Raw genomic sequence first — 467,490 nt, 5'->3', positions numbered from 1 at the left:
GGAACTACAAGGGGGTATGACTGTCCCCTTTTTCAGTGGGTCCTAAGTTCTTAACCCCATACCTGGTAAGACCCTTAACTTTTGAAAGCAGGGGCATCTCTAGGGCAACTGAGGGCTGCAAACACTGTCCAAGTATTACATCAGGGTAGGTTCTCAGGTTTTATTTATTTTTTAAAGTAATCTTTACACCCGGCCTGGGGCTCGAACTCATGACCCCAAGATGAAGCGTCACATGCTCTACTGACCGAGCCAGCCAGTTACCCCAGTTCTCAGATTTTAATAAGACTTTCTGGCAACCCAAGTTCATTCAAGGCCCTTCTTATCTCCCTAGTTTTGTGTCTTTCCACTCTCTTCTCTCCACTCTACGCACTTGGTTGCCCACTGGTCCCTGACCTCACCTCCGTGTTTTCAGAATGTACTGGCCCCAATTCCTGGAATGTTTTTTTTTTACTTCCTCTTCCACTTACTGATCTAGACATCCATCAAGGCCTGGTTTAAATGGCCCTTGCTAAGAAACTTCTAACTCCTGGGGAAGAGTCAGCAAAGACCTCTTCCATGCTCCCGCGGTAGCGTCTAGAGCCTCTCCTGTTTGCGCTCGTATTCACAGTCATTCAGCAAATATTTCCTTGGCACTTTCTGTGTGTCCGAAATTGTTTTGGACGTAAAAACAGCTGAAAATTAGCCAGATGAGATTGTGTTATCGTGGAGCTTATATTGGGTTGGGGGAAAGGGGAGAGGGTGGATGGGAATGAGAGAGAGAGAGAGAGAGACAGTAGCAGAAATCCCCTATCACTCTTAGAATTTTCTGGATTTGGCTGTCTTCCTTACAGATGGTCCTCCTCCAGTTCAGAGTCCTCTCTGCACCTCCAGAGCCCAGCACAGGGCCTGGGACCAAGAGGATACGAGTGACTGATGAAGAGTGAATGAACATAAACCCTTCCCTGAAAACAGGGCCTCCACACCCGCGCTCATTCCCACCTCCGCTCGTCTCTTGCTATTGCTTTTCCCTTGTTAACAATTTTTGTTTGTTTTATTGAGCTCTGATAATGTGCGAGGCAGGGATAGTAGACAGAGATTATTCTTTAGAGAAATTTCTGTGTAGGAAAATATATTTAAGCTTGAGGCCTAATAGATGATCTCATTTCATCTTTACATCCTCATAAGGTAGGTATTCTCGTTTTATAAGTGAGAAGTGGGGGTTCAAAGAGGTTGAGAAATTACCTGAGGTCACCAGCTGGCCGAGTGGAGCCAGATGCTTCAAGAAGCCTCCTGTCCCAGCCGGGCTCAGCCCCATTGGTCTCCTCCCCTCTGTTCAGGATTCTTCTCTGCTAGAGAATGAGAGCTCCTGCACTCCCCTCCCCTGGTAGGGACCTAGCTTTTGTCCCACGACTCCAGCATCTGTAGGCCTCTGTAAGGGGGCATCTGACCTCCCAGGAGGAGAGGACCCTAGAGGGGAGGTCAAGTGCCTGGTCACAGAAGCAACTTGGATGTGGCCTCCCCAAGCTCCCTGAGCTGGGCCGGTGGTGTTACTCCCTAGCTTGGGTTTGGAAGAGGGGATGGGAGAAGCAGCAAGGCTGGTGCCCCAGAGGGGAGAACATAAGATGGGTCCCAGTTGAGAACAGGGTGGGCTGGGTTCCTCTGGCTGGTGCTGAGGAACAGTCCAAAGTAGCCAGCCCCCCCTCGGCAGCCTGGAGCCCCCTCACCTCCCCAGCTCCCAAACTCTCCCCCAAGCCCCTGTGCCTCTCTCTTTCAAGTGAAATTCTGAGACAGAAGCTTTCTAAGATCTCGCATGTGTCAAATGTCTTTATTTTGCCCTTTGTTTGGCGACGGATGGCATTCTAACTTCACAATTATTTGCGCTCAGCACTCTGAAGATACTATTCCATTGTCTTTTGGCATCTGTTGTTGCTGATGAGACGCTTACTGTCAGTTCAATTATTGGACCTTCGTAGATAAGCTATCTTTTCTCTCTGGTGGCTTTTAGAATTTCCTTTTTATTCTTGATATTCTACACTTTAGCTAAAAGGTGTCTAGATGTAGTTTTGTTTTTAAAGATATCTTACTAGGCAGTCTGAGTCTTTTCGATCTAGAAATTTATGTCTTATTTCTGGAAAGATCTTAGTCACTCTTTCCAGTATCTTTTTCTGGAGATAAAACATGCTGGGATTTCTTATTCAATCTTCAATGCCTCTTTCATGTTTTTAATCTCCTTATCGTACTGTGCTTTGTTCTGGAGGATTTCCTTGGTTCTGGTTTCTAATTCACTAATTCTCTCTTCAGCTGCATTTACTCTACTAACCCACGTATTGATTTTTTTTTTAATGTCAGTGACTTTAGTTTCCATTTCTAAAATTTCTAGATAGTTCTGTTCACATCTGCTACCTGGTTTGACATCGTTCTGTTCTTGTTTTATAGATGCTATTCCTTCTTTTATCTTCTTGAGGATTTTAACTATATTACACTTCCTTTCAGATTGCTCCATTATCTCTAGATCTCTCAGTATGAAGTCTCCCATGAGAGAGATGTCTCTCGAGATATTGTACTTTTTCTTACATGTTGTGAAGTTTATCCTTGAGATAGTTCTTTTCAGCACATTTTCCTGACCATACCTGGAGATATAGAAGCCACCCAAAGAGCTGATTTCTCAGCTGTATTTGCCCAAACCATGTGGATGTGCACAGCCCCAAACTAGTTCTTATATTAGTGTCTTGGCTTGGGACTTTTCTGCCCAGAGCCAAGACCAGGAGGCTAGCAGGCAGAGATCTATTAGTCCTGTTTATGGCAGGCAGCACTTGCCCAGACCCAGCATTAGGCAGGGAGCCTACGGCAGCCCCTGCCACTTGTGGGGTTTGCAACTATACCTTCTGTCCTGCTGAATGCCTCCTCAGAGGTATGGCCTCTACTATTCACCAGAATGCCCTCTCACTTCTGGCCCTTAGAGACTTCTCATTCTTGCTTTTGAGTTTGGATATATTTTTGTAAGTCGTCCAGAATTTATCTTGTATATATCTTTTAAGGAAGAGGGACTTTAATACATGTTCAAGCAAGTTCGACCTGGAAGTCCCACTCTCTGGGCCTCGACCCCTGTCATTGAGCCCCCAGCCTCCCTTCTGAGCCCCCATTATCCTCCTTGGACCCCTATCTCCCTCACCAAGTCTTATCCCTTTTCTGGACCCGCTTCTCTGCTACTCAGTCTGCAGTCCCTTCTGCTAACCTCATCTCCTTCCCTGAGCCTGCATCGAAGCTTCTCCCACCAGGAGAGCAGGGAAGCTTTCTTCCAATGCACCCTCAGCAAGTCAGAAACGTCCTTCCTCTTCGTTTTGCAACCGAGTCCACAAGTCCCAGCGGATCTCACTGAGAACACGGAGCCTACCAGCACACCTGCAGCCGTAGTGGAGCCTTCTGCATGGTCTTCCAGGAGTTGGGGGTCAAGGAGGAAGAATCTCGAAGCCAGAGGAGGAGCCACAAAAGAAGGGATGGTTTTGACTTTCAACTCCACACCCCCTCTCCTTCAGTGTCTCCTCTTTGTGGGCCCCCCTCCAGCCCTGAGGATCAATGGGGGTTCACTTTCGCTGAGCTCAGCAACACCGTTCCCTCCCTACTTCCTGTGTCTCTGAACTGACTGGCCCTGAAGGCCTGCGTGGGCTGGGCTGGGGAAAGCTCAGGGGCACACGGAGATCTGGGGGGATAGAAACTCCTCTGTTCCCTTCGGTACCTCCCACCTGCCAAGGGGCCTAAGTCTCTTGTTCTCTCTGGCCTCACTGCGAAACAGAAGCAGGCCTGATCTTTATACTTCTTCCTCCTGCTCACAGTGGAGTGGAGCCCTGGGAGTGAATGATGCAAGTGATGTCACTACCCCGTGTGCACCCCACCCTGCACACCAAGCCCCTGCTCCTAGGAAGCCTTCCCAGATTGAGAAGAGCTGCTAAGACTAGGAGTTTCTCACAGCATGTCCCCTCTCCCATGCATTCAGTCTTCCTGATAGCTGGGCAAGGTGGGGTAGAGGTGGAGTGGCTTGCCCAAGGTTACCAGCTAATCCAGAGGTAGAGGCAGGAAGCCCAGCCATGACCTGTAGTTCAGTGCTCTTTCTGCCCCTGGCACTGCCGGCCTCCTTGGGTGCCGATCCCTCCAACTCCACCCCTCCTGAGCCCTCTCCTATGGAGCCCCACCTCTGCAGCATGGCCAGGCTAAGGCTGTGGCCAGACTCTTTCCTATCAGGCCAAACTGGACCCTCCAGCTTAGCATTCAAGGCCCCTGGTGTCCCCCTTGCCAAGCTTGCCCTTCCTCCCCTCTGCTCTATAACTTCTCCATCCCTACCCCCCACCTACACATACACACACACCCTACAACACAGGGGTAGAGAGCAAGATTAGATGAGTCTCTTCACTGACCCTCAGTCTTCTTGTCTGTAAAATGGGGGTGTAAGCAGCATTGCATCACAGGGTTTTGGGTTGGGGTGCCGAAATAAGACAATGCAGGCGGAGCATCCTGGATAAGGCCTAGCATTTAGCCCGGACCTCATTAACGGGGTCCGCAGGCATCATTGGCTGCACTTCTTCGCACCTCTCCGAGTCCCCCATGCCCCTGTCCCCTTGTGGAGACATTGCCAGTGGAGACTTTTCCCTTGTCTGACCTCTAGCAGCCCTAAGAGCTGTAAGAAAACCCAGGGGGAGAGGGAAGAGGAGGAAGTCGGGTGGGTGGAACCTCGACCCCCCCTCACCCCAACCCAAGCAGAACACCTGTGCTTGAATACTTCTTACATGTTGGGGTGCTACTTTACGATTCTGTCTATAAGGAGGATTCCACTGTTAGTAAAATCTGAAAACCACAGACTTAAAACCCCGCTTCCCACTCCAAGAAAAGAATCTGCACCTTTGGTTGACCTGAGATCACACCGGTGGGCTGTTATAGTCAATGACAGGCTTGAGCCTGGCCCTGGGACAGAGGTCCCAGACACTTTTAGACCCAAACCCTCACAGACCCGGGAGCCTCCACCCCTGGCAGGGGTGAGCCACGAAGAACAAGGATCAGGCCATCTACAGTTCCCCTCAGCCTACAGCACTGGTCCCAGGATCCCAGTGCACAGTAGGCAGGTGCCAGCCAGCAGGGAGGACAGGTCACAGTTCTGGGGTCACCCACGGGCTGTGTATCCTTCAGTGCGTTCCTGTATCTCTCTGAGCCTCGGCTTCCACACATGCAAATGGCTGCTCTCTGTCTCAGATGGGGCAGGACCTGGCACACAGCTGGTGCCCTGCAAATGGGAGCTCTCCCTCCCCACCCTTCCTCTCAATCAATACTTGCTCCATTGATGGATGATGGTGACAGTGATGAACTACAGGAGATCCTGGAGTCCTGCCCCCTTCTTCTGGTACAGATGGAAAAACTGAGGCCCATAGTGGGGAAGGGACCCGCCCAGGTGGGTCTGGGCAGAGTGGAGACATTCTGGTAGTGTTAGGCAGTGTTACCAGGGAGAGGTGCAGGGGCTGGGGGGTGGGAAAGAAGCTGCTGAGGGTGGGGTGCAGGGAACAGGTGGGAGAGAGGAAGAGAAGGAGGAGGGTGGGAAGCCACAGCGCCCCCCCCACCCCCACCCCTGCAGCAGGGAGGCGGACTGAGAGAGCTTGAGACAGCTGTTTGCTCAGAAAAGTGTCTTAGTCACTAAAGGCTGTAGTGAGGAAAGTCCATCCTCCCAGTCATGTCCTGGGAATCCGGATGGGGGCAGGAAGGCCACCGGGTGACCCTCACAGTGGCCACCTGTCCTCTCGGAACCGGACTTTCTCCTCTGGCTCTTCCAGTCCTTATGCGCACGCGCGCGTGCACACACACACACACACACACACACACACACACACACCAAATAAACCGCTTATGGCCTCCTAGGACCATCTTCTCCATTCCCCTCACCCCTTAAGAAGAGTCCACATCTTTCCACTTTAAAAAGGAGTGGGCCTGTCCCTCCGTTCGTTACACACACCCCTGCAGGAGAAACAGGCAAAGTCTGTGTCCTATGAAAGTCCTTCCTGAGATCTAACTTCCATCCCTCCAGCAGCCATGGTCTCTTTCCTTTTCCTGCTGCCAGTGAGGAGGTTGTCTGGAGCTGGAGTTGGCAAAGGTGATGAGGGGCCCTCTCCTGGCAGTGAGGGCTCCTCACAAAGAGAGGCAGCAACTTGTTCAGCATCTCAGATGGGAAGAGAACCGTGGGGTCCAGAGGTGACGCTAAGCTTAAAGATCAGATTTCCAAGAACAGGCCCAGGGTCAGATATTCTGGGTATTGGTAAGGGCAACCTGGGTTCAAGTGGCGTTTCTGCCACAGAACGGCCTCAAAAAGATCTCCCGAACAACCCAGATCCTTTAACAACTGCTTTTCTTTCCACCTACCATTCAAGTCCTCAGATCTTCTTAGTCCTACCCTACAGGACCCCTCCCCGATTGTGGAAGCCCAGACAGTCCCATAGAGTACAAGAGAGCGGTGCCACATCTCTAGGGGGTGCTAGCTTCATCCCACAGGGAGACAGGAAGGATGCGGCGCATCTGTAGCTGGGCCCTGGGGTCCAGAAACCTTCACCAGCTACCAGCGAGGTCGGGGCATAACCTGCCCAGAGGCACCAGGCTCTGGCCCTGGGCACACCTGCAGCTTCAAGGAGCAGCAGGAAAGATTCAGGTCAGACCCCAGAAGGCATCCCGTGTTATGCAGAGGGAAAAGGGTCACTAGCCGGGCACGGGTGTGGGCCAGCTGCCAAGCTGGGCTCGGGGACCCCCCAGGTCCCGGCAGCCCCCTCCCCGCCGCCTGCGGATCTGCCTCTCTCCCTCCCCCACAGGCGCTCAGCAGATCAATGCTGCCTTTGCTGACAGCTGAGAATCGAGCTCGCCTTCCCGCCCCCTGCCCCGCCCCTCCCGCTCCGCTGGGTCCCCCGAGACCCTCCCGGAGGAACGAGAAGAGTTTGCTGCGGAAGCCTTCACCCTGGGGCAGGGCCGGAGGAGGGAGCGGCTGGTGGGGCCCAGGCTTCCGTCAGGGGAAGAGGGAAGGAGGATCGGGAAACCCAAATTACCACTCCGCGCAGGGCCCAGAGGGCTAAAGGGAACGAAAGGGCTGCCCCCTACTGCTAGAGGAGGTCAGGCACCAAGAACTTTCCAGCTGGAGAGGGAGTTCGTGGGAAAAGAGTCTCCCGTTTGAGGGTGGGATTCTGTGGGCCTCTGGGGAGAAAGTTGTCCGGCCCGCAGCGCTAGTTCAGAGCTCACCTCCCATCACCCACGTGCCTTGACCTGGGAGGGAGGCCAGGTAGCGGTTCAGGCTGGGTTGGCTGGGAGCAGGCCCCTCCATCAGAGGAGACTCTTCGCAGGGCAGGGTGGCCAGCCAGGAGGCTCTTTCCCCAACACGAAGAAGGGAAGCTCAGACGTGGGGGTGGGGCTGGGGGTGGGAGGAAGAACGGACACACCCGGGATCCACTGTGCAACACACTGTGACCCAGCTCGGCAGCGCTGGGACAGCAGGCCTTTCAGGTAGGAGCTGCTCGCCGAGCCACACGCGGCACCGGCACATTCTACACACGCCGCCCAGCGGACTAAGGGCACGACCCGACGGGGCACACCTCATCGCTTCCACCGCCACCACCCAGCGGGGCCTGGACCGTGCACACTCCTCTTCACACCCCTCCCCATCGTGCCCACGCCCCACACCTGCACGCACTCCATCCCATCACCGCGCGCACCCGCAGCCGCCCGCTCTGCACACACGGAGCACGCACTTCTGCATCCACTCGCACCCGAACTCCACGGGACGCCGAGCCCCGTCCACGGCCGCGGCCGCAACTCCACACTCCACGCCCCACTTTCCGCAGCCACACACCGGGCGTCCCACTCCAGCCCGGCCTTCGGGGCCCGGCAGCCCCCTCGCGGCGGTGCACGCCACTTGCACGCGGCCACAGCCCCCCGGGGGCCGCCGCCACGCGGTCGGGTCCCGGCACCGACTCGGCGGCCCGCGCGGCCGGCGCGCCCGGCCCCGCCGCTCGCTCCGCGCGCCCCCCTCCGCCTCGCCGCGCCCGCCCGCTCGCTCCCTCCCGATTTGGGAAGGCGGCCGCGGGGCGGGCGGGGGTGGCGGGGGAGGGGCGGGGCGGGGGAGGATGACATGTGAGCGGCGCGCCTGAGGCAGGTGGAAAGGCGAGCGGCATGGAGCGCGTAATAAGAGAGTTGGAGTCGGAAAGAGCCGCCCCAGTCGCCGGGGAAGCGGGCGGTCAGTGCGGGCTCCGGCGGCCCCCAGGCTCCGCGCGCCCGCCCCCGGCCCCCGCGCCTCCCCGGCCCGGCCCCTAGCCCCCGCCGCCCCGCGCCGGCCCCGGGCTGCCCCGCCGGGCCCGGGTCCGAGCCATGCGCCGCTGAGCGCCCCGCGCGCGCCCGCCCCGGACCTTAGCCGGGCCCCGGCCCCCCCTCTGCCCGGCGCCGCCCATGGCCGAGGCCCCCCCGCGCCGCCTCGGCCTGGCCCCCCCACCCGGGGACGCCCCCCGAGCCGAGCTGGTGGCGCTCACCGCGGTGCAGAGCGAGCGGGGCGAGGCAGGCGGGGGCGGCTCCCCGCGCCGCCTCGGCCTTCTGGGCAGCCCCCTGCCGCCGGGCGCGCCCCTCCCTGGGCCGGGCTCGGGCTCGGGCTCCGCCTGCGGCCAGCGCTCCTCGGCCGCGCACAAGCGCTACCGCCGCCTGCAGAACTGGGTCTACAACGTGCTGGAGCGACCCCGCGGCTGGGCCTTCGTCTACCACGTCTTCATGTGAGTTTGCGACCCTGCGCCCCTTGCCGCGCCCCCGTGTGTCGACACCCGCGCGGCCCCTGCCCAAGCCCGGGGCTCCCCAGGGATGGTCGGCAGCCATGACTCCGCCCCCCGCACCCCCCCCCCCCCAACACCAAGTTCCCGCGACCGACCCTCCTCTCTACCCCCAAGCCTGAGCCCGATTTCTGATCCCCCGGTCTGACCTTAACCCTGATCCCCAGGTCCTGATCCCCGCTTGACCTCGCTTCTGACCTCCCCACCGCAACTCTTTATTTTCATCCTGATCTCCAACCCCTGCTCCTCTGTCCCAGGTACTCCCCACATCCAGCTTCTGGTCCCCCATCCTCTCTGCATTCCGGAGCCACTACAGCGGGGTCCCGTTTCCTCTTCCCTGCCTGTCTCCTTGTGCCCCAGACACAAAAGGAACCATTGGCCCCCACACACTTTCTGTCACCATCTCCCCAACTTTGTTGGCAGAGTGGGCTTCCCCCCGGGCTCCCCTTGGAGATGACCCTGTCCAGGAATGGCCTCCACCCCATTCTGGGGCTGGCGCCCTATTGTAGGTGTTTGGGGGTCCCCGTGAACCACCTGAGCCCTGACACTCGTGTGTGCTGTATGTCTGTCTTCACCCAGCCTCCCCTCCACCGTCAACTCCCCAGTGGCAGCAGCGGGCGGCCCTGCTAGCTTGCCCAGCTCGCTGGCTGCTGCACCAGGCCTGGCGCTGGGCACCCTGGGGAAAAAGAAAGAGGAGAGGGGTAGGTTTGGAAACACTGACGCTGCGGGCCCCCTCCTCCCCCTTGCCGGGCTCCTACAACTTTCAAAAACACTGACCCCTCTTGGATGTAAAGAGTGAATTTTGGCAGCTTAGAGCTCAGTCTTGGGGGACGGCCTGGCCCAGCCGGGAACATGAGAGGCCCCGCGGATATCAGTTGAAGGGCCGGGCCTGGCGCTGGGACGCCCGGAGGTGCCCGAGAAAGACCTCCGGTCCCTGGAAAATGTACCGATATTAATTCCTTATTGCTGCTCTCAGAGAGGGCTCTCTGGTCTTGGGGTCTCCTGGGTGGTCCCCTTGCCTACCCACCTGACCGTCAGACGGTCTTTCTGCCTTGTCTGGCTGGCCCTGTGCCGGAATTTCCACCTGTGTGTGGTTGGCCCGTCTATTCATCTCTCCCCCTAACTGTCCAGCCGTCCCTCTGCTTGTCTGTTTCCGTCCCTCTGTGTGCCTGCCTGTCCATCTGTCCATCTGCCTGTCCACCTGCCTCACTCTTCTACTTGTCTTTTTCTTCCTGTCTTTTGGTCCGTCTTCCTGCCTGCCTCTGCCCCATCCTAACTGGGCCCACAGAATTTCAGAGGTGCAGGGGAGGAAAATGCTAGCAAAAGAGCCCCCCCACCCCCACCCCGGCCACAGGGAAGGTGGAGGAAAAGAACTCTCTCAGCCAGTATGCTTGGGGGCAGGGGTGGGGATGGGGGTGGAGGTGTAGCCTTGACTTTGTGCAGAGACCCCCGCTGGGCTAGGCCCAGGGGCAGAGTGGAGTTTGTCAGGACATGAGGTCAGGTTTAGGGTCATGGTCAGCTGTTAGGAGTAGTTCAACGCCCCCCCCCCGCCCCCCCCCGCCCCCCCCCCGTGCCCATTGGGAGGGTCCAAGCTGAATATTTTTCGAGGCAGAGAGGACTGCTGGAGTGATGACAGTACAAGGGACAGTGGAGTCAGGTGAGAGGAGCAGGGGGACTGCTAATTAAGGGTGGTTGTACTGCTTGCATTGCAGCCTGGGGTGCCCAAGGAGGCTGAGACACAGAGAGTGCTGTGCCTTCCATGGGCTCCTCTCGGGAGATGACTTGTCCAAGGCACGGCTGGGCCTGGGGAAGCCAGTTGACCTCTGGGCTGGGGGTCTTTAGTCCCGAGGCCTGGCCTCTCAGTCTCCACGGGGGTCACTGGAGGTGAAGGACCAGCCTCATGTCACCTGGCTAGTCACTGTCTTTGCCTCCTCTGGAAGGGCCTCTCCTTCCTCTCCAGGAGCTAAATCCGCTGGCACCTTTGCCCCACATCCTGCCCTTTCCGGATGCCAGGAATGCCCTGGCCAGGGGCACGCTTGTTCTGACCACTTGTGCCCGGGAGCCCAGGGATGAGGCATCTCAGGAGCTCTGAGGAAGGAAATGCAGTGTGAAAACATCCAGACGTTTAGGAGTTCTCAGAGAACTGGTCATCTGACTTAGAGATCAAAGGAAGTGAGGGGTTGGGAGCCCCACCTCTTGTGTGCTGTGTGATCTTGGGTTGATGGCTGGGCCTCTCTGAGCTTTTAGATGTCTTGGCCATCAAAGTGGTTAGAAACCCCAACCTTGTGGACCTCCCTCTTGGATAAGGTAATAGGTGGGAAAGAGCTTGGTGAGCTGGAAGGGCCTGAGTGTAAAAGATGGATGTTATTATTGGGGCTGGTGGAGGGGGCCCACACAGGAAGCCTCTCCCATTCTCGAGGCGCTCCAGGTGTGGGGTTTCTTTCTCAGTCACTCACTGTAGGGTCTCGGCTGTTCTTGCCAGGAAGCGCTTCCTGCTGTTGGACTTCTAGCTCTCCCGCTGCGCTGTTGGTCAAATCCTTTCCCCACTCCACAATGGCGCTCAGAGGCAGCTCAAGCGTAGGGGTTCCAATGTGCACAGTTAGCAAGCACCCCCTTCCCAGAGGCTCAGGCCCAAGTAGGAGGGCCCTGGCAGAAAAGCCTGGAAGAGGAGGGCTCAGAAGGAGGGAATTGGGGTGAGCTGGGTCTGTTCACCCCAGGCGACACCGCCCTCACACCTGCCAGCGAGGTCCTCCTGGGCCCCGCACCTTTTCTGGCACCGAGGCGTGGGAGATTACCCAGAAGACAAGCCCCGATTTTTCCTCTCCTGCCAGTGCAGCTGTGGCCTCTGGGAAGTGGGAACCGCTAACTCCGGTCTTCTCCTTACTGAGGTCCAGCATGAGGGATTGTGGGCCCATCTCTGAGCTCTCTCACCTCTCTTTAGGCTCCCAGTCCTCTCAGCCAGTCCCTCCTCTGCATCCCCAGCCTTTGACTTAAGCCCTCAACCCTTTATAGACCCTGCTCTCTGAATTTTGAGAAATACCACATCACTGCCCATCCTGCTTCTTGAGCCTTCGGGAAGGATGCTCACCTCCTTGCTGCATTCTCTCAAAGGCCACCCCAGCCTCCCTTTTGAAGCCAGAGCGCTGGAAGGGGCTGATACAGGGCAAGGCCCCATCACTTCCCATCTTCCCCGCGCCACTGTGAGACTGGCTGCTTCCAGCCCCCAGCTGCCCAGCACTTTCTCTATGTGAAGGTTTACACTCTGTAAACATCCTCCTCAGCCTTGTCCCTGGGGTCAGAAGCTGTGGGAATGGGGAGGGGAGGAGGTGGCCACCGCTCCTGGGGCCCTAGACTCCTAATCGGGGAGTCCTCCAAGCTCCCACCCTGACCATCTGAGAAAGATCACTGCCTGGGTTGGAAATAAGTCCAGCAGAGGGGGCCCAGAGCCCTCAGGCATCCCCACTAGGTGGGTCCTCACATTTTGACAGCCCATTTTGCTTATGAGAAAACTAAGGCTCCCGAGTCAAACAGTGAATGAGAAGCAAATACAGAACCAGACGCAAAGACTCCTGACTTCCTGTCCAGGACCGCCCCCTGCTCCCTGCAGCCGCCTGGGTTGGCCCTTGGAATTTGAACTGAAGTTTCTCATCACGCATGGAGCATCGGTTATGTGGCCAGGCACCGTGCTAAGTTCTCTCCGTAGACCACGTCCTTGAGGAGGGTACTGTTCTCCTCCTCCTTTGACAGATGGGGAGACTGAGGCTCAAGAGAGGTCACTGAGGAGCCTGCTCAGAGCTAGGTCGGACTCAGAGCTGTCTTTCTCCTGCGACTCGGCTTCGGCAAGCAGCCCAGCCCCAGGCCCAGCCCCAGGCGCGGTAGTCCTGTGTCAGTGGTTTCTCTGGCCCCAGCACCCAGCACACAGGCAGCAGGGGGTGGGCAGTGACAAGGGTTTGTGGGATTGGGTGGAAACTGCCCAGCCTCACCCAAGGCAGTCATACTTCTGCTGTTCACGGCTTTGCACACATGTCCCCGCGGCACGCTCAGCGGCCTGCCTCATGCACACGCTCACTACAACTTGGACACCCACGGCCGTGGATGTCACACACACACCTACAGCAGGCATCCAGTGAAAGGAAACCTAATGCACAGCTGTGTCCACTCTGCACTCGCTTCGCAGACACACACCTGGGCCTGCAGCCCCAGCCCAGACCCGTAGGACAGAGCAGAGTTGACCCCACTCCCGAGTTTTCTGCCCCCCGCCTGTCCATACCTGCGGGGCTGCCCTTACAGGTCTGTGTGTATTTGTGCGTTTGTCTGGGAGGGCGGCCTCAGGCCCACGTGGGAGCAGCGTGGGTGGCCTCCTAGAATTTTGCTGGCCTTTGCCTCCCCCGAAGGGCCCTCTGAGTCCCTTCTGCCCAGGCCTGCAGTGTGCTGCTGGGTACACCAAGGCACGGAAAGGGGCAGATCCGTGGTATGACTGTGCCAGGAGCCCAGGCCTTCTGCCTCCCAGGTCAGGACTTGAGATGACAGTGTTCCTCACCCCACCCCCCGGGCTGATGCTCCAAGAACTTGGCCTGATGCTGGGGACAGCCTTGGAGCGTGACCCCAATTTTTTTGTGCCGCTGTTTTTAAGTTCTTAATTCTTTTGTCTGGTCTTTGTGAGGAGGGGGCGAACGGAGAGACCATCCTGCCAGCTTTCTATCCCTTCTATTCCCCACCCTCCCCCTTAGGTCCCTTTGCACCTTCCTGCCCGAACTCTCTTTTGGGGGTCACCGGAGCAGGTTAGATTCCTCACTGCTACCCCACCCCAACCCCGTAGTACATTCGTTCCTGCCGTTGAGGAAGCCGTGCTGAATGACTAACTGCAGTCCGTATTGCCGTAGAAGCCTAGATTCTTGAATGTTGGAGCCAGGAGTGTTTCAAGAGGTGATTATTCTTGGGCTGATGGCAGCACTTTGAGTGGGTGATTAATTGAAGTTTCTCTGAGCCAGTCAAGGGAGCTCGACCCGCCTGGGGAGCAGGAGAGAGGAAAGCTCTGCAGAGTCTGTGGCCAAGGCCTTGCCCCTGCTCCAAAGGAGGCCACGCAGGGAGCTTCCCCGACTCGGAGCGGCTCATCACCCTTCCTCCCCGCACCACACGCACGGGGGCCGTTGCGCAGGACTGACCCTCCTATGGGCCAAGGGGCCCAGCGGGGAACTCTGGGGCAGCCCCTCTCTAACACCCCCAGTGTGGGAGTCGTGGGGCTGGGGTGGAGAAGGGGGCGACGTGTCCTGTCTCCAGTGGCTGCCCCACCGAGGGTTAAGAGCATGGGATCTGAGCCGGACACATTTGGGTGCACTTCTGGTTCTACCCTTAGCGGTTATGTGCCCTTGGGCAAGTTACTTCACCTCTCTGAGCTTCAATTTTTATCATCTGAAAGCTGGGAACGACCATACCAGCCTCTGGGATAGTCAAGGCCAAGTGGGTTAAAGCACCTGCTCTGTGCCCTGCATGGGCCGCAGCCACGGGCATGGGCACCGGCTTATTGTGTTGTTGTCATTTTCACTGTTCTTCCTGGGGAGGGTCCGACCGGGTGCTGGCCCAGTAGGGGGCAGAGTGTGAGCTCTCCGCGGGGGTCCTGAGGGCCCCAGCCTGAGCCCCTTCCTGTGGTCCCTCATGTAACCGCGTTCACCTCTGAGCAAAGTGAGGCCGGTGAGAGGGTGCCACCCACCTATATGCTACCTTGTACCAGGTCACGTAACTAGTGAAGGGTGGTGCCAGGACTCCAACTTGGATCCTTAGGACGCTCTCCACCAGGCCTGGGTGGCGGGGGGGGGCGGGGCACAGGGAGACAGACCTAGGACTGGCACCCAGGGAGAAGGCTGCTCAGACTGTCTGGCCACTGGCCTTTCCTGCTTCCTCTCCCAGGGACTGGCGGAGAGGTCTGGGGGGTAAGTGTGAGCATGTCTGTGTGGTGCGGGGGGAGGAGCGTGTATGCGACAGGGTCACCGTCTGGCCAGGCAGGCTGAGGTGTGGGCCTCGTTAGCAAACCCTGCAGCGAGCCTGGCCCCAGGGAGATGGAAGAACAGCCATGGTGCTCAGGGGGACAGTGGGGGGGCTGCTGGGAGAGGAGGGCGATACCCCACTCTCTCCTGAGTGTATCATCCTGGGGAATGGGGACAGGGAATCCCAAAGGTGATTCAGAGATCTCAACACCTGCTGGGAAGGTACCCACCCCCACGCCACCCCAATCCCCAAGCCTCACTCTCCTCCCCTGTAAAATGGGGCTGAACTGGAAAGTGGACCATTCAGGGCTATCAGGCGCAGAGTGATTCTGGAGGGCCGGAAGAGCCACCGTATAGACTCTGAGTGTTGCCAGGCGAGGACCTGGGCAGTCTCCAGCACCTTCTCCCTGGGCCCCTCAGAGGACTGGGAGCACCAAGAAGGGCACCCAGGAGGCTGGAGCACCCAGCTGGGGCTCTAAGGGGGTGGGGAGAGGGTGCTGGTCAGACCTCTGGGGCCCCCATGAAGTGCCCCTAGGACTCCAGGCTTTCTGGGCAACTCTCTCCCTAGGGCAGGATCTTCGTGCCCTGGGGGTTGGCACCTGGTGGGGGGTGAGGAGGGAATGGGAGGGGCAGCCCCAGGCAGCAGACTAATTGGGCTGGGAATCCGTGGGCAGCGCCTGAGGGAGGGAGGCAAAGAGAGCTGGAGCTCAGCAGTTCCTTCCCTCTTTCTTACTTCTTGGAGATTTGGGGAAGAGTGGGTGGAGTGGGGCCTCTGGCCTAGGGGCCCTCCCCAGTCCCTGCAGGGAAATCTGGGGGGTACTTTCTCCTGACTCCTCAGACATCTAGGCCAGGCAGGTGGGAGAGGGAGGAAAGCTTGCTGGAGATCAGTGGAGCAGGGTTCCCACTGAAGCATAAGGGATGCAGGTCAGACAGCAGGAAGGACTGCCCAACAACCAGGAGGCAGAGCGAATTCCCTCGGGTGCTCTTTCTAAAGCTTGGGGACCCATGTCTAGCGTGGCTGGACAAGATCTACTCTGCTAATTATCCTCGGCAAGCAAGCGGTACCCCTCCCTAACAGTGTGAGAATGGAAAACAGAGACTGCTCCCTGGAGCCCAGCTCTGGGGGCTGGGGGGAGAGGGGTCCAATCCGGTATCTTTTGGCTTTGGTGGGAGGGGGAGGTGGTCACAAGCTACCTCTCTGCCACCCTTCCTTCCCTGCCACTCCTCCCTGGGAGCCTCAGGCCCGTCCAGGTCACCGTCTTTGGGTTTATTTTTTGCTGGGCTAGGCTGTCCCCTGGGAGGGGAGGGGGCAGGGAGCAAAGGAGGGGAGAAGGAACAGCTTTGTCAGCACAATCCCGGGCGCCTCTGCTCCTGCCCTCCTTGGCCTGGCTGCCACCCTCTTCCGGAGAGATCGGTCCCTGGGCCCAATGGGGACCTAGACCCCTGCGGGATGTCCTTCCCTGGGGCACAAATAGGCCTTTCTCCCCTCACCGCTTCTCGTTTTGTCCTGCGGCTAGCTTCTTTTCACACATGGGGAAACTGAGGCCAGGAGGAGAGACCCGATTGCCCGAGGCCTCCTCAGTGGATGGGTGTTGTACTGTAATCTTCCAGGACCGAGGAATGCCTCCCTCTGCATTCCACCCCTGATTTCACTCACTCGTCTAATTTCCCGACTTCTGGGGATCGCTGGAACTCTGGCGGGAGAGACAGAGGAGGGACGGAAGTGTGACCCGGGCTGGGCCGGCAGAGGGAGGGAGGTACAGCCTGGGGATGCAGTGAAGGCCGCCCAAGCTTGTCGGCCCTCTCCCCTCTGCCCTTCATTCCTCTTTCTGTAAAAAATAAATTAGCCCTATTTTACAGACGGGGGAATGAAGGCCTAAAGGCAACATAGCTGCTAAGTAGTGGAGGGAGGATTCACACCCACAACCTGGTTCCCTGGGACGCTGCCACGTCGCCCCTGAGGGTCGAAGCCTGTTGGGCCTTCCCTTGCGGAGGCCGCCCTTCCCTTGACTCTCGGGCTCTTCTCCTTCTGCCTGTAGAATGTTGGGGTTCCTCGGGGCTCTGCCCTGTGTCCTCCTCCCTGTACAGAGTTTTTGGGGGGAGGGGGCGGGCTCATGCCCTCCTGTGTCACTGGGAGTCATCTCTGTGATGACAGCCTGCCCCTCCGCAGTTCCAGCCCTGAGCTTCCTGTGGACGCCTTGCCTTCTCTTCTGGTGGGCACCTCAAACTCAGCCTCTCCCTCCAGCCTACCCTTCCCCAGTCTCCCCTGACGGTGACGCTCGTACCCTCACTGCCCAAGGCAGGAACCCCTTCCTCAAGCATCCTTAGTGACCCACGTAAGAAGCAACTTGTGTCTCCAGCACGTGCTGTTTAATGCTCTCTCTGCTTTCCCCTTGCCCTGAAACTCCCTCCCCTCGCCCATCCGTCATCTCAAGAACTCCTGTTCGCCTCTCAGCTTGAGGACCACCTCTTCTTGGAGTCACTCCCCGCACACCCCCACCCCAGGCTCAACAGGGGGCCCTTCCCCAGAGCTCCGCTGGCTTCGCTCAACCAGCCCTGTGTGTTCTTCTGGACGCTTCTGCACCAGGATTGTGAGGTCTGGCCGGTGGGGGTTGAGCACGGGCCTCGGCGTGTGGTTGGTAATTTGTAAATGTTTGCTGAGCCAAGGGAATAAAGGTGGCATTGAGGCGGTTGTAAGGATGAGGACGGTTTTGCCAACTAGAGAGAGGTTGGAATAAGGACCCCAGGTCCTCTGTGCGCAGGCACTGAACTGGAAGCTTTAGCGATTTTTATCCTGAGTGCATTCCACGTGGAGGCAACAGCGAGAGCAAAGGCTCTGGGGTGGAATGCTCTTCCTCTACCCTTTCTGCCCCAGGATCTGCAGAGTCTGTTGTTGTGTCCGCGGCCCTGAGGGTGGAGCCTGGATCATCAGGCTATGGAGGTAGACTTTGCCCTGTGGGCAGTGGGGGACAGCCATAGGCAGTGGCAGGACAGGGAGGTGCCACTGGCTGGAAGCCTGATTTCTTCCCAGGAGGTAGTGCTTTGCAAACACTATTGTTCCCATTTTGCAGATAGGAAACTAAGGCTCAGAGAGGAGAAATAACTTGCCCCAGATCACACAGCTTGTCCACGGGGGAGCCAGGATTCGAACCCACGTCTGTGTGGCCCCCCGGCCCAAGCTCCGGATGTCGCTCAGATACGTCAGCAGACCCATGCGGTTCTCAGTGGCCTAAGGCAAAATTGAAGGAAATAAGGACAATGTGATGACTTTTTCATAAAGCTAAATTTATTCCACTTAAAGGAGTTTTAGTCTGAGATTATGTCCTTTCTTTTATGAAATGATGGGGCTGGGAATTTTTTTCAAATGTCCTTACTTGGCAAAATAAAAAGTTGACAACCAGTCCCCAAGTGGTTTTGGGAAATTTTACCCGTGCGTGAAATCCTTGAGTCTGGGCGACACCCAGCCTCCTCCCTCCTGAGCTCGAAGGCCGGAAGAGTCTGGGTGGGATGGAGGGATTAGGGGGATGGTCAGTCTCCACTACCCATTCCTTCTGGGCCTGTGCACCCAGAGTGCAGTGAGGACCAGCTCGGGCTCTAGCCAAGATTGGGCTGGGGGTGGGTGGGGACAGGGTCAACCACAGTCAGGGTTCACCTGTCAGTTAAGGGAGCACTGGGGAGGGGCGCCTGAGTGGCTCAGTCGGTTAAGCTTCCGACTCTTGATTTCAGCTCAGGTCGTGATCTCACAGTTGTGAGATCGAGCCGCGACTCAGACTCTGAGCTGACAGCACAGAGCCTGCTTGGAATTCTCTCTCTCCCCCTCTCTCTGCCTCTCCCCCTGCTCGTGCTCACTCTCTCTCTCAAAATAAATAAATAAGGGGCGCCTGGGTGGCTCAGTCGGTTGAGCTTCCGACTTTGGCTCAGGTCACGATCTCGCGGTCCGTGAGTTCGAGCCCCGCGTCAGCCTCGGTGCTGATAGTGTGGAGCCTGCTTGGGATTCTGTCTCTCTCTCTCTCTGCCCCTCCCCTGCTAGCTCGGGCGCAAGTGTTCTCTCTCTCTCTCTCTCTCTCTCACTTGATCTTAGCCAAAAGGCTGAGAAGCGATGTCCGTCTCTCTCAAAATAAATACAAACAAACTTTAAAAAAGAAAAGAAAGAAAAAAAAAGATATCTCAGGTATTGTGCCAAATGTTTTCCAAATATCACTTCATTTAATCCTTCCAAGAGCCCTGGGGGTAGGTACTATCATTACCCCACTACACAGAAGAGGACACTGAAGCGTAAAGGTTAAGCATGTGCCTTTGTCACACAGCCAGTAAATGCTGCACACCCGGGAGGGCGGGAGTTTAAGCCTGAGCGTGCAAGGACTCTGGGGTGAGCAGGTCTTCAGGGCCGCAGTCAGTGTGTGTGAGGGGGTGGGGTGGGGGGGGGGGGACGCGGTGGCGCTCACAGTGTACATGGGGATGTGGGTTGGGATGGGAAGGCCACCTTCTTGCTGGGTGGCCTCCAGCGGTCACCTTCCTCTCTGAGCCTCAACCTCCCTCTCCTACTATGTCTGTCAATAATAAAAGAGATAATAATAGCAAAGGCTATTATTCACAGAGTAGTGAATCAGACCCTCCCTTGGTCCCCGGGGAGATGTGCCAGAAGCTGATGGTTGTCCGGGGAGTGCAGAGTCCTGTAGGAGCCCAGCACAAAGGGGCCAAACCCAGCCCTAAATTGGGCATGGTTAGGAAGGCCTCCCGGAGGAAGAGGTTTAAGTCGAGCCCTACAACATGAGTAGGAGTAGTAGTTAACCAAGCCAAAAGGAGCATGGAACAGCATTCTGGGCAGAGGGACTAGCATGGGCAAAGCCCAGAGGTGAGGCTGACCATGGCATTTGCAAAGACCTCCAAGAGGTCAGGAGAGTGGGAGCCTGGAGGGAGCAGGAGGTATGCAGAGAAGAGGCTGGGACATGAGCTGAGGGTGTCAGGCTGAGGAGCAGTGACTTCCTGGAGGAGAAGGAAGGAAGTGAAGACAGGAGTACCCTGGGCAGATTGGTATTTTAGGAACACCTTTGTGGATCTCCAAGGAGGATGGTAAGGGGGGAAATTCTGGCAGGGAGCCATGGGGATGCCATCCACTTGGCCTCTTTTTCCCTCTGCCCTCCCCTCCCCTTGGCCCAGCCCCCTGAGTGGCTCCTCTGGAGCTGCCCACGAACTTTGCCGAGGCCTGACCAGACCTGGCCTGAAGCCCTAGGACTTTGCCTGTAGGGAAAGTTCAGCTGCTTATGCAAAGCCTGGCCTGGGGGAAGGTGTGTGTGGCTGAGCTCAGGGAGCCTTTGGAAGCAGAGGGGATGGGTGCAGGCCCGGAGGCTGTCTGCAAGGATGTCTGGGGATAGGGCTTAGGATCTATGCGGGTCCCTAGAACAGTGGCCTTAGAACAGGATCGCGAGAACACCCAGGGGTTTGGCCCAGCTAGTGGTGCGGTGTCCTGGAGGACAGAGCTCGGGTGGCCCAGCCTGCCCCACCTCTTTGTCCCCTCCCTTTCTTGCAGCTCAATAGAGTGTGGAAATCACCGGTCTCACCCCATCCCCTCATTCTACTGATGGGGAAACTGAGGCCCAGAACAGGGCATGGGCAGAACTTAGGTCAGTGGCAGAGCTCAGATTGCAGCCCAGCCTAGCTCAAAAGTCTCAGTTGTCCCCAACACCTATAAATAACAGTGAAAAACTTTCTGCAGTGAAAACTTTTCTGCAGAGCTGACCGGGGACCCGGTGCCTTCTGGGTGGTCTTTGGCAGGCCTCTTCACATCCCTGAGCCTCGGCCTCTGGGTCCAAAATGCTACCTTGGGGCGCCTGGGCGGCTCAGTCAGTTAAGCATCTGACTCTTGGTGTCAGCTCAGGTCATGATCTCACGGTTTGTGGGATCGAGCCCCAAGTTGGGTTCCACACTGTCAGCGAGGAGCCTGCTTGGGATTCTCTCTCTCCTTCTCTCTCTGCCATTTCCCTGCTCATGCACGCTGTCTTTCTCTCTCAAAATAAATAAATGAACTTTAAAACAAAACAAAAACAAAAATGCTACAAAAACAAAAAGGCTACACCCCCTCTCCACTGGATGGTCCACAAAGCACTTAAAGCCATGCCTGGCCCATTGTGGGGCTTCATTAATGTTTGCTCAGTGGAATCCCACTGAGTTCTCCCAACAACCCTGGAGGAGATATTGTTACACTATTTTACACTGAGGCTCAGAAAGGAGAAGTGACTTGCCCAAGGTTATTCAGCTGGAAGTAGCTGATATGGGGCTGGAGCCCAGGTGTCCAGGCACCTAAGACCCCTGATGGACACGGCCCCAGTTTGGAGCCTCTGCTCTCAGTGCTTTTCAGTTTAGTGTCCCAAGCAAGACCCAACAGTCAGTTGGGCAGAGTGTGTGTATGTGTGTGTGTGTGTGTGTATGGTAAGCTGGACTGGCCTGAAGGCTGGAACTCAGCTCACATCAACCCCTGGGCCTCCATGCTTGGGCAGACTGCAGCTGCTGTCCCATGGGGAAGGGGACCCACTTGCCCTTCTGCACTGAGGGTTTTTTCTCTTGGCTGGTTAGGGAGAGGAGCTGGCTGTGGCGTGACCAACAGGGCGCCTGCCCGCCCCTCTCACACTGGGGTCTGGCCATCTAATGCTCTGCACATGACAGGCATGGGATGGGCACTGGGCTGGGGAGAGGGATTTGCACTCTCCTAATCCGGGGGCTGCAGCCCTCCTCTGTCTTGGCCAGGGCCGTGGGAGAGGTTTGTCTCTGCCCCCCTGCCCAGTGGCCCCAGCTCAGATCCCTGGCACATACCCAGCTCCTCTGCTTGGGGCCTTCCTTTGCCGTACTCATGCTCTTCACCCTCCCACGATTTGAGCAGAGTTGAGACTTCTGGGGGCAAATGCTGGGGGCATTTGGGGCTCACGGAGATGCCGTGTTGTGTAGCACTTGGGGCTGAACAGTGGGGCGATATTGAGGGGGTTAGGGCTCACATTGGGCAGAGTTACGGGCAGGACCTGATGGGGTGCAGAGCTGGAGTGTTTGGGGCTAATCCTGGGCCACCCCTTCCTGGAGAAATTTGGCTATAAGTCAGGGAGGCAAATGTATGGGCTATGCACACCACCACCCCCCCCCCCACCCCCGGGCAGTAAACATAGCCGTAGCCCAGGAGACTGGCCCAAACATCCCGGCCCCCCCTACGGTTATTTATACCAGGACTCCCTCTCCTTCTCAGGCCTGGTCCGGCCTCTCAATCTACTCCTGAGCTAAGCAACATGAGTTGAGGAGCCAGACCCCTACCAAGGCAGGAGGCTACAGCTGCAGGCTGCTTGAACCCCACCAGGGGCTGGGCACTCATCACCTCCCAACAGCTTGTATTGAAGGCACTGGGTCTTACAGATCATAAATGTGCTCAAGGAAGTCAAGGTCTGGGCAGGAGGCAGGAACCCTGGATTTACTCTAAAGTGCTGTATGAGTATGGTCACTGACACCCCATAGCCTCAGCATCTATGCTCAGTAAGAGGGAAGGGGCTAGATTAGTGCTTTGCAGACTGTTTTAAGCAGATCTGGTTCCTTAGATGAAATGTGACACAGGAGGGCAATAGATAAAACATATCAAAGTGGGCACCTGGGTGGCTCAGTGGTTAAGGGTCTGACTTTGGCTCAGGTCATGATCTCCCAGTTCATGAGTTCAAGCCCTGCATCGGGCTCTGTGCTGACAGCTCAGAGCCTGGAGCCTGCTTCGAATTCTGCATCTCCCTCTCTGCCCTTCCCTTGCTCATGCTCTCTCTCTCCTTCAAAAATAAGAAAAAAACATTAAAAGAAAAAAAAAAAAACATATCAAAGCATTGCCACCCTGGGTGGATTCAAAGGTAGGGGCTCAGAATCCTACCCACTCAGCCTGTCTGGCTCTGCATACCAGCAACCCAGTGCCTATACACAGCCATGCTTATTCTAGAACACATTCCAGGTAACCCTGAAGTCCCCCGACCCCTAAATCCCTGTGTCTGTGCCAGGGCATGTACAGGCCTCTTTCCTGGTTCATCATCCCAAGGGCCGGAGTGGTGTGAGCTCTCCTAGGACCAACAGCAGCTGTTTGCAGCCAGTGTAGATGGAGCCTGGAAGAGTGGGCTGGGGCGCCCGCAGGAGTGGACCCCAGGCCCCCCTGTTGAGGGATGAGCCCAGTGTGGGAAGAGAAGAGGGCACACTATGGGGTAGCAGCCCCTCCCTGCCAGATTCCAGCATGGAACTATAAAGAGTCCAAGATTTTAAATTCAAACCTGGCCTTCCAGATCGTTATGAAGGTATATGCGTCAGGAAGGGTAAAACATAGTTTATCTAACAGCTGGCTAGCTTGATTTAAACTTTTAAATATTTAGACTAATAGTCTGTGTGTCCCATTTGTACTTCTTCTCCAACCCTGCCAGTGTTCAGGATGGGCTTGTATTTGCCCTCACTCCACCCACCCACATCTGCAGCCATCCCCAAATGCCTGTACCCAGAGTTCTCAGGCTTCCCAGGACAGTGGAAAGCCCTGACTCACTGATGTTCAAGGTCCTGGTGACCTGGTGGTCTTCCTGATTCCTGCCAGATACTGTCTGAGCATCTACTCAGCCAGCAAGGGCCTTGCCCTTGGTGGCTGGATTCTAATCAGGCGGTGGTTGGGGAGGTGGGGGCTGGACAGAGGCAAGAACAGCCTCAGCAGGAGGGAATCCTAGGGTACCTAGAGAGGGCCAGGAATCCAAAGGGGCTGGGGGAAGCACTTCTCCCTGAAGCAGATCAGGGATTCTTGGGGAGGAAGGGGGAACATCCCCAGGAGAGGAGAGAACGCAAAAGTCACCAAGGCAGAAATGTACAGGGGTGGAGTGTGTCTGACACTTGTGTGTTTCCAGCCTCAAGCTCTGGGCTGAGGAGCTTGGATTTTAGGTGGTAAATAGTAAGGAGCCATTGTAGGATTGTAAATGGGGGAGGAGCACTCAGACTGACAGAGGTAATGGACTAGTGGGGGTGGGGATGAATCATGGTAGTCAGTGAAGAGGTGGCTGGAGGGAGGAGGAATGGGGCTCATCCCTCCATGGACAGGAGTAGGAAGCGGGAGGCTGTGCAGAAAGAGTTGACCTCCATTCTGCCTTCTGGAATCTCTTCTTCTGTCCCCTCTTCCTTCTGTCTCCTTCTCTCCCGTTCTATGGCCCTGTGTCTCCACGCTGGGGAGAGAGGCACCTAACCCCAGACCCACCTCCCTAAGGAAGACCAGTTCACACCAGTGGTGAGTGGGAGGCCACAGCTGTATAAGAAGGCACCTGCTCATCATTCCTTCGCTTATTCACTCAACAGATATTTATTGATGACCCACAATGCACCAGACCCTGTGCTAGGTGTGGGAGAGATAGTAGTGAACAGGATAAAGTCGCTGTGTTCACGGAGCTTACATTATGGGGGACTTGGGGGCCAGAAACTGTAGCTTTCCTGGGTGTCCACCCTCTGGCTCGCTTGGTCCATGCCCCTGCATGCCTGGGAGAGGGGACTGTCTCCGTTACCCCCTCATTTGTTCCAGCTGCCCTTAGATCAGCATCCGTGTCTCAGGACACTGGCGAGGGAGGTCTAATGCCCAGGGCCCTGGCCACAGGGACTGTTCATCTCCATAAGATGAGTCCAGGCCTGGAGGTCAGGTTCTGGGCTCAGGCCCTAGTTCTTTTCACTCACAAATGACTTGGAGCCCCTTACAAGGACCTTCCTGGCCTCAGTTTCTTTATCTGTTAAGTGTGGCTTTGGGGAAGCCCCGAGGAAATGAGGGGAGGAAAAGACCAGTCAATTCCAGTATTCCCCACTGGTGGACAGCAGAGGTGAAAGGATGCCAAGGACTCAATATCATTATCATTATCAACACACAAGATAATAATGGCTGCCCTCTGTTGTTTTCACTGTGGACCAGCCTCAGGCATCTTCTCATTTCACTTGTTCTTCACCACCAGCTCTGAATCTTCCCTCCCCATTTTTCAGATGAGGAAACTGAGTCTCAGCAAGGTGAAATGACTTGCTTGAGGTCACATGCAAACCTAGCTGACTCCTGGAGCCCTTAAGGACGGTGCTGTGAGGGTGCTGCCTGGCACCTGCCCTCCTGGGCACTCAGCCTTGAAAGTAGTAACCCAGCCCTAGTGCCTCCCCCCCACCTCCGCCAGCGCCCTCGAAGGCTGGCACCACCCGGAGCCTGGGCGCTGGGTCCCGCGACGCTAGGCCAGGACAGTACGAGGGACTGGATCAGGCCAGGACCCGACTTAGGGGCCTTGGCACCTCTGTGCCCTGGGGCGCTCAGTGCCCTCACCCGGTACTAGGTGGGCAAGCCCCGGGCAGTAAGGGTGTCGCGCCCCCCTCTCCGCCCCTGTCCTCGGGACGCGGCGGCACCTTCACACTTTCCGCTTGGCCCGCTGCTCGCCTTTCAGGCCGCCGCGTTTTCAATTGTTAATTTGGAAACGGAAAAAGAAGCCGGCGGGGCGGGGGAGGCCGCAGGGAGGTAACTGGAGCCGCAGCGCCGCCCCCGCCCCCGCCCCCGCCCCCGCCCCTCCTGCGCGTGGTGCCGGGTGTCGGCGAAGCTCCGCCCCTCCCGGGGACGACTCGGAGCCCCGCCCACCAGTGTCCCGCCCCCACCTTTTGCCCCTCCCCTTGTAATAAGCCCTCCCCGTGCCGAAGAGGCGGGGCGGGCTCTGCGGACCCCGGAGCACGGAACTGCTGCGCGTCGGCAGCAGAGGAAGGGGCCCCCGCAGCGGAAGGGGGTAGAGCACCGTCGTGGGGGAGGAGTCCCCCAGGAGCTCTCCTCCCAGGAGCCCCACCCTCTCCCGAGGAGTCCCGCCCGGAGTCAGCCACTTCTGTGTCCCTAAGTGAACCCAAGCCTTTCCGCAACCCCTCAGCGCTGGTTCCATCCCCCGACTCCAGACTCAGATCGGGCGTCCCTGGCCCCATTCGATAGACGAAGAAACTGAGTCCCAGAGAGGGACGGCTCACTTGCTCAAGGTCACACACACAAGGCTGAATTCTTGAGCCTGGCAGAGGTCAGGATCTGAGCGGAATTCAGGCCCTGTTCCTCTGGCTCTGATGCTTGTAGGGTTCTGTCTTCCTCCGCTAGAAGAGGGTGAATCAGGACCAGAGATGCAATAAGTCCCTTCCCTGACCTCCAACACCCTTTCTGTGGTTAATGAGCCATTGAAAGTTTTGCTTTGGTCTACCCTGACTCCTCCTTGCTATTATTATTCAATTATAGGGGGAGTTTTGGAGGTAGCCTTTCTATGCAAATGAGCACCATGCAAATGAAATGTAAAAGATCCTCTCCTCAGACTCCAGAAGTTGCTCAGGACAGGCAGCTTCTTTCTGGAGCTGCTAGGGCCTCACTTCCCAACTGAGAAGCTGAAATCACCAGTCCCAGATGGATCAGCGAAAAATAGGGCTCTCAGAGACCCTTCCTCAGGAGTAAAGCCAGACTCAGAGACAGCTTCCCCAACTCCTTAGCTAAGTGGTGGCAGAATCAGGATAGAGAGCACACTGACCCAGGTTCCTAGCTCTGTCCATGCCCTTGTGCCTTCCTTTCTGCAGCCCCAACCCTGACAAATAGCTCAGAGCCATCAAGCAGGCTCCTGCCTTTTAGAGGACTCTGAATCAGCCGGAACTAGCGGCTGGGCAGCCTTTCCTGTTAAAAGCAGAGGAAACTGAAAGGACGTCTGCAGATGTGCTTCTGGTTTCCAGCCTAAGACCCTCCTGAACCATCCTTCCACCTTGGCTGCGGAACAGGCCCAGAGAAGTTGTGCTCCTGGCCCAAGGTCATACAGGAAGCCTTTCCCAGCTGTCAGGGCCCACTGGAGTCAGTCTTGCTGGATTCAGTCCAGCTGGGCCTGGATTTGGGGTTCCTATGGGGAGCAAGGCTTTCAGGGCAGCTGTAACCAACTGCCCCAGGTGTGGCCCATGAGTTTGCATACTGCTTTGCTTGCTGATAGCAAAGGCATTGAAACACCCCTCCCCATCACGCCCCCTAAACCTCCCACTGGGTGGGATGCTCACTGGCTTGGGCCTATAGCACTCCCAGGCTGGGCTCAGCCTTGGGGCCTGTACTCCCCAGGGGGCCCGGCCCTCCCTGAATCTCCTGTTCCACGCTGTCAGCTCTTGGTGCCCTCTCTTCTCCAGGAGTGCTGACAACCAAGTGTTGGGGACTAAGCTCTTTCCCCTGGTTTGGATTCTTCTCTTCCTCTCTCCTCCCCCCTTTGCGAAAGTTCTGCTGATTCAGAGGACAGAAGGCTTCTTAGAGGTGACCCTTACCCCTACTGGGCTCAAGTAGCTGGAGGCCAGGGCAATCCTTGAACCCAGTGCCACCCTGTCACATACAGCAGGAAGGGCAGGGGCAAGGCCTGAGCCTGATGCCTGGATGAGGGAATTTTTGAGATGGGGGTGGGGGAGGGGCAGGTGCCTGGGTCCTGCTACAGGAAGAGGAGAACTCAGAAGGACATTACCTTAGGAATCGAGAAATCTGGGTGCCAGACCCAGCCATGCCGCCGATCTACTGTATGATCCCAGGTAGATCAGGCCCCTCTCTGGGACTCAGTTTCCCCTGTTTAAATGAGAGGATTGATTCACTCTAGGGGATCTTTCAGCGCTAAAAGAGTCAGCATCTGCTCACCTCCTGCCACCTCCATTCCCCTAGCACAAGTCACCGTCATCTTTTGCTTGAATCACACAACCGTCCCCCACCCCATCCCCTCTCTGCACCAATGTCTGTTCTCTACTCAACAGCCTGTGCTGTTGCAAACGCCAGCCAGTCGGATCGTGTTACTCCCTGCTCAGAACTCCCCATCCCACTTGGAGTAAAAGCCAAAATCCTCACAGGAGCCGGTAGATGATCTGCATCCCACCTCCTCTGCCCACCACTCTCCCCCTTCCTCACTCCGCTCTGGGGGCACTCCTTTCGTGATGTTCTGGAATATACCAGGCAACCTCTGGCTTTGCCCAGATACCTGCGTGGCTCCCTCCCTCATTTCCTTGAGCTCTCTGCTGAAAAGTCACCTTCTCAATGCTATTTCCCCAACCAGCCTCTATAAAACAGTCCCCAACTCCCATACCCTTGCTCCTTCTCCCCTTTCCCCACCTGATTTCTCTCCATCATCATCTCACATTTTCAACCTTTACTTGCTTATTATCCGTCTCCCCCAGGAGACTGCACGCCCCATGAAGGCAGGGACGGTGCCTGTCTTTGTCGTCCGGCTCATGGGGAGCCCTCAGTAAATACCAAATCAGCAGCGAATCAGGCAGTGAGTGAGTGTTCCGGGGCCCTGGCCTGCGTGCCCAGGGCCACTCACCCCACCTGCTGCAGGAAGGGTCAAGATGTGCAGCCAGGAGTGGCCAGCAGGGTGGCGCGGGCACCCTGGAGGGTGGGTGGTGCCTGGGGTCCAGCGCCTAGGTTGTGCTCTCTCTCAGGGAGCCCCGTTCTGAGTTGGGCCTGGGGCATTCAAAGGGAAAAGGACAAGACCTCAACTAGCTCCCGGTCTGTGAGAGGAGGCAGTGCCTCAAACAGCCTTTCTCGAGTCGAAGTCATTGCCACGACCGAGATGGGCATAGAGATGGGGGTGGGGGATTAAGGGAGTCTGAGGTGGGCTCCCACCGGACCCAGCCGGGCTGGAGGAGGGGCAGACGTGAGGGAAGGAAGATCGGGAGGGGAAAAGTTGCTTGCTTTTGCAGGGTAGAGCTCTGACAATGGAGCGTCAAGTGCCAGCTTGGGCTCTGCGTGGTGGAGAGTGGGGGGGGCGGTGGGGGGTGGTGAGGGCCTTCCTTGCTTAGGAGCTTGGGCCTGAGCCTGTAAGTTGGTGGATTTCACACTTTTTAAAAAAGCAGCAAAGCTCTTCGTTCAAGTGGAATCTTATGCCAAGCCCAGAATGTAAAACTGAGTCACCCGAATCCACATGGAGCTTTCTCAGGTGGAACTGGGGAAGCCTTCCATTGGCTATCTTGTTTAAGTGTTCAGAATCCAGGCTGCCTGTGCTCCACCCCTTACTTCGCTTTCGTTTTTTTTTTTTTTTTTGCTGGCCTCCTGCCGGGGAGCCCACGCTCCCTGTTTATTTGAGGAGTCCATGCTGCCTGGCCAGCCCTAAACAGATGGATGGCCCCTGCTCCCTCCTTGTTCCCACCCTTGACACGTTGCTCAGCCTACTTACCTGGTGCACCAGGTTGTCTGGCTGGCATGGGCAGAGGGAAGCAGCCAGAGCGAGTGGGAGGGTTTGGAGCCAGACCAGGTAGGAGAGGACGAGGCTATGACTCATGAAACACCTTGTCCAGAAGACACCGCCTTCCACATCCTACTGGGACTGAGACCATTCACACTAGCTCAGGAAAACCTGGCATGTGAAGGCGGAGGACACTCCTGCCAGGCTCGGGAAGAATTTCGTGGCATCACGGAGGGAGGCGCACTCCTGGGCTTCACCAAATAGAGAAGGGGAGATGAGGTTCGGGAACAGCGGCCTCACGTCCATTTCTTTCTCTGCATCCCTGCCAACTTTGCTCTGTGGTTCTTAGTTCCATTCCCGAGAAAGATAACCTGACTGGCTGGGCCCCGCCTACAGGGGGACCTTTCTTGGGTCCGTCTCCAGCTCTAGACGAATCCGTGGTGGCGAGGAGAGCGGCACGGAGCCATGTGGCCCCTCCAGGCCTGTGGTGGCTGTCAGAGCCGCCCCTGGGGCTGCCCATGTCCTTGTACATCCTGTGCATTGCCAAGGGGCCTGGCCGAGAAGACATCAGTGGCACTGAAGTCCAGGCTCTGCTTAGGGCTGGGTCAGCCCGAAGCAGGGGATGCCTGTTTCTGGTGGGTCCATCCGGAGGGGTCAACTTTTTACAATTTTTCAGGCTAAAGGGGAACGCCTTTTTCTAATTGCTTCTCCAAGAGGGGCATTTTTTTCATATTTTGTACTATGTGCTGGCGGCCGCCGTCCCTCCAGGGACACCCTCAAAGAATCTGGAACTGAGCTGAGGGCTCAGCCCTCTCCCCTCCACCCCACTCTGGAAAATGCTAAGGCTGGAGGGGGCGGCCCCCTTCGCTGAGTGTCCCCCAACTTCATGTTATGGACAGGGAAACTGAGGCTCCACTGAGACCTCATCCCTAAGCCTGAGCCCCCAGCATAGGCCTCCGGCCCAGAGAAGCAGCAGCCGCAGCCGCAGCCCTGGTGTGGGGCCCTGGGTCACGTGCTTTTGCTCCCTTTGCCATATTTAGAATCGCTGGATCAGGGGAAACTTCTCGTCCCAGCCCCTGAGGATTCTTGGAAAGAGCCTCGCTCTGAGGCCTGGCTGACTGCCCCTCCCCTCTATCCCCCTGCAAGAGAGAGTAAGAGCCTGCTCTCCCCAGAGGAGCCCAGGGCCCTCCAGACCACACTGCACCCCCGTGTCAGGGGGAGCCTGTCAGGTCGGGCTGAGGTCCCTCCTTCACTATCAACTCGGGTTTGGGGTTTAAGAAGCCCTTTCCGGCTGGAAGGTGGTGGGGTTATGGCCTCTGTCCTCCAGGAACCTTGGCTGAATGGGGACAGACTGGCCCTAGCTGTCCCCAGGGGGAAGACAGAAGCTCGCCTTTGGGGTCCTGGTCTGGGAGGTGAGGAAGGGGTCACATACTCCCAAGGCCAGATGTAGAAATGAGGGAGCCAGCTGGTGGCCAAGCAGGCAACAGACCCTGGTAGAGGTGTCTGGGAGGAGGGACACTGGAGAGAAGGAAGGAGGCCCAGGAGGAAGGAAGGGACACGGCCTGGTTCTGCATTTACTGTAGCCTGATTGGAGGCTGGGGCATCCCCTCATCCCACTTGGCTGCTTCCTCCCTCAGGAGCACCAAGCCTTGAAAACAAAACCAGAGGGGGCACCTGGCAGGCTCAACCGTTGGGCATGTGACTTGTGATCTTGGGGACACGAGTTTGAGTCCCTCATTGGGCACAGAGATTACTTCAAGGGGTAAAAATTCAACAACAACAACAACAACAACAACAACAACAAAAACTCCCCAAACAAACCAAACCCAAAATGCACGTGTGGAGCACCTGTGATGTTCTGGCTTTTTTCTCCCATGCTGACAGCAGGGAATAATGGTCCTATGTTCCCACGGGGACCCCTCTCCGGGGCCTGGTCAGTTCCCTCCACACCAGCTGTTCAAATGCTCCCCACCTCCCCTAGGAAGGAGGCCTGACTCCTCTGTCACAGAGGAAGTGAAGTCAAAGCCCCCAGGGAGCTCTCCGGCTTCCTTGGCCCCCCAACCTCAGGTTCCACCTAGCCCCTCCTCCTTGCCGCCTGTCCCAGGCTGGCTGGGGGCGGGGCCGGGGGGTGGGAGGGTCCCTTCTGCGCAGCACCAGCCCTGCCTGGCCTGGATCCGGGCCTCCCCGCTGTCCTGGGGACTTCATTCCATCGATCACTCCCTCTCTCTCCCCCATCTTCATCTTCTCCCTCTCTCTTGGCTCCTTCCACTCTGGCTCTTGAATCTTAAAATAAAAAACAAAGCCCAGTCCCAGTGCTCTGCGTCCTTCTCCGGCTCCTGTCTGCCTCTACTCTGTGCCGTCAGGCTTCTTTAGCCATCCGTACGCCCTCTGTTGCCTCTTTATCGCAGCCCCTCTCCCTTTCTCATCCCACCTGGGCCTGTGCCAGGCCTCCCCTTGGTCTCCGCTGCCCTTGCCAAGGTGCCCAGGGACCGGCTTGTCACCAAATCCAGTGGACGTTTTTTCAGGCCTTATCTTGCCTGACCTCTTGACAGCATTTGACGCTGGCTTTCGCTCCCTCCTTGAAACCCTCTTGCTCGGCATCCTTGCTGCTTCTTCTGGTTTCCCTCCCATCTCGCCGCCCGGCAGCTCCTTCTGAGTCTGGGTGGAGTGTGTCACCTCCCTCTGCGCCTCTGGGGTCCCATTGGGTCGTTCTCCAAATGTGCCGCGTGCTCTCCGAACTCTCTCGGCCACTCCCGTGGCCTCTCCCCCGATGTGCCCCGCGTCGGCACTTCCGGCTTCGGTCTCTCTTCATGCCCGTGACCGTTTGCCCGGTGCGCCGCAGCCCTGTCAGTCTCCACGTGTCCCAAATGGAGCTCATCGCCCCCAGCTGCCCCTCCAGCGGGGTCTCTCGTGTCTGCTCACTCACGGCACCTTCACCCACCAGGTGCCCGCACCAGAAGTATGAGAGTCATTCTCCCTCCTTTGTCCCCATTTCCAAATAATCACCAAATCCTCCTCCCTGAAACCTCCATCCATCCCCTTCTCTTTGGTGCTGTCCCCTTCATCTCTCATCTGAATTATTGTGGAACTTTCTACCTGCTTTTCCCCATCGGTCTCCCTGCCTCCGGTCCATGCTCCACACTACCCCTGAGTGGTAGTCCTGGAGCACATAGCATACCACGTCATTCCTCCCTCGAAACTCTCCAATGGCTCCCCCTTGCCTTGAGGATAACATTCGTAATGCCTTAGGGTGCCCCTCGCGGCACCCACTGGATCTGGCCCTCTGGTTTCTCCACTGCCCCTTCACTTCAGCCCCGAGTCATCCAGAACTGCTGACCACCGGGGGCTGTCTGTAGGCCCCCACGTCTCGGGTGCCTGCACATATCCTGCTTGCCCTGCTGGAGGCACTGGCCATCACCCTCTCCGTGTCTTCACTGATCCCTCCACATTGGCTCTATGGAAGCTGTCTTAGGGCTCCCCCCCCCCAACCCCCTTGGCAAACTGTTATCCCCTTGTCCATCCTATCACTGCTTTGTGATAGTTGTTAATTTCTTGGAGCGGGGGGAGGTCTGGGTTATTCATTTCTGGCTTTGCAATCAACCTGGCTGAGTATGGATGGCAAAGAACATTTCTTAAGTGAACGCGGCTCAGAGGTTAGGAGATAACCCCTTCTCTGTGGGTTAGAAACCAAACCCCCAACTCCTATCCCCACCTCTTCAGCCTCCAAGCATCTGTCTCTCCGGGGACATCTCCAGAGAATCTGGAACGGAGCTCATGGCTGACCCTCTCCCTTCTACCCCTCTGCTGGAGAGTCTTAAGGCTGACACCCCCCACTTCATGTTACAGATGGGGAAACTGAGGCCCAGAGAGGTAGTATGGCTTGTGGGTCCAGGTGGACTTGGGTTTAGGTCCTGGCCTTATGACTTTTGGACAATCTAGTATGCCTTTCTTTTTCTCCTTTTAAATAACTGCTTTATTGAGCTATAATTCACATACCATAAAATCCCCCCTTATAATTCGGTGTTTTTTAGTATACTCAGAGTTGGGCAGCCATCATAGAGTATCCTTCCGAGCCTATGCTTTCTCACCGATAAGCCTTGGGTAACTTTGACGTTGCTCTCACAGGGTTGTTGTGAGAAGTAATTAAAAATAAGCACGGAGGGGGCTTGGCCCAGTGTTTGGGGGTCACACGGTGAATTGGGGGCGAAGCTGATGTTGGCATGAGACCCACCTCCCCAGTAGGGCTTTCCTTGCTACCTCTGCCCCGTGGCTGTTTCTGGGCAGTGATTTCAAGAAGGTGGGGGGGGGGGGAGAGTGAGGCAGGGAAGGCAATAATGGCAGTTGTTTAAAAAGCCGTGAGTTGGCTAATAATTGAATCAGCCACAGGCAGGCCTATCAGCTGAGCCAGTGATTCTCAAAGTATGGTTCCCGGAGGAACGGCATTAGCATCCCCAGGGAACTTTGTAGACTCGCAAATTCTCCGGTCCCGCCTCATACTTACCTTCTAGGAGTGAAGCCCAGAAGTTAGTACCTTAACAAGTCCTCTGGGTGATTCTGACACCAGCTGTAGTTCGAGAACCACAGATCTAAGCAAACCAGCTACCTATTCAGTCCCTAATCTCCTCACTGCCTTCCTGAATGAGCGGGATAGTCACAGCATGGGGGTGGAGGTGTGGAAGGGTTGTGATGAGTCTCAGGATAAGCCCAGCCAGGGAGAATCAGCCAGGCAGCACCCACCTGTCCCAGCACTGCCTCCTGGGCCGGGCAAGGGAGGACACGGGCCCCAAACTGCAGCCAGACATGATGGGCAAAAATGTTCCAGAAAGCGGCAGTCTGACCTCTCTGTTGGGGCAATTGTAGATGGCCCAAGCCAGCCAGCTCCTGCATACTACCTATAATTCTAGAGAGAGAGAAATTGGAGCCCCACAGGGGGCCAGAGGCAATCCTTAGTCCTTATTTGTTGCATGAATGAAGCCACATGGTGGTTCTGGCATTCACAACCAGACCCTGGCTTACAGCTCCTTCTCTCTGTCTCCTCTCTGCCTAAGCTCCAGACACTGATCTCCCTTCTGCTGTCCCAAGAGTGGGTGTCTGTGTGAGGACCCCTCAGGAGGGCCAAGGTAGCCTGAGGGATCACACTGATTCACTGATTTGGAACAAGTCTATCCCTCCTTCCTGAGCCCCATTTCTTCATCTGGAAGATGGGGATAATTATTCAGGTGCCTGGGACACAAGATGTTCTTTATCAGATTTAATGTATCTGTTCCACTGTATTGAGCATCTGGGGTGGAGAAACTCTCAACCAGTGTATGAAGGCAGGGGAAGTGAAGTTCAGGGGCTTTTTAAACAGTTTACCACATGGAGCTGGTCAAGGTCAGAGACCTGCCTTCTCTTCCCTTCTCAGGAAGGGCGCTGGGGGAGTCCAACAGGTCAGGGATGGATGTGCTTAGAGCTCTGGGAGCCTTCTCAGTGGGTACAAATTGGGGGCTTTGGTGACATGGTGCTCTAATGTTTGTTTCATGTGAATTTCTGCTATTCATTTACTCAGTCTATGAAAAATAAATAAAGCAGAGCAAGGAGAGAGAGAGTGGGGATGGGGCTATTATTCTGGAGAGGGGGCGGTTAGGGAAGGCCTCTCGGAGGAAGTGATGTTTGAACGGAGACCTGGATGAGTAAAGGAGCAATAAATAGGCAGAGGAAGCAACAAAGGAAGTGCAAAGCCTGGAGGTGGCAATGGGTTTGGTGTTCCAGGAATGGCATGGAGGTCGGGGTCATGGGAGCAAAGTGATGGAGGCGGGGGAGGGGAGGAGATGAAGTCTGAGAGGTGGGGTGGGGGCCAGAGCTCACGGGGCCTTGCTGCACATGCTGAGGAGTTTAACGTTCGCTCTCAAATGTGGTGGGAATTTGGAAGTCAGGGGAGAGTTGGAGGAGAGTGATGGCGTCCAACTTTGCATTGTAGGAAGATCACGCCAGCTTTTTTGGAGAGAGTGGGTCACAGCTGGGCCAGAGTGGAGGCAGGGAGGCCAATCAGAGACGAGGTGGTGGCGGCTTGGTCAGGATGGTGAGCTGTGGACTGTGCAGGGATTTATTCTGAAGGTGGAGCCAATAGAAATTGCTGAAGGGCAGGATGTGGAGGGTGAGGGAAAGGGAAAATCAAAGGCAACTCTTAGATACTTGGCCCGAGCCCCTGGGCGGCAGGTGGTGCCATTTACTGGGATGGGGAAACAAGATTTGAGGGCAAATGGAGTTTGGTTTTGAACATGTTTGGTTTGAGAGGCCACCAGACATCTGAGAAGAGATGCTGAGTAGACAGCTGGACATGTGAGCTGGACTCCTGGGGAGAGGCTGCCACGCCCTGTCACCTGCCAAACGGCAGAAGCGATTATGGTAAAGAGGTGGGGGCAGGATTGAAGGTGGCTCTTTCTCTGTACTTTTAAGGAAATGCATTTTAAAATTCCCATTAGTTTGTTATCACCCCTGTTTATTCTAACAAAATATGAGGAAATGCAGAGGAGCAAAAATGTAAAACAAAAGCCAAATCGCTCTTAATCTTGCCATCCAGAGATAAGCCCTTCTGACTCTTGGTATGAATATTAAAAATATCTATATTTTTTTAATGTTTATGTATTTATTTTGAGAGAGAAAGAGTGCGTGTGCATGGGGGAGGGGCAGAAAGAGAGAACCCAAGCAGGGATTCCCCCCCCCCGATTTAAAAACTATATTTTTAATGTTTATTATTTATTTTTGAGAGAGAGAGAGAGACAGAGACAGAGACAGAGACAGAGTGTGAGCAGGGGAGGGGCAGAGAGAGAGGGAGACAAAGAATCCGAAACAGCTCCAGGCTCCGAACTGTCAGCACAGAGCCAGACGCAGGGCTCGAACCCACAAACTGCAGCGTGAGATGATGGCCTGAGCTGAAGTCGGAAGCTTAAACGACTGAGCCACCCAGGCGCCACCCTCTTTAAAAAATTTTTTTTACCCTCCCCCCCCATTTTCAAAATATAGGTATTTGGGGGGCACCTGGGTGGCTCTGTCAGTTGGACGTCTGACTCTTGATTTTGGCTCAGGTCATGATCTCACAGTTCATGAGCTCAAGCCCTGCATCCAGCTCTGTGCTGACAGCATGGAGCCTGCTTGGGATTCTCTCTTCTTCTCTCTCTGCCCCTTCCCTGCTCACACTCTCTCTCTCAACATAAATAAATAAACATTAAAAAAAAGTAAAAATTGGGATCAGGTTTTATGATCTGCTTCTTTCATTTAGCTTATTGTGATGTGTCCATTTTATAGACATAGAAAGAACAGTGTTGGGAAAAATACATTCCTGAAAGCCTCAGCAGGAAGCCCCTAGCACGGTCCACTCACCCGTGGATCTGACATCAACTGAGCACAGGGACGGAAGGATTTCTGTCCAGGGCTGGGGTGAAGGCCCATCAAGATTTGGCTGCAGCCCTTCCCAGGGGAGGGGGTTGAATGAGATGACCTCAGCAGGGCGTTGCGGGGGCAGGCCCTCTGCCCCCGAGCCCTGGGTCAGCGGCCTTCCCCCCTCCCTGGGGAATGTGGTTTTCTGTGGTTAATTATTGAACATGAGGAGTGGGTGCTCTCCCCGCTCCTCTCCCTGTGCCTTCTGTCTTCGCTGACTCAGCTCTCGCCTGGAACTGGCCAAGGAAGCCTCCTTCTCATTCATTCATTCAAAACCCTTTGCTGACATCTGCCACCTGCCTCCTCTACCCAAGGGCATGTGCTGGGATGCAGCCCTAAGCCTGCCCTCCAAGCAGCCTGGGAACCCCTGTCCAGGGAGGTAGAGCCATGCCCTTCACGGGTCTATCTCCCCATCAGCTTCCACCGTACAGATGTGGAGACTGGCTCAGGGAAGGTAGGGGACTGTATAAGCCGGATCAGGATTTGAACCCAGGTCTCTCTGACCCTGAGCCCATGCCCCTGGCACCGTGAAACACAAATGAAGCCATATGGAAAGTGACGTGGGCCACATACACGCGGGCAAGCACGGGGAAGGGGCGATCTGAAGAGGGAACAGTGAGGCGGAGGGCATCCCCGAGGCTTCCCAGAGCCGAGGGTGAGCAGAGACTCAGCAGGCTCTGAATCTGGGGTGTTTCAGGCAGGATGCCCTGCCAGCCGTCCCAGGCGGGGAGACGCTGGGAACATTTGGGGAACGCTGTGGGTCAGTTCATAAGGGATGTGTTTCCAGAGAAGCCCGTTCCCCCGGAGTCTCTTCCAGGGCACATGTGTGTCCGGCACATCCCCCTCCCAAAGAGCAGCGCTTCTGGGAGTCCAGATTCCTTGTGCTGCCTCTGCACGTATTCATGTACTGTCTGAGGCCTCCAGCCTCCCTCCTCATGCCCTTTTCCCCTCTTCCCGTCCACTGGGAAGTGGGGGACCCTGGCTCTAATCTCAGCTCTGTCCTGGACATAGTGAGTGACCTTGGGTGAATCCCTTTCCCTGTCTGGGCCTCAGTTTCCTCATGTGTGTGGTTGGGGTTGTGGCAAGTGTTGGCTGAGCTGGCATATAAAGTTCTTCCCTTTTCTAAATGTCTCTCTCTGGGCTTCCCACAGCCCTCAGGGGAGTTCCAGGCCTCCATGGCATGGCTCCATGAGGCCTGATTCCCCTCCCTACCCCACTCTGAATCCTTCCCTCCTTCCCTGTCCTCCCTAGTCCCCTTTCCTTTCATAGTTGTCTCATTATTATTAATTCCCTAAGAGCCCACGAAGGCAGAGGCAATTGTCCCCATTCTGCAAATGGAGCGATGCTCCTGCCAACCTTGGAGTTCAGAGGGAGCAGAGACCCCTCCCTCAGCCGCCGACCATGCCTGGCCCCCCAGCTGACCTCTGAGATACTTCTCTTAAGACAGTCTTAAAACCGAGGGCACCACTTGCGAATGGCTGAGCCTGGAGGCGCTTCCTGACTGTGGGAGCTTGAGCTGGTGTGTTTCCACCACCAGCCCAGACAGACCTGCCGCCCCCCAGAGGAATGACCACCTCCCCAGGCTGCAGCCCCCGCATTGAAGGGAACTGAGAGGCCTGTAAGGTGTCTGTGAGCTCAGTAGCCCAGACCTTGGGGCTTCTCCCTTTGGTGTCCAGCACAGAACCACAACTCCAGGGAACCCTCATTCTGATTCTGCCTTCCAGATAATTCTTCCCCAATCCTCCTGCGACCCCGCAGCCCCCTGCCAGAGGCTCCTCGGCTGTCCTGTCTGTGCAGCATTCTAACCCTCTCCATGCTGCTATTGCAGATTTTTGCTGGTCTTCAGCTGCCTGGTGCTGTCCGTGCTGTCCACAATTCAGGAGCACCAGGAACTTGCCAACGAATGTCTCCTCATCTTGGTGAGTGCCAGAGTCCGGGTCCGAGCGAGGCTGTGTAAGGTAGCACCGTGGGGTTCAGGGTAGAGGGACAGAGAGGCTTCTCCTACTGTGGCTCAGAGAGTGGCTTGCTATGCTGTGTTCCCTGAGTTGATGGCTGCCCCTCTCTGGACTTCATCTTCTGCTTTAGAGCAAGTGTTGAGGGACCTCCTGCCGCTAAGCCAGGGCTGATGTTGGGCTCAGAGAAGAGGTTGAAAAAGCCCTACTCCTTCTCAGGACCCAAACTGCTAACTCAACCCCTGGTGTGATTTTTTTTTTTTTCTCTCTCTCTCTCTCTCTCTAAACAGAAGCACCTTGGAAGTGGACAGCTGACAGATAGCCACCCCTTAGGTCACCCAGTCAGGGTTACTGAGTCTGGGATAGCTGGGAGGGGGAGGGCAGAGTGAAGCTCAGAAAAAGCCAGACAGCTGGTGGACAGGAAATGGAAGACAGACTGGGGCTTTCAGTCTGTGGAAGGCGCCACGTGCCTTCTGGAATTCTCCTCGGGTCCAGCCAGGTGTAAGAACGTCCAGGAGAGGTGGTCTGAGGAAATCCTGGTACCCCTAACCCGAGGACTCCGGGCTGGGCCGGTGCTGTGTGACCTGGGCCCTCGCTCCTGGAGGGTGGAGAGGAGAACTCAGGCCCCTGGTCCCGCAGGAATTCGTGATGATCGTGGTGTTTGGCCTGGAGTACATCATCCGCGTGTGGTCCGCGGGATGCTGCTGCCGCTACCGAGGATGGCAGGGCCGCTTCCGCTTTGCCAGAAAACCCTTCTGTGTCATCGGTAACAAGGCCTGCCCTGCCCGCGCCTGACCCCTGACCCCAAGCCTCAGGGTTGACGCCCTGATGCCACCCCTGACCCAGACCCTCGCTGCTGACAGAGATTCCACGACCCTCCCGACCCTTCCCTCCACGCCTCCCACCACGGTCCTTCCCCCTCCCTCCCCCCCCCCACAGCCCCAGGATCGCCCCCCCCCCCCGCCCTCCCCTCCCCCGCTCTCCCCCGCAGACAGCCCCAGGATCCCCACCGCGGGTCCTGATGCACGGTGGCTTGGTGAGCTCGCCTGTCCCGCCCCTGCAGACTTCATCGTGTTCGTGGCCTCGGTGGCCGTCATCGCCGCGGGCACGCAGGGCAACATCTTCGCCACGTCTGCGCTGCGCAGCATGCGCTTCCTGCAGATCCTCCGCATGGTGCGCATGGACCGCCGCGGTGGCACCTGGAAGCTGCTGGGCTCCGTGGTCTACGCGCACAGCAAGGTGCGCCGGCGGGACGTCTCCCGGGGCCCGAGGTGGGGGGTGGGGCAGGACCCGAGTCCAGCCCCAGGGTTGGGGAGACTGTGGGCCCGGCGGGGGCCAGGCCACAGGGGCCCATCTCTGAGGCCGGGCTAGGGCCAGTCTGCAGGGGGAGGGCAGGTGCAGGCCTGGAGGAGGGGCTTGAGGGGTAAGGGGTTGAGGGGCTCAGTCGGAAGCTTCTGGGTTAGGTGAGTCTGTGTGCACAGCGAAGTGGGGAGCTGGGGCGGGTGGGGGGGGGACTGGATGTTGGGGTGTGTGGGGCGTTGAGGGACGGTGGGCCTGGGGACTGAAGTCGGAACCTGGAACCTGGGGGGGGGAGGGTCAAGGGCGGGGCCGGGGGCGTACCCTGAGGTCGGGAAGGCGGGGCAGGGTCTCCCCGGAAGGAGGAGCTGGGAAAGAAAGATGGGCAGCCGCCCCCAGGCAACTCGAAGCGGTGGGGCGCCTTTATCCCCCCTCCAGAACGCCTCTCGGGGTCATTCTGGGAACCTCCCACCTGCCCCCCTCTCCCAGGTACGCACAGTATTAGGCGCTTCCTTATACCCCTCTGGCTCGGCCCTCCTGACGTTTTCATCTTTGCTGTCACCGCAGGAGCTGATCACCGCCTGGTACATCGGATTCCTGGTGCTCATCTTTGCCTCCTTCCTGGTCTATCTGGCCGAGAAGGACGCCAACTCTGACTTCTCCTCCTACGCCGACTCGCTCTGGTGGGGGACGGTGCGTGAGGGTCTGTGCAGGGCTGCCCTTCTCCCTGGGACCCTCCCCTGCGTGACCATTGTGACCCTGACTCAAGGTTGAGCGGGCCTGTCTCTGTCCTCTCTGCTAAGGCTGGGACTCCCTGTGACCAGCCCCTGTGTTAGCCCCCATCCTGCCCCAGTAAATCTGCTTGTGCTCCATGTAGTTCCCCACACCAAGCCCTTGTGACCTTACCCCTGACCAGCATGGTGGAGTGATGGGGAGGGATCCATCTATGCCCCTAACCAGCCCCTGTGAGTGACCACAGGGCACCGCCCTCATGATCAGGCTCCCACCTGCCTGTGTCCCAACAAGCTCTTGTGGGTGGCTCCCGAGACCAGCCCTGAGGGTAAACTGTTTGTGTCCCCAGATCACACTGACAACCATTGGCTATGGTGACAAGACACCGCACACGTGGCTGGGCAGGGTCCTGGCTGCCGGCTTCGCCTTACTAGGCATCTCCTTCTTTGCCTTGCCTGCCGTGAGTCGCCATCCATTTAGGATCTCCCATCCCGGGGGAGAGAGGTCCTGGGGGCAGAGCCTGCCAAGCCCCTAGCCCGCATTCGCATGGATGGGAAAGGGACATCTCAGATGGGCAGTGATGGAGACCTTCTCTGCCTTTTGCTGCCCCCCCCACATCCCCCCCCAACCACGCCTATTCCCCTAGGGCATCCTTGGCTCTGGCTTTGCCCTGAAGGTGCAGGAGCAGCACCGGCAGAAGCACTTCGAGAAGAGGAGGATGCCTGCAGCTAACCTCATCCAGGTACAAGACGCCAAGGAAGCATGAAATGAACTGGTGTATCAACTCTGTGTGTTGACCCACGCGTCCCAGTTTCGCAATTGTGGCTCCACGTTGAGGCTCAGAGAGCAGATGTGACTCTTCTGGGGTCACGTGCCAAGTCAGAGGCAGAGCTGGGATGCTAACTGGGACTGCTAGAAACTTCTCTTGCTCCCTGGGCTCAGTTCAGGACTCACCAGAGCTGCCTCACTGTCCAGCTCCAGCCCCAACTCTACATGGCCTGCATTGGAATGGGGCCTAGAGCCTCTTGTCCTGCCACCCAAAGGTGCAGTCATCAGTAAGCTCATTCCACAAGCACTCACACAAATGAATGTTGTAGCTATAAACTGAGATTCAACACTTTGAAAGAAAGAAATTGTTCTCTGAAGAGTGTTTAACAGGGTCCTGGCCTGATCTGACCTTGAAGGGGAACTCAGGGATGATGACCCTGGGAAATTGACACTCGAGTTGAGAGATGGAGGACCGATAGGAGTCAACTAGGTGTAGAGGTAAAGGGGGGAGCATTCAGGGTAAGGGAACAGCATGTGCAAAGGCCCTGTGGTGGAGGGGAACATGGTGTGTTTGGTGAGCTGGAAGGAAGCTAGGGAGGCTGGAACAGAAAGCTCAAGGAGGAAGGGTTTAGGGAAGTGGGTGAGGGCCAGACCCGAAGGCCACGGGGAGGAGTTTCCCATTTTCCCATTTTCTTAAGAGCAGGGAGGAACCACTGACAGGTATAAAGCAGGAGTGGGTGACATGATCAGATTTGTGTTTTGAAAATAGGTGAATGGATTGGAGGGTGACCCAGGTGTGTGTGTGAGATGATAAGAGGCTCTGGCCACAGTGTGGGCAAGGCAGGGTGCCAGGTGACCTGATTGGCATAGCAACAGACGAGATGGGGAGAAGCGGGCCGATTCTGCATAGTTCGGAGGTGAAATTAGCGGCATCGGGAGTGAGGAAGAGAGTGAGGGACATGTGTGGGGGGTGACTTCCAGGTTTTTGGCTTGCCCAACTGGATGATCGATCGCCTTCCTCCCTCGAGGGGGGACCAGATCTGAGACACGAGGAATGTGAGCTTGGCTGGAGCACGTGGAGTCTGGGGGGCCTCAGCCCCTGAGCAGTGATGTTGACGAGGCAGCTGCATATGCGGGTCTGCGGCTGAGAGGAGAGGGGTGTGCTGGGCAGAGAAGGCTTGGAGCCGTTGCACCTGGATAGTAATGAAGCCCGGGGCACGGATGAGTTCACCCCGCAGGGAGAGGAAAGACGGAGGAGACAAGATGGTCCAGAATACTTAGGAACCCCAGCAGTTAGTGACAGGGCCCGCAGAGTTGAGCCAGTCAAGGAGACAGAGGAGGAACAGCCAGAGGGGTGGGAAGAAAACCAAGGAGCGTGTGGTCTCAGTTTCCCCCACTGTGCTGAGGCATTCTGATAGGGCATGGGCTGAGGCAAGGGCTCCAATTTTATTTATTTATTTATTTTATTTATTTTTAAAAAAAAAAATTTTTTTTTTCAACGTTTTTTTTTTATTTACTTTTGGGACAGAGAGAGACAGAGCATGAACGGGGGAGGGGCAGAGAGAGAGGGAGGCACAGAAGCGGAAACAGGCTCCAGGCTCTGAGCCATCAGCCCAGAGCCTGACGCGGGGCTCGAACTCACGGACCGCGAGATCGTGACCTGGCTGAAGTCGGACGCTTAACCGACTGCGCCACCCAGGCGCCCCAAGGGCTCCAATTTTATATGAGTCTGTGACTCAGCCCTGGCTTCTCTCGAGTCAGGGTGTGTGCAAGAGAAGCCCCTGCGGGAAGTAGTTCAGGGAATACTGGCACATCCCAGCTTGGCCTGCTCCCAGCATGCCACCCTCGCACTCCCTAATCCAAGTCTGACTCACCCCCACTTATCTCTCCTCCCCAGGGTGGGAGCCCCTCCCCATCCCTGCTATCTCCAGCCACCAGCCCAGCCTTTCCTTCTCGGCATCCCTTGGGGGCATAATGGCCGTTGTCCCCCAGGAGCTGGCCTTCCAAGGGGCATTGTAGGGGCAGGCGGCTGGCACTGTCCAGGCCAAGAGACAGCTGGTATTGTGGTGCCCATAATTAATGAGACAGCTCTGGCAGCTGCTCCCCAGCTCAAGCCAGGGGCCTAGGCAAGCAGGAAGTAAAAATATTCTTGTCCTAGGAGGGTGCCTGGCCAGTGAGGTCAGCAGTGGGCAGTCCCTTAAGGACAAGAGGCACCCGAAGTGGTGGTGAGGGGGGGGCATCCAGGGCTCAGTTGTGCTCTGTCCATGCCTCCCTGCCCTCCCTAATCACCCCACTCACAGTCTCTCCTTGGCTCTTCTCGTTACCTGGAGGGAGAGGGACAGTCCTTCCTCTTGTCCAGCCCTCATCCCTCCCGCTGCAGAGGAAATCCTGCAAATCTGTGGATGCTGAGGGGTTGGTAGGTGATGCTCTGATGCTCTTTCCTTCCCTCCTCAACCCCATGGGCAGGGACAGGCAGCTGCAAAAGATGGGGTGGACTTATTAGTAGTAATTATAATTCACGCGGTCAGTATTTATTCCCCTAACGTTTGCAGAGCACCTACTATGTGCTAAAGGATACAGCAGTGATCAAGACATGGCTTAGGGTCTAGGGGGAGAGGAAGACATTAATCAAATACACAATGAATGGAGATTTACTAGCTGTGGTGGGGGGAGGTACCAGGAGCGTTCAACAGGGGAACCCTGTGTTAAGTGTCTTCCATGTGCCAGGCACTGCACTTGGCATTTAATACACATTTGCCCTTTTAATCCTCATGATACCCTGTTAGGTAGGTAGTATTACATCCGGCTTACAGATGAGGAGACAGGGGCTCTGCAGCTTCCCTTTATTTGTCCAGGCTAGTAAGGGGCGAAGCGGGGACTGGAAACCCATGTCTGCCTTACAAAACTCCAGCTCTTCCCTTAGACCCCTGGCTCTGATGCCCACCTGCTCCCTACCTTGCGGAAGTCTGTCTGGTCCTGCTGATGGCTATGGAATTGAAGCTGGCCTCTGGCTCTGAGTGCCCTTCAGCCGACCCAAGGACTGGGTTCCTTCTGAGGGGCTCAGAGGCTTACCTGATGCTTTGTCCCCCTCCCCCTCCCCCTCCCCCTTCCTCTCCCTCATACGACCAGGCTGCTTGGCGCCTGTACTCCACCGACACGAGCCGGGCCTACCTGACGGCCACCTGGTACTACTATGACAGTATCCTCCCATCCTTCAGGTAGGCCCTGCCTTCCGGGGGGTGGGGGGGGCGGGCGGAATGGGCGGGCGTGGGCTGGTGGTAACACCCCTTGGGGACAAGTGGCTGGGACTCAGCCCTGGAGGGTGGGGAAGGGGTGATGGCTCTGCAAATCCTATGTAATGCAGAGCCCGGAGTGTCCTCTCTCCCGCCCTGTTCTGCCCCAGGAAGGCGGTGGGCACTGGGCATGGGGTGGAGCCCTGCCCCATGGGGCTGCACCCCGGTTTCTGGAGAGCTGGCCATCCGTAGGCTGACCCACAGGGCTGCCGTTCAGGGCGGTGGGCAGCCAGCTCATCTCCCCTCCGAGCTGAGAGTAGGGTTATTCCTTACCAGCCTGGCATACTGCAGCCGGGTAGAGCAAGTGTGGGAGGGGCAAGAACGCGTGTGCCAGAGTTGGGTTCACGGACACACCCCAGCACCCTTGTGTGTGAACGTGACCCTATTTTTACTGGCCCTAGCACCCGGAAGTGGGTTCGTCCCACTGGCCCAGGCCAGGGTAGGACTGCCCCCGGGGGTGGCTCCACTAAGAGGATTATTAATAGCCATCTCCGAGGTTTGTGTGGCCAGGTGCCTGGCCAGGCTGGAGACCACAGAGTGTGGCTCAGTCCCGCGGGCAAGCGGGCATCTAGCACGAGGCTGGGCTAGGCTACGGTGCTCAGCGCTTCTGCGCACAGGTCTTTTTCCTGATCAGTTCTCCAAGAGCAGCTCTTGCATGATTCCACTCACCCCTACACCTGGCTTCCCCTCCCTGCTCCCCCCTGCCTCCAGGGGCTTCCTAGGGGAGGAACAGGAGACAAGGGGCTGGGAAGGGGGGCTCCACTTGACAGACTCAAGCTCCTACCTCAGAGACAGGGGTCGTAGAAGGAGCCTCCCTTTCCAGGGGTAGACTTGGGGAGTGGGGCAGGGGCTGGTTTGTTAGAAGTATGATGTATGTGAGGCGGAGGGAAGATTTGGGGATAGTGTTGGGCCCTCCAGTAGGAGGAACAGAGCTTGGTATGGAGATTCTAGGTCCAGGGGCCTGCTGCTCCTTGGAGCTCAGTTTCCCCATCCATACAATGGGAAGGCAGAGGGGAGATATCCTCCTTGGGTTATGGAACCAGGAAATGGCCTGGAGGCTTAGGAAGAAGCTGAGCCCCAGTCTGGTCTCCAAGAACCCAGTGGCAGGAGTGGATGCTGCAGGAGTGGGAAGCCGGGCCAGCTACCCAATCAAGTCTCTCTCCTGCGCCTCAGTTTCCCCCCTAAGATCCCGTCGGATCTGGAGGGTGAGGATTTCAGGGCTGCCGCTGGCCTCCAGGGAGGCACAGTTTCACGTCTGGGCACTCTGCTTGATGAGCAGAGAGGAGGCTGGATTTGAGCTCTCACTTGCCACCTTCTGAGGGTGCCCTCAAGTTGTGCCCCGCCTGCAAAACCGTACCCAGCAGCCCTGAGGATTTCCCAAGAACTGTGTGCAGAAAAGGAGGGAGGAAGGCTCGTCTCTCCCACCTGCGACCCTGCCTGTTCTGGCTTGGGGTGTTTGGTGAGCACCTCTAGAGGCAGAGCCTGGCAGGATCTGAGCTCTGGAGCTCGGTGCCCACCAGGTGAGCGGGTGGTGCCAAGGCCCTGCCTGCCGCTGATGGCGCCCTCTCCTGCAGAGAGCTGGCCCTCTTGTTTGAGCACGTGCAACGGGCCCGCAACGGGGGCCTACGGCCCCTGGAGGTGCGGCGGGCGCCGGTACCCGATGGAGCACCCTCCCGTTACCCGCCCGTTGCCACCTGCCACCGGCCAGGCAGCGCCTCCTTCTGCCCTGGGGAAAGGTAGGGGCCCCCCGGGGCCGCCACCTCCTCTTGCTTCTCCTCCTCCTCTTCCATTCGTTGTCTCATCCTCTCTCAGACCTGCCTGCAGCCACCACGTGGGTGTCTGGGCCTGTTCTGGGGACTCCCCGGCTTTGTCATGAGGCCTGGGCAGTTGTCGTCGGATGGCCTGACAGGTACAGACGGAAAGCCTCCCTGCAGAGGCCAGGCTGGACTCACCTGTTTGTCACTTGGGGCTCTAAGGGTCTGAGTGGGGGAGCTATCCGCACTGTCCTTTCCCAGCACCTCCTCCATTCATTCCATTGTCCTCTTTCTTTCTCTGTTTCCGCGTCCCCCTCACTCTTCCATCCCTGCACCCCCATCCCTCCTGGGCAGCTGGAGAGAGGAGGAGGCCGCTGGCCACAGGTGCTTACGGCTCAGGTAATCGTGGGCACCATTCTGGGGCATGAGGGCAGGGAACCCCCTCCCCCAGCATGTTCCTCTAGAAGGGGCTTGCCCCTGAACTTGCCTCTCGGGAGTGAGGAGCCAGCTGGAGAGAGAGCTCTGTGCCTAAGAACCGCTCTAGGACCTACGTAAACTCAACCAATGACTAATGCTCTTGTCTTGTGCAACCCTTGTCCGCAGCTTGGCTAATCCCAGAGGGTCCTCTTGGGATGCTCCCATAATGCCTTTCTTCCTTACTGAGGGACATTTTGCTGCTCGTAACCGTCTCTTTCCCCTTAACCTGTCTCTCCTGGAGCTTTTGCATCCTGAAAGAAGAACAAAGAAAGAACGATGCTTACCCCCATATAAATGTTCAAAAGAGTGGAGTTTCAGGCATTTTTGGATAAGGGAAGCTCACTAACTCACAGTATGGGAAAGTGGCCGCTCCCATAGAAGTGTAGCTTTGAGGTCAAGGATTCAATCCCCCCTCATTCCTCCCCTGACCCCTCCCCATCTCTTTCTTTTGTTTCATCTTCACACATCATCCCTGATCAGCCAGGTAGACATCTGGGCGTTGAGACTCAGTTGTGATTCTGAGGCCAGGACCCAGAACAAGGGAGGGGAGAAGAGACCAGCCATTCAGTGATCAGAAGGTGGTGTGGTGAAAGTTTGTCTCTGCCGCCTGATGCTGTGTGTCCTTGAGACAGTCACTGAGGGACTCTGGGCCTCTGGGTCCTAGGCAGAACATCAGCAATGTTTAGGATGATCAGGGGCTCTGGGTTCTCTGGGTTTCTGGGCTTAAAAGGCCTGGGGAATAGGGAGGAGGGAGTGTTGGTGCAAAGGATGCTGGGAATGACATTGCTTCCCTCTTCTCTGTGAGGGCATTTCTGGCCAGGGGCCGAACAGGAAGCAGGGAGAATGAGGGTCCCTCCAGGTCAGGGGGTAGAAGGAGGGGCAGCATGACTGGGCAGACCAGGCTGGGAGCTCCCTGGAAGAGAGTCCCTGGTGCGGTCCTAGCCGGATTCTCTTGTCCCTGCTTGAAGGCCCTTCACTGTCCTCCCCAACCTCACCCAACCACAGCTTATAGGTAAGACTCAAGAGTTTTGGTATTTGAGCAGCCCTGCCCAGGGCCTGAACCAGTGCTCTCTGGAGTGTCCGGTTTGCTCTGGTCTCACCTTGCCTGGATAGAAAGGTACTGAAAATTGAGACTAACCTGGAGCGGAACACCCCTCCCTCCCACCGCTGCTCCAGGACTCTGGGTCCCCCAAAGCCTAGGACCAGATGACTGCTAGGGGCTTGGTCATCACTAACTCCCAGCCTTGTGTCTGTCTGCCCTGGAGTGTCTGTGTGGCTGGGGCTCATGGTGATGGTGGTGGAGTGTCCCTTCTTCCCAGAGATCCCAGGGGTTTGAGCTGTGACTTCTAGGACATCAGTCATCAGGCTCAGGCCAAGTGGGCATATCCTCACTCTTGGCTTTCTGGACCTATGGGGTGGGTACTCCAGACAGGACCCCCCACCACACACACACACACACACACCCACACACACTTATATAGTCCTCCTCATTGGTCATCCCCTTAGTGCTACTTGTGGATGGACCCAGGCTGAGCACGTTCCAAGACTACAAGGAACAGAACTTCCTGGGGGATGGTATTGCCAGGGTCAGCACCCCCTCTCTTTGAGGTTTCTCGATGAGGCGCTAAGTTGGTATTTCTCAAGGCATGGTCCACTGACTTCCTGAATCAGCACCTGTGGGGTGTTTGTTCAAAATGCAGATGCCCGGATGTCTCCCCAAGCCCACAGAAGGAGAATCTCTGGAGAAGAGGCACAGAATTCTGCCTATTTAACATGCTCCCCAGGAGATCCGTGTGCAGATCCTGAGAATCTCTGCATCCTGGGGATGCGGGCTGGAGGATGATTTGGGTGGGGGTTCTTCTCTCCCACCAGCCACAGGAAGCCAGCCCCATCCTGGCAGCCCCCCATGCTCTGCCCACCTGCCCCCTCCCCACTAACCTGTTGTGTCTTGTTCTCAACTTCCAGCCAGATGTTTAGTAATAAACGGAGTTTCTTTCGGATCCACGCCAGCTGGAGACCGAGGTACCCCCTCGCCTGCTCCTCCTGTCCCCACTCCTCCTCGCCCCAGCCAGTTCGGGGGCTGGAGAGGGGGACAGGATAGGCCAAGGACAAGGTGCATGTGCCTGCCGCCTGCCGTCTGCCTTGGGTCCCTGATGAGCCTCTTACCTTCCTGGGGATGCCTCTGCCAGGTCTGGGGGGCAGACTCTGGAGGGACTCTGCCAGGAGGGACATCTGTAGGAGCCTTGGGATGAGTTCTGGCTCTGCCGCTGACCCCCGTGTGATCTTGGTCAAATTGCTTCCCTTCTCTGGACCTCAGTTTCCCATCTGTGGAATGGGCAGATTGAACTAGAGGCTCTCTGAGGGTCCTTCCCACTCTGACTTTTGCCCGGCTTTGGGTTTAGCTTCCTGGCTTCCCACTGCCCACCTAGGGACCTAGAAGATGCCTGAAGGAGCTGGGATTGGCACCTCTTCTGCTAACTCTAGAGCCCAACTCTTAAAGCTGCATCACCACTACCTTCCTTGGTACCTGCCCTGTGCTAGGCCCTGCACTAGGGACACAGTGATGAATAAAATGGTGCCTGGAGCGTTGCAAAGAGCAATTGCTATTCAGTGTGATGAATGCAACAAAAGGAGGAAACAGAGGGGCTACGGAGCCAAGGTCAGGCACTTCACCTCCCAGAGGAGGCCCCAAAAGGAGTGGACGTGAGGGAGGGCATCCCAGGCCAAGGAAGCAGCGTGCACCAAAGCAAGGAGGTGAGAGAGCACAGCCGTGGGAAGGGAGCAGGCAGCCCAGTGTGGCCAGATTTGAGAGTGGTGGTGGTGGGGGGGGGGGGGCGGTCAGGAGTGAGGCTGGGGGCAGAGCCGGATCCTGAAGAACCCCAGAGCCCTGCATGAGCATCATCCTGTAGGCCCTGCCTGGCAGCCTGGGCTCACTGAGTCTCGGGTTTCCCCAAAGTGCCTCTGGAGCTTTGTGGGGTTGAGGGGCCCAGGAGTAGATGGGTGACAGAGCTCCTGGCTGCTCATCCAAGACGCAGTGCTTCTTAGGAATAGGGCTCTGGATCTGAACCCGGCCACCACTCACTAGCTAGGGGACCGTGACCATAAGCCCTGGGGGCCTCAATTTCTTCCGAAGTAAAACACGGATGGTAATAGCATCTGCTTCCACTCGAACTGGGCCTGGCTCATAGGAAGTGCTGTATGAATGGTTGGCCTTGTTCAATGTGGTATGTTGAGCAGTTAAGATCTTATTAAAAAAAAAAAAAAAAAAAAAAAAAAAAAGCTTGGAAACCATAGCTGAAGGAAATGGGAATACCCCTGAAGGGTTAAGCCAAGATGTCGCTGGGTTAGATCTGCCCCTTTGCAAGGTGACTTCAGCTATGTGGGCATGATGGCCAGGAAAGGCAGGGCCGGAGCAGAGGGGCCAACATTGAGGCTGCCTCTATAGTCCTGAGAAGAGTGGCTTTATGCAGCACCAGAGGGGTAGGCTGCCTCTTCCCCGCGTAAGCTTGGCCTTCGGTATCAGAATCCTTAGAGTCATTCCATGTGGAAGTGAGCATAGGGGTGGGTCCAGCAAGGCAGTCAAGGGCAGCTTGTGCCCATAGCTTGCCCCCACCTCCCACCCAGGATAGCCTCAGTCAAGCCTACCCCATCTGGGGGGGGGGGGGGGTTGTCACGTGCATTATGTAGCATGGTTTAGCAGCCTCCCCGGCCTCAACCTGCTAGATGCTGGGAGCAGCCTCCAGTGGACCAACCAAAAATGTCTCCAGATAGTACCAAACGTCCCCTAGGGAGTGAAGGTGCTCTCAGAGAACCACTGCCCTAGACACTCTCCTAATTGCTAGTCCCAGAAAAAGAACACAGTCTCTCAAGTCAGGAAAAACTGGGTCCTGGTCCTTGCTGCATCCACAAGGGCTCTGTGACTTTGAGCAGGCGGTTTTACCTCCTTTTCAGTCTGTAAACTCCAGTCTGTAAACGTGGAGCCCAGCACACAAAGTGGCCAAGAGAGATGGGAGGGCCAAGGCATTCCGACAGGACCTTGAGTGTTCTGAGGAGTTTGGGAAGGGAAGGAGCACTTCTGATGTCCACCGTGTGCCAGGTTTCTTTCCATTTTGTTTGAGCATTTAGGCTCCAGAGAGGCTGACGTGAGCCATTTCCTGGGCCCTGCCCAAGGAGCTGGAATCTAGGGCCACCCCTGGGAAAACAGTGCCTCCTTCTGTTGCGGAGGGGCCCAGGGCCTCTGGCTGGAAAGTTACAGAACCCCACAAACCAGGCTGGAAGCTCCTTCAACCATCACAGCATCAGAGCTGGAAAGGGACCTTTCAAGGCCTCTAGTGCAAGCCTCCAGACCCATTCCTCCCTAAGTCCCGCTGAGAGCAAGCTCAGTCTTGCTTGCACACTTCTCGTGACAGGGAGGTCACCCCCTTCTCCCAGAACGTCATTGGAGTGATGTGCCGGGCGCAGAGATCCGGGGTTCCAGGCCCTTGGCTAAGTGGCAGGGCCTTCTCCACCCCCCTCTTGCTCTCCCCCTTGGAGGAGTGGGGGACAAAGGAAGGGGTTGCACGGGCCGGGTGGGTGGGGGGTGCTTGCCAGCATGAGGAGAGCCCCAAGGAATGGCTCTGCAGAGGAAAGTTTGGGAGAGCCAACCTCAAACTTTGGTTGGAACCTTTGGGATGCATTGAGGGGATCCTGGGCCAGCAAACAGCATGCTGGATTGTGGGGCTGCCTCGTCCTTCCCTTCTGATATCCTCAGGGCCCCAATCCATGACCTATGTAACCTCTCCCTTCTGGGCAGAGGCCCCTACTCCTAAGGATGGCCCTACATCCCGGCTGCCTTCCCGAAGGTGCCCCTGGTTTCGACGTCTTCCTCACCGCAGCACCTTGGCTCTGTACCCTGGACCCCATGCCCCAGGCATGGGGGACCCTAGCTCCCACCCAGCCCTGAAACCAGAATCCGTCCTCTGCTTAACTCTTGACCCGAAAGCCCCTGACAGTAGGCGACACAGTTTCCTCCCCCAACCCTTGCCCCACCTTAGGCCTCCTCCAAGACTGGCTGGTGCTCTCCTGAGCCAGGGCCCCAGACGTTTGGGGTGGAAGGGCCCCCAACCTGGGAAGGTCCCCACAGCAGGGAGGCAGTGGTGACACCCCAGGGCATGGGATGGGGGATGTTTGCCTAGGTCCTATTCAGACAGTGATAACATAGTCCTTGAAACTCTTGGACACAGAGTTTCTGTACCAGGTACTGGCTAACCTGGGCATGTCCTGGACAACCTGAGGCCTCCCCGCATCTGTCTTCCTCCAAGATCTGGGGGGATGTGGTGGGGAGCTGGGGTGTGGGAAGGGAAGTCTGAGCACACACACAGACATGCACAGGTGTGTTCCCGTGCACACAGACACGTGTGGGTGTTGTTCAAATGGGGGTTCATTAGGCAGTGGGGGGTGTGGGTCTGGGAGGGAGGACATCAGTCCAGGCGGGCAGAGCTCAGGCAGTGGAGACCACAGAACCAGGTTACAGGCCTTCACCGGGAGGCTGGGCACCAGGCACGTCTGGGGCAGATATGAGGGCCCAGTAGCTGGACCCTCTGTAGCTGGCACACCGCGCCCTGTAATAGGGGCACTATTTACGCCGAAATCTGCGTGGTGCGGACCTTTGCACCGCCTGCAAAGCTGCACTAGGTCCTAAAGCCCTGACCTGACTGGTGTGGGATCAGAGAGCTCCGGCAGGAAAGGAAGAAAATGTGGACACGTGTCCACACCCTGGTACCTGGGTACCCACACCGTCACATGTGCACACACGCACGCACACAGACACGCACACGTGCACAAACACACACCCTCGACTCCATGCGGCCTGCCTCTGTGTACAGTGAGGACCCAGAGGCCTTTCTCAGTGTGCATGGCCAGGTGAGCCTCTCCACCCCTCAGCAGCCTGTCTGTGCCCAAAGGGTGGCCATCTCTACTTCCACCCACCCACCTGAGCCAGACCCAGCTCTCCCATCCTCCTGTCTGTCTCTGACTCCCTTCTTGGGTCTCTCACTCCTTCCGTCCTGACATCTGTCTCCTGTGCACCCCTTATCTGTCCGCGCAATAAGGGGTGGGAGATGGGGGTAGGGAGGGGATCGGCTCAGACTGACCCTGCAGCAGCTTCTTGTAGGAGTCAGGGTCCCCCTCACCACACCCTTGTTCCATCCCCAGAGTCTCCACTTGGTGGAGAATCAAAAGCCAGTAGCCATGCCCAAGTCCTAAGTCAGTGGTGTCCCCACGCACACCCGCCCCCAGCTCCAGCTAACTTGGCTCTCTCCCCCACCCGACCTGCCCTGCCAGCAGCCGGATGGCCATCAAGGACCGCATCCGCATGGGCAGCTCCCAGCGACGGACGGGCCCCTCCAAGCAGCACCTGGCACCTCCACCGATGCCCACCTCCCCGAGCAGCGAGCAGGTGGGTGAGGCCACCAGCCCCACCAAGGTACAGAAGAGCTGGAGCTTCAATGACCGCACCCGCTTCCGGGCCTCCCTGAGACTCAAACCCCGCACCTCTGCTGAGGGTGAGCCCCTGGGGGTCTGGGACCCAGGACCTAACTGCATGGGGGGCAGGGTGGGGACACAGTCCGGGCTGGGGGCAGAAAGACGGTTCTAGTCCCAGCTCTATAGCTGATGGACCATCTTTGGGCTCTGGTCTTCTGGTCTGTGAAATGGGTGTTGTGACACCTGCTTTGCTGGCCTCTGGAATCAGATGAGAATTCAGAGGGTGGCACTTGGTAGTGGTTAAGAGTACAGGCTTTGGAGCCCGGCTACCTGGGTTTGAATCCTGGCCTTTGCCACTTATTGGAAAGTTACAGAATCCCACAAACCAGTCTTTGGGGGGGGGGTGCTGACCTATGGGAGTCTGGGCATGGCTAGTGCCCAGGGCCTCTTCTTCCCTGCCCAAGAAGCTGCCTGGCCTTCCCCCACTCCTCCCCCTCCCCCCCCCCCAAATGGAACAAGGATAGTATCCCCTCTCCATGCAGCGTACTGGCCTGGGAAGAAGCATTTCTCTTCCCCGGGGAGAGAATGACTTGCTTTCCAGGGCCTTTCCCCCTTGTCTCTGGGGCTAACTGTCCTGGTGGGACCGTAGGCCTTCCTCCAGGGCTGTGTGTAATTTGCCTCAGGCCAAACCAGATGTGCCCTAAAGCAGCTTCCGCTCACCTGGCCACTGGGCAGATTCTTACTCTGGTCGTAGGGCAGATGGGCACGCAGTAAACCAGGGTTTTCCACCCTGGGTAAGGCAGCTATGGAGGCAGGAGCCTGGTCTGCCTCGTGCCCCCAGGAAGGTTCTGCACCCTTACTGAGCCTCTCTTTATCGGTATCTCTAAGGGTGGCTCGGCAAGTGGTGGTCGGGGTTGGGAGTGGCCCCCTTCTGCTGCCACCACTCGGGCCCCCTGACTTTGCAGAGGGCCCCTCGGAGGAAGTGGCAGAGGAGAAGAGCTACCAGTGTGAGCTCACAGTGGACGATGTCATGCCTGCCGTGAAGACGGTCATCCGCTCTGTCAGGTGAGACTGAGGCCTGAGGTGCCCCCCCCCGCCGGCCCCCCAATCCGTCTGCCACCCATTGCTGCTCCCCGTCTGGGGCCTGCCCTCATGGCCAGGCCTGGCCTAGCTCCCGGGCACACCAGCTGCTGCCCGCCTGGCACCCTTGGCGGTGCTGGCTGGCGGGGGGCCCTGGAGTGTGGGTGGGGTGGGAGGGGTATATGGCTCCCAGCAGGGTTTGCTCATCCCCTTCACGTCTGGACGGCCGGCTGGGTAGGGCAGTAGGCTCGGCTGCCCACCACGGTCCCTCTCCTACCCCCGCGGTGTCCTCTCTGTGTCTCTCTCCTCTCCTCACCCCTTTCTCTCCCCCTAGCTGTGTACCAGCTACCTACTCTCCCTGCGTCTGTCCTGTGTGCTCTTTCCCTCCATCTCTGTGTCTCACTCCATCTTCCTTTTGCTTCTGTGTCTCAAAGTTCCTCTCTCTCTCCTTGGGTGTTTTGACCTCAGCTTGTCGGTCTCCCCCAGGGCTTGCTCTAGAGCAGTGCTTTTTCAAACCACAGGTCCCAACAGTTTGAAATCAACTTAGTGAAATCAACTTAGTGGGTCACGGTCAGCATTTAAAGAAAAAAAGAATAGAAAATAGCAGAGTGCATCCCCTGTAGGAAGGATAAATAATGTTTATGAAACCTACATTGAAGTTGTGTGTGTGTGTGTGTGTGTGTGTGTGTGTGTGTGTGTGTATCCTGGTTTCTGATGTAAAATGTATTTCTTATGGTGGGTCTTGGTTAAACGAGTTTGAATATCCCTGCCCTGCTGACTCTACCGGCTGTCTCCCTGCCTTGACAAGAGTGGGCCAGAGTCCCCCTGAGCCCTTTAGCCATGGCTCAGCCATCATCTAGCCCCCAAGCTTCTTGGCGTGGAGTCCTGGCCTAGACTCTGTCTCTGGCCTGCAGCTCTAGCTCCAGAGACCTCCTTCACCCCCAGGCCTTCCAGACTCACCTCCTCTCTTCTCTGGCTGATGCATCCACCCACAGGCTCTTTCTTTTGTGTTCTTTGTAAAATCAGAGTCAGCTGGGTCCCCCTCTACTCCCCAGAGAGTCTGAGGCCTCTCCCCACCCCCTTTTCATACATGCTATCTCTCCCCCTCCAAGTGAGGCTTCTGGAACACATCGCCTGAGCTGCCACATAGCCTGGGTCAGCTCTCCTTGGCCACCCCACAGAGCAACTCACACCCAGCATACCCCAAACCTGATCCTCCTCCCGTGTCCCCATTTCAGGCAGGGGCACCACCATCCATCCTGTTGCCTAAGCCATGGGCATCATTCTGCACTCAGACTCAGAAGCCTTGATGTCCCTTTTTGTCCTGAATTGCTCTAAAGCTGCCAGCTCCTGGCTCAAGCCCAGCCCCTAGGTCTAGTCTTCCTGCCCAAGACTCTGCCCCCCCAGGGCATTCTCCGCACAGGCTGGCAGAACCATCATGCTAACATAGAGGAAACCACAGGGCCCCTTCCTCAGCACCCCAATTGCTCATTGCCTGATCTCTGCCAGGGATTCAGGGCTCTTCGGAGTACCTCTTCCTCCTACCCACCAGCCTCCTTTGCAAGGCCAATCTCTTTCTCTGTCTTCTGTGCCACCCTACCTCCCTAGGGGGTGGAGGGGGGGGGGAACTGACCCCTTATCTTCACATTCTGTTCCAGCTACTTTGAATGGAATCTCACTCATATGCCTCCATGTCTGTCTGTGTCCAGAAAGCCTCCCTTCATCCTCCTCTTGCCTTGGGGATGGAAAGTATCACTCTCAAGACTTGTCCTCTGACCTCCCCAGCTGAGGTCCCCCTTCTCCTGGTCCCAGACTATGAGAGGTCTCTCCATTCCTTGACACAGCCCTGTCTCCCCATAATTGTGTGTCCTGTCTCCCACCCCAGAGCAGGGCTCCTGAGACCTGAGGTTGGATCTGATGCCCCTTGGGTACCCAGGGTCCAGCACAGTGGCACTAACAAGCATGTGTGGGTGAAAGCAAAAATGTCTTCCCCTAAGTGGTCTTGATCATCAGTGTTCACAGATGCCTGCCCTGTGTCCAGGGCAGTCCCTGGACTGCCCAGGCAGAAACCAGGCCCAGTCCCTGAACTCCCAGGCAGATACAGGCACATTAAAAACCAACCAACCAACCAACCAACCAACCAACCAACCAACCAACCTATGAGGGCTGAGGGTGGAACGTGGTGGGTAGGGAAGGAGGCTGGGAGTCTGACCCAGCAGAAGCTGTTTGCGGTGACCCAAGCAGAAGATCCCCTCATGGTAGGCAAATGGTTAGCAAAGGGATGGAAAGGGGGCTGGGAAGGAATCCCCTCCCGCTGAGACGCCCCTCTCCCGACAGGATCCTGAAATTCCTGGTGGCCAAAAGGAAATTCAAGGAGACGCTGCGACCCTATGACGTGAAGGACGTCATTGAGCAGTACTCGGCCGGGCACCTGGACATGCTGGGCCGGATCAAGAGCCTGCAGGCTCGGTGGGTGCTCCGGCAGTGAGGCCGTGGCCCCAGCCCCCACCCAAGGACTGCTCGTGGGAGCCCCTCCGCTCGCGCCCAAACAGAGCCCCGAGCGCCCCCTAGGGACCGCGGAGGGAGCTGGAGTTTTGGGCCTGGGCAAGGCCTCTGGCTTGCAGCTCGCCACTGAGGCTCCACCCTGCACCTGTTCCAAGCCTGAAGAAGGACCCAGGTGCAGGTCCTCTGTGCGAACCCTACTGACCTGCACTCCTCGGGGGGCGTCTTTAGATGACTGTTTCCTGGTCCTAAAAGAATAGGATGAAAATAATCAGTGATCTCCCATCTCCCAAGGGGATAGGCAGATTGTCCTCAGTGGGACCCACCTCTGGCCTCTGGGACCCTCTGGCACCTCTTCTCTCCACCTAGCATATAGGAAGAATTCTTGCACCAGGACCCTAATCACCTACACCTTTCCCTTCTCCTCTTGTGGCCTGAATTATCACTGCCCATTCATTCACTTGTTTCCTTAAATAATCGTTGGGCTTTTGTTACTTGCCAGATAGTGAGGCTCTGGTGGAAAGCAAAATTCCCAGCCCCCGTGGAGCTCTGATTCTAGTGGAAGGAGAACAGATGATAAATAAGTGAAACTAGACAATGTCAGATGATGGTAAAGGCTCAGGAGAAAACTAAGGTTTAGGGTGTTGGGGATTGTGATTTTAAATAGGTAAGAAGCTGACATTTGAAAAAAAAAAAAAACTGGAGGTGGGACAACCAGCCCTGTGGCTGTTTAAATAAAGAGTTTTCAGAGGTAATAGCAAGAGCAAAGACTTGGGCAGGTGTCTGGGGTATTGTTTCAGGAACAGGAAGGAGCCCAGTGTGTCTGTTCTCTAGCCCGAGAGGAGTAGGCAAGATTAGAAGGCGAATGGCATTTGGACTGTTTAAAGCCCTGTAGGCCACTGCAAACACGTTGGCATTCATCCACGGGGAGATGTAAGCCTTGGAGAGCTCTGAGCAAAGGACTGACAAGATCTGAGTTACATTTTAAAAGGAGCACCCTAAGTGCTGTGCTGAGAATGACCTACAAGGGAGCTAGGGTAGAAGCAGGGCAATCAGTAAGGAGGCTACTTCAGATGTCCAGATGTCCAGAGATGATGGGGACTTGGACCAGGGTGGCAGCAGTGGAGGTGGGGAGAAATATGCCGACTCCAGATATATTTTGAAGGTAGAGCTGACAGGGTTTTCTGATGGGGTATAGGAGAAAAAAAGAGTCAAGGCCTGAAGCCAAGGGTTTTGGCTTGAGCAACGGGAAAAAGTTGCTGTTTGTCGACATGGAGAAGGCAATGACTGCGGCGCGTCTCGCTCGGGAGAGTTGGGGAGTGTTGGGCTATGATGCCCATCGGACATCTAAGTGGAGTATTGCTCTGGCAGCCAGACAGAGGAGTGTGGACTTCCAGGGAGAGGTGTGGGCTGGAGATACAGCTTTGGTACCAACAACGTACAGAGGAATTGCAAATCTGGAACTGAAGACGTCGCTTCGAGTGAATAGAGCAAAGAGGTCCCAGGAGTGAGCCTTGGGGCCTACAATGTTTTGTGGCAGGAAAGGAGGAGGAACCAGCAAAGAAAAGTGAGAAGGAGAAGTCGGTGAGGAAGGAGAACTGGGAGAAGGTGGTGGTTTCGGCCCCAAATGAAGTGGAGGAGGAAGGGTGATCAGATGTGTCCGGATGCTGCTAAAAGGTCAAGTTTAATGAGGCCTCAGAACTGATCATGGAATTTAGCAACATGGAGGTCATTTGGATTTTGACAACAGCAGTTTTGGTGAGATAGTGGGAATGAAAGTGTGACCGGAGTAGGTATAAGAGAGAAAGGGAGGAGAGCAGTTGGAGAAGCGGACAGAGATAACATTTTCAAGAGTCATGCTTGTAAAGGAGAGCAGAAAAATCAGGTGGGACCTGCTCCAGGCTTGTCCACCTTATAACCCACATCCCCGGTTGTGTCTCTCCCTCTTTTACCTGTCCTCCCACCAGGCAGTGGATTTACTTGTCATGTTCGTGTGTGGTGCCTTTGCTCGGCTAGTCTGAAAACACTCAAAGCAGGGGCCCAGGGCCCTCCATCCAGCTGTCTCCATTTGTCAGGGGCAAAATGGTCCCTTCTCCCCATTGCGGGCTGTGTCTCCCCGTTCAGCAGGCAATCTAGAGTTCTCGAGTGAGGGACGGGGCGGGGGAGGGGGGGGCGTGTGACTGGGTGCTTCGACGCCCAGAAGGTTACCTTCTTCCACAGGGTGGACCAGATTGTGGGCCGGGGGCCGGGGGACCGGAAGGCCCGAGAGAAGGGAGACAAGGGGCCCTGTGACACGGAGGCAGTGGATGAGATCAGTATGATGGGACGCGTGGTCAAGGTGGAGAAGCAGGTGAGTATGGGATGGAGTTTCGCTCGTATGGCGGAGCTGGTCGTTGACCAAGAAGCTCCGGAAGGCCGCGAGGTCCAGCACAAGGGGAGGGTGCACTTCTCAGCCGCAATCCAGAGCACCCTCCGGGGAGGCCCCAAGCAGGGCAGACGCGTCCCGGGCCCCACGATCCCCGCCCCACAGAGAAGCCGCGCCTCCTAGGAAGTCCGCCCACTCCTACCTGACGACCCCGATAAACCCACCCTTTCCTGCCAAGCCGCGCTTTCAAGTCGCTAACGTCTCAGATAAACCCGTCTAAATTTCACCTGTTTCCATGTAACCCCGCCTCAGTTGTCTGTCTCTAGCTCCCGGACTATTCCAACCAATCACAACTAAGTTTCCCTCCGGGAATACCGCCCCCCCCCCCCCCCCCCCCGCCTCGCTTCCCTTCTTCGTCCCGCCCGCCGGCCAAGCTCCGCCTTTCCTGTCTCACCTCCCGCGGGAGGAGCCGCGTCTCCCAGAAGCGCCCCTCCCCGGCCAAGCCCCGCGTCCTGGCCCCGCGCTCCGCCCCAAACCCCGCCCCCGCACCCAAGCCCCGCCTCCAACCGCGCCCCGCCCCCAGGTGCAGTCCATCGAGCACAAGCTGGACCTGCTGTTGGGCTTCTACTCGCGCTGCCTGCGCTCTGGCACCTCGGCCAGCCTGGGCACCGTGCAAGTGCCGCTCTTCGACCCCGACATCACCTCCGACTACCATAGCCCTGTGGACCACGAGGACATCTCCGTCTCCGCACAGACGCTCAGCATCTCCCGCTCGGTCAGCACCAACATGGACTGAGGGGCTTCTCAGGGGCGGGGCAGCACACGGCCAGCCCCTGGGCCTGGCGCTCGGACCCGCCCTCTGAGGCCTCCGGACTCCTCTCTTACTTGAACTTGCTCCCTTGTGGGGAGAGAGGCCACACGCAGTATTGAGCTGCCTGAGTGGGCGAGATACCCGCCGTGGGGGTGCCAGCGACCCACCCCACCTCAGGAGCGTGAGATGCCAGGCCGCACCGAGGGCAGCCGCCGCAGCTGCCCCGCGGCCTCCTCCGCACCCCCCCCCCCCCCCCAGTGCCCTGCCCGTTCCATCAAGGCCCGACACAGCCCGCCTGGCAGGGGCACTGTCCCGGGAGTGAGAGTGGGGCGCTGGGGTCCTGGGCCCTGACCCAGCTTCCAGCTATGCAAGGTGAGGTCTCTGGCCCGCCCTTCGGACAGAGCAGGGAAACCCTCCCGCCAAGTCCCCGCCCCACTTGGGGGTGGGCCCAAGGTGCCCATAGGTACCGACTAGCAAAGGACCCTGCCACGAGGCAGTTGGGCACCATATATGCAAACTATGTTAAATATGCAACTTTGGGGACCCCCATGGGGTCCCTCTGCCCCTCCCTCCTTGGGAGATGGGCCTCCAGCAGTAGCTGGTCTCAGGCTGCTTGGCCATGACCCTCATCCCTGTTCTTTGGCTTATCACCCCCTCCTCACCCCGCATGGGGCCTGTTTGTTTCTCCCTTTCCTCCCCAAGGGCAGTGCTTGGGCCTTTCTTCCATTTTGCAGGGACCCTCTCCCAGAGGCTCCTTCTTCCTGCTGGATGTCCACTTCCCTCCTTGGCCCTCCAGACACCTTTGACAGCACAAGTTTCTGTATTTGCCCCCACATCTCTCATGGACAGTGGCCCCATGGTCACACACAGTTTCCCCAGACATGCAGAGAGTCTCTCACACTCACAGTGATGCACACAACCACACACGCTTGGAGACACAAGCACACCGCCCCTCAGCCTCTCTTGGGCCTCTGCCGCTGATGCCAGTGGGCGGGCCTTGCAGGGTGATGTCCACCAAGAGGGAGCCTGCCACTCCATCTGGGTAGGGGAGGGAGCTCTGAAGTGGCCCCAGGCCTCTCCAGGCCTCACCCCAGAGTTTTACCAGCTCCCCTTTCTCAAGATCTACTTCTCACCGGTCCAGGAGCCCTATCTGCTGCTTCTGCTGCTCCCAAGGGCCCTCCTTGGTGTCCGTACAGCACAACTCAGGCCTCGACCTCGGGGGCCTGGACAGCACTAGAAAGACCCCAGGCCCTTCCCCAGCGTGGGTACCAGGCCTGTTTCCACCTAGGCTTGTCCCCTTCCTAGTCTCTCTCGCTCTCTGGGACAATAATGATGCATTTAGCAAGTATTTGTCGGGCACCAGCTGCGTACCTGGCACTCACACGCACTGTTTCCCCTCGTTCCACACCCCGCTCTTCACTTCAGTTGGCAGCCCCCCCATACTGGCATAAGTACCCCCCCCCATCCACTCCAGGCCCCCAGCACCTCTTTGGTACTCCTTATCCTCCTGTCCCTCTTTTGTGAAGCCAATGCAGGTAGCAGGAGGGTGATGGGTAGTGGACCAATGGTGACCCTCTGTGGGGTGCCAGGGAACAGGGGCTCAGCCCAGCTGCCTGCATCTCATGACTGGGGACCTGCATGCACCAGCGCCAGGGCTGGGGCTGGGTCTTCTCAGCCCCATGGTGCCCAGCCTCTGCCCCAACATACCCTCTGCATGTGACCATCATGTCCTGGATGGAGCCTGTCCTGGCTCACCTCACCTGCACTGTCCCCAGACAGCTACCCTCCATCCCCTCAGAGACAGAGCTGTGGAGAGGGGCAGGAGAACGGGATTACCCTCTGACCAAAGGAGACTTGGGATGAAGCCTTCTCTCCTTCCACGATCAAGGTTCCCCCACCAACCCAGTTCTCGGATATGCAAGTACCTCACTTTGTTAACTTATTAACTTATTGGTTTCATTAAAATTTTCAGTAGGAGGTGGTTGCTTTTGGCTGTTCAGTGGCTGTGGGGTGGGGCACCTCGTCTGGGGGTGGGGATGAAGAAATTTGAATTAGTCAGCACCCTTTTGCTTGTAAACAAAAATCTAACCCGTTATAGCTTAAGAAAAAAAAAAAAAGAAAGAAAATGAAACTTATTGGCCCAGATAACTAAACTGTCCAAAGGATAGAATTGTTGTAGGCACAGCTAGATCTAGGTGCTTTAACATGTCAGGGATCTGTCTTCTGTCTCAGCCTCCCTCCCAGGCAGGCTGACCTCTCATGATGACCCCTGGCACTTACAAATTTACTTTCTCTTGGCTTAGGGCCCCAGTGAAAAGTGAGTACCAGCTTCCTAATCGTTTGTGTCAGTCAGGGTCCAATTAGGAAAACAGAAACTACAATTTTTTTTTAAATGTTTGTTTATTTTGAGAGAGACAGAGCCAGATCACAAGCAGGGGGAGGGACAGAGAGAGAGAGCTGTCAGCACAGAGCCCGATGTGAGGCTCAAACTCACAAACCGCTAGATCGTGACCGGAGCCAAAGTTGGATGCTCATCCGACTGAGCCGCCCAGGCGCCCCTACGCTAGGTTTTAACAAAGAGAATTTTCAATAGGGAACAGATTACATAGATATAGGTGGGCTTGAAAGAACAGAAAGAATACTAAGGTAACTGAGAGGAAATTCCTGCAGGAAGCAGCTACCTCTCCTAAGGCTGCAGGAATGGAGGGGAGAGGTTGGGGTTCGCAGAACCTACAGACTTGACTGGGGAGTCCTATCTTGCTCGGGCTCAGAAATCTGAAGGGAGGGTGTTGTCTGGCTAGTTCCAGCACCTTTTAGGGGATACAGTGAAGCTTCCCTGGGAGTGCAGAAAAACAGCTAAGGGCTGGCACCAACTGTTAGGCTATCGCTGTTAAGGTTATTAAGCAAAGGAAGAAAGAAGTCTCCACTCCTCCTGCCTTCCAATCTTTCCCTAATGCCTCTTATTGTCAAGGCCAGCTCACAAAGGTACCGTGGTTTGCAGAGTCCCAGCCCCAGGATCACAGAGCTGAGTGTAGAAGGCTGTGTTTGGAACTCTAAGACAATAGCTTCATAACTGGCACAATCCACCCTTTTGGGCACTTGGCCCCCATACACATCAATCCACATGTACTTGAACATCCATATAACAACAGTAGCTTCCACCTAATAAGATGAAACTACCTTGCAAATGAGGATAATAACCCTCTTCCCCCAAATAGGAAAAGCACAGAGTCTCACCATCCGATAGATGTCTCCATCTCCAGGAGTTAGTCATTGAATCCATACTTGGATGATGTTAATTACTCCTCTAATTAAGTCACAAGCCCACCTACAACTAAACAGTGAACTGTAAAGTTAGCAACCACTTACAGTCTTTATATAAAATAATAGGGGAGAAGAAGGAGAGAGGAAAAAATTAAGTACTTAATATACAATGCACACACCAGACACAGAAGAAGATATGCATGCCTGTGAGGGACCTCCTTTGGGTAACTGGTCACAGTGCCATAGTTGATAGATATTTATTTGTTAATTGGGTAAATGTGTATATATATATATATATATATATATAGTTAATTGAGTAAATGTATATATATATACATTTACTCAATTAACAAATAAATTCTGTTTTATATATATATACATATATAATATACATATATACATATGTACATATATATATATATATATATATATATATATATATGGCTAATTGGGTAAATATGTGTGTGGGTGTGTATATATTTGCCATTCTCTTATATGTAATTGCCCTTAGCCAGGACATCAGCTAGTTGGGGTTCTTTGTGTGGTGGAGTGACCCAAAAAATCATTCCCGAATGGTCTGGATCTTCCATGGGCCTGCGCAGTTTGGGGTGCCAAAGCTCTTTGCTAACTTTTACTATTGTCCGTGGAAGTACCAAGAGGGCCCCTGAAGGATCCCTGGGTTCTAGACGTAGTTCTCATTCTTAGTGGATAGCAATATCCCAATTTCCCTTTGGTGACGAGGACCAGTTAGGCAGGCAGCACAGTAACTCTTTCTTTGCCTGCTGGTTTAGTGGCATGAGAAATCCAAAATGACCAGTTAGAAGTTTCCAATTCCAATGCAATGAAGACGGTTTCTTCCCTTCCTTTGAGAACTAAGACCTCCAGGCTGGTGGAGCCCAACACTGCAGGGACAAGAAGCAAAAATTTTGTGAGTGGGTGCAGTAGGCTGGATAATTGCCACCCAAAGATAACAGATCCTAATCTCTGGAATCTGTAAATGTTACCTTGTAAGGAAAAGGGATCTTTGCAGATGTGATGAAGTTAATGATCTTGCCTCGGGGGAGATAATCCTGGATTATCCGGTGGGCCCTGAATCCAATTGTAAATGTCCTTTTAAGAGAGAAAGGCAGAGGGAAATCTTACACACACAGGAAAGGAGGAGGCAATTAGAGACAGAAGCAGAGACTGGAGTAGTGTGGCCAGAGCAAAGGTATGCCTACAGCGGCCAGAAGTGGGAAAAGTCCAGGAACGATTCTCTCCTAGAGTTCTAGAGGGAGGACAGCTCTCCTTGACACTTTGGTTTCGGCCCTGTGAGGCTGATGGTGAATTTTTGGCCTCCAGAACTGTGAGAGAATAAATTCTGTTGTTTCAAGTCGCCCAATTTGTAGTGACTTGTTACGGCAACTACAAGAAAAAATACTGTAAGTTATTTGGTGTCATAGTGGGAGAAGCTATTCTCACTACCGCCCATTGATGCCTGGAACTGTATATTTGAGCTGCGTTAATGAGGCTAAGTCACTGTCCTCTCCATGATGGGAGGGGCCCAGGGAATCAGCCTGGCACCAGGTGGTTAGATGAACCCCTGCAGAATTGTGGCATGTTGGGTATTCAACATCTGTCTCTCCTGATGGTAGATTGGACAGACAGTAGTGGCATTAAGCAGGTGAGCTTTGGGAGGGGGGGGGTGTGAGTCCATATCGTTGAACCTGTAAATAGTCTCCCTTCTTGCCACCATGACCATGTGGTGCGAGAGCATGTTGAACAAGCCCTGGAGGAGTTGCAGAAAGAGGCCAACTGGTGTCCATGGGATGTGCCATTTTAGCCATCTGATTATCAAGAGCCTTGTCTGTCGTGGATGCTCTTCGGTGAGATTTCACTTGGGATAGAAATATCTTTACACTCTGTGCCCATTGCTGAAAGTCCATCTAAATACCTCATCCCAAGTCCTCCTTGTCACCAATCCTCCAATTCTGTGCTTTCTAAGTCCCTGACCGTGCAGCCAAACCATTAGCCATCACCCCAAACCGGTGTTGACGCAGTACGGAATAGACTGAAGGATGAGTAGGATTTAGCCAGTTTTAGGAACGGGGTGGTGGCGAATGTTCCGGCTAGAGTGTCTAGCATGTAGAAAGGCCCAGAGGCACCAGAGAGCATATGGCACAAAGGAATAGAAAGAAATCCCTGTGGCTGGGCCCAGGGAGCAAAGGAGAGAGTGGTACAAGATGGGGCTTAGGAATTAGAGATCAAGGTCTTCAGGATTCCATAAGTCATTCATTCCAAAGAGATGGGACTTAACCGTGAGGGGATTTGGGAACCAACTAAAGATGTTGACCAGGGATGAAAGCAGGCTAGATTTCCATTTTACAAAGTTTTCTTCCTAGGTTGGAAGAGGGATTTGAGGGAGCAAGTCTGGCTGTTCCCAGTTCGGAGACTGCTGCAGTAATCCGAGCAGGAGATGTTGTTAACCTAGACAAGTCCCATGGCATTTCACTAATTGAGTAAATGTCTATGGAGCACCTGCTGTATGTCAGGTCCTGGCTCAGCACAATACACAAGATGAACCGCTGCGGGAGACCCAGGTCTGGCCCTGAGGTCATCCAGCCCCTGGGGGAAACAGATGCACAGTTGCCCAGTGCACACGCCGCTCTTTATCTTCCGAGTTTGTCTGGCTCAGCAAGGAGTGTTTGCAGGTGGCTATGGGAGTCCCCAAACAGTCATCAAATATGGCCTCGAGAGCAGATACGATTTTAGCTTGGTGTGTCTTTATCTATTGCTATGTAACAACTCACCTTATACCTTAATAGCTTAAAACAACAACCATTTTACCTACTCTTGATTCTGTGGGTCAGCAATTTGAGGGGGGGCGCTCAGCTGAGCAGCTCTGCTGGTCTCACCTGGGATCACTAATGTGGTTGCCATCACCTGGCTTCTTGACGGGGGCGGGATGGTCTAAGATGACCTCACCGACCGGCTGTCAGCACCGTGGTTGGTCCGACAGGATGGATGGCTTGTCTTTGCTCCATGTGGCTTATCATCCTCCGGTAGATTCGACTGGGCTTCATTACATGACCAGAGGGCAAACGTGGAAGCTCGGGCCTCTTTAAAGGCTGTGGCTCAGAAGCCTTACCTAGCGGCTTGGGACTGCCGTGCCGCAGGGGCTCAGCTCATATGGGGTGCTCTGACGCTTGCAATTTTTACACTCTTGCAGATCAAAAAACCCCATGCTACATATTTCCCACTTCAGAGAGCTTATGCGATGTACTTTGAACAGTTCCAGTCGCCGAAACAACTTCTTTGTTTTCCCTCTGAGAAGTTGACGGACACATTTTCCCCTTCCACACCCACCTCTTGCGTGCAACAAGATTGTGAAAGCTGCTATACTGGTGTCTTAGTTTGCTGCCATAACAAATGCTACAGACTGAGTGCCTTTTTTTTTTTTTTAAGCCCCAGAATCTTTTTTTTTTTTTTAGCTCCAGAACATTTGCTACAGCATAGCCTATTTGGAACCCCAGTATAAAAGATAAAATCAATGCATACACACTGAGCGTGTGCCCAGCATTTTGTTGCAACAAAATAAATCGGATCTGTCTTCAGGAGGCTTTCTTTAACAGTTGTAGTAGACAGTATTATTCGTCTGAAAAGTCTTTCGCCTTTCCTTGTTGCCATGGCTACCTTTGGGTGGAGTAAACGTCCCCACCTGTCTTACAATGGCTTTCCTTCAGATTCTGAGACGGAGTGGTGGGCAGAGGTTCACTGGGGAGTGCTCTCAGCAGATTCTTCTGTGGGGATGTCAGGACTGGGCAGAGGGAGAATTTGGTCTGCAAATGCAATTTCAACTGAGGCATCTGCTGACCTTCAGGAGCTCTGGAAACCAGGCAGCCCTTCAGGGTTTTGCCAAATTGAGGAAAGGAGGCAGGTCTTTGTTTCCCTGCTTCAGTCAATCACCTGCCGTGAGCTGCCCCTGGGGGAGGGCATGACTTTGGGTAAGGCAGTTTCCTATGGCCAGGGGCAATTCCCAGTGAGTGATGGTTGTGGGCCAGCAGCTGGAGAATGGGTGCACAGGCCCTAAAGGTACCTGAGCACCTCAGCGTCCACTCCACCACTCCAATGACTTTGGGCTTGGCCATGGGATTTACTTTGGCCATTGGAATGTCAGTGGTGGTGGTGGGGGTGGTGTGGGGAAGGACAGCATGCTTATTCTAAGGTAAGGCCATAAGAGGCAGAATGAATTCTGTCAAACCTCTTGGTGCATCCTTCCTCCACCACGAGAGACTATTGTTCCTTCCTCCTGGGTCCAGAATGAGCGTGAGCAGACCTGAACCAGATTCAAAGTCAGGAGTCCAGCTTGATCCAGCCAATATCAGCTGAATACCATGCAGTTGACATACAGACTCAGGAGTATGGAATCATACTTGATTTTCTAGGCCACTGAGATTTTGGATTTGTTTATTTCACAACATTATCACAGTAAGACCTGACTAATACAGCTAGTAAGGTGGATTTTACAGGAAGCAGTGAGATCAAAGGTTTACCAATGCACGTCACGAAGCAGAACATTCCTTGAAATCTTGCCATTTGCAACTACGTGGATGGAACTAGAGGGTATTATGCTAAGCAAAATTAGAGAAAGACAAATATCATATGACTTCGCTCATATGAGGAATTTAAGATACAAAACAGATGAACATAAGAGAAGGGACACAAAAATAAGATAAAACAAGGAGGGGGACAAAACATAAGAGAGTCTTAAATACAGAGAACAAACAGGTTTGCCGGAGGGGCTGTGGGTAGGGGGATGGGCTAAATGGGGAAGGGGCATTAAGGAAGACACTTGTGTGGGTGAACACTGGGTGTTATACACAGGGGATGAATCACTGGAATCCACTCCTAAAATCATTATTTCACTATATGCTAACCAACTTGGATGTAAATTTAAAAATAAATATGTATATTTTTTAAGAAGCAGAACATTCTTTGTGTGTGTGCAAAAAAGGTGATTTTATTAGAGCATGGGGCCAGGACCCTTGGGCAGAAAGAGCTGCCCAAAACAGAACATTCTTTAAACTCTCTTTACACACCTTTATTTTTGTACCATTTACTTCTGTGGGCATCAAACACTTCCTCCTCTCCTCCCTTCCCCCCTTTCTCCTCCTCCCCCTCCTCCTCCTCCTTCTTCTTCTTCTTCTTCTTCTTCTTCTTCTTCTTCTTCTTCTTCTTCTTCTTCTTCTTCTTCTTCCCCTTCTTCTTCTCCTTCTCCTCCTTCTCCTTCTCTTTCTCCTCCTCCTCCTCCTCCTCCTTTTTCTTCTTCTTCTTCTCCTTCTCCTCCTCCTTCTCCTCCTTCTTCTTCTTCTTCCCCTTCTTCTTCTCCTTCTCCTTCTTCTCCTCCTCCTTCTCCTCCTCCTTCTTCTCCTTCGTCTCCTCCTCCTCCTCCTCCTCCTCCTCCTCCTCCTTCTTCTTCTTCCCCTTCTTCTTCTCCTTCTCCTCCTCCTCCTTCTCTTTCTTCTCCTCCTCCTCCTTCTCCTCCTCCTCCTCCTCCTCCTTTTTCTTCTCCTTCTTCTTCTTCCCCTTCTTCTTCTTCTCCTCCTCCTCCTCCTCCTTCTTCTTCTTCTCCTCCTCCTCCTCCTCCTCCTTCTTCTTCTTCTCCTCCTCCTCCTCCTCCTTCTCCTCCTCCTCCTTCTCCTCTTTCTTCTTCTTCTTCTCCTCCTCCTCCTCCTCCTCCTTCTCCTTCTTCTTCGCTTTCTCTTCTAATTTCCCACATAGACTCTAAAGTGGGTGGGAGACAAGGAGGACTTCTTGGAAGAAAGGGGGAAGATTGCTGGAAAACAGATACCCTGGGAGGAGAATCCTGAGGCCCAAGACCCAGGCTACCCTGCCTGCTCATTTGGGTGGGTTCTGCCCTTACCTCTTGCCTTCCCTCTCACTAGACTCTCCCCTGGCTCCTCTCCTGGACCTAATGACCCATACCCTTCTGCTCTTTCCCCAGGTGTCACTTCAGTTCCTGGGAGGCAAGAAGCACATCTGCTTCTGATATGTAGTCATAACTATCCCTCACATCAGCCAGGGAACACAGGTGATGGATAAATGCTGGTTTGCAGGGGGGGAAGCAGGGCCACCTGGGATTGACCGTCCCCTACCTGGGAAGACTCCCAGTCCCTGTTATATGTCTCCATAGCCACAAGGCGTCAGTAAAGACCTTGACTTGGTGTTGTAGCTCCAGCCTGGAGCCAAGAAGGAGCCTGGACTTTGGGGGCAGGATGCCCTACCATGAAGGCCCATTAGTTAGGACCAACATGTCTGAAGAGAGAGAGGTGTGGCAGAGCTGAGCACATCACCTGTTGAGAAATGGGGACTCTAGGACTTGCCTCAGAGAGTAAGGGGCTCTGCTCTCTGCCCTTCATTCATTTGTTTCACAACTGTTTGTTCATCTCAACCATGTGCCAAACACTCTTTAAGGTGCCAAGGTCATAGCGGCTCTCCCAAGCTCACAAAGTCCCTGATCACATGGAGCAGACAGCAGATTACTGTCTCGACAGAAAATAAGCTAGACAGGGCACCTGGCTGGCTCAGTCGGTATGGCATGTGGCACTTGATCTCAGGGTTGCAAGTTCAAGCCCCACATTTGGCATGGAGCCTACTTTAAAAAAGAAAAGAAAGAAATTAAACAACAAAAGCTGAACAAGATAATTTCAGAGAGTGTTAAGCACTATGAAGACAAGAAACTGGAAATAGGAAAGTGACAGCATTGAGGAGAGGCAATTTTAGGAAGGGTATCAGGGAAGCTCAAGGTGAAACAAGAGCCTTCAGGAAAAGGGCTTCCAAGGCTCCCAGGGCTGGCTGGTCCAACTGCCATATTTTGCAGATGGGGAAACTGAGGCCCAGTAATCCAGGGAGGAGCCTAGAGAGCTGAGCCCAAGTTTCTTGACCCCCAGTTTTTCCCTTGGGTGGTCTTCCTCCTGTCACATCCTTGACCTGGGGAAAGAGTAGATGTAGGGGCTCTCTCAGAATGTTTTGGTTAAACAGGGACCAGAGGAGAGGCACGCCTTCCAAAGCCCTAAGTGTAGAAAACGTGAAACCACACCACAGTGGCAAAGAAATTCCACAGAGTTTTGATTTTCCCATGATACAATTTCAATGCTTTAAAAACTATTTTAAAAATAAAATTCTTTTTCAAATATTGGTATTGATGCCTTTGCCTGTGTGAGGGGCATGGACCTGGAAAAGTCATTTTCCCACTCTGTGAGCCTCAGTTCCCTCCTCTGCAAAATCTGAGCCCAGCTTTCCTGACTCCCAAACCACTGCTCCATCCAGTCCTTGTATGACCTCAGGCATCCCCCTGGCCACGTCTGGCCGGGGCCCCCTCCCTCTGCTTCTGAGCCTGTGCCCACTGTCCATCCCTGCCCTGAATCTGTCTATAAGACCATCTGACATAACCACACTCATTTAAGATTCCCAATGATCCCTAATACAAGTTTGGGCAAGTTATCATCCCCAGTTTGTCAACTAGGAAGCAGGACTTACTCAAGGTCACACAGCCAGTAAATGACAGGGTTTGACCCAAAGTTCCGTTAAGTTTTCTTTGCTCAAGGCTCTCATCCAAGATGGCAAAACCCCCCAAAGTTTTGCTGTTCTGGGAAATAAGCTTCATTTCCCTGAAAATACATTCATGCATGTGGCGATCCTGGCTGTGTCACTTGGTGTGGTGCTGCCACCTCTTGAGCAAAATGGGGTATTGCATTCCATCTCCAGTCCGCACTATCTGGGTCAAACCCTGGGAAAAACCCAACCAAGAAGCCCCAGGCATGGGTCACTTGACCCATAAACACGCTGAGGTCCCAAACATGACCTGACCAAGCCACCTACCTTTGCTGATCCTTTACCCTTCCTCTTTCTTACCTTCTGGTGACCCGCTGACTAATGCCCCGCTATTCCCCTGAAACTGCTTTGGTAAAGTTGGTTTTCTCTTCCTGGTTGCCAAACTCAACAGCCTGTTTTCAGCCCTCATTTGTCTGATATTTCAACAGCATTAGACGCTGCTGACCACATCTCCTTCGGTGGCTTTCATGACATCTCTGGTTCTTCTCCGACCTCCCTGGCTGCTTCTCAGTCTGTTGCTCCCTTCTCTCTCTCTTTTCTTAATGTTTATTTATTTTTGAGAGAGAGAGAGTAGAGGAGGGTCAGAGAGAGAGAGAGAGAGAGACGCACAGAATCCAAAGCAGTCTCCAGGCTCTGAGCTGTCAGCACAGAGCCTGACCCAGGGCTTGAACTCACGAACTGTGGGCGAGGCAATGACCTGAGCCGAAGTCGGACGTTCAACTGACTGAGCCACCCGGGCGCCCCACGTCCCTTCCTTCTCTTTAATGTCTGCGTTCCCCAAGGTTATGTCCTTGGCCACTTTCTTTTATTACTCGGCATGACCATTCCTATGGCGATCGCTGATAAGCTAATAACTCCAAAACATGCTTATTCTCAGCCCAGAGCTCACTACTGAGCACTTGGCCCATGTATCCAGACTTCCTCCAGTTGTCCATGACCCCTGGATGTCCCGATGGGTCCCTTCTGGTCTTATCCTACTCTCTGCTATCCAACCTGCTCTTCCGGCTCCCACCTCGGGCAAGAGCCCATCTCATCCTCTAAGCCACACTCCTGGGAATTGTTTTGGCTCCTCTCTTTCCTATAGCCTCCACTTTAGTAGCCCATTACTAAGACTGCGGTCACCCCCAATATTCATTCCCACTTCCTCTGTAGTAGTAGAACCGCCCCCCCCCTGCAATTCTAGCCACCAAGAATAAAGGCAACATTTCTGACTCTTTTTTGTGGTTCCATGCGGGCAACTTCCAGAAAGTGCCCTTCTCCTTCTCTTTCCTCCTTTTTTCTGGATGGAATGTTGATAGAGCCGCCCGAGCAGCCTTTTGGGACCACGAGGTCTAACCCATGAGTGACGAAGTAATAAGGTGGAGAAGCCTAGATCCTGTGATGCTGTGATAACCACGCCAGTCCTGGACCACTTCCCTGATTTCTTCTGTTCAAGCTGCCGTTATTCTGGCGCTTAAAGCCACGCACCTAATCCTAAATAATCCTAAATCTACAGTTCATTCAGCAAGAGGGTCCATCTACTCCAGACGTCGTGTGCCAGGCTTTTTCAGAGCAAATCTCTCTTAAATCTCATTCCTTCTGTGTTTACGGTCTCTGCCATGTAACCCACCTTGCCACCACGTGTCCCGGGGTGCTCGTCTGTACCTGGATCAGCGTCTCCGGTGCTCCACTGGGCCCCTCTTGAATTTGTGCTACTCAGAGCAGTCAGAGTGATCCTTGCAAAACACAAACCTAGCTCTTTTTCCATCCTGCACAAAGACTGCATGCCCCTACCCCCATTGCTTACAGGATCAAGTTCAAGCTCCCCAGCCTGCCACTCAAGGGCCATCCCTTCTCCGACCCTTGATCTACTCGAGTAGATCACTCGCTCCTCTGGCCGCCGCCCTACACGCTGACACACTGGCATGTTGTCCTTCCCAGTCAAGCCTTATTCATTCATGCCACTTGGTCAGAGGACACACTGTTACCTCCCCTGGCATTTTCTTCTTTCATGTGCTCATGTCCCATTCTACTCGATCCATCCCACCATGTGAGCACCTAGCATGTGTTATAAACTTTGGCAAGTACCATTATTATCCCTAGTTTACACGTAGGAAAACCAGAACTCGGAGAAAGGAAGTGAATTACCCAGGGTGCACATTCACAGTGCAGACATCAACTCTTCCCAGTTCCAGCAATCTCTGTTCATTTATTTCGGGGGGGAGAGAGAGAGAGAGAGAGAAGAGAAAGTGTGAGTGGTGGAGGGGCAGAGAGAGAGAGAGAGGGAGAGAGAGTATCCCAGGTAGGCTCAACGTAGGGCTCGATCCCACGAACCATGAGATCATGACCTGAGTGGAGATAAAGAGCAGGACGCTTAACTGACTGAGCCACCCAGGCGCCCCAACCAGCCATTCTCTGTATATATAGACACCTCTGACACCTTCCCCGCCCCCACCAAATATTCTGGGGCACGGGAGACTTGAGTTCTAATCTCCATTGAGCCACTTATCACTACCACCTGCTGTGGTAGAGACAGCTGGTTGTCCACCCAAATCCACCCCTCCCATTTTCTGTACTGACTGAAAGCACATTCTCTAGTCTTTTTTGCAGCTAAATGGGGTCATGTGAACAAATTCTTGTCAAGAGAATCTGGGCGGAAGTAATGTATGTATCTGGGCCTTAAAACATTGCTTGTACTTTACCTCTTTACTGTCCTCTTCCTGAGAGCTGACCCAGCTTCCACTCCACAAAGACAAACAAAACAAAACAAAAACCAAATCCCAGTAGCCCCTGGGTGGCTCAGTCGGTTAAGCACCGTCTGCCTTCGGCTCAGATCACGATCTCACAGGTCATGAGTTCGAGCCCCGTGTCGGGCTCTGTGCTGACAGCTCAGAGCCTGGAGCCTGCTTCCGATTCTGTGTCTCCCTCTCTCTCTGCCCCTCCCCCTCTTGGTCTCTGTCTCTTTCTCTCTCTCTCAAAAATAAATAAAACATTAAAAAAAAAAAACCCAACCCCTCAAAACAAAAAAGCCAAAGTGGATTTCGAGCAGCCTACCTGGCTCATGAGGTTGGGGTCATCAATAGCAGGGCAAGAAGGAAGCAATCTGGGTCGGAGTGACTGAGTAAAACTAGACAGAAATATTTTCTACTCTTGAAGCCACTTGAAACCTTTTCTGGTTCCCTTTGTACAGCAGCTGGGTTGACACTTAAATATCTCTCAGTATATGTACTAGGCTAAGTACATTAAATTCAATAAGTTACTAGCTGTGTGGTAGTAGGCATATCACTTCCCTTCCATGTGCCTCAGTTTCCCTGCCTCTATGTATCTTGGAATAATAATGTGTGAGCAGACAGCTCACGTGTTTAGGGCACCAGCTGGAAACTTGAAAGGGTTTGATGTGAAGAAGAAGGGGAGGAGAAGGAGGAAGAAGAGGAAGAGAAAAACATTGCGATTTGAGGGCACCTAGGTGGCTCAGTCAGTTAAGCGTCCAACTCTTGATTTCTACTCCGGTCACCATCTCGCGGTTCCCGGGTTCGAGCCCCATGTCAGGCTCTGCGCTGACAGTGTGGAGCCTGCTTGGGATTCCGTCTCCCTCTCTCTCTGCCCCTCCCCCACCCACGATCTCTCCCTCTCCCTCTCTCTCTCTCTCTCTCCCTCTCGAACATAAATAAATAAACATTAAAAAAAACGTTGCTATTTAGACTAGTTATGGAAAACTGAAGAACTTTTTGGGATTTCTATACCCGTTTTGCAGTTTAGTATTATCTTATTTTGAATCACCTAGAGAGGAACAGGCAAACTTATCCAAACTACATGAAGGAGAGGTGATTGCCCAAACAGAATTTGAGGAAAACTTTTTTTTTTTTTTTGGGGGGGGGAGGATGACTGGATTCTAGAAGGCATCAACGACAAATGTCTCCTTCTGCCTCTGGGTCTCCCTCTGCAGGCTGAAGAGGCCCATCCTTCCACCGTTTACGTGGGACATTGTTTGAAGTCACCATCCCCACTCTGGCCTCCTGTCTGGACACTGTTAACCAGTTGCTGCTTCTTACTCAGCACCTACTGTACTAATGTTAGAAACACCATCACTTATTGGGGACTTACCGTGGGCCAGGCACTGTGCTGGTCACACACACACACACACACACGTCAGCCTTGCTCATTTGATCTGACCAGTTGGGTGTGTGTGTATTGATACATATTTTAGACTGGAAAGAAAAACAAAACCAGAGGCTCAGAGTGGTAAGGTGGCTTTGCCCGATGTCGTATATGTAGCTGGAGGCCAGAATTTTAATCCGGGTCCGTATGACACCAAGACCCGGGCTTGTTTCTCAGCCCCTGTGGCCAGACTGTTGACCTTGCTCTCCGCATACAGAACTCGGGGCAGAAGCACAACGGGGCCGGTGTCTCCTGTTGTCTCTGAGGAGGGCCAGAGCATTCCTGTCCTGAATTTAAACCCAGAAGCTATTGGGGGGGGGGGGGGAGGGAGGGGGAATGGAGAGATTTTTTTTTTGACACGAATGACACGAACGTTAAATGCCCCGAAAGGCAAAAGATACCATAAACAAAGTCAGACGACCAGCCACAGATGGGGGAGAGAATATTTGCAACATTTACCAGAGACAAAGGTTTACTATTTGTAATATATAATGAACTCTTATACCGCAATGACAAAAGGACAAACGGCCCGGTAGGAACACGGGCAAGACTATGCACAAGAAATTCTTAGGACAAGAAAAACAAATAAACAACATCTTTCTTGATAATCAAAGAAACAGAAATTAAACAACCTTTTTTAAAAAAGAAATTTAGGGGGCGCCTGGGTGGCTCGGTCGGTTAAGCATCCGACTTCGGCTCAGGTCATGATCTCACGGTCCATGGGTTCGAGCCCCGCGTCGGGCTCTGTGCTGACAGCTCAGAGCCTGGAGCCTGTTTCAGATTCTGTGTCTCCCTCTCTCTGTGACCCTCCCCCGTTCATGCTCTGTCTCTCTCTGTCTCAAAAATAAATAAACGTTAAAAAAAAATTTAAAAAAAAAAAGAAATTTAGGGAGGTAACAATTAAAGACATTGCTAACATCCAGTGTGGTCCAGGGTCTGAGCCAGCGGGCGCTCTGACACAGCGCTGGCAGGAAGGTGAATGGGAACAGCTAGTTCGAGAACCATTTGGCAGTGACTCTCACGGTTTTATTTGCTCATATCTTCTGACCCAGTAAGTCCCCTTCTAGGAGTGCATTATACAGAGATGTTTCCACGAGGGTGCAAAGGTAAATACACAAGGATGCTCCTTGTAGCATTGTTTAGTAACAGCGAAATTCAGGAAGCAAGTTCAGTTTCCATCGACAAGAGACCGGTTTAAGCAGATTATGCACGATGCCGTCATTAAAAAGAGTGAGGGAGAGCCGTGTTTACTGACAAGGGGAGATTCCCAGACTACATTAAGTGAAAGAAAGAAATCCGATCATATACAACCGTATAATCCTAGGCATGTAAAAAAGAGATGCGTATTGTGTACGTGTGTATAACACAGGTAACATAATGTACACATCGCATGTGCGCGTGTGGAAAAACCCGGAGGGTCTTGGAATTTTCACTTTATAACTTCGAAATTGTTTGAAATGATTTTGCCTCAAGCGTATATTACTTTTGACTAAACACAGTGTGTTTGTTTTAAGAGCAAATAATACTTGACTCATGTTCTCTGCCAGACCACAGCAGGGGCTGGGTAACGGGGGGGGGGGGGGGGGGGGGGGCTTGCTGCCAGGATGTGCCAATTGACCGGAAGTGCCGACTTTATGGCACCGCCCACCGCAGGAACTTTTCACGAGGAAGCGGCAAAGGTGCAAGTCCTCCTGGAGCGCACCCCCTGATGAGCTGTACGCGACTCTCTGTCCCGTCCCTGCCGCACCCCTGCTCCCTGGGGGAGATCCGGACTTGATGCTGATTGATGTTCAACAGCCCTCATCCTGCTGATGAGAACAGCCTCTTCCCTAGAGTCCTGTGTATTGTTGAGTAGGTTGCTTGACCTCTCTGAGCCTCAGCTGCCTGGAAGGAGGCCAATAGGCTGGGATGAGGCCCGTAAAGACAACCGCCTCTGGGAGCTGTTGTGGGAGGGGGGGACATGCACATCAAGCCTGCGGCAACCACGTGCAGGGGAAGCATTGCATTTCCCGCCTCCCTCAGTCTAGCCTCCCTGCCTTCTAGCACCTGTGAGGCAGGAGGGGTGGGGAATGTGGAATGTGGTCCTCCAGGTACTGAGTTTAGAGCACTCACTTCTTTTTTAAGTCTGTTTATTTTTTGAGAGAGGGAGGGTGGGGGTGGGGGGGGGGAGAGAATCTCAAACAGGATCCACACCGTCAGCACAGAGCCCTATGCCAGGTCTGAACTCACGAACTCACGCGAGATCATGACCTAAGCCAAAATCAAGAGTTGGACACTTAACCGACTGAGCCACCTGGGTGCCTTGAGTTTAGAGCACTCAAATAATGCGCCTCATTTCAGGCCAAGGAAACAGCACAGGCGAGGTGTAGAGGCATCAGGAGCCCGAGGAGACTACAGTGGAGGGTGGAGGGGGCCTGGAAGCTGGTTGGGAGGGTGGAGGGGGCCTGGAAGCTCCCCGTCCCTGTGGAGACGCTCCCTGACATCCGAGCAGCTCACAAGGGCAGGGACTTGACATCACCTTCGTTCATCCTCACAAGAACCCTGTGGGATCTCCATCTGGCCCATGAGAAACACTGAATTCAGAGTAGCTTCATTTCCTCTGTCTGCCCTGGCACACGTTGGACCTTGGGCTTTTTACCTGGGTGTCCTCCCCGGGTTGACCCACCCCTACCCGTTTATCACCATCAGCTCCCAGGACTTCCCAGACCCTGCGCTGCTTGGCAAAACCTGCCTGGAACCCTCCCGCATGTGACTCTATCTTGCGCGCTCCGGGCTGGCCTGCATCTCAAGTGCCAGGGTGCACGGATCCCTCTCCAGATCAGCCGCCTGGGGTCGAATGCGTGGCTGTTCACCCCCAACTCACCCCAACCAAGCAGCGCTGCACCATTTGCAATGTGCTCACAGAAACCTAGTCTCAACTGAATCCCTGCATGCACACCAAAGGGACTATGCTCCCCACTGTACAGAAACTGGGGCCCAAAGAGCCTCAGTGACTCCTGTACCCCACGGCCACAAAGTGGCAGAACCAGGTCTGGGACGCTGCTCTTGTTCCGCTGAGTCTCAGGTCCTTGGCCAGCCCCAGCCTGGGGGAGGGGGAGGGCCCTGGAGTACCAAAGTGGGCATGCCCACGCCAGCACTTAGCGGGATGTGACCTGGAAGAACAATCCTGAACTCATTCTGAGCAATTCTGGGATCACTCTGAGCCCCAATCCCCTGACTTCTGAAATGGGGGTAAAGGTACCTAGCAGTGTTATTCGCAGGGTTGAGTGGAGGTTAAAGGAGAGGCTGGAAAAGAGAGAGCACCTACTGGGTGCCGTTAGGTCCATCATGCCTGCACACAGGAGGCAGTCAACAAATTGGGACTCAGTGATCCTGACCCAGCACGGCCAGCAGCGGGGTGGCGTAAGAGTGAGGCAAGGATGGATTAGGAATTCAAGAGGATTACTTTGCAATCAGCTGAACCGAACGGCCTAAGCTGCCTGGGAAACACTGGGATCAGACTGTTCATTTAATTTATTCATCAATGACTGTCGAACACTTAGCTGAGCTGGCACAGTGATGATGAGGATGGGGACAGCGGCTCTCAATTATTTCTGCCATGTCCCAGGTACTTCATGCGGTCTCATCACATCAACCCTGTAAGGTTGCTATTCTGTGCAAAGATTTTTTTTTTTTTTTGCCTCTCACAGGGCAGGTACTAATCAGGCCTGGGATGAAGGAGAGGCAAATGAGACACCCAGAGCACAAATTTAAGGAGGCTCTTGCTGTCATAGCTCTTACGACATTGGCCTCACCGTGTCCCCACCTGCGCTTGTGGTGGACTCTGTGACGTGCTGCCCAGACCCCCTTCCATGAATTGTCCTGGCTACTGGGGCCGCCGGCCCTGCAGACAGCCGTCCCCTGCCAGCTCCCAGAGGCACTGCTCAGCAGCAAAGAGCTGCCTTGCCCAAGGTCAGCTGCCACCGGAGCTCCCCATGGGGCTGGCCAAGGCTCTGATTGGGTCTGCTCTGTAGCTTTCTCTGCTCACATCTGCTCCGGCCCTTCCCTTCCACAGCTGCTGACCTTTAGGGCTCTCCCTAATAAGCTCCTTGCAAGCTAAACTGCATCAGACTCTGCTTCCTGGGGGCCCCAACCTGCAACAGTGGTCCTGCTGGAGTAACCCCTCACTAGCTGGTTAAAACACAGCCTTTCGAAAGACTAGTATAAGGGTACCCCCGAAAGCCCAGGCTCGGGGATGCTAAGCTACACACTACACAGTTCTAAACACCTTATGTGAATTGATTTAATTCATTTCCACTGCAGTCCTGCGAGGAGGAACTATTAGCGTTTCCATTTTATAGATGGGTCCAAGAGAAGTCCTGAAAAAAAAAAAAAAAAACTACTTTGTGATGAAATCCAATCATCGTTGAAAAGATGAGTCACAATAATGGACTTCGGCCCCAGGGAGACTTTTCATCTGAAAAGAAAGGAAAAAAAAAAAAAAAAAAAGATGGGAACCTGTCTCATCTGGGCCACAACTCAGTTCCCAACCTTGAGGGAGCCTGACTCCCAACCCCAAAGACCCAGGCCGGGTATGAGAGTAAAATCCACAAGCCCAAGGGCAACAGGTCAGTCACTTTAGGAAGTAACCCCAGAGAAGAGGTGAAAGATATACACTGGATCCACAGGAAGGTGGTGATCACCACCAAAGACTCAGAAGGCAAGGTGACTTATTGAGGTTAGGCAGCTAGTAAGAGTCGCTTCTGGAACTGGATCCCGAGGCCGTCAGAATACCAGCCTCTATGTGCTGGCAAGGACACTCCATCCTCCAAAGAATCCTCCAAAGGGTATCAGGGATTTGGAGATCCAGGTGATGGACTGCCCCAGACTTACCTTCTATTCTGTCCACCTGTTTGTTGTCCAATTTGTCAGCAGCCCTGCTGGGAAGGATGGGGGCTGGAAACAGCTGAGCAGCTAGACTCCTTCTACACCTCCCTCCACCCTGCCTTACCTCTACAAAGAGGCAGGTGTTGGGTTTTCATTGTAATCCCTTCCATATGGAGAGCACTTTGGTGTTTTACCAGCTGCTTGTTAACCCATCCCTGAATTTGCTCATTTCTTGTGAGGCTTATTGCCTTATGAAATAGCAGGGCCAGTATATTAGCCCCATTTTACTAGTGGGAAAACTGAGGCTCATAGAGAAGGGAATCATGATAGTGTCCAGGAGAGTGCCAGACCCTCCCATCCCAATCCAGCCTCCTGATTTTGTTTTTGTTTTAAGAGAGGGAGAGCGCACAAGTGAACGAGGGGCAGAGAGAGAGAGAGTGCGTGCGTGCCAAAGAGAGAGAAACGGGGCTCACCCAAAGAGGGGCTCACGTTTACCCGAAGTGGGGCTCGAACTCACCTGATGTGGAACTTGAACTCAAGAATGGTGAGATCAAGACCTGGGCCAAAGTCAGATGCTTAACAATTGAGCCACCCAGGTGCCCCCAGCCTCCTGTTTGTTTTTGTTTTTGTTTTTATCTCTAGGTCTTGGGCAGAGCTGGGGCAAACACAGGCCATTCTGAGCCCAGAGCTCAGGGCAGTCCCTTTCCAGAAGCCTATCTGTCCTTCCCATCCTGTCCCAGAAAGCCCCATTATCTTAGGGGAGACCTTTATTCACTTGCCTAAGACTTCCTGTCATCCACTCCATGCCTTCTGGTGGCTCCAGAGCCCATGGTGACACGGTATACCCTGAGTGAACTCACAGCTGGAGAGAAGAGTCATGTTAACAAACAAGTTCCTCATTAGAGCAAAGCCCTACCAGTGTTCCTCTCCAAAGTCTCTGGAATTCATTCTCTCTTCTCCAGCCCCACTGCCCTGTCCTAGCTGGTCCTCGGCATCTCTGACCTCCTCCCTGCCTTCAGAGCTTCTGTCCTGGCCTTTCACCCACCCCCACGAAACACCTAGGGATCTTTCCAGAGAGCCAATAGCAGAGGGTGGCCAGGAGCTCACAATGGTGATCAGGACTGAGGAACAACCCTGCCGGGCCTGGGAAAGCTCTCACATCTCTCCTCTGTAGAGTGGGGACTGTGCCTACTTCACAAAGTGGCTGGAAAGACCTTTGTTGTCCCTTCTAGAGACCCCATGCCCTAGTGCGTGCCCTGTACTTGTATGCTTCCTGCCTTTGAACAGGCTTTTCACTTACACGCCACCTTCTCCAGCTCCTAAAGATCATCCTTCAAGCCTCTGTTTACATCAAATGTTGCTGCCTCCCTGAAGCCTGAACTGACACACCTCCAAGCAGCTGAAACCACTCCTTCCTCTTGAATGGATGGTGTCTTGGCCAAGGAAGAGAGCCAGGATTCAAAGCGAGAACTGTCTGAATTGTCAGGTCCCACCCAGCTTCCCTCTGGCCTCTGTGCAGCCTGAGCAAACAGGTGAGGGCAGCACCACCAAGCCCTCCCACCCCTTCTCTGGGCTGAGAAGTCCAACCTAGGTGCCTGTGGGTTACTCCACCGCCAGGCAGCCTCTGCCTTCCAGATTATGATGTAACAGTTGCACAACTCACAGATATTTTTGAAAGAAACTGTCAATTTCCTCTCCTGGGCACTGCCAGGGGCTGTGGCCTCCATCCCACCCAGAGTCCCCAACAGCCTCAGGACTCTAGAACCCAAATATAGTGCAGGGTTGTTGAAGTGATAAAGAAACGAAAACGCAAGACTGTAAAGTGACCCAGTTTTATTTTGGTTTTGGAGGCCAGGGGGGGCACTGCCCCACTGTGCAGGGATCAGGGCTGTACAATCTTCTCCTCCCCAAGGCGGGGGCCCAGGCAGCAGGGTGGAGGCCCTGTGGATTGGCGGCTCCAGGGACCCAGTGACCGCAGTAGGTTGCACAAGGAGAGAAGGGGTATCAGGCAAGCAGCCTGGAATGGCTCAGATTGGGGGGGTGGGGTAGAGGAGAATCCGAGAGGGCAGAGAATCCAAGAACCGGGAGTCCGAAAGGGGGTCCGGTCCCCTTCACTTTACCGCCGAGGCTCCGGGACAGAGAGGGGGGAGCTCAACTGTCATCCTGCAGGAGGCAGGGCCTGGAGTGAGGCCAGGCGTCCCAGCCCGGCGTCAGGCTCTGTGCACTAACCCGCTGCCTCCACCCTCACGGAGGGTGCGTGCGGGGCCCAGGCGCAGGGTGCGGACTCCGGCGGGCCGTCAGATCCCCTTCTCCTCTCGGGCGCGCCAGGCAGGCGCCCGACCGCATTCAGCAGCTCACCGAGCCGGCGGGTGGCGCCGACCCCAAGTCCGAGAAGCAGTCGAACTCGCTCTGGCCCAGGAAGAGCTCGGGCAGCTCGCGCACGCGGTGCAGCCCGAGCTCCAGCTCCAGCGACGTCAGCGCTTCCTCGTCGATGAGTTCGGCGTCCATGCAGCCCAGGGCGTGCGCGGGCGGCGGTGGGGCCGGGGCGCCGGGCGCCGGCTGCAGGCACTGGGGCCCTCCCGGGACGCCGGGGGGCGCGGTCGCGCGGCCCGGGTACAGCGTCGCCACCGGCTGCAAGTGCGCGCTGCCGGCGGCCGGCGGTGGCACGGCCGGAAAGGGCTGGAAGGCAGGCGGCGGCCCGAAGGGCCCGTACGCCAGGGCCCCGGGTGGGGGCGGCGGCGGCGGGCCCAGCGGAGTCCCCCGCGGCCGCAAGCCGCTGTCCAGGCCCGGGCCCGCGTACGGCTGCAGCGTCCGGAGCGCGTGGGGGCCGTGGGAGGGCGCGCCGGGCGGCGGCCTCTGCACCAGGCGGTAGCCCTCGGCGAGCATCAGGTGGTCGGCCATGACGGCGGGCCGGATGCCTGCAGGGGCGGGGGGCGGATGGTCAGCGCGGGCGTCCCTCGGTCCCGGCCAGCTCTTCCTCCGCGGCGAGGGATCCGCGTCCCGTGCCCTCACCGCAGCCCAGCCAGGCCAAGGAAAACGGCACTCGACCCGTGCTACTGCCCAGCCCAGGGCGCACCGAACTCAGAGGTCCCGCGCGCCCCGTGGTCTCAGTTCTCGGCAGCTAGAACACCGCACACCCACGGGTTCGGGCTCTGAGACCTCCGCGCCGCGCCCCCAGAGTCAGTATCATCTTATACCAGAGGCGGAGCTTCCCCGCCCCCAGGCGCTCATTGGCTGAATGGGACGCTCTGGGCCGGCCTGCCCCCTCCTCCAGGTTTCAGCCCCGCCTCTCCCGGAGCTCCGCCCTTTGGGCCAGAGGCTGTGCCTTCAGGCTTAGAGAGCTGTCTTGGGGAGGGGTGTTTTGCACTTTTCAAGGGGTTTGGGCTGACTGTCTCCTGCTCAGCCTGGCACTGGCTGGGGCCAAGCTCGAATTGACCGGAAGGTGGATTGAGAAGGGCCAAAGGTTTGGGTCCCCAGAGCTGTCGGATCACAAGCTCAACTTCTTAATTTTCCAGATGGAAACCGAAGCTCAGCGGTGGAAAGGATTTCCTGGGAATACACACCAAAATCTTAACAGAATCGAGACATGGCTTTGTGATTGCCATCTCTACACAGGACACATGCACTTTAGCGGTGCAGGGTCCCCCAGAAAGTTAACTGCTTGTCCCCATGACCCCAGGGGAGCCAGAGGCTCCCTCACAGGCTCCCACTTACTTGTCGGTGGAAGCATGTACTGGGTTGTTATTAAAGTAATTTATAGGCACGTCTCCTGAGGGACTTGTATCCTCAGCATTTGGCCCAGAGCCTGGCTCAGAACAGGCTTTTAGTAAAGGTTGGGTGAAAGAACAAATGATCAAATGAATTGAAACTCATTCACCTGAGCTTCAGTTTCTTCATCTGCAAAATGGGAGCAATGGCAGCACTGACCCTACTGAGTTGTCGTGAGGGTTAAATAAAGTAGGGCATGTATAGTGCCTGGCACATAGTAGTTGCTCAAAAATGTACCTCAAATGAATGAAAGGCTGGATTTAGTTCTGTCCCTAGAGATCTTCAGAGTCGGGGATCTTGCACCTTCCCCTGATAGACTGGTAACAACTGGGATGTTTAGAGTGCTTTACATTCTACAAGCATCTTTTTTTTTTTTTTTAATTTATTTTGAGAGAGAGAGAGAGGAAGCAGGAGGGGCAGAGAGACAGGAGAGTGAGAATCTCAAGCAGACTCCACACTGTGAGTGCAGAGCCCAACGCAGGGCTTGATCATGACAGTTTGTGAGATCACGACTGAGCTGATATCAAGAGTTGGACGCTTTACTGACTGAGCCACCCAGGCGCCCCCCGACAATCATCTTAATGGGGGCAGGGCATGGATTAGCAGCCCCATTTTGCAGATAAGGAGACTGAGGCACACAGAGAAGTGGGCATCCTGGGGTCCTGCACAACCAGAGCTAGCATGTGAATGCCTGTGTCCTTAAAGCAGCTGGAGTCTCTCCAGGTGGCCAGGAGAGAGCCACCTGAACCTTGCCCTTCACTTCTTTGCCAGTCTGCCCCTCCCTTCTTTGGCTCTTCTTCCCTGGTAGTGTCCTTGGGACTTCCTGGAACTTGGGTTTATCCAGCTGATGCAGAGGGGAGAACCTCAGAAGCCCAAGTTTTAGTCATATCCCCACCACTGGCAAGCAGTGTGACAGCTGGGTGTTATGAGGGGGTTGTCCCTTGAGTCCCAGGGCCTCGGTTTTCTGCTCAGTGAAAGGGAGATTCTAATCCCTGCCTGGTCACCCTGAGAGCTTGTGGCAAGGTCACTAGTGACGACGGGTGTGATCACGTTTTATGCCAAGTATAAAAGTGGCACAGTGGAGTTGATTCTCCTGAAACTCTCCAATTAATGCTTCACATAGAAATTCCTAAGGCTGGCTGCACCTGGGACTCACCTGGACGTGTGTATCAAGTGGGGGAAGGTGGGAGGGCTTTTGAAAAATACTAAACCTCTGCCCCCACCTAAACCTCCCGACTCAGACTCTGTGAGGGTATTTTTGAGTCACAAGAATTTGTGTTTTCAAAGAGCAATCCTGTCATTCTGGCATAGTTGATCCAAGGAGGCTAACATTTGGGAGCCATTGTGCCACTAAACAGTTTTCTCAAACAAACAAATAAATAACATGTGTGTGTGTGAATAATGTTAAAAAGCCCTTTAATGTAGTCAACAAATATTTATTGGGCACCCACTCTGTGCCAGACATTGATCGCCTATTGGTATTGAAGCTTTGGGGATCAAGTAATTCTTTTTATTTTTTTATTTTCTGGATTTATTTTTGAGAGAGAGACAGCGTGAGCAGGACAGGGGTAGAGAGAGAGGGAGACACAGAATCCGAAGCAGGCTCCAGGCTGTGAGCTGTCAGCACAGAGCCCGACGCGGGGCTCGAACTCACGGACCGCGAGATCATGACCTGAGCCTACGTCGGATGCTTAACAGACTGAGCCACCTGGTGCCCCTCAAGTAATTCTTTGAGCATCTAACGAAAGCTACAGACATCATGGCCACAAATTGATGTGTATGAATGTGCAGGCTAGCAGATCTCTGAGGGCATCCATGAGGTCATCGGGGGTTCGTGGAGTTTGGTTACTTGGGGACATGTAGGAAAGTGTAAATAAGGAAAATAATCATCCAGATGTTAGAAAGTGGGGGAAAAATGGGAAAAAGAAAGAAAAATAGAGCTGAGAAGAGACTGGGGTACAGGGGCAGCTTGTAGTATTGAACAGGACAGTGATGGTAGGTCTCACTGTGACATTTGGGCAAAGACCTGTGGGATCTGGGACAAGAGCCATACCAACAGAGGGGACAAATGCAATGTGCCAGGGACAGAGGCATTACTGCCACCCAGGACCTGTCCCAGACCAGAATCAGTTTCTGAATCAGAAACTGGGCTGGGGCTCAGACAGCGGCATTTTCATAAGCCCTGTGGGTGGTTCTGAGCCCCTATGTTAGGGTAAAGCCTCATGGTAGGAGTGAGTGACAGTCAGGAGGGCGTGTGGCTGCAGCAGAGGGAGCTTGGGGTTGGAGGAGGTCAGAGGGAGGAGGGAGGAAGATGACATGGGGCTTGTAAGGGCTTTGTTAGGTCTCATAAGGACTTTGCAGATGAGTAACATGATCTAACTTGGCCTGAGAAGCACTGCTCTCGGTGGATCTCATTTGTTCCCGGCATTTCCGTGAACTGCTTCCTCGCTCTGCCTCGGACTGCCCAGGCACCTTCATTTCTCGGGGCTCCTGCTAATCCTGCTGCCTGGAATTCTCTTCCCCGAGACACCCACATGAGTCACTCCTTTGCTGTTTTTGGATCTCCATCTAAGAGTCAGCCCCTCATGTGCCTGGGTGGCTCACTCGGTCTGTTAAGTGACCGACTCTTGATTTCGGCTAAGGTCATGATCTCGTGGTTCGTGAGATGGAGCCCCACGTCAGCACGAAGCCTGCTTGGGATCCTCTCTCTCCCTGTCTCTGCCCCTCTGCCCTCAAAATAAACATTTTTAAAGATTTTAAAATAAAAATAAAGATCGGCCCCTCATAGAGACCTTCCCAGGTCACCCTCCGTCCCTCTCTATCCCCTCACCCTGTTCTGCTTTGCTGCTCAGTGCCTCCTACCACTTGGCTTTATGCCAAAGAATGCCTCCCCGCAAGCAGGTCAGCTCCCCGAGAGCCCTTGATTCGCTTGTTCTGCACAGTACTTCTGAGGCCCCAGAGCAGTACTTAGAAAAGACTTAAATATTTGTTGAGTGATGAGGCAGAGCGGACGTTATTGTCCTTCTTGACAAAGAAGGAAACTGAGGCCCAGAAAACCACTCAGGAGGTTGGCTGAGGTCACAAGGGGTGTGTGTGTGTGGGGGGGGGGGCGGGGAGCTGGCGTTGGAAGCAAGAAACCTGGTTAATTGTGGTGGTTCCCCCAGATGTCCAGAATTTTTTGGTACACCTCCTTAAATTTCCCTCTCCTTGAATGTGGGCTGGACGCAGTGACTCACTTCTAACAAAAAGAGTATAGCAGAATTGATGGTGTCGTTTCCAAGATTAGATCATGAAAGATAGTGTGGGTTTCTCCTTGCTCTCTTGAATCACTTGCTCTGGGGACATTAGCTGACACGTCATGGGAACGTTAGCTGACATCCAGCAGCCCTATGGAGAGGCCCACCTGGCAGGGAACAGAGAGGCTTTCTGTCAACGGCCCCTGAGGAACCAAGGCCTTTGGCCAACAGCCGTGTGTGTGGACTCTCTCAGAAGCGGACCCCCAGTGCAAGTCAAGCTTTTAGATGTCCACAGCTCCACCTGACATCTTAGTTTGCGAGATGAGAGACCTTGAGAGACCTTGAGCCGGAATGAGCTAGCCAAGCCATTCTTGGATTCCTGAACCACAGGAACTGAGATAATAAATGTCTGTTTTATTTTTTAAAAAAAGTTTTTAAACATCTATTTATTATTAAGAGACAGAGAGAGACAGAGCATGAGCATGGGAGGGGCAGAAAGAGAAGGACACACAGAATCCGAAGCAGGTTCCAGGCGCTGAGCTGTCAGCACAGATCCTGATGCGAGGCTCGAGCTCACAAACCGGGAGGTCATGACCTGAGCCGAAGTCGGACGCTTAACCCACTGAGCCACCCAGGCGCCCCAATGTTTGTTGTCTTAAACTACCCAATTTGGGGGGTAATTTTGTGCCACAGCAATAGATAATTAATACATGAATATATCAACCATCCCTGGTCCATCCCCCACATGGGCCTTACTTTGCTCTACTTTTTTTTTCCCCTAAGCATTTATCATGTTTTAACACATTAAATAATTCACGTATTTATCATGTTTAATTGTTTATCTCCCTACCACCAGAATGTCAGCTCTGCACGGCAGGGAACATTGTCTGTTTCATTTATTGATTTATCTCTGGTATACCTAGAACAGCACCTGGCACATACTATATATTTATTTTTCATTAAAAATGAGATATTATCAATACAAGACAATTCTTATTTTGGAAAAAAATAGAATGGAAAAAGAATTCATGGATGTGAGAATTAGTAAAATAGGGATGTAGGTGCTCAATAAGTATCAGAATGTTGAATGACAGAACGGCTGACTTTGTGCGAGGGCGGCAATATGCCCCGCCCCATTCAGACACATTCCTGGCCAATGAGATGTGAGCAGAAGAGGTTGGGCGGGGCTTCCTGGAAAACTCTTTCAAACCCATGAATTATGCAGAAGAGGTGAATCCACAGAGACAGGATGAGGATTGGGGGTTACCAGGAGCTGGAAGGAAGGGAGAATGGGAACAACTGCTTAATGAGTCCTTTTGGGGCTGGTGGCTCAGTCAGTTAAGCGTCCAACTTGGGCTCAGGTCATGATCTCACGGTTGGTGTGTTTGAGCCCTCCCATGCCCCCAGCCTGCTTCCGATTCTGTGTTTTCCTCTCTCTCAGCCCCTCCCTCACTCATGCTCTGTCTCTCACAAATAAAAAACAAAAACCAAAAAGTTAAGGATTCCTTTTGGGGTGATAAAAATATTTCGGAATTATATAGTTGGTGATTACACAACATGGCGACTCCATTAAATGCCACTGATTTGTTCACTTTAAAATGGTTTGTTTTATGTGATATGAATTTCATCTCAAAAAAAAAAAAAAACAAAAAACACCACAGGTGGATTCAGCCATCACTCACTTTATGGGCTTTGCCTTTCCTCCCTTCCTTCCAGGGATGAGGATGTGAGGCCTAGAGGGGCAGCAGCCATCTTTTCAGCATGAGGGCAGAGGAAGAAGAGGAGGAAGAAGAGAAGAGCTAACACTTATAGAGTGCTTAATGTGTGCCAGATACTGTTCCAAGCTCTTTACATATATTAATTCACTTAATAATTACAACAATCCTATAAGGAAGGCACTATTCCCATTTTATAGATGAAAAAACTGGTACAAAGAAGAAAAATGATGCTAAAGATAGCAGAGAGGAATCTAGGAGAGGCCTGAGACCCCCCCGTGCCATGGAGCCTCTGTAGCCAGCCCTGGAAGACCTACTTTGGCCTTCTTACTATTTGAAGAAAAAAAGAAATTAGTCACGTCATTGTAGTTACGTTTCTGTCCATGCATCCTGAGGTTCAAAGCCAGGTGTGTCTGACTTTAGTGTGTAAGTGCACCTCACCACTGTGCTCCCCTCATCTGCAAATCAGTTATCAAGTGCTTTTTGGTACCTGAGATCCCACAGGATGGTGGTCCTCTTGTGGGTAGAGATGGGGTCTCTCTCCTCTCAGGAGCCCCATTGCCTGACACAGGGCCTGGTCTGTACCGGAGTGTGGTGTGAGGTTGGGATTAGCTGCCTGGATCCAGGAAAGGAGGGTGGAGTGCAGGAGGGAGACATTCCCCAGCATAACACAGACGTCAAAGATGCAGTGAGCCCTGGGGATGTGGGGGTGAAGGGTGGGTGGGGGAGACGTCATGGAGGAGGGAGTCTTCCGGGATAGGCAGGATCTGGACAAATGAAGATGGCAGGGAAATGAGCCTTCTCAAGAAAAGCATAGCTTTTGAATGAAAGCAGCAAGGCATGAATGTACAGGATGAAGTTCAGGAAGTATCAGGTAGCTGGGTGGGGCCAGAATAATGGTCATTTGTGTCTGGGAAGGAGATCAGGCTTGGACGGTGAAGGCCCTTGAAAGTCAGTGCTCCTAACACTGAAAATCATTGTGAAGAGTTTTCTTCATCTTCTCTCAACACCTCAAGAAGGAGAAAGGGCAGGCGGTATTTCACCCATTTTACAGAAAGGAATTAAGAAAGAGAGAGGTGAATCCATTTGGGTGATGTTGGATTGCTAGCAAGTGCAAGGGCAGGACTTGAACCTGGGTCTTCTAATTTCACATCCTACACTGGCCTGCTCAAGCAAGCGATGGTCAGTGACTCCTTGGGTAGGAAAGAGCCATGGAAGGCTTCTGAGCAGGAGAATGCTGATCCTCTTACTGGAACTTTCTCTCCTGCCAATGGGAAGGACAGGATGAATTTGAGGCAAACTGTTGGGGCATAGCAACAGACTCGTTCATTTGTTCATTCATTCATGCGTTCATGCATGCATTCAACAAATACTTTTTGAGCCTCTATTGTGTGCCAGGCACTTCCTGACATCGTGGAGCTTATAATTGAGTGACAAGAGACATGAGAACCAAGTGAAAAAAACCAAACAATTACAAACTGCCAAGCGCTAAGAAGGAAACAAGCAGGCAGGGTGATTTGAACTCATTTCAGAAAGAGAGATCAGGGCTGCTGGCCTCTTGGACAGGTGACATTAAATTGAAATTGATAGAGAGGAGGAGCCAACCCTGCCAAGGACAGAGGAAAGAAGTTCTGGGCAAAGGAGCACCACATGCAAAGGCTCAGGTGGAAAAAAGCTGGTGGGTTTGAGGAACTGAATGAAGGCGCTTAGGCTGGAGGGTGGTGAGCCAAGGGTCGGTGGTCAGACAAGCAGGCAAGGGTCAGGTCGTGCGGACACTGTGGAGCTGAGGCAAGGGGTTACATGTGTTTCAAGTGGGATAGGAAGCCACTGGAGCCAGGAGGCTCCCCTTGGTGCCCCCATCAGGACCAAACCCTGTGAGCCCGAGGAAGAGGGAGATTAGGGAGGGATGGGGGGAGGTGCTCAACCACGTATAGTGGAGTCATATTTAATAAGGGTGGGGAGTTGGGGCCCCTGAGTGTCTCAGTTGGTTAAGCATCCAACTTCAGCTCAGGTCATGATCTCACGGTTCGTGGGTTCGAGCCCCGCATTGGGTTCTGTGCTGACGGCTTGGAGCCTGGAGCCTGCTTTGGACTCTGTGTCTCCCTCTCTCTCTGCCCCTCCCCTGATCACACTCTGTCTCTGTCTCTCAAAAATGAATAAGCGTTAAAAATAAATAAATTAAATTTAAAAAAATAAGGGTGGGGCGTTAACTTTTTAAAATCAGCATGTAAGGCAAAAGTCACATGTGGTCCTTAAAAATCCCCCATGGAATTTATTACATTTAAATTTTTGCATGTTCAATCTGTATAGCCATACGTATGTTTGTAGTGCTACAGTAATGTATAGTATATGAAAAATCATATGCTATATAAAAAGCTCAAAATAAAGATATTATTTAATATTACTCTTGGGGCGCCTGGGTGGCTCAGTTGGTTGAGCGTCCGACTTCGGCTCAGGTCATGATCTCCCGGTTTGTGAGTTCGAGCCCTGCATCGGGCTCTGTGCTGACAGCTCAGAGCCTGGAGCCTGCTTTGGATTCCGTGTCTCCCTCTCTCTCTGCCCCTCCCCCAATCATGCGCACACCCTCTCTCAAAAATAAATAAATGTGTAAAAAAATTTTTTTAAATACTACTCTTCAACACATAAAAGAGAGAGATAAAGGCAGGAGTCAGCTAGTGCCCATGTATGTTTACATAAGGCTCCCCATAACGGATGCTGTTGGTGCCCCCCCAATCCCCTTTCCCATCTGTCTCACCGCCTCCCAGCTGCCCTGATGTCTGCCATCATAGCTGCCTCCTTCTCTTGCAAATTGCCCTCAGCCAAATGGAAGCCTCCTCTTCCCCCACCCCAGCCCCTGCCTGTCCTGGGGACAGACTGGTGAGGGGCACAAAAGACTAGTCCCCTCGCCTCAATGTGAGATTGACCTGTGGGGCTCCAGAGCTTGCTATGGCCCAGGCTGGGCCTGTATCTTTCTATCCCTTCCCCTCTTTCTCTTCCTCGCTCCTCTCTCCCCAGAGCTGTGCTTCTAGGGAATTCGACCTAAGACTTTCTCATCTATTAGGTGTTAAAGGTTGACGTTCATTCGTTGTCTTATGTACTCCTCACAATAACTCAGGGGGATCTGCCTAGCTCATGGCGACACTCCTGTGAGAAGTATCCTCTCCTCACTTACCCATGGGAATCCCCAGTAATGCTCTGTGATGCCACATTTCCCGGACGTTTCTCCCTGTGCCAGAGACCACAGTGGTGGACCTTAGCCCGAGCGGGGCTGGATTCTTTCTCCCAGGAGTCTGGAATTGGGCCTGAAAGACAGAAGCCAGACGGAGTGACTCTAGGACGATCACACACAAACCTATGTGTAAACTGTGGGGACAGCCAGCTTTTGCCACAGGTAGCAGGTGAGTGGAGAAAGCCCATCTGCAGAGGGAGAAAGACAAAGCCAGCATGGAGGGAAAAGAGACAAGAGGGGAGATGGAGAGGGAGTCCTGTCTGAATTCCTGATGGCTTTGCAGGCATCGTGCCAGGCTCACGTGGCCCTCGGCTCTGGAGTTCCAGGAGCGCCCTGGTCTCCTCCTGACACAGACCTGAAGTTGCTTAAGCTAGTTAAAAAAACAGTGTTGACCAAGATGAGGAGTTTTATCCCCAGTTTACAGGTGTTGAGAAAGGTGTCAGGAAGGGCACATCACCAGCTGATGGGAACAGAGCCAGAAACTGATGCAGCTAAGATTCACAGCAGGGTCTGGCTCGGTCCAAGGTCAGGCTCATCCCACTGCTGGCCCTGCCTCCCCAGTGTTCACGCCTGCCCATGGGGGACAGGGCTCTGGGCCCGTGAATGCAGCATCTCTGAACACCCCAACTCTGGACCGGCGGAAATTGCGTCCTTGGACTCAGGAACTCCTGAGCTGACCCAGAACATGAGAAAGGAAAGTCTGTGTAACTGGGACCCCCAAGACCCCACACATCTGGGGGAAGGGGGGGTTGGCCTGAACTGCATTTCTTCACCAGCATTGCCCATCCCTTTAAAAATCAGGCTGATAAATGAGTTAACGCTGAGCCCAAACCAGGCATGATTAGTCATTTCCTTCTCCACGCTTCTGCTACTGCATCCTGTGTGAGTCATTTCCATATCCCTATACCTCACATAGTGCCTACCACAAAATAGGCATAGAGGCACCTTTGCTGAACGAATGGCATTTTCTCTTGCACTGTTGGATGTTGTGTCCACTCAGTCCCCTTGGCGATACTTAAGGAGGCCTGAGGGTAGGGCCACATTTTATTCTTTGGTGTGGGAAGGGCCAGGTTAGTGCAGGGCAAAAATATGGGCTCTGCAGACACTCAGGAGTCCATGACTTGAATTCTGCTTGGCTCTGCTTCTCTGGGTCTTCAAATCTTGTACAAGTTATTCCATCTCTCGGAACCTCAGTTTCCCCATCTGTAAAATGAGAGTGATAAGAATAACTATCTGATCGTGTCATCAGGAGGGTTAAATGAGATAATATACCTAACATTTATGTCACTGGCCTGACACAAAGTAGGAGCTCGGTAGTATTAATTTTCTCCACTCTGGTATTTCCCACGGTGCCTGGCATACGGCAGACATTCAGTAGGGCTAGGTCACCTTTAGGCCATCCAGGACCTTCCAGCCCTGGTCAAACTGCCAGCATACTGCAAGTGCATGAATGGGCCTGAGAGATACCATTAGCAGAAGAAGAGTATCAGCTGAGCCCAGCCAAGTGTAGCAAAAGAGAACCAGGAGCTGATAAATGGTTGCTGTTTTAAGCCCTGTGTTTTGAGGTAGTTGTTACACAGCAAAAGCTGACTGAGACAAACAGTGAAGTTATAGGAAGGGCTGGGATGGAGCAGGTCTTTGGGACCAAATGGAACCAGAACTTCCTCTCTGTGTCTCTTGTCTTTGATTTTTTTCTGAACATCATCTTTTTTTCTCTTTCACAGCACACTGGTTTTCTTCATGGTGTAGAAAACATGGCTGAGTTTTATACCTTGCACTTTTAGCTACTGGAGAAAAGACTGAATCCCTTCTGGCAAAAGACTCCTTGGATCAGTTTGTGTCAAGCACCCTCTGGGACCATCACCTGGTGATGGGGGGGGGGCGGAGAATAGGATCACAAAACACACCCTTGGTGATGCATGCTGAGCACAAGACGTGCCAAGCCCTGTTCTGAGATTAACGTGTGTTTACTGACTTTATCCTCATAACACAACAATCCTATTGGAACTGTGACATCAATCTCTGCTTTGAAGTGAGGAAACTGAGGCACAGAGAGCTGAAGTAACTTGTCCAAGATCATACAGCCAGAAAGAGGTGGAGCCAGGAATCACAGCAAGACTGTCTTGACTCCAGAGCAACCAACTGCACTACTCTGCCTCTCCTATTGAGCTCCTGGGGGATCCCATGTATAGCAGGGTAGGCAGGGTGGAGACCCTCCTAGGAAGCAAGTGGAGTACTTAGCTCAGAGAAGAGAAGCATCTAGGGTTCCTTAATCACATGCTTTCACATCACTAAATGGCTGTCAAGAGATAGGGAGAGTGGAAGGTTCTGAAAACGAGCCTAGGACCAGTGAGTAGACATCACCAGGGAGTAGGTTTCAGTTCAATTGAAGGAGCTTCTTCAGAGTCATGGTGTCTGAGGATGGGAGGGTAGCCCCTAGAAACATGAGAGCCTTGTTGCCAGAGGTTGGAGGAGCCTCTTGCCAGGGTTGTGAGAATTCCTGCAGCCCATCTCCAAAGGTACAGTTCATGCAGATGAGTGGAAGATCCTCAGTGGGTAGGTGACTGGAGTCGATCAGTGGGTCCCAGGTCTTTGGATCAGTAAACCATCCCCTTCCAAATTTTAGGAACTGATGTAAGGGGACTTTTTTTTTCCCCCACCAAGCTAAGACATATAAAATAGCCTAACGAGTTGGCCCAACAAACCAAAAGCAACTACCAGCCGTTTCTCTACTGCGCGAGAGGAAGGCCATTTTAACACCGAAATATCCGAATGGCAATAATCTCAGAATAAGCCATTTGCTTTCTCTTAAGGAAGAGCACTTGATAAAGGTACATGAACATAAAAAAAAAAAAAGGATATATTAAAAACCAGTTGAAGGTAGAAAAATTAGGGCACAACCCTTTGTCCTACATGCGGATATGAGTATGATACGAGCTCGTCCATTCGGGGATCTGGAATTTCTGGGACTTGAAAAAGTGCCACTTACTGTTAAGAATCCCGTTTTAAGGAAATGGAAGCCATACTCTTCCAGCTGTTTTATTTATTTTACAGACTGTGGGGAGTTAAGAAAAAAAAAAAACACCAAAAAACAGCTTCTGGGTTCTCCAGCCACATTTTCTTGAACATTATGCCACCCTTCTGGACCTGCTGTCTGGTGTGTGGGGGGAGGGGAGCCCAAGAAGGGGCTGCCCGAGGAGAGGGTCCTCCTTGCCCCCCCTCCCCACCCCCGGGGCCTCCCACCCTGCCGCCTTCCCCACCCATCTATGCTGTTCAAGCACCTGACCAGCCAACCCTCACCAGAGGGGGCCAGTTCCAACTGCCACAGAGACGTGTGGCTGGTCTTTATGAACCACTAGACCAGACATCCTGCAAAACCCCTTTCCAGTCTAATTACATTCCAATGACTAGTTCTCAGAGTCTCAGAGAACCCCCCTGTGACAGCCTTGGCTAGGCTGATTTTCGTCACAAAAAGAAGCATGTGAATGAAGACGGATTGTTATTATTAATAACAGTAACAGTAGCTGACATTTGGTGAGCCTTTCCTCTGGCGGGCGGTGGGCGGTGTTCGTGCATCACCTCGCTGAATTCTTACAATAACCCTGCAGAGAAGGAGACAGAGGTTAATGCTCGAGGTCACCCGGCAAGCAGCTGGCCAAACTAGCGTCTGAAGGTGTGCTAGGGTTTCGCTATTGACGACTGTGCCCTGTTCTTTATTTCCTTCTAAAACGCGGAGAGAGAGGGGGGTAGGTTGGGGCATGGAGAAACCGGGCCCATAGCTTCCCATATCTCCTTTAAGATCTGCTGTTTCCCAGCAGATGGGGACTGCTGTGTGATCATCTCCAGTTACTGTGGGTGTGACCTGCCTTCTAGACTCTGATGCATACATTCCCCAGGGGTGGAGGAGTCCTGTGCTCCTTCGATGCCCAGCCTGGTGCTGTCCTGGCTGGGGACTATGGGATGGGGGTGCCCCTGGGGGCCTGGCTCAGACTTAGGGGGCAGGATCGGGTCAGCCACAAAGGAGTAGTGCGGGGTTTCCTCTAGGTGGGCCGGCTGGCTCTTGCTGGGCTGGAAGCCAGCCTGAAAAGGAATTTCCCAGGCGTGTCTTAATTCTGTCTTTATGGGAGAGGGAGCAGAGCATTGGAGGACGGGCTCTGCTCTTCAGTTGCTCAGAAACCAGATGCTCAAGGGGGAAAGCGGGGATTTGGGACGCCTTCCTTCCCTGGGGAGGAAGCAACACTTTCTCATAAAGTATCAGGGTCTGGTTTTTCCCTCCTGGGAAGAGACCCCACCCCACCCCCAGAGCTGATCGGTACCCAGAGGAGAGTCTCGGCTTAGCCGGGTGACCACCAGCTCTTTAACCAGTGCTGTGTAATAGAACGTGAGTCACACATGAAATTGTACATGTTCTAGTAGTCGCTTAAAAAAAAAAAAATGAAACCAGTGAAATGAATTTTAATAGCATATTTTATTTAACCCGGTATATCCAATATTATATCACTGCATCATATAATCAATATAAAGATTAATGAGCTATTTCCCCTTTTCATATTAAATCTTTGAAATCTGGCATGTATTTTACATTTACAGCATAATTTGGAGTAGCCACATATCCAGTGCTCAGTAGCCACAGGTGGCGAGCAGCTACCATATCGGACAGAGCGGCTTTACCCCGCGGGTTCTGGAAGCTTTACACCACGGATTCTAGGAAGACCAGAAAGGCCGCAGAATTTCTGCCTCGTAAGATTGTCTTTGGAAGGACTTCAAGGTCGTCTGGTCTGGTCCATCACACGCAGGGAAAAAACTTTCCTTATGGAGACCCACTGCCCCCCTGCTGTCAGTGAAGCTGATGCTGTGTCTGTGCCGAAGTCTCAGATAACTGCTCTATCCCAGCAACCCCCTGCCGGTGGAGATGGGCTGCTGATGCCACCATTAAGGTGTAACACAGGACGGACAGGTGAGGCAGGAAGACACTGGAAGGAGAAAGGATGTGCCCTCCCCCAGTAGACCTCCTCTTCTCTGCCACCTTCTCCCTTTCTGGAAGGAACATCACCGTCTGGGCACAGAGTGGGCAGGAGTTCCTTTGATGAATCCCTAAACCTGACTCAGGCCCAACCCCCTCCCTTCTGATCCTCCTCCCTTCTCTTTATTGCTGTCTACAATGAGCTAGATCCTGTGCTTGGTTGCGGATAAAAGACTGGCCAGAATTCCTGGGGGAAGGGAGCAATTAACTCTGCCTGGGGCAACCGGGGCAGGCTTCCTTGCTGGACTGAGAGGAGCAGGGGAACTGTGGGTGTTGGGGGTGGAGGAGGGAGGGTAGGGGGCAGGAAATGAAGGGAGAGGGCATCCAAGCAGAAGGTGACAGAGAGAAAGAGAGAGGGGAAATGTGAAGGAGTAGGACTCCTAATTTCCCAGAGCTGAAGGTTTTCTCCTCCTCCAACTCTGGGGTCTCAGTAGCCACCATGGCTTCCCGTGAAAGAAGGAAGATTCCATTTTTTTTTTTATATGTCTGCCCTACCTGAGGTCCTAAGAAGACCAACACCTGATGGGTACTCAGTGAACAGAGGGGAAAGAGGCAAGCAGACAAAGAGGACATCAGGGTGAGGTCAAGCCAGCTGGGCAAGGGGGACACGGGGACCGGGAGAGGGGCAGGAAGGTGAGCGTGCAACTTGTCCGCTCATCTTCAGAATCTCAGTCGCTACCCCAGTAGTTGGAGGTGGTATTGCCCCCATTCGACAGGTAAGGAAAACGAGGCTCAGAGAAGTCCCATAAGGGGTTAAGGCTGACTTCAAAGGCCAATCTTTCTAGGTTCTTCCTGGCATGTCCTCACCTGGCTACTGCCAAGAACCCAGCAGTGACCAAGTTCTTGGCAGGCACCCCTGCCTTTGGAGAGGACTGCTTCACTGGGAGTTCCTGATCAAATGGAGGGTTCCTGGAAAGGCCTCCTGTAACAGGCACTCGCTACCCTACTGGACTTGGGGATCACCCAGGCAGCCCCCCTCCACCGCCCCCAGGTAAGGATGGGAGCTAAGGTGGCTGGCTCAGGGTCATACAGTGAGGGGGTAGGAGAGGTGGGATTGACCACTCCTGCCCCTGGGCACTGACTCATGGCAGCCGGTGTGGGAAAGCCACTGCCAGTCTTACAGCCTTGGGTTTCCCAGTCAGGCAATGGGTAGGATGGTCTGGCATATCTGCCTGGGCCTAGAGCCAGGGGACTGGGAAAAAGCTGAGCACAGCACATCACCAACGTGCCTCGCCCTGTTCCAGTGCCAACAGTTCACATGGGGCATCCCTGCCCGTGGGCAGGAGCCTCTCCGGTTCTCAGAGGGACCAGGCCAGGCTCTGACGTGGCTCAAATCCCCAGCACCCAGCACAGGCAGGGCGACCATCTGCCCGATTTGGCCAAGACTACCTCCATCTTAGAAGTCCTGCATCCTGGGAACCCCTTGGTCCCGGCCAAACTGGGACAGTTGGTCACCCCAGCCCTGGCACCAAATGCAAGTTCACAGCACTCAAAAATGTTCTGCGTGAATACAATCAATGAACAAATGAGCAACAGTGCTGGGAAGGAGGCTGAATGGTGACTGCTGTCCCCATTTTACAGATGAGGAACTGAGGCCCAGAGAGTTTCAACTTTCAGGTGGCTCATCTCTATCTCATGCCTTTTCACCTGCACCAAATGTCCTTCAAACTGTCCCCTGAGTATTTTCAGTTGGTCACTGGGGTGGGAGGCAGCTGGGGCAAAGAAAAGGCATTTGGTAAATTATGCCCTCCTAAGCTTGAGGCTGGAAAAAACGCTGAGAAGAGGGGAGGGGGAGGAGGGGGAGGCTACCAATTGAACTGCACAACCTTCCAGGGCCTCAATGCCCATGCTGGGCTCGGCCGCCTCAAACCTCCTTCCAGCCACCTCAGCTCTGTGGCCTTGAGCGACTGACCGGCCTATTCCCTCAGCTTCAGTTTCCTCATCTGTAAAGTGGGAATAAAATACAGACCCTCGGCTCCTGAGGTTTTCGTTGCAAGGATTAAATGAGATACTACACAGAAAGCACTCAGCACAGGGCCCGGCATAGATACGGTAAGCGCTCAGGAAATGTCAGCTGTTACTATGTTTCTTATTCGGTGTTGCAGGCACAAACGGCGTGTTCCCTGTGTGGTGGCGCCGCGGGAGCGGCTCTGGAGGACCGAAGTCTGTCTGACACTCTTGTGCCTGCGTGTGTGACCCCCGCAAATCCCATCGCCTCTCTGTGCCTCAGTCACCACGTCCGTGAAATGGGGGTTCACCCGCCTTCAGGGTTGCCGCGGGCACTACGTGAGCGCGTGTGTATTTGGGATGGGTCCAGCACAGAGCGGGGACTTGGCGATGAGCCATGCCTTTCTTCCCCCCCCCCCCCCCCCCCACACCCCCCGACCTTAACCCTGCGAACGATCCTGTGGAGCTCATATTGTTATTATTGTCATTTTTGTTTAGGGAACAAACGAACGGAGGAGTGGAGGGAGAGGGCGCGCGGATGAATGAATGAATGAATGAATGGTTGGCGCGTGGGCACCTCCCCGCGCGCTCGGCCCCCTCGGCTTCCTGCAGGGAAGGGGGCTGCGGGCCCCGCGCTCTCGCCGCCGGCGGCGGGGGGCGGGGGTGGTTAATGGGCGCGGGGCGCTGGCAGGTGGCAGATGAAAGGGGCCGCGAGCGCCGCCCAGAAATTAGCCTCGGGGCGAGCGGCGGGGCGGGCTTATCGGCCGCCGCGGCCTCCCGGGCGGGCTGGCTCGCGACGCCGCCGTCCCGCCCCCGCCCCGGGCGGAGGGCCGGGCTGTTCCCACGCTCGGCCGGGGCCGGGGGCGTTCTCGGGCCGGCTTGGCCGCGCGGGCCTCGGCCGCGGAGGCCGGGCTGTAATTAGGGTAATTGCGCGGCTCCCCGCGGGCGGCAGCTCCGGACCCCGCTGTGCCGCGCTGGCCGGAGGTGGGGCGGGGGGAGGGCAGGGGCCGGGGGCGCCCCCACCCGCGGCGGGGCCCGGTCCTGCCGCCGTGAGTCAGCGCACCTGCTCTCCCAGCCGAGGAGGAAGGGGCTCCTGCCGGGGCTCTGCGGGAGGAGAGAGCTAGCCTTGAGGGATGGTTGGCCAGGCCTTTCGTTCCTGCTCAACGAGCGGGTGGTGTCCCGAGCGGATGAGAACTTCTGGGGCCGGCCCCGAGAAGGTGCTTAAAGCTTCACACGGTATCGTGATCCGCCCGTCAGTTTCACAGGTGGGCGCTCGGAGGCCCCGAGGGCTAAGCGACTGTGCCCGAGCTTCCACAGCCAGGACATCCGTGCTTCAGAGTGGAGGAAAGTGAAAACCCCCCCGCGCAGCAAATGTTGGTTTGGTGTTACTCCAACCCTAAAGCCCATCCTGATCCTTTGATCTTTGGCCACCCTACTCATAACCCCGGATTCTTACCACTGATACAAGCCACGTGGAATCCTTCTGGAAAAGGCACGTTAAAAAGAAATAATCCAATTTCAAGCTCTACTCTGTAATCCTAAACCCAGCCCAAACCTTAACCCTGCCCCACACGTAACTCCCAAATTAATCTTGACCTTGGCCCCCTCCCCTGCCACTGTTCCCACCCTCCCACCTCCAGGTACCCTCCTTCTTGAAGGTCTGCTTAAGGTCTCCTAAGGCTTGTTTCAAAGCCTCTGGACCTTTGTACATGCTGTGACCTCTGGCTGGGACATCCTTTATTCGGGGCCACTTGGTTTCACCTTTTAAAATTAATGGTAAACCCTTTGAGTTCCACTCTCCACCTGTGCCACCTTGTTCCCTGGCCAGGCACTCCATAGACTCTGAGCTCTTAGAGGATAGGGTTCAAGTCTGCTGGAAGTAATTGGGAGTAGAAACAATTAATTGTGAATGAGTGAGTGAATGAATGAGAGAATGAATGAATGGATAAGCAAATGAAGAGCTATTCTGAACCTAAATCCTTAACTCTCTCCCTAGCCCTGGATCCCTTCCCGAGTAGGGAACAATTGAAAGATCAAGGGAATGTCCCTCACTCTCCAAATGCCTTGAGATGATTAATTCTGTGTGTGTGTGTGCACATGTGTGCTTATGCATTTGAGCCCAAGACTTTGAATCAGACAAGCCTGGGGTCTACTCCAGCCATAGTGGTGTTTCCCAGCTGAGTGACCTGGGCAAGCGACTTCATGTCTCTGGGTCTCCATTTGCTGATCTAAAATATAGAAACCATAATAAAACCTATCGTGGAGAATTGTCCCTGCCCCCCACCCCCTAGCCCTTTGCCAGCGGCAGGGTCAGTGTTTGGTGCGACAGGAACCCAGTCTTTCTTGAGGCCAAGGAACACTAAGGAGGGTAGAAGGCAGGGCCACAAGGAAGGGAGACAGCCCCCTTGGGTGGGGAGGGAGGCTTCACAGAGGATGTGAGAATCAGTCAGTTTGCTGCTGGGCAAGTCCTGGCAGAGGCAGCTGCATGTTCAAAGACACCAAGCTGGGAACAAAGGTTGCTCTATTATTGCTGGAGGACAAAGTGGGAGGTGGGGGGTGGTGGCAGAAATTGGGGCTGGTGAGGGTGGTAGTGTCTGGATCAGGAAAAGCTTTGAGGGGCCTTTGGCTGTTGAACTATATCTCAGAGGCAATAGGGAGCCATTGCAGATGTGAGCAGGGAGGGATGTCAGATCTGGGCTTTAGAAAGATCACACTGATCAGTAGTGTGGACAGCATGGAGGTGGTCATGGCAGGAAGCAGGGAGGCACTGAGTGCCTACTGTGTGCTGGGCGATATTCTAAATGCTTATTGGTTTTAACTCACTTAATTCCCCCAACACCCATACACAGAAGGTGCCTCGGAATCTTCTAGAAATGCCATCTGGACACTAAAGTCTCCCATGTTTCCATCTTTAGCCTGCACCTCCCCTCTGTTGGACCTATATGCCTAACAGCACACAGGCTTCTCTGCTGCACCTCTAACTGGAATCCTCGCCATCAGGTGTCTGAAAACCGTCTTCCCAAACCTGCTCCTCTCAGCCTTCCCCATCTTGGTAAAATGACAATTTCATCCTTGAAGTTGCTCAGGCTAAATAAAAACTTAGGAGTCTTCCTTGCCTACCCTCTCCCCACCTTTTCCCTCAGTCCTTATATCCAATCCATCTGGGGATCTGGTTGGTTCTGACTTCAGCCCACGTCCTCAGTCTGATTACTTCCCTGCTGCAGCCAGTTGGGCTGAGCCCCGATTCTTAACCTGGATTACCGCAGTGGCCCCATTTCTGACTGGCCTCCCTGCCTCCGCCCCTTGCCCTGGCCTCTCCAGTCAATTCTTCACACAGCAGCCAGTGTGACCTTAAAATACAAAGTCAGATCGGATTCCTTCTCTGCTCGGATCTGACCCCATCTCCCTAACATCAAAGTCAAGGTCGATGCAACAGCATCTAGATCCCTCCATAATCTAGCCCCTCTTTCCCCAGCTTCTTATCAGACTTCTGTACTAGACCACTGTTAATCTACTCTAGCCACACTGACTTCTTTGCCATCCTCCAACACTCCACGTGCCCATCAGCCTCAGAATTCCTACCCTTGCTTGCTCCTTCAAGTTTCTGCTCAAATGTGACCTTCTTAGTGGGACCTATTGTGGGACATTAGCCACCATATATTTTTTTTAAGTCTATTTATCTTGAGAGAGAAAGAGAGCACAAGTGGTGGAGGGAAAGAGAGAGAGGGAGAGAGAGAAAATCCCAAGCAGGTTCCATGCTGTCAGTGCAGAGCCCAATGCAGGGCTCAAACTCATAAACTGTGAGATAGATCATGACCTGAGCTGAGTATTTCCTTCCTTTTTTTTTTTTTTTTAATGTTTATTTATTTTTGAGAGAGAGAGAGTGCACTCAGGGAAAGGGCAGAGAGAGAGAGAGGGAGACACAATCTGAAGCAGGCTCCAGGGTCCGAGCCCGACGCGGGGCTTGAACTCACAAACTGTGAGATCATGACCTGAGCCAAAGCCAGACACTTAACCGACTGAGCCACCCAGGCGCCCCTAGCCACCCTATTTAAAGTAACAACGCTTTTTCTCTCCCTACCCAGGGGCTCTCTATCCCCTTCCCTATGTGTTTATAGCACATATCACCATCTGAAACATTTTATATTCTATTTTTTTGGTTACTGTCTTTCTCTCCCTCTGCCCCCCACCACACTAGAAGTCTCACGAGGACAGGGATTTTTGTTTATTTGCTTCATTGCCACATTCCCAGTGCCTAGAATATTATAGGTGCCCAAATAAATTGTATTTGTTTAAACTTTATTTATTTTTTGAGAGAGAGAGACAGAGAGACAGAGAGACAGAGAGAGATCATGAGCAGGGGAGGGGCAGAGAGAGAGGACCCCAAAGCAAGCTCCGAACTGTCAGCACGGAGGCCGATGTGGGCTTCAAACTCACAAACCGTGAGATCATGACCTCAGCTGGATGCTTAACCAACTAGCCACCCAGGTGCCCCAAATTGTTTTGAACCTCCAATATGGAATCTTCACTTTACAGATGAGGAAACTGAGGCACAAAGAGGTTAAGTACTTTGCCCAAGATCACATACTAGTAAGTGGCCGGGCTGGGATGATGGGACCAGAATATGGGCAGTGACCGCAGTGAGCGGGGGAGGGGAGGGCTGGGTGAAAACAAGGGCTCTCCGGACGGCTCAGGTGACTGGGTCCAGAGTCCACGAACTGACTGCTGCCCCAGCAGGGAAACCTGATATTGTAGGACCTCTCAGGGTTGACATGAAGGTTAAATTAGTCTGGAATTGAAAACACATTGTATATGTAACGAAAAAGGATTTTTGCAAAGCTATCCCATGAATTTTTAATTCCCGGCAATTTTCCTGTCCTTCGTCACCCTTGACACTGAGGCGTCTACTGCTTCTAGGGGAGGCAGATTTGGCAGCCGACAAGGAGCTAATCCTTGGCCTTGACTTTCTAAGTGGACATTTTGAACGAGTAGAACAGACAGACCGTTTCGGAATCCAGAATTTCAGATTTAAAGACCTGTGCACTTGGGAGGGATAGAGAGTTTTTCTGAACGCACCCTCCCACCCCCAACCTCCAACTTCCTTCTACATGTCAGGACCTGGAGTCTGGCCAAATGGACCATGGACTTTTCACTCTGAGCCCTGGAAGGAGGGAAGGTATGAGGTATGGCAGTGATTCTCAAATTTGAGTGCACAACCAAGTCACCTAATGGGCTTATTCCAACACGGCTGGCTGGCTGGTCCCAACCCCAGAGTTTCTGATTCAGTAACTCCCATATTGGGTAAGGCCTGAGAATTTGCATTTCTAACAAGTTCCCAGGTGATGTTGACCACGCTTTGAATAGCCCTGATGTCGGGGATGTTCTTAGCCACACACCCTTGTGGAGCCCACCCCTTCCAGGATGGAGGCATGGAGGGGGAAAGGCAACGTAGGTTTCCGGGATCCCAGGAAATAGGGATGTAGAAATGCTCAGGAGGACTGTGGGCCAGAGAGAGCTGGGGTCAGAGGAGAGGGTGTGGCAGCTGTGGCCAGGAGCAGTCACAGGCGGTGGATGCCTGGGGACCTGCCTGGAGGACAGGTGAGATGCATACATCAGCGCACCCAAGGGAAGAGACGAGGCTGGAGGCAACCCCGGGACCACAGACCCCCCCCTTCCCACCCTGAGTTACCCAGGCCCTCGCCTCCACCTCCCCTCTCCGATGTTACCCAAGAGAAGGAAAAGAGCGGGTGAAAAATCCTGAAAGAGTGAGCATTTTACCCTCAAGAACTCAAGTGGACCCGGAGGAGCGCACTTGAGAATTTCTTGCCAAAACTCTATTGATTAATCCTTCTGCTCCTGTGAGAGCACGTGGCCCCACAGCTGCATCACAGTGGTTAAGAACCCAGGCTGTGGAGTCATTTAGCGGTGACACAACCCTGAGCGGGAGACCCTCTCCAAGTGCAAGCTGAAGACGAAAATCTCCCCCACTTCACGGGACCGCGCAGTAGGAGAACATGCAGGACCACTGCTCGGCACGGAGCTAACATGCAGTAAATAGTATTTATCGTTATTCTGGGTTTAAAAAATTCTTTCCCTCTAATTGTTCCTTCTCTCTTCCTCCTTCCTCAAACACTTGCAGGCAACTACTAGGCTCTGGGCTAGATTTTGCCCTACAGGGAGGAATCAGACAGGTCAGGGGCTTACCGACCATGGGCTGTTACTGTGATGGGGTACGCCCAGGAGACTGGGGGAATCAGAGAAGGCTTCCTGGAAGATGGGATGGATTGCTTACATAGCTGGCTTTGTAGAAGCTGGTAACAAGTCAAAAGAAGATTTTTTTTTTTTTTTAAAAGATACTTGGGAAGGGAGAGTAAAAATGGTAAAATTTCTCCCTTAGTCAGGGTTCAGAAATATAATTCTCATGTACAACAGTTTATAATGGGGGGCAGGAGAGGATGGTCATCTTTGGAATCAGGTAGAAATGACCTAGAATCCAGATTCTGAGGTATAACAAAATGTGTGACCTTGGGCTAGTTACTTAACCTCTCTGAGCCTCAGTTTTCCTTATCTGTAAGAAGAGACTAAAGATACCTGCTTGATACCTGGATCTGCCGTATGAATGAAAGGAGGCTGACTCTGCAAAGCACCTGGCGTGTATTTGTTTACTCATTAACTCCAAGTTCAGGGCAGGAAGGTGGATCAGGGCTGTTTTCTCTCCACTTTCCACCCAAAGCCAGCCTGTCGCTTGGCATTCTGGATCTCAGTGAGCTGATGATCATCTGTGTTCCCCACCAGCCTGGGTGCTGCATGGGGGCAGGGTCTGATTCAAGCTGTTTAGCGAATCCACTTTGGAAAACATTTGGCATCATCAGTAAGGCTGAAGACCACCTGCCTTATAACACAGGTATTCCCCTCCTTGATACTTAGAGAAACCCTGACATTGGGAGGCATGTACATAAACGTTCACAGCAGCATGTCTGTAACAGCGAAAAGCCAGAACACCCCAAATATCCATCAGCAGCAGAATGTATAAATGATCGTGGTCCATTCTACAGTGGGATGGTACACAGCAATGGAAACATGACAGCTCATGACATCCAGGAACCTCAGGACGATCGTGTCGAACAAATAAAGCAAGTCACAGCAGAATCCATTCACTGTGATTCCTATGTATAGTTCACAAATATGCAAAACTAAGTGGTATTTTTTTTTTTTAGTGATATGAACACATTTGGGAAAATAAATTTTATTATTATTTAAATGTTTATTTATTTTTGAGAGACAGAGCGTGAGCAGGGGAGGGGCAGAGAGAGGGAGACACAGAACTGGAAGTGGGGTCCAGGCTCCATGCTGTCAGCACAGAGTCTGACGCGGGGCTCAAACCCATGAAGTGTGAGATCATGACCTGAGCCAAGGTGGGAGGCTTAACTGACTGAGCTACCCAGGTGCCCCATATTTTTTTAATGTTTATTTTATTTTTGAGAGAGAGAGAGCAAGCAAGCAGAGCAGTGGCAGAGAATCTGAAGCGGGCTCCACGCTGACAGCAAAGTGCCCGAGGCAGGGCTCGAACTCACGAACCATGATATCACGGCTTGAGCCATAGTCAGATGATTGCCACCCAGGCACCCTGGAAAATACATTTTAAAGTGAGGGAATGATAGACACACAGTTCAGAAGGGTGGTTTCCTCTGTCCTGAAGGAGGGAAGGAGCCAGGGCGTGAAGGAGGGAAGGACCCAGGGCAGGAAGGACACAGGAGGGGCACAAAGGTGGCTCCGGGGAGGGGAGGGATGCAGGAGTCACCTCAGTTCTCTCACCTTTAGAACATACATGTATATTATAAAAAATTTTTCTGTGCTTGCCCAATATTTAATATACCAGGGCCAAATCTCGACTGAGAAGCTTTGGGGGAAGAGGCCCGTGGGGGCAGGGAGGATACAAGTAGCTCAGAAAAGGAGTCCCCAGGGGCTGCAAGGCTGTGGGTCTATAGGACCTGCCTCATGAGAAAGAGTGGGGCATATCTCCTTCATGATGACCTCTCCCATCGCTGTGATTCCATGATCCACTATCATCACAGACTCTCAGATTTCCTTTCCCAAGTCCCTCGATCCCAGAAAAAAAAAAGGCTCCAGGTTAGGGAAAGTGGCTTCTGAGTTTTACGTCCGGGTCCTGTGGATTTTATTGCTTTCTGGGCATTACAGGACCATTGGGAAGAGGTCAAGAGATGGGGCCTGGAGAACCCCAAACGGAGCTCTGGCACACAGTGAGCACCCAATAAATTTCAGTTCAGAAAAAGGAAATGTGTCTTAGGGTGATTCCTGGCTTCCAGCTGCAAGACCTCAGAGGCCGGGTCCAAAGCAGCCTTGTGGCTTCTGCCTTGATCTCTTGGAACGCTGGCTCCTCTGGATGTGTAACCCAAGTTCAAGTCACCCGGTTTTATTTACAAAGCTTTTGCGCGAGAGCTCAGGACCTTAGCAAATCTAAGATGGGGAAATTCCTCCGTGGTTGGGGAACTTCTCTGGTAGAAGGTTTCCAATGGCACCCGGCCTTGGCATTCTGGTGACAGCTCACCTCTGGGAACTGCAAGCCTTTCTGAAGCCAGGATCCCAGTTCCGGATTCCAGAGGGTGTGTAGTGGGAGGGTGGAACCCGAGAACGCAGCTGGAGGCGCTCGGGGCTTTAACAGGAAACCCCCGCTCTCCCCAGCCCTGGGACCCACACAGGTCTCCTTCCTTCCGTGAGCCTCAGATTCCTCAATGGTAAAATGGGAGAGCAATCCCTGCTCCTCACAGGGCAGCTGTGAGGGATGAGAACATCCACAAAGTGCTGAGGACAGTGGCTCCCAAGCCCTGGGCTGGAGGGGATAGAATCTAGAGTTTTCTTTCTTTTTTTTTTTTTTTTAATTTTTTTTACGTTTATTTATTTTTTGAGACAGAGAGAGAGACAGAGCATGAACGGGGGAGGGGCAGAGAGAGAGGGAGACACAGAATCGGAAGCAGGCTCCAGGCTCCGAGCCATCAGCCCAGAGCCCGACGCGGGGCTCGAACTCACGGACCGCGAGATCGTGACCTGAGCTGAAGTCGGACGCTCAACCGACTGAGCCACCCAGGCGCCCCTAGAGTTTTCTTGATCAGAGCCAATGAGGAGGCTCAAAGACTGGCCCCTGGACCTCCCTCTCTCCTCCTCCCCCATTATCTGTCCTCTTCTCCCACCCCAGCCCTCAGCTTCTGTCTCTCCTTCCCTCATTCTACTACTACCTATCTCTCCTCACCCTCCATTTTCTCCAGTTGGGTGGCCTTCAGGGACATACCTTTGTCCTCCTGGGGGCCCCACCCTGCCAACAGGAGGTTTAGGGACTGAGTGTTTCCAGGGCTGGGTGCAAGTGAGATGAGCTTCTCTACCACTGGCCTGATGCCCACGCCCTGCCCATGCCACTCCTGGTCAAGGTTACCCTCCCTCCACCTAACAGTGGCCTGGCAAAGGCCTGAACCTGGGCTGACTCTGAAGCAGGACAATGATTTGTCCCGTGGGCACAGCCAGTTCTCCGCTGCTATTTGCTTCTGCTGCAGTCTATTCCATGCCTCTCTGTTCCAGTCCATTCCCTTCCCTCGTCCGTAGGAAAACATCAGGATTCTAAGCACACCTGCATAGAGGTACGTGAGGCCCAAATGAACCAATGCATGTGAAGGGCTTAGAACACAGCAGGTGTCATGTAGGTGAGGGCTGTTAAGCAGATTCTGGAGTATTCTGTTTGTTAAGCTGTATGTAATTCTGAGCCACCTTGATAAGAACCAGAGCTCCTCGCTCGATTTTTTGAATTAAATCAATCACAGATGGAGAGTTCCTTGAATTCAAGGGAGGCCAGGTGCCCCTGAGATTGGACCCTGCAATAACATCAACAAACACCTATTATATTTCTCCCCAGCCCCTCCGCTGCCCCCAAAGAAACTGTGACAATTTACCAGGGTGAGTGTACCTGGGGGAGAGGAAAAAAATCCAAACCTTTGGGGTATCTTCACCCTGGGTTTAAATATAGTCCCTGGAGACACAGTGCCCCAAGTCAGTGTGAGGGACTGTCCCCTGGCCTTGTCCCCACCACCACCACCAGGTGGGTCCATCTCCTTGATGACATTGTGCGGATGAGACCTGGTGGGCGGGAAGTAGCAGAAACTCGAAGTCCCCTGGTAAGATATATGCGTGCCTTGGTAGGAGGTCCAGACCACAAAAATTCAGACTGGTACCTCGTGATGTTCCTGGAGGTCTAGAGGTCTGGGCATGTCATGTTTGCTCCCCGCGAAGTGGGACCACCTCACCTCCCAAAAGAACATTGTTTTTGGTGGGCCTGTGGAATGTGGAGGCCTGGCGCTCCATATTGGGGTAATTTATCCCAACCCGTTGACCAAGTGATCCACAAGGCTTCCCCTTGGAGTAAGGCCCAGAGGAAGAGAAGTTTCCAGGTGGTGCTGGCTGCAGAGCAGGCCATGAGGCAGTTGGATCTTTTGACTCTGCACTCACGACGGTGCTCAAAGAGATGCATGTATCAGGACGTTGTACGGATCCCGTGGCAAAGCCCTGGGTAGAAGAATCACAGGGAAGGCCCTTGGTTGTTGTGTTGTGTTGTTGTTTTGTTTTTTATTTTTAAAAAAATGTTTATTTTTTGAGGGGGGTGGGGGGAGAGACAGAGGATCCGAAGCAGGCTCCACAGTGTCAATGCGGGGCTCAAACTCACGAACTGTGAGATCATGACCTGAGCTGAAGTCGGATGCTTAACCAACTGAGCCACCCAGCTGCCCCTGTGTTGCTGTTTCTTCTTTTTTTAAAAAAATTTTTTTAACGTTTATTCATTTTTGAGAGACAGAGAGAACAGAGCGTGAGCCGGGGAGGGGCAGAGAGAGAGGGAGACAGAATCTAAAGCAGGCTCTGGGCTCTGAGCTGTCAGCACAGAGCCCAATGCGGGGCTCGAACTCACTGAGCATGAGATCGTGACCTGAGCCGATGTCGGACACACAACCGACTGAGCCACCCAGGCGCCCCCCTGTGTTGTTGTTTCAAACAGCTTTATCGAGGTATTATATCCACACTGAATAAAATGCATGTATTCAAAGTATGGAATTTGGTAAGTTTTGATATATGTACATACTCTGACACCATCATCATCATCATCAAGGTAATGACCATTACCCCCAAAAGATTCCTCATGCCCTTCTGTAATCCCTCCCTGCGGCCTTTTCCCCTGTATCCGGGCAACCATCTATCCATTTTCCAACTTTGAGACTTTTGTATAAATGGGATCACAGAGTAAGTACTCTTTATGTCTGGCTTCTTTCACTCGGTGTAATTATATGTAGATTTCCCCATGTTGTTCCATCTATCACTAGTTGGTTCTTTTTTTTTATTGCTGAATAGTATCTTTTGTGTGGATATACCACAGTTTGTTTATCCACTCATCTGTTGATGGACAGTTGGGTTTCCAGCTTTTGGCTATTATAAATAAAGCTGTTGAGAACATTCATGTATAAGTCATGGTATGGACATGGTCCCTAGAACTGGAATGACCAGGTCATGTATATATATATTTAAGTTTGTTTATTTATTTAGAGACAGAGACAGAGAGAGAGAGAGGGAGGGACGGAGGGAGGGGCAGAGAAAGAGGGAGAGTGAGAATCCCAAGCAGGCTCTGGGCTGCACAGAGCCTGACACGGGACTCAAACTCACAAACCATGAGACCATGACCTGAGCCAAAATCAAGAGTTGGATGCTTAACCAACTGAGCTACCCAGGCGCCCCCTTTATGGTGGGTACATATTTACATTTTTAAGAAACTGCTAAACTTTTCCAAAGTGGTTGTACCATTTTATATCCCCTCCAGCGGTATAGGAGAGTTCTAGTCCCTCCTCACTTTGCCAATACTTGCTATGGGTCAGTCTTTTTAGCTTTAACCACTGTGATTGACATGTCCTGGCATCTCACTGTGGCTTTAATTTGAATTTCCCTAATGACTAATAATGTTGGGTATCCATATACCTTATTTGGTGAAGTGTCTGCTCAAATAGCTTGCCCATTTTTAAATTATGTGCTTTCTAATTATTGAGTTTTGAATTCTTTATATATTTTGAATACAAGTACTTTATTGACTGTATCATTTGCAAATATTTTTCTCCCAGGCTGTAGACTTTCTTTTTCATTCTCTTAGTAGTGTCTTTCAAAGGGCAGACATCTTTATGGTTTATGAAGTCCAATTCATTGATTTTTTTCTTTTATGGAGTATACTTTTGGTGTTGTAGCTATGAAATCTTTGCTTAAACCAGGACCACAAACATTTTCTCCTGTGTGGTGTCTTTTATATGTTTTATATACATTTATATACTTACATACATTTATGTACGTTTAGGTGTATGAATCCACTCTGAGTTACTTTTTACATATGATGAAAATATTAGATTGGGGTGTGTGTGTGTGAGTGTGTGTGTGTGTGTGTGTGTGTGTGTGTTTTAACGGATGGGTGAGCACTTGTTCTTGTACCATTTGTAGAAAAGACTATCTTTTCTCCATGAATATACTTGTGTATCTTTCTCAAAAATCAGTTGTACTTATGTGTATTTCTGGACTCTAAGTTCTGCTCTATTAATGTATTTGTCTGGATTTACACCACACTATCTTGATTACTGTAGCTTACTCCAAAACAAAGACATAACTGATAAGGGGGAAAAAAGGGGAAATCTGTGTGTGTGTGTGTGTGTGTGTGTGTGTGTGTGTGTATGCGTGTGTGTATTTTTTCAAATAGACACACTTGCCAAGAAAGAACTTTTATTTTCCTTGGAAAGTGAGAGCTTACACAACACTTTCCCAAGCCCCACCCCCTTCCCATCTCTAGGTGCTGTCTGATCAGGGCTGAGGGAGACAGAACTAACACCTCCCATCTTCTAGAGACAATATTTTTTTAGTATGACTCAAGATCACATTTAGCTTGGTGGTGATTACTGTTGATTCACTTAAAGCTTGCTATCAGTTAAGACTTCTTTTTCTGTTAAAAGTGATCCTACTAATCCAAGTCAAGTCAAACCCTCTGCACTGAGCAATGTGTATTTTATACTACATGATTTTTGATTAATAATTATGTGTCCAGCCTCATGCTATAATTTATTATTATAATAAGTTATTATGATGGCTACCATATACTGAACACTTTTACTATGTGCCAGATATTATGCCAAACATTTGTTTTTAATGCTGTGGGAATTTATTGGCTAATGTTACTCAAATGTCTAGGGATTGTGAGGCTTCAGGCACAGTTTGATCAGGCTTCACACACTAGACATTTGCATACTTCATTCAAGCCTTACAACAATTACTTTATTAGCCCCACTTTATTGTTGAAGACACTGAGGCTTTCAGAAGTGACATCACTTTCCCAAGGTCATCATCAGCCAGGAGGCGGCAGAGTCCGGAGGAGGTAACTCCAGGGTCTACACTCTTCTGCTTTCCAGTTTGTAGAAATGAGGAAGTGAGGCTAAGAGAAGTTCAATAGGTCATATAGGTTAAGTGGACAGAGGATTGGGACCCCCGGGTCTGCCTGGCTCCGTATTTCCCACTGTGCTCTTGGGAGAGAAGTTTTTTGCATGAGTAGTCTGGGGCCAGTCCTCCCAGACTAGAAGTGGTGACCCCTAAGCTAGGGACTTTTAAAGTTATAACACACCAATCAAATGTAAGGGTGGGGGTCATTACTATCATGACTGTTAGTGCCTGGCTTGCCAAGTCTAAATTGGGAGGCTGAAAGACTGGTTTCACTGTATCCGTGATTGATTTGGTTACATGAAACAGGAGCCCACTCCAGCTAGTTTAAGCACGAAGTGTAATTCAATATGAGGAGTCAGGGCTATCTCACAGATCTCAAGGGCAGGCAAGTCACACAAGGACCTCGCTCCTGGGACTGGCAAGCCATCGGGACGGAAGGCTCTCTGAGTGCCCAGCAACCCCTCCCCACTCCTCTGCCCCCCATGCTTCTTTCAGAACACTGGTTTCTGGCCTCTGTCTCAAATGAGCGTTCTGAGCAAGTCTCCTCCGTGAGTATATGTTACCTTACCTGACCTGTACCTGTACCTAACTGTCTGGGCTCTCCTCATCCTAATTCTAAAATCTGGGAATCTGATTGACCCAGCCTGGCCTCTGGAGTGGTTCTCTCTGAGGCAGGTGCCTACCTCTGGCCAATCAGCTAGACAAGGAGGGGCTGGCTGCATAGAACAAAGATGGGCCTCATTCTCCTTCCCTGTCCACCTTGGGGTCAAATAGACACAGGCAGAGCAGATACTCAAAAGGGAACCTACTTCCCTTTGGCCTGTCCTGGGGACTAGGAGGAAGGAGGCCAGCTGGGTCATTTTTCTGCCTAGTCATTCCTCAGTGCCAAGCACCTTCAACGGTCCATTTTCTCTATCAGGAATCCCTGCACCTCTGGAAACTACAGAAGATTCTGGGAGAGTCTAGTGAAGTGTGTGTAGTTTGTGCTTTTGGGGCTGTTTAAAGCTCCTGGGACTTGCCTACTTGTTTTTCTTCGTTTCTGAAGGGTGGTTTACAGACCGATCCTAAGGGATTTCCTGTGTTGTCTCCTGAGTCATGGCTCAGAAACAGGACAGATAAACCTGTTGCCTTTGACCGCTTACTTCTCCCACTGATTCCATCTAGTCTCTGTGTTTTCCTTTGCTGGGTGTGACTCTTTTGCATTCAAATGCCATCCACCTCTCAAGTGGGGAAACTGAGACAGAGAGGAGAGATGAATGAATGCAAAGATACCCAAGGGTGATATGGGAAGCGATTTCAGATAGTATGTGGACAGACATGATGTTGGTCTCACAGTCGTCGTTTGTTTGTTTAAGTTTATTTATTTATTTTGAGAGAGAGAGAGAGAGAGAGAGAGTGCACATGTGCGCCCACGAGAGCACAGGGGGAGGGGCGGAGAGAGAGGGAGAGAGGAATCTCAAGCAAGCTCTGAACTGTCATCATAGAGCCCTACGTGACACAAACCGTGTCCCATAAACCGTGAGATCATGACGTGAGCTGAAATCAAGAGTTGGACGCTCAACTGACTGAGCCACCCAGGCGCCCCTCCCAGTTGCATTTAAATAAACTATACTATTGCCTAAGCTGTGGCTAAATTCACTTAAGTAAAATAATCAAATAAAGAAAAACATGAAGTAAATAAGCTTATAACATATTGGATAAGGCAAAGTGATGAAAGTTATATGGTATGAGTGGAGTTTAGGAAACACTACATTGATGAATAAGTGAAAGAATGAGCAGATGAATGAATGAATGAATGAATGAATGAATAGATAATGGGCAACAGTGGAATCTTTGGGCTTTATTTCCTTATAGACTCAGAATTACTTCCCAGTTCTTGGTTTTCAAGTCAGATTCATCAGGGTCCACAAGACACAAAGCTAGCCTCACTTACCATATGGAACAAAATCTGTTTAATATGCTGTTTTCATTGTTCAGGTCAGCAAATTCTGGCTTCAATGGTGACTGAGTCTACCTTTTAAGGTGAGTGTCTTAAGGTCTGGTTGCCCAGCTGCCTTTGGGGACTTATCCCTAATCTTACAGAAGGGAGGGTCTTGAGGAAACAGATGGGGTCTTTGGCTTCCCCTGGGGATCCCTAAATGCCATCTCTCTTTCTTGGCAAAACCCTGGGCCTGAGCCAGGACTGAGTAATAGAGGGGAAACCACCCTGGATGGAATGGGACAGGCCCAAGTGACCTTGGGCAAGTCCCTGCCCTCCTGCACTGGTCTCAGATGCTTCCTCTGATAAACAGAGAGTTTAACTCCACCTCATTTTTCTGTTCACCCAATAAACGTCTACTGAACTCCTACTACATTCCTGGCATTTGCTTGGCATGTGGGCAGATAGAGGAATTAGACTCAGTGCCTGGAAGAACCCATAGTCAGGTGGGGTGGGAGAGAAGGCACATATAACATATAATTACAGATACTCTTGGTCGGTGCTAGGTGATGTGGACAGTCCCCGCCAGATCTGGGATCCCCAGAGTGTTTCAGTCCAGGGACAGAAATACGTGATTGACTTGGCAAGATTACAGGGCTGCACCCAGAGAGGTGTTGGCCCTTGAAGGTCAGGAAAGCCCTGGCCCAGCTTCGGAGAGCAAAGCTGGTGAACGGGGGCTTTGGAATCTGGCAGATCCAGGTTTCACTCCAGAGCAGACACCGACCAGAACCAGCAGTTTAGTTCTCTAGGTCTCAAATTGTTCCTGTTATCAAAGGAGGATGCCCCCAAGCTCCCTGGGACTTTGGACGTTCCATAAGGTGACAGAAGTGTGGCACAGAGGCTGGCGCGTAGTGTGTGTTTCCACCGTCTGGGCACGAGGGGGCGGAGCTGCATGCCCCCCCTCCCCCCCATTCTGGGACACACCCGCACTTTGCCTCCCTGGCTGGCCTCCCCAGGGCAGACTTTCTTGCTAACGGCCTCTGGCCCCAAGAGGACTTGGCCTAGCTCTTTCTTTAAAAAAAAAAATTTTTTTTTAAAATGTTTATTTATTATTGAGAGACGGAGTGTGGGAGGGGAAGAGACACAGAATCCACAGCAGGCTCCAGGCTCTGAGCTGTCAGCACAGCCCGATTTGGGGCTTGAACCCATGAACCGTGAGATCATGACCTGAGCCGAAGTCGGACACTTAACCGACTGAGCCACCCAGGCGTCCTTGCCTGGCCCTTTCTTGATCCCATAAATGCTACAGTGGGCTTTCCTCCTTCCAGGCTAGAGTCCTTTCCACCATGCCCCTCTGCCTTCCTGATCTGACTGTGAACTTGGTATGTGCTGAAGCCATGGGTGGGACTCCTCTGGGGAAAGCCGGGGCAGGCTGCGGATTCCTTCCTCTCTCCCCAGCAGCGGGGCACTGCTGGAGCTCCCTCCTCCTGCCGAACAACTTGCTGAGGACAAGGTGACATCCTTCCTCCCTTCTCAGAGGCAGGACTGATTGGCTTCCTAGAAGAAGGCTTCAGGACAGGCCCAGCGTCAGACGCACCCAAGGGAGGCAGGAGGAAGCTGCTGGCAGGGGGAGGGTGGGAGCGTGGGGCAGCAGTGGAAGGACAGGTTCACCCGCATTCTTGGCAGGTCCCAGGATTGCAAAGCACTTTCTGTTTTTGTCACCGACTGCCAGTCGCTTACTCTGCCAAGGCCACAGCGCACCAAGCTTTTCAGAGCACGGAGCCCTTCTGTTTGTAATTCCCGCTCTCCACAACATGAGAGATGGGTCCCACTGGCTCTGTTTTACAGATGAGGAAATTGAGGCCTCGAGAGGAAGAGTCACATGTCCAAACTCAGATGGGCTGATGGGAAGGAATCAACATTTCATCGAGAACATGCCACAAACCAGGCCCGTTCCATACGCGAGAACTGTGCCTCCTTCCAACAGCCCAGCAAGACGCCTTGTTCAGGTTTTCCCCACTCTGCAGATGAGCTGCCCCAAACCCAACTTGGTGAACACACTTGCCCGGGGTCCCAGAACTAGGAAGCCCAGAGCCAAGATGTGAGTGGAGATCCACCGGGCTCCTGGTCCTGCTGTGCTCATTTCCCTCTCCACGGCAAAGGCTAGGAGGAAGCAGAGACTCAGAAAGGTTCAAGCTGGGCCAGGGTCACACCAGCCGCTAGCAAGTGGCAAACGTCGTTTTCCACCCAGGTCTAACTCCAGAACTTCTGCATTTCCCGCAAAGCTGCGTGGTCTCAATAACTTCTTTTGTGGAGCAACTGACTGATACCAAATCACCACAAATGACTCAGAGACAGAAAGACCGAAAGGGCCATGAACCTTATTACTGTTGTCGTTAACACTGTTCTTCATCGCAAACCGAGCAGGGTCAGCATTTACACCATATGGCTCAGACGGGCAGAAATAAGACTTGTTTTCTTTTGCAACTGAGCCTGACTTGATCACAGCTTCCCTCTCCCCCAGTTTTATTTCTGAGTGAAAGTTTATTCTCTGCACGGCAACTGAATAAAATGCATGATCCTGCGTTTTCTTTTGTTATAAAGGACATTTGAGGACAACCAGTAAAATCTGAAGTCTGTAGCTTAGATAAGGGTGCTGTATAGTGGTGACTCGTGAGTATATAGGAGGATGTCCTTTTTTTTTAAAATGTTTATTTATTATATTGAATGAGAGAGAGAGAGCGCACGTATGAGCAGGGGAGGGGCTGAGAGAGATGGAGAGAGAGAGAATCCCAAGAAGTTCAGTGCTATCAGCACAGAGCCCGCCTCAGGGTTTGAACTCACAAACTGTGAGATCATGACCTGAGCCCACATCAAGAGTCGGATGCTTAACTGACTGAGCCACCCAGGTGCCCCGAGGATGTCCTTGTTTTTAAGAAATACATGTTGAAGGAGGCACCAGGGTGGCTCATCCAGTTGAGCATCCGACTTTGGCTCAGGTCATGATCTCCAGGTTCATGAGTTCGAGCCCCACATCAGGCTCGCTGCTGTCAGCCTGTCAGCTCAGAGCCTGCTTCAGATCCTGTGTCCCCCTCTCTCTGCCCCTCCTCTGCTTGTGCTCTCCCCCAGAACAAATATTTTTTAAAAATACGTGCTGAAGTACTTAGGGGTAAAGAGGTAGTGTCTGTAGCTTTTAAATATTTCAGAAAAACAGGATACATGCACTGCAGAAAAACACACAGAAGGGGAAAGCAAATGCGGTAAAATGTTAACATCTGGGGAGTTGGGGTGAAGGGTATGTTGGAAGTCTTTGCACTATTCTTGTGACTTTTCTGTAAATCTGAAACGATGTCAAAAGCAAAAGATTTGAATTCAAAAGTGTATTCTTGTTTGGGCAAAAAGTCACATCAGGATCCAAAATCTGATGGTGTCCAACCGCCTCCCCTCAGGATGACATCTGGGGCCTTGGGCCTGGGCTCCTGGGCGGGCTGGCCCTGCTGGTGTCAGCTTCACTCCCCATCATTTCTCCTGGCATGACTGGTCCAGCCTGGTGCTGGGCCCGAGCCTGTGTCCCTCTAGAGTGCGCTCCAGTCATGGCCTCCGGTGTCAGTGCTGTGCCCTGGGAGCCCTTCTCATCCTGACCCCAAGTCTCTCACAATCAGTGTCTTACCAGTGCTTGGATACACCCCACTGGAAACTTCTGACGCTTACCATGACCCACAAAGGCCTTGGGGGAGTCACGCTCTCATATGAGTCAGTCTCATCAGGAAAACGGAAGTCACACTGGCTGTTTTAAGAGAGAAATCTTAATGTAAGGAATTGGCTCAACAGTGTTGGACAAGTGGAAAAGCAAACAGTGAGATATCAGAGGTATGACTGCAGGAAACAGATACCATCCCTCGGGATGGGGGGACAGAGGGAGAAGCTGAGATTATTAGAATCTAGAAACTGGAACCCCGACCCTTGACGAGGGCATGCCTGTGGCTGGTGTGGATACATCCACAGGGAGGCCGGTTCTGGGAATGTGAGAAACAGTTGGAAACTGGAACCAGTTGCCACTGCCGGGGTGAAGAGCTATTGTGAGGTGACGTTGCCACAAAGGAAGGGCCCGCAGGAAGCCTGGAGTCCTTTTCCGGTGGCCATCTTGTGCTCTCTAGCGCCCCCTATGGACAGAGCCTGCCATGGAAACAGCTGAAGAAACAAGTGTCACAAGACAGAACAGAGAGGTGGGTTTGGGGTTAAGAGCCAACAGCTTAATAACTGGCACTGGGAGAGGGGTGGGAAGTGGGGTGGACTTGGGCAGAGTGAATGTGAGGTTCTTTTCCTAAATAAGCCTTACGGCCATTGCACCAGTATGGCTTCCACGTGGGCCCCCGGCCCTCTGTGAGGTGATGTCCTCTCCAGCACTAGCGAGGCACAAGCGTCTTTGCTCCGGGGTCTTCTATCCACATCCACTGGCTGTTCACCCTCCCTGGGCAGAAGATTCCAGAGGCAGGCTCCAGACTCGAATCCCTTCTCAGCCCAGACAGGAAGAGCTCCTCGTCCCACACGAGGAACTTGCCTGCTCTCTCACTTCAGTAAACCTTTTATTCTCCGTCGTCCGAGTTTCATTTAAAGTGTCATATGAACGTTTAGTGAAAGACAAGATTTTACAATTCTGGAAAAAATTTTTTTCTCCCCTGTATAGGTCGATTCTTGCAAGTGAATGCCCGGCTCTTCAAAGCAATTTGGCTTCGGATCCTTTTAAGCGTCCAATCTGACATTCAGGGGGGAACAATGACTTCTTTCTCCAAGGCTGTTCTCCACCGCCCCCTCAGACAATGAGTGGAGGGCCATTAAACAGCCAGAAACATTTGGGTGAAATAAAAAAAACCCTCCATGTAAAAATTCCCAATATTATCCTGCTCCAATAACATGAACTGAGTACACACTGTGTACCTTCATCCCATTTTGTCTTTTTAACAACCCTGCGAGGAAAGTACAAATGTTTCCATGACTTTAGAGCCTCAGCTTTTCCCCACTGCCCTGCACCACCCTTCTGGGGCCACTTCTGTCCTTTCACCTTTCGGAAAACTGAGGCCTGGTGGCGGTTACGCAAACCAGCAATGAGTACGAGTTCCAGAGCAGTCTAGCACTGGGCAAGTAACTGAACCTCCCCTCCTGTAAAGTGGGGATGTTGTAAGGGTTGAAGGTAATGCATGGGAAGTTTGGGGCACAGTGCTTGCAAAACAACAGGTATTTGATAAATGGTAATATTATTACTGTAGCTCCTAATAAAAACAATAATAAACAATGTTTACGGACGGGCTTTTATGTCGGGCACAGGGCTGAGAACTTTGTGTGTGTTAACTGTGTGAAAGCCCGCAATCTCCCTCCATTTCATGCTGGGATACTCACCCCGCCCCACTGGGAAACCTCACTGGTCTCGTTCATGCTGCGCCCCACCCTGAGGTCACAGCTCTGAGCGTGAATAACGCCAGCCACAAGAGGACATCCATTGCTCCGGGCTGTGCATCCATCGGGAGGGCTGGAAACATCTACACAGCCCATCGCATTTCGTTAGTGGCGTGGTTTTCTTTCATTCCGCGGAGGGTTGTGCGAACTGCAGCTCCCAATCTTGGTGAGAGCGAACGCTTTTGTTGTGCAATTGAGGAACGTGAAGGCTTTGTGATGTTGTTATTCTCTTTGTTATTTTTTATATTATTATGTCAGATTTACCCAAGAGTTACGAGAATGGTAGGGGAATTCACCAGCTTCCCGTAACGTGACATGATGTTTCATACCCATGGCACGTTCTTCGAAACTAAGAAACTGACGTTGGACAACACTATTAACTACCAATTGTATTTGGATTTCACCCGTTTTCCCACTAATGTCCCCTCTCTGTTCCAGGATCCCATCTAGGGTCCCACGTTGCATTTGGTCATAATGTGTCCTTAGGCTCCTTCAATCTGTGACAGTTTCTCAGTCTTCCCTTGTTGTTGGTTTTTGTTGTTGTTGTTGTTGTTGTTGTTGTTTTTATGACATTGGCTTTTGAAGAGCATTGGTCAGGTATGCCGACCTGAGGCTTTGTTCGATGTTTCTCACGATTAGACTGGGGTTGGGGATTAGGTGGCGGGGGGGTGGGGGGGGGGTGGGGGGGGGGGTGGGGGGGGGTGGGGGTGGGGAGAATGTCCCAGAAGTGAGGTGGCCTTCTCCTTGCGTGCTACCTGGGGATATATAATAGCATCGTGTCTTGTTACTGGTGATGTTGACCTTAATCATTTGGGTAGTGTCATGTCTGCTAGGTTTCTCCGCGGTAAAATTGATGTGTTTTTTTTTTTTTCTTTTCCGTACTTTAGAAGTGAGTCACTAAGTCCAGTCCTGGAGGAAGAAAATTAAGCTCCACTTCCCGGAGGGAGAAGTATCAGAGAATCCGTGGACATCTGTTCAAACCACTATGGTAATTAATATTCTGAAGAAGACACTTTGAGGCGAGGCAGATATTTTATTTCTCCTTCAAATTTCCCCCACTCTTTTCACATTCACCAGTGACTTTGCCTGCAGCAGTTAGTGACGTGCTAGAGAAGAATACTTTTTTTTTAAGAAATTTTTTTTTAAATTTCTTAACATTTATTTATTTTTGAGACAGAGAGAGACAGAGCATGAATGGGGGAGGGTCAGAGAGAGAGAGGGAGACACAGAATCTGAAACAGGCTCCAGGCTCTGAGCTGTCAGCGCAGAGCCCGACGTGGGGCTTAAACCCACGGACTGCGAGATCATGACCTGAGCCGAAGTCGGACGCTCAACCGACTGAGCCACCCAGGCGCCCCAAGAGAAGAATACTTTTAACAACAACAAAAATACCGTGGTATCCATTGTTTGTGAAAATTCGTAATATCAATAAGCCCTCGTGAAATCCGTTTTTATACTGTATAAACCACATTAGAATCGACACGGTCTAGCTGGATTTAACACACGTTGTATTCAGGGCTGACTCAGTGCTGGGACCCACCGCTGAGGCCACATTGGCTTGGGATTATTGAAATACTTCTGCCCTCCTTGGTAAATAGTGACTGCCTACACCCCGCGCTGAGTCGTCCCACCCTCCTCAAGTCTTGGGAAGTTTCTCCTCATGTCTCCACAAATTAAAAAAAAAAAAAAAAAAAAAAAAAAAGCCACACTCTCTAGACATTTCACTTGTGAGTACAGACCGAAGTTTGTGATCACCTCGCTGCAAGGGAAGAAGTATCCAGCAGGGTAATTCAAAGGTTCACCCCCGGGGAGGGACGTTTTATGGGAAAAGAGAATGCCTGGAGTAGTTTTTGCTGGATTCGCTAGAAAAAGAGACCACGGCCTGATTGTGGGGAAGGTGGGAGCATGGGCTCTGGAAGTGGATCTGGGGACAATTTTGCGGATTTGACACTGTCCGGCAACGAAAGCCTTCATCTCTGGCACAGGACCGGAAGCCCTCTTTATCCTTCATCCCCAGCTCAGGCTAGGCTACTCCCATTCTGCTAATCAGCCCTGTGCTGGGCTGGCGGTGAAATACTTTGAAGAGTACGCAACTGTTAACCTGTGCACACAAGACGTGTTAATCATCAGTCTGCGGTTTGGTTCAGGTGCAGAACTCCGAGGAAGCAGGCTTTCGAGCCAAATGGAGCCGGTTTTGAAAACCAGCATAAGATACAAGTTCTGGGGCAGTCTGGCGTCGGGCAAGTTGTCGAACCTCACTTTTTGTAAATCAGGGGTGTTTTGCGGATTTGAGACCACGGAGGGGAAGTGTTCAGCCCAGTGCCTGGAAAAGAATTTGATAAACAGTGATGCTATTAATAATAACGAAAAACATTCATTGACCAGTTGCTATGTCAGGCGCGCAGCTCAACCCTTTACATGCGTTAGTTACTTTAATCCTCGTAATAACTGAGTTAGGGGCTTTTAGCATCACCCCTACTTCGCAGAAGATGGGAATCCAGACTCTGAGAATTCAAGTGACACATCTTATTTAAAAAAATTTTTTTAATGTTTATTTATTTTTGAGACAGAGAGAGAGACAGAGCATGAACGGAGGAGGGGCAGAGAGAGAGGGAGACACAGAATCGGAAGCAGGCTCCAGGCTCTGAGCCGTCAGCCCAGAGCCTGACGCGGGGCTCGAACTCACGGACCTCGAGATCGTGACCTGAGCTGAAGTCGGACGCTTAACTGGCTGAGCCACCCAGGCGCCCCTCAAGTAACACATCTTAAGTTCACACAGAACGCTGGTGGAACTGATTCAAACCCAGGCAGCCTGGCGTCGATGCCTCTGTGATGTGGACACGCATGGGTGTCCATTAATCCCTGGCAATAACTCAGAAGCCTTCCAGAATTACATAGCCCTCGGGTTGGGAGCTCCTGCTATATACACTGCACAGAGACCTTTGGCTTCTTACGAAATATTTCTGACATCCGCGGGCTTTGGTACTTATTTTTATAACTTTACAGCAAGAGGAAGACAGATAAAAAGGAACGGAGATTCACGCAGTTGCCCAGAAACAAACAGAATATCCTGAGATACCTGGCGGGCAGAGTGCAACTTTCCAGAAACAGTCATTGGACAGCACTCCCCACCAAAGCCCTGTCTCAGGATGCCTATTAGAGAACGACTGTCCAGTCATCCATTTTCTTAGATCTCACAAAACTTCCTAAAAATCTGAAGGCAACTAACCATGTGCAAAAACAAAAACAAAAACAAAAAACCTACCAAACAACAAAACAGGGCTTCTCTTTAATGGAAATAGAAGTGGGGGTGATCTGCTGAAAACTTGTTTTCTGTTGTAGCATAAAAGATGCCCAAAACTCCCTCTTGTCTTTCCTGCAAAGAAAGGGGTGGAAGGATGGAAGGCCTTTCGTTCAGGACTCACCCCCAGCCCGCCCCCACTAGGTGAAGTGTTTTGAGTTTCCAAGTTCTGGCCCTGCTTAGGGTCAATTCAGAATCTCTGAATGAATGAATGAATGGATAAATAAATAAATAAATAAATAAATTTGTTTACTTTTGAGAGAGAGAGAGGGGGAGGGAGAGAATGAGCAGGGGAGGGACAGAGAGAGAAGGAGAGAGAGAATCCCAAGCAGGCTCTGTGCCACCAGCACAGAGCCCAACACGGGGCTCGGACTCATGAACCGCGAGGTCAGGACCTGAAGCAGAAACCAGGAGTTGGATGCTTGACTGGCTGAGCCACCCAGGTGCCTCTGGAATCTCCTTTACAAGGAATTACCTGAATATTTGGGGCCTGGGACTGAGATCAGAAGTGCTGGCCCTGACAGCGGATGACCCGGGACACTAACAGGCAAGCCCAGGAGGTGACCAGGCCCTGCCTAGTGCAGGGACGGCGGTGCCCACGGACTCTCACTGTTTGGAGCAAGGACAGGAGAGCCACCACAGCGAGAGTGCCACACCAGGGCAACAGTGACAGTGGCATCACACGACTGCCTCTGGACTTTGAGACTCTTGTCCCCATCTTGGGAGTGAGAGTCAAGCATGTTCACTTCTCTTGGATTTTAGAAGCCCTGGCTATTAGAAGCCCTGGCTATTCTCGAATGACCCAAAGTGGTCAGAGTAGCAGGGGAGAGGGAAGGCACTGCCCACAAAAGGTGATCCTGGGCTTTCTGCTGATCCGGCCAGCAGATGCTCAAGACAGTTTAAATTCAATTCGGATAAACAATTTTAACACCCTGCGAGGGTTTCCCCCAGTTACAGAAGTATAACCATGGCCTTCTGCCACATCCCCCCTCCAGGGGACGATGTCTGCTGGAATGAGGAATTGGCAAGACTCAGCGCTCCTGGTCACCAAGTTTTTCTTGTCCCCAGCACGCATCCGTGCTTGATTCGCGGGCGTCCACAAAACCCCTTTGTGTGTGGCCAGCAGGAGCCCGGGCAGTCGGAAGGGCCGGGGCTGGCACTGTCCTTGGAGTTTGCAGAGAGAGGTACCTCTAGCGATGAGGCTCAAGCCAGGAAAAACAGGTCCAGGAGGAAAAATAACCTGCCACCAAAAAGCCAGTCTTATGGAAGAGGAGTATCACATTGGACGATCACTCATGCGACACAACAGGACTTTTCATTATTCATTGTGTTTCGAGACAAAAGATCTTTCTGTTCGGCTTTGTACTGAATCATTTTTCAACTACCTGGAGATGGAAACCATTTTTGAGAGCCCTATAGGAGCAGCCTCTGTCGGCAACTTGCAGCCACCCTTAAGGAGGGCCTAGCTCTTTGGCCAAGACCCCCAAGGCCAATCCAGGTACCCCATAAAGGCAGAGCCAGTGTTACTGAAGATTTGGAACACGGGCTGACATTGTGCATCCCGGAACACAACTCACACAAATGCTGATCAGACTCTTCCTTCCTACCCCAGTATTTCCTTCTTGGCTGCTGGTTCCCCATCTCCTATTGCCCCCTCACCCTTGCCTGCACCCAACTCCCTGGTCCATGTCTCCCCATCACCCCTCCTGCCCGACAGAAGCCCCTCTAGGAGCCTCAGCGTTTACTCTCCTTGGTTTGGGTTGTGGGGGATGTAAAGAAATACTTTTCCTCTCTCCTGGAGGTTTTTTTCTATTCCCTTTGACATTAGTCAACACAAATGCCATTTTTCCCTCCCCCAGATCAGCAAGCACGAACTCAGTCTCTAGCATTTGAAGACAGAAGACAATGGTGATAGAGGCAAGGCTGGAGAAGGAAGTGATAATCTGCTTCCGTGGGGCAGGCTCCCGGCTCTGGTCCGGTGGCCTGGCTTCAGCCTCGGGCTGGGCCTCGTTCCGCTGTGTCCCAGGACTGGCACCTGATCGGGTGTCAACAAATGTTCGCTGGACGAATGCTCTTGGGCACGCCACCTCATTTTCCAGCCTCGGTTTCCTCATTTGGAAAAGGAGGACAATAGTCTCTTTCCCTGTCTACTTCTCAAGGTTGGGGTGAAAAGCAGACGTGAGTTAAAGGGAGGCGTGTCGGCGTGGCTGAATCTAGCCTCGCGTCCTGCGGTCTCCGTGTTGGTTTCCTCAGAAGGGCCCCATCCTCTGGCAAAGGCAGAAGCGGAAGCCACTTGGGCAGGTGCATCTGTAGCAAGTAGAGGTCACCTTGGCCACCTTCAGCTCACCCTCCCAGCGCCTTCCGTGGACCCTGCTGGCCTGTGCCACAGACCTTCCCCCTCTTCCTGTCGCCTCATCCATCCGGTGTCACACCCCGAGTCTGAGACAAGGCTGCTCTCTAGGGGTGGATTTTGGTGCCCCGACAGTGAAACAGGCTGCCTCCGGGAGGTGGCCTGCCCCTCTCCTTGGAGGTGGCAGCTGGGAGGGGGGAAGGGGGAAAATTTTGGACTGGGGAGGAGCTGCCTTCGTTGACCTTGGAGTCCGAAGGTGTGTGTTTCGCACCCTCTCTGCCGCGTCCTCCACTGACAACCCTCCTTCCAGCATCCTAACCGGTGCAGACACTATGCAGTTTTCAAAGCACTTTGCACACACGATCTCTTTGGATCCACCCAGTAATTCCTACCTGCGATGAGGGTGTTATTAGTCCCATCTTTCAGATAAGGAAACTGAGGCTGGGAGAGATCACAGAGCTGGGACTTAGGCTCCTGTCTTCTGCTTCATGAAGCCAAGTTGCTGCTGCTCTGGATAATCGAGGCCCTCGGGCAAATTCGCCCCATGACCGTGGGAGAGTCCAAGGGCACCCCCTGCAGGGGAAGATGGGCCCGGATGTCCTCTGGAAGCACCCACCCCACCCCCCTCAACACGCCCGGGGTTTGTTTTTGTTTTTGTTTTTGTTTTGAAGCTTCTGGAAGACTTGGGTGTGGCTGCTGTGGGGCCAGAATAAGGCCCCCGGGGCGGGTGCAGCTCAGTGCTCCGGCTCCCACCCTGCTGTCCAGGTCCCCTCGCCAGCACGCCTGGCTACTCCCCAGACAGCAGGACGAACAAGCCTCCATTGATTCTGCATCATGGCTAGAAGAATGCCCCTTTGTTGAGCACTTCCCCCTCCTCCTGTGTGTCTTTGCCCACAGGAGAGGCATTCAGGTAGGAAGCAGCTTCGCCACGGTTCCTCCTGCAGGGACCCCAGAGGGAAGCAAAGGACAGAATACCATCCCAGGTCCCAGAGGAGGCCTGCCTGTCCTGCCTTCTCTTCTCTCGAATCCTCTCCGTCATTTCCCGAGCTCTCTCCACCCTTTCCTGTCACCCTGGCATCACTTGGTGGTGGGGGGTGGAGAGTGGGGGGGGGGGTTGAGGGGGCGGGGTCCAGTCCCAGATCTCTCAATGTTCAAATCTTCCCCACCTTTCAAGGTCCTGCTCGCACGCCTGCTGCTCCATGAATCCCCACCAGAACGGGAAGCTTGTCAAGAGGAGGAAGCATGGGCTGTTCCTCTCTGTACCCCTGTGCCCAACCCGGAGCTTGGTCTTGAAGCGACACTTCAGAGTCTCAAGGAGCAAATGAACTGACTTCTGTCGGTGGCTCTACCACCTCCCAATCACCCAGGCCTGAAACCTGACCAGCCCAATGCCTGGCTGGTCACAAGCTCTGCTGATTCTCCCTGAAAAGCCACCCCGACTTCTCAGTCTGGGCTTCACAGCCCTCCCCAGGCTGGCACCAACCTAGCCAACTGCGTCCCGGGGGTCCCCTCCTTCTGCCGGCCTGGACTCTCCACTGCTCACTCATCCACCCACCTCCACGCTATTTACTGAGCCCATACTGAGCCCTGCCATTGCTCCAGGGGCTGGGGATGCAGGGGACAGGCAGACTGAGTCCTCTCCCTCAAGGCTCTCACAGTCTCTTGGGGGTAGACGGACAATAAATCGGTGTGCAAATGACAGAATAACACAGCACCGAACAGTGGGATAAGTGCTCTGGGGAAAAGCACGCGGGGTAAGGGGATGGGGAGTGACGACAGGGTGTGTGTAGCCAGGAGGCAGCGACTGAGGCTGGGCAGGGGCGGCGTCGGAAGTTGTGTGGGTGGGGGTCACCGAGGAATGACCAGCCGCAGGGAAGAGTTTGAATCTTCCTTGGGGCGCCATGGGAAGCTGCTGTTCTGCCAGTGCGTCGTGTGCGTTCCTAAGTCCGGGCTTCGTCCCACTGTAATGCCCTCACCAAGCCTCTCCAGCTGCCACTGTCGCGCTAGGATTCCGGGATGCAATGCTGGTCTCGCCAGCATTCCGAAGCCTCGCCTTTTTCCGCCGGAGTGCGGTCATCTCTCCTGCCAGATTCCCAGGATGCCCCTCTGGTCTTGGGGCTTAAGTGCCTCGACGTATCCAGTTCAGGTTCTCAAACATTTACTCGGCACCCGCTATGGGGCAGGTGGCTCACCCAATCCCTGTCACCTCCCCTTCCCTATGAGGTTCCTATCATGCCCAATCTTTTTTTTTTTCCAACGTTTTTTTTTTTTTTTTTATTAATTTTTGGGACAGAGAGAGACAGAGCATGAACAGGGGAGGGGCAGAGAGAGAGGGAGACACAGAATCGGAAACAGGCTCCAGGCTCCGAGCCATCAGCCCAGAGCCTGATGCGGGGCTCGAACTCACAGACCACGAGATCGTGACCTGGCTGAAGTCGGACGCTTAACCGACTGCGCCACCCAGGCACCCCTATCATGCCCAATCTTTACAGACAGGTAAGAGGAGGCTCAGAGAGGTTCAGCAACTGATCTGTGACTTCATATTTAAGGAGTGGGGGAGGCAGGACTTGAAGGGACAGTATCTGACCCCACAAGTCCAACTCTTTTCTCACTGGCCCCAAGCTGCTCCTCCCCTTAGGCAACTTGGTAATGGTATTCAGGGCCCTCCAGGCCTGCCCTTGATCTCCTTCCCCACCTTCTCTTCCACAGGGACTCTCTGCTCCCAGGGACCACCGGAACAGACACCCTGCCCTTCTGTGCATTTCTAGCCTGTGTGATATGCCACTCGCGGCATAATGAGCACACCCACAGGTGACCACCTGGGACAGGGGCATCCAAGGATGGGCCCCGCCACCACTTCTCTCTCCCCCAAGTCAGGGAAAGGCCTCGCTCTAACCAACACCCTCACCCCAGGGCCACTCAGTCATCCGGAGAACCAGGGCCCATGACTTTGGAAAAGTTGCCATATGTTAGGGTTGTGTTATCGTAAATGCAACTATTTCTCCCAGGCCTGATGATGTGGGGAAAATCATAAAGTCCTTTGCTATATACTCTTTACTGGCACTGACCAGTCTTAAATTTTTCCTTTTTTTTTTTTTTTTTTTGGTTAAATTCAAGATGCCAGGGCGTCTGGGTGGCTCAGTCGGTTGAGCATCAGACTCTTGTTTTCGGCTCAGGTGGTGATCTTGAGGTTTGTGGGATCGAGCTGCCAGCGCAGAGCCTGCTTGGGCTTCTCTCTCTTCCTCTCCCTCTCTTTCTCTCTCTCAAAACAAATAAATAAACTTAAAAAAGACAGATGTCGGTGATAATAGTAAATAATAACAATAGCTACTTTGTCAAGGTTGTGCAAGACGCGAGGAGCCTGCTGGCCACCTTACATACACTACCTCATTCAACCCTCCTAACAACCCCAGCACGCGGGTGTGATTATTATTCTCGTCTTACAGATACAGGAACTGAATCCCAGAGAGGGAAAGCAGCTTGCCTGAGGTCACAGAGTTGATAAATGCCGAAGTTCAAACCGTAGCTCCAACCCTGGTCTGGTGGACCTCGAGGTCTTTGACCTCAAGCTCTTGCAGCCCATCCTGCCACTGGTGTTTGGGAGACCCATCACAGGCGGGGGTCGGGGGCGGTGGAGGGGGGCAGGTGTAGTTACTGGGGCTCCTGAGAGAGGAGACGGCGACCGGGCTGCTCAGGACCCCGTGAAAACACAGGTCTTGGTGCCAGGCACATCCTGGCTCTGCGTCCTGCCCGCTGTGTGTCCTTGTTCATGCTGTTACCTTCTCTGTGCATTCATTTCCTCCCCTGTGAAATGGGATGATAGTAAGCCCTCCCTTTCCATCTGCAGTGGGAAGGAAGCACGATGATGTTCGTGATCGTGTTTTGAGGCCACGAAGCTCAGTGTCTTACTACCCACTCCCCACACTTCCAGGATGAGTGAACAGAGGGGAGAGGCTGGAGCAGCACTGGGGGAAGGGGGAGAGGAAAGTGCTGGACTGAGCCTTTTCTGTGTAGACGGAGGCAGGTGAATGCCTTGCTCAGCCAACCTCACATGACGAGAGGAACCAACTAACTAGGTCACCTTGCAGGAGGAAAGAGCTATTCCGGGAGCTGCCTGCCGCCTCCCGGAGCAGAAGCTGCAGAACTGGGCTATTTCAGGGGCGGCACAGAGAACTCATCAGACAACACTAACTTGGATCCGGCCCCTGCCTTTGTGCCTCGGGCCATGAGAGGCCAGGTGGGCCTTGGGGGGGGGGGGGCGCGCACTGTGCTGGTGCCCTCTGTGTGGCGTCGGCAGTGGCAACCTGCGACCATCACCCCACGACCTTCCCCGTCCCCTGGAAACCGCCATCCCAGGCGAGGATGGCGAGTGAGGACAGCAAGACGCCAGGCTTGCATTCCCCTGCCTGGCTGCAACTCTCAGCTCTTCCGTGCGGTAGTCCTATGACACGGGGCCATTTGCTTTACCAGTCTGGGCTTGGGTCTCCCCACCTGTAAAGTGTGGTGTTCCCAGTAATCCCATAACTCAATCCCGGCACTTCTGTGACTGTCTCACTCACTTCTTGGCCTGCATTAAGGGGTAACGGTGCTTATGCCCTAGGACCGTTTTGAGGATTAAAGGAGATAATGACGTAAAGCACCAAGCACAAGGTCTGGCCAGAGGAAGTGCTGGATAAATGGTTATAGTTCCTAACTGGGCTTCTGGGGTATTCCATGCCGTAGTGGTAGCCGTGGTTAGGACAGTGGATTGTTCTGCAGGTTTGAAAAGAAGGCTGCGCGTTGCTGGATGGGGTGGGGGACAGGTGGAGGGAGAGATTGTGCTGCAGAAGCTGGGCTTTGGGGGCACAGGCTCTGGCTCTGTAAATGCCATAAAGAGAAGGATCCTTTTGGAAGGAACTTGGGGCTTTGACGCCAAGGACCGCCCTGTGCGAGAAGCACTCAGCTCCGTGCCGCATGTCTGTGCTCTGAGCTTCAGGTGCCTCGTCTGCAAAATTGGGGCGGAGGCATTTATCCCCGATGCTGTGGCAAGGAACAAACGAGGTCATTACCGCAAAGCCTTTGGCACAGCACTTGGCACCTAGTAGGCGCTTGAGAAACACCAGCTGTAATTTGTTCTCTCCCTTGGTGCCCACGGCGACCCCATGCAGAGAATGTTACCATCTCCACTTTGTAGATGAGGAAATAGAGGCACAGAGAGGTTAGGTAGGGTCCCCGAGGTCTCACAGGAGATTTGAATCCAGTCTAACTCTGGGACTTGTGCTTTTTGCCACTTTGCCTGGGATGTGGCAAGTACAAGATGAAGTATATATAGACATGCAGTTACAGACGTGGGACCGGTGCCCAGCATGACGCAGTTATGTAATCAGTGGGCAGCAATGCACCTGTTGCTCTTATAATTATTCATCTCATCGTGACCATCATTCCGAAGTGAACTGGAAATTATAAAGCTTGAGGGTGGCTGGTGAAGGTCGAGGGTACTCTAAGATACTAGAAAAGACAGTAAGATCTCTGTCAAAAATAAGGGGCAAAAAAACTAGAGTCATCAGTAGCTTCCTTGCAACGTTATCAGTTAATTGCAAAAAAAAAAATAGAAAAAAAATGTACGTATCAAACAATGAGGGAGTGATTTGGTAAATCATGGTTGATCTCTTTGTTGGAAAATTACGCACCCATTTAAAACTATGATAATCTGACTTAACATGGAAAATGTTTACTTGCAATTACTGTTAAAGGGAAAAGGCTGGTATAAAATTATATTTCTGCTCTAATTATACCTCTATTATAACTATCACCTGCATGTGGAGAAGAGTTGAAAGGGAACATGCAAACAGGTGATGTGTTAAATGCTGGAATCGGGGATTTCTTATTTTTTGCAACTGATTTCATAATTCAACCGTAATTTACTGAGTATTTACTAAGTGTCAGTCACCATGTGAAGCATGGTTATTAATGTGGGTTATATTAGGATTATACTAGCAGGAAGACTTAAAGAGAAAACAGGTTTTGCTGTCTTTTAGGATATTCTCGGGGGAGGGGGGGAGGGAATTGAAAGAGGATGTGACGGCTTCAGGGTGTCAGGGGCCCCGATCTCTCTGTCTGGTGACTCTGCCATCCCTAAGGAGTTGTTCTTTTCCACGTGGTCCGATAGGACCCGTTCACCTTCCAGCCTGCAGGAGGAGGATGAGAACAAGAGGGCATGCCCCATCCCAGGAAACATATGACTGGCAGTGGCTCATAACCATCCCCATTCTTTTTTTCTTCTTCTCCTAATTAAAGTTTATTGATTTATTTTGAGAGAGACAGAAACAGTGTGAGTGGGGGAAGGGCAGAAAGAGAGAGAGAGAGAGTGAGAGAGAGAGAACCCCAAGCAGGCTCCTATGTGGGGCTGTCAGCACAAAGCCCTATGTGGGGCTCGAACCCACAAACCGTGAGATTGTGACCAAGATCATGGTCCAAGAGTTCATGAAACCAGGAGTTGGATGCTTAGCCAACTGAGCCACTCAGGCGCCCCTCATACTATCCTCGTTCTTATGCATTAGTCAGAACTTTGTCACTTGGTCACCCCAAGCTGCAAAGTAAATTGGGACATGTCGTTACTTCGGGAGGCCATGAGCCTAGCTAAAAATCCAAGCTAATGTAGAAGAAGAGAGGACGGCACCTGGGGGACCTCTTTTGCAGCATGCCAAGCTAAGTGAGTTGAGGCCACGTCCCTGAAGAACCCACTGCCCAGTGAAAGGGAAATGCATGTCAAGAAATGATTACAAGACATTCAGAGAAGTGCTGGGATTGAGTTAAGGGATTACTGGGGACAGATGGCCAACACTGTCCGGTGGGGTGTTAGCAGCTCCAACCCCTGTGAAGATTTTGCCTTCACGGGCAGCCACCCAGTTGGTACCGTGTGGCACTGAGCTCCCTCCCCAAGATCTGACAGTCCTGAGCAGGGGTGAGTGCACTCTAGACCCAAGCTGGGACCATCCAGTGTCTTCGAGGATGGTGAATGCGGTAGAGAGACACAGGATCTGGTCACAGTAGCCCTGTCCCCAGAAGGACCCTGGACCTGTCCTTCACACTGATTGTTTATTCAACTCCCCAGCCTTCGATCTGTGATGTGCCTCCATAGCCTCCCAAGAAATCCATCAATTTCCCCTCCCTCCACTTTTTGTTTTTGTTTTTGTTTTTGACTTAGAGTAGCCACCTGAGACCAAAATAAGCTGAAGTAATTCAGGGGTCGGGATAAGTTAACAAGCAGTTTTGCTAAGATTCAATTCCAAGCGGGTATTTTCCCCCAGGTGCATTGAGAAGCCAGGAGGGTTTTAAGGAGGGCAGAGGGGAAGGTTTTCCAGTCAGGGACTCAGCAGTATATAAATCTGGAAGCCTTTTACTTCTGTTAGTGGTTTATTGATTATGTAACAAAACGACCACCGGAGAAGAGAAGATACGTAACAAAGACACTGAGGGATCGGGGGCTGGCAGCCAATGGCAGAGTTCTGGATGAGGAGGCTGGAGTTCTGCCATCCAAGGGAGACCTGGTTTCTGGGTGATCCTAAGCACACAAGGAGATGTTTTGGGATCTGTTTCTTCAATTCGAGGAGGAAAATCCTTTTTACTTAAGTAAATAAAAAAAGTCACAGCAATATCTATGAAAACTTTATGCCATTGCTCTCTTTTGGACCTGTTTAACCCTGTGGTGTAACCGTTAGCTTTTTCCTCCCCGACCACCCTCTGCAGCCAGTCTCCCTGCAGATCCGAGAGCCCAGGACAGGTGTCCGAGGCCATCCACTTCTCCCCCACCAACCTGGCCACCCGCTTGTCTGAGCCCCAGACAACTGCTTCGCCTTCTGACTGGCCTGCCTGCTGTCATATTGTCCCCTTTCAATCTATTCTCTACAAACCAGCCAACGTGATCTTTTAAAAAGTCAGATCAAGTGAAAGAAGCCAGTCTGAAAAGGCTACATAGTGTATGATTCTAACTACATGACATTCTAGAAAAGACAGAACTATGGAGACAGTAAAAAGATCAGTGGTTTCCAGGGTTTTCATAGGGAGGGAAGGATGAACAGGTGGAGCACAGGTGAGTTTTTTGGGCGGTGAAATTATTCTATATGATATTGTAATGGTGGAAAGATGTCATTCATTACCCCATTTGTAGAGCACAGAGTAAACCTTAATGTAAACTGTGGACTTTAATTAATAATAATGGATTAATACTGGCTCATTAGTTGTATCAAATGTATCACACTAATGCATGGTGTTAATAAGAGGGGAAATTGTGTATGTGTGTGTATGTGTGTGTGTGTTGGGGGTACAAGGGTATATGGGAATTCTCTGTACTTTCCCCTTAAGTTTTTAAGTACCTGGGTGGTGCAGTCAGTTACGTGTCCAACTCTTGACCTCTGCTCAGGTCATGATCTCATGGTTCGTGGGCTCTGCTCTGAGAGTATGGAGCCTACTTGGAATTCTGTCTCTCCTTCTTTCTCTGTCCCTCCCCCGCTCGTGTGTGTGTGTGTGTGTGTGTGTGTGCACGTGCACATGCTCTCTCTCCCTCAAAAATAATGTTTAAAAAAAAAAAAAAACTACTCTAAACCTAGAACCTAGAACCACCTTAAAAAATAAAGCCTAAGGGCACCTGGCTGGCTCAGTCGGTTGTGTCTGACTCTTGGTTTCAGCTCAGATCATGATCTCACAGTTCGCGGGTTCGAGCCCTGCATCGGGCCCTGCAGCTGGCAGCATGGAGCCTGCTTGGGATTCTCTCTCTCTCTGTTTCCCACCTCCCACCCCCCTGCTTGTGCTGTCTCTGTCTCTCTCAAAATAAATAAACGTAAAAAAAAAATAATAAAGCCTATTAACTTTAAAAAGTCAGATCATGCCATTTCCCTGTTTAGAACTCTCCAGCCACTTCTATCATATTTTGAAACAAATAATAAATTATAAAAAATAATAAAACTCTATGGAGGACAAACTGAGGGTGACTGGAGGGGTGGTGGGAGGGGGGATGGGCTAATTGGGGAAGGGGCACTAAGGAATCTACTCCTGAAATCATTGTTGCCCTAGATGCTAACTCATTTGGATGTTCATTTAAAAAAAAACAAAAAATAAAACAAGTGAAAAAAAATAAAAGAAGATAATTTTAGCACCAAACCAGGCCTTTGGGATTTAGCTTATTTCAGTTCATTCAATAAACATTCATTGTGTACCTATTTTATAAAAATATTGTGTTGGCTACTTAAATCAGGGGGATTTACAAAGGGGAAAGTACAAAGGGGAAAGTACAAAGATAAATAAAAAATGTATCTTAAATTAAAAATAATAATAATAAAACTCTTCCTCTGGCTGATGAAGCTTCCAAGATGTGGTCCCTTCCTCACTGTCTCCCTTCACTAACTGATACTCCAGCTGCACTGGGTTTCCCTCTGTGGGGAATATGCTCAGTTGATTCCCCTGTGAGGGTCTTTGCATTTGCTGTTTCTTTTGTCTAGATGCTCTACCCCTGATGTTCAGATGGCTGGTTTCCTCTTATCATTCAGGACTCGGTTAATATGTCAACTCCTTAGAAGGCTGTTAACAACCAGTCAACTGCTTGCCATAGAACGCTCTTTTAGTTCTTTGCATGAATTACTGGCTGATATTTTTCTTGCATGTGCATTTTTGTCTTTGTTTAGTGTCTGGATCCCCACTAGAATGTAGTTGCCCTGGGAACAGGGGTCTTTTCTCCCTTTTCCATTGCTTTATCCCCAGCTCCTAGAACAGGGCCTGGCATATCAAAGGTGCTCAATAGATACTTGTTGAATGAGTGAATGAATGAATGAGCGAACGAACGGATGAATTTGTTGAAACCCACATAAGGTTAGGCCTGAGCTGGCTCCTGGTTCCTGCGGAAGCCATGGCTCATGACCCCTGGCATCTCACAGTTTAATATACGAAGATTTATACTGAACGTCCAGAACAAAATATGGAGTGGTTAGCATGGCCATGGAGTCAGTTAGTCTGGGTTCAAGTCCTGGCTCTGGTCCATAATAGCTGTGGTCTATAAACCACTCAGAAATGTTCCTAGAGCATATTACATACTTAACAAATGCTAGTCATCGCCTCTCTGAGCCTCAGTTTCCTCAATTTTCAAGCAGGGAAAACAGCACACAGCTTTGTAGAGTTAGAAAGAAGACCAAATACATGTGTATGTGTAAAGCACGAACACAGTGGCCAGATGTGTAAGTGGACAATAAATGTTAGTTTCTCTCTTTCCTCATATCCGTTACCCATGTGAGCCGCAGAGATGGCCTCCTACCCCCCAGCCGTGGTCAGGGCCCCTCCCTGCTAAACAGTCCTTTACTCTTCCAACGGCCTCTAGCATGAGGTCGAAATTTGGGACACCCCAGGATATTTTAAATTATATTTTTAAGTGTTTCTTTATTTTTGAGAGAGAGAGAAAAAGAGAGAGAGGGAGAGAATGAGTGGGGGAGGGGCAGAGAGAGAGAAAGGGAATCACAGAATCCAAAGTAGGTGCCAGGTTCTGAGCTGTCAGCACAGAGCCCAACATGGGGCTCGAACTCACGAGCTGTGACATCATGACCTGAGCTGATGAAGTCAGACACTTAACCGACTGGAGCCACCCATGTGCCCCCACCCCAGGCTATTTTACCCGCCCCTTTTTCTGCCATCTCTCTAAGGTTTTTTTTTTTTTTTTTTTTTTTTGAGACAGAAAGATATGGAGAGATAGAGTACGAACAGGGGAGGGGCAGAGAGAGAGGGGGAGAGAGAAAGAATCCCAAGCAGGCTCTGCATCGTCAGAACGCAGCCCCACATGGGGCTCAAACCCACAAATCGTGAGATCATGACCTGAGCATCCGGAAGTCGGATGCTCAACTGACTGAACCATCCAAGCGTCCCTCTTTGTAACTAATGTGTTGTCAGGTTAATAATAAACGAGTCTACAGCCATTTTTGGAGATGGTATCCCTGTTTTGTAGACGCAATGCACTTTCGTATACTAAGGGTTCTGAGAAAGCCTTCAGGAAAGAAATCTGTTTATCCTTGTTTAATCCAGAATTTTCCAAATGAGTTTGACTGTGAAGCCCTATTAATATCCCACGGAACATGCTTGTGTTTCCGGAACACCCTTTGCAGTTTCCTGCCTGCACACTCTGCATAGGTTGGTCGCGCTTTCCCACAAAGGCTTCCTCCCCAGCAAAATGGACTAATCCCTGGAGGCCCGCATTGGAGCCCTCTCCTCCGTCTTGTAGGGTGAGGCCCTCCTCTGGGCGCCCTCAGCTCGGTGTGCGTGCCCCTGCTCTAGCCCTCTCACCCCAGCATGCGGGCGCCCCTCCCAGGCTGCTGGCTCCGACCCCCAACACCCCAGTGTCTGCCTCCCTGCTCCCCTTTCCTCTGCCCTCCAGCCCATTTCCGTCCTCTGATCTGTCCTCTGTTCTTGGAGAAACATCAAAAACACCTCCTCTGAGAACCTCTTTTGTATGTTCCCGTCAAGAAAAATTTCTCTTTTCCTCATGCTCTTAGAGTTAAAGCTCCGGGAGGGTAGGACCCATATTTTTAATTTCTCTCTCTGGGTTTCAGTTTCCTCACTCTTCAAACAGGAAAGATACAGATCTATCTCAAGGGGTTACTGTGACGATGGAAGTGCTTAGAATATTACCCAGCACATAGTAAGGCCTGTAGGCACGTTGGCTATTATTGTAATACGTGTTTTGTGTTTTTTTTTTTTTTTTGCCTCGCAGAGATTGCTGTCTTCGGGGAAGACAGACACTGAAAAACTAGTTATACAAATAATTACCTGTTTCTGAAATGTATCAGGAAGGAAAAGGAAAGTGCACAATGGGGGTATGAAACAGATGGCCCGGACTCGCCCGGAGGGTCAAGGGTAGGTCACATCTCACGGGATACGACATCTAAAGCCAAGACCGAGGAAGCGCAGGAGACGCCAGGCCAAGCGGGCATTGAAGGGTGTTGCACGCAGAGGGAAGAGCATGTGCAAAGCCGCAGGAGGGAGCTCGGCATTTTGGAGGGACTCAGAGGAGGGCAGAGCGATGGAAGCGCAGAGAACAGGGGGGCAGAGGTAGAGGTGAGTGTGCAGGGTGGGGCGGGTCACGTGGGCCTTGCGGCTTCATCCGCGGAGGTTGGGAAGCCTTTGGGGGTTTTGATTAGGGCAGCGATGATCGTAACAAACCGTTCCAGAGACTGGTGGAGAACCCCAGTGGGAGACTAGTCCCTGGCGCTTATGTTGGGGTGTAGGCTGTGGGGAAAGCGATGCACGTGTCAGTGAGCGGTTCGGGGATCAGAGAGCGGTCAAGAAGGCGCGCCCCATCAGACTGGGAGCAGGGGCAGAGAGACGCGGCGCCGATGCGTGTAAGATTCTCCATCCGAGCACCTGGAGAAGGGAAACTGGTCCCGCTCACACGCGGAGGGACGTGATGACCCCAGTCTGAGCTGGAGGGCGCAATGGGGCTAATAGTTTAAGGGGAGTAAAAAGAATACGTCAAGCCAAATCGTGGCGTATGAACGATATAAAGGTAGGGGAAGTAATCGTAGGTTGAGCAGAGACTTGGGGTTGGGGAGTCTGTTCCTTTGTTTCATGGAAAATAAGGCTGCAGATGGAGGTTGTTTGAGTAGAGAGATGTGCCTGGGGAGCTTGGCTGGGGTTTAGGTCCACAGCAGCTCCCAGTAGACTGGGGCTCTTACCAGCCCTGGAACTGGGTGGAGAATCTGGACAGGAACCACAGTGCAGACATGCTCTGGCGTCACTTACGTGATTTCACTCGCTCACTCACTCATTCACTCCACAAACATTTGTTGTGTATTTTTCTATCAACGTTCTAGGGCTGAGACATTTAAAGGATCCAAAACTCCCTTAGCTTCTGCCAGAGGAGACACCTGATAAACACATCAGCGTATAACGAATCTCAGGTCAACTGCTACAAAGGAAAAGAAAGGAGGGTCCCAGACTGGAAAGTGACAAGAAAGGCTCTCTGAGTCCAGGGGAGAGGCGTTTGAGTCTGTCTGAAGGAGAGGCATCTGAGTTTCAATAAAACCACTGAGAAATCACAGATTGCTGATTTGGAAGTCTATGTAAGGGTACCTTCTTGTTTTTTGTCATCTTTAAATATATATTATTAGATAACTGGCAAGCATATTAAATAACGGACATAAATATTAAATATTAAATAACTGATGCAAATATGAAAAGTTAGTAGAATATGAAGTAAAAGCCTTAAAAATGAACAATGAAATCAATGAAGAAAATTGTAACCAAAAAATTTCAGATCATTCCCAAAGCAGTACCCATCCCTAAGAGGGATGGGTCAGTGTGAAAAGCAGGTGTGCAGAGGCTCCCGGAATCTTTCATGATCCACTTAACATGAAGGAGTGGATCACATGGACACGATATGAGAAAAAAATATTTCGATTGTTTTGTAAGCTTGATGCAAATTACTGAACTGACTGGGAGAACCTAAAAGGTGTTGGGGCACCTGGGTGGCTCAGTCGGTTAAGCATCCGACTTCGGCTCAGGTCATGGTCTCACAGTTCGTGGGTTCGAGCCCCGACTCAGGCTCTGTGCTGACAACTCGGAGCCTGGAGCCTGCCTCAGATTCTGTGTCTCCCTCTCTCTCTCTGCCCCTCCCCCGCTCGCACTCTCTCTTTCAAAAATAAAGAAACATTGGGGCGCCTGGGTGGCTCAGTCGGTTAAGCGGCCGACTTCGGCTCAGGTCATGATCTCGCGGTCCATGAGTTCGAGCCCTGCTTCGGGCTCTGTGCTGACAGCTCAGAGCCTGGAGCCTGTTTCAGATTCTGTGTCTCCCTCTCTCTCTGACCCTCCCCCGCTTGCACTGTCTCTCTTTCAAAAATAAAGAAACCTTTAAAAAATTTTAAAAAAATAAATAAAAGGTGTGTTGTGCCCCTATGAAAGGACATGGATGGCAAACAGTAATGAGTGTCATCAATGAACAGAGGACTTAGGATTAGACGCTTGCACAAGAAGCCTTCAGGTGTCCTGAAAGAAACTTGACAGAAGTTTTCCTGAGTTTGAGAACAATCCTGAAAATTTACACAACGTGGCTATTTGTGAAACGGGAAGAAACTTTCCTGAATTATCAACACCATTTTTCGTCCATGCTGGAGAATACACCGTGCTGGAGGGAGAAAGCTGAATCGCCTCTTTCTTCTTGGTATGGAAACACAGACATACAAAATCGCTGTCGTGAGTGTGAAGGGGCAACCAAAGAAAATGCAGCCCCAAATGTAGGAAATAGTAAAGGAATGTCAGATGGGCAATTTAAAATAATATTATGTACTTTTCTGGATTCTGCGACTTTTGAGCTATCGGTCAGCTGTTAAAATTTGATAATCTGTTGTGATTTATTCTCTCATTATGAATACATCTTCTTACACTTAAATTCATTAGCTATTGCTGTCATCCTGCCATAATGCCCCCAAACTCAGTGGCTTGCAACTATAATTATGTATTTACGTAGGTCTGCAGATCTGCTGGGGCCCTTCAGCTCTAGGCTACAGCAGCTGTGGTCAGATGATCTGCGACAGGCTTAGGGGGACGGCTCAGCTCCAAGGGTCTCAGCTTCCACCTGGGACCAGTGTGCTAACCAAGAAATGTCCTTCTTGTGATGATGGCAAGCAAAGCGGCCTTAGAAATGGCATGCTGTCAGGGGCGCCTGGGTGGCTCAGTCGGTTAAGCGTCCGACTTCGGCTCAGGTCATGATCTCACGGTCCGTGAGTTCGAGCCCCGCGTCGGGCTCTGTGCTGACAGCTCAGAGCCTGGAGCCTGTTTCAGATTCTGTGTCTCCCTCTCTCTGACCCTCCCCCGTTCATGCTCTGTCTCTCTCTGTCTCAAAAATAAATAAACGTTAAAAAAAATTAAAAAAAAAAAAAGAAAGAAAGAAATGGCATGCTGTCACTTCCACCCCACTCCATTGGTCAAAGCAAGTCATGTGGCCAAGTCCAGTGTCAAAAACCATGGAAATATATTCTGCCCCTTTAGTGTCCAGACCTGCAAAGTCACAAGGCAGAAATGTATACACAGGAAAGGTGAAGAATTGGGCCCAATAATGCAATCTCCTATTCAGACTCATTTTACACTTGTCGTTTCATAATCTTTATCTGAAAGAGCTCCTCTCCCCAAAATGTGCAGACCTCAGGCTTCCAAAAAACTTGGACCTCTCCCTGGTGGCTGTGTTCTTTTGATGGTGCCCAGAGTAGCTGCAGGGTGACCGCTGTAACAATGCAAGTAACATTCAAACATTCTGCAAGTAAGGGCTTCATTAGTCCTTTAAAATCCTCAATACCACAGAGTCCTATTGAATTCAAAGTCCATTTACATCATTTTAATCCATTTCATTCATCAATGACAGAAAAGGAAGGGCTGTTAGATTCTTTAAATAAAATTTCAATTGTCATAAGTCCTTAAATGCTGGCAAAAAAAGTGGTGACAGTAACTTGTAGAGGTAACTATATTTAAATTTTTCGATGGGGTCGCTCATGGGTGGCTCAGTCAGTTAAAGCATCCGACTTTGGCTCAGGTCATGATCTCACGGTTTGTGAGGTCAAGGCCCACGTCGGGCTCTGTGCTGACAGCTGGGAGCCTGGAGCCTACTTTAGGTTCTGTGTGTGTGTGTGTCTCTCTCTCTGTCCCTCCCTTACCCTCTCTCTCTCTCTCTCTCTCTCAAAAATAAATAAACATTAAAGATATTTTTTAAGGTTTCAATTGGGAATTTTGTGTAGCTGTTGCAAATACAAAATCAGATCTAAAAATTTATGTTCACAGAAGCAAGCTCAAATCTCTGAGTAAAAATCTTGAAAAATTTTTATTTGAAAGGTGTTTACAAATCCAACATTTAGTGTCTTTGCTAACTGTTTTTCAAGGGGATCCTAGGTGACAGAAATAAATGATCCTAACCCTTGGCTTGTGATACACCGTTAATGTTTGTCCATGTATATTATGCTTGGTTATTTGTAGTAACATATAACATGTTACCCAAAACCAAAGCCAGAATTTTGGCTATACTCTACGAGTAGCATAAATTCCCTCATCCCATCCTCTGTCTGACCCAGTACCCCGTTTTGACTTTCATGGATCCGGGTGCTTCTGCCTTTGTGGGCCTCTTCCTACACACACACACACACACACACACACACACGTTTATTATATAACTGCATTGATATAAAGAATATATTTATATTATACATTATACTTTGACCTTTGCTTCTGATTTAAAGGAAATTTAAACATTTCAACGGGTGCTACAAATATTATGGACTTAAGGCACTGAGTCCACTCTGCGCAATGGATAACCTGGCCCTACTCCCCCTAGCGAGGTACCAATCGCTCTGGATCTTGTGCTCGTCATTCCTTGTTTTCCTTTTTCGTATCATAATTTATTGCAACTATATATGTTCCTTTAAAAAATCATTAAACATTTTTTTAACGTTTATTCATTTTTGAGAACAGAGTGTGAGCAGGGGAGGGGCAGAGAGAGAGGGAGACCCAGAGTCTGAAGCAGACTCCAGGCTCTGATCTGTCAGCACAGAGCCTGACAGGGGGCTCGAACTCACTGACTGCGAGATCACAACCTAAGCCGGAGGCGGACACTCAACCGACTGAGCCACACAGGCACCCCTAATGAATCATTTTTTAATACTTATTCATTTATTTTGAGAGAGAGAGAGCAGGGGAGGGGTAGATAGAGAGGGAGCAGTGCCCAACATGGAGCTTGATCTCACGAACTGTGGGACCATGACCTGACCATGACTCCAAAACCAGGAGTCAGATGCTTAACCAACTGAGCCACCCAGGCACCCCTAGAATCCTTTTCATATTAGTCGTTTTTAACTTTATGAAAGGCTATTATATTGCATATAATCCTTTGAGATTTACTTTTCTTGCTTAGTGCCAAATTGATAAGATTAACTTATATTTAAGAATGTCCCTAGAGCTCATTTATTTTGACTGCTGTCTCTTGTATATCGTGTGTGAGCATTTCACAGTTTATTCACCACTCTTCCATTGATGGGCATTTGAAATGGACATTTCCCAGTGTTTCCCACAGGAACAAAAAACTGGAATATTTCAATGGCTCATAGCACCAAGAAGTTCTCATTCTGGGAGGTTGAAGTTCGGCTGTAGCTCTACTGGGAAAGAATCTTTGCCAACAGGGAGACCTGGCAAGGGTGAAGAAGGGATGAACAATTATGAATAAGTAATGCCATTGATCCCAGATGGTTTCCAGGCTTTACTACGTAGATATACGGGTAAAGTTGCTGGGTCGTAAGCTCTGTAAATGCTCAGCTTCAGAAGATGATGCCAGACTTTTCCACAGTGGTTTCACCGGTTTACATGCCTGCCAACAATGTGCAGAAGGTCCTAGGGATCCACACCACTTCCCACACCCGGGATTATCAGACTTTTAACGACTACAAATTGAAGGGATGTAAAATGGTGTTTTGCTGAGGCTTTGATTTGCATTTTCCTGATCCCTAACAATGTTTGGCATCTCTTCGCACTGGCTGTGTTTCTTCCTCTCTGAAACATCTTGCTTATAGTCTTTGTCCTCTTTTCTTGGTTGTTGTTATTGTGTTGTTTTTCTTATTGATTTGTAGTTCTTTTTTTTTTTTTCTAATTTTTAAAATTTATTTTGAAAGAGTGAGAGCGAGTAGGGAGGGGCAGAGAGAGAGGGAGAGAGAGAGAGAATCCCAAGCGGGTTCTACACTGTCAGCGTGGAGCCCTATGCAAGGCTGGACCCCACAAACCACAAGATCACGATCTAAGCCGAAAGCACAAGTTGATCACTTAACCACCTGAGGTACCCGGGTGCTCTTGATTTGTAGTTCTTTATGTATTCTTCATATTATTCCCTTGTGGCTTAGGTTGTTTTGTCCTATCTCATAACTTGCTTTTCACTTCCCTTAAGATGGCTCTCCTTTCTAAGTTCTTAACTTTTTTTAAAAATTTATTTGTTTTATTAGTTTTCTTTATTGTTGAGGCAGAGAGAGACAGAGCACGAGTGAGGGAGGGGCAGAGAGAGAGGGAGACAGAATCCGAAGCAGGCTCCAGCCTCTGAGCTGTCAGCACAGAGCCCTACGCAGGGCCCAAACTTACGAACCATGAGATCATGACCTGAGCCGAAGTCACACGCTCAACCGCCTGAGCCACCCAGGCGCCCCTAAGCTCTTAACTTTAAGACAGTCAAGTTTTCCAATCTTCTATTTTTTGGTAAATGTTTCTGGGCCCTTATTTCAGAAATCTTTCTCTACCCCAAACTCTAAAAGATATTTGCCTCTATTTCTACTGAGAGTTTTAAAGTCTTCTTTTTGAAGTGTAGGCCCTTAATCCACATAAAGCTATCTCTTTATAGGCTGTGAAGTAATTTTTTCCCGGCTCCATTTATTGTACCCTCTTTCTTTATTCACCATGATGTGCCATGTCTGCTTTATCCCGAAGTCCCATATATGTGTGCGTGTGGCTCTGGGTCTCTCTATTCCTTCTTACAGGCCCGTCTGTCCCCATGCAGAACCATACAGCCTTCATAGTATATAGCTTCAGAGGAAGGCCTGATTTCTGATGGGGCAAGTCCTTCTTCCCGGCTCTTCTTGGAAATGTCCAGTAGCACAGCAGGGCACCTGACCTGGGGTGGGAGGGGGGTTGGATAGTCTCCTAAACGGTGAGGGATTCAGAATCCAATCCCCATTGCATCCTAACTCTGCTCCTTCTGGGTGACTGGCTGCAGGCATGTCAATTTCCTTTTTGAGGCTTGGCTTTCTGTGTATAAACTGAGTGTAACGATGCTACCCAACAAAGATGTTCGGAGGGTTGGATAAAACCACAGGAACCTGGCACCTGTTCATTGGCCCCGAGTGTCTGTGAGATGGAGCCCAGAGATGCTAACTGACACGTTCAAGGTCACACGACTAGATTGACCGCGTGCTGCCTTCTCCACCACCAGAATTCAAAGATAGGTGATTTCTAACTAAGTCAGTCTTCTCAGTTTCTTTCTTCTGTTCCCCTACCCCCCCCCCCCCACAAGAAAATCCATTTCCAAAAGCTCATGGCACACCATAGTTCCCAATGACCCCATCTGCTTTGGCTCTTTCTTATCTGATGGGAACAGAGTGAACTGGATAAGGGTCTCTCTAACAATGTTGGAGAGGAAGCCAGGTTTATTTAAAATCCAACTTTTTATGGCCCTGTTACCATTGGCTGAGCCATGGCTCAGTGCATCCAAAAGCAACCAGGTCTGGGCGTGGCTTCCAGGAGGATCCCTGGGCTGGCAGCAAAGCGCCCCTGGAATTCGGGAATCAGGAATCATGGAAATTACAATGGCCTTGAGGGTTAATCACTAAAATCAGTCCTTGAGACAAGGCCCTTGTCTGTGTTCTCCCTCTGTCTCTCTTGATCCCGCCACAGCCCCACTCTGCTTCATGGCCTATGCTCATGAATGAATGAACATAAAGAAATGCAGAACCACCTGGAAGAGACAGTTTGACCTCATTCCAAAGACACTAACACAGCCAGAGAAAAGGTGTGCAGCTCACCAGCCGATTTGGTGAAGTCTTACAAAGAGAAAGCGTTCAGAAGAGAGTATGAGCGTATTAAAAGTTGCAAGAATTAAAGTGTGTAACTGACTCAGAAACTGATGGAGAGATAATGGAAGGGAATAGAATCCACAGACAGACCTAGACATATAGGAAATTTGGTACACGATAAAGGTGGCATTTCACATATGTGACAGGATATTATACATTTAAGGGCAAATGATGGGCCATCTGGGAAAAAAAAATCCAGCTGTGCCCCTAACTCATAGCATAGACTAAAATAAATTCCAGGTGCATCCAAAATGTGTAAATGAAAACCAAAACAGTAATAGAAGAAACTATCAGAGAATACTTGTTTTTGGAATCACAGAGCAGAGAAATTCTTTCTACGACGTGACACAAATCCCAGAAGTTATCAAGAAGAAGATGGACAGATCTGACCGCATAAATATTTTTTAACTTCTATAGGGGGAAGAAGCATACACAAAGCAAATGACACACTAAACTGAAGAAAATAATTGATTTCCTTTCCATATGACTGATAAGGACTAAGAAGGTGATACTCAAAGAACTCTTATAAACCAAAATTTTTTAAAAGTACAAAGGATGGGGCACCTGGGTGGCTCAGTTGGCTAGGCATCAGACTTCGGCTTAGGTCATGATCTCACAGCTCGTGGGTTCAAGCCCCACGTCGGGCTCTGTGCTGACAGCTCAGAGCCTGGAGCCTGCTTGGGATTCTGTGTTTCCCTCTCTCTGCTCCTGTCCTGCTCACGCTCTGTCTCTCTCAAAAATAAAATAGACATTAAAAAAATTTTTTTAAGTACAAAGGAAGAAAAGTGAGAAAGAAAAAGATGAGTAAGAAAAATAGGCACATAACACGAGAAAATACATTTTACAGAAAATGACATTCAAGTGGCCAAAAAAACCCCACGCGAAGTGATGCTTGAATCCACACACACAAAAAACTGATCCAAATGAAAACAATGTGATGATATTTTTCATGTATCAGATTGGCAAAAATGAAAGGGTACCCAGTGTTGAAGCACAGTGTCTATAGGTCCTCTCCTAAAATACAAACGGACCTATTATTTTGGAGAGAAATTTATCAATTTCTTTTTTTTTTTTTTAAGTTCTTGTTTATTTACTTATTCTGAGAGACAGAAAGGCAGGGCAGGGGCAGAAAGAGGGAGAGAGAGAATCCCGCAGCCTCCGCACTTTCAGCCCAGAGTCCGATGCGGGGCTTGACCTCACGAACTGTGAGATCATGGCCTGAGCAGAAATCAAGAGTTGCATGCTTAACCGACTGAGCCACCCAGGTGCCCCAGAAATTCATCAATTTCTATCAAGACTTTATATTTATATTATGACTTTGATCTAGTTAACTCTGTGCAAATTTCAAGAATTTCTTTTAAACACTGGCAAGAGGGAGAAAAGAACAGGATGCTCTTTGCAGCATTGTTTGTAATAACCAAAGACTGGAAATGCATATGTATCAGCAGAGGATTGAGGAATTTATGGTATGTCCATATTGTATAGCTGATAAAGAATGAGAGAGACCTATCTACTTGTGCCAATGTGGAAAGAGGTCCACAACCTAGTTTTCTGTTTAAAAAAAATTTTTTTTAAGAGGTTAGAGTGGGAGAGAGCCAAAGCATAAGAGACTGTTAAAAACTGAGAACAAACTGAGGGTTGATGGGGGGTGGGAGGGAGGGCAGGGTGGGTGATGGGTATTGAGGAGGGCACCTTTTGGGATGAGCACTGGGTGTTGTATGGAAACCAATTTGACAGTAAATTTCATATATTAAAAAATAAAAAAAAAAAGAAAAAAAGAAAAAAAAAGAAAAGAAAAAAGTAAAAAAAAAAAAATTTTTTTTTACATTTTTTATTTTTGAGAGACAGAGCGAGACAGAGCACAAGTGGGGGAGGGGCAGAGAGAGAGGGAGACACAGAATCTGAAACAGGCTCCAGGCTCTGAGCTGTCAGCACAGAGCCCAAAGCAGGGCTCAAACTCACAAACCGTGAGATCATGACTGAGCCACCCAGGCGCCCCTTAGTTTTCTATTTTGGAAAAAAAAAAAAACAAGCTGAGGGGCTCCTGGCTGGCTCAGTTGGTGGAGTGTGTGCCTGCTGACCTCAGGGTTGTGGGTTCGAGCCCCACGTTGAGCATAGAGATTACTTACAAATAAAATCTTGAGGTTCCTGGGTAGCTCAGTCAGGTGGCTCAGCGTGCACTCTTTCTTTCTCTCTCTCTCTCAAAATAAATAACATTTATTTATTTTTTTTTTTAATTTTTTTTTCAACATTTTTTATTTATTTTTGGGACAGAGAGAGACAGAGCATGAACGGGGGAGGGGCAGAGAGAGAGGAAGACACAGAATCGGAAACAGGCTCCAGGCTCCGAGCCATCAGCCCAGAGCCTGACGCGGGGCTCGAACTCACGGACCGCGAGATCGTGACCTGGCTGAAGTCGGACGCTTAACCGACTGCGCCACCCAGGCGCCCCAAAATAAATAACATTTAAAAAATAAAATCTTTAAAAAAATCTCAAGTTGAATAGCATATTATTACCTATATGTGTAATATTATCATACAGATAATATATTATAACATATATGTATTTAAATGCTGTAACTTTTTAAATTTACATTTTTATTTTTTATTACAAAACTTCTTAATGTTTATTTATTTTTGAGAGAGCACAAGTGGGGGAGCAGAGAGAGGGTGACAGAGGATCTAAAGCGGGCCCTGAGCTGACAGGCTGACAGCAGCGAGCCTGATGGGGGACTCGAACTCATGAACCGCAAGATCATGACCTGAGCCAAAGTTGGACGCTGAAACAACTGAGCTGCCCAGGTGCCCCTTAATTTATGTTTTTAAAATGATCTCTCACTCTCTCCATACATATTTGTATAAAACAGACACACATATGTATGTATATAATTATACATAATTATATGTGATTGCATAGATCTGAAAATATACACACCAAAATGTTAATGATTTAGACAACAAAAGTTGAAATGCACATTTTCTATGTCACTTAAAGTTTTTTCAGTGAGCACACAATACTTTTACAGCAATGTTAAAAAACAATCTTATTAAAAATAGTTAAACTGACATTTTGGCCTAATGTATCATTGTTTGTGAGTTGGTTACTAAACATCTGCCTCTGAGGACACACTCCCAATCTGCTAACAAGTAGGGCTTTCTGCTGGGTCCTGTTTCCTTCTCCTGGCTTTAGAGACTTCCCACCAAGAACCCTGGCTTCCTTCTGGAGCTAGAATTTGCAAGGACTGCCCTTTATCCTGAGAGAGCCAGAGAAGCCACTTGTGTTCGCCCAGGACTCGCTGGGGCACAGTAAATGCAGCCCAAGTACACATCCTTAGCATTAAGGCAAAAGAACCCTTAGCAATTCAGTTCCTTTGTTGGGTCAGCCTTCCCCAGAGCTGGTAATAGCAGCAGTTTCCCCTTCCCACCCAGGCCTGGGAGCTGCCCCAGGGCAGATACTAGTCCCACTGTTGTCTGTATTCCTAGGAGCCAGCACAGAAAAGGTAACTTGACCTAATGTATCAACACATACATTAGGGAGGACTTGCCCACCAGGCAGGTGGTGATGCCTGGCTATCAATGGGCCTATGCAAGTAAGAAAAGATGTTAGCAGAGTGCGTCCACCTCCCTTTCTGCCTCTGCTGCCTCCAAGGCACCCGTGAAAAAGCTTGTGGCGCAGAGGGCAAAGAAAAGAAACAAAGTTTACCCTGGACTGCACCCACCCTGGAGAAGACGGAATCGTGGATGCGGCCAATTTTAAGGAGTTTCTTCAAGAGAGAATCAAAGCGAACGGCGAAGCTGGGAATCTTAGTGGAGGGGTTGTCACCACTGAAAGGAGCAGGAGCAAGATTACTGTCACTTCTGATTTGACCTTGAGCAGGTGGTTAAAGGGTGTGGAGAGGTGCACACTTCAGTTAGTCACTATTTTACTTCAAAAAGTGTGACCGTTTTTTACCTGGTGCTTTTCTCAGAGATTCAGGTATAGAAATGTTGGGACTTCTACTCCCCTGGGAGCAAAACCGGTGACTTCTTTGAGGTTCTCTTCTTGTAGGAACACGGCAGCGTCGATAAAAATGCAGGGTTCTGGGGCATTTGCTTCACCTTTTGATTACAAAGTACTTGATGCACTTCGTAATTTGCATACCATGCAATTACTGTGTATGGTAATCCTTTTTTCTTCCTGTAGAAACAAAATGTCCTTTTCTGCCGCTGCGGATTCTCTTCCGGAAAGAATTTGGAGAGCGCTTATGGAAGTCCCAGGTTTTAAAAGTAAAAGTACACAAAAATGAATTTGTAAATAAAAACTGTTTCCGCAACAACAACAAAAAGAAAAAGGAAAGATGTTAACAGCCAGCCATCAATGGCAGGAAGGCAGGAGGGACAGAGGGCAGATACAGCAGGTCAGATTACCAAAGGGAGAAAGGGAGGAGGCAGCCAGCGCCCCCTAAACATCTCGGGCAGTGCTAGTGGGGCATGGTGCTTGCCCATGGTAGGAGCAGAGGGCAGAGTGGCAGGTGGGGGTGGAGTGGGAAGTGGGATAGACTATACTGTATTCTGTCCAGAAAGCCAGCGGACGAGGAGATAGCTCACGACAACTGCCCCAAACCCCTCTTTGTGATGAAGACGGCTTAGGAAAAGCACGTGCCATAGCCCACGCGCGGTTGAGAGGCAGGTACGAAGTACCTGTTTGCGTTGGCATCCCCCGTGCCTCGGGCCTGGCACAGAGCAGGGACTAAGAGGCTGCTGGAGGAGGAAGGAAGCTAGGGAGGGCGGCAGAGATGGGGGCCGAGATAGGCAGCGGAGACGGAGACGAGGGGCCAGGACAATGGCCCAGGAGCCAGCGAGCTCTTCTCTAGTTTTGTGCTCTCAGCCAATGCTTTGAGGGGGTCCTGGAAGGCTGCCTCCACTCCGCTGCCCCTCCTTGGGCTTCCGTATTCTTACCTATACAGGGGGTGTTGGGAGGGAGCAGGAATGTTGGACTAGCTCAGTGATTCTGGCCTGGAGTCCCAGAACCCTAGGGAACTCTCAGGATGGAAATGGGGACCATGAACTAGTAGCAGGAATTGTGCATTTGCTCAGGAAAGGCTGTATGTGCTGACGGGCCAGGGGTCTTTCTTTGGGCCTGGAACTCCATTCCTCCCAAGGAACAGGAAAGCATTTGGATCCAGCCCGCCCTACAGGAGGACTGACCCGGGTTAGATCATCTCTCGTTGGGCCTTTGGCCAAGTCAGCCTCTTCTGAGCATTAGTTTCCTCTTCGGTGAAACGGGGGTGATAACAGGACCCCACTCAGAGGCTTATGGTGGCCATGGGGTGAGTTAGCACAGGTAAGGCACTTGGCACTGAGCCTGGCCCAGAGTGAGCCCTCGGCAAATGGTAGTTACTATCATTATTAATTCAGGGTAGGAAGTCTGGACATCTCATGCTAATCAGAAACTCGGATAGGAGCTATATATATTGATTAATAAATAGTAGGAAATGAGTGAATTATTAATTACTTAGAGCAGCTTTTTGGAAGAGAGCATCTTTCAAAACATGAGACCCCCTGGAGAGAAATCAGGAACGTACATGGGGGGACAAAGATTGAGCCTCTTTGTGTAAGTCCCCTTCCTGCTGGAGTTGAATAAGAGGCTCAGCCTTCCGTCTTATGAGCCTTGGTACAATTACCTGCTCTCTCTGCTTGGAATCCCTTTCTCTCCCTCACTCTGCCTGGCTGACTCCGTCTATGACTCCCTATGACACCTCCTCCAGGAAGCCTCTCTTGGCCTTTCCTTCCTGAGTTGGGGTCCTTCCGCAGCACACTGGCCTCACTCCTTTGAGGTCACCCATTACAGTGTGCAGTGCTTTCTTAGACCGGTGATTCTCAACCTTGACCATGTACCAGAATCATATTAAGGGCTTCTTAAACCAGATCGTGGGGCCCCCACCCCAAATGTCTGGTTGTGTGGGTCCGGAGTGGGCCCCAAGAAGCTGCATTTGTCACACGTTCGCAGTAGTTGCTGATGCTGCTGGTCCCAGGGATCAGGCGTTGGGAACCTCTGGTTTAGATCAAGCGCTCTAAGATACCAAGGATCTTACCAGTTTATTCCACAGCACCTCCAGTCCAAGCAGCACCTCGGTGTCGGTTATTGCATAGAGGAGAAAGCCAAACAACAAGGTGATATACAGAAGATTTCCCAAGGTTTTGTGTGCTGACAGCCATACAGCAGCGGTGACCCGGCTGGAAGCTGTCACCAGCCTGAGGGCTGCAGGTGAGGTGCCCACCAACGGGGCAGCAAAGGAAGAAGGCCGGTGTCCTGGGTCATGGCGCCCTCTGGTGCCCACAGCTCAGCTCTGCGCCTGGAGCCGGGAGTGGTCAGGTGACAGAAGGGACGGGTTTTCCCCTCTCGACCTTGTTCATGCCACCACCAGAGGTAACCTGCTGACACCCAGCTCTGACCTACTCTCTTTTGTCTTCCTCCGAGTTAAACCCTCCTACCCACATCTATGCATAGTTTTCTGGATGAAGCTAAACTTTCAAGGTCCTCTGCTGCCTGGTCCCCCTTCTCCTGCCTCTTGTTCCTCAGTACCCTATTGCTTTCCTCAGGAACCCTCTGTTTTATCCACATAGACAGGCCAAGGACTTTCTGCCTCTCCAAATGCTAGTCCTCCTAATGGGAGCGCAACCTACTTTCTCCTCCTGAGAAACTTACTCTTTCTTTAATGTCAAATGTGGCCTCTTCCATGAAGCCCTCCTGGACTCTCCCAGACAGAGGTGATTGTATAGCCCTGCGCATAGGCCACTGTAGAGACCCCCATAGTGCACCTAAGTGCCTGTGTTGGGTCTGGCTTCTCCTTAAGACCGTGAGCTTCTTCGGGTCCTGACTTAGCTTTGGTGTCTCAATAAATCCTTATGGAATCTAAAAGGTTCTTTTCCTCTCTCTCTCTCTCTCTCTCTCTCTCTCTCTCTCTCACACACACACACACACAGCTCCAATGCTCTCGCAAACCTCCCCTTTCAAAGCTGAAAATCACTTTCTAATTCCTAAGGCTGCATAGATCCTTAGATATAATTCGTTCATTAATGCAATCAGCAAATATATTTGAAGCCTTCCTTCCTTCAGGCATTAATCCTATGGCAGGGGATATAGAGGGAAATAAAGACAAAGTTCCTAGCCTCAGAGCTTACATTTTAGTGGAGGAGAAAGACAAGAAACAAGATATATACTGTTTGTTAGAGATAAGTGTTACAAAGAAAAGTAGGGTAAGAGACAGAAACTGATGGAGGGGGTCTATTTTAGGCAGTGAGGTTAAGGAAAGTCTCACTGATGAGAGGGTATTTGAGCAAAGACCTGAACAAAGTGAATCTCTGAACTTGCACACGTCTGGGAGAAGGCATTCCTGATGGCGTGCAAAGGTCGTGTGGGAGGAGCAGCGACTCCAGTCAGGAAATCCAGAAACAGACTTGAGATGCAGATTCATGTGACTTATTAAGTGCTCCCTTAGCAGTGGGCGGCAAGGGCATGGGGGAGGCAAGGTAGGGAAGAGGAGTCCAAGCAAAGATGTGACTTCAGGCAGAGTGCGGCTGAGGAGGGGCTCAGCCTGATGCCATAGGGAGCTCTGGTGCATGAGTTATGCCTTAGAGTTTGTTCCAACCTCAGGCCAGGTTGCTGAGACTTTCATACCCTTGGTTTGGGGTCACCTCAGGGAGCTGTGAACGCTCAGACACTTCATGTGGGCAAAGTGGACTCCAGGAGCCTCCAGGCAGCCCTGCCCTGCGAAAGAGCCATGGAAACTGGGTGTTGAAAACAAAAGCATACACAAAGCTGGAGAACACACACAATGCAGGAAAAGGGGGTATCTGAAGCAATCTAACATTATCCAGCACTGACATTATCTGTTATAATCAATGAGGCTGAAGTCAAGGGGAGGAGTCAAGGGGAAGAATTGTGAAATGAGATCCAGGAGTTGGCTAAGGCCAGATGAGGTAAACCAACATCTGATTTTGCTTCAAAGAGGCAAAGTGCCAAGCTGAAAATTCTACATTTCCCCGCCTTCCTTGCATGTAAGGGTAGCCAATTCTGGACCCTGAGATCTAAGTAGAAGTCAGCTGGAGGCTTCTGAGAATGCACTGATTTCCTGATGGAGGCACCACCTCTTCCACCTGGCTGCTCCCTTCTTCTTACCTGGGATGGAAACCTGATAGTGGAGGTAAAGCAGCCATCTTGTAACCATGAGGTCACAATGAGGCAAATGTGATAGTAAAACCTTCACGCTAAGGATGGTGGAACAGAAAGGCAGAAGGGGCCTGTAGTGTGATGTTTCAGCACAGCTGCACAGCCTGAAATGCCCATCTCCAAACTTTTTGGGGGGTGAGGATAATAAATCCCTATTGGATGAAGTCATTGGCTTTCTATTACATGCAGCTAAGCATCATCCCTAAGCGATAATGCCTCCAAACCGTCTACGGGTCTACGTACTACCAAAGCCATTCTCAGACTTAATGCAATCCCTTACAAAATACCAATAGCAGTTTTCACAGAACTAGAACCCATAATCTTCAGATTTGTATGGAACCACAAGACACCCCGAGTAGCCAAAGCAATCTTGAAAAAGAAGAACAAAACTGGAGGTATCACAGCCTCCTACCTTCTGTGAGAGCACCTGTTCCCACCCAAGCGTGGCGGATGTCGTAAAGCTTTCTCAGGCTTGCTGATCTTCTGTGGGACTAATTCTACTATGTTGTATTGTGCATTTATTTAGTGATGAGTGGGGCTGAGTGTTTTTACACGTCTCGTGGATATTTGTGTTTACGTGAACTGCATGTTTCTGTGCTTTGCCTGTTTTCATTTGGGGACCCAAAAGAATTCACCGTGGGCAGTGGCATTTGAAAGGTTCTGAGAATTCCCATAGTATTAAAGCAGCAGCTTAACTTCAGCACCGCATCCTCCAAAACTATTTGACCACAGAACAGGTTTAGCCTTGGGCTCCCTTCTGCTATTAGGACAGAGCTTTGTAACTGGTGTGCTATGAAGGAGCATGGGCATGCTGATCTGTTCAGCCACTCAGAAAGTTACTGCAGCTGAAAATATATCCGAGCACTATCAGATAGCTACCTCTGTAATTGGTAATAATTATTTTTGTGGCCGAGATTTTATGCCAAGTACCTGCCGCCAGGAAGTTTCTGTCGGGGCCATGCTGTGCCACACCCCCGGAGGTACACAGCATCTCATCTCAGCTCGGCTGATTATCATCATCGTCCCGGTTTGCTTAGCACCTGTAATTTTCTTTATTTTGCGAGCACCTATACAATAGTGACATTTCTTTAATTTTCTTATTTTTCACATTTTGCTAATGTAGAAGTGTGGATATCATTATTCGTCAATTCTTTAAAACAACAATTTTTTTAATATTTATTCGTTTTGGAGAGAGAAACAGAGCATGAGCGGGGAGAGGGGCAGAGAGCGAGACAGACACAGAATCCGAAGCAGGCTCCAGGCTCTGAGCTGTCAGCACAGACCCCGACGCGGGACTCGAACCCACAGACTGTGAGATCATGACCTGAGCTGACGTCAGACGCTTAACCAACTGAGCCACCCAGGTGCCCGGATATTATTATTATTTAATTGTGTGTCCATATCAAAATATCATGTATCATGTTAATTTTCTCACTGGTCCTTTCTTGGCTGAGTGACTGACTATTGATTTTTAACGCTCATGTTTAACACGGTTTGATTCTTGATGGCATTTCAGAATGAATTGTTAGCTTTTAAAATTGAGAAAATGCTTCTGCGGGGCGCCTGAGTGGCTCAGTCGGTTAAACATCTGACTCTTGATTTCTGCTCAGCTCATGATCTCATGGTTTGTGGAATCGAGCCCCGAGTTGGGCTCCATGGTGACAGGGTGGAGCCTCCTTAGGAGCCTCCTTAAGATTCTCTCTCTCTCTCACTCTCTCTCTCTCCCCCTCAAAATAAATAAACGTTTAAAGCTATCTTCTAAAAAAATAAAATAAAAATAAGAAAATGCTTCTAAAGTTAAACATACCTGATCGGACCCTGTGCTTCTAGCCCTCGATATTGAGTTACCCACTGGCAGGGAGAACATGTGTCCACAAAAAGACGCACACAAGTATGTTTGGAGAGCAGCTCTTTTCATGAGAGCCACAAACTGGAAACAACCCAAATGTTCATCAGCAGACGAATGGATAAATTCTGATATATCCATACAGCAAGGATGAATTTCTCAAATGCGATGCCAAGTGAAAAAGCCAGATAAAAGCACCCACTCTATGCTTCCATTTATATAAAGTCCTCAGATGGGCACATGCAATCTATGCTGATAGAAATCAGATGAGTGGCTACCGGGGAAGGGATGAGGCTACTTTCTGGGAGGATGGAAATTGTCTCTCTCTGGGTCTGGCACACAGAAACGGAAAAACACACCTGCGGCCGCTGCAGGACTGTATACTTCACATACCTCGCTCTATGTATTTTAGCTCAACAAAAATAATGTAAAATAAACGACAAAAATTTTATGTCTAGAAATGAAAGTAATTGAAAAAAACCCATGAGTTAAGAGACTAAGACTTGATGGCGCCAGAAAATTGATTTTCAAAATATTTTCATCATACCTGGCTCTGAGTAATATCTGGATGTTGTGAATTTTCAGAATTTGAATTACCAAGTTAAGTGAAAAGCAGCATTTTAGTGCCTCCTATTTTGCTTACTGAATTCTTTTTTTAAAAAAATATAGTGCAGTAAGAGACTCTTAAAAACTGAGAACAAACTGAGGGTTGATGGGAGGTGGGAGGGAGGGGAGGGTGGGTGATGGGCATTGAGGAGGGCACCTGTTGGGATAAGCACAGGGTGTTGTATGGAAGCCAATTTGACAATAAATTTCATATTAAAAAAATGTAATGCGGGGCGCCTGGGTGGCTCAGTCGGTTAAGCGGCCGACTTCGGCTCAGGTCATGATCTCGCGGTCCATGAGTTCGAGCCCCGCGTCGGGCTCTGTGCGGACAGCTCAGAGCCTGGAGCCTGTTTCAGATTCTGTGTCTCCCTCTCTCTGACCCTCCCTCGTTCATGCTCTGTCTGTCTCAAAAATAAATAAACGTTAAAAAAAAATTAAAAAAGAAATGTAATGCAATGTGTCTAAAACATTCTTAGAGATGCAGAAGACATAGGCATAAAGGCCTAGAGTAACCTTAACCACCTTTGATTTAAATAGATGTAAATAGGTGTCATTTTTATGTCCGCCATAATGGACAAGTTTTTAATTAAAACTGGGATGCCATCAGAAACACTAAACACAGTATGTTTGTCATTCAACAGTCAATAAATATACCAAGATAGTCTCCCCTTTGAACTGTCAGCGTAGAGCCTGATGCGGGGCTCAAACTCACGAGCTGTGAGATCATGACCTGAACTGAAACCAAGCGTCACTTGGTCCGAGAGTCACAAGAGTCACACTTAACCGACTAAGCCACCCAGGCACCCCCGGGGCCTTCCAGTTTTATCCCTTGGCCCAGAAGTCTTATGTCCTGGAAAAGCCATCATGTGATGCAAGGCGGCCAGGTCATTTCTACATATACCTAACGGCAAACCGTTCAACTATTGCAGGAAAATAAGTGATTTTAGCAAATGTCTGTCATTCCAAAGCAAGAAACAAAGTCCTCTTGTAAGGACCGTGACAACACTTTCAGGAAGAGCTCAAGAAACCAGTTGCGAGGTCCTGCACTTAATAGCCAAAGTCAACACAGCTCGCCCATGTGCAGAATCACTCATTTCACCTGTCCACGTGAAAGTTATCAATACTGAGTTTGCAGCTGAAGAAGCAAATAGAGGTTTGGGTTCCATCGGTGAAGTCCCTGGCTTTTGGGGAGGAGCCAACGCTCACCGAGGATACCATAGGAAACATTGTTTATATCACCAACGGCTTTGACAGGAATGATGTATTTGAGAAACACGCATTGACTCAGATATGACCAGGCAGCTTTAAGGAAATAAGGTTGACTTTATGGAGCCAAGGAAGGCCCCTGGAAATGTTGGCCTGATACCTGTTTGTAGAGTTCCCAACAGCCTTATCAGACCCCACTAACAAACTCACTAGCTATGTCTGCAAAAGCTTGGACTCGATGTCAACTAATATGGTCCCAGCCTGTGAACAAACAAGGCCCTGCATTTCTTACCTGAGACAAGCCTAAGACCCCATCGAGTTATACCAGCTCTTAGAGCTTGCCCGTAGGCCCTTCTCCTTGTCCAAAGATAACCTCCTGACATCGGGGACTACATTTTGCCTCATTCTGATGTTAGGTCTTTACCCCAAAGTAAATATGGAAATTAGATGTTACACACGTGTTTGCTCAGTGTGCATGCCACATCTTTCCTCATGAATTATCATACATTTCCCTGCCCTTTTATCAAGATGTATGTAGAGGATTATTTGGATTTTCTTCCCTTGTCAATTGAAGGCTATTCCAGTGTTACACTGGTTCCTTCAAATTGTACTTATTAACATGCAAAAAACAAAAAACAAAAAACAAAAACTTTTTTACTGTCCAAAAAACCAAAAACGGAAAAAGAAAAAAAAAGAAGCCAATAGAAAAGTTGCCTCTTCCAGACAATCTTGCGAACACACTGAAAACATCTCAGGAGATGGAGAACCAGAGCTAATCCAGAAGCTCAAGATACCTTGCATAGCAGAGTTGCCGAACCCTCGGTCATCAGTAACAGTGGTCAGCTAGACGCAGCAGCAAGAATTCTAGAACCCAGGGAGGAGGAAGGAGTCAGAGGAAAGTAAGCACCTTGGATGGTGGTCTCCTGGAGTGACTCAGTAACAAGATGCAGAAGCTGACTTCCCAAGTTCATCCCCCAAATCCTGAGACTTGAGAAGCACATTCCTTCATTCACAGAAAGCTCTCATCTGTAAAGATCTGAACTGCACAAGAAACGATGTGATCAAAAGGATAAATTAAAACCCACGCCGGTCAGCCCTGTGCGTTTTCAGCCTCATGTGAGGAAATAGCACAATAAAACGACTCTGCTATTTTATATAGAAATGCGGTGGCTCCCCAAAGAAGAGTTCTGTGCAGTGTTTGTGCACTTACAAAAAACAATAATAATAAGATGTAAAACTTGTGAACCAGTCTCACTTTGCAATTTTTTTTTTGAAGGATTGTAATTGCCTTCAAAATCTGACTTACTGAATTTGTATTTTGAGCCTCCGAATGAACTTGATCAAAAATCGTGAGAACTGGGGCATCTGGGTGACTCGGTTAAGCATCCGATTCTTGATTTCAGCTCAGGTCACGATCTCATGGTTCGTGACATTGACCCCATGTTGGGCTCTGTGCTGACAGCATGGAGCCCGCTTGGGATTCTCTCTCTCCCTCTCTTTCTCTGTCCCTCCCCTGCTCACAGGCATGCTCTCTTTCTCTCAATAAACAAACAAACAAACAAGCAAGGCAAACAAACTATTAAAAAGTTGTGAGAATTATGTGAAAGTCTATTTATGCAGTAATGGGTTAACTCAGCAGGCCTAGGTTGCCCAAACTCTGGACATTTCAAAGATATTCAGGACTAGGCCTTGACTGGCTTCTGGAAGATGACCTCTGAGCCCTTGGGTCATGGACTATGCTGTGTCAGTTTAATGTTAGGGGACCTGGAGATGGAGTGACTAAGGCCAGTCATGTGGGTGCTGCGTCTCTAAGTGATTTAACCTGAATTAAAAACCCTGGACACCAAGGCGAGCTGGGCTTCCCTGTGTTCACATATCGCTGCTGGGAGAATTAGGGCCTCTCTGGGTGACTCCATCATAGGAGGACAACTAGAAGCTTGTGCCTTGTTTCTTCTGGACTTCTTCACCCAAGCGCCTTTTCCTCTCACTGATTACAGATTAAAATCTGTAGCCTTTCCCTGTAATACCATGAATATACCAGCTTTTCGGAGTTCTACGATTCTCCTAGCAAATCAGAGCCTAGGGCAAGTCTTGGGATCCTCCCCCTACCCCCCCCCCCCCCCCCCCAGTAATAATACATGTTAACAACACTTATGGATTCAGAGAAAAAAATTTACTTGTGGAGAAGTGAAATTATCAGTGAACTAAGTCGGAATTATGATTTAAATCCTAAAGGGGCGCCTGGGTGGCTCAGTCGGTTGAGCGGCCGACTTCGGCTCAGGTCATGATCTCACGGTCTGTGAGTTCGAGCCCCGCGTCGGGCTCTGTGCTGACCGCTCAGAGCCTGGAGCCTGTTTCCGATTCTGTGTCTCCCTCTCTCTCTGCCCCTCCCCCGTTCATGCTCTGTCTCTCTCTGTCTCAAAAAGAAATAAACGTTAAAAAAAAAATTTTAAATCCTAAAGAGAAATTATGAAGACTGATAGAGCAATGTCTGTGTATGTTGGAAGAAAATTTCATCATAATTTAAAAGTACTTGACTTGGGAAAAGTACTATTGTATTCTAAAGCCCTTTATATTATTACAGGAAATTTCAGCATTACATTTTGTCAATGAAAGAAAAAGCAGAACTGTTAGCGTTTGAGAACAATTGCCTCGTTAAAGTAAAATTCAAAGGATCCTAATTCTATTAAGAACAAGAAAGGAGTTTCTGACAATTGGAAGGAAAAACGTGATAGATATTGCTGTCATTTACAGTATCTACTCATGAAATGTTTCTTGTCAATGGTGATGACCATGAATTTGAAGGGAGCATAATTGGAAAAACATAATCAGGAATTTTGTGGCCATTTCAAATAGAGAATCTGGTATAAAATGTTCATGAGACCAAGCTGATTTCCTATCAGAAATTTGTAAAGATGTTATTTGGAAGCTTTATTCTAATTCAATATTTACTATTTTCTTAAATACTTTGTATTTTCTTTTCTTTGATAATTATGTGCTATAAATAAAATGTAATTAGTATTTTCACCAAATTCTATATAGACAGCCCCAAATCTTGAGTATACTTAATATGCCATATAAATACTGTCATTTCTTACATGTCCCACAACGTGGAAAACGTTTGGGAAGCACTGAGTAAGAGAGTTTGATTATCGTGAAAAGATTCAAATTATGGAGGCTTAAAATTACAGAATTGTATTGCCCTGTCAGGTAACTGTCCAAACACAAGCAGCCGGCGATGATATGTGCTCTCCTTGGGTCATCACTTGATGACCATCATGCCAGCCATCATTGTTGCATTCGGGGGGGGGGGGGGGGCTGTTAGTGATCTCCTTACCTGTCCCATACCTCTACTGACCACAGGCTTTCAGGGCAGGGAGCATCTCTCATTAGATGAAGCATCTTGGAACCAGACAGACATGGGTTCTCCATGTCTGCTGATTTCAAGCTGGGGACTCGGGCAGGGACTTATCTTTCGAAGCCTCAGTTGTCTCATCTGTAAAATGGAAAGAAGAGAACAAATGTCAAAGGGCTGCGGGGAGAATTAAATGAGGAGGGCAGGTAAAGCCCTCGGTATTGCATCTGGCAGAGAGGATGTGCTGAGGGGTGAGGATTTGTCTGTACTCCTGGTACTTAGCACGGAGCCTCAAGCAGGCGGGCCTCCTTCAGCGTTGGCTGAGACGGACAGGACTGGAATGGGCTGTGGCCAGCACATCCAGTCTGTCCTCCATGCACAGAGGCTCTGGCCGCCACAGAAAGCCCTAGGTGAAGATTTTCAGGAATGGACGATACAGTCAGAAGTCAGGGTAACGTTGGGGCTCAGCACATGGACAGGGTGATGACAACATGTGCATTTGCCTTTTTTACATTAAAAAAAATTTTTTTAATGTTTATTTACTTTTTGGACAGAGAGAGAGACAGAGTGTGAACATGGGCGGGGCAGAGAGAGAATGAGACACGGGATCCGAAGCGGGCTCCAGGCTCTGAGCTGTCAGCATGGAGCCCGACGCGGGGCTCAACCTCACAGACCGGGAGATCATGACCTGAGCTGAAGTCGGATGCTCAACCAACTGAACCACCCAAGCGCCCCGAGAGAGAGAAAGAGACAATCTTAAGCAGGTTCTGCATTGTCAGCACTGAGCTCAACGCAGGGCTTGAACTCACAAAGCGTGAGATCACGACCTGAGTCGAAGTTGGACGCCTAACCAACTGAGCCACCCAGGCACCCCATCCTTTGTTACATTTTAGAGAAAAATCCCTGGGTGGACCCTAGATTTGGCCTGGGATGCGGATGAGATGTTACCAGAAGTGGGCAGTGGCAAAGAGAAGGCCGTGATCATCCTCTAGGGCTTTGGTGGTAGCCAGGCTGTGCTGAACGTCTGGTTATCCCCCAGATCTATTCTCTGCTTCTTCCTTAGTCGTTAGAGCCGGGGTCACCCTGCTAGAGACTACATTTCCCAGCCAACACGTGGCCCTCCGGAGTGGTTCCGACCAGTAGAATGTGGCAGAAAGGGTGTGTGCCACGTCCACATTATTGCCTAAGAGAAAATTGTGTTCCTTCACTTCCTTTCTTTCCCCACTCCTGTGACCCTGTGAATATAGACACGGCAGGCACCCAGCCTTGACCAGGAAGATGAGGACAACAGTCTGTGGGAAGGCAGAGCAACAAGACAGAAGGAACCTGGGTCGGGGATGGCTGGCCTGTCAGCCAGGAGCACTCACCCTAAGGCTGTTACACAATGAGAGATAAATAATTGATCACATTTTGGGGTCTCTGCCGGGAGGATTAGCTTGCTGTGGGCCCTGGGGCAAGGGAGTCTGTGATTAAGGCAGGAGAGCCCACGCTGGGCCCAGAGGAGTGGGTTGAACGTTTGACACCATTCTCACAACTGGCCAGCTGGCTGTGAAGGTGAGTGAGTGAGCTCTGCAGAGGCTGTAGGGCAAAGCAAAGACTGAGACCAGATGTGGGAGGGGGGCAGGAAAGGCAGGCCAGGCCTCCAACAGTGGGGGCAGCTCCTCCTCAGCCTGGAGGAAAGGCTAGGGAGGTTGACAGTGAGCAGCGACAAGGCTTAGCTCTGCACCAGGAGTGGCTGCGGGTGTGGAGGCCGCCAACCAGAACCCGAAGTCCAGGGTCTGGCAGGGCATGAGGGGCAGGTATTAGCCGATCTGCAACTTGGAAGGAGGGGACATTTGACGAGAAAATTACGAGCGGAAAAGTAGAGGGTGTCTTCTCTGGGACATACATTCAGCTGAAGGGACAGAGACCCAGAGCTGAGCAAGGCAGGATTTCCTTCTCTCGCTCAGTTGTGCAGGCCTGAGCAGTCTGGGCCTGGAACCGAGCTCCCTGGCGTCAGAGTCTGGCCTTTCTCTGACGAGTCGCTCCCCTGCGCTCGGTAGTTCCAAGTTTTACTTTCAAGTCGGTTGAACTGAAGCTGCATTTCCCGGCATCTCTTTCCCTGTAGAGAGAGGCCGACAGAGAGGAGCTGCTTTGAAGACCGGGAGCTGTTAAGTGAAGCAACGGCCTGCCGCCATTCTTTAAAGGGGATTCTGGTGACAGACGGTCGCGGAAGTGCTGGGGTGGGTTCCAGCTCGTCCTCTGCTCCACATCCAGCTCCTCTGCTCCAGGGCTGGCCCTGCTGACCACGGTGGCTCTGGGCGGACCACCACAGGCCTGGGCCCCTGAGGTGGGTGCCACCCACGCCTCCCTGGGAGGACCTCCGCCTGAGCTCCCCTTCCAGTGGCTGGGCAAGCCTGGCTTTTTCATGTGCCAGCCACTCCCTGGTGTCCACCTCGACCGTTTCCCACAGGAGTTTGTTAATGACCCTCCCCTGATCCCCCATTCCTCTGCCCCTCAGGCCTTCACTTCCTCCGCTCCTCCTACAGTTGTGCACAGTCCAGTTCCCATAATAAATCCCTCGTGCCCCACAAATCAAGTTGGCTTTCAGCTTGGCTGGCTTGGCTTGACTCTGTTCTTTAAGTCTGCTCCGTTTTCGCTCAATCATCCTATGTCTTGCCACCAAAATTTTTACTCCTGTCATCTGACCTGTTCGCCCACCTTTATATGGATTAAAATGGTTTTTTTTTTAAATTTGTTTATTGTGGTTTTTTTATTGACGTGGCCGTGGGGAGGGAAAGTTTGGTGTGTTTGCTCCATCTAGTGTTGTAACCCAGGAGCCTTCTCGCCGGTGAGGTCTTGGCACAGAGCCCACTTCCCACCCAGTCCTGTGACTCCACACAGGAGACCCTCCTCCCCCCTCTCCTGCCAGCCTGCTCATCCTTAGAGACACTGCTCTGGGAAGCTTTCTTTGGCCATCGGGCTGGGTTAGGTGCCCCTCCTGGGGCTTCCGAGGTGCCCCACCGCTTTCCCCCAATAGTATACTGACCTCAGTGTCGTAATTGTCTTTGTGACCCTGGCACCTGGGACAGTGCCTGGCGGGGGGTGGGGGGGGTGGGGGGGGTGCTCACAAATGTTTCATGATGAATGAATGAAAAAGGTACCCGTTTTGCTGACCCTTTTGCTTTGTTTGCATTTAAAAAAACAAAAGAAAACAGGAAGATGACTTGGGTCGGGCATGGAAGGAGGGAGAGAGGAGACAGCTACAATTTAAAGGAGCCAAATAAAATGTTGTGAACCTTAGGATTCTCGGACAAAACAAGAGCTTTAATAGATGGCCATGTTATTCCCAGGTTAGCTTTCAAAAGAGCCCTGAGAGGGGCGCCTGGGTGGTTCAGTCAGTTAAGCGTCCAACCCTTGATTTCTGATCAGGTCAGGATCTCATGGTTTGTGAGTTTGAGCCCCACGTTGGGCTCTGCACTGACAGCACAGAGCCTGCTTGGGATTCTCTCTCCCCCCGTCTCTCTCTGCCCTCCCCCCCCCCCCTCAAAAATAAGTAAATAAGCATTAAAATAAATAAATAAACAAAAAAGAGCCCTGAGCAATCTAATCTACTATGTCAAAAGTCAGGGTAATGGTTATGCACAGAGGAGCATAAGTGGTAACTAGAGGGGAATAAGGGGGCGTTTTGGGGTGCTGCTAATGTTCTGTTTCTGAGTCTGGATGCTAGTTTCATGGGTGTGATCAATATGTAAAAATTCATCAAGTTGTACACTTATGATTTAAAAAAACTTTTTTTACACTTATTTATTTTGAGAGAGAGGAAGAGAGCGTGCACAAGGAAGGAGCAGAGAGAGAGAGAGGGTCAGAGAGAGAATCTCAAGCAGGCTCTGCACTGTCAGTGTGGAGCCTGACATAGGGTTAGATCTCACAAACTGTGAGATCATGACCTGAGCAGAAATCAAGAGGCGGATGCTCAACGGACTGAGCCACGCAGGTGCCCCTACACTTAGGATTTTTATGCTTTTTGGTAAGTATGTGATACTTCCAAAAATGTTTACAAAATGTAAATTTTTACAGACTTTTCTAAAGTTTTTATTTATTTATTTAAGTAATCTCTACACCCAATGTGGGGCTCGAACTCACGATCCCGAGATCAAGAGTCGTGTGCTCTTCTGACTGAGACGGCCAGGTGCCCCAAAATATAATTTTTTTAAAACAAGCAAAAATCCAGCCCTAAACTTCCTCCTCCAGAAGAATATCACCACTACCACATCGCCCTCGTCCATCTTTCCATTTACATGAACCCACAACCAGATGGGTGTTTTCTTCATACCTCCTTGAATCAGATTAGTTAAATATGTGTTGAATGCAGGTATTTTAAAAGGTTGAATCATTTTTAAAACTCCCATGATGTGAACAGGAATCGAAGTGCTAATTATGCAAACGTGGGAGTTGTTGGAGCTCCTATATGAGTTGTCCCTATTTTCCCCCAGGTCTGAAAGGCGCCTTTCAGGTGATCGTGACACTAATGGCAAGAGTCTGAGTTGTTCTTGGAGACTGAAATAGATCTGTTAGGGAGATCTGAAATACAGATGTCTGGAGCCTGGCCCAAGAATTTGAAATTATAACTATGGGGTTTTATACACAGCTCCACTGAGTACCTCCTAGATGCAAATCTTCCTAAATCTCTCAATCTCTGACTGTCCATCTTCTTTGTGCCAATCAGTTAGGTCACTCAACTCAATGGCAGCCGGGAGAAGGCTAGATGCCTAGCCTATTGACGTTCTGACCCCTTAGCGATCCTCAGTCCACAATTCACCCCGAGGAAACATTGCCTGGAAACATGTGAGTGCCTTGGATTACCAAGCTGGGCTGAAGTAAGGATTGCTTTCATGGGAATTGGTGTCTTCCCACCAACTGAAATATAATCGGTTTTCCTGCAAGAACATTCGTTTGTCTTGGACAAAGAGGTGAAAAAAGCCACACCATGAGAAAGGTGAACGTCGCAAGGTTAATTTCATAGCCTTAATTCGGTTCATCAATTACCTACAGAGGGCTTGCTATGTGCCAAGCACTGTTCCAGGCACTGCGGACAGAATGTTCTGCCTCTGGAGTTTTCATACTGGAAGAATGTAGGGGCCACAATTTGGTTGAAAGCTTTGTTGGCACAATGAACACAGAGTCTTAAGGTAGATTAGATGTTTGAGGTGGTTTTGGGGGCTTATGAAGTGTGAGGGCGGCTTTGCCTTTCCTTCTTGTGGCTATTGGAGCTGAAAGAAGGCAGTTCTTTCAGTCTGGAGACAAGCAAATCCAGATAATCGCCATATAATGCAGTAAATGCTGGAACAGATGAGTAAGAGAGAGCTCCGTAGATCAGAGGGGTAGTACTCAACTAGCACGGGAAGCTGGGAGAGGTCTTACAGGTGAGGAGACTAGAAACGAGTCCTGTGTGCCATGTTCTCTGAACCCCAAAGTCAAAGTATATGATTTCAAAAGTATTCATTTTCTCATCTGCCCGTTCATTTGCATTAAAGTCTTAGACGGGTATAGTAACAAAATGGCATTTAGTTATACATGTGATACATTATTTTATTAAAAAGAATAAGATTCCAAGAAGTCAGAACTGCCCCCCAAATCTGGGATAGGTGGTGATGTTAGCTGTGGTGTATTTGTCAACTGAGAATTCGCTAGTATGCTTGGATAATAACATGTTTTCATAAAGCGTTTGTTTTCTTTCTGTTTTGTCTTTTACTACCTCTTTTCCCTAAATGTGTTATTGGGGTAGTAGAGTATCATTACACCATACAATTATATATAATACTAATACATATTATTATATGCCCAGCATGAGACAGATGTCTCTGTCAGATTATTCTGACATCCCGTCATGTTCCTGTGAAGGACATTAATTAATTCTGAGATACATATGAATTGTACCCCAAGCTCAAATAATTGTTGAAAGCCTTTGAATGTAACTTGAATAGCTTCATCCCACGTCTCTCTCAGGTGTATATTTAATCCACTCTCCTCACAATCTACCCGGCACTCGGGTTAGAGAACTTTCTTTACAGAGTAGCGCCAGAAGATGTTTTATAATTTACTTCTGAATAAGCCGGGTCTTCCGAGGGCTTCTCCCCCACACGGCAAACTCTTGGCATCCTGTTGGCTCTTAGCAGAATCGCTGTCCCTGAATTGCGCTTTGGGGCACTCCCATGAGCCTTTATTGAGAATCATTCTAAGGAAAGCCCTGTGACCCTTGTCTCCTGTAGGTCTGTTGTCTGGGTATCACTGAGACCATTCATCCATGCATTACATATCCTGCATCCCCTCCACGAAGACTTGCAGAAGAAATTGATTTCTGATCTCAGTTATAGGAAGAAAGTTCCCTTTAATTCATTCAGTAAACATTTACTGAGTACCTGCTACTCGCAGGCAATGTGAGAGGTGCTGGGATACACTCCTAAGTGAAATGCAGTCTGGTAGAGAACACACACATCAAATAAATAATTACTCCATCGATTGTTGTAATTTCGACAAATGCTACCAAAGAAAAATAGTGTGCGTGTGGGGAGGGATTTAGGGGTGCCGATAAGGGGCCCTAGGGGCTCAGTGAAGGGCTGTTTGAGGAAGTGATATTTCTCCTTAACACTTGTATGGTTTTCTATGAATCATATTGATCCTTCTCACGTTGGCTCTTGGGAAGTTAAAAGTCAAATTTGTGACTCACTTCTAAAAAACGCATAGGATTTGGGATCTAATTTAATTTCTGGATTCATTTATTTGTAGGAAAAAATATTTCCCAATTGTGCACTATGAGCATTGGGCATACAATAGTAAATCAGATAAGCAGGTCCCACACCTCACAGAGCTTCTAGATGAGGGGGAGATCTAGACAAGGGAATGTACCATCAAACTACAGCTTGTAAGTGCTGTGCTTAGGGAAGTCCGGGCAGCAGTAGAAGAGTGGAGAGTTAGTATGATCCCCAAAAATATGTCCAGGAAATCTACTTTGGGAAAGCGAAGGCCAAGCTGAAACGTGACATTAGAAAGACAAAGGGAAGGGGGTTTTCCAACAGAGGTCTATGCACAGATCCCGACGTGGGAAAGAGAAAGAATGGTGTGTTTAGGGGACTGAAAGAGTCCAGTGTGGCTAGAGCACGGGATGGGTCATAAGGCTACAGGAGGAGTAAACTGAGGCCAGATTGTGCATAGACTCATAAATCAAAGTGTGGTTTTGGCTTTATCCTGAAGGCAATGGAGTGTCATTGAGGAGAAAAAGTTCCTACCCTAATTTTCCCTTTGCCTCATTTTTCTCTCATATTTTACACACACAGGTACACACATACACCCCTTTATTTATTTATTAAAATTAAAAAAATTTTTTTTAACATTTATTTATTTTTAAGACAGAGAGAGACAGAGCATGAACGGGGGAGGGACAGAGAGAGAGGGAGACACAGAATCGGAAGCAGGCTCCAGGCTCTGAGCCATCAGCCCAGAGCCTGACGCGGGGCTCGAACTCACGGACTGCGAGATCATGACCTGAGCCGAAGTCGGACGCTCAACCGACTGAGCCACCCAGGCGCCCCTATTTATTAAAATTTTTAATGTTTATTATTTTTGAGAGGGAGACAGAGAGAGTGCAGGGGAGGGGCAGAGAGAGAGAGAGAGAGAGAGAATCCAAAGCAGCCTCCAGGCTCTGAGCTGACAGCATAGAGACTGACGCGGGGCTCAAACTCACAAACCGTGAGATTGTGGCCTGAGCCAAAGTTGGACGCTTAACTGACTGAGCCACCCAGGCACCCCTACACATACCCCTTTAAATCTTTTCATGTCCAAGTGACTGTATAACCAGTGAATTCACTAAATAACGTCATTAAAGAAAGCTGGCTCAAGTAAGGAAAATCCAATAGAACACACTAAAATATCATACAGCCAATAAGAGAGGACATAGACTGTTCACAGAGTATCTCTTGAAAGATAAGCAAGAAACCTAATACTGGTTTTCTCTGGGAGGAAAACTAGGTGGCCGGGGGATATGTGAGGGAAGCCTTTGCTGTGTATTCCTTTGTGCCTTTTGAATTTCATACCATTTACATATCTCTTAAAAACTAAAAAGAATTTTAGTTTTTTTAAGTAGCCTCCATCCGGGCAAAACTTACACATGTAAGTCAATGGTTGTGGGCTCCTTGCTGCCATAACTTGCCCACATAATCTGTTAGAACACCCAGCCAGGGTGACAGCGTCTTGATGTGAATGAGAAGAATGTCACTCGAAGGAGCCTCGGTGAGGAAACAGTTGGCAGGATCCGGTGATGGGCGGAAAGAGGGGGGTGCAAAACAGAAAGGATTCGAAGTGAACCTTTATACGTGCTCTCAGTAGGGCATTTACACTTTTCACTCCCGGCTTCAACATATGGAATATAGTAGAGTCAGGATGGCATTTACCTTCCAGGGTAGTAGAGGGAATTAAACTTAGGTGAACAAGACTGTACCTGATAAGGGGAACTGAGACACAGAAACGTGAAGTCATCGCAATGAGATTAATTACAATCGGGTGGGGAGGAGACGCCCAGGTAGACAGGCAATTTCAGCACCCTGTGATAAATGTCTTAGGGAAAGTATTGAGCGCACCCTGGGAGGGACGTGTAGGAGGGGCACTGTCTTAGGTCGCATTCCCTAGGAACAAAGACCGAGAGGGGGTTCTTGTGTAAGTGAATAATTGAGCAATGCTCCCAAGTGAAACCTGTAAGGGAATGGGGGGAGCAGCACAGGGCAGGGAAGGTGCTAGAAAAGACGACAGGTGTGTTTAGCTCAGGGGCTGGCAAACTTTGGCCTTGCCATCAAACCTGCATTTCTATTTCCGTGACGCTTATTTTGTTCAGGCACTACACTTTCTGTGCTACAAAGACAGAATTGAGTTGTGACCGGGACCATATGGCCCAAAAGCCCAATATACTTACTCTCAGGCCCTTTTCAGAAAGTGTGCGGCCCCTGGTTGAGGCTGCAGCCTGATCCCAGGGGGAGCTCTGGAACACGAAGAGCAGTGCACAGCAATCCCACCTGAAGACAAGGTGCCTGTTTGTTTGTGCCAAGACCTTCACGCTTAGAAGGGCCCTAAATCTGGAGTTCAGGAGACAGGTCCAGGTTGGAAATGTCAATTTGGGAGTCGTCAGAATATAGATGGTACTTAAAGTCAGGATGAGATCATGTAAAGAGTGATTATAGATGGAGAAGGGATCTTATGAGCCCTGGGGCATACCAGTGTTTACAGGTCAGGAACAGGAAAGCTTCTAGGAAAGGGCACCCAGAAGGAGCGGGCTGTGAAATAGGAGAAAAACAGAGAAAATGGTTTTCTAGAAGCCAGGTAAAGAACATGTTTTAAGGAGGGACTGATCAGCTCTGACAAGTGCTGTTAGGAATCATCTGGTCTAGGAGCAGGATCTGGGGGCAGTATGGCTGCACTCACAAGCCCACAGGGAGTCTGTGAGCTCACGGCTGGGGAGAGGAACAGCCTGAACGTGCAAACACACACACACACACACACACACACACACACACACACACACACACACCATGCACGTACAGCCACACTGGCATCTCTATCTAGGACTTGGGAGTCTAGGCTGGGATTCAGAGGTTTGGGAGCACAGAGGTTCATTTTTGACAAGCACAGTTTCAGTGTGAATTATGTGAGCAATTACCTGATCAGAGTGAGTTCAAGAGAGAGGGAAGAAATTGCAGACAAGTGCAAACAGCACTTTCTAGGAGCTGTGCTGAAAAGGGACACGGAGGAATGAGGGGTAGCCAGAGAATCACATACAGTGAAGACAGAGGTTTTGAAATGGCAGACACTGCATCCTGTTGGGGGAAATGACATGATAGAGGGGAAAACCGCTGATGCACGACGGGAGAATTAACAGAGTGACGTTCTTGACTTGACAAGAAGATATGGCGCCTGAAACGATGAGGGTAGTGTGTCCACAGCACAGGGGAGAAGGCAGAGCCTGTGCGCAGAGATAGTACTAGGTTGATGGATATGGCGCTGGGAGCTCAAGAAGGTCCGATGGCTTCTATTTTCTCAGTGAAATAGGAAGCAAGACCACTGCTGAGAAAGAGTATGGGGGAGGAGAAGGCAGAGGTTCAAAGGAGGAGGAGACAGGGGACAGTGATCACCCAGAACACCCGCCGAGGGAATGGCTCATTCTTGTGTCTCCTACAGCATCTCCATTACTTCAGCAAGTATGTTCTCAGTGTCTATCGTGTCCCAGCGCTAAGATAAACACCAAATGCTTCTTGAAAGAATGTGTGGACATAGCACATCTTCAAACACATCCCGAGCATGTTTTAGATTTGGAGCTGAGTGCAGCTTGGGTGGCTTGGCAGGGTAGAAGCAGTGGGGTTCCAGATTTGGAAGAAGCCAGAAGCTCTCTTTGGGCCACTACGGAAGCCTCCCAACCGGTTCCTTGGAAACCATTTGTTTGAGTCGTTTTCCTAAATGATTACAAGAGCTTGTGACAAATTGCTTCTAGGGAAGAAAACAGGAACATGGGGGTACAGAGGTGAGAAGTTTTTCAAGTACCCTTGTGTAGTGTTCATAGTAAAAAAAATTAACCATGTGCATGTATCCGCTATTCAAAAGAAAAACAAAATCCCCTCCTCAAAAAATTTTCTATGGTTTTTCTACTGCCTGTAGGAGAAACAAAATCCTTAACTTACTCTATAATGCTCTGCATGGTATGGCCATGCCCACCTCTCCAGCCTGATCTCTTATTCTCTCTTCCTTTGGCTCTCTCCAATGCAGCTACACTGGCCTGATGATTCAGCTGTTCTAAATTCTTCTGGGCCTCAGGGCCTTCACACAAGCTTTTCTTTCTGCCTCACTCATTCTTACTCCCCACCTCGCCCTTCCCATTCTTTGCCAGTAAATTTCAGTTCTCAGCTTTAAACTGCTTTTTCGGAGAAGACTTCTTGACTGCATCCCCAATGCCCACCAGACTTGGTCAGTCCCCACACCGGGCACTCCAGCAGCAAAAAATTATGAAAGTCACGATGAAGTGTAATTGGCTGATCAATTTGCCCCACTACGTCGTTATACCCAGGACAGGGTCCTTTGGAGCCCAGCCCAGCGTGTGGCACACAGTGGGTGCTCAATGACTATTAGCCGGAGGAAACTATGTCTTTTCTGGACCCTTCTCCATCTAAAGCAGCTGCGCTCAGGGCAGATGCGGGGTAAGGAAGCCAGATGAGGACGGAGCGGGAGCTGAGGCGCCCTTCTAGGCTTTCTCATTTAGAGGCCAGCAGGGGGTGACACTGCCGCTGTCCCTCGGTCCAGAGGGCGTGGCGGGAGAGATGGGCTGGGGTCGCACCACCAGCTGGCGTGAACGTGGTGCTCACGGCGCCAGAAGGTTCGGAGACACGGCGTGATGGATTTGGCCTCCTCTCGAAGGCTGCTGGGGCCAGAGGACGGATTTGCCAGGTTTGAGTCCAAACACGGCCTCCTCCGCAAGAGAGGAAGCCTGGATCACCGACTGCGAACAAAAGACGCAAGGCAGAAAAGCCACAACCTGCCGGGTCTCCAACGCCTGCGTCTTCCGGGCGTCAGCAGCCCGGGTACAAGCCCGCAGACCAGCCCCAGCCGAGGAGAAAGCGCGTCTCCCCCGCGCCTGCGCACTCGGGGCTCTGCGCCCCGCTCACCCAGACCCCGCCCCTGGGAGGGCCCTCGCGCCCGCCCCGCCCCCCGCCTCTGCGTGCGCACCGCCTGGAGCCCGCCTCCGTGAAAGACTGCCGGGCGCATGCGGCCGGGCTGGTTCACTGGCGGCCCGGGGCCCAGCGCGCGCGTCGCACACCTAGATCCTTAGCCGACGGCAGGCCTGGAAGCCGGCCTCAGGTAGGCTGACTCCAGGGATCCTGGGGGAACTGTTCTGCCTTGCAGGAATCGGCGGCGCTAGCTGAACCCGGCGCGGGACAGCCACACCGCCGGCTGATAGACACCGCTCCCACCAATCAAGGGTGAGGTGGCTCACCGGCCTGACCAATGGGCTGCGTGCCTAACGGGAGTGGGGCGGGCGGGCGGCCAGGCCGGCTAGGAGCCGGCTCCCGCGCGCGGGGCCGCGTGGCCGGGCGCCGCTGGGAAGCCGGGCCGCAAGGGGCGTGGGGCGGCGGGAAAGGCCGCGGGGCCGGGGTCGCGGGGGCCGGCAGTACGCGCTGCAGCGCGACCTGGCTCGGCTGAGCAGGGGGCCGGGGATGACGCGTGGGACCGGGAGGGCCGTAGAGGCGCCGGAGCCCCTCTGCTCAGCCCTCCGGGAGAAGCTCCGGCGGCCGCCCCTCCTTGGGGACTGCCCGGGCCCTGGCCCCTCCGACCCTGGGGCACGGCCGCAGCCTGGCTGGGAGGCGGTTCAAGGTCCGAGACGCGCTGCCGCGTGGGGGATGGGTTCGGCGGCCTGGCCGCGGCCCCTCCGGCGCGCCCCGGCTCCAGTGGGCGGAAGGGGCCTTGCAGCTCGTCGGGGCTCGGGGTGCGGCCCCTTCGGCCCCACAGCCGGCGCGCTCTGCTCCTGGCCGCTCGTAGTGAGCATGCCGCGTTTTAAAGAAGTTCACTACGTTTGCGTGGCACACGTATGTCCACACTCATAATTTCCATTCCGCATCAATCCTGGTGACAGGCGATGCGGGGATCACCCATTTTTCCGATTTAAGGACCCGGGCTTCGGACACCTTGAGTGACTTGACAGGTCTCAGTACACAAGTGGGAGGGCTGGAGGTGGATCTCAAAACATTTTTGTCGACAAAAAAGCTTCTCCCCCCCTTGCCATTTTTATTGAATTCCTCTGATGCAATTTTTTTTAAAGATTATTTTTAGGTAATCTCTACACCCATCGTGGGGCTCGAACTCCCACCCCCGAGATCAAGAGTTGCATGCTCTACCGGCTGAACCAGCCAGGCACCCCTGATACCTCTTAATATATGTTACTTCTGTGCTTGAAAACTTTCCCATGTGTCCATCCTCTTCAGAATAAAGTGCAGATTGGACATTAAGGTTTCCACATGATTTGGACCCTTGCCTACATTTCCAGCTTATTTCCCACTGTCTTCCCACAGGCACCCTCCACCCCCCACCCCCCCTTCTTGGCCCTGCATCTGTTTTCTGTAGATGGCCTTCACCTTCCTGTTCACTCTGTTGCCTTCTCCATGCTTTATTTCTTGCTGTCAGTCCTTGAAGACCTGTTGCAGGTCTCAGGTCTACTAAGCAGGAGCAACTTGGATCCTCTCCCCGCCTTAATTTCTCTCACGTTCCTCTGCTAGGACATGATCTATACCTTGGTCTTGCCACTGAAAGCTTTCTGCTTTCTGTTCTCCATGTGTGCCTTTCGTATGTTGTCCCTGTTTCCCACCATCAGTGGATTACTCATTTCTTTGTAAATGTTTTGTCTCTAACCGGACTGCCAGCAACTTGTGATATGAGCCCAGATCTGGTGAAGTTTTCTGGTCCCCGCTCTTCCCATAAGCAGCCTGAGGTGGTCTCTGAAAATGGTTTGCTATTCACTTGACCCAGAAGACCCTACGAAATCATGCAAGTCAAGAGATTTCAAATATTTGTGTTCACTTTAAGAACACACGTGAAACTTCCCAGGCCATCAAGGGTATGCATATCCAAAAAGCCACCAAGTATCTGAAAGATGTCACTTTGTAGACACAGTGTGTGCCATTCCGTGTCACTGGAGTGGTGGAGTTGGTAGGTGTGGGTGTGCCCAGGCCAAACCGTGGGGCTGGACACGGGGTTGGTGGCCCAAAAAGAGTGCTGAATTTTTACTGCACATGCTTAAACATGCAGAGAAGAATGCTGAACTTAAGGGTTTAGATGTAGATTCTCTGGTTATTGGGCACATCCAGGTGAACAAAAGCCCCCAAGCTGCGGCGCAGAACTTACAGGGCCTGTGGTCGGTTCAACCCACACGTGAGCTCTCCTGCCACGCGGAGATGGTCCTTACTGGGAAAGAGCAGCTAGTTCCTAAACCGGGAGAGGAGGTTGCAGAAGAAAAAGAGATCCCAGAAGAAACTGGAGAAACAAAAACCTATGGCCTGGGAGTAAATTCTGCATAAAATAAATGCAAATGGAAGTAAAAAAAAAAAACAAAACCAAAACTTTTGTGGTCCCCAAAGTGTCCAGCATGGTAGCACCTACATAGGGGGTCGCTCATCAGTGTGAGTGAGTGGGTCCTGTCAGCCTCTCCTACCTGGTCTGGGAGCCCATTGGGGTCTTTATTGCCAGGCACTGTGGGAGGCCGCAAGAATCTTCCCTCAAGAGAGGTGTTACCCTCTTCAGGTAAAATTGGGGCAAGTCGAATACAAACGGATGAAGAAGGAGTCTTCTGTAAAAGTAACCTGCTCCATAACCCACTCTGAGAAATTTCTAGGAACATCTAAAATTTAGTCTGAGAATTTAGTTCTATAGTGTCAGGGATATCCCTGGATAGAACACATCTAAAATGTAGCCAAGTCTGATAATTCGTGTGTCAGTAAGGATCTGTTTCACTGTGAGGTGACAGAGTAGTGCCCCCCCCCCTAAATATTAGGGACTTGGGGTCAAACAAGTTTTGGGGAAACTACAGTGTATGCCCATTTGGGGAGATCACAGAGCATATTAACTTATTAAAGGCTACTGGAGATCTGGCATTAAACCAATTGACTGTTTAACAACATTTCTGATTTTTATGTCCATAAAATGCTTTATGGGAACCCCACATACATTTTGCATAAACCAAGGAGCATGCTTTTGGAAATGGTATAACAATGGAAAGAGCAAGTCACGGTCTGGTTGTCTTCCTTGCTATCCAAGGGGGGAGTCATTCTGAACATTCTTACTTTGCCAAGTGTGTTCATTTCTGCCTTGGTGAGTGGGGCGGGGGAATGCTTCAGGCAGAACTCCCCAGTTTCCTTGTTCCTTTCTTAGCTTATTTTTATTATAAACTGGCTTCACGTGAAGTGTTCCCAGAGGAGGAAAATGTCCTGACCATGCCAAAGCAAGCATTCTCTTCTACTTGGTGATTTGTGTTTTGATCACATTTGGGTTTACTGACTAAATGATGTTTCTGAGCCTCTGAAGCTAGGGCCAGTGATGAATTCTCCCTGGCCAGCCTGTTGCTGTCACCTCGCCTCTTGCCTCTGCTGTTTCTTCCATCCACCCACCCTTTTTATCTGTCACCACATCTGCTGCTTCCATTCCCGGCCACAGCTGTACAGCTTTTTGGATTTAATGGGATCTGTCCTCTCTTTGAGTCCTCTGCCCATTATGTGTTTCAGGCTGGTTTGTTATCTGATGTTCCTTTCCTCCAGTATACATGGTTTCTCTTCATTTTATAGCTCGGAGAGAGTTTTGAGTTAAACAGCCATACAACTGGGAAGGAGTAAGTTATTAATAAACTACAGGAGCAAACTACCTTTAACTAAAGGATTTTTAGGCTTAATTGCAACTCCTTTTAAATGTTGAAGTTCTTTTATTCTGTCTTCCGTAACCTAGCGAAGCTCTGTTTTCTTGGGGATACATTGTAGGTTAGTCAAAGACATTCTCTTTTGTGGGGCAATCAGGCAATCCAGGGCTCATCCAAGATTGAGACGTTGTTTCTCCCATGCAGGGAAAATAATGAGGCACCTGCTTTTGTACCCCGGGGTCTGCTGGCTATGTCAGCCAATGTTTGGGGCATAGCGTTCTGTCAGATTATTAAATTTATTTTTTTATTAGGTCGTCTCTCAAGGTTGTTGGTTGTCAGAGCTTTAAACAAAAGCTACATTATGTGACTAGTCATTGTTTTTCAACTCCTGTTTGACTAAAGCCATTCAGTGATCCTAAGGAATGTTTGTTAGGAGCTCACATCACATAACAACCTTCTAAAGTCGTGCGACGGAGAGGGAAACTGAGGCTCCCCAGGGGGGGTTCATAGCTGGGAAGCGGTACAGCTAGCCTTTGAACCCAGATACGTTTGCTTTGTGGAAATATATTTTATCTGTAATTTTTCCTTCTTCCATTCCCAGGTCAAAAAGTAAAATGAAGTACATTCTAGTTACTGGTGGTGTTATATCAGGAATTGGAAAAGGAATCATCGCCAGCAGCGTAGGCACGATACTGAAATCATGCGGTTTACATGTAACTTCAATTAAAATTGACCCATACATTAACATTGATGCGGGAACATTCTCTCCTTATGAGCATGGTAAGCACGATGCATTTCTTTCTTTTGTTAAAATAATAATTATGGAGTATGTGGAAGAATGTACATCAGCCCTTGGAAATTGTGTGTATTTTGTATTACGTGACTTGCATTTCCTGCCTTCCAAAAAGGTCCTTAGCGTTAGCAGAATCTGTTTTTCTCACCTAGACAGAGAGGAAGCAGAAATCTAAATACGCAACATAGTGATTAGAGTCTAGAGATTTCTATAATAGAAAGCCCTCTCTGAGGGGGAAAAAATAAGACATTTTTCCCTTTCCAGTTTTTATGCTGGTCTCCTATTGTGATGGTAGGAATGAACCATTCTGGGAAAGACTTCTAGAATGACGTCTCAAGGAATGAATGTCAAACAAAGGAATGGGAGAAACTTGGAGTTTCACAACTTTGTTTGGGACTAAAGTGTAGCCCAGAAGCTGGTTTTTGTAATCAGCAGGACCTTAGTATCCAGTGTGAGCTTTGAAGGAAATCATGCTTTTATCACGTTTGAAACCTTTTGCTGCACAAGTAGGCATTGTTGAAAGTTCTTTCTCTTTAGGCAGCAGATACCACACTCCTGTAAAGTTCCCTGTCTCCACGGCCCTTGAGGCTATGATTTCCTTCCGTTCAATGCTATTTTATAACTTCCTGATTCAGACCGAGCTTGTTGATAGGCTGGAAGTAAGCTATTGCCTTCTGGAGAATGGTTGGTGATATTTTTCTTTCTTTTGTGTCATATTTAGTTTTCTAGAAATAAATTTCTCTGCTTCATGTCCAGGTAATGCAGACTTTGTTCTATTTGAGTGTTTATATTTTGAGCCTCACATTTGCCATGACACGGGTGTTTCTCACTTACCCTGACCGTTTTCACTATTCACCGCAGGCGAGGTTTTTGTGCTGGATGATGGTGGTGAAGTAGACCTTGATCTAGGGAACTATGAGCGGTTCCTAGACATCCGCCTCACCAAGGACAATAATCTGACCACTGGAAAGATCTACCAGTACGTCATTAACAAGGAACGCAAAGGAGATTACTTGGGGAAAACCGTCCAAGGTAAAACTGGATTTGCCCTCAAGGTGTGAAAACCTTAAGCAGTTTGCTTTTCTTTCGTGAACAAAAATTTACTTTTCATGCAATTTCAGCCTGAAAGCATCCAGGTATTGTTACTGAACCATGCCTTCCGTTGAAAATTTAGAGTTGTGTGGCTGTTTACCCAAAAAGTAATTTGAAGGAGCCCCTGCTGCTGTATGAATGCCACTGAAGCTATCAGTCCGGCATGATTTGAGCCCAGAGAGCTGTTGTTTTTACAACAGTGATGGGTGTGAAGTGACGAAGGCAGCTAGATCAGGGCAGTCAGCCAGGCCGTGTATATATGTTGTGCATGTGGGACCCACTTGTAAACAGTGGTAGGACAAGAACGTGCGTTGTGTACGTTGGTCTGCAGGCTGGTCATCGGTGCGTGTGGGCCTGTGGGAGTCTGAGAAGCGGCTCTCTGGGTCTCCTGCCCTTTTACCAGCCAGCCTCACTTATGTTCGCCTGCTGCCCTGGGGTTTTGCACAGCGTTCATTTGAGAAAATTGCCACTCTTAAAAGGTGGGGTTGGAAAACCACTGGTATAGTGTGATGGCTTAAGTCCAAATTTGGGGGGGTGGGAGAGGTTTGCAGAAAAGTGGCTTTTCTCTGAGTTATGAGAGTGAATCTGCCCTTGGCTTTAGACTTTGCTAAATTGAAAGCCACTTAGCCCCGGCTTAGCCCATGTTTAGATCTTAGCCCTGCCACTTACCAGCTTTGTGAACACAGGCAGATTACTTAACCTCTTTGAGATCTGGCTCTCTTTTCTGCCAAATGGAGTTACTAACTACCTGGCTCTGCTGATTGCGTGGAGGGCGAAAAGAGCTCCGTGACACCGTTTCTCTGAGTTCCTGACACGTAGAAGGGGATCAGTTAGGAATTAAGATGATCTCGATCATACAGTTTGTTGTTCTAGGCCTCCAGCGAATTCATTCTTGTGTGCATTCATTCGTCACATGTTTCTTGAATGCTCACTGCGGACATACCCTCTCTGGCGCTGGGGCTGTGGATGAAGGAGACCAGCGAGGCTACCGCCCCCGTGGGGGCTTCCGCGTGGGAGACACAAAAACAAACAGATGAAACAAGATGTCTGATAAGAGCTGTGAAGGAAATAGGAGAGAGAATGCGTGGGGACGGCCAGTTTGGACAGGTGGTTAGAGAGACTCCACGAGGGGGCATTCTGGAGGAGAGAGGCCAGCCAGGGGACAAGAGGAGGAGGGGCCTGAGGCCTGAGGCTACAGTCAGGCCAGGGGACCAGGGGGATGGGTGTGGGGAGTGGGGGCGGTGAGGTGGGCTGCAGCCAGGTTATGTAGGGCCTTTTGGGCCTTGGCCTGGAGTTTGGATTTTACTCAGAGCGGTGGGAAGCCATTGAAGACTTTAAAACATGGGATGGGGGGAAACTGCATATTTAAAAGATCCCTTTGGCTGCTGTGTGTGCAGTAGATAATGAATATCCTTGTGCCTGAGGCACTGCTGCTTAAATACAGAGCAAGTTAAACAGTAATCCCTGCCCCTTAGGAATCTGCCTTCTGGCCCGACAGCTAGGGTTTTAAAAAGCGTTCAGCGCTGGCTGACTTTGCTGAGCACTGGCATGCTAGGCGCTCTGCTTAGCATTTTACCAGTGGTGGCTCATGAAATTTGCACAACTTTATGAGGTGGAAGCTGTTATCTCCACTTAGTGGATAGGGAAATCGAGCTTAAGAATAGTTAAGTGGTGTCCCAAGGATCCATACCTAATGAGAGGTGGAACTGAGGTTCGAATCTGACATTCTAGCCCCAGATGCTGTGCTCCTGACCACCCCGCCGTCCTGTACTCTGTCTTATCTGTGGATTGTGTATCCTCTGATAAACTGGAACATAATGGAACAGGGGCCTGGAAGGCACCCAGGTGTGAAGTGCCAGCTTTCAGCAGTAGTGGTGCGGCGGCCACAGGGTCTGTTGAATGGTGGTGCAGCCCCGGTGCCCTCTGCAGAGGGGCCAGGGCTCTGATGCGGGTTCAGGATATACTCTTGGCCTTACCCTCTTGTGCTGCTAGCCACGACTTGGAAACCTGGAAAGGAGGCCACAGACCGTGGGAGCTCAAAGATTTCTTTAATTTTTTTTTTTAATGTTTATTTATTTCTGAGACAGAGAGAGACAGAGCATGAATGGGGGAGGGGCAGAGAGAGAGGTAGACACAGAATCGGAAGCAGGCTCCAGGCTCTGAGCTGTCAGCACAGAGTCCGACGCGGGGCTCGAACTCACAAACCGCGAGATCATGACCTGAGCTGAAGTCGGATGCCCAACCGACTGAGCCACCCAGGCGCCCCGGAGCTCAAAGATTTCTTAACGCCATGTAAGAGTGGTCTCAAAAATATGTTTATGACCCCTTCACCGCTCCAGGCAAAGATTGCGGCAGTTTGTTGTCATAGTAAGTGTATCTCCCTCCACCAGTGTTGATAGGAAAGTGTATGTTACGTGCCTCTTTCCTCTTTTCCAGTTGTCCCTCACATCACAGATGCAATCCAGGAGTGGGTCATGAGACAGGCATTAATACCCGTGGATGAAGACGGCCTAGAGCCTCAAGTGTGTGTTATTGAGGTTTGTAGGAGTCTTTTCTAACCAAGTGTACGCACACATTCACCTCCTTAGTCAGCCATCAGCACCTGGTAAGACAGTGCTCTGTGAGGCCCTTGACCCTAACCACAGTGGGACAGGTAAGGGCACAGTGACATTCCTGGGATGGGGCCAGGCCGTTGAAAGGGAGTAGGTGCAAGCGATCAGAGGTTCAGAGTGAGCCTCTTCATTCACTTATCATGACTGTACCAGTAAGAGCCGCAGGACACATTTTCCTCTCTCTCTTGAGAAAGTCAGCTGACCTTTATCTCTCCTCTAGTGGGAATCCTCTCATCTCTGAATGAGCCCCATTGCTTTCAGTTTCTTTACTCCTGCTCTGCTGGTCCTAGCCTTTGGATGTAAAATAGAGGACTCAGAAATTCCATCAGCCTATTACTGATACTTTGTCACACAACAGTTATTTATGGCTAAGTAGATAAGATTTAGGTTTCTTGTCTTCGTGACTGGTATGAATAAAGTTTCTAGTATATCTTTCACCTGGCCTTTTTCTTGGCCAGATCTGCCAGATCCATAACTTTGGGGAATGGAGAGCCTGTCCAGAAAAGTAACTGTTCAGGGTAAAGAAATGTCAGTTACTGCTAAGTGACATGAACTGCGCTCAGAGAGTCCACATTATGCTGTTACTGATCGCTGAGCTGAGATAATGGGGCGCAGTTGTCCGAAAACTGACCCATGAAAGGAAGGGTTAGTGCTTGATCTCTAACAGAACTTTGTTCTTGTAGCTCGGTGGAACGGTGGGAGATATAGAAAGCATGCCCTTTATTGAGGCCTTCCGTCAGTTCCAGTTCAAGGTCAAAAGAGAGAACTTTTGTAATATTCACGTCAGTCTAGTCCCTCAGGTAAGGCATTCGAATTTTATTTTGTGGAGGTGGGAAGGAGAGAGAAGAGGGTGCTTTTCCTTCCTTGTCTATTTTAGGTGCGTGAGATGCAGGGAAGAAAGACCGTCTTTGTGAATTTAAAATTACTGTAATCAGACTTTTGGAAAAGCTCAGATGGAAAACATTTGGAAAATTAGCCGGGGAAGTTGTGGTTGAAGGTGGTGGATTGAAAATGTCCCATTTGGGGGCCCTGGGGGGCTCAGTCAGTTATACGCATCCGACTTCTGCTCAGGTCATGAGCTTGTGGTTTGTGGATTCGAGCCCCGTGTCAGGCTTTGCGCTGACAGTGCAGAGCCTGCTTGGGATTCTCTCTGCCCCTCCCCCACTCACACTTACTCTCAAACTAAATAAACTTAAAAAAAAAAAAGTCCCACTCGTCTCTACTATACGGTGAAACCCCACTACAGCTAGAGCAAAGGGAATTTTTTTTTTTTAATGTTTGTATATTTTGAGAGAGAGAGTGCGTACATGCGTGCACTTGAGCAGGGGAGAAGCAGAGAGAGGGAGAGAGAAAATTCCAAGCAGGCTCCACGCTGCCAGGGCAGAGCCCAGTGTGGGGCTCAATCTCACGCACCGAGAGATCATGACCTGAGCTGAAATCAAGAGTCAGATGCTTAACTGACTGAGCCACCCAGGCACTCCCAAGTGGGCAGTATTTACTCAAACACATGTTAACACTGGAGAGGTATCATGAGATGGGCTGCAGGCACGGGACAGGTGCGTGTGTAATAGAAGGAGAGGGTTCCTCCTCTAACAGGGAAATCAATAGAAAATGCCTCAAATTACGTGTCTGGACGTAGCAGGAAACATACCAGAAGGATCATTTAAGAGTGGAAGATTGGCTGCCCCTGGGGTTCGAGGAAGGGGAGGGGTTCACTGTCCTGTTCAGAACAGACCTTGTAGAACCATTTGACTCTAAAATCTATGCACGAGTACCTTTGACAAAAATAAAAACTAAATTAGATAAATGATCAATAAAGGAAGTTCAGAGAAAAGTCATACTTAAACAAATTTTTTATCATAGAGAAATTAACTTTTTTTTTTTCCCTTTTGTAAAATAGCCAAGTTCAACAGGAGAGCAGAAAACTAAACCCACCCAGAATAGTGTTCGGGAACTTAGAGGGCTCGGGCTTTCTCCAGATCTGGTAAGATTTTATGATTCCCTGGTTTCAAGCTTGATCTTGTATGCTTAATTAAAATCTCTCTCTCATGGGAAAAAGAAGATAAAAACTGAGAGGGAGGCAGACCATGAGAGACTCTTGAATCCAGAGAACAAACTGAGGGCTGCTGGAGGGGAGGTGGGTGCGGGAGGGCCTAAATGGGTGATAGGCATTAAGGAGGGCCCTTGTTGGGCAAACCACAGGGTGTTACAAGTAAGTGATGAATCACTGGGCTCTTCTCTCTCCTGAAACCAGTATGACACTATGTGTTAACTAATTTGGATTTAAGTAAATTAAAAAAAAAAATTTGTAAATGCAAAAAAAAAATCTTCCATGTACCGTATGACTTCACTTATATGGAATTAAAAAACAAAACAAACAAAAAGAGACCCGTACATCTAGAGAACAAACTGGTGGTTGCCAGAGGGAGGGGCGGTGGGGGGATGGGCAGGATGGGAGACACAGGCTGCCAGTTATGGAATGAATAAGTCAAGGGGATGAAAGGCACAGCGGAGGGAATATGGTCAGTGGTGGTGTAATGGCGTCCTGTGGTGGTGACACAGGTAGCTGTACTTGTGAGCAGAGCGAAGGGTATAGAGTTGAATCATTAGGTTGTTTTTCTGGAGCCACTGCAACATTGTGTATCAACTATACTTCAGTTTAAAAAAAAAAAAAAACAGAAAATTTCTGCTTCACAGCAGGTAAGACCTCTGTTTTCTTGGCATGCTTTTCGTTGGTGGTGGAGAAACAGGGTTAGTGCTTTGAAGTGGGGTTGCCTTTTACAAAGATTTCCTCACGGGCATGCATGAGGTCATGCTTTGTGTCTCCTCTCTGTCTGTCATTTGTTGTCCCTTCCTCCCCCTGCCCAAGACATTAACTGAGGAAAACCCCAGTTGGTTCCTGTAGTTCATTATCTGTGTGTTCATCTGTACCGTTCCCCACCCCCCCGCCTAATGTTTCTCCGGAGCGGGATTTAGGCATTTCAGCTTTGAAAACAGGTCATATTTTCATAGTTGGTGTGCATTGTGCCGGAGTTAACATTTTCATCCAGCTTAAGAAGCGGGTGTCTGTTTTAATTTCAGTCAGGAGAAAAACCCAACTTTGTGATCCCTTCCTTCTGTCCAAACGGCTTACTTTCTTTCCTGCTAGGTTGTGTGCAGGTGCTCAAATCCCCTGGACACATCGGTGAAGGAGAAAATATCCATGTTCTGCCACGTCGAACCTGAACAAGTAAGTAGGAATTTCATATTCATGTAAATCGTGTTGGATTTCTAGTTACCCGGAAGTCTCTTCACCGCTTTCCTGAGGCTTGTTGTCCTTTTCCAATTTGAGACATTGGACTGTTCTCTGGAACTGATTCCTGTTGGCTCTGTGATTCTCCAGTACCTTACCTCTTTGGCTTTCTGAACATCCTTGCCCCCTCCTGCCACTTCTCCCCAACTCCTTGTACTCTGCTCCAGCCATGCTGAATGGGTCGCCCTCCCCGTCGGCCTGGCTTTGTCCTATTCATTTTCATCCCTTGGGGCCCAGCCAGGACACAGTATTGTCTGACAGCCTTTACCTGTCAAACCACGTCACCTCCAAACCTCATGGTTGGTCTTTCTTGGGTGACCTGTGTGTATTATTACAGGTGCTGGTTGTGAACCTGTCCTACTGCCCCTCTGTGAGTGTGTGTGTGTGTGTGTGTGTGTCCACGTGTCCATCTGTGTTTGCCTCCACTCATAGACTTTGAGTTTCTTGAAGGCAAGGACCACCTCATTCAACTTTATACTCCTAGTGCCTGGTGTCTGAGGTGGTAAAGGCTCCAAACCTATTTTATTTTATCTTATTTTATTTTTTTAAGTTTGTTTGTTTGTTTGTTTATTTTGAGAGACACAGACAGTGTGAGTAGGGGAGGGGCAGAGAGAGAGAGGGAAAATCCCAAGCAGGCTCTGCACCATCAGCGTAGAGCCCGTTGCGGGGCTCGAGCTCATGAAACTGAGATCACGACCTGAGCCAAAACCAAGAGTCAGACACTTAACCAACTGAGCCACCCAGGTGCCCCTAAACCTATTTTAGACTTTTTTCATGACCTGTGCTAATGGAGGGTGCCCACTGAACAGGAAATTCACATTTGGGGTATGGTGGGGATGTCCTGGTGGTGGTAAGTTGAGACTGTGGCTCTGGTCAGGTTTGGCTGAAGGAGGGGAGAAGGGACGTTGAGGTCGAGGAATCTGTGACTAGATTGTGGGTGGTTTGCTTTGCTGGTGGGTTACTGGGGATCAGGAGGTTTGGCTGAAAGAGGGGAGCCTGGCTGGCCTGGAGAGGAGAGAATCAGCGGCAGAGTTGTATTTCATCCATCCATTTACAGGACAGCGAGAAGTATGGAAGTGAGGGTAAGAAAGCCTGGCCTGGCATTGAAGTGAGCAGAGCAGAACAGCCTCTGACCTCCCCATCTCGGGGGGCGCTCAGGCGTCAGGGTGTGAGCACGGCCTGGGGCCTGAGATCAGTGTTCCTAGTGTGCTTCCTGATCTGGGAGCTCTGTCTCACGGATTCGGCTTCATGCTAAAGACCACATCTTCCTCGACTTAACAAAGAGCTAAATCCTGGTAAACCTGTTGTAAGTTGAAAACATCCTAAGTCGAAAATGCAATTAGTACACCTAACCTACCTTAAGTGTGCTCAGAAAACTTACATTAGCCTGTGGGTGGGCAGAATCCTCTCACACAAAGACGATTTTACAATAAAGTGTTGAATGTCTTGTGTAGTTTACTGAACACTGTACTGAGAGTAGAAAACAGAGTGGTTGTATGGGCACAGGATGGCTGTAAGCATATCAGTTTTTCACACTGGTGATCGTGGGGCTGACTGGGGACTGTGGCTCACTGCCACTGCTGGGCACCACGAGAGCGGGGGGTACCATGAGAGAGGATACGGCCTGTTGCTAGCCTGGGAAAAGATCAAAATGCAGAGTACCCTTTCTGCCAGCTGTGTGTTTTTTTCACACCATCCCAAAGCAAAATACAGTAAGTTGAACCATCGTAAATTGGGGACTATATGTGGCGCACCAGAATAATTTCATTGTTACGAGCAACCTTTTTATCACGCACTTCAATTATTTGAGATATTTCTATCCTAGCAAGTGAGGGTAATTCAATTCCGTGGTAGACTAGGTTATTAAAATTATTCACTGTTAAAAATGTGACAGGTGTTTCTAGATTTAAATTTGAATTTCAAACCTTTTGCCTGTTTTTTAATTGAGTTGCTTATCTTCTAGGAGTTCTCTGCATATTCTGAATAAAAGTCTTTTATTAGATACATGGTTTGCACATTTTCCTCCAAGGCTCTTATTTTTTTAATGGTGTCTTTTGGAACACAAAAGCTTTTACATGATGATGAACTCCAGTTTATCCATTTTTTTTCTTTATAGATTGTGCTTTTGGTATCCTATCCAAGAGCTCCATTTAACAAATGCCACAAAGATTTCCTTCTGTTTCATTCCAAAACTTTTATAATTTTAGGTCTTTTGTTTAGGCCTAGGATCCACTGTGAGTTAACTTTTATGTATAGCAACTTTCCAGTAAAAGTTGAAATTCATCTTTTTGCCTGTGGATAGTCAGTTCTAGGTCCATTTGTTGGAAGGACTGTCCTTCAATAATCTATAATTTCTTCATAAAGGTGCTTTTTAAAGATTCAACTATCTTTGTGAAGTTTTTTTCTAGATTTAATTATAGGTGTTCATAATTTTTGTAACTACATGAATGGCATGTTTTTAAACTTAAATTTCCTGATTAGATATGACCCATGTATAGCAATCTTGCAGACTTCTGTCCATGGATCTTAAGCCTAGCAGCCTTACTGAAATTCTGTTAGTTTTGATTGTTTACCAGTAAATGGTCATGGTTTTTATGGATAAGTAGTAATAGTGTATGAAATTCTTGGCACTTTCTTATTTTCCAGCACATATATATTTTTTTTTTCTTAAAAAATTTTTTTTAAATGTTTGTTTATTTTTGGGAGAGAGAGAGATAAGAGTGTGAGTGGGGGAGGGGCAGAGAGAGAAGACATAGAATTTGAAGCAAGCTCCAGGCTCTGAGCTGTCAGCACAGAGCCTGCCGCGGGGCTCGAACTCATGGACCATGAGATCATGACCTGACCGAAGTTGAATGCTTAACCTACTGAGCCACCCAGGCGCCCCTTTAAAATTGTTTTGTTTTTTTTTTTTTAATGTTTATTTATTTTTGAGAGAGAGACGGAGTGGGAGCGGGAGCGGGAGAGGAACAGAGAGAGAGGGAGACACAGAATTCAAAGCAGGCTCCAGGCTCTGAGCTGTCAACACAGAGCCCAACATGGGGCCTGAAGTCATGAACCATGAGATCATGACCTGAGCCCGAGTCGGATACTTAGCCGATGGAGCCACCCAGGTGCCACTGCTTTTTTTCTTACTTAATTGTAATGGCTAATATTTTTAGTACATTATTGAATAGAAGTAGTCATAGTGACCACTTTTGCCTTCTTTCAGACTTTAAATATTAAGCGTTAATATTAAATATTGAACAAAATGATGTTTGCTGTGGTTTTTTTTAAACATTTTTCACATTTTCCCTTTTACTTATACACCAAGAATTTTAATCATGGATTGATTTTGAGTTTTTATTAGCTCTGCATCAACTAAGGCAAATTTTGTTTTCCTTCTTTAATCTGTTCATGTAGTAAATCCCACTGTTAAATATCCTAATGCAGCTGTTCTCATACTCAGCCCGGAAAAGTGCTATGCCTGCTTCCCAGCCCCAGAGATTCTAGTTTAAGCGATGTGTGGTGCAGTATGGGCTTGTGGATTTTTTTTTTTTTAATTTTTTTTTTTTAACGTTTACTTATTTTTGAGACAGAGAGAGACAGAGCATGAACGGGGGAGGGGCAGAGAGAGAGGGAGACACAGAATCGGAAGCAGGCTCCAGGCTCTGAGCCATCGGCCCAGAGCCCGATGCAGGGCTCGAACTCACGGACTGTGAGATCGTGACCTGAGCTGAAGTCAGATGCTTAACCGACTGAGCCACCCAGGCGCCCCTGGGCTTGTGGATTTTTAAAAGGTCTCCCAAGTGATTTCAGTGTACCGCCAAGTTTGACAGCCATTGTTCTTGGGACAAATCCTACTTCAACATGAGTGTTTTTAAAACTACATTTATGTTTGGTTTGTGATTTTTTTTAAAAAAAATTTTAATGTTTATTTATCATTGAAAGAGAGACAGAGCATGAGCGGGGGAAGAACAGAGAGAGAGGGAGACACAATTTGAAGCAGGCTCCAGGCTCTGAGCTGTTAACACAGAGCCTGACGTGGGGCTCGAATTCACAAACCACGAGATCGTGACCTGAGCCGAAGTCAGACGCTTAACCAGCTGAGCCACCCAGGTGCCCTGTGATTTTTTTTTTTTTTTTAAAGGGTTTTTGCGTCCATGTTCTTAAGAGATTAGCCGCTAATTTTTTATTCTGTTCTTGAGTTGGTTTGGGTAATTTCTACTTTTCCTAGAAAATTGCCCTTTTTGCCATTTTCAGATTTGGAAGTTATTTTCTGATGGTGACATAGCCAGTAGGAGGGTGCCAGTCCAGTTAGCTTTTGTTTGTTTTTATTAATAACCTTTGCTCCTTTCTCCGCAGGTGATCTGTGTCCACGATGTCTCATCCATCTACCGAGTCCCCTTGTTATTAGAGGAGCAGGGGGTCGTAGATTATTTTCTCCGGAGACTTGATCTTCCGATCGAGAGGCAGCCACGAAAAATGCTGATGAAGTGGAAAGAGATGGCGGACAGGTTTGCGTCGTGATAAGGAGCTGGGAGTTGGAGCTTTTGTTCTCCTTTTCGTGAGGTCTCAGGGAATTCGCTTGTGCTGTCAGCTCGTACTAGAGAAGGTCTTTGTGGTGAGAGGTGTTGAGACAGGTTCAGGGATGAGGAGGTCCTGGTAGAGCTGAGTTCAGGTCACACACCTATCGCCTTAGGTCCCCTTGACTAGAGAATCAGCGCCAACTGATTACACCTGGGTGAGCTGTCACGCCTGAGGCCCACACGGATGGCGGACCAAGCCCGCAGCACTCCTGGGGCGCCTCCCGGCACCTGAGCTGCATGTGGGACTGTGCTGCTCACCGCGCACCAGGAAAGGAGGAGCAGGGGTGCCTAGCCTGGTGTGTGGCTACTGCTGCCAGAGAGTGTCGCTCTGACACTGTCCCTGTTCCTTTTTTTTTTTTTTTTTTTTTTTTTTTAACGTTTATTTCTTATTTTTGAGACAGAGCGAGACAGAACATGAACGGGGGAGGGGCAGAGAGAGAGGGAGGCACGGAATCAGAAGCAGGCTCCAGGCTCTGAGCCGTCAGCCCAGAGCCTGACGCGGGGCTCGAACTCACGGACCGCGAGATCGTGACCTGAGCTGAAGTCGGACGCTTCACCGACTGAGCCACCCAGGCGCCCCAGTCCCTGTTCCTTTTTAAGCCCGGCAATGCTTTCACGCCACATCAGAGGTCTTCACGTGGCGCCTCAGAGCCCCGGGTGTGTGCCCTGTCGCAGCTGCCGAATCAGCCCGACGGTGTTAATAAGCGCTCGTCACATTGCTCTGTGATGCTTACTTTCCTTTTGACACTTTCCCTTTCAGCCTTCGTCCGTCTACACGTGTATCCGTATGTCGCTACAAAGATGGCGCACAGTTCTCTGATATTTTTTCGTACAGTATTCCAACTCGTTAAAAAAACTGTTCTTTTGAGAGAGAGGGAGAGAGGGAATCCCAGGCAGTCTCCGTGCTGAGCACAGAGCCTGGCATGCGGCTTGATCCCACGAACCAGGAGATCATGACCTGCACTGAAAGCAAGAGTCAAACACTTAACCATCTGAGCCACCCAGGCACCCCATAAACTTTTTTGATCTGTTACTAATTACTTTATGATGAAAAAAATTCTTTTAAATGTTTATTTATTTTTGAGACAGAGAGAGAACAGAGCGTGAGCGGAGGAGGGGTACAGAGAAGCGGGGGGGGGGGGGGAGACACAGAATCTGGAGCAGGCTCCAGGCTCTGAGCTGTCAGCACAGAGCCCGACGCGGGGCTCGAACTCACGGACCGCGAGATCATGACCTAAGCCAAAGTCGGACGCTCAACCGACTGAGCCACCCTGGCGCCCCATGATGAAAATTTTTAATGAGTATAGACTGCTGTGTGAATATTTTTGACTCTTTCCTTCATCACATTAACTCTTATGAATTGTCTGTTCATGTCTGTTAGTTTTTCTTGCTCCTTGGGGTTTTAATGTTTCCTGGTTTTGTTTTTTAAGTGTCTATCCTTTCTTTCTTTCTTTTGCTCGCTCTTCCTTCCTTCCTTCCTTCCTTCCTTCCTTCCTTCCTTCCTTCCTACCTACCTACCTACCTACCTAATCTATCTACGTATCTATAGAGAGAATCCCAAGCAGACTCCTCATTGTCAGCACGGAGCTCAGTGCGGGGCTCAATCTCACAAACCACAGGATCATGACCTGGGCTGAAACCAAGAGTTGGACACTTAACTATCTGAGCCACCTAAGTGCCCCTAAAATCCTACTTTCTTTACAAAGCCTGCCACATGGATTTGAAAGTAGCTCCCTCTCTACTGTCCTGGGAATGAAACTCAGATAATACCTGCTCTCATTATATTCTTCCCAGAGATGTTTTTCTCCTTTTTAGAAAGCAGTTTTGATCTCATGATGGCATATACATTCTAAATAACTTGGTGTTTCTTGGCCTTTCATAGATACGATCGCTTGCTGGAGACCTGCTCTATTGCCCTCGTGGGCAAATACACCAAGTTCTCAGACTCGTATGCCTCTGTCATTAAAGCTCTGGAGCATTCTGCCCTGGCCATCAACCACAAGTTGGAAATCAAGGTAAGGATGGGTGGCGCATATTCGGCTGAGGCATGAACGGGGAGGCCTTCTGCGTTCTCATAGGTGCTGCATGATATCTACTTTATATTTTTGGAACTCAGAATTTCTTTTTAGGAAGAGAAAGGATTCATGGTTGGCTGCTGGCTTGGAGAGAACAGTACAACATTTTCAGGAGACGTTGAAGGGGAGAGATGGTCAGAGTAGTAGTTGAGAAAGTGAGTAGTTGAGTTTGAATTATCAGGTGACCAAGTAAAATTGACCCATGGGCATGGGGGAGCCCCAGTGAGCCAGAGGCACCCTGCATAATTGCTCTTCACTTACCTTTGCAGTGGAAATGCTAACACCCACCTGCTGGAGCTGGGAGGTTTCTCTGAAATGTATGTCCAGTTGCCTGGTCAGTGCCTGGAATGTGGGCAGCCTCCAGGGAATAGCATGTCTTGTGTTTTGCCCTATGACTTGATGGGCGGGAGCTGAGCCAATGGGGCACGGCCCCTGCTCATCTTCTTGGGGCAATAGAGTATTAAGGTTCGGGACTCCAGTTCCGGCTGTCCTCCCCACTGGCACTGGGGTTGGCCTTCTACTTCACCAGGTGTTTCTCAGCATCATAATTTAGTTTGCTTTGTGCTTGCGAACAGGTTGCTGTGGAATGTCTTACTGTATAGGTTTTAAGAATTATGGAATCTTATTCCACTTCCCTGACTTCCTCTTGCTGCTGCTTTGGCTCATTCATCTGCTGTATCCACTCGGACGTAGTCTGTGCCTGTCGTTAGATGCGGGGCTGAGAGGTGAATGAGTCAGTGAGGTCTCTGAGATGTGACACACAAGAAGGGGTGAATCTGTCTGGGTAGACGTGTGAGGAGGGCAGACTTCCTCAAGGAGGGCCTCTGGGAGACTTTGGGAAGATGGGTAAGGCAGAAGGGAAGGGCGTCTGGACAGAAGGTAGAGAATACCCAAGGGCTTGGAGATGGGGAATAGTTGGGAAGTCCGTGGATGGACAAGTGTGACTCAGAAGATATCTGGAGACAGGCCTGTGAGGTCATGAATCCCGCCAACTGGGCCACAGCTGGGTCTTACCCTGAGGTTTAGGGAAGTCACTGCAGGGTATTAGGCAGGGAAAAAGGTGAATGACATAATAAGTGGGCAAAAGATTTGAATGGACACGCCCACAAGAGATGCACCTGATGCATGTGAAGAGACGGTCAAGGTCAACACCTTCAGTGCAGATGCAAATAAATGCCAATGAAATTTCTGCGAGATACTAACACACACCCGCCAGAGGGGCTACGGGTGTTGGTGAGGATGTGGAACTCTCATGCCTTGCTGGTAGGAATGTGAAATGTCACAACTGCTTTAGAACAGTCTGGTAGTTTCATATAAAGGTAGACGTACACTTTATGACCCTGCAGTTCTACTCCCAGATATTTACTCAAGAGAAGTGAAAACAAAAGTACACACCCACACACAATTTTATACAAAAGGACTATTATTTTAATAGCCTAAGTCTGGAAGCAACCCTAACTATCCAGAGTGAGGCAATATACACACTGAGGTATATTTCCACAGTGGGAAACTGCCCAGGGATGAATCTCAAAAACATACTGAGCCAAAAAAGCCAGACGCGGGAGGCTGTATGTTGTATGTTTTCATTTCTGTGAGGTTCTAGAAGAGGCATCTGTGGTGACAGAAAGCAGAGCCAGGGGCCTCTGGGGCAGGAAGTGGAGAGGAGACTGCTTGCAGGGGAGCAGAGGGAACTTCCGGGGATGGCACTAGTCTTCTTCGCCATTGATTGTGGCGGTGGTCACGCCTTCGTGTGTGTGTTTGACAAAACTCATCAGAGTGTGCACCTTAAAATGCCTGGATCTTACTGTGTGTCAGTTATACTTCAGTAAAGGTGAACAAAATGAAAAGCAGCCTGGGGGCGCCTGGGTGGCTCAGTCAGTTGAGCATCTGACTTCGGGTCAGGTCATGATCTCACAGTTCATAAGTTTGAGCCCCGTGTCGGGCTCTGTGCTGACCGCTTGGAACCTGGAGCCTGCTTCGGATTCTGTGTCTCCCTCTCTCTGCTCCTCCCCCGCTCACTCTCTCTCTCTCTCTCTCTCTCTCTCTCAAAAATAAATACATTAAAAAAAAAAACAAAAAAAAACCCAGCCTGGGTTGAAGGTGGGCTTGGGGAGATGTATCCGGATGGAGAGAACACGGCAGAAGCCGCTCCAGTGTGCTGAGCATAGGGCCTTGGGGAGGCAAATGAGTTTTGAAGGAAACGTTTGTGTTTTACAATATAAGAAAGATTTTCAAGTCTGTTTGGAGATTATCACCGAGTTTAAATATATGAAGGTTCTAGGGGCGCCTGGGTGGCACAGTCGGTTGGGCGTCCGACTTCAGCCAGGTCACGATCTCGCGGTCCGTGAGTTCGAGCCCCGCGTCGGGCTCTGGGCTGACGGCTCGGAGCCTGGAGCCTGTTTCCGATTCTGTGTCTCCCTCTCTCTCTGCCCCTCCCCTGTTCATGCTCTGTCTCTCTCTGTCCCAAAAATAAATAAAAAACGTTGAAAAAAAAAAAATTAAAAAAAATATGAAGGTTCTCATTTTAAAACCCGATTTTTAAGGGAGATAGGACACTGATAATATAATTTGGGAATGGGGGGAAGAAAGCAGCTCTGGAGTCATGGCCTACTTCTTGTCTCTGTCCGCATAACCCCCCAGTACATAGATTCCACGGACTTGGAGCCCAGCACCCTGCAGGAGGAGCCCGTACGCTACCACGAAGCCTGGCAGAAGCTCTGTAGCGCCCAGTGAGTAGTGCCCTCTGCCTGGCTTCCGGGGGCTCGGGGGTGGGCTCAGGGAGCAGAGTGCCGGGCTCTTGTGCACCACTAGTAGGTAATCTACTTTTTGAATGGCTTTTGATTACCGAAAGGGCCGCAGTCTGGATGATTTAAGCCTTACAGAAATACAGCTTATCAGCACAGTTGAATATGAAGAAAACATGACATTTGTCGTATGCATCTACTCATGAGGCTTAAAGATTTTCACCAGGGCGGGGAGGGGAGCGCCTGGGTGGCTCAGTCGGTTGAGCGTCCGACTTCAGCTTGGGTCATGATCTGGTGGTTCGTGAGTTTGAGCCCCGCGTCGGGCTCTGTGCTGACGGCTCGGAGCCTGGAGCCTGCTTCGGATTCTGGGTCTCCCTCTCTCTGCCCCTTCCCTGCTCACGCGCGCTCTCGCTCTCGCTCTCTCTCTCTCTCTCTCTCTCTCTCTTGAAAATAAATAAAGATTAAAAAAAAATTTTTAAAGATTTTCATCTGGAACATTTGATGAGGACCCTTCCGTGGAGTCTCATAGTTTGTTTTTGGCAGCCATTACTTATAATGCTAGAAAATCACAAAACTCTAGATCACTGGAACAATTGGATGTTATGGGCCCCTATAGCTATGAACGAGACCCCAAGCTCAACAGGCCATCTGAGAGGACAAGGAAGGCTCCTTTTCCGTTCAGGGGAGCACTTTAAGCCAAGAAGTAAAAAGTTGCATTTATAGCAATATAACCTATACTAAATATTAGGAAAGAATCCGTGTGTGCCACCTCTTACCTGTAAGCGTTTTGTAACAATTCTCAAAACCATTTCGTGTGCATCTTTTTTTTTTTTTAATGTTTATTTGCTTTTTTTTTTTTTCAACGTTTTTTATTTATTTTTGGGACAGAGAGAGACAGAGCATGAACGGGGGAGGGGCAGAGAGAGAGGGAGACACAGAATCGGAAACAGGCTCCAGGCTCCGAGCCGTCAGCCCAGAGCCCGACGCGGGGCTCGAACTCATGGACCGTGAGATCGTGACCTGGCTGAAGTCGGACGCTTAACCGACGGCGCCACCCAGGCGCCCCTATGTTTATTTGCTTTTGAGAGAGAGAGAGTGCACGTCGGGGAGGGACAGAGAGAGAGGGAGACACAGAGTCCAAAATGGGCTCCAGGCTCTGAGCTGTCAGCACAGACCCCGACGCAGGGCTTGAACTCATGAACCGTGAGATCATGACCTGAGCCCAAGTGGGACGCTTAACTGACTGAGCCACCCGGGCGCCCCTTCATGTGCATCTTCTAAGTTCATAGTATTTGGTGTTTATATACAGCTCACTGGCAGTCTTGCAATCACGATATAGTCCCAGTGGCAAAACACGTGGAGTGACTTCGTGGCATCCGTGTCTTGGGAATGGCTCCTGGGTGCTTACTGCGAGTTGGGCTGGTGGGCAGGGTCCATTGCCTTGTGGTGTGCTCTCTTGTACAGTGGAGTGCTGGTTCCAGGGGGATTTGGTGTTCGGGGGACGGAAGGAAAGATCCAAGCCATCGCCTGGGCTCGGAAACAGAAGAAGCCTTTTTTGGGTAAGGAGTAGGAGAGGTCAGGAGAAGGTGCCACATGGGAGCCTGTAAATAAAACAGGGAGGTCACTGGAAGCAAGCTTAGGCGCCCTCATTCTAGATGTCAGCTCAAGTAGAAGCCAGTTTGGTTCTGTTTGGGAGAAATTCAGACTCCCTTAAGCGTGAAAAGTTTTAAGAGCTCGTACGTTCGTCCACATGTCTGTGTCGTGGAATTTGGAGAGAATTAAATGGCAATCAGGAAATTTTGGCTGTTCGCTGAGCCCGGCTGTTGGGCAGGACATGTGAAGCTACGTTTTATATCCTCACTTGGAATTTGGGCCAAGTGGTTTTGGATGCTTCCTGGTGCTGCAAATTGTAGTAATTTTCAACTTGATCCGTTGTAAGTGGGAACCTAATGAGAGGATAAGAAAACTTGAAGTTTTAAATATGAGTAGAGTGTTGCTTATTTCTAGAACCAAATAGCTTCTAAAACTTGGCATCTTCATATGCACTTATATCCAGCGTTCGAAAGCTGATACAGATGACACGGCAGGGGGTGCATGTTTACAGCAGGAAAACATGAGAGTTTGGGATTGTCCTTTTGCGAGCAGACAGGACACAAAGTCCAGGACAGGCTGATGGGAAACGTAGGAGCTGCCTTTTTAATGGAGCTTCATTTGTTTTTCCCCTCCACCTGCAAGGTGTGTGCCTAGGAATGCAGCTGGCAGTGGTTGAATTTTCCAGAAATGTGCTGGGATGGCAAGGTGAGTGTTAAACTTGTTACATTCTTGCCAAAGTGTTTTCCTGAAGACTGTGAAGCCTGCTCCCTCCTGCGAAGCCTGCTCCCTCCTGCGTGATGGTAGAGGAGGGCAGGCCTGGTCTCTCCGTACCTGGCGGGGAACAGCAAAGGGGAACCCTGTGTGCACTGAGGGCGCGCGTGGCTCTGCCAGCCCGACCACAGGAAGGAGGGGTCACAGCTGAGCAAGCAGCCTGGGCTCTCTGCCCCTGCATTTCCTGCTCTGCAGATTCCCGCATGCCCACCCCCGTGGCCACCATCCCTGGGCTTCTGCCGAGCAAGAAGCCGACAGCTCTGGCCTGTGTGAGGCTGTGCGGTTATCGTGAACTTGGGCCCTGGAGCTGGTCAGACCTGAGCTCAAATTCTGAGTCACTTACTGTGGGTGATTTTAGATAAATTACTTAGCCCTTTTGGCTTCTGTTCCTTCTATAAAATAGGGTGATAATGGTACCTATTTCTCATGGTTGTAAGAATTAAATGGAATAGTGCATGTAAATAGTCCCAGCATAGTGTCTGGCAAATAGGAAATACTCCGTAATATTGGCCCTGTGCCTGGCTAACTGTCCAGGCCACCCGAAAACTCCGTGGCTTCCAACGTTTTATCGTGTCTCCGTATGCTGTGGGTTGAGTGGACTCGGCTGGCTGGTTTTCTGCGCCCTGTATCTGAGATCCTGCCCCCCATCCAGCTCTGCCCAGCAGGGATATCCAATTGGTTCTCTCCACGTGGCAAGGCTCCTCATTTACAGCCTGGCGACCTACCAGCTTCCAAAATGACCGGCCCAGTGTGTAGGCACTCAACTAGCTTGCTAATGTCCCAAGGCCAAGAGCAGTCGGTGGGGGACGGAACCACACAGCCCGAGGACTGGGGCAATGGAAGAGGCTAGTCTCTGTAGCCCAGCTGACAGACATGAGGTTTTCAGAAAGACCTTACAAGTTGTAAGAAAAACAAAGCAAGCGTCCTGAGGCGTGTAAAAGCGGCCTGGCTCCACAAAGGATGAGCGGCTCTCCTGTGGCCAGCTGACTGTTAGGACTGGGTTCATTGCACATGTTTTCTGAGAGTCACCCTGAGGGCGTGGTGGCTGTTTTATAGGCAGCATGCCCTGTAGTTCTGACTCCTGAGCCTCTGGCAGGCACTGTCTTAGCACCCACCACCCTAGAGCTGGCCCTCTGGGCACCCTGGACCCTTGCCCAGTTACAGTCTGTCGCCCACTCAGGTCCCCAGGTGGGTGAGTGACTTGGTGACAGGCTTAGCTTTGCTTGGGACCTGGCCGTGGTTGGGAACAGTACCTAGCCTGTCACACAAAAGGAGCCGTGCCGTACCAGGAACTTGATTCTTCTAGTCTTTGTGGTTTTGCTTATGGTTAGACAATAAATTCAGTAAAGGAGAGGAAGGCTTATTTGGGTGTTGAAATCAGTTCTGATGTAGCTGCTGAGGGAGGCAATGGGGCAGTGCCATGTAGGATGCAGAGGAGGACAGGAATGTATTCCAGCCCAGAGAGATGCAGCCTGAGAGGAAAAAATGGACAGAACAGTGTAAGAACTGTCATAAGGATGTGTTATCTAAATAAAGGTTATGAGGTTGTGCCATTGGTTTTCATTTCCCCATATTGTACAGCTTGACTTCCCAGAGAGTTAATAGGTGTGATGGAAAAACTCACCTGTGTTTGTGCATTGAGTCCTTCACGTCTTAACGTTATCCTTAGTTTTGTTCTAATCACCGAAGGATCGCTTTACATCGAGGAGGGAAATTGTGAGTTAAGGCTTAGGAATGACACTTTTCAATAATCAGGTTTGTTTGTAACTCTTTTCGTAACATAAGTGTTTTGATTTTTCAGATGCCAATTCTACAGAGTTTGACCCTAAGACCAATCATCCTGTGGTGAGTCCAGGGTTTGAACGTTACCAGGGCTTAGAAGGGTGTGGAGGGGGCGGACACCGGAAAGAGACCCGTGGATCCACCCAGAGAACCTTCAGACCGGATAGAAAGAACTTTTTTATTTTTCATTGTGCAGTTTCTCACTTCTCTTCCCAGTTCGCAACAGAAAGTTTTTAAGATGGGTATCACCCCAGCCAACCAGGGTGGTTCCTGATTAAAATCACTCTTCATCCCCACTCCCCTTAGCCCCTAACTCCCCTTAGCACCCTAACGATCGTTTTGTACTGACATGAAACACCCACATGGGCACTTACTATGCGCCAGGCACTGTTCTCACCACTTAACGTGTATTCATTCATTCCATTCCCGACAACCCTGGGAGACGGGCACGTTATTCAGGAACCATGGAATATGGTTCTGATGTGTTTAACGGTAACCAAAGCTTTTGGAGGCCCCCGTACCTTGTGTGATGTCTCCTGTCAGAGGCATATGGCTCCTGGGGAGGAATAGCGCCTTTACCCATCTTTGAATCTCCTATCCCGGGGGTGACAGGCGGGCTCTTGGTACCAGAGACACTGTGATAAAGTGGACCAAGCTCTTGATCTCAGGGCATTTAAACAGCATCGGGATATGCTTGTTGACCTGCAGTTGAACTTTGCTAATACTAAGAGCTCAGGAGGAGAAGAATGAAGGGTTTGAAGTGTGCAGCCTCGGGGTGGTGGGAAAGCAGGGCCCAGATAGGGGCCTGGAGACCTTAGAAAGTGCTCAGAGGAGCCCGGGACCGAGCGGTGGGCTGGGCTCCCGTGGCAGGGGGGCCTCGGCCTCTCCGCCCCACGCACGTCCGCCAGGCTCCCGCCTAGACCTGGCAAACCCTGGAGAAGCATCCCTGTCCTCTGAGTGGCTCATGAGTCTGGTGGAGGGGACACGTGCTGTGACATCAACATATCCTGTCTTGCATCCGTGCCGCTACGTTAGTCTCCAGAGCGTGTTGTGGCCCAGCAGCCCTCATGGTCCGAAGTGCTGGGGGCAGGAAGGGCCACGGGCAGGAGCAGCTGTGTTCGGTCCTATAGCTCAGGAGGACAGGCTAAAGGATGAAGTCGCTACCCAACACAGGTTCACAGAACGATTATGGGGAGGCATTTCCCCAGTGACACACATCTCTTGTAAGGAAGGGCTGGGGAATCAGAGCCTCCTGCCAGGCTCTTGTCACTCAGTGTAGGCAGTCTGCTAACGGAGGCAGAGTTTGGTAGCGTGTGTTTGTTTTTTGAACACCTCCAGGTCATAGACATGCCAGAACACAATCCTGGGCAGATGGGCGGAACCATGAGGCTGGGCAAGAGGAGAACCCTGTTCCAGACCAAGAACTCGGTCATGAGTAAGAGCGGCCTCTCACCGGCCCCGCCTTCAGCTCTGCGTGCCCAGGACGCACGTCTTGGGCTGCTGCTGGGGCTCCGAAGAGCCAGGCTGACTTTTGGGTTTTGTTCTTGCTTTTGAGGTCTTTTTTCCCCCCTTCCTAGTCACATTCTTCTAGGATGTGCTGTAATAACCAGAGAAGCAGTGTGGCTCTTAGAAAGCTTGCAGGCAGTGCGGTCAGGGCCCTGGGGGCCTTGGGTGTGGGCGGCTGACCAGAAGGAGGCAGGTGAAATCTCCCCACACAGTCTGTCCTGTACCTCGTCTGTTCGGTTGAACCGAATTAAACTGCCAATGTTGGCGATTTCTGTCCCCCAGAAAGGCAGTTTCGTATGGTCCAACGTAACAAGGTTTTAGTCGAAAAGTACTAATACGCGCTAAAGATTTAGAGAAAATTGGGGCGGGGGGGGAACATGTAGGAGAATTACTCCATTCAATCTCGTTTTCTTGCCCACTGGGAAAATTCTGTCTTTACTAGCCGGGGCCCCATGTGTCTGTCAGTTTGAGTCACTTGAGTAGGTGGCCTTGGGGTCCTTCCAGCTCTGTGTTCTGTGGACTTGGGGGCCTCACCCCGCAGCCCTGGTGCCAAGGCTCTTTGCGCCTGTGACTTAACCGCATGGCGCTGCCCCGAGGACCATCCCTGTAGCTCTGGAAGTGTCTTTCTAGGCTTCCACTGTTTGATATGTCCTGGTGTGTTTTCCAAGGCAGTTTCCAGCAGGAAAGTGCTCTTGTGCCTCAGTAATCGAGGTTGGAGGGTGGTGATGGAAACCGCTGTTCTGGTTTTTCTTGGTGTGGTCAAAACAGTCCAAGCCCAAGAATTCATGCAAATGGTGCTGTTATAGGCAGGAGGCTGTGGTTGCCTGGAGAATCCTAGAAATGACCTTCAAAAGGCCTGGCTGTGTAGGCGATTCAAAAGTAAACTGGGAAGCAAGAGGCGGTAGTGAATAGATTGTTCTGGGAAATCAGGACTCTTTACGGGAGCATGCTTGCTTTTGCCAGGGAAACTCTACGGAGACCCGGATTACTTGGAAGAGAGGCACCGCCACAGATTTGAGGTAAGGGGTGGAGCTTCGTGGCTTTTAAAGAGGTAAGGGGTGGAGCTTTGTGGCCTTTAAACCTTCCTCCTTCCGGTTACTCTAGAGAAGTAGGTCAGTCAGCTTACTCTTCATGTTTCCATAGGTGAATCCAGTCCTGAAAAAGTGTTTGGAGGAGCAGGGCTTGAAGTTTGTTGGCCAGGATGTTGGGGGAGAGCGGATGGAGATCGTGGAGCTGGAGGGTGAGCGCGGGGTGGCTGTGCGCGGGCGGGGGGTGGGGTGGGGGGTGAGCACTGGCCTGACGGTGGTAGGGAGGGCCCCGGCCCTGGTGGGGTGCTCTTGGAGAACGAGGCACCCGGAGCCCTGGGGAGCCTGTCCTTCCTCAGCCAGCACTGCGCTCCTGGCCTCGGTCCTCATTCTCCAGAATGAGAGCTTGGACTTGGCCCTTGAGCCCCACTTCCGATCTTGACGACTTGCGGACTCGGTCCCACGGAAGCCAGGGAGCAGGGGGAGCTGGGGCGGGAACCCCCGAGGGGAGGCAGCGAGCAGGGCGACAGCATCCGTTCTCCCCGTTCTCTGGCTGCCTTTCTCTAGGTTCTGATTCAGATGCTGGTTTTCGATCATTTTAAGGGTCCGTGGAAAGGTGAAACATTTGACAAGGTTTGCTCATCCGTTGTGTTCTATGTACATGACGAAAGCGCTGCTTCTGCGTGTCTGTTTCAGAGCATCCCTTTTTCGTTGGAGTCCAGTACCACCCTGAGTTCCTGTCCAGGCCCATCAAGCCTTCGCCTCCGTACTTTGGCCTTCTGCTGGCCTCCGTGGGGAGGCTCCCGCATTACCTCCAGAAAGGCTGCAGGCTCTCGCCCAGGTGCGGTCACTCCTCTGTAGTCCCATCAGGGTGTCCCCTGCCCGTTACTGTGGTCTCCCTGGTGTTCCCGGCTGCTTCTGTGCTGCCTGGACCCCCCCCCCCCCCCCCTGTGGTGGCCGGGGCCCCTCACCGTAGCACCTGGCCTCCGGGATCCCATGTAGCAGTAGGACCCTGGGTCCGTGGGGAACTGGCTTTCACGGGCTGGCGGCCACAGCCCTGGTGGATTTCCTGCCCCGCTGCGACTCTATCCTCACCCCGAGCTGGTGGGTAGAGTATCAGGACCACAGTGTAAATTGAACGTATATCTTTTGTAACTAGAAGAAGAAAATCCCTCTACAGCTCCATGCGAAATACTTAAGGCAGGAAAGCGTCTGATTCCTGCTGTGTGTAGGCAGGTGTCCCTGTGGTGATGGTGGCTAGAAAAACAGAGAAGGAAAGCGTGTGTTTGGTGGGAGACGATGAATAAAACCATCTGAATTCCACAGGGACACCTACAGCGACAGGAGTGGAAGCAGCTCCCCGGACTCTGAAATCACCGAGTTGAAGTTTCCGTCGATAAATCATGACTGATGATGACGTAAGTGGTGTTTTTAAGCTGTAGTATTTTTGTTTGTTTTAATGGCAATAATACTAGAATTGCAAGGATATCGCGAAGGTTCAGTGTGGAGAACTTTATCTGCCCAGAATGCGGGTGGTAGGGTGTGGGCATCAGCCAGGTGAGAGGCCCGTCTGAGTTACAGCGCCCCCGTCCCCCTGCCTCGGGGACCCCAGTGCAGGGTGGAGGGGACACGAGTCATTGGGCAGCCGTCTTGTTACCGACTGCTTCATTCAGGTGCCAGTCTGACCAAATCTGGGGGAACTGGGTTCTCAGACCCTGTTATTTCATGTAGCTGTAAACTTAGAGATCGTGAAGGAGGTGACGGGTATGACAAAGCGGTGTTGGTCACTTTTGCAGAAACTCAGGCTTTCGTCAGGAAGTGCTTTTTTTTTTTTTTTTTTTTTTTTTTTTTAAATTTTTTTTTCAACGCTTTTTATTTATTTTTGGGACAGAGAGAGACAGAGCATGAATGGGGGAGGGGCAGAGAGAGAGGGAGACACAGAATCGGAAACAGGCTCCAGGCTCCGAGCCATCAGCCCAGGGCCTGACGCGGGGCTCGAACTCACGGGCTGTGAGATCGTGACCTGGCTGAAGTCGGACGCCCAACCGACTGCGCCACCCAGGCGCCCCAGGAAGTGCTTTAAGATTGATACCTACAACGCTTTTATGTTGACTGCTGCTTATTCTCGAACTCCCTCAGAATCTGAACAGTTACCGGGCCAGCTTTGAACGTTAGTCTTTATGGTGACAGGGTTTGTACGTCTATAAAGTCCGGTAGCCTTGGGCACTGCCGTGAATTATATAAAATATCGTGATAACTGAGTGAACCGTGTCGGCAAAAATCCACATTTTGGTGGTGGGGGTGTCGGAAGGGGGTTGGGGTGGCAGGAACCCGTGGGGTCTGAAGGAACCAGGGCTGTCTCGCGGTCCCATGTTTGGGGGCCCCACCGCAGGCGGGCGGCCTCCTGAAGCCTGCGCCCCTCACGTTCACACGCACGGCTGTGCCCCTCCCGCCCTGGACGCTGAGCCACTGGCCCGTGAGAGCGTGAGAGGGCGCTGGTTCCCATTAGCGCACATGCACGCGTGCATCGCTCTGCCGGGGGTGGGGCTGGGGGGGGGTGGTGTCTGCTGGTCTGAGAAACTGCGCTATAGACAGCAAGCATTCACGGTCAGGGGCTGGGTGGCGGGTCAAGTCTGTGGAGACGCTCCCTGCTGCGTCGAGTGGAGGCTCCCCCGCCAGCGGCCTGTGAGGACACCGGGCGCACCGACCGGAGCCCCGGTGTCGGGGTGGAGGAAGAGGCCCCTGAGGTCTGGAAAATGTGTGAGGGTGCGGGAATCACCGATGCAGCTTCCGACTCCTCGCGTTAGGTTCCTGCCGCTGGTCCTCACTGAGCCCCTGGCATAGTTTGCCACGGCAGCCGACGAAATCCTCACTTGTCTACTGGAACATACATCGTGTAACTGCTCTCTCTCTCTCTCTCTCTCTTTCTTTTGTTTAACAGGGATGATTCTTCCAGACAGCCTTCGGACTTGAGAGTTTACAGCTTTGATTTTACACTCAGCTTTTGACACTTCCTTTAAATTATGTTTTTATTAAGATTATTTTATTATGGGGGAAAGGTATTTGGAAGACTCTGTGACTCGCATGTCCCATCCTGTGTATCGGCTCCTACACAGTGCCGCCCCGCGTGGACGCCTGGTGTGGAAACCCCGTGTGGAAGCCCGGTGTGGACGCCCCGTGTGGTCCCCAAAGCTCTTGGCCGAGGAGCGGGTCCTCTGGGCAGGAGCGGATGATGGGCGTGCCGGTGGAGCGCCCATTGGTCACCTCGTTTCTCCAAACTACCTCCAGTCGTGGTGGATCCAGGCGTGTAGCCCGTCGCCTCCCCTTGTATGCCTAGACCGTGGGAAGTGTGTGCCACGCGGACCTAGTGCGTGCGGAGGGACGATTCTGGCGAGTGCTCACGGTGGCCGGTGCTGGGAACCCCTGCTCTGCGGGGCCGCCTGCCGCCCGCTGTGACTGGTACTGTCGTCCAAAGGGAACGGTTAGTTTGGGGTCACGTGGAACAGCAGGTGGCCGGTCTCTCGGAAGCGTGGTTTCCACATCCCTGTGCTCCGGCCACACTTCTCTTCCTGGGGCTGGGAGATACTCCTTGCATCAAGGGGTTGCTTAAAAAAAAAAAAAAGAAAGAAAAAAGAACAAAGAATCTTTTGGGGAAACTGCCTCTAAAACCCTCTCATCTACAGACAGCTTTGCTTGAGGGGATTTCTTCCTTCCAGAACGGTGTTATTGCGGTTGAAATGCAATATGGAAAGCTATTTTCTTAACGTGACGTAACAGTAGGCACCGCCGTGTGCCTGTCCTATTCTGGCTAGCCCCCATGTATACTCTAACTTAAGAAATAAATAATGCAGAATGAGCCACGCTTTGTGATGTGCTTGACATCGCGGCCGGTGGGGAACGTCTGAGTGTGGCAGCCAGACATGTCTGTGTCACCTGAACTCTCAGTACCTGGCTCTCCTCCAGTGGGGCGTCCTTTGGTGGACGATCTGATGACACTTCGTTTATTTTATTTATTTATTTATTTTTTAACAGGTCATTTTATTTTCATTGCCACCAATTGTATGCCCCATTTGTGTGAAATTCGATGACTAAACAGCCACCCATTTCTCAGGGGCAAACCTCAAATCTCTGGCCTCACTCTAGAGTTAGCGGCCACCACGCACCTTTGAGGTGCTGGGTTGGTCCCACTGCGAATCATGGGGATTCTGCGCTTTATTCATCCTGCGGTAATGGCCGAACAGGGCAGTCCCTCTACCTTTCTTCACTTTCTTTGAAGAAATGGGAGTCTTCAGCAGGACTTTCTTGGTCACGGTCCCCCGGAGTTGTCTTTTAACCTTTATGGTTGGTTTGGTCACCTTGCCGCTGCCTCCGGACTTGGGTTGACGGGGGGTCTTCGCGGGTTTCCTCCTTCTGGGGCCTGATGTCGATTGCTGTGTAGCTGTGCTACAAGCTGGTGGGTTCTGGGTTTTCCTGGCTGCCTTAGCCATCTCGAAGACTCCCAGCGGTCTTGACACTTCGTTTAAAAACTGAGAGTAGCCATTTTTTTTTTTAATGTATGTTTATTTTTGAGAGAGAGAGAGAGAGAGAGCATGACAGAGAAGGGGCAGAGAGAGAGGAAGACACAGAATGTGAAGCAAGCTCCAGGCTCTGAGCTGTCAGCATGGAGCTCGATGCGGGGCTCGAATCCACAAACTGCAAGGTCATTCATGACCTGAGCCGAAGTCAGACATTTAACCGACTGAGCCACCCAGGCGCCTTGAGAAGCCTTTTTTTTTTTTAACATTCATTTTTGATAGAAACAGCGTGAGTGGGGGAGGGGCAGAGAGAAAGGGAGACACAAAATCCGAAGTAGGCTCCACGCTGTCAGCACAGAGCCCAACGCGGGACTTGAACCCATGAACTGAGAGATCATGACCTGAGCCGAGGTCAGATGCTTAACTGACTGAGCCATCCAGGTGCCCAGAGGAGCCTTTCTTTTTTAAAAAACATTTTTTAAAACATTTCTATGTTGTTTATGGCGGTCCCTCCCTCACGTGTGTGGCCAGGGAGCAGCGGCCCCACGACTGTTAGCCAGCAGGACTGCTTTATCCGCAGGGTGGTCTTCCTGCTACCCTGGCCGCTACCACGGCAGCGTCCTGCGGGCTGTGTCCTCCAGAGTGCAATGAGCAATACTGCATCCGTCCTTGTTGGGGACACTGGTGCCCGCCCGCCCCCTCTCTGGCTGCTGAGCTCACCCACTCAGGAGCTGGCTCCTCTCTACAGTCTGAGGCAGAGGCTCAGCCTGGATTGCCCATCAGTGGTCCACAGCCTTTCCTCCCCGACCCTCGAGAAACTGGGTTGGGGAGGCAAATGTCACCATTTAGCCCAGCCCCTCCATCGGGGAGATCCGGAGAAGTGGGCCTCCTTTTCCTTGCGCGCTTCCACTCACCCATCACGGCCAAAGCCCAGAAGCTGGTGTTCCTGCCCCCGACCAGGCACGAGCAACCTTGCTGCCTTTGTCTGTCTCCGGTTCTCATGGACCAAAGTAAAATGTGTTCACTCGCAGAGGCCTTCATCCCAGTCTTGGGACTTTGGATGCGGCCGATGGGGTGAATCCTAACCGCGGTCTCCTGGTGGTCTCAGCAGACCGTCTAAATCATTTTCGCAATAGCCTTCCCCCAACGGAGGACTCCGACGTGCCCGCTGGTGACAGCAGCGCTCCCCACAACCGCGAGGACTCGGCCGGGTGTGGGGCGGTTTGCAAAGGCCTCACGGCGGGGCGATCTCCCGCCCCTGCATCGGAGAGCGCCTCGGCGGACGAGTCGTTGAGTGCTGCCCGCTCGGGTGACCTTCCTAGAGAAGGGACCAGGACTGGCCTTCCGGGGCTTACAAAGCCTGACCCGCACTGCCACCCTGGCTGTGGCAGTGGGGACCATGCCGGGCTGACGCCGGGACCGGAGGATGGCTTTCCGCACCCAGTGGTGACTGACCGGTGTCCAGAGCTTCTGGGGGAGAAGTTCCTCGGGCGTCCTTCGCTTCAACCCAGGTGGTCCACGCCAGTTCTTAGTCTGCAGCAGCTCAGCGACATGACTGCGCTTGCCTTGGCAGAAACCGGCTCGTTCCCAGGGAGAGCACGTCTGAGGGTCGTGCTGCCTGGACCAGCATCCAGCACGCGCCCGGCACGTGGAAGGTGCTCAGAAATGGCTCCTCTCCTGACTTCTTGATCAGCACAACCTCTGTGCTGGTTCCCAGTGGCCTCTGGAAACGTGATTCGGGCCCTGGGTTTGGGTGACTGATGAGTGAGAGCGGTTGGGGAGTCATCAGCGCAGAGCCTGACGCGGGGCTCGAACCCACGAACCGGGAGGTCATGACCTGAGCCGAAGTCAGATGCTTAACCGACTGAGCCACCCAGGCGCCCCAAGGGAAGCGTGTTTTGCAGGCCCGCCTGTGAAATGCCGTCTGACAAGATTCCATGGTTTTCTAGTGGCTCAGACCTAAGTCTAGGCGGCTCCTTGTTTCACCAGCAGATATTTATTTGGCAGCCACTACATGCTCACCATGTCTGAGATTCTGAACTTAACAGCCATGAACAAAACAGATCCAGACCGCTGTCCCCGGAGCATGGATTCTACTGCAGGGGAGGGGACAGCTATAAATAAAAGCTACGGAAAGTGACAAGTGCTCTGGGGAAACAGGTTGGAAGCAGGAAAGGGGGAAGGGGGGTGCTGGGGAAGGAGGTATAATTTGAAGTGGGCTGGGTAGCGAATATCCTTCCCTGTCACTTGAAAGTGGAGCAGAGAGGAAATAGTCCTGCAGCTCTCCGGGGGAGGAGCATTCCGGGGCGGGGGTGGGGGGGGTGGGGGGGAAGCAGCTAGTGCAAAGGCCCTGAAGCAAGTGTGTTCATGAAACAAGCTGGTGGGTGTAGCTGGAACACAGGAGCAAGGGGCAGGAGGGGTTGAGGTCAGATGGGCCAACTTGTGAATTGTATAGACCACTGTTTGGACTTGGCTTCTGATGAAATGGGGAGTTCTTTTGAGTTCTTTGAGCCCGAGCAGGGCATGATCAGACATTGGCTTTCTAGTCTCTGGCTCGGCTGGTGGAGACGACAGGGGAAATGGCCAGAGCAGGAATCCTCGCCAGTGGCTGGAGGGTGCTTGGGATGGAAGTCAGACTCTTCCTGTACAGGTGCTGGGGAGACAGGGCGTGGCTCTGATGATGACAAATGCTCCTGCCCCCAGTCCATTTCACTGTCTTATAGATGAAGAAACTGAACAGAGGTAGCAATTTGCCCCAGGGGACCCGGTCTTTAAGGCAAAGCTGGAATGGATTGCAACCATCCAGGCCCCATAGCTCCGTGTGGGAGGAGCCCGGGGCTGGCTCAGCCTCCCGGACAGAGGTGGGCTGGGCGCGGGGCCGGCCGGATGTCCTCGAAAGAACCATTCTTGCCCCAGGGTGCATGTAATTTATTAAAGAGCTTTGACAGTCCCAAGTTCCAGCAAGCCCGGGGTGGTGGCTGCAGGGTGGCCTGTTTGCCCTACAGGCACGGTTACCGAGCGTGCCTGGCCATCTGCAGAAGGGCTTTCCGCGTATGACGCATTCCTTTCTGGCCCCGTCTCGCCCCTGGAGTCGCAGACCCCGGGCTGGGCAAAGGGAGCTTCTGAGGAAGTAGGACCGTCCCTCACAGCTCAGCCCTCCGATCGCCCGGCCAAGTTTTTACAGTTCCTTGGGGATCGTGCTAAGAGCAGTTTCTCAGCTACACAGACGGGGGTCTGCTCGGGATTGAAGTGTGTGTGCGGTTGTCGAAGGAGCGAGGATGGTCGCCCTCCCGTCCACCTCTGAACAGCCCAGATGGGTTTTAAAGGGAGGACTTCGGCTCAGACAGGAAATCCTACATCTGCCAGCGAGAGCTGGCCTGCCGGTGCCCGGACCTGCTCGCCGACCGGGGCCCTCACAGGATGCAGCAGGTGCGGGAGCCAGGTCCTTGCTGCTTCAGCTGCTGCCGGAGCTGCTCCTTCTCCGCCGTCAGCACCTTCACCCTCTCCTGCAGCGTGCGCAACTCCGCCACCCACTTCTGCGGTGTGTGTGGGGGGGAGGGGGTCACCCCACAAGCAGAGGCCTGAGGTGGTGCCGCCTCGGGTTTGCCCCGTCCACCCAGGGTTGAACTGACGGAGGAAGGCAAGCCCCGGAGGGCCCGGGGGGGGGGGGGGGGGTGGCCTACTCAAGACCACTGGGGACCACGTGGCCCTCCCTGCTTGGTGGGAGCCGGGTTCCTGGCCATGCCACCACCCCTGACAAATCAACCCTGGGGGCTGAGGGAAGCCGCTTGACCTGAGGGGCCTGCCAGCATCCCAGCCCCCGGGGCCGGCCTCCTCAAGGGTTGGGGGAGCCATCCGGGCGTGTCCCTCCGTCTCTCCGCCAGCCCCTTGCTCTCCTCTGCTTTTCTGCCATCTGATGTTTCCCTCTTGAAAAGGCTTTTTCTTAGGACTCTGTCCAGCACTAACTGCCCCCCACTGTAAGGGCCTTCCCCTAAATACAGTGTAGTACGGCCCCGTCTTCAGGGTGGTCTTAAAGCTTCTCAATATTCCATCCCCCCACCCGACCCCGGCTCCCCCAGCCCACGCGGTGGAACATGGGGTGTAGCAGGGTTATTTCAGTGCTCCTCCCACCCCCCGTGTACTTGCGGGTGATGGAGCACTGAGGGAAACCCGGTGGCATGGCCAGGACTGCTGGCCTGTCCCCGCCCCAGCCGCTTACCTGCTTGCACCACTCCTGGATGGCGTGGACAGACAGCGGGCCCTGGATGCTCCCGTCCCGCCGCAAGAACACCTCCCCCTGGTCAGTCTCATAGAGCTGCGGCTCGGCCTGGGCCCTGGGGGCGTGCACGCTCAGGCGGATCACCTTGGTAAGGGCGACAGCGACTCTGGTCGCTAATCCCACCTGGCTGGCTCTTCCGGGCTCCTGGGGCAGCCTGGTGGGCGTGGGGGCAAGGGGCACTTCTGGCCTCTCCTTCGGTCACTCTGCCCGGCCCCCCTCCGCCCCCACCCTCTCCCCTCGCCAGCCCTGCTCAGCAGAGCCGAATGGGGCCATCACGCGGGGGCCAGACAGACCCAGGGCTCACCTTGAGGGGGGTGGTGGAGGCGATGGTGCTGACCACGGGGATGAAGGAGAGTGTGTAGGCGTCGGGGAAGACCTGGGGCTGGAAACCCTGCAGGATGGAGTCCACCAGCAGGCGCACGCGGTCCTCGTCGCGGTGGCTGCAGGGGACGCCCCGCACCAGGCCGCTGTCCTCGACGCCCACGAACAGGCTGCCGCCCTCGCCGTTGAGGAAGGCGCACGCGTAGCGCCTCAGGTGGTGCTTGAAGGCCAGGCTCAGGTACTCGCCGCCGCCGCGCTTGAACTCCACGCTGCGCGTCTCGCTGCCTAGGAAGGCGCCCTGGAAGAGGCGCTCCTGGCCCGGGACCTCCTGGTGCACGATGGCGCTGTCGGAGCGTGCGCTGCTGGGCCGGTCCTGGGACCTCTGCGGGGCCCGTGCCGGGGGGCTGTTGGCAGGGCTGGGGCTCGGGCTCCGGCTGCTGTCGTCCTCCCGCTGGGGTGAGGGGTGAGAGTAAGGAGCCTCGGGTGACAGGACAAGAGGGACGGGACACACCTCCTTCCGCCTGGGGCCCAGCCCGCTGGGGCATCCTAATGCCCCATCCCAGGCGGAAGGGCCTAACTGCCCACCGTCCTGCAGCCAGTGCTGGAAACCTGCTAAGTCAAGGGTTTGAGCCGCCACTGCTCCTTCCTGCTGGGCTGTGGTATGCATGGTGAGGACAAGGAGTTCTCCTTCTCAGGTCGGGAGCCAGAACCCCGGAGGCCAATCTCTTCCCACTTAGGTTGTAGACTGGCCTCTGAGGCTCGGGGCCAAGATCATTCCAACAGATAACCCCCTTCTTGTCTCCCTGAAATGCCTGTCTATCGCTTTCTGGACCACCGATCAGTCCTGAATCTCAACCCTCCTCTGGCCCTCCTGAGACCCCTTCCGTGGTTTCTGTTTTGTTCTCGGGCTCTGTGCATGAGCAGACTCATGGCCACCGGCCTCTTCTGGGCCTCATCACGGCCTCCGTACCTCCCATCCACCCTCCTTGCTGACCCTGGACGCAAGAAGATTCTCACTCCTCCCTTACTGGGTTCTCTGCTGCTGTCCCTGGTTCCTTGCTGCCTCCCAGTCTCCAGCAGGGGCTTCCGGGGCTGGGAGTGCCGTGCGGGCTGGGGCATGGTGGTGAGGGGCGCATCCCTACCAGCCCTGCAGTTCCCAAAGGAAACAGTTTCTCAGAAACACGAGAAACTGCCACACAAACATGAAGTCAGGCTCACAGGTCTTGAAATGTCAGTCTCAGAGCTGTTCAGTTCTGCAACCATTTGAACACCACGGAGTTTTCATCCCGAAAGGAAAACCAAGATCACCTGTCTCACAGAGTGTCCTGCCACAGCTGCAGTGAGTTGACTGCGCCCTCCCATCCCCCATAAAGGCCCACCTTCCCTCCCTCCCTCCCCCTGCTTCGGTCTCGAAGCCCTTCCTGGCCCCCGCCCTCTGGCCCAGCTTTCTTCCTTAGCTCCCCAGCAGCCTTCAACCTGAGCTCCAGCGGCACCAAAAGGCTTGCCCTTCTGCAAATGCAACATCCCCCGTCACCGTGTCCCCCTGCCTAGAACGACCTTGCGCTCCCCGAGTCCCAGCTTAGACTTCAGCCCTTCTGTGAACCTGTCCCCACAGCTCTGTGTCCTCCCACGGCTCCAGGCTGCCGAAGCGCTGTAACTGGCTCTGTCTGGCTCTGCTCAAAGATGAGGGCTCGTTAAGGCAGGGCCGAGCCTTTGCTTTCTGCTGTGCTGCCTGGCCTGGAGCGGGCACTGATGTTGGCCAGCCGAGTGGATGAGGTGGGCCAAGGAGAAAACCCTGAAGGCCCGGGCTGGCCCAGACCCAGAGGATGGAATACAGAAGGGCCCAGGGAGCAGTCCCCACACTTTGGCCCCTCTCCAAACGCTTCCAGGCTGGAGGCAAACTGTGAAGGTCAGGGAGCCTCCCGGGAGTCAGCAGGCAGTGCCAGCCTCAGGCTATGCTCATTTGAGTAGCAGCAGGTTTGCAGATCTGCCCCTGGCTCCTCAAAGACGCACCTCCACCCCTGCCCAGGCTTCTCCCCGCCCCCGGGTGAGGCTCTGGGGCTTGCAGGCTTGGTGGCGCCAGAAGCGCCCCCTTTACCTCTCTGCCGCGCGGGGGCCCTCGGCCGTCACCCAACACCAGCTCCTTCCCGCGGGCCACCAGCTCCTTGAGGATCTGGTGCTCCTCCACGGCCGTCTGCAGGCGCCAGGGGAGGGAGGCCAGGCTGTCCCTGTGGGTGGTCACCTGCACCAGTGCGTAGGCCTTCCGTGGTCGCCTCACCACCTCGATGTGCTCCCGTGCCACCGGCAGCCCCAGCCGTTCCAGGGCGTCTCGCAGCAGGCAGGTGAGCACAGGCACTGAGAACTGGGGGTTCAGGTGGCCCACGTAGAGAATGTGCGTGCTGGGCGTCACCTGCAGGCCTGAGTCCTCAGGCAGGGACTCTTCCCCGGGGACCTCTTGCAGGGGTGGCGTGCCCGGGAGCTCCATGAGGGGCTCCTGCACCTGCGTTTGCGGTGATCTCTTCCTGGGGGGGGCGGTCCCTGGAGAGGTCTCCCTCAGAAGGGCTTCCGGGATTCCTTACTGCTGGCTGTTCTTCCCAGGGCCTCCCAGGGGACTCAGGGGGTGCAGAGGCTCCTGGGAGGTTCACAGATTGGCAGGGGCTGGGCAGAGCCAGAGGGAGGGAGGGAGGGCAGAGGGCCAGCCGGAAGGGGCCTGCCACCCACCCAAGCCCAAGGCCTAGGACAGGAAAGAAGGGAGTCAGCCAGGGCTGAGGCAGACAGCAGAGCATGGGGGCCTGCCCCTCCATTCTACAGGAGGGAAGACCGAGGGGAATATGCCCAACGAGGGGCCGAGGGGACCAGAACTCAGGTCTTTGAGGGCCCCACCACAACCCTTCGTGGGCCCCAGACGTCCTGTCTTTCCTCTCCAGTCCACAGGCTGGAGGGCCTCCCAGGGTTTCCTGCCCCTCAGGGGTCCCTGCTGCCTCCAGGCCCCAGGGAAACCTTTTCAAGGGGCCTCTGGAGAGGAAGCTTTAACCCGGGGCTTGGAGGACCAGCAGCAGCCACACCGAAGCTTCTTGCCCCGTCTGAGCCTGGTGTGAGCCCAGCAGAGGCTCTGAAACAGGGCTGGGCCAGAGGGTTTTTAGAGCAGGGGACACTGATGAAAGCTTTGGCCCCTCCCCAGAAAAACGGCCTTCCAGTTTGAGGAGGCTCACGGCCCTTCTTGAGAACTCCCGGTCTAAGACCGAATCCTCTGATTTGGGTCCCGAGAGCAGAAGTGAGGAGGGGCAGAGCTGGCGCCCTTAAGGACGCCCGCTCCCGGAGAGGCCAGGGGCCTCATGCCCGAGCTGTGCACAGAAGGAACCCACAGGAGCCCTCCACTCACCCCCACACACCCGGCCTCCGTTCTGGGCGGCAGCTACCACCCGCCTGCATCTTTTCAGATTGGATTCTTGAGACAGTCAGGCCTGGCGACCAGCACGGCTGGGGTGGGGGCATTCAGGGCAAACAGGAACAGGAGGAAAAGGGAGGCCTATGACCCTCATGTCCTGAGGGTTCCTGGTGGAGCGTGGGGGGTGCCCGCCCTCAGCTCCCACAGACTCCTGACCCCTGGCCAGCAGCTCCCTGTTTTTGGGGGGGGGTCTTGGGGGCTCCGCGGCGGGCAGGGAGAACAGGGGCTGCAGGAAGTGGGCGGGGCCTGCACAGCCACCTCTGTGATCTCACAGGAGTCAACAATGACTTCCTGGCCGGCCTCAGGCCCCCGGGTTGGGAAGTCAATCAGGAAAACTCCTCCCCCGCGTTCCCGACCCCCAAGGTAGTGAACACACACTATGGCTGGGCTGTGTGGCTCCGTCTGGGCAGCTCCCAGAGTCCAGGGGCTGAGAACGTACTTCCTCCTTCTGTAATGTCTCTCCTGTCCCTGCCCCAAACCGTGACCGCGCAGGTCCTCCGGTGCCACGAGTCCCCATCTTCCCCTTCGTGACCAATCCCAGGCTCCGCTGAGCACTGATGACCCAGCTACTCCCAAGACGGATCTGAGCACACACCGCTGGGCCCAGGGCTGCCCCGGACCCCAGGCCCCCTGCTCCACGCCAGAGACGGAGGTTGCTGTCTGGCCGGAGCCCTGAAAAATAGGTCAAGATTTGCCACTTCTTTTCAAGGACAAGGTTGTCACCTGTTGTTTGACAGGGGCCAAGACGTGGGTGATACACAGCCTTTATTAAAAGCAGAAATCTGTTCTGGAGCGGGTGGGGTGTTCTGGTGCTTTCATTATGCAGATGTAGGTAGCTCATTCCCACGCGGCTTCTGGAAGTCCTGAGTTGGAGGGGTGGTGAGTGTGGAGGCAGATGCTCCAGACTGGGGAGGCTGGGGGCAGCGGGGTGCTTCCCTTCTCTGAGCAGCCGTTCTGGAGATGCTAATGGAGTTTTGTTTCCCTCGGGGACACTGAGGCAGAGGCTTGGCTGGGGAAGCCCAGAGAGGAGACCGAGGCCGTCAGGCGCAGCGTGAGGCTCTGGAAGAGCCTGGCAGGTGCCCTCCCCGTGCCCACCCCGGCATGACGGCTGGGAGCTCCCCATGCTCCCCCTCCTCTCTTTCAGGCCTGTCTAGACTCTGCCAACACGAGCTGCTCTCACGGCAACCACGCAGCAGGGGCTGTAGCTGCCGAAGAAGAAGGCTACGTGGGGTCGTGGCTGGCCAGGAGAGGCGCCCTGGCCTGGACGGAACATGTGAACATGTGAACCAGAGGATGTGACTCACTTCTCCAGGGGCCTTGCTATCAGGCAGCCTTTTGCGTGAGGTTTTCCACGCTGATCTGCGTGCCCAAGCTCTCCCCAATCTTACTGGGGGTCTCTTTAAACACCCGCATTACTGGGGCGCCTGGGTGGCTCAGTCGGTTGAGCGTCCGACTTCGGCTCAGGTCACGATCTCACTGTCCGTGAGTTCGAGCCCCGCGTTGGGCTCTGTGCTGACAGCTCGGAGCCTGGAGCCTGTTTCGGATTCTGTGTCTCCCTCTCTCTGACCCTCCCCCGTTCATGCTCTGTCTCTCTCTGTCTCAAAAATAAATAAAACGTTAAAAAAATAAATAAATAAACACCTGCATTACTAATTTCCCTGGGATCTTGAACCACCTTACGTGAAATGAACATCCGTTCCACTTCCTTTTGGGGGGGGGGGCGGTAAAAACTGTCATTGTAAGCACTGAATACATTTACAAAGTGATGTCTTAAATACTGAAATGTGCTGCAATATCACTGGGTTACTTACAGCATCAGGCTTTCTAACAGTACTGATGGCACTTTGCAGGTGGCCCGGCCGGTGGCAGACACAGGCCCGGTGTTAGGGATAAGCAGCCCCTTGTAGTCCCCTCACTGGATGTCTGTGGCCTTATTGACAAACCCTACTTTGCACTAGAGGGAAAAAACTCTTGAATCTAAGATTAAGAATGTGAGGTGGACCCAAAGATGAGGGGGAGAGGGAAGCTATGGATAAGGTTCTTCCCGTGTTATCTGGAGAGTGTCCACTTGGTGGCCCCACACGGCCACGATCCCCGAAACCACATCAACAACGGGTGTCTGCGCTGACTGCCCAGGGAGGCCAGCCAAGGAGCAGAGGGGCAGGGGCAGAGGCCAGAACTGAGCTCAGCCATCATGTGGGAGAGGACAGGATGTCCGGAGAGCAAACTCGGGAGCTCGGGGGAGAAGTGGTATGGACCCAGCCTTTGCCATCTGGGCCCCACGGCGGCGCTCCAGCCCATCTGGAACCTTCCCCTTGCGTGTGGGCATCTGCCTGCTGATTCCCGCCCACCTCTGGCAGGGTCCAGCCCCAGCTACCCACAGGTGTCTTGGGTCCGGTGTCTTTACACTGGGACTTGTCAGCTGTGGGTCGCTGGAAGCACCTGCAGTGGCTTTGGGGTCACAGGCCCGGCACAGATGCACAGTGTGTGACACGTGGCTGTCGTGGTCCCTGGTCTAGAGGTTTCCAGCGGTGGAGCTTCCTGATAAAATGAGGTGACTTAGGGCAAGGAGGCTGCCAAAAGCTGAGGGACGATGAGGGGAGGGGTGTCTGGGCTCTCCGACACCCAAGAATGTTCTCCAAGGTTTTAGCGTTAGATGCAGGGAGGAGGGGGGAGTCACCTTACGGCTCTTCCTGAGGAGGGATCATGGCATCGGTGTGAGGGTAGAAACAGTGTCCACTTGGACGACCAGAGCCACAGCCCAGAGATCTCAGGTTGTTTCACAAAGATGTCACCGAGGGATGCCGCGGAGGCTCCTGCTCAGGACTAACGGCCTGACAACGCGGAGGTGACAGGGACCGTGTGGCCAGCAGCAGGGAGGGGCCACAGGTGGGGAGGAGGCAGACAGTTCCCGGAACCATTCAGCCCTCAGTAGAGCCTGGACTCTTCCGTCATCTCCCGAAGCACATGAACCTCCCGCTGTTCCTCAGCACCGGAGTCAACGCCCTCTCCTTGTGGTGGTGAGTGTGGCACGTGAAGCTGGTGCCGGGGGGCCTGTGACCCTCCCCCCCCCAGTCCCAGATGTGTTCCCATTTTGTGAGCAGCTGGACCACTGGGGGTTCACGGAGTGGTCTCGCCTGCCCGGCAGGTGTTTGCGGATGCCAGAGGCCACTTCAGCTTCTCCGCAGGACCCTGGGTCACTATCAGAAGGCTTGGCTTTGGGGGGCACCAGGGTGGCTCAGTCGGTTAAAGCAGCCGACTTTGGCTCCGGTCATGATCTCACGGTTGGTGGGTTTGAGCCCCGCATCTGCTGTCAGTGCAGATCCTGCTTTGGATCCTTTGTCTCTCTCGGTCCCTCCCCTGCTCTCTCTCTCTCTCAAAAATAAATAATATTAAAAAAAAAAAAAAAGGCTTGGCTTTGAGAAACAACTTCAAGAGTCTTTTTTGCAGTCCTGACCCCAGAAGTTAGGGCAGTAGAGCGAAGGGGTAACCATCTTCTCGCCTCCTACAGAATCTGACACACGGGTACCTTTCTAGTTCGGTTCCTCGGGAAGCCGGATGAAAGGGGAATGTCAGCTGTCTCAAGGCAACGTTGCTCATGGCAGGAACGGACCGTAACTGTAAATTATCTGGACCAGCCGCTTTGGGCCTCCTCAGTGCCATGACTCAATGGGGCACGTCCCTTGTAGGGACCCGGAAGCGATGCCTGTGGAGTAGCTGTGCCGACGAACTGGGGAGCTCTTGCTCCCTCGGGGCGTGATGCTAAGCCAAGGCGAACCCCACGGCTCCCCGATGTGCCCCATCCTCTTGCCACCTGGGCTGTCACCTGGATGATGGCGGGCCCCGCCAGGACTACCCCACCGAGGAGGACTGCTTCATGCTGTCCTGCGGGCGGGTGATGGTGCCTGACAGCCTTCAAGGTGGGTCTTGACTCTGAATGGTCAGCAGGATCCGGGACGGTGGCCCCAGGAGGGTGTGACAGGCACCCCTAATTAGCTGTGGAGTTTGGGCCGAGTAGCTCTCTCCAAGCTTCAGTTTCGCACTTGCAGATGGGAGGAACACGGTCGTTCTGGAGGGTTGTAGGGAGGTTGAAGTGAGATGCAGGACATAAACCACTCGGCACAAGTGTGTCAGCACAAGCGTACGCTCTTGGAGACCGGGAGGCAAGTGGGGTGGACGCCGATTCACTCCGTAAGGTCCAGCCCCGCGGTGTGCCTGGCTTGTCTACATGTGCTGGCGTTACCTTCAGTCCCCGTGTCTCGTGGGGAAGGAGCACACCGCTAAGTTCGTTGTGGGGGTTCAGTGAGGCCCTCTTTGGCAGTGAATGAACACAGCTTACCACCCCGGTGCCCAGGAGCCTGTGGAGAACGGTCCTGTTCTGGTTCGGCAGCCCTGGCCGTGACGGCATCCCAGGGACCACGGTTAGAACCCACAGGAGCCAAGTGGAAGACAGGTTACAAGTCAGTCACCACGTCTGAACCAGCCATGGTGAGCGCTGGGAGGGCCCTCTGGTCTCATCTGAAACCCTCATACCACACGGGCCCAAAGAAGTGAAGTGACCCGCCCGAAGCGTCACAATAAAGAGACTGGCTAGAACCTCAGCCTTGGCCTCGGCGTCAGATTACTTGGCTTCAAACGATTGCTTTGGCGCTTCCTCGCCGTGAGCTAAGCGTGCGTTTCCTGATCTGTAAAATGGGTTTGCCGTGAAGATTTAATGAGACGATTCTAATTCCTGTGGAGTAGTTCCCGGGGCCCTCGGTGACGTAAGAGTGTCAGCTATCGTGAGGTTTCCCTGCATGGCGCTGCTGCCCCCTCCTGTGACCCCCATAGAAACGGGGTCCCACGTCGGCACAACGGGTACCATGCCAGCTGGCTGGCCCGCACATCTCCTCGCCCCACGACGAGGAGGAGGGGGACGAACCCGGCCATGGAGGCTCTTGGAGCTGTTGACCCAAACACGGCTCTTCCCGCTGGGCTCCGCGTAGCTGCCTCGTTCCCTGCTGTCTAGCCACACCAGAGCGGAGCCCTCTGAGGGCAGAGAACGGACTCCATGCCGCCTTCCCAGTGGGCATCTGGCAGGCGGCCTGCTCTTCAGGGACTGCTGGGGTCGGGAGAACTCTTGGGGATCACCTTGTCTACATGCCTCACTTAAGGATGAGGGAGCCAGGACCAAGAACGGCGAGTGCTCCGCCATTGGAGGCGCAGTGAGCCGCCGACTGATTAAAACCACACAGGCATCTATATTGGTTTTTATTTATAAACAAATTGACATAAAAGAAGTCCAGATGGCAGCGGGCGCAGCTGACCTGCTCACAAAGGAAGCATCTGGATAATGGAGAGGGGACAACCAGACTCCAGCCGGGAGACCCTTCCCTCCCATCTGCCTTACGGGCTTTGTGGCCTAAAATCCGGGGGCCTGACCTTCTTCGGCAGCAGTTCTGGCCAGGGCAGGGAGCTGTGTGGGGGAGGGTGTGGGCGGGGGACTCCCATTCCCACAGACGAGGCCTGGGGCTGCAGAGGGCCCCTGGAGGCGGAGGGGAAGGTGGCAGACACTCTCTTCTCCCCAAGCTGAGGGGTACACGGTCAAGGCCTGAGGGATCTGTCCACCCCACAGAGCAAGCGCTCCAGGGTGATGTGGTCTGAGAAGAGCCCATGCCTCTCTGGGACCGGGGCGGGGCAGTCTCTCACCTCCTGAAACCAGGTGTCTGGAGCAGGAGGAGTATGAACCGGAGGGCTTGCCCGAGTGCCAGAAACAATAAATTAACAATAAGAAAAGATCTTTTTTTAAAAAAGGTAGAGTTTGCACCATGAGTTTGGAGTCTGGAGCTCTTGTGAGGAGGTGGCGGGAGCTGTGGGGCAATGGGGTGCCACACCAGGCCCGGCAGGTGGCAGGGGAACTGGGCACGAGTGTCAATTCAGGGCCCTGTCTTCTGGGGCCTCAGAGGTCAGCCCCTTCCTCCATCACCCGGAAGGTGTTCAGTCTAAACGCCCGCTGAAAGGCCAGCGGGCTTGAGAAATAAATACAGAGGGGCCTCAGAGCCGAGGCAGGGCTGAGGGCAAGAGCAGCGCCAGCCCTGGGCCCCACACTCCCCCCTCCTCGGTCCTTCATGGAAGGACGTATCATGGCAGGAGGGGGAGCAGTGGTGGCTCCACACAGCCTCCTGGAGTCCTGAGGCGGCCCTGAGCCCCACTGAGGCGCCCGGAGCAGACTGTTGGCCCTCCTTCCGGGGAGAAGAATGTCGACCCCTTCCGGAGGACCCCGCAGTTGTCTGGGCGGTGTCTCCCGGTTCAGAACTTGCCCTGCTTCAGCCGGTCAATGTGGAAGGAGAGCTTGAGCGCGGGCCCCAGCTTCAGCCCCATGTACTTCATCATCATGTCGCTGCGCAGCAGAAGCAGGGCCTTGCCATCGATCTCCTGGCGGGGGTGGGGGGAGGCACCATCAGAGGCCTGGTGGGTCTGACCACCCGGGTTCTGATGAAAGCCACCCAGGCACGCGGGGCCCAGTGAGCACGCTGTGCCGCTAAAGCCTACCTGTTCCCACAGCTTCTGCTGCCGGCCCCACATCTGCTACTGAGCCCAGCAGGTGCGCTCTTCACAGGAGCTCGTGCTGGCTGGCTTCCTTTCCCTGCTGCCTGAGGTGTTTCCCCACCCTCGCAGCTGCTGACGGCCCGGCCCGGGTAGGTTCCATGTCTCCCAGTAAGCCTCCCCCAACCTGTGCTCGTCCCCTCTCCCAGACTGGTTTTATACTGGCCCTCAACTGTCACTCCATGAGTCATCTTCCTTCCTGAGCAGCAGGGGCCCCTCTGTGCGAGCTAGACCCAGAGCAGGCACTTGCTGAGCCACTGTGAGACCTTCAGGCCGGACCTAAGAGCAGCCCCAGACCCAATGGCATGAAAGATTGGAATGACTGATGAAAGGGAGCGCATCTGTTCTGAGCACCCAATGGGTAGAACAGCACCCAGCAGCAGGGGCTGCTGGGAAACGGGTTTGTGCCCAAATCAGGAGTATGGTCACCGCAGGCGAGTCAGGAGCGGTGCTTGGCTACACAGCCAAACGGTCACTTGAAGAGATGGTGGCGGTTCCCAGAGGAACAAGGACATGATGGGGGCTGATGAGGTTGGAGAGTAGGGGCCAGGTGGCAGGGGACTCTAACCTGGGCTGAGGCCCCCGATTCTCAGGCCAAGGCAGGCAGATGGGAGAGCACACACGTCTAGGAAAAGAGGAGAGTCCTTTCCCCAGGCCTGAGCCCACAGGCCACGCACCCAGCAGGAACGGGGCTGAGTCAGACCTACACTGCAGGAGGGGGCTGAGCTCAGTGCCCGACAAGGGCGGCTGGAGACCTGAGATATCGTCTCTGTTTTCATGGTGTCTCCCGTGCTTAGTCTCGAGGGGCCTTTCAGAGTCTACACATTGCCAAAGCAAGACTCCCAGTGGACACAGGAGAGGTCAGGCGGGGGCACCTACGTGTTTGCGAAAGAGGTCAGCGTGGGGTCCAAGCTGAGGATCAGCTTCCCGGACAAACTGCATCACGTCCTCTACTGTCCACGAGGAGGGGTCCCGGCCACTCAGTCGAGAGGCATCCCGGCTTTCCAGGTATCGGTCCGACCCTGCAGGACAGGAGGGCACCTGCCATAACGGGTGGGGACTGGTTTGTAACGCATCCCCACTCTCCTTGGCACGTCCCGAAGGCCCTGTGGGTGAGGCTCACGTTAGTGCCAGAGCAGAGCAGAGCAACTGGAGGTGGCTGAGGGAGGGAAGGGTTCTTCCACAAACGGATGAGGATCTGAGACTCTTCTTCAGTCAAATCTTTGTTCTTTAAGAGTAGATCTGATTTTGGAAAGGGCCAGAGAAATTTTACATTACGGCTGTGGTTCAGCTTGGACCAAAGTCAGCGGGAACAATGAGTGAGGGGATTACTTGGGCTCACTGGGGGTCGGGTGGGTAAGGCTGCTTTTACCTTGGCTCTGGGGACCACTTCTAGATAGACTTTGGCAGATGGGCAAGATTAGAGCCAAATCTAATTTGGGGTCTAGGGAGAAAAAAAGTGGTGGAAAATACTCTGTGCCTCTTCCAAGGCCTGGAGAATAGCTAGCCTTGCTACAGCCTAATAGTGCAGAGGCAGAAAATAGTCTTGCCTTGGCTGCTAGGAATCTCAGTTAATTTAGTGTACTGCTTAGAGCTTTTATCTCGACCTTGGCTCAAATACAGTTCCTCCCATTTCCCCCGTGGGATCTGGACTCTCTGAAATCTGAACTCCCTACCATGCATGGTCTAGAAAGTACTGCAGCATCTGGCCCTTTCTGCCTCTGACTGCATCTCAACCCCCTAACCCCACCCCTTCCTTGTCACGCTCCAGACACACTAGCTTGCTTTCTGCTTCTCGAACAGGCTATGCCTTTATTCTTTGACCTGTAATTTCCTTGGTCCGGAATGTGCTTTTCCCAGGACTTTGCATACCTGATTCCTTCTCAATATTTGGGTCTTATCTCAAACATCAATTCCTCACAGACCTTCACCAACCTTCTAGCAAAAACATTCCATTCCCCACACAGCCACTATCAATCCAATTATCTCCTTTTCCTTCAGCACGTATCACTACCTAAAATATTTTCACGTATTTATGTTTACTGTCTGTCTTCTCCTATTTTCTGCCCTATTTCTTTGTGATATTGTGACTTTTAATAAGAAAAACACACATATTTGGTCTTTGTCCTGTTCCCTGGCAAGAACTCCTAAAATTCTTGGAATTTCCTAAATGGTGAGAGAAAGAAAGGTGCCTTTTGTTATTCACAACAAGCCCTTTCTAGCCACACCTGAGCATGTTCCTGAGGTCACTTCTGGAAAGTCCCTAAAGGACGGGGGTTGCCTGCCAACCTCCCTGGGGAGGAGAGTGGCCAATGACTTAACTGATTGTGCCTGTGTAATCAAGGTTCTGTAAAAACCCCAAACGATGGGGTTCGGAGGGCAAGAACCCCTGGTTGGTGGACGCATGGAGGTGTGGGGAGAGCTGTGTGTCTGGAGAGGGCATGGAAGCTGGTGCCCCCTCCCACATGCCTTGCCCTGGGCAGCTCTGCCATCTGGCTGTTCCTGAGTTGTCTCTGGTTACGGAAAGCTGGTAACCTAGTAAGTTTTCGTGAGTGAACCCAAGGAGGTGACTGTGGGAACCCTTGATTTAGTCGGCCAGTCAGAAGCACGGGTGACATCCCGGACCTTCGACTGGCCTCGGGTGGCGTGGGGCAGGGGGCTTGTGGGACCGAACCCTTAGCCGATGGGATCTGATGCTCTCTTCACACAGTGTCAGAGTTGAGTTAAATTGTAGGACACCCAGGTGGTGTGGCACAATTGTTTGGTGTGGGGAGAGCTGCACGTGTGGTGTCAGGGGTGAAGTCATGTTAAATGGAGTACTGGGCGTAAGGGAGACAGACACACAGGGGGGCGGTGGTTTCCTTTCACAGTCTCCAGGACATAAAAGAGGGCCTGGGCAGCCATAGTGGACGCTCAGACAGGTTTGTTAAATGAACGAATGACCCTACATAATAGTTACTTGTGTATTTTTCTGGCTCCCCCACCAGACTGTCTTGAGGCAGGGACCTTGCCTTGTTCACGTCTGTATCCTCACCACTCAGGAGATGCCTGTCACACAGCAGAGAGGTGAGCTGAAACCCACCTAGGAGAGCAGAAGGCTGTACTCGTCAACTGTCTCTTGCAAAGGCTAAAAATCTCCTCCATTTCCCTTCACTCTGGGTGGGTCCCAGGTCTAAAAGTCAAAGCACATTTGGCTTGGCCCAGCCCCTGCTCCCTGGGGAAGAGACTCCGGGGAGTTACATCTCCAACTCGTAGCTGGGCACTGACCAGATGAGGGGAGAAGTGTGCCAGGGCAAGCAGGGTGACGATCGCCACGGAAATTCCGATGGCTTTTTAGAGGCGGTGGTAGACAGGAAGTTGGAGAGGGCTCTGAGCCAGCCACCTCTCCCTGCCCTGACAGTGCACTGTGACACTGACAGAGAGACCGGCTGCAGAGATTACGGACAGCAGAGAGAAGACATACTCATGGACGTGTCCCTGGACCATCTCGGCCAATTCCTTGACCTAGGGGAGCTAAGAACCAAACACACACACAATGACATTATACACATATAACATAAACACACGCACATATTCACACAGCTGATGCTACTACGTATTTCTGAGTTTGTCTGGCAGCCTCCTCCTGTTCCAACACACCCCAGGAGGACAAGTGGCAGGAAGTTGCTAATTTATATGGTGGTCGGGAGAGACAGCTCTGAAACGATGACACCTGAGCACAGACCGTGAGGCAGAAGGGTGACTGGCACGTTTACGGTGAAGCCGGGAGGCCTGTGGGCCAGAGCCGAGCGAATGAGGAGAGAGTGGTAGGAGATAACCTCTGAGAGGTAGTGTGTGTGATGGGCTGGGGGGCATGGTGGTGCACATAACAGGACCTCGATGCCACTGAAAAAACCATTGGCTTTTCTGAGCGAAGTAGGTCGGTTTTGAGCAGAGGAGTGACTGGAACCAACCTACAGTGGAAAGGATCGCTCTCAGAGCCCGTGTGAATAGACTTAGGCTTCAGGGGAGGGCAGAAGGGAGTCCAAGCAAGAGACGACTGTGGCGTGCAGCAGGTGGTAGTGGTGGATGTCGGGAAGAGTGACCAGGAGGAAGAACCCCCACCACCCGCCACTGTCAGCTCATCTGACCCTTGAAACAGCCCTTGAGGGAAGCAGCATCATCTTCCGTTTAGAGATGAGGGAGCTGAGGCCCGGAGAAGTGAAGTGACTTTCCCAAGACCACACAGCTAGGAAGAAGACAAGTCAGTGCCCTGGATCTGTCTTCTCCTATCCCCATTTCTGCACACAGACTACAGCGGGATTCTCTCCCACTGCCCAATGAGCGCTGGTGGTTACCCCTCAAGGAAGGCAGAGGGTCTCAGTCTGAGAATGACTAAGGCAGGTGAGGCACATCTAAGGCAGGTGGCCAGACTAGCAAACCGATGCCTACTCATCCTCGATTAGTGAAGTAAGAGGGGACAGACTCAACATGTGAATTCTTCGGGACAAAGAGTTCTAGTGCCAAATGGAATCCTTCATAGCCGTATGAGGTTCTACAGGGTCACAAGAGATTTAGACCATGACCGGGCCAACAGGCTCACACGCATTCCAAAGGAAGAGAGGAGGTGCCCGGAGACAAGAGTGACATCTCAGGCCGGTGGCGCATGGGGCAGCCATCAAGCAGCACTCCCAACAGAGAGGGCCTCGGGAGGGAGGACGGTGATGGAATCCCTTCACACCTGGGGGGTGATTAAGCTTCCCAAGTGATCCCTTATCCCCGCTTCCATCTGATCCTTGTCACACTCCTGTGAAAAGACCAGGTCCCTATCACCATGTCCAGTGCACAAAAGAGGGGTGTGGAGACCTGAGAGGTGAGACGACTCCCCCAAGACTCAAGGCGGGAAATCAGCTGGCGGCTCTGCCTGGACTTTAGCGCTGCCCATGCCCCGCACCGCCTTGCTGGGTGACGGCCTGGCTTCTTCCCCCCACTCGGTCTCCCTAAAACTCTCTCTCCTGAGGCCGCTTCTCTCCACGGCAGGCCCTGTCAATGGAATCTTCTTATTGTTCCATACGCCGGGGGCTGGGAGTGTGGAGGTGGCACTTCCCCGTCTCTCCATGGCCACTTTTAGGCCTTTCTCCTATGAAAGCTCATGTTCATCAGAGGCCAGATATGTGCCCAGCCACCTGCTCGTCCTGTTCACTGTCGCCTACAGACCTCTGGGCTTCTACCCCTTGTGAGATGGAGATTGCTCGGTATGTCGGTCACAGCCTCCTGCTCCAGCCGGTTCCTGTCCTCATCCTCAGAGGCACTCAGTCACCCACCTGGCCTCCAGTGACCTTCACCTCCACTCTGCTTCAAATACCTCCCGCCAAGGCCACTGCCTGCTTCCTGCCATCACTTGGAACAAATCCACTTCAGAAACGTAAACATCCCTTTCTCTGACCCCAACCTCCCACGTCTGTAACTGTCCTGGACTTCAGTCCACTAAACCCATTACGTCACAGAGACGTTTAGCCCAGCAGACTCTCAATTCCCCATCCTTCAGCCTTGTCCCAGCCTTGCTTCTTCTTCCCTACCTGGCCCGGTCCGGTGCTGATGGTCTAAACGGCTGTGCCTCCAGCTCCCCCGCTCCCTGGCCCTCTTGCCCTTCTACCTCAACGTGAAACTTTCATCCGCAGACAGTCTTTTCTCATTCCCACATCTAGGTTTCTAAGACCACAGAAGAAAACCACATCTCTGGCAAAATGGCAGACTAGTCTCCAAGCACAGCTGGGCCTTCAGTGTTTCCCGAAAGCCAGTCCCTTCTCCTTGCTCCATTTCCCCCTGTCTGCTCTTGACCAGTCCAGTCTGGGAGCTCCCCTAAGCCCTTCTCTACTCGCCCTCTCCCCATTCACTCACGGCCGCCATCAATCTTTCCTCCAGTCTCAAAGAACAAGGCTTAAGACCAACCCATTTTTCTATGCCCTGGGTCCCTAACCCTTCCCACCGCACCACACCCACAGCCTTCCTCTCTTCTCTTTCCAATATTCTTCATTTCTTCTTCTTGGAAGGCACAACTTGTCTGCTGATAAACACATCCGGGGCGCTCCCCCTCTTGAAGACCTTCTTTTGTAGGTCACCATTTTTCTTTTTCTTAAGCCCTCTTTAGTACCTCACCGTGCTATCTGCCCTCATCGCCCTCCACAACCTCTGAGGCTGCTCTTGCTAAGGTCGTCAATTACCCACTGGTCACCACCCCCGACAGATAGTTGCCAAATCTTTGTTGTGGTGCGCTCTCTTTGAAATGCTCTCTGTAATCCTGGCCACTGCAACATCAGATTTGGTTTTTCCTCGCATTTGACTACTTCTTGGTCGTCTCCTGGGATCTTCTTCCTGCTCCCACCTCCTGAACTTTGTTGGTCCCCAGGACTCCACCTTTGGTCAACTGTTCTTTTCATTCTACCCACACACTCCTGGGAAGTGGCTGGCGTTCATCCTACAGCTTCAACTACCATCTGCATGCCGATGACGCCCCAACATTTAGCTTCAGTTCAGTTGTCTTCCCTGAGAATCAGACCTGCAGAGCCACTGCCTGGTGGATGCCACCTAGATGACCTGTGGGCTCCCTCCCTGTCTTTCTACGGCTGGTCCCCTCTCTCACCGAATGGCACCCTGCCACCCCATCTAGAAACCAAGGAGACATTCCTCCTCCCTTCTTTCTCACTATCCTCAAATCTGACTGTATCTACCTCGTGAATAGTTTTTTAACCCATTTGCTCTTCTAGAAACTATCTACCACTTTTCTAATCCAGGCCTTTATCTGTTCTGGTTTGGCCCACTCCCCAACCTCCTAAGTGGCCTCTCTAGTCTGTCCTTCCTCAAATGTGTCCTCAACACAGTAGTACGTGATCTGTCGAAAACACAAGACTCTTTAGGTCCCGCCTCTAATTAAAAGCCTTCGGCAGCTTCACACTGCCTGCAGGATCCACTCCAGACTCCATCCTGCTCCACAGCTTTGGGTCCTCTGCGAAGCAGCCCCCTGACCTTTCCAGGCTTTTCTGTTTCAAGTCCCAGTATTACACTTTATGTTCAGCAATACCAAAGTGCATGCAGTTCCATGTACACTATCTGTACCGTTCTTATCCCTGTGTCCTTGTTCCGCTATGCTCTCTTCCTGGAAAGCTCTCCTTCCCCTACTACTCCTGATCTCACCACTCACAGCTTCGAAGTCTCAGACAGGGTGGTGTCACCTCCTCAAGGAAGCTTCCCCTAGGAGCGCCTGGGTGGCTCAGTCGGTTAAGTGTCCGACTTCGGCTCAGGTCATGATCTCCTGGTTTGTGAGTTTGAGCCCCACGTCGGGCTTTGTGCTGACAGCTCAGAGCGTGGAGCCTGCTTCGGATTCTGTATCTCCCTCTCTCTCCCTGCCCCTTCCCTGCTCATGCTGTCTCTCTCTCTCTCTCAAAAATAAATAAACGTTAAAAAAAAAAAAAATTCAAGGAAGCTTCCCCTGGATACCGAGCTTGGGTTAGGTGTTCTTCTTTCCTGCAGTTTTCATACTATCCAAAGCACATCTCTGTACTCAAGATACGTCTGACAATTGTGTTGAAGTGTTTGTCTCTCCCGGAAGACTGTGAACACTCTGAGGACCAGAAGCGATTGACTTTTGCATCCCCATGCTGAACACAGATGGTCTTCGAATGAATGGCTAATAAATGAACGGGGGGGTACCTTTCCCTGTCCCTTTGGCTCGAGTCTTTGGCTCTTAGTTTCCACTGTTGTCAAGCCAATCCCAGATCTCCAGATGCCTCCCTGGTGCCTAGCTAGACACAAATGGTAAGTCTGGACCCCGTCCAACTGCCAGGCAGGGGGCAGCCAGCGCTCAGTGAGGAAGGAAGGGAAGAGCGAGGGCCAGGACTGCAGTCAGCTTACCCCTGGAGCACAGCCTGCGCACAGCCGAGGCAGGACTCAGTGGGAGGCCACAAGATGGAAGCAGAGGCCGGTACCCGTGGGTTCGAAGGTTTTGGGAGCTGCTGACAAGGTTGGTGGGAGTCAAGGCGGAGTCCATGGAGTCTGAGTGTGGTTCCAAGGACCGGGTCAGACTATTCCCCAGGACAAAGCTTTCACCTGGAAAACAGTAAAACCAGAGTTAGAGCAGGAACTAGTCTAGAAGGACTGCCGGGGCGCTGGCCTCCCAGGTACCTGTTTGGATGGAGCAAGAGGCAGCAAGACAGAAAGTTCTAGGCTATCTCAGGAGGCCTGTGTACTAGGCATGGCTCTGGCTCTCACTAGGTGACCTTAGTCAAGCCCAGTGCCATTCTCTGGACTTGTATCTCCTTAGGGACTCTTCCTTTTATATTAGATAGTCTTTGAAGTTTCTTGTGGTCTGGATGTCTTAAGCTTTTTCTGGATAAGGAGAACCTTAAAACAAATAGAACTATTTTAGGAAGAGGCTGCCTCCCTACACACGAGATGCTAGTGCAGGGGACAGGGGAGCTGGAGAAGAGGTATGGTTACTTAGATGAGGACACTTTAAAAGGTGACCCCCTCAACCAGCAAGACATCTCAGAAACGCTCCTCAGTGCCCAACTAACAGCCTGTCTATGAAGGGTCTGCTCCTTGGTTCCCTCCCTCCTTTCGTACTTGCCTTGTGGAACAGAACTACCCCAAGGAAGCTGGGCTTATGCGGCGGTGAGAATAGGGCCGTGGAGACCAGAATTTGGATTAGAACTTGGCTCTGGCACTGGGTAGACAAGGTGCTTCTCTCAGAACCGCACTCTCCTCATTTAGAACATGGGAAGCCCCCTTCCTCTGAGCCCCAGCCCCTCAGCTGGGCAGCAGCCCCTAATGAGTGCACTCCAGAACCTGAAGCAGGCTCCCTCTCGTGACTGGGCTCTGCCCACACTCAGTCAGTTCCTCAGCCCTGCTCACATCATCTCTGCCTAAAGGAGGAGTGCTGGGTCCTGGGCCACCCCCCACCCCCATCCTTTGTGGCTTTTCTTAGAGGTCGGCTGTTCAGGTAACGCTTGGGATTCACTCAGGCCCGTGATCAACACTACGGTCAAACACACAGTCTGGCACACGATAAGACTTCTACGGCAAGATGGGTTAGGATTTTAGGACTACTTCCTACTACCTGAACTTGCGGGGTAACCGGGGGCTTAGAGTCAAATCCAGCTATTTGCCCTTAATCTCGGGAGCGTGACTGACAAAGCCCTACCCCGGCAATGGTCCCGGAGAGAGAAGTCTCTGGGGACCTGGACCGCAGCCCACCCCTTCAGGCAGACGAGCCTTCAGATTCCTATCTTCCAGGAGAGGGGACCACAGCAGCGTCCCACTTTTGAGACAAGCACAGGACTCCACGCCAGCAAACAGGAGGCCCGGGTTCTACACCTGGGCTCCTGCCCTTCTCCAGGTATTTGACCCCGTGCAAGCTGTCTGTCCTCTCAGCGCCAGCTTTATCTGTAAAAGCGGGGGGGGGGGGGGGGGGGGAATCCCTCTCTCTCATGCTGAGAACATCAAATGAGAAAATGGAATGAGATGGGACTTTACCAAGGTGGGGAGTTATTTTATTTATCCTTCACTCAGAGTTACGGCAAGCCTACGTTCTCTGCAGTAACTCGGGAAAAGGATGAAATCTAGTTTCTGCGTGCGCCTTCCGAGCCCTCATTACCTGGCGAAAACCGCGGACAGCGCAACTTGCCTCACCCGAACTAGCGTGTGAAGCGTCATCAGGACAGTATGGGGGGCTCACCAGCTGCTGATGCAAGTCAGCGTCTCTTCCTCTCAGCGATGCTACGAATGGCAGTGGAGGCCTGGAGTCTGAGTTGAGGGGCCTGAACACCGGGACGGGGGCAACGGCACCAGGCCAGGTCATTAAAACTCTCCTAATGAGAGGCAGTGGACAGATGAAGAATCATGCCTGGGAGGGCCCTGGGAGGGCCTCGTCTACTTAAGGCCGACCAGACGAGGGCCTGGCCGCCTCAGCAAGACAGTGCAGCAAAGAAGACTGCAGTGCTCTCAAACTGTGCTCCACAGATCCCCGAGGGCCAAGTGAGTAGGCCTCCGGGTCTCACCCCAGGTTCTAGCAAAACAGCTCTGGTTTTAACTTTTATACCCCAGAGTTTTCATATAATCCTGCCTTTGCAAAAAGGAGTTCTACTGCTAAAAGGAACTTTGCAACCATTGGCCCAGGGTCAGAAGTTAGGGCTGCAAGACTTGAGTTCTATTTCTGGCATTACCACTGGTCACTGATCTCTGCCTTTTTCTTGGGATTCAGTTTGCCCATCTATAAAAAGACACTGAGGGGGCACCTGGGTGGCTCAATCGGTTAAGTGTCTGACTTTGGCTCAGGTCATGATCTTGCAGTTCACGAGTTTAAGTCCCACGTCGGGCTCTGTGCTGACAGACAGCTCAGAGCCTGGAGCCTGCTTCAGATTCTGTGTCTCCCTCTCTCCCTGCCCCTCCCCTGCTTGTACTCTGTCTCTCTCTCTCAAAATAAATAAAACATTAAGAAAAATTTATTTATTTATTTATTAATTTTTTTTAACATTTATTTATTTTTGAGACAGAGAGAGACAGAGCATGAATGGGGGAGGGTCAGAGAGAGGGAGACACAGAATCTGAAACAGGCTCCGGGCTCTGAGCTGTCAGCACAGGGGCCCGATGCGGGGCTCGAACTCACGGACCGCGAGATCGTGACCTGAGCCGAAGTCGGCGCTCAACCGACTGAGCCACCCAGGCGCCCCAAGAAAAATTTTTTAAAAAGACAATCTCATATGGTCAATTTAAATGAAATTTGCTGTGGATGTGTTAGAGACATAAGAACAGTCAGCATGGGAAGGAGCTCATTCCTTCATTCAGCAAACATCTGTTGAGCATCCTTTGAGTACTAGCTCCTGTGCTAGGGAGGGGGTATGCAGAGGTAAACAGACAGATAAAGCCCTTTCCTTATGCACTGATTTCCAGTCAGAAGCAGATTTTTTTGCTGCTTGTCTTTTGTCTCACCTTGTAAGGCTACCCTAAAAACAAGAGTTCCCAGGGGAGGATGGCAAGAATGGTGGGGGGAGGTCTAGAAATCATGCAAAGGAGAAAGAGCCCACGAATGCATGATCTGGAGGAAAGTCAGGGGTGACAAATAACCTGAGGACAGTCATGGGAAGGGAAGAGAACGGGAGGTAGATTGGATCTTCTGAAAGGCAGACAGTAAAACAGGGGGCAGGAGTTATAAGAAGACAGATTTGGGCTCAAAAGTGAAGGCACTGTAGCAATCAGAAATGCCCAGCAATAAAATCGGTTGCCAAAGGTGATGGTGAGCAACCTGTCATTGGGAGCACTTAAGCAGAAGTCAGATGACTACCCGATCTGTTGGGCTAGACACTAGATCATCTCTAGACCACTTTCCATTTCTGGGATTCAAGGAATCTGTGCTCACAACCATGCTTTCCCCTTCCTGGGGTGAAACAAATGAAAGAAACTAGAATTTTCTAAGAATTTCTAGAATTTTCTAAGAAAATTCTTATGCCAACACAAGACCCAGAGACTACCACAGTTCCTGTGTACGCTTAAGTCTGCCTCATGAAGAAAAAGTCCTCTGAATTACGTGTCCTACACCCTCCAGTACACTTTAATTTAGCAAATACTATCAGATATTTGCTACGTGACAGGGAGACGGATACTGTGAACGATGAAAAAGACAGATATTGTCCCTTCCCTCAAGGAATAATTAATCTAGTGGGAAGGATGACAAAATACAAGTTTATAAAAAATTAGAAACTATTGCAAATAATACTAGGCAAATAGGGTATTAAGACAGAAAATAACAAGGGGGGCTTTTTTAGGTGAGGAGACCTTGAGAGGTCTCCTTGACAAGATGACGTTTAACAGCTGTGGTCTGAAGCGTCCAAGTAGAGGTATGCTAAACAATGTGCTTGGTTTTAGGGTTCGCCGGCAGCCCCAATGAATCCCAAGCATTATCTAACCATTTGATCTCTGAGAAAAATTGCAAAACTGCGAAGGATAGGAACATGACCCAGGATGCCCTCACCCGCAGAGAATTCTGTGGAAAGGGCCAAGGAGCTGACGTGGCTTAGGTAGAACCTAATCACCTGCTGTCGGTCTCCTGGTACAATGGCTAAGGGCTGCTGCCTGGTAACCTATAGAAAGATCTTGAGTAGAAAAACAGCTTGGAATATTTGGGGAAATGGGGAAAAACAGTGTAGCTAAAATATATGGAAGGAAGAGATGGATCTGGCACGGTAGGCAAGGACCAGATGATGCAGAATATACTGCGAAGCAGAGTAGGACACCTGGGTTTTACTGTAAGCGCGTTAGAATGCCACTACAGAGTTTTAGGTTAGGGCATGCCATAAGCTCATTTATGCCTGAAGAATACCATTTGGGCTATTAAGTAGAAAATGGAGCAGAGAGGAACGAGAGAGGGGACGAGATAGGCCAGAAAGGACAAGAGAGAGAGGATAATGGCAAAGGCAGGAGACTGGTAAGATGTGCATGGCTTTAGGATACATTTTGGATTTCCACTAAGGCAGAGTAGCAGGGTCTAGGCATATCTGATTTCTTGGAACTGAAAACAAAAAGACAAAATACACGAAATAACCATTTTCAGACACTGGGCTTCAGGTAGTGCAGGACAGTGATTCCTGAAAAGGGGTAACAAAAAAGGTGAGCCCTAGGCTTGCTCTCAGCTCACTGTCTAGAGTGTTTCCAGGCCACAGTGGAGGCAGGGGAAGATCAGACAGAGCCGGTGAGCCCCCTGAGCCGAGGAGATGGGGCCGAGTCCAGATAGGCCAAGGCAGCTACAGTTCACGGGTCAGAGCTCTGGAGAGGCGATTACAACTAGATTTCAAATGCTCAAGAAGACAGAGCAAAGACTATGCAGGTTAAGCAAAAATACCAAAGACATAAAAAGACCCAAGTCAAACTTCTCGAAATGAAAACACAATGTCTGAGATAAAAATACATGAGATGGATTAAGAGTGGATTAGACACTGTAGAAGAAAAGATTAGCTAACTTAAACACAGCTACAGAATTTATCCAAAATAACGCACAGAAAAAAGGCTGAAAATATTTAAAAAGCATCACTAAACAGTGGGAAAGCTTCAAGGAGACTCATATATGTCTAATTGGAGTCTCCAAAGAGGTGAAGAAAATATATATGAAGAAAGAATGGTAGAAAGTTTTTCACATTTGATAAAAAGCTGTAAACCCACATGTCCAAGAAGCTCAGGGGACTCTAAGCACAAGAGGCATGAAGAAAACCTCACCAAAGCACAGCACAGTCAAATGGCTAAAAACCAATAATAAACAGAAAACCTTAAAAGCACCCTGGGGGGTGTGGAGGGGGGTGGGAACAGCATGAGACCAAAAAGAAGAATGACAGTAGACTTCTCATCAGAGACAACGCAAACCAGAAAACAATGGAGTGACATCTTTTAAAAAGTGCTGAACAAAAGAGTCAATTTTAAAAGTATCTTTCAGAAACAAAGACAAAAAAAAAAAAAACAACACCCCAAAAAACAAAAGACTCTTTCAAAGATACAAAACTGAAAGAATTTGTGTCCAGTAGACTGTAACTCTGAGAAACGTTAAGGAAAGTCCTTCAGCAGGGAGAAGATACCAAATTCTGGCTCTACACTAAAACAATGGAAAGTACCAGAATACCAGAAAGGGTAACTCTGAAAGGGTAAATATAAAATAATTTTTTCTTTTATGTTAAAAGAATATATTTTTTTATATTGAAAAAATTTAAAAGAGGATTACCTATTTAAAGTGAAATAATAATGTATAGTGGGATTTACAATATATGTAAAAGTAAAATGTATGGTAACAATAGCACAAAGGCCAGAAGACGGGGAGAGTGTACCAGCAGCAAGGTTCTTATGCGATATGCAAAGGGATAAGACTATGGCTCTAAGGTAGACTGTGATATGTAAAAAATGTATAATATAAACTAAAGCAATCACTAAACTAAAACAAAGAATTAAATTAGTTATAGCTAATAAGCCAATAAGGAAATAGAAATCATAAAAAAACTGGATTAATCCACATGAAGGCAGAAAAAAGAGAACACGGGATAGATGGAACAAATCTCTCTACCAACAGCTTTTGTCTTTGTTCTTTGAGTTACAAGTAAAGATCTGGGTGGGCTATGTGGTTCTTTCATTTATATAATTACATTGTTACATTTATATAGTTTTGGTTTTGAAAGACAAAGTCTGGGAAATTGGAGATAAGAGGAAACAAAATTATTCTGCATAATATATTAAGCTGGAGTTGCCTGCTGAGAGCTGGAAAAGGAGGAGGTATGGGATGGAAGGAATAGAGAACAGAGAAGAAAATCCCCCAAACCTAGAGTGGGTCCCAGAAATGGCAGCAGGCTGAGGCCGAAGGTGAATGAGGCCAATAGGATACATCCTGTAACAGCAGATAAACATTAAGATAAAACAGAAATGTTAAAATGCTTCCTGTTCTTTGTGGCAATTCTCCCCCACCCCCCTAAACTCCAGTACAAGTTTATTACAATTGATTCATTTTCCTTAGGGAAATGAAGGATGAAGAATTGGACCAAATGTTTGGGGCAAAAGCACCTAAGGGAGGGACGGTCAGCTATAAGAGTGGTCTGGGAAAGAAGGAGCAGGAGTCTGCAGGAGTCTGAGTCAGAGCAGGAACCCTAGTCTGAATGATGTGGGGTGGGGGTTCATTCGATGTTATTTAGATTTGGGTATCGAAGGAAAGGATTATCCCCAAATCTAAGAGGACTCATGGAGTCCCACACAAACCTCCAGACAGCCTCCCTGCCTACTGTCTCGCCCTGTACCAATCCATTCTCCCACACAGGATCCTGAGTGACCTCTCTGAAGCGCTGTGACTGTGTCCCTTCCCTGGGTGCTCACTGCTCAATGATAAAAAGCTGGTAATACGGTCAGTTAGAGCTTTCCTGACCAGGCTGCTGCCTCCGCTCCAGCCTCGTCTCTCACATGCCTCTCTTCCACTGTGTATGTCAGCTGTACCAGACATCTGGTTCCTCTGACATGGGTCACGCTCCCCTTTGTCCCTCACAATCTCACGTGCTATTCGGTCAACAGGAACATTCTTCATCACTCCCCTCCTCCATCTCCTTGGGTCTGTGGCATCTCCACCTGATTATCCTGCTCCTTCAGGTCCAAGCTTAGATATCATTTCTTCTGGAAAGCCTCTCCTGACACCCGGTTTGAACTTCTGAAATCTGAACGTGTCCTCTCAAAGTACGCATCATCATGAATGAACTGTTTGCTTATTTGTTCCTCTTTACCAGGTTGTAAAGTCTGTGAGCGTGAGGACCTGGGCCCCTAGTTTACTATGGAAATGCCCCCTGCCCATATGCCTAAACCAGACCTTGGTGTTGTGCAACCAGTAACTTCTGGGTTGGCCGACTGAATAATAGACTCGACACAGGTTCAATTAATTATGAGCATCTGCATCATCTTGGAACTCTGACAGTTCTATGAGGAAACCCCACATGGGGACGAAGGGTTTCATCCCCACAGAGGGATGCATCCTAACAGATTTCACACTTCTTATTTGACTTTATTGAATCCTGTACACTTTAGGATTCTGGCAGGAGAACCACTTTATAAGCTCGGATGACCCTGGACGGCAGCTAGAAAAACAGGCACAAGAAACTTACCACCTTAGGACAAATGAACCTCCTTGAGCAGAGAGGAATCTGGGCAATCCCCAAACGGCAGACCTAGAGGTTAATGCTGGGTGGTTTCAATTACGGCTAAGATAATAGTCCCTGGAACCAGCTACATTAATTATCTCCTGTTAATGCTGTCAGTGCTGAGGGCCGGAAGGAACTCCCTCTCACATGACCTTCACAGGCCTCTCACCTGACATGGCCACGTGTGGAGTTTTGAAGAAGTGACCCTAATCTGACACTGTCCCCCTCCACCCTCTGCCAGGAACCCTTCCTGTCCTCGTCTTTCATCACTCCTGGCTGGCCACAGGGCCCGTTCCAGGCTCACACCGCGTGCATGTCTGTCCTCTCTCAGCTGGCATGCTCCCAGAGCAGGGATGCGGTCTGTTCCATCTCTGGCTCCCCAGAGGCTAGTATAGCATCTGGCACAGAGCGTCTGACAACTGGTCTGGAGTCTCCAAAATGTCAATGTCATGTCAGGAAAGGCAGAGACAAAAGTGTGGAAAACTGCTGTAGATAAAAGAAAACTAAAGAGACAGAACATCTATCTGTCTATCTATCTATCTATCTATCTATCTATCTATCTATCTATCTATCTATATCAGCTAGTAGATTTTACTCATGTTAAATTTCTTGAGTGTGATAATACTCCTACTCTTAGGAGATACATAGGAAAGTTTATTAAGGATCACGTCTCTCAGCTGCAGTTAACTCTCAGATGGTTCAGTAAACAAAAATCCACAGACACAAATATATGTACGTATGCCTAAGAGAAATAGGTACAGTAAATATTACAAAGTTAAGTGGGAAATCCAGATGAAGAATACATGGTTGCTCACTATCCTATTTGCACAGCTCATCTGTAGGTTTGGAGTTTTTCAAAAAAAGTTAAGTCTCAACTCAGGTAAGGAACCCTAATGGGATCTGCTATACTGGAATTGTGCAGTCAGTTAGGCCACGACCCAAAGGGCCAGGGAAGTGTGGAGGCAGGCTGTAGGGAAGGGAGAAGGCACCTCAGGAAGTACCTAGATAAGAGGAGTGGTAGCTTTGGATGCTGAAATAGAAGCGCATAGCCACGCAGGAGGGTGGGAGTGATAAACCGCAGATCCAAAGGGCAGACCAAGCCCTGTGCATATCCAGCTATTTGGCAGAGGTTTGGGTAAGTCATCAGGGAAGTGCAGGAAATGATAGATGATCAGAGGTGGAGCAAAGGGTCAGCAAGGCAGGCTAGCAGGCAGGCAGGAAGGCAGGCAGGCAAGATAAGCAAAGGAGCACAGAGGAGTGAGAAATCTAGGCAAAGCTCTGGCTTGTCTGGGCACAGTTAGAACACTTCAGAGAAGCAAACAAACTGGGGAAAGAGCAGCCAAGTTGCTGAGCACCCAGGATGGGAAACAAAAGCTAGACAGTGAGCACCAGAAGGTGCAGAGAGCTGGCTGAATCTGTCTGAAAATGAGGGAAGGAGTGGGGACGGTATGTGATAACCCTGGTCTTTGTCTCTTTCTTAGTTGGTGAGGCAAGAAGGAAGAGTGGCTAAAGCTTGCTTCCTCTCGTCTGGTAGCTGAATCAGAGAGATGCAAACTGGAACAGAATTCCCAGGGCATGTCAGGCCTCAATTCCAAACCCCCTCCATGACTGCGGGCCCATGACGTACATCCCTGCCAGTCCCTGCATGCTGCTACCAGTAAGTTTTCTCTTAGTCCTCAGTGATGATTATTCCCTTTAAGAATTCTGGGCTCCTGGTTCGTGGAGAAATCTCTCTTTAGACGAGCAGCTACCCTCAGTGTTCACTACCCCCTCTCGTGTCCGCATTCTTCCAGAATCTCAGGTAGGCTTTGCTTTCATCACTTAAGTGCTGCTCAGAGTTCCTGAAGGCCAACAGCTGGGGTATTTGACAACCTGCCTTTGTCTGCCCCATGTCTGCCATACCCAGCCCGGACCCCCAGTGCAACAGACTAAGGACACTTCTTTTTGTTCTTGGATTCTGATGATAAAAGAAAGCAGGAGAAAAGGTTTAGAGAAGATCCCTCCCAAGCAACAGATCAGTGAGGGGGGCACAGACATGCCTGCAGGGACCAGATGGTCTGGCCCTCACAAGGAGTATTTGAAATTCAGATTGTCTTTTTGCCCTGCACACAAGTCACACAGGCAGCGCTCACCGGGGTGCAGAGGTACAGACAGAGGTGAGGGTGGGGGGGCTGGGTGAGTAGTCATGTTGCCGAGCGTGTTCTCCGGAAGTGGACTCTGTTAAGACAACGATAAAGAGATGCCAGGGGAGGCAATGTGGTGACAAGACTTGTGTAGGTCAGAAATGGGCACCTTTCAGACTTGGGCTCCCTCGCCAAAGGACAGCACAGCCCCAGCACTCACAGCACCACCTCTCTGCTCCTCCGGCCAGGAGGAGTCCATGAGACTCTTCTAAAGGGCCTCTGCTTCCTCTCTTGACCACGACCTACCTCGCTACTGGGATCGAGCTTTCCTCCGCTCCCTGTCGTTCTGTGTCCTGGGGCTCCAGATGCTGAGTTCCACTCACTCTTTAACCTCTCTTGGAAGTGCTTAGTCATTGATCCGGCCACGTGGCATCCGCTTTCCCGCTGCGGGTCTGCTATGCTAACTAAGAAAGTTATTTTCCAGCCTCGTTGGAAATGGCAGGAACTTGAATTGACTTGCTAGACTGGCAGTGCTGGAGGAGTTTGGGCCACGTGCCAAAGGAAAGAGTGGACGGCCAATCACGGGGGAGCACACTTCTCACTCTGCAGCCTGAGACTAAACCTTCCTGCTGGCAAGGGAGAGCTACCTTAGGCCTCTGCCGCCAGCTTCACACTGGGAGGCGTGCTGTGACCTCATGGTGGCTCCACGTGCCACACGCCGTGGGGGCTCAGGAGGGGAACTCTGAACCACCGTTTTCTAGGGATAAAAATCCAGAGGACAGAAGGTTAATCCTAGAGATAGGAAACAAAATCCTGGAGAGAGCAGAGATGGGAGGAGACCAAGGAGTCCCTGGCTGCGCCTGCGGCAAAGGTAAGGCGCAGAAAGCCAGGAGTCCGGAGAGTAGGTGCCGGGCTAGCGGGTGTGAGGGCCAGCCCCGGGCCCCCACTGGCGCTGCTGCTAGCCCTGTGCCCCTTTCTCAGCCCAGGCCCCATCCCAGCTCCTACCTGGTAGGTACCTGTCGTGGCTGTGGCTGTGGCTGTACTCGGTGGTGGTGAGAGGCAAGTGAGTCTGTGTAAAGGGTTGGCTGCCAAACAGATTGTCACTGCGAAGGTTGTGGCAGAGCTTCTCCAGGAAGCGGAGGACGTAGGTGATGCTGTTGACTGCCGGGAGGTTGAGGGTGTGCTGTTCGCGGTCAAACACGGCTGTGGAATGAAGGAAACGGGGCGAGCGCGTCAGCCCGGCAGTGCAGGGCAGGCCGGGCGGAGGAGCCCAGCCCACTGCTTGCCTCAGGCTCACCTGGTTACACAAAGCAGTGGGTGCCCAGGTTTCCTCCCCTCCCCGCCCTCCCTCAAGGGTTTGATTTTTGCCTCCACCTCCAAAGGGCTTGCAGTAATGGGAGTGGCCAGGCCAGGCCTGTTGCACCTGGGGCTCTGAGGCGATTTTACTCAACTTGTGAAAACAACTGTGAACACAACTCTATCTGCTCCATCAGTTGGCTGGGCCTCCTCCGAGAGATCTGCTCATTTTGGGTTCTATTTCCATAAGAACTGCCTAAGAACAGAGAAACCGGGCAGATGAGAATACAGCTATTGCCGGCAATGGTTTGGGTGCACAATGTGATCTGTGTTAGGGCACTAGAGTTTCAGCGGCATTTGGAAATATTCCATGCTTGGTTTTATTTTCCTCCCTATCTATCTCTATTCAAAAAATATCTGTATAATCCTTAAAAAGCAGGCCTTTGCATTTGTCTCTGAGGGCAGCAAGGAAATGGGGAGATAGGCCGGTCCCGGGAATCAAATTTGGGACAGAAGAACCCTAGGAAAGGTGTGGGTGACAGCAACGCCACAGAGGCGCAAAGAAGGCCTCATCCCTGCAGACTACTGCCCAGAAGCCTCGGCCTCCCAAGGAAAGGAAAGCTGGAGTCCCCAGCAGTCCTCCGACTTCTAGAACAATGTCTTCCGTGCGTGCCCTCACCCTCCACACAGCCAATTACTCCCTCGCCAGGGCTCCCACGTCACCCTTTACACATTTCTCGCACATGAGAATACTTCTCTCCTGTCATCTTTTCTCTTCCTCCCCAGCCAGTGCCTGGCAATAACCTCTGACGTCAGATAAAGGCTCAAAAAATGTTTGCTAACAAAATACAGTTATTTATGGGGTCTTCTAAAAGAATATTGGTATCCGTGAGGGTCTGCCAAGTCAGCTGGGTTCCCTGAGACTGGATACTGCAACTTGTTAGAGGGAAGGGGTGGGAGACTATGCAGGATCATGCAGTTAAGACTGAAAGGCTCCAGGTCAAGTCTTCATAGACTTGGTGGGTATAGAATGGGGTTTTGGACTTGGGAACACGGAAACAGAACTAGGGCAGGGCAGAAAAAGTGAACATTCTCAGTGAAAACAAAAAACAGCATAGTTGAATCAAACTCTCATAGCAGGAAAGAGAGAGGGAATGGTTTTTCCCCACTCTGCTCTGGGATTCAACTTCCTTGTAACAGGGCTGGCTTAGGCCTGGGCAGCTAAGGAGCCAGGAGAACCTAAGAGTTCTCTGGTCCCCTGAGGCCAGATGGGAGGCTATGGCGATCTGGAGAAACTCCTGTTGCCACAATGCAGTCCCTCTGGATTCTTTCTTCTGGAATGCCTTTAAAGCAACACACATACATTTTCTGTATGCAGAGGCTAAGCAGGTAGACAGGACAGGAGTCTGCTTAGAAGCTTGGTTAAGCAGAGTCTGCATGGTATTCTACTTGGCAGAGGGGTACATAAGGCTCAGAGGGGTTCTGGTTGTTGAAAAGGAACAGAATCCCTTCACATTTCTCCAGAGCCTACAGGCGTGACTGTCATAGGAACCAGGATGCTTTGCCAGAAATGAGCCAGTTGAGAAGGCCTGCCCCTCTGGTGAGGAGGCCACACCAGCCCAAGTGTGCTTACCTGAGATCACTTCACCACCATGGCCCTGTTTGAGGAAGCTGAAGACGGTTTTCTGATGATAAGCACAGTCGATGCAAGCCTGGACAGCCTGCTGCAACACCACGGAGGCGCGGGCTGGCCCAAAATGGTCAGGAAGCAGCTGGACCTTCTTCTTATCTAAGTGGGGGCCTGTGCTGCCATTCTTGTTCAAGTAAATACAAACTGCGGGAGACAAAGAGTCAAAACAGCTTAAAGAAGAGTCCAGGGTAGAGAAGTGACAGAACGGTACTCTCTTCTGTGTCTCACCCTCTGGGCTCTTGTCCCTAGCAGGATTCTCAGCTGCTAGGCCGGTGAAACACTGGGAGGGGGCAGAGGGTGGCTGTATCCAGCTGCAACCAGCCCAGATTGCATGACCAAAGGCTCTGGGAACAGAGCCTGCTGGAAGAACAGCCCAGACCAAAAGCCAAGGCACAGAACTTATACTTGGTCTTCTGTGCACTGAAAAGAGAATCTAAACAACTCCCCAGATGTATGTACTTTCATGTTCAGTACTTGGTTGCCTCACACATTCCTATAGGTCTTATATGTGTAAGGGATGGTAGGGGCCATGGCAATATTAGCCAGAGTGTGCTAGCGTGTGTTTGGGCTTGCACTTAGAATGGTCACACCACTGTGACCTGCCTTGATTTCTGTTTTGGGTGGTAGAGTCCCTTTGCTATCTTTTGCATTAACACTCAGATCCAAAGAAAGTAGTAAAACAGAGAAACATGGGACCAAAGAAAACAACGGAAAGGACCCGAGGGTCCCATCTAGAGAGCTGTCTGTTTCAGTAGTTTATCAGGTCATGGCAGCTGGGCACTCTCCTGCTGCAACTCTCTACCTGGCACTGTGCTGGGCAGGGAACAGGGAAGGCGCATGAGTAAGAAGCAGTCCGAAACTGAGGTGCTTCCTTGATCTCCAGAGAGAACCCATGGCAGCTTGGTCAGCTATGACATTCTTCTGGTGTGCCTTCTAGGACCCACTTGAAGAGGGTACCCGGCTTTCTCACACTGTCACGGGTCGCTAATGGAAGAAAGAACAGGTGAGCAAAAGGTCTTTTCTGCCATTAAAGGCAAAATAGAGAAGAGCAGTAGCTGTGGCGGCCATGGATGGACTGCCATGCTCGTCCGTGGGGCTTCAAGTTTAGCAGATATAAAACAAAGGGGTTGAGTCGCATGCTCTCTGAGGACTCCTCACCCGATTCGAAGGGAAAGGGAGATGGAGAGATGGAAATGGAAATAGTAAGAGTGGGAGGATGTGGAAGGTGACAGGTAGGAAAGAAAGAAGGGAAAAAGGTAAAGAATAAACCAGATGCGTTGAAATACACATTCAACTCTGTTTTCTGCTAAAACCCTCTAACATGAGTCAGACAATAAAGGAGACAGCTTAAAATTTTGGAAGCTGGAAAGCAGATAAGCAAAGCAGCAACTGACTGAGCAGACCCAAAAAAGCCAAATCCTTAAGCAAGAATGGGCAATGATGAGAACCAAGCTGTTTCATCTTAAAATTCACAAAAGGCCCAAGAATGGGCAGGGCCCCTGGAGGTGGGTGTGAAGGCAGATCTAATGAAAGAAGGATTGGGTGAAGTCTGCTAAATAGTTAGGACTTCCAGGTCATGATATGACTCTTCCATTGAACACGAAAGTAAAAATTCAAAAACTCAAAGAGGTAAGATGCGTAGTTAAAATAAATGAAGACATATATCTATGAAAAGACACTCAGAAGAACGTTCATAGCAGCTTAGTCATAACAGCCTAAAACTAGAACCAACCCAAATGTCCACAATGAGAGAATGCATATACAAATTGTGGTATATTCATTTATTGGGAGAGCATTCGGCAGTAAAAAAGAATGAACTATTGATAGGGTGCTTCTCAAAAACATTACTTTTAGTGAAAGAAACCAAATATAAAATGTACATATAGTATAATTCTATTTCTGTATTAAGTTCAAAACAGAAAAATCAAATCTACAGTGAGAGAAATCAGGATGAAGGTGGGAGAGAAGGCCGACTTACAAGGAGGCATGACGTAACTTCCAGGGGTGGTAGAAATGACTTTCATCTGGAGTTCTGGTTACGTGGTGCTTACAAAGATTAAAACTCATTTAATTGTACTTTAACATATGTACGTTTCACTGCACGTAGATTTTATTTGATTTGTGTGTTTACACAAAAGGAAAAAAAAATATAACCAGTCCTGTGATGATTACAAAAAGAAACTCTAACATGGATTAAAGGGTGAAAGACAAAAGGCAAACTACAAAACCTTGAGAAGACTGTGGCAGTTTAAAAACATGACTCCCACACCTCTGACCTCCCTTCCATCGATCTGTGTGATACGTGACCAACAGACTATGTAGAAATGACCCTGTGCCAGTTTCTGGGCCCAGGGCTTGCTTACTTAAGAAGCTGACAGTTTCCATTTCCTCTTTCTTGGGACATTCACTCTTAGAACCCAACTACCACACGTGAGGAGCCAAAGCTACTCTGTGGCAAGGTCTGTGTGGAGAGAAACCAACAGCCAACTTGTCAGCCACGTGTAGAAGTGGGTCCTCCAACCCTAGTCAAGTCACCTCAGCGGACACCACATGGAACGGGTACAAGCTGCTGCCACCTAGCCCTGCCCACATCGTTGTTTTAAGCCATGAAGTTTTGTGGTGGTTTGCTATGTAGCAAAGGATTATTGGAAGAGACAGTGGTGCCAGAAATAGGGTACCGCAGTAACAAAAACCTAACACACATGGCATTGGCTTTGAGACTGGAAAGCAGAAAGAAGCATGAAGGGCCACAAAAAGGGTGTGAGCGAAAGCAGAAAGGGGCTTGAACAGAAGCCTGTAAAAGGCGGCGGGGTGAGGGGGGGTCAAGCAGTTCTTTTCATTTTGTACCATCTCTGTCCTCATTAGTCTGAGCTGGCAATGCTTCGAGAATGGAAGCCTATAAGATCTTGAGAAGGCTGTCAGTGAAAGCCTAAGGCAAGAGAGGAAAATCTTATTGGAAGATGGAGGACAGGGGCCACGTGGGTAGGTAGTGATCTAGAGTTTGATGACACTGTCATCTGCAGTAACAGGGGACTAGGAAATAAATGTACCTGGTGAGCTTCGTGAAATAGCTAAAGAGACTTCCAGACAAAGTAATGAAAGTGCAAGGTGGCTTCTCATTGCCTATGATAAAAATGCAGAATGAGAAAGATGAGCTTAAAAAATATATAAAAATTTAAAAAGCCCACAAATAAAATTGCTTCTCATTTCTAGTCCTTCCAGAAGGCAAATAATTCTAAGTTATGAAAGGGTCAAATCCAGATGGGGCAATAAAATATTTTATTAAGGTGCCAGAATGATTAAGACTATGCTTCGTAGACTCTTTCTGACCAAAGGGCCCTCTAAGAATCCTAGGGCTCAGTCTTGCAGATTTTTTCCCTTAAACGGTAGGAGTTCCTAAGACTCTTAAGAGCATTGTCTCACAGCAGCCACAGAGGAAGCCCAAAGTAGAGAAGAGCTTATCTTCAAGAGATTTTGGTTGTGCCTTTGTCTAATGAAGAAAATCCCAATAATATTCCTAGTAAACCCCTCAAGTTTCTAAGAGACTCATTGTGGTGGAAGCATTGGCAGCTCAGACTAAAAGGGACAGAAATGGTACAGAATGAACAGAAGAAGCCTTTAGACCCAAACCTTTCACAGACGGGATGAAGACCAAGAAAGCAACCTCAGTTTTCTGTGGAAAAGGAAGGATGATTCAGAGGACAAAGCTGAGAGCCATGGAAAACAGTCCCAAGAAAGTAATATTGGGTCTAATTAAGGAGCTGGCAACATGCGCCCGGCTGGATTTCAGAATTTCTACAGGCCAGGGACTACTCCCGGTTGGATGGGTGTATCTGTAAGTTACCCAATGCCGGTCCCACCACTGCAGGTGGGCTACGTGGGGAGCAGACAGCATTTTTCTTTAGTTCACAGGTCTTCAGATTGAGAGGAACGACACTCAAGGAGCTGTGCCTGACAATCTGCACCTGGGAGGTCTCATCTGCACCTGCATCTGATTTAGATGATGAGATCCCAGATCCAGAGCCTGATTTGTAAAGGTAAGAGACTTTTAATGGAGACTCTTGCAAGGGGAAGAATAAATTTCCCAGGCAGGAAAAATGTAAATGAATTATGTCCAGAGAGTAGACTGAGGTGACTTTAAAATATGGTCTATAATTCTTTGACCCTCTTCCTATAGAAGAGTAGGGTCTATTCTCCTTCTCTTGAATCTGAGCTCTATGACTGCTTAATCAGTAAAATATGGTAGAAATGATGCTATGCTAATTAGGGGGCTTGAGTCTTAAGAAAATGGAAGTCTCTACTTCTTGTCTCTTGGGACAATTGCTCTTGGAACTCACCTCCCATGGTATGAGGAAGCCCAAACTACCCTCTGGAGAGGTCCGTGTAGAGAAGAACCAATAGCCGGCACCAATTTTGCTAGCCATGTGAATGAACCATCTTGGAACTGGATCCTCCAGTCCCAAATGAGCTACTCCAAATGATGCCATGTAGAAGAGAGATGAGTTGTCTTAATTTTAATATTACCTTTTTCTGGTATATAAAAGGTTATATGCCTTTCTTTCATAGTTTATGCTTTTGCCCTGTTTTGAAAATATATAAATTTTATATTAAATATTAAAATATTAAAATTTATAATTGTCATGTTTTGGTTTTCTACTGCATCCATGAAATCAGAGGCTGCAAAAAAATTGGAGACAGGTTCAGTATGTTAAAAGCTTGGAAGTGGCTATTCTATCTTAACAACAAGTGAAAAGCTGAACAAAATGAAAAATTAACAATCCTTTTTAGATCCTTCAAAGAAGTGAGGTCACAGGGCAAACTGATGCCACCCAAGTTTGGAGACAAATGGGAGAATACAGAAAACCACATTTTACCAAGCAGAAACCCATGAGCAGACACTTTCCACAGTAACCAATGCCAAGGCAGGAAAATCTAAACGTAGCTGATGAATTGCTGGAAGTTTAGCGTGGACAAGTCTGAGAGTTAAAAACTCTAGAGAAACCCAGTCATTGAGGGGGAGGTGTCCCACAATTTTGTGAGTTTTACCTTTAGGAGCTCAACCACATTCTCACAGTCTTAGAGAAAAATCCCCTCATGCTTCCATCAGTGAGTGCAGAAAAGGAACCATTTTGAAAACATGCAAGAGTCTACAGAAGAGTAGACTGGCCTTAACAAGGCCCGCCCTCAGGTAAAACTATTTTACCAGAGCTTAACCTGCTGGGATGTGATAGAGCCTAACCTACCTGGGAGAAAGGGAAATGCCCAATTCTAGCCTCCTCCAGCCATCCTGTCCCACCTAAGGGCAAGGAGGATAAGAAATACTGGTGAAGTTCATACTTTAGGGGCACAGCCCTTCCCCACGCCCCCCCTCCCCCCGCAAAGACTGAGACCTAATCATAGGACTATAGAACACTTCTTCCTTTCCCAGAACCTTACCATCACATTAGTAAAGGCCTATTTACAACAACTCCTTTTACCTAGTACATCATGTCTGGTTATCAAGAGAAAAATTACAAGGTATACTAAAAGGCAAAAACTGCAGTTTTAAGAGACAGAGCATAAGACTAAAGCATACACATAAGAAACTAGCCTTAGACTAGAAAGCATAAAAACCAGACTCAGACAAGGCAGGGATGTTGGAATTATTAGATTGGGAATTTAAAACTATGATTTTTTTCTAAGGGCTCTAATGAATAAAGTAGACAGCATGCAAAACAAATATGCAATGTAAATGAAGAGATGGAAATTCTAAGAAAGAATCAAAAAGAAATGCTAGAGATCTGTTGCAATGTTTACGGCAACAGAAATGACTGCCTTTGATGGACTCATTAGTAGACTTATCAGTGGGCATAGCCAAGAAAAGAATCACTGGGCTTGATGATATCTCAATAGAAATTTCCCAAACTGAAAAGCAAGGAGAAAAAAAAAAAACAAACAACCTGAAAAAACTAAACAAAACAAAAACTCCCAAGGGACTATCCAGGAACTGTGGGATAACTATAAAAGGTGCAGTAAACACATAATAGGAATATCAGAAGGAGAATAAAGAAAGGAACAAAAGAAATTTTTGAAGGGATAAGGACAGAAGAATTTCTGCAAATTAGTATCACACACCAAACCATAGATCTAGGAAGATCAGAGAACATCAAGCATGAGAAATACCAAAAACAATGCTACAACTAAGCATATTATATAAAAATGCAGAAAATCAAAAAATGAAGAAAAAAATCTTGAAAACCCCCCTCACCTATAGAGGAGCAACAGCAAAACTTACATCCTTAGAAACCACGTGAGCAAGAAAACACTGGAGTGAAATAAAGTGTTGAGGGAAAACATCCACGAACCCAGAATTCTGTACCTTGAAAAATTAGCCTTCAAAAGTGATGGAGAAATAAAGACTTTCTCAGACAAAAAAAAAAAAAAAAAAAAAAAAGAGGGAGTTTGTTGCTTTATTACTAGTAGATTATCTTGCAAAAAAGGTTCAAGAAGTTCCTTGAAGAGAAGGAAAATAGTATCAATCAGAAACTCAACTCTACATAAAGAGCACTGTAGGAGACATACATGAAGGCAAAATAGAAACTTATTTTTCTTATTCTTAACTGATCTAACAGATAACAGTTTGTTCAAAATAGAAATAACAACAATATATTTGTACGTGTTATGTATATACTTACTAACACTTATGTGTAAGTGAAATGAAGGACAGCAATCATACAAGGGATGGAAAAGAGGAATTAGGATTTCTTGTTATTATATCTGTGAAGTGGTATAGTGCTATTTGAAAGTAGACTTGGATTAATTATAAATGCATATTGTAAATTCTAGGGAAATCACTAAAAAAGAGGGGCACCTGGGTGGTTCAGTTGGTTAAGCATACAACTCTTGGTTTCAGCTCAGGTCACCATCTCACGGTTTCATGAGTTTGACCCTGCCTCCGGCTCTGTGCTGACAGTGGGGAGCTTGCTTGGGATTTTATGTCTCCCTTTCTCCCTGCCCACCTCCCCCCAGCGCCTTGCCCCGCCAACTCACACTTTGTCTCAAATAAATAAACTTAAAAAACACAAACCCTAAAAAAGTATAACATATTCTAAAAAAGGAGAAAAAAATGGAATCATATAAAATGCTCATTTAAAACCACCAAAGGCAGAGAAAAAGTGGAAGACAAAAACAGGCACAAAGAACAAAGGCAGCAAACAGGAAACTCAACAAATATGGTACTTATCAAACTATGTCAATAATCACTTTAAATATCAATGGTCTAAACATCAGTTAAAAGGGATTCTGAAAGTGGATCAAAAAACAAGACCCAACTCTATGTTGTCTACAAGAAACTCACTCTAACTATAAAGAGGCATATAGATGAAAAGCAGAGATAAAGATATACCATACTAACACTAATTAAAAGAAAGAAAGATAACTATATTAATTTCAGACAGAGCAGACTACAGAGCAAGGAAAGTTATTGCAGATGAAGATGGGCATTACATAATGATATAATCATCATTTATCCCAGAAGATATATCAATTCTTTTGGTATATGCACCTAACAACAGACCATCAAAATGTCAGAGGTAAAGGGACACCTGGGTGGCTTAGTTAAGCATCCGACTTCGGTTCAGGTCATGATCTCGCGGTTTGTGAGTTCCAGCCCCATGTCAGGCTCTGTGCTGACAGCTCGGAGCCTGGAGCCTGCTCTGGATTCTGTGTCTCCTTCTCTCTCTGCCCCTCCCCCACGTGTGCTCTGTCTCTCTCTATTAAAAATAAATAAATCAAAAAAAAAAAAAAAGTCCGAGGTAAAAATTAATAGAACTCCAAAGATAAACAGATGAATCCACTATTTTAATTGGAGATTTCATCATCTCTCTCTCAGAAATGGTCATCTCTCTCTCAGAAATGGACGGAACCAGCAGGCAGAAAATAGTAAGTACACTGTTGAACACAATTGCACCATCAATCAATTGGATATAATTGATATCTGTAGGTTATTTCACTCGGCAACAGCAGAACACACATTCTTCTCAAGTTCACATGAAACATTCATGAAGACAGACCACACACTGGGCTATAAAATAAACCTTAATAAATTTAAAAGAATAGAAATCATACAATGTTTGCTCTTAAACCACAATGGAATAAACAAAAAATCCGTAATAGAATTACGGATATAATTCCGTAATTCCGTAATTCCGTATAGGTGGAAAATCCCCCCAATACTTGGAGGTTAAACAATATATATATAAATAACACATGGGTCAAAGAATAAATCTCCAGATAAATTTAAAAATATTTTGAACTAAATGAAAATAGAAATGCAACTTATCAAAATTTCTGGGGTGCAGCAAAAGCTGTGGATAGAGGGAAATATATAGCATTGAACGTACGTATTAGAAAAGAAGAAAGATCTGAAATCAATAATCTAAGCTTGGGGCACCTGGGTGGCTAAGTCAGTCGAGTAGCCGACTTCAGCTCAGGTCATGATCTTGCAGCTTGTGGGTCTGAGCCCCGCTTTGGGCTCTGTGCTGACAGCTCAGAGCCTGGAGCCTGCTTCGGATTCTGTGTCTCCCTCTCTCTCTGCCCTTCCTCTGCTCGCACTCTGTCTCTTTCTCCCTCAAAAATAAATAAGCATTAAAAAAATAAATCTAAGCTTCTACTCTAGGAAACTAGAAAAAAAAGCATATTAAATCTAAAGTGAGCATAAGAAAAGTAATAATAAAGAACAGCAGAAATCAATGACACTGAAAACAAGAAGTCAATCGAACAACAAAATCAATGAAACCAAAAGCTCGTTCTTTGAAGAGATCAATAGTATCAAAAGCCTTTAGACAGGCCAAATTAAAAAAAATGACACAAATTACTACTATCAGAAATAAAAGAGGGGACACCACTACGGATCCATAGTCATTAAAAGGATACCATAGCAATACTATGAATAATTCTAGGCCCACAAATTTGATAATCTAGATAAAATGGACCAATCCATGAAATCCACAGTCTGCCAAAACTCACACAAGAAGAAAAAGATCATCTGAATATGCCAATAACTATTAAAGAAATTGAGTCAATAATTAATATTCTTCCAAAATAGAAAGCACCAGACTCAGATGGATTCACTGGTGAATTCTACTAAGTATTTAAAAAATACATTTTACCAATTACCTATAAGCTCTTTTAGAAAACAGAAGCAGTGAGAATACTTCATAATTCATTCTAGGAGACTGGCATTACCCTAATACCAAAACCAGAGAAAAACATTACAAGAAAAGAAAATTACAGACCAATGTCCGTAGATGTAAAAATCCTCAACAAATTACTAGCAAATCCAATCCAACAATACATTAAAAAATATATATATACACTACAACCAAATGAGATTTATTTCAGGTGTGCAAGGCTGGTTCAAAACATTAAAAAATCAATTAATGTAATACATCACATAAGCAGGCTAAAAAAAAAAAACTATTACATGATCATATTAATAGATGCAGAAAAAACATCTGACAAAATCCAAGACTGATTCATGATAAAAACTCTCAGCAAATAAGGACTAGAGGGGAACTTCCTGAGCTTGATAAAGAATATTTACAAAAAAAAACTTCAGCTGACATCACTTAATGGTGAGAAACCAGAAGCTTTCCCATTAAGATCAGGAACAGGGTAAGTATGTTCCCTCTCACTACAACTTTTCATTATTGTACCAGAAGTCCTGACTAATGTAATAAGAAAAGGAAATAAAAGGTATACAGATTGGGAAAGAAGAAATAAAATTCTCTTTTTCACAGATGACACAAATGTCTATGTAGAGAATGCAAAAGAATTGACAAAAAAAAAAAAAATCCTGGAACTAATAAACAATTATAGCAAAGTTGCAGGATACAAGGTAAATATACAAAAGTCAAATTGCAAGAAACAAGTGAAATCTGAAATTAAAAACACAATACATTCACACTAGTACCTCCAAAAATAAAATACTGGGAATAAACCTAACACAATATGTAGAACTTACATAAGGACAACTACAAAGTCTGATGAATAATAATAATTAAAAAACCCTCTTAACTACAGAGAACAAACTAATAGTTACCAGAGGGGAGTTGGGTAGGGGGATGGGTGAAATAGGTGATGGGAATTAAAGAGTACACTTATCATAATAAAAAAATAAAATAAGAAAGAGGAAACTAAACAAATGAAGAGATATCTCATGTTCACAGACAGGAAGACCCAATATTGTCAAGATGTCAGTTTTTTCCAACTTGATCTACAATTCAATGCAATCCCAATCAAAATCCAAGCAAGTTACTTTGTGGCTACTGAGAAAATGAATCTAAAGTTTATATGGAGAGGCAAAAAACCTCTAAATAGTCAATACAATATTGAAGGAGAAGAACAAGGACTGAAACTACCTAACTTCAAGACTCATTGGAAAGCTACAGTAATCAAGACAGTATAGTATTGGTGAAAGAATAGACAAATAGATCAAGGAACAGACAGAAAGCTGAAGAACAGTCCCACATAAATACAGTGAACTGATCTTTGATAAAGGAACAAAGGCAATGCAATAGAGAAAAACAAGGTCATTTCAACAAGTGGCACTGATACAACCGGACAGCTGCATGCAAAAAAAAAAAAAAGGAATCTAGATACAGACTTTATACCCTTCACAAAAATTAACTCAAAATAGGTCACAGACCTAAATGTAAAATTCAAAACTATAAGACTCCTAGAAAATAAAACAGGAGAAAAAATGAGAATGACCTTGGGGTGTGGCAACGGCTTTTTAGATATAACACCAAAGGTGTGATCCATGAAAGAAATAGTTGATAAGCTGGATTCATTAAAATTGAAATCTTCTGCTCTGTGAAAGACACAATCAAGATAATGAGAAGAAAAGCCACAGAGGGAGAGAAAAATCTGCAAAAGGTACACCTGATAAAGAACTGTTTCCCAAAATATACAAAGAATTTTTAAAAAGTCAGCAATAAGAAAATGAACCCAATTAAAAACTGTTAGCTATCTCAGAAGATACATAAATAGCAAATAAACATATGACAAGACGCTTTCCCTTGTATGTGTGTATATCATTAGGGATACGCAAAATAAAACAACAATGAAATACCACTGCACACCTATTAGAATGGCCAAAATCCAGAACACTAACACCACCAAATGCTGGCGAGGATGTGGCGCAAAAGCGACTCTCATTCATTGCTTGTGGGAGTGCAAAATGGTACAGCCACTTTGGAAGCCAGTTTGGCCATACTTTACAAAACTAAACACGCTCTTACCATATGACCAGCAATCTCATTCTTTGGTATTTACCCAAAGGAATTTAAAATTTATGTCCACACAAAAATCTGCACATGGATGTTTACAGCCGCTTAATTCATAATTGCCCAAACTTGGAAGCAAACAAGATGTCCTTCAGTAGGTGAATAGATAAACTGTGATACAGCCAGACAATGGTATATCATTCAGCCCTAAAAAGAAATGAGCCATGAAAAGACATGAAGAAAATTTAAATGCACATTACTAAGTGAAAAGGTCAGTGTGAAAAGGCTACATACTGCATAATTTCAAATACATGACATTCTGGAAAAGGTAAAATTACAGAGACAGCAAAAAGATGAGTGGTTGCCAGAAGTTAGGGGGGAAGGTGGGATGAATAGGCAAAGCATGGACGTTTTTTTAGGGCAGTTAAAATATTTTGTATTACCCTATGATGGTGGATACATGCCATTATACATTTGTGAAGACCCACAAAATGTACAACCCCACAAGAGAACCCTAATGTAAACTACGGGCCCTGGGTGATAATGATGTTTCAATAGAGGTTGATCACTTGAAACAGATGTACTTACTACTCTGGTGGGGGAATGCTGATAATAGAGAAGGCTGTGCATGTGTGGTGGCAGGGGTATATGGAAAATTTCTGGACCTTCTGCTCAATTTTGTTGTGAACCTAAAAAAAAAAAACAAAAACCAGTCTAGTAAAAAATTCAGAAAACAAAAAAGAGTTCATAGCAGATGCAAATATCCAAGAGTGGGGAAGTCACATACACTAAGTGTATGTGACCAATTTCCTAAATGTATGTAGGATCTTTTTAGGCAGATAATTTTGCAGGACTGGTTTTCCACCAAACACCCTTTGGAAAATGCCACTAGAATAATGAATAAGGATACTTTAAAAGTAAGATGCTAGACACAAGAAACTAAATACAAAGTCTGGAAGATACAGTTGAGGTAAGCTTTGACAAAAGTTGAGCAAAACGTCAAGGAGAATAGGGATAAGAATAAAGAGGGTTAATAATATTACACTACGAGTTCAAGAGGTTCAACATTTGAATAACATGTGTGCCAGAAGGAGTGAAGGGAGACAAAGAAGTGGGAGGAAGTCACTGAAAAAAGAATTTAAGAAAATTTCAAGAAACTAAAGAATGGATGGGCACATGAAGTGTCCAGCATGGCCAGTAAAAATACTCACATCTCAGGTGAGACTGCAGAATACTACTGATGAAGAGAAGCTTCAAAGAGAACAAACAGGTTTCATGCAAAATTAAACATGCATATCTATGAAAGATTTACATGGGAAAATAAAGACATGGGAAGGAGCAAACCAGGAAGAACACAAATGGTAGGAGAAGAGGATGTTGAGAAACTCAGAAGGCTCCAGAAGAGACTTCTCTTTAAGGGTTTGAAATGGATAGAATATATAATGTGCTTGAACATAAAGAGAGATATACATAGTAGTAAGAGAGCTTAAGGGTGAATTAATAACTATCTAGCAAAATAAACACATAAAGAAATCAACAAGATTTACTCTGAAAACAAAATGTGCAACAAAGGAAGAATAATCATAGTACACTACTTGGTTCAATTGAGAATAGCATTCCACAAATTACAATGACAAAATACTGACTTTCAATCTAATCAAAATTATAATATCATGGTATTAAGATAGGGAAGTGTGTGTGGGTGGGTAAGTGACAAGGAGATTAAGAAGAGTTAAATCTTCAGCTTCTAAAGTGGGTTGTCACACAAAGAAATAAAACGTATCCAAATTGGCAAGGAGGAAGCCAAACTTTCACTCTTTGCAGACAACATGACACTATGTGCAAAACCCAAAAGACTCCACCAAAAAAACTGCTAGAACTGATCCATGAATTCAGCAAAGTCGCAGGACATAAAATCAATGTACAGAAATCAGTTGCATTTCTATACACCAATAACAAAGCAGCAGAAAGAGAAATCAAAGAATCGATCCCATTTACAATTACACCAAAAACCACGAGATACCTAGGAATAAACCTAACCAAAGAAGTGAAAAATCTATACAATGAAAACTACAGAAAGCTTATGAAAAAATTGAAGAAGACACAAAAAACTGGAAAAACATTCCATACTCATGGATTGGACAAACAAATATCATTAAAATGTCAATACTACCCAAAGCAATCTAAATATTCAATGCAGTCCCTATCAAAATAACACCAGCATTCTTTACAGAGCTAAAACAAACAATCCTCAAATTTGTACGGAACCAGAAAGGGCTCTTAATAGCCAAAGCGATCCACTAATGTGGGTCTTCCAGGTAATGCTGAAAAGACAACTAGGCACCTTAGAGGTATCCAGAATGATATGGGGCAAACCAAGCAAATATACAGGCATCCAGGGGTTGGAAAACATAATCAATATTTCTATTGATTCATAGAAAAGTGTTCATCTGTGTTTTTCTTCCTCATCCATGGAGCTTAGGGGCAAAGGCCACTGTTTCATTAATCTAATGACACTCTTTTAGACTAAGCAAACCCAGTCATTGGCTGGGGCTAGATGCAGATGATGTATTTGGAGAAATATGTGATAAGACCCTGACTAGAACTGGACATAAATACCACAGGTAGACTATGTTGTCTTCCAATGGTTAGTTGGAGAAGAAACATAGCTGGCCTTCCCTTCAAGCTCTAACATTCCAGGATTTGGGTGGAGACATAGTTAACTCTAAGAAAAAGACTATGCTAACTTCCCTGGGGACTATTCCAATTGCTTAAATATCTCTAAAGAAGGTGGAGAATCTGCAGAGTAAGCAGAGTAAGGTTTCACACACGTATCTTTACCTTACACATAAGAAATGAGTGTTATTCATGGGGTACCCGGGTGGCTCAGTCAGTTAAGCATCCAACTCTTGGTTTTGGCTCAGGTCATGATCTCATGGTTTGTGGGATCGAGCCCTACATAGGTCTGTGGTCTCAGTGTGGAGCCTGCTTAGGATTCTCTCTCTGCCTTTCTCCTGCCCCTCCCTCCCTCTCTCTCTCAAAATAAATAAACTTAAAAAAAAAAAAAAAAAAAAAGAGGAGCACCTGGGCGGCTCAGTCAGTTAAGTGTCCGACTTTTGGTTTCGGCTCAGGTCATGATCTCGTGGTTCGTGGGATCGAGCCAGGCCTCAGGCTCCGCACTGATATGCAAAGCCCGCTTGGGATTTTCTCTCTCTGCCTCTCCCCTGCTCAGGCTCTCTCTCTCTCTCGAAATAAATAAATTAAAAAAAAGAAAAGAAATGAGAATTATTCTTTATAGTTACCCCACTGGGAGACTGTATATCTATTCTACTGGTGTAGCTCTTTCAGTTACCTTCATAGATGGCTGGTTTATGAAATGGAGACAGATAAAAAAAATAGTCACCACACTTTGCTCTGAATCAAATGTTCATTGGTTGGTCTCCAAAAATCATGTTCACTCTCACAGCACCAAGTTTGCCACCATCAATGATGCTAAAAAATCAGCCTGGGCTTTGTTTGGGTTTGTATGGGCTGATGTTTGCTTTGGTCAGTCTGCAGCTACAGGGGTCCTGAGAAGAGGGAGAAGGCACTCTCTGGAAAATAACTGTAGCTCTGGGTCTCCGTTTTGGTTCTCCTCAGCTTTCAACAGACCTTGCTTTATCCCATTCCAAGATGTCAGCCAGCACTCTGCACCTTGCCCATGACCTCCTCAGGAACGATGGTCTAGAAGTTGTGAATTTCTTGAAAAGTTTAATGTTGAAGAGTAAAGAGGAAAAAAAATCAGAATTCTTCAAGTTTCAGCTGCTCGTGAGAGGAATTAATAGCATCATGGTTGGTGCCTCTTCTGCTTAACCAGGTGGTGTGTGCAGAGCCAGCAGCCTTTCAAAGTTTTCTTCCTCATCTGCTTGGCTCCGTAAAAGACAGTGCACAGGGAGAAACCCCAGAACTCCCTTGCTGGCTCTTGCTGGCCCCGTTCCAGTCACAGGTGATCCCCGTGCCGCTCCAGCTGTTTGAGGGTCACGATGAGCACACGTGGAAAGTGCTGCTGTCTCACCTGGAGGCTTGTGTGGAGCACTTCACTCAGGAGCAGCTGAAGAAAGTCACCTCGTCACAGGTATTACCAGGCCGGCATGCTACCCGTGATTCCACTGTGGCAGTTACTCGTCACAGCCTGGCAACGGTGGTCTCTCTACTTGGACCAGAGGTGATTGTGGGAGGAGGAAAGAACCAACGTCTTCAAACGCACTGCCTCAAGTTCGACTACAAGTATTGACCTTTCTTCAGAAAGTGAGTGATTTTCTCAGCCTATTGAATTTCCCACAAACGGAACCTCAGATGTAAAAAAATACCTCAGAAGACAGTGAAAACCTCCCATCAAGTTGTAAAAAGTTGCCTCAGTGGAGCAAGCCAAGGAAGTCTGCACAGCAAACTGTCAAAGCACAGATCTGTCCTACAGAACCCTTGGATGCTGCCAAGGCCCCACTCACTCACTAGTGCAGACGGGGAACTGTGGGATGACTTAGCACCGAGCAGCCAAGATCCTAAGAGAAACCCTGGAGCGGAACCACTGCTCACTCTGCAAGAGACCTGTCACCTCAGGGGAGCAAAAGGCCATTCCTATCCTGCTTCCACTCACCGAAGAGTCCAAGCCTTTGAAATCAAGCCCACCCCAAAAGACCAGTCTTGCACAGAGCGGGGACGAGCCAGACCAAACCAAGCTGCCAGAAGTGTCACAAGGAAGGAGGTTTAAGGTTCCATCAGAACTGGGTTTAGGAGAGCTTGCCAATTCAAGTAAAAAAGAAGCCACTACAAGATCTTGAGTTGGATGGGTTTGTTGATACGATCCTGGAAATTAAGCCTGCAGCCACTATTCTTATTTTACCTGAACTGAGGACAGAGATGATGGTTCCCAATAAGATGATGTCCCACCAATGATGCAGCTTTCCTCAAACTTTGCTGCAGCAGAAATTACTGCGGGAGAGTCTGAAGGCTGGGGAGGGGAAGGGAAGTCGAACTAGGAAGACGGTACTGGTGACAATGCGTGGCAGTTACACTGTAGGAGAAAGGATTCCTTTAAGGAAAAAAAAAAATCAAACTAATACCTCAACAGCAGGCTCCACAGATAAAAACCACCGGGGCGCCCTGTTTTTGCCCTTCCAGGAGCTCTTTTTCCAGCCTGTGCTAACTCAAGTATGAGCCCTTCCTTGAGTGGCGGCTGAGAGTCCCAGGCAGTGAAGAGGCTCATAGCTCTGGTTTCTCCGAGGAAGAGCCGTGTGCGTTTGACTAAGAGCTCTGTGAAACCAAGTGGCTGTGCAAAGGCTGAATTTACTCCCCAGGAGAGAAGAAAATAAATACAAATACCCAAGTTGATTAGCTTAATTTTGTGCCATTTCTTGAACAGTCAGAAAAGAGTAATTAAGTTCTACTATAAAATATAACTTATGGAAAAAAACTTTAGCTATAAGGTATATAAACGATTTTAAATTGCTAAGGTTTTCTTAGGCAGCTTATCGGGTTACAGTCGTGCTGAGCGAATAGCCCTGTGGGACCCTGGGCGGTTACTGACTCTTCCTCATGTGTTGTAGTATACCAAAATTCTTAATGAGAAATATCTCCCACAATCCTGTTTTCTAAATATCCAAGAAAGACTATTTTCACTAGAAAAAAAAAAAAATCAGAGCAGTTGCACACGTATTTGAGTGGTGGCAGGATTACTGTAATGCTGGAAGGATCCTGCAAGGGATCAGTAAACAGGGAGCACTCCCAAGTGGAAAGGATGAGTATTAATACAAAGTGGGCCAGGGGCTCCTGGTGCTGGCCCTGCCTCCACCCCACCCCATGCCCCAGCTCCCCAGCCCTGAGTTCACAGAATATCTATCCAAGTTTCTTCAATTGCTTGGAAAGGATGAAGGTTTCTCTGAAACTATTTCAAATGCCAAAGATAAAAAAATTTTTTTTTTTAAAGATTTGATTTAGGTTTACAAATGGACAGGGGTCTAATTGCTGGTGCAAGACAAGAGAAAGTACAGATACTGGGCCTGGGCCTTGTTGTAGCTAATACCATGATCTGCTCTTACCTGTGGGGGCCTGCATGGCTGAGCTGGGGATGGTGGCAGCATCTTGGGGTACAGTGCTGGTGTCCGGTTCAGGGGTGCTGGTTGTTGGTGAGGTGGGTGGTGGGTTCAGCAAAGTCCGAGGTTTCCTCTGTCAAAACGGAGGGGGAAAAGTTTGCTACCCATGACAGGTAACTTGTCTTCTGATTCCTCTATTCCTAGTACTCGATTCACCCATGAAACGAAATATGTATTTGTGGATAGGGCTGTGTGTTCACTTTGTTTTCCACACAGAATCTTGCCCCAAACTTTACATACAGTAGATGCTTAGTAAATATTTTCTGAATCTATGTACAAGACTCTGGGCTTCTACAGAGCCAGCGCTTAATTCACTGTCATTTATACTAGATTCAATGTTATCATTTGAAATTCCAGGTTCTTCATCAGCTGGGCACACAAAAGTACAAAAGGCTTAAGTCTACTTTGACATTATTTTGTACTTTGCTTCTCTCTTTAAAAATGGAAACGTTCCTTCCCCTAACTACCAATTCGTTCCTCTGTCTACCTCTTCAGCTTATCGTCTGCCATTTCTTATCTTAAACTTTCTACCCTAAGATTTGAATCTCTAACTAAATTACTTCTCTAAAAGCTCTGCAATTTTACCTGGGCTCTGCTTTTACAGTAATATCTGTCCCTTCTGCCTGGAATGGCCTTTCTTTCTTTCTTTCTTTCTTTCTTTCTTTCTTTCTTTCTTTCTTTCTTTCTCTTTTTTTTTTTTTTACCTTATAGATATCTGTTTATCCAGGAAATTTTTTCTAGATTTCCTCTAGTTACTGTCTCTTTTGTGCTATCTCTGTACTTTGTATTGCATCTGTCACAATGTATTGTCATATATATTTACATACTGGTGTCCCCTATTAGCCTGGAGCTCCTTGAGGGTCTGATTCTGAGTACTGTTCCTAGTATGGCAATTGCCATATAATAAGTCTCAATAAACATTCTGAACGAAGCACACAGTACGGAATACCAATAATGGGGGAAGGATTACAAATGATTTAAGAAAAATCGAATATCTCCTCTATGCTGTTCAGGGCAGTCTGTAGGAGAGAAAGATCTCAGAAGGTTCTTTCCAAGAAATAGTTTTCTAAAAGCCTTTCTGAATGCAAGGAAATTGTAATCATCACTGAGGTTCAGAAATCCCTTTTTACTAAATGTCCCATGTTGTTTCCACTGCTGGGAGTTATATAAACCTGTCTGCCTTCTAGGCGTGTATTATCTAAAGTGACAGCACCAGTGACAGCAGGCATATATAAGATGGCCTTGTCTGTGGAAGTTATCATACAAACATGAAACATTCAAAGCATACATGGGACATGGACATTTCTTTTTTCTTTCTTTCTTTTTTTTTTTTTTTTTTTTTTTTTTTTTTTTTTTGATACTGCTTAAAATAAAAGTTTAAATAAACAAGGAGCCAGGGAAGAAGGGAAACATCAGTTCAACTTCACTGAGTTGGTGGTGGGATTTCACGGGATCCCTGAAGGAACAAGCCTGGTAGGTTAGGAGCCCAAATATTGTAGCAGAAAGCAGAGAGATGGAAGACATCATTATTATTTGAGATACATGTATCATATCTATTCATATATTACCTCATCTCCATTTTATTGGTGAGAAAACTGGAGCTCAGAGCCTTACTCAAAGATGTTTCTCACAGTCACACAAGTGGTAAGAAATGGAAATGAGATATAAACCTGTTTGTCTGGCTTCAAAGCCTCTGCTCTAGTCATGAGACCACTTCACTTTAGAAGGGAACAGAAGGGCCATGGGTTAAGTGGAAGGCATATACATTTACAGAAGTAGTCATAAGGACAGGAGGGGGAATTAGCGAGTCAAATGCCAGCCCATAATATACAGGATAAGATGAGAATTATTGTTTTCAAGAGGGTTGGAAAGAACGGGGACTTTGGTTATTACTATGTTTAGGACTTCCCAAGGAAGCAGAACAGCAGCGATCATAGAATCGCAGTGTTTAGGTTTTGAAGGATCTCAAAGGCCACTTAATCCAACTCTCTCTCTCCTACTTCCCTCTCCTGAAAATATCCCTCCCGTATAGTCATCTAGTCCCTGACAAAATGCCTCTAGTGATGGAAGATCACTACTTCCTCTTTATTTTTCTTTTCTTCTTCTTCTTCTTCTTCTTCTTCTTCTTCTTCTTCTTCTTCTTCTTCTTCTTCTTCTTCTTCTTCTTCTTCTTCTTCTTGGCAGATCACTACTTCTGTTTTGGGATAGATTTAACTGTTCCTTTTATGTTGAGACAAAGTCTATCTGCTTGAGTTTCTACTTTTTAATTCTGTCTTTGCAAACTTTCAAGGTTAACATGATGCCCTTAAAATGTCTTCACATCATCAAAAGCATGGCTTCTTGGCCTTGGAATCTTTAGAGCCTTCAGTGTCTCTCCATAGCAGGAGAATAAGAAGAGAGAAGTGGAGACAAAAATGAACGAGGACTTGGGCTAGGGGTTAGTGATAGATAGATCAAGAGCACATATATTACATAGAAGATGAGGATGTGATATCAAGAATTCAAAGCCAATAAATAAGATCATCTCAATTAGAACATCATAAGTAAAATCATCCATCCATCCTGCATATATTGAACATTTCCCAAGAGACTAAGATATAAGGCACTACAGGAAAAAAGCGAAAAGAACAAGACTAGGTTCCTGACCTTGAGGAGCTTGTATTCTAGAAGAACTGAAGTCAACTGGAGCTAATACACAAAGCCAAAACAGTCAGTCAACCAACCAAACTTAGGGAAGAACTCATGAGATTAGAATGGAGTGCCCAGGGAGAACTAGGTATCATTTCTGCATTGAAACTCAGGTGGTCTAGTTCAGGAGGGAGATGCAGAAAATCCCCTGACAAAAAGTGAGTGGAGAAGATGATGCCAAAGGAAGCCCTATAGAAGCAGCTGAGGAACTTTCTTATCAATGGTTTCCCTAAGGAAGACACGCATGAAGTGTCTTGACTAAAAAAAGGTGGTTCTTGCAGTAATGGTGCTCAGTGACGCTTGACTCAGCGGTCTTGTCCTGTACTAGATGTAAGCGTTAGCTCCTTCAGGAAATGTGGGAGAGTACCCATGGTGCCCATGGTAAGGCAGCAGTGACCCTGGAACTAGAACATGTGGGGCCCCATCTCTGGAACCTTTGCCATTTATTAGCTATGTGACCTTAGGGAAGTCCTTTCACATCTCTTAAGTCTCAATTTACTTCACTATGAAATGACATTAACATCATTCATCTCCTAGGTTCTTGTGATCATCACGTGATATGTATGTTATGGTGTCTGATAACAGAACCTTATACTTGCTAGGTATTCAGTAATGTTCTTTCCTTCTTCTTAAAAGAAGGGGCAGGATTAGAAAAAGAAATACATGTACAATTTTCTGTTTCTGTTCATGTGCTTGGGCATTCATTCTGGGTAGGTTAACAATTAGGAGCAGGGCCTTTCATTGAGGGAAGACATTAGACCAGAATTTCCTCAAATGTAACTCTCACAGTCAAAATGTGTTTCTTATCCACACCATCCTATCTCTACATTACCAATTCCCAGGTAAGTTAGCTAAGCAGGGATGACAATGTAGGAGATTCCTGTTTAAAAGTATACACAAGGTGGAAAATAGGGCCAGACATGCCCCTTTCCAAGATGGATGGATATGGGTGAGTTACCCCTTTATAACCCTTTATATTTATATTTCCCTTTCTGGGAAACCCACATTTTTACCTACCTTACTGCCAGGTTTGGGACCCCTCTTCTTTGGGAATTTCAAAGGTTCAGCTGACTTGGATGGGGTAGAGATGGGGTGGGGAATTAGGGGCTTGGGTGTCCGGCCCCGCTTCTTTCCTGGTTTACGCCCCCTCTGCCCTGGTTGATGGTCCAAGATAGTTTTGGTGCTGCTGTGGATGCTGGGCTTCTCAGTGTTCACATCAGATGCAGGATAGGGATTCTTTGGAATCACAACTGCAAGAAAAAGACTCATTCTATCACCCCCTCCACCCACCTGCATTCCCATCCCAAACAGAGGGGGAAAAAAAAAGACTTGCTACTTCTGCTTGGGTAGTTTTATCCCAAGAAGCTAGTTTCCTGGCATCTGACCTAAATGTTAGAAAATCTCACAGGAGAACTGAATTTAGATTGGTTAGAATTGGAAGTTTTAATTATTTCTGGCAGATGCAGAGAAAATATTAAATTTTTCTCCCCAAGGCATCTAGTTAAAGCATATAAACAGAACCCATAGGCTCAGAGATGGAATGACTTTTAGAAGCCTACAATCTCTTCCTGCTAAGAATGAAGATCCAAGGCTCAAAAGAGGAAATGATACCTTCAGGTTACACAGTGAACAGGGGATAAGGACTTATGTTTTAAACTGGGCCCGGACAACCAAGTTAGGAATTTTCTACATCAATTCACTTAAAGTTTTAGTGTGATCATTGCAATGAGGAGTAGTGAAACACATGGACATACATACACACATCTGACAGCACCTCTCCTCACACCCTTACTTTAAAAATTGTTTCTCCATATTACCTTCAAGGTGAAGTCCAAATTCTTTGCTCTGATATCCAAGCACTTTTGCGACTTTACCCCGACTTGCTCTCCAGTTATGTCTGATGTCATTCCCTGACACACATTCCCCACCCCCACCCCCATGCTCTAGCCCAATTGTTTCCCGCAGTCAAAAGTTCTGCCCCTGTAGCCCAGTTGTTCTCTGCACACCATTTCATTCAAGCAAACATCAATACTCAGTTTTCAACACTCAGCTCCAGGGCCACCTCCTCATTGAGGCCTTGTGTGACTATTCCCCAAGTTAAGTCAGTGCCACTTCCCCCCCACACCCCAAGCATTCTATACATATCTATGTCAGTACACTTTCCATTTTATATCTGACTATCCATCTTCTCCTTAAGGGACATCTAATTCACTCCACAAATAGTTACTGAGCACTTACTATAGGTTAGCAAGACACCGTTTTCACTCTCGTGGAGCTTACCTCCTCGTTGGGGAGACAGAAAACAGACAAATAAATACATAACATAAGGGCAGGTAAGTGCTATGATTAAAACTAAAGGAGGGTGAGGAAAGCCCACTCTGAGGAGGTGATATTTACACAGAGAGCTCCCCAATGAAATAAAGGCAAAGCATTATGAAGATGTGAGGAAAGGGCCTTCCAGGTAGGGGGCACATAACAAGTGCAAAGATCCAGAGATGGGGACATGTTAGTGTGTCTGAGGAACAGTAAGGAGGTCAGTATAGCTAGAATTGAGTGAGTGAAGAGTGTCGGAGGTTCAGGTTAGAAAGGGAGTAGCAATAAGATCGTGCAGGCCTTTGCAGAGGATGAAAATGAATTTGAACTTTCTAAGTATGAAGGGAAGCTGCTGGAGGATTATGAGCAGGGGAGTGGCAGGATGTACTTGAAAGGAACCTTCTGGCTTCTCTGAGAGGCGGGAGGCAGCAGGAGTAGAACTAGGGAGGCTAGTTCATAAGCTAATTCCAGTGGGCAGGTAGAGGATAATGCTGTTTATGCTTCTAGGTAGGATATAATAAATTATGATGAAAAGTCAGATACATTCTTGAAGAGACACTGCAGTGTTGTAGAAATCACAGGGACTAGATGAACTGGAACTCCAGACCTGAGTGGGGGAAGGGCTTCCGAGGTAGCTGACACTGTTTTGTTTCCTGAGGGCATTTGTCAGTTTGGGGCATGAACTGAGGCTCAGGCTTGGCCTATGCAGAGGACCTCTACTGGAGGAAAGAGAAATCCAATAGGCTGCTATGACTGATTGGTATTTGAGCTCCATACTTGTGTCCAATTTTCCCCATGGGACGTTTGCTGAGTTCTGAGTCTGAGCAATGGAGATGTGAAGCTAGGCCGAGAGCTTATAACAAGGCAGAATGAAATCTCTCATAATTTTGTGGTTTTAGGGGATAAATGAGGTCCCACTAGAAGGAGGAGGTGTACCTCAAACATACCTCCTCAAGATAAATGCCATATTTTGAAATTGTAAGGAGTAAGAGGTTAAAGAGCCAAACCCCTAACCTCTCAAAGGTAGGACAATCTCTTGCAATTTTTCAGGGCTAAGGAGATAGAGACCTATTAGGTTCTCAATCAAGAGCCCAGGAGGGCCCATGTCCAAGAAACAGGGACAAGCTACAGGTGCAATCCAGACCTGAAGTAGCTCAATCCATGATTAGATTGAGAGAATCAGGTCCTTATCCTAATTAGATTAACAGAAGTAAGGAAGAATTATATCTGATGGAAGATACCAGTGGGAGCCTTAACGGTTCTTTTATATAAAATATCCAGTATATCACACAAAAAATATTAGATATAATAAGAGGCAGAAAAAAGTGGTAATCAAGAGAAAATACAGACAATAGGAGATTTATATATGATCCAGATAGAGGAACAGAGACTTTAAAGTAATCATAATTAATATGTAAAGAAAGTAGAGGAAAAGATGAACAAAATGTAAGAAAAGGTAACACCCACAGAAAACTGGAATCTATATGAAAAATTAAATGAACATACTGGAATTAAAAACATGAGACATTAAGAACTCGTTGTATGGACTTAAGGGAAGACAAGATCCAGCAGAAAAAAGGATGAATGAACTTGAAGAAAAATCAATAGAAAACATCCAAAATGAAGCAAAAGTATGGAAAAAACAGATTAGAGCATTAGAGACATGTGGGTATAGTCAATGGATCCAAAATATGAGTAACTATAATCCCAGAGCAAGAAGACAGAGAGAATGAGGCAAAAGTAATATTTAGAAACCAATGAAAGAAGAAAGAGCTCAGCAAATGACAAGCAGCAAAAATCTAAAAAAATACCTCAAACTATATCAAGACACATAACTGTTAAACTGCTGAAAATAAGATATAAAATACAAATAAAATGAAAGACAGAGATAAATTTTTTAAAGCAGTCAGAGAGAAAAGAGGCATCTTATCGGAGCATCAGTAAGATTGATGGCTGATTTTTTAACAGAAACTATAGAAGCCAGAAGCAACAGAATGATATATTAAGGGGCTAAGATATACAAACTGCCAGCCTACAGTTCTATACCCAGTGAAAATTTCCTTCAAAAGTGAAGGTGAAATAATTATTTTCAGATAAATCAAAGCTGACAGAACTTGTTACTAGCAGATCTAAACTATAGGAAATAAAACGGAAGTTCTTCAGGCTGCAGAAAAGTAATCCCAGATAGAAAGATGAAACTGCAGAAAGAAATGAAGAGCCTAAGAAAGGGTAACTATGTGGCTAGATATAAAAGAATTTAGAACAAGAACTGACTATTTAGAACAAGAAGGTATAAAATGGTTTGTAGAGTTTACAATATATGTATTAGTAAATTATATGAAACCAATAGCACACAGGATGGAAGCAGGGGACAAAAGGAGTTAAACTTTGTTAAGAATTTTGCATTATTTGGGGACTGGTTACAAAACACCTATTTAAGGAAGACTTTGATAAGTCCATGATACATATTTGCATAGTATAGCTAACTAAAATAAATAAATTCTGCTGTGGTTACATAATCATACAAGAATGTATACTAAAAGCTATGGAGAGAGAAATCGAAGAATAAAATATATCTGATTAATCCAAAAGAAGTCAAGAAAGGAAGAATAAAGAAATGAGGAAGAACTCAAAGAGAAAACAGAAAGCAAAATGCAAAATAGTGACTTAAATCCAAATGAATGATTATATTAAATACAAGTGGATTAAGTAAAACAATTAATAGGAAAAAATTAACATACTGCACCAAACTTCCCCCGTCCCAGTACCCCAATTAGATCTGTTTACATGAGGGCCTTGAAATATAAGGACATGTGAAATATAACATAGATAAAAAGATACAAACAGATGTAAAAACATATACCCTGTAAACATTAAACAAAAGAAAGCTCTTGTGGCTATATTAATGTCAGACAAGTCAGTCTCTAAGGCAAGAAGTACGACTAGACTAAAAAGGTACATTTCATCAAGATAAAATAGTCAATTCAAAAGGAAGCTATAATAACCTTAAATTTATATATACCTAATAACACAAAATATATAAAGCGAAAGTTTAGAAAACAAAAAGGACAAATAGACAAATACAAATTATGAATTGGAGATTTCAACATATCTCTCTCAGTAACTGATAGGCTAAGAAGCTGAAAAAAACAAAACAAAACGGTAAGGGTAGGGAAGATGTGAATAACTCAATTAACTAACAACATAAAATAACCAATTAACCAACCAACTTAATTGACATATATAGAACACTACACCCAATGTGTATAGAATTCACTTTCTTTTCAAATACTTATGGAATATGCTGGGTGAACAAGCAATCCTGAATAAAGTTCAAAGAATTAAAATCACACAGAACAAGTTCTCTAACCACAACAGCATTAAATAATTAATTACAGTTTTAGTCTCAGCCACAGTCTTCAATAACATTTATTTTTATTAAAAAACTTTTTTTTAATGTTTTATTTCTGAGAAAGAGAGAGACAGAGAGCGCAAGCTGGGGAGGGGCAGAGAGAGAGGGAGACACAGAATCCGAAGCAGGCTCCAGGCTCTGAGCTGTCAGCACAGAGCCCGACGTGGGGCTCGAACTCATGAACCGTGAGATCATGACCTGAGCCGAAGTCAGGCGCTTAACCGACTGAGCCACCCAGGCGTCCCAATAACATTTATTTTTAGAAAACACTGTTGCTTTGGTGTTTTAGGAAAACTTTTACAAATCCCTCTATATTAATAAATTCTAATGCAGCAGGAAGATAAACAAGTTAGTGTGTTCAGTTCCACTACCAGTAACACAGAAATATTTACAGCTCTAAAAACACAGACCTGCAGGCAGGAACTTAAGGAATTGCAGATTCTTCTGTACCAGCTGATTCAACTTATACATCTGCATTCATTTGTTTATTCTAATCACTGCTTAATAAACTATGTCTTAGAAGTGAAAAGGAAGATTCTTATATTTTTCTGCTTTGATACCTTCAGTCTTTTTTCCTTTTTAAATATTTTTTTATTTGAGTATAGTTGACATACAACGTTACATTAGTTTCAGATGTACAACACAGTGATTCAACATCCCATTATATGTTATGCTATACTCACAACAAGTGTAGCTGACATCTGTCACCACACAATGCTATTATAATATCATTAAGTATATTCCCTATGATGTAGCTTTTATTTTCACACCTTATCCATTCCATAACTGGAAGCCTGAATCTCCCACTCCCCTTCGTCCAACCACAGTGGAATTTAAATAGGAATCAATAACAGGAAATTAACTGGAAAAATCCCAAATGCTAAGAAATAACTCAAACACCATAAAAATAGAAATAAGAAAATTCTTGGAACTTAAAATTCATGAAAATATGACAGATCCAAATGCGTGAGATTTAGCTAAAGCGGTGTTCAGAGGGAAATGTATAGCTTTCAATGTTTATATTAGAAGAGAAGAAAGGTTAAATATCAGTGATCTAAGCTTCTACTTCAAAAAGCTAGGAAAAGAACAGCAAACTGAACTCAAAAAAAGTAGAAATAAGGAAATAATGTGAGTGTGAGTGGATAAGTCAATGGAAAAAAGAAAGCAGACATATTACAGAGAAAATCATCAAAGGCTGGTTCTTTGAAAAGATAACCCCTTGACAAGCCTGATTAAGGAATGTAAAAAGGAAACACAATCTACAAATATCAAGAATAAAAGAGTGGATTTCATTATAGATAACCCAGACATTAAAAAGATAATAATAGGACATAATGAATAACTTAATGCAACTACATTTGAAAATTCAGATGTAATGGGAAACTTCCTTGAAAAGATGACTTATTAAAATGGACACAAGACCAAATAGAACATGAAGGGCTGTGTACATAATAAAGAGATTGAAATTGAAACGAAAAACCTTTCTGCAAAGAAAATTCCAGGCCCAGATCCCTTCACTGGCGAATTCTAGCAAACATTTAAAGAAGAAATAAAAATAACAACAGAGTGTACAAAGTCTCTTCAGATAAATGGAAGAGGGACACTCCCCAACTCATTTTATGAGGCCAATGTAATCCTCATACCAAAGCATGACAAAGATATTACAAGAAAACAAAACTATAGGCTAATATCCCTCATGAGCATAGATGCACAATCTTTAACAAACATTAGCAAACTGAACGCAGCAATATATAAAAAGGATAATATATTGTGACTAAGTAGTTTGTATCCCAGATATACAGATTGTTTAACAACAGAAAAAAAATCAGCTGAACTTACCACATATACAAAATAAAGAAGAGAACCCATATATCATCTCAATAGATGCAGAAAAAAAGCATTTGACAAACTTTAATACTCATTCATGATAAAAATTATCAGCAAATTTGGAATTTCCTTAAGGCAAGGGCATCTATAAACAGCAGAGGCAACAGCACACTTAATGGTGAAATATTGAATACTTTATTACTGAATCATGGAACAAGATAAAAATATTCACCATCATCACTTCTATTCAACATTGTATTGCAGGCCAATGTAACAAGAAAAAGAAATAAAAGCTACAAATATAGGTTGTAAAAAAGAGCATTATTTGCACATGACATGATTTTTTACATAAACCATTCGCCTCCCACCTACAAAATCTACTTAAAATTAAAAAATGAGGGCACCTGGGCATCTTAGTTGGTTACACATCTGGCTCTTGACTTTGGATCAGGTCATGATCTCACGGTTTGTGAGATCGAACCCCACAATGGGCTCTGTGCTGACAGTGCGGAGCCTGCTTAGGTTTCTCTCTCTATCACTTTTTCTCTGCCCCTTCCCCACTTGTGCGCTCTGTCTCTCTCTTTCCCTCTATCAAAATAAAGAAATAAACTTAAAAAAAATTGGAAAGGTCACTAGATATAATCCAATATACAAACATCTATTTCTATATATATTAATAATTAGAAAATGAAATTAAAAAACCCTAAATCAAATACTCAGTGAAAGATATGCAATACAATCACACTAAAAACTGTAACACATTCTAAGAGAAATTAAAGAAGATCTAGATAGCACATGGTCATGAAGAGATCTGTCACTTTCAGGGTTTAGAAGACTCAAATTGCCCTCTCAATGCTCATCAAATTGATTTAAAGAATCAATGCAATTCCAATCAAAATCCCAGCCGTTTTTCTGTAATGTGTGTGTGTCCAAATTACCAAGTTAATTCTAAATTTTATTAGGAAATGCAAAGGATCTAGAATAGCCAAGTCAATCTTAATAAGTAACAGCAAAACTGGAGGGAATATTTACATCATTAGATATCAAGACTCATTATAATAGAGTAATGAAGACATGTGATACTGGTGTTAAAGACAGATAGTCAAATGGATCAATGGAACAAAACAGAGTCCAGAATTAGACCTACATATCCAGTCATCTTATTTATGACAAAGGTGCCCCTGACACTGTATGGTGGTGGTGGTGGTAGAGGGCAACACGACTTCTTCAGTAAAATTGTGCTGAGTCAAATAGATATCCACATGGAAAAGAATGAGACTTGAACCCTACACTTCATATTAGATACGAAAATTAACATGAAATCTAAAACATCAAACTTTTCCAAGAATACAGAGGGCACTATCTTCAAAACTTTGGTGGAAGCAAGATTAAACATGGCACGCAAAGCATTAATAACAAAAAAACTGACCCATATGACTTCATTAAAATAAAAAATTCCTGTTCCTCAAAAGACAACATTAAGAAAGCAAAAGTGAAACCTAGGGAGTGGGAAAGGATACACAAAACACGTAGGTCAGAAAAGTAATATCCAGAAAATATTCAAAATCTCCTAAAAGTATGGAATAAAAAGAATGACATTCCACTTGTAAAAAGATGACACCGGAAGAGCCATGTCACAAAACTGAATATACAAATAGCCGATAAGGACATGAAAAGTTGCTGAACATTATTGGGTTACCAAGTAAAGTGCAAATTAAAGCTGTGAGACACTACATCTCCCCCAAAACTGCTAAAATGGAAGGTCTGACAGTACCTGAATTGGTGAGGAGTATCAAGCAACTAGCACACTCGTGCATCGCTGATGGCAATGGAAATCACTCTGAAAAACCGCTTAGCTTTACGCTCTCCCCCAGCAATCCCACACCTTGGGATATACCCAAGAGGAACGAGTGGCACAACCACCAAAAGACATGTACTAGAATGTTCACGGCAGCATTTTTCATAAGACTCCCTGGGAGGGATTTCAGGCATTATCTAAAAGGTCTGAAGATGGGGCGCCTGGGTGGCGCAGTCGGTTAAACGTCCGACTTCAGCCAGGTCACGATCTCACGGTCCGTGAGTTCGAGCCCCGCGTCAGGCTCTGGGCTGATGGCTCGGAGCCTGGAGCCTGTTTCCGATTCTGTGTCTCCCTCTCTCTCTGCCCCTCCCCCGTTCATGCTCTGTCTCTCTCTGTCCCAAAAATAAATAAAAAATGTTGAAAAAAAAAAAATTTAAAAGGTCTGAAGATATACATACTCTATGATTCAGCAATTCCGATCTCAGGTATAAACTCCAGAGACATTCTTGAGCATGTACACTTAACATACATGTAAATGAATGGTTATAGCAGTGTTATCTGTAGTAACTGAAAACCTGACATGATCCAATGCCCATTATCAGTAAAATGTACTTTTAAAAAAACGTAGTTTTCAGAGTATGGTCTGAGAACTCCTTCCTTGAAATCCTTTTGGGGGTCTGTAAGATGAAAATTATTTTCATGATACTAAACCATTATCTCCTCTTTTCACTCTCACTCTGTCACATGGAGTTTTCCAGAGGCTATATGTGTGATATCTTCATTCTGACAGCTAATGGAGTATGTATTTGCATAATATACAAGTATATTCTTATGTTTTAAAAAGTTCTAGGTTTTAATTTCTAACACAGTGATATGTGTTAGACCCCAGAAAGACCTTGGGGTCTTAAGGGATACAAAAGTTTCCTGATACCAAAGGATTTGAGAACCACTGATCTCTAATTATAATCACTTCCTTGCCTTTCTTTTTCCAACACACTTACCTAGAAAAAACCCCAGTCTAATTCTCTACCTGTTCCACACCCAAACCTCAGTAACTTAACATGCCAAATGTTTAAACTGATTACTGTAAACCCGAAGATTGCCCCCTATATCTCTAGTAATGGACTATGGAACCTGAGCTGGGCAGGGAGGTATAAGTCATTTATTTACTCTGGAGTTCCTGCCATCACATGACAAGGTGCCAAGTTCCTAGCTGGGGCCTAGCACATGTTTGTAGAATAAAAAAAAGAAAACAGATATAAAAGATGAACTGAACAGGGCTTTACCTGGCCTTCTAACAGTCAGAAAATAGTTGTTTTTCCTCCTTCTTCTCTTTTGCCTTAAGGCTAGATATAAAAGTCCATGATGCCAACTGCTAAAGAGGTTGCCCTCTCCAGCCTGAAAGATCTGGGCAGAAGAAACTAACCAATTATATTTAACAGTTCAGAAAAATCAGGGCATGCAGGTCATGTGTGAGAAGCTAGCACTGAGATTAAACTTCATACTAATTTAAAAGCTTCTTGATAATGGATTTCTTAAGCTGTCCTTAGGGATTCCAGGATTTGGAAGTTCTTCCCATCAGGAAGCCCTATTCTGCCACATTCTAACTTAATTATCCTAGTTGGAAAAAAAAAAAATTGGAGTGATATCAGGGGACTGGGGATCTAATTCTAGTTCTGTCCCTTATGGTATGACCTTGAGTGTGTCATTTAAGCACAGTCTTTTCTTATTTTTCCAAATGTAAATAATTAAATAATTTAATGACTGCCCTACTTCAGAGAGAAATGAAAGATCAGAATATTCTCCAACACATTTTGATGCTACTGAGTTTGACAGCATCATACCCTTAACTGACAAAATTCTTGGACATTCATGTGGCCTTCCAAACAATCTTGTGAAAGCTGCATATTATTCTCCTTTGACAACTAAGGAGAGCAAGCCTTGGAGAAGTGAAGGGGCAGAGCCAGGCAAGATTCTAGTCTTTGGAGTCTTCACTGGCACACATTCTGCCATATAGCCTAGGAGGAAGAAAGCAATCTCTCTTCCTTCAGGAGCCCGGGATGGGGCGATTCATATGTTAATTAGTTGACCACATCAGTTGAAAATTTAGTAAATTATCTCCAGTGAAAAAAACCCCAACAGGATTGTTGTCCTAGAAAAGCACAATGTTGAGAAGGTTAGTAATCTTTACACAATTAATCATGATTCAGTGGGTATGGACTGGTGTAGAGAAGGCACAAGACAAACCTGGAACACACTGATCAGTAAGTAATAGGGATGCTCAGAAAATGATGGGGTCATGCCAAGAGGACACAGGAGCCAACTTCAAGGGGTTTCCACTGGCCAAATCTGGAACATTTTGAGCATCAAAACAAATAATGATAATAAATTATTATTGAATCAACTAAGTGTGGGTCCATCCTGATGTAACTATGCATAAATAAACACAGACGAGAAGGGAAAGCTGTTGCTTATAGTAGAACCCCAACTAATAAATGTGGAAGAAGTGAGGGAATTAGAAAATAGCCATTTGGGTAATAACTGATTCAGGCAAGACTCATCAACAGATGCTAAAACGATTGGGTGAAAATTTGGTGAGAAACAGGAAATTTATAGTCTCAAAGTATTTCTCCACTGGAGGAACTTCTCCACAAGATTATTAATTAATTACAAAGGAATGAACTGAAAAACTTGGTAGATACCGCCTTAACCAAGTAACCAAAGTTACTGCGGTAATGGGACAAACACATATCCTGTATCTCCAAATGTGATACTTTGAGAAGAAAGTCACCTCAAGCTCTGTGCTGACAGCTCTGCTTTGGATTCTGCGTCTCCCTGTCTCTCTGCCCCTCCCCGGCTCACACACTCTCTCTCCCTCACTCTCTCTGTCTCTCTCTTTCTCAAAAATAAATTAAACATTAAAAAATGTATAACTTGAAATGTATAACCAAAAATATATAGCCTAACCGTGAGGTAATATCAGACAAACCCAAACTGAGGCTCTGTCTATAAGACAACTGAACAAACATTTATAAAGAAATATTGAGGTCATGAGAGACAAGGAAGAATGATGGAAAGACTGTTCCAGATTAATGGAGACTAAAAAGACATGACAATTAAGTGCAACTCATGAACCCAAATTTTCTTTTCCCAAAAGGGCATTATTGGGATGACTGGCAAAATAGGAATAAAGTTTATAAATTAGCTACTGGTATTGTATTGATATTAATTTTCTGGTTTTAATAATGTTAAAAGGCCTACAGATTAGCTCTAAACACCATATCAGTGTTAGTTTTCTGATTTTTTTCTAAGATTTTATTTTTAAGCAATCTCCACACCCCATGAGGCTTGAACTCACAACCCCAAGATCAAGAGTCACGTGCTTCCCTGAGTCAGCCATGCACCCCTAATTTTCTGATTTTAATAATAGTACTATGCTTATAGAAGAGCATGCCCTTGCTTTTGGAAAATATACACTGAAGTCTTTAATAGTAAAGGGACATTATTACACAAGTCATGGTCAAATGGTTCAGAAATATGTATTACTTATTTAGAGAGCCTAATAGTGCAAATGTGATAAGTGTTAGTATTTGGAGAATTCTTTCTTTCAAAAAATTTTTAAGTTTATTTATTTATCTTGAGAGAGAGGGAACAGGGGCAGAGAGAGATGGAGAGAATCCCAAGCACTGATGGTGCTTGATGCACTAACAGTGTGGAGCCCATTGTGGGGCTCCATCTCCTGAACTGCAAGATCATGACTTGAGCCAAAATCAAGAGTCAGATGCTCAATCTGTAAAGAACTTGCCAAACTCCACACCCAGAAAACAAATAATCCAGTGAAGAGATGGGCAGAAAACATGAACAGACACTTCTCTAAAGAAGACATCCGGATGGCCAACAGGCACATGAAAAGATGCTCAACGTCACTCCTCATCAGGGAAATACAAATCAAAACCACACTCAGATATCACCTCACGCCAGTGAGAGTGGCTAAAATGAACAAATCAGGAGACTATAGATGCTGGTGAGGATGTGGAGAAACGGGAACCCTCCTGCACTGTTGGTGGGAATGCAAACTGGTGCAGCCGCTCTGGAAAACAGTGTGGAGGTTCCTCAAAGAATTAAAAATAGACCTACCCTATGATCCAGCAGTAGCACTGCTAGGAATTTACCCAAGGGATACAGGAGTGCTGATGCATAGGGGCACTTGTACCCCAATGTTTATAGCAGCACTTTCAACAATAGCCAAATTATGGAAAGAGTCTAAATGTCCATCAACTGATGAATCGATAAAGAAATTGTGGTTTACATACACAATGGAATACTACTTGGCAATGAGAAAGAATGAAATATGGCCTTTTGTAGCAACATGGATGGAACTGGAGAGTGTTATGCTAAGTGAAATAAGTCATACGGAGAAAGACAGATACCATACGTTTTCACTTTATGTGGATCCTGAGAAACCTAACAGAAGACCATGGGGGAGGGGAAGGGGAAAAAAAAGTTAGAGAGGAAGGAAGGCAAACTATGAGACTCTTAAAAACTGAGAATAAACTGAGGGTTGATGGGGGGTGGGAGGGAGGGGAAAGTGGGTGATGGGCATTGAGGAGGGCACCTGTTGGGATAAGCACAGGGTGTTGTATGGAAACCAATTTGACAATAAATTTCATATTAAAAAAACTCAAGGAATTAAAGCTGCTTCTCAATTGGAAAAAAAAAAAAGAGTCAGATGCTCAACAGGCGCCCCTGGAAAATTCTTTGTATTACTATTGTAATTTTTCTGTAAAGCTGAAATTACGTCAAAATAAAGTTTTAAAAGAGATTCATGAGTGTGGTACCAAAATGTACACATACACAGGGGATATAAGAACCTGGAGTGGGGAGTGCCTAACTCTGCAAGGGAAGGGACAGGGGGCTAGGGAGACAGGCAAGTGAGACTTGTCGGGCAAGATTTCAAGGAGACAATTTAACAAATCTTTGAAGAATGAATAGATCTTGCATTAGGAAAAGGGCAAGGGTGGAGGGTGAGTAAGCGTACTTCAAACATAGGAGACAGGATGTAGAAAGGCATAGAGCTGTAAAAAAGGGATGGTTATATGAGGACCCATGGGTAGTTCTGTATGGCTTAAGTCCATACAAAGGAGAAGCAGAGAAGGTTAGAGACAGAGACTGAAGCCAGCTTGAGAAGAGTCCATATGACATTTGAGGAGCTCTAATGCACAGACTCTGCCAAGAGATGCAGTGGGTACTATGGCCCTCCATCTGGAAAAAGTAATGGTGAGGTTCATCGTAAAGACAAAAGTACATCTAAGGCAGGGCAGTAGCACATAAAGTTTATAGAACTGGTCTCCCCTCCTTGAAAAATTTCTTCTGATATGTGCACATAGGTGTGTATCTAATCCTTACTCCCTTGCTATAATAATGACTAATAATGTTGCTAAAAGGCAGACAAACTGTTAAGACTAAGAATGGAGAAAAGAAGCAGTTTACAACTGGATGCCCCTAATGACGGAGTTAAATTTGCTTAAAAGGAACTGGAATTTATTGGGCGCTTACTGTAAAACACACAGTACAGCTATGGACAATCATCATCATCAATAACATTTGGTTCGGTGCATAAGATGCAGTATATACTGGCAGTTAAAACAATGGGTTTTGAAGTCTTGCCCACGAGGCAAATATTATTTCTATTTAACGGATGAAGCTACTGAAACCTGAGTAACTTGGCCAAGGCCACGTAAGTAAGGAGGCAAGGCTGGAACTCAAATCCAGAATGTCTGACTCCAAAACCCTTGCTCTTTCCCTCATACCATTCACTCATTTGTTCATTCATTCATCCAGAAAACATTCTGTATGAGGAATATATTGCATGGTAGGGAGGCTCCACAGTATGAACCAGGGGTATAAAGTATATAAATTAATCTCTGATGGTGATAAGTGCTACGAAGAAAAAACAGAGCAATGTGACAGAGAAGACAGAAAGATGGTCAAGAAAGGCTCTTTGAGCAGGTGACATTTGACCTGAGACTGGTGTGACAGGAAGGAATCAGCCATGTGAGGATCTAGGGCAGAGTGTCCCAGCAGAAGAGACAGCAGGTGTAAAGGCCTAAGAAAATAATGAGCTTGACTTGTTTAAGAAACAAAAAGAAGGCCAGAGAGACTGCAGCAGGGTGAATCGAAGAAATAAAATGGCACAAGAGAGAGTCAGAAAAATAGGTGGGGTCAGATCATGCAGGGCCTTCTGGGTCATGGTAAGAACACGATCTAATTTCCTTTTGAAAAAGAGCTCCCTGGATGGTCTGCAGAGAATGGAAACAGAGACATCAGTTAGGATGATGGTCTGTAGAAGTCCATGCAGGTAACAGTGGCAGAGATTAATGTGACAGCTGTGGGGGTACAAATAAGTGGATAAACACAAGATGGGTTTTGTAAGCAGAGGGAGGTAAAGAATAACTGAAGATGAATTTTAGGGTTTCGATCATTTTCCGAACCGGGAAGACTAAAGGAGTAGAAGGTTTGGGAGGAGACAGGTTGGGACTTGAGAATCTGTTCTGGCCATATCATGTGCTAAATGACTTTTAGATATCAGAGATAACAAGTAGATAGTCAAATAAATGAGTCTGGAGTTCTACAGAAAGGTCAAGGGTAGAGATATAATTTTGGTAGTAATTAGCATATAGACCATATACAAAGACAGGGGACTGATTGAAATCACTTGGGAGGAGAGAAGACTATGTAGCACAGTACAGGAGAGGGCCTAGGACTGAGTCTTGGAGCACTCCAAAAAATAGAGGCTGAAAAGTGAAGGCCAGCCAAAAGAGACTGAGAAGTCATAGAGAGTGGGTAAGAACTGAAAATCTAGAGAGTGTAACATCCCAGGAGCGAAGAGAAGGTGTGGTTCAAGAAGGAGGGAGTGATCAATTGTACTGGAAGTTAGAGACACAGCAAAATGAAGTCAGAGAAGGCTCTGTCATCTCGGAGGTCGATGTGTACTTGGTAAGAGCAGCTCAATAGAACAGTGGGGGCTGAAGAGCAGTTGGAGAGGGCTGAAGAGTGAATGGAAGGTAGAAAGAGTGCTTATAGAGGAGTTTTGTTTTTTTAGACGTTTTATTGTGTGTAGTAGGCAGAATGGTCCTCAGATAGGTTTATACCTTAATCTTGGAACCTATAAACATGTTACATGGCAAAAGAAATTTTGCAGGTGTAATTAATGTTGAACTTTTTTTTTTTTTTAATGTTTATTTATTTTTGAGGGAGAGAGAGAAACAGCACAAGCAAGGGAGGGCAGTGAGAGAGAGGGAGAGAGGGAGACACAGAATCCAAAGCAGGCTCCAGGCTCTGAACTGTCAGCACAGGGCCTGATGTGGGGCTCAAACTCATGGGACCGCAAGATCATGACCTGAGCCGAAGTCGGATGCTTAACTGACTGAGCCCCCTAGGTGCCCCAAGGTTGAACTCTTAAAATAGGGAGATTATCATAAATTATTCAAGTGGGCCCAGTCTAATCACATGAATCCTTACAAAATGAGGATATTCTTTGGCTGGAAGTAGGGGAGATGAGGCAGAAGGGGGAGATGAGAGTGATGCAAACAAAGTGTGTGAAGGACTCAACTTTCTGTTTTCACTTTGAAGATGAAAGGGGCCACCAGCCAGGGGACGTAAGAAGTTTCTAGAAGCTAAGATTCTGCCTTCCCTGCCAGACATCAGCTAGCAAGGAAATGGAGTTCCAAGCCTACAACTGCATGGAACTGAATCCTTCCAACAACCCAAATGATCCTGAAAGCAGATTCTTCCTCAGAGCCTTCGGTTAATAAGAATTCACGCTGGCTAGACTCTGGCCGTGTGTGACTGGAGCAGAGAACCAATGATCTCACCAGACTTCTGACCTACAGAACTGTGATGTAATAAATTTGTGTTGTTTTAAGCCACCAAGTTTGTGGTCATTTGCTACAGCAGCCATAGGAAATTAATCTGCTGTGAAACTTCAGAGATGCAGGGCAGACACAGTCAAGGGAGAGTTTTGAAAGATGGGGGTCATCAGAACACGTCTGTATGCTGATAAGGGTGTTTCAGAAAGGAGGGGTTGAAGGAGAAAACCCGTGAAGTAGATGAAGGAGAGGCAAGACAGGATGTAACAAAGAGAACAAGTGGAGGGCTGGTCTTTGATAAGGGCAGGGACTCTTCATCTACTGTGGTAACAAGCAAGCACCATAAACTGTGCTGTGGCCTCCCTACACTGCTCTGTACCAGCCTGTCACTGGGCAATCGATGGTGATCCTGAACCCTTCTCTTTGAAATGTTCTTTTGGCCCCTTAAATGTAATTCATTCAGATTCCAAAGACCTCTTTGGAACACGGATGTGGGAGTATACTCAACATCTCTTTAGGGCTTTCTTCATAGTGAATCATTCCAGTTAAACCTGGGTGGCCAGCTAATGCATGTGCTTTGGAGTCATGAAGACTTGGATTTAAATCCACTACATAGTAGGTACGGGACACTGGACAAGTCACAAGCTCTGGTCATTTTTTTTTAAAAATTGGGATTATAATATCTACCTAACAGCACTGTAAGAATCATGGATCATGTAAATTACCTTATACAGTACCCATCACAGAGCAGATGCTCCTACTCAGCCCATTCTTTTAACTTTTTAGCAGTACTCTTCTACGGTGCAAAAATACTGGCAAATAATACACTGATAGAGCCTACTAATAAGACTGGCATGATTCGAAAATCAGACTTATTGGAAAGTTTATGGGCTTTGGAATCAGAATGATCTGGTTCCTACCTTGAGTCTGCCATCTCCAAGCGGTTTAATTTTGTACGAGTCATTTAACATTTCTGAGCTTACTATCTCCTTTGGGCAATGGGGATAATCTCACTCATAGCACTGTCTGAAAATTATATGTGAAGCTATAGTAAAGTGCCCAAGACATCTGAGCTCCACAACCAATGTTTATTTTCTTCAGTTCTCAACCCTCAGAGCAAATGAACAAACATATGCACATTCTTACTAGTTTTCTCTTGAGGTCCTAGACTTCGGATAAAATAAAGTTGGTGTTTTGTTTTTGTTTTCATTGCTAGTACTAGGCACTACCACCAGGAGGAGGGAAGTAATGGCAAAAGTGGATAGATAATCCAGGTCTCTTGACTCCTTATCCGATACTCTTTTTGAACTCACACGTGTGCACACATACACACACAAACACGCATCTTTCCCTTTGGTATATTGGCTCCAAATCCACTCTACTGATTTTTTTTTTTAACTTCCCAGCTCTGTTTCCTATCAATCAAACTCTTAATTGTTCCAAACTTTAATTTGCATGATGGACTCATTAATCTAATTGTATTTTGGCTAAATACTACATTAGCATAACTTCACATCTTGGGGGAATAGGAGGGGAGCTGTTCATTCTCTAATTACTTTCATTGTTGTGAGTCTTATCTCTCCAACTAGTTATATAACTTAACCAGAGCATACTTTTTTAGTGCTAGGAAACCCCCCCCACCCATTTCAAACCTGCAACAGCAGGCCCACTGGACCCATAACAGCAGAGCAATGTCTGGGAAACACCATCTGGACTTCCTCCATATGTTTTATATGTTCTTTGAAATCTGTCATTAGCCCTTGGAATCTAGACCTTGCTGATGCCTGATTTATGCTCTTGGCTTGCTCTCTGATCTACTCTTCAACATTCAGCTTTGGTAACCGGCCTAGAGTCCCTAAGATCTGATTTTGGCCTGTATTTTGTTTTCAGCCATATCACTCTCTTGTCTATGTTGATACCCCAAAGGGACTCTATGGCCAAAGTGATATGGCATGTGTCCTAGCACCCTGAATCACGCTGAGCACATATTAATAATTCATTAAAACGTATCAAATTGGTGGTGGGGGGAAGAAGAGAGGGTGTATACATTGAAGCGGAGCTTGCCCAGCCTCTCAGCGATAGTACAAAGTGTAAAGTCAGCGTGTCAAGTCAGCCTAAAACTGGTCTAGAAACGGCAGAACTACTCACTAACACTGTCCTGAGGAATAAGACACAAGGAATGAAAGTTTATAGCTGTTTCCATGAAAACAAGTGTTGGGTATCTTTGGTATTCATTACATAACCAACCAATTAAATAAAACCAAATATATTGGAGGAAAAGACCAAGAGACCTGTGGGGGCGGTGGGGGGGGGGAACGGGTCTTAGGAAAACTATTTTGTAAAGCCAGTATTCTGGAAGATCCCAAACCAAAAGATGAAAAGAAATCAGGTAAGGAAGGAATAAAATAAATCCCCAGTATTCACAATCCAATGAACTGTGGCATGGCAAAAAGAACAGTGGCCCAGGACATAGCAAACATAGTTGTGTTTCTGAAACTAAAGTGTTATATCACTTTGGCAAATTTCTCTGTCCTCCATTTTTTATGGTCTGCCATTTCTTCAACATGCATCTCTTCAGAATAAGGGTACTATTATAGATAACCATAATAAACCTGTCATACTGAGTCATAAATATCTCTATACCCCTGCCAAAATAGTGATTACTTATACAGAGTAGAAACTATAGGAAATGCAGGGGGAAACAGAGTCATGATAATAATACTTTAACACTATTCTCGGAATAAGACAAGAGGACAAAACATAAGATAAAGAAGACCTAAACAACACAATCATCTGAAAGTCTATTAGTCATTCTAAATAGATGTCTACACCTAAGCTCCTGATTCTCCCATCTCTTGCCTTCAAACTTGTTCCTCTTGGTCTTTTCTGCCTCATTCTATCCTCTCAAATGGCTCAAGGATGCAGTCATCCTTGACTTCTCTCTTCTTCTCATACATATTCCATGTCTCATGAGCAGTAAATTCCATCAGCCATAATTTCAAATACGCCCAAATTCAGGCCATTGCTCACCATTCCCTCTAACCTGGGTTAATGCAATAGCCTCCTAAATGGTTTGTCCCTGCCTCTCTTGTCTAATTTCAACATAGCTACCAGAGTGAGTCTTTTAAAACATATCTCAGGTATCGGCATTCCTGTGCTCAAAACCTCCAACACCTTCCTGTCTTACCCAGAGTTAAAGCCAAGTCCTTATGCAGACCTACTGAACCCCATAAGATCTGATTCCTCATTACTTCTCTGACCTAATTTCTTACCACCCTCCCTCCATTACTCTACTTGAATAATACTGTCCTTCCTGCTGTATACACTAACCTAGGGATTTTCAAACTACCTGGTCTCAGGACTGCTTTACATTCTTACAATTTTGGGAGATCAAAAGGAGCTTTTGTTATGTGGGTTATATCTATAATATTAGAAATTAAAACTGAGAAATTTTAAACATATTAATTTTTAAAATATTTATTTATTTTTGAGAAACAGAGCGTGAGCAGGGGAGGGGCAGAGAGAGAAGAACCGCGAGATCGTGACCTGAGCCAAAGTCAGACACTTAATTGACTGAGCCACCCAAGTGCCCCTAAACATATTCATTTTAAACTTAATAAAACATGTTTATACAATATATTTTTATAAAAATTACTGTATCTTCCAAAAGAAAAAAATTTAGTGAGAATAGCATTGTTTTACATTTTTGCAGATCTCTTTCATGTCTGAATATAGAAGACAGCTGGATTCTCTGCTTCTGCATTTAATTTGTTGTTGTATATCATTTTAGCATTTTATTATCATGATTATTATTATTTTTAAATGTTTATTTAGTTTTGAGAGAGAGAGAGCAAGACAGAGTGCGAGTGTGGGGGAGGGGCAGAGAGAGAGGAGACCCAGAATCCGAAGCAGGCTCCAGGCCCTGAGCTGTCAGCACAGAGCCCGGCACGAAGCTCAAACTCGTGAACCATGAGATCATGACCTGAGCTGAAGTCGGACGTTTACCTGACTGAGCCACCCAGGCTCTTTAGTTGCTATATATCACTTTGATTGAACTATATGAAGTACGTGAAGAAAATATATATTCATGGAGATATGCAGTTAGAAAAGGGAGGTATATTTAAAAGGAATTTTCAAGTAATTGTGGATATGCTCTTTAATATTATACCAAAACTCAACAAGTGGTAGTTTCTTAAATGTCAGTTGAAACATGGAATCTGAAACCTTACCAATGAACTCTGTTAATGTTAAAATCCACTGGTCAATCTTATACTTTGAACGGATCTTCCTTCCAAAGTACACATGCATGATTTTGTAACATCACGTACTGGTCATTTGGAAAATATTGTTTCACTGAGTTATGCAGATTTTCCAGTGTTGGCACATTTATTATGCAATATCAAAAATTCACAATACTCGACATCATCATAATCCTATCAGAAAAATTGGTATTAAGTACTGGGAGGCTGTCAAGATCTTGATGGCAGACACAAGTTTTCCAAAATTTGAATTTACAATTGAAAGCTTGAATTTTATCACTGTCAACAAATGCTATTAGTTGTTTTCCTTGAAGTGACAGGCTCACTCAGTTCATTTTTGAGAAAATGTCTGCCAATACCAAATCTGAACAACCACAGTTTGCCTGTTGGGTCATTCTTCCAACTGAAAATGGTGATCCATAAAAAAAGGAGATAGTTCAGCTGACGGCTCAATTTTACAAGGGCTTTTTCTAGAGGCGACCAAGTACTTTGGTGTGCAACAGAACTGCTTTATTCATACTTCCCATTTCCTCACACAGAATATTAAAAAGAGAGGTACTCACAGCTTGGAATTTGACAAAATTAATAAATTTTACTGTTTCATCAAGAGCATTGGCAAGTGAGCCTGGCTTCTCCCCACCTCATCCCAAAAGGTGGCAGTGAAAGATATTCCTATCGCTACAGTTTGGTGCCACGGCCTTAACTTGTGCCAAGGAGCCAGCAGTTTTGCTCACCATCGCTTTTGCACCATCAATGCAAATATCAACTTAGTGAAAAAGGTAAATAGAGTCAGTGTTATTCTAAAAATACTTTTGAGCTCAGATCCTGTGAAAGCATCTTGGTGATGCCAAGGATCCAAGGATCACAGTTTGAGAACTGCACTAAACACTCTATTGCTCTTCTGCACTTAAACTTGAAGCTCCCTTTGCCAGGAAAGAATTTTTTCTTTTTTGCTCAACTATCCATATGATACCTTTCAGTGAGATTTCCCCCGATCATCCTATATAAAATAATACCTCCACTCACCCTCTGCCTACTCCCACCCCCTGGCACACTCCATCCCCCTCCTTCCTTTTGTTCTACTCAATCTTTCTACAGAGAAACTATCACTCACTATTTTCCACCTCTCCCAACTAGCATAGAGATTCCTAAGGGCAATGCTGTTATTGCCACCTCCTAGAATTGCCCTTTACACACGGTAGATGCTCAATAAATCTCAGTTGAGTGAATGAATGTAACTCATAATCTAGCATTTGATTCTAAGATTCTGGTTTGCTTAGACTGCTTTCTTAGTGGTTCATGTCTTACTTCCCTAACTCCAAGAGCAGAGGTTAATCTACATTCCATGTAATCCCCAAAGCCTCTGGCACTTGTCTTGGACATACTATGCATATTCTCTTCTCTAGAGATTATTTGCAGTTCCAGAGTCAACTCTGGGTATCGCCAGTATGTATATATGTGGAATGACAGAAAATTGACAAAAATTTTTAGCTACTTCTTTCTGGTTTGCAACAATTTCTATTGTATAAACACTGTAATTGGTATATAACAATCATGACCTCAACTCACTGGCTCTGTTTCCTACCCCAAAACATGTGGGAAGCAGAAAAAAAAATTGCCATTCTGATGCTGTTTTCTGGTTGGTTTCAAGCAGAAGGTTCTTGGTTTAACATGCAAAGGCTTATTTTTAAAATGAACACAATTGGCTCAGTGCAGCCAAGATCCTTAAACATATTCCAAATTAAAAAAATTTTTTTAACCTTTATTTATTTTTAAGAGACAGAGACAGAGAATGAGCAGGAGAGGAGCAGAGAGGGAGGGAGACACAGAATCCAAAGCTGGCTCCAGGCTCCAAGCTGTCAGCACAGAGCCCTGCGTGGGGCTCGAACTCATGGACTGTAAGATTATGACCTGAGCTGAAATCAGACGCTTAACCAGCTGAGACACCCAGGTGCCCCATTCTTAAACATATTCTCTATCTTTCACTTACTCTTGCATTTCTGGGAGGCTAACTTAAGGATATGTTCCTCAGTATTGAAAAAAATGTCTTAAAAAGGTTTATCATAGCATTATTATTAAAGAAAATTTGGATCATCAAAGTAGGGGAATAATTAAGCAAAGAGTTACATATCTATTCAAATTATGTAATCATTAAAAATGATGGCTATAAAGACTGTATAATAACACAGAACCAGGCAGATGATAAAACGTTAAGCAAAAAACTATAAAAATATAATATTCAGTGTGATTAAATTATATTTCAAAAAATTATTTGTAAAGAATAAAAATCAGAATAAAATATACGAGTTATTAACAACGGCAAAGGAGAGGAGGAAGATGGGAGGCTCAGATGAACAGATCAGGTCCAATAACAAAGACAACTGTATGGACAAACAGACACTAACCTTTTATGCCTTATTCCAATTACTAACTGGATGATTTACCCAAAACAGAATGTTAAGAGTATTACGACTCCTTTTTTTTTTTTTTTTTTTTTTTAAAGATGGAGAAACTAAACATTGTAGGGAAAAAAATGTTTGCTTAAAAATCTCCCAGGAAGTTAACGGCAAAGCCGGAGCTGGACCCATGGATATTTGAATGTGATGTGTGATTTTGAAATACGCTGTGGTTTCTTCCTTCGTAAAATATACAGTAGTACTTACCTAAGGGGCTATTGTCAAGGTAACATGAAATAACACAGGATGGGACCACTACAGCACTGGCTGCATGGTATTCAATAAACATTAGCCTCTTTCCCTTTGACTCTGGTGAACTGTTACTGTGCTGCTACATGGGAGGTTGAGGGGCAGAGCAGGTTGGAGAGGGTTGGAAACAAAAGAAGAGGACAGCAGCCAATGGGCCCCTCTGGCAGAACAGTACTTGCGATCCTGATGGTTTTGGGACCCGGCATCGCCGTTATAGCAGAAGATAACAGCCAATGGGAGTCCTGTCCGAAGACTAAAGTGGGCCCACTAAAGACTAAAGAGCACAAGACAGGCCATTGTCCTGTCTCCCTCTCCCCTGCTGTATGTGCTCATTCCTTTCACACTGATAATTAGTATGAAACCATTCTAAAGCTTTCTACTTCATAGAGAGTAATTTGGGCCGTATCTGGGACCAGCTGCTTTTGGCGATGCACACATTAGCAGTAATTTCTGGCCTTTTAACCTAGTCCAAAGAAATGCCATTTCTTCACATGCTAGTTTTTAATCACTATGGGAACCTTCAGTTCTGCTCCAACTCTGGCAATCTGCAGTACGTCTAAGGATACAAAAGGGCAAGTATACTTTACCTAAAACAATGGATGTACAGTAGTTATTTTAGTGTCTTTGAAACAAAAGGTATGTTTAGACATCAAGGAGACCTGTCAGGAGCTGGCTCAGAGTGCTGTGCCTTTAAGGTTGGAAGAAATTGTATCTTTTGTCACAAATTCATCTGAACAACTTGTCTTCCTGATTTGCAACTGTTGACTGATTTCAGATTTAGTTTTCTAGTTTCTGTATCTGCTTATGCTTAGCTCTGCCATATTCGGCTGACAACATGTCTATCTCTAACTTAGCATTTATTCCATTTATTTAGTTTGACATCAAGTCCATGATTTCCCCAGCATCTTATCTTAGACTGCTTCCAGTTCTACGATTCTCTAGCATTGAAAGATTAAAGGAATGTGGCTTTAAAAGAGCATGGCTTTTCCCAGAGAAATTGTCCCTTGAATATTTCAAACTCACTTCTTTTGCTCCAATCCTGCCTGTCACTACCTTAAATATGATTCTCATCATCTCTTGCCTTAATCACTGGAATGGCCAACTAGCTGGTTTCCCAGCCTCTAAGTTACCAACTCCCACCATTACCTCTATCCCTTACCTAACAGGTCATAGAGATCTGTTTACAACACAAACATGATCATGTCACTGCTTTGGTTAAAACACTTGAATGGTCTCTTCTTACTTGCTGGGTTAGGTCCCTCTGAACAGGCCCTGCTTATTACCTTACCTCATCTGATTTTAGTTTTCTGACATATGCCCTGTGTGTCAGTTTTCAGGATTATCTCTCCCTGGCTTGTGCCTTGTACATGTGAGCTCCCCTCGAATGCCCCTTCCAAGCACTTCTTCAGGTGGCTATCAACTCTAAGTGTCCTTTGGCAAATAACACAAATCTCAAGAAGCCCTCCCCAACTTCCCTCTTCTCACCGATTCAATCTGAACGGTATTATTTTGAAACTTCATTTGTTTCTGGGCAACTCTTAAATATTTCACTCTAAGTTTAACAACAACTATTTTATAAGCACTTATGTAACACATAACTTACAAGTATTTATGTAATACACATAAACTTAAACTGTTTTAATATGACCCATGAAAGACTCTCCTTCTTTATCACCCTATGAAAAACACATATCATCTAATAGCAAACCCAAATAAAACTTGAAGAAGTGACTTACTCTTACTATGCATCAATTTCCTTGTTTATTAAAATAACAGCATCAGACTAGAATGACTAATAACTCACATTTTTTGGAGAGCTTAGAATGTGCTGGCTGTTGCTCTAATATACGAACTCATTTAACTCCTTACAACAACTCTATGAGTAAGAAATATTATTGCCTCCATTTTACAGATGAAGAAACTAAGGCTAAGAGAGGTTAACATAAGTTGTTCTAAGTCACACAGCTAGTAAATCTTCTAAAAAGATCCTTCCATTTTGGAAGTTCTATGAGAATTCTATGGTTCTAAAAAATATTCAAATCTAAACTAAATGCAGAAGAAAGTCAAATCAGCAACAATTGTTTCTACTTTACATTCTATTTATCCATATCTCATCTCCCCTAATGAAACTATATTCCCTGTTATACCTAGCATACTTGCGAATACACAGTAGGAACTCATTAAATATTTCTGAATAGATTGCTGAATTTTCCATTTTTAGCCTCATATATTACACTAAAAGGCCAGGTATAGGGGCGCCTGGGTGGCGCAGTCGGTTAAGCGTCCGACTTCAGCCAGGTCACGATCTCGCGGTCCGTGAGTTCGAGCCCCGCGTCAGGCTCTGGGCTGATGGCTCGGAGCCTGGAGCCTGTTTCCGCTTCTGTGTCTCCCTCTCTCTCTGCCCCTCCCCCGTTCATGCTCTGTCTCTCTCTGTCCCAAAAATAAATAAAAAACGTTGAAAAAAAAATTAAAAAAAAAAAATAATAAAATAAAATAAAAGGCCAGGTATAGGTCAACAGACATTACTGGGATAAGTAATAAGATAAAGGAAATCCAATTGCTTCTCCATGTTAATGTGGAAAATAAAATTAATTTTTATTTTATAAAAATTTATAATTTTTATTTTTATATAAATTTATAATTTTTATAAAAATTTATAATTTTTATTATATATAAACATAATACTATTTAAAAATTTCAATGGGGTTGGGGCTAGCTCCTGCCAAGTTAATCAAGATGAGAATATTATTTTCTTTGAGATGTAGTAACATAATTCTGAAAACAAAGACACACATAAACAAATGAAAGCCAAAAGAAGAAAAAGTGTGGTGATACACTGTCACTAAAAAGTACAAGTAACCAGGGGCACCTGGGTAGCTCAGTAGGTTAAATGTCTGATTCTTGATTTCAGCTCAGGTCATGATCTCACGGTTTGTGAGACTAAGCCCTGAGTTGGCCTCTTCACTGACAGCGTGCAACTTGCTTGGAATTCCCTCTCTCCCCGCTCTTGGCCTCCCCCCACCCCCACCCTGTGTATGCTCTCTCAAAATAAATAAATAAACATTTTTTAAAAAGTACAAGTGGGGCGCCTGGGTGGCTCAGCTGGTTAAGCGTCTGACTTCAACTCAGGTCATGATCTCTCAGTTCATGTGTTTGAGCCCTGTGTTGGGCTCTGTGCTGACAGCTCAGAGCCCATGTCTCCCTCTCTCTCTCTCTGCCCCTCCCCTGCTCATGCTCTTTCTCTCTCTCAAAAATAAGGAAACATTAAAAAAAAAAAAAAAGTACAAGTAACTAGATAGGCACTATAAGCCCTTATCCAAATAGGCTTCCAGGTGGTATAAAGCAGAGACACAGGCTACTGAGAGCTATTCCAAGAGTGGGAAGAAAAGACAGGCAAACTTGCATGTATTCAAAATATCCTTGGGGGATCCTACCCAGTGCCCCAGACGGCTTTCTTCTTCCCTTTTACTTCCATTAACGTTAAATTTCCTAGGAATATCTCAATTGGCCTAGTTGACTGCACAATTATATAATATATACAGGTGGCTCTACTCAATTATGAATGACTTCCCCTGTGAGAGCTACTGTATTTCATTTTCTATGACTGAACAGCTGGTTGTGACTAGCCTGGAAAACTGACTTCTTTTGTCCAGATGTACAGTAACTAGCTATTGGTGCTTTGAAGGGTCTATCTCCCACTCTCGATCCTTCTCCTTCTACACCCAACACGTATCGCAAACTCATCCCCACCTCATGAAAAAGGGCCCTGGAGTTTCCGGTAGGTGTCACCATGCACTTCCAAAATCACTGATGGAAACCTCTCACGTGCGAATCACACTTCACAATTCTCAAATTACTTTCACATTCATTAACTCAATCTTATTCACAATTATCTCAGACTCATTTACCTAATGGCTATTTCTAAACCTCATTTGAGGCACAAGAGAAATGAAGCGTGGTATAGTAGAAAAAACATGGATTTTGACGTTAGAAACCCATGCAGCTAGGTTCAGGTCCTTGCAAATCATTTAACCCCTTTGAGCTATGGGTTATTATTAGGTTTGGTTGAGATACTGCTTGAGGATGTGGGTATGATAAGCACTGTGTCTGATATAATTTAGGGACTTACCAAATTTTACTTCTTATTCCTGTTGGTAAACTTTCTGAGCTTCAGTTTCTTCCCATGTAAACCAAGGTCAAATACAGTAGTTCCCCTTTCTCCATGGTTCTGCTTTCCATGGTTTCAACTATCCCTGCAGGCTGGAGGCAAATGATCCTTCTTCTGATGTACCAAAGTCTACAGTACCTAACACCGTCACAACGTCCCCCTTATTCACTTCATTTCACCTCATTAAGTAGGTATTTTATCATTTCACACCATCACAAGAAGGGTGAGTACAGTACAAGAAGATACCTAGAGACACCATATTCACAGAACTTTAATTACAGTATAGTGTTAAAACTGTTCTATTAAATTAGTACTGATTGTTAATTTCTTACTATGTCTAACTTTACCATAGATACATATGTATAGGAAAAAGCATAATACATATACTGATAGGATTCAGTATCATCTGTGGTTTCCAGGCATCCACGGGGATCTTGGACTGTATTTCTGATAAGTGGATGCTGGGGCGGGGGGAGGGACTACTATCCTGCAAACCCTGCAGGTGGTTTGGAAACTTCCATGTGGCATTGAAAAGGTTAACTTCCTTTCTTATTAAAATGGTGCTCATTGAACATCTTTCTAAACAACATTATAAAAGGTGGTTAGTTTAATGTAATACCAAAATAGCAGATACACAAAAGGTTAAGCATTTTTATGATCTACATTCTTTTCCATGGCAAGTTACAAATGAGACTGCCTTGAAAGTATACTCTGACTACTGACCATGGGTATGTGGGAGAACTCAGCTCTAAGGCAGGCTTCCATGTTTCTATACAGCTGATACTATATGATCCCTATTGGTTTGAATGAAGAAAAGCTATCTTTGGGAAAGAGAAGGAATCCTCTTATCTAATGAAAACTTTTCCCGAGGAAAATACTTGGGTGTGTCACAACCTGGACAGTATGATAAAAAAGAACTGGAAAAGCACTTTCCAAATCTTGTGATTTACCGTCCCTACCCTTCAGTAGCAGAGAAATTAAAAAAAAAAAAAAGGTGCCAGAAAATCCTCCTTTCTAACATGGCCATTATGTCCTGAAGTTTGGTTCAACTTGTGCTGAACCTAGATAAGGGGTAATGGTAAGAAACTACTATAACCATTTTAAGTATATAAAAACAGAGGAAATGCAATCCCTCATTTTCAACATGCTAGGCAGTCTAATGCTCTCTTAAGGGAAGCGAGAGTGCCAATCCTCTCTGCACTAGTCAGACCATCCCTGATGTGCGGAGTTTGCTCTGGGCACAACACGGTAAGCTGAAATGGGTCAAGAAGAGATCCAAGCTGATGAGGGGCTTAGAAACTATCCAATTTCAGATATAACTGAAGGAAAAAGGCCTGGAGGAACAAGAGTATCAAGAGGTGTCTGAAGAAGGCTTTGGGTGAAACAAGAAACAAAATTAGAGCCAAGAGATAGATACTGGGGGAGAGCAGATTTCAGCTCAAATTTAGCAAGAACACTTTTAGTCATTAGCGCTATCACAAATGAAAAATGTTCACCTCTGGGAGGTTATAATCTCCCTGTCTCTGGAAGAATTTGAGTAAGGGCTGGATATGTAGTTATGGGGATGCTCTCAGGGAGAGGCCTGAATTAGGTGGAGGGTTGAATTTGATAACTTCTGAAGTTCCCTCTAACCCTGAGATTCTAGACTTCTATGACTTTATTTACCTTCCTGACATCTTATATTTAATGTGAAGGCAAATAAATAAACCTTAACCAAAACAACTTCTAGATAGACGAGAACATGGCAACGAGTGACTCTGAAGCCTTCACATGTTGGGAAGATAAGCTCACGATGGATACAAGTTTCCCAAGATTCTGATTTTCACTTGAAAGTTTAAATTGATCATTTACAGCAAATGCTTATAGGTTGTCTTCTTTAAAGTGACCAGCTCACTTAATTTTGGAGAAAGAGTCTGCCAAATATCCAAGTCGGTTTTTCTTTTAATTATACATGATGTTCCATGAAAAAGTGGCTACTTTAGCTTGCAACTCAAACAATCCCACAAGTGCCTTTTCCTGAGACAACCATTATACTTGGATATGTTAAAGATGGAGAAACTGAACGCACAGAGGTTGATTTGAACCTAGATCATTTGGTCTCTAAAGTTCATGCTCTTCCCACTATTTTACCTTGAAACTGATAAACAAGAGTGTATCCCCAAGTAAAGGAAGGAAGATAATGAACTAAACATGCCTACTTATAATAATGAAGGGTGTCAGGATATTTTTGACTTCTAGGTTTCTCCAGTAATCCTTAACAGTCTTATTTGCCAAAAAAAAAATTCATTATCAGATCTCTCCTCTCTCTGGCAACAATACAGTATATGGAATTGAAAACTGATGTACAAAATGTTAAGTAAGCCCAACTTGTGTGTGTCTACATGACATAGAACATGAACAATGGGGGGAAAAAAGGAGCAGGGGGAAACCCATTTGGTTTATCAGTTTCCTGGACTGGGATCTTGTTTTCACTCACAGCAGTGTATCGTTGGCTTGGCATTGTAATTTAGAGGATGTGTTCTTTATTAGCTTTGCTCAACTTGGCTGGGTTCAGCTATGTGCTGCCAGCTGGGCTGATGCCAAGGCTGAAACTCCACTCCTCTAAATCAAGTTCACTTAATGCAGCATGGGTTGCCTCTTGTTCTGATCCAGCTCGGTTAACACTTTCGGTTCTCCAGATCTAGCTCCTTCTTTCCTGCTGGACTCTAATTCCTACAGCACGGGGAGAAGACCTCTACAACTATAAAGACGTTTCATTTTTCCTGGGAGTTTTTCAACTGATAAATCTACAGAGAGTGGGGGAAAACAGAGGAAAATAAGATCGTGCATGACAGGACCACAAGCCAACTTTAAGAACCTTCTACTACTGACAAAGGAGTGACTGGCCTTAGCTGTTAAGGGTAATAGGCAAGAGGATTTGGGAGCAATTTCTGCAGGTGTAGGGCTATGTGTTCTCAGAAGATGATCTGTGAATGTGTCTGGTGAAACCGAGGGCCCTCGGTGAAAGCACCCTGTGATGAAGCGCATGCTGGTCAGCCACACAGTCACACGAGCACAGTCCAGCTTTCCATAGCGTAAGACAATGAATCCCAAAAGCTTGAAACTCCTGCCTTCTTGCTGTATCACCCTCATACTCTTGCTTTTTATTTGCTCTGTCAAAGAGTTTGCCAAGTTTTCCTCGTCTTCTTTCACATACATGGATGTTTATGGTCTACTTAGTAAGTCACTATCGAGATTACACCTGCAATATTTCCTGAAAAAATCATCCATATAATTAAGGGAGAAAATGTAACTACATAGAGTTTATATTATTGATTTCCAGTCCGGCTTTCCTAAAAACCACATACACTAGGGGATTTTGCTGGGGCGCCTGGGTGGCTCAGGTGGTTGAGCGTCCGACTTCGGCTCGGGTCATGATCTCACAGCTTGTGAGTTCGAGCCCCGCGTCAGGCTCTGGGCTGACAGCTCGGAGCCCGGAGCCTGCTTCGGATTCTGCGTCTCCCTCTCTCTCTCTCTGACCCTTCCCCGCTCACACTCTGTCTCTCTCTCTCTCAAAAGTAAATAAACGTTAAAAAAAATTTTTTTTTAACTAGGGGATTTTGCAAGTTGATATGTACTGATGCTGGCACATAGTAGGTGTTCAATAAAAGCCTGCCAAAGAAAACTACATGGGTCTAAGAATTCTAAAGAAAACAGTAGGTGTGGTCAAATCTATGAACTGTTTAAGTCACATCTCACTATTTCCAGGAGTTTGACAGATGCCAGTTGTTTCATTACATGTGCCAAAAAACTGCTACCGTTCTCAGGCATCTGTGGCTGGTGAAGGCAAGGGAACTGGGCAGAGCCGAAGGGGCAGCTTATGGGAGCTGGAAGAGAGGTATGGGACAGGACTTTTCTGTCCTTTAGGCAGACATAATTGCAACCAGTGGGAGAACCTAGATCCCCGCTTCATAATCTAGTGTCTCATGTCACTGCCCCATTTTCCTATTTCTGTTTGTGTACCGTAAGCATCATACAATCAAGAGAAAGCCTCATCTCATAAATACATGTATTTTTTTGGACCAAAATAGAGCATTTAAACACTTCTGGCACAGTTTTCTTGAGATGTCCAGGCATCTAATTCAGATAGAACCCATAGCAGGCATCTCCCTGTGCTACTTGGTGCATAGCACGTGAGCACATGCTCATTTTCTTTCAATTACTCACTCAACCTGGGAAGCAGGCACCTGTCTCTAACCTCCACCGAGCCTAGCACCACCAAAAGGGGACGGCTCTACAGCTGTCGGCCACACGGATGAATAAAGGCTGGAGTTTCTAGATGTGAGTAGAGTACAAGGCCACATCTGCGATGATGACAGAGATTGTGTGTGTGTGCATGCATATGTGTGGAGGAGGGAGGAAACGGTATATTAAATAAAGGCGAGGCCTGGAACTAGGATATCTGAGAAGGTAAAAAGGAAAACAGCCAAACAACCAAGTAGCTGTCCTCATTAAGGGCACCAAAAAAATTTGTTTCGCTCGTTGATCAATGTGCCCACCCTGCTCGTGACATAGTGAACACGCCTTCTCAGAGATAGGCACGGCATGTTGGTTGCTAGAAGTTTCCTATGGAGAGGACGCTCTCCTGCTTGCTGTGGCTGAGTAGCAAAAGAAGTTGGATGGAAGGGCAGGTGTAGAGCTGTACGAATGTTTCTGGAGACGAGTGGCCTTTGCCATCCTGACTTTTGGCCATAAGGTTTCCAAAATTTATAAGACAGAACGTTAGTTTAAATGGATTTCACTCTGCTGTGAAAATGGGAGTAGCACTCTCACTTTGGTAATTAAGGGAGTAGTGGCTTTAGATGTTGATGAACACAAATGGAATCAGAATATTCAGCGTGATCTACTTCACTCAGCAAATTATTACTGAATAACTACCATGTGCCAAGTGCTGGGGAGATAAAAATGAATAACTTAGTTCCATTTAACAAGGAGTCTAGGCAGTAAGAAACGCTAACTTCCTAGACAAAATGAAAAGGAGAATTTTAGCTTTCTCATTAAGGCTTATACTGAAAAACTGGCAAAATTTCCATGTTGTAGGGGTAATTATTCGTTAAATAAGTAAAGTAGTTGCGACAGGTGTTCGACTGTAAGAACTCATATTTTGGGTTCTTTATTCAAAGAATATGCCCCCCCCGCCCCCACCAATCTTTTTATCCTTTTCACCACAATGTCACTGCCTCAATTCTTTCACTGGCATATTATAACAGCTTGTTAATAGGCACATCTACCTCCACCTTCTGGAAGCCACCCATCCTTTCACTGTTACCAGAATGGTCTTCTAAAACACAAATCTGACCAGCGACTCTACAAAGCCCATTCAATGTCTCTCACTGCTTTTAGGGCAAAGACCCCAATCTTTAAAACAGTCTAAAAGGGCTTCTTCTCCAGCCTTTCCGCTTTCCATTCCTCTCTCTCCATGCTACAGTCTAGTTGTCTAAGCATCTTTCAGTTCCTCAACACATTTTTTTTTTTTTTTTTTTAAATCTTGGGCCTCTGTTTCCATGGCTACCTAGAATTTTTCTTCCGGTTTCAGTCTGATGTCACTTTCTTTGGAAGCCTCCTCTGACCTCCACCTTCCAGTCTTCAAACTAGGTAGGGGCCCTTCTGTACTTTATCACTTTGAAGCTGTAATTTTCTATTTGTCTATACACTCCCCAAACTGTAAACTCTAAAGGCAGATGCTCCCTCAATTAAGCCAATGACTAGCACTCAGCTGTGGCTTAGGGCTTAGAACTTGAATGAATGGATGGATGGCTGAAGAAAATCAACCCGTTAGTTGACCTACGTGCTGTGTACATGCTGTGACCCACAGTTTAGCCTGGCTTGTGTTATTCTCGCCTCTATCCTGGTTTTTCCCTGCACAGTTTAGGATTACAATTTAACCAATCCTCTTTCTGACCCAGAATCCCAAAGTGGCTATAGTATAGCTTCCTAGATAGTTTTATAAGAGGAAGAGGCCATCCATAAAGTATGGCAAATACTTTTTAAATGTTTCACAGAAACAATGTGAAGAGATATTCCAAAAGTTGTGTTTTGAAGCATCAAATTCTTACTCTCTAGACTAGAGTAAAACTACTATTCCCCTCAACCATAGCACCGAGTCAGATTATGAAGCATTCTCTTTGTATGATGCCACAGGTAGAAGGGGTGGAATGAAAAGGTAGAGGAGGCCCGGCTGACCTTTTACTCCAACAGGTGTGCTCAAGGGCAGCACCTCTCCTGGACCCCATATTTGTATCAGCATATTGAGAGCAGCCAGACCCAGTTTACACTCTATGAGGTCACAAGAAATTGGGAGTATAATCCGGACAGCAACACATTAATTTATAATAAAAACGCAAATGCGCGGTAGCTCACAGCTCACATTCTCTTCCTACTGTACAAGTTACATAGGAAGCTAAACTGTAATCTAAAATGGGCTCACCCAGATTGAAATCAGTGTGGATGTCAGAATGGTGAGAAGCCTAGTTAAGCGTTACAGTTGAGCCAAATGGACTGAACTCTCTGTTTTTTAAAGTTTAAAAAGTAAAACTTGCCTGTTTCAGTTTTATGTTAAGTCACACATAAAAAAAAGTGATGAGCTTAAAAAACAAAAACAACGCTTGCCTTTTATAACCAAGTACCCTGGATTAGCTGTAAGCTTTGTATTTGCTCTTATGAGAGTTGGCTGGGCGCCAGGAGTTTAAGAGCTAAAAAGGATTACTACCTCTTAGCAGAAGAGAAAACGGCCAGGGTGCAGGAGTCCCTGAGAGAGGCAGAGCCCCAGGTGGCTGGAGGGCAGAGCAAAGTGGTAGGTGAGCCGGACCTAGAATCAAGCAGGAGACAGTCACCGGGGTCCCTTGTTACCCATCCCCAAGAGCAGGAATGGACAGTATCACAAGGGTGGGAGGGCCATCGAGGGTCACCTAGTTCAACCTCTCATTAGGAATCGCTTGTTCACAGACATAAGTTTGTGGCCCAGCTGGGCCTAGACCCTCGTTCAAAGCTCTGATATTCCCCAACACTGCTTCTTTCCTACTTCGTATCAGGATCTGGAAGCCAAAATCCAGGGTCTCAAACGAAGCTTTGAAGAAAGCCTGAAGGAGAATGGGGAGAGTACAGGGGGGGACATGTGTGAAGGCAATATGGCTCTAAATGGCCTTGACAGCTGGTCCTACTGGAAGATCTCCATGACTTCTCCCTCTAGACTCAAATATCAACAGAACTAAGTCACTTAATCCTCCGAAATTTATTTTTCTCATAAATAAAATGTATCTGAAAATAATTATGCCTACTTGAGAGTTACCAGGAATATAAAGTGAAATAACGCATGTAAAAGACACTGAATAAAATCGATGTTTTTTTCCTATTTGCTGAGAGCAAGAAACAATCTCATATTACTTTGAATTTTTACCATTTGCACACGAATGGCCAGAAGGTAGGAAGGGAGGAGGAGACAGCATGATTAGAAAGAGAACAGGCTTACACAGAGAGAACATCTTGTTTTGAGAAAAGAATTGAGTAACCACATTTTTTCCACATTGGATCACTTGCGCCCTAGCCAGGACACTGAGGTGGCTGAAGTTCTGCTGTTACTGAACAGCCACACTGGAGAACCTACGGAGGGGGAGGGGAGGGGGGCAAGGGAACTGTTGGAGGAACCCTGGCTGCTGGAATGGTGGCCAAAGGATCTGGTCTGGAAATGCCAACCAGAAGAAGGTCTCTCTCCACCTCTGAGCCATCTGCTGATCTGGTCATCTGCTGTTAAAAATCACAGCTGTCCCCAGATATGCAAAGAGGAGGATGAAAACAGTCAGCAAACGCCTCTGGAAGCATCAACCATATAGTCGTATTTCTTATCAGCATGGTGCCCAGTCACAAAGGAATACCTGCCCAGCAACTCCTGGGCACAAAGACTCCCTGGTCTTGTGGCTGTGGAGAAACGCTAAGAGATTTACTTAAGTAAGCGTGATGAAATTGCCTAGGCAAGAAAGTGAGAGGACCAACCTACTCACTGAACATAGCCAGGAGCACCGAGGCTTATCCTACTTGTCTCAAGTAAGCAAAAATGAGTCTGCTACTACCTCCAAGGCACTTCTCTTCTCCCTGCTTCCACAGAAGATACCGCCTCACAGGGCTTGCCGAGGGACAGCAACGGGTTGTTTCTCATAGCAATCTCAGGCGCTTGTTTCTTGAAGCATATGGAGGAATAGCACTTTCCTGAGGCAAGAAGTGTGTCTGACCGCTGCCCTGCCCCCATCTCAAGTTTTCCCCACCCCAGTGCCACCAACCTAATCCCAGCAACCCTCCCCTCTTCCTCGTCCACAGTCAGCACAGCACAATCCATTCTCCATAAGCAGTCCGAGGGAGTTTTTAAATGACAGCTTTATTGATAGATACTTCATATGCCATAAGCTTCACCCCTTTAATGTGTACAATTCGGTGTTTTTAGTAGATACACAGATGTGCAAACACCTTCCCGATCTAATTGCAGAGAATATTTACCATATTCATCAAAGTGACCTCCCATTTCCCCTCTCCCCCGTGCTACTGACAACCACTAATTTACTTTTGTCTCTGCGTTTCTGCCTCTTCTGGACAGCCCATACAAAAGCAATCATGCCACGTGTGGGCTTTTGTGATTGGCTTTTTCCTCTCAGTCTAATGTCTTTTAAGGTACATCTGTGGTGTAGTCTATTTCAGGACTCATTCCTTTTTATTGCCAAACAAGATTTCGTATGAATATACCACCTTTTATTTATCTGTTCATCACATGATGAACACTTGGGCTATTTCCACTTTTTGGCTACAATGAATAATGTTGTCATGAACATACATGATACATTTTTCTATGGACATGTTTTCTGTTCTTTTGGGCGTATACCCATGAGTGGAATTGCTAGGTCACGGGTACCTCCGTGCTTAATACTTTGAGTAACTTCCAAACTGTTTCCAAAGTGGCTGCACCATTTCACAATCTCACTAGCCATGTATCCAATTCCTCCACATTCTCACCAACACTTGTTATTGCCTTTTGATTATATCTTACCCATGGATGTGAACCGGTATCTCCTTGTGGCTTTGATTAGCATTTCCCTAATGGCTAACGACATGGAGTATCTTTTCAAGTGCTTATGGGCCTTTTGTATTATCTTCTCTGCAGAAATGTCCATTCAAACCCTTTGCCCATTTTTTAATTGGGTTGCCTTTTTTATTGTTGAGTTGAATTCTGGATACAAGTGCAAGTGACTTTTTAAAAGTAAATCGAATCTTGTCACTCCCCTACATAGTACCCTCTAACAATTCCCCACATGTTTAGAATAAAATCCAAATTCTCACTCTGGCTTTCCAGGTCCTACAGGGTTTTGCCACTTTCCTTCTCACACAGCGCTCTAGAGTAGGAGCAGTCTTCTCTCTGCCCCTGAAACACATACGCTCACGCACGTCTCAGCACCATGATATGTATGCCCTGTCCTTGCTTGGAATTCTTTCTGATCATTCAATTCAAATATCACCTTTTCAGGCAAATTTTCCTGAAAAGAAACTGTATCTAAACAATCTCCTCCCAGGGTGCCTGGGTGGTTCAGTGGGTTGAGCATCTGACTTTGGCTCAGGTCATGATCTTGCAGTATGTGGGTTTAAGCCCCGCAATGGGCTCTGTGCTGACAGCTCACAGCCTGGAGCCTGCTTCGTAGTCTGTGTGTGTGTGTGTGTGTGTGTGTGTGTGTGTGTGTGTGTGTGTGTGTCTCTGCCCCTCCCCCACTTGTGCATGCTCGCTCTCTCTCTCAAAAATAAGTAAACATTAAAAAAAATAATCTCCTCCCTCTGCCAAGAGGAATGAGGAAACTTTTGAGCATGATGGACATGTTCATTATCTTGATCGTGGGTCATGGTTTCATGGATGCACACATGTCAACACTTTTCAAATGGTATATTTTAAATATGTGCCGTCTGTTTCACTTGTCTTACACTTTGATAAAGCTGTTAAACAAAAAACCCCTTCTCAGTCCACCTTTGCTGCCACTATTTCATTATACTTTATTCCTGAGGAGAAACTGGATCTGAAATCATCTTGTTTATTTCGTGATTTTGAAGTTTATCACCTATCTCCTTCCACTAGAATAGAAGTTCCAGGAGGGCAGAAATGTTTTTCATCCTTGTAACTGCTGTATCTTCAGCTTGGCTCACAGTTAAGTGCTCAATAAATACCAGGCTAACTGAATGAATGAAACTGACAGAGGTTTAGAAAAGGGACTGACAGACAATAGGAAGGGTGACTTTCTACGCCTTCAGATTAACTAGCACTTTTAGACTTCAGGGATGAGATCTTAGTATTTCTTTTATTTAGAGCAGCTATCTCAAATTCTATTCTGGATGATGTCCAACACCATCATCATTAGAAACATAATTTACTGTTCAATTACTCTGTGGCACTATTCTAGCATTTTATATATACTCTTCCATTAGTAGTGGTTATTTTTATAATAATAGCATTATAATACCAATAATGTGGCATATTATATATTATCTAGTAATTATAATAAATATAATACAGGATGTAATAACTATGATAAGAGCAGCAGTAATATAATAAAAACATTTGTTTAGCACTTGCTATTTGCCAGATATTATGTAAGCATTTTACCCGTATCATCTCATTTATTCCTCACAATAACTTTATGAAGCAGGTGTTCTTTTACAGACAGAGAATTTGAGGTTTAGAGAGGCAAACTAACTGCCCAAAGCCACATGGCTGGCAAAAAAAAAAAAAAAGGCAGAGCTGGAACTCAAACCTAAGTCTACTTTGCTTCAAAGTTCATGCTTTTCCCATTGTGCTACGGTGCTTCTCAAGTATCCTGATGGCACACTGCTACTCCAGCTCATATGCAAAGCCCCTGGGACCCGAGAGAGAGGTGCACCTTGAGACAATCCATGCTACTCAAACTCGGAAAGAGGTTAGGAACAAAAGTGACAGGGAGGAAAAGCTAGTTGCCTGAGAATAAACTAGGATATTTAGAGTAAGGAACTTTTACTTTATCCCAAACTCCACATCTAGCTTCCTTGGACATTAAATTCTTATTGTTTCTGATTGCTCTCAGGTAGACATTGGTGTTTACCTAAGCTGCCTACTGGTGAGGTTTACTGAAGATACGGTGACCGTGGGAGACCCAGGTAACCTCCCTTACCAACCTGGGTCCTGATTTCAAGAGCTCATGGATGAGCCTTTACCTTTAGTGCCAGGTGGCTGTAGGTTGTCTCCAGTCAGGGAACACCAGCCCACAGGGAAGATGTCCCGGGAGTCGAAGCGGCACCAGTAGTCAAAGGCCCCTCGCCACCCATCAAAAGTGACCAGCACCTCTGAGCCCCGCACCTCCCCAATAGTGGCTGGGCAAATGAAATGAGGGTTCTTCCTGTCCACAGCTTCTAGCTTCATTCCCATTTTGAAGAAGTTGTGGGAAGGCGAGGGTGGTTCCTAGATGAGAAACAGAAACATACAGACCTAGATGCAAACACAGAGTCTGTGTGCCCCAAGAGACTGCTACCAAGTTTGGAATGATGAAAAAGTCACCGGCTGCTACCGAAGATTTATAATGAAAGTGTAGTCTTTCTTTTAAATGAATTTCAGAGTATACCAAAGTATTACTTTTTATGTCCTGACATTTTACCATTTTGATTCTGATTTTTTTTTTAAGAAATAAAAGGTAACATTTTTAAAGCTGAATCCCTTTTGTGCCCATTCCTCATGCATGTTTTCATACTTGACTATGTATGTATGTGTGTGTGTATATACATATATGTGTATATATATATATATATATATATATATATATGCATCCATTTGCATACTTCAAAATTTTACATAAATGGTATTATACCATACATATCATTCTACAACTTTTTTGTGTGTGGTTAATGCTACACTTTTGAAATTTACCTACGTTGATAAATTTAGCTCCAATATATTTCAAGTGCTAATAGTTCATATTCCATTATATGTATATATCACAACATATTCATTCTATTCAGATGGACATTTAAGATCATTTCTAATTGTTCACTGTTTCAAGAGTTTCAGTGACCATTCTTGCACTTGTTCTTTTGCACACATGTGGAAGGGTTACTTTAGGGTATGTAAGTAGGAGTAGAATTGCTGGATTATAGGACAGATATATACATCCTATGCTTTATTAAGTATTGTCAAATTGCCCTCCTAAGTGCTCGTAACATTGCTCACTCTGTCCAACAGTGTGGATCTGCAGTGTAGTTGCAAAGATAAAGTTCTCAAAAAGTGTTATACACTCTATTCTTTCTCTGGTCTTACACTCTGATCCTGCACGAATAACAGGGTCTTACTAACATGGTCTTATTAAATGGGTATCTGGTAGAAAAAGTCCCCTACTTTGTCATTTTTTAGTATGGTTTTGGCTAGTCTTTCTCCCTGATCTTTCATTATGAATTTCATATGATCTTTTGTATGAAAGCTGATACCATGGAATCAGCTTTTCAAGTCCAGAGAAAACCCCTCTTTGGATTTTGAGTGGAATCCCAATGAATTTATAGATTAGTGTAGACAGAAATAACCTTTGTATAAATGATATTTAGCCTTCTCATCCATGAACATAATAGTCTTTTCCATTTAAGTATTCTTTAATGTAGATTTTTTCTTTAATATAGATTTTTAATTTTTCTTTATAAGTATCTCATGCTTTTATTAACATTTTCTAGGCATATTATTTTACTGTTATCATAAGTGCTATCTTTAAAAATTTTTAGGGGCACCTGGGTGGCTCAGTCGGTTGAGCGTCTGGCTTCGGCTCAGGTCATGATCTCATGGTTTGTGAGTTCGAGCCCTGTGTCGGGCTCTGTGCTGACAGCTCAGAGCCTGGAGCCTGTTTCGGATTCTGTGTCTCCTTTTCTCTCTGCTTCTCCCCTGCTCGTGCTCTGTCTCTCTCTCAAAAATAAATAAACATTAAAAAACATTTTTAAAAAAATGTTTTATTTTCAAGCCACTTGCTGCTGTTAAATAGAAATGCAACTGATTTATTTTTCTTAAAAAAATTTAATGTTTATTTCTGAGACAGAGAGAGACACAGAGACAGAGACAGTATGAACGAGGGAGGGGCAGAAAGCAAGGGAGACACAGAATCCGAAGCAGGCTCCAGGCTCCGAGCTGTCAGCATAGAGCCTGACGCAGGGCTCAAACCCATAAACTGTGAGATCACCACCTGAGCCTAACTCAGATGCTTAACCGACTGAGTCACCCAGGCGCCCCTGCAACTGACTCTTAAAAACTGATCAGCTTGGGGCCCCTGGGTGGCTCAGTCAGTTAAGTGTCTGACTCTAGATTTCAGCTCAGGTCATGATCTCACTGTGAGATCAAGTCCCACATCGGGTTCTGCACTGACAGCATTGGGCCTGCTTGGACTCTCTCTCCTTCTCTTTCTGCCCCTCCCTGGCTCACAAGTGGCACACACATGCACTCTCTCTCTCAAAACAAATAAACCTAAAAAACAAAAAACAAAAAACTTATCAGCTGATTTAATACTGAATAGCTTATGCTGACTGATACACCAATTTCCTTGTCTGCTTTATTGATCAATTACTGAGTGACATGTACTGAAATATTCGTCAACAACTGTGGATTTTCCAATTTGTCTAAATTCTGTCAAATTTTGCTTTCATATCTGAGGCACTGTTTTTCAGGAGCATGTACTTTTTTTTATCATTAGATTGTGGCCTCTTTAATGAAGTCTTTCAGCGACAAAGTCTTCGCCTAGTGTCAGTATAGTTAGCATAGGCTTTCTTGACAAAGATTTGCCTGGTGTGTCTTTTCTTTTCCTTTCAACATTTGGTGTATATTTTAGCAGGGTCTCTTATAAACAGCATAGAGCTAGATTTAAAAACAATCTAATGTGTATCTGACTGAACTGATGAGTTTAACCTTCTTTGCAATAACTGAGATATTTAAATTTATTACAATTATTATCTTGCCTACATTTCTATGTAACTTGATTTTTCTGGGTTCCTTTTTCTCCTTTACAGTAAATTGAATTTTCTTCCCTTTTTACCCCCTCCATTGATTCAGATGTTAACCATTCTATTTAGAATCTTTTAGCAGATTGCCTTGAGACGACTGCAGCTGTATAGTTGACCAATTCAGTCTAAAACTCATTATATGTACAGTCCCAAACAATATCTACTCCTGAAATTTACCTACTCCTGAGTTAATAGGTATTTGATAATTTAGTTCCACATTGTTATTATACTTAGTTTATACAGTTACAGGCACTGCTTGCTTAGTTTTACCCACATGTTAAGCAATCTTTCCATCACTATTACGTCCATTCTTATTTTCTGGGTTCAATGATCCTCCTCCTGAAATAGATTTTTCAGTTGTTCTTTCAGTGGCTGAAAGTATCTACTTGTACTAGTCTGTTTGGAAATGTCTTGGTTTTGTATTTGTTCTGAAATAACAGTACAGCTGGATATAAAATTCTAGGTGGACAATAATTTTATTCTCAGTACTTGGAAGATACTGTTCTATGATCTTTTGGCTTGTACGGCTGCTGTCTGGAAATGTGCTGTCACACTACCTGTAACCCTCTGGAAGGTACCCTGTGTGATTACTTGCTCGGATCTTTTCTCTGGACTTCAATTAATACTGTGATGTTTTAAGGTATGTATGTGCCTTTATTGCACACTCTGGAAAATTCTGTTAATATCTTCTTGAATATTCCTATTCTCTATTCTTTCTAATTAGTCTTTCCGAAGTTTGTGTTCAGCATACGTTGGACCTTCTAGTATTATTCTCCTGGTCTCTTTTCCTTAATGTTTTCTACCTCTTTATCTCTTTGTGCTGCATTCTGGGGAAATTCCTTACATACATCTTTCATTTAATTCTTCTTTATCTAAGTCCTAGTTTCTTATATACTTACCTATTAATTTGTACTTTTAACCATTAAGTTTCATTTCAATTTTTTAAAATATTTTTAAAAATAGGGTTTTGTACATCTCTCAACTTTTAAATTCCTTCTTTTTGTTCCTTAATCATTTTCAAATACTTAACTTATAATCTCTATCTGCTATTTCTATTATCTGGAAGCCCTTTGGTTATAGCCTTCCTGTTTTGTTGGGTCCACTGATGTCTCATGTTGGGTTTATTTTGAGAGTATTTGAGGGCTCTGGAATTCTGAACAGAATACTCCTCTTCAATGGTGCTTCACCTTGGGGACTCCTATGGCATTGTGTTGAAAGCAACCAAACCCTCTAGAGAGACTTTGGGTTTGCTTCTGCAGGCACTCAGAAAGAGCTCCATACAGCCCTGAAGTTCCTAGACAACACATGCGCTGTATCTGGACTTGCACGGGTTAGGCTGATTTATCAGGGGCGGTGACTCCCATTTGCACCCCACCGCAGAGCTGAGGCAGACACCTTCCTCAGCAGTAGTAACAGTCTTTTCACTAGGAGGGACCACCTGAGGGACCTGACCTACTTGTCTGCGTGGCAGTCTCAGGGCCTGTTTCACTGCCCTGCACAGGCCCAAGTGCTCATCTATCCTACCACGGCTGCTAAAAGACAAGATCCTTAGAAAGTGAGACTGGCAAAGCCCCTTAAGGGACCTGCAGGTACAGTACGTCACACTTAACACTGGTTCTCCTTCTTCACTCTGGCCTCTGGAGAGTTTTCTAACTTTCTGGTAGCTCAGCAAAGCATTTAAAAGAATATTTGTGGGTCTCCCTCCCCCCGCCCCACCACCAATTTGATATATTCTATAGCGAAAGGGTTTCTAGGTTGCCCAGTACACTATATTCTGGGAACCAAGGTGCTCTTAGGGTTTAGACTTAACTAGCAGCATAGGCAACTCTAGTTCAGGCCCCTTGACCTCATTAAAAGAGTTCAGCTGAGAGCAGACTGATTGCCTCATCCTTTGGGAGACAAGAAAGGATGGATACGGGTTCTACATCCCTGTTCCACCACTTACTAGCCATGTGATCTTGGGCAAGTTCTTTATTCAAAAGTATTCATTTTCTTAGCTGTTAAGTGGAAATCATAATTCTTGCTTCAGAAAGTTAACTGTGAATATTAAATGAGATGGTGTATATCAACTCCAAACATCCTGTAGACACTCAAAAAATAGTCTCCTTCCTTTCTCTCTGTTTAGCATATGGAACTTAGGGAATTCCAAGATCTGGGATAAGAATAGCTCCATTAGATTTATATCATATTTTATGTTTTACTGATAAACACATTTTAACTTCCTAACAATCCTGTGAGGTAGACAGACTCCCACTTACAGATGAGGACAAAAGGACATAGCTTATTAATGGTGGAGCTGGGACCCCAAAACCAGAAATCCTAACTTATGGTGTAATTTCCTCCAGGGATCATTGCTGCTTCATAAGGTACTAAAAAATCCTTCCACTGAACTAGTTTCTGAGAAGGCATCCTCAGGCCATAAATATAAAGTAGACATCAGGGGCTTAGTAAATGAAAGAATGTAAGCATTTGACCTTAGCAGTCTGCAGTGGTGATATCTGAAGGACACCATACCTTGTGGAAAATCCTGATGGGAGCCATCTCTGCTCCATTTAGTGTCTTCAAAAGGAACATGGGCCAAGAGGAGGCATTCAGCCGAAATCCTGCAGCAAACATAATGGGCAACAGATAAAAAATAGGTTTCAAAGGGACTGGTGATACCAAGTTTTCCCTTTGGAATCCAGCTACTCCTGCCACAACCTATGCTGTGATAGTTACAGAGTCACAGACTGTTAGGAAAGGACTTACAGGTTAAATAGAAGAAATGCCTCATTAGACAGACATGGAAATGAGGCACGTGAGAGGGAATGTAACTTGCCCAAAGCAATGTTGCAAAGTAAGTAGTGGAACAAAATCCCCAACCAAGCTTTCGGACTCTTTGACAGGTATTATAAAATATGTATTATAATGTCTAAAAATCTTTCCTTGACAAGTCCAAAAGAGATGTGAGATAGGATCAACAAATACTTAGAAATGATCTAGACAGTGGGGTATGAAAGGGGATATGATAATCTCTTAGGAAGAAACCAGGTACGTAACGTGCCACACCCAATAAACAAGTAAATCTTTTCGGTTTATCATAATATAAACTAACTCACTGTAACTTTCTCTCACACACATGCACGTGCGCGTGTGTGCGTGCACGCGCACACACACACACACACACACACACACACGACTACAGAACGCTTTTCAATATTCATTTTTACTTAAACAATTAAGGATCAGACAATGATGATCATGGAAGGGATAATCCTATCCAAAAATATTCATTTTCCAAAAGAATAAAAAGAAGCCTAGAGAGATTAATTGTCCATTGTCGTTCAGCAAGTAAAAGCCAATAAGAATGTACCATTTAACTAGTAAATTGTAAAAATAAGATTGTTATCGGAGTTAGGTCTTCCAGCTAGAGTTCCAAAGGCCTCCTTCAGATTTGGCTTCAACTCTCTATCCTGAGATGCCCAAATCTTGTGCTTTGTCTCCCAATCGCCCTCAGCTTTCCTATTCTTGACAAAAGAACAGATAGGCTGCCTCAAAGCTGTAGAGCTGGAAATAACAACAACAATGACATCTGTTATTACTGACCATTTGACTAGATATTAAGCCAATCACCTTCCACAGTCTATCTACTCAAGACAACTCAGGAAGGCAGCTACTGTCTTCCTTTTATAGACGAGAAAAGAGGTATAAAGTAAACTTACGATTTCAAAATGAGCAAATGAGAAAGATAGGATTGAAACCCAGGCAGTCTGATCCTTAAGTCCACACTGCTGACTACTATGCTAAACTATCAGCGTGCAGGTAAAATGAAAAAGGGAAGAATCAGCTTTGGGGAGTATTAATTAATAGCTATAATTAAGGGGGAGGGCATGGAGACAGAGAGAAGAAAACGGAAATCAGAGAGTCATCACCCTGTACGATTTAAACTGTCTCAAAGCTGGCTAGGCTAAGCCAAGTTCCCCAAGGTCAGAAGATGTCTTGATAGCTCCTTCACATCAACAATGGTGACAGCGATGCGGATGCTCCTATCACTTAATCTAAAATTGCTATTGTTTACTTTTTTGCTTGCCTAGTTTTTTTCCTTTTGGAAAAATTCTATGTGATTTGGTGGGGATGTCTATCACATGACTACCAACCTGGCCACGGAATGCGAAATAATGCCATTTAAGGGCATCAGACTCCCCTATACCAAGTGTGTGTGTGCGTGTGCGTGTGTCTCCAGTTGGGTCAACTGTTTTCCGACATGACAGACACGCTGAAGAAGAGTCTTTTCCTGAGGTCATGGCTATAAGGCTGTTTGTAGGCTTGGCACTGCTACAGGGAGAACAACTGAGAATAAGGCCAACGTAGAGCAAGATGTGGAGAATCATGAGGGGGTTTACAACACTGTGTTCAAACCCACTCAGCAGCAGGCCTTACCTTCTTGGTTATACGGTCTCAGTCATTCCTGCTTCCTCCTTTTCCTCTCCTCTAACCTATTTTTTGAGTTTTTGCAATCACGGCCAAAGGATTCTTGACTACTACTTTTCCTTTGATCAGGGTAAAAGAAAAAAATAAATAAATTTCTCCAGAAATTCAGGCCCAGTCTGTGTGTGAGGAAAACAACCCTCCTTAGGTTAGTCAAGGACTGAGGCAAGTCAAACCTAGAGCAGATAGGCCACGAATGGTTCACTACACTTATGGGCAAGACGTGGCAAGACACAACTATTCGAGAGAAATGCTTGCTATCCCTGATAAAAGAGAGGAGTAGAAGAAATGACTGCTCAGTCAGAACACTCAGATTCATGCCCTCAGTTCTCAGCAAGTGCCTCGCCACGTAATCACCAATTCCATTTCTTAGAAAAGGGTTACTCAGGAGCTTCCATGTCCCATGGAACTTAAAGAACTAAAAAATAAAAAATAGAAAAAAGTTCCCTCAGCTCTGGAAACACTTAGAACAATATTATAATAGCTAATATGCACTGACTGCTTATGTATTAAATTCTCTACATGCAATTTCTTTCCGGATATTTGAAATACTACCATGAGGCACACAGTATTATTCTTCTTAGTTTGCAGAAGATGAAATGGAAACTCAAGCATCTTGTCCAAGGTAGTAAGTGGTGAAGATTCCAATAAATGGTGGTCCTACTCCAGACCTCATGGCTCTTGACTATTCTGTTTCACTACCTCCTAGCAAGCTCCTTCAAGACTAGAAGGGCAACACAGAAATGTTACCAGCCCAAGGAATTATTAAGGTACTTTATGCCCTACCCCCCTAAGTGAGGTGGAACCCCCACCCCTTCCAAATTCAAATGTATCTATAATTTGTATTGGGAAGTCATAGATAGTGTTTTAACATTGAAAGGGCCCTCAGAGACCATACAGTACAAAAATTTTATGTTGCAGATTACAAAACTTAAGTCCAGAGGGGCTAAGAAACTTATTTGTGGTCACATAAGTTGCTCTTATAGAATGAGGCTGGAGTCCTAAGCCCTCTCATCTGGTTCGCTTTCACTACACTATGCTGCTTCCAAAGAAAACATTTATTATGCACATATGATGTTCCGGGCTCTATGTGCCAAGCGCTTTAAGTGGGTTATCTCATTTAATCACTACTACAACTCTGTGAATTCGATACGAGAAACGTAGCACTGGTCCAGACACCAGCTGCCTTGATTTAAATCTAGTCTGCCACCTCCCTGATGTGTAACGTATGGCAAATTACAAAAACCTCTCTCTGGCTTTAGTTTCTTCAAAAATAAAGTGAGATAAAAATAGTAACTACCTCGATGGGTTGTTCTAAGGATTAAAATAGGTTAATACATGTGAAAGACTTAAAACACAGCTTGGTATATAATAATATATATAATAGATATAACATACACGCTGGCCATTGTAGATGGAAGGACTGAGGTTAGAGAAATTAAATAAAATATCTAAGGCCACTCTGTTAGTAAATAGCAGAGGCAGGATTTAAGACCAATTCCTCTGTCTCCAGAACCTTCATTATTAATCTGCATGTTAATGTCTTCAGATATTCCATCACTCAGCCCTACCTTACTGTTTTTATTGGTAAAAAGAGTTTTGGGTCATATATTGGAGAAAGAAGGAAGGGAAGAAGATTAAAAAGTTACTTGAGGATCTCCTCCAATTAAACAATGGCCTGCTTGTGAAGAAAAGAACAGGTGTGTCAGAAATCTTGACCTCTGAAAGTGGGAGCACCTCAGTGCTTGGCCACTGGTTCTCTTCCTCTTGGTCCCCAGTCTCCCCCTGGCAAATAGGACTGCCAATTTATATCTCCAGCTCAAACCTCTGCCTTGAGTTTCATGCTTGTATTTCCATCTGCCTTTTTCTGTAAGTCCACTTGGATGCTAAGAGGCCTCAAGATGAGTAAGTCTCAAGCAGAACTCTGGATTTTGCTGCCTGCCCCCAACTTGCTCTTTCCTCCAGTGTCTCAGCTCACTTAATGACACCACTTATTAAAACCCAGGTGCTCAGATCAAAATGCCTAGAAGCCACCTGTGATTCCTCCCTTCCTAGCACCCCTCAAATATGATTCGTCAGCAAGGCTTGATGGCACACGCATCTAATAATGTACCTTGAATCAAACCATTTCTCACCATTTGAGATTTCTCACCCACCAGTGACCACCCTGATCTAAGGCATAGTATGCTCAGCAGCCTTCTAGCAGACTGTCTCTACTTTCCCCTCCCTACTGTCTGTTCTCCACATAACAGCCAGAATGATAGGTTTGCGTGATTTTTTTAATATAAAACAGACCACATCACTGTTGTGCTTACAACCCATACACAACACAAATAAATCTAGTCTTTAGGCATGTTAACAAAGCTCATGCGGTCTGGAATGAACTTACTTCTCATAACTCATCTGCCCCTCATTCACTGGTCTTTCTGTTCCTGAAACACACCAAGCTGTGTCCCTCTGCCTCAAAGACCCCCCCCTTTTCTCAAATCTTTTTTAGTTCTTTGCTGAAATATCATCTCAGAGAGGTGTTCCTAGACCATCCTACCTAAAACAGCCTCCTAAATCCTGCTCCCTTCTTATTTATATATATTTTTAAGTAGGCTTCATGCCCAACATGGAGCCCAAGGTGGGGCTTGAACTCATGAACCTGAGATCAAGACCTGAGCTGAGATCAAGAGTCAGACACTTAACTGACTGAACCACCCAGGCACCCCCTGATCCCTTATTTATCCTTAGCTCTTATCATTGCCTGAATTTTCTCTTTTTTCCTTGTAATGTGTATGTCTTTTCCAACTAGAATTTAATTTCCATGAGAGTTTTATTGAACAAAGGAAAAATCTCCACTTATTAAACAGGTACCAAGACTTGCTGGATACTTTATTATGTTATTCCACTTAATGCTCAAAAACCAGGTATGGCAGAGTTTATGAAGGATCTGGCGGGTGACTGAAATTCAACGTTAAAAGTCAAGGTAGATTAACTTACCAATGGCCACATAACTAAACTTGTAAGTGGCTGAGCTAATATTACAAAGTCAGGTCTCTTTAATTCTAAACCCAGGCATGCTGCGAGTTTTCTGTGCTTACCTAGGATTTCTTTAAAAATATTTATATGGAACCAGTTATAAAGAGCTTCCAGATATTCCCAAGACTGTGGGATTACTGAAGAAGTTAGGATCCATTTGTTTAACCTTGACCTGAGGAAGCTCTGGAACGAGATGTAGATAGCAGGTCTAGAATTTAATCAGAGCTCATGCCCTCTGGTGGCAAGTGACAGAATAGCACTCACACCAGGAACCACATGGTTGTGGGTCCTCACTCCCTACCCCGCCATTCATTGTCCCATATAATAATTCAAAGCTTTGTGAAATTATTAGACTCTGTGGCCGTCAAGATGATTCCAAACTTTCTCTTCTCCCAGAGGAGCTTTACATACATGCACATCCACAAATACATGTACAGAAATATGCCACTAAGTCACTGTACAATCCTGGACAACTCACTTCCCTTTCCCTGTTTCTGTATTTGTCAGATGAGGATACTGAACTAAAGCCAGGCTTCCAAACTGAGGTTGAGTACACTATCTCAGTTTTACCCCATGCGTGAAAGAACGGACAAGTGAAACTGGCACAGAGGTGCTGAACACACTGTCTTCCTCGAGGAAGAAGTGAATGCCCAACCTGACCATTTGGGGAGACTGGATTCCTTATAGTTCTCATAGGACTCCATCCCCATGTCACTGTTACAACCCCATATACACACTCAAACTCAAGTTAATTCAGATTAATTTAATGGGCGGTTGTGACTAATCTTGAGATGATATATGTATGCATGGGTCTGGCAGGGTCCTTGCTGTAGAGAAGGAGTTTAATGAATACTTAAAAAAATTTTTTTTTAACATTTATTTATTTTTGAGAGACAGAGACAGAGCATGAGCAAGGGAGGGGCAGAGAGAGAGGGAGACACAGAATCTGAAGCAGGCTCCAGGCTCTTAGCTGTCAGCACAGAGCCTGATGTGGGGCTTGAACTCATGAACCATGAGATCATGACCTGAGCCAAGGTTGGATTCATAACCAACTGAGCCACCCAGGTGCCCCTAATGAATACTTTTAAAATTATCTCTGCAAAATAAGCATTTAAGACACCAACAGTTAAAGTAATCTCTCTCTAAGATTTTGGGTTATTTCCACCCCCACAGGTTTCTTTTTTTATTTTTATTAAAAAAATTTTTTTTTAATGTTTATTTACTTTACAGACAGAGCGCAAGGGAGGAGCAGAGAGAGAGGGAGACACATCATCTGAAACAGGCTCCAGGCTCTGAGCTGGCAGCACAGCACCCGATTCGGGACTCAAACCCACGAACCGTGATCCGACTCTCAACTGACTGAGCCACCCAGGCGCCCCACCCCCACAGGTTTCTATAAAGAGCTTATATTTCTGTGATAAATGAGACATTTATCTTTTTAAATCCCCCTTTCTACTGACAGGCCCTGGAGGCTACTTAGCAAATGAAAAGACAGATCAGTGACAGGAATATACAAAGGGCTCCTTTCAAGTCAAGGTACCACATATACCCACCCCAGAGCATGTGACCAAGTTTGCTGACCAGGCACTTTGTGCTGGGATCCTGACACACTTGACTAGGAGCCTCACCAGAAGCCAGGTTCTGTTTTAGACCAGGGACAATCCAACATGGACACTGGGATCCCCTGGGGAGCATTAAAGAATACATGGGTCCCAACCCCAGAAATTCAGATTTAACTGATCTGAGGTAAGGCCTACGCACTGAAAATTTTAAGAGCTCTCTGGGTGATTCTAACTGGCAGCCAAGTTTGAGAACCAGTGATCCAGACAGTCTTTTTTTTTTTTTTTAGAAGAAATAATCACAGTCTTGAGTAGTAGAATAGGTTAGTAAAACAACAGGGTGTGAGGAAAAGGTTGGCAGCATTGAGATAATAATGTCACCTGAAAATCATTCTACCTTTCCACCTTTCCCCCCGGAAGACTCTGGCAGGGGGGTACGAATGTTCCTATGTGAACAGAACACACACACATACACACAAAAACCATACAAGATTTTACAGGAGAAGAAGGCTCTTCTAGAGCAATATTTCCCAAATATAGACCGATTTCATTAGAGTCTCGGGAGAGTCATTTTACCATGCAGAATCCCAAGCCCCATTACCTAGAGATTCTGATTCAGCAACTCTGGGGAGAGGTCCAGAGGAGGCCTGGGGAACATGAACACACACACATATATATGTATAATTATGTACATAATTTATTTAAACTTTATTTTGAAAAATCTTAAACCTAGAGAAAAGTAGCAAAAACAGTACATGAACAACTATGTATCCTTCACCCAGATTCAACAACTAATAACATTTCACCATATTTGCTTTCCATCTATCTACACACACTTTTTCCTCTGAACTATGAGAAAGTCAGAAACATAGTGACACTTCACCCCTAAATATACATCAGTACATTTGTCCTCAGAACAAGGACGTTCTCCTTTAAAACTGCAATACTGTCATTCCCAAGAAATTTAACTTAAAATATCCTCAACTGTCCCCCAAATGTCCTTTATAGCAGTTGAATTTTTTAAGTACAGGAGCTGAACGAGAATTACATATTGTATTTGGTTGTCCTGTTTCTTTAGCCTCCTTTAATCTAGACCAACCCTGTTGTCTTTTGCTGGTTTTTCATGAAACTGATATTTTTGAAGACTGTGGGCTAGCTGTTTAATAGAATATCCCACAATTTGGATTTTTTTTCCTGATTGTTTCCTTATGATTACATTCATGCTAAACAGTTCTGACAAAAATACAAGTGATGTTGAGTACTTCTCACTTCATTACTTTAAGAAGCACATAATGTGGTTTATCTAATTATCGATGATACTGAATTTGATCACTTGTTAAGGAGTGACTGGCAGACTTCTCCATTATAATTTCCCTTTGTAATTAATAGGAAACACTGAGACTATGTGAATACCCTATTCTCCAATAAGCTTTTTTACCCTGTGGTTTTAGCACTCACTGATTATCCTTGCCTGAATCAATTAAAATGGTGGTTGCAAAATGGTAATTTTCTATCATTCTCTCTATACTTATTAGCTGACATTCTGCAATTAGACCTTTCCCTGCAACTCTAAAGTTTTTTATGTGTATCACTAGGGACCTATGGATGCCAATACCATTGTTCTCTTGTTTTCATTATTCTGTTTGTTACTCTTATTGTTCCAGTTTTGGCTGATCAGAGCCCCTTCAAGCTGGCTCCTGTGTCCTTCTGATATGTTTCTGTTCTTTAAGCCTTCTTTTCTTTCTGGCATAATAGAATGTTCCAAATTCACCTTACATTTTCTCTTCTGCTCAGCCCTGGAATCAGTCATTTCTCCAAGGAGCCAGGATTCCTTTTAGTGGAGAATGGGAGTTAGAAACCACATTGCTACTGAGGTGTCATTACTTTTAGGCCTTTTCAATGAACAGAACTTACATCATTATAATACAAATATATATACATATATATATATATATATATATATATATATATATATGTATATATAATTATATACACGTTTTAAAGTTAAGAGTTCATAATAGATACCTCCAATTCAAATCCTATACTACAGGGTTCTTCTTCATCTTCCCCCATCCTACATTTGTATCTTCTTTACTCACTTGCCCTATCCTCAATACAGGCAAAATAGCTTCAGATTAAGGTAAAACTACTAACATTGTTAATAAAACATCAGGATTTATTTGAAGCTCCATTTTTTCTTTGAAGTGTGTCCCAATGTTATGATATCCATTTGATACATAGTTCAGTTTGTTTCTGTTTGTAATCAATTTCAGAATATGATTTGTTCTTTTCTCTGGTTTAGTTTTATTTTTAAAGTAAAACATTTACATAATGCAAAAGTCAAGAGAATATAAAAGAGTATTCTCAGAGAAGTCTCACTCTCATTGCTATACTTTCCACACTATTCCTAGATACTCCCAATAGGTGAACTTTTCCTTATTTTCTGGTTTAACATTCCTGTGTTTCTTCTCATAAAAATAAGTATATAAAATATGTCATTTCATGTATATTATAAAATGTGTGTGTGTATACATATTTCCCCTTCTCTTTCTCAAAAGTAAGTGGTATTAAGTACATTCACATTGTTGTGCAACCATCACCACCATCCATCTCCAGAACTTTTTCATCTTCCCCAAGTGAACTCTGTACCCATTAAACAGTAATTTGCATTCCTCCCTCCTCACCAGCTCCTAACAACCACCATTCTGTTTTCTGTCTCTATAAATTTGCCTGTATTATGTATCTCCTATAAGTGGGATCATACAGTGTTTGTCCTCTTGCGACTGGCTTATTTCACTTAGCATAATGTCTTCAAGATTCATCTACATTGTCGCACGGGTTAGAATCTCCTTCCTTTTTAAGGTTCAGTAATATTCTGTTGTATGCATATACCACATTTTGTTGACCCATTCTTCCACGGATAGACACTTCGGTTGCTTCGACCTTTTAGCTATTGTGAATAATGCTGCTAAACATAGGTATACTAATATCTGCTTGAATCCCTACTTTTGTTTTGCCTATACACGCAGAAGTGGAAATGCTGAATCATATGGTAATTCTATTTTTAACTTAAAAAAATTTTTTTTAAACGTTTATTTATTATTGAAAGACAGAGAGAGACAGAGTGTGAGCAGGGGAGGGGCAGAGAGAGAGGGAGACGCAGAATCCGAAGCAGGCTCCAGGCTCTGAGCTGTTAGCACAGAGCCCGATGCGGGGCTCGAACTCATGGACTGTGAGATCATGACCTGCACTGAAGTTGGACACTTAACTGACTGAGCCACCCAGGCGCCCCTATAAGTATATCTTTATGCCAGTACTACATGTCTTGAGTATTGTTGCTTTGTAATAAGTTTTGAAATCAGGAAATGTTGAGTCTTTAGTAGTGTGCTAATTTTCGTCAAAGGTCAGACGACTTTCTTCCTTATAGCTATCTTTTTTTGTTTTTGTTTTTTTTTAAGTTTATTTATTTTGAGAGAGAAAGAGTACATGAGAGCATGAGCCAGGAGGAAGGGGGGAGAGAGGGAGAGGGAGAGGGAGAGGGAGAGGGAGAGGGAGAGGGAGAGGGAATATGAATCCCAAGTAGGCTCCTTGCTGTCAGCCCAGAGCCCAACTGGGGCTCAATCTCATGAACTGTGAGATCATGACCTGAACTGTAATCAAGACTCAAATACTTAACTGACTGAGCCACCCAAGCATCCCTGTTATAACGATCTTAATATGGTGAATTTCATTAATGATTTTTCTAAAGTTAAACCTTTTTATTCCAGAAAAAAACCCCACTAATTTGCTTTGATAAATTATTGTTTTAAATGTGTTGAATTCTCATTTCTCATATTTTACTTAGAATTTTTGTAACAAAATTCATACATGAAACTGTATGTGTGTGTGTGTGTGTGTGTGTGTGTGTTTAAATCAGGCTTAGGTATCAAAATTCTACCTACTTCATAAAAAGAAATCTGTATGTTTTCCTATTTTTCTATGATATGTATGGAGCTGAACTGTCCAGTAGACAGTCACCAGCCACATAAGGCCTTTTAACTTTAAATTACAATTACACAAAATTAAAAATCTTTAGTTGCAGTAGTCATATGTGGCTAGACAGCATAGATATAAAACATTTCCATCGTCACAGAAGTTCTGTTGGGTATCACTGACCTCTAGCAATTTAAGTAGTAGATAATCTGGTCTTTAAAGTTTTGTAGGACTCCCCTGTAGAATAATCTGCACTTAAGTGCTCTGCTGCAGGTGTAGTTCTTTGAAAATTTTCATATGTTTTCTACATACCTGTTTATTTATTTTTTTTTTTTTTAATTTTTTTTTCCAACGTGTTTTTTATTTATTTTTGGGACAGAGAGAGACAGAGCATGAACGGGGGAGGGGCAGAGAGAGAGGGAGACAGAATCGGAAACAGGCTCCAGGCTCCGAGCCATCAGCCCAGAGCCTGACGCGGGGCTCGAACTCACTGACCGCGAGATCGTGACCTGGCTGAAGTCGGACGCTTAACCGACTGCGCCACCCAGGCGCCCCTACATACCTGTTTAAATATTGTAATGCTATTGGGTTCAGATTTGACAAATAGTATTTTCCTACTTCACCTCACTTTTCTAATTTATTTACACAGAGTTATTTCCCCCCTTGGTCATCTCTACTTTTGTGTATCTGTGCTTATTCCTTTTCTTTAGTAGGCTAACTACTTAGTTTGTGTATCTTGTGTATTATCCTCCCAAAGGACCGGCATTTTGATTTATTGCTTTTCTATTTTCCACCTCATTAACTTTTGCTTTTACCTTTCTTTTTTCTTTTTCCTTTTTGTTTTCTTTGTGTCGTGACTCTTTCTCTAGCTTTTTGAATTGGGAATTTAAATCCTTAATTTTTATCCTTCCATTTTTATTGATGTCAAGTATTTAAATCTATCAGTTTTCTTTCAACCATTGCTTTAACTGATCTCAAAATTCCGATACGTGTTTATTAATTATTTTTTAGGAGTTTTGCAATTTTGGTTTATATTTCCCTTTTCAAACAAGAGTTGTTTAGAGTTTTAGATTTCAATGTAGAAGGATATTCACCAGGAAACAGAGTGTGATATGTGTACACATACGTGATCTACCTTATTCATTAAAGACTTCAATACCTTTAACTTTTGTCCTCTTGGCCTGCCTTGCCTTGAGAGGTGTGTTAAATCTATCAGTGTGTTTGTCTCTATCTCTTTGCACCTACAATCATTTCCATTTTACGAAGACACATTCTTTGTAATTTGGTTCCAAAATATTTTTAATTATTACATTTTCATTGTGAATTGTATCACCATTAAGCATTATAAAGTGGCTTCTTTTGTCTTGTTGAATGCATCCTGGTCTGAATTCTTTTTTTGTTTTGTTTTGTTTTTTAATTTATTTTTGTGTGAGAAAGAGAGAAAGAGAGAGACAGAGAGTGCAAGCATGAGTGGGGGAGGGGCGGGGGGGGGGGGCGGGTGGACAGAGGATCCCAAACAGGCTGTGCTGACATCAGTGAGTCCGATGCGGGGCTCAAACTTACGAACTGTGAAATCATGACCTCGGCCAAAGCTGGACACTCAACTGACTGAGCCACCCAGGCGCCCCTCTTGGTCTGAATTCTGCCTTGTCTAATATCAGAATTGTAGTATCTGTTATTGTATTGTTTGACTTTCCTTTTCATACCCTTAACCATCCTTTTATTTTTAGTCTTTTTCATTTATTTGACTTTAGGTATGTTTCCTGTACACAGTATAAAGCTGGGTTTGACTCTGAGTACCAATCTGAATTTTTTTCCTTTGAATAGGTCAGTTAAAACTATTTATATTTATTGATATAAATCACACATTTGGTTTCAACCCTGTCACATTAGGTTTTATTTACTGTGCTTTCCATATTTAGTTCATCTCCTTCTCTGTGTGGTCTGTTTCTTGATCTTTTTGCTCCTTTGTTATTAAGCAAGTTTTGGAATTTTATTTTAGTAGTTACCTTTATACTAACATATTTTATAGTATCCTTAATCTACCTTTTCCTCATTTAGGCTTCTATTTGGTGTATCAGTTTTAGGTGATATCCTTTGATCCCATCTAAGGATATTACAGGAGGGAGGAGGTTTGCTTCCTGCTTCCGGTGTGAATGCTTGGTGGGCTCCTGCAGCAATCCCACCTTCTCTCTTGACCATATTCTGCAGTTCACGACAGCCAGTAATATCAGTAGCCAGCACCACGACCACCACCACCTTGCTCCACTTAAATGGCTTTATAGCACTCCAGAGAGACATCTCTCCATGAACAGCTTTCCCCAGAGGCACCCCTGAAGGCAAATTTCTAGCAAAGTCCACTGCTGTGGCACCACAGTGACTTCTCTCGTACAGTGAGCCACAGCTGCGTCCCCTCCAACAAGGTCTACATCTCAGCCCTGAGGATGGGAGAGGGGAGGCTCCTCCTTGGGCCCTCTATCTCAGCTCCAGTGTAGTGGCCTGCCCTTACGTCTGCTCTTATATTCATTAGAGTTCTCTTTCCTTTTGACTAGCCAAACACACCAATACCCCAAGCCTGTGTTACAGTTAATAATTATATTAAACTTTCTGTGTTCAAATTACTGTGTGGGTTCTCTCTTTTCATTGGACCCAGACTGATACCATACTGTTCTACCCCGTCTCCACCTTTGTTTTTGTCTTAGATTGATCATTCCTTGTTTGGATGAAGCTCTTTCTGTATGTAACTCATTCCTCCGGTAGGGCTTGGGTTATAGCATTTCCTAAGCTCCTGCATGCTGAACACATTTCAGTATAATCTCAGTACCCAAAAAACAGCTTGTATAGATATAAAACCCCAAGATCTTATTTTCTTTCCTTGAATTTCTTAAAAACACCACTCTACTTTGTCTTGCTTTATACTTTGCTATAGCAAAGGATGATGCAAACTTGACTTTCTTTCCCTTGTAAATAATTTGGCCTTTTTTCTGGAGGCTTAGAGGAAATTTTTCTTTATTCTTAGAATGTAATAGTTTTACTAGAATAGATCTTAGAGTAACCAATCTGAATCAATTTTTCCAGGAATAAGGTAGGCCCTTTCAAAACAGAAGTTTGGGTTTTAATTTTTGAAAAATTTAAGTATTAATTCTGGTTCATTGCTTTGTTTATCTTCTTCAGACACTCCAATAACACATGCATACATACATTTACACATACACATTGAATCTTTGTTGACTATGTTCTATATCCAACAGTTCCTTTCTGATACTTTTTAACCTTTTCTAATACTTATTTTTATTCTCTTGGCTGTTTTTATTTCTCTTCTCAATGTCCCTTATTACATTTTCAGTTAAACCTGTGTCCATTGGGCACCCTGGAATTGAGTCAATTGAGATTATTTTGTCTTTCTTCAATTTTTTTCTTGAGTTTGGACAATTCCATTTTTACATCTTCCTGTCTATTGCGCATTTCTAGTCTGACTTTTAAAATTTATGATTCATGGTATTTTTTTCATATCTGTCAATACTTGTTTAATTCAAGTTGGGTTGTTGTGCAATAGTTTTCTTCTGGTTAGTCACTGATTTTGGCAGAATTTTTAACAGTTAAAATGGTTTTAGCCTCATCTTTGCTTTTTGTCAGATAGAAGCTTTTTATAGGTGTCGACTGCTATTTCCTAATCATTTGAAATGTCTGATATTTTCCTGGACCAGCAAAAACAGGAGGTTCTATTTTGGCAGGGATCTCGGGTTATGAATTTTCTGTTGACCTAATGAAATGCAGTTTCTTTAGTAGATGAGGCTGTTGGGATGGGAAGTGTCTGATGTGTCTTTTGGCTTTATGATTCTCTTCTGTTTCTGTATAATTCTCAATTACAATGCCCTGCTTTTCCTTCAATATGTCTACCTTCCCCCAAAGGTAGATGTCTTCTCAAGAGTGCTATCTCTAGTCCCTCAATCCAGACTTTCGAACCACTGGCTTCCTTTGGATTCCCCAGTAGGGAAGTAGGTCTTAGCTCTGTTCTCAGTATTTCCCACTCTAAATGGGCCTATATTTTCCTGGAGGTGATTTTGACTGTGTTAGGCCTCCACTGCCCTCCCCCTTTTAAATGCAATTTCTAACTACATAAAACTATTCATTCTGGTATGAGTCAGGTATTAGCTCTAATGGTTTCAGATCTTTATATCTGAAAATGTAATTAAAATCTGTGGTATTCTTGACTCTCAGTTATGTTTAAACATGAATTAGGGGTGGTTTGGTTTCCTTTTGGATTTGTACATTTCTAGAGAAGTTACTGAAAGATTGATGTGAGGGTTAGGAGCACTGACATGCACCCCCTCATGCAGTCAAAAATTGCGTAGAGTCTTTGACTTCCCCCAAACTTTACTAATAGCCTACTGTTGACCAGAAGCCTTAATGATAATGTGAAGAGTTGATTAACACATATTTTGTGTGCTATATGTATTATATAGTGTATTCTTATAATAAAGGAAGGTAGAAAAAAGAAAATGTTATTAAGAAAATATTAAGGAAGAGAAAATACATTTATAGTACTGTACTGTATTTACAGAAATAAATTTGTGTATAAGTGGAGCTGTGTAGTTCAAGCTTGTGTTGTTCAAGGGTCAACTCTACTTTTTAATAGCCTATCAAGATGTTTCCAAATAGCATTCATCAAGCAGGTTGAGAATAATACAGTACTATTTAGCTATAAAAAGGAATGAAGAATATCTCCATGCTACTAAGAAGTCATCTTTAGGGTATTTCATTAAGTGGCAAAAAGTAAGGTTAAGACCAATATGTATAGTATGCTGTCATTTATATAAGGAGGTGGGAAACACCTTATGTGTATATGTACACACACAGACACACACACGGATATTTGTATTTTTAAAAAATGGGAATATAGGGGCGCCTGGGTGGCGCAGTCGGTTAAGCGTCCGACTTCAGCCAGGTCACGATCTCGCGGTCTGTGAGTTCGAGCCCCGCGTCAGGCTCTGGGCTGATGGCTCGGAGCCTGGAGCCTGTTTCCGATTCTGTGTCTCCCTCTCTCTCTGCCCCTCCCCCGTTCATGCTCTGTCTCTCTCTGTCCCAAAAATAAATAAAAAACATTGAAAAAATTAAAAAAAAAATGGGAATATAGACAGGGGCTACCTATGGCAGAAGAAGGGAAGAAAGTGAAGGGGATTTCTCTCAATATACTTCACTTTACAGAGTTGACTTTAGGAATGATGTGTATCACATATACGTTTATAAAGGAAAGTTTCCAAGAAGCAATCTCTAAAAATAAAAAACAATACAACAAATGAACCCAGGTTTATACCAAGTTGGTGGCACTGCCACCCAGAGAGAAACTAATCCAAGCAAACTTATAATATATTGACTATCCTTCATTGGAGGGTAGGAAAACAAGAGATGCAAGTAACTCAAACACCATCAGTAATGATAATGGTGGTAAGTGTTGCTACTGTTATTCTGAGCCTGTTGTCCTGTGTACTAAAATAGGATAAAACAACTGAGTTATTTTGCTAGTGACATGGAGAACTAGGGTTTTGTTGTGGTATAAAGGAGATACAGATTAAAGACAGCAAAGATAAAGTAAATAAAAGCACCATTTGTCTCGAACTTTAGTAGGAAGTATCAATATGAACTAATGATTTTATCTTAATAATAATAATAATAGTAACAGGAATAATAACAATAAGGCAGTTCCTATCTCTCTATATCAAAAAGATGTAGAAAGAATGACCAACCCAGTAGCACTGAGTACTCTAGGATTCAGATAATAGTCTCTAAATACCATTTCCCACTAAGAAGAACCGGAAGAACTGGGCATCTAAAAGAAATAGCTGATTCCATATTTGAGGCAGATAATTTAAAAGATGAGCCTGGCACTTGTTGAGATGAGCACTGGACATTATTATATGTAAGTGATGAATCACTGGGTCCTACTCCGGAAACCAATACTACATTGTATGTGAACTAACGTGAATTAAAAAAAAAAAAAAAAAAAGATGAGTCTGGAAGATTTTGAAATTTCAAAAATCCAAGACAGCTATCAAACAATGAAGTGTCAGGAGACCGGATGCCTGTGTGGCTCAGTCCGTCAAACACCCGACTCATGATCTCAGGATCATGAGATCGAGCACCATGTCGGGCTCTGCACTGGGTGTGGAGCCTGCTTGAGATTCTCACTCTCTCTCCCTCTACCCTCCCCCACTGCACAGTGCTGCCACTGGTGCACTGTCTCTCTCTCTCTCTCTCTAAAAAAGAAAAGAAAGAAAGAAAAGGAAAAAAAAAGTGTCAGGAAACCATTTGATGAGGCTCCTATGCAGCCAATGATGGGACAAATCAAGAATCAGTAAGGACAGTTAGTGTAATGGAATGAAACATGTCAAATATGTAAGATTCCTTGGGTTTATGATACTAAATAACAATAACAACAAAAACGTCCTTAAATATTTTTGGAGGATGGTAGTAAACTAATTCATTATTTTGAAAATTGGTAAAGAATCAAGCATTTAAGCTTTCTTCCATGAACTATAACCTCACAATAACCAAAAATGTGATGGAAGTTTAATAGATATATTCCATTTAATTTATGTGGACAGAACTGTAAGATTAAAATTTCCCATTTTGCAACCATAATGAATTGATTGCTCTATATCAGGAGTCAGCAAATTATAGCCAGCAGGCCGGTCATCTGTTTTTGTAAATGTAAGATTTTATTGGAACACAGCCTTGCCCATGTATTTATGTATTGTCTGTGGCTATTTTTGTATTACAATGACAAAGCTGACTAGTTGTAACAGAGAATGTATGGCCCATAAACCTGAAAGTTTTACTGTCTAACTCTTTAAGAAAATCTGTCAACCCTTGATCTAGACCACAAGCAGTAACAGCTGCTACATTATAAAATGAGAGAAATGAGACCATATATATATATATATATATATATTTATGATTCCCAATAGAAGTAAACACCACTACCTATGAAATGTTCTTATGAAAAAATTGAACCTGAACCTGATCAAGCCTCAAGATCTAGCTGACAATTTCTAGAAAAGAGAGAACATGGAAATGTGTCAAATGTTACCATAGAGATACAATCAGCAAAATCTAATTGTGGGAGATAATTAAAGACAAATTACTTAGATTTTTCAACAAATAAATTGCAAGAAAAAAATGAGAGAAAGAGAACCCATAGATTAGAAGAGACTTAAAGGACATGTCAACCAAGTGCAATATGTGGATCTTATTTGAATCCTGATTCAAAGGAACTAATAAAGAGAAAGAGAGAGGAGACAGACAGACAGACAACAGGGAAAATTTAAACACTGAGTAAATATTAGTTGGTATTAAGGAATTATCGCTAGTTTATAAACACATGATAATGTTATTATGATTGTTTTAAAAATATTATCTACGAGACATAGATACCAAATATTTAATGACAGAATGATACCATGTTGGGGCAACTGGGCAGGAGGGGACAGGAAATATGTGCAGATACAAATAAAACATGATCGATTATGTGTTGATAATTATCAAGGATAAAGAGTACATGGACATTCACTGTGCTATTCTTGTGACTTCTGTATGTGTTTGGAATTTTATTACAAATACATTTTTTAAATGGGGGATAATTCAGTAATCAGCTGGGGATTTCCTGCAAATGTCATCTGTCCTCTAATGCTCAATTAATTTAGCACAACCCCCTGAGGGGAACATAGCCCACAGCTCATAACCCATCTCTCTCTATTCTCTGTTGAGACTCATTGCAATAGTGACTGATAGTAATTGATGAGATGGGCTGAGTCACTTATACTGAGGGGAAAAAACAAAAAGATAAATCTGATCTTGAGAAGAAAATTCTAGTGGGGTTATTAGTTTAAGTAAAATAACACATTTTACTTAACAACTGATTCAGAGTGAGAAAATTACAAGGACCAAGTGAGAATTTAAGGAAAAGGAGATAAGGAACCTCTGTCTCAGTCATCTTGTTACTGAAAGATTTTTCTCTCACCTCTGGTTATCCTTGTAGGATTTGGTAAAATCCTTTATGGTTTTTTGAGGCAGGCTAAATGGTAAAACCTCCTTCCACTCTCTCAGGGTAACTGGGAACTGATGAAAGGTGTGGTTTCGAGTTAGAAAAAGGAGAGCTTAAGAAATAAGCTTGGATATAAGTTAATGTAGAGATGGACATGTCCATGTTTTATAGCACATTTCATTTTGGTAGGCCTTTCCTTTTGGCCATATGAAAGAGAAGAATAGGCAGGGGACCCTAGGCTTTCCTGTAACAGGATGTAGCATTCTGGGACGATAACTAACTGGCTAAGGAAGGCTTGGGTCTAGTTACTCACCCAGAGGGGGCTGCAGCATACCCCCATTCTTCTCACAGTTCCCAATAGGCTGGATTTCAGATGAGTCCACCAGCCGCCAGAAGTCATTCTTGTTGTCACTGCCATCAAGGCGAAGGCGGAGCCGGGCACCTGTCAGTCCAACTACTGTCGCAATACACGTGGATGTGGTATTCCTGGGGTCCTGCGCTTCCAATTTCATGCTGATCTTGAACTCGTTGCTTGGAGGCGTGTAGGACTGAGAAAAACAAGCCATGGGGATTAGGCAGACTAAGAGTATATGGCATTTTCAGTAAAGATGTTAAGAGATGGAGCCTGAAAATTTATTCTTTGTACTGAAATTGGCTACAGTGGGGCCCAGGACAAGCACCTTGAACTATTCCCTGATACTTTGGAAGGGTTTCATGTAAAAGAAACACTGGAAGGTAAGATGAAGGGGAAAAAATTTACTTCCCACAAAAGCATCAAATATTGACTCACACCAGTAAGAAAAGCACAGCAGTGTCTCAAATGGTCCTGACTTAAATGCTTCTTCATCCTGTCTTCTCTAACATCCTAACTCTCCAGGTGTTCATAACATTTTCTTCTCAGAAATCATCCTATTAAACTTGCACATCCTTAATGTCTCTTCATGGAGCGTTTCAGTATGCAGGTTTGTGTATTCATCACACAGGCCCAAAGACTATTTTTCTTATTTTGACATTAACTTAGAAATCAATTCACAGTTTTAAAAACAATTTTAAGTTATAATTGACATACCATAAACTATACACTTTGTTAAATCTTGTCATACGTATACACCCATGACACCATATGTATCACATACACCTTGAAACCATCATCATAATCAAGATAATGAACATGGACACACTCCCAAGTTTTTTCATGTCCCTTTATAATTCTTCTGTCTGGCCCTTCCCAGACCCCTGTCCCCAGGCAAACATTGATTACTTTCTCTCACTGTAGATTGACTGGTTTGCATTTCTTCCTCTTAAGTGGAATCAGAATAAACTCTGTTTGTGTTTGTCTAGCTTCTTTCACCCAGCATAATTATTCTGATATTCATCCCTATTGTTGAATGTATCAATAACTCATTTTCAAAAAAAATTTTTTTAGAATGAAATCTGGCCATTTGTAGCAACGTGGATGGAACTGGAGGGTGTTATGCTAAGTAAAATAAGTCAGGCAGAGAAATACAGATATCTTATGTTTTCACTCCTATGTGGATCCTGAGAAACTTAACAGAAGATCATGGGGGAGGGGAAGGGGGGAAAAAAAGTTACAGAGAGGGAAGGAGGCAAACCATAAGAGACTCTTAAATACTGAGAACAAACTGAGGGTTGATGGGGGTTGGGGGAGAGGGGAAATTGGGTGATGGGCATTGAGGAGGGCACCTGTTGGGGTGAGCACTGGGTGTTGTATGGAAACCAATTTGACAATAAATGATATAAAAATAAAAATTAATTTTAATGTATACTCCATTTTTTTTAAACACTTTATTTTTTCAAAGCAGTTTTAGGTTCAGAAGAAAACCTACAGGAAGGTAAAGAGATTTTCCATATATACTCAGCCCCAACACATGCATAGTCTCCCCTGTTATCGACACCCCTCACCACAGTGGTACATTTGTTACAAATGATGAACTTATATTGACACATCATAATTATCCAAAGTCCACACGTCACATTAGGATTCTCTCCTGGTGTTGTACCTTCTGTGGGTTTGGTCAAATGTATAATGGCGTGTGTTTATCATTATAGGATCATACAAAATAGTTTAACTGTCTTAAAAATCCTCGGTGTTCTGTCAATTCATCCCTCACTCACCCACCCACTGGCAGCCACTGATCTTCTTAGGGTCTCTATAGTTTTGCAGCCTTTTCAGGCTGGCTTCTTTCTGTTAGTAATAGGCATTTAAGTTTCCTCCATGTCTGCTCATGGCTTGATAGCTCATTTCTTTTTAGGGCTTATATTCTGTTATTTGGCTATACCACATTTTTTTCATTCACCTACTGAAGGGCATCTTGGTTGCTTCCAAGTTTTGGCAGTTATGAATAAAAGTGCAACAAACATCTACGTACAGGTTTTTTGCTGGTGTAAGTTTTTAAGTCATCTGAGTAAATACCAAAGAATATGGTTGCTCGATCTCATAGTATGTTTTGTTTCGTAAGAAATCACCACACCATCTTACAAAAATGGTTATGCAATTTCGCGTTACCACAATAAACGAATTCCTGTTGCCCACATCCTTGCTCACATTTGTCGGTATCAGTGTTTTCTGGATTTTGGCCATTCTAATAGGTGTGTAGTGGCATCCCACTACTGTTAATTCGTATTTCTCTGATGACATATGATGTGGAGTATCTTTTCACATGCTTTTTTTGTCATCTGCATGTCCTCTTTCGTGAGAAGTCTAAGATCTTTGGCCCATTTTTTAAATCAAGTTGTTTCATCTCTTGACACTTTAAGTGTTCTTTGCAGATTTTGGATAACATTCCTTTACCAGATATGCCTTTTCCAAATATTTTCTCCCAGTCTGTGGCTTGTCCTCTTATTCTCTTGACAGTGTCATTCACGGAGGCAGGTTTCAATTTTAACGAAGTCCAGCTTATCAATGATTTCTTTTATGGGTCATGTCTTTAGTGTCATATCCAAAAAGTCATCGCCACACCCAAGGTCTTGTTTTTCTCCTAGGTTATCTTCTAGTTTTATAGTTTTGGGTTATATATTTAGTCTGTGGTCTGTTTTGCGCTAACTTTTGTGAAGGATATAAGGTTTCAGTCTAGGTTCCTTTTTTTTTTTTTTTTTTTTGCATGTGGCTGTCCAGTTAAGCACTATTTGCTGAAAAAACTATCTTAGGTCCATGGTATTTCCTTTGCTCCTTTGTCAAAGATCAGTTGCCTATACTTATGTGGGGCTATTCCTTGGCTCTCTGTTCTGTTCCATTGATCCATCTGGTTCTTCTTTTGCAAACAGCACACTGTCTTGATTCCTGTTTCTTTATAGTGAGCCTTGAAGTCGGGTGGTGTCAGTCCCCCAACCCTGTTCTCCTTCAATACTGTGTTGGCTATTCTAGATCTTCGCCTCTCCATGTAAACTCTAAAATCAATTTTTCCACACAATAACTTGCTGTAATTTTCATTAGGCTTGCACTGAATCTATAGATCATGATGGGAAGAACTGACATCTTCACAATATTGAATCTTCCTATTCTTGAACATGGACTATTTTTCCATTTTTTGTTTTTGTTGTTCATTGGTTTCACCAGATTTTGTAGTTTTCCTCATACAAAGCTTGTATGTATTCTGTTAGATTTATACTTAAGTGCTTCATTTTTGGAGGTCCTCAATGGTACTGTATTTTTAATTTCAGAATCCACTTGTTCATTACAGTATAAAGGAAAGCCACTGACTTTATTAACCTTGTATCCTGAAACCTTGCTGTAATTGCTTATTAATTCCAGGGTTTTTTTTTTTTTTTTGTCAATTCAGATTTTCTACAAAGACAATTATGTCATCTGCAAACAAAGAGTTTTATTTTTTCCTTCCTAAGCTGTATATCTTTTATTTCCTTTTCTTGTCTTATTGCACTATCTAAAACTTCCACTATGATACTGAAAAAAAGAGGTGAGAGGAGACATCTTGCCTTTTTCCTGATCTTAGTGGGAAAGCTTCTAGTTTCTCACCATTAAGTATGATGCTGGCTATAAGATTAGTAGATAGTATCTCTCAGCATAACTATTCTGATAGTCATCCTATTGCTGAATGCATTAATAATTCATTTCTCTTTATTGCTGAGTAGTAAATCATGTTGATAAACATTTGGGGTGTTTCCAGTTTTTTTTAAATGTTTGAGAGAGAAAGAGAGAGAGCGAGCACAGGGGAGGGCAGAGAGAGAAAGTGGGAGAGAGAGAATTCCAAGTGCAGAGCCTAAAGGAGGGCTCAACCCCACAAACCATGAGATCATGATCTGAGCTGAAACCAAGAGTCAGATGCTCAACTGACTGAGCCATGCAGGCATCCCGTTTTTTGTTTTTTGTTTTTTCCAGTTTTTGATGATTACAAATAAATTGTTAATGAACGCCCATGTATAAATCTTTGTATGGGAATATACTTTCTTTTCTCTTGGGTAAATATCTAAAGGTGAAATGGATGGATCATATGGTAGGTATTTATTTAACTCACATACCAGAAAATTTACCTTTTTATAGTATATACCTTGGTAGTTTTTTAGTATATTCATAGAGTTGTGCAAACATCACTCAATTTAAATTTAGAACATTTTCATCATCCCCAAAAGAATTCCCATACCCATTAGCAGTCTCTCCCCATTCAGCCCTCAGCCCAGCCTAGAAACGATTAGTCTTCTGTTTCTATGGATTAAAGGTTTAATATAAATGGAATTATACAGTATGTGAGTGGTTCCTTCCTTCACTTAGCATAATGTTTTCAAGGTTAATGTGTGTTGTATTTCATTCATTTTCACTGATGAGTAATATTCCATTGTGTGAATATACTACATTTTGCTTAACCATTCATCAATTGATGGACACTGAGTTTTCTCTTTTTGGCTATTATGTATAATGATGCCATTTGTGTATAAGTTTTGTGTGGTTATGTGTTTTCCTTACCTAGGAGTGGGAATCCTGGTTCATGTGCTAATTCTATGTTTAACATTTTGAGTAGCTTCTAAACTGTTTTCTAACGTGATTACAACATTTTACAATCTTACCAGCAATGTATGAAGGTTCCAATTTCTTCATATCCTCACCATCCTTGTTACTGTCTGCCTTTTTATCATTTAACTTATTTATTCATGTTTATTTATTTCTGAGAGAGAGACAGAGTGAGAGCCAGGGAGGGGCAGAGAGAGGGCAACACAGAATCTAAGGCAGGCTTCAGGCTTCGAGTCATCTGCCCAGAGCCTGATTAGGGGCTCGAACTCACGAACAGCAAGATCATGACCTGAGCCGAAGTTAGACGCTCAACCAACTGAACCCCCAGGCGCCCCATGGTCTGTCTTTTTAATTTCAACTATCCTAGTAGATATGAAGTGGTATCTCACAGCACTTTTCATTTGCATTTCCCTCAAGATTAATGATATTAAGCATCTGTTATGTGCTTATTGGCCAGTTGTGTATATTTGGAGAAATATCTATTGAAATTTTTTGCCCATTTAAAAATTAGGTTGTCTTTGCCCATTTAAAACTTAGGTTGTCTTATTAATTTAAAAATTAGGTTCTTCAGGGGCACCTGGGTGGCTCAGTCAGTTAAGCGTCTGACTTCGACTCAAGTCATGATCTCGCGGTTTGTGGTTTTGAGACCCGTGTCTGGCTCTGTGCTGACAGCTCAGAGCCTGGATCCTGCTTCGGATTCCGTGTCTCCCTCTCTCTCGGCCCCTCTCCCGCTTCTTCTCTCTCTCTCTCAAAAATGAATAAATGTAAAAGAAAAAATTAAAAAATTTTGGTTCTTCATATATTCTAGATACAAGTTCCTTATCAGATACATGATTTGTGAACATTTTCTCCCACTTTGTGGGTCATCTTTTCACTTTCTTGATAGTGTTCTTGGAAGCACAAAAGTTTTTAATTTTTATGAAGTCTAATCTATCTAGTTTTTCTTTTGTGGCTTGTGCTTTTGGTGCCATATCTAAAAAACCATTGCCTAATCCAAGGGCATGAAGATTTACTCCTATGTTTTCTTCTAAGAGTTCTATAGTTTTAGCTCTTACATTTAGGACTATCAGCCACTTGAACTTAATTTTTGTATATGGTATGGAGGTACGGTGCAACTACATCCTTTTGTACGTGCATATCCAATTCTCCCCACACTTGTTATTAAAAATCCCACTTAACTTTGTCCAAAATCAATTAAGCATAAATGTATGAGCTTATTTCCAGACTCTCAAGTCTAATCCACTGACGTGTAAGTCTATCTTTATGCCAGTACCACAATGTCTTGAGTATTGTAGCTTCATAGTAAGTTTTGAAATCAGGAAATGTGAGTTCTCTACCTTTGTTCTTCTTTTCCAACATTGTTTTGGCTATTTTGTTTCCCTTGTGTTTCTTTATGGATTTTAGAATCAACTTGTCAATTTCTGCAACATAGGTACCTGGGATTTTGATAGGAATTACATCAAATTGTTAGATTAATTAGGAGAGCACTGCTGTCAGCTATGTGATTTGCCAATATTTTCCAAGACTATAGCTTATATTTCCTTCTTTTACCAGTGTCTTTTGAAGGGCAGATGTCCTTAACTTTGACAAAATCTGCTTTATGATTTCTTTATGTAAGTTTTTCATGTTTGTCAGTTTATTCCTATTTTTTTTCTGCTATTGTAAATGAGAGTTTCTCTTCCATTATGTCTTCTATTAAGTTACTTCTAACCATGTTACTGAGGTATAAACATTTTTTTTTTCAGGTTAAAGATGTATTATTCAATTCCTAATTTAGTGATTTTTTTTTTTTTTTGGCTCAGTAGTCTGTTGTTGAAGTTTGTTTTTGCGAAACTGTATCTTAAAAAACTTTTTAAAAATGTTTATTTGTTTTTGAGAGAGAGAGGGACAGAGAGTCGAGCACGAGCAGGGGCAGAGAGAGAGGGAGGCACAGAATCTAGGCTCTAGGCTCTGAGCTGTCAGCACCAAAGCAACTTGAAGCTCGAACTGACGACCTGTGAGATCATGACCTAAGCCAAAGTCGGACGCTTACCTAACTAAGCCACCCAGGTGCTCTGCCAAACTATATTTTAAAGTATGTTTTCACCAGCAGTTTATGAAAGTTCCATTTACTCCACATCCTTGCCACTATTAGGTATGGTCAGTCCTTTCTATCAGAGACATTTAAATAAATGTATAGAGATAGCTCATTATGATTTTGCTTTGTATTTCCCTAATAAAAATGTTAACCATCAATTCATGTACTTATTTGCTACCCACACATTTTCTTTAGTGGTTGCTTTACTCTTTCAATCTGAATCCCTTTCCTTCCTCCCTCGCTCCCTCCCTTCCTCCTTTCCATCCTTTGTTTTGTTTTTTTGTTTTGGCCTGGTCACATTGGTAGTACAATGTTGAATGGAAGTGGTAAAAGCAGACATCCTTGTCTTATTCTTGATGTTAAGGGGAAAACGTTTAAACTTTTACCATTCAGTATGATAACTATAAGTTCTTCATAGATGTGTTTTAGGATTTAGGAAATTCCCTTCTATTTCTTGTTGTGAGAGTCTTGATTTGTAACGGACATTGGATTTGGTCAATGCTTTTTGTGCATCTATTGAGATGATCATACTTTTTCTTCATTAGTATGTCCACATGGTGAAACATTGATTGATTTTTGAATGTTTAATCAACCTAAAATTCTTGGAATTAAGCTCCACCTAGTCATGATGAATTACTATATGTTGTTAAAATCAATTTCCTAGAATTTCCTTTAGATTTTTTACACATATCTTTATGTGGGATGTTGCTTTGTAGTTTTTTCTTTCAGTATCTTTACCTGATTTTGATATCAGAGTAATATTTGCTTCAAAGAATGATCTGGAATGTATTCCCTTTTCTTAAACTTTCTGGAAGAGTCCGTGTAGAATTTGTGTTACTTTCTCCTTAAATGTTTGGAAAAATTCACAAGTGAAGTCATCTGGGCCTGAAGTTTTCTTTGTGTGAAATTTCTTAACTACGAATTCAGCTTCTGTAACAGAAATAGTGCTGTTCAGATTTTCTTTAAGTGAACTTTGGTAACATGTGTTATTCATGAAAATTATCCATTGCAACTAAGTTATCAAACTTAAAGGCATAAATTTGTTTGTAATATTCTTTTATTATCTTTTTAATATTTGTAGAATCAACAGTGATGTTACTCCTTCCAGTTCTGCCATTACTAATCTGTGCCGTCTTTTCTTCTTGATTAATCTGGCTAGAAGTTCATCATTTCTATTGATCTTTGCAAAGACTCAGCTTTTTGGCTTCAATGATTTTCGTGTTTTTTTTTTTTTTTTTTTGTATCATTGGTGTATGCTCCGATTTTTATTATTTCCTTTTCTCTGCTTACTTTGGGGATAATTTGCTCTTTTTGTCCCCCTAGTTATTTAAAATGGAAGCTGAAGTCACTAAATGAAACTTTTCTTCTTTTCTAGTATTGGTGTTTAGTACTATAAGCTCCTTGTAAGGACTGCTTTAGCAGCAATCCACAACTCTGAAATGTTCTATTTTCACTTCAATTTAGTTGAAAATATTTTTTAAAGTTTATTTATTTACTTTGGGAAAGAGAGCACAAATGGAGGAGGGGCAGAGAAAAGAGAAATCCAAGCAGGTTCCATGCTGTCAGTGCAAAGCCCAAATGCTGGGCTCAATCTCACAACCCATGAGATCATGACCTGAGCCAAAATCAAGAGTGGGACACTTAATCAACTGGGTCACCCAGGCTCCCCTAGTTGAAAATATTTGTTAATGTCCCTTTTAATTTCTCCATACCCAAGGGGGTATTTAGAAATGTGTTACTTAGTTTCCAAATATTTAGAGATTTTCTGCTATTAATTTTTTATTTAACTTAGTGTACTTTATATTACAGCCTTTTAAATTTACCAAAACTTATTTTATGGTCCAGAATATGGCCTAACTTGGTAAACTGTCTGTGTGCACTTGAAAAGAATGTACACTCTACTGTTGCTGGGGATGCTCTATACCTGTCAATTAGGTCCAACTGACAAACACTGACAGTGTTGCCAATGTCTACTATTCACTTGCTTATTTCTTACTACTTGTTCTTTAATCATAGAGGGGAGTATTAGAACTCCCAACTACAAATAAATTTAGATTTATTCATTTCTCCTTACATTTCTATTTGCTTCACATAAAAATGTCTGACCCCTTTCATGATGAAATTGCCTTTTTTTTTTTTTTTAAATCCCTGGTAGTATTCTTTACTCTGAGATATATTTTGATATTAACATAGTCATTTTAGTTTTATTATGGCTAATGTCAGCAGAGTATATCATTTTCCATCCTTTTACTTTTAACCTGTTTATGTCTTTATATTTAAAGTATAATTTCTTGCAAGCAGTATACAATTGGGTCGTTGTTTTTTTTTTTTTCTTCAATGTGACAATCTCAACCTTTTAACTGAGGCATTTAGACCATTTATAATCAATTTGATTACTGATATGGTTGGATTTAAGTCTACCATCTGCTATTTATTTTCTATTATTTTAGTAGTTGTTTTGGTCTTTATAGTAAACATGTTTACCTCATCAGTCTATCTTCAAGTATACTACTTCATGTAAAAGAATCTTACAGTAGTATATTTAAGATTTCTCCTCTACTGGGCATTTATGCTTTTGTTATACATTTTATTTATACATCTGTTATCACCTCAATAATGCAATATGATTATTACTATTTACATAATTACCCTTTGTAGAGATTTAAGTAAGAAAAAACATGTTTTTACCCTTATGTATTTACATCTTATGTATTTACCCTTGTAATTACAATTTTTTTTGTTTTTTTTTCACATTTATTTATTTATTTATTTATGAGAGACAGAGAGAGACAGAGCACAAGCGGAGGATGGGCAGGGAGAGAAGGAGACACAGAATCCAAAGCAGGCTCCAGGCTCTGGGCTGTCAGCACAGAGCCAGACGCGGCGCTCGAACTCACAAACCACAAAGATCATGACCTGAGCCGAAGTCGGACGCTCAACTGACTGAGCCACCCAGGCGCCCCACTCTTCTAATTATAATTACCGGGGATTTTCATTCCTTTTTATAGATCTGTAATTCTACCTGGTAATATTTTCCTTCTGCCTGACACTTCCTTTAACATTTCTTGTAGTGAGTCTTCTGGTGATGAATTATTTTGGTTTTTGTATGTCTGAAAATATATTTTGCCTTTTGTTTTTGGAAGATCTTTTTACTGGGTATAGAATGCTAGATTGACAGGTTTTGCTTTTGGTACTTTAAACATGTTACTCAACTTTCTTGTTTGCATTGTTTCTGACAAGAACATATAATGTCATTCTTATCTTAGTTTCCCTGTATATAAGGTGTCTTTCTTCTCCGGCTGCTTTTAAGATGTTCTTTATCACTAGCTTTGAGCATTTATGATTATGTGTTAATGTAGTTTTCTTCTTGTCGTTGATTTGGGGGGGAGAAGGGGATTCACAGAGTTTCTTTAATCTGTGGATTTACAGTTTTCCTCAATTTTGGAAAATTTTTAGCCATTGTATCTTCAAGTACTTTTTCTGTCCCTCATCTCTTTTCTCCTTTGGGTACTCTAATTACATGGTCTACGAAGTTATCCCATGGAAACTGAAGTTATCCTTGGGCTCACTGATAATCTTTTTCATCTTTTGAGGATTCTTTTCTCTCATTGTGTTTCATGATAGTTTCTACTGCTATGTCTTCAAGTTTACTGGTCTTTTCTTGTCATTAATCTCATCCAGTATACTTTTCATTTCGCACATAGTAGTTCAATATGAGTCTTTTTTTTTTTTTTTTTATATCTTCTATGTCTCTGTTTAACTTTCAAACACATGGAATACAATTAAAATAATTGTTTTAATGTTTTTGTTTGCTATTCTAAGACCTATATAGGTTTTGAGTCTATTTCAATTGGTTGATTATTCTGCTCACGATGATTATGTTTTCCTGCCTCTTCTCATGCTTGGTAATCTTTCACTGGATGTCAGACATTTTGACTTTTAGCTGTTGGCTGCTGGATGTTTTTGCATTCCCTTATTATGCTTTATTCTTCTTTTAATATACACTTTTAGGATTTTTTAGTGACAGCTGTGTTTCTTTTTTTAATTTCTTTTTCTTTTTTTAAATTTATATCCAAGCTAGTTAATATACAGTGTAAAAATGGTTTCAGGAACCAAATTTAGTGATTCATCACTTACATGTAACACCCAGTGCTCATCCCAACAAGTGCCCTCCTTAGTGCCCACCACCCATTTAGCCCATCCCCCTACCCAACACCCCTCCAGCAACCCTCAGTTTGTTCTCTGTATTTAAGAGTCTCTTATGGTTTGCCTTTCTCTGTTTTTATCTTATTTTTCCTTCCCTTCCCCTGTATTCACCTATTCTGTTTCTTAAATTCCACATATGAATGAAATCCTATAATATTTATTTTCTGTGACTGACTTATTTTGCTTAGCATAACACATCCTAGTTCCATCCATGTTGTTGCAAATGGCAAGATTTTATTCTTTTTGAATGCCAATAGTCCTTATATATATAATATATGTAACATATATCACATCTTCTTTTGTGCTTTGTTCTTAGATGCACTTAAATTACCTGCAAACAGTTTGATCATTTTGAGTCTTGCTTTTATGATGTGTTAGGCAGGTCCAGAGAAGTGCTCATTCTAAGGCTAATTATTCCCCACTACTGAGTAAGATCTTCCCAAGTTTTCCACCTTATGCCACATGAATTATGAGATTTTCCAGTCTAACTGGTGGAATCAGGCATTATATCCAGCCCTGTGGGAGTGGTAGATTCTGTTCCTTCTATAGATCTGATGGTTTTTCTCTTGGCTTTGGGTCGTTTCCTCATATGCATACATGGAACAACAACAGCACTTTGCTGAATACTTGAAGAGGGCTCTCTGCAGATCCCTGTGGTTTTCTTTCTGTGCAGCTCTCTCCTCGTAGGCATTCTGTCCTACAAATTCTAGCCACCTTGGTTTCCCCTCTTAGCTCCAACCATTAAAATTAGGGATTCTGCTGGGTTCCACCCTAGGCTCCCCTTCTCTGGGCCATGGTCTCAAAACTCTCTTAAGGGAGTAAGCTGGGAAATCATAAGGGGCTCAACTCATTGCTTTTCATCTCTCAGAGATCACTGTGCTTGGCTGCCTGATCTTCAGTAACTTGAAAACCACTGTTTAATATAATATACTCTGTCCTTTTATTATTATTTCAGGTGAGAGTATGGATTTAGTCCCTATTATTTCAAATGAGCAAAAGTCCTGGATTTATATTTTTATTTAGAGCACAGACAAAATTCAAAGTGAAATGTTGACAATTTGAGGAAATAAACACTGAAGAATAAAGGGAGGAAAGTATACATAATTTCCTGATGTTTATTAGCTCTGTTTAGCAGCAGTACACTTCTTTGCTTACTAGCCTATCATGTGCTGATATAGTCAACATTATCTGTGCATTGCGTGCAACACTTAATCCTATGTGGGAAGCTCTGAATGACCTCTAATAAGGTCCTAACATACTCTCCAATAGAACTCAGTGCCAGCATTCTTATGAAAATGTGGCAGGGGTGCTGTGTATAGAGAAATGAATACTGATCGACTTTCAAGAACTGTCTAAGGGATGTAACTGTTTCCTCTCTGTCTGAATTAAGAACTATTTTAAAAAACAAAAAACAAAAAACAACCAGCTACTGTTCTCAGTAACAAAACATATCCTCAAAGAGGCGAAGAAAGGAAAAGGTGTCACTTGGGATGATGTTGGAAGGAAGGTGTCCTACCAAAATTCATGAGTTTTGAGCCTTGAGCTGTATTCTTCCCATAGAAGTTTACTCTGGGGCCTTCAGGTGAGAAGTCCAAGGGCTCCTACCTCATGTTTTGCTTATCTAAGGATCAGAACAAACCTACTTGCCTCCCACCTACTAAAGATGTTGAGAATCAATTACCTGCTTGAAGCAATGGACAGGCGCTGGGACTGAACATGTTTCTTTTAGGTATTTGTCCCAGGTAAAATGACCTGAAAAGGAAATAGAAATCTCTATCACAGTCAACTTCCTAAAAAGTGCTTTCAGGATGCAATCTACACTAAACATTAGGCCATTTTTTGACTCGTTCTGAGCATAAGAAAAAACTTATTTTTCCCTGTTTGTGCTCAAGAGAGTATTATGGGTAGAAATCTATGTGACCTGAGTGGATCATTTTAGATCAATGTTTTAAAATTATGGTCTAAAGATGACCTTACTACGTTTTACATGTTAGTCCCTGAAGTGATCCAAAATGCCAGAGCAACATATACCAGTATCTCACAGAAGTGTCCAGGAAGCTCTTGGAAAACAGAATAGAAGACATAGAAAATGGGTGAGGAGATTCCTTCTGAACAACCTGACTCCTGAAGAAGTACCTTAATGCCATCAAATAATAGCTTTTAACACTCAATATGGTCGGATCCCACCATCTCAGCTCAGAAAGAATGAAGGACAGACATACGGTAAGATGATTTGATGGTAGGAAAAACCAGAATGAGTGAGATTATACTTGAATTCTCACTCACTCTCACCCACCCCGAACCCACTCCCATTCCAGCTGCACTGCCTGAGGTGCAAAATGACAAAGATCTGGTAATTTACAGAAAAGTAGGTCCTCGGTAGCATTTCTTATGATAGTAACTATGAATGAGTTAGGGGGCCTACAGGATCTTGTAGCCTCTGGAAGTGGCCTTTAGAGCAACACTGTGCTAGAGAAACAGTCTTCAAGGTGACGCTGCTAGGGTCAGAGAAAACATTTTAAGGAACAAACTATTAAATATGTATGTTATTAAACCACAAAAGATGACTAAGTTCTTTATTAAAGGTTAAATCAATTACCAATCTCCCCCTAATACCCACCTAGAGGTGACCCCATGATGGTGCAGGGAAGGTCCCAGAGACTCTCACAAGCTAAAACACTGTAGCAAACCAGCATTTCTTGAAGTTTCCTCTGCAGTGGAGCAGCACAGGGCCCTTTTGGACCATGCAAAAAGCACTAGATGCTGGGAATAAAAATGATTTACTGAATGATAAAATCTAAATCACTTCAAAGATGATGCCAAGGCTTTATACTCTATTGACTTTATAGTTTCTGTTTTAAAACTTGTCCCTTTCCCACCATCCTTAAGCAAGCCAAATCGATTTGGCCAGAAATCACAGTCTGTTCTGAACCACTCCACGAACTGGCCAATGATTAATTATCTTGAATACAGAGTCCACAGGGTAGATGAGATGGATATTACCTGGAATCAAGATTGAAGAGCTTATCAGAATAAAGACTCTGCTCTTAGCAGAGATGTCCCTAAAGCAAGGAATGAATACATTTCACCACTATTTGCTGTTAGAAAAAAAAAGCATTAAAAATTACCATTCCATTCTTACAAATAAAGAATTAAGTCAAAAAGCAAGTCTTGGATTTGAGTGAACTGCAACTTTTGCACTCCAGCATCTATAACAGCACTGTCCACTAAAACTTTCTGTAATGACAGAAATGTTTTGTGTCTGTGGTGTCCAATAAGAAAGCCGCTAGCCGGGGGCACCTGGGTGGCTCAGTCGGCTAAGCCTCCGACTTCGGCTCAGGTCATGATCTCACGGTTCGTGAGTTCGAGCCCCGCGTCGGGCTCTGTGCTGACAGCTCAGAGCCTGGAGCCTGTTTCGGATTCTGTGTCTCCCTCTCTCTTTCTCTCTGACCCTCCCCTGTTCATGCTCTCTCTCTGTCTCAAAAATAAATAAACGTTAAAAAAAAAAAAAAAAAGTCGCTAGCCACATGTAACCATGGAACACTTGAAATGCGTGAGAGAAGAATTTAAATTTTAATTAGTTTAATTTAATTAATTTTATTTAAATATAAATTCCTACATGTGGTTAACAGCTACTGTATCAGACAGCACAGGTCTAGAGGTTTGCTCAGTCTGGGTAATTGCTTGTAGTAGCTTGCGTTTTGACCACAAGCATCCAAGAGACTTTGGTTTTAAAAATTGTGGCAGCATCAGGGGTACCAAAATAACTGGGGCATTAATTACAGTTCTCTATTACACATCAATTATGGTAATCAATCCCTATTACATAGGCAAGCAACCTCACATCTTTCTCCATTTAGAGAACACCCTATTGCCAACTGAATGAAAAGGAATCTCCTCTTTTTTTTTTTTTTTTCTGTTTATTTCTGAAGGAGAGAGAGACAGAACTTGAGCAGGGGAGGGGCAGAGAGAGACACACACAGAATCCGAAATGGGCTCCAAGCTCTGAGCTGTCAGCACAAAGCCTGATGCAGGGCTCGAACTCACAGACTATGAAGATCATGACCTGAGCCGAAGTCGGATGCTTAACCAGCTGAACCACCCAGGCGCCCCAGGAATGTCTTTTAAAAAAGCATTTCAGTCTATTTATTTATTTTTGAGAGACAGAGAGAGTGAAGGGTGAGGGGCAGAGAGAGAGAGAGAGAGAGAGAGAGGGAGAATCTCAAGCAGGCTCCACACTGTCAGCACAGAGCCAGAGGTGGGGCTCAAAACTCACAAACCATGAGACCTCTGAAACAAAGAGTCAGACGCTTAACCAACTGAGCCACCCAGGCACCCCTGGAATCTCTTTTTTATTTTTTCTATTATTTATTTATTTATTAAAAAATTTTTTTAATTTTTTTTTTTTTTTTTTTTTTAAGGATAATTTTTTTTTTTTCAACGTTTTTTATTTATTTTTGGGACAGAGAGAGACAGAGCATGAACGGGGGAGGGTCAGAGAGAGAGGGAGACACAGAATCGGAAACAGGCTCCAGGCTCCGAGCCGTCAGCCCAGAGCCTGACGCAGGGCTCGAACTCACGGACCGCGAGATCGTGACCTGGCTGAAGTCGGACGCTTAACCGACTGCGCCACCCAGGCGCCCCTTTTTAATTTTTTTTTGAGAGAGACAGAATGTGAGTGGGGGAGGGGCAGACAGAGAGGGAGACACAGAATTCGAAGCAGGCTCCAGGTTTTGAGCTATCAGCACAGAGCCTGATGTGGGGCTTGAACTCATGAAGCACGAGACTATGACCTAAGCTGAAGTTAGATACTGAACCGACTGTGCCACCCAGGCGCCCTGGAATCTCTTTTTTAAAAGCAGTCCACCCACTGTGAGGGTTGACTGGATTGAACCATACCTAGATTAATATTTTTCTTAAATTTGACTGCTTAGGCTATCTGAGACTTAGTCTCACAATTTCAGGTAAATTGCGTTAATTTTTATGGACTCAGGAAGAATGTTTGAGCACCTACTGTAATGCCCATAACGGAGCCAAATGTCATATCTACTGTATCTCCAAGCAACTGAAATAACCACACATACAAAAACGGGACAGGCAGCAAGGTATACATCAGGGAGGGGTTGGCAAACTCTCTGTAAAGGACCAGACAGTAAAATGTTATGGTTTGTGGGCCATCCAGCCTCTGTCACAAATACTCAACTCTGCACTGTAGCCTGAAACCCACCAGAGACAATACGCACATAAATGAACATGGCTGTGTTCCACTAAAACTTTATTTACAGAAATAGGCAGTGGGCTGGATTTGCCCCCAAACAGTAGTTTGCCCTGGCATATAGCACTGATTCCCAAATGTTACTTATCATCAGAATCTCCTAAAGAATTTTTCTCATTTCTTTAAATAGCATTCTGGGCCCTATCCTCAGAGGTTCTCATTCAGCAGGCTTTGAGTGTGGTCTGAAAATCTGTATTTTCAAAGGCTCCCTAAGTAATCTGATTCACATCTGTGTCTAGAAATTATTGGTGGAATTAAAAGAATATAATATTGAGAGTCAGAAGATGCTGGATAAAGTCTTATTTCTCTAATTATCTTAGATAAGTTACTTAATCCTTCTAAGTATCAGTTTATTCATCTGAAAGACAGAGATAATGTCTATCATGCAAGATTGTACACCCACTCATTCATTCAGTAAATATTTATTAAACTCCTTCCAAGTACAAAAGCACTGTGTTAAATATAAGAGGAACATGATATACATGATTCCTAAATACACGGAGCTTGCAGTTTAGAAATATTAAGTAGAGATATTAAATAAATAATAACACAAATAAACTGGTACAATTATGATAAATGTAAGTTAATGAGGTAGTACAGGTTGCCTTGAGGATGCAGAACAGGAAAATCTAATTCGTTACTGGGATCAAGGATTACTGTGAAGATTAACATTATAATGTAATGTTTTATAAATATAATGTTTTATACTTTACAGAATTATTTCAATTCTTTATTCAACTGATGTTTGAGTATTCCTCTATGTGCCAGGCAGTATTCTCAGTGCTGGGATAAGGCAGGAGGTCCCTGCCCTCATGGAATTTACATTCTGGTGCATGATGAGGCACAATTAACACATAACCAAATAAATAAGGTAATGAGTGGTAAGCATTTGAAGGAAACAAAATAATGTGATAGAGGCTGGGAACTATCTTAGATGGCAAAGTTATGGGCAGATACTCTATGGAGGAAACACTTGAGCTGAGACTTTACAGTCATCTCATTTATATTACTGAATAATGCTTATGAAAGTATTTTATAAACTCTAATTCATACCACTTTATAGTTACACTTATTATTAGAAAATAAAATCCCTGCCCTGACGAGAGTTACACACTACATAGAAGTAGCTTTAAAAAATTAAAAGTCCCTAATAATGTAAAGCAGAAGAGATCCACAAAGTTGATTGCATGAATCCCTTTCTCTAATACTCATTCATTCAACAAATACTTACTGCACACTGCCATATACCAACCCTAGTTCTAGGCACTGGTGATCTAGAGCAAAGAATGAAATAGCAAAGTCTCTGCTGATATGGAGCTTACTTTCTAAGGGGAAAGAAAAACAATAAACAAACATAAATATATGTCGGATGGTGCAGAGGGCAACAAGAGACACCAGATAATATACAATTCCTGGCCTTTTTCAAATAAAGAAAAAATAAAGCAAAGTAAGAGGGAAAGAGTGCCGAGGGTGTGTGTGTGCTATTTCAGGCAGGACGGTCAAGAAAGGCATCTTGATGGGGTGATATAAAAGTTGAGACCTGAAGCTCCCTCCAGCCCCTGCTTGAACACTTGCAACGATGAGAAACTTCTTATTCAGTTATTATTCAATAGTACAAACAGATAGACTTTGAACTACATAGTCGGCCAAAGTCTGACATAATTGGTCCTGGACATAATATATGAGAGAGATTATATATATCATTAAATGTCAATGCTGCTAATTTGACCCAGCTACATAAGGCACCTCCATTCGTGGTGGCTACTATTCTGACAGCACTTCTCTACAAGAACTCTTTCATTCCACTTGAAGTGTGGAACCCAAATTCCTAAGAGAGATACAGACAATCACAGTCTTTAGATCAGAAATTCGACTCCAAGATTACTGTCTGAAAACTGTTCCGTTGTTTATATGTGCCATAATTTATATACGTTAACAACAGTATTTGTTAAATACTCTTGGTGGTCATGTAAGTGTTTTCTAATTTTTGATGAGTATCTTTGTGCACATATCTTTTAACGCTTTTAAGATGATCACTTTAGGGCAAATTCCTAAGAGTGGGATGAATGGACAAAGAACAGGCATACTTTATATTTTGATATAATATAATTCCCACCAACAGTGCATGAGAATATGTTTCTTACGTCCTTGCTAAAACTGCTTTAACAATCTCTATACTTTTGTTAAATCGTACAAGTGAAAAAGCAAAAGACTATTATACTTTTATATGCAATTCTTTGATGACTAATACAGTTGAAGATATTTAGGCTTATTAGTCCATTTGTATTTTATTTTTGTCATTTTTCACTGAGGTATTCTTTTGTTTTCTCAGATTCTAAGAGTTCTATGTAGATTAAGGATGTTAGTCCTTTGCCTGTCATATATGTTGTAGACATTTGTCTCAGTCTGCTAGGATTTGTCCTTAAATTCCTCTATCTTGTCTTTTGTGACTTCCTGGCTTTCATGTCATGCTTTCTTCACTTCAGTATTACAAGAGATATTAACCCATGTGTTCTTCTAGTATTTCTCAGGTTTAATTATTTTTTTACATTTAAATGATCTATTTCGAATTTATTCTGTGAGACAAATAAGGCAAAAATAAAGCTTTCCTTCTCACCTTTTATTCAATAAATGTGCTCACCACCATTTTTGAATAAATCACCTTCTCCCCGCTGATTGGAAATGTCACTGTGATCACATGTTAATTTCTTATATACATTTAGACCTATCTCTGGACTTTGCCTTCTGTTCCCCTCATCAGTCAGTCTATTCCAAGACGAGGAGCATTTTGTTTCATGTAATTTCAAAACCAATTTAACCAATTTTAATTTTTCATAAGGCATACACTCAACCATGTTTTCTTGGCACTTTCAAATGATTAATAAGTTGTGGCATATCCAGTGCTAATAAAACCCTGTTATCAGAAAATGTACAAAGCTTAAGTTTATGAGATACACAGTGGCTCATTCTCAAAATGTTGTCCATGGGCCTTTCAGATCAGTAGCTTGATATTTTTTAATGAATCATCTAAAGATAAAACACCAAGTCAAAAAAAAAAAAAAAAAAAAAAAAAAAGGATTTCTGACTCTTCTAATTTCTCAGAACAAATCCCACCATTTCCCAGCTCCTATAACATCCTGTTCATACCTTTATTTTCAGATCTTCACATCATATCATCATCATTATTTATGCAAGCTATTTACAGACAGCGGGTATCTTTCTTACTATTATTTTTAATCTTCACCGTTTACCACAGTGCCTGAAACTGAACTCAGGCTCCACAGAAGTGTAGTGAACGAAAAGTGAGGGGTGAAAAGAAGAAGGGAGTGAGCACCAGTGCTTCTCTTTTCTGCACCAATACAATCACACCGGTGGTCTTCAAATTTAGTTCTGGGAGTTATACGTTGAGATAGAACAAACCAAAGTCTAAATGGTGGCCTAAGTGGCAAGGGGACACAAAACCATGTCACCTGAGGAGTGGCTGAAGGAACACTGACACTCAGCTTGAAGAAGAAAGCCAAGTCTTAGAGCCAATTTGCCATCCATCCACCAATCCAACAAGTATTTATCGTGTGTATCAAAGCATTGTGCCAGGTGCCGGAGAAACAACCGTGATCAAATACTGTTCTTGCCTTCATGGAGCTTTAGTAAGGCCAGAGGCTAGACAGCCAACTACATAAAGTGTGGTAAGTGCTATGCTTGGCTACGGAGGCTGCTATAGGAGGGCTTGCGGAAGGATTCCCAGGGGAAGTAACCTCTACACTTCTAAGTTAAGGTGTAAAAGGATAAGCAGGAAGTCAGTCAAGAAGAGAGAAAATTCTTTGTTTTTAGAATCTTTTGTTTCAGACTGAAAGAAAAACATGTATAAAGGTCCAGAAGTAAGAAAAACCACTTCTAAAAATGGAATATTTTGGTATGGCTACTGGGTAGAGTTAAACACAAACAAAAGGTAGTTTAGAAAGGAGGTTTCAGGTAAAAGCAGTGTGCAGGTATCAGAGAGCCTCCTCAACCACATTAATGAGAAAAAGAAGCACTAAAGGCTCTGGGGCAGGAGTCATTCTGTGTGTAGTGTGGAGGATGGACTGGAGGAGTGCAGGGCTGGAGGCAGGAAGACTAGTTAGGAAGCTGTTCTAATAATCTATATGAGATCATAGTGCTTCAACTAGGACGGTTAAGAGTGGCAGTGAGCAGGCAGTCCCTATAGCTGCTTTCTAATAACTGGAAGCTGGTCAGTGAAAAACTGGCTAAATTATTCCATATTGCCCTAAAAGTTCAAAGTATGACTGACAGAATTGACAAAGAAACAGATTTTGGCCCAATAAATAAGACTGTCTGACTATGGAGTGAGTTCCTGAGGTGGCTGTTAAGTCCCCAGCAACGTTGAAAAGTTCAAGACAAGGCATTTTATAAGACATTCAAAACGTCGAATTTTGAAATGCTGGGCCAAGTTAGATTATTTTAAAGCCTATTCCAAACTCAGATTCTAAAAATCTACTGAATCTCATTTCTTTAAAAAAAATTTTTTTTTTGTTTATTCATTTACAGAGAGAGACACAGAGAGCAAGCAGGGGAGGGGCAGAGAGAGAGGGAGACAGAATCCGAAGCAGACTCCAGGCTTTGAACTGTCAGCACAGATCCCAACACGGGGCTCGAACCCAGGCACCGTGAGATCATGACCTGAGCTGAAGTTGGAAGTTGGACACTTAACCAACTGAGCCACCCAGGCACCCCCTGAATTTCATTTCAATTTGATATTTGGGGCTGCTCTCTATGCTTGATGGGCAAAATGAAATATGCAGGATTAACTCATCAGAGGCTGTGCCTGGCTATGCTGGTGCTCTGTTATCATAGCCTTTACTCCTCACGCAGGAAAAATATACTTCCAAAATTTAACATCACTTCTTGTACATACTTTGTGTTAAACTGAGTATCCACTTTTCCCAATTCCTTATCAACAAAACGGGACTGTTCACAACATACCTTGTTACTGAACTATATGTAATTGTTATCATTCATATTAGCAACAAAACCAAAACCAGCAACAGCTCTCACAGAGTATCTTCTGTTCAATATCTCCCAAATTCTTCATAACCTGAAAAGTAGGTTTTATTCCCATTTTAAAGATGAGGAAATACACTCGAAAGATTAAGTAATTTTCCCAAATTCACTAAATTTGTGAGCAGGCAACAGAAATTTGAACCAAGGCCTGTCTGATTCATACGTCCATGATTTTTCTATCATACACTAGTGCCTTAGAAAGCTTGAGGTAAGCTTTAAGCCATTAAAAAGCGACTATCATTTATTGTTTATTAAGTGCTAGGCCCTTTACCTCCATCATTTCAATTCCTTCACTTCTTCAGCTCACATCCAGAGAACACTCCACTCCAAAGAATGTCCCAAGATTTGACTTCAAATAATGTCTGAGGACGGTCCCGCAACAGAATGAAAGTAACAATCCTCAAAAGTTGAAAAGTATTTGAGAGGTTTTAAGATGTCTTCACATCCATTAGCTCTTGTAATCTTCTTAACAACCTTGTGAAGTAGGCAGAATGGGATAATTATCCCCATTTTCCAAGCCAGAAAACTGAGGATCAGCATCACAAAGTTTCTGAGCCCGGCTGGCTTTCAAAGAACCCAGGAGCTCTGACTCCTAGTCTAGCATTCTACTCTTCTACGTTACCTTCTTTGTCAGTGGGCAGTAAAAGTAATGTTTTGGGAAGAAAAGGCAAGAGGGAGCAAAAAGACAGTGATGATAACAGAGGTGAACACATGAAGTCACAGAACATAATATATAAAAACATTTGAACAAAAACTGATAAAGCCATTAGGATATCAATATTTGTGTAACATATAGAAAGATTTTAAAGAACTAAGAAGTTAAGACTGACGTTTATGTAGAAACCCTGAAGGCTGATTAAGAAATATTAACATTAGCATTATTTCTCAAATCCTAGTCCTGAGGTACATACACTCTGTAGGGATGAAAACCGAATGCAGTTAGCAGTCTGACTCTTGTTATTTGAATCGTTAATATTTCAGATTGCATTTAAAGATTTTACAAAATCTTTAGGTTTAATTTCAGTTTGCTACATCTCATGAATAATTTCTTTTGGGGAAATTCCACCAAATTCTGACTGATGGAGAGTGGGGGTTTGTTTTTGTTCTGGATTCACTGAATTAAGAGTAGCTTCCAGTTTGGATCAGCCCCTGTTCCTCCTTGTACTCTGTGTAATCAACCCCCGCCCCCCCCCCCCCCCCCCCCCCCCCCCCCCGTTGGCTTGGTCTGCACCTCCTGATAAGGATGGCTGGGCCGGACAGCTGACAGGACTGGCTATACGGGCTGCTGAGGCAGACGAGCACAGGACACACGGGGCCATGGGACAGACAACACGGCATTCTGTTCCTAGTCACACTCTAATCTCTGGTTTGGTTATTACCTATATTTAACAGAAATACAAGAAAGAAATCTTACCTAGTTCCAGGATGTCAGTAGCTTCTATTAAAGAAAAAAATGTTACAGCGTAAGTCATCAGGACAAACATACCAAAATGAAAGAAAGGTGAAGTTCTGGGGTAAAACGAAGGCTTGAGAGTTTGTGCAACCCAACCCTCTCCTTTTAAAAGGTACTGAGTGTGTTACTAGTAGTTGTGGGATATACCACCTAATTCTGCCTCACTCCTAAGCCTAAACTCTTAAACACTGGAGATGCGGACAGGCCAACGGGCTTGAAGCTGTGAGGTTACTTCAAGATTATCTGTACTCAGAGTGAAAGTCTCCTGACTTCCAGTTCAAAACAAAACATACCGCTTCTAACAGATACCTCTACAAACTAAAGTATTTGCTTGTGCGTCCATCAGTGAGTTCTTTATACCTCAGACCTCTCAGAACAAAGGTTTTATGAGAAGAGATGTCAAATTAAATTTTTCCATGCCAAACAGAGGGGTTTTTTTCTTACCTTGATATTGGGATGCAGACTCGGAAAGGTGACCATACTTGTGTTTCCTAACATCATTCCAGTCTATCACTGCAGGAGGAGAGAAAACAGTCATATGAAAAGAAAATGCAAGATTCAATACTTCTCTAATTTAACAGCAGGCATCAATAGTTTTTGATAAAGCAATCCACTTCTGAGATTGTATTCTAAGGAAACAACCCAAGCTACAGAAAAACGGTTTTATCTAAAAAGCTTTAGTATTGTTTATAATAACAAAAAGGGAGGGAGGATACATAAATGCTCAGAACAGAAGACTGATTAAGATACTACAATACATTTATCAGTTGACAATGGATTTTGCAGCTTTAAATTTTTACAAAGGCTACACAACAAAATAGGAAACTGTTTAAGGTTATGATGTCTGGTAAAATATCAGAGCAAAAATTATATTCATGGAATAATCGAAATTACGTAAAAAACTGAAAACAAAGAACACCCTTGCTCTGGCCTGAATTGTGTGTCCCCCCTGCCCATTCTAATGTGACTGTATTTGGAGATAGGGTCTATAAAGAAGTAACTACATTAAAATGAGGTCATTAGGGTGAGCCCTAATCCAACGAGACTGGTGTCCTTATTATAAGAGGAAATTTGGACACATACGGGGACAGAGGAAAGAGTATGTGAAGACAGAGATGGGCATCTAAAAGCCAAGGAGAGAGGCCTCAGATCTTGATCTCTGACTTCCAGCCTCCAGAATCATGAGAAAATAAGTTTCTTTTTTCTAAAGTTTATTTATTTATTTTCAGAGAGAGAGAGAGAGAGAGAGAGAGCGAGAGAGCAAGTGGGGGAGGGGCAGAGAGCAAGGGAGAGACAGAATCCCAAGCAGGCTCCGCACCATCAGCACAGAGCCCGGTGCAGGGCTTGAGCTCATGAACCATGAGATCATGCCCTGAGCTGAGATCGGAGTTGGACACTTAACCAACTGAGCCACCCAGGTGCCCCGAGAAAATAAATTTCTGTTTAAATCACCAGGTCTGTATGTAATCCTGGCAGCCCTAGCAAACTAATACAACCCTAAAAAGTTATCACTAGAAAAAAGAAAAAAAAAATAAGACGCAAACACAGCAAATATAAACATCTGGTTATCTTTAGGTAGCGTCCTATTCCCCCTACCCCGATTTTCTAATCTCATGTATTTTCAATTTTTTTCATAAAGATAAGTTACTTACATAATGGAAATAACATTTTCCTTGTTTGAAAATTTAGATTAAATCTGACTCTACCACTTTCTCACCATCAATTACCCATCATGTTTTTACTTCTCTTCTTACCCAGCTCAGATTCCAGGGTCTCTCATTTAACTCACTCGCTGGCAAACACTCTTAACTCCCTCCTACCTCTTTTTTGCCAAATTTGCCTAATAAAGCCTCAGTCTTAACTCTGGTTAAAGCCACTTATCCACCTATGCCATGCCTACCCCAACAGCTCACAAGTGCTGAAGAAAACCAAATGCAAGCTTACTGGTCTCACTTTAAACTCATGACCACAATTTTCAAACGCTATTTAACATGGTCTAGAAATCATACTGCGTTTCCCTACTGTGTTTGCTTTTCCACCTTCCAAAAATTTTTTTCATTTATTTTTCTTTCTCCTCATACTCCAAATATCCTCTGCCTCTCCCTCACTCTTAGGTATGATGTCAATTTAGGGTTCATTGAGAAAACAGAAATAAGGGACAGGAACCTTCTATATGCCACTCAGGAAGGTACAGACTCCATCATGTTTAGTGGTACATCTCCCATCCACAGTATAGTAGCAGGTGCTCAGTTAGTGTTTGGTGAATGAATGAATCTACTCATTCATCATTCTTTCTGACTGCTCTTCTATTGCTGTGGATGAAGTGTCTGTTTTCATCAAAAGGCAACTCTCCAGTTTTGCTCCACATCCCATTTCCTCTCATCCTCTCAAGGACTTTGCAAGTATTTCCTTTCTAATAGGCCATTTGCATCCGCATCCTTACTGCCCCATAATCTCCTATCAAACATCAACACACAAAACAAATACCCCCTCTCCAACCCTCTCTTAATCCCATGTATATCCCTCTTGCCTTCTATTTCTCAGGAAAATGTATTTTAAGAGTTATCTATAGCCATTGCCTCCTCACTTCTTCACAATTATCTCCTCATTCAAACAGCGTTCTTCTGTCTACTATTCCACTGAGATCACCGCCAAATTCATATTTCTAGCATTGGCCTCCTCTTGGAATTCCACACTTACATATAATCTCTACATAGTTATCAAATCAGACATTTGAAACTTAACGTGGCTGAAACAGAATGCCACCTCTTGTCAACCTGTTCCTCTTTTTTTTTTTTTTTTTTTTTTTTTTAAGTTTTGATTTAAATTCCAGTTAGTTGACACATAGTGTAATATTAGTTTCAGGTGTACAATACAGTGATTCAACAGTTCCATCCATCACCCAGTGCTCATCGCACAACTGCACTCCTTAATCCCAATGGCTATTTAGTTCATCCCCCCACCTCCCCTCTGGTAACCATCAGTCTGTTGTCTGTAGTTCAGAGTCTGTTTCTTGGTTTGCCTCTCTCTCTTTTTGTCCCCCCTTTGCTCATTTGTCTTGTTTCTTAAATTCCACATATGAATGAAATCATATGTGATGGAGACGCCATTTACTGGTTTGGGGAAGGCAATCTGTCCTCTTCTTGTCTTTCCCAAACCAGTAAATGGCATCTCCATCACCGAGCTGTTCAAGCCAAAAATCCCTGAAGTTATCCTTGATGCTTCTATTCCCTTTGCACTCATATCCACTCAGCAAGTTCTGCTGGACCACGTCCCCAACTCATCCACCACTCATCCCACTGCTCACGCTCTACTTCCAGTCACTGTCCTTCTTAACCTGGGCCATTAGGATAGCCTGCTGACTGGAAGCCCTGCTTCCCCTCTTGCCCTACTCCAACTTACTCACCATACAGAGGTCAGAGTGAGCATTTGAAAACACAAAAAAGATCATGTCATTCATCTGCTTAAGGATAAATGGCTTCCCACTGAATTAAGGATGCCTTGCACAGATATGCAGGATTCAGCTGCTGCCATGTCTCTGATCTTATCCCATATGATACCCCCCTCCAACTTTTTTAAAGTAAACTTATTTATTTGGAGGGAGGGAGGGCAGGAGAGAGAGAGCAAGAGAGCACATTAGCAGGGGAGGGGCAAAGAGAGAGGGAAGCAGAGAATCCCAGGCAGGCTCCATGCTCAGCGCAGAGCCCTACCTGAGGCTCCATCCTATGAACCATGAGATCATGACCTGAGCCGAAATCAAGAGTTGGACCCTTAACTGACTGAGCCACCCAGGCACCCCATGACTTTTCTCTTTTCCATTACACTCCAGTCACACTGGCCAGTGTCCCACCCCAAGTGTTTGCCTTCTCTCCTGGTTGGACGTCCCCTGTCTTTCTAGTACCTGCCATGTTTGTTCTCTAAATCATGAATAAAGATTATAAACCTGATTAGGCTAAAAAACTGCTGACAAGAGACAAAAGATTTAGGGTATCATAATTGAATTTGTGTTTGAAATTGTTCACAATTATTTTTAAATTATTTTTTATAATTAGAAATAATATATTCTCAAAAATTAAATATACAGTACATATTCCATTTATGTACAAGTTTTCAATATCGTATCACTTAAGTAAAGATGAGCTACCAGCATACACAAAATGGATTCAGGAAGCTACAATAAATTGAAACCAGGCTGTAAGATCACTAATAAAACTAACAAAACAATTCAAAATCAACCAATACAAGTTAGGGGGAAAATACTCTAATACAGAGAAAAAAACAAAAGCCAGACCCAATGATGAAGTAAAATGAACAAAATAATTAACAAATTTAGCTGGGCAGAAAGGCATCGAAATAAGGTTCCACAATAATGGAAAAGGAACTTCTGAGAAGAAATATTTGAAACTCCTGGCACAAACAAGCGGAACTGGGAAAGCAGTGCCCCAAAAAGAAAAGGAGACAGCAACCACATTCATTACAAATTGCTTAAATTTTATTTTAAGCATCACCATAAATTACCCAGTGGATAAGGTCACCATCCCTATATCAATTCTTTTTTTTTTTTTTTTTTTTTGAGACAAAGACAGAGCATGAGTGGGGGAAGGGCGGAGAGAGAGGGAGACACAGAATCCGAAGCAGGCTCCAGGCTCCCAGCTGTCAGCACAGAGCCCAACGCGGGGCTCGAACTCTTGAACCACGAGATCATGACTTGAGCCGAACACAGATAAATGCTCAACCGACTGAGCCACCCAAGCGCCCTACATCCCTGTATCAATTCTTAAATGAACAGAATGTAGCCTGATAGAATTCCACATGTAAAAACAGAAACTGGTTACCTGTAATTTTTCAAAGTATTCTCAGATTAATGGCCATGTTTCAAAATATATTATGATATGTAGCTACTATGTTTAAATAGACGGTTTTATTTTATTCTCTCTCCTCAGGCTGTACATTTCTTCTCCCATAGTCCTTCTCCCAGTTAGTAATAAATCAGAAACCTGGAGTCCTCTTTAACTGTCTGCTCTCTCTTATCCTCCAAATCTAACCAGTTATCAAAATCTGTCCATTCTACCTCCAAAATGACTGTCTCCTCTGCTCCTATTCTGTGTTTAAGATTTCATTCTCTCTCACCTTGACCAACAGAAGCAGCTACTTCATTCCTGTGTGTGACCTCACTCCTTTCCAATCCACACTTTAGCATTCAGTTTCTAAAATACTTATATTTATGTATCTTAATTCTAAGATTAGACAAAACATCTCACTATCTTTTAAGTCTTCAAAGGTCAAAACCTAAACTGTCTCCATAATAAACATGCCATATGTGTCTGGACTTTCCCTCCCTTCTCTATTTGGGAGATTCCTATTTATTCACCATGGTCCAGGATTAATGTTACTTTCTAATATCTTTCTGGCAGCATCCCTAAGCACAGCACTATTTCCACCTCCTACTTCTATGCCTGTTCCAGGTGTTAGAGGTAAATACTGCTAACCCAGTCATTATTCCTGGGGCTTAACACACAGCAAACACTAAAAAAAAGAAAAAAAAGAAAAGAGAAGAGAAGAGAAGAGAAGAGAAGAGAAAAGAAATGAAAAGAAAAGAAAAGAAAAGAAAAGAAAAGAAAAGAAAAGAAAAGAAAAGAAAAGAAAAGAAAAAAGAAAAAGTTTGCTCAACCGACTGAGCCACCCAGGCGGCCCCACGAATATTTAAATGCAAGCTTTCATCAAAACAATTTTGACACATATACAGAATCCACTATAGTTAGATTATCTATCAATTATTCATGTTTAATAAGAAATAATTAAAAACAGATCTTCTAATAGTGTAGATAAAAGTCATTTATATATTGATTTTGGAGTTTTCTTCCACTACAGATGTATTCTTTGAATACCTAGGCTAATATTAAAAATGTACTTGTTACCATTTACCGAGTACACTTTCTGTTTCAATGTTGCAAGATGAGAAAAGTTCCGGAGATGGATGGTGGAAATGGTTGTACAACAATGTGAATGTATTCAATGCCACTAAACTGTATACTTAAAAATGGTTAAAATGGTAAATTTTAAGTTATATATCTTTTATCACAATTTTTAAAATTCAATTAATTAAAAACATGAACTTGCATTTTGGGATGTCAGAAGGCTCAGAAGTTGCCATACTGATTTCATTTCAGATTCAGCTAACACCTATCATTACCATATACCAAGCCCAGAGCCAGGCGGTTTTATTATATATCATCTTGGGTATTACCAATATGTATCTATAGGTGAAGAGTAAGAATCTGGGACTCAGAAAGTTTAACAGTGCCATGGAGTAGAAGGGCTGGTTAGGCAACAGCAATGAAAAATATGCAGTAATAATAGTTCACAAATGAAAAACCAAACTGCATTAATGTCCTGAATCCTATTTATATAGATGTATTTATTCAGTAAACATTTATAATCTGCTGTTTGTCAGGTACTACTCTGGGCACTGAAGATACGTCATTGGACAAAACAGAGAAAAACTCCTGCTTCTCATGAAGTTTACATTCTATTCCAAAGGTTTCACAAAATGTGATCTTTTGACAGGAGGCATTTGAAATAGCATTCATTGCAGGGGAGCAGATGTCAGAATGAGACATCTTCTTGGCAATGAGAACTATCCTGCAGAGGATGGGTTATTCATTTCCTGAATAAGCAGAAAGCCTGGATGACCACCTATCACCAAAGATGCTGAAACTTTTCCAAGCTGAGAAGGAATTTATGGGTTGGAAAAGGGATTAATTACATAAACTTCTAAGATCTTATTCAACCCTGGAGTTCTATTTCAATAAGCAACAAACACTATTATGGGGGCTGAGACAGAAACGTGTCCATAACTTGTGTGCACACATAACGTGTGTGTGCGTGTGTGTGTGTGTGCGTGCGCACGTATATATCCTGACTATGAACTATTTACCAGTATAAATTATGTCTCATTCTTCTTTATATCTCATGTGTCTAAGTCCATGAAACAAATGAGTGAGTACAATGTCACAGGCTTAAAACACAGTGGATTGCTCCCTATTAAATCTTGCTCAATTTGACATTTAAATTCCATTTCCAACTTGCTATTTTCAAAATAACCCTCTACAGCCTTTTTTATTTCCAGATTGAAATGATATTAATCTAGTCTTTAAACAAAAATTCTTTGACTACACACAGGTTCCAGCTTTGTGCTAGGTAATGGGGGATTCAAAAAATAACAAGGTACTCTCCCTTTAGTCTAAAAGAGGGAGAAAGATACAGAAGTAAATGTGATAAAGTATTATAGATGCTGCATTAAAAGTAAATGGGGGCTCAGAGAAGGGAGGAGACAGTTTTGTCTGGGGAGAAATTAAGACTTTAATTGAAAAGGAATTGAGTCTTGGGGATGGAGTAATAAGAAAAGTATATCACAGAGGGGGAATAATATAAAGAGAGAAATGATGCCATAAACCACTATGTTAGACCTGCTCTAGTATGGTAGCCACCTGAATTCTGGCAAGTGTGACTAAGAAAGTGAACATTTAATTTTGTTTTAACTTTTTTATTAATATAAATTCATAACTGACATTCAGTACAGTTACGGGGAAAACTTTTAAAGTACATTTGGAACAAAGCTGGATATGAGAATCTACTTTTTCAGTTGGAAATTGTTGAAATCTAAATACAAATCAATCACTTCTGACAAAACTTGGTGTCTGAATTGAGATGTGCTATAACTGTTAAACATATACCAGATTCTGAAGACTGAGTATGAAAAAAGGAATGCAGAATAGCTCCGTATGTATTTTTATATTGGTTACATGTCAAAATAGTGTCGGAGATATATTCGGTTAAATAAAATGTATTATTAAAATTAAATCCCCCTATTTCTTCCTTACCTTTCTCAGTGTGGTTACTAGAAAATTTACAATTCTGTGTGTGACTTGCATTGTATTTCTATTGGACAGTGCCATGTTGGGCAACTTGTAGTTCAATGTGGCTGGAGCAGAAGGTATGTTAGGGGGTATGACAAGAAAAGTAAAAAGTGGTCAACGTCAATGCCTATCTATTTTACTATAATGGAGAAAGCAGAATAAGAAAGAAGAACCCAGTGGGCAGAGAAGTAGAGGTGAGGGGCAGAGGAGAGAATATACTAATTGTCTATGGGACCTTGGCTCTGGAGGCTCATTACACTCTTGCTTCTCACATGGCTTAGTTGTTCAACCTCCCCAGTAATTAAGAGAATCCAAGCAATTTCAGATGTAGAGACGGAAGAAAAGGCTTTAGAGAAACTAAACTTGACATGATTTTAGTGTCAAGTGGAAGAGCAAGCTTAACTTCATCTCAGACAAATCATCCCACCTCAGGAAATCCCAAACAAAGGATGAAAAAAGGATAAGACATAATAAACTAGAAAACTATGCTTAACATAGAGATTTTACCTTTAAAGATTCCTGATAAGATTCTCAGTTTCTACAAAGCTAAAACTTCATTTAGAATCTAAACTCTGAAATTTATGAGATGTTTTTCTATTCAAGTCAACTAATACTATTAAAAATATCACTACTGTGGCACCTGGATGGCTCAGTTGATTGAGCATCTAACTGTTGGTTTTGGCTCAGGTCCTGATCTCACAGTTTGTGACTTTGAGCCCCACGTTGGGCTCTGCACTGACAGTGCAGAGCTTGCTTGGGATCCTCTCTCTTCCTCTCTCTCGCACTCGTTTTCTCTCTCTCTCTCTCTCTCTCTCTCAAAAATAAATAAATAGACTTAAAAATCACTATTAAAAATGGCAAGAACACATACTCTCTAGAAATGGCTCTAAGTTTCAATAAGACATTTAAATAATACTTATTTTTTTATCTGAGAGAGAGAGTGCATGAGTGAGAAAGAGGGGAAGAGGGTGAGAGAAAGAGAGAAAGAGAATCTTAAGCAGGCTCCATGCTCAGAGTGGAGCCTGACACGGGGCTCAAGGGATCATGACCTGAGCCTAAATCAGGAGTCACACACTCAACCAACTGAGCCACCCAGGTGCCCCAACATTTAAATAATATTTAAATGCTAAACAAAGTGTCTAGCATGGTGCCTAACATAGAGAAAAAATTCATTAAATAATAAGTTTTTCTTTCTTTTCTTAATAATAATCTATAGTGTGGCTGAACTGTTACAGAAATATCTTCAAGTATTTAAAAAGCAAAACTTCCAATTCCTTCCACAACCTAAAAAATTGATGACAAAATGGCAAAAAAGACATTATGGCTAAAAGAAATGGATAATGAATGACATAGTTAGTAATGAGGAGTTCCTTAAAGTCAGTCTTTGCTAAAGATCTTAATCCCTCATGCCTCCAGAATAGGGTAAAAAGATACTTACCACTAGGCTGCATAGTCAATGGACTTAAAACTGGTCAAGGAGTTAAGAAGTTTGGGATTTATCCCTGGATCCACCAATACCTTACTCTGACCTCTGACAAGTCAGTTTCTCTGTATGTTAATTTCTCCATCTGTAGAATGGGGGTGGGAGGAAGGAGGACACTTATTACCCCTTAAACCATGAGACTTAAGTATTACCAGATTGACTACATTACTTAAAAAGTAGGACATTTAGATATACCTTTTTTTGCTTATTAAAATAACTCAGCATTGGATAGTACCTTATAGCAAGTACCACAGGTTTAATTTAACTAAGCCTCAATATTCACAGAAATAAAGAATACAGATATTTGCTATATTTGGTCCCAAGCAAATACTGCATATAAATATAATTTCCAACTAACCAGGTTAAGCCAAAAACTAAAAGATACTAAAACTCCATTAACATGGTACTATGGACTGAATGTGTTCCCTCCAAATTCATATGTTAAAGTCCTAATCCCCAATGTGGCTGTATTTGGAGACAGGACTCTCAAGGAGGTAACTAAGGTTAAATGAGATCATAAGGGTAGGGCCCTAATTTGAAAGGATTGGTGTCCTTATAAGACAAGGACAAGACACCAGATATAGCTCTCTCCCTCTCCCTCAACCTCACCCTCTCTGTCTCCACAAACACATACACAGAAAAAGTCTAGGTGAGGACATGGCCAAAAAAGTGCCTGTCTGTAAGCTGAGGAGAGGCCTGACCAGAAACAAACCCTGCTAGCATCCTGATCTTGGACTTCCAGACTCAGACTGCGAGAAAATAAATTTCTACTGTTTAACTCACCCAGCCAGGGGTATTTTGTTATAAAATCTGAGCAGACTAATATACATGGTCATAGGACAAATGAAGCTGTAACGATTCTTTTAGGGTACCTACCTCATGCAACCCTACTCAGTTTCCAAGTTGCTCTAAAGAATCTTCACTCTCTCTTTTACTACAGTCTGATTGGTAGTAAAACAAAGCAAAACAAAATGAAACCGAAAATATCAAATTGGAAGTCAAAATTTTATCCTGGTTTGTTTGTTTGTTTGTCTTGTTGTTGTTGTTGTTGTTGTTGTTTTAAAGTAGGCTCCATGCCCAGCATGGAGCCCAATGCAGGTCTTGAACTCACAACCCTGAGATCAAGACCTGAGCCAACATCAAGAGTCAGATGCTCAACTGACTGAGCCACCCTATCCTATTTTGAATGTCAACTCTATTTTCCCTTAGAGACTATTTTCCCTTAAAGACTTTAGGCAATAACTTAACTGTACTGAGCCTCAGTTTTCTTATCAGTAAAATAGGGATGACAATCCCAATGCTACTTGCTTTACAAGGTTGTTGTGAAGAACTAATGAAAAAATGGTTTCAAAAGCACGTAATCAGAAACAAGGATTATTAAGGAAAAATGTGCTGTTTGCTACCTTTCTCAGAGGGAAAACTGAGATCCTGATTAATACAATGTGCTTATTACAAAGGACACAGGACATTAGAGCCTCCCATTACTAGTCAGCCCCCTAAGGATTCGAATACTCCATTTTTGAGTAATGACTCTAGTGAATATTCGCTAGAATCGCTTCTACTTTGCCTCTTCTCCCTTTGGCTCCTCTTACTATCGAATGCAACCTTTAAACATTATTGTAATGCAATCTTCTTGGGGGAAGTGAAAGTGCTTATATTTATTCCAAAAGACTAATGACACTAAGAGGCTGGGATAAGAAGAATAAACTGAATCCTCAGAAATGCATGTCTGGAGTCCTGAAACATTAAGAGAGTAGTTTGTACAATATCCTAGAAAACATATCCTCTTTGATTTCCGAGAAATTGCACAAGAGCATCGACCGGTGACATGAAGCGGTGCTGTCCTATAGGACTTTCTGTGATGCCAGGTATGTTCTGTGCCATCTAACGGGTAGCCGTTAGCCACATGTGGCTCTTCACACTTGAAATGTGGCCAGCGTGACCGAAGAGTTGCATTTTTGTTTGTAGTTTTTATTAAATTTAAATAGACACATGTGGCCAGCAGTGACTATACTGGATAATGCAATATCCAGAGGCTGTAAAGATTCTGGTGTTTCTAGAAATTCTTGAGAGAAAAATAATATGTGGTAGAAAAGTCTACAAGGCTGTGGAAACTTCCTTTCACAAAGTAATCATAATAGGCCATCCCCTGAAGCAAGGAAAAGCAGAAGAAATTCTTCATATGTTATATTAAGAAAAAAAATTTAGATATAAATTATCACTTATGTACTAACAACAGCAATAATAATTATTAACATTATATAGCTATTTTTAAGTGTTTACTATATTCCAGATGTTGTGCTAATCATTTCAATAAAACCATCTTCTTAAATCTTCCTCCTCCCCAGTATGACACCCCTTTTTCACTAATGAGGAAATAATACCGAGAGAGGTTGAGTAACTTTCTAAAAGGTTATAATCAGTAGAAAAGCCAGGATCTGAACTCAAACTATGCTCTTAATTACACTGACCCTCTGCAAAGAAAAAAAAAAAAAAAAAAAGACAAAAATATTCATAAGAAACCTTACAATGCTTCTAACATAAAATAACCCGACTTAGATATTCTACCTACTTTACTACAGTAAAAATTAAAGCACTGATGCTTATTAGCTTGATCTGAACACTGAATTAATATTAAACATAGTCTGGGATTCAATGAGGCAAAACTAGATTAAATGGAGGATGTCCATAGGTACCATGTTTTAAATATTCATAGAGCTTGGAAAACACAAAAGAAGTAATGCAAGTACATGTACATATCAATGAGAGAGAGAGAGAGAGAGAGAGACAGAGACAGAGACAGAGACAGAGAGAGTGGGGAGGAAGGGAAGAGGAGAGCAGGAAAGGAGGGATGCTTCTCTCAGAAATAGAAACTGGAAAATAGACAAAAGAAGCATCAGATGTACTTCTGAAAACCCATTAAGACAAGACAGAACTCTTTCAATGTTAGATGGCAGTTGTGATTTTAATAAACTGCAATCCTATGCCGATATGCACAGAGATCAAAAAGGAAAAGCTGGGAGCGGGACACCTGCCCCACTGTGGTCATGGAGGACAACCCACAGGAGGCAGGAGACAGACAAGGGACTAGGCTGGGAGGTACCATTGATTAGCCACTCTCTCTTATTAGCAACTATTCCTAGGGCCTTTTAGCTGATGAGCTGATTCTCTGCCTCCAGCTCTCCTTCATTTACTTTTACTCTGTTCCGAGATAAGTGTGAAGAGATGGTAATATCCCTCTGGGATGATCTGCCAGAAGAGGGGGAAGGGGAAGCAAACTAGGCAATCCCTTTTTCAAAGACAGCAATAAATCCTGTCTTGTGCATGCAGCAGATGTGAACAAAGAAGATGTAACAGATCTCTCCTTGGCAATCATCCCTGCCCCCACTCCCTCTGTAGCAATTATATGTTTCTGCACGTGCACACAGAGAGAAGAACCCCAGAGAACATCAGTATTTCCTTTAACAAGCAAAGCAGTTGGCAATGAATGGCTAATGAAAATGCAGAGAAGCCGTAACTCCCTCTGTCTTGCAGGCACTCCCAGTAGACTACAACTGTGTACAATGTGTACCCTTTCCAGAGGTGTGATCCAGAGCATAAGAGAGGTTAATTCTTTCTACAAAGCTTCTGGCTCATGTTTCTTGATCAGGGAAGAAGTTTAGTGGTACCAGTGGTGCTACATCATACTTCCTGGCAGACAGAAATGGATCTGAGGTCATGAAATAAGTAACGCACCACCACCACCATGGTCATTCCCATCATATCCGGAAAGAAGGTGGTAACAATCCTGGATGATCTACTCTGCCAGTCAGAACACTTTGGAGGTAGAGTTTTATGTTCACATCTAGATCCTATACTCCGAATGCGACACAGGCACACAACTTTATTCAAAGGAAAGCAACAAGGATACTAAAAGTTTAAGAAACTGTCAAGGTTTAACCAGGAGAAGAGAAGACTCAAAGGAAATAGGAGAGCTGTTTGCAAATACCTGCCATGTCCTCATGTAGAGGAGAGATGAAATTCGCTCTACCTGTTCAACATTACCCCAAGGGACAGAACTAGGACTGGTGGGTGGAAGCTACAGGGAGACAGGCTTCAGCTCATTACCAGGAAGAACTTTCTGGCAGTCAGAGGTATCCAACCATCGGGTGAATTCTGGGGAAGGTAAGGTATGAATCTGCCATCATTGAGGGAATGGAAGCAAAGGTAAGATAACCTCTTAGTGGAGATATTACATCATGAAAAGGAGGAAGGAGATTAGACTAGGTAACCTTAAAAGGCCTTTCCAAATCTAAGGTCCTACAATTTAAGGGGTTATGGACCTCCTGATTTCATCATCTCAACACTGTACAACTTTAAGTTCGTAGCATAGATGGTATATGTGTCTGTATATCTGTATCTGTATCTATAGCTATGGCTGCATCTCCACAATACCAACTTTCTCTCTGAAGCCTTACAGAAGTGTGATATGGGGCCCAAGAAATATCACCATCATCTTCCTTCCTTTCTGCTTCTTCATCTACCACATACTGGCACCACGGCAGGCAGTTTACACAACTTATCTCCAATCTTTGAGAGTCAAGTTCAGCTAGGCTATCATGAGACTGAGTCAGTAACACATCATCTCTGGTTTTTACTTTCCTCATTTGAAAAATAAAGAGGCTGAACTTGACTCATGATCTGTAAGGTCGCTTTTAAGTTTTATGCCATTGTAAGTCTACGGGCAGTAGCAGCAGCAAGGTAACAGCCCAATTAGTTCCGCCACATCCACCACAGCTTAAAACCAGGCAGATAACCTGAAATATCTCTTTTCTTTGAAATAATGAACACCGTGTGCCGCTTTTCCTTTACATAGTAAATACAGTCTTGAAAATTTAGTGTAAATGGAATTTTCTGTAAAAAATGAAGTCTACTTTAAGCACACCAAGATGGCTAGTTAAAAGAAATCTTTATTAAAATAAGCTCAGTGTTTGACTGCAAAGTAACTTGTTCTATAAATTTGGGACTTTATACATTGGATTTTCTCGTATACTACTTTGTATTCCATCCACGTCATCCAGGCCAGTCACATTGGAGTCTTTTCCTTTGTGCTTGGTAATCAGTCAGATGATATACTATAGAATTACAGGTTTGGAAAGAATAGTAAAACCCATTTAGTTCAATGCCTCCTCCTGTCCTGCCTCCAATTCCACCAACCCTATCCAGTGCCTGAATCTTCTTCTTAACATCCCTACCAAAACTCTGCTTATGCCTCCATTGATGAAGATGCCATATCTTCCCAGGAAGTTCCTTCCATTCTTGGCTGTGGATCTTGGCCTTAGGAAAGGGATTCTCGGTATTTTTTCTATCTCAATAACCACGAGGGAATCCCAGCATACTTTCATTAGTAATGGGAGTTTTATCTACAGCTGAACTTTTAAAAGAGGTCTCTCAAGAGAGCAAGAGAGTAATGGGAGGAAAACTTTCCCTTTTCATTCGGTATACTTCTGTTGCCAAATTTTTCACAGTGTATATATATAACTTGAATACATACATACATTAAAAAGAAGTGGTCCACAGGGGGTAAATGTTTATCACAGCAGTGGTAGGGAGTTAGACAGGAACAAATCCCTTAGGGGAACAAGACAGAAAGAGAGAGAATGGCATGTGTTTGATGTGACACCTCCATGGACTCTAAAAATGTACTGGGTGTGTGTGTGTGGGGGGGGGGTAATTGTTGAAATGTCACCTACCTCCTTGAAAATCACTGCTAATCTCTACTTCAATTGAGTACGCCTGCCCTTTAGGCACTTGGGGGCAGCTTTCAAGCATGCAGGGAAAGTTAACTGCTTTATGGTCTCATCAAGATGAAATTCAATGACTAGCTATATAACATGTCTCACTGTATAATGTATCTATCTGCTCCTGTTCTCTCCCATTCGACCTAATCCACAGCATATTGTTCTGATTGGACAGTCTGCCTTCTGACATCACTCCTCTATGGTTTGTTTATTTTCTTTTTACCATGAAGGGTTAGCATACTTCCTAATTATTCAGATTAATTACCTTATTGCAAGCTCAAGGGTATTTTTTACCAAATATCCCTAGATGTCTCTCTTCTGTTTTGAAGATTCTGCAGCAATCTTGCCTGGATTCAGATTCGGTTCTATCACTTACTAGCTGTATAACATTGGCCAAGTAACTTAACCCCCTGTACTTTTGTTTCCTCATCTGCAAAATAAAGACAATTACAGCAATAAGCTGATATAGGTGCTGGAAGAATTAAACAGGACACACATAAAGGCATTTAGACCAGTACTTGGTCATCGAAAACACTCATCAATGTTAATTTGCATTGTTGCCTCCTTCTTCGGTGTCATCAGCAAACTCGTGCCCTGCCACTAATTATGAAACCCTCTTACTACAGACGCAAAACATTTACTTGGCAATTTCTTTCTACTGGTCTTCTAGGTTCCCTCTTAATCAATCCAAAGCATTCTTGACATTTCATCTCTTCAACATAGCTCTCCCTGATGAACTGGATTAAAGAAGAATTTCTCACTTAGCATACCTACTACTATAGCCTGCTGGTTTTTTTTTTTTTTTTAATGTTTATTTCTTTATTTTGAGAGAGATTAGGAGAGAGCATGCATACACGCATGCATGCACGAGCAGGGGAGAAGCAAAAAGAGAGGGAGAGAAAGAATTCCAAGCAGGCTCCATGCTCTCAGCACACAGCCCTGATGTGGTGGGGGGGGGGGGGGGGGGGCTCAACCTCAGAAACTGTGAGATCATGCCCTGAGCTGAAATCAAGAGTCGGTTGCTTAAATGACTGAGCCACCCAGGTGCCCCAACTACAGCCCGTTTTCATTAAATTATGATACACACTCATGCTTCACCAATTTGTGTTCCTTTTCTTTTCAAACCTCTATTCAAAACCCATCTCTTAGAGCAGGGTTTGGAAAATTTCTTCTGTAAAGGGCCAGAGAGTAAATAATTTCAGTTTTATGGGACATATAGTTTCTGTTGCAGCTTCTCAACTCTGCCACTGTAGCATGAAAGCAGCCATAGGCAACACATTAACAATGAACAATGGAAAGGCTTATGTTCCAAAAAGCCTTTATTTACAAAAATAGGCAGCAGACAGGATTGGACCTATGAGCCACAGTTTGTCAATCTCTGATATAGAGGAATCCTTCCCTAAATAATTCTGCCTATGATCATCTCTCTGTTCTACTTCAAGCATGTACTATACTTATTTATAAGCTTGTAAGTATTTGTATGTGGTCAGTCTCCCACTTAGACTAATGCACAGATCCTTTAAGAAGAGCTATTCTTTGAAGAAAATGTATCTAAGCCTAGGAGTGATGTGGGGTGTTAAGGACACAAAGACAAAGAAGTCCTAGCCTATGCTCACAAAGAACTCACAGATTAGTAGGATAGATAGCGATTCAATTACATAATCATAACACAACATGACTTTCACTCTAATAGAGATTTGATATACAAAATGCTCTGGGAAAACAGAAAGGAATGATTAACTTTGCTTGGGGAATTGAGGAAAGCTTCACAGAGATGAAGTTGAGCTAGGATTGGCAGAAGGAAGATGAATAGGCATTTTAGGCAAAGGGAATATAGTACAAAGGTCCTAAGGCATGGAAATGGACAGTGTGTTTGGACAAGAGCCAGCAGCTTGTTACAGATGGAAAAGGGTAAGGTAGGCTACAGGGATGAAGTGGGATAAGAACAGAAAAGCAGGCAAACAGCAAACAAAGAGCCTCATCTGCCATTCTAAGGCAATGGTATCATCTCAAAGATTATGTTAGACATTCAATATCAAGATCTGACTTATTAATGGTATTTTATATCCATAAAAGAGTTCTAACTTTTTTCACAGACTTTTACATACATTATTTCCAATGTTCATACACTTTCCATACTTACATGCCTTCTAAATTCTGACACTGATCATGAACTTGTAATGTAGTGAGAAGAATGAGATTTAAAGGCAAAAGATCTAGGACTGACTCTTCCAGCACATAGTAACAAGATTTTGAATAAGTCCCTTTGTTCAAATGCCTCACTGTTTCCATAAAGGAATAGTGACAGTACCTACTTCACAAGATTACTGTAAAGACTGTGTTAAGACAATTCTGTGAAGAGTACTTTGCAAACTATAAAGAGTTGTATAAATGACACACAAGTCTTATTAAAATCGTAGGATAAGTTGGCAAGAAACGGTAGGATTCTTTTATTCCCTCTAATTGCTTTTTGTGACACATACATTCATATACAGCCTAACAGAGTGAAATATTTCCGTTATGTATAAATACAGGTTCTGACCTTTCCGAAGATCTGATTTTTGCATGGTACCATCAGCTATATCAAATAGGAAACCGTTCCTCCTTAGTGAGATGGAGAAATCTAGAAGCAAAAGATAGAAAAAATTAGAAATGTAAACTACTGTAGAAGACATGCAGTGAAATTAGATTTTTATCAGAGGAAACCAACAGGCTGGACAACCAGACAGGGCTTCCCAAGGACAGCAATTTGGATAGGTTTTCAATTATCAAGACCCTTCTAAGTTTTGTGGGTTCATAACACAGATTCTGTTAAAAACAGAACAGATTCTTGAGGGCAGTTCTATAGGTCATTAAACAATGATGAGCAGGTAAGTTAGAATGCTAACTTACTAATTTACTGTGAGAAATATAACGGTCACGAGGAGTAAAATATTGTAGGCTGGAAACTATAAAACATTGCTGACAGAAATTAAAAAATAAATAAATAAATGGAATTCTTTCATGAACTGAAAGACTAACATTGTTAAGATGACAATACTACTGAAAGTGATTTACAGACTAAATGCAATCCCTCTCAAAATCACATGGAATTTCAAAGGACCCCAAATAGCTGAAACGGTTTTGAAAATGAAGAATAAAGTTGGAAGATTCACATTTCTTTATTTCAAAACTTACTACAAAGCTAGAGTAATCAGTGTGGTATTGGCGTAAGGACAGACATATAGATCAATGGAATAGAATAAAGGGCCGAGAAACAAACTCTGATATATATGGTCAAATGATTTTTTGAGAAAAGTGCCAAAACCATTTAATGGGGAAAGGATATTCTTTTCAACAAATGATGCTGGGAAAACTGGATACCTTATAGTGTATAAAAAAAATAAACTCAAAATGCATCAAAGACCTAAACACAAGAGCTAAGATTAAAAAACTCTTAGAACAGAAGGGAAAATCATCATGACACTGGGTTTGACAATGATTCTTGGATATAATACATAAACCACAGGCAATGAAAAAAAAAACCAGACAAATTAGATTTCATCAAAATGAAAAACATTTGCGCATCAGAAGATACTGTCGTGAGAGTGAGAGACAACCTACAGAATGGGAGAAAATACTGGCAAATTATATATCCAATAAGGGATTAACATCTAGAGTACATAAAGAACTCCTATAATTCCACAACAAAAAGCCCTCAAACAACCCGATTAAAAAACAGGCAAGGGACTTGAATAGACATTTCTCCATTTAGCTCTACAGACCGCCAATAAGCACTCGAAAAGATACTCGGCATCATTAATCAATAATAATGCGAATCAACACAATGAGATACCACTTCACACCCATTCAGGTGGTTATCATAAAGGAAGAAAAGAAAAGAAAAATAACAAGTGTTGCCAAGATATGGGGAAATTAGAACCCTTGTGAACTGCTCCTAGGAATGAAAAGTGATGTAGATGCTGTGAAAAATCTCAAAAGGATAAACATAAAATTACCACATGATCCAGCAACCCCACTCCTGGGTATTGTCCAAAAGAACCGAAAGCAGGGACTAAATGCACACTAACGTTTAGAGAAATATCATTCACGATAGCCAAAGGATAGGAACAATCCAAGTATCCATCAGTAAATAAATGGATAAATAAATGTATACATTTAAATACACAATATACAAATAAACACACAATGGAGTATTACTCAGCCATAAAAAGGAATAAAATCTGATACTTGCTACAACATAGACACATCCTGAAAACATTATTCTAAGTGAAATAAGCAAAACTGCAAAAGCACAAATATTGTATGATTCCACTAATACTTGTTAACTAGGCAAATTCACAGAGATGCAACATAGAACAGAAGAACGAGGGGCAGGGCAGAGGAGGGAATGGAGAGTTACAATTTAATGGGTACAGAGTGTCTGCCTGGGATGATCAAAAAGTTCTGGAGACAGATAGTAGTGAAGGCTACGCAACATTGTAAATATACTTAATGCCTTAAAATGGTTACAACGGTAAATTTTACGATACATATATTTTACCACAAAGATGGGGAAAAAAGGAAGAAAGAAGAAAAAAGAAACAGGTAACAGGTGGATCTGCATCAAGGTTTGACAGTCCCATTCAACCATCTCACAAGAGGAACACAAAAAGCTTCACAGAGACTTAAAAGAAATTAAGAAATTAAGTCATAGCATTCCTTTTCCTGGGTAATCTTAGATGCAACCAGCCATCAACTTTCTTTATGACCTCCCATTTTGCAGGTTTCCAAGCTATCTTCTGATAAACACATCCTCTCTTTGGATAACCTTACTATCTATATACAGCATGTGGTACAGATGAGCTTTGGGTTTGAATAACAACTTTGTCACCAGCTTCGCAAACTTGGGACAAGTTGCTACATGTCTCTGAGCCACAATTTCTGCATCTCTAATGTGGAAATTATAGTGTCTATGCCAAGGGGTTTGTGAGGGTTGAATGGCATTATCTATTTTAATGAATGGATATAAGTAAGTATCTGATAACGAGGGGACCCTTCTCCACCTCCCTCACTTTTTGTCCATCAGGTTCCTGCCTCTAGCTCCATCGGCATCCGTACAAACATCGCCACAGCTCTCTGGATTAGAGGGTCTTGCTAGTATCTCTGTCAGAAGCCTTTTCTCCAAAACCAATGACATCCAAAAGACCAAAAGCAAATGGAGACAAATTCATTTTCTGTCCATCTCACAAAACTCTCCTACAGGAATCTACTACCCTCCCTAAGGGCAGAGATATTTTATATCCCACACATTGGCTATATTAGAAAAAGTAACTTGGCGTTTTTTAAAATGAATTTTCAACAATTCTAAGTTTTCTGTAACAGGATCTTGCATAAATTTCCAAATATATAAGTCCTATTTCTATACTTATAGTACAAAACAGTAAGGTACAAACAGTAAGTATGGTTCTCTTTCAGTGATAAGTACCCAAGCAAAATATACAAGGTGTACAGGGTGCGATAATGACTATTTCAAAGCCTGCTATACTATAATTGGCTTGTATTAAAAGTGCCAGAAGTAAAAGAATAATTGTACAATGTTCCGCTATGAAAAAAACCCAATAATGAAGTTGATCTGACGTCAGGCAAAATTATATTATACAAATCAGAAAAAAAGCCTGTTTAATTTCCACTTAAAAAGCAAAACATCAAGTAATGATCAGAGAATAACATCATATCAAAATTCATATTCCTGAGGTGCCTGGGTGGCTCAGTCAGTTAAGCATCCAACTCTTAATTACCGCTCAGGTCATGATCTCACAGTTCATGAGATTGAGCCCCGCTTTGGGGGAGCCTGCTTGGGATTCTCTCTCTTCCTTTCTCTCTGTCGCTCCCCTGCTTGCTCTGTCTCTCTTTCCCTCAAAATAAATAAATAAACATTAAAAAAAATTCATATTCCTGATTTCCTCCTAAATCACCACAGTCAGATGTTCAATTTCATCTTATCTGACTGACCTAAACTTATCCTTCAGCTGCACCCGTTGGGATTACCATCGTATTTATTTATTAATCACGTCTAGGGATAAGACTGGAATCAGGAGACAGAGAACCAAGGCAGAACAAAGAAACTGAAAGGTTACAAGGAAAAGAGGCTAGGATCATTTTGTTAAATAGACATTCACATTGTTAACTTAGGGAACTATAATAAGAGAAGGGAATCAACTATGTGCTGGGCTCTGTGCTAAGCACTTCAAAAATGACTTTTTATTGAAGTATAATATGGATACTGAAAAGTACATAAATCCTAAGTATGAAGCTCAGTGAGCTTCTACAGTGTGTCTCCCAATCAAGAAAGAGCTTGTTACTGGTACCCGAAGAGGCAGTCCTTCGTGTCCTCTCCCAAGTCACCACTGCACCCAAGAGGAAACTGTCTTGACTTCTGTCATTGTAGATTAGTTTGGCCTGCTTTGAACTTCGTACGAATACTACTATATCCCATGCCCCCTTTCATGTCTGCTTCCTTCCACTCAACACTTTGTTTTGAGAAGTTCATCCATGCTGCCCCAGCAGGCACTTTTACCTTCGTTACTTGATTTAAATAACCCAACAATTCTGGTATTTCCCATTTAGCTCAAAAACAAAACAAAACAAAAAAAACAACACGAAAACAAAAACCAAACAAACAAACAAACAAACAAAACTGAGGCTCTGAAGTTAACCGAGACTAAGTAAGACATCCAAGGTCACACAGCTACTAAATGGAAAGGCTAAAATTAAAGACTGTCTAATATGAAAGTCCATGCTCTTTTTGGTTCCATTATGCTTGCTTGTTGTATATAAAACCAACAGAAAGTCAGTCCCTTCCCTGGTTTACTTATCATAGGCCGTATACACGTATGGAGGCTTGGCAAACAGTCAAGTACTACGCAAGCGTCAGGAAGTACTGGTAGCACAAGGAAGGAGCTACCTAAGTGCAGTGACTTTTAAAGTTTTTATGGTTGTGATCCACAGACTTAACTCTAGGCATTTTTATACAATATGCATTCCTAAAACCTTGCACTTTGTAAAAATTATGCACTAAAAATGGCCTTGTGGGAAAAACAATGTTATGAATATACTAAAAAGCCCGTGGAACTCTGCCTTCTTCTCACACACACACACACACACACACACACGCAGATCTGAGTCATTAAGAAAAGGTTAAGTTCAGCTCAATAAACTAAATTAAAAAGAAAGGGTACAATTCATTTTAGAATAATTTCCAACTAAAATGATTTTTAAAAATAAAGATTTAATGTGTAATTGAACAAACCTGTAGCTATGCAGAACATTAAGCTTCTAAGAATGACTTATTTCCCCAAGGTTTCCTGGAGTGAAGATTTGAATGCACATCACCATCTGCAGACAGGAAACACTTAATAAAAGCTTTTCATGGTGGGAAAATTAAAATCTGAGGTCAGATTCGTATGGCTTTGGGGACCGGTAAGAGACTATTAACCCATTTACCACTTTTTAACTGTTCACACGACCCAAGCTGATCTTTGAAAAATGTCTGTTACCAGATACCAGAGATCTCAAGATCAACTTAGAATTAAGTTAATAAAGTTAGAGTCTAATAATTTAGAGTCCTGTATAGAAAACTACCTTCCTCAGACATAGAGCCCTGAGAGTTGATTAAATCTTCACCTGCTTAGGTCACATAATTTGGGCTTACTGACACAGTGGTATCTATAAACCATTCTATAACCACCCCCAAAGTCTCAGGTTCTTAGCCTAAAAGAAATGAGTTATGACTCCCTGGCATTGTCCAGGGTCTTGTATGAATCTTACAGAATTACAAGCCTGGGGCAATTATGGCTTCTCTGTAAGAAGAAAGCTGCAACTTAGACTCAAACTTGGCCTGGTTCATTCCATGTCACCAAGGAGTCACTTCCACTGGGCTTCAAATTCTTCACCAGAAAACCAGGGGGTTACAACTCTACACTGCATTCCCAGGCAGGTCCCATATTTACCATAAACAAGCTACATGCTTGTTTCCCCATCAACCACCTCAACAAGTGTCTGATTTTATGGCTTCATAGAAAATTCTAATGTTACTGAAATATGGGAAATTTATCAAGTGATATCAGTTGTCTTCCTGTGAGCTCCTCAGGCAACTGTCCCAACACCCATTTCTGGCTGGGAATCTTTGAGACTACCTCTTTCTTCCCTGCATCAGTAAGGCCAGAGACTACAAAGGGGCTTCCAATGGAATGTGTCTTATACGAGTCAAACAGTACAGCAATCTCAGGAAAGGGCTCTCTTCCCCTAGAAAGCAAACTTGACTGAAAGGGCATGCAATAATCTTTGAGATGTAGTATTAAGCTAAGGTGTATGCTAAACTAAAAAAAAAAAAAAATTTGGGGATGGGGCACCTGGGTGGCTCAGTCTGTTAAGCGTTAGACTCTTGATTTCAGCTCAAGTCAAGATCTCATGGTTCGTGGGATGGAGCCCTGTGTTGTGCTCTGTGCTGACAGCAAGGAGACAGCAAGGAGCCTGCTTGGGACTCTCTCTCTCCCCCTTTCTCTGCTCCTCCCCTGCTTGTGCTCACATGTGCACATACTGTCTCACTCTCTCAAAATAAATAAGTAAACATTAAAAAAACATTCGGGGATGATAAAGAATATATATACAAACATTCCACACAGCAAAGGCAGAAGAGTGGTGCCATTTGCTAACAGTCATTCTGTTTTTACTAGGAACTTTCTTCACTCTAACAAGTCAGAAAACCTTTCCATAGAACCACAGAGCCAGCAGGAACCAAGAGGCATGAGAAGAAAAATATGCATGTCCAGTTTCACTTCAGAGATAAAAGTTAGTGATAGCTTAGCTTTTTGAGTGTTTTTTTTTTAATCTTAGAAATTTAGCTTTTAGGACACAAGATGCCTTTCTCAACTTCCTCAGCTTTTGACCCAGCAATTCATTCCTTAATTAAAATCTAATTTTTCTTTATTTTGAGTCCCTGGGGTTCACTGGGCCAGGACTAGTGGCAGATTTTATTTCAGAGAACAGTCTTATATGGTGGTACTAGTTCAGAGAGCCCCAGAGATTTATTTCACCAAGATCACTGATGGGTGTAAAACCCGGGCAATACTCTAACACAGAGCAGTGACTTGTAACTTTTCTTTCCCACCCTGACATACCTGAAGAGTACAAAACCCTCTTATCAGTGACAGCAGGCTCAGTAAAGGCACTGATTTTGGGCAAGAGAGTAGAAGGCAGCTCTTATTTGATGGGAAGAGAGGCTTCACTGAAGGTGTTTGGAATCTCCAAGGGTATTTGTGCAATTGGGAAAAACACCTCCCTCAGTCTAAGGGCTTCTTCCACTGCCCTGCCCCTGACCCAGGGTCTTGAGCAGGGCCATCCAAAAGAAATGTAATTCAAGATATTTATGTCATTTTAAGCTTCTAGTAGTCACATTTTAAAAAGTAAAAACACGGGGCGCCTGGGTGGCGCAGTCGGTTGGGCGTCCGACTTCAGCCAGGTCACGATCTCGCGGTCCGTGGGTTCGAGCCCCGCGTCAGGCTCTGGGCTGATGGCTCCGAGCCTGGAGCCTGTTTCCGATTCTGTGTCTCCCTCTCTCTCTGCCCCTCCCCCGTTCATGCTCTGTCTCTCTCTGTCCCAAAAATAAATAAATGTTGAAAAAAAAAATTAAAAAAAAAAAAAAAAAAAAAAAAAAAGTAAAAACAGAAAGAAAAAAGAGATGGAAATAATTTAATAATGTATTTTATTTATCCCAGTATACTGAAATATTATCATTTCAGCCAGTAATTATCATAAATTTTTTTCAGCCAGTAATCATTATAAAAATTAAAATGCTTTATATTCTTCTATTAAGTCTTCAAAATCTAGTGTGTATTTACAATTATAGATTATCTCAATTCAGATGCTAAATTTTCATCAGAATTATTTGATTTGAATTTAAATTTCATAAAATTTAAAGTTGAAATAGAAGATTCACATACCCAAGGTATTCAAAACATACTTTAAAATTTCCCAATAACTGTACTGAGAATCAGTTTTTAAATTTACACATAATTAAAGTTAAATAAAATTTACAATTCAGTACTACAGTCCCACTAACCATGTGGCTATCGTATTAGACCACCCACGTTTAGAAGGCATACATTATTAACTTAAATATTAAGTACTTAATATGTTCTAAGCACTTTACTTGCAATAAGTTGTTCAATTCTCACAATCCAATAAGGTAGGTATTATTATCTTCATTTTATTGATGAGAAAATCCAGAGAGATGTCTCACAATTTGCCCAAAATTACACAGTTAGTAAATGGTGGAGCTGGGATTCAAAGCAAGGTAACTTAGCCGATTTCTTGTCTCTAAGGCTCGGGGTTTTCCAGGAAAACTAGACTATTTATATGCCCCAGGCATAAGTGCAATCTGTCTCGGGTTAGAGGCTCTCAGCACTGGCTGATTTTCTCCATCATATGGCCCTATCCTGGTTATTTGCTAATGTAGGTTAGATCATGTCACTCCTCTGCTTAAAACCTCCCAAATGCTCCTCCTAGCACTTAAATCCAAGTCCTTTACCCTGACCCACATCATCATCCTACATGACCTGACCCCTCGCCTTCTAGCCCTCCTCTATTACAGTGCTCATCCTTACCACTGCTCCAGCCACACCATCCTCCTCTGCTCCAGATTCAGGCCAAACTCCTCACTATCTGAGGGCCTTTGCACTACCTGGAATGCTCTACCCCGTATTCACATGGCTGGCTTCTTACCACTCAGGTCTCCACTTAAATGTCATCTCTTCCCTGACCACTTTATCTAAAGTAGTCACCCAGGGACGTCTGGGTGGCTCAGTCAGTTAAATGTCCGACTTTGGCTCAGGCCATGATCTCGCAGTTCATGAGTTTAAGCCCCGCATCGGGATCTCTACTGTTAGCATGGAGCCCACTTCAGATCCTCTGTACACACACACATTCATTCATTCTCTCTCTCTCTCTCTCTCTCTCTCTCTGTCTCTATCAGAGAGAGACAGAGAGAGAGAGAGAGAGAGAGAGAGAGATAGTACGGGCATCTGGGTGGCTCAGTCGGTTAATCATCCAACTTCGGCTCAGGTCAGGATCTTGCTGTTCATGGGTTCTAGCCCTGAGTCAGGGTCTGCGTTGAAAGCTTGGAGCCTACTTCAATTCTCCCTCTCTCTCTGCCTCTCCCTGTTCACACTCTGTCTCTCTCTCTGGCTCTCAAGAATAAATAAACATTTAAAAAACAAATAAAGTAGTCACCCAGACTCCCTCTATCATACCACTCTTAGTTCTCCACAGCAGTGAGCACCATTTAGTATTTCTTTGTCTATTTATTTGTCTGCTCCACTGGGGCTTTATCTGCGTTATCCATTCAGCACTATATCCCAGCACTTGGAATAGCGCCTGGTATAGAGGAGGCACTCAGTTAAGTATCTTTGAATGAAATGAATGAGTGCTAATCATTAAGAAAAAACAAAAACATAAAATTTTAAAATTACATAACCGGAACACAGTGACTGCTTTCTGAATTTAAAAAAACATTTGGATGGTTTGTAAGTAGAACTTATAGGTGATTTATGAGGGAAACAGTTTAAGGCCAATCTCTCAAAATGAAACAAAACAAGCTGGGTCCTTTAGTATATATAAGTCAGTCTCAAATCTGACAGGATCATTACCAACAGGTAATGAGAGGGTGAAGGGGGTTGAGATACATAATTATGACTATAACTTAGCTTCTCAAAGACTTTTCTGAATACAGTCCGCACAGCTCATTAAGGAAATCCACCTGACACTTGGCACAGCCCTGGAAAATAGGGAAGGGCTGCAGAATCGTTGCAGAATTTCTGTAACATATAATCTCAACGTGGCTATGTAATGGAGAAAATCAATCAATGCTGAGACGCTGTAGCCAAACAAAGGTAACGGGGAGGGCATACTAAATTTACCGGCAGGGCATACTAAGTAGGCCACTGTCCTGGGGAAAAACCGGCACTCAGAAACAAAACATGGGTGTTGATGGAAGTGCTGACACACCTGGGCTGTGAGGATCGCCGCGGGCACCCCTGCTCCGGGCAAACAAAGCTTCTGGCTGCAGTGGTCGCTAACAAGCACAGAATGTACACTATCGTTTCTGATTTAGTTTTAAAGATACTTTCAAAAGAGAAAGAGACAATAAGGATGACTATAAATGCCCACTCTAAATGTGACACTGAAAAAAGACTAACTGAAGGCATTCTCAGGAAAATGCATTGGGACGATTTAAGGTTGGGAACAATAATGTAGGAGCACAAATAGTGCAAACAGAAGGAGCAAAAACAGATTCAAATAATGAATAACTCAGTAAAAATTTTTTCATGGGTACAAAGAACTGTAAATAAGAAAACTGTAATTTAATTACAAATATTTGAAATATATTTGCACTCCTGGTTTCCAAATTCGTTTTAAAAAACCTGATTCAGGGGTGCCTGGGTGGCTCAGTCGGTTAAGTGTCCGACTTCGGCTCAGGTCACGATCTCGCGGTCCGTGAGTTCGAGCCCCGCGTCGGGCTCTGGGCTGATGGCTCAGAGTCTGGAGCCTGCTTCCGATTCTGTGTCTCCCAGTCTCTCTGACCCTCCCCCGTTCATGCTCTGTCTCTCTCTGTCTCAAAAATAAATAAACTTAAAAAAAAAATTAAAAAAAAAAAAAAAACCTGATTCAGAAAACTCCTAAAGAATTATCCGAAAAATTTCAATATAGCTGGATGGGTAGAGGGACAGATAAATAGGAAAGTCACATTTACAAGTAATGGTAAAATTTAGGTGGCGGACATAAGGGTTTTTACCGCAAAGCCTTTTCAACTTTGTTGTATATGCTTAACATTTTTCGTAAGTAAAAATAAACTTGAAAATATCTCAAAGAAGCTGCTGTCTCAAAGCTTAACATGAGGCAATAGTGAAAAGGGTAGGTGGTGTCATAGAAAGAATGAACATTGTTTTTTAGTACTTCTACATATAATGACCATTCATCACAACAAACCTGAGGGGTATGTGGCATTATCTTCATTACATACCCTACATTATGCCACGTGCGTGCGCACGTACACACACACGTACACACACACACACACACACACACACACACACGAGGCTCAAAGAGTACTTTAACAAAGTCAACTTTGATATCAGTGAATATTAAGCCTGGGATCAAAATATTCATATACACTTAAAAATCTACCTAAAATCTTGGGGTGCCTGGGTGGCTCAGTCAGTCGAACGTCTGACTTCAGCTCAGGTCATGATCTCATGGTTGGTGGGTTCAAGCCCCACATCGGGCTCTGTGCTGACAACTCAGAGCCTGGAACCTGCTTCAGATTCTGTGTCTTCTTTCTCTGTCCCTCCCCCACTCACGCTCTGTCTCTCTCTCAAAAGTAAACATTAAAAAAAAATCTACCAAGGGGCGCCTGGGTGGCTCAGTTGGTTAAAAAAAAATCTACCTAAAATCTTAATCCATCTTTATTATTTATTTTCCACAGATATCCAAGAAAGTGAAGCACTTTAAAAATAATGAGAACATGTGAAATATACTTTTTAAGACAATGTTTTTACAAGACATTATACAAAATATAATGGACTTCCAGTTTCAAAGTCCTTTATAATATTTTTTTTTTTTTTTTTTTTTTTTTAAGAGAGAGAGAGTGTGTGCACAGGAGCACAGGGAAGGGGTAGAGGGAAAGGGAGACATAGAGAATCTTAAGCAGGCTCCACACCCAGTGAGAAGCCCAATGTGGGGCTTGATCTCACAACCCTGAGATCATGACTTGAGCCAAAATCAAGAGTCAAACACTTAATCAAATGAGCCACCCAGGCACCCCCAAAGTTCTTTATAACTTTCAATGCTAACTGACCGACACACTATCTTATTTGTATTACATTATTTGTGTACATCTTTTACAGTTCTTTTAATGCTGTAATTCCCTTGAAATTAGGATCCATATCTGACTCATTTCTACATTTTTTATAATAATACTTTGAATGGTAGTTTAGTGAATGTTTACTTAAGGAAACAATGTGATCTTCACAAAAGATATGCAAGGTGACTAGGACACCTGTTCACATTATTCTTATTAAACACTTGAAGAAACAGAGGCAGAGTAAACTCTGATCCTATGTTTTAGCAAAAAAGCTCCTTTTTTGAACTAGGGTTCCAGTCTTTTCCTACTGCACCAATGACTCAAAAAAGACATTAAACCTGATTCTCCAACTCGGAGTCTGGCAGGATGTCCAAAGGAAAAAGCTTTAGTTATGTTATTTTTTAAGTGCTGAGAAATGCTGAAAGATGGATCCTAATGTAAGTAAAAAAGGTTTGTAAACCTCTTGATTTCTTTATTAGGACCATGATAGAAACAAAATGAAAGTGCTTCTTGAAAATTCTAAACTTGGTTATAAGTTACCTAAAACTCAACAAAACCAGAAGTTGATATATAACAGCTAACACTTATACTCAGCTCTTTGGGCCAATTCTATGTGTACATGTTATTTCATATGACTTTCCATAATACACAGTGAGAGATTATTATTACTCCCACTTCACGGATGAGGAAATTTCAGAGTTAGAGAGTTAGCAGGTGACTGAACAGGGATTCGAAACAATCTAGGTCACGCTCTTTGCAGTATACTATGTTGTTGCTTGCTTGCACAAAACTAGTCAATAGCTTTCTAACTGGTCTCTCTCTACCTCCACTCTGTCATGTGCGTGGCAACTGGCGTAATCCCTTTAAAATAAGAATTCCATCGGGGCACCTAGGTGGCTCAGTCGGTTAAGCGTCCGACTTCGGCTCAGGTCATGATCTCGCAGTCCATGAGTTCAAGCCCCACATCAGGATCTGTGCTGACAGCTCAGAGCCTGAAGCCTGTTTCAGATTCTGTGTCTCCCTCTCTCTCTCTCTGCCCCTCCCCCACTCACACTCTGTCTCTCTGTCTCTGAGAAATGAATAAACCTTAAAAAAAAGTTTTTTATAAGAATTTCATCATGTTGCTTCTCCCCTTCAAATCCTTCAATGGAGCCATTGGAGAATGGAGCCTGGAGAATGAAAAGCACCAAAGTCCTTGGCGTTGCATACACAGCCTTTCAAATCCTAAATTCTTTAAGATTTGGCCCCTGACTATTTCTCTAGCTTCATCTAACCATCTTCTCCTTCCCCTTACCTTCTTCCCTTAAGTTATTCTAAATGACCTGCAGTCCCTCAACTCATCTGCAAGTCCCTTTTCCCATTATACACACCACTTGTCAACTTAACAACCCATCCTTCAAAATTTAACTCAGCAATCAATGACTCTCCTCTTCCTCAGTCCTCTCAGCTCTTTTCCCTAGATGATCATTTTCCTTTCTCTTCTATGTTGATATCTGGCTCGTATTTGCAGCGTTTAAATGCTGTATTACAGTTATTTGTACAATTATTTGTACATACCTTTCCTGCCTATTTGATGGAGAATCCCTAAGGGATGTCTTAGTCACCTTTACATCCCTAGGGTCTAATACAGTGCCTGACAGTAGCAGGCATCAGATACATACATGTTTGTTGAGCTGAATTCAAATAAACTCACTTAGGAAGGACACAAATGTTAACACAGGATTTGGATTTTGCAAAATATAAATAAAGGGGAAAAAAATAAGCCTTAAACTCTGTAACAGAATTGTGCATAACAATGGCAACTGCCCTGAAGGTCCCTGCTAGCACTCTGTGCCCCAGCTGGGCCTCCAGAAGGTTCATTACTTTCATATTATCACTGTGGCAATTTATTAATGAGCTCAACACAAGCAAGACAAATTGAAATGACAGTCCTGGCAGCTAACATCTCTTATTTATCACTAGAGCTAGTCTCTCACTAGCAGGGCCATGGATAAGCCTTCTTCAATGCAAAACAATATTTACAGAGTATCTTCTAAGAGACCTACAAACACTGTGGTTGGCACTAAGGGGAATCCAAAAAGTGTAGGTCCTCATTAGGATGAGAAAAGAATGTGTTCTGGAAAAATAACTCAAAACTGAAAAACACAGATATCCATTAGAAGTGATGGTAAAGGACTCATGTAATTCATCATTTATGGGTCAATTACCTCTCTAAGGGCTAACTGAAGTACCACTGGGGTTCCTCGTGCTTCACCCTGACGGAGGCAGTGTGCATGAGAAAGAAACCAAGAACCAGTATTAGGCATTCTGGCAGAAGGAAGGTTGTGAAAACTAAAGCCACCACCCCTCCAAAAGTTTGAAGGCTTTTTGGTACCACAGCATTCCTACCAATGGTTTCAAGTTGCTCTCCTGAGATAAAACAAAGGCAAATCATAAGCTGTTAACATATAAGAGTAAACTTTAAGTGCAACTAGACATAAATATGGTTTCAAAAAGATAAAGAGCCTGGGTGGCTCAGTCAGTTAAGCGTCTGCCTCCTGCTTTCAGCTCAGGTCATGATCTCAACTGTGCGTGAGTTCAGGCCCCGTGTGGGACTCTGCCCTGACGGTGCAGAGCCTGCTTGGGACTCTCTCTCTCTCCCTCTCTCTCTGCCGCTCCCCAACTCACGCTGTCTCTGTCTCTCTCCCTCTCTCAAAAATAAATAAACGTCAAAAACAATTGAAAAAAGAAAAGATAAACGGAAGTAGCAAGAAACCCCGTGGATACGGGCAGATACTACACACACACCATCTTTCACTGGTGAGTCTAGTCTTTCCATGGAACCCCGACTGGACATCTTCGGGCTACCATAACAAAGTACACCAACTGGATGTAATAAGCAAAAGAAATTTATTCTCTCACAGTTCTAGAGGCTAGATGTCTGAAATCAGGGTGTTGGGTGTTGGCAGAGTCAATGCTCTCTCTGAAGCCTGCAGGTAAAGATACCTCCTTGACTCTTTCAGCTTCTGGTAGCCTCAGAAAACTAATAGATCTGGGTCCTGACAGGAGGGGGGTCCTGCTCTAACAAATAGTTAGAAATGAGAAAGTGGCTTTGGAATTGGGTAATGGATAGAGGCTTAATAGAAAAAAAAAAACAAAAAACCTAGATTGCCTTGGAGATGTTTAGTAGAAATACGAACATTAAAGATACTTCTGGTGAGGTTCTAGAAATGATGAGCATGTGATTGGACACTGGAGGAAAAGCAATTCTTGTTACAAAGTGGCAGAAAACTTGTCTGAATTGCGTTTAGTCATTGGGTAAACTCTTGTAAGTGATAAACCTGGATATTTAGCTGAGAAAATTTGCGAAGTGTTGAAGTGTGGCCTAGTTTCTCCTTGGTGCTTATAGTAAAATATGAGCAAAGATAAATTGAGGAATGAACTGTTAAGCAAGAAGGAACCAGCACTTGATGATTTGGAAAATTCTCTGCCTAACCAGACTCCATGCTCTGGAAATAGGGCCAAGGGTGTGGTGTGGCTGGACAATCCTTTGCCTGTGACTCATAGATACAATCAACCATCTAGCTATTCCATAGCTAGGAACAGAGATAGGGTTATCCAGGAAAGATCTGGATGCTCTTATCAGATGGTGTGAATCCTCATGAACTGCATGAAAGCCTGACAAGGTTTTTGAGAATTTATACCAGCAGAACATACCAGTCTGGATGGAAGGGAACAAAGACTGAACAAAATGAATGACACCAAGGGCAAAGCCACAGATGCAGAGGCCTGGGCCAATGGAACCCTCGAGGTGTGAAAGGGTGGGGCTGCCCTATTAGGCCAGAGGACAGAGCACCTGGTCACAGAGGATTATTGTCAGGCCTCGAAATCTAATGGAATCTGCCCTGATTGTGAATTAGACCAGTGACCCTTTTATTCCCTCTATTTGCTCCCCTTTGTAATGGAAGTGTCTTTCCTACAGTTGTCCTACCTTGTATCTTGGAAGCAGGTAACTTGTTTTCTATGTTTCACAGGTACACAGATGGAGAATTTCGTACCAGGATGGACCATACCGGGGTCTCGCATGTACCTGATTTAGAAAATGTGATTTGGGACTTTGAGTTGACTGTATTTATATGAGATTCTGGACTTAAAAGTTAATGCTGGAACCGGTTAAAACTTTGGAAGGATATTGGGATGGAGCGAAAGCATTCTGCACAACAGAAGGTCATGAATTTTGAGGGGCCAGAGGGTGGACCGTTATGTGTTAAATTCACCGTTCATGTTATGGGTTGGATTCACCAAAATTATGTACTCTTGGTATCTCTGAATATGACAATATTTGGAAATTGTAGATATAGTTAAGCTAAATGAGGTCACGGGGTAAGCCCTCATCCAATAGGACTGGTGTCCCTATAAGAAGAGGAAAACAACATGTGGAGACAGACACACGCAGGGAGAACACCACATGATGACAGGCAGAGATTGGGGTGATGGAGCTGCAAGTCAAGGAATGTCAAGGATCGACAGCCACCGCAAGCTAGGAAGAGACTGTATTCAGTCTCAGAGGGAGCATGGCCCAGCTGACACCTTGATTTTACAGTTCTACCCTCCAGACTGTGAGACAATAAATTTCCATTGTTATAAATCACCCTTTTGTGGTATTTTGTTACAGCAGTCCTAAGAAACTGAAGATACTTAGTACTAACATATATTCAAGACTTACTATATACAAGGTACTGTGTTAAGTGTCTTGTACCTCATGAGGAAAAGAAATAAAATAACTTTCTATACACTACTCTTAATCATTATACTAAACTTTCTCTCAGGTACCATATGCTGTATAATAATTTGATCTTTGTCCTAAGTTCTTGGCATAGAACTTCTAGTAAAAGGCGAAAGATTTATGCGATCTGAAGAGAAACCAGAGTATTGGCACAGAACTTCTAAAACCCCTGGAATTTTCCAAGTGACAGGGATATCTTTGTTATTCATAAGCCCCTTGGATCACACGTGAGTGTGTGCTAATGAGATGACTCAGGATGGGGGCTGGGTGCCAGAAAGATCAATCACCGGATTAGAGGACTGGGGCTGTGGGCCAGCCCACCTTCGGGTCTACATAAAAAAGCCCCAATCAACACTGTGAACACTGATGCTCAGCAGAACTTGCTAACTGGTAAACACATCAATGTGCCAGGAGGATGCCCTGATTCCCTGGAGAGAGGGCATGGAAGCTCTGTTTGGGATTCTTCCAGACCTCACCCTACAGGTGTCTTCGTTTGGCTATACCTGATTTGTATCTTTTATAATAGGCCTATAATCATAAGTATGGCCCTTTCCTGAGTTCTGAGTTGCTCTAGTGAACTACTGAACCTGAGAGGGAGGTCACAGGAACCATCAGATTTACAGCCAGTTGGTTAGAAGTGCTGGTGGCCTGAGGACCCTCACCTGAGATTGGATCTGAAGTGGGGGCAGTCTTGTCGGGAACCGTGTTCCTTTAAGTCTACGCGATCTGACACTAACTCCAGGTGGTTAGCGTCAGAACTGAATTGGATTATACCACGTGGTGTCAGAACAGTTGGGTTAAAACAGAACACCATAACTGAATCCTATGGTGGCCTGGTATACCCGACAGTGACCAGTGACAGAAAACAGAAAATATGCTATATAAGAAAAAAGTCATTTGGTCTTTTAGCTATTTGACTTTCATGTATTATTCCTTCATACATTATATATCAATCAACACTCTTAAGCTTTTTCTCATATGCAAAATCAGGCTTTTCATTATTTCACTTGAGAAATACTGATTTTGAGCTAATGTGTAAAGAAAGGCATGTCCACGAGGGAAGCGTTGGGGCATTTGCTAGGTATCTGGGGATTGAGGCTCATTTGCTCATGCAAGGCAATGACACAGTCCTCAGCTGGAGGACTCCTTGCCCGACTCAATCACTCCTCACTGACCTCACAGAGTGGCAGGCACCACCAGGTTGTGGACAGGCAGCAGTTGGGGGATGTCGCGAGGGGGTGTGTACATGTGTTTGGAGGGACTGCTTCCAACTCCTCAACTCATGAAATAACAATAGTTAATTTCCCCCCAAATGTTTTTTATATGAACTAATTAAGCCTTATAAGTAATTAAAATACAACGTGACTTTAAATGAGCCAATTTAAAGTCAACATGTGCCATAACTGATTCAAGTAAGAATCTATTTTGGCGGTGGTAATTTTTTATATGTGTCCTTTCAAACTAGACTCTAAGCTCTGTGAAAGCAGGAACCTCCATCTCAAAGCCCAGCTTACTTGGATATGAAAAAAGGGGCAGGTTGAGGGCATACAATTTGTTAACAAATGTTCATGTGACTTCTAAATGCCAAGCTCATATTAGAGGCTAGGAATACAAGAAGAAAAGATGGTCATTTTTGATAAGAGCTCATAATTTAAAGGAGTCCAAAATAAAAGTTCATGTCTTCTTACTGGAACTTTCTTTGCGCTATTTTTTTGGAAATCTGAACAAAGTAAACTGGTATGTAAGAAAAGGAGGCCATGAAACACAGTCATTCCCTTTCTGATGCCATCTCAACATGGGCTGGAGTCAGGCCTACTTCACCAACTTTTGGTGTAGTAGGCATAGCTGCAGCCTTGTCAAGACAAACATGGAGTAAATTCTGCATCTGATGCTTCACAGACCTGTGGCCTTAGGTAAATTAATCTCCTTACCCTCACCTTCTTCAACTGTCACACGAGGATGGATAAGGTCATTTGTTGGCCAACACTGCAGATTAAATAAACAATGTGCCTGCCCTTCCTCACAGTACTAAATAAATGGTAATCATTAGAATTATCATCATCAATACCATTATTTCAAAATTCAACAGGCCATGCGGCTACAAAAGGACATGTATTGCTTGATTCCTCTTATATGAGGTTCCCAGAGTCTAAATTCATAGAGGCAGAAAGTAGAATGGTAGTTGCTGGGGACAGGCAAGGAAGAGGTATGGGGAGTTATTTTTTCTGGGTACAGAGTTTCAGCTGGGGAAGTCGGAAAAGTTCTGCAGATGGATGGTGGTGATAGTTGCCCAACAAATGAACGTACTTAATGCCACACAACTGTATATTAGGTACTTTTTTATGAATTATTTTAATTTGCACAATAAACCTAATGATACCAGTATTATCATTCTTCCCATTTCAGAGGGGACTAAGCTGAGGTACAAAGATTTTAACTCCTCTGAAGTCAAGAAGCTGATGACAAATAGCTGATAAAAAATTTTCTGGGGTTCACCTGCACTTTCCTACTACATTTTCTACTTCATTTGGTTCTCATGAGCTTGGGAGGTACAAATGGCAAACACTAGTGTCCACACATTACAAATGAAGAAAATGAGACTCGGAGAGTTTAAATAACTGGTGATGGTTATACAGCTAGTAAGTGCTAGATCCAAGATTCGAATATCTAGATCATGTGGCTTCAAATCTTGTACTTTTTCCATAGGGCAAATAGTCTTTCTTGCCAATAAGAGATCACTTAAAGGTCACTCATAAAACTGAAAGAACAAATTCAATGAAGAGAAAACAAAAAAAAAAGAGTGCTATTTAAAAAGTCAGATTCCAAACTTTTCAATTAAACCAGTTTCAAGGCTAATTCAATTTTAACCTCCTTCTCTGTATACCTCCCACCCTCTGCCTCAGAGCTTCAAAGCAGGTCCACATAAGGTATCTGGCCAGGAGGCTCATTATTTGTATTTTCTAAGACACATATCAACCCTTATTCTATACATCATATTCAACATCCAGGAATTGGTTCGCTAGTGAGGCAAAAATCATCTAGCTTGTCCAAGACCAAATTAAAAGCTTCTCTGTCTGACATATGTGCCAAATATTGATGACTTTCCCAATTTATCCAATCAATACTTATTGAATACTCTATGTGTCAGTCCCTGGGCTAGAGATATAAGGGTGAATAGGACATAAACCACGTTAATTTAGATGTGGAGACAGATAAGCAAACACATTACAACAGAATGTAATATGTAGCTATTATAGGTACGTGAAAAGTTGAGACCAATTTTGCTTAAAGGAGTTGAGGGGCGCCTGGGTGGCTTCAGTCAGTTAAGCGTCTGACTTTGGCTCAGGTTGTGATCTCATGGTTCATGGGTTCGAGACCCGCCAATGTCCGGGCTCTGTGCGGACAGCTCGGAGCCTGGAGCCTGCTTTGGATTCTGTGTCTCCCTCTCTCTCTGCCCCTCCCCTGCTCATGCTGTGTGTGTCTCTCAAAAATAAATAAAAACATAAAAAATATATATATATAGCTCCTTCAACACATGTACTTTAATAAGAAGCGCTGCCCTAGAGGTTCCAAAATGATAAGATTTGTAATTTAGAAAGTTAGAACAATAATTCTAGTGACTGGTTAGAGGAGGAAGACCAATTGGCAAATATAAAGCATAAATAATATTACAAAACAGAACATTTCAGATGACCTAAGAACTACCTGCGTAAATGTTAAACATCTGGCAAATCAATAAGGACATTTAAATTCACAGAAAAGGAAGATCTCTACAAGCTAAAGTAGTCAAGGAAGTCTCAGACATGGTAGGAGATTTTCAGAGAAAGGCCTTAAGCCATCCATTTCCAGACCTAAATTCATTAAGTCAACAGATTTTAATATTATTTATTACACATGAAGTGTTATTTGCTGAAACACCTACTCCATATTAGGTACCGGGGATGCAATACTGAACATAAGCTGTGACCCCTGCCATCATGACAAATACTAGTCCACCAAAAAACATACAGATAGAGGTGTCATTTGGAACTAAAACAAGTACTACAGAAGAAAGTCACATGGTACCATGGAGACTAAGCAGATTCTGGGAAATGAAAGGAATATACCCTAAAGAAGTGACGTCTTAGTTGAAATCTGAAGAACACACGGAAATTAACCGGAAAAGAAGGGGAAAGAGCATTCCAGGCAGAGGGAACAGGCATGAGAAAAATATGCGAGGTGAGACGGGGCATCAAGAGTCCACAGAACAGAAACAAAGAAAGTAGAACTAATATACAGAAAGCAAAGCAAGGTGAAAAGAGGCCACAAAGGTAGATGGGCTAAATCATTACAAGTTCTATAAACGACAACACAGAGGAATCTTGAAGACATCATGCTAAATGAAGTAAGTCAGTCATAAAGGACAAATACTGTATGATTCCACTCATACGAGGTACCTGGAACAGGCAAAATATGTACTCTGTCATAGGGACAGAAAGTAGGATGGTGGTTGGAGGGGATGGAGGGAGAGAGAAATGGGCAGTTACTGTTTAGTGAGTACAGGGTGTCAGTTTTGCAAGATCAAAAAAGTTCTGGATATGGATGGTGCTGAAGGTTGCACAACGTGAATATACATAATGCCAATGAACTGTACAATTACAAATGTTAAAAATGATAAATTGTTACACAGATTTTACCATAATTTTAAAAAGTTATTTTTTAAAAGTTCTATAAGCTACATTAAGATCAACGGGAAGCATGTGAAGAATTTAAATATTGTTGGGGCACCTGGGTGGCTCAGTCAGTTGAGCGGCTGACTTCGACTCAGGTCATGATCTCACGGTTCGTGGGTTTGAGCCCCACGTTGGGCTCTGTGCTGTCAGAGCAGAGCCTGCTTTGGATCCTCTGACACTGTCTCTTTTTGACCCTCCCCTGCTTGCTCACACACTCTCTCTCAAATGAACAAACATTAAAAAAAATAATTTAAATACAGTATAATTATCAGACTTCAAGTTTTTATTTTTATGATTTCAAGTCTTTAAAACATTAACCCTGGAAACAACATGGAAAATGTGTAACGGGATTGTTTAATGCTTAATTGTTTAATGTTTAAAGGATTAACAGGAGCCAGAACAGTTTAGGCAGAGTAGTTAGGTTACAATTGTAGTAATTCAGGGGAAAGAGGGCAGAAGCTTGGACCAAGATGGTGGCAATGAAGAGTCACTCATTCATTCAACAAATATTTAATGAATGCCATTATATGCCATGCACTGTGATAGATGTTAAATATAGGACTGGCAAGATCCCACACCCGTGGAACTTATAAACAAACAAATAAATAATTACCTTTTGTGATTAAGTGCTAAAACAGAAATAAACAGTGACTGTGGAAGGGAAGTCAGGGAGCTATCTCTGGGGATGTGGTTTCACGCTGAGAAAGAACTAACCAAGCATCAGGGGAAGACTTCCCAGACAGAGAAAACAGCATGTGCAAAAAGTCTCAGAGATAGGAAAGAGCTTCATATATTCAAGGAACAAAAAAGGTGCCAGTGTGACTGGAATTTAGCTAGGGGATGGTAGCACCAGGTGAGTCTGGCTAAGAAAGTAGCCTCTGTATCATGTAGATTGCAGGGAAAATATTGTTTGTATTTTCAGCTTGATGGGAAGCCACCGAAAGATCTTAGGCGAAGAGATGGCATGATCTGTGGCGACTATGTTGATGGAGGTGGGGGGACATGTAAAAATAGAAGCATGAAAACTACTTACGGGGTGAATATGATGGTCCAAAAGAATTATGGTGCCCTACACTAGAACAAAAGATACAGCTGGAAAGACTCATAAGATATTTAGGATACAGACCTAATGGGTATTAGCAATGAACTGGAAATGGAAAAAAAGTCGTTTCAGAAATGAGTGCCAGTGTTTAGGCCAAGGCCAACAGATGACTTTGGAGGATATTCACTGAAATAGGCAACAATGGGCAAGCATCACAATCATCTAGAGAGCTTTTTAAAAATACGAATTCCTATGTTCCATTTCCTTGGAAATCCTAATTCAATCTTTTTTTTTTTTTTTTTTTTTTTTGAGGTAGGGTGGTGTACATGGGGATTTTTAACTTAAAAATCTTTCCAGGTAGTCAGCAAGGTTTGGGAATCACCGCTGTAGACACAGTTAACCAGAGTTGGTTTCTATTGCTTGCAATCCCATGTACCCTTACGAATACGGAAACTAGTATGTGGTAGAGGGGTCCCTAAAATGTAGAACTGACTGGATTATGGTTAGGAACAGAACAGTACAGACCTCCATTTCATGCCAAGAGGTTGGCCATCCCTATGTGGTATGAGAAAGGTGATCACACTGTGGTCTGTTTTGTATCAGGACTCACTACTACTGAGGTACATTGCAAAGAGATGTAGCAGGGAAAACGCAGGATGTTATGTGTATTGGCCACATAGGTAGCCTTTAATCAGTTCCTACAAAAAAGAAATTGCTGGGGCACCCGGGTGACTCAGTTAAACATTTGACTTCGGCTCAGGTCATGATCTCACGGTTTGTGGGTTTGAGCCTTGCGTCGGGCTCTGTGTTGACAGCTCAGAGCCTGGAGCCTGCTTCAGATTCTGTCTTCCTTTCTCTCTGCCCCTCCCCGACTCATGTTCTGTCTCTCTCTCTCTCTCAAAAATAAACAAACATTAAAAAAAAATTGCTTAATATGAAACAGGGGAGATATTCAAAATCCTGAATAGCCTGTAAGGCCATACCAGTGCATAATGGAGAACATGAATCCTGAGTTAAGCTGATCAATATGAAAACACTGGGTATAAAACAGGGCTTTTCTAAAAAAGTTTCACTCTGCCCAGGGCCAGCACAGGAGACTTGCTGAGTTGGAAAATTACACAGGGCTAACCATGGTACAAGTAAAGGCAGAAAGGCAGGACCTACAACTATGGATGAGACTGAGACACACCAGAGTCTTGATTCCCCTATGGTCCTTTCAAGCACCTCTGTTATGCATTCCTTGCCTGATAAAGTTGGGAAACAATCTAGAAGCAAGAAGAAGTTTATTAATAACTCCCTTCACCAGGTTTTATTTCAAATTAAATGAACCAATAAATTCCTTTTTTGCTTCAATCCATTTATGTTGAGTTTCTGTTCTTTATAACCAAAAAGTATAAATATAGTACCAACATTTTAAAAAATTAGAGCACTGATTTTTTTTTCCCAAAAGGATCACCAGAGGCACTACCCCAAATCTACTGAAACAGAATCTCTAAGTCAAGGTATCTGTATTCTTTTTTTATTATTTTTTTAAATGTTTATTTTTGAGAGAGAGAGAGAGAGAGAGAGAGAGAGCGAGCATGAGCAGGGGAGGGGCAGAGAGAGAGGGAGACACAGAATCCGAAGCAGGCTCCAGGCTCTAAGCTGTCAGCACAGAGCCCAACGCAAGGCTCGAACTCACAAACTTAAAGATCATGACCTGAGCCGAAGTCGGATGCCCAACCAACAGAGCCACCAAGGTGCCCCAAGGTATCTATATTCTTAATGTGTGTTCCAAATGATCTAGCAAATTGGGGAAACAAAAGTCTGGCTGTCTCCTTCCATACTGATGAAATGGTAATTGTTATTTCCCAGTAATACAGAGAAAGAACATTATAATGACATTTACGAGCCCACCACCATACCAGAATCTACCATAGTATGCATACAAAGGGGCATGAAAAGTGTGAGACGCTGCCTTGCCTACCAGGTCTTGTGACCTTCAATTCCTAAAAAAGGCAAGACCTACAAATACACCAGGGATTGCTAAACCTGTCTGATAAATAGAATGAAGTATCTTTTTGGTAGCTTAGGGGTAAAAGACGTGGGATTTAAACCCCCACCCATCAAACAACAAATCTATTTCCAAAATATGGTCAGTGTAAAATACATTTCCCTCTTAATATAACACAAAGGAGCACAAAAAAGAAAAAAAAAATATGTGCAATGAAAATAGTCCATTAATTCAAATTTGGATTTAATCAACATGTATTTGAGCACTTACTATGTAAACATTTACTATATTAGGCACCTAAATACAGGTTTTCATTGATAACTAATTATCAGAAACACCAGCAAATTAGTAAATTGTCTGAACTGACATTTCTCTTTTCAGCCTAATGGTTTATTTAAATACCATCATTAAGGATTTTAACATATCAAAAGAAAATTGTTAGTGTTGAAAATAAGGAAGTTAACAAAAACATTTTACCAAATTCAAACAGCAGTTCTTAAAAAGACAACTTTGACACTTAAGTGTCCAGGTTAGCATAAAAAACAAAATCTATTCACTGTTAAGGCAGCTAATAGAATTCAGGCCAAACAACCAATCCTTGTTTATTCACTAAATTGCATTAAGTAATTAAGTTGGAGTTGTGGAAATCTGAGGGATCATAGTTGGATCATTTGGAGAGTAAATTCTGGAGCAAGAAAGAAGCAAGAGAATTTCTGGCTCTACTGGTATTTGTTTAGTAATATTTTCTAAGCTTTCTATAGAAAGAGGGTATCTAGGGTCAATAATAACTATTTACAGAATACTTCCTTGAAGATCAATTTCTATAAATGGTTTCCTTTATTTCCATTTTTTTTAAAGTGTATTTATTTATTTTGAGACAGAGACAGAGAAAGCAAGTGGGGGAGGGGCAAAGAAAGGGAGAGAGAATTCCAAGCAGGCTCTGCACTGTCAGCATGAGCCCAATGCGGGGCTCAAACTCACAAACTGTGAGCTCATGACCTGAGCCGAAACCGAGTCAGATGCTTGACCGACTGAGCCACCCAGGCACCCCTAAATGGTTTCCTTTAAATGCAGGCACAACTACAACTGATGACGAAAATATACTTAGTAGAAGACCTATAAACTCTGTGATTAAGAGACTTCTCGCAAAGTTTATTCTTGAGAAACGAAATCCAAGACTTCTAGTGTATGTGCTGCTGAAGCGAGCACTTAAATCACGGATTTCTAAATCAGTATCACTCCAAGAGTCATATCAACCTTTCAAAGCATTTGTAGAAAAAATAACTACGCAAGTCATATATAATGGCAACAGGCATTAGCACTATTTTAGTGTCGCACAAACAGCTCAAATAAAATACCATTCCTATACGAACAGAATCACTTTTGTTCAGAAGCAAATATGGGAACTCAGCTACAAAAATCCTACCAAATAATGGCATGGTGCTTTCAATTAACAGGCAATATCATGTGGGTAGAACCTTTTACATTTGTCTGAGTCCTCTCTGTCAAGAGTAGAATTTGGTGTATTTTTGTCATCTACAGGTGGAAGGCACTGAGGTGAAAAGAGTTTACATGGATAGTGGGTATCTCTGACTAGCAAGGTGGGGAGAAGACTGGAAATACTGCTGGGAAGAGCACACAGAGGGCTTACACTGCACAGCAGACCTCCCTTAGTCGTGGTTTCAGTTAAAAAGAAGAAAACGAAAAGGAGGGGTGAATGGGTGGCTCAGGTAATTAAGCGTCTGACTGTTGATTTCAGCTCAGGTCATAATCTCACAGTTTGTGAGTTCAAGCCCCATGTCCGGCTCTGCGCTGGCAATGCAGATGGAGTCTGCTTGTGATTCTCTCTCCCTCTCTCTCTGCCCCTCCCCCTCTCTCTCTCAAAATCAATAAATAAACTTAGAGAAAAAAGAGAGTCAATGCTTTTGTCTTGCCTCCTGTACAGTGTCTGTAACACTGCTTGGGGGAGTGTACAGGCGAAACGCAAAGGGCTCTACGGTTGAAGTCAGGCTGGTCTTAGTTTGAAACTGACTTCTATCACTTATACATTATACGATTTTGGCCAGGTATCTTTAAGTCTCCGTTTGTTTATGTATAAAGTGGAGTTAATGATACCTGTGTGCAGGTAGGTGCAAATAATAGATATCTGCATGTTGCAATGTATCTGAAAAATACTCAAGTTATTCCCTTTCTTAGTATGGTATGTTACACAAAGTAAGTATGCTTTAAATACATTCTGGAAAAAAGCAAGATATGTATAAATAAACATAGGAGATGCTATGTTGTTACTTTTATATTGGATAAATAAATTCTGAAACAATTTCACATGCCTTTATGTTTTTTTAGGTACTTAATATGTGCCTGACATAAAGAAGCCACTCAAATGGTGATTCTTCCACTAGGTTTTTTGGACCAAAAGTCAAGAGAATGAAATTCCAGTTTTATGAGCTGGACAAACCACATCCCTTCTTTAAGCCTCAATTTCTTCATTGAACATTTAACCTAATAGTCCTGGAACCTATGCACTGGAAGAAATCTTAGAGATCACCGCCTGCACCCCCCTGCCTAAATCACAGAGTGAGGTGCAGACTGGGACTTGACTGGGAATCTCGACCACCAAGCCACAATTCTTTCCACAAACCATATGGTCTCTTACCTTCCTGTCTATGAAATATTGAAGACTGAAGTACTGATCTTTAGAATATCATCCATTTCTGGAAATCCACTAAATCAACAATATCCTTCGTTCTACCTTTATTAAAACCAGAAAATAAAGAAGAATAAACAAAACTGTCCATATGAATCCCAGTCAGCGTGTTAGAGAAACTATGACACAGACAGCAGAGGATTAAAATTTTCAATTGTGTTGATACATCAAATACTTAGGATCGATTTTCAATAGTCTCCCTGACTCCATCTTTCTCATTATTAAATGGAATTATAATTACTGGCACACAGAACTAGTAGAATCACTACTCTTCTGAGTTAGTCACATCTCTGTTATCTTGCTATCCCTTACTCTACCTTAGAGGACAATGCTGTGTATATATATATATATATATATATATATATATATATATATATGCTGTATATATATGTATATACACATATATTATATATATGCATATATATACATATATACATGTACTATATTATATATATGCTGTATATATATTATATATACATTATATATATTTATATACAACTTATATACAATATATATTATATATAATATATATATATAATAAATATATTATATATATATATAATATATATATATAATATATATATCTCTGTGTGTGTGTGTGTGAAGTGCTTATAGTGTAGTGAGTCAGTATAGCGTACTGGCCAAGAGCACAGACTCTGGACTTGGATCGCCAGAGTTCAAATCCTAGTTGCACCAGTCGTTAGCCCCATGACCTTGGTCAGGTTACTAACTTTTATGTGCCTGTTTCCCCATCTGGGAGGATCACATGAGTTTATATGCATATTAAAATGCACAGTAAACACTATACAGATATTTGCTATTATGTTGTCCCTCTTCTTTTTTTTTTAATTTTATTTTTTTTTAATTTACATCCAAATTAGTTAGCATACAGTGCAACAATGATTTCAGGAGTAGATTCCTTAGTGCCCCTTACCCATTTAGCCCATCCCTCCTCCCACAACCCCTCCAGTCACCCTCTTTGTTCTCCATGTTTAAGAGTCTTTTCTGTTTTGTCCCCCTCCCTGTTTTTCTTTTTGCTTCCCTTCCTTTGTGTTCACCTGTTTTGTCTCTTGAAGTCCTCATATGAGTAAAGTCATACGATATTTATCTTTCTCTAATTTCCCTTAGCAATAATACCCTCCAGTTCCATCCACGTAGTTGCACATGTTGTCCCTCTTCTTAGTCTCCCCCTCCTTGCATTTCTTTGACCTCCACATATTCCTCCTGAGGGATTCAATTCACTCCAAGGGGCTTGACTTCTATCTGGAAGGCCCTCTTTTTTCTCCTCTCTACCTAGTGAAATCCTTCTCAGCTTCTAAGATGCAGTTTCAATGCCATTCTCAATATCTGAAGACTTTCCAAAGATCATCCTGCTCCTCCTGCCTCAGCACTCAGCTGTTCTTACCCTTGTGTTCCCACAGTCTTCTGAATGTATCCAAGTGAGAGCACAATTTACATTAGACTGAATGAGGTGGAGCCACTTGAAATTGCTCGTATTAGACCATTTAAGACCTATAAAAACAGCAATTTTACATGATTCATCATAATAACATCTCTTTATATTTCTGCTACTCCCTCCCTCCTGCATTACACTCATAATGAGGGCTACATCTATTATTCTTTAAAAATACCCATATAGTATTTCAGATAGATACAAAGGTATAAGAATATACCACATAACCATATAACCACAACCTAGTTGAAAAAGGTATCTACTAATACAGTAGTCTCCCTTAGCTGTGGGGGATGTGTTCTAAGACCCCCAGTGGATGCCTAAAACTGTGGATAGTACCAAACCCTATATATACTGTCTTTTCCTGTACATACATACCTATGATAAAGTTTAATTTAAAAATTAGGCACAACAGATTAACAATAGTAACTAATAAAACAGAAAAATTATATTGTAATGACAGTTATGTGAGGGGCACCCAGGTGGCTCACTCGGTTAAGCATCTGACTCTTGATTTCAGCTCAGGGCATGATCTCATGGTTCGTGAGTTGGAGCCCTGCATCAGGCTCTGCACTCTAAGTGCTGGATTCTCTCTCTTTCTCTCTCTGCCCCTCCCCCACTCACACTGTCTTTCTCCCTCTCTCTCTCTCAAAATAAATAAGTAAACTATAGAAAAGTTATGTGAATGTGGTCCCTTCCTCTCTCAAAATATCTTATTGTACTGCACTCACCCTTCTTTGCAGTGTGAGATGATAAAATCCCTGTGTGACGAGATGAAGTGAGGAGAATGATGGAGGCATTGTGATAGAGCTTTAGGCTACTACTGATCTGACCATACGTCCATCAGAAGGAGGGTCCTCAATCAGCTTTCTGACTGTGGTTGACCATGGGTAACCAAAACAGGAGTTAAGGGAGGACTACTGTATGATGTAAGCTCCCCCGTGTGCTCTTCCCAGCATCCTTCCAGTCTTTTCTCCCTGCCCTGACATTCAGAGAAACCCACTATCCTTAATTTGATGTTTATTATAACCATGCAATTGCTTAAACAATTATTGCATAAGTATACTTCCCTAAATAATACATACATGTTAAATTTTATGTAAACGTGTTCTGTCACTTGCTTTATTCACTCAACCTTTTATTTTTCAGATTCACTCAAGTTACTAGATAGTTCTAGTCCACGTTCATTATTGTATAGAATTCCATTAGATAAATGTACTGTAATATTTTCATTCTTCTATTGATAGACATTTGGAGTAGTTTGAAATTTTTGCTATAATAACGCATTAATTTTTTAAAAGATTTTTCTAAATGTTTACTTTTCAAAGAGTGAGCACAGGTGTGCACGTGTGCACATGAGTGGGGGAGGGACACAGAAGGAGACAGAATTCAAAGCAGGCTCCATGCTGTCAGCACAAAGCCGTACATGGGGCTCAAACCCACAAAACGTGAGATCATGACCTGGGCCAAAGTCGGAGGCCCAGCTGACTGAGCCACCCAGGTGTCCTTTGCATGAATATTTTTGTGTATCTCTTCATGCATACATTGGAGAGTTTCTAAAGGGTACTGACCTAGGAGCAGAATGTTGGACTACAGGTTATATGTACTTTAGTTTTACTAGACACTGACAAATTATTCTTTACCATGATTGTACAATTTCTATTCCCATCAAGAGTGTCCAAGAGTTCCCTTAACTCCACATCCTGACAATATTTGGTATTACCAGACTTCTTAATTTTTGCCAATCTAATAGGTATGAAAAGACATCTCATTAGAGCTTTAATTTGTCTTTAATTACTGGTCAATGGGTAATAAATATTTAGGTTGCCTCATTTATGCCTTGTCATTTTTCTATGAATTTGTCTTTTTCTAATCTATTTGTAGGAATCCTTTATTATTACAGATTGTGATATTTGGCCAATACATGTACCACATATATATTCTTTAACTCTGTGGCTTGTCTTTGCATTTTAAAAATTATGGCATTCTTTTTTGTCACTGCACATAGCACACTGTCTGGCAGTTAGTAGACATTAATTAAATATTTGTTGAATGAATGAATGAAAAACTGAACAAATACACATAAAGAAATTAGACATTTTTAAACTCCTGCATTCCCTTCATTTGGAATTACGACTCTCTATGCCTATTAGTCTTTATAAACTTTTGTACTACCAAATTCACCTTTAAAATTCATTTATTTTTATTTTTTAATATTTATTTATTTTTGAGAGAGAGAGAGAGAGAGAGAGAGCGAGCTTGAGCAGGGGAGAGGCAGAGAGAGAGGGAGACACAGAATCTGAGGCAGGCTCCAGGCTCTGAGCTGTCAGCACAGAGCCCAACGTAGGGCTTGAACTCCCGAACTGTGAGATCATGACCTGAGCCCAAGTCAAACGCTTAAGTGACTTGAGTCACCCAGGTGCCCAAAAAATTCATTTATTTTTTAAAAAATTTAATCTGGTTTGAAGAGTTTCTGGCGGTCTCTTGAAGTAACTGTGGAGATAAGACAGAACACCAAAAAAATCAAGGTTGGGAGTCTAATATTCTAAATCATCTAAGACAAATGGTTGTCTGCTCTTTTGTTAAATATCTCCAAGAACAAGTATACTGGCTCTCATGTTTTCTATTATACTTTACAAGACATAATAACAAAAATAGCCTTTATTTCCATCATGTTTGAATGCCCCTGAGGAAAGTCTACATAAGCATGAGTGTAAAGCAATTATAATAAATAACAAAACACTTGGAAATATGCTATAATATGCCAATGAGCAATAGACATAGCAATTAAAATGAATATACAATATGCATATGCTTTCATTTTAAAAGCTAACAACTGTAACATTTACAACAAATCAGAGGAAAAAAATAAGACAGAAGCCTTTATATGTTTCAAAATATACAGAAATTAATACATGATTACTTGCAACAGAAACAGCAGGAAGTTCAGACAGCACAGGGTCTTAAAAAGGAGGTCACAGGAGGGAATGAATCATTCTGGACAAAGCACAAAATGTGGAGTAAGAAGACCTGGTTCCGAGTTGTTGTTCTGACATTTATTAGCCGTTTGATAGCGGGTACATCATTTATTCCACCCGCACCTCAGTTCCTTATCAGTCATGGAGTGTATAATGACCTGGCATCCTACCTCATGGGTAGGATGTTTCAAATTAAATAAGAAAATGTATGTGGCATCCTTCAATAATACCCAACTATAATTATGTATTCCTTCTCACTTTCCCATCGCCCCAGTGTCATTTACATCATCCCTGAAACTCTGAGGCAGAACTAGATACAAAGTCCTCTGGAATGGTTATTGTATTTGTTTGCTGGGCTGCCATAACAAAGACCAACCACAGACTGGGTGGCTGAAACAACAGAAATGTATTTCCTCACAGTTACACAGGCTAGAAGTTCAAGATCAAGGTGTCAACAGGGTTGATTTCTTCCGAGGCCTCTCGCCTAGGCTTATATAGATGGCTGTTTTCTCCCTCTCTTCATACGGTCTTTCCTTTGCATGTGTCCTAACCTCTTCATATACTATGACACAAGTCATATTGGATGAGGGCCCATCCATACGACCTCATTCTAGCTTAATTACCTCTTTAAAGGCCCTATCTCCAAATGGGAGATACTGAAATATTCTGAAATACTGGAGGTTAGGACTTCAACACACCAATTTTGAGGGCAGGCAAGAGACAGAATTCGGCCCTTAGCAATATATAGCAATCCCACCATACTGCACCTACCACTGCTATAGCACTTACTACACTGTAATATAATTATCACTAGTGTCTTCACTAGCAGGCTACAAATGCCTACACAGCACTGAATATTTCCTATTAAGCTCTATCTTCCAAGTGTCTAACAGAGTATATGTTCAATACAATGCTCCAACAAATTGCTGCTAACTGAGCCTATGACACTTTTTGTCAAAGAGCAATTAAAACCATCCTACACGAATTTTGGTTTTAATGAAGTGTGTAATATTCCAAGGGTTTAAGAGAAAGGACAAAATTTTCACTTTTAGCTTTCCAAAAGCAATTCTGTTTCCAGATTCTCATCCTTTCCATCTCAGCCTCTACTACTCTCTTAACTGAACCCCCCGGGCACCCTCAGCCTCTACTCTCAAATCACCTATGTCGAGCTTTCCTTAAGCAATGAACCTGGAGATTTTACAAGACCACCCCAGAAGTCAGCGACCTCTCCTTCCACCTCCGAATTTCTGGAGTTTTTAGAGTTATGTATACGAATTAGTTAAGTACGTGTCTTACCTTCCCCTCATAAACAGTGAGCTCCCTGAGAGAAACAACTATGCCTTAAATATCTCTAAGTGATCAACAATAACTATTTACTGAATAAACAGAAATTTCTCTAAACCAGAATCACTCGTGAGGAAAACAAGTTTTCTTAAATGAAGAAGGAGGGGCAGGAAAAGTGGCAAGGATGTTAGGTTCAATTTGGGACACGCTGACTTTATTTTAAGAAATATCTCTTGGGGAGCCTGGGTGGCTCAGTCAGTTAAGCATCCGACTCCTGATTTCGGCTCAGGTCATGATCTCACAGTGGTGAGATTGAGCCCTGCCTAAGATTCTCTCTCTCCCTCTTTCTCTGCCCTCCCAGGATCACTCTTGTGCATGCATGCTCTCTCTCTCTCTCTCAAACAAAACAAAACTCAAGACAACTTTTATTAGGTCCGTTTCAATTTCAGAAGGTTTTCACACAGCACGCTAGGACCTATGGTGATGGGCCATATTGACTTTAAAGCAGATATGATACATAGCTGTTTGTGAAGCTGACTACAGGGAGCTAAGTACACAGCTCTAACACTCAGTGGAGATTATCTTGACTACAGATAGAAATTTGAGTCATGAGCTAACAGTCATTATCGTAAGCCAAGTGAGTGGCTGAGATTGCTAAGGGAATGTACAGAAGAAGGCTTAGGACCAAAGACAGGCAAGAGAAGGGAGGTTCTCATCCAAAAAACACTTGGGGTAAAGTGGCCAAGGAGGAACTAACACGCTGACAGGCACCGCAGCCAAAGGGGGAAAAGAAAGTTTTGAGAAGAGGGGATAATCATAAATGTGAAATGCTGCTGCTGAGGCCTTAAAATTGCCTGCCTCCCCCTGTTGTTACCAATAAGGACAAGGCTGGTGACCCCGCTCAGAGCAGTTCAGAGACTCTGTAAGATCTGGGCAAATTTCTAAAACTTTAAATCTGTTTCCTTTATTGCAAAATAAGGAGGCTTATCCCCTCATGAGTCTTTTGAAGATTAAATAAGTAGCAATAATAACAAAAGGAACACATGAATGTAACATATATAGCATTGCTACAATGTGCTAGTCACTGTGCAGGGCTCTTTCATATAGATTACCTCACCTAAAATCACAAAAATCTTCAGGTATTATAGTACTTAATAGCTACCATTAGCCTCATCTTCAGATAAGGAAACTGAAGCTTATTCAGTGATGGAGACTAAAACCAGAATGCAACGAAGAGGTAAGAGTGAGAAAGTTTACGTATTAAATGTATACAACTCAACAAGTTCGAGTAAAGGAGATAGGTAGGAGACTAGGTGGTGCCTGGAGGGAGACATGCATTTAAGATTTTATTTACAAGATTTACTTCAAGATGGGAGATTTCTAAGCAGATTTAAATAAAAGAAAAGGAGTCAGAAGAGAGAAAGAGGTTGACAAGAGTCAGAGATTTAGTCTTGAGAAAGAGGAGGAAGCAAGAAAATACAGATATGATTTTGAGAAACATGTGACATAAGACCTCATGAATACTAGGGCAAAGAAATGACTAGGTACTCAAGGCACAACGGCAGCAATCTGCAGAGAAGCGTGTGATCTCCAGCAGGGCTCTGGGCTACGACTGCCAAAAGAGAGGTCTGATCCAACGAGGTTCGAGATTTTGCCCAGACAAGGGCAGAAGAACAGCAGAGCAAGGGAATGGAGGAGGACGGCAAGAAAGCAAACCGAATAAATGGTAGACTAAGAAAATTAATCATCCTTCCCGGATAGGGAAGGACGTGAAGGCAGGCTTCAAAGAGATCAAACAACAGAGCTGTCGAAGGACAAGTCGGAGACATTTTGAATAAAGCTGCAAGTCTTCCTTTATAATTGCAGAGGCGGGCCATCTCGGGGTGATAACAAGGTCCATGGTGTGACTATGGGAGTTGATAAGCTAAAAGGATGATCGCTTGAGTTGAAGGCGCAATTGTTCGGGGAAACAATCATCTGTGTGAAAACTGCAGTTACTCAGGGTGAGGACGGAAATTGAGGTGGAAAGGAAGACCGTACATGTCAGGTCCTAAATGATGGAGAAGCTCTATACACAAGAAGACAAGAGTAGCCCTTGTACCACAGAGCACACCGATTTCAAGAAGATGGACAAAACAGTGGTGCACAGAAAACTACAAACATCCTTATCTTCCTCGTTGTGCACAGGGCGTGGGAGAATGCGCTGCACCCATTCAAAAGAACTACAGAGCAGGCAACTATAGGTGCTCTTCATGACACACACACAAATCTAGTAAAATGGTTAGCAGGGTAGGAAACAGGGGTTTCAGAGAGCCTATGGAAAGGTATGAGGGAACAAACAAGCAGAGTTGGGAGACAGGAGGAGGAAGCTGAGTCAGCACAGGAAAAGCAGTTTGGAAGACAGTGACTGGAGAAGACAGGACAAAGATAACAGATGATAAGACTAGCTGCTTTATGTGGCCATAAGGTTATCAAAATAATTAGCTCTAGCAGTTCCTGCTGGCTAGGGAGTTAGCACTAAGGCCTTGGCAACGGTGTGAGGGAAGGGACAACATCGGAGGGACTGTTATACAACTGACATTATGCAAGGTGCTTTACACTTACTATCTTAGTTAAACCTACACCTAACAAAAATGAGGGAACTGAGGACCAGAGAGGTAAAGTGACGAGCCCAAGATTGTATAATTAACAACTGGTGACATTTAGTATAGAAAAGACAAAACTTAAAATCAGAGCATCCCTAGTCACTTTCTATAAGAATCACCTATGTTTCTTAACTCCACTAAGCCTATCTACCAAACAAGGCTATTGCAGAGATTAAACGACAACTATAAATCTATAACTAAAACTGGCCTATGTAGGAACTTGTTTCCAAATGTGGAATTTCTTACTTGGTTTACTTCAAACAAAAATCCAAAGTTTCTGAAACTACAAATTTTATAGACAGGAAACTGAGGTGGGGAGAGAGCATGTACAATCTATGGCTCCCTAGTCTACCTAGAATCAAGTCCAAACTCCATAGTTCCAGGTCTTTTTTTTTTTTCATTAAAAACTTTTAAGTTTATTTATTTATCTATTTTGAGAGAGAGACAGAGAGTGAGCAGGGGAGGGGCAGAGAGAGAGGGAGAGAGAGAATCCCAAGCAGACTCTGCTCTGTCAGCAGAGCTGGACACAGCTCGAATCCACCAACAGTGAGATCATGACCTGAGCCAAAACCAAGAGTCCGATGCTTAACTGACTGAGACACCCAGGTGCCCCCCCCCATAGTTCCAGGTCTTTAATACTATGGCCCCAGGCCATCTCTCCAGCCATATGGCTCACTTCTGACTTACACAATACTCAAACCTGTGGCAACTATTTTTTTTTTTTTGGTGGTTTAACAAAAGTTTATTTGTCATTCCTATGAAGTCCATCCAGAACAGCTGCACTCCATGTGGGGGGCTCAGTATTCCAGACAACTTTGAGTTTCTGGCCCCTGCTTCTGTATGGGCTTCCATGGCTGAGGCAGGAAGAGAACTACAGTCTTGCACCAAAAAAAAAAAAAAAAAAAAAAAGGCTTCAGCCCAGCAACTATCAATTTTTAACAAACATACCTTACACTTTCCCCTCTTTGTATCTCCACCTAAATTATTTAATCTATTGAAATCTGTTCACCAAGGCCCAGATGAAATTTATTTTGAATGTGAAGCCTAACCTTGTTTCCAAATTTTGAGAAATGACGGTTCTCTCCTCTGAACTCCTGTATCCCTTGGCTTTCTCTTAGAGTACATATTGCCTCATAATTTAGGTAAACCTGAAAAAAGGTCAGCATGCAGGGCTTAAGTCCCTTAAAGGTAGCTGAAAGAGAACTAACGATTCCTTTGCATCTAGGAAGCACCAATTGCTTTTCTAGTGATTTTATACACATAATTCCATGTAATCTTTGTGACCCTATGAAGTAGGAATGTATTTGTTTACAGGTAAGGACACTGAAAGTCACAGAGGCCAGACAATTTGCTTACAGTCCTAAGGTTAGCAAGTGACGGAGCCTAGATTTGGACCCTGGTCTTTCTAACTCAGAATGTAGGCTCTTCCCAGAAAGCATGGGTGCAGCCTCACTGCTTTATCTGTCTCCTCTCCGCCTGCTAATCACCAGCGGGGAACCCTCCTCTATTGCTCTCTGTCATTAAGCATCAGCAGAAAAGATCTGATATAGGGTACTTGCCCTCCTACTTCCCAAGACTAAGAACAAACTCTTCAGAACAAAAAGAATATGAGTCCTGAATAAAGCTGGAGAGTTCAGAACCCTGCTCCCAAGAAGGAAAAGTAAAAAACCACTACTTTTGCACTCTCTGTTTAAAACCTCCTCCTCCTTGGAGGTGTCCACCATCTGGCTACATCACTTTCTACCCCTCCTCCTCATCTGTCATCTGCCACCCTCCCGATTAATCCCCTCTATTCCCTGCACCTGGGTCACATCCTCTCCTCCCCACACCCCAGCATCCTAAATCACTTCACTCTCCACACAGATGACCCATTCAATACAACAGCCTCGCAGCTCCCGTCATACTCGGCTTCGCTGACCTTCACCTCTAGTGTACCTCAGATACCCACAGAGACCTAGCTGTCACCCAGAGGAGCCCCACATCAGACAAGTTAACACCAATATTCCACTTTCTGACCACAACCTCCCTGTTTTCTAGTTTACTTCTACCACGTTTGTTCATTCGATTTAACTCAAGCTACTGAAAAATCTTCAAGTCTGAAACCAAACTTATCATCCATTGTTTCCTGTCTCGGTTAGTGTCACCACCATTCCCCTAGTCACACGCCCACCTTGGGGCAGCCACAACATCATCCAACCCTCTCACCTTTTATTCTGACCTGTTTGGGCATCTAATTTACCAGCCCCACAGGAACTGAAAATGTATCTTATTCGTCTTTGTAACAGTGCATACCAAAGTGCCTGATACATAGTAGATACACAGGCTTAAAGTTTGGAACTTGAGTTTAAATTTGCGGTGGGATATTCACACCAGTTCCTTCTCAGAGTTTTCAGTACTCCCTACCATTAACTTCAAGTTCTTTGAAGGGAAGGGACCAGAGCCGTTCCTAAGCCTGTACAGTTCTACAAAGAACGGCCCTATACAAATTTTTACCCAACTTACATAAAAGGGAAATAGCATGTGCACAAAGAAACCAGAAGTCAAAACTTGACAAGTGTGCTACAAACTTCAAAACCACTGACCAATTTAAAAAATAAAGACATAAGAACAAAGATAACCAATTCTGACTGCCGGTACGTGCTTGTCTATGTTCTAAAAACAGTGAAACTTTGGTTAGAATTGGAACAGGGTCCCAGATACAAGAGCTTGGCATTTTATCCACAAGGCCATGGTACCTCTGCTGGACTTGAAAAGTTTCTAACCTGCAGGGTTGCTTTGGGTTATTTAGGACATTGGTAACAGGCACTTTTGAAAAACTTAACCCCCACATACCAAGGCTAAGCGATGAAAAAGCTGGCAAAAAAAATAATGCTGGTAAGTGAACAACAAAAAATATTCTTTTTCATAGTAATTTTGGGCCTTCCGGCAGTTAGACACAGAGCAAAGAGTTCAATGTAATAAGCATTTCCCTCTCCAACTAAATATTAAATTGCAGTCTAGCCCCAAATTAGGTCTCAATCCTTTTTCAGAGTAGAAATAATAAGCTTTCCTCTTTGCATAGTGCATTGCCACACTTTGATATATATCAACTCAGCTGATAAAGTGTTGATAGATTTTTTTTTAATGAGAGGAAATCTAAACGTTTTCACAAAATAGGATCTCTTTTAGGTCGTTTGAACACAGCACTGGACTGTTTTGGGTTTTTTGTTTTTTTTTTTAAGTTCAAAACGCAGCACAGAAATGAGGAAGGTAATACTTTTTATTTAAGCAGGTCAATCCTTGAAGCCAAGGCATCTTCTTGGAGAAACTTAACAGGTTTTGTCTCCTCATACTAAGAAGCTCTCTCCTTTAAAAAGGATATGGGCCAGCTCTTTCAGAGAAGGGATCAGAGAACCTCAGTGGACGAGAAACAACTGAAGGAACTAAAACAAGCGACGAGAAGACGAGCCTCCGAGGAAGGACTACTACCTTCTGATCACTCAACAGCTGCCCATAAGGGAGAAGAACGAGGAAGAATGGGAGGCAGCGATTTCTTTCAACAAAAAAAAAAAAAAAAAAAAAAAAAAAAAATTCTCAAAAGCAAAGCCGTCCAGGAACGGAATGGGGAGAAACGGGGTTTGCCATCACTGGAGGAGGTGGCCAAATGATCAGGGTGGATTTAGGGATTTTCAAAGGGACTTCGGCATGCGACGGGAGAAAGGAGCCCTAGAAGACTTTTAAATTCCCTTCCAGCCTGGAGGTGTTCCGGGGTCCACCCAGCTCCCGGAAACCCCTCGCGCCCGTCCCGGGGCCGGCGTCCCAGCCCGCCCGGCCGCCGGCCCTCCGCGGTGCCCCGCGGCTCCGATGTTCGAAGCCGGCTTTCCCCGCCCGCTTCCGGCGGCCCACGTGAGCGGTCCCGGCGCAGCTCCGGCCGCCCCGCCGGAGCCAGCCCGAGCGCCGCGGCTGACAGCTCGGGCCCGCGCACGCCCGCCGCCCAGGGTCCGAGCCGGCCCCGACCCCCAGGCATCCCCCGGCTCTCGCGGCCGAGCGGAGCCTCTGACCCGCCGCGCACTGACAGCACCCCCGCCCCACCCCCCGCGACCCCGCCGGCCCGGACAGAGCGGCCGCCGCTCGGATCCTCCAGACGTGTCCCCGTCCTACGGCGTCAGGCCCGCGGCCGGTCACTGGGCCCCGCCCGGCCGGCCGCCCAGGCGCAGCGGGCCGCCGGGGCCGCGGGGGCCGGGCTGACACGGCCGCGAAGGGCCGCGGCCGCGCTCGGACCGCAGACAGGCCCCCCGGCCCGACAGCCAGCAGCCGGCCGGCCGGCCGGCGGGCCCCGAGGGGCGGGGGCGGCGGCCGGGCAGGTCCCGCCGCCGCCTCCTCGCCGGGGGCGGCCCCCGCCGGCCCAGGCCCCTGAGGGCGCGCGGACTGGCCCGGGGAGCGGAGGCGGCGGCCGAGGCGCTTACCTGCGGGCGCAGCGGCGGCGCGGGGCGGCTCACTCCCTTCCCGCCGCCATGTTTCCGCTGCGCAGGGAGCCCGAGCCGACGCGCGAAGGGGGCGGGCGGGGGCGGCTCCGGAGGGCGGCGGGCGGGCGGGCCGGCGGGCTGGCGGCGGGGGGCTTGACCGCAGCGGCGGCTGCGGCGACGACGGCGGCGGCGGCGGCTCCCCGGCCCCGCCCCCCGCTTCCGCCCCTCCCCTCCCGTCGCGGGGTGGCGCGCGCCGCGGCTGTTGGGCCCGCGCGCGGGGGGCGGGGCGGGGCTGCGCGGGGAGGGCGCCACCGAGCGGCCCGGCCCCGCTAGTCCCGGCCGCCTCCCGCCCTCCCGCGCCGCGCCCGTCTCTCCGCGCCGCATCTCCCGGACGGGTAAACTGAGGCCCGGCGAAGGCTGCGTGCTCGGGTTCGAGTCCTTCCGCCGCCGGTCACCCGCTCCGAGGCGGCGCAGGCGCCCGTGGGCGGCACGGTGGGCCCAAGAGCCGCCAGGTCTCGTCCCCCGAGGCCCTGCTGACGCAGGGCGCCGCCTCTGGCGCAGAGGAGGCACCCCGGGGCTCGAGTCCCCGCCCTGCTGCTGACCAGCTGTGTGATGGATGACCTTGAGCGAGTGACCTCGCTCCTCTCCCCCAGGGTTCTCGTCTCTCATCCAAGGGGCTGGCGTGAGGTTCATGCTTGTAAAGCCCACGGGACAGTGCAGGGACCTGGTAAGTAGATGCTCAGTTAAGTATAAGCTCCCACGGTCCCCTCATGGCTCACCCATTCAACAAGCCCGCATTGAGCCAGGTCATTCTTTCAGTGCCCACTAGCCCTCTGCTACACCCCTCTGGGTTAACAGCCGCATCCAGCCCGGATAATACCTAGAGTGAGGTGAAACCCCTTGTCCAAGGTCACCCAGCCAGTGAATGACTCAGTCGTGGACATTGATCGAAGCCTGTGCTCTGCCTGCAGGGAGCGGTCAGCTCTGTTCCTGGTGGGTCACAGGAGGCGCGACACATCCAAATTGGCTTTTGAAACAGCCTGCAAGGGGAAAGCTAATTTCGGGCGGAGAGAAGGTTGTATGCAAAGGCATAAAGACATGACACCGTATGACTGGCTGGTGTGAGTGGTGTGACAGGAGTGTGGGGGAGACACGCGGGAGTGGTGATGATGCCGCTGAAGCTAGACAGGTAGAGGAAGCCAGAACCTGGGACGAGGTCTTGTCGATCTAGAATGACATTGGATGTCCTTGTATGTCGACCTTAGAATTTACCTTGTAGGCCAGTGGTTTTCATCATCTGGTCCTGGCACCCCTGGGTGTCCCTCAGATCCTTTCCCGGGTCCGTGAGCTCCCAATTACTTCCAGAATAATGCTAAATGTAGTTTGCTTTTTCCACCCATTCTCTCACGAGTGTACAGCGAAGTATTCCATAAAATATAGGACATATGATATTGCAACAGCTTAAATGCAGAAACAGACTTTAGGATCCAGATGTCTTCTTTTAAGCCAGACGTTAAAGAGATTTGCACGAATGTAAGATGCTACTCTTCTCATTAATATATTTTTTTTTTTTGCGGAAAATATAATTTTCATTAAAAATGTGTTTATGATGGGGTGCCTGGGTGGCTCAGTCGGTTAAGCCTCTGACTTCGGCTCAGGTCATGATCTCATGGTTTGTGAGTTTAAGCCCCACATCGGGCTCTGTGCTGACAGCTCAGAACCTGGAGCCTGCTTCGGATTCTGTGTCTCTCTCTCTTTGCCCCTCCCCTGCTCACTCTCTCTCTCTCTCTCTCTCTCTCTCTCTCTCAAAAAGAAATAAACACTTTTAAAAAATGTGTTTATGTTAGCATAATGGATTGATTATTGTAATTTTTAAATGAATTAATACAGATTTAGAAATTTCTCAGTTTTAATTTCTGACATGGTAAATATTGACAGAAGCAACAAACTGCACATAAAAAAGCCCCTTAGAGGTCCTCAATAATTTTTCAGAGTGGAAAGGGGAACCTTGAGACCACAAGGTTCACAAATACCCTTGGTACAGGTACTGAGAAGTTATTAAAGTGTTAAAGAGGGGAGTAACTTAATCAGATTTGCGGTTCAGAAGGAGCTCTCAAGACCCAAGCCAGGCCTTGAGGGGTATGTTCACAAGGCACTGGCATTCCAGGCAGAGGGATAATAACAGGAGAGTGCAGGGCAGCTAAGCAGCAGTGCTGGGACACAGATGACTCTGGTCTTTTTATTCCTAATTTGGTATCGCCTCACCACCTGACGGCAAGTGTTTTATTCCTTTATTTCCACTGGGCCCTGTGTCCCGAGGATTTTGCTCATGTTTGCTGTGGATGCTACTGCTCCTTCTGACCCCAGCACGCTGTTACCTCTTATTGCCTATTTTCTGCGAAGCAAGTCAGGGAGGAAGATGAGAGGAAGGGAAGGAGTTGCTATGACAGACTGAGTAGGCCTGGGGATCCTGGCAGAGGGTCCTCTAAAGGGTATCCTTCACATACTTGTGGAGTTCTTTAGACAGTGAGAGGAGAAACAATCGAATCAAAACCTCAAAACCTCTGCTGTAGGCAAAGCTGCTTTTGAAGAGAAGTTCCCCCAGAGTGCAGAGAGTCTGTTCCTTTAACATTAGAAAAGGAAAGTGGGGCACCTGGGTGGCTCAGTCAGTTGAGTGTCAGACTCTTGATTTTGGCTGGGGTCATGATCCTGGGTCATGAGCCCGGCATCAGGCTCCACGCTGAGTGTAAATCCTGCTCAGAATTTTCTCTTTCTCTCTCTCTCTCTCTCTCCCTCTGCCCCTCTTCCCCAGTCGTGTTCTCTCTCTCTCCCTCTCAAAAGAAAAGAAAAGAAAAGAAAAAGCAAAAAGAAAAAGTATCCATACCAGATGAAAATCTTTTAAAGGTGTATTAGAAACCTCTTAGCCATCCTAAGTATACAGAAAAAAAATTATTTTCTTGATTCATTATGAACATGAATTGGTAGCAGTATCAGGCTTTATTATTTAGAAATCCTCTTGGACTATTGAAGAGTGAAGGACTCTTTGAAGAGTGAAGGGCCTTAACAAATGGCCCCAGAATACTATGCTTTCGGGATTCTCAAGATGGTTTCTTAAAGTTTCTGGTTTTTAGCTGCCACTTTTCTTGCTGTCATTATGTCCATCCCCTTCATACCTGCTTCTAATTTGCTAAAGTCAGGAAGGTAGATAGTCCAGGCTGCCTGGAATTGCATCGGATAGTCTCTGAGCAAGGCCCTGGGGGACTGTCCCAGGGTGAAGCCCTGAGAAGCCACCTGCAGTGGCAGTAGAGTGGGGTGGTTGATTATGAACTGTGGGGTTAGCCTTAACTTCTCTGGTTTCAGTCTCTTCCTCTCTAGAATAGAAGGGGGGATAATCACGTACCAATCACGTCAAGTTGTTGGAAGGATTAACCCAAAGCTTTTAGTCTAGATCGTCAGCCCTCTCCCCAACACTTTTTGTTCTCAGCCCTGGGGGCTGAGAATTCCTTTAGTCAATTCCATACGGAGTCCTTAAACTTCATGGGTTACAAACCAAAATCATGACTCTCCATCCTGAACCTTTTCTTTCTATCTGTGTCCCCTGTTTCAGGTGATGGCATGGCCATCCTCCCAGTTACCCAGTCTTAAAGCCATGGTAGTGCTTTTTCTTTTTTAGTTCAAAAAAAATTTTTTTGAGAGGGAGAGCATACATGTGAGAAGGGGAGGGGCAGAGGGTGAGAGAGAGAATCCCAAGAGAGAGAGAGAGAATCCCACGCAGGCTCCACACTCTCAGCACAGAGCCCGACATGGGGCTTGATCCCAAGACCCTGGGATCACGACCTGAGCCAAAATAAAGAGACAGGCGCTCAACCAACTGGGCCACCCAGGTGCCCCGTCATGGTAATACTTTTTAAAATGCCTCCCTGTCCTCCATATCCAATCCATTTCCAAAGTACCCTTACCTTCCCTAGTCGAGGCCTCATTCTCTGGACTGTTGGAGTGGTAACGTAATTCTTATTTTTTTAATTTATTATTATTTTTTTAATATTTGTTTATTTTTGAGAGAAACAGAGCATGAGCGGGGGAGAGGCAGAGAGAGAGGGACACACAGAATCTGAAACAGGCTCCAGGCTCTGAGCTGTCAGCACAGAGACCAGCGCAGGGCTCGAACTCATGAACCATGAGATCATGACCTGAGCCAAAGTCGGATGCCCACCAGACTGAGCCACCCAGGCAACCTGAATTGTAATGTAATTCTGACTCTTCTGTCAAACTTGTCTCCTGCAGCTGCCAGGAACAGGAAGCATCATGTCAGTCCCCAGATCCTAAAACTTAATAAGTCCTCAGTACCTACAGGACAAGTCCAATGCTTTAACCTTGAAATCAAGACTCTCCATCATCTGGCCACAACTTTCCTTTCTAAATTCATTTGTCTCCATTCTCCTTTATATGGTTCACTTGTAGTTTTCTACACTTGTCCTTTGCTATTCTGGGCTTTTCTATGTACTGCCCTGTCTTCTAAAATGCCTCCCTCTCCATTTCTCTATGTCCTTATTCTACCCATCTTTTAAGACTCTGATTTAATACAGCCTCCACAAAACCTTCCATGATCTTCCAGCTTGAATAATAAAAAAATAACATTTATGTAATGCTTACTATGAATCAGGCACTTTTCCACATGCTTTACACGTACTGTCTTAATTCTTGTGACAATTTAATTTTCCTAACCTACGCAGTAAACATGACTATAATTTGCGTCTCCCAAGTGAGAAAACTGAGGCACAGAAAGGTAAGGAAACTTGTCCAAGGTCACACAGCTAGGAAATTGTGGAGTCAGGATGGGAACCCAGGTCGCCTGTCTCTAGAGCCCGTTTTCTCAACCACTGGTCGTATATGAAATGAGTTCTCCTGCTTCCATTCCTGTTGGCCCTCGTGGCAGGCCATTCAAACCTCTGTTAGGGTCTTTCTCACTTTCTACCTCAGTATCAGTTAACAAGTCTCATCTTGCCTACTTACACGGTAAATTTCTTAGGAGCAGGACCAATGTCTGATCTAAAACAGTGCTTACTATATTTCTTGAGCCTGGTAAATATTTGGTAATTGTTTTAATGGGTGTAAAATCAACAGCATATTCTATAGCAATAAGAATGAATGATCTAGGGGCACCTGGGTGGCTCAGTCGGTTGAACATCTGACTGTTGATTTCGGCTCAGATCATGATCTCACAGTTCGTGAGATTGAGGCCCACGTCAGGCTCTGTGCTGACAGTGTGGAGCCTGCTTGGGATTCTCTGTCTGCCCCTCCATTATGTGCATTCATGAGCACTCTCTTTCACTCTCTCTCAAAAAATAAGTGAGTAAACTTAAAAAAAAAAAAAAAAGAAAGAAAGAATGAATGATCTAAAGCAAGATTGACAAACAATAGGTCCTTAGGCCAAATCTGGCCTGACCTTCTCTTTGTGTATGACCCAGAAAGTAAGAATGATTTTTACATTTTCAAATGGTTGAAAAAAAATCAAAAGAAGACTAATATTTTCATGACACATGCAACTTATATGAAAATAAAAGTCTATTGGAACCCACTCAGGTTATCTATGGGCTGCTTTTGTGCTACAGTGGGCTTATGGCCTGCAAAGCCTAGAATACTGACTCTCTGGCCATTCATAGAAAAATTTGCCAACCCCCTGATCTAGAGCTACATGTAATAATATGAAAACAGCTTAGAAATAGCATAACAAAAAAAGGATAAGCAGTGTGTTGCCATTTATATGAAGTTTAAAAATAAGCAAAACGTGATCAATTTTGTTGAGGGACACACATACACCTGTAGGAGAATATAAAGACAACCGTGGAAACAGTAACAAATTCCAGGGAGTGGTGATCTCTAGGGGCCTGGGGCTGGGAAAGCCATCAGGGAGAGTAAGCAGGGAGTTTTGACTATTTGCTAGCTAGGTGGAGGGTATACAAGTGTTCATTGTGTCATTTTTTTTTTTATCTCATATTAAAAACAATGTTTCACAGGAAATGAATAGATGAGGTTCAAGGACTTGAAATATATTTGGCTTTCACCTATAGCTAAGATCTTTGGTGAAATATAAATCCCAAGAGCCCTGCGGAGAAGGGTGTGGGTATTACTTAAAACATGGTAAGTTTTCGGGTCCCGCTTGTCTGAGCATTGGGCTTGGGATCAGTCTCCCCATCTCTGGGAGGAGGGAATGCACAGAGTGTATTCAGATCCTGATCTGCATCCTGGAGTCTCCTTTAAACATTCATTTGAAGGAATTTTAGGGAGTACCCGTCTTATCAGTAGCCTAAGTTTACAAGGATAATTAAATAACGGCCTGAATCCAAGGAGCCCACAGTTTGGGAAGCTGGGATGTAAACAGCCAACAAGAGGACAGTGCTGAAAGTGCCTATTGCTTCATAACACATTACCACAAACTTAGTTTAAAACACCACCATTGATTAGCTCACAGTTCTGTGGGTCTGAAGCCTGGAGTGGAGTGGTGTGGCCGGGTTCTCTGCTCAGAGTACCGGATGGCTAAAGTCGAAGTGTTGGCCGGTTACCTTGTTATGTGGAGGCTGTGTGTATTCCACAAGCTCCTTCAGCTCCTTGACAGAATTCCTTTCTCTATGGTTGTAGGACTGAGGTCCCCATTGCCTTGCTGGCTGTCAACTGGGGACTATTTTCAGGTCCTTGCCACGTGGCCCCCCTTCCGTCTCATCAACAGAGAATCTCTTTCACATTGAATCCTGCTCACTCTTTCAATCTCTCTGATTCTTCCAACAGTCAGAGAAAACTCTGAGCTTTTACAAAACTTGTCATTAGGTCAGGCCAGCCCAGGTAGCCTCCCTACTCGAGGGCAACCGTGCCACATTACATAAACCTAACCTCAGGAGTAAAATTTATCAGATGCTCTGTCTCTGATTATGCAGGATGCATGGACCAGGGGCTGGGAGTCTTGGGGGCCATCTTAGAATTCTGCGTGCTCCATCCAGGGAGAAACGTTCTCTTAAACAGTCTCTGTGAACTCCGCTGACGGTTTGTTCTGTAACTCCATGGCATGATATGTGGTGGTCTTGCCGTCATTAGGGTACATTTCGAAATTCCTTTTCTAGGCTGAAAGTTTCTTGGGATTAGGAACCTTATTCACACCTGTAGCTCCAATGTCCCAGACAAGACGTCTTCGGAGGGAGCTCTCCCTGCATGTTTGCCAAGAAAATAAAAAAAAAAAAAAAAAAAAAAAGGGCATCTATCATCTCTTGGATTCCTGCTTCTATTTATATCCAGGTCAAAACTTCTCTGACACTTTCCAGGAAGAGTTCATTGCTGCCTCCTCTGTGCTGGCACTTGCTGAATATCTCTGTATGAAGTATATCACATTGTGGTACCTTAGGGGAACACTTCCCGTTTATTCCACTCAGTGCCCCAGGGCACAGCGCATCACGGGTTTCATTGTTTCAAGTTGGAATTTCTAAAAAGGAGATGTAAGGAGTTTTCAAACCAAGAGGCAGATGGACAGTGGGTTTGGGCTGTGAGGCAGAGCCCTCCATAAGGGACCGCAGGAAAGAATGCTTGTTTCAGGACTGACAATCAAGGGAACAGTTGTCTACTTTCACAGTCTGACATTTTATTTTCACTGTTGGGGGGGACAGCGGCCCCAAGGGAGAGTTGGTGAAGGAAAGGGAAGAGATGGCTTCTGGTGCTTAAAGAAAGTGGGGGTGGGCTGGGGTGGGGGGCACTGAGACGCATCAGACTCTTCGTCTCCTTCTTGATGTGGATGTTTTCCCTTTCACACCTTCTTTTGGTTGTTGGCCCTTTGGGACTCCTTTTCGGCTTCGAGGCCGCCTAAGATCATTAAATGGGCACTTTACACAGATTTCATCTGCATACTAAGTTTCGCATCAGAAGAATGGTTGGAAATTTTCTGATCAGACTCACCAGGAGCCCTGAACGTCCTGGAAGCAATTACGAGGAGCGGATGACAGAGCGAGCCGCGGGGGCTGTTGGCGAGCTCCATGCCTCACCTGAGTCTAGGGCAATGATGCCGGCTGGATAGCCAATGGTGACAGAACTCCGGGTCCCCTTAAATGCCGGTCAAAGCGCAGGTTTGTTTAACCTCTCCCTCTGACCACTTTGCTCACGGCCTGTGCGTGTGCCGGGGAGCTGCCCATCCGGTCTGTCACTGAGTGCCCCTGTGCAAGACCCTTGGGAGAGACACCCACATGGCATGGCATTCCCCTCACAGAGCTTACGGTTCACAAGGAAAGGTATTATTACAGTACAAGGCAGGAAGGGCTCAGTGCCAGGAGGGAAATGCAGTCAAAATGTTGCAGTGTTTGGAAGAGATTCAGGGAGGCTTTGTAGATTTATAGACTTGCAGATTTATAGAGGAGATGCTATTCTAGGTGGACCTTGAATGATGGGTAGGAAAGTGAGAGGCAGAGGAGAGTATTGGGAAAGAGGGCTTTGTATGGAAATGCAGAGTGAGATAGGGACAGAAAACTGAGGGAGCATTTAAGAAATGGCAGGTAGCTTTGTGTGGCTGGAGCAGAGGTTTACGTAGGAGCAACATGGGTCAGTGAGCTGGACAGAGAGAAGGAGGCTTTGTTCTGGAGAGTCTCAACTGTCAGTTAAGAATCCTGAGAGTGGGTAGGGTGGGGTGAGCAGTGGATGTGCAGGGGGGAGTGGGGCAGTTGGTGGGGGATGCGGAAGTACTGTTGTTGATTGGCTTGTCGGGCTCTTGCTGCTTCCCTTGCCTGGAATGCCTCTGCTCAGCCTCTTCCCTGACAATCTGTGCACCCTGGGCCCATCACAAATGCCTTCTCCTCCAGGAAGCCAAGCTGGCTCTGATCTCTCCCAACCCTGAGCTCCCTACAGCTCACCATCTGACCCTTGCCAGTGGCATTTATCGTAGCCCACCCTGCCAGACAGCAAGTTTAATCTTTGTCTTTTCTGAATCCTGCACACATTAGATGCTCGGTAAACATTTTCAAGACGAACAGAATTTACTTCCTGCTGAATACGCTGCCTGTAGCTTGGGAAAGCCGGGCCATGGTGCTCCATTAATCTGACCAGCGTTTCTGTAAACGTGGCAGACAGACCATAGATTAGAATGCCTGCCCCTCAGGTCATGCCAGACCCGAGATGAGATGGCACCTTGGAATTCATCTAGTCTTCATTTTACTAGTGAGGCCCAGAGAAGGGCATTCACTCACTCAAGGTCACACAGTGAGTTAATGATCTGAAATAATGTGTTTGGTATGTGAGTGTTTTATTGCAGTGCCTAACACACAACACACACCTAATAATCCCGGATACTCCCCAGCCTCTTGAAGTGTAATTAAACACGAAACTACTTGTAATTTTTTCCACTTCATGGGAACTTTATGCATCTGCCTCTGCTCACGCCTGGAACTTCTTCTGACTCCTCCTCCTGCCTCACCAGGTTAACTCCTGCTCATCAGTTAAGCCACAGTTTCCCTGATCCCTTGTCTTCCACCCTCACCCAGGACAGGTTAAATGTCCCTGCTTGTGCTCCCCTTGTGGCCTGGGCACATCCTTTCCTCGTTATACTTACCACCTCGTGTGCACATCTGCTTCTGTGCCTGTCTTCCCTGATGATAAGCTCCAGAAGGTTGGAACTGACTCTGCATTCTTCATTTCATGCCCAGCCCCTCACCATACCTGGAACACAGGAATTCTCAGTAGACATTTATGGAATGATGTGTGCAGTGGGGTCCTCACAGGCCCAGGCCGTAGACCAGCCTCCTTACTGCCTCCTCTGTAACTCACAGGGCCCCAACCAGACTGGCCGCTCAGATTCTGGTGGTCTCAGGGCTTTGCAGAGGAGTGATGAACCCAGATCTCACTGTTTAGTAAGACACTTCTCTTTTTCCTTCCGTAAAATACCAAATAAAAATGGTTCCAGGAAGTTACGTGGCTGAGAAATTCCAGGCTCTGTCTGAGCTCCTAGATAAAGGCTGTTATTGTTAGGAAGTTGGTCATTAATCCAACCTGTCTTTTCTCTGTGCTGTGATTCCACAGCCTTCTAGAGGTACTGGTTCTTTCTGTCCTCAGTTGCTCTTAAGCCTGTTACTAGCTGGTTACAACTAGAAAAAACAAAAACAAAAAACTTGCCCACAGTAGACATAAAAATGAGCTAAAGGTATCAGTTGGCCACAAGCTCACTTTGTGCTGTGGGCTTGTGACTTTAAGTTAATGTGCTTTCAAAGTACCTTACCAGACGGCTAGTATCCTCATCTATAAGACAGGAAAAATAGCACTCACCTTGTCACATCATTGCAGGAGTGCAAGAAAATAAACTAGGGAGAGGTTCCTGGCACACAGTAATGGTTAAAGAAATGTTACATCTCAATCAGAGGGTGGAATCCTCTTACCTTGTTCTGCTGTAACCAGACTTCATCCAGGCTTCTAAGTTTTGTCCTAGGCATCACATTTAAAAAAAAATTTTTTTTTAATGTTTATTCATTCTTGAGAGACAGAGAGACAGAACATGAGGAGCAGAGAGAGAGAGGGGACACAGAACCCAAAGCAGGCTCCAGGCTCTGAGCTGTCAGCACAGAGCCCCATGCAGGGCTGGAACCACATACTGTGAGATCATGACCTGAGCTGAAGTCAGATGCTTAACCGACTGAACTACCCAGGTGCCCCATAGGCATCACATTTTAAAACAGGGATGTTGACATTGTCACCCAGAAGCAAATGACCGCTATGATAAGAATCTGGAAATCAGACTTTACAAGAAACAGCTGGAGGAGCTGGAAATATTTGGCCTGGAGAAGAAATAACTAGGAAAAAAATGGCATGGGCAGGCCTTAGAGAGGTCATCAAGTAACTGAAGGACTCACATCCAGGAAAGGATTAAGCCTCAGTTCGGTTCCATGAATATCTGTAGTATTTACCATCACATGTCAAGAGCAGAGAATGCAAAGCAAAGTAAAATACGATCCCCGCCCCTGCAGGACCAGAACGGTGTGAAAGGGGTGTGTATGCCGTGCTGGGGGAAAGCGGAGAAGAATAATGCTGCAGAGAGCCTGGAAGGCCTCACCAGGGAGGGGACAGCTGAGTGGAGCTTTAGGCAGAGGAAGAAGGGAAGGGCAGGCAGGCAGCGAGCACGACATGTGCAGGCAGAAAGGCATCCTCAAGGAAAACCTCGCATGTGCTGGCAGAGTGGAGGGAAGCGAGCCTGCAAAGTCCAGCTGGAGCCAGATCGTCAAGGGCCTTGGATGTTAAGCTAAAGAGCTCGGACGATTTACCTCGAGTGGGTATTGAAGAGCCATCAAAGGCATTTAAGCAGGGTTGTTTTTTTTTTTATTATGAAAGGATGTTGTAGTGTGGCGTGCTGAAAGGCTTTATGGAAGAGAGACAGAAGGCAGGGGAGACGGGACATTCCAAAGAGTTACATATGGGCTTGGCTCTTCCACTTACTGTGGATGAACTTGAGCACATTATTTAAACTCACTGAGTTTTTTTTTTCCCATTCATATATTGGGATGATCACATCTACTTTACAGAGACGTTTTAAGAACTAAATGAGGTGATATATTTAAGCCCCCCATACATGTGCCTGGTACCCAAACAGTGCTCAGTAAGTAAGCACCCTCTCCTTCCTTCTCTTTCTCTTCTGGGCAGAGTAGACAGAGAAACAGAGTTCTCGCTGAAACATGGAGTCCTGGCCACACAACAGGATAAATTTCCTTGGGAGCACTGAACATCCTACAGGAAGTGCTCAAGAAGGCTATTTCTCTGGTGGAAGGGGAGACAATAAGATAAACCTCTAAAATCCCTTTCTACTTTAAGATTCTATCACCTTCAGGACCTAAGTACCAAGGATATGGTCAAGAGCCTGAGGTATGATAAAACCTTTTTAGTATCGACCTTGTTAAAAACAGCCAATTGGACCCAAAGGAAATGAAACCTTTTCAAAACATACTGAAATACACAAGTTGAAAAGACCCACCCTAAACTTTTAACAGCCCCTCTGGAGTAGGTAACCATCGTGCAGGAGAAAGAGCTCTGGCTTAATGATGAGAGGCCTACATTCCAGTGTCAGAAATTAAGGATTTTGCTGTATGGTCTGAGGCAGTTTCATTCCCCATGTCTTGGCCCGGGTTTCTCCATCAGGAAGATGTGGAGGTCGAACTTCGGTGGGGTCTTCCATAGCTAACATTCTACAATTCTGGGGGTGTAAGAGATTAAAGTCATGCAATTATGGATGTAAAAGGTTAGAAGGTTCTAAGCATTCCCACAGCAACTCGATCACACACAGGTTCTAATACGTCTCAATTTAATGGCATCGCAGTCCGTAAAATATATTTTAAAATTGTATCGCAGGCACTGGGAGTGAGCCTCATTTGACATTCTTCTTAGAATCAGAACTTTAGAATTCAGTGCATTTCAATTCTCAGCGTTAAGTTAGCTGCAAATTGGATTATCTCATATTTCTGGTTGAGAGAGAAGGCACTTTCCCCGGTATGGCAAAGAAATAAAAATGTCAGTCATCTGTCGCAGAAGGAAGATGCTGTCTTACCTCTCTGTTAACTTCAGGGTCTAGAGGCTGCCTAATCTGGAAGCAGACAAAACCAAGACTGGGTATTAGGACAGCCTGCTTCTGTGCTTGCTATGCCTTTTGCCTGGAATGTCCTCCTGGCCATTCCTGCTCATCCTGTTTGAAGCCTCTTCCTCCTTTTTTTTTTTTTTTTTTTTTTAAGTTTATTTATTTATTCTGAGAGAGAGAGAGAGAGAGAGAGAGAGAGAGAAAGCATGCACGACTTGGGAGGGGCAGAGAGAGAGAGAAGGAGAGGGAGAATCCCATGCGAGCTGTGTGCTGACAGCACAGAGCCCCACACAGGCTCAATCTCACCAACTGTGAGACCATGACCTGAGCCGGAATCAAGAGCGGGAAGCTTAAGCCAGTGAGCCACCCAGGTGCCCCTCCCTCCTGTTCTGCACAGTAGAATGAGTCGCTCAATTCACTCTGCTCTCCCAGCACTTCCTATCAGCGTTCATCATAGCCGATGAGAAGCATTGCGGTGTAGCTGGTGATTCCCTGTGGATGGGTCAGGGGCACTGCACCGGCCATGTGCCAGGCATATATATCCTTTCATGTAATCCACACAGCACTGCTTAGGAAGTATACATTGTTATCCCCTGTTTAGCTGTGGAAACTAAGGTCAGAGAAGTTAAATTACTTGCTCCAGGTCATAGAACTGAGATGAATCAAACTTTTTTGATTCTAAAGCCCATGTGCTTTAGATTTTCCATGCCCTCTTCTTGTCTTATTTGTCTCTGTAACCTGAACTCTTACAATAGGCTAGCCTTTGGTATACATCAAGTACGACTGTTGAATTCTGCCCAATTCTGTTCAATCAATCTGTAAAGCTTTACCCATCAGAGCACAGGGCTAAGAGAACTAGCGAGGAAAATGTAATTGGGTGGGGATCTAGCTAGCCTTTTCTTGACTTGCAGTGAGCTTCTGGAGACATCTACTTTGAAATAAATACTCTCATTAGCCTTGGTGGTGTTTCAGCAGGACAGGCTGTGGTGGTCTCTTGACAAGGCCAGCTGGCAGGATAGATTCGTTTAACCACATTTGTTTCACATCTTTCTAATCACCCTTCTCTACGATCCTAGTTTCACAGGAGAAAATAGAACTCAAAACAACTTTCATACCTATGCAAAGGGGTGCACAGGAGCCTGAACAAAATCCTAAGAGAGCAGATTGGAGGGAGTGGTTAATTCTGCCTATAAGAATTGAGGAGGGTTTCACAGAGAAGGTGGCATTTGAGCTGGGACTCTAGGTTTACTTATTCAGTGTTTGTTTGTTTGTTTTCTAGGCATAGAAAGAGAAAGGCATTCTGGGTAGAAAAGCTGCAAATAGTTCTGTGATGGAACATACCAGGGGGGATAGTAAAAGGTGAGATGAGAAAGCTTTGTGGGGCCAGGTAGTCCAAAGATCTTGAATGTCATGCTAAGAATTTGGATTTATTCTGTAGGTGTTCCATGACATTGCAATGTCCACTGAGCTACATCTTCAAAGCATCATAAATTTTTGTCTGTTGGCCCCAAAGTCCTGACAATAAGCAGGGAGAGAAGCAGTATAGTGGACATTGGCAGTTGGGGGGTCTAGATTCCAGTCTGATTCTGCTGTGTACTTATTGGTGACTCAGTCTCTCTGGGCTTCCAGTCTCTCCTTTGGAAAGTGAAATGGTTAGAAGGTTTCTCAGACTTCTACTGTCTGCCAGCTTTACAAGGAAGATCCTTCATAAGGTTCATCTGAATTCCTGTGGTGGAGGGACCTGCTGGCATTCACGGCTTTGTGTAATTCCCCCCGCCTGAGTGTGGGCAGGGTCTGGGACTTGCTTCTAACTGATAGAATATAGCAAAGGTGATGGAATGGATGGAATATACATTATTACAAGTGGCTACACAGTTACATGACTTAAAAACTGTAGCACCCATCTCACTGGAGTCTCTCTCTTCTAAGTCCCCGGCTGGCTTTGAAGAAACAAGCCGCCGTCTTGTGGGATGCCTGTGTTGGGATGCCCACATGGCAAGGAACTGCAGGCAAGTCCAGTTGCTGAGGGCAGCCTTTGACTGATAGCAAGAAGGTGAAGCTCTCGGTGTTACAGCTGCAGGGAACTGAATTCTGTTAATGAATGAGTGAGTGAGGAAACAGATCCTTCCCCAGTTGAGCCTCAGATGAAATGGCAGCCCTGGATAACTCCTTGACTGCAGATTTGTGAGACCCTAGGTAGAGGGCTCAACTAAGCTACAGTCGGATTCCTGCTCTATAGGATCTGTGAGATCGTAAATATGTATTGTTTTAAGCCCCTAAATTTGTGATAATTTATTATGCAGTGGTAGAAACAGTTTCCCACCCTAGTACTCGAAACTCCTGACCTCAAGCCCTGTGCTCTGTTTATAATTCCATGTCACCTCTCTATGAATAATTGCATACCAGTATCGATGTGCATCTGTGTGCGAGAGGCTTTATCTGTCTATATCAATCTGTAGGTCATACCTTCATATTCAGTCACAGACCTGTGGGAAATACTTATTATGTGTGGGACACAGACAGATGGGTGAGCCCAGGGCTCGCTCCGAGGTGCTCACAGGCTGGTGAGGGAGACAGTCCCAAGCGCACCTGCAAAGGTGAGGGAGCTAAGGAAATAAATGTGTATCTAGCATTATTTAAACGAGTCCGTTTTCCCAGTGTTATTTCCTTTGAGTCTTATAAACCTCTAGGAAAGATGCTGTACATCAGAGAGGTGAAGGGACTTGCCTTAGATGACACATCTCGTGGAGACCATATCCAGGACCGTAACTCAATTCTTCTGCTTCAAATCGTTGGGATGATTAACAATTAGCTGTACATTTTCTATGTATTAATAGATTCTACTGGAACTTCCCAGCAAACTTACATGGAAGTCTCTGGGAGGTGACATGGCTGGAATTCTGCCTGATTCCAGTGTCAATGCACCCATGCGCTGTCTACATCACCTCAGAGACAGGGAAGCCAGAAGAAGACCTGGGACTGTCTTCACGTGCCCTCAGCTAGCACATGGTGAGCATTCAAGTACAGAGGCTGAACTGCATATTTTTGTGGGCGTAAACTCTGCCCTCTGTGTCTGAGGCATCATGTGATATGGCAGTGGGGATGTGGAGCTGTGGTACTCAAACTCAGGAGCCAGTAAGTCACCTGAGGAGACCTGTTGAAATGCAGATTCTGGAGCCCTCCCTCCACTCACTGCATTCAGTGGTGCCCAAGAAGCATTTTCATCAAGACCCTCAGATCGTTCTGACACAAATAAATCACAAAGCATATGGATGTTAGTGATAAAATCACAGCCATGCCAGGCTGAGGTTCAGTTCGCCTGCAGTCTGATGGGAACTGTTCCCAAACAGATCCCCACTCATGTTTACGATTCCTTTTCCTTATAGAAAGGAGGAAGCCGGTGGTGTGCTAGTAAATGTCTTAACTGGCTCTCTTCAGAAGGAATAAAAACAAACAAAAACCCTGATTTATAGCATTTTTCAATATCCACGGTGTAAATACTCATACCACCGATGATGTCAAGCTACCAAAGGGATATCACTGAAAACTGAGTTGGGAGGGGACATGTGGCATTGTCCCTATGGCAACCGCCAGAGGAAACCCAGGTAGGGGAGGGGACTTACTTCCCTGGGCCTCAGTTTCCCCACGAATAAAATGAGAATGCACTAAGGGCTTGTGATCTCTAATGGATTATGCTTTACTTAGACTAATTATTAGGCCTGACTGTGGGGTCTCTGGGTTGAGAAAAGTCAGATGTAGGGGGCCTGGTTGCCAGGGCACGCAGAGACGGGGACAGAGTGGGCCCAGCTCTGCTCATCCCTTTTTCTTTTTTTTTTCTTTTTTTTTTTTTTTAACGTTTATTTATTTTTGAGACAGAGAGAGACAGAGCATGAACAGGGGAGGATCAGAGAGAGAGGGAGACACAGAATCTGAAACAGGCTCCAGGCTCTGAGTGGTTAGCACAGAGCCCGATGCGGGGCTCGAACTCACGGACCGTGAGATCATGACCTGAGCCGAAGTCGGACGCTTAACCGACCGAGCCACCCAGGCGCCCCTGCTCATCCCTTTTTCTTTGGGAGGGTAGAGGAGCTCACTGGCTGGGTGTAAGGAGCATGGGCTTCAAATCCTGGCCAAACATTTACCGAGCTTCTGCAAGCCTCAGTTTCCCGATCTGTAAACTGCAGGGAACAATACTGTACTTCCCCCCCACACACACACAGAATGGTTGTAAGGACTAAATGAGATGAAGTCTGGCACATGGTAAAATTTCCATAAATATTGACTCCCATATCTCCATTCCTTGCCTATGATGGTTATTTTCCAAATTTTACCAGAGCCTTGTGAGACCAAATGGCCAATTTCACTTATAAACAGAGTAGTAAGTCACCCATACTGTATGATTTGAGGGAAAGATCCTTCAGACAAAAAGTTAATATATATTTAATGTATATGCATATGCATATACAGATACATACATGGGGTGTGTGTGTGTGTGTGTGTGTGTGTGTGTGTTCCTCCGCTGTTCTATCATGGGGGCTGAACTCCCATTATTTAAATCTTTGTTAATGCCCCATAGCAAAAGACCACTAGGAGCACATCTGTAGTCAAGCAAAGTTGGATTTGTATTACTTGCTGCTTGAAGGACATGGAGCCCCTTGTGGCAGCTTGGGGTGGGTCAGAGGGTACTGACAGGGGCTGGTTGCAAGCAGGAGTTTGGCTCTCCCCAAGTGCTGTCGGAAGGCAGAGGCAATCCAGTGATTAGGTATCTTTTTATCTAAGACAGGGAAGAATGGAGAACTAAGTCTATAATTGGCAAAGAAGCCGCCTCATCACTCGTGTTCCCGAGAGAGGAGGATGTTGGTCATTTTTACGATTTTGTCTGTATTCAGGCGCGATTGTGGAGTGGTATATCTTTGTCTTGCTGTGTCACGGTTACTGCGACTTTGTCTAGTGTTGATGTCCATGTTCGCTCAGAGAATGCCATGGCCTAGCTGTGAGTGCCAGGCCAGCCGGCCACTGACAGGGCTGCTATTTTACGTCCCATCTTATTTATTCACAAGACAGTTACTGATGCCTTTTATGCATGATCACACATATCATCTCATCTAAACCTCACCACATCATCCTGTGAGGGATAATTATCTATCTCCATTTTATGGATGAGGAAACAGACTCTGAAAGATGAATGACTTTCTAAATTCGTCCAGAAAAAAAAAAAAAAAAAAAAAGATAGTCTCCAGGGACTTGAATTCAGAACCATCTTCTCCGAGTCTGAGGCTCATCCAATCAAGCCGCTCCACAAGGAGTCAGGTTCTGACATGGCTGAGGATCACCCTAGTCCTCTTTTGCTACCTGAAAGAGATCGCTGTTCCTGGCAGGACTGCTGGGCTCTCCGGGTCCCCCGCCGAGGAGGTGACAGCGCAGAGGGGGTGCTGGGCCGGCCAGCGAGGCGCACAACTGGCTGTCAGTTGCACAGCGGTTTGGCATAACTGAGAAGGCAGGCGCTTGGGCTGTTTGTTCTAGACCTGTCAGTAACTCCCCATGTGACCTGGAATCAGTCATCTCCTGACTTTGGGCCTCAACCTCTCTAATGATCTAAGAGCCCCTGAACTCAGGAAATCTGTGAATAAACAGTGAGTGAATGTGTGAAATGAATGAATGAATGAATGGGAGGCTGACCAGAAATTGATTTTCTACAGTCAGTATTTTGTTTTGTTCCGTCTTTCTCCTCTTTCTGGTTTGTATGGTTCCAACCTCTGCTCCCGTCCCAGGCCTCCCTCCTCCGTGTCCGGGGCTCCCACGTACTCTCCCAGCCCAGTGGCCCAGCAGTGGCTGCTGACGCGGTGGCATCTCCTGGCAGCCCCTCAGTCTCAGTGACCTCAGCCCTCATTTCCAGCTGCTCCAGCCAGTCTGCAGCCACCCCCAAATACTGCTTCCTGCAAACCCCCTCCAGGTCTGCTCACCCTCAGACCCTGAGAAGGGGCTGTGTCCTGCCTTAGAAATGACCAGATCCAGCCCCCTCAGGCCCAGAGAGGGGGCAGTGTTTACACATGGTCACATAGCAACTGAGCCCATCACAAACAGAACCCAGGCATCCTGGGACGCCTGGGAGGCTCCGTCGGCTAAGCGTCCGACTTCGGCTCAGGTCATGATCTCACGGTCTGCGAGTTCGAGCCCCGCGTCGGGCTCTGTGCTGACAGCTCAGAGCCTGGAGCCTGCTTCGGATTCTGTGTCCCCCTTTCTCTCTGCCCCTCCCCCAGCTCGTACTCTTTCTCTCTCTCTCAAAAATAAATTCACAACAAAAAAAATTAAAAAGAAAAAAAGAACCCAAGCATCCTGATTCCTAGTCCTACATCCTTATCTCCTGGAAAAGGTCTGTTTTCATTTGAAGGCTGCCAGTTGTAGTCCATTCAGTATGTTGATTCCACACATGTTTGTTGACCAGTCTCCTGTGCTGGATTCTGGAGACAAGGAGAAGAATAAAACACTGTCTGTGCCTCTAGGGAATTCTAGTCAAGTGAGGAGACAAATAAATAGCTAATCATGCTATGAGTGCTCCGGAAACTAGGTAGACAGAATGCTGCAGGAAGATGGGGAGGGAGCAAGGGACTGCTAGGGATGGAGAGAAGGTCATGACATTTGCACTGGATCTTGAAGAATGGGTAGGAGTTTCCCAGGCAGAGAGCCGATGTGGGGCAGAAGAGCATTGCAGTCAGGGGTGGCTACTTAACCCATAGGAAGTCATGGAGCCATTGAAAAGCATGGCAGGAGTCCCCAGGTACGCAGTCGTGATGCAGAAAAAAATGGTCCTAGAATAAGAAAAAACTTAGGTTCTGATTTCAGTCCTGCCATGGAGTTGCCGGATGCCTTTAAAGCAAATTGCTTAGTCTCCCTGTGTCTCAATTACCTCCTCGTCTCTCCAGGAAGAGGCCCAAAGGCCGTATAGTCGTAAAGCTGCTCTGTCCAATATGGTAACCACTAGCCACAAGGCACTATTTCAATTTAAATTCATTAAAATTAAATAAAATTTAAAATTCAGTTCCTCCATTGCACTAGCCACATTTCAAGCCCTTCAAAGGCACCTGTGGCTAGTGGTCACTGTATTGGACAGCACAGATATTGAATACTTCCATTGTCCCAGAAAGTTCTATTGGGCAGTGCTGCTCCAGAGGCCTCTGGGTTCGGAGAAGGGAAGGGAATTTTTCCTGTCACAGAGCAAACTCTCCAGCCTCCTCACCTGCCCGTTCAGGAGGAGATCCCAAAGAATGGGATAGAGAGGACATGCCATTCCACTGCCAGCCTGGCTCCTGTCACACGATGACCTGGCTGAGAGGGCAAGGGTTCTTTGCCCCTCAGTCAATGTACACTATTTTCTGGTTTACCTGTGGGAAAACCTATCACAGTACCTGGCCCATAAAAGGGGACTTCATAAATGTTCAACTAGACCACCCCCCAGTTTCCTTCTGGGGAAGCTGAAGCCCAGAGCGGCTTTGTTTAGGACTCAGATCTCCAGGTTTCAAGCTATCTTGAACGATGGGATTTAGGACACATCGATGGTCCAAGGGCCTCATTTTGTCCTAAGCACCTAGGTTTTGTTTAAGTTGTAATCCAAGTGATCTTAGGAGGAAACTGTCAGATGTGTGACCTCTAGTGTTGCTTTATCTGGGGCCGCATGTGTGAATGTGGGCTGGGGCTAGCAGGAACTGAACAGTGGAAAACCCTGTTTGCAACGCGCAAGACTTTCATGTGATCTGGTTCCACGGTTTAATAGAAAGAATTCAGTAGCAGGTAGGATCAATTTTTTTTTCTTAAAGAATAGGAATTTCCTGCCTACTCTGTACCAAGCAGTGTTTGAGAGGGTCTAATAGATAACAGCCTGTGAGGCAGGGGGTGAGCAGGCTTGTTATCGTCACTCTGCACACAAGGGGACGGAGACAGGAATACGGACTTGCCCAAGACCCCGCAACTATTGAGCGGTGGAGCTGGGTCTCATACAGGCAGTGGCCTCAGTGTCCAGAATGTTAACCAGCCCTCTCAACCTGCCAGTGCTGAATATCAGGACTTGAGGGAGGCTACTGGACCATCCAGTCCAATCCATTTCTTTATTTTATTTTATTTTTTAAATATAGTTTATTGTCATTTGGCTAACATACAGTGTATACAGTGTGCTCTTGGTTTGGGGGGTAGATTCCTGTGATTCATCCGCTTATGTACAATGATCATGGGGATGCCGAAGACCACAGAGGGGCATTGATCTGCCCACGGCTACTTAGAAAGCTTTTTATGACAGACTTTGAACCTGTGGGACTCCTGACTCCTGTTCGATGTTCTCTTTGCTTTACTACTTTAAAAGAGACAATGGGGATGCCTGGGTGCCTCAGTCAGTCAAGTGTCTAACTCCCCCGCTTTTTCTCACTCTCAAAAATAAACATAAAAAAAATAAAGGAGTGAATAATTAAAATGACCCCTGAGCATCTTCTGGCTGCCCAACTTGTGCTGGATACGTTTGTGGAAAAAAACCTTGACCTAACAGAGAGATGCCTGGGAATCAAATCTTACCTCAGCTGCTTACCCAGGGACCTTGAGCAAGTCAATTTACATCTCAGCCTCAATTTCTCCAGATAAGGAACAAAGATATAAGCACCTTAAGGATTAAAGTAGAATGCTTAGCACAAAGTAATTGCTCAAGAAACAGGAATGGATTCTGAAGACACAGGTCCTGCCCTTCACAATCTGGATATGGAAGCAAGACTAACATGCAAGGAGGGTTGGGGGACAGCAGAGAGTAGGCTTGTTTGTCAGGCCAGACAATGTATTTTAGGACAATTAACCGGCTGTTGACTCTGTCTGGCAAAGGAGTCTTTAACCTTGAGCTAAGGCACAATGAAGAGACGCTCTGGAAAAGGCTGGCCTGCAGGAACCAGACTCGACACTAGGTGGCACTGGCGGCCCACTTGGGAACTGGGAGAACCCAGCAGGTAGCAGAGAACCCGGTGACCCGGTTTCCTTCTGGTGGCTGCTAGGACATTGGCCAACAGAGAGAGGGACAATGCATGCTGTGCTGAGGGGCAGGGTGCTGTGCCCCAGGAAAGAAGGATAAACAGGAACTTCTCACTCATTAACAGCCACTCTGCCACGTATTCTCTCAGTTTTACGCATAAGGCACTGCGACTCAGAGAAATTAAATAATTTCCCCAAGAGATACTATTAAGAAGTGGATCCCAGATGTGAATCCAGCCCCACTGATTGCAAAGCCCGTCCTCTTTCTAGGAAAATATGTTGCTACCAGCCAGTGGCATCCCACTTTATCGGCAGGCTAAACAGGATGTTGGGGGAGGTAACACCAGAAAATAGAAAACAGAATTAAAACTGCTTCCTCCCCTGTGACCTTTCTGCATAAATTCCCCATCCTTTTTCACCTGGTCTTCTGCAATAGCTTCCTAATCTATTTCCTTGCTTCTGTTCTTACACCCTTACAGCCTGTTCTCCAAGTGATTTTATTAAAACAAAGCCACATCACATTATTCCCCCATTCAAAACCCTCCAATGGCTTCTTATGCCAATTAGAACAAATCTATCACCTGGCCTACAAGCAGCAGTGTGCTGGTAAATACTTAACGATAGGTTCTCAGGGGTGGGGAGCCCTGATTTGTAGCATTTGCTAATGGTAGTGTGCATTCTCCCTCCAAGGCCAATTCCAAGCTTCCAACATGACATCGCTAAACAATAAGTGCTCCAGAGCCAGTCTGAGTTGGCTCCAGACACTGCTGTGCCAAGGCGCCATATGTAGGAACTGGCCCCAGACCACTCCTCAAGAAGAACTGCTTATCCCTCTCCCCCTGCCCACTCTGCCGGATCCCTGAACTTCTCGCTGTTTCTTGAATGTAGCAAGCACACTTCTACTTCAGGGCCTTTGCACTTGTGCTTCTCTCGGTTTGGGATGCTCTTCCCCCATGTCTGTGAATAACTTGCTGGACCAGTTCTCTGCTCAAATGTTACTGAGAGGCCTTCCCCGAGCAACTTAACCTAATATATATGAACCCCCTCCCTCCATCACTTTTACTCCCTTACTCTGCTTTATGTTTCTCTATGGGCACTCGTCACTAACTGATAATAAATGATAGACTTTTTTATACTTATCTCTCTAGGTCCTTATTGTATTCCCACCCCCTAGAAAAGACAGGGCTCAAAGAATGCACTCAATATATAGTTATTGAATTAATAAATGAATAACTGTCTTTCATCTACCTGGAAGGAGCCCCACATGAGGCCAGGGCTACGCCCCACTCAGGTTCAGTGACTGGGCGTGTGAAACCCCACCAACATCACGGGATGAGAATCTTGAGTCATCAGTGTGAAACCTGTGCTGGATAAGGCCCCTGAGGTCTAGGGAGAAACCATGAGGCAAGGTGGTTAAGTACAGAAAAATTAATCCCACTTAAGAAAACCCTACAGACGAAAATCCCAAAATACATGAGGAAAGCTGAAGCTGGTAATGCCAACAAAATCAGTAACTGGCAGAATGACTCCCCTACAGACAAAAGCAAAATAATATCGTTGTCTAAAAACGACTTCAAAATCAATGTTGAAGCTCTCCAAATAACATCCACCCATAAAAAGAGAAAAACAAATTATAAATTTAATACAGGCAGAAATGAAAACCATTTATAAACTCTGGAGATGAGAAATAAAGTCATCAAAATAAACTGAGGAGACAGAATATATCTGGATTGGACACGGTAGAAGATAGAATTAATTATTTGGAAGAGAGAATTAGGGATCTCACTCAGGATGCGACAAGAGATGAAGAGCAGTGGAGAAGTCGGAGAAGCTGTAAGGCATAGAGAGGTTGCAGACAGCGTTGAGGGCTGCTCACATTCCCTTGGCGGATCCCAGCACTCACCTGAAGACAGCTCTGTACAGGACAACAGCTTCCTGCATGTCGACGTGAGGGCATGCTCTGGCTGCCGGAGCGTGCTCAGTTTGTACAAGGGGCAGGCAGAGTACTGGGGGAGTTAGCCCCAGGAAAGACCCTCAAGCAATAGTTCATGGCTAAATGCTCCACCTTCCTTGCGCCTTGGTGGGACAATTACACATTCCGTTTCCCACAGTGGGATAGAGCCTCAGTCGCCCCCAACAGGAACTGCTCCTGATCAAATCTTTTGTCTCTTCCCTGTCTCATTTCCCTACTTCTTCACTGTGCTCCCTGGCATCATTTCCCAAATAAACCACAGTGAAACCTTGCTTTGCGAGCACAATTCATTCCAGAAGCATACTTGTAATCCAAAGCACTTATATATCAAAGCAAATTTCCCCACAAGAAATAACAGAAACTCAGATGATTCGTTCCACAACCCAAAAATACTCATATAAAAATGATTACAGCACTGTAATATAATACAAAATAATAGAGAAAATACAAAAGCAGAGCGAAAAATAAACAAATTAACCTGCACTTACCTTGAAAACCTTCGTGGCTGGTGTGAAGGAGACACGAGAGAGGAGGGTTATTGTGTCGGACGACTTTCACTATCACTCACGGAATCACGGCTATCTATTGGCTCAACGGAATCTTTTTCTTTTCATGCAACTTTACAAGGAACCTATCCAATGACACTTGCTTTTGCCTCCTTTTGAGGATTTTGTGGAAATGCCACATTGCATTGACGGTCAGCTACAATCCTGCAGTGAGAGAGAAAAAAAACCATCGACTCAGTTGTGATCATGTGACGTTTAGCATCACGTACTACTCGTATTGTAAGGCATCACTCATTTATTAAGTTAAAGTTTATTAGAAATATTTGCTCTTCTTGAGGAATACCCACAGAACAAGTTACTCGCCATCCAAGGTTTTACTGTACTTGCATCCAGATCCTTGTCTCAGGATCTGTTTTTGGGAAACCCAAACTAAGACAGGAAAATAACCATGGCTTACACAAGATACAAGTCCATTTCTCTCTCATAGTGGTTCATCATTAGGAAGTTTAGAACAACCTTATAAAGTCATTGAGACCCAAGCTCCTTCTATCTCAATTTTCTTTCTTTCTTTCTCTTTCTTTCTTTCTTTCTTTCTTTCTTTCTTTCTTTCTTTCTTTCTTTCTTTCTTTCTTTTAGAATTCAGCATATTTTAAATGTTTATTTTTGAGTGAGACACAGTGCGAGCTGGGGAGGGGGAGAGAGAGAGAGGGAGACACAGAATCTGAAGCAGGCTCCAGGCTTTGAGCTGATAGCTCAGAGCCCAACCCAGGGCTCTAATTCATGAACTGTGAGAGCATGACTGGATCTGAAATCGGATGCTTAACTGGTTGAGCCGCCCAGGCATCTCAATTCTACTTTATGGTCTGAGATGGCTCCACCACTCCAGCCATCCTGTGCATTTTCCAGATAGCAGGAAGAAAGACAAGTCAAATAGCACATTCCTCTGCTTTAAAGACATTCCAAGGAAGTTCCATATGACTCTTGCTTGTGTCCACTGTGCAGAGCTCAGTTATTTATCTGTATGTAGATAAAGGGAAGACAGAGAAGTATAGTCTTTATTCCCAGCAGCCACGTGCCTAATTAAAAGTCAGAGATTCTGTTTCTAAGGAAAAGGGGAAAATAGATACTGGGAAACAACTAGCATTTTATGCCCCAAGCAGTTAAGAAACGTGGAGTATAGGTTGACAGAATGCCATATAGGGGTTCCAGGAGAGCACATAGGGAGTGTAGAAGAAGCAAGATTAAAGAAATAAGGGCTGAGAATTTTCCAGAATTAAAGACAGACGTGAGAGCTCAAATTCAAAGTGCATACTCAATGCTGAACAGAGCAAATAAAAGTAAATTCACACCCAGATGCACTGTAGTGGAACTACAGCATATCAAGGATAAAGAGAAAACATAAAAGCTACTGCAAAGACACCCCGGCTTCCTGGGACCTCATCCAGAACCAGATTTTATGCTGATGCCTCAAGGCTCTCATCCTGTGATGCTGGTGGGGGTTTCACACATCCAGTCGCTGAACCTGAGTGGACTCCGGCCTCACTGGGAGGACTTCTTCTGTATACACATCCCTAGCTTCCTTCCGTTTTATCGAGCCCTTTGCATGACTATTCCATTTCTGGTCCATGAAAATGTCTATCCTGGATTTGAGCAGGGCTTTTCCTGTCTCGAATTTATCTGGTGTGTGTGTGCGCGCGCGCGCCCGCGTGTGTTTTAAATCCTTGCTATGAGTTCAGTGCGTGGAGGTGGGATTCAGAACACAAACTTACAGTACCATCTTGACCAGAAGTCTCTGGACGCTTCGGATCTCCCCAGGGTGGAGACACCCTGCCTGTTGTAAGACTGTTTCCAGCAACCAGGCATGCAGATATGGGAAAGGAAGGAATCTGCCCTTCTGGATGCTTCTGTTTCCTTCTCCAAGGAGATGCAGGCCCTGGAGGATCCAAAGAGCCCCCCCCCCCCAACCCCGAATAAAGCGTCTTTGGGCCTCCTGGCCTCCCGGCACCCTGGTTCATTGCTCCCTGACTCTCCCAAGTCACTCCATCACAGGGCTTCCTGCCAACACTCCACCTCAAAGGTCTTCACTGACGTGGGGCTTCAGGTGCTCATGGCCATATTTGAATTTCAACAAGGGACTCATAAAGATGTTTTCATCTTTAAAATGTACAGGAATGGAATTCAAATGGCGGGATGACAGGCGGTGTTTGGGGTCGATTGGCTGGGTCAGAGACATCACACCTGGCTGGCGGGGAGAGCTTTCTGACGACAGGAGCTGTCCAACAAGGCGTGGGCTGCTGTCACTGGAGGAACTCAAGCGGTGGACGGCTGACCTTGCACTGGATGGAGGGAGTCTTGAAGCAAGAGGGAGGGTTCTGGGAGCAGCAAGGGAAACAACTCCACAAAAGCATCTGTACACCGAAAAGCATCACTAAAATGTTCTTACTGTTCTGAAGCCAGCGCACTCCCCACACTGATGCGTTTCCAAAAGCATATCCTACGCTGCCACCCTGAAAATTGAGCGCGTAGTTCACCTTCTTGGGGTCTCACCTGTGAAGGAAAGGATTGGACTCAATCCCGGTGATTCTGAGAGTCTCCACCAGCAGATCTCAGAGTCCAGGCCATGAGAGGCCTCCCCCCTGCTTCCCAGAGCTCAGCCCCCTCAGTCTACCCCACCCCTGTTCTCCCATCTGTGTGACCCATTCTGAAGAGGTGATCCCACCTGCCAGTGCTACTGTCCCCCCAAAACCTGTATGATCTTTCATGTGTCACAGTTACCATAGCGGTAAGATTTATCTTCATCTTTTACAATTAAAAAAAATTTTTTTAAATATTTATTTATTTTTGAGAGTGTGAGTGGAGGAGGGGCAGAGAGAGAGGGAGGCACAGAATAGGAAGCTGTCAGCACAGAGCCCAACACAGGGCTCCAACTCACTACTTCAAGATCATGACGTGAGCCAAAGTCAGATGCTCGATTGACTAAGCCACCCAGGTGCTGCCATCTTTTACACTTTAAAAATAGGAATGGCATTACTGGTTTGGTCTGTGTTTTAAAGCGATAGCATTTTTCTTCCATTGCTCTCACATTTGCGATGCCCTTAAAATTTACTCTAAGAGAGAAATATAACCGCAGAAAGAGTCTCAGGGAAAAATGGGTATTTTTTCTCCCAATTTTGGTAGGGCTAATAGCATGATTGGCAACATATTAGAGTTTTTGTAGCATGACTGGTGGCATAGAATGGATTCTCTTAAGGGCCCTTTCACTGCTCACCTCCCTTCCTGGCCCCAGCAGGTGACAGCAGGATCCTTGCAGACCAGTGCACCTGTCATTGCTGGTGGCTGCCTTGAAGAAGGAAGAGAATTCATATTTATTGAGTGCTATGTCCCTCGCAAGTGCTGTCCTTTTCATCTATCCTGGGACCCATTTTACAGATGAGGTATCTGGGCCCAGAGACGTGGAGTGACTTACCCAAAGTCACACAGCCAAGAAGAGGCAGAGCACCTTGTTCTCTCAACCAAATTCTGTCCAAATCCTGCGGTTGGTCTCTGTTTGGCCGCCTTTTCTCAGGGAGGGAGGGTTTCTGCTTAAGCAAGAATTTCTATGTGGATTATAACCCTTAGGTGATGACACATTGTTACAAATTTTAGCTCTCACCTGTGTGGCACTTAACATTTGGGGCCTTTTCTGATTACGAGTGTAATATACAATCTGTTCTTTGCTAACTTTTTGGGGGGTAACTTTTTATTTTACAGATACACAGGAAGTTGCCAAAATAGTACAGAGAGGTCCCATGACCTTTCATCCAGTTTCCCCTAATGGTACCATATCAAAACCAGGAAATCCATTTTCATACAATGTGTGTGCACAGTTCTGTCATTTTATCACATGTATAGGTTTGTGTAACCACCACTGTAATCAAGATACAGAACATTCTATCCCCACAAAACTCCCTCGTGCTGTCCTTGATCCTCACATCCACGGACTTTCCTCCCACTCCCTAACTCCTGGCAGTCACTAATCTTCTCCCATTTCTATAATTTTTTTCATGCCTAGAATGTCATATAAATGGAATCACACGGTATGTAATGTTTTGAGATTGACCTCTTTCACTCAGGATAATGCTGTTGAGCGCCATCCAGGTTGTTGCCTATATCAACAGCTGGTTCTTTTTTATTGTTAAGGAGTATGCTATTGGTGGGGGGGGGGGGGAGGTCAGTTTTTTAAAAACTTAGAATTACAGACAATATACAGAAAACCATAGGGGAAAAAATCCCAAGCCCCCAGATTGGAGGAGGGAGGTCTCCTGGTTTCCTCCTTGCCCAGGTGAGGCCCGTTTTAGGCCCTAGGACCTGGCTGTGAACCCAGGTGCAAAGTCGGGAGAGGAGAGCCAGACAGAAGACAAAGCTGTGGGCCCCAGGCCCTGCTCCTCCCTCTCCTCCCCTCTGTGGGACTCCAGCTGGCTGCTGGGACTCTCTCTTTGCATCCCTCTTTTCTTTTTTCCCCTCTCTTTCTCCTCGCCCCGTGTGTCTCCATCTGTCTCTCTGAGTCAGTCTCTCTTTTTCTCAAACCACAAAACATGGCTAAATGCAATTTCCATTGAGTGCAAAATCTTGTGTCTGTGCTTCATTATTCTGTCTGGATCCGTACATGTTTTCAATTGCATAATTCCCCTCCTTCCTCATTTTCTCCCCAAGACTTTCTCCCACATAATATGAGCATTTGGGGGCCAGCTTTTGACAGTTCTGCCTTTGAATGTTGTGAAAAGTAGAGCGAGTGCCTCTTTCAGCCCTGCGCCACCAGGGAGACTTGGTTGGCAAGTTCCCCGGGGTTCCTGCAGTGCTTTGTCCCCTAGGCCAGTCCCTGGCGATGCGAGTGCCCCTTTACCAGCCCGCGAGAAGGCCAAGGCTTGACGTCAGCACCTGCCTTAGAAGAGTCCAAACAGCCTTCTGATGGTCAGCTCAGGACCCTCCACACCGCTGGTGACCGTGGCGGTGGGGCCGAACTGCCCACCCCCCCTCCTCCAGCTCTTCAGAGCCTTAAACATGTGGACCGCCCCTATTCATTCATTTATGCTTTCAGTCATATACAACTGGAAAAGTCTGGCTTTTTGCTCCAAAGGCCATTGCAGTTTTGAAATGCGGTTGAGAGAAAATAACCTAAATACCAACAAGAAGGGAACAGTTAAACACATTGTGAGATGTCCTATGAGATCAAACATTTAAAAGTCACTAAAAATCATGGTTTGGAGAGTTTTCAGAATGGGAAAGGATGCCTGGTATACTGTTAGAATCCCAATGGTGTAAAAATGCCTCAGTATGGAAAAATGGCTGAGAGAAAAGGCACCAAAGTGCTAACAGTTCTTATTTCTAGATTGTGGGATTACAGGTGACTTACATTTTTTCTTAATGTTGGCAATAAGCACGTTTTATCTTTATAATCAGAAATAAATATGCATTATTAACACTAAATGAAGCCTGCTGGATAAAACGTCGCTTCTATAGCCTTCTGCTCAAGGGGTGTTATAGAGCATCTCCCCTCCCCAGGGAGGGTGGACCCTTGTCCAGGCACCTTCCTCTGAGCTCAGGTCCCTGCTGCTGGGCCAGGTGGTGCCTGCCCTGCCCCGCCCTCCTCCTCCGTGTGTGTGTGTGTGTGTGTGTGTGTTTAATGTTTGTTTATTTTTGAGAGAGAGAAAAAGAGACAGAGTGCAAGTAGGGGAGGGGCAGAGAGTGATGGAGACACAGAATCTGAAGCAGGCTCCAGGCTCCAAGCTGTCAGCATAGAGCTTGACAGCATAGGGACTTGAACCCACAAGTCTCAAGATCATGACCTGGACCGAAGTCGGATGCTTAACTGACTGAGCCACCCAGGTGCCCCACTTCCCATGTGTTTTTAAAGGGAGTTTGCAGCAGAGTGGGCAGGTCCTGCCTGACATGTGCATCCCTGCACTACACTTCTGAAGCCAGGGACGGCCCCACTCTCCTGATGCAGTGCCCTTGACCATCCTCACGGCTTCCAAGTGGATTAGATGGGCCCCGTGTACCCCATGCACTCAGCACACACCCTTCATGCAAGGCCACCATGCGGTCTGGCCACCTGGACACTGGCATAGGCACTGGGCTTCCAGACGTATGCATGGAACTCACAGCTCCCTGGTTCCAGCCCAATGTACTAGAACGAGCACAGAGTTCTAGAAGCTTCGATTCTGCCATTAACTCCTCCCTGGGAGAAGAGAACCGTCCCATTTGCAGCACAGAAAGTCACAAACAGTGTCTGGGGGACATTTTTTTGACCAAGGGATTTTCAAGCCAGTTCCAAGTGCAAGAATAGTCTGCAGTCTGGCTACCCCAGTAATGGCTTAGGGCTGGGCTCTGGGGCCAGTCTGCCTTGGTTCTAATCCCAGCCCCACCACCCTGGGCAAGTTTCTTCCCGTCTCTGTGCCTCAGTTCCCTCGACTGCAAAATGGACGCACCTACTTTACAGAATCATCGTGAAGAGTAAAGAAGTGGACTCATGTCGAGTCCTGAGAGCAGGGCCTGTCTTGGAGCGGTCCACAGGGAATGTTAGCCATTATTCTTATTATTCCACCGTGCGGTCATGGGAATGGGAAAGCAGGATTCTTGACATTGGGGCTCTCCCAGAAAAGCCCAGATGTAAGTCTCTGTGATGAATGCCAAATGAGGATTACCAATTAAAAGCCCTGCCTCAAATCCGCCTGAAGAAATACAGGCCTCAGTGTGGGGGGGGGGAGCGTGGGGGGTGGGGAGGCCAGGGAGCACAGCCGGCTTGGCCTCCAAGGAGGCTGGGAGCAGAGAAAGGGGCTTGGCCAGGAAGCCTGGGGTGCCTCTGCCAGCAGAGGGGGATGTAGCAGGCGCCTTTAGAAAGGTTGCAGTTCCAGCTGGGACGGGGGTCCGCAGAGGGGGTTGGGACAAAGGCTAGGTTTGAGTCTGCTCTTGTGATGAGCGTACATTTGCAGCTGCTGTCTTGTCACAACCACCCTGCCGGTGGATTCGCATATAGAGGAGGAAACAAGGCTAGGCTCAGGACCCTGAGACTGGGAGGGACAGGGCTAAGATCTGAATCCAGTGCTGTCTGTGCAGTAGACCCCAGCTCCTGCCTTCCCCGGGGTGGGGGGATGGCTTTGCTCTGGGGTGGGGGTAAGGAGGGTCGGAGGAGGGGACACCCGGCTGCAGGGAGGGGGAGAGGCTGAGGGAAACCCAGCCCCAGGTGTGGAGAGACCCAGCACTACTGGGCAGCCACGTGGGGAAAGAGCAGAAAGTAGGTCAGTCACGCAGGAGACAGAGCGTGAAATTAATGAGCACGCAGGAGCTGGGGTAGTCACCTTCCAGGAGGGCCCAGAAGGAGGGATGCAGTCTCTTGGGAAAGGTGGTGGGCCCTGAGGGGCTGGGGCAGGTGGGGGACGAGGGCTGCGGTATCAGTGTTTTCTCTCCCTGCCCCTCCGCCAAGGGGAGCATCGTGGGACAGGATGGGGAAATGGTGGCAGAGTTTCAGGGATAGAGACTGGCGGGGGAGGGGCTGTCAGATATAAGGCCTACGAGGGCAGAACCGTAATTGTTTTCTTTACTGCTGCCTGGGACAGTGTCCTGAAGGTAATGGCCCTATCTGAATGAATACATGGTTAGAGGCAGTTTGGCTATGTACATTGTCGGGGACCCAAGGACGTGAGGCCCCTGTTCCTTACTGGTATCGAAGGAACTTGAGCTGAACTCAAGGTACTCGGTAACCTCTGCCGAGACCTACGATGTGCTGGACCCTTCCCTTATGAAGCTCACCACCTAATGGAAAAACAGGTTAGCAAATGATCCTAATACCATCTGCTAAGCAGGGCAAACGGATAGAGGGGACACAGAGGAGAGACAGTTCTGTTGGGGGTGTGCTCGTGGTACAATTTCTTAGAGGAAGTGACTCAACAGCTGGGTTTGAAGGCAGAGGACAGGCCTATATTATGACTTTTGTGGTCCTAGACACTTTTGCCTTTATGGGCCCCTTCCTACACACACACACACACACACACACGCACGCGCACACATACACATACATGCACATGCATGCACAAATGCATGCATGCACACGTACATTGTTAAAATTAGGTGTGCAAATGATGCACACGGAGGAAATTTTAAAGTATATGTAAAGTTTATTTATTTATTTTGAGAGAGACTGAGACAGCGTGAGTTGGGGAGGGCAGAGAGAGAGAGAGAGGGAGACTGAATCCCAAGCAGGCTCCATGCTGCCAGTGCAGAGCCTGATGCGGGGCTCGAACCCACTAGCTGTGAGATCATGACCTGAGCCAAAGTCAGACCCTTAACAGACTGAGCCACCCAGGCGCCCCTAAAGTATATTTAAAAAAACAACAGAAATATACATGAAAATATATTTTGCAGCCACACTAGTATAAAGGCAAATTATTGACGTTACATATTAAAACATTTTCTTTGACCTGAAAGTTTATTTTTTCTTCTTCTGATTTTAAAAGAAATGAAAACATTTTCAAGGGTCCCTAAAAGTGATTCAGGCCTGCAGCCCGATTCCTGCTATGTCTTTTGGGTAAACCAGCCCAGACTGAGAAGAATTTGCTTGGCTGACAGGACCGGGAAAGGCATTCCCAGGTAGAGAGAGCAGCGTATGCACAGACACAGAGGCCTGAGGGTGCCAGCGGGTTCTATCAAGAGCATGTTGTCCTGGGAGGTGGAACGCTAGGTATTTAAAGACACTGGCAGGAGACAGGATAAGAACTGTCAGATGGAGGTGCACGGTTGAACACATTGTTATGTGCATCCCCGAGGTTCTGGAATAGGGTTCAGAGGTTGCTGATGAGAAGGGAAAGTTCCTGGACCTTGATTCCAGAGGCTATGCCCAGAATGGTGATAGGTGCTTGCTGAAGTCTCTCCCAGCTCCAGTGACTCCCCCATACTGGCTAAGACTGGGGGTGGGGATGGAAGAAAAAGAATCCTAGCTGGCTCCTGGTTTCTCTCCACAGGGCAACATGGAGTCCCTTTGGGCCGTAGGAACTGCTTCTCAAAAGAGCTTCTGACCCCTGGAAAGAGGGGATATAGGGTGATTTGGCAGAAAGGTGGTGGGCTTTGGTAAGAGGCTGACCTGGGCTCAAATCCCAGAGCTGCCACCTGTGAGCTATGTGACCCTGGGCATGATGCTTCACCTGTGGACCGCAGCTCCTCTATGAATGTGGGGTATAGTCCCCCCTGGCAGGGCTGTTAAGGAGATTAAATGGGATTACACACAAGGCCAGGACAGGGCCCAGACACAGTAGGGGCTCCATCAGGAGCTACATGACTATGTATCTGCTCTACAAGGCGCCAGACATCATATGATGGTGAGCACCAGGCATGTGCCCTTGAACACTGTAGACATGGCCCTGTTCTCAAGGGGCTGCTTCGGTACCCCACACGTCATCTCTAGTCATCATGTTGGGGCTGGCTTGTTGCTGATGTAGGCTCGATCCTGCTTCTCTGGTAACCCAGGTGGTCTAGTTGACTGGGGCTGTGGTAAGCAGAGATTCTCCAGGAAGTGTCGTTTCTAGCTGGGCCCTTGAAACCCATGATTCTCCCAACTGAAACCAGCCAACTTGTCACCTTCAACAGGAAACTCTCTTTTCATGCCAGTCCAGCACCTTGCATATATTCACAAAAGTCCGGCAGGGGCAGGCCAGAGTCTGTGCTCCTGGTTTCCAGGCGAGGGAGAGGGGGCAGGTGACTCACCCAAAGGCACAGGGAGTGCGTAGGAAGCTAAGACTTAAACCTGAGCTGGTCTGACTCTGAAACCCGGTGCTGGTTCTAAGACAGGTATGACTTGGGCAGAGCTGGGGGTCTGTGAACCTTTGAACTGGCCCCCTTCTCCTGGGGACTCCTTCTGACCTCCAACCCCAGCTCCATCAGCCCTGCCAATGAGAAGGCAGGGATGGGGGGTGCCGGCAGGGTAGAATCATGGGGACACAGAGGTCTCTGGTCCGGCCCCCATCGGTCAGCAAACAGGTGGCCTTATACATGCCACGCTGTGCCCTAGGCCTGTTGAGAATAATCTGACATTAATTACCCCTCTGAGAACTCACAGTCTAGAGCAAGGTTTGTCCACCCTGGCTCTCTTGACACTTGGGGCCAGATGATTCTCTAGGGAGGCTATGCATTATAGGGGGGATATGTAGCAGCATTGCTGCTCTCTCCCTGCTAATTGCCAGTAACATCCCCTCAATCGTGACAACCAGACCATGTCTCCAGACATTGCCAAATGTCCCATTGGGGGACAAACTCCCCCTGGTTAAGAACCTCTGGCTTAGGCTGACACATCAGTGCAGTGTGCTGCAGGCCGTGCCCGAGGTGAGCATGGGGGGGACAGAACACAGGAGAGGCTTCTGGGAAGTTGGATCCGACAGTGGCAAGGCCACAGTTGTACGGCAAGTTGCCGGTGGAGTTGGGTTTCCAGCTCAGAATCCTTGTGCCCTGCCCCAGTGCTTCCCTCCTGGACACTGACTGCTGCTCTCCCAATCCGTCCACTCCCCTGACTCCCCTGCCAGAAGTGGCTTCTGCTCTAGGAAGCTAGCCACACTGGTTTGAGCAATCTGGCTTTCTCTACCCAGGGCGGGTCTCACGGCCTTGCCGTAGAGTTGGTGCCCAATAAGCTTTCACGCATGTTAAGAAAGGCTCTGCTCTTCCCTTGGGATGGCCCTCTGAAAGCTGGCTGGGTGGCCACTTAAGTACTGTGCTTATGCTAAGAACAATCCTTCAACCAAGTGCTCTAGTGTAAGCATTTCCAGGTTCCCTGCTCCACAGAAGCCGCTGCAACGTGGGAAGGACAAAACTCTGCAGCCTCTGGGCCCGGAGATGGGGTTCCCCCAGCTCTACCCTTCAGCAGCTGTGTGACCCCGACACAAGGCCGCCCTCCCGCAGGGTCTCTGCTTCCTGATCCTCAATGTAGGCACGGCCACCATTTGCCCCACTCCTCATAGCGTCCTAGGGATAACGCTCAAACGTCACAGGAGACAATTTTATAGACAGAAGTCTCATGCATGTTAATGATTTTCTGAGTTGCCAAGGGACCTCGAGGGTTGGTGTTCTGGCTTTTTCTTTCCTTTGAAAAGTATTATTTGAATTGTCACCCGCACATGTAACAAATATTTATTGAGCCCTGACTCTGTGCCAAGAACTCAGCAGTGAACACACAGAACAGGAGAGAGACAATAAACAAGAGAAGTGAGGTACCTGTAGATAGTATGTTAGATGGTAACAAATGTGAAAGGAGAGAAATCAAAACCATGCAGGTTGTGGGGCGGGGGTGTGTGTTGAAGGGAAGACCCCCTCTGGAAGCTGACATTTGAGTAAAAACCCAAAGGCACTGATGCCAATGTTACTCCAAACTGGGGAACAGCAAACACCATACCCAGATGTTTAGGAACAAGGAGAAGGCCAGGGTAGGGGGCTGGCGGCAGGATAGGGAAGTGAGGTTGGGGGTGGAGAAGGGGGAGCATGGTAAGGGAGGTGGGGGAGGCAACTCCCAGTGACCTCAAGGCCACCCTAGGGACTTCGGCTCTTCCTTTGGGTCCAGAGGCCAGTGGTGGGTTCTGGATGCAGGAGGGACAGGGTTGCTCTGACTGACCTGCTGAGACTGGCCACGTATCCGGTATTTCTCATACTTTGTTCTCCCAAGAACCCAATATAAAAAAGTCAATCCTGGGGGCTCCTGGGTGGCTCAGTCAGTTAAGCATATGCTTTGGCTCAGGTCATGATCTCGTGGTTTGTGAGTTCAAGCCCCACATTAGGCTCTATGCTGACAGCCTGGAGCCCACTTCAGACTCTGTGTCTCCTTCTCTCTCTCTGTCCCTCCCCTGCTCTCTCTCTCTCTCTCTCTCTCACTCTCTCTCTCTCAAAAATAAGTAAACATTAAAAAAAAGAAAAGTCAATCCTGCTTTTCACGTAGTTCAGAGACTTCTCTCAGATGGGGGATGGGAATGGCCCAGCTGAGCCTTTGATAGAGCCAGGACTTGACCCCCCAGTCTGTCCCAGCCCCTGGTATTTCAGCTAGGGCCACTCCACAGCCCATAGCAAGTCCCCATGTCCCCCCAAATCCTTGTTGAAACAGACAAAAAATACATTTCACAGCAATTTAGGATTATTTATGCCCCACTAAAGAGTGGTTATTGAAGACTTACTCATCTCTTAAGTGTTAGGTATCACTCCACGAAGAGACAACCTTGGAACAGGGGAGGAAAAGGCAGAAAAAGGTGCTAGAATCTGGAGGCCTGAACTCTGGTTTGGATTCTGCCACGTTGTTGCTGCTTGACCTTCTCAGTTCCCTCCTCTTTGAAATTCCTGACCTGCCGTTCTCAAGGTTGTAGTGAGGACAGAGAAGGTCAGGAGCCCGCTCTGGCAGGGGAAGGAACCCCTAGATCTAATTTTCCTTCCTACCAAGCTGCAGTGGAGGCCATATGCCCCTAGGTGGCGCAGTTTTCCTAGGCTGAACCCAGCAGCTGCTGCCAAAGGGGGTCAGAAGATTTGGGGGACACTGCGGGTGAAGATGATACTGGAAACCAGTAAAGTGGGTGTTTGAGGTTGAATTCTGCAGCCGGTGACCCTGCTTATCCTCCAGTGGGCGCCATGGGAGTTAGTAGAGCAGGGCACCCAGGCCCCTCTATCAGACCCTACTGTGGAAACTTACGGGCTGTGGTCCTTGGGGTCATGGAATGAAGGGCCAAGGTGTATGCAGTGCAGCATCTATTTTCTTTTCCAGATGAGGGAGCTGCAGGGTGGAGAGGAGGAGGCTTGCTTGGTCACCCTGGGACTCAGGGACAGAACTACTGCCCAGCTGGTCCCTCTGCTGATTAAATACAGAGCACTTGATGACAGCATGAAGTGCCACCCCCTTGGGTGGCCTCCTTGCCTCTCCACATTTCTTCCTGGGTTGGCCCTCCTCCTCCGCTTCACTGGATGCTCTCAGGAAAGGCTGGGAGGCAGTCATTAGCTCCTCATATGAAGAGTGGTTCTCTGGGCAGCAGAAGAACACAGGCTAAAGGGTACACTGGGTGTTCCAGCAGCTTTGTCATTACCTTAGGAACATGTGCCCAGGGCACATGGCTCTTTTCTCCCTGCCTTCCGTGTCCTTATCCGTAAAGTGCAGTGGGAAAAGAAAGAGAGGGGTGGGCTGGGTATCACCAAGGTCAGTTTGTAGCTCGGACCTTCTGAGTTACACTTGAAGCTTCACTTCTGTCCATCAGAGTACAGGTAGGGGAGGGGAGGGGAGGGTTTCAGGTCTTTCATTTAAAAACACGGGGAGTGGACTAGATGATGTGTCATTCTGGCTCTGACATCTGCTTGGCAAGGATGCGAGGCAGTCCCAGAGGCCACAGCCACCCCCTCTGAGCTGCCAATACATGATGGCTGCCCTGGGAGGTGCAGACCTGCTTCCTTCCACAGCCTCCAGAAGAGGCCCCGCAAAGTGGAAAGGCAGGCCCCTCAGCAAGACTGGCCTCCTTCCGCAGGCTCTGAAGGAGAAAGCCTTCCTCCTCCCTGCAGAGCTGAAACCCATCTGCACATCCAAAGGGTGTTCCCTCCTGGGCTGAATTACTAACTGTCTGACTCCCCGGCCAGACGAGCCTCTTAGTGACCTTGGGCTCTTTCCAAAATCAAATGTTCCTTCAAAGGAAGCAAGAGATTGGTCACCACTGAAGAAATTCAGAGAATGACAGCTGGAGGAAAATCCGAGGGGGAGGGGAGGAAACACTCACTGTCAGGCAGCCACATGCTAGGCACTACAGGGGCCCCCTCCTGAATATTAACCCCGTTAACCCTGTCACCCAAGGATGAAGTATTATAATGCCCTGTTTTCAGATGAAGGACCACTGCAGAGCTAGTGAATGGAGGAGCTGGGGTTTGACCCAGGTCTCTGAGTCCAAGCCTGTCCTTGTCCCACTTGAACATCCCACGGCAGGGAGGAATAACAGAACACGGGTCAGGAAGCCTGGATTCTGGCTTCAGTTTTGGATGTTGTGTGATGGTTAATGCCGGATAGCATTTTATAGTCTCGACATGATGAATCTTGTAGTGTCTTATTTGATTCTCAGATCAGCCCATTACACAGATGAGGAAACTGAAGCGCTCTTAGGTCTACTGACTTCCCCATGTGTGCTCACACAGTGGCTGGGTTGGCTTTAAACCAGATCTTTTGACCCCAGAGTCTGTGCAGCTCACAGACAATTTTTTTTGACACGTCACGCCTTTTTTCTTGGATTCATTTTTTTCCAATCTGAAAATAAGGGGTTGGATTAGATCAGTAGGCAATCCGTAGTTCCCAGACCCCATTATTTAAACAAAAATTGGGGAACTCATAGAATTTGGCGACTTAAAATTTTGTCAAGTAAGTGTACTTAAAGCAACATTTTACCTTTAAAAAGCTAGGGGGAGATAATCACAGTGTAGCAGGGAGAGAAAAATAGCAACTGAGAACAGAATTCCTCTTAGAAATTAACCAAGTTGTGTTTCGCCTAACACCTTGATGAGCCATTGTATTCATGCCTGACAGTTCTGTGGGCCTGGCTGGAGCAGACCAGAGGGGAAATGGAACTAGAAGAATTGTCTGCAAAAGAACTGATTTGCAGCTTGGGGGGGGGGGGGGCGGGGGCGGGGAGGGGATGAGCAAGCTAGTGACTTAAAGAGGAGAGACTGAAAAGAGTCTGGACACAGAGCAGTGGTTCCAGGGCCTGGAGACAACTCTGCAAGTTTCCTGAGTGGAAGACAGAGAAGGACCAAAGGACCCTAAGGAGAAGGGTGTCTAGTATTTAGTTCTGACCAGCAGGTGTCTGCTGTCTGTGCCAGTCACCCAGCTGACAGCCTGGATCTCCTGTCCAAGTGCCCTTGCACAGGGCAGCACCTCAGTGCACGGAGCCCTGGTAGTACAAGGGGAGTGGTCCCTTGGTTGGGAATGCTTGGAGTCTGGCAGACCTATCTCCATCACCTGCAAGTTACAGGGGCTCTCTAAGCTTTAGTTTCCTTCTCTGCGAAAGGGAAATACTATCCCCTGCCTGAGAGGTTGATATGAGGAATAAGTGCGACCATGAACCTAGCACAGTACTTAGTACTCAAGCCCTCAATAGCCACTTAGCTGCCTATTATTATTAACCGTGGTTATTCGGATATTCACAATTTTACTTCCTGTGGCAAGCCTGTAGGAGGTTTTGTTTATTTTGTTTAGGGAGGGGGGTAAATTTTGCTGCTCTTAAATCCAGCCAGGATAAGGCAGGAGTATCATCTGGAAGGAGAGGGAGGTAGGTGGGGTATCAAACTTGACATTGCGCACCCCCTTCCCCCAACCCTTCCTGCTTTTTCAAGGCTGCGTGCTGTCTGTGTCTGAGAATCAGCTCCCTTGGAAATGACAGCGTCTCCTTCCAGGGCTGAGCCCAGAGGGCAGGGCTCCTGCCAAGGACAGGCTGAGGGTTGGGGGAGACGGGGGGGGGGGAGACCTAGCAGAGGGGGGTAGTGAGCAGGAGAAGATGTGACGAAGGAGGGAAGGCGCTTCCAAGACTGACAATCAGTCACAGAGGCAGAGAGAGGATGCGTGTTTGCATGCGTGCTTGAATATGTGATCACATGCGTTCATCAGGTAGCAGGTGCATGTGGTTTGCATGTGTGGGTGTGACTATGTGTGAATGAGTGTGCATGAGAACCTGTCAACGTATGAGCGTTATCAGTGCATGACTCTGCATGTGCGTGGTTTGGGGTGTGTGTGTGTGTGTGTGTGTGTGTGTGTGTGTGTGTGTGTGTAAAGAGTTCATGTGCACGTGTGCCTGGGATCAGCGTGGGCTGGGCTGGTGAGTGGGGTTGACCTGTGACTCTCTGGGTGTGAGAGGAGCCCTGGCTCTGTCCTGTAAGAACACCTGGGTAGGGGGCCCTGGTAGGTGAGGCGGTGTCTAAAAGGAGGGACCATCTGTAGCTTCCTTCAGGATCCCCTGACTCCCCACCTCACCCCACCACCAACAACTGACAGTCTTCTTTCCTGGTCTAGGCCAGCTCCCCCATTGGCCTCCCTTGCTGGCTGCTGGCCTCAACAGTGGGTGGGGAGGGGCAAAGGAGGGAGGAGGAGGGGAGGAGTGACCGGCCTCCTAGCCCCAACCCACGGTGCTGCCAGGGAAACATCCTCCTCCCACCCCCCACCCCCAATCACTGTGATTCCTGCTGTGAGGGAGAGAGGAACCCTCCGTTTCCATGGCAACCTAGCAGCCCTGCTTCTCAGCCTGAGCCCAGGCTCCTCTGAGCCACGGAAGGAGGTGGGAAGAAAGCCCCTCCTCAGGCTGTCGAGCCCCCACCAAGCACCTCACCTCTGCACCCCGACCCCCTTGCTCCTCGGGCACCCGCGACCCCACTGGGACTCCTGGAGTGCGCGCCCCATCACCACTCCTGGGGTGTGGGGACCTGTCTTGTCGGCACAGGCCCAGAGCTGAGCACGAGCTCTGGAGAGTGACAGGATGGGCTGAATTCCAGTCCTCGCCTGTAAAATGGTACTAATGTCACTACCTCGCAGGGCTCTTGTGAGCAGAAATAAAATAGTGCCATGGAAGCTGTGGAAGGGCTTTGTGGGTGCCGAGCACGGGGTCGGGCGTGGGCCGCCAGGGTGGGTTGGGGGGGGGCACTGGCTCTTTGAACGGGGCAGCCTCTCCCCTGCAACCCCACCCTTGGCTCTCCCTCCCACGGAAATGCTGGCGTGCTCCGGCCGGTGCACACGGCACTGCTGGGGGCAGGGGGCTCTCTGACCGTGCAGACCTGGAAACAACCCCAACGTCCAGCAAGAGAGACGTGGTGAAATGAATCACGGCCCATCCACCGCCTTACAGCTCTTCCGAAGGGAGTACGTGTGCTGATATGGCACAATCACTAAGACATATTGCTAAGTCAAAAAATGCAGTTGAAGAACAGGTTGCCATATGACCCCAGCCATTGGCATGGGGGCAAGCATAGGTGTGTAAATGTCCGGAGGGGGACTGCGAGCAGTCAGGCCCGACCGTTGGCAGTGGTTACCCCACATGGAGGAATGAGACTGGGCCGGGGCCAGTGAAGGAGAACTTCGACTTTTTCTTCTATGTCTCTCTGATCCGTCTTTACGGCAAATGTAATTCAAAAATTAGGTGTCACTATTGTTATGGTTGAAGAGAGAAAACACCCAGAGACGCTCAAAGAAGAGGGCAAGAAAGTACAGAATCCCGTACTTGAGAAGCTTGAAGGAGAGAACGAATGTCAGGAGGGCTTCCAGGAGGAGGAGGAGGAGGAAGAGGAAGGCCAGTTGGATCTCAGAGCAAGAGTGGACCCCTGGATTTGGAGCAGAGAGAGGGCAGTCCAGGCACAAGGGAAAGGTTGGAGGTGAGGGCGTGTGCCACGGGAGAGGAATCTTGAAGTAGGAGAAAGAGCAGGAGAATTGGCCTTTTATGACTGGGGCGAGTCTCATCTTGGCCGTGCCCTGGAGCTACCTACCACCCTGGGCAAATCACTTATGGGTTCAGTGTCCCCATCTATAAATGGGCATAGTGGTACGGACCTCAGTGGATGGATGTGAAGACTGACCTCAGTTTGGAGCAAACTGTAAAGTAGCAGATAGATGGGAATTTATTGTCAGTTTCTTCCAGGGCTCAGGGAGAAGGCAGATTGGGTTGCAGTACCTTGGCAAGCCACGGTCAACCCTTGACCAGCCTGAGCTGGGAAACACTCACACTCGAGGTGATAGGAAATACAGAGCCAGCAGGACTTCTTAAGCATGGGAAGGAAGGTAAGATCCAAAAATGACAAGAAATCTTTACTTAGGATCCACATTATGCCAATCATGAGCTATGTATTTTACATATTTACTCAATCTTCAGAGGTACTTTATGGGGTGAGTATGCCCATTTTTACGGGTGGGGAAATAGAACTTCAGAGAAATTCATTCATTCAGCAAACACTGATTGAGCAGCTCCCATCCAATGTTCTAGTTGCTGAACGAATGGAAAGTCCCGGTCCTCACGGAGCTTACAGCCTGGTAGGAGAGATAGACGTCAACGCAAACAAATCTATGATATGATGTCAGGTGATAACGAGTGCTGTGCAGGAAACAAAGGTGAGTAAGCAACAGGAAGTGGTAGGCAGGTGGCTCTGTCTTCAAGCAGAGGACTGAATAAAGCAATCATAAGAACACCTGAGCAATAGCTGGTGCAAAGGCCCTGAGGTGGGGACATGCTTGGGGTAATCAAGGTGGGACAAGAAGCAGGTGTGGTTGTGGTGTGGTGGGCAGGTGTGATGAGAGAGTAGATGAGGATGGAGGGAATTGAGGGATACAGGGGTGTAGATTGGATAAGACTTTGGAGGTCAAGCAAGGACTATGGATTTAATTCTACACGTGTTGAGAACTAGAGGGGTTTGACCAGAAAAGTGGCCTAATCTCAGATTTATGCCTTAAAAGGATCGCTCTGGCCACTGGGAATAGATAAGACTGTAGGGGGAATGAGTGAGAGTATGGGGGTCAATTAGGATGTGGCCATACTAGTCCTGGTGAGAGGGGAAAGACGGTGTGGACCATAGTGACAGATGCAGAGGTGGTAAACAGAGTCAGATCTGAAATATATTTTATTTTATTTTTTTTAATTTTTTTTTCAACGTTTTTTATTTATTTTTGGGGACAGAGAGAGACAGAGCATGAACAGGGGAGGGGCAGAGAGAGAGGGAGACACAGAATCGGAAACAGGCTCCAGGCTCTGAGCCATCGGCCCAGAGCCCGACGCGGGGCTCGAACTCACGGACCGCGAGATCGTGACCTGGCTGAAGTCGGACGCTTAACCGACTGCGCCACCCAGGCGCCCCTGAAATATATTTTAAAAAGAGACCCAACAGGATTTCCTATTGGATTAGATGCAAGAAGCCATGAGATTAAGAGAGGAGTCAAGGAAGACTCCAAAGCTTTGGGCCTGAGCAGCCGGGTCAGTGTTGATGCCATTTTCTGAGAAGAGGGAGATGGGGGAGGAGCTGTGTTGGGGACAATCAGGATTCACTTTAATTTTGAGATCCCGGAGACGTCCAAATGGAGATGTCAGGTAGGTAGCTGGATGTATGTGATGGGAGTTCACGGGCAATGTCAGGACTGAAGATATAAATTGGGAAGTTGTCAGCATATAAATGTTTAAAGCCGGGGGATAGGATGAGATCACCCAGAGAGAGAGTGTAGACAGAGAGAAGGGTCCCTGAGTGCTTCAGCATTTGTAGGGCTGGAAGAGTGGGGGACTCAGAAGGTTCACCGGCATCCCCCCGGCGTCATTCATGGTTGTTAAAACACACACGCTGGGCCCACTTGGGTGGGTCAGGGGTGGGGCCCAGGAGCTGCCGCAGCTGCTGGTGTAGACACTATACTTTGAGAACTACTGGTCTCGGGGAAGGAAGAGTTGCCGTGAGGGCATAGATTTTGGAGCCAGGTAGAACTGATTTCAAATCCAGCCTCTGCCACTAACTTGCTGTGTGGTCTTGGGCAAGACAGTGTCCATCCTTGAACCTTAGTGTCCTTATCTGTAAAATGGGAATAAGAACACCCACTACTCAGGGTTATTGTGAGGGCCAGACAGATGAGCCTCTTCTCTGCTTCCAGCATGGGTCCTAGACAAGCTGGGGTTCAGGACATGTTATCTCTACACCCTGGGAAGCCCTGGGGCTCCATTCACCCTCCCGGCTCTAGGCGGTCAGCTGGAAGCAGGGGAGAGGCGGCCTGGAGAGCAAGACATAGACATTTTGATGATCTGCCCCCGGGGCAGTCCTGAGACCTGGGTCCCTTGGAAAGAGGCAGTGCGCTGAAAGGCCGCCTCAGTCCTGGTCTCCGCTGTCCTCCGAGCACCTTCTGCCATCCGTGTTTTCTCTGGCCCCACGAAGGCCCCTCCTGCCCTGACTCTTGCAGATTTTTATCTCTTCCTGCCCCCGGTGACCAGTGGCTACTTCTCACCCTCCACCCCCTTCCCCTGACCTTGGCGGTGAGCCGCCCCTGAAAGGGAGTGTGGCCTGGCCTGGAGTCAGGCTGACCAGGGCACGGCAGCCGGGGACCGGGGCAAGCTGTCGTTTCCACGGCCCAGGGAGGTGTGGGTACTGACGCTGCCCACCTAAGGCTCAGTGGGCACTGGCAGGAAATGCCTATAAAAAGGCACCAGCCTTACAGTAGGTATGCGGTCTCTTCCTGTCCGCACTACTCCCCATCACGCAAGCCAAAGCCTTCCTCTCTGCTGCCTGCAGAGGCAGCCGGGCCTGGATGTGCTGAGAGGAGGCTGCCTTCCCATCCCCCGTTGCTTTTTAATGCCGTTAACAATGGATTCATTAACTGGGATTAATCTCATATACCAGCTCTCTATCCCCTTGGCTATTAATCACTCACTTCATTAACAGGACAGCATTAGCCAACCTGGGAGCGAGACAGGGCCCCCATACCAAGTACCTGTGTCTGCACCTTCTCATCCTTCCCCCTCACTGGTTCATCTTCTTGGTGCCTTTCCGCTTCTGGACTGGTTTCTGCCTCAGTCAAGTAGACTGTATGCACCTCTCTCCCCCATGTTTCCCAAGGTGCCCTTGTCTCTGCCCCTGATAACCTTCTCAGGGTCCATTTCTCTGTTTTGCCTCCCAGTGTGAGGCCTAACACATAGTAGGTGCTCAATGCAGGTTGGCTGAATGAAGCGTGGAGAGATACGAAGAAAGAGACGCCAATTCCAGGAGGCGCATTTTTCTTAAATTGCCTTTTCTGTTTACAAAGATAATATATGCTCACTGTACAAAATCCAAACAATACAAGAAAGGAGGAAAGGAGAACATAAAAATTCCCCGAAATCCCCACCATCTCAGGATAATAACCTTTAGTGTTTGTTGAGCACCCTCTCAGATCTTGAGTGATATACATATAATTTTACCTAAATGGGATCTTACTACGCATGCTGTTTTGCAACCTGCTTTTCCACTCAACAATATGTTGTTGAGATCTTTCTGTATCAGTGAATATAAATATACTCATACTCTTTTAATGGTAACATAGCATTCTGTTTCATGGACCTATCATAATTTAGTCGATGGATCTCCTACTGACGGACATTTATAATGTTCCCATTTTCCTGCTGATATATTTGACATGAAGAAGCACATCCATGTATATGTATATATCTCTGTGCACTTGCCTAATTAACTCCTTAAGATGGATTCCCAGGAGTGGAATTTCTAGGACAAAGGGTTTGCACAACTAACATTTTGGTATAATGTGGCAAAGCAGAACTGGCTGCCTGGGATTCAATACCCGATCTGCGATTTCCTAGCAAAGGGACCTTCGGCAAATTACTGAACCGCTCTAGGCTTCAGTTTCCTCATCTGTAAAATGGAGAGAATAATAAGATTTAGTTTGTGGGATTACTGTTTGGATTATGACATGCTGAGCACTTACAACGATGCTTGGTGTGTAACAAGGAGTGAGTGTATTAGTGACTGCGGTGGGTACGTTGCCCCACTGGCCTCCAGAGACACTGAACCTGTCCCCGTTGTCCCTTTCCTTACACCACTGCCAACGATAGACACCCTGGCCAGGTGTTGTTCGGGTTTTGTTGTTGTTTTTGTTGTTCTGTTTTTTGGGTTTTTTTAGCTTTTCTCCCTCAATTTTTTTTTTTATTGTAGTAAAATATATAACACACAAAATTTACCATATTAACCATTTTTAAGCGTATAGTTCTGTGGCATTTAGTACATTCTTGGGCAGCCACCATTATCATTCAACTCCAGAAATCCTTTCATCTTGTAAAGCTGAAACTCCGTATCCATTAAACACTAACTCCCATTTCCCCTCCCCCCTCCCCTCCCCCAGCCCCTGCAATGGCCATTCTCATTCCTGCCTCTATGTTTCTGACCGTGCTAACTACCTCATAGGAGTGGGGTCATATATTTGTCTTTTTCTCACTGGTTTATTACACTTAGCATAATGCCCTTAAGGCTCATCCATTTTGTTTGTTTTTTTTTAATTTTTTTTTTTTAACATTTATTTATTTTTGAGACAGAGAGAGACAGAGCATGAACGGGGGAGGGGCAGAGAGAGAGGGAGACACAGAATCGGAAACAGGCTCCAGGCTCTGAGCCATCAGCCCAGAGCCCGACGCGGGGCTCGAACTCGTGGACCGCGAGATCGTGACTTGAGCCGAAGTCGGACGCTTAACCGACTGAGCCACCCAGGCGCCCCTAAGGCTCATCCATTTTGTAGCCTGTGTCAGAAATTTCCTTCCTTTTTAAATGTTTATTTATTTATTTTTGAGAGAGAGAGAGAGAGAGAGAGAGAGAGAGAGAGAGAGCAAGTAGGGGAGCAGCAGAGAGAATCCCATGCAGGCTCCTCACTGTCAGTGCACAGCCTGATGTGGGCTTGAACCCATGAACCGTGAGATCATGACCTGAGCCGAAATCGAGAGTTGGATGCTTAACTGACGGAGCCACCCAGGCGCCCCAGAATTTCCTTCCATTTTAAAGCTAATATTTCATTGTATGCATAGCCCATATTTTGTTTATGCATCTGTCTGTCCACGGACACTTGGGTTGCTTTCACATTTTAGCTATTGTAAATAACGCTACTACAAACGTGGGTGTACAAATATTTTTTCAGGATCTTGCTTTCAATTCTTTTGGATATATACCCAGAAGTGGAATTGCTGGATCGTATGGTAATTCTATTTTTAATTTTTTTGAGGAAATGCTTCACTGTTTTCTGTAGTGGCAGCACCATTTTACATTTCCTCAACAGTGTACCCGGGTTCCAATTTCTCCACATCCTCACCAACACTTGCTATTTTCTGTTTTGTTTTGTTGTGTTGTGTTTTGATAGTAGCCGTTCTAAAGGGTGTAAGGTCATATCTCATTGTGGTTTTGATTTGCATTTCCCTAATGATGACTGTTGCACATCTTTTCATGTGCTTGTTGGCCATCTGTGGGTATTATTTGGAGAAACGTCTATTCAAGTCCTTTGCCCATTTTCTTAACTTGGTTGTTTTGTTGTTCCTGTTGAGTTGTAGGAGTTCTTTACATAATTCAGACATTAACCCCTTAGAGGATATAAACTTTGCAAATACATTGTCTCAATCTGTGAGTGGCCTTTTTACTCTGTTTATGGTGTCATTTGAAGTACAAAATGTTTAAATTTTCATGAAGTCCAATTTATCTAATTTTTCTTTCTTCACTTGTGCTTTTGGTGTCCTGAGAAATAATGTGCTGGATCCAATGTAAAGTTTTTGCCCTGTGCTTTCTTCTAAGAGCTTTATTCTTTTTTAAGTCTTGCCTTGAGGTCTTTGATGCATTTTGAGTTAACTTTTGAATACATAGTGTTGAGTAAGGACTCAACTTCATTCTTCTGCATGTGGATATCCAGCTTTCCCAGCTCCATATTTGGAAAAACTGTCCTTTCCTCACTGAATGGTCTTGACACCCTTGTCAAAAATTATTTGACCGTGTACTTGAGGATTTATTTCTGGGCTCTCTCTTCCATTCCATTGGTCCATACGTCTGTCTCTATGCTACTACCACACTGTTTTGAGTGCTGTAGCTTTTTAATATGTTTTGGAATCAGTAAGTACGAGTCCTCCGGCTTTGTTCTTTTTCCAGATGGTTTTGGCTATTCAGGGTCTCTTGAGATTCCACATGAATTTTAGGATGGCTTTTTCTATTTCTCTACAAAAAAAAAGATCATTGGGATTTTGATAGGGATCACACTGACTCTGTAGATTGCTTTGGGTAGTATTGACATCTTAACAATTAGTGAGTCTTCTAATCCATGAACATGGTGGGAAGAGAGCGCCCCTTTCCTCACACTGTTGCCAATGACAGACACCCTTATCAGTTAAAAAAAAGACTTTTGTCCACCTGATAGGTGACAACTGATACTTCTTTTTCTTTTGCATTTCTTTGATCACTATTGAACCAGAACATATACTCAGTTCTTAATGGGTGTTCACATGTCATTTTTGAATTGTCTGATCACGTTCTTTGTCCATTTCTCTACTGGAATATTTATCTTTTTTTTTTTTTTCTATTTGTGGGACCTCTTTTACATATTAGAGATAATATTCCTTATGGTTTTCTACTTCATCTTGATTTTCCATTTTATTTATTTTTTGTCTTTCATAAATACTTGATTTTTATGTGGTCAAGTCTGCCAAGCTTTTCCTTTAGAACTTTTGTATTTCATATCATGCTTAGAGAGACCACTTTTCCTTTAAACAATACCAATATTTACACTTTGCTTTAGTACTTCTGTGGTTTCATCTTTTTACACTTTATGTTTTTACCCTTTTGAGTGTATTTCTGTGTAAAGGCTCCAGCTTTATTGTTTTCCAAATGGTTGGTCAATTATCTCAACAACAAATTTGATTATTCGATCTTTCCCCCAGTGAGGACTAGAGAGGGGAAAAGGGTAAATAAACAAGGTTCCAAGACAGAAAGGGATGCCAATAGGTCAAAAGAACAGTTCAGACAAGATTCCCCAGTCTGCTAGCAGTGAATCCCTGTGGAATCTCTCTTCACTGTGGTCCCGCTCGCCCTTAATGGGCAGAGGCAGGATGTTACAGGGTTGAGGCAGACCCGCATTATTATTGGAGCCCTTTCCGGAAAGCTCTACATGTGCAGCCTTGCTCTTAGCTCTCAGCAGTTAAGAAGAAAATCTGACCTTCTTGTTTTGGAGTTAATAGTAAATTGCCATGTAACTTGGGATCTTTGTCAGCCTACTCTCCTGTTACCTCCCCGCCGTCACCCACTCCGGCCGCTCACCCAGACTCTCCACACTACCACATTAATATAGAAGTAATTCATCCCATCTTCTTCATCCACACTGCCACTGCCCTAGCAGTGAGCGTCATCCTGTCCTCTGGATGGCAGCCCCAAAACTAGGGCAGTCTGTGTGTGTGTTTGGAGGTGGGGAAAAGGGAGGACAGGGTGATGAGAGCAGTAGCTCCCAGGTTGCCTGTGCAGCAAGAAGCCTGGATTCTCACCATCGGTGCTTACACCCACATTCTGGCTGCTGGCATCCTCTTTGCCAATTTGTTTAAGGCAGCTTGGATTTTGACTGAGGTCTGGGTCTGGGCACAGAGAGGAGTTCGTCCTGAAGTTCCTGGCCAAGTAGGGGATCCTGGAAGATGTTGGGAGTGGTAGATACAGCTTGTGGTCCTCTTTCCTGGGAGACAGAGGCTTATGTGATCTCTATCCGCCACTCTCATCCCCAGCTTATTGACACAGCTTGGATCTGGGGCCAGGAGGACAGGCACAGGCAGCCTGGAGCTTAAGGCAGGCAAAACGCCAGGCCGGACAGTCATCTTGTGGGCGCTGCGGGTGAATTATGGCACCAGGGTCCACAGAGCAGGCACAAATCATGGGCTGTCAGGAACGGGGGAAAGGCAACGCCTGCCCTCCTCCCCCAGTTGGATTTATGGGTTCAGGGCCTGGGTCTGGGTTCAAGATGATTGGACTTTACCATGTTTCATTTCCCCAGAATGTTCCTGGGGAAGAGCTTGTCGCCTAGGACTGTGTATGTGTGAGCGTGTACATGTATTTATCATTATACATGACTTGCTGTGGCTGTGTAGGATGGTAAGTTTCTGCATAGCTCTCTGTGTGCTTCTGATTTTATTTTTGCATGGCTGACCATGCATGAGCTTTGTAGGAGTGTGGGCTTTGTGTTATATGACCCAGTGAGCTGTTTACAGGGTGAAGATCTCGTGGAGCTGGGAAGTCCAAGAGTTTTTTGTGTGTGTGTCCGTTGGAGAGTGGGTCAGGGAGGGGCTTAACTTGGGATGTCTGGGTAGCTGATGTAGCTCCAACCAAGAATAGGGGACTAGGAGGGAAAGTAGTTTGGGAGGGACAATTTTGGGTGTGATGAGTCTGAGGTCTTGGCAGAACATTGAGGGGACACATCTAGAAAAGCAGGGCTGGGCTTAAGGGAGAGTGAAGGGCAGGAGGGCCTCGGTTCAGGCTGCCTTCCAAATGCATTCAGATGACAATGCACTGGGGGATGCGGTGCTTGGCTAGAATGAACAACACACACACACACACACACACACACACACACCCCTCTGAAAGCTGAAAGGATACATGCTGTGTTAATCCCAGCTGGACAGAGTTCAATAGGAAATTTCCAAGGGTTGTTGGGATGGCATAAGTGTGCCCAATAGTGAGAGTCAGGGAAAACTTCCTGGCAGAGGTGATTATTCAGCAGAATCATAAGGAAAAGAGAATGCAGAGGGAAAAGGATAAATGCCCTGGCATTAGGGATGGGACATGGGGATAGATTCCACAACATTCGGTGCGAGGAGAGCAAACGATTTTGATGACAATGAGCCCCTAGGAGGCTGGGGCTGTTGACTACTCATCATGGCATTTCGAACACCTTGTGCGGGAGTAGGTGGTCTGGATGTTGAGTTGACCCAGAGTCAACGTCTGAACCACTATAACTAGAGAGAGTCCAGGTAGTTTACTGAAGGGGAACTTTGAAATTGACACAAGGTAGGGACTGACGGGAGAGGGGATGGGGATGCTAGGTACTTAAAGGGGGTGCCCAGCCCTGCCCAGCTCCTTCAGCCCGGCAGATCTGCCATACCGTGTTCCATTTTTAAAACCCAGACAGTGCTCTACCCATTCGCTTCCTCCATGACTTGCCTCCAGAGCTGTTGGTTTGAAACCATCACCTTGCAATCCCCCTCGCCACATTGCCTCCTGATCTTCCCAACCTCTGTGTGACCTTGACTCACTTTCCTGATCACGTCCTTGCCAAGCTCAATGGGTGGAGCAGCCTTCTGTCTGATCGCTTGCTGAATACGCCAGGGCACCAAAGGAAGGCTCAGCTAGAGAACACCCAGGACTTGAGAAGACCGTGTTTATCCTCTGCTATCAGGGCATGGATGCAGTGCAAAAAGGTCCAAGTTATATTTGAGGGATCCAAGGTCCAAGACATGCTAAGAGGTCTAAAACCGGATTTCTGGGGGCTACAGGGAAGGAGGCCTATGGTGCCACACCTGGATCATGAACAAGGTGAGTGTCCCGGTAGGTAAAAGGAGTACAGCAGTAGAGGCTCTCAGAGTCTGAGGTCTGCACAGGTGGATATAGACAGAGGTCAGCCTCAATGGCACAGGCTGTGAGCAGGGGCTGCCTGGGACCAGAAGTAACAGAAGACCTCAAACTTGGCAGCCTGAAATGGTGAAAAAAAAAAAACCACATGCATTATCTCACATAATAGGAGCTCCCTCCAGAGAGGGAGGATAAGCTCCCATGCTGTGGCTCAATGATACCATCAAGGACCCAGGTTCTTTCTGTCTTTTGCTGCTACGCTGAGTGTGTTGATTTTGTCCTCAGAATGGCTTCCCTCGGGGTCACAAAAGGGCTGCCCCAGAGTCAGTCAGCCTATCCAGACACCACAGTGTCCAGTAAAAGAAAAGACCCTCTCCTCTGGGTGTTCTTGAGTGAGAAACCTTTCCCCCAAGCCTCTCATTGGGCTCCTCCTTACATGCCTTTGCCTCTCCTGATCATTGACCAATACTAACTTGTGTCAGCCAAGAGTCTTCCCTGGGGCTGGGTCTGCTTCTCTGAAACATACGTCCCAAAGAGGAAGGAGGACCCCTGCACACAACCAGACTTCTTTTAGGAACGAGGAGGTGGATGTTGGGTAGACAATGAATTATCTCTGTTCCACCAGGCCTCTACCAGTGCCAGAGAAATGGGTGCAAGACAGATCTGCAAGAAGTTGTTGCAAAAGCTCCATATTGGGAGACCAAATCTAGGAACCGGTTATTTGAGATGAGGCCCTACGTCCCAGCGGAATCAGCAGACAGGTCAAACTACTAATTAAAAAACTCATTTATCGCCATCTCTGCTCCGACATGTCCTATGCCCACTTCAAAACCGGAATCCCTCACAAACCCTACAAAATCCTACATGATCTAGTCTGCTTTTAAAGCCCCATTTGGAGTTCTTCTCCTCTCCTTTCATATACAGTGCTCCTTTCTGCCTCGGGGCCTTTGCTTACGCTGCTTTCGCTCAATTTTTCCCTTTTTCATTCACCTACTTCTTCCCCTCACTCTTAAGTCAGGTCACTCCTTCTTCAGTATATTCCATGGCTCTCTACAAGTCTGTTTGGTACCTTCAGGGAACTTGTCTATTTACCCGGCTAGATTACAGTCTCCTTTCAGTCAAGGAAGGTATCTATCTTATTGTACACTATGCACTCCTCCCTAACGCAGTGCTTGGCACATAGTAGGCATTTGAAAATATTTTTTTGAATATATGAATAAATGAATCCCTACACTTAGGAACAGATGTGGACCTAAGCCTTGGGCCAGGACAATGGATAGATTAATGAAGAACCTGTTCTACTGGAAGCCCCTGCTGGTTTCTAAGCACAAAAAGGGCATGTCCACCATGGCCTCAAGGGCAGTGAGGACACCAGTGTGCACAGGATGGGTAAGAAGGCCCCTGAGGACCCTGTGCTCATCATCCAGGCACAAGGTTCCAGCCACGGAACCGTGTCTTGTGAATTGGCCATGATATTGTAGAAACAAGATGGGTTAGAATGGCTGAGTGTTGGGAGCAATGGCTCTGAGTGGTGGTGCCAGAGACCTGGCACACAATGAGAATGGTGATTTTATTTCCCATCAGGAAGGGTATCTGAGATGAGCCGTGTCAAGAACTTAGTCTAGTGTCTCAGTAAATAATTAAGCCTTGACTTTGCCTTTACCAACTTCTTACACTGAATGATTTACTGCCCCTATTCCTCATTCCAAGCCAGTTCTGAATTCGTCCCAGTTCTCTTTCTCACCCCGACAAAAACTCCCAGTGTGGATGCAGTGGGGCTGTACTCTACCACACTTACCCTTTCTGAACTTCTGTTTCTTCTTCCAGTTAAATGGGAGTAATAGTGCCCCCCTCACCTAGCTGGTGTGAGGGTCAAATAAGATAACACATTGTAGGGTGCTTTAGAAACTGTAAAGGACTGTAAGGAATCACTGTTCTTATTATTTCATTGGAGTTGGGCTCGTTCCTGGGCCTGGCATCTGCTCCGACTTTCCCAGTTCCTGTTTCTTGCTCAGTCTCCCGTTTTCTTGTAGCCACCCACGTTTCTGGCACTGACAGCGTAAGGATATAAGATGACATCCAGGGAACGAGAATGTAGAAGAAAAAGGAAGAAACGTGACAACAACCAGCAGCTCTCTCTCTCTCTCATTCCTCTACTTGGGGATGACCCCACCACCTTTCCCAGACCCCATATCTGGGCATCATTCATGTTCCAGTTAGCTAAGGCTGTGTAACAAACCACTTCAGTACTTAGTGACTTAGAACAGCAAGCTAGTATTACCTTTCATGGTTCTGAGGGCTGACTTGGGTAGGTAGTCCTAACTCAGGGGCTCTGGTAGGGTTGTAGTCAGAGGGCAGCTGTGGCTGGAATCATCCAAAGGCTTGCCTGGATGGGACGTCTAAAATGGCTTCCTTTACTCACATGTTCTGGTGCCTGGATTGGAATGGCTGGAATAGCTGGTGGCTGGCCAGGCATCTCTCTCCATGCTCTCTCCCTCTCTACATGGCTAGAGAGGGCTTTCTCATAGCTAGGGGTTTGAGCATATCTAGCCATTTTACATGGCAGCTGGCTTCTCCCAGGCTGAGGTGGGAGCTTTGTGGCTTCTTCTGATCTAGCCACAGAAGTTAGAAGGCACTGTTGTTGCATTTTATCGGTGACAGGGATGGCCCAGATTTGGTGTGGTAGGGGAGTGCACAAGGACCTGGCTACTGGAAGGCATGGTTCCTTTGGGAGCCATCTTTGGAGACTAGCTAGCAAGATCCTAGTCTGGATTCAATCGTTGCTCTGAGGAGCCCTCTCAAAGGTCAGGGCTTGGGACACAGGAGGAGCACTGAAGCTGCTGAAGCCCCCCAATTTTAATGTTTAATATTTATTTATTTATTTATTTATTTATTTATTTATTTATTTAATATTTTGGACTTTCACAAAGAATAGAATGTGAATTAAAAGTTCTGAGGCTCACTGCACCAAAGAAGAGATACAGATGTCGAATAAGCATATGAAAATATGTCCAACAATGTCAGTCATTAGGGAAATGCACAAAAAACCACGATGAGATATTACCACACACCTACTGGAATGGCTAAAATAATAATAACAATTTTGAAAAACTGATAGTATCAACTTCTGGCAAGAATGAGAACAGCTGGAATTCACACTCATTGCTGGTGGGAATGCAAAATGTTACAGACGCTTTGGAAAAGAGTTTGGCAGTTTCTTAGGAAGTGCAGACATTGCTACGAATCCAGCAATTCCACTCGCAGGTATCTACCCTAGAGAAATAAAAAGATACCTTCACGCAGACCTGTACACGAATATTCCCAGAAACTTTATTCATAACAGCCAGAAAAAGAAAAAAAAAAAAAACCCAAACCCAAATGTTCACCAATTAGTGATCGAATAAACTAACTGTGGCACATCCATACAATCAGTAATAAAACAGAATGAACTGCTGATACGCAGAACTTCATGGATGAATGTCAACAGCATTATGTGTAGAAGGCTATCTATGGCATGATTCCATTATGATAATGTGGAAAAGGCAAAGCTATAGTGACAGAAAGCAGATCAGTGGTTGCCAGGAGCTGGCAGGAGGGGAAGGAGTCGAGTCCAAAGGGGCACAAGGGAACTTTGTGGGGTGATGGAGGTGTGCTATGAGTCGATGGCCAGGGGGTGGTTACACGGCTGGACGTGTTTGTGAAAATCTGTCAAACTGTGTACCTAAAAAGGGCGGGTTTTCCTGAACACAAATCATGCAGTCCTGAGGCTAACAGTCTGAAAATGCAGAGCCTCTCTCTCTCCCGTGCTGTTTCCGGTTTCCAGTGCACCTGCACACGAAGCACGTCCCATCCCCACCCCTGCGTCTTTTCCTGGTCACTCTTCTCCCTCTCTTATCTCCTGGAGAGCTCCTAATTTATCCTTCAGGCTTCCAGCTAACTCTCACTTCCCAGAGAGCCTTTTCTCCCTCTCCAATATAAATTCGGTATCCCCTTTTAAGTTGTTCTTCCTTCTTCTGTAGAAAGTAAGCTCCGTGCGGACAGTGGGGATGTTTTGTTCATCTCTGCATAGTTCGCACTTGGCACATTTCATGGATTAAGAAACGTGGGGAGGATGTTCTGTACTGCATGAATTTGTTTTTTTATAAGGATGCACCACTTTTTTCTTTCTTTCTTTTTTTTGTATTTTTAAACTAGTTAAGAATTGAAATGATTTGAAAGTACATACAGTACAAGGTAAAAGTCATGCACGCACACATTTTAAAAGTAGAAATAAGGTTCTGCCTTTTCTTGTTGGTACCCAGAAGTCTCACTCATTCTTTTTAATAGCTATGTAATATTCCAGAGTGCAGTTCTACTATTTTCAACATTAGTTAATCATTAGTGGCCATTTAGGGATTCCCCCTCCCCTCATATTTCAGTGTTTCCTTATTTAAAATGCTGCATTATACATAGGCACATATGTGTGAGTATTGCTGAGGGATGGAGTTCTAGAAATTTGAGCTGTTAGAAAAGAAGTTATATGTATTTTAGATGTAGAGAATATCTATCCTATTCCAAAAAGATGTATGCAAATTCATATTGTCACCACACTCTATGAGAGAGCCCATGTGTCCACACCCTCACCAATTCTGGATAGCGAATCAACCTTGCCAATTTTCACCACTCGGGCTAAAATGCTATCTCATCATTTACATTTGCATTTCCTGCATTATTACTGAGGCTTGGCATATTGTCTTCTTTTTTAATGTTCATTTATTTTTGAGAAGAGAATGCATGTGTGAACGCATGTGGGGGAGGGGCAGGGAGAGAGGGACAGAGGATCAGAAGCGGGCTCTGTGCTGACAGCAGAGAGCCCTATGCGGGGCTCAAACTCACCAACTGTGGGATCATGACCTGAGTCAAAGTCCAACGCTTAACCGACTGATCCAGGCTGTGCCTTGAGGCTGTGCATATTTTCATGTGATTATTAGCTATTTCTGTGTTTTGCACTGTGAATTCCTAGTTTTACCTTTTGCCCATTTTTATGGGGTTGTATGTTTTTGTCTTAACTGATTTGTAGGAACTCCTTGTGTATGTATGATATGGAAATAATCAGTTTGAAAGTTATAAATAACTTTTGGGGGTGATGGATATGTTCATTCTTGATTGTAGTGATGGTTTCACAGGTGTATACTTATGTCAAAACTCATCAAATTGTACACTTTAAATATGTGCCGTTTATTGTATGTCAATCATACCTCGATAAAGCTGTTTAAAAGTACATAGTTAGTAATATATTTGCTCCCGGTTGTCCTTTTTCTTTAAACTTTATTTACTTCTTTTTTGTCATATGGGAGTTTAATGTGTCAATTATTTATATTCCGGTCTGGAGTTATCTTATCGGTGTGATTTAGGCAAATTACCTAACCTTTCTGTGCCTCAGTTTTCATATGTAAAATGAGGCCTTGAGTACCTCTGCATAGGGTTGTTGTGAAGATTAAATGGATTAATACACATGAAAAGGTCTTAGATTGGTAACCACTGCAGGGCATCACACAATAAAGATTAACTATTATCATTGCTTGGGATCTCAGATCTTACTTTAGGTAAACCTCTATCCCAATATTATAAGAATATTCTCCTTTATTTTCTTCTAGTTTTGAATGTTTAGTCTTTTAATCCATTTGAAATTTACACTTATAGATGGTGTGAGGCAGGGGTAAAAATGATGTTATTTTCCCCGGGAATAGACAGTTGTCCTGACACTATTTACGGCTGACCTATCCTTTCTGCACTAATTTGAAATTACCTTCTGACCTACATAGTAACTTCCCATGTATAAACAGCTCTGTTTCTCTATAGTAATTGGGCCCTTTGCTCTCTGTATTCATTTATTTGTTTTTGCCAATACTGATGAATGAGAATAACTTCTCTCCAACAATAATCCCATCATAATTCTTGGTGATGTCCACATTCAAATAGGTCATTTTCCCTATACCCTGGTCTCTCAGTTACTTGATTTCTATTAAGATCTGGTTTCTCATCCACTCATGGCCATGTTCCTGCCACAGACCGAATCATGACCAATAACTCTGACATCCCCGTAGCCCAGTTTAAGCAATTCACCTCTCTGAGCACCACTGGTAACCTTTCCAGCTCATTCATTCTGTTCTTCTACTCCAACAATTCTTTAGCCCACCAGGACCTACAATCTGTCGGTGCTTTCTACAGTTTTACTATCCTTACTCTGTACCCTGCCCGGTCCAGAGCCCTTGGTTCATCACCCTGACCCCCTCAACTTCCTTGTTCCTCACTCATCAGGGAAGCTCTCAACCCTCACTAGGCCCCGTTCTCCATATGCTCCTGGAGGAGCATATGTTTCCTGAAGGAAAACATGACATGCTGACCAATCTCATGCTAAATTCATGGCCATGAAGCTCAAGTGGATTCTTGGTATTGCAGGTGAAGGCAAGTATCCTAGGTCATTTGCTCTCCTACTCTCTCATTTAACACCTTCTCATATTTCCTCAAAAGACTTGAACAGTGACTTCATAAAAGCAAGTATCCAGATGGGCATTGACTGTATGAAAGGGTGCTCAACCTTATCAGTCACCAAGAGAATGGAAATGAAAAGCTTGGTGGGGCACCATGACACCTGCCTCAGAGCGGCTGAAATTAAGAAGACCTAGGAGAGTACCAGGTATTGACAAGGATTGCAGAACAACTGATTGCCGTGCTGGTGGGAGTGTAGATTGGTATCACCACTTTGAAAAACTACTTGGTAATATCTACTAAAGCTGAATATACGCTTACCCTCTTATCCAGCTATCCCACACCTACCGTATATACCAAACACAAAGGCATATGCTTGTGTACCAAAAGATACAGGCAAGCATCTTCAGGTAACATTAAGTATAATACACAGACAGTAAACAACCTAAGTGCCCATCCGTAAGAATAGAATGGGTGCAGAATTTGTGGAATAGTCATAAAGGGCATGCTATGTGGTGATGAAAATGAATGGGCTATTGCTATATTCAACATCTCACAAATAATGTTGAGCGAAAGAAGTCGCATTGTATGATTCTACCACACAAGTTTCAAAAACAACGGAATTAATTTATGGTTAGAATAGCGGCTACCTTGGGGAGGAAGAACTGGATAATGACGGCATGAGGGACCTTCTGGGGTGCTGGTAGTACTCTCTTTCCTGATCTAGGTAGGATTTACATGGATACATGAACTTGTGAAAACCTACCGACCTGAAGCTCATGATTTGTGCACTCCTCTCTATGTATGTCATACCATAATGGAAAGTTGTTATGTATGTGCGCATGTGTGTGTATGTATGTATGCATAGATAAGTATATATAAATATATATATATATATATATATATATATATATATATATATTTGTATTCCTCACTTGACCTCACTTTTATTTCCAGCTGTTATACTGTTTCTCTTCTTCACTTCACAGCAAAACTAAAAAAAAAAAAAATTGTTCATGTTTATGATCTCCCTAGTTTTTCTGTCCTCAACGTTCTGCTGAAATCGCTCTTGTGAGTGTCACCAATGACATCCATATTGCAAAATGCAATGGTCAATCTCAGGCCTCATTGAACTTGACCTGTCAGCCAAATTCAACACATATGACCCTTCTCTTAGGCACACTGTCTTCACCTGACTCCCAGGACACCACTCTCCCGGTTTCTGACAGTCATCTTGGACTCCTTGGCTAGCCCCTCATCTCTTGTATAAACATTGGAGTGCTCCAGGGTTTAGTTCAAGGCCCTTCTTTATCTATACTCTCTGGCTGGTATGTTGATGAGTTTCTCAGCTTTTTTTTTTTTTTTTTTTACCTATATACTCATGACTCCCAAATTTATGTCTGCAGCCTGGATCTCTTTCCTGAGAGGCCTCATATCGCCAGTCGTCAATCGCCACCTTGATAAATTTGCTTGGGTGTTTAATGGGTGTCTCAAACTTAACACATCCCCCAGACTCCTCGCCTCCTCCCATCCCCTCAGGGTGCACCTCCTCCCGCAGCTGTGGCCTGTTCTTCCAGGTGCTAAGGTCCCACAGCTCACACTAATCTTCAACTTCTCTTCTTCCCTCACTTCACCCAATCTGTCTCCAAGCAAAACTCACCCGCGTCTCCATCACTTTTCATTACGTCTAAAACTATGACTCTGGAGCAAGTCGCCTTCATTCCTCCACTGGGCGCTTCCGCGAGCCCCCTACCCAACAGGCCTCCCCGTTTCTGTCCTTACCTCCTTCTTTCAGGCAGGATCTGCCCATGACAACAGAGAGCGGTCCACGAGGGAAGGTAATACTGACACCAGCTACACAGTGACAGCTGAGAAGGCAAATAGGACACCGGGAGGCAGCCCCCATATTGCCAACAGCAAGAAGCTGTGACCCCCTGTAGACCGTATGCACGACAGGAAAAGGTGGCGTTACCTTCACCCAGGGGCCAGAGCTACTTTGAAAGAAGTTGTGAGCAACATAGGCCTGTTGGGCTGGAGCTAGGAGCACAGAGGGGTGGTTAGTGATGTGGGAAGGACTGGCTTCTCCTTCCTTCCAGGCCTCTTGTCTCCCACCGGGCCTTCTCATTGACAAGGTCCTGCCAGAAGGCAGCTGACGCAGGATCCCTGGACATGGCCTGCAGGGTCACTCCCCCTCCAGAGACCAGGGCAGGGGGGACACGGAAAAATGAGTCTGAGGCAAAGATGCCAAGGACTAGCTCACTGCAGCCCCCATTGTCCATTCATCCCCGGGAGATCAGGTCTTGTGGGGCCCGAAGCGTATGCAATTTGCGGAGCCCTCGTTAGGAAGAAATTAAAAGATGAGAAATACTAAGTTAGGAATGAAAGTAAATATTTAGATGAAAACACCAATCACGGCAAAACACAGAGTTGTAACAGGCCAGTAAATACCACAAACGGATGACATCGATCGGGAAAATAACAATCTCTTTTATCAATTGATTGCCTGGCCTACCTCTACATTACTTTCTTTTCTTTTTTTCTTTTTTTAATGTTTATTTATTTTTGAGAGAAAGACAGAGTATGAGTGGGGGGAGGGGCAGAGAGAGAGGGAGACACGGACTCTGATGCAGGTTCCAGGCTCTGAGCTGTCAGCACAGAGACTGACACAGGGCTCGAAGTCACAAACTGCAAGATCATGACCTGAGCTGAAGTCGGACACTTAGGCTGAGCCACTCAGGTGCCCCTGAAGTAGTTTTTTTTTTTTTTTTAATGTTTTATTTATTTTTGACTGAGAGAGAGAGAGAGAGACAGAGAATGAGCGGGGGAGGGGCAGAGAGAGAGGGAGACGCAGAATCCGAAGCAGGCTCCAGGCTCCGAGCTGTCAGCACAGAGCCTGACACGCGGCTCGAACTCACAAGCTGTGAGATCGTGACCTGAGCCAAAGTCTGTCGCTCAACTGACTGAGCCACCACCCCTCTACGTTACTTTCTCCCTTGTATTTTTTGGCTTCATATTCTTTGTCATACCTTTTCCCGTGACAAAGTCATTTCATAGAAAGAGTACAAATGTGTTCTTTATTGCACTTGATTGCCTTCTTTTTAATTAATGGTTTAAAAAAGCTTCCTCCATTTACCCAACTGGTTATGGTAAATTTTTAGAACTGTCAAGTTTGGGAAAGCTCTGTCAAGTTTCTTTCATATGTGAACTGCAAGATTTCTGGGCCTTTCAAATTTTCTTGTGAAGTGACTAATTTTTTAAGAATTCTGTGAGTTGACAGCACTCGGGTAAAGCTCTCACATCTCAGTCCCGGGCAGCGACACGGTGGGTGGTAGGCGGGTTCCTAAAAGCCATTCGTGCTCCAGGACAGCCGGCAATAACTTCTAAAAACATAGGAAGAACCGTGAACCACACGAATATATCCCTGAACTCACACTGGAAGTACCCCAGCTCAATTTTCCCCAGCTGGACCCCAAACATGCCTGTGGCCATTCCAGCACTGAGAGCTGATATGGTAGAAAAATCAAGAAAGGGATCAGCTGGTCCTAACCAATTGTGGTTATAGTATCATGCTTTTGCAAGTTTTACAAAGTGTATGACCACACGAATGCATTGCCGGAAACTTGGAAGGGGCCGGGCAGGTGCAGAGTTCTTTAGGATGAAGCGGATAGACACCTACAAGAGACAGAGTGGTCCTTAACAAAGTGTAAGTTGAACTGTGGACCCCTCTGCTCTATGTGCTCAGAAGGCCTAAAAAATCGAATCCTTACAATCACCTCTGGTGCCCCACCACTCCTCCCGGACCCCACCTTCTGGTCCCCTCCCTCTGGCTCCTGCTGTTCAACACACCCTGGCCTGTTGCTCTTACTCTAGCATTCCTACCACAGGGCCTTTGCTCTGGCTTTCCCCTCTATCTAAAACTCAATTCTCCCAGATAGATGCTTATATCTTCTCTTCCCTCAGGTTCTTATTCAAATATCACCTGCTGTATGTGCTTCCTATTGTGACTGTAACAAATGACCGCAAACTTAGTGGCTTAAAACAACACAGATTTATTATCTTCTCATTCTGCAGATCAGAATTCCAAAATGGGCTGGCAGGGCTTCATTCCCTCTGCAGGCACTAAGGAAGAATCCATTTTCTTTCCTTTTCCAGTTTCCAGAGGCCGCCCATGTTCCCCGGCCCACAGCTGCGTCTCTCACCTCTCCTCCGACTCCGAAACTCCTGCCTCTTTTTTTTTTTTTTTTTTACCCCCCTCATAAGGATCCTTATGATTACATTGGACCCACATGGAAAATCCAGAATCATCTCCTCCCTCAAGATCCTGAATTGAATCATCCCAGCTTATCCCAGCTAAGTCCCTTTTGCCCTATAACCTAACATATTCACAGGTTCTGGAAGTAGGATCTGAACATCTTTTATATATATATATATATATATATATATATATGATATAGATATATATATATCATATATAGATATATATCATATATATATCACATATATATGATATATATCTATATATGATATATATCATATATCATATATCATATATATATCATATATATGTGATATATATATGATATATATATATCATCATATATGTGATATATATATCATATATATATCATATATATCATATATATCATATATAAAAGATCTTTTATATATCTTTTATATATGATATATATATCATATATAAATATGATATATATATCATATATATATATGATATATATATCATATATATATCAGATATATATATCATATATATCATATATATATATGATATATATATAATTTATCGTCAAATTGGTTTCCATACAACATCCAGTGCTCATCCCAACAGATGCCCTCCTCAGTGCCCATCACCCACATCTTTAGGGGGAAGGGGCATTCTTCTGCCTACTTCATCTTCCTGGTAAGACCCTCCCCTATCATCCTTTTATTGTTTTTAAATGTTTATTTATTTTTGAGAAAGAGAGAGAGAGAACATGCTTGAGAGGGGGAGGGGCAGAGAGAGAGGGAGACAGAGGATCTGAAGCAGGCTCTGTGCTGACAGCAGAGAGCCCTATGTGGGGCTCGGACCCATGAACTTTGAGATCATGACCCGAGCTGAAGTTGGACGCTCAATCAACCGAGCCACCCAGGCGCGTCCCCATCATCCTTTTAAAATGTTGGAATAGTGGGGATCTTGTCTCGTCCCTGCCTGAGAGGAAATGTTTCCTGTGGTCCACAGGTATGTATGATGTTTTCTGCAGTTAGAAACCTGTATCAGTCAGGGCACTACCAGAGAAATAGAACTGCTAGGAAATATATATGAGCAGATTTATTGCAATTGTGGGGGCTGGCTAGGCAGGTCCAAAATCCGTACGGCAGGCTGTCAGGAAGGGTGGGTGGAACTCACAGACAAGAGCTGAAGCTGTGGCCCACAGGTGGAATTTCTTCTTCTGCAAAGTCTCAGTTCTGCTCCTAAAGCCTTTCATGTCGATGAATCAGGGCACACCCAGATTATCCAGGATAATCTCCCTTAACTAGAGTCACCTGATTATGGACTTTAATCATACTACAAAATACGGTCACAGTAATGCCTAGATGAGTGTTTGCATAACTGGGGACTGTGGCCTCACCAATTAGACACGTAAAACTGACCACTGCCAGGACCCTTTATCAGGTTAAGGAAGCGGATTACAAATTCTTATCATCTTGTTAGAGACGGCCATTTAGTTTTCTTCCTTTAATGTATCACTATAGTGAATTTAAAAATAAAGATTGGCTTGTAATGTTAGAATCTATGTTTGATTCTTGGGATGAAACCTATTTGCTCATGATTTATTGGTCTTATAATACATAGCTAGATTAAATTTGCTACCATTTTATTTATGAGTTTTGCATCAGTGTAATTTTGATTGGGCCACTTCCTTGTGTGTGTTGTCTCAGTTCAGTTTTGGTCTGTTGGGGTTAGAGGCTTCCATTGAAAATGACAGAAAATTCAACTTGAGCTTGTTTTAAACAGTGGTTCTGAGATCTGGAGGGTACGGGGTGGGGGTAGGGCATACCTGGAGGCAGGGCTCCATTCAGGGCTCAGATACTGTAATCAATGCTCGTTCTCTCTCTCTGTCCTGGTTCTGCTTTTCCCTTGTGTCTGCTTTCGTCTAGGGCTCCACACAGCAGGCAAAGGGTGGCTCCAGGATCTATAGCCCAGAAGCCACTGAAAAATTTGTTCTTAACAGGATCACATGCCCATTCCTGAACCATTCACAGTGGTCGGGAGAAAGGAAAGCTGAGCGAGGTTTATGTGCCCAGCCCGGGAACTAGGGATGGCGTCACCACCCCTGGAAGTAGAGAGACACAGACCAGGGTGGAGAGGGAGACGGCTCCCGCTGAGGGTAATCAGGGTGTGGTTACTAGAAGGATGAATGAACACTGAGGAGAAAAACCACAGATGCCCACTCCAGTGCTAGCCCAACAGACTGGATTGGGGAAGTTTTCCGTCTTTGTTCTCTGCTTTGTAGCTATTTAAATAGCAGAAGTTATTGGTTCCTTGAAGGTTTGCTATAACTCACTGTTAAAACCATTTTGGGCCTGATGCTGTTTTTAGAAGCATAGTTTGATGGTCTAATTTCTTCTGTGTATGTTAGCATTTTTTTACCTCTTCTTGAGCCATTCAGGGGAATAAATAAATTAAAGAAGCAGCATTTGGTTTCATTTACCAAGTCAACATTTGTTTCTCATTTCATTAATTTCTGCTTTTATCTCTATTAATTCCTTATTTTTATAGAGGTTCCCCCCCCCTCTAATTTTCCTATTCCCAATTGCTTGCATTCAACTCTCTTTCCTGTTTTCTAATAAATGTGTTCAGGCTATACATTTTTCTGTAAATACTGCATTGGCCTTAACAATTGAACTCATTATATGGTGCTCTCAGTGTCATTAATTTATAAATAATCATTT

General features: G+C 46.7%; 5 protein-coding genes, 8 long non-coding RNA genes and 1 pseudogene across 45 annotated transcripts; 7 read left to right on the top strand and 7 right to left on the bottom strand.

Moving 5' to 3' along the window:
- Nucleotides 1-8,050: 8,050 nt before the first annotated feature.
- Nucleotides 8,051-61,868, top strand: KCNQ4 (potassium voltage-gated channel subfamily Q member 4). Of its 5 annotated transcripts, none has more exons than XM_058717862.1 (14): nucleotides 8,051-8,750; nucleotides 38,228-38,318; nucleotides 38,991-39,117; nucleotides 39,415-39,590; nucleotides 40,215-40,340; nucleotides 40,729-40,839; nucleotides 41,056-41,121; nucleotides 44,277-44,365; nucleotides 46,015-46,176; nucleotides 52,993-53,213; nucleotides 54,099-54,198; nucleotides 56,551-56,682; nucleotides 58,936-59,065; nucleotides 59,664-61,868. In XM_058717862.1, the coding sequence occupies exons 1-14, from the start codon at nucleotides 8,437-8,439 to the stop codon at nucleotides 59,874-59,876; spliced, it is 2,058 nt and encodes a 685-aa protein (XP_058573845.1). In that variant the 5' UTR covers nucleotides 8,051-8,436; the 3' UTR covers nucleotides 59,877-61,868. The 5 variants fall into 5 exon arrangements, with proteins under 5 accessions (XP_058573845.1, XP_058573844.1, XP_058573843.1 ...); XM_058717861.1 differs by having other exon boundaries at nucleotides 8,067-8,750; nucleotides 41,026-41,121; nucleotides 52,996-53,213; XM_058717860.1 differs by having other exon boundaries at nucleotides 8,070-8,750; nucleotides 41,026-41,121.
- On the bottom strand, nucleotides 37,661-59,401 carry LOC131504931 (uncharacterized). Of its 2 annotated transcripts, none has more exons than XR_009258200.1 (5): nucleotides 59,368-59,401; nucleotides 56,921-56,963; nucleotides 43,472-43,623; nucleotides 39,362-40,327; nucleotides 37,661-38,949 (listed from the first exon to the last, which is right to left on the bottom strand). It is a non-coding gene; the product is annotated as an uncharacterized LOC131504931 (long non-coding RNA). The 2 variants fall into 2 exon arrangements; XR_009258199.1 differs by lacking the exon at nucleotides 59,368-59,401 and adding an exon at nucleotides 58,924-59,005.
- A 16,512-nt stretch (nucleotides 61,869-78,380) lies between the features above and the next one.
- Nucleotides 78,381-81,158, bottom strand: LOC131504927 (uncharacterized). Of its 3 annotated transcripts, none has more exons than XR_009258196.1 (4): nucleotides 81,052-81,158; nucleotides 80,269-80,613; nucleotides 79,758-79,801; nucleotides 78,381-79,341 (listed from the first exon to the last, which is right to left on the bottom strand). It is a non-coding gene; the product is annotated as an uncharacterized LOC131504927 (long non-coding RNA). The 3 variants fall into 3 exon arrangements; XR_009258195.1 differs by having other exon boundaries at nucleotides 78,381-79,243; XR_009258197.1 differs by lacking the exon at nucleotides 79,758-79,801 and having other exon boundaries at nucleotides 78,381-79,243.
- Nucleotides 81,159-81,386: 228 nt separating this feature from the next.
- On the top strand, nucleotides 81,387-83,524 carry LOC131504928 (uncharacterized). Its single transcript, XR_009258198.1, has 2 exons — nucleotides 81,387-81,568; nucleotides 83,267-83,524. It is a non-coding gene; the product is annotated as an uncharacterized LOC131504928 (long non-coding RNA).
- CITED4 (Cbp/p300 interacting transactivator with Glu/Asp rich carboxy-terminal domain 4) lies at nucleotides 81,568-82,938 on the bottom strand. The gene has a single exon (XM_058717859.1). It carries the CDS (start codon nucleotides 82,650-82,652, stop codon nucleotides 82,098-82,100), a length of 555 nt encoding a protein of 184 aa, XP_058573842.1. The 5' UTR covers nucleotides 82,653-82,938; the 3' UTR covers nucleotides 81,568-82,097.
- A 29,049-nt stretch (nucleotides 83,525-112,573) lies between the features above and the next one.
- On the top strand, nucleotides 112,574-126,911 carry LOC131504925 (uncharacterized). Its single transcript, XR_009258194.1, has 4 exons — nucleotides 112,574-112,729; nucleotides 114,159-114,203; nucleotides 120,441-120,541; nucleotides 126,379-126,911. It is a non-coding gene; the product is annotated as an uncharacterized LOC131504925 (long non-coding RNA).
- Nucleotides 126,912-136,949: 10,038 nt separating this feature from the next.
- LOC131493550 (uncharacterized) lies at nucleotides 136,950-138,264 on the top strand. The gene is made up of 2 exons (XR_009252737.1): nucleotides 136,950-137,273; nucleotides 138,029-138,264. It is a non-coding gene; the product is annotated as an uncharacterized LOC131493550 (long non-coding RNA).
- A 33,488-nt stretch (nucleotides 138,265-171,752) lies between these two features.
- CTPS1 (CTP synthase 1) lies at nucleotides 171,753-203,139 on the top strand. Of its 3 annotated transcripts, none has more exons than XM_058717853.1 (19): nucleotides 171,753-171,895; nucleotides 176,035-176,213; nucleotides 177,088-177,258; nucleotides 179,755-179,855; nucleotides 180,614-180,730; nucleotides 181,831-181,914; nucleotides 183,079-183,159; nucleotides 187,564-187,715; nucleotides 189,670-189,802; nucleotides 192,503-192,591; nucleotides 194,071-194,165; nucleotides 194,842-194,904; nucleotides 196,772-196,815; nucleotides 198,091-198,187; nucleotides 199,222-199,277; nucleotides 199,402-199,498; nucleotides 199,980-200,124; nucleotides 200,610-200,701; nucleotides 202,225-203,139. In XM_058717853.1, exons 2-18 carry the CDS (start codon nucleotides 176,048-176,050, stop codon nucleotides 200,692-200,694), a joined length of 1,776 nt encoding a protein of 591 aa, XP_058573836.1. In that variant the 5' UTR covers nucleotides 171,753-171,895; nucleotides 176,035-176,047; the 3' UTR covers nucleotides 200,695-200,701; nucleotides 202,225-203,139. The 3 variants fall into 3 exon arrangements, with proteins under 3 accessions (XP_058573836.1, XP_058573837.1, XP_058573838.1); XM_058717854.1 differs by having other exon boundaries at nucleotides 171,765-172,017; XM_058717855.1 differs by lacking the exons at nucleotides 171,753-171,895; nucleotides 176,035-176,213 and adding an exon at nucleotides 176,875-176,982.
- On the bottom strand, nucleotides 202,299-212,065 carry SLFNL1 (schlafen like 1). 4 transcript variants are annotated; one of them, XM_058717858.1, is made up of 5 exons: nucleotides 211,780-212,065; nucleotides 210,496-210,919; nucleotides 208,381-208,848; nucleotides 208,017-208,160; nucleotides 202,299-202,888 (listed from the first exon to the last, which is right to left on the bottom strand). In XM_058717858.1, the coding sequence occupies exons 1-5, from the start codon at nucleotides 211,890-211,892 to the stop codon at nucleotides 202,766-202,768; spliced, it is 1,272 nt and encodes a 423-aa protein (XP_058573841.1). In that variant the 5' UTR covers nucleotides 211,893-212,065; the 3' UTR covers nucleotides 202,299-202,765. The 4 variants fall into 4 exon arrangements, 2 of the variants coding, with proteins under 2 accessions (XP_058573841.1, XP_058573840.1); XR_009258193.1 differs by having other exon boundaries at nucleotides 202,799-202,888; nucleotides 208,017-208,230; XM_058717857.1 differs by lacking the exon at nucleotides 202,299-202,888 and adding an exon at nucleotides 206,987-207,333.
- Nucleotides 212,066-217,082: 5,017 nt separating this feature from the next.
- Nucleotides 217,083-403,120, bottom strand: SCMH1 (Scm polycomb group protein homolog 1). 20 transcript variants are annotated; one of them, XM_058717839.1, is made up of 19 exons: nucleotides 402,939-403,020; nucleotides 386,623-386,698; nucleotides 363,557-363,637; nucleotides 361,280-361,444; nucleotides 355,190-355,319; nucleotides 346,277-346,345; nucleotides 345,794-345,817; nucleotides 336,667-336,809; nucleotides 335,728-335,798; nucleotides 323,093-323,327; nucleotides 304,228-304,316; nucleotides 298,906-299,149; nucleotides 260,323-260,555; nucleotides 256,564-256,690; nucleotides 239,163-239,363; nucleotides 237,239-237,436; nucleotides 226,321-226,515; nucleotides 219,310-219,536; nucleotides 217,083-218,259 (listed from the first exon to the last, which is right to left on the bottom strand). In XM_058717839.1, exons 8-19 carry the CDS (start codon nucleotides 336,740-336,742, stop codon nucleotides 218,134-218,136), a joined length of 2,022 nt encoding a protein of 673 aa, XP_058573822.1. In that variant the 5' UTR covers nucleotides 336,743-336,809; nucleotides 345,794-345,817; nucleotides 346,277-346,345; nucleotides 355,190-355,319; nucleotides 361,280-361,444; nucleotides 363,557-363,637; nucleotides 386,623-386,698; nucleotides 402,939-403,020; the 3' UTR covers nucleotides 217,083-218,133. The 20 variants fall into 20 exon arrangements, with proteins under 20 accessions (XP_058573822.1, XP_058573824.1, XP_058573820.1 ...); XM_058717841.1 differs by having other exon boundaries at nucleotides 219,310-219,452; nucleotides 402,939-403,018; XM_058717837.1 differs by lacking the exon at nucleotides 336,667-336,809 and having other exon boundaries at nucleotides 402,939-403,019.
- On the top strand, nucleotides 242,864-255,585 carry LOC131503797 (protein-associating with the carboxyl-terminal domain of ezrin-like; annotated as a pseudogene).
- On the bottom strand, nucleotides 311,437-319,632 carry LOC131504922 (uncharacterized). Its single transcript, XR_009258191.1, has 2 exons — nucleotides 315,298-319,632; nucleotides 311,437-315,047 (listed from the first exon to the last, which is right to left on the bottom strand). It is a non-coding gene; the product is annotated as an uncharacterized LOC131504922 (long non-coding RNA).
- A 108-nt stretch (nucleotides 403,121-403,228) lies between the features above and the next one.
- On the top strand, nucleotides 403,229-418,973 carry LOC131504917 (uncharacterized). 2 transcript variants are annotated; one of them, XR_009258188.1, is made up of 3 exons: nucleotides 403,229-403,665; nucleotides 414,591-414,809; nucleotides 418,353-418,973. It is a non-coding gene; the product is annotated as an uncharacterized LOC131504917 (long non-coding RNA). The 2 variants fall into 2 exon arrangements; XR_009258187.1 differs by lacking the exon at nucleotides 414,591-414,809.
- LOC131504918 (uncharacterized) lies at nucleotides 410,536-421,552 on the bottom strand. The gene is made up of 4 exons (XR_009258189.1): nucleotides 421,479-421,552; nucleotides 413,336-413,381; nucleotides 412,516-412,622; nucleotides 410,536-410,783 (listed from the first exon to the last, which is right to left on the bottom strand). It is a non-coding gene; the product is annotated as an uncharacterized LOC131504918 (long non-coding RNA).
- Nucleotides 421,553-467,490: the final 45,938 nt, after the last annotated feature.

This window comes from Neofelis nebulosa, chromosome 2, assembly GCF_028018385.1.
Source record: "Neofelis nebulosa isolate mNeoNeb1 chromosome 2, mNeoNeb1.pri, whole genome shotgun sequence".
NCBI lineage: Eukaryota > Metazoa > Chordata > Mammalia > Carnivora > Felidae > Neofelis > Neofelis nebulosa.
Note: the sequence above shows the minus strand (reverse complement) of the source record. Positions and strands in the feature narration are given on the sequence as shown.

Bases quoted from the DNA above. Each gene is read 5' to 3' on its own strand.
- KCNQ4 (XM_058717860.1), top strand. From the start codon at position 8,437: ATGGCCGAGGCCCCCCCGCGCCGCCTCGGCCTGGCCCCCCCACCCGGG. The intron at 39,591-40,214 runs GTGCGCCGGCGG...CTGTCACCGCAG, and splicing joins TGGTCTACGCGCACAGCAAG to GAGCTGATCACCGCCTGGTA. The intron at 44,366-46,014 runs GTAGGCCCTGCC...CCTCTCCTGCAG, and splicing joins AGTATCCTCCCATCCTTCAG to AGAGCTGGCCCTCTTGTTTG.
- CITED4 (XM_058717859.1), bottom strand. From the start codon at position 82,652: ATGGCCGACCACCTGATGCTCGCCGAGGGCTACCGCCTGGTGCAGAGG.
- CTPS1 (XM_058717853.1), top strand. From the start codon at position 176,048: ATGAAGTACATTCTAGTTACTGGTGGTGTTATATCAGGAATTGGAAAA. The intron at 180,731-181,830 runs GTAAGGCATTCG...TTTGTAAAATAG, and splicing joins ACGTCAGTCTAGTCCCTCAG to CCAAGTTCAACAGGAGAGCA. The intron at 194,905-196,771 runs GTGAGTGTTAAA...TTGATTTTTCAG, and splicing joins AAATGTGCTGGGATGGCAAG to ATGCCAATTCTACAGAGTTT.
- SLFNL1 (XM_058717858.1), bottom strand. From the start codon at position 211,892: ATGCCCCCACCCCAGCCGTGCTGGTCGCCAGGCCTGACTGTCTCAAGA. The intron at 208,849-210,495 runs GTAAAGGGGGCG...CCCTCACCCCAG, and splicing joins GGCCCCCGCGCGGCAGAGAG to CGGGAGGACGACAGCAGCCG. The intron at 202,889-208,016 runs GTAAGCGGCTGG...TTTTTTTTTAAG, and splicing joins TCCAGGAGTGGTGCAAGCAG to CAACCCCTTGATGCAAGGAG.
- SCMH1 (XM_058717832.1), bottom strand. The intron at 335,799-345,793 runs GTAAGATTTCTT...TTTCCTTTTCAG, and splicing joins TACTGACATCCTGGAACTAG to GTCATTTTACCTGGGACAAA. The intron at 299,150-304,227 runs GTATGGTGTCCT...TTTCTCATCTAG, and splicing joins CCATCAGGATTTTCCACAAG to GAACCACCCTCGCCTTCCCA.